Below are 461,860 nucleotides of genomic sequence, written 5' to 3'. Positions count from 1 at the left end.
CCGCGCAACAAGTTAATTAGTGTTACAGATATTTTTGCGTTCCGGAGCTAACATGGAGTGCTGTGTTTTGCGAGTGTCTAAGTTCAATTGGGTAGATGAAAGCTCTCTGCGTGGTGCTGTATTAGTGTATTTTGTGAGCGCGTGGGATTTTTTATACTCCCTTTGTTTTTAAATACTCGTCGTGGTTTTAGTGCAATTGTTACGTTGCATGATTCGTGCATTATTAAAATCTAAAACGTGTGGAGTGTGGATGGATCACGGAGCGCGGCGCTGCCGACCACCAAGGAACCATACAAAGCCAGTCCTGCACCTGTCTTCCGGCGACGGGACACTGCTTACCCGACTTCGATGTTCCTGCCGGTCACGGAGATACGTCCTGTTCTTCGATCGGCGCAGGAGAGATCACATGATGCGATGCGAGTAGACTTTTACAATGTCGACGTTTTTCTTTCGTCTTCTGTCTCCCTAAGCTTGACTTTGTAAGCATTGTTAATCAGATGGCGCATGCTTCCTAAACACTGCGGAAGCTCAAGGTCAAGGTCCAGTAGTGAATCACCAGGAATTATACAATTTACAAACCTTGGGTGACTAACTTTAACTTTTAACGTTCTGCATTACAGGCTTGGGAATGGTTAGCACGGAAAATGATAGTATGAAAAACAATGCACGTAGTCTATGCTCATTTCTGAAGAACCGAGTATTAATAACCATTTGGGCATTATGAAGTATTGAACATGGAAAAAGGGAACAGTTCAGTAAACCAATCGACCATACTGGTCCGTTACCTATAACGATTCTAGACTTCCTTTATTTCGGTGAAATGATAGGACTTCACAGAGCACAGTATAACAGTGTCATATCCCTGAAAAAAGGGGTCATAGTAGTACTTCAGAATGTCGTCGTTCTGTTGCTTCCGTAAGTAGCACGTTGTCCCGCACAATTTCGCGCGGAAATATCTCTACTCGTCTTTAATATTTTGACTCGTAGAGATGTATGTGTTGTGTATTATTTTCACAGCACCAAAAAAATGTAAGTGTGTCATTTGTATACGCTATTAGACCATTATGAAAATAGATTTTCGTCCAAGACCATGAACATGCATGACTGGTTGTTACGAAAGCAGAATTAGTAAACCGCACTACACATACACTCAAATAAAGTTCGGACAATGCATTTCTAAATAATTAGGGGTAAAAGTCGTGCATCTAGAAAAATGAATTAACTAATATCACAGTACACCTAGAAGTACGAAAGTATTTCATGTTTTGAAGATGGCACAACTTTTTTTAATTCTTATGTGGTTTTAGATCATAGTCCATAATTTTAAGTTCACGGCACGTTGGTTCATCAATGTTCGGATCGAACTAATTCATTGTTTGAGGTGATATTAGTTTTGTATTTGAAATTAAAGTCAAAATCACGTGCGAGAACTTGGTCCTTACCTGAGGTGATTGATCATGTGTGGTCTCTAAATCACACATGTTCACAAAAATAAAGCTCGCAAGCTGAACCGACTAATCACTTGATTGCACCGATAGGTCATGTGTACGCCAAGCTATATTAATAGATAATTTTTATATAAAATCATCATGGACAGTAAGTGTTTTTACGTGGTTATGCTATCGATAGTCTGTAGCAATATTTGATTAGTACCTGCTTTTTCATTTGCTATCTAGACAGTCGTCCGTATACGATGTTAATTAGTAGCCATAGATAAAATTCATGAGCAATGTGTTGGTATATGGAATTATAATTCTTTTAATGCCCTTTAAAAACCTTGTTTACAAATATAGATTCTGGCAAATTCGGTGAGATTTCAACTTAATATTCTCGTGATCCATGAAAAATACAATTAAAATATTGTCGTGTCAATCATAATTATCGTGTAACACACTATGTTGCCTTAGACACCATACAAATAAATATTTGGCTTAGTTAGCATATCGGGCTTACGTGGGCCTCGAACCACTTTGATGTTTTGTCCCTAACCCATAAGATATACCCAAATCATTAAATCTTAACCATCATATATAATATCTAACGGTCTAATAATTCAAATGATGTAAATCAGCATGAAGCTTCCCCTCGATGCCCCTCATATTGCTTACATAATATCGGATTAAAATTTTACGTGATTATACTATGAAAACCTATATTAAAGTTTAGATCATGAGCTAGTCATTTACTTTTGGACTTCCGTAGAAATTTCATTTGCTATCTTGCCAATCATTTGTATGCGATGTTAATTGGTAGCCACAGATAAATTTAAGATAACATATTGTTATATAGAATTATACTTTCTCTTCGTCCCATATTAAGTGACTCAAATTTGTCTAAAAATGGACGTATCTATATACTAAAATACGTCTAGAACATGTAATATTTCAGCACTTAATATGAGATGGAGGGAGTATAATTCTATATACCAATATGTGATCTTACAATATTCTTGTGATCCTAAAAAAACAATGAAAAAGTTGTAATGTCATGGCATATTTATCGTCTAATTAACGCAGTTCGATGTTGTGTTTGAAGTCATACAAACAAATATTTGGCTTCACTTTGATGTTTTGTCCTTATCCCATCGGATATACTCACCTTATTAAATCTTAACCCTTAGATATAACGGTCTAAATATTCAAAATGATGTGGATCTGTGTGGAGCCTCTCTTTGGTACCTTTCATTGTTTTTTTATATAATAGATTTTTTTAAGCAGATTCAATTCAATTTATTTTTGTATTATAACCGACTGCTGGACACTACATGCCTGTCAGTACTGCTGGTTTTGGGCTGAGAATCGATCTCCTTTTAGCATAAACGTGAACCGTGGTATGTCTTTTTTTTATACCAAAAGCCCAAAGCTTAATTTATGGTAACATGTTTGGAGTACGTGGGCTTCGGTTTCTTCTGTTAGCAGCCAACGTGACATGCGTACGTAACATATCTTTCTACGGATCTGAATTTGAACATGTCTGTGTTAGGAGAAAGGCAAACGTTTTTCATGACCCTCAGATCTCAGATCTAACGATCAAAATAATTCTAATGATGTGGATCAACGTGGTGCTTCCATTCGGTACCTTTCATATTGCTTTTAGTATATTTTAGCATAATTTTTAGCATAAACGTGAACCGTGGTATGTCTTTTTTATATACCAAAAGCCCAAAGCATAATTTTTGGTAACATGTTTGGAGTACGTGGGCTTCGGTTTCTTCTGTTAGCAGCCAACGTGACATGTGTACATAACATATCTTTCTACGGATCTGAATTTGAACGTGTCCGTGTCAGGAAAAAGGCAAACGTTTTCATGACCCTTAGATCTAACGATCAAAATAATTATGATGATGTGGATCAACGTGGTGCCTCCATTCGGTACTCTTCATATTGCTTTTCGTATATAATAGATAAGAAAAGCACACCCGTATCTATAGTTTTATGATTCAGTGTCTTAATAATCTGGTGGTTCTGATTTTTCCATTGCAGCAGCAGGTGTCTAAGTTTTCTTTTTTCCTTTTTGAGAACAAGCGGGTGTCTTATGTGAGATAGTGAGAAGGGCCAAGCTGGGTCCCGGCCTGCAAATTTCCTTCTCTGTCTTGGGCTTGAAACGGCTTTAGGAACTCAGCCCACAAGTGCTAATTTCGTGTTCAAGGAGGAAACCTGATGACGTCCGATCTGAAAAATTATGAGAAAACACCGCGTCACGTGGAGTGAAAATCGTTTGAATCAAGAAGAAGACCAAAAAGTATCTAGTGTTGTCAATTGAGAGACTAAAAGTACTTCTCCATCTCATATTAAGTGACTCAAATTTATCCAAATATAAATGTATCTATACTTAAAAAGCGTGTAGATACATGTAATATAAAGTCACTTAATATGAGACGAAGGGAGTATAAGATTTCAAATTTAAGGACCATCTTTAGACTGCTGCTAATTGAGGAACCAAAAATATATACTTCCTCCGGCCAGAATTACCCATCGAAATATTACATGTATCTAGACGCCTTTTACACATAGATACATCCATATTTGGTAAATTTGAGACAATACCGGTATCTCCTTTTATATCTCTCTTTATATATATAACAGTGAACACCACACTACCATGGGCTCGAATCGAGTGCACCTCAGTGGCTGTCATGCCGGCACCTGGTCCTCCACGCGCGTGGAAGTGTATTTGCGTGCTTCATGGTCCAGTCCAGCAACGCTGAGAAAATTTATCACCCGTTGCCGACTTGCCGTTGGCCTCCCACATGCATGCTAGTGTAGCCGTGCCCAACCGTTAGTTTTCCTTTCGCCCCCGCAGATCGAGATGTAGCGTATGTTTGGTTTGAGCCCCAACTAGTTCTACCAAAAATTTGGCAAAATTTGGCATGACCAAAGTAAGGGCATGAACAAAAAATTGGTGAGTTCTAATTGTTTGGTTTGTGGCCAAAGTATAAACCAAGTTTTGGCAAAATAGTTCAGCCATCGTTTGGTTTGTTGCTAATTTACTTGTTCTAATCACATTCCGTTGCAAACTGCAATTAATTTCAGTTGCAAAAGGACAAAAGTATACCGAAGGAAGATAAGAGAACACTTGTTCATAAATAAATAGAACATCGTAGCACGTACTAGTAGATAAGAAATCTTTGGATGCCACCAGATCCTACTACCTGCAGTCTTGCAATTAACTCACTCGACGCCTGTTCAGTCTTGTGAGAAGAGGAGATAAACGTGAAAGAGAAAACGGCAGCTCACGGGGGAGACGATTTGGCAGCCAAATCGTGTGGGCGAAGGATTCCAACGCCCGTGGCTCGCCCTCGTATTGGCAAGAAAAGCATTGGCGTGCGTGGGCCGAGCTGGGCTGGCCAAATTTTTGGCGCCCACCCAATCAGCAGCCAAATGTTGTGGGCATACCAATTTTTTGTCAGGCCAGCTTTGGCTGAGAACCAAACAGGCCCGTACTCCGTACCGGCCGTCTCCATCTGCCTGGCCCATCGGCAGGCAGACATGGTCCTTTTGGTCTCGAACTTCGGAGTCCGGACGACCGGACCAAATGTCCCTACTCGTGCGTTATAATTATCGCGGAATTTCGGAACCGTTAGCCCCTGATCCACGTGACAACGTGCCAAGGATATCCCGGTCGCAAGGGTCAAACCTGCATCCAAGTCTGGCAATAAACTCGATTTGTTGGCCTGTCGGTATGAGGTTACTACAGTACATTACGATTAGGACGCTGCATTTGTCCTCGCCCACGCATGTGAGCTCACATGCCCATGAACAGTACCGTAGAAACGAGGCACCTGTGGCTCCTTGCCGTCGTGCATGCATGTCTACGCAAATGGCTATAGATCGATCTGGCTACACAATATTAGCCGGTGGGACGGAGCAGCAGGACCTTTTTGGATTTAATTTCAGCAGAGCAAAAATTACGGTGCAGCTTGCTAGCCACCAAGGTGGCTGTCATGATGGCTAAGTTGCACCTCTTCTGTTTGTTGCTTATTTGACATGCTAATTCGATGGAACCTGTAGTTGGTAACGAGGAGAATTCAGAGCCGGAGCAGTTGTGACTAGGCCGGCCTCATCTAGAGTTTACATGCCTTGTGCTGTGTGGTCTGTAATGAAGTGGTTGCCGGTCTCTTCTTTTCGACTGTGCAGCTAGAGAGATAAGAAAAGAATATGTTGTATCAGTCTGATTGAACTTAATTTCGGTCGCTTCATTTGACACCATCTATTCAGTGGAAAAAGTGCCTCTTAATTTAACGGTGTCGTTGTGCTCAGGGACGGAGGGACCCTAGCTAGCTATTAGTAGAGTTGCGGTGCGTCAGCCGGTCAGTGTAACGTGTCAACTGTGTCTTACTTTTGTGAAAGAGAAGCAATCCAGAGTCACTCTCTCTCTCTCTCTAGTCACGCAAGCGATCGATCGATAGGTAGCCCGTGTAGGGTTCTTCAAACTTTCACTGTCAATCTTGACGGCAGGTGTTAATCAGTTCCCTCTTTCAGACTCATTCCGACATTCCGTAGGGGCGGAGTCGGTTTCACTACGAAATCCAACGCGATACCGGACGAATAGACAGGAAATTAAGTCATAATTAAGTTGGCCATGTCTTGATCTGGTTTGGAACCGTACATGCATGTGCGACAGATCGATGTACGCGACAAATGGCCATTAGAAGACCAACATTACCACACACGCTAGAGCCGAGACTTGTGTTGTTGCGCGATCATTAGAAAATACTCCCTTAGAAAATACTCCCTCCGATGCTAAATTGTTGTTGAAATATTATATGTATCTAGACGTTTTTTAAGAATAGATACATCCATATTTGAGCAAATTTGAGTCAAGAATTTAACATCAAAGGGAATACTTTTGTAGTATTATTATGCAGTAGCATGAAATCGTTGTTTGTTGCTCGATCGGATGGAGTATTCATTTGTAACATCCACAATTTACGAACAAACGATCCAAATTTCAGCAACCGACTTGTTCAACGTACAAGTACGGTCAAGGAAGGGAAATAAGTTGATCGCTGAATCAAAGGAGTTCCTATCCCATGTGAAACCGAGGAAAACTCTGCCGATCTGAGAGCTTGGGACCGGAATGTGGTCATGCGATTGACAATGTCATTCGCCTGCTTGACCATGCTTCCATATGCCATTATCATGAGTCCGTTGGTTTAATTCACGCCAGGGCTTATCTTCCACCATACAAGTATAGCACCCATGAAGTGGTTATTTGACGAAATATCATAAAGTACACTCCCGTAATAGCGGTCAGAAAGCTGGGTCTGGTATCTGTCGTCAAAGAGTTTTAGGAAGGAGGGAGGGGCGTGATCGTGGGTGTTCGCAAGGCAAGGCGTCGCAATCTCGTAATCGCAATCTTCCCGGAATGGTGTTTGCTCGTCAGACGGGACATTCCTTGATCAGAATGCACCAGAGCGACAAGCAAAAAAGGGTTCCCATGGAAAGATGCATGGATGAAGCACCATGTCAGGACGACACCAGGCGGAACTAGCAATGACGAACCGAAAAAGTCGCTAGCCAATCCTTGAACGGCCGAAATTCCTCCGTGGTGGCAGCGGCAGAGACGTGCGTGTTGCGAAGCTTTTTCCCCCCGTTGTGCACCTGTCCACGGAAACTTTTGGGGTAGAAGGAACGCAGCCAGCCACAGAAGTTAGCAGAAGTGCTGGACTGCTGGTACGGCGCTGCGAGCCTGCGACTAGAGCCAGCCAGCCGAACCATCAGGAGGGGTCCAGCCGGTGACACGTCCAATTGCAAGTCAAGTAGGGGACGTAATGCAACGTTGACATTTTTGGCGGCGCTCCGTTCGCGGCGGCTGCGTCATCTTCTCGGGCTACGCCTCCGATCTATCGCGCCACTCGGCCTTCGATCCACCGCTGTGCCGTGCCGTGCCGTCCTCGCCCAGAAGCAGCAGCAGAAGCACGTCAAGCGAACGAGACACGTCTGACCGGGCCAACCCCGGGGCGTGCCGAGTCCCCAACCCCACCGATCCGATCGGCAAATCCCAAGGCAGCACTAGTAGTAGTTGGTTCCCCCCACAGATCCCGACGCCCCCACCGCACCGCCCCACCTCCTTCTCCCAAAACTCGCGCACCACAGGGAAACGGGTGAATTGCCCGCCGGACATCCTTCCTTCCGCGCCATGGCCGAGTGCCGCAGCCTCATCGAGTTCCTCCGCGCGTTCGAGCACCGCCGCAGGGCCGCGGACTCCTCTTCCTCCTCCTGCTGCACCGCCCGATCCAAGCGCGCCTCCTCCCCCTCCGCCTCCTCCAGGCACCACCACCACCTCACCTCCTCCTCTTCCTCCTCCTCATGCGACCACTGGCCGATGGCCGCGGTCGACGCGCTCGTGCTCCTCGCCGTGCCGGCCGCGCTGGGCTTCCTCGTGATCCCGCACGTCAAGCTGCTGCTGCTCGAGATGGCCGCGCTGCTCCACCCGGCCGCGTCCTGCTGTCTCTCCTCCGTCTTCGCCTTCGCCGCCGCCGCCGCGGCCGTCGCCGGGGCGGCGCTCGGGTGGGGGGTCATGGGCCACCACACGCGCAAGTGCGGCAGGCCGCGGTGCAGGGGCCTCAAGAAGGCCGTCGAGTTCGACATCCAGCTCGAGACGGAGGACTGCGTGCGCGGCCGCCCGCCGCGATCGCCGCTGCTCGCGGCCCAGGGGGCGCGCCCCGTGGATCTCGGGGACGCGCACCGCGAGCTTGAGGCCGAGCTCCGCAAGATGGCGCCGCCCAATGGCCGCACCGTGCTCATCTTCCGCGCTCCCTGTGGCTGCCCCAAGGGCCGCATGGAGGTCTGGGGCCCAAAGAAGGTGCGCCGGATCAAGAAGTAGAGAGGGAACAACTTTCTCCGAACAAACAAGGGCTCCTCGATGTTCCTTCTCAGCACTAATAAGTAGTACTAGGTGAAATATAAGCTGCACCCTTGGTAATAACTATAGGGACAGGGAATAAGGGATGATAGAAAAGGTTAGATCGGATGATAGACTATACATTATATGCGATCATGCAGAGAATGATTGAACATAAATATATGGCTGCTTGTTCATTCTCTGTTTTTTCATGAGATTCTGGATAAACAATCGCAGACTACATACTGTCATACCTGGTTGCTGTTCTTGCCAGTTGCTTTGTTGCCGCTGACTTTGCATACCTGACAGTAGTTTGTGTTGATTTGCACTTTATGAAGAGCTACTTTCACCTGATTCATTCATGGCAATTTTGTAGCTCCTTCATGCCATGGATGATAACCTGATCTTTCACTGGTAGTCTGTTATTCACCTGAAGTACTAGTTGAGCTTGCAATGTTCTTATATCTTGATCCATGAACTTTATGTGGTTAAGCTACAGAGTGGCTTCAGTGGAAACTGAAAAATCAATAACATTGAAATGACAGAGCTCCTGTCTAGTTCGTAATTTTTTTTCAATAAATCAACCTAAGTTTGAAATAAAAATGATTTATGTCTTGATTATGTTCGATTATAGAAAGGACCAAGTTCTGAAATTTGTATGCTGAAACACATGTTCTATTTCTTGTATGCCATTCTTGTGCCATATTGCGAAGTTTTAAACGCACAATCCTCATATTTCCTCATCCCAGTGTTTTCTTTGTTCATTCTTTATTTCTCTGACAAATGATTCTGCATAATTCGGTGCTTCTTTACCATGCCATTCCAATGCCAGCCCTCCAACTTTTGGCGCCAGCCCTGGGTGCTGGATGTTTTCTTTATTGCTATCTTTATGCTTAAAACTCTGTTTAGAGCTTAAGCTCTTGCTGTGTGTGTGCTTTTTAGCCTTGACGGCGGCAGGCGTGAAGAACAGGATGCTTCCTGTGAACCTGGGTTTGTTCCGTTATCCTCGATAGTGGAACACGGTCGTATGATCGTTTTTTTTTTAAATGCCATTCCAATGCCTCAGACGAAAGGAAGTAAACTTAATGTTGTGAACTAGCATGTTCCTTCATGTTGTTTCTTTACCTGCTTCCTATCTTATTTTCCTCATTCGTTTCATTTGCACTTCGTCATGAACTCATGTGTTGTGGCTTCCCAACCTAAATATACTTTTAGTCACTTCAGTTATATTAGTAGAAACGGGCCTTACTTTTCTCTCGAACAGAAAACAAAGATCTTCCTTTTCTCGAACAAAAAACAGACCTTATTAGGAACATAACTTAAGAAACACTGTATCTCTTATGGAGTAAAATACCTGTATGCTGTAACTGCACAGTTCTTTAGTCCTTTTGTTCTCCTTAATATCGTCGTCGTATGGTGAACCTGCATCCTATGGGTGTGGTTCATTCTTTACCATGTTTGCACTTCCTTTTTTTTTTCTGTCTTTCATTTGCATGGAGGGTTCATGAATTACTGTTTCTGCTAATTGAAATGGGATTTCGCACTCTATCAAATAATTATTGCCCGTTGTAAATCTTTTATCAGTTCATGTTTCCCATCTTGGATATGTATATTTTCAGCTCTAGTTGGAGTTATTCCAATCGAAATGGTGGTAGCCTTGTAGCACTACTGATGCTAAGAGTGTTCAGATCAAGATTCGACTCGAGACAAGTTTAACATCTTGTTTGGTTTATATTGGGTATTCAACTGGTTGCCTTTTATGGTTTGGTACGTTGAGATAAAGATGTCACATGTAACCTTTTTTTTTTTGCAAACGCCATTTCGATGCATTTATCTGATAGAAACTGCTGCTACCTTGCAGATCCTTTGAACTCATAACATAGTGGGCTCGTTCAATATCAGTATCGGCTTTCAGTTCAAAAGTTTAGATTGCACATTCTTTCACACTGTGCATATGATACATCCTTTAATCACCAAGGGTTCTGTTCAGGGGAAACTGATACTTCCACAGATGAGAAATTCAATACTTCTGATAATGGTATGCTTTTGGTTCTCCGTGTTTATGTAGTTTTGCTCGCTTCTCAATTCATCGGTGGCAGTCAATCAGCCATTCATGGACTGCTTTCTCCCAAGATCATGGATACTTCAATTCCCTTTCTATTAATTTTACAGGCTTGTGGAACCCAAAATTTGTTTCATGATGATCTCTTGTGCTTGCTCAAGTTTCAAAAACTGTATCTAGAATCTAGATACCTTTGACCCTCTTATGCAGAGTTGTAGATGTATGTACATGTTGTCTTTACATTTTGGCATGACATGTTTCTTTTGGAAAATAGTCATCGGATAATGAGAAGAATTGTAGTATTTTAGTATACTGTGGGCATGTAATAAATCCTTAGATGGTTTAGGGTGCAACAGTTCAAGTGTTTCTATCTTTAGTCCAGTGGTTTTGGTTTTCTGCTGTTTTACATAGTTTCCAAGTTTCTGACTAAAATTGGTCTTTGGTGCAAGTAAAATTATGCTCCAACCTGTGCTGCAATTATCTAATTTCCACATCTTTTTTCTTGTCACTTGCGCAGTTCCCTCGCCACCCACTGAAACCTTACCTGGTGCTTTGCGTTGCACCTCTGGGCTCTGGGTCAGATCCGGAGATGTTTACACCGTGTAGGGAGATCCTTCAACTAGTCCAGCATAGCCAACGGCCAACATCCCAGTAGGTCGGTTCTGTGCGTTCTTGCTTCGTGCCCTGGTTCAGCTTAAGCTCAAGAGCCATGCTGATACTTGTGTGTTCCACAATTTGAAGTGACTGTACTCTGTAGGCTGGGAGCCGGAACTTTGCTGGGCCCCCGCCTGACTGACTATCGATCAGGGGCAGTGGCGGTCACGAAGACTGAAGAGGCCGTCAGCGGCCCCAGAAGGCCAGAAGGGCGAATTGATCGGGCCCCTTGTTTGTTTCAGGGCCAGAGGGCCCAATAACAAGTTTGTTTCAAGGCCCCTTGTTCTCGTATTCACTTGCAGGCTTTAGCGGGTACTAGACGGTGAAGCGCGTTTCGCTGCGCAAACAGCTCCGTTGATCAGGTCTTGTTATTTTTTGTTTTGTGAGAGGATGTTTAGCCATACATGCAACCACCGGAGTGGCGTCAAGTCAATATGGTCATGTTTGTAGAAGGCATCTTGGTACCTTTTGTTTTTGTGAAAACCACAGTAAAAACATGAATAAAATATTGACATGTGGAGTTCTTTGGATTATAACCAGTGTGCCAAAAAACTGGCAAAATGATTTACACATTTCACTGTAGCCAAATTATTTGACAAATATTTGGACATCAACATTTGTTAGTGTTTGGTTCCAACATTTACAGTTTGCATGGTGAGCACATAAAACAGATAGAACAATGGAGTTACACTGAGAGATAGCGGAAGAAAAACAAAAACTCAATTACCTTGAGACATGACTCAATAATATATGCGAACAAGAACAATGTAATGCTTCTAATCAAAATGGCTCACAAGCACTGTTAAATACATCATATACACAGACATCCGTGAGACAAATGAAGTTGATGTACTATCACTAATGAACCCACCATGAGAGCCATATATTCAGGAGTTAATGAAGGTCACATACTAATTCATCTTAGTATCCTTGTGCTTTCCCATGACCTGTATATGTATCACCACGGCAAACATTGCAAATTAGATTAATTTATCTCTGAATAATTAAGAAACCAAGATAATTAAGACAACATGGATAGAAACGTGAGTGTAATTATTAACAATACTCTAAGATAGCAAATATGAAAGGAAATATGTAACAAAGGGAAATGAGAAGCTGAAATGAGTATGAAGGAAACTTGGCCTAGCCGGGTCTCCATGCATACTTGTCCTGATCTAGAACCCATCTGGCTGTCAAGCTTGTTTTTTGACCAAAATCGATGGATGCAATCCATCTAAGCTAATATATGTATGCACATGTAGAAAAATATGCCATGTAAGAAGGATCGATACACATGCAAGAGACCAGTTAACGAATTCTAACTAAACAAGACAATGGAGTATTACAGCTCTGAAAAGAGCATCACTTGCAAACACATGTACAACTACAGTATAACTTAAACTCAGCACTGTAATTTAAATGATGTGAGAGGCTAAATTCAAAGAACAATGACAGTATCACCCCGCCTTCCTCTCCTGCTCTTCTTGGAACCTCCTGACCGACAAAACAAGACTGAAAGTTCAACTGGCAGCAATCAAAGAAAAACCCAAAAGAATAACCTGTCTAGTTCTTAAGCCACGAAATTTAGCTGCTCTTTAAGCCGCGGAGCACTGACACTAATCTGAAAAAATTGGAAGCCAAAATAGAAAATCATTAGGAAACCACTGACTAACTGATCATGATACTACTTGAAACTGAATATTGTCTGAAACTGAATCTAGGACTGAATAAGGCTCTTCTTATACTGAAACTCTTTTGAAACTGAAACTACAATTTAAATTTATAAAGCAAATGTGAAAGTGAAACTCTTCTCAAACTGAATGCGCAGTATAAAACTGTAAAATCAGATGCAACAGGTACAGCCTAAAGTACTGAAGCTGGGATGATTCGGTGTAGCTTTGGATGCAGTACTGAAGCTGAGATCGTGGTTCACAAATGATCAGGTGTCCTCTCAAAAGAAAAAAACGGTCAGGTGCCTTGTTTTGTTTCCTAGTGAGGAAAAATGGTAAATAATTATTTGGATTATGCCAGAAAGAAAATATAGAGATGTAAGCATAATGTTCAGTGTTAGAGAATAGAACAGAAAGGATAATGTGGCAATATTGTCAGTATACTTTTTTTTTGCAGGTAACATTATCAGCATCCTTAATCACCCTTGATACAGTCATACAACAATTCCACTGGGAAGCAAAACAAAAACACCTAGAAGGTAATCTAATCCCAAATAATCAATATTGAATCAGTTCAAACATCCAGCTGCAGTACCTGAGTGCATTGTTCAGGATCATCAGAAATATAATACTACGTAAATGAGTAGCCATGAAAAAAAGGCCTCTGCATTAGAGTAACTATATCCTTTGTCTAGAAAAATAAATAAATAGATGGAACATCCTTCCAAGAGAAAGTAAACAGCACAGGTTTTTTTTTTGAGAGAGCACAAATAGATTTTAGTCAATCTTATCGTGTCACTACCGCAAGGAACTGGACAGATTAAAAACAATTTGCACAATCATCAAAATTCAGAAAATCACAATTTCAATCACGACAATGAATTAACATTCACAAACAACATCAGGATTTCAGTTCACAAAACAACCTTTACAAATACCAAACTCACCATGGCATATTTGTTTTGCCTTTGTCATCCTTTCTTGCAGCTTGACACCGACTTGTGTTGGTCACCACTGGCACAGGAATCCGCCCCTGCCCTTTGCCATAGTCTCACACGACCGGTCGCGTGGTCCATCTCAACATCCATGCGCGTGACAAAGGAAGAGGGGAAATCCAGCGGAGGGGCAGGACGCAAGACGTTGGCGGTTAGAAGTTTTCGTGCGCCTGCGGCTGGGTTCCGGCCTCCGGCAGTCCGGCTCTAGGGTTTTGGGATTCGATGGCGAGTGGAGGGTTGAGTGGGGCAGTGGGAGATAGAGGATAATAGGGGAGGGAAATTGGGGCTGGGGAGCCGCCGACGGAAGGGATGGCCGATTGGCCGTCCACTGGTGGAGGCAGCGGCGCGGCGCTCTGCGTGGGCGATTTCGGCCGCTCGGGAGTCGAGGGCGATGCTTCGTACCACGGGATTTCCGCTGACGGGTTCTCCTCCATGCGGCGCTTGCCTCTTGCCCGGGCCGAGGAGGGGATGGGGGAGACGTCTGTCCACAGGTTCTCCTCCTCCACCCGGCGCTTGCTTCTTTCCCGGGCTGGAGAGGGTACGGGGGCGTTTATGACTTCACCATGGGTATCCGCCCTGAACGGGAGGTCGGCGCCGCCGCTGGCTGGGTCCTCGATGACGTAGGTACGAGTATCGATTTTGGGGAGGACGTATTGGAGGGCGTAGAGCAAGTCGGGGTCGATCTGATCGGTGCGGACTCGGTGGCGGTGACGGACTCGGAGGCTGGCGGCGGCGCAGGCTCGAACCCTAGCTCCGAAAAGGTAGAGAGATGGGAAGGGAGACGGAGACGCTGGGCCGCTGTGCTCACCTGCTGGCAGAGAGGGATGGTCTCGGGCCTCGGGGGGAGACCGAAAGCAAACGGCGAAGAAGCGACCACGTATGCCAAACGGACGACGGCCGAGTGGCCACGTTGAAAGGGCAGGGGATTTTTCCGCCTTTAGAGAGGAGAGGTATAGACTCCCTGATAGATTTCGCTAAAAAAAGCCTCCCTGATAGAGAAGTCGAGATCTGGCAAAGAACGCCATTTTATTCCATTCCCTTTTCCTTTTAAGACGGCGTGCAAGGTGCTGCACCTGCTCCTTTGCTCCATACACGACCCAGCCCCAGCCCCAAACCACCCAGCAATCCGCCGCTGATCGGATCAGTCCGACCACAGGAAACTTTCAAAGTAGTCTAAACAACCTGCTGTATCACAAAGCCACCTACCCACGTTGGAAAGCACACCAGGACAGGCCGCCCAACCTCAGGCTTGAAGCTTGAAAGCGATTGGCCTAATGGCCTGAATGCGAAATTACTGTCCAAAGTCCCCCTGCGGTGACGTGCGGAAATGAAATTTACACCGGCTTTTCGCTTGGAACTTGAATTCAGACATCGTGTTTTGACCTGGTTTCGAGTTTCTACGAGGGCAAAAAGGCGAGTTGAAAACCTCGCGATCTCCGCCACTGACCGCCACACCTCCCAGTCACCCACCAACCAACCTTCGCTCCGGAGCTCATCTCCTCCCGCCCGCCGAACCAACCCCGCCCCGAAGCGCTGTACCAAACCCCCGGACTGATACAAGGGCTTAGCAAGGGAGAAAGCGCGCGTGGGTGGGCTTGCGCGGTCGTTCACCATGGATTTCCTGCTGGGGCGGAGCGTCGAGACCATGGTGGCCGTCGCCGTCGCGGTCGTCGCCGTCGCCGTGGGCGGCGCCTTCCTCCTCCGACGATCCAAGAAGCCCAAGGGTATGTGTGGTTCCTCCTCCTCCGACGACGAATTTTCCGCAGATGCGTGCATGCCTAGATGGGGATGCCTGTGATTCATTTGCGATCTGGTTGTCCCAAATCCGTGGGCTTTTGAATTCGATTAGTTTCGGTGGAGAGCGAGCGGAGCCGTGAGCCCGCGATTAGCCTGTGAACTGGTTCGTTTGTTTGATTACTTCTTTTGCTTGGCGATACTACCTGCTGTACTCGACCTGCAGAGTGTCCTTTCGAAGCCGCCATTATACTGGCATAAGAAGCCAATTGACTTCTGTACTTACCAACCTGAACAGGTTAAGAATTGCTGATGCTTGGAGTAGTCTGCTTAACGACTAGAGGAAATATATCGCAGGGAATTGCTTACCTGTTTTCAATTTTCATCTGTTGCTCGGTGGCAGAACGCTGCAGTTATTTACTTATTTTGACTGCAGACTCCATTTCTAGAGGGCCAAAGTGAGCTGTGCTCGCGCTTATTTCTTCATTTGTCTTGGTTGCTTAGTCTTTCCAGATGTTACTATGAGTGAATAACTACTCCCTCCGTTGCTAAATACTTGTCGCTGTTTTAGTGCAAACTAAAACAGCGACAAGTATTTAGAAACGGAGGGAGTACATGTTATGGGGAGATAGATCTATTTTATCAACCTAGCCGCAAATATCTGTTTTGCTTTTATTGAAATTATGGACTCAGATTGTGGTACTGATGTGATTCCAATGACTGGGTCTGGGTGCTGTCCCTCTCCAGCAGTACTTTTTATTCATTGTTTAATGTGCATGCCTCTTTAATCTTTAATTGTACTCCCTCCAGGCTCCAGTTCACGAAAATCATGCCTTTTTGGATGACATAGGTGCTCTCAAATTTCCAAAACGTTCGCCACCGATACCATTTTTTTTAATCGGATACTTGAGAAGTGTTGTCATAATAATATAGTGTCGATGGGTTTTATCAATATACTGCCATATACCTTAATATTTCAACCGTGTCAATGTCCAAATAGAGACACTTTGTGGTTGGGAGGGATTTTAGCACCCGTTACTAATTTCTTCTATAATCAAATAAATTATTTGCACTTAAACCTTGTTCTGTAACCGGAAGCTGATAGGCTATAGCTCAATTGATTGTAATAGTTCTTCTTTCTTCCTCCAGGCTGCTTGGATCCTGAGAACTTCAAAGAGTTTAAACTTGTAGAAAAGAAGCAAATTAGTCATAATGTGGCCAAATTCCGATTTGCTCTCCCCACTCCTACTTCTGTATTAGGCCTTCCAATTGGTCAACATATCAGCTGCAGGTTTGGTTTCTTCTTCCTTGTTAAGTGTTCTCTTAGAATGTACCATTTCTTTTAAATCATGCCTATGTTCTGTCTTATTATTGCAGAGGACAAGATGCCACTGGTGAAGAAGTAATCAAATCATACACACCTACTACATTGGATTGTGATCTTGGAAATTTTCAGCTTGTTATAAAGGTATAAACCACCTCCACTTCTCTATACTGTGCCGATATATTCCTTCTTTGAATATGCACAGATATTATTTTGAGAATCTTGAATCCTTACCCTTTCGTGCCACACGTGTGCATTCAGTTGTGATTTCTCTTTTAATACCTTCCCTTTCCATAAAATACAGATGTATCCTCAAGGAAGAATGTCTCATCATTTTCGTGAAATGAAAGTTGGTGATTATATGTCTGTGAAGGGACCTAAGGTGATATTCATTCTGTCCTGAACAAATTATGTTATGTTCATAAGAGATACGGCTTCCTTTTGACTATGGATTCTGGTTTAGCCAGCATAAATGTTCTTATTTATTAGTCCATGTTCACAATGTAATGCTTATTCTATATGTAGTTATGAGTTTAAGATGATTTCTTCTCTGATCTAGGGTCGTTTCAAGTACCAAGTTGGGCAAGTTAGAGCATTCGGAATGCTAGCTGGTGGATCAGGCATTACTCCGATGTTCCAAGTAACAATAAGTTCAAAGTTCTTCAATGATCCTACAGGCCAATTTCTTTAGTCCTGGGTAACAAGCCTTTTTCTGCTCTTACAGGTTGCAAGGGCAATTCTCGAGAACCCCAATGATAAAACAAAAGTTCATCTAATCTACGCAAATGTCACATCTGAAGACATTCTTCTGAAGGTGGAATCACCTTTTTGTTTTGTAGAGACCGTTATTTGTGTTTCAGTGCAGTAGTCTAATACTGAAAACATACCTAGGACATATATTTGACTTTCCAACTGTTGACTTATTAGACCAGACTTACTGCGGCACGTACCTTTAACATATTTACGGGCATTGAAGGTCATACCAAATATCAATTATATATGCATGTCATTGAGTTGTTCATGACAGCAATTTAATGCCAAGTATTTTTTTTCTTTTCCTTTTGTGTTCAGCTTAGGATACTTTAAGTGTAAATAATCTAGAATGTTTAAGGTATACAGTACTTGTTCAACTTGTACTGCATGATATGGGAAGGAGCCATACATAGTAATTTGTAGCTGGAACTCACATATACATGAACACCAGTGTTACTCTAATCCTTGGCAGCAGCATGTGCTTGAGCAAAGAGTTATAATTTTCAAGTTGTGATCATGGTTCTATGTATGATTTTTTCTTTCCGGTAACCGTTTAGGTCAATTGCATGCATTCCTTTATGATGAATGCAGTTTCCTAGTTGTGTACGATTGTGTGCTTTGGTGCCAAATTTATAGCTCTGTTGAATCTGTGCAGGAAGAGCTGGACAGCATGGCAGAAGACTATCCTGATCGCTTTAAGATCTTCTACGTCTTGAATCAGGTGCACCTATATTCTTCAGGAGTTATATTTGCATATCAAATTAGTACAATGAATTTGATGTGTCGAAAAAATTAGTAGCTTTGTTCAGAAACAGTAGGATCAAGGATTCTACATTTTCCATTTATCTTGGGGATGGTAGAAGTAGGTGCAGATTTTTCTGTTATGAATCTCATGGCCATAACAAGGGATGGTCTGTTGAATACTCTGTAATGTTGCATGTCGAGATAATTGCAGTGCAGGACAATACTGTGCACAAAGACAGTCACATAGATAGGTTTTGAGGATTGCTGGACTATTTAAAATAATTAAGGAGGTATTTTGGGTGGATAATATAGTTCTAAATGTACCTGCCTTATTTATTTGTCTTTTATCTGCTAAAAGTAACATTGTGCTCTCATGTCCCCTAGTCAGCCGGCAAAGAATTGCATCAAGAATTATTACTTGAATTGTACTAAAGATCTCATACTGCTTTTTTGATGTGCAGCCTCCTGAAGTATGGAATGGTGGTGTTGGGTTTGTATCCCAGGAAATGATTAAAACCCATTGTCCAGCACCTGCTGAGGATATTCAGGTAACACTCAAGTATTCATTCCCTTGAACTTGGTTTACAAAGGGGTCATTTTCGGGAAACCCCTATCTGTATCCTCCCTCTATGTTTATGTGTTCTGACCATTTCAGATCCTGAGATGTGGTCCTCCTCCTATGAACAAGGCGATGGCCGCACACCTTGAGGCGCTTGGATACACAAATGAGATGCAGTTCCAGTTCTAAGATCCCGGAGCACCAAAATAAGGCCGCGTTGCCTATAATATCTTTCGGACATGGAGATTGTTGTCTGACCCCTTTTGTTAGCTGACAGCAGAAATGCATGATTTGTCGTGAGAAAAAAACAAATATGTACCTTCATTTTTGTGGGCAAACGTTAGCTGCCTTGGTAGATGCCCACATTTTCCTTGATTGCACTTTTGTGATTGGTTTTGAGAAGAAAGTTAAACGGTTTTCTCTTCACTTCTGCCTAACGAGCTGCTTGGCTGTGCTGCTGTTGGCATGCTAAGCCTTGTTTCAGACCGCTATAATTTTTCATGAGGTCTGTACAGCAGGAGTAGGTGTTTGCTACCGATATTTTGTGGGCCTGAACACGTGTTTACGTGACACCGGCTATTGAAATTTGTCTTCTGCATTTCAAACAGTACCGCGATGTTTACCTGCCGCGCTGATGACATTTGGACAGCCTGATTGGAATGCAAATAGAGTACTCAGTACAGTACTTTACAGTCTGAAACTCAAATGCTGCAAACTCGAATTTGAAAAGGCCAATCTAAAGCAGCAGCTCCCGGTCATTGGGATGGTCCTGCCCTAAACCGCTCCTGACCCGATAACCCATTCCCCATTTTCCCTTATCCGAAGAACGGCTCCTCTCTTTCCTCTCTCTAAAACCCCTCACGCAGACAGCGGCCATGGCGATGGCGTCGCCGCCAGCCTGCTCGCTCCTCCTCCCGTCCACCGCCGCAATGTCCTACGCATCCACCTACGCTACTGGCCTACGGGCACCCAGCTTCCTCGCCTCCCCACGTGCTGTCGCAGCGCGCCGGCCCCTTCCCACGGCTTCCTCTCCTAAGGCCGCGGCCCCCGCCGCCGTCGAGATCCCAGAGGAGTACGCGGATGATATTGAAGCGGTGAACATTGCGCTGGACGTCACTCAGGTGCCTGGCCTATTCCTATCTTTTTCTTCACTTTTTTTGTAAGTTGGCTGAGGCCATTGAGCATTCATATTTACTTATTTACTCGAGGGGAAGTGAGTATGGGATTCTGTTCTACCACTCGATTGGAATTTGAATATCTGGTGTTATGACTGAAAATATGAGTTCTAAATATCAATCAAAGTGGACGCTCTACTGGACGCTGATGGTGTCGTTTCTTTACTTTCTACTATGAACTATCTAATCATGCGTGGAGGATATTTGGTTAGGGTCAGTTTGTTCTGATATAACATTATCTATCTTGTTGATCAGCTAATTGGAAAAACCCCAATGGTATATCTAAATAATGTTGTTGAAGGTTGTGTCTCTAATATCGCTGCAAAGCTTGAGTACATGGGACCTTGCCGAAGCGTCAAAGATAGGTATACCTTGTTATTGTACTTGCATTGTGTGCTGCAATTCTGTTTGTGCCACTTCTCATTCAATATGTTTTCTAGGATTGGATTAAGCATGATTAATGATGCCGAAGAGAAAGGGTTAATTTCTCCAAATAAGGTTATGATCGTTTTTATAATTTTTTAGAGTGTTATTGTCGAGAAGTTGCTAAATTTGCAGATACATTATGCCTATGCAGACCATTTTGGTAGAACCAACTACTGGGAATACTGGCATAGGCCTAGCTTCAGTAGCTGCTGCTAGAGGATACAAACTGATAGCAACTATGCCTTCATCAATAGATGTTGAGAGACGCATTCTTCTACGCGCATTTGGAGCGGAGATTGTGTTAACTGATCCTGCAACGGGACTAAAAGGAGCTCTAGATAAAGCTGAGGAAATAGCTTCAAAGACACCAAATGCGTACATGTTTCAGCAATTCAACAATTCAGCTAACAGTGAGGTTGAGAATTCAAGCCATTATCATTTTCCCATATGATATCTGTAATATGTCACATGTGAAATTCATTTGCCAACTTCTTTTAAATGATCTATTGAGAAGTCACTTGGGTAATTACAGATCCACTTTCAAACCACAGGCCCAGAAATATGGGAGGACACACTGGGTACTGTTGACATACTTGTTGCAAGCATCGGGACAGGTGGTACTATTACTGGCACTGGGCGTTATTTGAAAATGATGAACAAAGATATTAAGGTTTCCACTCTTTCCCTCATCAAGATATTTCAATTTGTAAGAAAATAGCAGATATGATTATCTTGTTTTCTGCAACACAATCATTTTTTCAGTCTTTGCTCAATGCTTTGGATTATATCGTATTTTCATGCCACCACTTGTAGATGCACTAATTTACTTGATTTGTATGTGCAAAGTGCTTGAATGGTCTACCAAAAAGTCAGAAGCCGAATTTCAAAATAACATTGAGGTTTTGGTTTGAAATAACTCACCGCTCTGCTACTAGGTGTACCACTTTGACATTTGTGCAATTTACTAACTCTGTTCCTGAATGCGTGTCTTTGTAGGATTTTACACTTCAACCAAGATTGTAGACAAAATTGGCTTACCCCTCTTCATGAGGCCACATATTATCTTTGGAAATTGTGTATTACTCTAGTCCATACTAATAAATAACAATGGAAATATCCAGAGGGCTATGCAAGTGAAAAATTTGTTGTAAAGTTATGCCCTAGAATAGCATGTATCTAGGAACTAAATTTAAATGCTAGAATGACATGTACTAAGGTATCGAGGGAGTACCTTTTAGGGAACATACACGCACACACTACTATTTTACTAGTTGAGAAAAAACCAGTAGCAACATACTTCTGTCCCATGTTTCATTCCAAAGTTATTGAGTGTACTATCATAATTTCTAGAAATACAGTAATATTGATGTATCTGTCATCTATCTGGCCTAACATTTGATAACTGAAACAGCTGAAACTTTTTGACTGTCTTCACATATTTTCTAGTGGACTTCGATCTGTTCTGACGTTTGTCTTGTCCTATAATTATCAGGTCATCGGTGTAGAACCTGCTGAAACTAGTGTAATTTCTGGTGACAGCCCAGGTAAATTCAGTTGAACGCATTTGAGAGATGAGTGTGTGAATATACTTCCCTTGGTATTTACACCCTTTGGTCAATGTCATAATAACAGGTTATATTCCAAGCATTTTAGATGTTCAGCTGCTTGATGAGGTCGTTAAGGTCTGTAATGCCGACTTTAGTACTCTGTTTATATTTACCAATCTGGCCGACACTTGGCGGTTCTTACAAGCTGCCGCGTTGATTGTGGTTGTTCAACTTGCAGGTTACCACTGCAGAGGCAGTTGATGTTGCAAGGCAACTTGCACTAAAAGAGGGATTGCTGGTAAGCAACTGCACAGCTAAATAAATTATTTTGTCATTACCATTTTGTCGTTTTTTTGCAGCATCTGCTTGAATTTCTATGCTTTGAGATTCATGACTTGTTACATGTGTTGTTTTACAGGTTGGCATATCATCAGGTGCTGCAGCTGTTGCTGCTATGAACGTGGCCAAAAGACCTGAAAATGCTGGAAAGCTTATTGTGGTGGGATTTCCATCTATTTGAACATGTTATCCTTACGACATTGCTATCTGTTAATAGTGAAGCGCCTAACGCTGTGATAGAGTGCCCTTCTGTAACCCACTCAAATGATTAATTAGTCGCATAAATTTGCAGGTTATTTTCCCCAGCTTTGGAGAGAGATATATATCTAGCATTTTATTCCGTCCGATATATAACTCAGTTCGAAGAATGAGGAAGAGATGACTAGCTTCTTCCACTCCAAGAGAGACAAACGCTATCATGTGTAAACCTGACAGGCTTCCACGGACAACAAACATTGAAGCTTCTGAAGTTTTGAAATGACAAGTCCTTGGTTGATGGCTAGATGCATTAAGCAGCGTCTGAAGTTTTGAAATGCTCTCGCCAAAAGCATTGGTCATAGCAGTTTGAAATTCTGCGCAGTTGCTGGCAGGTGGGCTGCAGGCCTGCACCTTGGTTACAGGAAAACCCTAGCAAAGATGACGTGGGAACTTACTGCACATCCATAGATGCTGCAGTTCGCTTAGGATCTTTCTTCGGGTAGTCTAGGGCCTGGAACAAGACAGAGTTGTAACAGTATGATATTTCGGCGATCTATAAAATGTCTGAACCTGTTCTTCTATTCGTTTTTAGGAAACTGAATTTGTTTTTCTCATTTAGCATTTTATGATCTCCAGCCTTTGATTCAGTCTTAATTATGCACAGCCCAAGATCGAGAACTTTGTTGACTGATTCATCAAAATCCAGAATATGTGTGCTGAAGTTTTCAGAGCCCCTGAGCAAGTCAGCAAGTAGTTTTACTTTGGACGCAGGTTTGCAAAAACGAGTTGTGGTTGGCTACAGGATATACCAAATGTCTGAACATCATCTTACGAGAAAACAAGCCACAGTCCAACCTTCCAGATTTCTCTCCGTCTAGCGGCCGAGGCCCGACGAAGACTGCACCTGCACGCCTGCAGTAACCAGCATCCACGCCACCGCGGGAAAGAGCCAACCAGCGAAAGGCGGCCCCGCCTCAACGTCGCTGCTGTCCGTTCCCAGCCGAACATGTCGGCGTCCGATCTCCCCGACGAGCTGTGGGCGCGCATCCTGGAGCTCGGCGCCGCGTCCTCCGCGCTGGGGTTCCGCGACCTCTGCTGCCTCGCCATCGCCTCCCGCCGACTCCGCCGCCTCTCTCTCCACGCCTCCCTCTGGTCGGAGCTCCTCTCCCGCGACTTCCCCTTCCAATCCCAATCCCAGCCCTCCTCCTCGTCACCCTCCTCTTCGCAGCAGCAGCAGCAGCTCGACCCCAAATCCCTGTACAAAACCAAGTAATCTCCCTCGCTGCTCTTCCTGTTTCAGTTTATTTCCCCCGTTTGGGCGCGTGGCTTATGATGCTCTGCTGCAGGTTCGAGAGGCACAAGGCGCGGATGGCGGAGGCGAGGCGGCGGGCAGTGTACGACGCGGAAGGGCGCGTGCTGGCGTGCCGGAAGCGGCTGACGGAGCTGGAGGAGTCGGTGCGTGCGGAGGGGGATAGGATGAAGGCCGCTGCGCAGGAGCTGGACAACCTCGAGAGGGTCAGGTCCGTTGTTACTCCAAGTTTTATAGGAACCTTTTGTTTTGTGCAATGGTGTCACTGTACTCCAAAAAATTATCCCTGCTAATTCCATTGTGACTTTGTTTCCTGTATGGCATTTGTTCTGCTTCTTGATGTTATAAACTGCAGTACGATGTAAAGCATAGAAATGACATTTGACCGCGAAGCCGTAAGAGCTAAAGGGCCTTGGAACTTTAAAGTTGGGCGATTAGAGTTGCGACCCTACACATATAATGGGTGCTTAGTTGCTTGTAGCTACGGAAGCAAAATGTATAGCTCAAGACAGTTGCTTGCATGATCTATTGAGCTTCTTGTCCACAGGAGAGCTGGCCAAGATTGCTCGCTAGTCTCATCAGATGCACAGCTGATATTACTTCCTTTAAACTGTAGCAGGTCTGGTTAGACCATCTCCATGATCTCCTATTGGTGGTCATATCCTTCATTGTTAAAGCCCCTTGTATGTGGTTTGTTAATGGAAACAGTCTTTTGCACCCCTGTCCAGCAGCTAAAACTTGCTGCATGGTCATTTAGTTGCAAAAATATCGCTCGCCAAAATGACTTCTATGATTATTTGAGCTGCTTGTTTATTAAAGAGCTGGGCCAAAAACATACTCTTGGATCGCATCTTCAACGAAAAACAGCTTCCACTGCTTAGTTTTGAACTGTAGAAGCTAGAAGGAAAAGGCGCCGAAGGAAAATTCTGGTTGTATTTATCAATGACCTATGGCTATTGGATTTTGTAACAATCTTTTAACTTTGGAAACCCCGTTGTTTTTTTTTTAAATCAGAGCATAAGGCCCCTGTTTACATCTTGTCAAAGGAAACATTCAAACAGTACACAAAACAATTGTAATTCATCTTTCAACTACCAATTTTTTTGTCTGTTGTCGGTGTGCATGGAGCAGTCAAACGACTTCTGACTGCAAAATAATGGGGTAAACCTATTGGGTAGAACATCAAGAAACAGAAAAGAAGTCTTGTTTCTTCAACCAAGAATTATGAAGTTCCTCTGCATCAGATCTGTCAAAGTATGTCGTAATTCAGTCCTCTTCACAAATTCTTGCATGCATTCAGCTCTTTGATGGCTCATGTTGCAGTCTTGTGCCATGATGCGGGAAAAAAATACAGACCTTCTGAAGCACCTCATTAGGATCTGGCCTGTTTTAAATCATTGATGGCTTTAAAGAATCTGCCCTCCTAACAAATATAAATCTATCACCTATCTTTATTTCATTTTGAGAGGTCACCGGGGGGAATGAATCCCCACATGAATATATTCCCAAAAGGAGGCCCGAGGGGCAATACACCTTGCCGGAGCAAGGAACACTGAAAGAAAAGAACCTAGTACATGATTACAACACAACGCAAAAGAAACTCCTATACATAGGCTAAGCTGCTTCTAGGAGACTCATTATGCAGTGTAGGTTATGGTATAATCAACGAGTCAGGCGATGAAGAGAGAAAGGGACTTTATACTTTCTCAGCCATGGAAACAGAAGATTTAGACTTTAGAGTACATCATCTACTTTATTTTTGCTTATTCTCATGTGTTTGTGCATTTATTATTTCCTACATCATTGTTCTCTGAAATGTCTACAGGAGAGCTTCCGTGGCATTAAATGTGTGGCAACCACAAGTTGTTCATGGGCGTCAGAAACAACTGGTTCAACAGTGCACTGTTCCTGTTGATTCTCGTCTTGGTGATCTAAACATGGAGCTGAAAGTTTGTAAGCAACAAATAGCAACTTACAAGAATGCTTATGTATGTGACCTTTGATTTTACTAAAATTATGAAAGATTGACGGTGCTAGCCTTATGATACTTGTGCTTTTGGTTCTCTTGCTAGAACAAGGAGAAGCAGAAGTTGAATGAGTATGAGGAAGCATTGAGACGAGCAAAATATCATCCAATACATAATAGTAGTCATACAAGCCCAACTATTAATGAACCACAAGCAAAGAGAAAAAGAATGAAGTAACACAATTCTGGCCATCGGATCTTCCTGTGCCAGTTTGCCTCAAGGTACCATAGAATAGCTCTTCATGATTTTTATTTATTTATATAGAGCATATTATTGTACTCTTGTGGCGCTTTATCTTTGTACTTACAAAAATGGCAGTTGGTGATGAGTTCACTCCTCTCCTCCTCTCTCCCTGTCAACTCTCACAAAACACACATCCTCACTATTGTTTATTATATGAAAGATGAGATTGTTTGCTGCATACTATTGTTATATATCAAACCAAATGCATTCACTTGGTAAGTTACATTCTCGCTATTTTCTTTGCAGTTCCATGGCAATGCATGGGCACTACGCTAGTTTTTTTTAAAACACCTCGTGAGACTCTCCCCTGCGAGCTGCCAGCACTTGACATGGTGGGAGGCCCTGCGACTGTGAGTGTTCAGCCTACATCCGCGACCCCCACAGGCAACGTCCTGGGAGGGTACGCTCTCTCTAACAAATCCGTATACTAAGTATCCAAATCATGGTCAGTCTTTATCTCGAATTACCCTTGGGATAGTGCTTCAAAGCTAGACCGCGTATAGTTACGTTTTAGCAAAATATATTCATGTAACTCTTTTACTGCCAGTATTTTGTCTGATATTCTTGTTAGTGGTAACCATATATATCTCTTTCTAGTTCTTATTAGAAATTACCTAGAAATTACCTTTAGGCATATATGTTCGTATAGATACGTTTTAGCAAAATATATTCATGTAACTCTTTTGCTGCCAGTATTTTGTCTGGTGTTCTGGTAGCCATATGCATGTCTTTCTAGTTCTTATTAGAAATTGCCTTTAGACATGCACATCTTACACTATGGCCATATTGGCAAGGGATAACTTGTAACAGAGAACATGGTCGTCTTTTTCTTCTTTTGGGAATCAATATATTTAACAATATCAATTTTTTGGTAAATTCTATTTTATGCAGATAAAGATGCAATGCAGCAAGTGCTAAAGGTATTCATTTCAGGGGTGTGCACATGATGTACGTGGCGTTGTTCCTTTCCAGCCAGGATGATTAATGCTCAACCTCAACTGATCTTTCCAAGTTGAAGAGAGAATCTCATTCTCATCCTACGCTACCGTCCAGCTGCAAAGATGTTACTATGTTCCACGGTACAACGGTCCGAAACTATTTTCAGAGCAGAATAGTCTCTGGTCTTCGTGCCTGGCTGCTTGCCCATCACGAAACTGTGTGCGGTCAACCATATTCTACTGTTGAAGGACTACAGATCTGACCGTAGCATTGCTTTAGTTGACCTGTGGTTTCTACGATACGTGTACTGCATGGAATTCTATGCTCTCTGTGTTTATAGTTTGTAAATGGAATATTTGATGGTGTCATCTTATCAAAGGCACGTGACATTTTACGTTAATCTTTCATTTCGGATTGTACGTTAGGTGAAACTCGTTTCCCTTGTCGCTATGCTACTCCCTCCCGTCTAAATTCTAGAGCGCACGTGCACACAACACAACATCCTGTAAATTACGTGTCACAAAATTATTCACTCCGCTTATCTAACCTGCGAAAAAAAAATATAACTTATCGAACTCGGTGTAAAATTGATAAATTGGCTCATGGTGCTAACCGAACTCGGCATACAATCGGCACAGCAGCTATTTTAGAGTAAGGCCAATGTGAGCAAGTCTACCCTAAAAAGCTAGGGTCGGGTCTAGAGCGTGTGTTTTTCTTAGCCTCATCTTGTGGGACCCACGGAGCTTATCTTTTACTACCCCGCTGGCCCACCACAAGGCTTTTTCAACCTTTCGATAACACAGCAACCACCAACGAAGCCCAGACCGCCCGCAATACCAGCGCCAAGATCTCCAAATCCTCTCCTCCAATTTCAACACGGTGACGGCTCGAATCGGTGGCGGTGACGAAGCTGTGGATGCTGACGGATCCAACCGTGGCAGCGTTGACGAGGCCTGCGACGCCTTCGCTCCAATCGCGGCGGCGCCCGACGAGACTGTGGAGGCTACAATCGCTGCAAGACGCGGGGTGACGAACGAGGAGCTCCAACCGGCCGCGGCGGTGATGAGGCGCGCGGCTGCGGTGGGAATCGCGACGGTCGGACGCTCGACGGCTGGGCGCACGACGGTCGAACAATGAGGAGACGCGCTGCGGCGGGGCGCTCGTCTTCTGGAGTCGCGGCAGCCGGACGACGATGCTTGGGACCCATCAATTGTCAACGGATTTGCTAGAACCAGTGGCAAGTACTTGATCCAACTCTAAGAATTTTTTCTTAGCACCGTGGTGCTGCAAGGGCTAGACCTGGGTCTAAATTCTTCTAGCACCGACGGAACACCGGGTTTTGACAACGCTGCGTTTGCCAGTGGAAACGCGTTGGACGTGACCGTGCCGAAACCGTGCAGAAAAGTTCTGAAACAAAAGATAGCCGTGCCGATCATCCCCGCTGTTCATCGCTATTCTGCCTGGTCTAAAACAAGAATACGAAAACCGAAACCCCCGCACGCCTTCCGTGCCGCCCCTTCCCGCCGCGCTGTTGACCCGGCTTCCTCTCGCTGCCTCCGGGCCCCACGGTCAGTTACCCAGCTTGGCTGTCACCAACCTCCCTTGTCCGTTCCCGAGGCCCAGTGCACGGCCCCACTCGTCAGGCAGCTGAATATAACGAGGACCCGACCCGGCCTCTCGCCGCAGGCGCAGCGATAGCCAGTCCGCACGCACCCGCACCCGAACCTCCGCTGATCCGATCCCCAAATCCCCGCCGTGTTCGCCTTCCCCGTCTTCTCTTCTCCGGCCCAAATTGACCCAGCCAGAGCTCCGATCCGGTGAATTCCATCCGCAGGGCGTGACCTCGTCGTCGGCGCCGTCTCGCCCGACCCCGCCTTTTTTTTTTCCTCCGCCCGCTCGTGGTTCGCCGGAATCCGCCAAGTTGGATCCCGAGGAGACGTCGTAGGCGTTGCGGCGCACCGGCGAGGATTACGATGCCTGCGGTGCTCGCCGCGTTCCCCAGCCTCCGCGCGGCCCGCGCCATAGCCTCCGCCGAGTCCCCAGCCTCCTTCCCTTGCTCCCACCGCCTCAAGCTCTCGTCGTCCCATCGTTTTAGTAGTAGTAGTATTGGTAGTAGTAGTAATTGTCTTTGACGTTTGCCTCCCCCTCGTCGCCCACGGCCTTCGATCCTCTTTGCCTCGCGTCGTCTCCTTCGCGTTGTCTGGTTCGATTTTGGTTGTGCTCGTTCTGAGGCTTTTGTGTTTGTGAGGGTTTGGTGCTTGATCTCCGTCTTCCCTGGTTGCGGAAGTCTGGTGTCTGGGTTTGATCCGCAAGTTCCATCCGGTTGCTCCGACGACAGAGGTACTGAAAACATGATACTTCATTATTCTGACGGAATTACAAATGCCATTTAATTGTTTAGATATTGACCATAGGATTGCTATTCTGTTGAATATATATGTATGGCCTTATAATCTTGATCCATACCGTGGTGAGCAATTGTAGTGGATGGTCTGGAGGCTTTTATTCTTTATTAAACAAAAGACAGGAATCTAATTGGTCCATGATAATACATATTTTGCCATAACTACTGCCTCAAATTGAATGAACTTGAAATATGACCAATAGATATAGGTACGCATAGATGTGCATCTATTTCTATTGTATAATCTTAATCTTGAAAACTTATCAGTAATTTAAGTGTTGATCCTTCTGCATTCCTTGTCAATTGTTCAAAGGCTTGCTTCTAACTTAGATTTGTCCTTTTAAGCAGAGAGTTCTCTTCTGAACTTGGGATTAAGCTTGTGGATGGGCGGACCTTTGGTTAACTCCAGTGCCAAAGGTGTTGGCAGGAGCTTATGTCTCTGCCGTGGCACCTGTGAAAAAGCAGGTTTTGAGCACAGCTCTTGTGCTTGCTCTGAAGAGGAAAAGTTTGAAGCTGGAATAGCTTTTGCGCAAGATGATTCGGTTGTCAAGGAAATTGGAGCTTCTCTTGCTGAAGTGATGCATGTCTATGATGACAACAATGATGAAGGGACAGATTCAAGTGAAGACTATGATGAAAATGAGGATTCACCTCTTTCTCTGGAATCAGATTCTACTGATGACTTGGTGGATATTGATACTGAACTGATCACATCGTCAGCCTTCCCTGTTGGTAGTGCACCTGAATCATCAATTGGGAAATCAGTGGATGGAAATTCTTCAACAAATGTAAGTATTTGTTTGCAGTAGAAAATATGGAGACTTGCTTATTCGGCATATCTTGCCAGTCAATCTTAATATACCAAATCAGTATAGAGCAATATCTATATGCAGCTCTTCAAATAAAAAAAGGTTTGATGCTTAATTTTGACATGTTGATCTGCCCTCTTAATACATACTATTACTTGTTCTTCAGAATTTCGGATAGTTAATTCCAATCTTAGATTTTTTTTAATCTGGTAGGATGTGTTATCGTTGCCTATCTTTATTTGGGTAAATTGTTGTGTTGATGCAAGTTATCATGTCATGTTCAATATTTTCTATAATTGATCCAAGAACTACACTGTCCGTTCTTTCTCTTAGTTTGTTTATATCATTTTTTGTTTACTGTACATTGCTTATCTGAAATGTGTAAATAAGTACTTGGCCTCATAGGGCTGTTCTCCACCAGTCTTGTATTGATTATATAAATATTTTATTCTCTACATGGATTTTGACTATATTGTGTTTTTTGAATGACGTGTATGATCTCTATATATGCAGGGAACTCCGTTGCTGGTTTCTGCAATGAAAGGAAGCCGTGCAAAGCGGGGTATCGTCACAGAGTTGAGTGTTTCATGGGCCCCTGATGTGTATGATCCTCCTGTTACTTCAGACTGTCACACTGTGAAGGTGCACCAGAGAAGTTCAAGGAAGAGCCACTACAAATACAGGCCCCCAAATGGCGGCAGCAGCCGCCGCAGTAGCAGTGGTGACAAAAAGGATAAGAAGCATTCTCATCACAGCAGCAGCAGCAGCAGCAGAAGGGATAAGAAACCTTCTTATCGCAGTACCAAAAGCAGCAGCAGAATTGACACAGGTGATCCTCAGCATGGCAAAGTATATGACAGCAGTATCAGCAGCAGAACTGGTGATCCTCAACATTACGAGGTATATGGCAGCACTATCAGCAGCAGAATTGGCCCTAATGTTCCTCAATATCATAAATTATCTCCATGGCTACCAGCGGACAGTACCTCACCGGAAGAGGCCATGCCCGTACCTGTACTCAAGACCATGGAACAGATCAAGCGCAGTTCCAGCTGCTGCAAGGAGCCACCTTTAAGCATGCTATCGCGCCAATTTGTGGCTGCCAAGTACAAAGGGATGTTTTCTTTATGGAGTCAGAACCAACTAGCTTCTTAAAGCATATTTGTTCAGCGCAGAGGCCTCTTAATGTGTGCTACTCATAATATTTTTGGACATCACAAAAGCTTCACTTGTGGTTTAGTATTGCCATCTAAGTTGAACTGTCCTCTCCACTTTTATTTCAAACATTAGTGATCACTGCTTTGAAAATTGTCAGTTGAAGTATGTGTGACCTTGAGCTTGTTATTTATTGAGCGTCTGTATTTTCGTGTGTATGTTATATGTGTATACTTTGTCCGCTTGGAGTTCATGGCATTATGAGTAGTAGTTTAGTTGATTTCTTCACAAATCAGAAGATGACGGAAGCTCCGGCACATACACGGATGACTGAAGCTCCGGCACATACACGGAGAAGTTGGAGGGTGATATCCCGTAGCAAGTATGCACGATGATGTAACCATTTCCCAATTCACATCGATACATACGTTTCAGTATATGCTAAAATTCGCCCTCGGAATACATTTGAACTTTGTTTCTCCTTTGCTCATCTGTGACCACTGACGGAGCCGCCTTCTCTTGACAATCTATATCAGCTCAGAAGTTCAGGCGTGCGGTGAAAGCTCATCAACCAACTTTTTACGTGCATTTCAAGCCAACTATCGGCATGATCTTTAGCCTCACAAACATGACATGCTCTTCTATCCCGACCTTGGATAACCGGAATAAGCCTGCTGTTCCACATTAACCTTTGGGGGTCTGAAATTCTTGGACCTCTTTTCCAGCTAAGAGCACCATGTGGAGGAGAGGGTGTAGTACTGACTACTGAGTACTGACATATGCCATCAAGTTACCACCTTGATTAGTACTAAAACAATAATCAAACATTTAAATGCCTATGCATCCAATGGTAGTTTCAAAATAGAATGACACGTACATACTGTGTAATGAATGATGCAACCAATCTTTGTTAATGCACGGACAGAGACATTTAAACAAGCTATACAGCAATGCGATTGTCATCTCTTTTAGGTTCTGTTAGATGTTAGATAATGCAGCTTGTTGTCTGGCTAGATAGTACAGATATGAGCGAGAGGACGCAGAATCAAACTACAGTAAAAACGGGTACCTCGGTGATGTAAAAAATAGTGTAATTCCTTTGTGCAGCATCAGACTAGGCAACCCCACTCTCCACACTGAGTCCATTCATCTGGGTGTGAAAATATGCTAAACAGCCATTGTTGTACAATGTTAGATTCACTGTTTCCATTTCATCACTTCTGAAACAACCTTCTTCTTAAGCCATCACATCTGCCAGGCTTCCAAATACAAGTTATTCAATTGGTTAAGCAATCACCAAAAGTCGTTGCAAGAACAACTTCCTCCAATAAATCTATGGAAACGAACACGGTCCCTGACAATGATTTCTCGGCCATATGATTTGCTTATTATTTTTGTCACTTCATGGCAATCCGGACAGAATCTCAAGTTCTTTACCACCCGAATGACATGAGGTGCTTTTGTCTTCAACAATCCATATGCAATGGCTAGCCTTTCGCTATGCTCACAAAGTGCAACTTCTTTTTCCTCTTCAACGACATCATGTAGCACGGCTGCAGTCCAAGGCTTGTGGCCAGCACATAGCACCCGGTCAGCTATTTCCCTCAGTACCAGTCTTATCTTCTTGATTTCAGGGTGTGAACCATCACTGACCACAAACTTGTGCAGATAGCCATTTATTTCAATCGAACTACAGCCAGCAACAACAGTAACGTTGTTGTCCTTCATCTTTTTCCTCATGTACCTTACTCTGTCCCACTGGGAGTTCAACGCATACAAATTGGAAAGGAGAACATAGTTCTCTGGATTTTGAGGTTCCAACTCAAAGAGCCTCCTAGAAGCCAATTCTACTATATCAATTCTGTTCGAGCTTTTACTCGCAACAAGAAGATTCCTCCAAATTACTGAATTTGGTGAGATGGGCATGCCTGTGACAAATGAGAAAGCTTCATCCAAAAGGCCGGACCGGCAGAGAAGGTCAACCATGCAACCATAGTTCTCCATTGAGGCTTCAATTCCTAATTCTTGCATGGTACACCAATACCGTCGTCCGTCGTCCACTAATCCACTGTGAGCACATGCTGACAACACACCTACAAAGGTGACGTTGTTGGGTCTCACCTGAATATAAACAACAGAATTTAGGTGAGAGCTATTACACTGTTTACAAACTTACAGTACCTATGTAAAGACTGAGTTCAGCATGTGAGCTCATACATAGAGGACTGCAGAAAACATCTCTTAATCTGTCATGACCAAGATTTATGCAACAATTTTTAATCTCGCAGAAAATATCTTGTATGCAAATGGTTGAGTGCATTCATGATTAATGAATCATGAGCCAAGTTTATGGCACAGTACAAACCCAATGTTTTCCCGTGCAAGTTAATGCACTCAAGCTAACCTTGTAAACAACTATAAAACATCCATGCAAATTTTTTACCTTAAGCTGTAGCATTCTAGAGAAAAGCCCCAATGCATCCTCTGCAAGCCCGTGCATCGCCAGCCCAACTATCATTGCGCTCCATGCCTTGGTATCCCTCTCCACCATTGAATCAAAAACCGACTTTGCCCTCTCTATCAGACCACACTTTGCATACATATCAATTAACGCAGTGCTCAGCTCAAGATCGACCGTGATCCCCTTCCTGTCGATAAAAGCATGCACCCACTTCCCTAAATCAAGAGCACCTGCCTTTGCGCACGCCGAGATGACACTAACCATTGTGACCTCGTCTGGGTTCACCCCCACCGCCTGCATATCACGGAACAGGCCCAAAGCTTCGTTAACCATCCCCATTCTTGAGTACCCGCCGATCATGGAGCTCCACGCAACCAAATTCTTGTCCTCAACCATGCCATCAAACACGTTCCTGGCGAGCGCAACCTCCTCGCACCTGGCATAGAGGTTAAGCAACCCGGTCTGCACGTATGGGCTCGGTTCCAGCCCATGGCCGAAAGCCTGCGCATGCAGCTGTTGGCCCTCGCCAAGAGCCGTGCAAGCCTTGAGCACAAAAGCGAGGGTGAAGCTATTGGGGGCCGGGGAGCCTGCGTGAAGCATGCGGCGGTAGAGCAGGAAGGTGTCCGTGGTTCCCGAGTTGCTGCTGCTGCCGGAGCCGGATACCGCGCGGATGAGAGAGTTGTAGCAGAAGGCGGTCGGTTCAGGGATTTGGTCGAACAGGGCACGTGCATAAGAGGAGGCCACGGTGGTGGCAGAGGCAGCGGCGCAGGAGGCGAGGAGCTTGGAGAGCGCGAAGGCGTAGGTGAGGCGCGGGAGGCGGAGCCTGAGGAAGTGTGCGTGGGCGCCGCGGAGCGCGCGGAGGCCGGGGCATCGGCGGACCAGCGAGACGACGCGGGCTTCGAGGAGGTGGCGCGGGAGGGACGCGGCGTCGTGCGGCCTGAGCAGCTGGTGTTGCATGCGGGGGAAACGAAATCCAAACTCAAATTACCTCATTTGTCCCGTTTGTCCCGTTTAAATACGGTTGATGGGTGCCTGATTTTTAAGCAAAATTTTTAAATTTCAGTCAACAACACATTACAGCCCGTTGGTAACCATCCTTTCATTTCATTTGATTCATTTCATTTGGTAGAAATGAAATGAAATTCAATTTTTGATAGGATTTCATTTGGTTAAATTTGAATTCATTGTTCAAAAATCATGTTTGTCTACCACATGGATTCGTAGAGCGAGAGACAATTCCAGAAAAATGATGGTTTTTGCAGAAGAATTGGGATTAATTATAGTACAATTTCATGAAATTTGAGATCGAATTTCCATGGCCAATTCCGTGCCGACCAAACAAGTTTGTTTTTAGAATTCGAAATGAATCCTGAATTCTAAGTTCCAATGATGGGTACCAAACAAGCTGTTAGATCTTTTGGATTAATATGTCATCCCCACACCCTCCTTTCTCACTCACACCCTCCTCTCTCACTTGCTATCATTGGATTAAGATTCAACGACCAACCACGTCGATTTATTTCTAACTAAAAAAACTGGCGATTTCCCCTAGCAAAACAAAAAGTTTAAAGTTTTGTTCTAGTCCTGATTTGCATTTGTGTCTTTCGGCCTATTTGGATCGTAGAAATCCTAAAACAAAAGAATATGAAAATTACAAGAATAAAATGTCATGTCATAGTGAATCCTACAAGAATTGGAACCACATGATTCGGTAGTCGATGTTGTTTGGTTGCACCACACGGGAAAAAATGCAGGCATTTTGCATAGTGAATAGTAGATACCACAGGCCCACAGCTGTCATACACAAAAAAAAAGTTTTCCAGGAAATTTTACATTTTACTAGAATTCCTTTAGTATTGGGTTGTAGAAAAGCAATCTATATAAATTTTGAAGGATCAATTCCTTTGAACCAAAAATGCTATCTAGGAAAAATTCCTTTGAACTAGAATCGTTTGAAATTCCTTCAATCCAAAGAAAAAGGCTTGGCGATGCTATGATGGTGGAAGTGACGTTGCACTCTAAAGGTCCTTCGGCTACATCCCCGCCCTAGGCTAGTATTCGTGTTCTACTCCTTGGAACTAATCTCCTTATTCATAATTTTGTTCTTCTGCTCTTATGTCTTAATGTTCAGCGACGGAGCAATTGTTTGACAAACTTTTTGTCTTGACAGGGATGCATTTCTATCCATAATGTGTATATTGATTTTAGGTCCTCATAGGTTTGGGGTGAGTGGCTCATGGAGCTATTCTGAAATCTACGAGGTTAGTTCTCAGGTTTGTATACAATCTCGGAAAAAAAAAGGTTTATGTAGGTCTTTTCTTTAACTGTGGTATCATGTGGTATCATGAGAAATACATAGGAATACCAAGATGTGAATGATGGCTAAGATTTGGACTTCCAAAGAATTTGACATAGATTTTAGGTATATGATAGGTTTTCGTTGTCGGTTTTCGTTTTAGCTTATCCGATCTTTTGTACTTTTACACACTAGCCTCTCTCTCTCTCATTACGATTTAAAAAGGACGAGTTCAGACATGAAAATTAACTAGAGGAGTATATGTTTGGTGCCAGTTAAACCCGACATGGCACAAGCTTAGCTTTGCTAGTCAACTTTCAGCATATTATTGGCCCCCATCTTTTTGGCTTTCAAGAGGGGCTTTTTCGAGAAGCTGCTCTCCCCTAACTTTTTGGAGAAGACGTCTTAATTCTTTCGCTAAGCTTTCTAGTTAGTTATTCCATACTAATTTGAAAGCATACCAAAATTTCACATGTGACTTTTCCAGAAAGATGGGTGAGAGCAGCTTCTCGGAAAAGCCCATCCTGAAAGCCGGAAAGAAGGGGACATCATGTCTTGGAAAAAAAAAAGTGCAACATGATCAGTAAATATTGCAATTAGCCCGGCTGGTTTCCGTTAAAGCTTTTGATTCCTAAATGCTCCTCAAAAAGGAAAAAGGAAGAAGAGCTCGATCGGATACGGTCCCGGCGCAAATCGGCCAATGCAAACAACACAACACGGCATGATTTGTCTCTGTCATGCATACCCATATTTAGGAACTAATTACGCCATGCATTCTCCACTTCAACATACATATTCGGTGCGCCTCGATGCCCCCAGCTCGCGTGCTCCATGCGGCAACATAAGTTCGCGACCGTTGGCGGCTCCAGAATTCTCCGTTTTTTGCCAGCATCACTAGCGTCGTCCGTCCCCGGAATGGAATCACGGAATCATGGGAGGAGCGCACGAACACGATGCGCCCACCGGGGATGGGATCCCGATATAGCGCCCAAAAGCGGCAGCCGCAAACAACACGTCCGGGATCCAAGCAAAAGGATTATCTTTCTTTTCCCCTTGACACGGTGTCTCCTCGCCGTACTCCTCACCCACTTTCTCCCCACCACCAGGCCACCTCTTCTCGCTCCTTCCCCTCCCCCCGCCCGGATCGGAATGCGTCCGATCACTTCCCCCCGGCAGCCACACGTGGGGCCCTCTAACTCGCTCCTCCTCGTCCTCCTCCTCCGGTCAACCCCGCCCGCCGCCGCATGCGGGCGTGAAGGGATTGTGGATCGAAGCGCATTCCGTCCATTAAGTTATTCTCTCGTCCCGCTGCGCCTGTCTCCTGCGTCCTTGGCTTAAAGGAGGAGGGTCGTCCTCGCAGGGGAGGGGAGGGGTCCCCCCTAATGGCCGTGCATTCCCGTCCCACGCATTGCCGGATTCGACAGCGTGCGCCGCCGGCAAGTGTTGTTCTTGATTGACCGGTTGATCGATTGATTGATGTGGGTGGACGCGGGCAGGCAGGCAGGATCCCAAAACCCCCCAGCCAGGAAGCCGTGGGAGAGAGGCAGGATTTCGAGGGTAAAGGTGGGTGTATTTGCTCTGGTATTGTACGTTCGGGGTTCACGTAAGATTGCATTTTTCGCGTGCCAATCGTTTTTGGAAATTTTGTTTGTAAATGCGAGGATCAGTGTCTTCTTGTGTTTCTACATTGTTGAATTTAACCGCTTATTGCTACCCAACCTTTTTTTTTTCTTGGTGCAAGAGCAAATCTCGGATTCCCTGAATGCAGTTTTGGTTATTTCGCTTTTACGACTCTTTCTTTTCTGTACGGAACGTATGGGCCAGTATTACACTTTCTTCACTTATTTACTGCCTCCTAACCAACTGAATTCTTCATTTAGTTCCATGTTACTTGTATGAACTCGATGGCGAACTGCTTGCAGATTCTCAACACTGGAGCACTGGATATTTGTATTTCGTGCCCAGACTTTTGTTTGGTTTAGCAAAAAATGGCCTTCGTCAAAGAGGAAAAAATGAAGGTGACATGATAATCGTATTTCTTCAAGTGCATTATATTAGAGATTGAATACTTGTGTTCAGTAAACTGGATTTCATTCCAGGGTTGTCATCCGAGACTTTTCGGTTCCAAGGAGAAGAAAGTTGCAAAGAGGACAGACGGTCCATGTTGCAACGCAGGTTAGTTCATATCCCCCCATTTCCAAAATATGTAGGAGTATCTACTTTTCTGGAAAATAATACTCCCTCCGATCCATAATAAGTGTTGGAGGAAGTAATAAATTAATATTTATCTACCTTTTACTTTCCCCATGCCGTTTACCATGGAAGAGGAATGGCAGTCCAGAACAGGGTGTTTGTAGTTGGATGTTGCATGGAGATTAGCTAGACAACAATCATTCTTAAAACCTTGCTTTTTAAAATAGTATAATATCAGATGACAAATGCAGTACTTGAAAAACTCGAAATTATGAGTTTTATGCAAGAGACTCCTGCCCATTTTTCTGTAAAAATCCAAATAAGAGCAATATAATGATCTTTTTTAAGGAAATAATCAGCAGAACAACTGAAATGCAACTGTAGCCAAGCAAAGTTTTCACCAAATGGTTCCCTAATTGAATAACCACTTCAATTTCAATATATAGTGGTGATATTTGCAGAAAAACATTCACAAAATTGATTAGGAATCCAAAGAGTCACTGTTGAGTTTGTCTTGAATAATAACTGCACTATGATACGTTACATGGACTTGGTGTTGTAATTGTGGTACAGGGTGGAGTTTGTGTTAGACTCTAATGACCCGGGCCCTATATAATGAGGGGGCAGACACACAATGTAACCATAACAACACAATAGCAATAGGCTCACAGGGGGGGCCGACGACTTGTGCCCGCGCCAAGGGTGGCCGGTATTGCAGTATGATGGGGAGGAGCGCCCATAGTCATGTCCCGGGGATGTAGGCTTCGGTTGAACCCTGTTAACAAATATCGTGCCTTAGTGTCATCCTTGATCTTGCATCCGCATAATTCCACAAAAGTCACTTAAGACAATAACTATCATCCACAATTCCATTTTTCAAAGCTTGTCATCTTTTTTTTAAGAACAAAAACAAGGCACCGTTTCAGTTTAGGAAGTACACATATAATAGTCTTCATTTAGTTAGAGATTAATGTCAAGCTCCAGTGTAGTCATGATATGAGCTGCACATTTATTCCAAATTAACCTAGCTACTCCCAACCAGTTTTCTAGACATATGCATTTCTGTTCGAGAAATGTGCATTTTGTCTTGAGACCATAGCAGGAACTAACTGTGTCGTATGCTCCTATATATAACAGCAGGGGAGGTTGGACCAAGTTCTTCTAAGGCAGTATCCTCTTCCCCTTTGAGAACACTTTCAGGTACTTTAAATCTATAAACACTGTGTTTTTGTCCGATTATATGGATGAAGCTGGTCCGAAATAAATTGTTAGTAGGTTTAATTGATTTCTTCTGCCACTTTGATCTAATTCAAACCAGGAGTTAAGAGCATACGTCTCAGTCATTTACTGGCCCAACCTTCTATTAATAAAACAACTGAGCCCATCAGGTACGACAGTTGAAATTTAATGTCCTCTCTTTTTCCTTTCCCCTTTTATGCCAACAGACTAGATTATCAACTTTCTGCTTCATTATACAGAATATTTGTATCTACCTGGAATGTTGCTGGGAAAGCACCCACTGCTGAGCTAAACCTGGATGATTTTGTGCCCCCTGACGATCATTCAGATATTTATGTGTTGGGGTAGGTCTTCCACTGATATTATTATAGATGCGGAAATATCTCCTGATAACACTACTAATTACAGTCACCGCCTTCTATACTTTTCCTTCCCTAGTGTTTAACTCTTCAATATTGATTCTCATATGAAAATATTCAACACATAGCTGAAATTGATAAAATTAATCCTTGACTGTCATTTACACATTTGTTATTTGCATTCAGTGCAGTGAATCATGATTTGCTTTCAAGTTTTAAGGGTTTCCAATGAATTTTTTCCCTCTTAACACATTTCAAATATGCCATCAAACTGTTCATTAATCTCTGAACAGTTTTCAGGAAGTTGTTCCTCTCAATGCCGGTAATGTGCTTGTGATAGAAGACCACGAACCAGCTGCACGATGGCTTGTTCTTATAAACCAAGCACTAAACAGGCCTGCTGACAATGATACCAATGTATTTCAGCAACCATCTCCCTCCATGGATTCTACTTCCTCTCGAGCTTCTTCAAGCCTGGACACTACATTCTCTGACATAACAAAAACAGCAAGTGGTTCCACAATCTTCCACAAGTCCTTTCTGAAATCCGTTAGTAAATCTTTCATGCCTCTCCAGAGAAAACAGCTTAAGGCCTGCAACTGCCCAGTAGAAATGATCAAATCATCCTACAGGGATGCTTGCTTTCGACGCCCAAAAAAACATGCTGGCGAGAGTGATTCCTCGGGAGAGGAAGAGAAAGAGAACACGAGGGATTCTTGCTGCTCTACAGGAAATGAAGTAACTTCGGCTCCCACCGCAAGGGATCAACTAAAATATAATCTTATAGTATGCAAACAAATGGTTGGTATTTTTGTCACTGTGTGGGTAAAGAAAGAACTAGTGCAGCACATCGGGCATCTAAGAACATCTTGCATAGGACGAGGAATTCTGGGCTGTCTTGGAAACAAGGTCAGGACCAAATCAGATTCAAAGTAATCCTGTGACCAACTGTCTGTTTCCTACGAGGTTCCCCAAAAAAAAAAGTTTCCTGAATACACTTCTTGTACTGCAGGGATGTATATCAGTAAGTATGACAGTGCACCAGACAAGCTTTTGTTTCATCTGCAGCCATTTGGCCTCCGGTCAGAAAGAAGGCGATGAATTCAGGAGAAATTCTGATGTTTTAGAGATACTGCGGCTCACACTGTTTTCAAGGATTTGCCGGAGAGCTGGGCGAAGAATCCCAGAGAAAATTCTTGAGCATGAGTAAGAATGTGGTGATACGCATGCTTGTACTTGTCAATTTAGCATTTTCTAATTAATTAATGCACTTTTGGTCTCAGTAAGGTGATATGGTTCGGGGATTTGAACTACCGTCTTGCATTGAGCTATGCAGATACAAAAAGGCTTTTGACAGAAAATAACTGGGATGCCCTTTTCGAAAAAGATCAGGTAAGTTCTCGTTAGTTGAACCAATCCAGTAATGAATCAAATTAAAAACTGTTTGCTAAAGAAGTCAAATACAATTTACTATTGCTTGGTTAAAAGATGGTACCACTAAAGAAATCAGAAAACGTGGCATAAAATATTTCAAAACCTTTCTAATAGTTGCTGTTCCCCAATCCCCACTGCTGCAATTTTTCCCTCCCTAATATTTAGTATATTTTTGTTCGTCAGCTCAAAATTGAACAGGATGCTGGACGGGTATTTAAGGGTTGGAATGAGGGGAAGATATATTTTGCTCCCACATATAAGTACTCTTCTAATTCGGATGCTTATGCTGGTGAGACTGCAACATCAAAGAAAAAGAGGAGAACACCAGCATGGTATGTAGCATTTTCAAACTTGTTTTGTGAAGAAAAAAAATCTGATTGGGAAAGTGTAATTGTATTAGATTCCATTCCAGTTCACTATAGCTACAAATTTAGCAAGCAGCGTAATATTACCATCACTGTTCACTACAAGAGGCAACACTATTTGGCTCCCCACAGAGGAAAGAGAGCTCTCTAATCACTTCCATGCCAAAAATAAATAAAATAATTGAAAATAAAACAACCGCTGAATGCTGTAGTTCTCATATACAATATGCTAACTCCCTGCTTCATTCCACCAAAAAGTGAAGCTAGGGGTGTTTGGCACAACTCCACGTCTCCACCTACTCCACCAATGGAGCTGTGGAGTGGAGCAGTCCCAGACACAGCCTTGCTAAAGTTCCAGTCCTATAAAACTTTTGCTTTTGAATCATCTATTGCTTGACTTGCTAGTACACCTCTCAAGTAGTTGAACTTATTCAGGTGTGATAGAATTTTGTGGCGTGGAGATGGCACGTCACAATTATCCTACTACCGCGGAGAGTCAAGATTTTCAGATCATCGCCCTGTCTGTGGAACCTTCATTGTTGAGGTTGAGACACTAAACAAAAAGACAAAGAGGCGCCCGTCTAGTGCTGACATGAGAATTGGTGCTGAAGAGCTTTTACCAACGGACAAGAATAAGGGTAAAGGTGCACTTGTTATCTTGTAAATCTTTCATATGCCAGTTTTTGATTTAGTAAACATGTGTTCATATGTCAAGCCTGGTAGAAAGTAATGATGAACTGGTTGTTTGCAAACAACAATGAAAGTGAATGAACAAATCTCTCTAAGATACCTAGAAGCTACAACTATCTCAAGAGTCAGCCTTAAGTATTTTGAACCCTCAAATAAATATATGGAAGGATCATAACTATGATGACTTTAGCCCTGGCCTTTGTATAGAAGACTGATCGGTATGTTCTTACTTCCATTTCGCAGGCACACCACGAAATATGAGCTGCCCAAAAATACCACAATAGTGTGCATATTAGTTCCCCAAAGAAAACATATATGCATCTGAGTTCTCAAGAATCCCTAAAGGTTCTGTTTGGGTAAGGATAAAACTCAGATGGATGCTGCTCATACAAACAGGCCCTGGAGTGGTGGTTATATGTCTCGGGAAAATGTCTGTGATAACTGAGAAGGAAGGATAATGTCTAACTTGTATAGCAAATTGAGGTATTCTTTCAACGCCCCATCGGAAAAAAGAAAAGTGATTCTTTCCAACAAAAATGCACCATGGTTTGGCTATATATCTGACATAAATATAAAATGCCGAAATATTCTTTGGTCTGTCATTTTTGCTATGTGGAAGGATAACTGTACCGAGACAGCATGAAGACGCCACGAACGTTCTGAAACGCTTCACGAGATGCCGTTGTGTGACTGCACTTGTGCAATGGATCCGAAGATCTTCTTTCCTTTTTTTTTCTTGTTTTGTTTTGTGAAACGATCGATCAGAAGACTCGATATGTTGTCCTCTTCTTTCTTGTCCCCTGGCTTGGATGGCCAAAATACCTTGATTTTGAAACTGTTAGTCCGTGCTTCAGTGAATCCTGCCAATCTGGATCGATCGGTGGCAACGATGATATCCGTTGATCTAGCAACTTGGAGCGGTCCAATCGTTACTGGAGTAGAGTTGAGCGTTTCCGTGGCATTCATTTAGACAGTTGGGAAATTTAAGGGCACGAATCTTATCTTAGCATTGATGAACAAACAGCGCTTGAAATCGACCAATCAGTGCCGGTGTCACAATGCCTTGCTGACCGACGGCCGGAGATTTCAATAGAGATCAATACTCGTTGCCCAGCACGTCTCTCCACGTACTGCCCTCCAACTACCCGCCAAAATTAATGCTCATATTGGCGAACACGTCATGCGTGATCCCATCTCCCATGAAGCGCAGCGCACGAAGATATATACAAGCAAACGTGTCGCCAAATCTTAATCTAGCAAATTACACCGAAAGGGTTATTACAAGGAACGAAGCAGAAAATTTCTCGTGCAAGGAATAATCGTGCGTATGAATCGTCATTACAACAATGCTCCACTAACACAACAACGAGAGAGAATAGAGAATGTAGGCAAGAATGACGAAGAAGAATCATCTGGGGACTGGGGAGGATAAACTCCTGTTGGTCTACAGCATCGCGGCGGCGGCGATCGCGGCCAGGACGACGAGGCCGGCGGCGGTGAAGCCGGCAGCAGGGGCGTGGCTGCCCGACTTGGACGGCGATGCGGACGGCGGGTTCTCTGCCACATCAGAATCAGCACAGTTAGAAGCGCAAATTAACTGTACTGCAAGTTGAAGACCCAACAATTATTATACCAGCACGCAATTAATAGCAAGTAGCCTGGCTGTAAACATTGCCGTGTTATTTTTAAGTAGTATAATAGCTAGCATGTATAATAAGTTGGCTGCAAGAAATACTACTTTATTAATAGCAGGCCCACATTACAGTCTCACAGGGTGCCTAGGAGCACGTGTTGCAGCTGGCTACTAAGTTAACAACCCACTTCTCTTCTCTCTCTTCTTCTCTTTCCTCCAATTAAGTATCAAAACAATATTTTAATTTTTGTATCCAATTTATAGCCCACTATTATTCTTGTTCTAACGGCATTAATGGGCATTTGGTGTAACGATCAACCATCCTGTATTTGCTGGACTGGAATCGGCGGAAAGATCGAGAATTTGCAGCTACAATTAGTGGAGACAGCTATGGAGTCTGGATCGTAGTACCTCCAATGTCTCATTCTACTCAGCACAAAGCTTTTGATTGACATAGTACTCTTGCGAAGGAATAATTTGGATTTGGTACTGCTAAAAGGATCTTTTTCAAGTTATCTACGTACAAATTATAGTTACGTACTAAGTGTAAAAGTTTTACCACTAGTAAAAAGGACCGAACAACCAACGGCAAGCAAGCAGAGTAGTAATGACTGACCAGGCATTTGTGGTCCAGTTGCGCCCGGAGAGAGATCTGTTAATGGCGCTGCTGCAGAAGGCCCCACGGGGACTCCAAAAGCTGGTAAAAATTGCGAGCGTTAATCAGCTAGACTAATGTAGTTCTACACTACAGTAACATCTAACCAAATTCATTGGGTTCTTTTCTGCCAGGGTGAATTTTGAATGTAAAATCATCAGGCCCATGACTATGCTAACTGTCAGTTTCCTTAATATGTTGGGTGATCGCATATTCACACTAGCTAGTAGCAAAGCTACGGAGAGTGATATATGAGCAAATAACGATTCCCCTCAACCATTCTTCTGTTACGGGGAGGTTGGATAAGAAATCTCTTCTTTGCGTAGAAAGATCAGTTGGAGTAGGAAATATGTACTACTTCTCGGTTCCTAAATACTTATTTGCACTAAAACAGCTGCAAGTATGAAGGGAGGGAGTAGTGGTTAGGAGATACTGCAGTACTCCAGTAGCAAGTAGTATATCGATTGAGTCCGCGCGCATATAGGTACATACCTGCGCAGGCGCTGAGTGGCGGCGCGTTGAGGCGGCATGTGCCCGGGAGCGCCATGGCGCGCTTGAGGTCGACGCTGACGCCGTAGGAGTCGGCGCCGCCGGCGAGCAGCTGGCAGAGGCAGACGGGGTTGGACTGCAGCAGCCCGTCCAGCTCCGGGCAGCACGCCTTGTCCGGGTGCCGCGCCGTGCTCCCGCTCTCCACGTACGGCAGGCAGTCCGACATGTTCAGCACCGCCGTCATGCACGCCTCGCTGATCCCCGGTCCCGCCGGCGCCGGCGCCCCCGCCGGACCCTGCGCCGCCGCCGACAGCGCAACCGCGGCCACCACCGCCGCTACGACGAGGAGAGAGCACCGCCGCAGCATTATTGCCATGGGTATCGATGTGTGTTTCACTTGGGAGCTAGGAGGCGAGGTCTTTGCGCGTGCACGTACGAGTAAATGTGCTTGATGTGTGTGTGTAAAAGAGATTATATATAGAGGCCGGCCGGGGAATGGCACGGGCGGGACGACGTGAGTGGTGGTGTACTGTCAATTGTAAGCGGTTCGGTCGCGGGCCGTCTGCTGCGTGTTGTAGCTCGGTGCATGTGCTCGTTTTGGATCGACATTTGCTATTACTGGCCGTGCCATTTCCTGGTGGATTTCTTCTCTTCTTAGCTGATTAAGTTTTTTTAGCGGAATTAATTAATTAGATGGGCCAATGCAATTACACGCACCCAATTTAAAGCAATGCAAATGTACACTGTACACACACAAGTCCCATGCACTTCGCTGATTAGGGCCGATGAGACGTGTCTGATCTCGTGCGGTGCCGTCCGAGATCGCAAACACATACTACCGTAGTACTGTTACGGAATAATAACACAGCTATGTATCATATGACTGCTGACCTGCCGATTCCGTGCGGGCTCTGCTGGTCACGGAGCGAGACACTGTTCCGGGAGAGAGACCCGTTTGTTTGGTTAGGTTTAGGACCGGTCAAATCCAACACCAGTAAAACCACGCCGGGTCCGGCTCTACTGATCCGTCGCCGGCCACGCACAGGGTCGCCGCCGTTGCTGGCTGGGACCGACCGGGCGACGCGAATGAATGCGGGGCGTGAATGCCGCTGTACGACGCTCGCTGTAGCGCAGCCCATCATCGCATCGCAGCAGCTTGGGAAATCGAAAGGAAGAACCGATCCAAGGCATCAAATTCAATGCGGCTGCGTGAGATAGAACAGCTAGCTTAGCTCTGCCATGCCATCTCGCGTTGCCTTGCTGGGACAGGGGCCGGGAACGTGGGTGTGTGTCGTCTGTCGTCAATTGTTCGTGGTTGGTTGGTTTAGTGCTGCTATGCTCAAAAAATCGGTTGGGGAACCCGTCGCCTCTTCTGGCGGCATTGATGAGCCGTCCTGGGAGGATCAACGTTGTAGGCGTAGTAATCGGTAACAGTAGTACTGCAAACGAAGTTTCAGACCGTAAAGGAGGAGGAGGGCCACTGGTACACGACTAAGGCGATGTATAGCATCGTCGCGTTCAGTTGCCTGCTATACTGGTGGCCTCTACTACAGGCAAAGGCTGAGGAAAAAACCCAGGAAGAGAACCTTACTGAGCTACAGTTGCTGAGTTGCCAGGCAGGTTTCTTAGCTCCTGTGTGCCCAGAAGGCCAGAACAGCGGCTTGTATGTGACAACATTGGCCAGGGACAGAGCGTTACAAATCATGCTAGCGTCGAAGGAGAATATTTGTAACGCCCCGGCAGAAAACAGGATGAGGGCATCCACAATGTGCAAAAGAGATAATACTCACCTTACATCACATGTGTTCCTTTCTTTTCTTGAAGCAACGAAATCATGTAACATCCATTACAAAGCAGATTCAGAAAATGCAACACATTCTGTGTGGACTTTTGACTGTACACGAAAAAACACAGGTGATGCTTGGATAAGCCAAAAAAAATATCAGGCTGAAAACTCTTCTTCGGACACATTACATTGATCTGAGTCGCAATCCTCATCCGCCACCTTGTCACTCATTTCAGTATTAGCACCCTCGTTGTCATCTTCATTATCGTCCTTACTTCCAGATTCCCCATCACTGGAGCTTGAGTCCTGCTGATCACTATTTTCCTTCAAATCAAGACTGATGTCTTTGGGTTTCTCAGCATCCACCAAGTCATTTAAGTCTTCTGCAGCAATATCACTTTCAAGTTCAACCTGGTTGACCTTGACACTAGGAAATTCCAATGGCTTGTCAGGCAAGTTCCTGAAGAAATTGTTCAAGGCCATGAATTTGAATGTGTGCAGAAGTCTATGCCTGTCCCTCTTGATATCAGAACTAAGAAGCTTCTGTAAAAGGGTTGGCTCCCTCTTGGCCACCGCACCACCATCATGACGACTATTGTTCCACTCCCTGGGTCTTTTAGATTGAAAATCTGCACGGTCATACCTCTGTCTTTTATTGCCACGCCCACGATTTCCAAAACGACAATCCCTTTGTTGAGTTTTCCATTTACTTTCCTTATCATTGCCTTGAGGTCCCTTGGGTTGACCCTCAGTTTCAGACAGATAGCCAGGGGGGAGTTCAGGGAGTTCAAAACCCAATTCTTTCTGCTTTGCTAGAACTTCCTTGAGTTCCTGCACCACATGAAACAGCTATATGTAAGACCAACCTACGTCGTAGATGGCAATAATGGAACTACAACATCTAAGGATGTATCCCCACAACGTGAAGTCTTGAATACTGTGTGCAAAGCATCTACTTAGAGAAACACTTAAAGAGATGAATCATAATACGCCTTACCAGACGACGCATTTGAGCTTCTTCGTCCTTCTTTTGATCATCTGATTGACTCTGAGACAACTTCTGCATTATGAGGTCAGACATTAGTAATTGCTCCTTCCATGTTGAAATGAAGTTGCTGTCAAATGAAAGACATAATTATACAAACATTGACCTTGTTTACGTTAACACTTGTAGGGTAGTTTTTCTTGCGTGCTTCTACCCACTGTTTAACTTCGTTTGTGTCATAACAGATAGGAGGGCGCCTGTAAAAAGCCGAGGAAAGATTATATGAAGAAATGAATCGGAAAAGAACCAATAACAAGTTAACAACTAAATATGTAGCCACAAGGTTTAGGACGGCCTGTTCAATCCTGTTACGTTAGTTTGCCCATGACTATGAATATGCATTAGTTCTTTAGAAAGGGATAGAAAGGTCCTGTGGTTAGGAAGAAATATAAGCTTCCAGTTGAGCAGTTAACGGTAGAATATCAGGAAGCCACAGTAGTTTCTACTACAAACAGACCAATAGAACTGCAGATTAAAAAAACATGTAATAAAACTCTTCATGAATACCAACCATACGTTTACATATACATATATAAAAATTCAGCATTTAGCATTACATACTTTCGACCTCCTCCAGATGTTGGACTGTCAATGTGACATCGTCCTGATGTTGGACTGTCACTACCTGCAAAATTGGATTTCCCTTCTCTCCAGTCATTGCTACCTGGGAAACTAATATTGTAACTCATGGCGGCCAAAAATACTGAACATACTGTAGGTATCAGATGCATGCTTTTCTATCACGTAGCTAAGCTGATCACATAATGGCACAAGTTATGCACTTATACTACATAGTACTTGGATAATGAAAAGAAAAACAGTGAACGGCAGTATATTCCTGTGTACTTTGTTTATATTTAGTGATTAGTAAGCACTTAGAATGAATCGAGTACCCATAATTTTTGTCAAACAAAACACACATTAGGAATTCAAGGCGAAGTGATCAGCAATTGTTTGCCTGCATTTGTATTTATGGACACTCCTATGGTCCTGCTTCATTGTGATGAAGACAGAATCTCCATGAAACCTCAGTATCATTTGGTAGCAATAGAAATATGCATGTTCAAAAGCAAGAGGTGATAACTACAATGTAAGTACAGCTTGTACACAATAAACAAACTACCTCTTCCACGACCTTGATTGAAATGTCTCCCTCGTCCCCTTCCACCAGAAGGACCATCTCCTCTTCCCCTACCACCAGAAGGACCATCTCCTCTTCCCCTTCCACCGGATGGCCCAAACTGCCTTCCACCCCTACCATCTCCTCTCCCCCTTCCACCAGATGGCCCAAACTGCCTTCCACCCCTACCATCTCTCCCCCTTCCACCAGATGGACCAAACTGCCTTCCATCCCTACCATCTCTTCCAGGATTGAATCGAGATTTCTGATCCGATGTATTTTTGCTTTCACCATTTTCAGAAACAACATGAGTGATGCCATCTGATTTGTTATTAGTGTGGTTAACCTGCTCCATTCAGAGAAACATCAATAAATCAATAGTCTGTGCTGTAAAGGAACATGAACCAGTACATTAAATTAAAACAGTAACAATAATAAAAAACAATTGTTGTAAAATCAGGTATATGACCAATTCATATGGTACCAGATAGGTTCATATCTATTCATCTCTGCCCTTTAAAAGAAGAATTCAGTCTGTTGCATTAACCTTTAGTGTGCATCTAATATGATCGTAAAGGCTAAAAGCTTACTGTTAGCTACAACCAATCGATCAATTCCAACAAATACGAGCTGATTCACCCACCTGACCGCCCGTTCTGCCACTGCTCCGATCTTTCCCATCGACGTTCAGCATAGGTTTGGGCGAACCAGTCCCGACACCGCTGCCGCCGCCATTGCCGTTGCAACCGTTGAGAGCAGCACCCATCAACGGAAGGGGTGGCCGTGGCCCAGCTAACCCAGCACCGCCAGGTCGAAACGCCCCGCCGCCATTGAAACCGGTGTGCCGGCCAGGGAATGCCCCGAATTGGTTGGGGTTCGGTGGGAAGCCTGCTGGAAAGAACGGCTGCTGCAACTGCTGCTGCTGTTGTTGTTGCTGCTGGAGCGCGGCGGCGGCCAGGTAGGCCAGGTTCTGGAGCTGCTGCGCCTGGCCGAAGATCTGCATCGCGAGGAATGGATTAGCCGCCGCCGCCGCGGCCATGGGGTTGGCGGCGGCAAAACCGGTGCCGGGCGGCGGGAAGGCGCCGTGGTTCAACTGTTGGTGCATGGGAAGGGCGTGGAGAGGAGGCGGGCCGGGGTCGCCGGGTCGCGGGTGGTGGGATTGGGCGGCGTTGGGGCGGGGAGGTTGGAAGGGCCGCATGGCGACCTCGGAGAGCGCGAGGAGGAGGAGGAGGAGGCGGGACGGCGGGTGGGGAGAGATTCTGGGTAGGGTTTTAGGTCGGGGGGCACGGAGACGAGGCTGTCTGCTCTTTGATCGACTGGCCTCTGGCCGTGCCTGCGTTCTTTTGTTGTGTTCGCGATCCTCTTGCTATATTTAGTCGTAGCTGATATTCACGCTTACTCGACGGCGTAAAACCTCGCTTAAGTGTCAACTGCTCCCTCCGATCATGTCAAAATTATTCATGTATCTGACATTTTTTAAAGTAGGTACATTCATATTTGATCAAATTTGAGACAAGCATTTAAAATCGAAGAGAGTATTTCAAAATTACAAATGATATTTACTGAACTTGGTGAGATGAGCTAAAGGATTTAAATACGTCGAGGTATTTTTTATTTAGAAATTACTAGTTTCTCTTGAAACATTCTTGTTACAATTGTCCCTGCTCATTCTCCCATCCATCAACTAGTCTCACATGTACGATACTTTGTTCAATGACATGAACGTTGTGTACTATGCTTGACTAGCCACGTAGGTTTGTCAACGACCTTCTATTAGGTCCCCTCTCTTTTACTGGTCCGTGTTCATATAACTTAATACCCATTTTATTTCTTTTAAGGTAGCTCCGTAGCGCTCTTCAGGTCCTGAGTTAAATTCCTCTCGTATGTCCTACGCCTGTGCCGTTATGTATCGGTGGGGCAGGAGTTCCGGAATTTCTCGACCTGCATAGGTTCATGACGTGGCACAAGTTGAGTGTGGAATATATGTATGGCACGAGTTGTATTTCTTATGGCATTTATAAAACTAAATAGTCTCGAAATCTTCTCAAATTCTTTAGTGCTCGGTGACCTCCTCTCTTCTACTAGTCCGTGTTCATATAACCCAAAACCCATTTTATTTCCTTTAAGACGGCCAATTGTCACCAACTACTTGAAGTAAAATATCTCTCTACAACGTCTTAACACCAGAAATCACATCCTTTTTTCTTTCCTGGTTGATTGTAAAGCATAGTCAACAAGGGCCACTCCATCGGAATACGATATCGTATATGTGCAAGATCCGTATGTGAAATTTTTCCTAAGTTAAATGGCTGTCGTTTTGTGATTTTTAAAATACAGTGGTTCAAGTGATTTTTTTGCCCAAGTTCGAAGTACGATATCATATGCGTGCAATGATTGTATGTGGAACATTTCTCTAAGTTAATGACCAACATGGTTCCTATGAAATTGCATGCAAAATACTTAAATACATTAGGGCAAATTCCCATGGTTTCAAATCCCACAAAACAAACGAGTTATATAGGAAAAATTCCTTAATAATAGAATTCGCTAAAATTTCCATAAAATTCATTTGAATCAAAGAGCGTTTTATTTTTTAAGGAGTATTGTGATGTTTTAGCTTTTTGCCTGTCACTTATTAGCTTTGTTACATTCTCACACACATTGGGATTCCTCTGGAATTCTTATAGGAAAAAATATCTTTACCTGGCAGATGAAATCGATTAACCAAGACACAAAGGGGGAAACATAGGAATTTTGGAGGATTAGATTATATAGAAGAATAAAAAATCTATGATGTTGGAAGAAAGGAAATAGCTCATCGAGATTCCTTTCAAATCTTATGTAAGAGGGTGTTCCGTATATTATTTTTTTGTAAAAAGAAACAAACATGAGGTATTATCTTATGTTTTTTTCCTTCTCTTTGTGTCTTCTCGTATGTGATAATAAAACATCACTATTTTTGTAAAAGAATAATCCGTTCAGGCAAGAATCCAAGAATTCAGCAAATTTCTATGGAATGGGGTGTCTCATGGGAATTTTCGTGAAAGAAAAGAGAGGAACATGACTATTAAAATATTATGAGTTTTCGCTTGCTGTAAGAATTCAAGAATTCAGATGCTTATTCTCAAATACATCAGGGTGAACTTGAAGTAAATGTGGAAAATCCATCTTTAACATCCCACGCAAAGCAATAGTAATTCATTGAGTTTATATATAACAGCAATTCGGCTATCTAAAAACGTGTATAACGAGATGATGCCAGCCTTAAGATAATCGCTAACACAGTAGAGAAAGAAATGATAAAAAATATGTCATGTTCAACAACATCACATGATTGATGACGTGAAAGAGTCAGATGAAAAACAAAATATTAGGCTTCTCTTCACCGAGAGATGATCTCTTCACAAAAAATAGAGACAACTTATCAATGGTTAATTGTATTAATTTCACCTTTTCTTAACATTTATTTAACTATTTGTATTCACTTAAACATAAGTTGCATGCTATGACACTAGGGAGTTAACCTATTGTAAAACATGTTTTGTCTTTTCTAAATGAAGAGGAATGCATAAATCATTGTAATAACAAGAACTTCAATTTCAACTTCCAAGCAAGGCAGTACCAATTCCTGAACAATAATTCTCACGGCAATTCAGTCATTTGACGAACCGACTTATTTTATTACACCAACGCATATATAGTACAAGTTGGTGGCAAAGGACCGAAGAGTGAGACTGATCCAGTCACTTGATGGAAATGCATCAATGGCATCCTCTTCTGAATCAACAAATGGGACTTGTAAGAACACAGAAGCAACAAATGGGACTTGTAAGAACAAAGAAGCAAGGCGCAGGCAAATGCAAAAATTGTGAAAGTTGGAAGCAAATTCATGGTTTTGACAAAACTGCCAGCAAAGGATATACAACAGGGCTAAAGGACACACAACATGCTTCGGGTAAAAAGACTCCAGCCCACCGGTCATTCAGACTTGTGCACATTCCTTTCTGGTACACAGGAGAGCAAAGAGTGAGAGAATGAAACCCAAGATATACTTTAACTTCAATGCTCCGAATATATAGTACACACGATGGTCCTTTTGGGTTCCGAGCAGTGCAGATTAGCTTTCTCATCTGTCCATCATCAGCAACATTCTTTACCAGCACCTCTCATTCAAATGGATTTCTCGGTGGAAAAGGTCCATGATGTGTTGCATTCCTGTTGCAGGGAACCGTTTAAAAATAGTGTATTAAAAACTATAAAAGCGGGTTTCGGAGGAGCTTACAGCATGTGGGGGTCTTGCACTTGCTCCGCGATAAACAACGACTCTCCTGAATTCACCATAGAAGCAGATAATGTATATTAACAACAAGGAACTTATGCGTTTATTATATGCTTGCGTACTTGTGTATGAGGATCAATCTGGCATGAAAATGTTGATTACCCTGAGATCCAGAAGGAATATACGGCACGGTAGAATTTTGAGAAATCCATGACTCAGCTAAGTTTCCAGAGTATTCTGCCGGAACACTAGGCTGTGGCAATGCTGCTTGTAGGGAGGTCAAATCCATGAACTGAAAAAAAGGAACAAAAAAAAAGAACTCCTATGTAAGAACACACATAAACAAAACAAAAGGGCAACTTACTCCAGATAGCAGGCCAAGAACGGAAGAATGTAAAAGGATATCTCAACAGCCCAAGGATCTTACTTGGGTTAGTAACGACTTATTCTAAAAGACATCTTAGAGTGTGCTTACAAACAAAATGAACTAATCAGTAGTCCAAGTTATAATAGTTACAAGTGCAAACTACAAAAGAGTAATACACACCATGTTGTTGACTTCAATGTCAGATTCAAATGCCATGTCGAACGGATTCGTTGATTTTACAGGCTGAGGCACCATGCCCTGAAACCAGATTCAAAAGAACAGTTAAAGATACAAACTCATACTTCTTAAGACACATGGGGAGTAAAATGGCTCGTTAGCGAGTGGCTCCATGACCAGCAAATATAACATCACAAATCTTGCCTACACCAACAAGATGTATAAAGTATAAACACATGAAAGTAGTCACAAATCCATGTACGTTGGATTCCTCGGCATACACACAGTCAAAACTCAAAAACTAGTATCACCATCTATACATGGAACTAATATCAAACTGGCAAAGAAGCAGAGGAAACAATCTTCAATCATGGATACACATACCATTTGGGGTTGAAGCGGTGCAGGAAATGAAGGCCCAGCCAGGGCACCAGCTGAGACATTGAAGCCAGGGAACATATCCGCAGGAGTTGAACTTTCAGGCAAACCCGTAGCCAAATCCTAAAAGAATGGTCAAATGTTCAGCATAGCCACCTTTGAGAAATATATTCTTTTCATCCTTTTAGTGATTAAAATACCATTTACATACCTGTGGAGTTCTGGATCCAACATATGGAACACTGGGTATGGTGAATTGAGGAGGTGCTACTTGAGACATAGTATCAAGTGCAAATAAATTATGAGGAACGTTCCCAGTTGATTCGCCAAACGCATTCCAGGCCTGCAAAGCAGCCAAGTAAAATAAAATTCATATTTAACTTAGCAGAAATAGAGTACTGGATGCTCAAGTACCTGAGAGTTTTCGTTGGAGACAGGGACCTTTGCCTCTTCAACATTTAAACTCCACTGATCCATCACAGGTGGAGATGTTTGTGACATAATGTCATTTGATGGTGAAGTTGGCAATGTTGGTTGATCAATTGCTTTTGCAATACCATCACTTGGAGGGAATGCAGCAGGCACCTGAGCTTGGACATTTGAAACAGAAGTCAATGATCCAAGTTGAGGTGTGTCGAAGAATGCCCATCCATCATTAGAAGGCAATGGAGCTGCTGGTGTAATATGATGAACACTAGACATAGGTGGCAATTGTTGGTCAAAGCCAGCAAACAGATCCACTGACGGAGTGGAAGAGGAAGTTACTGGTTCCTGGAAAATTGACAGACTGAAGAGGTCTTGGTGCACAGAATGAGATGCCGGGACTGCTTCTGCTGGTACAGATGATGAAGGCGTGCCGATCTTTTGAACTACCACATTATGCACAGTTTGTTTAACAACATCAGAATGACTATGAGAAATTGATGCAGACTGTTGGTTAAAGCCAGCAAAAAGATCTATTGGTGCAGCACAAGCGGCCGGTTGTGGCATAAGTGACTTGTTGAAAAGGTCTTGATCTGTGAAAGCCGTTTGTTGTGGTTGTGCTGAAACAGACAAAGGCACCACGGCTTCCATGTGAACCCCAGCATGTTGCACAGATTCTCGGGAGGGGGCACTTTGGCTAGCTGATGAACTTATACTGCGCTGCAAGGCATGTTGTTGTGTTGAATGAGCTACAGAAGATGCCCCAGTCTGACAGTTTACAGCAGAAGGCACTGGCCTTTCTGCAGGTGCATCAGGTAGGGCACCCGAATCAACTGATTTATTAGACCCTGAGCTCCCATCAAATGATCCAAAACTTCCAGAAGAAGCTGTTCGCTGCACATCATGAAGAAGATATACTTTATGTCTAACCTAATCTTATTTCAAGTATTGCGCGTGTAAATATATAATTTACTAGAAAGTGAAGATGTAGACGGAAGGACCTATAACCTGTGAACGTCGACCTCCATTCAAATCTATTTGTGAAACTGCATTTGGATGCCTATGGGATTGAAGATTTTCAGTCGATACATTTCTTGAATGGTGGACAGAAGGACTGCTGTACCCTGTATCCTGAGAGCTAGGAGAAAGCACATCATTTCTCAAGTCACCGGTGCTTGAAGCTGAGAAGTCGGAAAACCTTGACCCGTAACTCTCATTAGCAAATCGATCTTCATGCATCTGATCCCGGAAACGACCTGGACTTTGCAGGAAGCTGCCGAGTTTTCCATCAAAGAGTGCCCTATCTGAAGGCCTTCGAGCAAGTGTGTTAACTTGTTTGCCATATCGTCTATCTTCATACTGAAAATCGTAAGGTGGGCTTTGCGAGTATGAATGATAGGAGTCAGGTCTTCTTGTTTCACTTTCATTGCTCTTTACACTCTGTTGACAAAAATGATCTATAGTTACCACATAGGTCTGGAAAATAATGAAAAACATTTACAGCATGAACACCAACAATTCGAAATGTTCAACGGTTGAGTGAGGAAAAATAATACTTAGATATCCAGAATCCTAGATCAGCACTTGTTAGACCTACTAACTTGTTACCTCACTATCAGTGGCTGGTTTGTTGGTGGTCTTCCCACCAGCATACTTCTTGTCTACATAAACAGCTCTGATAAATTCCCTTATCCTATCTGGTTTGCTGAAAGAGAAAAAACATGGTTGCATAAGGAAATGTAGCCTTCATAGCAGAGAATGCAGGAAGTTCCTACAAAAACTTGAAAAAATAAACTCACCTGTTGTCAGGCAATCTCATCCGTTGCCAATCCCAATCTTTTAGATAGATATCACGTGCTCGCTGCAGTCATTAACTCCTCAGTAAGTCGTAAAGTTGAACAAGTCACTATATGAGGAAGATAAATTACAGAACAGCTATGAGTGCATTTACCTGGTTACCGCCCTGTTCAAGAGCCCGCACTTCTTGGGTAGTGAATTTAGCCATTGACACTGATTTAACACGATGAGTGAACTCACGGCTGTTGTATCACACACAGAAAATCATATTATCAAGAGTATGAAAACAAAATGTAGTAATTGAACATAGCTTAATAATATAACGTAGCTTTATTGTCTACTTCCCAATGGCAAACTGACTGTATGCCGCTATCTCCAAGACACTAGTGGGGTGTTTGGTTTGAGGAACGGACCATCCCATGAGGCCATGACAATCTTGGAATGACCGCATGAAAAGAAATGGGACCGTCCCATAACAATCATGGAATGACCTCATGATGGGCAGCCCATCCAAGGACTAATCCATTCTTCAAATAAAAAATGCCCTAGAGTTCTAGAATGATAAAATGGAAAATTCCATATGGACTAAGATTAGAGGTTATCTACATGATGAAGAAAGCACATACACTCCGTTGTTGTGTTAGAGACATCAAATACCACATCATGTTTTCTTGTAGAAGTGAATTTTGAATATAACTACATGTGAAATATATGGTCAAAAACTAAAAGAAAGAACAGAAAGCAGCTAAAAATCTGAAAAGAGCCAAGATACTCACTGTATTCCACTGCATGACAAGCATGTGAAGGTCCAGAAATTGGTACATACATATTGTGGCCCCTACAACAAAACAAATACTAGTATGATTCAAAATAATGTCAAGAGAACTACAACAAACGCAATTCAAAGGGTTAACTAAAAATAGTATGTGCTCGTTATATTTAGTGCAACACTGCAAAGGTAGGATTCAACAACAGTCATAATGGAGTGACTTTACAGTTTAAGCGACTATTCTTAAAAAAATCAAGCGATTCTATCACCTCAAAACTACATAAGAGCACCACATGTTATTTCCACTAACATGAAAAACACTAAAATATCAGCAACTAGCCAATTATGCAACTTCATTAACACATAATGAAAAGAAAGTATGCACATAAATTGATGAAATTAGCAACATCTACATAAATCAAAAAGGTTTTCTACTCCGTATTAAAATTTGAATAACAACCCTAGAATACTTAATGGCGACAAACTTAGAAGTTCATAAACCAGAGTAACCCAGAAAGGAACTACCATATTGATCAACCAACCATATAAGACAAAATGATACAAGAACTTCCACAGGCCCTAGACAAACAGCAATCCTTATCATCTACCAACCAACAGCTTTTTTTTAGGGAAGCCAACAGCTGCAGCTTTAAACACATGAGCGAACAAAAATTCACACCACAGACAACAAAATTCGTAAATCTGAGCTAATCACCGAACACTCAATACAGCAGACGAATTCCACAGCCTCCGGCTCAACGATCCACGAAGCAAAACAAGACAGATGCACGAATCAGCTTAACAACGGGATAGACAGGTGGAAGAGATTACCACACTGTTGCAATTGATGCACTTGCGATTGGGCGGCAGCTTCATGAGCCCGCGGATGATCTTCTCGTTCCTCTCCTCCTCCCTCCGGCTCCCCATCTCCACCAGATAAAGCAGAAATCCCCCGGAAAAAAATTTACCCAAAAAATCGGCGGAACCAGAGAGCCTCGACGGCTCGGTCCGAAATTGGCGAGCCCTAGCTCGATTGTGGCCGCGGCGGGCTACAGATTTGGGCGCTGATTGGGGATTGGGGGATTCGGTGGCTAGGGTTTACTGGAGGGGAGGAGGAGACGAATGGGAATGGCGGCGACGGCGAGTCTGGAGGTGGGGTGGATGGGAGAAGGGAAGGCGAAGCGAGAAAAAGGCGTTGGGGATTAGTGGCTGAAAGCCGACGGGTCGGGGAAAAAAAAATTAACTTAGAAAAAGCTTAACGGCAACCTTTGCTTGTTGTTTTTATCGAGTCGGAGGCATCGTGGTGTCAATTAATTTCGTGCAATAAACCAAGCAAAGTATACTCCCTGCTAAGTAGTAACGGTCTGATGCACCGTTTCAATTTTCTTTTCATAATCAGATCACAGGCTGTTGTCACCTGTACTCCGAGGAGGACACCGACGAGTTTCGAATCGTTCGGCGGTCCAATGATGCTAGTTGTAAGCCTCACATTTCTATACTTTAGTCAGCCAGGCTTATAATTAGCACCGTCGATTTTGAAATTGACAGGCTAGATTGAGCAATGTTGGGTTGTGGCATTGCATGGCGACGTTAGAGTATACAAATCTCTTTTTTAGCATGGAGCAGGGTTTGCTCAACTATTCATCAGTTCGTTTATCTCAATAGTAACGGATTTTGAAAGATTCAAGTTTCAACGAGCTGTTACGTAGTGACACTTATTATAAATCGCGGAGCGTATGTGAATGTTATAGACCTGAAAGAAGAAGAGATTTCACACCATGCGCTGGATACTCACTATTGTTTCGCAAGAATGGAGGAATGCATGGACGGTCCCCCTAAGAAATTTCATTTTACTTAATGCTTACTAATTAGCTTATTAAAAATCACTTAAACATAGGTCAAGTCTCTAATTCGTCCCCCCCCTCCCTCCTAATCCCAACTTGTCCCAATCATGTTGAATTCCTGGCTCCATCGTTGGAGGAATGTGTTATAAACGCGACAAGCAAATAACAAAAAATGGAAACCACAACATGAGACACATGATTTTAATGTGGAAAACCTCTACAACAAAGACAAGAAAAAACCACGGACGTCGGCCAGCAAAATTTCACTATCACGGGAGTGTTTACACAACGCCATGGATATTTCACAATGCAACTTATCCCAACCGGCGGCTTTACAAGGGGGTATATATAATATGTGAAATTGGGGCTTCAGACTCTGCTCCGCTTCGGCCCAAGCCTACCGGCGACGGGCCTCGTTACGCTCTGTCAGAAGTTCGTCTTAATGAATTTGGCTCACAATTTCAACAGACTGGGACTAATGTGAGAGGCTAACTCGCTTTGGCATTCATGGATAGGTTCTCACAGGTATGCATGAACGAGCACGACCATGGCCATGGATGTCTTTAGTGACTTAGAAACGAGGGAAGGAAGCATTGAGTTTTATAGTCAGCGTTCGGTTTGTCACGTAGGTGGTGTGATCATGCAAACTTAGATGAGACCGCGAGCATGACTTAACTTTGATATGGTATCATCATAGCACCTAAGGTTATCCATAAAAGTCGACCCTTAGTTGAATCTGATGTGGAGAGCTAGATTCTTAGTAAATAGTTGAATCAGAGTTAGCTAAAAGTTGATCTCATTACCATTGTACACAGTCAAATCTAATGCTAATAGATCATGTAGAGTCTGCTCAAAAGCACAACACATTGTGTGTATTATTTACTTTACCGTTGGTTCCACGTGACGTGGAAAATCAATATTGAATCTATTGTTATGGATGCCCTAAGAGCATTTAAAAATGTTGACTCTTCTTTGTGTTATCAGTCAAAGGTGAGGCAAGGGGGGTTTGTGGGGCCTCGGGATCGAGTTTTTAGAGTTTTGATGTAGCTTTGCATGGCCTAGAAAATATCCAGAGGTCACACACGCATCAGCCAGGCGACACGTGTAAGATTGGAACAACGGTCAAAAGAGTGGGCCACGAGATAGTGTGGCGACGGGGCACAAACGGAGGGGCGCGTTGTAGTGTGAGCATCGCTCGGGCTGCTGGAAGAGAAGCTCTCCAAGTTTAGTAGATTCGAAAATTATTGACGTGGAGAAGAAAGAGATATGAGATAAAAGAGAACCGGCTCTTCACGAGAGTCACACTCTTACCAAAGAGTCAGCTAAGAGCCGACCTCGTAACTATTATACGCTATCGAATTTAATGCTGAAAAATTATATGTAGCCGGTTTAAACACATAATTTCTTCTATGTTTTATTTCACCATGGGCTCAAGGTGACATGGATAATCAATATCGACTTTTATTTAAAAATTGAATGTGCAGGAGATAGAAATAACAGAGATATGATAACTGACTTTTCATAAAGAGTATGAGTTTTACCAAAAGTCGATTAAGACTAAGCTAAGAGTCTTCATCTTTACCGGCAAATTTAATGCTAGAAATAATTTAAAGACATAATACATTATATGTGTTAATTTATCATCGATATACGGAGTAAGGAGTAGATGATTTAGATAGTCAATACTGACTTTGCTTCATGGATGTCTAATACACGACTATTCGGAATCTTGTTCAGATTTTGGACGCTTAGGCATGTACAATGGTTGATAAGACTGTCTTATGTTAGACATTCCACATCAATTAGAAAAGATAACAAAACATGTTGTACAATGGGTTATCTCTTAGTGTTCTATCTTAGAATTAATGTTTAAATGAATAAAATTAACTAAATAAATGCTAAGAAAATGTGAAATCTAGTACAATGATAAATTTGCCTTATCTTCGCCTTATCATTCTTGTGAAGAGATCATCTCTTAATTAAGAGAAGTCTTGTGCCTTTTCTTCGTTTCTCTTTCTTTCACATGAGATTTTATTCTACATGACATCGTTAAGAAAAAGCTTACGTCACCCAGTGTGCATGACCTTCACAATGAATTTGAAAAAAAAAAGCAGTTCTAAATCATATGCTCCGTTTTCCAAACTTGCAAAAAGATCACCACGGCTACGGGAAAACCCCAAAGTCCAAACACTCCACAGCCATGTCCGTCGCCGCAGCCGACTGGCTCCCGTCCGCGACCGTCACGGCGTCCGGCCGCCCGGTGCTGTCCGCCGGCGAGATCGAGAGGCACCTCCTCCCGCTCGTGGACCTCGAGCCCGAGGAGAACCCCAGCCGCGCGCCCCTCCGCGGCTGCCTCCTCGCGCTCACCTCCCGTCGCCTCATCTTCCTCCACGAGCCTTCCCTGTCCGCGCGCGCTCTCCCCCTCGCTTCCATCGTCCACCCGTACCCTCCCCATCGCAGACACAACCACAACCCCCTCCGCTCCATCTTCTCCTCGTCCTCCTCGTCGTCGTCGCATCATCCGCGCATCCGCCTCCAGATCTCCCTTCCCCCATCGCGATCGGAGGTCGTCGCCGTCGTCGTCACGTGCAAGGCGGACGTGGATGTGTTCTACGGGAGGTTGCTCGAGGCTATGCGCGCTAGGGCCTGGGAGGCGGCCCCCGCGGCTGTTCCGGCGAGCGGCGCCTCGGCGGCGGGTGGATCCGCGCCCGCGGTGGAGGAGGATATTGCGACCAGGATGCCTGTGGTTGGGGTCTCGGGGATACTGCGGAAGGAGCAGGAAACGTGGGAGAGTGCGGGGCAAAACTTGCAGGATGCCTTCCAGGATCTCAACGCACTCATGGTTCGAGATCCTCTTTGCTGCTTCCTGCTTGAAGTGTTGCTGTAATTTTATTGCTTGTAGTGGAGTACAAACATCTGATATTGGATCACCATGCCCTTAATGGCAATGAATTTGTTGTAATTTCGTGGATATCTCCTTCCTCTACAGAGCAAAGCCAAGGAAATGATGGAGTTAGCTGAGAAAATGAGGCAAAAGTTGTTGACGAATTCATCTGCTCAATCGAATTCCGGTGATGAAGAGATGGGATCTAAGCAAGACATGCAGGATTTGCTACTGAGTGTTGGCATCGTGTCTCCTGTGACAAAAGAAACGGCTGGTGCTTTGTACCATCAGCAGCTGTCAAGACAGGTAATGTGTGCTTGTTCATGTCTTTCCTTCACTCATCGCGGAACATTCTCACTGGCTACGTTAGCTAAATAGGTGATTGGAACAATAATGCATGAATTTTGTAAATCGCATTGCCGGTAAGGTTTTAATTGTTTCCTTAAAAAAAGTTTTAACTGTGTACTTCATCACCAACGTATGTATGCACGCATGTATATGCACATCACTAATTTTCAGGCTAAATTGTTTGCACTTGACGGAAACAGTCATCTGGTTCTCTTTCATCCAATGTGAAACTCTCCTTGCATTGAACAGTAATAAGTGCTCATTTGGATGGTTCAGTTTTTGCATGCTGCTTATACATGAGCCAGATCGAATTTGGAACCTTTAAGGCCTTGTTTACCTTGTTGGTAAAAAGAATGATATGCCCCAGCTGGGCTTTCAGCTAATTTGGGACATTGGATGTTAGATCACCTTTCAATCCCCCTCAAGCCAGTGAAAATAATCCCACAGAGAAAAGCAAATCTGCCATGTGTTTGGGGGGAGCAGGGGAACTGCAAGTTCAATTAAAGTACCAAAAAAACCTCTCACACTTTTGCTTGCATATTCAGATGGTAGGAACTGTTGTACTTTGGAAGCCCTTTTTTTCATCTTCCGTCTTTTTCCATTCTAAGCTGCATATGCTAATAATTAGACTTACTGAGGCTTCTTTCCCCCTGTTACGTTTATCACCAGCTGGCTGACTTCGTAAGAATACCAGTTGAGAAAGCAGGTGGTATGATCGCACTAGTTGACGTCTACTGTCTCTTCAACCGTGCTAGGGGAACAGGTCTGTCTTTTGCTGATGAATATCTATAAGAATTATCCTTGTCAGTTGTGTTCTGAAATTTATTTTTTATTTGTTTCTAGAGTTGATTTCACCAGAGGATCTCTTGCAAGCTTGCTCCCTTTGGGAGAAATTTGACGTGTATGTATATCGTGTTCGTGATAATTGTTGGTCTTTAATTGTCTGAATATACAAATCCAAGACGATTTATTTAAAAAAACAATGAGTAATCTAATTCCTAGATATCTTTCAGCTGGTTTGTGACCAGCAATTAATTATGGCTTTGATGTTTTGCTTATAGATGTTGATTTGTAATAAGCAGCCCAGTAATGCTCCGGAAATTTGATAGTGGAGTGAAGGTGATCCAGACCAAGTCGCATAGTGATGATGAGGTAATGCATGGCAATCATAAGTCCGTCATCTTATATCCATATTGAGTAGCCTACCACATTGCATAACAGGAAGCACCCATACAAAAAGTGTGCCTTGATTTTGTCTCTGGACCTAGCAAATCTTATTCTATAAAAATAATATTGTTCTAAAGTTTGGAATGAATGACTGGTTAATTTTTGTACGTGAGTATCCACATGTTTCCATGTAATTATTGACGGTTGCTTTGTACTACCATCCTTAGCAGTAGCACATGGTCACACACTGACCCCCGACTCCCTCATAAACATAGGTATTTGCAAGAATATCATCACTCGCACAAAAGCTGAATGCTCTTCAGAAGGGAATAAGCCCCAGCGATGCTGCATTGACACTGGGGATCACACCAGCTTTAGCGAAGGAGCATCTTCTGAATGCAGAAAATAAAGGTGTTCTGCGACTACCCCCTTCAAGTATTTGCAAGCTATGTATTTAGTTCCAGGCTGAAAGAACTAACTAACGACATTTTTTTTCTCAGGCCTCCTCTGCAGGGATGTTAGCCCAGATGGTTTCCGCTTCTACATCAATTTGTTCAATGAAATTGATCCCAAAAATATATATTTGTGAGTAGATCCTTTCCTTGTCTCCCCTCAATTTATTCAACGAATTTCTAGTTCTGTTCCTTGGTTTTTGGCACATTCCTGCTTTTATTCAGAACTTGACTTATATTATTTTAAGAGAGGGGTATGCATTTTATTGATTGTGAGCTTTCCAGGTCAAAAACCTACGGGCTATATCACACTTGGATCTCTGTGGCAACGGCAGCACATTGACACCATTTGGATTTCTTGACTTTAGCTGGTTGAACCTTTGATGTGAGTTCTTGTGTGCCTATATAGCTATACTGTCGTTCTTTATCTCATTCACAAGGTGTAACAAATTCATCATTATAAGTCGTGGTGAGGATTCGATTACTTTGGCATCCTTTTTTTTTTGCCAAACAAGAGTTGAACAGCGGAAGCCCTGTAATGAGGGCACATTTTTCTTCGCCAGTTATTCCGTGATCCTGGTTTCGTCATTCTGTACGTGATCAACTTCCAGATATTTCACTTGTTCTCACGCATGGTCTGACAACTTGATATCGGCAAAAGAGATCGTGGACACACTACTTGTCTTTGATCCTTGTGATGACGATGACTTCTATGTGCAACCTCGGTGGTAATCTTTTTTCGGCAGCGTGCGTCGAGTGCGTGTGGGTGGCCAGGTCGGAGATACTCGGATCTCATGTTCTTTTTGGCTTCCAAATCAACTTAACAGGTCCTCGGAAGCTGAAGCTAGAAAGGAGGGAGGAAAAAAAAATCAACCTAACAGGCTTCCAAATCAACTTAAGAGCCGAAATTGGCTGCTCCTCTGGAATCTCGTGTAAAGTAAGCTATTCCCGGAAGCTGGTCTTACAGTTTCATGAGCTTCTCTAAAGCCTAAAATACTCTCAGTTTTCCAGTTTGCCACCGCACAGGCGCACACACCCATAGGCCCCAGTTTTCCAGTTTACCAATCTCCAGTTCCTCGGGCCCCTCCTAGCTCACTCTCGAGCCTAGTCGTCTAGGGCCTCTCTGTTGCCCGCCTCGCTGTTGTCATCTCCTGAATATCCCCGTTCTCGACGACTCCTGAAGATTCCTGCCGCTGACTCTAGTGAGTGCCAAAGCATCGGCAACTAGTGAGCAGTTTATGGGCATGTTAGGCAGAAATGAATTACGTAGTTGATGTTCATGCTATGCGTGTGTATAGAGTTTTCCTTCGCATGTGTATCGAGGAAGTGAACCAGCCTACCCACTCAAAAAGCATGAGATGATTGGTAATGCATGCATGTGTTTCCATAACTACAATCGTTAGAGTAGGCCGCTACTGGCTACGTGATGAGCACTTTGAGAGATGAGGGGAGAATATGTTCATGAGGACGGGCTGGCTCCATTTGGTGTCCACGTTCTAGCTCCCACCGTTGATGGCTCCATGGACCGATGGCGCTACACATGACAGTGTTGCTACGAGTTTGATAGTTTCAATGATGCTATTGTAATGATGCTACGAGTTCGAGTGTTCGACATTCATCATATTTGTCGGTTCTATGGAAAGACAATTCAAAACAATAATATTATTCAATGCCTGAGACAATTGAAGTTCAAGGATAGTTCCTACCAAATCAGATAATAAACTGCAATTCCAAAAGCTAAAACAGAGGCCTGGGGGAAATGTGACAGTGGCGCTTCTCTAAAAAATTGTGCTGAAATTGGGTTCTAGAGAGGCTGCCGGCATGTAGATGCGCCCCATGACCTATGTGCACATGCGTCATGTCCCATAATGCCATACGCACTCTTCATGGTCATGGAGTACGTTAGCTGATTAGTGATTTCCACAAACATTATCGACGAATGGTCATTGAGTACGTTAGTGGATTTCCGCAAACATTATCGACAAATAGTGATACCGACAGCCACACGAGGGTACACAAGGAACCAGATCCGAACTGGCACTATTCCACAACGCTACTGTATCATCTCGAAAACACACGGGTGCATACATATGGTCAACACGGTAAACCTTGTAAACCAAACAGAAACACTGTTAATACCCACACGAAGAAACAACCTGATACTAGCTCTCTCAAAGGAGAGCTCCTGTTTTCACAAGCACCCATATAATCTGTTTAGAGTGTCTACATATATGTAAAATGGCGGCAGTGAGTTGCTGGAGCAGATGTCCAGACGCTTCAAGCCTGTGCAAAGAAATAAAATGGATAGGTCATCAGTCAAAGGAGGTTACAGTAGAAAGGCACAGATTAGCATCGAACAGAGAGGCAGTGTGTGTGATCAACTTTGTTCTCTGCATTATGTGAGTACAGATGTCCCAATTGTACCCAGAGCTATTAGAGATAGCAGGTGGAGTGCTGAGCTACTCTGTTTGTTTATTTCAGCCAGCAAGGGCCGTATCATTTCACCAAGTGAGCATTCAGCAGGTTTCAAAGATGTTAAATGGAGAAGTGAGAACAAGAATTAGAATCTACCATACCTTGTTGGCAATGTTATTGGAGAGCCAGTCAAGTCCCTCATACAACCCTTCACCAGATGTAGCACAAGTGCTCTGAATGTACCTGCACCCGAGGGAAATAGTTTATTTTAACACCAGCTTGCTACCTTATTCCAACCAGGAAACACTGACAGTGATGATTATTTTAGACACAATAAGCATGTCGAATGGATTTACAAAATCCAGCTCATACATATTTCATAAATGTAGAGTATAAAAGGGATGTGAATTATGCTGACGTGATATTCATGATCCCCAGCCACAGGACTAAACCACTACAGTCAAATGCCTCATCGTCCTATAGGATTCTTAAAATAATAATGTTTCCTAATTTTGGTTTGCAGATGCACTGATGTACTTTCAGGATAGGTGGTACTATATAAAATTCAGTATAGACAAGCAGACAATTGCAGAACATTGGGGGAAACTTTGACCAGACTATCAGATTGTAAAGAGCTTTCTAACTGTGTATGACAATATCATGTTTCTTACCAGTGTCGCTGGCGCAGGGAGTGCAGACCAAGCTTGTCAGTAATTTCAGCCGCATTCATGGCATTAGGAAGATCTTGTTTGTTTGCAAATACAAGCAACACAGCATCACGAAGCTCATCCTTTATCACAGAAAGATCTCCATTTAATCATGATACTCATGAATTGGAACACTTCGGAATAGCTACAATGACATCAGTACATTACCTCATTCAGCATCCTGTGGAGCTCATCTCTGGCCTCAACAACACGTTCCCTGTCGTTGCTGTCAACAACAAAAATGAGTCCCTGTGTATTCTGGAAGTAGTGCCTCCACAGGGGCCTGATCTGTTTGGACATTTTTTTTTCAAAAAATAGTCAAGTCTAAAAATATGATAACAGAAGTATTATGAAGCTTAACAACATCAACACAAGGGGTTCTGATTTTCTACAGCCCTAAGGCAAAGAAACACACTGGTTGGCACAGGAATGGCATGATACTATCTCCTTCAGACATAATAAATATAAATTATATGGTGACTTTCTTACCTTGTCCTGGCCCCCGACATCCCAAACAGTGAAACTGATGTTCTTGTATTCGACAGTTTCAACATTAAACCCTGCAAATTTCCAAATTAAGCAGATCTTTTAATGAAAATAGACCCAGCCAGTAGTACCTGACTATTCCTATTTGCTTTACTCCAAATTCTAACCAAAGTGAGATCAAAAATCCATCGTCCGAGTTTGTTACATGATTTATGACACGATGGGGGAAAAAGGTTAGATTCACCATCCTCACGGTGGTAACTATATATGCATATGCACATACTCCCTCCGTTCCTAAATACTTGCACTAAAACAGTGAGAAGTATTTAGGAATGGAGGGAGTAATTGAGAAGATTTAAGTTTGCATTTTGTGTACGAATGTGCTCTATAGTATTTAGGAACGGAGGGAGTAATTGAGAAGATTTAAGTTTGCATTTTGTGTACGAATGTGCTCTATAGTATCATCCTACAATTAAGACAGCACGCAAAGCCGAAACAAATGATGCTCAAGGAAGCTTACCGATGGTTGGGATTGTGGTGACGATCTCTCCGAGCTTGAGCTTGTAGAGGATGGTGGTCTTACCAGCAGCATCAAGACCGACCATGAGAATCCTCATCTCCTTCTTGGCGAAGAGGCGGCTGAACAGCTTGGTGAACGTGAGCCCCATCTCTCCCCCTGCTCCAAAACAAAGAGCAAAATGGAGAGGTTTTAGCCAAGCCCTAGAGATCTAATCAGACCCACTTTGATCCACAAGCGTCTGCCCATACAGTTGTGCCCAAACAACTGGAGCACGACCCACCCACATGATTCAGAGGAAATTGATGCAGCCCAGCTACGAGATCCTTGGGACCTCAACAGCGCGACTTCGCCGATCTACCTGCAGCGCGGGCATGGAGCAGAATCGAATCGGATTCACGAGCACCTAAAGCAGAAATCGAAAGGCAGGACTAGATACACCAATACTAGCGTGGAAGCAACGCAGATTCGCGTGATCCGCCAAAAAAAACACGGCACAAATCAATCGAATCGGCAGAACCTATCAGATCCCCGGGCCAAGGCGCGTGATTAGAGACCGAAGAGGTGGTTAGGGGAGTAGAGAGCTAAGGCAGCTGCTCTCACCGAGTTGGCGAGGACAGACGGCCTCCTCCGCACTTCGAGCTCTCTCCGCTCCGCTGCGCCGCGGGCTCCTGATCTCGGCGGAGACGGGTGGAGTTGGAGCTTTTTTTCTTTTTCTTGGAACAGTATGAATACAACGCGAGGCTGTGGCTGCCGTGCGGTGCGGTGCCGGACTGCCGGTGCGGACCAGGCGGGCTATATAGAAGGGCGCTAGGCCCACCATCACTTGGCCTTTGAAACAACGCGCCCAGTCGACCGCTGTCGCCGACGCCACCTTTCCCTTCCTCCGGCGCTAAAAAAAAGAAGAAGATAAATTTCGCTAAAAAAAGATAACGACGATTTAACTTTGCAAACGTTACTGACATCAGGACGAAATATTAATGAAAAATGTACTCCCTTCTTCTCATATTAAATGACTCAAATTTGTCCAAATATACATGTATCTATGTCTAAAAAAACGTCTAGATAAATGTATAGAAAGTCTTAAGGCATAGTTCGGTTATGTTCATTTTCCTCCTAATCCCCCTCAATCCCAGCAGGGAATCTCGTAACCGAAATATGGGACTGAGGGAGTATTGCTGAAACACTCGTGAGGTGAAACACTAATAACTTACAAAAATATTCTCTTTGTTTCATAATTCTTGTCGGAGTCTTACATGTATCTAGACGCAAATCTGAGACAAGAATTATGAAACGGAGGGAGTAGCTCAGTACGTATAAGAAACTTGATTTGGTTTCTCAAAAAGAAAACTTGATTTGGGAACCCAAAAACAAAATAGAGCAAATTTCTCTAGGGTGAAACATGAGTCAGGTGTTGCGTTGAATCGGCTCCACCCGAATATCGTAACAACAGCTGCATATTTCGAGGCATATACGGTTGTCTGTGATTCACTGTGTCCCGGTGTCCGGTGACCCGGTTCTACGATACTCCGCTGCATTAGAACGGAAGATTGTCGACAAAACACAAGTACACAACTCCATGCCGATGGTGCCATATACACCCAACAATCAATCATCCATTACGCGAGTGGACTTCCCAAAAATATTGGTGCCGTATAACGATACTGACAGCCAATACGGAAATACAGAAGAAACCACATCGGACATGGGACCGATCAGCGAAAATAAATAAGATACGCTCAGCTCAAAGTGGAGTATAACTGTAGTACTGTAAGAACAACGTTCGCATCTACATTAGCAACATCCAAATCACTGAGCAGAGCTAGCAACAATTGGCAAGGCACCTCAACTTTACTACATTTCAAAAACGTATACAGGTACATGCATATGGTCGACACGGTAAACCTTGTAAAACCGAACTAGCCCCCTCAAAGGAGAGATGATACCACACGAAGAAACAACCTGATACTAGCCCCCCTTAAAGGGCAGCCTCTGTCTTCACAAGCCGATACAATATTTTTAGTGTATACATATATCAGAAGGAGGATATCAGAATATAGAAAATGGCAGCAGTGAGTTGTTCAGACATCCAGCGGATCTGTTCCTTGAAGCAGTTGTCGAGACGCTTCAAGCCTGTGCAAACAAATGAAATGTATACGCCGTCAGCCACAGGAACGTACAGTATAGCGCACAAGGTGGCATGAAACAGAGAAAGTGCTTGTGTGAGATTGTTGGGCATCATTCCGTGTATTTTATAAGCACCAGTGTCCCAATTGCATTCAGCAGCTATAAAAGATGGCAGGAGTGCTGGGCTATCCTGCCTGTTTATTTCAGCTGCTACCATACCTTGTTTGCAATGTTATTGGAGAGCCAGTCAAGTCCCTCGTACAACCCTTCGCCAGATGTAGCACAAGTGCTCTGAATGTACCTGCACCCGAGAGAAAATAGTTTATTACACCAGTGTGCTATCTTATTCCAACAAGGAAACACTAAAATTGGCAATTATTTTTGACAGGATAAGCAGTTTAAACACTGGCAGATGGATTTAAAAACCCAGCTCAAGACATATTGAAGTTTAAATATTTTGATTGGCTGTGAATTATGTTGACGCAACATCATGATCCCCCCGGCTACAAGCCTCGCGTCTTGCATGATTCTTGAAATGTCTTCCAAACTTTGATTCAGAGAAAAGCTATATGTAATTGCAAATAAATTTACAACATAATATATATTTTTAATTATCAACAAATGTTGTATAGACAACAAGAAATTGAATAACTTCAAAGAAAACTTTGACCAAGCTGTTACAAGGTAAAGATCATTTGAACTGTGTGTATCATATTTCTTACCAGTGCCGCTGGCGCAGGGAGTGCAGACCAAGCTTGTCGGTGATTTCAGCCGCATTCATGGCATTAGGAAGATCTTGTTTGTTTGCAAATACAAGCAGAACAGCATCACGAAGCTCATCCTATATCACAGAAAGATCTCTCGTCAAACAGAAGCTAAAATCTCTATCAGTAAGATCTTAATAAATAGAAAGGATGATTTTAAATAGAAGAAAAAGAATGATGCTTAATTGGAGCTATCTTAGCATGTTTATGCTTAGGTCATAAGCTGCTCGTGGGAACCCAAAAACCTAGTCCGGTAAGCCAGCTCACATTCTCCAATTTATGATTGCAAGATTGTGGACCATGTATAGACAGGATATTGCAAGCTGGAACACTTACACATAAACTACATTAACACTAGCACATTACCTCATTCAGCATCCTGTGGAGCTCATCCCTGGCCTCAACAACACGCTCCCTGTCATTGCTGTCGACAACAAAAATGAGTCCCTGGGTATTCTGGAAGTAGTGCCTCCACAGGGGCCTGATCTGTTTTGATATGGGAAACAATAAATTTATAAGTCCAACGCACAAATTGAAGTTTATGGAAACTGAAGATTTGCTTACCTTGTCCTGACCCCCGACATCCCAAACAGTGAAGCTGATGTTCTTGTATTCAACAGTTTCAACGTTAAATCCTGCAAAAATTAGAAAAGGTTGTGAATGAATGAAAGTGAGAGCCGACCTGTGGTAATGGCTATCAATTTTTTACAAGCAAATTTACCAAAGACACCTACATTACAGTAGCTAGCCGTTCCACAGTGGTTATGATTTATGTTAGCATTTCTATAAATGAATGTGCTGTATCGCATCTTGCTACAGTTAAGACATTAGGAAAAGCGGAATCAAAGGATGTTCAAAGAAGCTTACCGATGGTTGGGATGGTGGTGACGATCTCTCCGAGCTTGAGCTTGTAGAGGATGGTGGTCTTACCAGCGGCATCAAGACCGACCATGAGAATCCTCATCTCCTTCTTGGCGAAGAGGCGGCTGAACAGCTTGGTGAACGTGAGCCCCATCTCTCCTCCTGCTCAAAAACAAACAGGGAAATTGAGAAGTTTTAGCCAGCCCCGCAGATCTACGCAGAACCATGAGTTTGATCCACCCGAGTATATCCACACATTTGTGCCCTAACAACTGGAGCAAGGCCCACGGAATTCAGCGGAAATGGATGTAGCCACAACTCGCGAGATCCGCTAGACCTTAACCGCGCGGCTCGCCGATCTACCTACAGCACGGGCATGGGGCGGATCGAATCGGGTCCGCGAGCACCTTAAAGCAGGAAACGAAAGGCACGAACAGATTCGGCAATACTAGCGTGGAAGCGACGCTGCATCACGCGGTAGAGAACACATCCCTGGTCCACCTCCAAGGAATCTTCCAAGCAGATTCGCGAGATCCGCCAAAAACACACCGCACAAATCGAAGGAGCCGGTGAGATCCGCGGGTCAAGGGGCGGAATTAGGGGCCGACGAGGTGGTTAGGGGGAGAGACAAGGCGGCGGCGCTCACCGAGATGGCGACGACGACGACGACCGCCTCCGCGCTTCGAGCTCTCTCCGCTCCGCTTCGCCGCTGATCCCGGCGGAGATGGGGGGGGGGGGTTGGAGCTTGGAACCGCTCGAATCAACGCGAGAGGTTGTGGCTGTCGTGCGGTGCGGTGCGGTGCGGACCAGGCGGCCCGAAGCGCGGGTTATTATAGAGATCACGAGGCCCACCGTCACGTGGGCTTTGCACCTCGCCCAGTCGCGCGCAACCGGAGCCCGCATGGACACCTTCGCTTCCTTCTGTTCTGCGACTGGAGTTGTCGATCAAACCATGCTCCACGCGCTTTCTACCTATCAAAAGACATTCCCCTGTTAAAAAAAACCCTATCAAAAGACAATTTTTTTCAAAAAACGAGTGGCCTTTCTGAAAAAGTTTAAAAAGAAAAAATAATTATACGAATCGAAATAAGACTACAGCGAATCAGCGATATTAAGCGTGCATCATGATCAGACTACATCGATATTAAGTGTGCATCGACGCTACATCGTATGCATCTTCAAATTTTCATCGAAATAAGACTACCGTCAGCAAAAAAAAGATAAGCGACGTGGAACTAGCATTAATATTACTCCCTCAGTCTCATATTAAGTGACTCAAATTTGCGTAAATATAAACGTATCTATATACTCCCTCCGATCCATATTAATTGTCTCAAGTTTGCCCAAATATGGATGTATCTATGCATAAAAAGCGTCTAGATACATGTAATATTTCGACAATTAATATGGATCGCAGGGAGTACTAAAATATGTTTAGTAATATGGGACGGAGGAAGTACTAATTCTTTTCTTTTGTTTGTGCATGTCATATATGATCATATTTTGGTTGAATTTTTGTAGGTGCACAAGACAAAACATAAGCTAGGTAAAAAACGAAGTACCGCATGCCATGTAGGGTTCAACTAGTTGCGAAAAAACTGCATTGGATCAATTCGGCCTTCTTCTGTGTATCACTCTGATTGGGGTTTCTTTTTTTTACGAAAAAGCACGGCGTGCTCTTTATATATCAAAGGAGGTCGACTGAACATCAATTGGGGTTTCTAGCCCAACTATCCCTGACAGAAAACAAAGAGCAACCAAAGCTACAATGGGAAGGAAAATGCAACCCCGAGCCGCAGTCAAACGGAGGCTTGAATGCAAGATGCCAGTGGAATGATTGACGAGCGAAGTTACGGGGCTATTTTGCCGAGTTACAGTAGTTAACAGAGTTGTCTTGTTGTCCTATGCATTCTCTACCTACTGACATGTGTCGGTTTTGGGCCACTTTCTTACTTCTGGTCTAAAGATGAAATCCCTTTAGGTCCCTCATAAGTCCCTTATATTTGTTCGTCTTTTTTCTTGTCTTTCACTTACTCACTTCGTTCATTTCCTTTTTAACTGGTGTACCTGAGATGCATTTCTCATGACTCCTGAAAAAGACACAAAAAGTTAGTTAGTCAGGAAGTAAAGGAAGCTATTACTCCAAAAAAGGAGCGATACCTAACTAACTAGTTGATGGTTTGCTGTCGGAAGCCTTTTCGTAGTGCGCAGAGCCCCAACTCGGAAGGTGTAATATCTAGATTATGATGTTGAAACAAACCATCTAGGTTGAAGTCAAGAAATTGATAGTTGTCCCCACAATTCATAAATGGTCTTGAATAAAAAAGATCATTACAAGTAAGCCCTTTGGAACTTTCCTCCCCCATTCAATCCGTCACCAATCGCCACATCTCATCAAATGGCCATGTCAACACTCTAGTAGTACAAAATTCCGTGATATTGATAGAGATGTTAGGAATTTCGGGGTTAAAACCTAGCCTTTTGATTAGAGCGGTGTCCAGCCGCCGCCACCGCTCAAAAGCCTCACCCCAGTTAGAGCGGACGCGTAGAGAATGGCGACAACAATGGCCAGAAGAGAAAATAGATTAGGAGTGGTGGTATCTAGAATTTATGTACATCGTGTTGTTCACGTAGGCAAACCGTAAACATGATATATTGCTTGTCTACTTTTGACTGGCCATCAAATTTCGTTGCCCTTCACAAATTACAGTTTACTGCTACTAGCATCACGTCTTACTACAGATTATAAATTTTTGCTATTACCTACAACTATCTCCGTTTCTAAATATGAGAAGTTCTAAACTTTGTTTTGAGTCAAAATTCTTAAAATTTTACCAAATTTATATAACAATGTCTCAACATATAGAATATCAAATAAGTATATTATGAAAATATATATCATAATGAATTTAATAAAACTAATTTATGGAGTCATAGATGTTGTTAGAATTTTCCATAAACATAGTCAATGTATAAGAGATTTCACTTAAGACAAAAGTATGACTTTTTATATTTAGAAACATAGGGAGTACATGTTTACCGCTCACACCAAACTAAAAGTATCTATACCCGCTCTCACGCCAAACGTTTGATCATCGCTAGCAATTGATGTCTTTATCTATAATATACTAAAAACATACCGAGGGGAGGCTCCACGTTAATCCACATCACCTCAATTATTCTAGGCATTGGATTTGAGATCTAACTATCAAGATTTAATGACTTTTTTTGAAAGTGAGAATTAATGACTTGGGTATACTAGATGGGCTATGAGCCTATGAATAAAACATCAAATTGGTTTAAGGGCCGCATAGGCCTAATATGTTATGATTAATGGTACTTAAGTTAATATTTATTTTTATTCTGAACAAGTTAGTCGATCAATATATTACCGACCTTCCAACTTTATTTTCCATTATTTTTCTGCACATGTCATGATAAAATTAATTACTACTCCCTCCGATCCATAAAAAGTGTCGCCCATTTGGTACGAAGTTATTACAAATTTTGTACTAAGTGTGAGTCACCTGTTATGTATCGGAGGGAGTAATAAATATCTCCACAAACTAAAAAAATGACTAACTCTTATCAAAATTTAAATCCAAGTATCTATAGAACAAAAACATTAAATTCACATTATGATTTATTATCATGCAAGAAAACATATCTACTAATATAATGCACATACTATGAGTGCAAACAATTGATCCACCAATTACTACTCATCTGAACTTTAATTTAGTGTATGGTGTTATATCATGTGTAATCAACCATATCAGAGAAAGACCAGAGATTGGTAGGTGATCTGAAGTTTAATTAAAAATACTAAACTAATATCAATTACAAATGAGCAGTCAATATATAATAAAAGCACAATACAAGGTTTTGGAGAGAAAACATCATGTTGATCCAAATTATCTATTGTTAGTTAGGTAAATATGGGCTAAACACGATCTCAATTTTGTATTTTCGCAATATATCTATAATTTTGCAAAAGATGAGTTATTGATGGTCTTTGTTACTCTATTTACCAATATATAGCTGCTAAGAAAAATGTGGCTCGTGCGGCCTTAAAGTTTAACTCTGGCTACTAATTTACCATCATGTATGAGCGAATGGCCGACTAAAACTAACTATCTAAACTTTATTTTAGGTATCGATAGGATAATCAAGTGAAATTTCCCTCCTTTTCTTTACAAATGTGATATATATCATGTGTGATCAACAATCTGAGGTAAAAATCAGTGGTTGGTACGTGATCTGAACTTTAATCTCATATACTAGGCTTGAGAAATCTGATCCAAAAGTCGGTCCACCAGCGGACACTAGATCTAATCTTTATTTCTGGATTCTGATATAAAATCACATATAGATAAAAATATTTTCTCATGTATTAAAACATCACTCGACTCCTTATATAGATTTTTACCTTTTAGATATATTAAGTTGATTAGTCCTATCTTTCTAACTACCAATTATATAAATAGTATATAAATAGTATGACAATACATACCTACGTCAGTTAGAAGGCTAAGATGATTACAAATGTTTGCCGCGCAAACATCATAGTTAGAGCAAAAGAAGATATCCTGGTTCACAACGAAGCCCCCTCGTGCTAGCGTGGAAGAGACGTGCATAGATTGATCGACACAGACGCGGTACAGATGCCTCAACAAGAAGCTCCTTCGTGCTCAAGCATTCCAGTTCCAGACTTCCAGTCCCCTTTTTATATTCAAACAAATACACGACTTTTTTCTAGAGCAAACTAAACTTCACTACCGTGGTGATACAGAATGTTCCAACCCAACCTGGATGACCAACTAAACAACGATCGCATCGCATGCATGGATGACCACCTTTTCTTTTTGCTTACAACCGATTCTAGGTTCTAATTAACCGGCCAGGCGCCTCCTCATCACGTCTCTTGCTTCGCTTGATGAAAGTTTGTCGCTCGGCCGACGATCGAGTGGCAATTAAAATACGGCAGTGTGGATTTTACAGTTTCAAGTGTTAAGTGTTGCACACGGAGATGGTCACGACGTCACGTGCGAAGATTGATCCTCACGGCAACTCCAGCGGGGCAACACACATGGCCTGCGCGGTTGGTCCGAGACGGACAAAACGCATTGCCCATCGGGGCGACCCATTTGCGCGGCGGTCCGGATTCTGGTCCGCGTCGATCCATTCTAGTCCCAAATCTGGGACGGGTTTGTGTCTCTACGGACTTAAGCGTCGTGCGGTCCGATTGGTCCGCACGGTCAAACCCCTTCGCCTTCTCGAGGCCACTTGACAGTGACCCAAAAACCCACCCCTCGGGTCCTTTTTAACGGGATCGAGTTGACCCCATTCCCCCACCCCACCACATACCCCACTTGCTCCATCGAAACCCTAGCTTCCCACCAGCGACATGGATACGCCGCCGTCTCCTCCGTCGGCGTTCAGGACGAACGCCAAAGCCAGCCGTCGATCCGGAGGGCGTCACAAGATGCGTGTCGTCCAGAAGCCCAAGGTCCGGCGGGAGGAAGAAGTACCGGCGCCGGATGCGGAGGCGATGGAGGAGGAAGGAGTGACGGCGCTGGAGGCGGAGGCGATGGAGGAGCAAGCCCCCTATGTTGTGTTTCGGGCTCTAAGCCTCTCGAGGAAGAGGAGGAGCGCCTCGTCTTCCTCGCGATGAAGGCTAAGGACGACGCCCGCAGGAAGGCCTGGACGACGGGAAGATCGCCCAAGGGATGGCGGCGGATCGTGCGTTTGAAATAAAACGGCGGGCCTCGCTAGCCGACAAGGACGTGGCGCCGCTACTCCGATTCCCCGTCACCGACGAGGATGGTTAGTAGCTTCCAAGAGTGGAAAGCTGATTACACTGGGATGTGTCATGAACCATTTTAGAAATTTAGTTTTTATAAGTGGTTCACGACCCATTCTGGTATAACCATCATTCCCCCCAGGTGTAGGAGGACGAAGGTAGCTCTGGGGCCTTTTCTGTCCGTCCCGTGACCCAAACGACCAGACCAGACGCAAAAAGCGGTTCGTTTGGGTCGACCTGTTGGAGTTGCCCTCAGCTCTTGTCAGACTCCCTAGGAAGCGCTATAACTCTTTTTGCACACGTACGCGTGATCTAGATGAAGCAAAGCCTCATTTTCTATACTTGTTCTAGCTAAATTTTTTTTAAATAATACAAATTATTTAATCATTATTGAAAACAATACATGTTTTAAAACTCTTTTAAAAAATAATACACCCTCGGCCTGGGCCAGGCCGACTGGAACTAATCGGCCTGGCCCAAGCCGATTAGGCCCACTCGGCCTCGCCCAGGCCGATTGAGGCCGGCCTGCCAACCCCCAGGCCGATTAGGCCCCAGTCGGCTTCGGCCAGACCGACTGGTGCTCGTCTTCCTCGCACGTACAGGAACGATCCCTGGTTTCCACTCATTTTTTTCGCATTAACACATGAGAATTAATCTCCACTATTCCACGAACCAGTTCAGGCGCTAGGTCTCTTGTTTTCCTTCTTTATTGGCCACTTCCATTGACACGCACCGAATGCCGCCCGTCGGCATCCGTCTCCCGATCTCCCTCCTCTGCCTATAAAAGGCGATTCCTAGCGCGTCACCGTGTGACTTTGACTTTCCCCTCTCATTATCCTATTAAGAGGTTGTCCCCTCAACCTCTCTACATCTCGTGCCACAACCGTTTTCCTCCGCCGTCCGTCGCCTCCATTGTTGAAGGGGAGCTCGCTCCGAAGCTTTGTTCCTCGATTCCTTTCACTGGAAGACTTGTCTGACCCCCTTCACCTTTTTTGACAAGAATTCGCGAACAACCGTCACCGTTGCCCGTGCCGTCCCCGATGTCATGCCGAAGCCGTGCCCGGAGCCCCGGCCGCGACTGGAGACCTATTGCGCCTAAACCGGTTCGTGGAATAGTTTGTATTCCAATTTGGCAATTGAAGTGGAGACCAGGGGAATCGAAAGGAGATCAACGGCAGGAGTGGCGTTCGAGCTTCTGTTCCTGTACGTGCAAGGAAGACAAACACCCAGTCGGCATGAGCGAAGCCGACTAGGGCCTAATCGGCCTGTGCGATGCTAACAAGGGCTAGTTGGCCTGTGGGCTGGCAGGCCGGCCTCCAGTCGGCCAGGCCGAGGCCGAGTGGGCCTAATCAGTTTGGGCCAGGCCGATTAGCTCCAGTCGGCCGGACCCAGGGCAAGGGTGTATTATTTTGAAATTTTTCTAAAATATGTATTATTTTCAAATAATGATTAAATAATTCGTATTATTTTTAAAAAAATAGCCTTGTTCTATATCTATGACCCGACGTCGGTGATGCGTCCACCCGTTGTGCAGAAGATTTCAGGCGACAAAATCTTGTGCGTGCACTGTGCTTGGACGACGATCGATGCAACACCACAAAGCATTTCATCTGTGTCCACATTATGATTAAGCGCACACCCCACTTATATGCAACTGTCAAATCAGACACGACCGGGTTGTACCGAAAGCTTCACAGCGGGGCGTGCACACCGAAATTAAGTTCGAGCCTAGTTTCTCCGGTTCCCCCCCACTTCCACGTGCTACAAAACAAGCAACCGACCGGCCAGCTGCCACGTCACCGCCACTTCGTTCCTTCTTCGCTCCCCAAAATTAACCAACACTCACCTGAGTGCCTGCGTACCTGGCCTTGGCCATCGGCCACGGGTACCTACGTACACGTACCCTCCAAAAGAAATGTGACCCTAAAAGTCCCTGACCACCTAAGCTAGCTCGGAGTACTTACAAGGCTGAGCAGACACGGCAGGACACGGAAGCCTGCGCGAGTGTTCATGCACGTCCGTCACACACCGCCGGCGGCCGGACGCCAAGGAGCTGATAGTGGCGGCAGCGCAGGAGACGGAGAAAGCCGCGTTGGCCGCGTCGTCGAAGAGCACGCCTTCAATGTCGTCCTCGAAGCCGACGTGGCCCGGCAGGTCACGCACGTCGTCCGGCGCCGAGGTCCAGATCACGCCGCCGCGGCGGGGCGGGTACCGGGCCTCGAAGTCGGCGCGGTCCACGCAGAGCGCCCGCAGGACCTCGGCGATGGCCCGGTCCACGTCCTCGCGCTCCATGTCGCCGCGGAGCGCCGGGGCCGCGGGCTCGACATCATCAAGCCCGGGCTCGATCTTCAGCTGCAGCAGCGGCAGCGGCGCCGCGGGGCATGGACGAGCCGCTGCTGCCGGCTCCGGCTCCGGCTCCGGGTCGGGCTCGGCCTTGCAGCTGCAGGGTCGCGGCTGCGACTGCAGGTGTTCGTCCGTGTAGCAGCGGGCGTCGAAGTTGGTGACGGCGCCGAGGCCGCGCCGCTGTATCGCCGCCAGGTCGTAGGCCCTGGCTGCCTCTTCCTGCGTTCCTGCAACGGGAAAATGCCAAAGCACAGAGCACACGCCTTTCAGACAGTAGTACATTCCAAGTGCATTCTGTGGGGCCTCTGCAACAGCTCTACCACAGTTGTTCATGCATACAGTATCAAGCTCTACCACAGTTGTGCATTAAGCTCTCATTAGTTAGTTCAAGGAAACACACCGAATGTTCCCAAGTAGAGGTATTTCCTGCCGTTAGCGTAACCTATCCTCGCCTCCCACCGCCCGTTCTGGTGATGCCTGCGGTGCCAAAATTAGTGCTGATAAGTGGAGGACTCCTACTACTTCTCATCAGCAATCTCGACGTGAGTGACAATGCAGTCAAATTGCACTGTCTGAAACAACAAATCCTTGCAGACAGAGTGCGTACTTTGCCACTCCCCTGTACTTGGAGACGCCCCTGGTGAAGCCACTGCTCACGCGCCTCAGGCTGGCGATGTACTCCTCTCTCGTCATGCGCTGCATCTTCTCACACTCCTGCTTGTACGTGTCCACCTGCATTTACCAATTAACGCAACGGGATACTCCATTAAGTACGTTTCACTTTTACTCCGTACAGAATCAACAACCGAGAAGTTATAGCACTGGTACTGCTGATCAAGATAACAAGGCAGGTAACTTACCGGGAAGTTGAGCAGCCCGCAGTGTGATCCCCAGTACTTGAGCGCCGCGAGATCGTAGGTGCGGGCTGCGGCTTCCTCCGTGTGATAAGATCCTGCCAAGAAACAAGAATAAGGGTCTAATCCTTCAATGTAGTACTGTATGTGCTTATACCGAAGTTGTAGCAGCATAATCTCTAATTATCCAAGCACACGTTTTGGATGAATGCATGGGGACAAACATATAAAATTGTGCTTTCTCTGCTTTACCAAAATGCCGTCCTTTTACTAGTACTACTACTACTATATCTTTCCCCTCGAAGAAAGAACAAATCAGCGGCAGATTCGAAATTCGAAACTAATTCGAGGAAAGAAATGCGCAGGCTCTAGCACCAGGGACAATGCAATCCGAATAATGTGCGAATCATAGCATTGGAAAGCATGTGAGCTTTTTCAACAAGCGAGAGGATCTTGACTCACCCAAATAAACTAGAGGAAACATCAGGCATGGATACGCACCGCCGCACGGTATCCCAAGCAGACGAACACAAGACCGCAACCAAGATTGCAAAGAAATAAACAAGAACAAGAATGTCAGCACATGAAACACAGATCAATCAAGAATAATCAAGGGAATCAGAGCCAAATGCACACAAATCGTGCCCACTGGCTATAGCTCCATGGACAAAACAAAGACTCCAGATTGGGAGCTAAACCCTTTGCGTCGTCTTACCCTGCCTGCCTCTCCTGTCCCGGACTCTCTTGTCCCACAGATGCGCCTCGTACTTCCCCGAGGACCGGTGCCTACACCACACCACCAACGCAAGCACCTCTCGGAAATCAAACACAAAGACCACAGTTCACAAAACGACGTGCTAGATTGGGAGCGAGAACGAAAGGAAGCAAGAACTAGCGGGTCTGCTCAAACGACTCACCTGCTCACGCCTCTGTAGACAGACGATCCCCTCATCGAGTGTACAAGGACGGCGTCGCCGATGCCGCTCCTGGCCCTCGCCTTCTTCTTGTGGCTCCGCGCTGGGCAGGACGGCACAATGCGGGAGCCCCCGCAGGACGTCGAGGAGGAGGAGGAAACAGGGGAGAGCGGCGTGGTGGGCGCCGCGACGGCACCACGCGAGGGCTTCTTGTTCGCCGTCATGGTGAGCTGGTGACCATGACCCAGCTGCCGTTTGTTTTGTTTGCTTTTTGAGTTTTGATCGCTACGCTCGCGTCCCTTCTTTGGAATGGCTTTGGGGCCCTGGGTTACTACTTGTGGGAAGGGGAACAGGCGCGGACCAGGCGAGCCTAGCACCGCAACACGTTCTCCTTTGGGAAGTGAGTCAAGTAACCGTGGTTAGCTAAAGTCTCGGTGCTTTTCACTGCTTTGGTGAAAGGGAGGAGAAACCGGGGTTAAGAACACACGAGGGCACAGTCTGTCGCCAACAGAGACCGAACAGGGGAGGAGAGGACAGAGGGAGAGCAGAGCAGGGGAGTTTCGGGAGGAGCGGCTCACCGGTCGTTTCGTCGCAACACATGGTTACGTGTGTGCGAGGCTGCTTGACACTTGGAGTGTCGCTGTGCGCACTGCCTAGCCCTGGCGATCCATAAAGAGTGTCGGGACACTCCAAGATATCAATCCTATCCTTGCGACACGAAGTTCTGTCAATTCTTCGTTCAGTAAAGAAATTGCAATTATATTTGAACGGCAATGTTCCCTGGACGAAGATGAGTAGCTTCAAATTTTTCAGAAATCCCCTTAACTCGCTCGTCCAAAACGATTAGAAGTCATGAGCATTGAATGTATTTGGGCCATGAATGATTCCTTAAAAGTACACGTTGTCGAAGCACGAGATCTTCACCGAATCACAAAAGAACTCCAAAGCCACACCATGACACACTGGCAAAAACTCATCAAATCTGTATGAACGAATATGCAAGGTCAGATACATAAAAATATAAGGCACCGCCGCAGCACAGAAAAAAAAACAAAGTAGCTTTATTCTCAACGGCATCACGTCCTCCGTCGTTGCGTTGCCGATAAAAACCACACAATTCAAAATAATAAACACTTATGATGCGTATATCAGGACCCAAGATTCGTCTCACCTCATAGCACCAAGATGACGGCAGGTGGCGAGAGGAACCTGCGGATGGATTTCGGTGAAGATGTCGGTGAGATCTAACTCAAAAACCTAATTTATGCGTCGCGCCTAACAAAACGTGTAAATTGGTACCGGTGACAGCCAGATCAGAATAGGGTCAGCGGCTGCGCGGCGGGCCGCAATACCATGAGAAAAAGGCCAGGCGAGTCGCTCGTGTCCCGGTGATCGATCTAACCCGGCTCAATAGTTTCTGTATAAAGAGTCAGCCCAGACCACATGGGCAGCTTCTACGAGCCCACAACCCAAATATGGTCTGGTACGCGTGCGCGGCCCGCTACACTATGACACTCCCTTTTTGTTGAGAAATATCCATCTGATCGTTCCAGACTTTGGACTGACACTGCTGCAGCGTTCGTCCCAGCCTCCCAGGGCCGACACTTGGCTTCATTCATCAGAACCGGTGTAGCTATCCATCCGCCCGTCGGCGCCTCGGTCGGGGTTGCGCGGTCGCTGTTGGGCATATACCTACCGACTTCCACTTCCCCCCCGCCCGATGGAATTAAGCGCCAGCGCCGACGGCGTGAGTGCGACCCGATCGGCATCGGCTCAAGCAAAATCGACCGTCCCGCTGCGCCCCGGCCAGCCTGCAGATGCCGACGCGCCATTGCCATCGGAGCATCGATTCCATGGACAGCCGAGAAGTGGGCGACGCAGACCGCATCTGTCACCTGAGACCTGACTCGCCTTTGCGATTCGTGTTAACTGTTGCATCAGATGGAGATCTGTATGCACGGGTCGATTGCACCGGATTGATCGATTCTACCTCCTCCTTTTCTCCAACCTCGCCAGTGTGCTTTACTTTTTTTTCCTTTTCTTTTTTGAGAACTCCAGTGTGCTTTACTAGTCGCTGCTGGCTTAGGGTCTGTTTGGTTTATGGTGCGGGGCCGTCCCGCGCGGTGCCACACGGCCCAAAGGCCTTTTTGCTCGCGTTTGTTCCTGGCCAGATTGGCCCCGAAGGGAATATCCCCTGATTATGCCGTTCCGCGTGAGCCGGCCAAATCAGTCAACTCACGCGGCTCACGGACGTGAGCGGCTTCTCGCGGGCGCAGCGCAGGTAGCCGGCGAGGCGGCGCAGGCGTCCGGCGAGGTCAGAACGGCGGAGAGGGCTGCGGCGGCGGAGCTGCTGCTGCAGTGGTTGGCGGCGAGGGAGATGACGAGGGAGACAACGGCATGTGGCAACAAGGGAGATGGCGAGGTCTGCGATGGCGTTCGAGGCTGGAGACGAGAAAGATGGCGAGGTCTGCGGCGGCGGCCATGGCCGGAGACGAAGGAGATGGCGGCAAGGCCTGGGGCGGCGGGGCCTGGGGCTGCTAGCGGCGGCCTTGGCTTGGGCGGTGGCAGGGCACCGACCTTGGCGATGACGCCGACGGCCGCTGGTGCGGGGCTTGGGGCTGCGGGCGGTGGCGGGGCCTGGGCCTGGGACTACGGGCGGCGGCCATGTCGACGGTGGTGAGAGCTGCTGGCGGTGTGCTCGTCTTCCCGGCGGGCAAGGGAACCGAGTTCACCCCGGCCAAACAACCAAACGTGAAATTTGTTCGCCCCGCTCAGAAAATTTGGTTGGGGTCGACCCACGCTTCTCCACCGACCAACCAAACACACCCTGCTGGGCGGAGACAGGCATGTGCAGGCGGTTCGTTGTTATGCCAAAGCCTGGGCCATTACGTCCTCAATGTCCCATCTTAGCTAGCAAAGATGGCTCAGACAGGGAGCCAACTCAAGGCATCCCTCCAAGGCTTTCCCCGTCCCCTGATCAAATGATAATGGATTAATGGCCCAGGCAAGGACTAGTTTTTAATCATGGCACATTGTAATCGTTAGGCGCGACGGCATATTCTTCTAATCGCCAATCACTTGCTAGGAGCCGGCCAGCCGGCCGTCCTTTATTAATTATTTTACAAACGAAATGCTCAGCTTCCGGAGGAGATCAGCATCTCAGAGTCAGCTGGTTGTTATTCTATGACGATAAAGTCTGCACGCGGTGATATCTCCATGGAATCATACGGAAAAGGCGGGTGGCATATGCAACGAGTGGAGTACTAAAAGAGCTGTTGCTTCGTCGGTCACCATCATTCTATCACGAATTCACGATGCACACTCCTCAGCTGTATTTTACAGTAGTATTATTTGCGTCCCCGTTCCCTTTCTATGCGTTGATGATTGGAGGAGGAGTATAATGTACTGCCACTCTACCGGCACGATCTGTTTGTTTTGCTAGACTGAAAAGGCAACGCAAGATATAACAATGCTTCCCAAGCCTGCACTCTCTCACGAGGAAGTACCAGAGAACCGGTATCCCACATGGAATGTATCGGCAGCCGTCCGTGTATTTTAGTGGGAAAAGGTCTATATTGAATCCTCACTTGGTTGACAAAATGTAAGTTCAACCCTGATCTCCCGGTATCTAAAATTTAGACCCTAATCATGACCCTCAAGCAAGAAAAAGAGGCATGCCCAGAAGACGTTGGACCTGCCGGTGGTGGATCCAGAGACAAAATACGTGGGTGCAATGCCTTAAAAACAACTAAATTTTATAATTTATTTTGCAAAATATTGATAGATATAAGGGTGTTTTTAGATTTTGTGTGGTCTAAACCCCCTTCCTTGTCCGTGGATCCGTCATGGAAACTTGTAAAACGACAAGTTGTTGCGGCATTTGAGGCCAGTGTGTAGAGCGGGCGGGACACTGCATTGACTAGTTCCAGCGAATCCCTTAGAGTTGTACTTTGACAATACATGATAACTGCATGGAAAGATGCAAAAGCGTCACTAAGGTCAAATTCTAGATACACTCTTCCACATTGGTTGCTAACGCAGGCTCATTACTCTCGAGCCCCTTTCATCTCCAAGAACACCGACATGGCCATGTCCGTCGACGATAGGCATAGGCTCATTCCTCTCGTGGTCTCTTCATCTCCAAAAACAACGACATGGGCTATGTTTGCCAATGGCAGGATCAGCCATACCCTAGTGACCATAAGCTAGGTGTTGATGTTGGCTGCCGCGGATGTGAACATTGTGGCATGTGTGATGTTGGTGCTTGGGCCAGTGCATGACACCATGACATCTAACATAATCGATTTCACCCTTTATGTCCACTCATCATTTTCTGATTTTCCGATTAACGTTCATGTAGCCCCCGATTGAGATTAAGAAAGGAAATAAATAGCATAAAGAGATGATAAGGATGAGATGAATATGACATGTGGGGGCTCCAGAGTGTAAGCGATGATAAATCCCGATGGAAATCATCTTTTTTCTGGTGTGTCAAACAAGTTTAAAGTTAAAATTGATCGAAATCAACAAAGTCGGTTTCATGTTAGACCTATCTTACGATATGTGTTGAAAATAGACTTTCTTCTGGTCCGTCCGGAAATAAGCAAAGTAACAAAGAACCTCGTTTTATCACCGCCGTCCCCGTCCCCAACCTTTCTTCCTCCCCCCTCTTCTCAGTGCCGACCTACTGACCCGACCCAAGTACCCAACGCGTCTCGAAATCTCTCCTGTAGTCTACCGCCCCCGTCCCCTACAGGCTACAGCTGCCGCTGTGCCCGTGCCGTAGCTTAGCCTCACCGCCGACGCCTCAATCCAGCCCTCCGCCTCGCAACCCCTTCGCCTCCCAGGCGCGTCGCCGTTCCTCTTCTTCCCGGCGGCGGCATCGCGTCCCTGCCGTCTCCAACCCGGCCGGCCGCAATCTTGGCCATTTGGGTTTTGAGGTACGAGCTTGTTTTCATCCAGTGATTAGTAAGCCCCACTGACCTTCACAATTTCTTGGCGCACCATCTAGATCCGCCCCTGATAGGTTTCGTCGTGGTAAAAATTGAGCACAGATAGGATTTCATGGGGAGTCGGAAAATGGCGTCACAACCCGGGCGCGGCGGTGGCGATGCCGGCACATCACAGCGCGGGCAGATGCAGAACCTGGCGAGACAAGGATCTCTGTATAGCCTCACCCTCGACGAGGTGCAGAACCATTTGGGAGAACCCTTGCAGAGTATGAACCTCGATGAGCTTCTTAGGACCGTCTTTCCTGATGAAGCGGACCCTGATGGTGCAACGACTAGCAAGTATGAGCCGAGTGCAGGCCTCTTGCGCCAAGGGAGCATCACAATGCCATCTGAGCTCAGCAAGAAGACGGTGGATGAGGTGTGGAAGGGCATCCAGGATGCACCGAAAAAGAATGTCCAGGAAGGAGGTCGGCGGCGGCGGGAGAGGCAGACGACACTCGGGGAGATGACACTCGAGGATTTTTTGGTCAAAGCAGGGGTCGTCGCTGAAGGATATCTCAAGGACTTGAACGATGCAGGTAATGGGGGTTTTGTTGGGAGAGGTGCTACAGCAGCTGGAGCCACCGAATTGACATCTGGGGCACAGTGGTTAGATCCGTATCAGCAGCAGATTGCAGTTTCAGCTATCGAGTCTCATCAGCATATGCAGCAAATTATGCCAGGTGCTTATATGCACAGTCCGTTACAGTTAGTCCCTCAGCCACTGAATGTTGTGACTGCTGCTCCTGCTATTCTGGACTCTGCCTACTCTGATGGCCACAATACTTCACCAATGGTCAGCCCAACTTCTGATTCTCAGACACCTGGGAGGAAGCGTGGTATACCAGGAGATGTCCCAAACAAATTCGTGGAGAGAAGGCAGAAGAGGATGATCAAGAATAGGGAGTCGGCTGCCCGTTCAAGGGCTAGGAAGCAGGTTGTCATATATATTTGGCCTTTTTCTTAAAAAAATCTTATGAGCAATGCTCTTACTACAAATCAACAACCTTATGACATCAACATTATTTGTTTGAATTTGGGTTTCCTTGCTATCTGTGATTTAAAAGGTGTTAAAACATGACGGGTTGCTTAATTTTTCCTTTTATTCTGTAGTTTCAGTATCACTTACATTAGTTTTGCAACAGGCATACACTAATGAACTTGAAAACAAGGTATCTCGTTTAGAAGAGGAGAATGAGAGGTTAAAGAAGCAAAAGGTACTTTTTTTTAAATACAAATTTATTGAAATTCCATATGTTGTCCCAAGTGTTGTTACTTTATTCTTGGCATGTTAACCAATTAGTTTTTTCCCTTCTCTCTATACCTTCTAAATAGGATTCAGATAACCTTATAAGTAGCAGTGAATAAATGTGATTCCTCATACAGCAACCGGAATTTTTAGTTTGTATGGTTAAGCTACTTTAAAGACATATATTTACTAAAAATTACTCTCCCCTACTAGTTTCTGATTATCATACTTCCATCATCCTAAGTATTTGCTCCACTACTAGGGCCCAGCCACTGAGTTGATTAGGGACTAAAATCAAGTCTACCATGTAAGCCTGTTGGATTATGTATTAATATTTATTAGGTTAGTGCCTTCAAATATTTGTTGGAGTAAATGCAAATAGCCAGATAGCAACTGAGGCTTCTAATGCTTATTTGTTCTTGGAAGGAGTCATCTACTTTTCTGGTGGATATTGGGGTTATATTTTTTTGCCTTCAATATTTCCAAGTCCACCTGATATTTTTACACGTACTAACCAAATGAGACTGCACTATACTAAGATGAATTATGTGATAAAAGACTAAAATAGATATGGCTCATTTAACATCATGGGAGAACTGTTTTAACTTTTAAATTCTTTCGGAGATTTTAATCAGCGCTAACATTCTGGACAGTATCCTGCCATACCAGAGCCATCGGATTTGTATATGGGTGCCATCCCCACTCCCCAGTCCCCACTCTCCATCGCTCATTCTGAATCTTAAAGCACAAACCAGATCCGACGGCTGAGCAATCGACTGATCCCTAACTAAAAATCAGGCGTCTTGGGCATGGCAAAACCATATAAGGGCCAAGAAATATTATTAATAATAACAATGGAGTCCTCTCTATTCTATCGTAACTTGTAACTGAAGTACAGTCCTACCATTAGAACTAGAAGGAATAATTTTGGTGTTAATATTTCTACTCCCTCCGATCCATATTAATTGACTCAAATTTGTCCAAATATGGATGTATCTATCCCTAAAAAACGTCTAGATACATGTAATATTTCGACAATTAATATGGATCGGAAGGAGTAACAGTTTTGCTATTAGTCTCTTATTCAACATTAATGTAGCAATATTTATAATCATTATTATTTCAGGTAGGATTAGGAACTAGAAACTGTCTTTGCAGGTTTACAGATGACGAAAATCCTATAATTGCCTACATAACGTTGAATAGAGACTAATAGCAGTTTATTAGCTGTGAATCTTCAAGAAAGCAACCTAAAAGATAATATCGCAGTGCTAACGTAGTATGTGATGCATTGCATACTAGTTGATTCGCACCTTAAACAATGCGGTGTCCCAACGCAAAGGAAGTTTCTCTCCTTGTCTCTACATAAGATTTATATTGCCACCATCATTTTTCTGGTCATTTAATTTGTATGTGATTCAGAAATGTGTCATGTATTGAATCGTTCTACTTCTTCAGATGCATTAGCAATACCATGTATATTGTTCTTATCTTTTTATGCTAGTGTTATTGAGTGATATGCAAGTGGAATTGATCTCAGAGGTGCTTGTTCCTGATGTTTAACACTTGGTACTTCGTAGTTTATACAGCTAATTGTTCATTTACAGAGTTGCTTAATATTTTTCTTTATGATCAGGGGTATATCATCTGAGTTGCTCGATAATGTTGCTAAGCTTTTGTGTTTGGTCCTGCTCCTAACCTAGATTGATAACTCAAATCTAAATCCTTGATTGATCTCAGAAAATAATAATAAATCTAAATCCTTGATTTACCTTGAAGATACCTTTTCTGAGCTCCATCAGATTGAAAGATGAGAGATAGACCTTTAGCAAGGAGATATCGCACGGAAAGCCGGATTAGGTCTTATAATAGAGATTTTTTTTACAGGCCGTAGTTCCTTAATGAGATTACTTTAACACACCCTGAGGCTTAAGAAAAGAATAAAAAAGGCCATATAAGTGAGATCCTAGCCAGAGAAGAGCAACAGGAGCTATATTAAAGGAAGTTATGGGCTTGAATCAGAGATTGGATTGACATCTGGAACAGAGAGGAAAAGAGGAAGCAAACATAGCTAGCTCACGAAAGAAAGCCTTGCAACTACGCGCTATATATTAGATTTGCAACTGCGCTAATAAGGGCACATCCGCTTTCTCTGCATGTTTCTAGAAACATTCCTGTTACATTTCATTTTTCTGGTATTGCACAATTTGAATCCATTGTTCATCTCTTGTGTGGCCAGAAAACACACATGCATGGTAATCCTGCACTGCTAATGCAAGGGTTGTGGCACATATCTGTGAACAAATTTCTTATGCTTATTGCTTGTCTAATCCTGCTATAAGGCAAATGTTACCCATGCAATTTGTAAATTTGCATATTAGTTACCCTGATAAAATTAGTGATGCATCTTGTGGCAGAATCTCAATGCATAACATTGACTTGTTTGCCCTTTTCTGTGATATCTTCAGGAGTTGGACATGTTACTTTGCTCTGTGGCTCTACCGGAACCCAAGTATCAACTGAGGAGAACATGCTCAGCGGCTTTCTGACTGCATCCAGAATAGTTTGTTTTGTAGATTTTAATGTGCTGCCGCTTGTAAGTTTTGCCTCTTCGGTTTAGAATCATTTGCTAGCTTGGGAGTTTTTTTTGCTTATCCTTGCCCAGTGATTCGCTCTATGTAGATTAGCAGGAGCCTAGTATGTGTTATGTCGGCACTTCTATCTATCTTCTGAGGCCCTGCCACTAGCCTATAGTATGTAAATCTGGCGGACGCATTTAAAAGTTCTCAGAGCTTCCTATACATGGTGACTTGACTTGGACTGCTCTTCCATGTAAAAGTGTGCGGTGTGCACCTTACAAGCAAACATACTTTTGACTCAGGTGAACGGTTGATACTGAGCGTTTGGAACTTGGTAGATTTCAAATGAAACAATTCAATTCTTGCAAGAGCTCGTAAAATTTGCCGTGTTCCAAACGCTCTGCTGTCCTTTGCCAATTTCATCAAAATATGTAGGATTGCATTTCTACTTACATTACTGGTTAGTGAAACCTCCTTCTCCTGGATGCTGCTGCATCGCATCCGTGTCCCAAGAAGTTTGTTATCGGATGCCGTTTGGGACTATTAATAGCGGCAGCAGCATTATCTGCTGTGAAACATCTTTGCTGTTTGGGTTTATTTCTCGAATTATTTTGCCCTGGTTGAAGAAGCCTCCATACACCATACCCCAGTCCCATTGCACGGCGACATGACCCGCCGCCGGCGGCGCTAGCCTTGCCGCCGCGACAACCGTTGGAAGACGACGGCCTCCGCCCCCTCCCGCATTCTCCTTGGAGGGGAGCGGGTAAGATGCATGTATCTTGATTCATGTGGGGACTTTGACCCTTTTATGCACGCGGATTAGCATAGCAGGTCAACTGTGGGTTTCCTTGTAGCAATCGCCTTTGAGAAATGATACGACATGCTACCTGGCCTGGGAATTGTGGCCGAGTCCTTCGTTTGCTCTTCCCGCACTGCAGGAACGGTCGGGAATCATGGCAAAAGGAATGATTCAGGCTTGGAACGCAACTACTGTCCAGCGGCCAGGAAAGGTGGGGGGCGCGACCCGGCTGAAGCATCATTGAAGCGTGGAGCCGTGGACAGGTCGTTGCTTTGCTCCCCGGGTGCATTAACATTAGGAAAGCTATGAGGATTTCTCTGCAAAATGTAAAGCAAAGGAAGGATGCAACAAGGAATAGGCGAGCTACAGTTTCGCGTAGCATGGCGTGCCGCGATGTCCACAATGGCAGAGAAGAAGAGCAGTCTTGACAAAAATTTCGGAAGGAAATCGATCTATCTTAGGCGGGATGTGATGGTGAAAAAGGTTCGATCTTCTGTGCCATTGGGATCATTTTTCCTTTTCTCTTCGTTCTGAACATGACTCTATTTTTCATCCTTTTCTTGCCATTGTTTCGTTATCTGTTTCTCTTGCATTTGCAATTCCCTGCCGAGGTACCCATCACCCACGGTTAGTAGATAGCTGCACATCAAATGTCGCAATACACAAAGATCGTGTGCGAATTCATCTCCGAACGAAGAGGAATCCCCCCCAAAAAACCGCGAATTCATTGCGTGGAGCGTGCACCACACCGTTCCAATTACGCAGCCCGCGTACAAACGAAGAAACGAACCCCGAAGGAAGGAACGGAGGGCCCCCAGTTCAAACGTTTTCCAGAGCAAGCAAACACGCTGAATTCCGAATCGTGACAAGATTTTGGAGGATGGAGGCGCTACAATTCCAAGTTTCCGACTCCCGCACGAGTTTTTTTTCTTCCTGTTCTTTCCCACGAGCGGCTTCGCTGCGGGCAAGCCGTAGGTTTAGGTCAGGTCAGGTGTCGCGCTGTCGCGGCAACGTATACAAATTGCGGGCACTCCTCCCATTCTCCACCAAACCATCCGCACCGAAGAGAAAAGAAACCACACCAACCCCCAAAACCCTTTCCCGCATCTCGCCGCCGCCACCAACTCCACCGCCGCGGGGATCGCCATGGCCTCCACGGCCTTCGCCGCCGCCAAGTTCCTCCCGTCAGCCCACCTCGACTCCTCCCCGCGCCTCTCCCAGCTCCGCGCCGCCCCGACCGCCAACCTCTCCTTCTCCCCGCTCCCCACCTCCTCCTCTTCCTCGCTCCTGACGCTCCGATCCCCTTGCCCGTCTGGCCCAGGAGGGAAGCTGCCCCCTCCCCCGCGCTCCTACGGCGGCGGCGGCGGATCTGGCGATGCCGCGGACTCAGGGGGCGACGGCGGCCGTGGTGGCATCCTCGGCATGTTCCTCGCCGGCTGGGCGGCCCGCGTCGCCGCGGATCCCCAGTTCCCCTTCAAGGTGCTCATGGAGGAGCTCGTCGGCGTCACCGCCTGCGTGCTCGGCGACATGTCCTCCCGCCCCAACTTCGGCCTCAACGAGCTCGACTTCGTCTTCTCCACCCTCGTCGTCGGATCCATCCTCAACTTCGTCCTCATGTACCTCCTCGCCCCCACCGCGGGGGTCTCCGCCGCCGTCTCCGCCCTCCCCAGCCACATGTTCGAGGCGGGACCCTACTCCGTTGGCTCTCGCGTCGCCACCCTCGTCTCCAAGGGCGCCACTTTCGCGGCCGTCGGCTTCGGGGCTGGGCTCCTCGGCACCGCGATCTCCAACGGGCTCATCTCCCTCAGGAAGCGCATGGACCCGGCGTTCGAGACTCCCAACAAGCCGCCACCCACCATGCTCAACGCCGCCACCTGGGCGCTCCACATGGGCATCAGCAGCAACCTGCGGTACCAGACCCTCAATGGGTTCGAATACCTTCTTGGCAAGGCCGCCCCGGCTCCGGTGTTCAAGGTCTCCGTTATTGCCCTACGGTGCATGAACAACGTGCTTGGTGGGATGTCCTTTGTGATGCTCGCGAGGCTGACTGGCGCGCAGAAGTCGGATAAGCCGGCGACCTCCGTTTCGGAAGCAAAGGAGAGATTGATAGCTGAGGGAGATGCCATTGCTGCGAATGTTGGCGCTGAGGGAAGGGATGTAGAGGGGAAGTAATTGGATATACATGCGAGGGTAAGTAAGTGGATGCATCCTTGCTTGCTTGCGCCGTGCATCGCCCAAGCCTCATTTGCTGCTTCTTGACATGAGGCAAGAAACTTGTAGATGATGAGTCGGTCGGTCGGTTGGTAATAATGAGTGAGGCTTGAAACATTTTTTGTTCAGTTGGTCCGTGGTGTTCATGGTGATACGCGATGACATGCTTAGTTGATCCTAGAATAAAGCTTTTTACCTTGGCTGCTTGCTTGCTCATTTGATCATTGGCTTAACTGTGAGCTTATACTTCGCAATAACACCAGTTGCTTGATTTGCATGCTTGTTCTGATACCAATCTGCACTATACCCCAAATCTGTGCACTGGAGTTGTAAGGATGAAGCTCTGAATGACATATCTGACAGTCAACCAGACTAATTCGCGCGATGAGACCACATGGTCAAGCCAACAACAACAACGGGTCAAGGCAACTGGGATGTATTGATTTGTATTTCAGTTTTCTTTTGACCAATTTGCAATTCACATAGCATAGCATGTAGCAGTGTTGTGGACGGCCTGTTGATTATTGTGATAAATACCCGTAACAAGCGAGTAGTATTACGATTTCGATCCTTAAATTAGATCAAGCGCTGATGCTGTTTAGTCCAAGTGTGTGGCTGTCTCTGTCGAATATATTTCTTGGTTAATACTATCCGGCCCGGGTCGAGTTGATTTTTCCTGTTAACTCTAGTCCATTGACGTATAGCATTTCAATGCTTCATTTTAGTTTGGTGGGGGATATATCAGTTGGCTGCGAGGCGTTCCGGAATCCGGATCCGATGCCTTGCGGCCTTGGTTGGTGCGACTTCAGGTATTCCAGCAATTGCCATTCCAACACCTCACTCAGCGACAGGTTTGCATTCGTCTCGTTGAGCCAGCAATAGCTTGTGAAAGGTAACGTAAAAGCCCACTAGCCCAGCATCTACGTTCAAGTGCAACCTTGGTTTGGAGCTGGGCGCGCAGCCGCAGCAAGCCAGAGCATGTGGTCAAAGTAAAACTTGCCACAACTCGTGTTCGCTAGTACTAGTAGCGGAAGCAAACACGCAGAGGCAAGCTTTAGTGCCCGATTATTAGGCAGAGAGCGACCCTGCCCCTCGTGGAATCTGATCGCGAGAGGACGACACGTCTCTGCCAACACGTAGCAGAAGAAGGCCTCGACGTGGAATCGTAGGGCGACAAATGACTCGGAGGCGACACGAACGCTAGACGTCAGTTCTGCTGCCCTCTCCTGCTTGCTTGTCTCGCTCGGTGCGCGCCGCTTCAGCAGCAGCCTGGCCAAATACAAATGCGCAGCGCAGCAGGGAAATACAAATACTACCAGAAACCCCGTATCTCGACGGACGCGAAGCCGGACGGCGAGGCAAATGATTAGCCTGGTCATCAAAAAGGCTGCTCAGTCCAAACGGCGCTTTGATTTGGCCACAGATAGTCTGTCGTGTACTCCCTCTCATGATCTCCGTCTTCTTCACCGGATTTCATGCCAGTTTTCTGTCACTCGAACATGTGCAGATTTCACCACATGTTCGCGTAGGCACGCATCAGGCTTGTTTCTCTTCGGGTACAGTTCACACACGGCTTAAACTGATTGACGATTTTGTTCTTTTGGATCCACTGCCACGTGAAGGAACTTTGCAGTTTGATCATATATAGAGAAGTGTAGTAGTACTAACTATAGAGGGGTAGTGGTCGCTAGGTAGCAGCGTGGTCAACGGTTTGGCATGAGCCGATGCGAGCTTTTGCAACTGCAGGAGTCATGACCCTTTTTTTGGGCGTTTGCAGGGGAAGTCGGAGTCGCCGGCTTAAGAGGAGTGTTTTGTGTGATGAACGATGACTTCTGCGAACTATCTCAACGACAACTTTTTTTCAGTAGCATGTGGAGTGAGTGTAGGTGGTCAGATCGGCCATTGTTGTTTCGGTTTTCGTCCGGTTTTCCGTTTAATTAGCAGGTCAATTCCCTTCTTCTTAATTAATAGATTGAGTCGAAAAAAAATACTATAAAGGAGTAGTTAGTGATAAAGCTTCCACGTAAACAAAAGCAGAACAATGAAGCGTCAGTGCCAATGCTATTCTTTGGCTCCATGTGCTGTCCACAGATGCGAAGGCACGCATTCAGAGCTCACAAACAGAGTCATGCGAGCAGGTACATGCATGGCAATGGCATGGACCATAACATAACTCGCACCTCACATGCTATCATATAAGAAAACAATAAAAAAAACAATCAATGCCCCGGAACTCCTGCGTCCACATCGCCACCCGATCTCGCACTGCTCATTGCACTCACGTTATATGGTGGCTTTGGGCCTGATTGGTTTCCTGTCAAATCATACCAAGCCAATTTTTGGTGTTTGTTTGGATGGCGACCAGATATTTAGCTAGTAAATGTTTTATAGTCAATTTTAATTCAATTTTTTTGTCAAACTCGACCAACTCATGGCTAGCAAAACCATAACCAATTGTTTGGCTAACCAAACTTTTGATAGGGCAATTTTGAACTCAAACCAAACAGCCCTTTTATATATGTCGATGGACCGGAGTACCCAGTCCTCAGTTCCCACCACCATAATCTGTCGCTAAACGCAGCCATGAGAGGTATCAGCATCTGTGCTTGCTCGCTCTCTGCTTTGCTCCTACTGCATTGCTATGATCTAAGCTTGCACGCAACAGAACTGCCTCCTGACTGTAGGACTTCAGGTGTGAGGTTTCAGTCAAGGAAGCTCCTGCAGAATGTGCTCACAAGGCCAGAGCATGCACTAGTGTTGCGTCCAGCGGCAGCAGCGGGAGGGAACTACGAGAAGTCTGACGCCGGGGTGGGGGGAAGCCTGAAGAAGCAGGCGCCGGGCTGCAAGTCCAATCCGATACAAAATTAGTAAGCAAACGCTGATTTATGAGTAGAAAATTAGACACTTTTCTGTTTTGGCAACCTGGAATTTTGGGTTCATATATCGTCACAATACCCAATTTTGTTTTGCACTTTGTACTAATAGAGATAGAGAGTATAAAGCTAGATACAAAAAGATATATATTCGTAGTTTATTTTTCCTTTTCTCCCACTTGTTTGTATTTTTGCTCTTCTGCCACATTAGCCTTCGAGGCTATCACAACTTTAGCAATCTATGAAGCCCACTGAGCGAGATTGGGTTGGAAATGCAAATCGAGTTCTCTAGCCTTCTGATATAGAATCCTAGACACAAATGATAGGCTATACAGATAAAAAATCATTTGTTCCCCATTTCTTTGCTGCTTGAGAGATAGCAATAGCTCTAGACTGCACAGAGGAAGAAAAATTCGTACTGATGAGTGATGAGTGGAAGAATGGAATATCTCGCGACCACTTGCCACAGCTTTTGTACAATGCAGGATCCAATGATGAGGAACGGATATTAAAGCGGAGGGGTCAGAAACCTGGCACCCATTGCCTAACAAAATAGTTTTGCTTTCTTGTAGCAAATGAACGTGTGACAAGTTGCCGTTGCGCATGCTTTTGACAGTTTGTAATTAAGCGCCCGAAGAAGTAAGCATTTTCTGACATCATACATGGGTTAGATACTTAGATAAGCCTCCTATCCTATAAAGAGCCTAATAATTTGTTACTGCATGATCAATATGTTTTACATATAAATAAGCACGACTTGTACAAAGTAAGTATATTTCAATCATTAGGTAAATGTTCACTCGAGTGATAAAATATACTCCTTCCATCCCATATTTAATGACTTTTCAATATTAAATGACTTTATATTACATGTATAAAAAGTCACTTAATATGAGACGAAGAGAGTACATCCTAACTTCTCATTAACAGAAGAAACCGACAAAGTACAAACAACCATATCTATATAGCACTCCCTTCCTCCTAAATTGTTGACGAACTAAAATAATAACAATAATTTAGGATCGGAGGTAGTAACCACAGTAAAATATACAAAGGCCACGCACAGAACCGCCGCTCGAGCTTTTAGTTTGCTGTGCCGGAGGTCGTGGCTTGAATGCGGATTGCGGAGGATGGGCTTGATCAGAAGAGTTCTAGCGTAGCAGTAGCGGGCGTAATGCAGGTTACTGTTATTGGGGGTACTGTTGCCAGAATATAGTAGTACAGTACTTGCCTTGTCAAATAAATACAAGGCACTGTGCCACTCTTTCTGATTCGTGCAGAACCTCAGAACTCAGCCAGCTCCATGCAGCAGGTGTAAACCGAATAACCGATGGCAACTCGTTCCCCTTGACGAACGATGCAAAAGCTTTGGTCAGTGCAAGCTTAGGCCCCGTTTGGAACACAGGTTAGGAAAAATACAGAAACATAAAAAATACAGGATTTGACATGGCATACATCTTGAATTCTAAAAAAAAGAAAACATGGGATTGAAGAAAAAAACCATTTGGAACACAGGAACACAAAAAGGGTGTCAGTTGAGTAAACAAAAAACGCATCAAATTTATGGGACACAAATATTGGCCTCATAGACGAGGCCTCACTAGCTAGTCAGCCCGTGACTTGTGTGTTATACACAAAACTTGTTTTATTGGTCTTCATCCTCTAGAAAAGTTGAACCAGATTCGCATCGATGTTTTTGGCCGGCCACCTGATTATCTCGTTCCGGCATAAGATTTTTTTTTGACGAAACAGCCGCAGCGAGCTATTTGTTGCCAATAAAAAGATTGAAAGAATCAACTCGAGAAAGTACATAGTGAAACACCGAAAAAAGACACGAGAGAGGGGGAGAGTACAAGTCGAAGAAAGGAAAACTCAAGGGACATCATTGTCCCCCAATGTCAGTTCACCAATCCAAGCACCTGCACGCCTCCACAAAGCGGTCTCATCCTTGATCAAGACAAGCACAACAGCAGGAGAGTTGAGCTTGTGCTGGAAAACACGCCGGTTTCTCTCCTTCCACGTCTCTCATAAGGTGAGCAAGAAGATGGATGCAAACGTCTTGGTAGGAAGCTTGCCAAGGGGCTTGGCCAAAGCAATGTGATCAGCCCACCACGATCGGATAGAGGAGGTATCAGCCCAAGTGCTCGGATGGAAGAACTGGATTCCAGTCCAGCTGGCAATTAAGCCCCAGATGGACTTTGCGAAGCTACAATCAGCAAGGATATGGACCGCCGTCTCCTCAATGGTGTGACAAAACGGGCACCACTTGTCGTTGGTGATGTTCTTACGAGTGAGGATATCCGCGGTAGGAATTCTTCCATGGGCCGCCAACCACCCGAAAAACCTGCATTTTTCCGGCGCCCACACTTTCCAAAACAAGCGATCGAAAGGAGCTCTGACAAGGCCCTGAAATTGTGCAAGATAGGCACTCTGAGCGGAGTAGCAGCCGTTGGCCGTGAGATTCCAGGTGATACTGTCATCACCCATAGAGAGAGCAGGAGCCAAATCGATGAGAGTGAAAAGACGAACGAACTGGCAGATGTTAGAAGGCTTCACGCCGTGAGCAATGTCCAAGATCCACTTGTGCTGGCATCGCGCATTGCGGACACAATGATTTTTTGCGGCGTGCAATCAAGAACAGGTCTGGGACGATGTCCTTGGGACGCTGATTATCAAGCCAGGCATCATTCCAGAAATTTGTGAAACGACCGTCTCGCACGGTGATGGAGGTTGCAGCAGCAAAAAGACACATGTCCTCATCACTAAGAGGAGAAGCCACGATAGCCCAAGGTTTGTCAGGCTTAGTCTAGCGCAACCACTCCCATCGTAGGCGAAGGGCACGGCCGAACTTGTCAATGTCAAGAATGCTGAGACCACCAAAACATTTAGGAGAGCAGACCGTAGGCCACCGAACAAGGCAGCTGCTGCCACCACAGCTAAGCTCGCCCCGCCATAGCCAACCTCTGAGATACTTCTCAATTCGCTCGCGCAGCCAAGCAGGGAATTCAAACACAGTGAGGTGAAAGGTAGAGAGCGCGGAGAGCACCGACTTGAGAATGACAATTCTGCCGCCTTTGCTAAGCAGCTTGGACTGTAGCCAGCAAGCCTGTGCTCAATTTTCTCTAATAAAGGCTGGAACATGAGCTTTCTAGGCTTAGTCAGAGAGAGGGGCAATCCCAGATATCGAGTAGGAAAATTGGCCAGCGACGCCTGGAAGCAGTTGGTAATGGCAGCGACATCAAGCCCAGTGCAGCGTATTGGGAAGATTGAGCTCTTGTCGGGGTTGATACGGAGGCCTAAGATGTTGCCGAAAGCATGGGAGTTCTGGATTTGTGGAATCGCCGGGGTAAATTCTGGACGAACATGAAGCTGTCTTGTAAACATCTGGATTTTATGAAGGCACTCTGACAAGCGGATATGAGTTCATCCATTTTTGGCGCAAGCCGGATAGACAGAATTTTGGCGACAATCTTCGCAATGCTGTGGATTAAACTTATAGGCCGAAAGTCACTGATTGAGTTAGCTGTATCGGTTTTAGGAAGAAGGATGATTGAGGCCGTGTTGAGGCAGTCAAAGCTCGAAGCACCAGCTCGGAAGAAGCTCTGAACGGCCGAGAAAACATTGGCACTGATGATCTCCCAGCAGTGTTTAAAGAAGTGACCAGAGAATCCATCCGGGCCGGCGCCTTGTCCGCAGGCAAGGCCTGAACAGCGGCCTGCACCTCTTGCATCGAGATAGGAAGGTCCAGCGAAGTGAGGTCCAAACGCTGGAGATTAAGTGACTAGAAGGAGTACCAAGAGCAGGCACAAAATGATCACGAAGCGCAGCCGCTTTATCCTCCTGGGAAGTGCAAATTCCGTGCCTGGTGTTGAGAAATCTGATGAAATTTTTACGGCGCCTGGAGCTGGCTTTGATGTGAAAGAAACGGGTGTTGGCATCGCCGGCCTTAAGCCAACACACACGGGAGCGCTGACGCCAGCGGATGCGATCGATGGCAGCCAAGCCAAGGACACGGAGCTTGACCTCTTTGCGTAGGGCAGTCTCGTCAGGGGTGAGCGGCCGATGATCCATGGCCAGATCAAAATTAGCAATGATGTTTAAGGAAAGTTCCATCTGCAGAGCAACATCACCGAGATTGCGGGCACACCAGGACCGGAGATCACGGGCAAGACGCCGCAGCCTGACATTGAGAAAAAATGATCTGAGAGCAGATGTTCTATTTTCTGTGAAATCGTAGGGTAGAAACAGTGTTTCGTAGGAATGTGATTTTCCTATCCTTTGTTCCAAACAGTCCATAGGAATCCATTCCTATGGAAACTAGTTCCCGTGAAAATCCTACGAGAAACCTGCATTCCAAACGGCCCCTTAGCGGCCCCTACGGACCACCCTCATCTGCACTGCACGCGGAAGAGATCCATTGTCAGATAGAGTATATGATACGTATACACACCAAGGAATCAAAAGGATCGATTAAACTCACGGACGGATGGGCGGACCTTTGTGTATGATCGACTTTCTGTAGCATCTTCCAGAGTCGAGGAGAGCAGAAGCGGCATCGAAACAATCTTGTCCCAAATCTGCCTACAGGTTCGACCAAGCCAGAGGTTAACATGTAATAGGGTTTCAGGTTAATTAGCATGTAGGCACGCCTCTTCCATCTAAGTGTTGGTTTCAGGTTAACTAGCATCGTGCAAATTGCAGCAGGATGGTGAATATAATACTATTGAGTATAGCTGAAAAAAAAATGCAAAGCTTGAGGGCATAGATAGCTTGATTTCGTATACTGATTAATTAGCTCTGACGAGGACGTAGGAGAGAGCCGCCCCTCTGAAGGTTGGAGATGTGTACCCTGCCGTAGATCCTCTTCGAAGGGCGGCGCCTCGTCGTCATCATCATCCTCTTGCGGCGCGATCGGCAAACAGCGCCCGCCATCGTCCGAAGTCCGAACGCAGAACCCCTTTTCCCTCAAAAAAAAAAAACGCAGAACCCCCGCCTGAACGACCATCGATCACAAAATGCGGCTTTCTCTGGAACGAGAAAAGGATCACGGAGGCAGATGTTCTCTGGCTGTAGTTGTACTCATCGTGCCTGATGCTTACAACTACATTGGGCCAGAAATTTTATTTTTTGAGAGGATATTGGGCCAGATATGTCCGAGTATGAATCACCTCGGTGTTAGTATATTGGGTCTACGCAACAACAAAAAAAGAATCGACCGCGCTACTAGCTTTTGCGCGCCGTCTACACTCCGCACTTCTTTTCTTTCGTTCTTTTTTCTGCGTTTTTTTTGGGGTGTGTTCGGTTTTTTTTGTAGTACTGAAACTTTGACTGGGTCAAAGCCTTCAATAAAAAAATCACGCCAAACTCTGACTGATATAAGTATCATTAGCAAATGCTTATGGACAGACGCTAGAGTAGTGGACGCCTCAGTTCTATCTTCCTGGGCTCGCGGCCTTCTCAAGGTGTGCTAGACTGCACTTCATAGATACTCCTACAAAGAGGATGGCAGCAGAAATCATCTATAGATGTAGCTTTTATCTTAAACGCTTTTATCTTAAACCACAAAATTCAGGACTGCATTTGCTCCAGCAGAAATTTATACAGCTTAATGACTCATGATATCCACTCACAAGAAAGATATCTGTGAACAGCTCTTAAGGAACAGGTCTAGAACCCATTCATCTCCAGAAGATAGGTACGCCTCTTCATCAGCGCCTTCGCTGCAAATTTGAATGGTCCATCAAATGCATCTGAGACAAAAGCTTCAGTTTCCTTCCGACTGCTGTGGCCGCCACTAGTTCCATCGGCTGAGGGCTTGATAACAACCAAGGTTGCACCTTGCATTGCCAAGCCATCAGGCAGCTCGAGGTATGCCGCATACTTCAGCTTCATGCTGCACGCTGGGACCTGCGTCCGGTTGGAACATGCTGAGGCTGGCAACTGGTTCTCCCTGAACTCCTTGAGCTGTTCCATCCCCATGGAGATTGTCCCTTGCCCGTCGGCGTCTGTCAAAACTAAGCTTCTCAATGTTGGATGGTCCTTGATGATTGACTGGAGAAGATAATGCCTCGTCGATGCAGCAATCAGAGTGCTGATAGTCCACACAACACGGAGTTTCAGCCCTCCGTTGGTATAGAAAGATTCTGGCATGCTTCCACTGTCCTCCGTTGATGGATCATGCCCAACGGCGACAGTCTTGCGATCAACCAGCGTACCGCCAAGAATCACACAGTTCTGAAGCGTGCTGCCATACATAGCCCGCCACTTGAGAAAAACCCCTGCCTCAGTCCCAACATCCCCTGAGGGGAGCTCCACCCGAAGATTCCGGACATGAGAGAAGTTCTTTAGCACCTGCACAGGTGAATGTTGCGCGAGCTGTGGGAACACAGGCCTGCCTGTGCCACTTGGGTTGCGCATACTGTGAAATGGCTTGACGATTGTAAATAGCATCAGCTTAATGAAATGAGAGAAGATGTGCCGGGCCTTCGGAGAAGAGAGGTTGAAAGCATCATCAGCATCACCATCCGCAGTCACGACACGGTCGATCTTGACATACACATCATGGACAAGTGGAACCAGTTCGTTGAACCGCTTCGACACTGCAGAGCAGCGACCGAGGGAGCGTACATCCTCCAGTTTGTTCAGGATCAGCAGGACAAGTGCGTCCGGCAAGCAGTCGATTTGGTCCAACTGCAAAGCCGGGTCTGCGTGGATTCGAGCCCTGGGATGCATTGTCCCACTCAAAATTGCGAGTAGTATAAACTAGCAATCTTTCGTAGTGGAATAGCTACTTCGAATGACTCCAGCCGTCACAACAACTTGTCAGATTGGAGCAATTTTCTGAAACAAAACAACAGCATATCAGTAAGAACACAAAAATTGACAGGGTGAAAGGGGCTGAACTGAACGCAGCACTAGCATTCATCACACGAACGTGATGGGAAAACGACCTGAGCTGAGCAACGTACTACTAATACACATCAAATGCTAGAAAATTTAACCTTGCAGTGCAATGAAGTCCCTCTAAACAAAGTGGCGAGATAGCACAAAGTCATCAATAGATTACAGAAATACTCTAGACTGCAGCAGATAAATCAAACCTGTACTAGTAGTATAACCCAAGAATGCTTTAGCTGAAGGTGAACTCGAGGGCGGCTAGATATAGATAGCTTGGCGGTCAAAATGACGCCCGGAGATGAAAAACTGGCCGGTCTCTTCAATCCCTCGCCGGAATCCAGCCGGATCCCAACCGCAGCGAGCCAGAAACAACGGTTCCGAGCTAGATTTCTCCCGAACTCGAGCGCGAATTAACAGCTCCAGCACCCCCACACCTGAAGCAGCTAGCCCGGGAGCTTCGATTTGGGGGGAAAGACGCGGGCAGTGGATTCGCGCGAGGAGTGCGAGTGAGCTCAGTGAGGGTTGAGCTTGAGGGTCAGGATGGCAGGGGAATTTTTGCTCCGGGAACGGTTTTCTTTGCTTCGAGGGGAAGTGTGCCGCTCGCCGCACGCGCACGGCGCCGCTTTAAGTATTGTCTTGGGACGAGGTAGTAACGCCGTAACGGACGGACGCCCCGCGACGTTCCTCTCTAACGGCGTTTACGAGGATAGACTCGAGTCGACCGGGTCCGTCGCACACACGCGTGTTGAGCCTGGTCGCCGAGACGATTTCCATTTGCGGCCGTGTGTGTCCAGATGCTAATAAAAAAACTGTCAGTGTGCTAGTAGAACATTATTCTTTGTACTTCCAAGATGTAATAATCGAGAGCGCCTCACTGCTACCAGCTCAACGATCAATCTTTTTTTGAGGCAATCAACGATCAATCTTTGTTAGCGGTTATGAGACAGACGGATAGATATCGTCGACAAGATCAGCTTAACTCCTATAACACTCTTGTCAAAATCATCATCATGAAATAAATAAGTCGTGTTCCTGTCGCAGCGGATGAGACCTGGCCAAGCGGACAAGCGGTCACATGCCAATGACGCGATAACTAGGCGTCAAATGGACAGGAACGATCCCAACGGCAAAACCCGAGTCTAAGCTAACGAGAGCAATTTTCTTCGTTGGGAAGCAAACGTTCTTAAAGTGGAGCATCACGCCACGTACCATTCTTTTCGGTTTTGTGACGACGTGCACATCTCCAAGCATAGCACGTGTGCCACTGAATCGATCGAAGGCCACAGCGGTAATGTGGGACAGTGGCTCTCAAGCTCGTCCGCACACGTGCCTAAACCTGAAAAGGAGAATGGATCGGGCTTATTTTACGGCCGCTGGGCCGGCCCGACGAGCCGAGGTGACGTGAACCACGAGAGCACGACGGCGCCGCGGGGTTTCGTCGTTTCCGAGCCTCGGAGACGGCGGCGGAGGAGCGTGAGCGGAGCCTCGCTTTCGTTCCCCGCCCCGGGGACCAGGTTTCCCATGATTCACCCATCCACTCGCTGGCTCTCGACTGTAGCGAGCGCGTTGATCCATGAGCCTAGAGGTATTCTTTATGTCAGCCAAATTTTGTAACGGGAGAAATTTGTTGGGCCGAGAGTAGTCGGCACGTAACTTGTGATTAAACAATGCCGTTTCATGATTCATTATACGATGTGATTCCATCCTTGATCCGTGTATACGTGAGAGCATATCGACCAATATGCTAGCCTGATCTGATCTGACAGTATCACTCACTTCAAGCTGGCTTAGCAATAACTTAAAATTCTTTCACGTAAGGAAATCGAAATCGGCCCAAAACGCGCCGGGAATGATCGAGAACGACCTCGACCAGCACGACGCTGCATCGGAGGCGGCCCCGCCGGCCTAACCAAAAAAGCCCCATGGCTAGCATGATTGGCTTATCAGTTGGCGCCCTCTCTCTCGATCCCTCTTCACTCATCTGGGTCCGTTTTGAGCCATCATCTTCTTGGAATCTTTAGGAGGCCGGCGTTTGCAGCGAACTAATCAAGGCTCCTCGTTCGTCCCGTGCACGCCACACGCATGCGGCAGCTGGAGATGCGCTTATCCAGACGTATCCGCTATTTTGTCTACAATGATGCATGTATGCGCCTAATTAATCCACTCACTCATTTCATTAGTTCAATCAGTGCTTTGCAGAATTATTGTTATTGGCGGGTCCAGTCCAGAAAAAAAGAGAACAGGATAGAGCAGAGAATTATTGGAAACACGTACTGGTATATGGCTGTCAGGGCTCGGGAATACTGTCAGCAAGAACAAAGCACCGCGCATGTATAATCACCGTGTTTGCCGAGCAGGATCGGGCAAGTGCGCGCGATCTGTCGCCGTTGAAGCACGGCACGGGCAAGGCTCACTCGCTGCCCATCTTGACCGAGTCTTCGCATCTCACCGGGCCTAGCATTTTTTTTTTAGGGAAGGCCTGATGGCTGGCTTTATTAAAACTCAAATAAGAGTAACATTGTCGACGAGGAGAGGAATAAGAAAATTAGGAGGATTGTCCAACCAAACATTTGGTGGATCATCCCTAGCTATCCTAGCTAGCTCATGCGCAACTTGGTTTGCCTCTCCTGGACAATGCTCTGTGATCACCTTTCCGAACTCTTTCAAAGCTTCAACGCAATCAATATATATCGCTGCAGCTGGAGAGGGCCAGCTATCGCTATTCATCTCCTGAACTACCTCCAAGCTGTCCGAGCTGATCAGTAGATTGGAACAACCAAGGCTTTTAGCAAACTGAATCCCATTCCAGAGAGCCATTGCTTCAGCCATCGTGGCATCATAGACAATGGGAATACAGCTATTCGACGCACGCACAAACAGGCCTGAAGCGTCCCTGATAACAGCACCCGTAGCACCTTCTTCCTTGTCCTCGATGAAAGAAGCATCAACATTGAGCTTTTGCATACCTTCTGGAGGCTTTTGCCAACCAAGGCGTTGTATACCACTTTGTTTCGAATAGGAACGAACATAGTTCATCACCAAAGCTTGGATCGAAAAAGCAGTTGTATCAGGTGGCGGAATCGGCTCTCCGTGCATCAATTGCCGCCTTTCCCACCAGATGTACCAGCAAGCAACAGCACAGAGCTCTCCAAAGGTCACCGGTGTCATATATATTTTCGAAGCATGATCACCAGCAAGGAGATCTTCTAGAACGGCCGAACCCGCACGATCTAATGCCAGACTTTGAGCAATGAGCTCGCCAGCTCCCAATGCACTCCAAACGGCCTTTGCTCTGGAACAAGTGAAAAGAACATGGCGGAGATCCTCCACTTGCGCAGGACAAGTAACACACTGTGCACTCACCGGCACATGTCGATTAGCAAGAGTTGCAAAGCAAGGGATAGTATTATGCAAACTTTTCCATCCGAAGATCCTCACCTTTGCAGGGACTTTTAAATTCCATAGCTTCTTCCAAACTGGGTGTACTTGGGTTCCTGCCATCCCATTAGTGCGTCTCAATTTCTCACCATGTTGATTATCCCATTCCACATGGTATGCTGATCGCACCGAAAAAACTCCTGATTTATTATAGTGTCAAGCCACAAAATCTTCGACACTCGCTCTAGCAATAGGAATTTGCTTGATTCGTTGTGCATCAATAGGCCAGAAGATAGCATCAATCAAATCTGCATCCCAATCACCAGTAGACGGGTCAATGAGCTCGCTGACTTTGGTCAAAATAGAATTCCCTCTCCTTGTAATTATCTTCCGAGAAGGTCTGCTGCCTGCTAGGAATCCCAGGCCTAGCATTAACTAGCGAAGGGTGATATACTGATATGATGTGGTGTGATTTGAGGTGAGACGTCTACTTTCTCTACGAATCGATCTCTTGTCATGAACTCGTATACAACGACGGCTTTGTCTTTTTACTCGCTTTGAATTGATGAATGATCGAACGTGGTATATGCAGACGTTAACGTGGTGGGTACGTAAGTGGGCGAACACCCACCCTAATAGTAGCCTACAAAAGTGTTTTTGAATCGTGAATTGTCACAGATCCCGTTTTTTAAGCAGATGTCTGGCCGGAAACAAAAGGCAAGGCCGGGAGGTGGATTTGTTCGGAGGAGTGCGTGGGGAGCTGACTCGTCAAAATGCTCGTTTTTCAGGCGGGCAGTTAGGTTAAGTCGCACCATCCAGCCTCGAAATAGACCAGAAAGAAAAACATTGGAGAGAAGACACCCAACTTAAAGTGCTCTCATCACGCTGATCACTGTACGTTGGACGACATGGAGAAAAAAGGCTACCGAAATAAGTTTGTAGTCACTCTGCGGTGATCAGTTGGTTCGGAACTCCAAAATTAAGCAGGAGTTTCGTTGTGGACGATCGACAGTTTACTTGGACGCGATGTAGTACCAACCCCTTAAGTCTTGACTCTTTGTACAATTGCTTTGTTCCTTCGTGGTAGAGGTAGACGCGCTAGTACAAAATGGCCATATGCGACCCTCACCAGTGTCGGGCTGACTAGACATCTATCAGTGGCGGATACAGAGCACACGCCACTGATGGACCGACTTTGGGCCATGCTTGGTTCCTCGGGACATCCATCTGTGGCGGTCGAATCTGAAACCGCCATTGATATGCCTCTATGAGTGGCTTGGGTATTAGCGGCGTGTATCACATGGAACATGCCACTGATAGTGCGATCATCAGTGGCATGTCCTAGATTCGCCGCCGCCCCGAAACCCGTCAAGCCCGCCCGCCTCCGTCGACCATGCCGCCGTCGGATCTGGTTTCCCAAGACCCCGCCGCCGCTGGATCTGGTTTTCTCGGACCCCGCCGCCGCCGGATCTGGTTTCCTCGGACCCCGCTGCCGCCGGATCCACCCCCCGTCGAGCCCTTCACCGCCGGACCTGCCTCTCCCTCTCTCGGTGCGTCTCTCCCTCTCCCCTCTCTAGGATCTCTCTCTCCCTCTAACTCTCCTGAATCTCTCTCTCTCGCTGTCTACAGAGGAGGTCGCCATCGGTGTCCCTCGTGCGCGCAGAGACCGGATCGGCGGGCAGCGGCGGGGCGGCTAGCTACTCGCGGCGCCGGCGAGCTTCCTGGGCCTCCACATCGCCGGATCCGGCCTTTACCCGACGTGACACGGGCGGATCCGGGCTCTCCCTCGGATGTAGTTCGTCGGCTGGTGCAAGGAGGACGATTGGAGATGGTGGTCCACAGCGGCGTTCAACGAGACGCGGACTCCCTCGGCATCTGGTACGTGTCTGCTTATGTTGTTCTCCGTCCACACCAGCGATTTGGAGCTCTACCATGCCGTCTACAAGATTGCAAGGCTGCTTGGCTATCACATTTTCTATTGAATTTACATATGTGAATGTGTAATTTTGGTAGAATGTAAATATTTGAGAATAGATCCAAAATTTGCATGGACCGTGCATTGTATGAAAGAAGAAAAAAGAGTAAATGTTGATTATTTTTTGCATGTGTATATAAATTAATATGTAATTATATTATTTTTAATCCCTAAATGACCATCAGTGTCGGGTGAGAGTGTCGGGTGAGACATGACGCCATTGTTGGCATATGAGTATCAATATTGGGTATAGAATACCCAACACTGATGAGTGACGTGTTTTGTGTCTGTCTTTGATAGCCTTATTATCAGTGGCCAGAAGTCAGTGCGTGCCACTAATAGCGTTTTTTAAACGACACTGATGGCCTGTTTTGTACTAGTGACGTACCAACGTCTGAATGGGCGAACTCTACGCAACGGGGGCCATCACGTATGCTAAGGTTTTTGTGTGTGTGTATTATCATCGAACGATCGATCCAGCCTCGCACGATGTGCTGCACGCTCCATATACGGGAGATGTAGGCGGATCGGCACGTTTCTCCGAGTGCGGGATCACGAGCCGCTGGCTATTTTTTTTTTTTTGAGACTCGATCGTTTGGTACGGCACGGGCATCTCTTTCACTGGGCCACTATCATGCAGTATTTTGAATGGGTGTTCGGCCCGTATTCAATCGCTGGCCCAATTCTACTGCTGTGGGTCCAAGTGTATACTGCTAAGTGGGTGCAAAAAAAAAAGGTGGCCCAATCCAGATGCCAAATTGCCCAGGTACTAACAGCTACATGGACCATTATCAAACCATCGGAATTTACTATTCCCTCCTTCGCTCAATTTTTTTTTTTTACTACTGAGTACGACCTCCGTTCAACAACAAGAGACATATTAGTTTTTTTTTGACCACTGACCACAAATTACTTTATTAATATATAATTATATGACATAGATTCATATAATTATATTCCTACTCAAGGGTATTTACTTATGATTATGATTTTGATCACATTAGTCACATATCATGAAGTAATTTATGGTCAAAAGTTTGGTCAACCGAACCCTAATATGCTCCTTATTGTTGGACGGAGGGATTACTACTTTTGTTGCCTTAAACCGGCGAAGATACCATGCTTAGCTGTTGCTCTTCCGGTTAAGTGCTCATCACAACATTTTCTAGAGTTCTCCACATAATGATACACCGTGCAAACTGTGTGTTTTGAACCCTCTTTTTTTTTTTAAGTTTCAGTGTACAATGATTTCAAGCTCCAAACCCCTTGAAAAATAATTTTCAAAATTCCATTACAGATTACATGGTACAAAATTTGAATAATTCAGACCAGATCACGTCCCTTCTTTTCAGGCAAAAATGTTAATTTTTGTGTCTTAACCAATATTCTGGCAGAACACCCAACTGGCTAAGTTTTTTTTCAGGATCTCAAACTGATAATAATTAAATGAGGGTCATACATTTTCAGCTTTGTACAGAGGTCCTCTCACGTAAACCAAGTTGTGGCCTGTATCCTAACCACCATCCCAATTCCTATAACATTTCCAGGTTCATATTTTCAATACGAGTTATCATATTTGTCGAGCAAGAAGTTTTCCTTCATGGACTTTGGACGAAGGAAAAGGCTTGAAAAGTACTGTAGTTTAAGTTCATGGAGACGCACCAAATATCTTCAGAACTAGAAACGAGTATACAAATCTGAACAGAGATGTAACATATGTACAGAAATAGATTCTGACGATTTCTCTGATAATGGTTTGGATGGTCAGCCAGGCAAGACGTGAAGAACACTACAGTTAGTCGTGGGGAGATCACAACATTTTTTGTGTGAAGGAAACACAGCACCAGTGAGTTGACCAGAAGGCAAAGATTGACGTACCCCAGGAAAACATGCCCTGAATCCCACCTCGTTCTGCATTGCTTATTTAAACCGTCTTATTTAATTTGTCATATGCATATATCTGATCTTGACAGCATGCTCAGGTCTGTACTCTGATGGTCTGATTTTATTATAGCAATGCAAGAATCAGATCATCTGTTCAGTTCAGTGTTTGTCTCAACATTTAGTATGTTCTTGTCACCCACCCACATAATTCGAGGTTACACTTGCGTCGGAAGGAGAAATCCCGGTTGCCATAGTACCGAACGTTCTATTTTGTCATGGTAATCGCGCATGAGCCTTTTGTTAGTCCTATTATGTGACTGCAAAAGCACAAAATACGCCCAATAAGGTCATGTGCCATTCTGGTTGTGCCAGGGACAGACATTCTCACAGCCAACACATGCATCTGAGATTGAGATTCAAGAACGACTGCTGAATTTTACAATGTTGCAAGCTAGCCTCGGGTATTCCACTGATCGAAGTTGGAATATTTATAGTTGCTACCGCAAATCATATAACAAAACTTTGGAGTAGCAACAAAACAGGCACCAGTGTACCAACACCATTGTTCTTCAGTCTCTTGTGCAGAAGAACAGAGGTGCAACTTGTGAAGACCTTAACCGCAACACAATTTGCAGCAGAACATAATCAAAAACAACAAATCGATCTCCTGTCCAGAAAGAACTAAGATTGCTCGATCAAAACAACAACGAGGGGAGAAAAAACATCAGGGACATAGCACGATTAAATAATCGTTTGCTACCCGCAAGAATTGCGTGCTCTCTCCTAAACAATCAACCAACCAGCAGTGAGCCCTTGGATCAGTTCCTCCAGAACAGCGACCTCGCGTCCACGTCGCACGGCCCGGCGGACACCACCTTGGCGTCAACGGCGAGTCTGTCCACGGCCACGGCGCACCTTACCGTCACGGGCATCGCCCACGTCTTCAGCGCGCCGATCTGGAGCCGCACGGGAACTTTCAGCTCCACGTCGAGCGGCACGGACCGGAGCCGCTCCGCCGCGGCCATCTGCCCCTGCGCGCGCTCCGAGAGCCGTATACCAGCGCCCTTCGCCGTGGCCACGAACACCGTCGCGCTCCGGGGCGCCTGGTAGAACGCCGGCCACGCGCCGGCCGCCAGGCTCACGCCGCCGTACGACACGGACATGCCGCTCCCGGCGTCGTAGCGCACGCCGATCTTGCCGTTGGGGTTCTCCGCGCGGATGGTGGCGTCGAACCGCGGCGCGAGCGCGACGGAGGCGTTGCCGATGCCGGACACGGCGAGGGACCGGACCGCGTAGGACGGCTTCTGGGGCTGGAGCGCGAGGTAGGCGACGCCGGCGAGAGCGGCGAGGAGGATGGCGAGCGCGAGGAGGGCCAGGAAGAGGCAGAGGCAGCAGGAGGAGAAGCATCCGGAGCGGCGGCGCTTGGCGCGGCGGGCGTAGTGCTGGAAGAGGCGCGCGTTCTCCGGCGGCGGGACTCGGAAGACCTTGTCCTTGGGCACCTGCACCACGTAGGTGCCGGGCAACGGCTTGTGCGGCGGCTGCTGCTGCTGAAGGGGAGCGTGAGTTTGGGGAGGCGGTGGGATGGGCTTCTCGAAGTGGAAGCTGTAGAGGGGGCTGGAGGAAGGGTCGGAGGAGGAGTAGGTGGCGGAATGGTTCATCTCGCCGGAGAAGTCGGAGCTCGTGGCCGCCGCCGGGTGGACGCGCCCGTCGCTCATCATCGGCGCCCTCTCCTCCTGGCGCGCGTGCGGATCAATCTGCAATGCATACGAATATGTGTTCATTAATAACCCATGAATATTCAACGGTCTGCAGTACAAAAGAACAGAATCGTTCCTGTGAAGATTTTGTACTAGTAACAAAAAAAGACGTAAATACGTACGAGACTGGATTTTGAAAAACGGCTACAATTAGCATATCTACACGATTTTTGTTCATATTAGTAAACTCCAAACAAGAAGTAAACATTGCGAGCAGAGACCCAGAGTAGCAATTTGGAACGGAATGTGCAAACTTTGGGGCAAGAAATCCTCAGCTCACGCCAAAACGAAACACAACTTCACGAACACCACGAAGAATCGGAACGAAATCGACGCACCTTGTATAGCTGGAGACGGTCGCTGGCTGGTGCTGTTTCTTCCTCTCGGAGGGGAGGGAGCGGGGCGACAGACGACAGACGAGGAAGTTTTTTAAGTTGGAGGCGCGGAGGAGAGTCGGAGACGAGAGGAGGGTCGGTGGCGGAGGCGCTTATATAGAGGTGGCGGTCTTGCTTACTGGGTAAGGAGGGGTCGAAACCGTGTGGCGACGATGGGTTTATGGAAAACTGTAATTACTGTGGTCTGGAGAAGATATGAAATCGATCCCGGGATGCACCTGCAGTCTGCAGCCAAGCGATGCGTGTTCACAGAACGCGGATCTCTTCGTGAAAACCCAGCGGACGCCAGCTGGATTATTATTGCGCCTCAGGCGAGTACCCGGAATTAGAAACAACATTTGTTACCATGACACTGCGCTTCACTGTGGAGACGTGCCATGGCCTTTTACGGTGGACGGTCCACACAAGCACAGAGAAGGGCGTTCGAGGCGGCGGCGGCAGCTGTGGACGCGTCTGCACGACGAAACACCAGCCCGTGCGTGCGGATCACGATCGATCTGGTGCAGTACAGTTCACAGCGGCTACGAACGAGCACACAGCTAGGTGGGCGACACGGCCACGTCATGTGAGGCTGTTTAGTAGTTATTATTGCCGACTCGAAATTAGCAGCGTTGGTCAAACACGAAACGGCAGGCTAGGATATATATAAGCCCAGTCCCAGTATTTACGCCGTGGAAAGAGTACCCCTGCAGGCAGCAGCTGGATGGAACTTTTTTATAGAGTAACAGGGGAGCTAAAACGCCCCGGTTCCATTTCCGTGAAACCAGGCAAACCAAGTAAGTTCATACAAACCCGTCAAAAAAAAAGTTAAGTTCATACAGGTCTTCATTACAAACTGGAAAGAAAAACGGCGCCACAGGCGGCAAGCCAGTAAAAGTATTTTAGACAAGCGAAGCTAAATAGCAGGCCCTGTGAGTAAGTAGGCTTCAACCACCTTCTGAAGCTTCGCCCGAATTGTCTCTGACAGAGTCTCAGGGAGACCTGCTGGCGCAACATCACACGCCCCCGCAGGCAGTGAGAAAAGAGAGCAACTCGCAGCTAGACCATCAGCATCAGCCAACACTTCAGGAGTAACAGGAGCAAGGAGGGCCGGCAGCGCCATCATCCCAGCAGGAGGTTTGGAGCTACCAACATCGCAGAGACCTGAGTGCAGAACAGATTTACCTGCTCCAGCATATGGTCCATGAAGATAACCATCCATTTTTTTGATGCTTTTCAAGGTTAGCCACCAGACCTGCTTGATATCCAACCCAGGGCTGATGGTTAAAAATCATATTGTTACGAAATTTCACAATACAGCCTTTCGGCAATGTGCTGTAATGGAGACTGAATATTGTTTTGTTTCTGATGAAATGAAACAGGGCGAAAAGCTTTTTATCTAAATTTTTTTCCACAATACAGCTGCAGAGATGGAATTAACAGCAGCAAACCTTTTGCTTGCAATCCAACAGCTAGAAACAGATAACATATCAGCTCCTAGATCTCTATGAAGAAAGGTAGAAACTAGCTTCCAGATTTGCTTATCAACTACACAATCAAACAGCAGGCGGTGCACACATTCAAATTCTGAGCAAAAAACACAATCCTCAGGTTTTTTAATTTTTCTCCTTTTCAGGTTATCCCTTGTCATGATTTTTATTGTAGGAAACAAGACACAGGAAAACCTGAACCCTAGGTGGAGCAATCACAGACCACAGAGCAGGGACATGTATCATGTATGTCTCTCGGAAAGGAAAGCTCGTACCAAGTGATGCGTGCCCACGATCAAGCTGCCGGCGAAACCGTGCCTCGTCGTGCCTGGTACTACAACACTACCACTAATTCAGATTAGATATACTTCTTAATTATAAAAACAACAATTTTTGGCTGCCTCGGCATATAGTTTGCGGCATCAGTACAGGATTACTAAGAATGTACTAGTGCAGAATATTCAGCAGGTTCAGTTACAGGGTGTTCTGTCCGATAGCAGGTTCAGTTCCATGCTTCCAGCAGGCTTGTACATTTACGAGCTAAAGACGAATTTTGCAGGCAAAACAAAGCAGATGGAATGATGTAAATTTTGACAGAACTGAAGTGATATCCACTGTCTTATACGAAAGAAAAATACGATCTTCTACAGTCCGGAAGTAGCAGTCCAAGTGGGAAAAAACCCAAGGCAGGCAGGCAGGTATGCACTTAGCACATTGTACTTCCTCTATTTCCAGCTGCACAAGCTCTCTCTTACATTTCAATCACCTCACTTTCATCAAGTTGCCAAAGAAATCTACATTACATGACAGAAATGACTGTTTTCTCTCCCTGTCACCACACCACACTGCCCGAGCAAAGAAATTACAGACAGAGGAGGGGGAGAACATGCCAGATTTTTTTTTTCAAAATGAATACAAACGGTCAAAACCTCAAACAGAGAAAAAAGCATCATCCACAAAAAAACTAGAGCAAAACTTCATACTTTTCAGTATTGGAAACTATATGCAGAACAGAAGGACCGTGTGGTGCTGAAAGGAGTGCTTCATCAGTAGAACAAAGAATAGGCACCTTCAAGTCAAGAAAAATCTGTCCCAAGTTCCAACTTGGTTAAGGCCTCTTTCGCAATGATAGAAACTCCTTATTCTTCACTTTCCTCTCTTCTCTCGTGAGTATCTTTCGACTCAATTGCTTCTACGATACTCCTCTCATGACAATCAGAGAGCTTCGTGAACACTGCATGGATGTCATCAACGGTCTTTGCCTCAATACAACTTATGTTGCCTGCAGTCTTCATTAGTTCAGGCTCTCTATTGTCTCCAGCCGAATCCAGAATTTCAACATGTGTTCCTTCCAGAAGATCATTGTATCTTGCGCATTCTGCCGTCTCTCCAGATCCAACTTTATCTTCGTTTTGTTCTGGACAACTATGCAAACCAACACCCGTGTGTTCTTCAAAAGCAGCACAAATGTCGTTGACAGATTTTGCGTCAATGACACGCAACTCTCCAGAACCCTTTATGGGCTCTGTGTCAATATCAACACCTGAGACGTGTGAGGTTTGAAAGTCCCGGTTGGGCTCGTCAACACCACCATCACTCGCTTGTTTAAAGGCTGTCTCTATGTCCTCTAGAGACTTGGGATCAACAGCCATCACAGCATCAGTGTTAGCTGCCACGGGTTCAGTTTTACCAGCTTCCTGTTTGCTTGCTCCAATGCTTAAGTATGCTTCTGACGATGTATTCACAGAAGGCACTTCTGTGATTTCTGTCTCGTCGCATGCTAAGTTCAACTCTGTGTTCATTGTTTCAAGAATCCTCCGCCGCGGATTGTAGACAGTCTGCTCAGGATCATCATGATATGTTCCTAATGACCAACTAAATTCAGGATCAGAGTGACTTAGGTAATCAGCCAATTGAGACAGCTCACTAGAGTCTAATGCACTGGCATCTGATGTGGTGATGTCACCAGAAGCCCGAGTGCTAATCAAGGAGTCTTCTGCAATACCAGCAGCAGGTTTTTCAGAATGGGAACTAAGATCAGGCACTTGCTGATCCAGTCTCATTGGTTCTACCCGGAAGTCCCCCACCACATCAAGTTCTGACAGGAAACTTTCATCAATACCGTTATCCTCTGAAGGCTCGGGATAGATTTTATCAGCATCACCATCAGAATCAAATAGATATCCTGAAGTTATTTCTTCCTTCATATCAATCATACCCACCCTGTCAGGTTCAGAAGCCGTGGAGAAAAATGTCCTTAAGATCTCTTCAGGCTCAACTGATGGAGATTGGATGGAATCAGTTGTTTCAGGGAGACACAAGGAAACAACCTCTGGGCTCGAACAAACTTCAGCTGCAACATCAAAGTGCTCTTCAATTACATGCAAGTCAGTCAAGGCAGTAGCAGAATCAGTAAATATCGCAGTTTCATGCTTTTGTTGCATAATATTGAAGTTCTCAACAACCATCTCCTCAGGAATAGGGTGAAGGTCCATAGATATTGCCGGCAAAGTATCCTTTTCAAAATCACTAAGCAAATCCATAGATCCATGAATCAGGTTGTCAAACGGGATTTTATTGTTTGAATACGATATGGAATCTATGTCTCTATTTCCATCGGCTATATTGGTTGCACAAAGACCAAGGTCTCCTGATCTTGACTCATGCTCTTCAGCTGGCCTAGGAGAGGAAAGCCATTCTGAGAATTCAACTGCTGTGTTTGGTTCCATAGAAGAATTAGCACCAAGGTAGCTTTCACCTGCATAACAAGATATCTATTATATACTAAAGGAAGATGACGGATCAATCAGAAATAAAGATAGTAGGCTAGAAAATCTCACAAAATAGCAAAACATCTGGCCATTGATTTATTACATTAATCAATCACAACCATAGATCTTGATCTCCAAAAATTACCCCACCAATGCCATTATGCAAAACACCACTCCTTATTGCCCTACCCGTTTTTTCCCTTGCAGGCTTGCATCTCACCACCGCTAGCCACTGCCATGCAAGTCATTAAGCTGCACTAGCCGTCGACTCCACTGCCGCAAAATAATCACCGCATCTCATTACGGAATTCACATCTGCACGCACGTCGCCTGCATGGCTCAATTCTTTTATGGTATGCCCACCGGCAGTGTCAACCCTTACGCATGGTATAATCATGCTTGTGTCTTTCAGTTGCTCCATCTACCTTCGTGTAATTAATACTTGTAATTTCCAGATTTTAGGCAATTCATCTCTTTGCTTTCTTTGGTAGTATCACACACAGGAAACCTATCCACATCGTGGAACAGACAAGAGGTGTACATGTGTATTTGCTCCATCAATCTTTGTATAATACAGTGTATCATCTCATATTTTAAGCGCTTAATTGTGTGATTTGTTTGTCCTCTATAGGGTTGTATTGTGCTCAGGGAAGCCAATTATTTCCCTAAAAAAAGGAAAGCCAATTAAGCCCACGGGTGAACAACACAAAGACTGCTGGACCAACAGCCACAATCTGGATTAGGGTCAGTTCCAGGCATTTTTGGACTGACTGTTGAACCATTGTCAACCATGATGGTGGCTTCATCATTGTCACACACAGAAGCACCAATATCACCAAAATAACAAATTCTAGTGACCCTCTCTCTATGATTAAGGTACAATTAGTTTTCCGCAAGAGCTGTACAATGTGGATGGAACCAATGTGATCGATGAGAGTTCAGGAGAATTTGTTGGTGATTCACTCTAATGTAGCTTAAGAAAATGTTGCTGATAGGCACACATAGGAAATTAAGAATTGGAAAAATCACTTCCTGTCATGCTTGCTGTGGTATTGAAAACTGAGAACATGTATTCTTTTCTCTACACCCTTTGCTAGAGTAAATAACCGGCCTAATCCTTTTATGGTTTTGCATCGATGAGTAGTTTTCAAAGAAAGGATAGTTGCTGAGATCCTGATCACTAAATCATCAAGGTAAATGTGTGTACTATTTTGTGGTTTTGGCAATGTCCATGAAAAGGAAATAAACAGAAGCAAATGTAATTTTAAAGAGATTGCAAACTGGGAACGTCATTCAAGGTAGAAGATATTCGACCCTGTTGGAGGCAATATTGACGAGACAGTGAGCCTTTAGAACTGCAGGACACTACATGTCCAATGAAATTCAGAAAAGATGTTTCGTTCTTCTTCTTTTTTATGCAACTGCGCTTCAGTTAGGCCATCTCATGTGTTATCAGTGTGTCCCCAACAAAGATCGATATGGCACTTACGGTTCCATATTCAGTATGTTACTTCAATGATCGAAAATTGGGTTCCTATTTATTTTCTATCAATTGAACATATAGTGCCTTCCTCTGTGTTCCTTGATGATAGAAATTTCTAAAAATATCAGAATTATATGTGGTTCTATAGACGTTCTAACCCTTGCCATATTAGCATTTACATGATTATAAAAATATATATTACTATGCATGTTGGAACAATTAATTCAATCTAAACTTGCTTCTTCTCTCGGAATATCCCTCTATGCTTTCATGTGTCCTACCATGGCTAGCTAGCAAATTTTGATTTAGCTTTCCAAATGAACTGTGTGCCAAATTGAACCATATAGGATTGTCAGATATGTAACATATTTTTTTCCCCTATAGCTGACCTTTTTCTGATGGGGACTTGGTCAACTCATACTCAATCTCTCCCTGCTATTCTCTCGCTCAAAAGAAAAATCTTCCTCTGCTGTTACTCTTGCTCTCTGTTAAGATTGAATTACCAACTTATGCAACTACGACGCCTGTTTTGATAGTCCTCCTTCTGTGGTATTGCTGATATACTACCAGTTAACAGTCCACGCAAAAGTGAAGGCAGATTTCAGCTTCTTACAATTTACTCCTTTGAATAGAACCTATTATTCTTTCTAGATTAACTGCAGATATAGATGTGAAAGCAAGATCCAAGACAGAAATATTGGAGTTGATGGAACTGTCATCCTCACTACAATATGGACTCTGTTACTCAAGCTTAATATATATGTTTAAAAAAAAGTGTAGGTAAGAATAAGTTGTCATAGGATGATTTTGAAACAAAGAAGTTGTTATAGGATTGCTGACACCCTATCTCACATGGTTAACCATTTACATGGGAGTGTTTGCTCTACTCTGCAGGGCAACTTGCATTTGTATCATGGTACTGGCTTCAAAGCTCTAAAATATGTGTTTTAGTTTCCGAATTTCCATGAAATGAAATCATGCTCTTAATTACACCCCTTTTGCCTTCATAAATAGTATTGGTTATTAATATTATTATCATAGCAGCTCCTTATAGAAGCAAGGAATTAGTTATTTCGTTTAGATTTGTTCTAAATAGTAATGCCCAAGAGATACGACTAGCCGCTTAACCTACAAAGTACAAACCAATGATTTATTTGGCCATCCAATGACAGATCAATGATCTATTGCGCCATCGATACTAAAATTTGATGTACTAATATATCCAATATCAAGTTAAAAAATGGCTACTATCACATACAAACAGAGTTTTCACATACAGAGTATTAACCTCGCAACTAATGAAAAGTCCGCAATAAACTATCAGCTAACTTTGCGATTGAAACTTAACCCTATGTTGATCTAATATCACCACATAAAAACACACATAGTAATTAATATTTTTAAATGGCCCAATAATCATTTGTCAACAGATTAAAGACGATGTTTCTCACACATAATATAAACATCTATATGAAATCTTAAATTTATTTTTTCGATACTTTCCGATGATGCCCTCACATTTGCGAGGGCCGCGTGCTAGTTATTCAAATAAAGGTGTACATTGACAAGGTATCGACTCATGCTTTTCAGCTGACGTAAATAAAAGGTAATGCTTAAACAAAGTGGACAGATCAAACTTGCTTACCATCTGCATTTTCCCAGCTAAGCAGGTCAGTGACTGGATGAAGTGGCATCATGGAGTCTCCAGCTGACTCGAGTATGTAATCTTCATCATGACCCTTCCCTTTTGTCGAGGCAACATATGCTTCTCTTTCTTGCGACCTTTCGAAGACAAAATGCTGTAGAGCAATCTCACGCTCATCAATGTCACTGTGGTCTAGTTCAACATCCACAGAGTTGATACCATCTGAGCATTCACTTCCAGCATCTGCAAGGTCATTGTCCTGTCTCAGGAGAGCTAGTGACACATCCTCCCTGTGCACGTCCTTTTCATCAAGGTCATTGTGATCCTCCTGATCAGCAACCGAAGAAGCCATATCAGATTCTGTAACAGAACTTAATTTAGAGTCACTCTTGTCACTAAACTGCCTTTGGAAATTACTGGTGCCTTGTTCCACTGTCTCAGGGACAAAATATGGCTTCAATCTAGACAATCGTCTCTCCTGGGGGTTAGCATCTGTAGTTCCAAAGTTGAAGCTCTCGTGCCTTCTGAAGATGTCACGATGAGAAGTTGGTGGTGATTCTCCGGGGCTTAAATTATCATGAACAGAGACCCCACTGTCACTGGAATGCTCAAGAAAATCAAATGGGTTCTTTCTTGCATGCAGAATCGAAGGAGCTGAGCCAGGAATTGCCGCTTCTTCGGGCCCATAAGGAAGGTCAAACGGGTTCCTCCTTGTAACTGAGATATGTGGTACATGTGCATGGAAGCGTGATAAGTCATCTACACTTTTCCCAGAATCCTTGCTATTGGCATCTATCAAGTTACTGTCCATTTCAAATATTATATTCTTCCTGGATCTTCGCCTAACCATTAAAATCTCCAACCTACGATTCCTTTCCATCTCAGAATATCCAAGATCCATCAGGTTCTTTTCATCATCTGCTGTCCAGATAAATGCAGCTTCCTTACCACCATCTTTCTTGTTCTCCTCGCCACTATCTTTAGCATCATCATTGCCATCCTCATCATTACTATCATCATCAGTTTGATGATCCTTCGAGGAGACATGTGAATCAGTGTCTGAATAGTCCTTAGGAATGGAGTCAGGACAAGTGAAATCAGCACCCAAAAGAGGGTCAATCTCATCAAGAACTGGAGCGATGTCAGTCATGGAAGCATCAGGCGAAGAACTCTCAGACTGATCAGAGTCAAAACCAGATGAACCGTCCTGACTGCCAACTCTTGCCCATGGTGAGCCAAGGGAGGAATCAAGTATATTGTCCTCAACAGCCTTGTTAGTATCAATCTTAAGATCATCAAGCTTTTTGTTCTGGCGCACAGAAACGGCATAAGTAAGTTTGCTAGTTCCAGCTATCCCATCAGCTGACTTCTCTTCAGAAATATCTCTCACTTGGCTAGCTGCTTGATTCTCCTCCATTTCAGCAGGTTCATTAACATTCTCACTGGAAGAAAACATGCCAAAGTTTGTATTCTTCTCATTGAAACCTTCAAATAAGCTAGTATGTGTATCAGCCTTATCTGTGATAAAAAAAGAATCTCTGTATTCCCTTTCCTGCTTAAAGTGCAAGTCCTCCCCAACCCCAACCTCATGACGGAAATTAACCATGGAGGGAAATGGAGTTAATGTTCTAGGTATGTCACAATGTTCAACTTTCTCATCTTGTTCATCAACTCTTCCCAGGAGAGGGACGCCCTCATCAAGCCTAGTATGTTCAGCAGACCTCTCTCTGACAGTAACCGTTTGCTTAGTTTCCCTTTCTTTGAAGTTTTCTGTACTATTCCCAAAACTAGGCACTGAAATTCTCTGATTTTCCTCAAAGTGAACATCGCTTGAAGAATCCCCAACCTTAGAAGCTGAAATCTTTGGAATAGCCTCAGTGTCCTCATTAACCTCAGGTAGACTCGTGTCCCCATAACTCAGTAAGATTCCAAGAAGAAGAGTAGTACATATAATTACAGGTGAAGAAGAAAGCAGGAATGCAAAGAATCCCGGTGAAGATCTGTACAATAAATAGAGCAAAACACCCAAACTGAAAAGGACTGGATGTTCAGAGACACATCTGTAGCTTGTTCTAATGGAGGACCTCAGAACTTTCTTAACACATAGACCAATTTGTTTTGTCTCTAAAGCCATGGCATGTACCTCTGAGCCTCCAGCACAAACCTAGCATTGCGGAAATTATATACATTTGTTAGTTCAGTAAAAGTCTTGTATTGATTGATACAGAGTACTACTGTACTACATATAAATGGCTTACAGAAAAATTCTGTTATGATAACTGACAATTCCATGTTATCACCCAAATCCACAAAAGTTTGCTCTCTACCTAATTTCAAGCAACCAAGCTCATCCAAATAACCACAGTTCAACCGACTATCAAATAAACCAACTTGCAAAATTGTACCAAATACCAAGCTCGCAAACAGATCGTCAGATCCACAGGGGAATTAATTTAAAAAATGTCATGCCTAACAAATATTAGATCAGGAGTACCCTAGCACAAGTATAAGGCAATTCGATAAGCAACTAGTATTATTCAGCAATTTAGAGGGCTTGTAACTGAATCAAACATTGCAGCCAACAAGCTGATCACTAGATAGACCATCACTGATGGGATACTAGCATCCCAAGAGCTTAAGATTCGAACTCGATTCTAAACGGTTTAGTCTAAACCCGAACTTGAGGAGGCGAACCATAGCACGGACAACTAACACCATCACCTTTACAGCCTATCAAGCAAGGGACAAGTAGATCTTCCCAACCGATAGCTAGGACACATGATAGGAAATCAACAAGTGAACAAACTGTACACAGAGAATCAGACACAACCAGACTCGATCCCATAGGTGACCGACCCCCAACAGTTCAGCATCAGAAGCAACATACCTCTGAGGAAGCTCGGCAGGCGGCCAGCACGAAGCTAGACCGGGGAAAGCTCCAACAAGCGGAAGAAACAAAATCACCGAAACCCTGTGCTGATATACAGTGACCCGGCAAAAGAAGAGGAAGCCAGGAGCAGGACGCGATCAGACAGGGTCAAATCACAGCGGCGTAGGAGCAAAAATGAACTGCTGCGTATGCGTCTATGTCTCCGCGCGCGGTCTGATAGCAGTGGCGTAGTAGGAAGAGGCAGGGGCAAGGCGGGTATAGAGAGCTTGGCCGGCCACTTTCGGCTGCGACCTCGCGGTGGAACGAAGCGGATTTGGTGGCCGGTGGTGGGGGGCGGCGATGGCGATCGCCCGGGGAAGAGAAGGGAAATACAGTGAAAGAAAAGAAAAGAAAAAAAGAGCGCAAAAGAAGAGTACTAGCGCAAAAGAAAAGAAAAGAAGAGCGGTAGTGGCGGAGAAAGCGGAAGAAACGGAGTGTGCGAGGGCCGGGCCTTTCTGTCTCTCTGTTGGCACAGCTGTGCTGTCTCACTGGCACGTGGGCGCCACTCTCGTTGGGACCCAGCAAGCAGCGGCTGAGAGTGGGGCCCCTGCCTGCAGAGGAAGGCTGGCTCTCGTGTCGGACCGGCGACGGCGCGAGCGATAATCTAATCCCCGTGCTTTGCTTTCTTCGCATCGCTTTTAGCTGCTGCCGTCAAGACGAGAGGGCTTTGATTTGGTCGTTTTTTCCGCACAAGGAATCTCCTCGCTGTTAAATAGACCTGGCTAACGAGACTGTTCGGTACGTTAACGATGTGTTTGGTTTGTGGTGCCTGATGGGCTCGATCGACACGGTTCCAAATTTTTAGCGTTTGGATTCGTAGGTTAGTTTGAACAAAGCGGCCCCGATCAGATTTCGTGGAATTCGGCCGACCAAAGAGGCCGCGGGTGGGTCCGCACGACCCCGGCCCAATCGGATCTAAGGGAATGGTTCGTCAAGAGTTTGGATACTTAAGATTGATAACTTTCATGATCTGAAACCATAGCTCGGTTCGGTTTGATAAATAGTTGCGAGGGCTCGTTAAATTCATTAGCCTGAAAAGCTGACTAGCTGATCTGATTCTTTTACATTGACCTATTTTTGACTACCTCCCAAAACAGGAGGCCTTACATGACTCTGTCTCCATGCTTGTAGTTGTAGGGCCGCGGTCTCATGTATGTTTATCCTTCTCCATGCGCATGAGAGGGAGGAAGGGGAAGGCCACGAGTTGCCGGCAGATGGTGGTGGGGTATTGGAGCAGTGCTCGTATGGTCATGGTCAGAGGCGGATGGTGGTGGGGTATTGGAGCAGTGCTCGTATGGTCATGGTCGGAGTCTGTGACGACGGACGAGGGTAGGGCACATCCTATACGGAGGCAGAGCCGAATTGGTGGCAACTGGTAGGACGGTGGTGGGGAATTGTTGGGATTGGAAGATGATGATTAGAATTTAAGAGGGTGTCAAAGTGGCAAGGACAAGGTTGACATCTCGACGATCGACTAAGATGGCAAGTTGGGCATCTGAATAACGGGTTGGGCAGCTGCCTAGGTGTCACACCAGTTTGTCGTTGGTGCCTAACGAGCCCGCTAATGGGTCTAACGAGCGCTCGGCAGTTCGCTCGTTAAGATCGTGAACATTAATTAGCAATTTCAAAAGGTTGTTTGGTTTGGTTTGGTTTGAAAATTAATAAACTGAGTCAGGGAGTGCTCGTTAAGATTGTCGAAGTTCGAACTTTCTGTCCAGCCTAGTGTTAAATTTGTACTTACGGTATGTCTTTCTCTCCCTTTGTTTTACGGGTACGTCGCACGTTCAGCTTACCGTAAGAAAAAGGTAGGAAAAAAATCTCCAGCAACAGGTAACGCAACGCAACGATGCGTCCCGCACTCGATCTTGACGACGGTGCATTGCACGCGAAACGACCACATAGCGAGACGGTGCAGCCAACCAAAACCCCCGCACCTCGCCTGGCCTGCGCTGACTGGACCGGGATCTCAACATGAAAAACCACCGTCCAGTTACTTTTTGTTCTTTTTCGACGGGGACATGGATCGATTCCGAGGGCCCGAAACTATTTTAGTACTTACCGTTGAAATGTTCCGAGGCGAGACATGGCACATGCGCGCTTTGCATTGACTAAACATGGCAGTATGGCACAAACACGAAGCTATATATATATATTCGCGAATCTTTGCTTTATTCGCGAACCGTGCGTCGCGCGAGAACACAAGATCGCGCACAGCACGGCGGTGAGACAAGTCATGCCATGCACATCGCCTGATGCACGCTTTGCCCGGAAGCGGCTTCTTCGTTCGATCAGGAAAGTTTATTCTCTGCTTGGCGGAAACTACGGCGCGTGCATTTTCGGACCTTGCTGATAGCCAGATGGTACGAATAGTCAAGAGGACGAATCCAGCGCAGAAGCACCGGAGGAAGTCGGGCGCGTCGTCTGCGTAATGCCGCAGCCCGCAGCTTGTTCCCGGCCGCGTCACGGGTGATAGCTGCAGTTGGGTTCCAACTATGAACTCCATGATAACATGCCGATCCTAATCACCCATTGCTCCAGGCTCCAGCGTCATCTCGCCTTTTCCCCTTATATTATTATTACATCCACCGGGCACCGGGTAAAGAAAAGCAGACCCCAAAACCAAAACTGATGGGGGCTCAAGACGGCCGCTTTCCTTCAACCATGACTAGAAATTTGCAGACATGTCCATTTTAATGTGAGAACTTAATGGCTCTCACAAAATGCCACTCCCTCCGTTCCATAATTCTTGTCTCAAAATTTGTTCAAATATGAATGTATCTATTCCTTAAAAACATCTACAAACATGTAATATTTCGACAAGAATTATGAAACGGAGGTAGTACTAGGTATCAATCTCATTGGCAATTGGGGGATATGTTCAACAAAGATAGTACACCAGGAAACAAAGGGGTAGCTGATCTTACATTCTCCAAATAAAACACAGCATGACGAATTTCCAACATAATCCTGGCCACAGGGACAACAAAAAAAGGGTTCTCTAATATGAAACAACAAAAAATTTAAATAACCGGCTTATCTCCACGAACTTTATTGGGCAAAAGGTCTAGTTGCACGAATAGCACGTCTAGTAGCAGCCATCAAGGACCTGTCGGCGGCTATGCAGCATTACAATAGATGATGTTTTCCCTGAAAATTATCCTCAAAACAATTGGGAAGAGCAATACCAAGAATATCCTACGAGCACGAGAAACGCCGAGGAATTCATTTGAATTCTTCCGACATTTGACAAGCATGTGGCATGTTGCTCCACGAGGAAGGATCGAACACGGTTCCATCACCGAGAACAGATTTGCACTCGATGTTCATGTCATTTCCCAGAAGCATTGCTATGGCATTGTTGAAGACGGATGAGCCGGCTGTATTGCCAGAGAATAATGCATCTGGCCTGAAGATTTCAGGATAAGGTGAAGCGTCGCCAGCCCCAGGCTCATATGCAGGCTGCATTTCCTGCTCTCCAGAACCAAGTGAAGGGCTTTGTGCTGCAAATAGTACTGGTATAAGTAACTGGCAATTTCACTCTGAAGAAAGGATGAGGAACTAAAATTTATACCTACCAGGAGAAATTTTGGAGAGCTGAAAAACATCAGGTGACGCAGCACTGACAGGAGCAGTGGGTTCAGTGAGTGAATTGCCACTGAAAGGTGCATATTCACTCAGGTATGTACTCCCATGTTCTTCCCAGTATTCCTGACAGAGATCAAACTCTGGGCAACCTACCGTTGTGTCACATGGTGTACTGACAGAGGAACTTGAACTTCTCACAGACTGCTGTTGGTTCTTCCCAGATCTTAATACCTCAGCTCCAAGAACCTCTTCCAAAAGACCACTGTTCCTTGATGGTGAAGCGCACTCAGATTTTACTGAAGGAGTTGTTGTTGGAGACTGCAGGTAGGGGTCAATTAACTCTGTAGGCTGCATCGCAGGAGCTACGGTATACTTGAGCCAGCTATTTGGATCAGATTCGGTATCTTGGAGTGAAGGGAGCTCCATCTTCAGAGGACCATTAGTGGCCCTAGAAGTAGAGAAGTTGCCATTTAAAAAGGCATGGCTGCCAGTAAGTGCACCCTCGAAGAAGGGTGCAACAATCTTGCTGCTAGAGTTTGCTTCGTGGAGATAGTCAAAACCTAGAGTCTGCTTGAGTTTCTGAGAGTCATTTGAGAATTGATCCACTGAAGAGAGTGTACCATTGATGGTATCGCTCAACCCAGGAAGTAAACCGTCAGATTGTTTTAGCATCCCAGCTTGGTTTACTTGATCCATGAAGCCACAATTTTTTGATGCAAAGCTCTGGCCGAGCAAATTGCTTATCGAAACAGCTGAAAGCTGTGGTGCATAAGATAAGGCCTCTGAATTACCAATGAAATTGTCGCAGGTAAAATCTGGAAGATAAAGACCATTTCCGTTTAGAAGGTCACTGGAAATATTGTCGCCACAGTTGAAATCACTGGAGCCCTGCTGATCTTCATTTGCAGATTGATTGCATATGCTAGCAGGATAGATTGGCAAGCCAGCTCGCTGGCATCTCTTTATTCGAGTATTCCAGTAATTCTTTATTTCATTGTCAGTACGCCCTGGCAGCTGAGAAGAGGTGCTTGAAGTTAATATAACAACAATATATAAGAAGAAAAACAGTGACTCATATGCACAGGATAAGGTAATTAAAGATACTAGCCTATTTTTCATCGAAGCATTGTAAATGAATATTGAATAAATTGTATAGGATTTATGTCTGAATTGTATTAAGGAATCATTAAGACGGAAAAAGGTAGTCACAGCATTTACAAGATAAGGACATACTTGACAGAGAAGTAATTGAATAAATAACTGTGAGCCATGACAATCAACAGTAGTACAGGTTATTAGCCTTAGATGGTTAATAATAAAGCTACAAACAAACTAGTACTCTTGGTCACATTGAAAAAGGTTTCAAGTACTATGGAGTAGTATGGAAAATAGTCAATTGTCATTACGCAACATAGATATGCCTGGCCTCCATCTGACTAGACTAAGCAGCCAATACCTTGAACACAGTCAAAGTCATAATGGACTGCCTATTTATGGCATACATATGTACCACTTCATTTTCAACCTTCTACATGTTAGGCCAACTTGCTTTCAGTAACAACAAAAGTAGAGAATAACACAGTTTAAAACCAAAGTTTGGTAACTTTCTGAACTGCCCTAGAAAACCATCCAGGTTCATGTTTCAGAGCAATAACAGTAGGTACCACTAAGGGAAACAAAGACTAGTGATACGGTTCCAAAATATGCCTGAAACAAAACACTTCACTAAATAAAGGATTCCTCAAGAGGGGTAATAACTAACTAGACATGTCAGGCATCTTGAACTGAAAATTGCATGTATTGGAAGATCCGAAGCACTTATCAGTTAAAAGCTACTAATTTTTTACCCCATGTGACCATGACGTAAAGAACAATCATGCAAGGCTCGTAACATCACACCAACAGCGTGCAAATTATCAACATGGAAATCACGGAATCCACGTCGCGTTGCACTTACATGAGCAGCCATCCGAGCCCACTTGTTCCCCATCTTGGAGTGGAGCTGGATGATGAGCCTCTCCTCCTCAGGAGTGAAGGCCCCCTTCTTCAGGTTGGGCCTGAGGTGGTTGGCCCAGCGGAGGCGGCAACTCTTGCCGCACCGGAACAGCCCAGTGTTCTTCTGCACGGCGTTCCAGTTCCCCTCGCCGTGCTTCTTGACGTAGTCCACCAGGATGGCGTCCTCCGCCGACGTCCAGGGGCCTTTCTTCAGAGGGGGTCCGCTTCCCCTGTGAGGCGACCCTCCGCTGCTGCCGTCGTCGGCCACCGGGGAATCCATCTGGTCTTGATGCATCATCTCGCAGTCGCTCTCGCTCTTAACCCGGTACATCTCTCGCTGCCCTGAATTATGCCAGGAAAATCGAAAGGTTATTGGATTGCTACTAGAGTACTGGTAGTACTTGAATTATACAGAACTGAAGTACTTGAATTATGGAATCATTAACATCGGAAGCGGATCAAGACAAGCGTATTTAAGTTGTGGAAATAAGCAGGTATTAGTTGTGCTGCGACGAAAAAAAACTGGTCATATCACTAGATGAGAACTACCACTGGAGTACACAGTACTTCTTTCCCGAATTCAGCAGAGCAAAGGCACTTGTAACTCAAGTACTGCTAGAGATTAAATCGAACATGTTCCGCTTAAGAATTCCAAGCAGGGTAAAATAAGGAGGAAACAGTGAGATCGTTCCTCATAATTGACAGACACACTAGACAAGGAGACAAAAAGGCGTAAACGCTACTCCTCGTGTCCCCCAGAATGGAAAATTCCCACGGGGCAAAACTGGACCGGAAGAAAGAAAAAGGCATCCCAGAATTCCACCACTTCACACCCTCAGATCACTACCTCGGCTCCCAAAACAAACCAGAATTCTTCTGCAAGAAGCGGAGCTACCTGGCGGAATCTCGCCGCGGAGGCCGATCGAGCTCGGACTGGAGCACTGAACTGGAACCGAGTTGAGCTCCAATTCTCCCCTTCCTGGGGTTCAGCAGTGGGTTGGAGAGAACAAAGGCGGGTTGGGGGAGCAAAGGAGTGGAAACTTGGGAGGATCTCTCCGCTCCCCTTAGCGAGATGCCGCCACCACTTTGGCACCCAGTATGCGGAGAATTTTCAGGGGAGAGGGGAAGGGAGAGTCTTGAGGGGAGGAAAAGGGGTGGGCGAGCCTGCGGGAGTGGGGAGATTTGAGGGGGGAGATTATAAAGCTGAAAGGTACAGCAGCAATGCTATTGGGCATGGGCACCTATTTCCTCTCCCTCTAGAGCGCTATATTTTCGGCTCTTCTTTTCTTCTTTTTTGACGCAAATTTTCGGCTCTTCTCTATTTAATTGCATGCCTATCTTTTCTTTTATCTGCTCATTTATTGTAGACATCCCAGGACTACTTTCTCGGAACCAGGTGCTGCGTGGATTATAGAAAATCAAATTGGCTCACAGCACTTGTGCACAAGGAAAAAATGGACACAAAAACTTTTGTCGCTCGTAAAATGGAAAAGAGAGAATTTTCTGAGTGGATATTTCACGGAGAATATTGACGATTTTGAGTGTAAAAATATGATTATACTTACTTGCACCGTGTAACAAAAGAAACTGCTCTGTGTAGTAGTCCTTCTTTGGGGAAATTTTTGACTTTCCAAAATAGAGTGGCGTGCATTCACCCGCAGTCTATTTATGCAGGACGAGGGCCACTTGCTTGGGACACTTGCTTGTGCCAGTGCCAACCTACGCAGTCTTTGTTTTCTATATGTGCGGAAGACAGATGAGACGATGGCTACACACGGTGTTTTTTTAGTACACATACGGTGTGTGAGAAAGACAAGATGACACAAAAACTACATGTCCAGCGAACTTGGTTAAAGCAAAGGGAGACATCTATGCTCAAATTCAAGAGAAGTTTCCACCTTCGGTATCCCCGTGCATACTGTTTTTATACCATCCCGCCATTGCTTTTCGTCTTATTTGTCACCTTTACTTGTAGCTAATTTCCTCTAATATATCATCCACTCTCTCTAGCCTAACAGCATATTCTAGCTGCTTGTCCCTTCCTAGTTGTGCGATTCATGTAGCATGTAGGGGAAAAAAAACTGAAGAAAAAGTTGGAGAAGTCGCTATCCAGTTTGTTAAACTAAACCAACATATATACCATGATCTTTAATTACTTTAAACTTACCGGCCAGAATATGCACTTCTCAGTGGACGACAAGTCAGGGCTCAATGGGTGCATGCATGAACGTACTAATAAATCAAGTCATCTTTCCCCATCGAATCTACCACGAAGTTAATCTCCAACACCTGTCTGGGTGAAGAAGAAAGAGCACCCAAGAAACAAGAAGAAGACCTTTGGGAGGGAGCTCTTCGGGACGAGCGATCAACAGTTTTATTTCGCCCGGGACTTGCTGCCTTTTGAGTTGCTTGTTGGACGAACACACCGTACTCACCCAATTTCGCTGTACTGCTAACTCGATCGGCGCGGCGTCCGGCGGGCTGTGCTAATTCCGGGTGGCCACGCACGCGTAGGTCCGTGGCGGTCGATCAACCCGGTCGGGTCAGGTGCTCTCTCTCTCGCTCGGTCGTCCCCGCGTGCCAGGCTAGGACGGGAAATTGCACATGCTGCCCGGTCCCTGTGGGAATTTCACATGCTTGTGGAGTTAAAATTGCCTCCGTCGGCACGTACATTCGTGTTGCGTTAAAAATTGCCTCAGGTCTGTACGTGCTTAGTATGGAATTGTAATTTTCTCGTTAAGGCTTTATAAACATGGAGGAAATCGGTCATAACATAGACGCATGCATCCACAAATGTCACGACACGCATGGGATTGAGATTGACGGACTCAGTGTCTCGACATAGACGTGTACATCACATATCACTGAAAGAATACGCGCATGACGTTAAACACCGACTTGTTCTTGATCTCATATGCTAGGAGACAATTAACCACTTTCCTCGAGGAAGACCAAATTATGGTGTTTGGCGGATATTAATCGTACTTATACCGTCGACACACGTGGGATTGAGAGAGCGGCGAAGCTACATTATGACATGTAGACAATTGAGATTGACTACGCCACATTAGCCACCCACTTGTAGGCAATTCAGATTGGCGAAGCCACCTGGAGGGTCTTGCCGTGGTTGTATATGTCGAATCACTAAGAGAATATTTGTTCTTTATCAGACACGCGTGATGTCAAACACGAGGTTTATTCCCGATCTCGTAGGCCAGGGGACAACCACTTTCTCCGATAAAGACCAAAATCATGGTGACTTGCGTGCATTAATCATTCCTATAGACCGTCTGGACGAATAACTCCAAATGAGGAAGACCTTTTGTAAAGGATCAACCCCCACCCCTTGGCGCCCCAACATATGAGTCAGACTCGTGGGTATAGATAGGTTAACATTAATTAAGATTGTTCTCTAAGAAAATCTCGCAACATGGCATCTTTTAATATCTCTAAATATACAACGTCCGATGCCTAGTGATAGTGCAACATTTCCTCACATTTTAAAAATTAGGGCCTCCAAAATTTAATCTAATCTCCTCGATTTTAAATTAGAGCTTCCAAATAATACAATTAATACTTCCTATGTTCCTAAATATAAGATTTTCTAACTTTGTCATAAGTAATCTTCTTAAATTTTGACCGATTTTTATAGAAAAAACTATCAACATCTATAAATATTAATTAGCTTTATTAAATCTATGGTGATATATATTTGAATCTCAAAGCAAGTTGTGTGTACAGGAAAGTACAAGCGTGTACTCGTACAAGTGGTTTGCTTTTCCTTAATAATTTTCATACTATACCTATTTGATATTGTAGATATTAGTATATTTTTCTATAACTTGGTCAAACTTGAATTTAGAATAAAGTTGGAACATCTTACATTTAAGAACGAAGGTAGTACATTAATACATAAATTAGCACTAGTTTTTTCTAGAAAATTAGGGTCCAATAGAAAAGAAAGTTCAGAAAAATGGCACATTCTCTAAAAAAATATTGATTAGGTTGGAAATAAAAATAATATAATAGACTATGCGGCAACATATTGACACTTAACTAGCAAATTAAATGTACATTAGATCGAGTTTCTGAAACAAAAGTAATCACTAATGTAAAAAAAAACTTGAAATACTTTCAATCATAGCCATGGGATTCTAAAGTAACGGACCACATAAAAGGTGCAACCTCTGCTCACTTGATGTTTTGTGAAAACCGGTGTGAACCTTTTGTCACGAGTTTTGTTTTTATAAAAAAATGAATTTCAGTGATTATAGATTCCGTATTTCATCTGACCGTTTATTTAGAATGTACTCCCTCCGTTTCTAAATACTTGTCGTTGTTTTAGTACAAATTTGAACTAAAGCAATGACAAGTATTTAGGAACGGAGGAAGTAATAATTATGATTGAAAGTTTCAAATTGCACTGAATACAAGTTTTTATCTTCCCTTGGAAATAATAAATTATTTTTTTTTAAGACAAAACTCTCTTTAAAATACGGTACCACGAAAAAGGAAAGACGACGGTAACGGTGCTGCGGGACGACACCTGGCAGTGGGCTAGGCAACATCTTTGGGGGGGCGAGGGGAAGTTCTGGGAAGTACAGTGCCAGGTCGACCGGTAGGCCGGTAATACTGCCGTCTTTAACGAACGGTAACTTTGGCCAATTCTCTGGAAAGGAAAAAAAGGAGGACAGTAACGTAGATCGGCACTGCTCAGCTCAGTGCTCACTTCGAGGGACGACATTAATAATCCTTGCCTCCGGTGCCTGCAGGTCCGTCGTGCCGAGTAGTACAAAGAACCAGCGACTGAGTGAGTGAGGACAGAGTCGTAATTCTAACATCCGGCGCGTGCATCCAGCTTGGGCCTGCGAGAGCGTGGCGTTTGTCAGATGCATTGGTCGCCGCCGCAGCACACAGCTTTATCTTTCGTACGTGCAATCTACTCCACTGTACGTGAGACTGTTGCGCATATATCCGAGGGTAACAAACGAATCGATATACTCTACGTGGTGTGCAGTAACAAGGACGCCAGAATTAACACACACATACCGTCCTCGTCTCGTGACAACTCGGTAAACAGCGACTCATATGGTTGGATTTATGTCACGGAATTGAGAGAGTATGTGACGGTCACGTGGCCGCCAGACTCGGTAAACAGCGACTGATCAGGATGGAACCGGTTGAGTTTGCTCTATGGGACTCCTGACCTGATGCATGGCACGGGCCAATTCACCGCACGGGTACCTCGGCACCTCGCCGGCCGGATGGATCGAGCTCCCTGGCTGCCCGAGGCCGACCTAGTAGCACGCAGATTAGATAGGGTCTTCCTTGCTCCTTGCTGCCCGAGGCCGAGGCCGGGCCCCACGCGGGGATGATGCCGCGATCCCCTTCCCCCCTTTTCTCGGCGATCCTAGTGTGGCGCCTACCACGAAACGCGCGCGGGCCACACCCCCGTCTGGACATGCGACGCAAGCAACCGGGCGAACATGCAAGCCCCGTGGGCGGGTGCACGCGGGCCCCACACCACCTCTCCCGGAGAGCCGGTGGTCCCACCCCGGGCCGAGGCCTCCACCCGCTTCTCCCCTCGTCCCTCTCACGCGATTTTTTTTTGTTGCTAGTACAAGCATCTGTCTGTCTCGCTCGAAGGACTCTCGACCGGGCTCCGTTTTGATTTAGCAAAATGTGTCCCTGCCTTTCGCGGCGCTCCTAAATGCCGCTGTCGCGACGAGAAACTCTCCAGCTAAGATCGCAGCGCGGCGACGTACTCTATCGCGCGTCGTCCCTTTCGATTTACTCCGTGCCCAGCCAGCCACGCCTGTTGTTCTCTCCGCGTCCGCGGCATATTTGAACGCAGGATAAACTACACGCATATATGCTTGCTCTGTTCTTGAGGGATTGGGGCCGGGGGGTGAAAGTTGTTGAGCCGATCGATGGTACGCCGTGACGATCGGCGGTCTACCCTTTACCCGCCCTTCCATGAGGCGGCCTGATCGGCCAAGGATCCCTGTGCATGTACGCGCAGCTAGACTCGAGCAACGCTGCATGCATGCTGGTCAAGGATCCGTGATGCATGCATGCTGGTCAAGGATCCGTGCGCGCGGACCGGGCTAGGCTATACCTAGCGCTTCAAAAGAAATTATGTACTCGCGGAGCTGGGCTGGGCTGTTAGTTGAACTGCTCACGCTCGCGTACGTGCAGATTCTCCCTGCCTGGCCGGTTATTGATTACTGTGCGAACCAACAAATTCAAGCGCGCACGACTGCACGAGAGCACGGTCAAATCCAATGTGTATAGAGTTGTTGTAGTACAAGTAGTAGCAGAGACCTTTCAGAGTCAAGAGAGTTTGAGAGTCCAAGTCACGCTGCGGTATACGGACCAGATTTTCAGAACCTCGGAACACGCCTCCAAGGCTCCAACCTTCGGGAAATCGGGAGTCATGCATGTACGGACGCGCGTACATACGAACTCCGTGCCCGCTCGTGATTCGTGAACGTTGAGTCCGTCGCACTTGTTGACTGGCATACCATAAATCGACGCGACCCTGTACTGTCACGGACCAAAACGTACTCTCTAGAGTCTCTAGCTAGCTGGGACGTGCAACGCACACGTACGTGCCGGCCGTCGCCCAGGTTCCCAACCCGGGTCGCATGCTCAACTTTCGTTCATCGTGTTACGTACATGCATGTACGTACGTGCCACCGCCATTGATATCCCCGTTACGAAGCAAGAACTGCTGGGCACAGCTACGGTCGGGGGTCCATATTATTGGCAAGAAAAACAGAGTCAAGCAAGAACTCTTCTCCTCGCAAAATGAAAAAAAGAGAGGTAAGAACTCTTCGACCTGTGCATATATACGATATCTCAAATTAAAGGTCGACGAATCTATGGGTAAATTCACGGACATCCAGCCAGACCACGATCTCCAGAAGCTACGTTCGCTTATGTGTGAAGTGTGCGGACGACGTACGTACGGGCCGCGCATTATCTTCCAAGCTGAGCTACGGGTCGTTGCTGGTTACGTGTAGTACGTGCGAGGGCCGGCTGATGATCTAGCCAGGGGAAAAAGAATGCGGGCGCCACGCGCGTCGGTCGGTCGTTTGCTTGCGCGCCTCGATCACCCATGAGCTCACGCGCCCGCCGCCGGCCGCCGGCTTCTGGCCTCTGGTTGATCGATAAAAGCGCGGGTCGATCGGCCCGTGCATACGTGGTCGAGACTTGATGGGCGCTTGAATGCTTGACGCGTTACGTACGCCTGGGATAGTGGATGCGTACATGACAAGGGGATTGGTTGCATGCATCATGCACAACTCAGGTTCTCCGACTCTTGTGTGGCTAGTTGGACATCATACATCGATGGAGTACATCATACATGCATGATGCATCAATATCTCAATGATCGTGGAGAATTTCTACGTAGAAGAAATTAATAGGACGGAAAAGAAATCGCGCTACGGCCGACGGACATCCCGAGGGCGAACAGAAATGTCCCCCGGAGCACGTATACACGCTTCGGTGAACATAAAATTTCAAACGAATACTTAAACATATATTTCTTAAATATTTTTTTCTTTTTCGAACGTAGATATTTGAGCCATCTGCGTACCTGTAAATTTTAAGGGAGTGGCTGTATCTCACATGACTGATTTTTTTAAGCAAAAAATTTAAATCTCAGTTGACAGTATCAGAACTGTCCAATTAATAGCTGGACGTAACACCTACTCTCTCTTCTCCGTCGTTCGTCATGAATCATAAAGCAAAATCTAGTTCCGACGGATCATGCGATTTAGATATAGCAAATCCAAAATTTAATGGCAAAAAGGTTACGTACGTTTGCAACCCTGGATTAAACAAAGAAAATTCAGTGCTCCGGAAAAGCAATACTATTCAAGCACTAACACTTGTGTTTACCCATAATTTCATACTCCCTCCGTCCAACAAAAGATGTCTCAAGTTTGTCAAAATTTTGGATGTATCTAGACATGACTTAGTGTATAGATGCATTCAAATTTAGTCAAAGCTAAGTCATCATTTGTTGGACGGAGGAAGTAGATGATTTTTTTTTAAAGTCCAAGCACATATATGACTCAAAAGTTTACATATGTAATTATTTACATAATCTTTTTCATCAAAATATATACCAAAAGCGCGTACTACTGGGTATAATTTCGAATTTCTGGCCACACCGTGGCGGATTCTATTTTTGAAGGTTGTGAATTTTAGAGTAAAATGCACCGTAGGTCCTATAACTATTGGATCTGTGTCAAGTGAGTCATAATTCTTTAAAACTGCATATTTGGACCCTAATTCTTTTTAAGTTGTTCACCCGCGGTCCTAAATGAGGCCGAGCCGTTGCTGACCGTCCAGTTGGCAAGTTGACCACTGCCACGTCGGCCAAGGGTGGTTGGGCGGGAGTTTTCCCGCCGTTTCGGTGGTCTGGAAATTTGCAGAAACCTTCTTATTAACAATGGATACTGCAGTTGACAAATTCTCACTCTCTCTCTCTCTCATTCTTCTCTCTTTTCCTCCGGTTACTTCTGTCGCTGCCTCCAGATTTTCCTGCCAGCCCGCCGTCATGTCTGGGTCGATCGCAAGTTCCTCTGCTACGGTAGCGTGGAAGAGAGGCAAGAAGAAGGGCTCCCCTCCACCATCGCAGCCCCCACAGCCGACGACACAAGCTCGCCTGCCGCTGCCGTCGTTGCCATCGGTGAAGTGCCCCTCTGTCAAATAAGGGTTGTACTTCGTCTCGCGTGTCTATCAGAGATGAACCTAGACAGAGTGTGTTCTACAAGTGCCCGAATCACCGGGTAATTTTACTGATTTCTTATCGATTCACAATTTCCAGCGACTCGACAGTTAGCCAGCATGGCAGTCAACTTGGCACCTGGCCGGTCAGCAGCGGCTCGGCCTAATTTAGGACCGCGGGTGAACAACTTAAAAAAAATTACAATCTAAATATGCACTTTTAAAGAATTAGGACTCACTTGACATACGTTCAATAGTTTTAGGACCAGTGGTGCATTTTACTCTAAATTTACTAGAAATATAAGGTTACTTCAAAAGTGACAACCCACACGACACAGCTGGTTCAAATCTCAGAGGACGCGGTGGAAAATGAAAAATCAAGAACAATAACGTGATGAGAGCCTAATGTAATAAGACTCATGCGCAACAAAACAAACAACAGTATAAATCGAAGACCCTGCTTGTCACCGAACGAAGAACATGAAGTTGACAACAATGGGGGAAATCGCATGGGACACACTTTAATCATGCATGTGGAGCGGAAAATTGCGAAAGAATCAGTGCCGCGCTGGAGTTTTCTTGTACTAGAATCATTAACCGAGGGGAGAAACAGTAAGCTAGCTAGGCGCGCTAGCTAGCTGCATACTGCGTCGATCGGCTACCTGCTTGTCGGTTTTATATAATTTCGTGTGAGGTCAACAAGGCGAAGTTCAGAAAGATAATCATACAGTCACGTACAATTAAGGATTTATGAAAAGTGTCGTCTACTTAATACAAAATTTGTACGAACTTAATACAAAATTGATTGAATTCTTTCATGGACAGAGTATACGCGAGTGTCTAAGTTGAAATTAATTGCAGAAGAAAAACGCGCATATATCTCATGATAGCTCGATCGGACGAGACATACCCATTGCCGAAATAGCGAGACACGCATCCGGCGTGAGCTTGCATAAGTAGCAGAGCACAAGGAATAATCATGACCTTGATTTGTTTTGGTACCCTTATTTTTTGCGGGTATGTTTTGGTACCCTTTGATTAGGTACATGCTTACCTTTCCCTTATCGTCCACGGGCACGTGCGGATCCCCAATAATCCAGAGCCTTCTAGTTAAGTCAGGACCGGACCAAGATTATTTCGTAAGAGGAAACACTCTTGTAAAATTGAAAAGGAGTCAAATGCATTCACAGTCAGTGAGTCAGACATTAACTCTACAGAACAGAACACTCCATGTACTCCGAAATTACCCTTTTAGATCCTTAATTTTGCTGATTTAATAAGAGAACGTTTGAGTGAACGCTCTGTCCCCATTTTTTTTACAAGGACGATCTGCCTTTTTTGAGTCTATGCCTGAATTTAGTAGAGCCACTGGTCGCTAGTTTTTCTGCCCATGTATTGCAATTCCGGGCGCTGAAAGTGACCACAAGCTAGCAACAGTGCCTTTTTGACCATTACTCTAAAATAATCGTCGTGTTCAAGCTTGGTCCTTGGCATTTTGACGTTCTCCACGTTCCCTGCACCCCGTCATATACTCCCTCCAATGAGATAGAAAATGCATTGCAAAAATGCCAAACATCATATCTCTCCTCTTTTATTCTTCCACCTCCAATGAGTTAGGTGCATAAAGAAATGAATAAATGTTATTGGATTTGATTTACGTGTAATGAGAGAGAACCAATTTTTCTTATTTTAAAGTGCTTTGAAAAAAAATACATTTTTTTTGACAAATTTCAAACCCGAACGTACACTTATTTGTAGACGGAGGAAGCACAGCTCTAAACGGAAGATTCCGTTAGACTTGAGAGATACTATAGCACTCGTTAAGATCAGGAAACGATCAAAAATGAATTAATCATCAAATGAAACAAAAGCGTGGTTTGCAGCTAGCGTGAATCGATTCTTGTGTCGGTCGATCGAGCATATTTTCACCGACATGAGTATTAATTGGTCTGGAGAAAATGTGTGCTCCTAGATAACCACTCCCTAGTTGCATCATTTTGCTGCTAGGGTCGGGCCGGGCGCGGGGGTGTCTCTACGCATACACGAAATGGCGCTGCTGATCGATCGATCCACCGGCCGACCGACGGCGGACAAACGAAAGGCGATCACTCCATCGATTTCTGGGTACGCAAGCAAAGCAGCCATATATGCATGCACCATTTCGCTGTGCACCAATAATTCCTTCGATGGCGACCTCTTTCAGGGGGTGCTTCGTCATGGATCGTTTTATTTCCGTCCTAGCTAGCCAAGCCAAGCTGCGGCCCGGTACGTTGCGAGCGAAATTTTCCCAGCTCCGTCACGTATTCCGCACACACACAACCCCGTACGCACGCAACACATTGCACAGCGGCGCCGCGGAAGTAAGACGAAACAATAATTTTGCCGAGCTGGATTGCATGCACAGCTGCAAACAGGAAACGGCAGTTGAATGGTCAATCGAAGGCTGGAGCACGTACTGCACGATCGATCCTGACGAATGACTCAAACTTCTACTCTATCAAGTATTTTCATCTCTGTGCGAAAGCAATCCTGTTTCCCGAATAGTTTCTGAAAAGTAAACGGTCGGTTCATGCCTAACTCTCATCAGAAGAACTAACGTTAGTCAAAAAAGAAGAAAAATTCTATGGCCAATGGTGAGTCTACGTGTCTTTCTACAAAAACTGCGTGTGGCTAGCAAAGTCTATGCCAACCCGTTCCGAAAGAAGAAGAAACACTGTGTCAATGAGCAGCAGCTAGCATTAATACAAAGAAATCAGGGCTTATACTAATAACAGATTCACATGACATGCTGACATGTGGGCCCACACCATGTTGGCCCACATGTCAGACACCCAAATTCAGATGAAGTACTTCACCGAAGCCGTGTCCAGATTCAAGTGTGGCAATCTATGTATGGTTGTGGGGGCAAATCACAAACACATATTTATTGTGAAAGAAAATCAAACACATAACTGACATGTGTAGCCTACCCAAGCGTGGGTAACTGTACTGGGGAACCAGTAAGGCAACAAACATGTTCCAAGTTTATACTTTTTATCTTCTTATAAGGATGACGTCCTTCCGTATGTATATAACATAAGTTTGTCACCGCATCCCAAAGTTGGCACCTCCAAAACTAGCAATGATGGGGTTAGGCTTGGGAGCAGAGGCGGGCTCTTCTTTTCAATATTGAGCGAGGCAAACACTATATTTTAATATTAGGTGGGACAAATACACTATGATTATACTTTTTTTCCATTTTTAAATAATTTCTACCGGTGAGAGAGAACTTTAAAAATTTAAAAATGTTTTTGGTCAAAACTTTGTCTTAAAGAAACCAAATAAGACAATGTTTGTGAAAAAAAAAGGGAGTATGTTATAAGCCATATTTTCTTTTTACTGAAAATAGGCTTTCATATAACCGACGAACAAATAGAATTCGTGTCGTGAATAAAAAATTCCTTGAATCAACCTTGTAATAGCCTCATTGGGTCAATAAAGGCTTGATGGCCTTAATAAATTAACAAGCTTGTACAAGGTTTGTTGATGTTTGCCTTTTCCTTCCTGACTAGTGATAGGGTCCTGACTAGTGATAGGGTGACAAGACCCAGATGGTCATGCTGTACAATTTTAACAAAAATATGTTTTGAGATGAAATGCTTTCATCATCCAACTAGATTTTACCATGAAACTAATGTTTATTTAAGTCTCAATAAAATAATCCACAAGTGAACATAATGGAGATAAAAGGGCCGAAAGTTATAGTTAGTCCCACCTCCCGATTAAAGGAGGTCAAAGCAGAGAGCCGGATAAAGTTTCGTCTCTTCAGATAATTTGCTTTGCATCCTGGTAAAAACAGGTTGAGAGAGAGTCATGGGGGGCCTTGGATCCCGCGGAGAGCGACGGTGGCAGGGCTGTTGTTGTTTTCTTCTCTTACTTGAAAGACCGCATGGTCCAACCTGTCACTTGTCAGAGATGCGATGAGAAAAATTATGAAAAAGTAGACGAACGACCGTTGACTCCAAAATTTATAAGTGCGAAATATTTTTGTAGGAGCCGATCAGAAACCTAGAGATCACCGTAGGTCGTTTACAACTATTGGACCAGGTGTTGTAATCAAACTACATTATCAATCCATCAAGCAGGTTCGCATATAACAATGTGCAAAATATAATACGAAAAATGATTTTAGTTCGATCTCCCGTGGCGCACGCACGTGCACGAGCTGCGCCTGATCCCTAAACATCCTCAGCTCCGATCGACATCATTACCACAACAACGTCAGGCAAATCAATGTCCGAGCCAACATCGTTGACGCCACAGCAACATCCCGGCGGCGAAGCAGCGTCATCCGCGCCGTACAATGTAGACTGCCTGCGCATACCGGGCGTCAGGTTCGTCCCGTCGGATGACGAGCTCATCATCCATTACCTGCATCGCAAGCTGCATGTTACGTGCCTACTTGGATCTAGAGAATTGGTACCAACTTGCTAGTTCGTAATTCGATTTGGGGATCCAATTTGATAGGGATACAGTGTTTGGTGAAGACGGTTACAAGAATAGACTCATATCATGCCCTTCCTAGCCGGAAGCTACCCACTTAAGTAGCCCATGCTCCCATCTCCCAGTGGGCCGAGTCATAGCGCGTATTGGGCTTGCGTTGGCGTCGAGGCTCAATACGAAGTCCAGCTCGAGACTCAGTAGGTGAAGTAGTACGTGGGCTCACGGACGGGACATCCCCTCCTCCTTCAGAGACGGCTTGACCCCAAGCCGGAGCCGCCGGGAAGCGCCGACGAAGCTCTGCCTGATCCTCCCAGGTAGCCAAGTCAGGAGGCAGCTCAGACCACTTCACCTGGACTTGCTGAACAGAAGCAGCACCCCGCTGAATGGTATGATGGGCGAGGATTTCTTCAGTCACTTGCAAAGGGAAGATTGCCAGGTCTTCCGGAAGAGTAGCTTCGACAGGTTCAGTTGGAGGTGAGGCTGGTCGGAGCAGAGAGACATGGAAGACAGGATGCACTCTGTTGCGAGCAGGTAACTGCAGCTTGTACGCCACCTCGCCAATGCGCTCCTGAACCTGAAAGGGACCAAAGTAGCGAAAGGCCAACTTGTGATTAGCGCGATTATCCACCAAGGTCTGAACATACGGCTGGAGCTTGAGGAAGACCCAATCATCAATAGAAAACGTGCGCTCCGACCGCTTCTTATCGGCTTGATGCTTCATACGCTGACGAGCGCGGTCCAAATGCTGACGGACCAATTGCAACATCACCTCACGCTCCTCCAGCCAAGATTCCAGTTCAGGCACCCGGCAGACAGAAGTATCGCCGATGCCAAAGTGTCGAGGTGCATGACCGTAGAGTACCTAAAATAGAGATCAGCCCAAGGCGGAATGATAAGAGTTGTTGTACTAGAACTCTGCAAGCGGCAGCCAGTGTGCCCGCTTGGAAGGACAGGCATGGACGAAACACCTCAGATAAGCTTCCTGACACTGATTCACGCGCTCTGTTTGCCCATCGGTCTGCGGGTGGTACGTTGTGCTCCTGCGGAGCTGTGTTCCAGCCAGGCGGAATAACTCGCGCCAGAGTTGACTCGTGAAAATACGATCACGGTCAAGGATCAGCACCTCAGGCAGTCCATGGAGCTTGTACACATTGTCGATGTAAGCCTGCGCGACCTGAAGAACAGAGAAAGGATGCGCCAGAGGAACAAAATGAGCATACCTCGTGAACTTGTCAACGACCACCATCACACAATTTGCCCTGCGAGATCGCGGAAGTCCCTCGATGAAATCCAAAGTAACCATTTGCCAAGCCTGACCTGGAGTTGGCAAGGGCTGAAGTAAACCAGGATAACAAACGTGCTCAGGTTTGGCCTGCTTAGAGATGTTACAAGCGGCGACAAACGAGCGTGCATCTTGCTTCAAACCAGGCCACGAGAAAGCACGCTTGATGCGGTTGTAGGTGACGTGAAACCCAGAATTACCACCAAGGGCACTTTCATGAGAATGTTTGAGAATCTCTTGTTGAAGAGCAGAGTTGGCGCCCAGCCACACCCGTCCCTTATGGCGAATCAGCCCACCATGTAGAGTAAAATTGTTCATGGAATTGTCAGCTTCCGCCAATAATTGTAGTAATTTTTGGCTTGAGGATCAGAGAGGTATCCTTGCTCCACCTGGTCGAGCCACACAGGAACGCCCGCAGAGATGGCGGCACATTCGCCTGAGTCACCGCCGCGTCGAGAAAGAGCATTGGCGGCGCGGTTCTCTGCGCCCTTCTTGTACTGAATCCTGTAGCGCAATCCCATGAGTTTAGTGAGCGCCTTTTGCTGCCATGGAGTGGTGAGATGTTGGTCATCCAAATGAATCAAACTCCATTGATCAGTCCGAATGATGAATTCTGACTGTAAAAGATAAGGACGCCATCGATCGACGGCCATCAAAATGGCCAAGCACTCCTTCTTGTAAGTAGATAAGCCACGCGAGCGAAGACCGAGAGCACGGCTAAGAAATGCCAAAGGATGGCCCTCTTGAGTAAGAACCGCACCAATTCCCAAATCAGAAGCATCTGTCGCGAGGATGAAGGTCTTGGTGAAATTAGGTAGGGCGAGAACAGGGGCAGAGACCAGGGCTGTCTTCAAAGTTTCGAAAGCATGGTCAGTTTCTGAAGTCCAGAGGAACAGAGCATGCTTCTTCAGTAGTTCGGTCAACAACTTACTGATGACAGCAAAATGGCGAACAAACTTACGATAATATCCTGCCAACCCCAGAAATCCTCGGACCTCCTTCGCATTATGTGGTGGAGGCCAGTTCTGAACTGCAGCAATGTTCTTCTCATCATTTGCCACGCCTTGAGCATTGATGACATGCCCCAAATAGCGAATAGACGGCTGGGCAAATGAGCATTTAGATCGCTTCACACGCAATTGATGTTGTTGTAACAGGGAGAAAACCTGGCGCGGGTGATCGATGTGCTCCTCCAAGGTCCTATTGTAAATGAGGATATCATCAATGAACACGATCACACAACGACGCAATAGAGGAGCCAGAATTGTGTTCATGGTGCCCTGGAAGGTCGCCGGTGCATTCGTCAGACCGAACGACATCACCTTGTACTCAAAGTGACCGTGATGTGTTTTGAACGCGGTCTTAGCTTCATCATACAGGTTCATCCGGATCTGGTGATACCCAGCACATAAGTCGAGACTGGTGAAGAAGCAAGCACCAACTAGTTCGTCCAACAGTTCATTGATGACCGGAAGTGGGTACCTGTTCTTGACTGTCAAGGCATTGAGATGGCGATAGTCGACACACATGCGCCAGCTCCCGTCCTTCTTCTGAACCAACAAGGCAAGTGAGGCGAATGGGCTGCAACTGTGCTGGATGACAGCCTGACGGAGAAGTTCAGAAACTTGTTTCTCGATCTCGTCTTTCTGAGCAGGATTATAGCGATATGGTCGCCGGCTGACAGGCTGGGCACCAGGGACCAAAGGTATACTATGATCAAATGACCTAGGAGGAGGCAACCCCTGAGGTTCAACAAAGACATCAGCAAAGGCATCCAAAACTTGAGTAACTGGAGCAGGAAGCAAGGCATCAGCCACATCAGCCTCGACGGCATATAAATGCACCACATGCGCAACAACATCTTGATGGTGAAGCCCAATAAGCTAGTGGACGGTGAGATTTTCACAACTTGAGACATTTGGATGAATTCCTTGCAACAGCACGACGCCTCCAAGATAACTGAATTGCATCCGTTTTCGTTTCCAATCAACCTCCATAGGACTATGGCGTTCCAGCCAATCCATGCCCAAAACAACATCATAGCACCCCAAAGGAAGGATCATCAGATTGGAAGTGAAATAATGACCCTGGACTTGCCAGGCACAATTGGCAATCTCCTGATGACAACACAAAACTCCACCATCAGCAATCTTAACCTTCATCAGTGGTGTGACACGACGCGTGCCTTGAACAGAGTCGGCCACATGGTCGTTAATGAAGCTGTGGGAGGATCGATCCTGAATCAACCAACATCAAGACTTGTCGACGGTTAATGACACCTTGCAACCGAACTGTCTTCGGTGATTCACGACCAGTCACTGCTTCCGAAGAGATGGTAAACAGGGTAGCCCCGAGTTCGCCAGCATCTGACTGACAGGAGGAATGTAAGTCCGTCTCCAATCCCAGCATCGCGAACATCTCCTCGACCACATGAAGATTGACAGTATTGGAACACTTGTGACCCCTCTCCCAACGCTCGCCACAGATGTAACAGAGCCCCTTGGCTCGGCGATAATTGCGAAGGGCAGCCACACGATCGTCGGTGGCTGAAGGGCGTGCCGCCTCCTGGCCACGCTTGTCTTCCGCACCAGCGCCCGCCCGCGGTGGACGTGGAGGTAGAGGAAGCGCAACACGCAAATGCGCCTTCGGGGAGTCGAGATGACGAGAATCCTTGCTGCGCCCGAGCCCCAACACTTCTTCCTGCAAACAGGCAACCGAAATCACAGTAGCCAGATCGTGAGGACGATGCACCAATACAACAGCCTTAATATCATCCCGTAACCCTTCCACAAATCTAGAATGGAAGAAGTGGGGATCCCAGGAAGAGTGATGTGCTTTGAGAGAATGCATGGATTCAGAAAACTGCTCAATATACTCTGCTATTGAACCTGACTGTTTTAACAGAAAGAACTGACGGAACACTTGTTGGTACTCTTCTTGACCAAAATGCTCACAAATCTCAAAACAAAAGTCATCCCAGGTCATCTTATCAAAATGGAAACGACACTGATCTAACAAAAGAGCAGCTACTCCCGAGAAAAAGATAGTGGCGGTGTCAATCCACAGATCTGGATGCATCCCATGTACCCGGAAATATGCCTCAGACACCACTGACGAGGCAACTTCCCAGAAAACGGTGGGAAATCCATGCGAATGTGTGGGGAATGATGCGAGTGATAAGAACGTCCACCCCAAGCCCAATCATCAACTAGTATGGTTGAGATTAGAACACGCACCCTTGCCCGGGGTTGAATCATTGGCAAAAGGGCCAAGGATTCTTCCCCGTGAAGTCGAGTCATCGCGGCGGCCGGTTGGCCCGTGATTCGCGCCGTTGGCGAGGTAGTTGAGGTCTCCCCGCGGCGCCGAACCACCTTGGAACACCTGTTCTTCCCGGGATTCTAGCCAAGGAGAGGAAAGCAAGGCATCGAGGCGCATACGCATGTTGCCGAGTTGACGATGGAGGTCCTCCATGTCCGCGTCCACCTGCGGGCGCCACTGTCCCGCCACCTCCGTCACCGTGTCGCGAAGCGACATGGATTCCGCCACCAATCGCTCCTGCCCCGCCACCAGTGCGCCCTGCCCCGCCACCAATTCCTTCACGGCGGCGGTCAGATTTGCAATCGCCGCCTCCTGCGCCATGATTTGTTTCGCTTGCTTGGTGAAGTAGCGTGGTTTCTCCAGGATCGAATGCTCTGATACCACAATGTTACGTGCCTAGTTGGATCTAGAGAATTGGTACCAACTTGCTTGTTCATAATTCGATTTGGGGATCTAGTTTGATAGGGATACAGTGTTTGGTGAAGACGGTTACAAGAATAGACTCATAGCATGCCCTTCCTAGCCGGAAGCTACCACTACAAGAGAAATAGCCTGTAGAGACACTATTTTTGGTTTGTAGAGACACTATAATTGTCTTTACATAACTTTAGACATGCTTGGTACAATGCCACAAAGCTGCCACTATGGACAGTGTCGCTATGTGTGATGAGACACTAAGAAAACGTCTCTATTGTTTTAGACATTGCATAGAGACACCATACCGTCTCTACGTTCAATACGACATTTCATGAAGACATTGCATTATGTCTTTATACTTTTTAGACATTTCATAGAGACACTATATTGTCTCTACATTCAACGTGACATTTTGTAAAGACATTAAATTGTGTCTCTATAGTGATGTGATAGAAAATATGCATTGAAAAAATCATGTTGAAAGCAATCCTCGAACTCAAGACCTTAAGGAAAACTACACACTCACCTAACCATCTCAACCTGATATCAATTCTTGCTTATACTTCTAATGAAATTATTATGAGTAGTCTGCTACATGTCTCAAATCTTCTAAGAATGTCTCTACACAACATAATATGTGTCTCAAATAGTGTCTCTAACCATACCGTAAGGTAATTTCCTCAAGTATCTCAAAACCATGTCTCTACATGAGTTTTGTGACAATATATTAAATGCTTCAAGAAATGTCTCTACACCATAATGTCTCAACTAGTGTCTTTATATTTAAGACATTGTCCATAGCGCCTCATAGAATGCCTCTACATGAAACTCTGTCTCAAAATTGTCTCTAGGTAGAGACAAGAGTACATTACTTCAATGAAAATGTCTCTACAAGACATATTTGTTGTAGTGTACCCACTTAAGTAGCCCGTGCTCCCATCTCCCAGTGGGCTGGGTCATAGCGCGTATTGGGCCTGCGTTGGCGTTGAGGCCCAATACGAAGTCCAGCTCGAGACTCAGTAGGTGAAGTAGTACTGGGCTCACGGACGTGACACTGTACGACCAGCCGTTGCCGATCGACATCGTGCACGTCGCGGACGTGTATGCCGAGCACCCCAAGGATCTCAGTGAGTTCCTTGCTTCCTTTCTTCCCGAAGCGAGCATCCAATCCATCGAATACCCCTGCGTCCCTGATTGCTTTTGCCTAATTAAGATAAGATCGTGGCATGCATCGTATGATCTCTTCTTACTAACCACTGTACGTAGCCAGCTATCGTGCATGATAATTAATTTTCTTTTTGGCAGAGAGCAAGCTGGGCGAGAGCCTGGAGGGCAGCTGGTACGTGTTCTCAGAGAGGAACCGCAAGTACCCCAAAGGAAAGCGGCCGAGTCGGAACACGGGTGAAGCGGGCCGGTGGAAGGCGACGGAAAGGAAGAGAAGATCTTGGCTGCGGTGGACAGCGGGGACGGAAAGAAGAGGCTGGTGATGGTAGGGCGCAAGCGCGTGCTCGCGTACGAGGAGTTTGGTGCATGACGGTCTTCACACGTCCGGATCCAAGTCCAAGTCCAAACGGCCAACAAAGAAGACGGATCGGAAGATGTCCGAGTTGGTATCCACCAACTCTGACCGGCCCATTGGGTCCGAGGCAAACACCATGCTGGTCAGTCATCCCATCTACGAGTGCGTTCTTTTCGGTTTTTAGGACCGGCTTCTCCTAAAAGCTGCCCTCGAAACCGCATTACAAATTTAGCTAGACTTCCAAAATACTTTAGGCCAAACTAATTTGATAGCCTAATCAAATTTAGGTGGTGGCTTCTCCAAGAAGTTGGGGGATGGCAGCTTCACAGAGAAGCCGGTCAAGGAAGCCGAAAAGAACTGGCCAGCTCATACGCATAATCTCTATTTAACTAATTTTGCTTCCACAAATAGACACGTAAAGCAGAAAAATAATAATATGGGAGTATTCGGTGCAAAATTAGCCGAATTTTTTATGGGCCACTGTAGTAATTTTGGTAAAAAGGATTGATACTGAAAATGTGACACATACCACTGGTATAATTGACCGGTTAACATGCCTTGTGTGTTTGTTGTTCTGTGCACCCAGCTGAATTATTGGGTCTTGTGCAAGACAACTCAGAAGGTGACAAGTAAAGAGGGGAAAGTCCGGGTTTGGAGCTAGAGGAAGATCTCGAGCCAGCAACTCTCACCAAGCTAAATGAGGACGGGCTTCTAGACAATACTCTTGACCCATGGCAACAAGCAACACCGCACCTCTTTTATGACGATGACAACAGTTTATGCACTACCAGAAACCAAACCCAAGCTACCGAACGATGTGGTGATGCCCTGCCGCATTATGGCACTGGGAACCTGCTCGAGTGGCCTGTTGATCTAAAGCTCTGGGTTTGTGAGGATGATGGTGGTGAAGGGAACGAGTATCGTTGAACAATGGAATTCCATTGGGCACCGGTTCGAAGCGACAATGGAGCCAAATTTGACCGCTGGCCAGTTTGAAGTATCAACTGATCTTCAGCCTTGGGATATGGATAGTTTTCTCTTCCACGAAGGCAATCGTGAACACGTAACGTTGAATGATCACATTGAGAAAAACAATAGCTCTGCAATAACAAACATGAGCCCCTCCCATGCAATCATGTAAGGACATAAATAATTTCGTGCTCATGCGTGTCCAATAGTTGTGTGTATGCACAAATGAGTGAACCAAAAATGTTGCTTGTGGTATCATTCTATAACGCCATGGATCTGTTTTTGATCAGATATTGCATGTGAATTATGATATAGTACATGCCACGTTCGTCGAAATCAAGTTTCTATTATGATATCCATTTGATTAAAGTTTTCTGCTTCTGTGGCATTTTTTTTTACAGATTAGAAAATAAAATTTGAAGATATCATTGTCGGCAACGCGAACTGAGCTTAAGAATATGGTAAATTTTCAATATGAATTTGAATTTAATCAGAACTAACCTTTGCACCAGCATCGTTGTTTGCTCAAAACCATAGCCTCACTTTAAACAGAACTTGCAGCTACTCGCCAGTCTCCAGCCATGGCGGGGAAGCAGTTCCCCTCACTCGCGCACACGCGCCCCGCCTCCTCCCGCTGCCTCTTCGCCGTGGGCGCGCTCCTCCTATTCTCCGCCGTTTACTTCCTTCTTCTTTCCCCCGCCAAGCCGGGCCCCATCGGTAGCCCAATCTCTAACCCTAGCATCACCACTTCCTTCGTCGCCTCCCTCGATCAATTTCTCGACTCCCCGTATTACCCCGCCGTCTCCTCGCCGGCCCCGTCGGACCTCGACGCCGCGATCCGGAAGGAGGAAGAGACGCGGCTGTACGGGGACCCTGGGGGCTTATGGCCGGCGGCTCATGCGCCGCTCAGGGTCTACGTGTACGAGATGCCGCGCAAGTTCACGTACGATCTGCTCAGGCTGTTCAGAGACTCGTATCGCGATACGACGAACCTCACCTCCAACGGGAGCCCCGTTCACCGTCTCATCGAGCAGGTGGGCGAGCGGTGAGATCGAGTTGTATTTCGTGTCGTTTCAATGCTACGAGATCTCTGTCTTTCTACATTTGGTCGTAGAGAGCACTTAATTTGCAGACTCTGGGCCCTTTTTATTTTGCGGCTTGGTTGCTGGTTTAAAGTGGTAGCACCATTATATTCCTCTGATGCTTTCGGAAGGTTTCCAAATGGTTCTGAAATGAGCTGCATGCTTGTATGTTGAATCTCAGAGAAATGTTATGCGCTGCTCTGTAGGAGTTATGTTTGTATGTGGTATTTTTGCGATCTGATGCTACCGAGTTATTCTTTTCAGGCGCATATGCTTCTAGACTGAATCTTATATAAAGTATTCCCTCCGTTTCATAATTCTTGTCGAAATATTACATGTATCTAGACACCTTTTAGGAATAGATACATCCATTTTTGGGCAAATTTGAGACAAGAATTATGGAACGGAGGGAGTATTTCTTTGGGATGTTTTAATTTAATGTAGATCTTGAAAATTTATTGACGTGTATCTATCCATGATGATATATGAAATATTTTGGTTGCTAGAGCTTTGAACTGCCTGTTATATACTTATATTTGCCACTGAGACTAGTTTTCTTATGTATATAAGAGATAGCAAAGCGGATGAATGGATGATTTAATTATATATCATGTAACGTTTGTAATTTTTATGCTATGGGGATGTTAGGTCTCGTCCTTGTGTTGATCTCCAGATTTAGAAAGTAGAAAGTTACCAATTTTTTATTACAAATTCTAAACATAAGGATGTGGACCTTTCAGTCTCGTTTACATCTTGAAATACTTGAATGGATAATAAAATTGTTCATAGTTTGCTCCTCGGCAATCTTTTGTTTTCATATAACACAGGAAGTGTTCAGCTGTAAAGTTTGTGGATAAAGTTGGCCTACTTATTTATATCTTGCATGTCATAGATTAATACATCTGTTTTATGACATGGTTTTGTTAAATATCTGTGTGTTTAGTAATATTGCAGCACTATGACTTTGGGACTTCCCATTTGGTCTTTGCATTATCTGAATTGATTTCCATTCACATATGCAGCATTCTATTGACTACTGGCTCTGGGCTGATCTCATTGCTCCTGAATCACAAAGACTTTTGAAGAATGTTATCAGGGTTCAGCAGCAAGAAGAGGCAGACATTTTCTACGTTCCATTCTTCACAACAATCAGTTACTTCTTGCTGGAGAAACAAAAATGCAAGGCACTTTATAGGGTGTGGGAGCATTTCTCAAGGTTTAAATTTTAGCTAGTGTTTGTTGTAGGACATGCATATGGCTGAGCTAATGTTTGTGTAGACAAAGCTCTTAAAATGAAATAAAAACTTTGATCCTTCCTACTGGCAGCCGGCATTCAGTAGTAAAGAATACTGAATATGTTTCCCTAGTCGCAGCAGAAAACATAATTACTGACAGCATGGCCTGAACTCTATTTTGTAGCAATCCTAGCATTTTTTCTTGGTTTAGCTGCTTGCAGGAAACCATCTGAAATATATCACTCAGATTAAAGTGCAAATTCATTGCTTTACTCGCCTCTGTTAGTTTCCAAGAGGATCTTACAAGTGTTACTTTCCCTGTGTTAGGAAGCTTTGAAATGGGTGACTGATCAACCTGCTTGGCAACGTTCAGAAGGAAGAGACCATATTATTCCTGTTCATCACCCGTGGTCTTTTAAGTCAGTTCGGAGATTTGTGAAGAAAGCAATATGGCTCTTACCTGATATGGATTCTACTGGGAACTGGTATGGTATTCATTGTTTGCCACTTTGCCTCAGAGCTACTTGTATACATCAGTTGAGCTGAGCCACAGAACTCACATTTCCCACCTTATATCAGGTATAAACCTGGGCAAGTGTATCTGGAGAAGGATGTTATCCTTCCGTATGTCCCAAATGTTGATCTTTGTGATTATAAGTGTGCTTCAGAAACTCAATCTAAAAGAAGTATGTTGCTGTTTTTTCGAGGAAGACTGAAAAGAAATGCTGTAAGTTTCTTGCTACTGTTTTCGATGTTTTTTTACTACATCAGTTTTATTTTTGCATGTGATAATTTCAATTCTCATTGTTTTATTTGCGTTTTGACCTATTCTGTTTGCCTTGCTTAGGGTGGAAAGGTTCGCAGTAAGCTTGTGACAGAATTAAAAGATGCAGAAGATGTAGTCATAGAAGAAGGGACTGCTGGAGCTGAGGGAAAAGTGGCAGCTCAGAATGGCATGCGCAAGTCTCTCTTTTGCTTGAATCCAGCTGGGGATACTCCATCTTCTGCTCGATTGTTTGATGCAATTGTTAGTGGATGTATCCCAGTTATAATAAGCGATGAGCTAGAGCTTCCTTTTGAAGGAATACTTGACTACAGGAAGGTAAAACTTCCCCATTGTTCTTGTACATGCACTTACAATTGGAGCTCTGAAAATTAACCTGTTACCTGGAAAAGTCAGGGATATCTTGCTAGTTGAATCCCATGAAAACCAACAAATATATTCATATTACTGAGTTACTAACACAAAACAGTAGAATTATAGTTGCATATTGGTTGGCATTGGACAGTTTTGATTCTATTCTTTGAGGGCATGGATGGTTGTAGAATTAGTGATACCTATCTTTTGACATAGTACCAACCTAAGGATTTATTTAGGTTTTCTGTACCAATAAAGTTTATGTAGCTTGTGTAAAAGTTTATATGCTTTCTATAAAATTACTCTATCTAAGGATTTATTTACTTGCTATGTATTTGCAATGTGAGATTAAACCAGGGAAAACGAGCCTAGGTGAAATCATCAGACTGCAATAGGAGGGTAAAATAAATCTTGATGGATTGTAATATCGGTGGCTCCAATGTACTGCGTGTATAAACTTTTCCGTGCATGCCCACACATGCATTAATCCGTATATACATATTGACTACTCCCAGAAATACAAGGCCAATTTGAAGGATTGCGGGAACCAAGGAAAAATCCTCATGCGTAGTGTGTGGTAGTTAGTTTTTTTGGATTTTTGGTTTAGCCAACGGAATAGTAGGATTTTCTCTTGTAACAAGGAGCAATTAAGTTATGTATGCATACACATCAATCAGCAATTAAGATACAAGTAATGAGGAGTTTTTTTAGCTAGGGACGTGAGAGGGCAGGTAACAAATTACTCAAGGAAGCAAAATGGCCTTGTATTCCTGGAAATTTCGATTAGGATTTGGTCTTGTATTTCCGGACGGAGGGAGTACAGTCTACGGATGATCAAATATGCCCGTGCACCTGTTCTTTAATTTGTATTGACTAATGATATTTTTGTGGCGATCCATTGATTTTCAGCATATAGAAAACACAACATTTTCTGTAGTGTGAAATACAGTGTGCAGTGATTGGTTTATTACTTTACTCTGTAGATAGCATTGTTTGTTTCATCAAGTGATGCTTTGCAACCTGGCTGGCTAGTGAAATACCTAAGGGGCATCGATGCCAAAAGGGTCAGAGAAATGCAATCTAATCTTGTCAAGGTTTGCTCTTTATTTAAAATTTATCTTACATTGAGTTTCTTGTAAGACCCATCCATGTCACTATTTTTTTTGCTCACGATGCATTTACAGTACTCGAGACATTTTATCTATTCAAAGCCTGCTCAGCCCCTTGGACCAGAAGACCTTACATGGAGGATGGTAATCTCCTGAAATTCTTAGGCCTATCAGTTGCATAATAAACATGTTTTTCTGCTCCATTAGTTCAGTGAGCCTATTTTATTTGCAGTTTCATTCCTATTTTGTGTAAATATTGGGACTTCTGAGTAAGAACTATATAGTCTGAAGTATAACAGATTATCCATTCCATGCCTGAAATGCAGGTTGCTGGTAAGCTGGTAAACATCAAGTTGCATATTCAGCGATCGCGGCGCGTGGTCAGAGAATCAAGGAGCTTATGTACATGCGAGTGTAGAGTTGGAAACACTACGATGATGCTTTGAAGTCTGAACCAACTTTTCTTCTGTATCCAGTGCCCAGAGTTGGTATCCATTACCCCCTAGGCCCTCTTTGTGTAGTTGGTGTAGCTGATGCTAGAGTTTAAGGACTAAGATATACAGTGTATCACCGAGGGCCTGAGGACTTCACATGGTTGCACTAAACTGCAATTTCCAAGGATCTGTGACATTCGAAAGCAATTATTTGGAAATGTTTCCTGATTTTTTTTTGACACGGATGTTCCCTGAAATTGCCCGTGCATTGTGTGTCTATCCCAATTCTGTACGAGGACGCTTCGAACTTTATACACCCAAGTCTTTACACTGTAATGCAGGACGCTTTTCGTGGAATGTAGCTTTCCTCCCCGGCAGAAGTTTGTAGAAATGAATTAGATGGTTGAAAATGTTATGCGACATCGCTAAGCTTTTCTGAATCTTGGATGGGAATGACCGGATGGAAGAAGTATCACAACATGGGGTATATATTTCTTCTGAACCAGATGGCGGAAAATAAAATGCAGAAAATACAGGTATGTTAATTCTTGAAATATCAGAACGAGGTTACAGAAACTCAAATAATTCCTTCTGCATAATATAAGATCAATGCACAATTACCTTTTATTCATTTCTTGACCTCTGCACTAAGTTGGCTAAAGGGAACCAAACCTGCAAAGAGTTGCAGAAAAAACACTGCTTTTGCAACCTTTGCTAGCGAATAAGAATTATCTAATTCCTATGGAAATAGTGAATTGGATGCATGAGAACTAGGTATTTTTGGAAAACCAATGGGCATATTAGATTTTATCAAATTTTAAGTAAGACTTTTTTGTCAGTTTTGAGAAATACACAAACAAGTATGATATGACATAAGTTTAAATTAAGTATACTGATATACAGGCTAAATATATGCTTCTTTCAGATGCAGTGTAGTAAAATGCTTATGAAACTACTTGCAAAAAAAAATGCTTATGAAACAGAGAGTACAGTCACTTGTACTGTATGGTACTTAGCAGGTCAACTGCAATGCACTTTACCCACCAAAAAAAGAGAAAATAATTCGTTTGGAAAAAAAAGGAGAGACAGCACTGAGCGATGACTAAGATCTGACATTGTTATTTTAAGGCAAGATTACGATTTGCTGTACTTGCGGAGTTTAGTTACCCCTGCAAATGTTTGCATTATAACATAACATCAAAGTTTGAAATTTTGAACTGGAGGCGCTGTTCAAATCTTTAGGCTCAATTCATCCCCAGAAAATTTACAGTGTGCTTTACAATAATTCACACTGATAACAGTGCCGTGATGGTAGGTGATCTGTGCAATTAGTTACAATGTTAAACACTACTCTTAAGATGGCTCTGGTAAATGGACATATTTCAAAATTTGTGATAATACCATTGTAAATAACCAAATCCTCATTCCTTGTGCCAGATGGACCGTGGATGACTATTTCTAGATGGGACACAATATGTGGTCCAGTGTGAATGGGCGATTCCTGCCTGCATCACAAATTGTTTTTCAACCATTCAGGTCTAAATTTTTGTTAATCCAAATGCTCTAACAACAATAATTTCAATGTCAGTGTAGTTTTCTCAGTTACCAAGCAACATAAAGGAAGGTTAGTTTCAGCGTGAAGCCCTTCAAATCTACGACAGAAGGCTGAAGCGTGTGCAGGCCTGAGCGTGTGACATCTACTCTGGCCCTGACGGATGGACAAGACCATGATAACTGAGGTGCTTTGCAGAAAAAGGGATGCGAGTTTTGTGCTGGCAGATTCATAATTCATGACTGTTGTTTGGCCTATCCTTGGGGGTTGCTCGTTCTTGCCAGGTGAAGGCTTCTGTGTGCTCCAGTTTTGCAGCCATGCTGCATGGTCAATGCAGCCATGTTTGGGTCCCCGTTTGTACCCAATGCAGGCATGTTTGGGTCTTGGGTCTCCTCTCCTGTCCCCCACCTCACACCGCCATGAGCAAGAGGCCTCGATAAATTTGGAGTTCCACCAACCACATCGCTGTAATTTCACGTTCTTCTGCAACTCGATAAATTTGGAGTTCCACCAACCACATCGCTGGAATTTCACGTTCTTCTGCAACCGTGACCAAAGACGGTCGTATCGATTCTTCAGTCACACCGGGATACATACCGCCATATGTACACAGACACAAGATCTAAGTTTTCCCAAATCTACTTCGAGTTTGGACACACATAACGTCACTACTCTGTACCACCACTACCAACCGTCCGATGACACGATGCGTCGCCGCAAAAGATAATGCCACAATCATATTCTTGGACCTTCCCTGGTTCTATTCCTACATTTACCTGCCAATCCGTCATGGACATCCAACCCAAAAACGCTTGTTGCTCCCGTGGTGGGGAACAGAAACAACGGACATGACGTGGCGGCCAATTTCTTTTTGCAAAAGAAAACAGCGCAGTCCGCTCGCCAGAATTCAGGGAAGAAATAATGTACACACCTGGGCTAGGTGGGCTCCCAAATCGGCGCCCATCCAAACGCAATTCAAAAGTCACCGGCGCGCCAAAAAATTGGTAAGGCCAGCATCGGCTGGAAACCAAACGTACCCTTGATCTTTTATTCCTGGCAAAACGCAGGAAGTAGATGCCCTTCATAATAAGGTGCAGGAACCCCTCGAGCTTACTGTTCAAAACAGAAGCATCGACATCCGGATCAATAACAATGGCAACGTACCGTCCTCTGTGCTCAATGCAGCTGACGCCGACGAAGAATACTTCTAGGATGCATTGCCAATCCTCGCACATTTTTTCGCTTCTCTCCTTTTTCTCACATCTCTTTTATGCACACAATAAAATGGAAATGAGTCGAGCCTTCTATTTATAGACATTGGTAATACATTTTTTTAGATGAAACATTGGCAATACATGTTAGTAACATTGAACTTATGGCTGTGTGGCCAATCATGCAAATATGCATGATTGCACAACGTCCATGCTAATGTTCTAGCGCTAGATAATTTCAAGCTGTAGTTGCTCTTCTAAGTTTTGTATTTCCTAAAGAAAAAAAACAATGTATAGTTAGCTCCGTTGCAACAAGACGAAATCAATTCAATACGAACTCATCCGATCAAGTGCCTAGAGAAGCTTTCGTATATCAATTACATTCTTAGTACCACATAAGCCACAAATAGCACAACAACAAATCAGATTTAACCCATGAAAGTAAATCACAAAAAGCAAACCAGGAAGCTCAAATTTACAGACAAGCACAAACAGATTTACCTGACTAAAAGATCACAAAAAGTAAACCAGGAAGCTCAAATTTATAGACAAGCACAGACAGATCAGATCACCGCAAAATGTTAGCCGAAATTTACAAACTGTTTACACGATCTCAACCTATAATTCCCGACCAATCTGAACAGCTCAGCCCCGAAATCTAAAGGAAACTCATCTAGCAAAGAATTGGGTGACACCTCTCTCGACCAAATCGTTGCAACGATATCATTGCAGCAACAGCAGCAGCATCCCTCAAGCTCTGAACAAGGCACCGGAAACCCAACAAAGGAATTGCGAAACGGGGGGCAATTCGTTCTACAAACGGGGAGGAGTCGTCACAGTTTCGGTAAGGGGAGGGGACATCAGAGGAAGCCGAGGAGGACGGCGGCGCCGAGCACGAAGAGCCAGACGATGTGGACGAGCAGCAGCGCCTGGCCGGAGACGGGCGCCGACCCGGCCCCGACCTCGCAGTACCCGCGCCGCGCCACGCGGGCGCCGGCGCACACGGCCTCGGGGCAGCCGCACCAGTACGTGACCCCGTCGGCGCCGCAGACCGGGTCGGGACGGAAGCACCGCACCGGGCACAGGGGGATCTCGCCGCTTGCCGCGTCCGACTCCGCCGCTGCCGCGCAGGGGTCGGCAGCGGCGGAGGCGGCTAGGGTTCCGGGGAAGGGGAGGAGGACGAGCGAGAGGGCCGCGACGAAGAGGAGGAAGCGGGCGGTCGTGGCGGATGGCGGCATGGCGATCGCGGGCGTCGCCGGGCGCCCACCCGGCGGGGTGTCCGGCCTCCTTGCCTTGAGGAGAGGGAGGAAGGAGGCGGTGGGGGCAGGCCGGAAGTTGGAATCGGTCGGCGCCTTTGCTTTTGGCTTTGTCTCGCTTGGTTGGGTCTGGGTTTGGGTAGGCGTGGCGCCGACGCGTTGTTGGGTTGGGTGGGTGGTGGCTTTGTTCCGTTGCGCGTTACGTTGGGTTGGACTTAGCTGGTAACCCGCTGGCGACTGCTTGCTCCTTTTTCTTCTTCCTTTTGCTTCTTCGGGGGCAACGGGTCCCTGGGGTGGGTCGCCTGCTCTTCTTGTCTTTGCAACTTTGCAATTTTCCCAGTTCCCACAATAGAATACGACACGTTTCGGTCGTTTTTTAAAGCTCATGTTTCGACCGCACAAAGCTTCGTAGCCGCATGCTCTTGCCCTGTTTATTCACCTCGCCCCAAAAAAAGAAACCGACACGTTTGGATCGTTTTTAAAGAGCTCGAGGGTACGTTTCGACCGCACAAAGCTTCACACCCGTCTACTCTTGCCTTGTTTTCTTTTTTAACCTCGTCCAGGAATAGAATTCAAAACGTGTCGGTCGTTATTTGAAGCTCAAGGCCTTGTTTTGACCGCACAAAGCTTTATAGAAACTAGCTAAATTCTCGTACAAACATTAAAAACAAAATCTCATGTAAATCTCGTCACATTTGAATTTCTGGGAGTTCAATGTCTCAAGTGGTCGGAACCAGAACGCATAACGTTTTGCCACAAACATAACGTAAGGCGACTGCTTGTAAGTTTCTAGTGTGGTGTTGTTTGTCAAATGAGAGGCCAAACTAGATTCGACCATTAGAATATGCGTGGTCTTTGTCGCGACGTGTAATTGTCGCGTCCCCAGAAGTCATGACGCAGATAAGCACGAGGTCTAGATAGTGGGTCAAAAAAGGTTCTAAAAAAAGTGAGGGACTGATGTGGTCCTAGATTAGACTTTGCTTAACTTGCAAGTCGCATGAGGAGAAGGTGTGGTCCCAATGAAAAAAGGAATTAAAGTTAGAATAGCAATAAGTAGTGAGTTACTTTTCGGATAGTCACTTACGTACTCCTTGTGATAAGATAAAGCGAGAGAGAACGAGACAAAAATTGTTAGTAGGCTGCACCTTGTGGCAAAGGTGAAAGAGATAAGCATACAAAGGTATTGTGTGTGAAGGTTGTACTCCATATGAGAGAAAGAGATGATGTGTGCTGACTCTGAGGTTTTTACACTTTAGCTTCTCGTCTTAGAACACACGAGGATGTTACTATTTTATCCGACAAGATTTTGCTTACACGAAGGTATAAGGTAGTTTTTCCTTGACATACAATATACAACAATCTCATAAACTAGCAATGTTGTGAAGTTGCCCACAAAAATATAATTTTGTGTATTGGGCATATGATGTGTCTAAACTTTACTAACTAGTCTAAATATGACATCTTTTTGTCTATCTTATAATTCAACATAAGTTGCCAACCATTTTAACTGATTTATTTTTTTCGAAAAGGAGGTTGAAACCCCGGCCTCTGCATCAAAATGATGCACACAACGAATTTTATTGCTTTATTAACAAGTCTGGCGAAACAAATACAACGATCAATCGATCCAAAGCCACCAAACTATTCCTACAAACCTGATGAAGGTTGTGGCTATTATCGGAGCCGAATGCCCTGACCGCACACCACCACGGCACCACCCAACATATAAATCCGGAGACCACATGAAGAGCACAACCAGTCAATCAAATTCTCAGTGTGTGCCGATTGCGCACGCTCCAGAATCATCCACCAGCATCTTCCACATACCCATCTTCTGGACAAAGAACGGAGCATTGAACTTGCCTAATAGGGATGATAAACTTGTCTAAAACCGGTGAAAGTTTCTACGCAGTATTATGTGTACTTAGTACCTAGAAATTGTTCCTAATATTCTTCTAAAGTTGTCTATCGTGGATGCAAAGTTACCCAACTTTTTCTAAGTTGTATGCCATCGTTGCTAAATTGCCCATTAACATGATGTTTATACCAGCGTACATATTAATTTGCCTATTTTAACTCCTAACTTCCTATCTTTGCAGGTAAGTCCTACAATATCGTGAAGCTGCCTCTAACATACAACACGTTGTGTGCACCGGTGCCTATGAATTTGCATAATATTACTTGTAGTTGAGATAGCAACCACAAGTGTTAAGTTGCCTACAATATTTCTGTTCATGCAAATAAATTTTCCTAATAGTTTATTAATTTTCCTACCATAGTGGCTAAATTGCCTACAATACATATGTGTATTACACTATTACTTTCTTAATTGCATTGCTATATGGTGAAACTGCGTCTACAACATGTCATATGCATTATTAGTAGATATGGATTTGCTTTTTATATAGATTAATAGATATACTAACATAACATGGCAACCATGTATGAATTGAACTTGTTTTTCAGGTGAAACATAGTTGTAGAAATAAATAGCAACATTAGTTGCCAGAGTAAGAAATGTCAGTACGAACTTGCTTTTTCTAACACCAATTTGCTTTCCAAAAAATATATATGTGAGCGGGTCTAGTTATGAAGATCTCACCCTTTGAAACTCAATGGTACAAAATCAATCATAATTTCAACGCTCAAATGGAAATTATAATATTTACATTTTTTTAAAAGAATTAGATGCACATGACATTACTCCCATGAATTCAATGGTTATGCGTCAGTTGAACGTGTCCATGCTGTTTGAGGAGGATGGGGGAGAATCCGGGTAAAGGTGCACACGAGGGGAGGGGTGCAACGGCTAGTGAATCATGGGCTTGGGAGAAGCTAGGCTATAGTCTGGCACGTGTGTCGTCAGTACGAAAAAAGGGGGCGGCCACGTGAAGTCTCCTTTCTATATTATGGTCAAACAACGTCCTATCCAAAATAGGTTGTGCCCTAGGGAGACTAGAATAGCAAACTTTTGCCCCCTACCCCTGCCCCAGCCCATTTCTTTGAGGCCTTGCTAATTTTTGTGACCGTTTTTTCTTTTGGCCAACATCCAAATTTTAAGTCATTTGTTCAGAGAATAGGATTGCGTCGTAGATCACCCATGATAATCCTTATAAGTCTCAATAGTTGTTATTGAGTGTTAATCGTTTTCTCTAGTTCTGTATGGCCTGTGTCCTTTTTTGATTTTTTTTAAAGCTTCTTTTCTTTGGCATTGTTGCATGACGTTGCTTTGGGGTTGTGCCGGCTCGAGTTGCTTGAGCACACATCAAACTAGGAGATATATTTCATATGTGTTGTTGTGAACAAGGTGCAACTCAACAACAATAAAAGAGACGGGTATGCATAAACAAATTGACGGTGTATCCAGTGCAAACATTCATTCAATGCAAACTTTCCACGTGGTTCATCGGATCTAAAACGTGCGATGCAGATCAAAGGTGGGTATCATACACCCACGCAAACACGTTTTTCTATCTAATAACCCCTTGTACTCATCCCATGTTGTCTTATCTTTGATTCTCACCGTTCATCTGGACCGCACGCCGTATCCGAATGAAAGTTTGCAAGTTTGCATTGAATGAAAGTTTCAACTAGATATGTTTTCGAACAAATCATGTTACAATTTTATGAAGTATTTCTTATATTTTTATTGTACTTTAATAAACTGAAACTCTTAATTCAACCATGTCTTTTTTAAATAGGTATTTTTCCGTGTCCGTTCATATTTAGCAAAATTCCATGTTCTCATTATTCTCGTTTGGCCAACGATAACCGATTTTTTTCGTCCAATCGCTCTTCAAGGTTCATGCTGCCCTTTTCATTTATTTGTTTCATGCCTTTTTTATGTTTCAGGCTGGCACATGTTTATCCCTTTTTATACTCGTTTGGGTTTCTTCGTGCTGCTTATCTTCCTATGCCCATTTTTTTCATTTCTTTTGTTTTTCTGCCCCGCTTTCCATTTCTTCTCAGGAGACAGAGCTCTCTACATCTTAGTGGGCAGCTTGGGTAATTCATGTAGTTACCTCTTCTATTTCTTGCTCGTTTTCATGTTGGATTTTGGTTTGAGTTCCATGTTTGTGGTTTGTGTGTAGCATTGGGATATTTTGGTAATTCACATGTCATTTTGGTATATGAATGTTGTGTAGTTTCCATCTCATTTTCCTAACTGTAGTTATAATAAATGAAAATTTTAAATTCTTATTGATATGAATGGTGTGTAGTTTCCATTTCATTTCCCCCTAGGTAGCTATTTTGCAACCCCTTATTTAATTTTGGTAATTAACATGTCATTTTTAATTCGTGTATTTTTGTGTCCACGAGTGTGTTATGTATGGGTAATGACAATGAATGAGATGTGGACAAAAGCAGTAGAAACCACACACTAAAAAGGCTAGGCTGAGAACCAATGCAAGTGCATAGGAAAGTGATCCGAATTTGACACCAATCCAGTGTATCCGCACTGAAAGGATGGGGGAGTGGATTCCACCATCTGAGTTAAAGTCCTTGAGGATGTGAACTTATGTTCGTATTTTGTACTATATATGGATTTCTTTATAGTTTTCTTTAATAAATCCATGTACGCATAAATTTGTGTTGCTAAAGTAATCTACGTCTAGAAACCATCAATCCATCATAAGTGCACACTCACACTTTGGAATGAAACCAAAAGACCACATAATGCTGCCATTAGCAAGCTGAACTTTGATCGGCTTTGGGCAGGGAACAAACTCCACGGAGTACATGATCGAGCAAGTTGATCACCGAGGAAAGAACAAGAGCCGCAATTCGCCAATTCCCGACCGCGCAACTGAACTTCTAGTTTCAAAGTATTAGCAGAAGATGGGCCAAAGACAACAGATCAAGGTATGGTCATCAGGCCATGAGTTGAGTAGAGGAATCAGGGTAGGAGTAAGATGATTGCTGAGTGCTGGCAGTCGTCCGTGAGCACATCCAACCTGCACAATGTGAAGCTGCACGGTACGCTGCGTACGCACTTGTGCTCCCGTGACCACTTCTCGCCGACGCCAGACTTGTTGCTGGGCATAGGGCCGCAGCTGCAGTCAGGCATAGGCGGAGGGGGCCGTCTGCTCATTTGTCAGAGTAAATTACAGAAAACAACAACATTGATGACTAGTGTTGCAGATAGAAACTACCAGATTGCACCAAGCGTATGGTTGTTAACGAATAACCCTGAAACTGATACGGCGGGTCCACCGGTCAAGCCAACATGGCGTGCCAACCTGGCAACTGACTAAACCGACTCGGCCATCTATACCCTTCCTCTCTCGGTTTTGCTCTGTCTCCAGATCTGGTGAGCTTCGGAGCTTCGGAGAGAGAGCAGCAGCAACATCAAAGCACCGCAAGTGCAATCTGCTGCCCCATGTCAGTTATGGCCTCAGACGCTAACAATCTACCGTTTAGTGCGATTAGTACAGGACCGGTGATTTTTAGTAAAGAAAAAAAGCGTAGACCGATACCAATCTGCAACCCTGATCACTAATGTGTTGGTTTTTTGTAATTTACTCGCACGGGAATGACCTTGTTGGGCTTGCATGTTCTCCGGTCCAGTTGAATGGCTTCTTTCACAGGCTTTAGTGATGACACTGTTTCTTGGGATGCACTCTCCTTGAAACCTAGGCCGCTAACATGAAATAAAAACAAAGCATTAATAAATATTTCAGATTATATATATATTTATTCCGATTTTATTAAAGACAGTCGCCTGATTTTAATTTTTTTTTGTTTAAATCTCAGTTGATGCATTAGAACCGTTGAAAAGATCCGAGTGTCATCTTCGATTCCTCCTCTCTCACGTGTTGCCGTTGCAGTGGCGAACCATGTTGACTTGTCTAACTTAAAACAAGCGACTTCTTAATGGAAAATCCGTTAGTAAAATTTAGAAAAGAAGATTCCGAGAGAAATGATGCGTGCATACCTTCGCCTAATTAATGAATTTTGCTTGGGACTCTTAAAACAAATAAGTAGGTAACAAGCATGTTCGATAGGATATTAGGTTTACTACTTAAACAAATGTTTAACTGATATGTGCGAGATTAGTTGTGCGTATGGAAGATCGGGCAGATCGATTGACAGGGAGCAAACATGTGTCATGGGGCATTGTCAGTTTGACTTTCCTGGACTTGATTGGCTGCTGACAAGGTCTGCATGACCCCCATAAGGCGATAAACCATGGTGATAGCTAGTGCTTACTAATTAGCAGTGGTAGAATTCATCACTGATGCACTAAGATAGCTAGTGTTAACTAATTAGTACTAGTAGTATATAGTAGAATCCATCACTGAAGCACTAAGGTAGCTCTCTTTACTGATGCACTGTCACCACGTCGAATCAAGCAACTATAAGGTAGCTAGTGTTAACTACATTGACTAGAAGTACTCTCACATGGACTCTAGCAGTGTAGCAGGTCGTTCGCTAAGCCTAATTAAGCAAAATCAGCTTTGGAACACTACTCTACTAGCACTTCAGTAGTAGTATAAAATAGGAAGCTGGCAGATGGATTCAGACTCCAGCACAGAACAGAGCAGCTATCGGAAGCCATGGGGGCGGACGGGAAGAAGCCGTACGTCGTGGCCGTCATCATACAGGTCATCTACGCCGGCATGTTCGTCGTCTCCAAGGCGGCGTTCGACCAGGGGATGAACACCTTCGTCTTCATCTTCTACCGCCAGACCGCCGCCAGTCTCCTCTTGCTGCCTCTAGCCATCATCCTAGAAAGGTAAACTCTCCAAGTGCTCTAGCTTAGCCATCTGCTAGACTACTACTACTCTGCTTCAGCTCAGCTAGGAAGCGAATCATGTACTGAAATCGATGGCGAGTTGCCTTTAATTCTGCAGGAAGAATGCGCGGTCAATGTCGTTCCGGTTGCTCCTGAAGCTTTTCTTGTATGCCTTGATCGGGTAAATATATGAAGCGAGCACGTGCCGGATGCTTCTCGAATCTCGATCCACCACATGCGGTGTACCTTAGCTTGGATGAATGAATGAATGACTGATAAACGGTTTCGTTTCCAGGACTACATTTAGCTTGAATGTGTACAACGTGAGCCTCAAGTTCACATCTGCGCCCGTGGGATCTGCGACCAGCAACTCCCTGCCTGTCATCACCTTCTTCTTAGCGCTTCTATTGAGGTACTAGTACTTCTTCTTTATCTCTAGTCGGAGGGAGTAAGAAAGACCAAATAAAATCATTACAAGTGACATGTGTATGAAACTCATCAAACTATGAATATATACTTGGGCACTGTGCGCAGGATGGAAGTGGTGAAGCCGAAAAGCCCTTCAGGGATAGCCAAGCTCGGCGGCATGGCGCTCTGCCTCGCCGGCGTTCTCGTCATCGCCTTCTACGCCGGCTTGTCCCTGAGTCCGATAAACCACCACCGCGCCTTCAACGTCAGTTCCAACGTCGCAAGAACCGGAGACACCGACCACGCGCTGTGGATCAAGGGCACGTTCCTCATGGTGCTCGCCAACGTGACGTGGTCCCTGTGGATCATCCTGCAGGCGGCGCTGCTGAGGGAGTACCCCAACAAGCTGCTCGTCACGGCGACACAATGCGTCTTCAGCACGGCCCAGTGCTTCGTCGTGGCGGTCGTCGCCGAGGGGGACTTCTCCCGGTGGCGGCTCCGGTTCGACGTCACCTTGCTTGCCGTCCTTTACACAGTACGTAAAGCTATATTTTACATTCTTCATATCAATATAATCCCTTTTAATTTCCTATGCTCTCTGCCTCTCTCTGTGTCTCGTGGTGAATTGGTGGATGGATGTTTTCAGGGGTTTGTGGTGACGGGGGTGTCATACTACCTGCAAGCGTGGTGCACGGAGATGAGAGGCCCCGTCTTCCTCGCGGCGTGGAACCCGCTCTGCTTCGTCCTCACCATTTTCTGCTCCTCCTTCCTGGGCGAGATCGTTCATCTCGGCAGTATCCTGGGCGGGGCTCTCCTCGTCGGAGGGCTCTACGCCGTCCTTTGGGGAAAAAGCAAGGAGGATCGGGTCGTGCCGTGCGGTGAGATGAGCACGGTGGATGGCTCGGAATCTGCGGTGGCGGCGAAGAGCAAGCAAGAGACTAGGGAGAATGTGAGTGACGAGAAAACGATGTTATCTTCGGGCGCTGAAGAAGTTTGATTGGGATGCGCATGAGGTGCAGCCAATCGTGGGACACGGCCTCGGCTTCCCTCTCACATGAGGCCCGTTCTCAGCCCAATACGTACGAGACCTCATTGAATTTTGTGTGCGACATTCATAAACCGAAATGAAACCTTATTGAAACGATCTGAATTGGGTAGTGCACCGACACTGCGGAACGGATTTAAAGGATAAGAATCCAATCCAAGAAGGAGCCTCGCCATCCACATAATTTCTTTCCAGGGAATGCGAGGACAACTTTTGTTCAAGCCCCATTCGAGCCAGTTCTGAATCGCTTGTCCACTGCCCAGTTTTTTTTTTTGTTGGGCAATTAACCTCTTTTTCGCAGTGGCCGCAGACTGTGGCATACTGGCATGCCGTTCCAGGCTAAAAAAAAGGAAAAAATGTGGGCATTCCGGTCCGCAGTTCGTAGCTAGATCCGCGCGCATGCACCGACGCACGCCGTCGTAACCCGCGGGCCATTGTAGATTTCTTCTTGTCGCATGAGCTGACCGAAAGGCGCGCTATTGTCCGTGCGTGCATGGAGCTGACGGCGAATTGAATCCCCCGGGAGAGCCAAAGCAAAGCGGTCGACCACTGCGAGCCGTGATCTAGCGTGTCGTGAATGGATTCAGTTTATGCAGGGGGAATCGGGTCAGGTGCTTCGAATGGCGCATGTGTGATCTTCGAGACCGACAGACCCGGCCCCCAAGCCCTTGATGTAGCTGATGCCGGTCTTTTCCCACGTGCAAAGCATATATTCAGCGTGATCTTCACTCTGCTGAGCAGTCGATATAAAATACTTTCTTGCCATCCTAAATTTGTCATGATTTTGGTATAAAATTGAACTAAAATCATGACGATAATTTAAGATGGGAGGGAGTAAAATAAAATGAAAGCTCTCGTTTCTGGTAAAGAGAGAAAGCATCCCGAGCTGAGCTCAAGTCCAGCGGCCGGTTCAGGGCCCTGGAAGATCAGGTGCGTGCATGACACGACCGGCAATACTGAAAATCCTACTGTACTGCACTTCTACGTACCCGGCTGGTGGTTCCGCGCGCCACCTACCCTCAGCTCGCGCGACTTACGTGATCCTCGAAGAAGTCCTTGGAATCAAACCCCCGAGTCATTCAAAGTTTCAAACCTGGCATGCATTGCACAGTCTGCTCCCGTCCCATGCTGGCGAGAATGAATGAGATGGATGCATACTCTTTCCCGTGCGTACTTACGGAAGCTACGGCGGCGGCCGGCCTGCCGGCCAATTGTCTGTCAGACGATTTCGACGTGCGACCGATAGCCAGCCATCTCCATTATCCCGGTCAACCACGGGCACGGGCTGGCTGACGAATGGCATGGAAAAGATAAACCCATCAATATCTTGCATTCTTGGCTTCTTGCATTGCACCAGCCTAGTTGGGTGTGTCATGCGTAACGTCGCTGATCGATTTAGTCTTGCAACTCTGTCATTGTTTATCTCTCGTACCTATAGCCTGTAACAGTTCTCTAATTTTGGGCACAGCAGACTAGTTCAGACTTCAGAGAAAGACCAGCGTACCTTCGTCGGGTCACACTGTATACGGCCGAGCAGCACAGTTCCACCATAGAAACACGAGTTCTCGGGTTCGGACTTCGCTATCACGCTGATGGCCATGCAGTAGGTTTCTCCCAGAGATATAATTTCTCAAATTAACGCGATAGTTGACGTGCGCACTAAACTCCACGGCCAAGTGGCATTTTCTTTTCCTCTGGATGACTGCAAGTTGCATTTCTTTCACGAGAAAAGGTTTACCTACTGATGAACAAAAACACATTGTTAACCGAGCGCGCCACGGCCAAGTCAATCAAATGCACCTAAAAAACGAAGATACCTTTATCAAAAGATATCGAATTACTGAACCATGGTGGTTGTTTTTCTCTGCTATATAGCTTCACAAGTCATTTGTACGTCGCAAATAGGATGCTCCGTCTTGCTTCCGAAGAGTGCCATGGCGAAAAGCTCCACTTGCTCGTCAAGTGCGAAACTGAAATGGACCATGGCGCTGCTGGTCGTCCTGGTCAGCATGATTCGAGTCCATGGCCAGCCAGGTAATACAACTATACAAACTAATTCCTCCTAGCTCTTCCCTTCTTGATGCTCAGCCTTTTTTGTCCTTGCTGCACCTGCACGTTCAGTTTATTACTTCAGCCTGGGCTTATGAAATCCCAGTTTACTGAAATATTAGTGCTCCAGATATATGACACAATCTTTGCATCGATCGTAAAGTTGAAACACATGAAACTGACGCATATCCTCAACTGTGCAGGGTTTGTAAGCATCGATTGTGGATTCGCAAACAGTAACGCCTACAACGACAGCTCCACAGGGATACAGTTCGATCCTGATGCTGGATTTGAGGGCGGTTTGAGCCACAAAATTTCCGCAGAGTTCATGGCAGATTCAGATGAGCATCAGAAAACCCTGAGGAGCTTCCCTGACGGCTCACGGAATTGCTATACTCTGCCATCCACCACTGGCAAGAAGTATCTCGTGAGGGCCACTTTTACTTATGGCAACTATGATGGGTTGAACAAGAGTCAGGACGGGTCGCTGTTTCTCTTCGGGCTCCACATCGGCGTCAATTTCTGGGATGCGGTGAACTTCACAAATTGGGGTGTCCCGATATGGAAAGAGGTGCTCACCGTTGCTCCGAGCAACAACATCTCGGTCTGTCTGATAAACTTTGGTTCAGGGACTCCGTTCATATCTACATTGGAGCTGAGGCCCCTACAAGATATGATGTACCCTTTTGTGAATACTTCGGTGTCAATCAGCTACTTTAGTCGGAAAAGATTTGGCAACGTTACTGGATTTATCACAAGGTGAGATTGGTATTAGATCTGAATTATGTCCGTTAATGGTTTTAAATTCTGCTGGCTATCTCAACACATTTGAATTGTTTTCGCTGCTGTTTCCTGAATCATGCAATTGATTTTTAATAAAAACTAATAAATCTCAAGGTGACAAGAAATTGGCATTGCCAGCTCCCATAGCAGTTGCCTTTAATGTAAAGAAACAAAAGTAGTGTACTGTGATAGCTATTTACCTGTTTCCCTTGTTTTGTGTGCAATGAAGATATCCATCCGACCCTTACGATCGGTTCTGGGAGAGATTTCTCTACCAGGACCCCCCCTGGATCAGCCTGGACACAAGCAATACAGTGAGGAGGCTCCCCGGCGACAACGCCTTCCAGGTACCAGAGGACATCATGCGGAAGGCCTCGACACTAGAAGCAAACTATTCCTTCATGTATGTCAACGTGGGAGTGGGTCCCAATTTGGACGCCAAGAACCTGCAGCTTCTCCCGATCTTCCACTTTGCGGAGATCAACAACAGCAACCCGAACAGGAGGTTCGACATCTACAGCACCAACGAGTTGCTGTTCGACGACTTTTCCCCAGCACGATTTCAGGTGGACAGTATGCAAGAGAATGGGCGGTTCTTGCACAACCCCGAGGCATCCTTCCTCCTAAACAAGACGAGAAGGTCAAGGCTACCGCCACTCATCAATGCGTTTGAGTTGTACTCGCTCGTTCGGATGGATAACTTCACCACTGACTCCGACGATGGTAAGATAAATATATATACAGCACCTGCATCACACATTTGTCATTTATGTGTCAGACTCCCATGACAGTCATGTAGTTTATCCAGTTGGTGTTGAACTGAAGAAGTGTTAATGACCGAGGTCTCACTGTGTAGACCCCCCTGAAGATTCCTGATTCAATTTAACATTTCTAGGATCCTCAATTAAAGCAAGAGAAACAAACTTATCATCAGACTGATCCAGTTGCACACTCAGCTTCCAAGTAATGTTCAATTGCCAGTGAGCGACGCCAAGAAAATAGTAGAGAAATGAAGTATTCAGTTCTATGAAAAAGATAAAACTAGCATATAAAATTACCTTCCAACTGCTTATGCTTGATTTCATTTTCCTATATACAAATAAGGCCCCAAACCCACATAGAAAGCTTTGTTTACTCCCTTTATAATTGTTTCTGTTCTTTTCTTAATATTTGTTTCTGTTGTCTTTTTGCTGTTGTAGTCAATTACATGAAAGAAGTCAAGAAGCACTACAATTTGGCACGAATAAACTGGAATGGAGATCCATGCTCCCCAAGAGAGTATTCCTGGGAAGGTTTGACTTGCGACTACTCTAAAAGTAACCAGAATCCGACGATTGTCAGAGTGTAAGAATATTATTCAGGACTTTTCACCACATATATTCTGAAATTTCAACATCGCAATTCAATCTTTTTAACCTTTGAAGTACAATGCATCAACCCAAAGCAATTTAATGCTCCAAAAAAGGTCACATTTGGTTTACTGTTGCCTCAGAGATGTTCTTCTTTTTATACATGTTTTACTATAGGGACACTCAGTTGTGTATCTTACTGGCCACAATTTAGTTGAAATCCTGGAAATACAGTGTAAACCGGAAGCACAGAAAGATAATTACATAATCTTCAAACTACATGATAGTTTGATGCTATCAATAAATTAATATGACTTCTATTTAAATGAGTTACTTTTGTAGAGATCTGTCTAAGAGCGGGCTGCAAGGTGCATTAGCCATATCATTCCTGAACATGGTATCACTGGAAAACTTGTAAGTAGTGCCTACCACATAATATTTGATGGGGCTAAATGAGATTATGTTGACATCTTTTGACACCTTGACCACAAAACATATATAGGGATTTATCACACAACAATCTGACGGGAACTATTCCAGACTATCCACTAAAGTCACTCAAAGTTCTGTAAGTTCCTGTACTGATTAAATCTTTGGTTGATGATATAGATTAGTGAATGACTTTAACTACTATTTTCAGTGACTTGTCAAATAATCAGCTCGATGGACCAATCCCTAATTCTATCCTTCAGAGATCTCAGGCTGGTCTGCTTGACTTAAGGTTTGGCATGCACCTTTGCACAATTCATCAATATGAATAGGCTCAACACAAGGTTGATTATCATAGGAAAATGATTTTGCTATTTCTCAGGCGACAGAGAAATAGCTATTTCTATGTCACCACTAAGAACCATCCGATTTAAACATGAGATTTGTGCAACTACACAAGAGATAAAAAGATCTCGATCGGATGGCTACCAATGTTGACAGAGAAATAACTATTTCTAAGCTGAATGAGTTAGAGGCACTCCCAAGAAACAATTCAAGGTTTGCCAACAGTATTGCATGTATAACATAAATGCAATGGTTTTAGCTCCTAGCCACACTTTGCCAAACTAGAGTTGCGCAAGTTTGACTCTCTCAGGTCACTGTTTGTCTGTTTGGTTAGTGCCATACTTGTAGCACACCACATTTTTCTAGCACCACGCAGAGAAGTCCCACTTATCATATACATAACAAACCCTTACCAAATTTGACAAAGTTGTGGCGGATAATTTGGGTGCCCCCAAAAGTGTTAAGCTGTACTTTCGTGGTGCATAGTATTGATCCAAGCGAGCCCTCAATTAATTTATTACAATCTACAGAGTAGTAACTTAAGTGCTTTATAATCTATGGGCTTTCAACATGAGAGGTAGATAAGAACCTATTAGTAACTGCAAATGATTTAGTAACTATGCAGTTTGTTTTAGAGTGCATGACATTTAGAAAAAGTGAAGCACTGTTAGCATGTTAATCGTGTTATAAAATAGAGGGATGTTGTAATCATAATTTTACAGGGTTGTTGTAGCTAAGATCTTTTGAGCTCATTTTTTTTCTATGTGATCGTGCCACTAGATTACAGGGAAATCCTGTATGCTCAAAAGTCAAAGATACGTACTGTTCAAATAAGAAGAACACCACGCAAACCTTGCTCATCGCAGTGATAGTTCCTGTGGTACTGGTATCCTTCTTAGTAGTGATGTTCATACTATGGAAGTTGTGCTGGAAAGGTAAAACAAAGTTCTATGGTCTAGTATTCCCTTTTCTTGATGTATTGGTGGTAGCCATTAGACAGCAGTTTCATACATAAACTGTCAAGAACTTCTTGGCTCTGCAGGGAAGTCAGGAGACCGCGAGGATTATGCTATGTATGAAGAGGAAACTCCGCTACATATTGACATTAGACGGTTCACGTATGCTGAGCTGAAGCTCATAACAAACGACTTCCAAACAATCGTTGGAAAAGGAGGTTTTGGTACTGTTTATCATGGCATACTGGAAACTGGTGATGAAGTAGCTGTTAAGGTTCTTATGGAGACATCAATAGCAGAGTCAACAGACTTCCTCCCTGAGGTATATCACGAAAAAAACTAGGCCAAAATCATTGCTTTCTTCAATAAAAAGTAAATTATATGTCTGCAAAACATCTAAAACCCTTTCCACAGTCCATATTCAACAACATGATGCAATTGGCTTCAGCTTTAGTATGTTTGGTAATTATATCTGTTGCCGCAGGTACAAACCTTGTCCAAAGTTCATCACAAGAATCTCGTGACTTTGGTAGGATATTGCCAAAACAAGAAGTGCCTAGCACTCGTTTATGACTTCATGCCCAGAGGAAATCTTCAACAGCTTTTGAAAGGAGGTTTTTCTCTTCACCTATCTTAAAATTTCTATCAAGCGAAATTGACTTACTTATAACCATTTGTACTTCAATTCAACAAAGCTGAATCATTCAATTTAGCCCAAAAGTCGTTCAATCTAAAAGGAAAGTTAACTAATTTAGATTTTACTTGCTGCAAAACTAACAACAACACAAAGATCCAGACGCCATCAGCTTTCAGTAACCACTTGTGGGGCACCTACTTTCCAAATGTTAACATTGGATTGTGCTTCATAGCATGATACAAAATTGAAAGGACCTAGTCCCAAGTACAGAAAGAAACTCTGAAGTCAAACTACTCCGGCTTTGACATCCTACTGTAAACATGATTTCTTGTTATAACTGGATATCCTTATTAAAGGTGTAGTTGATTGACTAGACTGTTATCACTTCTGGTAGTCAATACAGTTGAGTTGGTAGATCTAATTTGGTCTGTAATCTGTATCAATGTTCAATTAACAAGTGACGATACCATAGCTGCATTGGAGTTAAACATTCTTTAAGTCATAATTTTGGAATTCTCATATACGTCTGGCTAACAAATTGGAGCGACTACTGTTGCACTCGTAGAGACATAAACATGACAAGATAGTCACAAATTCTTAACATGTACTCCCTGTGTTCCAAAATATAAGGCGCATAAATTAACATCACTAGATCTATCATTAAATATATTTTCATGGTATATTCATTTGAAATTGTAGGAGTTAATATCTTTTGCTACAAGCTTGGTCAAAGTCTAGAAAGTTTGACAGTCAACAAAAATTATACACCTTATATTTTAGAATGGAGAGAGTACACCTTTCAAAGCCAGTAAGAAACAAAGAAGCTATAGAGGTACATAAATCAATAGCTTGGTCGGTTCTCTTGTTAACTAGATTTGTCTACAAAAATTCTCTGGTAAAGATAAGGAAAAGCAGAGACCTCCCAAAGAAGGTTTAGATCTTAATACACCAAACGATGCTATGCTTAATCATGGCATGTGTAACCATCATTCGTTAGCTTACATATGTGCAAAAATTACGAAACATGGGAATTTATGCTACAATGCATGCACATACGAGCATCAAATGGCACTTACACCAATTTTGGACGTTTTGGTGCAGGAGACGACTATAGCTTGAATTGGGAACAGCGGCTTCATATCGCACTTGATTCTGCACAAGGTAAACAATTCAATAACGTATTTACCTTTAAGTCATGTATGTATGTGTGTGCTGGCAAAGCATGAGTTTCAATAAACTACAGGGCTGGAGTATCTACATGAGTCATGCACCCCATCAATAGTTCACAGAGATGTGAAGACTGCTAACATTCTTCTAGACAAGAATCTGGTGGGGATAATATCTGATTTTGGGCTTTCGCGGGCTTTTAACGATGCTCATACGCACATATCTACTGTTGCTGCTGGCACTCTTGGCTACCTCGACCCCGAGTACCATGCAACTTTCCAACTCACTGTCAAGACAGATGTTTATAGCTTCGGCATTGTGCTCTTGGAGATCATCACTGCCCAGTCCCCGGTATTGATGGACCCTCAAACAATCCACCTACCAAATTGGGTGCGCCAAAAGATAGCTAAGGGCAGTGTTCGTGATGTTGTGGACAAGAGGCTGATGGATCAGTACGACGTCAGTTCCCTGGAGAGTGTGGTAGACCTTGCATTGAACTGCGTAGAAAATGCAGCTATTGACAGGCCAACCATGACCGAAGTTGTTTCAAGGCTCAAAGTGTGGTTGCCGGTTTCAAGCGAAAAGCAGTCTATTTCTGGAACCCCTCACCGCAAGAACTACATGGATATTGATATCCCAAGACAGTTCCAGTTGATGCTTTCTGGAGAAAGCCACGAGGGGAGCTCCTTCCAGTCTGGTAATACCAGTAGGATGTCAGAAATGAGCCTTTTTTCTGGACGGTAAAAAAGGATAAAGCCTACTGACTTATTTGTCGCATCACATCTACTTAGATAAAGTTTGAAGATTTGCTTAACTGTGTCGATCATCTAGTGCTTGTAAATTGCAACTTTGTTATTATCATTTTGAGTTTCTAAGCATTTCAGTGGTTTTCAACTGTGAAGCATCCTGTTCCATGTTAGCACTACTCGCACATTAGTAAAAGTTCCAAACCAAACCTAAAACAAGTGGTCTGTTTAAAAAGTGCTGCTTAAGAATTCCGCCTTTTATTATTCCCCAATCTCCCTTGCAAGGCAGTGGGATTGCATAAAAAATACTTCCTCCTTGTATCGAAACCTCTGATCGTCTCCCGAGTTCACAAAATTATAGGCGACGGAGTTACTATGCGCGAGTTTGGCACCTGAGCTATGAAGAGGCTGATGCTATGTAGGGGCAGAACCGCATGACATACCTATCCCTCGTCGCCCCCGTCCGCCCGCCATGGGCGGTTCCTCGACTCGGCGGCGCGCTGCAGCGCCTCCTCCGTCTCCCCCTCCACCTCGGAACGGAGCCCGAACCGTAAGATTGGGGGAGCACTACAGCATACAGCCAGAGCAAGCGCCTGCCCTGTGTTTTTTTTCTTGAGGGTGAGCACCTGCTCTGCTGCGCCCTTGTGGAGTGTATTTTTTTTTTTTTTAGTGGACGCCCTTGTGGAGTTGTGCGTAAGCCCGTGGCCGGCAAAAGGACATGGCCTCGCGGGCGGGCCCAACTTAGTTATGAAGCCTAGGCCCCTGGACTGACGCCACGCCGCCCCGACGACCTAACGGCCTCGGCGGAAGCCCCCGTGTTCTTCTTCTTCGATGTGTTCTTCAGTTCAGACTTGGTCGTTTGCACGCTGACGAGCAGTACATTTGTCCAATAACGCGTTGGTTGGCGAGCAAACTGAACCCCATGGCAAGTTGCATTTCTCTCCTCTAGATGAATGCAAGTTGCTGAAATTGGCGCTTTATTAATTCATCACAGATGGTTCAGTACAGACAAGCACGGAGGAAATCCGGCACCTCACTGACCAAAACAACGCCGGCATCATGTATCGCAGACTCGGCCATATCACGAGCAACTCAATTACAAGTCCTGTTGACATGAATGAAAGAAATGATACCGAAAAGAGCAGCCTTGGACTTGATATCATGCACCACTCACCACTGCTCCAGTGACTGATCTGTCCGGAGAAGATGAGTTGATCTTAGAGATCAAATTCAACCAGTCAGAAACCAGGATGATTATATGAAAGCCGGCATCTGCAGCAAACGTCAGTGCAACGGCCAAGTCAATCAAACCTTATTACAGTAGTTGTTTTTCTCTTCCATATAGCTGGACAAGTTTGGCAAACATTTGCCAGAACCGAAGAGCCTGCACCATGGAGATACGCTTTCCTTGCTTGGCAAGTACAACAAAGCAGTCAAAGCTGACATGGATCTTGCCGCTATTGCTTGTCCTGGCCACGATTATTCGAGTCCATGGTCAGTCTGGTAATACAAGCCATTCCCTCCTAGTTGATGCACCTATTTCATCCTTGCTCCAACTGCACAGTTCAGTATACTTTAGCATGCAACTTAACAAATCTCTTTTTGCTGAAATCTTACCAATCAAATACTGTTATTAGCTACTCCCTCCGCCCCATATCTAAACGCTTTTTAGGCATAGATGCATACATATTTAGGCAAATTTGAGTCAGTTAATATAGGACGGAGGGAGTACTGAATATCGTTGCACTGGTGGTGGTGTTGTGCGTACATCTTAAACTTGAAACATATGGAACTGGTCCATATTCTACACTGTGCAGGGTTCATAAGCGTCGACTGTGGATTGACAAACCGTAAAGCCTACAACGACAGTACCACAGGGATATGGTTTGATCCTGACGCTGGATTTGTCGACGGCGGTTTGAGCAACAAAATTTCTGCAGAGTTCTTGGCTGGTTCTGATGAGCCACAGAAAACCCTGAGAAGCTTCCCTAACGGCTCACGGAGTTGCTACACACTGCCATCCATCACCGGCAAGAAGTATCTGTTGAGGGCCACTTTTACTTACGGCAACTACGATGGGTTGAACAAGAGTCAGGATGGGTCGCTGTTTCTCTTTGGGCTCCACATCGGCATCAATTTCTGGGAGGCGGTGAACTTCACAAATTGGGGTTCCGCGATATGGAAAGAGGTGCTCACCGTTGCTCCGAGCAACAACATCTTGGTTTGTCTGATAAACTTTGGTTCAGGGACTCCATTCATGTCTGCGTTGGAGCTGAGGCCACTGCAAGATGAGATGTACCCTTTTGTGAATACCTCGGTGTCAATCAGCTACTTTAGTCGGATAAGATTTGGCAACGCTACTGAATTTATCAGAAGATGAGATTGGGCGAAATTGACATCCAAAGTAGTTTTAGATTAGATCTCAATTAGTCCCTCCGTTCCATAATTCTTGCCTCACATTTTTCAACAATGGATGTATTATTCCTAAAAAGCGTATAGATACATGTAATATTTCGACAAGAATTATGAAACGGAGGAAGTATGTCTGTAAATTCTGTTGGCTATCTCAAACACATTCCAAGTGTTTGTGCTGTTGTCTCCTGAACTCATGCAATTGATTTTAACAAAAACTAATAAATCTCAAGGTGATAAGAAATTGGCATTGCCAACTCCCGTAGCAGGTGCCTTTAAGCAAAGTCCAAAAAGTAGTGTCCTGTGATAGCTATTTACCCGTTTCCCTTGTTTCTGTGTGCAATGAAGATATCCAACCGACCGTTACGATCGGTTCTGGGAGAGGTGGCCCGAACAGGAGCCCCCCCTGGATCAGCCTGGACACAATCAATCAAGTGAGGACGGTGCCCGGCGACAACACCTTCCAGGTACCAGAGGACATCATGAAGAAGGCGTCGACAATAGAAGCAAACAAATCCTACTTTGAAGTCACCGTGAAAGTGGGCCCCAATTTGGACCCCAAGAACCTGCAGCTTCTCCCGATCTTCCACTTTGCCGAGATTAATGCTAGCAACCCGAACAGGAGATTCGACATCTACAGCATGAACGAATTGCTGTTCCCTGACTACTCCCCACCGCGATTCGAATTGCGCAGCATGCATGAGAATGGGCGGCTCTTGCACAACCCCGAGGGATCCTTCCTCCTGAAGAAGACAAACAAGTCAAGCCTCCCACCACTCATCAACGCTTTTGAGCTGTACTCGCTCGTTCGGATGGATAACCTCACCACTGACTCTGATGATGGTAAGATCAATATATATACTGCACCTGCATCACACATTTGTCATTTATGTGACAGGCGCCCATGATCGTCATGTAGTTTATTCAGTTGTTTGAACTGAAAGGCTGTTGATGACTGAGGTCTCACTGCAAGGATCTTCCATTGAAGCAGGAGAAACAAATTTATCAACAGATTGATCCAGTTGCACACTAAACTCCTTACTAGGCCGTCTTCAAACCTTTAATTGCCAATGAGCGACGGCCAAGAACATAGTAGAGAAATGAATTAATAAAATTTATTCAGTTCTATCAAAAGATAAAACTAGCATAAAATAATTTTGCAACTTCTTAAGTTTGCTTTGATCTTTCTATTTACTAATAATAAGGCCCCATAGCCACATAAACAGCTTTCTTTATTATGTTAATATTTGTTTATGTTCTTTTCTTAATATTTGTTTATGTTGTCTTTATTCTGTTGTAGTCAATTACATGAAAGAAATCAAGAAGCTACAATTTGTCACGCATAAACTGGAATGGAGACCCATGCTCCCCAAGAGAGTATTCCTGGGAAGGATTGACTTGCAACTACTCCAAAAGCAACCAGAACCCGAGGATTGTCAGTGTGTAAGTATATTTACAGGACTTGTACCATATATATTTTGAATTTTCAACATCGCGGTTCAATCTTTTTATCCTTTGAAGTGCAATTCATCCCCAAGCAGTTTAACGCTCCAAAAAATTTCCCATTTGGTTTACATGATGCTCAAGATTTCTGTTCTTTCTTTTTATACATGGATGACCATTCAGTCACTTGTCTTACTGGCTAAGATCTTGAAAACACACAATCTAGTTGAAATCTTGAAAATACAGGTAACGTTTCAGTGTAAAACAGAAGTACAAGAATATATTAACATAATATTCAAACTACATGTTAGTTTAATGCTATCAGTAAATTAATATGAATTGTACTAAAAATGAGTTCTTTTGCAGAGTCTGTCTAACAGCGGACTGGAAGGTGAATTAGCCATGTCATTCCTGGGCATGGTATCACTGGAAAACTTGTAAGTAGTGCCTACCGGCTACCACATAACATCGATGTGCTAAACGAGATTATGTTGACATCTTTTGTGACCTTAAGCACAAAACATATGTAGGAATTTATCACACAACAATTTGATGGGACCTATTCCAGACTATCCACTAAAGTCACTCGAAGTTCTGTAAGTTGACGTACTGATTAAATCTTTGGTTGATGATATAAATTAGTGAATGATTTAACTACTATTTTCAGTGACTTGTCAAATAATCAGCTCGATGGACCAATCCCTAATTCTATTCTTCAAAGATTCCAGGCTGATCAGCTTGACTTAAGGTTTGGCATGCCCCGTTGCACAATTCCTTCGTAGAATATAGAAAAATATAAGTATATAACAAACTAAACAAAGTACACCAAAAAGTAATAGGCTCTACCCAAGGTTGGTTATCGACTTATCATAGAAACATTCCAAGGTTTACCAACAGTCTTGCACGTATAATGCAAATGCAATGGTTAAAAAGCATTTAGTTCCTAGCCACACTTGTCAAACTGGAGTTGCGCAAGTTTGACTTTCTCTGGCCACTGTTTGGTTAGTGCCATGCTTGTGCTGCACCATATTTTTCTAGTACCATGCAGAGCAGTGTCCCTTGTACATAATAAACCCTTGCCAAATTTGACGAAGTTGTGGTGGCTAATTTGGGAGCCACCAAAAGTGTCGAGCCATGTTAGTGCATCATGTTAAATTGTTAATCCAAACAAGCCTCAATTAATGTACTACCATCTAGTAACTTAAATTCTTTATAATCTATGGCCTTTCAACATGAGAGGTAGATAAGGACCTATTAGTAACTGAACGTGATTCAGAAACCATGCGGTTTGTTCTTTTAGAGTGCATAGACGTTTAGAAGCAGTGAAGCAATTTTAGCAGGTTAATTGTGTTAGAAAATGGAGGCACGTTGTAGCCATAATTTTATAGAGTTGTTGTAGCTAAGACCTTTTGAGCTCACTTTTTCCATGTAATTGTGCTACTAGATTAGAAGGCAATCCCATATGCTCAAAAGTCAAAGCTACATACTGTTCAAATAAGAAGAAGAGCACCACACAAACCTTGCTCATCACAGTGATAGTTCCTGTCGGACTGGTATCCCTCTTAGTAGTGATCTGCATACTCTGGAAGTTGTGCTGGAAAGGTAAAACAAAATTCTCCGTTCTAAAATTCTCTTTTCTCGATGTATTGGGTGGTAGACATTACACAGCAGTTTCATACCTTTGCTTTCAAGTAAAACACAACTTCTTGACTCTGCAGGGAAGTCAGGAGACCATGAAGATTATGCTATGTGTGAAGAGGAAACTCCGCTACATATTGACATTAGACGGTTCACGTACGCAGAGCTGAAGCTCATAACAAAAGACTTCCAATCAATCATTGGAAAAGGAGGTTTCGGAACTGTTTATCATGGCATACTGGGAAATGGTGATGAAGTAGCTGTTAAGGTGCTTATGGAGACATCAATAGCAGAGTCGACAGACTTCCTCCCTGAGGTATACCACAAAACCAACTAGGCCAAATCATTGCTTTCTTCAATAAAAAAGTAAACTATATGTCTGCAAGACATCATAAACCCTTTCCGCAGTCCATATTAAAAAAAATGCAGTTGGCTTCATCTCTAGGATGTTTGGTAACCATAACTGTTGCTGCAGGTGCAAACCTTGTCAAAAGTTCATCACAAGAATCTTGTGACTTTGGAAGGATATTGCCAAAACAAGAAGTGCCTAGCACTTGTTTATGACTTCATGCCCAGAGGAAATCTTCAGCAGCTTCTGAGAGAAGGTTTTTCTCTTAACTTATCTTAAAAATTCTATCAAGCGTAGTTGGCTTAGGTATAACCAATCCAACTTGGAGTTTTTTATGATCACTGAATTGTGATCCCATGTTTACAGACCATTGTAATTTAACTGAACAAAATTGAATCATTAAATGAAACCTGCAATCAGCTCGATCTAAAAGGGAAGTTGACCAATTCAGGTTTTACTTGCTTCGAAACCAACAACAAGTCAACAACGCAAAGAATCAAAGACCCAGAGGCCAACAGCTTTCAGTAACCACTTGTGGGCCACCTACTTCCCAAATGTTAACATCGGATTGTGTTTCTCAGAATAATACAAAATTGAAAGGACCTAGTCCCAAGTATAGAAAGAAACTCTGAAGTCAAACTACTCCGGCTTTGACATTCTACTGTAAACATGATTTCTTGTTAAAACTGGATTTCCTTGTTAAAGGTGTAGTTGATTGCCTAGACTGTTATCACTGCTGCTAGTTAATACAGCTGAGATGGTGGATCTAATTTACTATGTAACCTGTATCGGCATTCGAAATTTGATTAACAAGTGAGGCCACCATAGCTGTATTCTTGGAGCTGCACATTCTTAAGCCATAATTTTGCAATTGTCATAGACACTTGGATAACAAATTGGAGGGACTACTGTTACACTCTTTGAGACGTCACCATGACAAGATAGTCAGAAATTCTAAGCATGTAACTTTCAAAGCCAGTAAGAAACAAAGCAACTATAGAGGAACTTATTAAAATCCAATGGCTTGGTTGTCTGGTTAACTTGATTTGTGTATAAAAAATGCTCTGATGATGAGAAGGAAAAGCATAGACCTCTCTAAGAAGGTTTAAATCTTAATGCACCAATTGATATGCTTAGTCATGGCGTGCATAACCATCATTTGTTGGCTTACATATGTCACAACTTACAAAAATGGGAATTTATGCTAAAATGAGCATGTGATTATCATATGGCACTCACAACATTTTTTGGGACGTTTTGGTGCAGGAGGTGACTACAGTTTGAGTTGGGAACAACGACTTCATATTGCACTTGATTCTGCACAAGGTCCACATTTCAATAACGTATTTAACTTTAATTCATGTATGTATGTGTGTGCTGGCAAAGTATGAGTTTCTATAAATTACAGGACTGGAGTATCTACATGAGTTGTGCACACCATCCATAGTTCACAGAGATGTGAAGACTGCTAACATCCTTCTGGACAAGAATCTGGTGGGGATAATATCTGATTTTGGGCTTTCACGGGCTTTTAACGAAGCACATACACACATATCTACTGTTGCTGCTGGCACTCTTGGCTACCTCGATCCTGAGTACCATGCAACTTTCCAACTCACTGTCAAGACAGATGTTTACAGCTTCGGCATTGTGCTATTGGAGATCATCACTGGCCATTCCCCGGTACTGATGGACCCTCAAACTGTCCACCTACCAAATTGGGTGCGCCAAAAGATTGTTACGGGTAGTGTTCATGATGTTGTGGACAAGAGGCTGATGGATCAGTACGACGCAAGCTCCCTGCATTGTGTCATAGACCTTGCCATGAACTGCGTAGAAAATGCGGCCATTGACAGGCCGACCATGACCGAGGTTGTTTCAAGGCTCAAAGTGTGGTTGCCAGCGGTTTCAAGGGAAAAGCAGTCTGCTTCTGCAACCCCTCAACGCAGAAACTACATGGATATTGAAATTCCAAGGCTCCAGTGGACGGTTTCTGGAGAAAGGAATGAGGGGAGCTCCTTCCATTCTGATTTTACCGGTGGGATGTCAGAAACAAGCCTTGTTTCTGGACGGTGAAAGGAAAATGCATACCGAGTTATTTTTGCATCTGCTTAGACAGAGTTCGGTAATTTGCTTATCTGAGTCGTCACTGCGTGTTTGTAAACTGCAACTTTAGTCATTTTTCTTGTCAGTTTGTAATCTTGCTTGTTTAGTATTCCCTTCGTTCCATAATTCTTGTCAAAATATTACATGTATCTAGATATTTGTTAGGAATAGATACATCCATTTTTGGGCAAATTTGAGACAAGAATTATGAAACGGAAGAAGTACGGAGTACGAGTAGTAGTTTTCAGTCATGAAGCATCCTTTTCCATATGCGTACTCGGTGATCTACTAGGAGTAATTGGTTTCCGTACATTAAGTTCCAAACCATTCCTAAAACAAGTGGTCTGCTTAAGATTGCTGCTAAAGAATTAGGCCTTTATTCTGCAACCTCTCTCAAGGCTGTGGAATTAGATTAAGTTACTGGTTCCCTTCTACCAAAACCTCCGAGCATTTTCGAAATTCCTCCACTATCACAGGATAAATACGCGATATGCAGAGTCTGATGCTACACAGGGAAGGAAGCAACCACATGGCATACCTGAGTACCTGACCTTGGGCGCGCGCTGCAGCGTCTCCTTCGCCTCCATCTCGGCATCCGCCTAGGAATCCGAGCTGGGCAAAAAAAAGATTGGGGCGCGCTGCAGCAGAGCAAGCGGCTCGCCGACCGATTGCAGGGACTGGGATCGGGTGCCCTGCCAGAGGTTGCGGAAGGGGAGTTTGGGAGCGAAAGCCGTGCCGCGCCGCGCCGTGCAAGCGCCCGTGGTCGCCCGGACGGGCCTACTCTACTAGGGACGCAGTCTATAATCCCCAAGATCCCAACGCCCGGAATACAGAGCACGGACTCTTGCTCCTCTGACGTGCAGAAGCACGTCCAGGCCCAACTTGAGAGGCTAGATGCGGGACGAGAGGCCCACGAAGTTGACAGAGTAGAAAGCAAAGTAGCAGCGGGCCCAGTGTTTTCTCACCGTAATCTCCACACTATGATTCACCAGGAATTGTTCGATGCTTTACATTTTTATTTTCCAACCACGCAAGAGGGTGCATGCATGTATATTACATCGAGGAGGAAGAAGGTTCGATGCTTTACATACATATAATTCATTTCTAGGAGCATATATAGCTCCCGATATACTACGTGGATATGGTACAGTAGCTCAGATGCCTCGCGGCCGGGGACGAACGAACGGATAGTTTCGGCTTTACAGGATCACGCATTTCTGGCCACGCTTTCCATCGGACGGCCCTGGCACTGCCGTACTCTTCTTGCCGCTCGCTTTTCTCTCCTGTATCCTCTTGTTCCTTCTCCTGCACGCAGACGGTGATGTATGTATAAGCTTCTTCCTTTTTATATTGAAAAAACAGCAGAAGAGATGAAGTAATGAACGTCCGAATATCGATCTGTACGAATCCTTGTCTCGGCGTTTTTGCTGTGACGGGCCAAATTTTTGTACGACCACAAATAAACAAATGAACGGAGTGCGTCTAGCATCATTTAGCAGAGCGTGATAGAAAGAGCTCAGGTGGAATATATTCCCGACCAGTTGTTTCGCAGAGAAAGCAGGTCCACTGGCCATTTGGCCGTACGATGCGTATGCTAGAGTAACTAGACGCCTGCATCGACTCCCAGAGACAACAGGACGGACAAAGGCGTCGCGCTCAACCTCTAGGACCATCGCGAGAAGCAGCCTCGGCCTCGTGGTGAATTTGGCACAGCACAGCTACGTCAGAGTCCCAGCAGCGTTGTGTTGCACGTCGCCGGTAGCTAACCACCGGGTTGACTATAGCCTATAGCGGAGGAGACAGACACCGCATGCTCTACGAGATGGTGTCGACAACGTAGTCTGCATCGAGTGACAGGTGACACGTACGTCTCCAAGAAGAGGCTCCACGACGCAGCCGTCGGCCAAGGGAGGCTCCACGAGTGATTGTTACGTTACGTACGCAGGAGGCTAAGCTGCACGAAATATATGTAGTATGGTAGTACGAAATTTCCTATTCCGAAGTAACATGCATATGATACCCAAATGAAAACGAGAAAGAGATTGAGCAACGGAACCTCGTGTGGCGCCAAATAGTGTAGCTTTCCGTAAAAAAAAGTGTTACTTTCACAAACTGAACGACAAAACTTGCACGTGGACCCAGCTCCCAAGAAAACACCAGATCCACGTCGCAGGGGGAAAACAGCAAACCTATAGCTACAAGTACAAGTAGTGGAGGATGACAGTTTAACACCGTAACCAAGAGAACCAAAGAAATAATATCTGGCGCTTTATCGCCTCAGTGACTACACCTAGCCAACAAATGTCAGTACTAGTGCGTAATAAGTAAGGTGAAATGTCGTGAAGTACTAGTCGTAACTTGAAAGCCAGGTGGTTCGTTATTATTTTTTAAAGAGGGAAACGAGAAGGTTATTTCAGAGGGGGTTCCTCACTTGGCCATCATGACCTTGACGAACTCATCGTAGTTGATCTGGCCATCGCCGTCCACGTCAGCCTCGCGGACCATCTCTTCCACCTCCTCCTCGGACAGCTTCTCCCCGAGGTTGGTCATGACTTGGCGAAGCTCCGATGCAGAGATGAAACCATTCTGGTCCTTGTCGAAAACACGGAACGCCTCCTTGAGCTCCTCCTCGGAGTCGGTGTCCTTCATCTTGCGAGCCATCAGGTTGAGGAACTCTGAGAAGTCAATGGTGCCATTGCCATCGGCATCCACCTCATTGATCATGTCCTGCAGCTCTGCCTCGGTTGGATTCTGCCCAAGGGAACGCATCACAGTTCCAAGCTCCTTTGTAGTGATGCTACCTGAGATATAAGATCAGCTCATGGTACGACAGTTACAAGGGAGAATACGTTGAATGTGCTGTCAAGTTAAAATTACAATCATAGTGATCACAAAATTAAAAGCAACTATCAACCATGGCACGCACATAATAACGGAAAGTGTTAAGGTTTGTAGTCCCTCATCGAGATAATCATTTTGATTCAGGGAACATAAAACCACCTTAACACCTGAAACTGCACTTGAATGTGGTAGGTGACCAAATATACTCCAGTTATAAAAGTGTCTCTCCCGTTAGTAAGAACAATAAGATCCAAACAAGCATAGTTTGCTACAAAGAAAACAAACATAACTCGAGATTGACTTGCATAATGAATAGCATGATACATCAATAAGTTTGTTCAATAATATGCATGAAATAATTGTCAGATATTGGGTAGCATTACAAAACAGCTTAATTCTACACAATCATGAAAAAAAACTAGCAGAAGACACCTTCCAACACTATACGGCTTTATACATCAATCTAGCATCTTTCACAGTATATTACATCAATGTAGCATCATATGTGGAAACTAAAATATACCATCCAGCACCAAAGAGTGATAGACTTACGACCAGAATCAGATTCTATCAAAACCCAGTTAGTCATCATAACAAACCATACTCACTAGTCTGATACTCTTATGTTCCTACCAAACTCAACCGAATTTGTAACAATGCGAAAGGTATGTACTGTGAGGCGTGTATTGGTTAGTGAGTATGGTTCGTTATGGTCCGATCTTATGTTTCATTGGTGCTCAAAATTGCCCTACCAAGATTTTGGCAGCCTATGATGTTTTGGCCCTTGCTTGGTTGGTTGCCAAAATTTTGGCTGCCTATTTAGTCTTTTCCACTCTTCTCACACCCACTTCACAAGTCATGCCAAAATTTTCCAACATAGGGCCAAGGAATCTCTGACTGATTTTTTAGCTAGCCAATGGTTGGCAAAATTGGCAGGGCATCAAGTCGCATGCACCAAACATAACCGGCAGAATACACAGTTTTTTTGCAATGCCATGTAGATATTGCTACTATCAATATGATGATATATTAAGTTCTTACTAAAAAGGAGCAGATTGCTCTCACAAACAATTAACAATTATCTATATGTACTAAACATATGCAGTGTGTCGAATGATGCAAACATACTCCTTTTCAAACAACATTCCAGGTTAGAAAGGCCAAATTGCTATACTAACACACTTATATTTCATCACATCCGAACTATCTGCAGAAATGTTTCGAACCTAATTCACTAAGAAATAACATAAATAAACAGCATGACTAATTATTACACTTCTAATAAATAATATTACACTACAGACAATTCTGATAAAACAACTGAAACAACATATTCATGATCAAGCAATTGTTTCAACACATAAAGGGATTCAATAGGTGTGCTGGTGAATAGGCATATTAATGTGCCTTGTGGATACTTATTTACCTCTCAGTTTGCAGAACAAAGATTTGATTTGCAAATATGGCACGACATCAAAATACCATTCCAAATAAATAACAATTTCCCTGTAGGCAAGCTAGCATATTATTCTCGAATAGTCCACCATTCTTCAATTGTTCAAAGAATGGGGTTCACTGCTTAAAATTAGGTCCAGATTCTCCTCCATCGCCACTTTATTCATAAATCTTTTCAGGTGTTTAATATGATAAAATCATGATTCCATGGAGGGTAGCTTACAAAACAACCCATATTGCATCCACAAAAGATCAACCAACGTCCATGAAGCTGGGTATTTTTGGCTTTTGAGTCATAACTCGTAACAGAGACATGTAACGAACTTATGCGGATGGAATAAAATCATGGTAAACAAGACAAATGACAACACTGCATTCAACCACTAGGCCGCTACCCTTGAAAACTGCTCTTTCAAAATTGATATGGTTTACTGAAAATAAAACATGATTTCACAAAATAATCAAGATACCATGACCATTATCCAACTTGATTAACAGGTCTAGTCGTCCAACAACCACTATACAAAATTCACCAAACCCCAAAATTTATTTCTTGTCGCATTCTGCACTTCAATTAATTTACCTCAAGCAATACATCAATACAAGCAGCAGGACGCAGACACGCGCTCACATTATATATGACAAAACACCCAATTAGCAAAATGGGCGTGCATATTTGGCGATCCTTGTTCCTCAAAACATTTAGAAGCTACAAAAACACTAAGCCGGGTCAAATCACTGCAAGCCAATGGTCTCGAAAAGGAAAAGAAAAAATCACTGCAAGCCTACAAGCACAAACGATACAATAATGCATGAGGTCTGTCCACCTCGCAGACATATGCCACGCTTCCTAACGAGAAAGAGATTAAATCACCATACTGGTTCGAAAGGGAGTAAATCACCGCGCGGAGGCGCCTTGATTGCCATAGAAAACCTATAAACAACCAAATCGCTCCCCGCATACACAATCCGGCGCAGCCCTGGCACGCGCCATCAGATCTAGGCGTCGCATGCAACGCATGACCACGCCCGGTCGGCCACGATCCCCGATGCCGGGCGGTCCGGATCGAGCGCGACGAGGAGTTCGTCGGTGGCCACGAGAGATGTAAACGAGGAAAGGCGGGGGTGGGGTGGGGGGCAGGGATGGATACCATCGCCGTCCTTGTCGAAGAGGCTGAATGCCTCCTTGAACTCGCCAATCTGCTCATCCGAGAGCTGGTCCGCCATGGCAACGAAAGCTTCGGGGGAGACGAGAGAAACCGCAAGGTTACGAACCCGCGTTAATGGCTGATGATGATGGCGTGGGTCAGCGGGTGACGGGGTGCGTCTGGGTCCTGTAGCCTGGAGGCGATGCTGCGGACGAGTCTTTATAGAGGAACAGGATTGGGAATGGTCGGGTGGGGAATTAGGGATTTGAGGTTTTTGGTATCTGATTCCTTTCCACCTTTTCTCATTATTGATAGTGCCAGTAGTATTTTTTTTCTCTTTTCAGAATATTTTCTTAATATAGATTTGTGTGGATGATGGGTGATTGTGGAGCGAACCTATCACATGTGAGGATTCTGGAATTCAAGATATTTTTTCTCTTCATTTCGTTGGCTTGCTTGTCTATTTCTCTCGAGTATTGCTGCTAGACCATATGCCTCTTTCTGGTAGATTTTGCGGTACAACTAAGAACTTACTTTTTGGCCTTCTTCAATCTTCATACAAATGTTATTGCAGCGGTTTACGTCTACCTCAGCACATAATATACAGATCAAATCAATTTAAACAAAAAAGGAACGAGGAATACTAAATATAAATGAAAATGCTACTGGAACTACCTGATGAATTAATCTTATATTGGCAATTATTTTTAGATTGATGATCTGACGTACTTCCTCCGTCCAACAAAGGATGTCTCAACTTTAAATAAATTTGTATGCATTCAAATTTGTCATCTTTTGTTGGACGGTGGGAGTATATAATTTTATTGGTGCATTTTATTGTACTGTGTGTTACTAATTTCCTTTTTATGGAGTTGTATATTTAATTATCTCATTTCATTTCCAATATTGTGTTGATGGAGATTGACGCATGCCCTTATCAACCTGTGACACATAAAAGCCACTGGGAAAAACGAATTCGACTTGACCATGGATTATGTTGATCGTATAAAATAGAAAAGAGAAGGCAGAGCTGTAAGCCAAAGTCAGGGACAACCGGACAAGTCACATATCCAATCTCGAAAGCACATCAACGTGTTTGGTATACGTGGCCCTGTTTCACTAAGTGCAGTGAAGAATCAGGGATGATTTTGCAATTCGTCAATACAAAGATGTCATTTCATGCCTCCTGCATATTACTATTCAATACTCAGTATCACATCCGCTCAAAAAACGAAAAGAAAACGTAGTATTATCGAGCAACTGGTACTATCTGGCCGAGGCAAAGGAGTACATGACCGAGTTGGATTCCGGACTTAAACTTTATGGTCACTGACAGATGGGGCCGGGGTCACTGACTTTAAGTACTAGTGATTATATGCAAGAGAAAAGAACAGTCGCAGCAAGAATAACCACCCTTAAGGCCTTTTACTACCAAAAACTAAGCATGGCACACAAAAGAACTATGTAAACCAACTGAAGTGTCCCCTCAACTATACACAAGAAACTGCTTTGAGATCTTTACAAATGGTGACAGAGGTGTTTTCTGAAGGCTCGCTGCTAATTTCAGTTTAAATGCATCGTATTAGCCTTCAAAGATCACTCACCATCAGATCATAGGAGCAATGTGACTGTCAGAGATCTTTCCAGACTTTGTAGTCAGTATTTGAACTGTTGGGGTTTACTGGTGTATCTTGACATCCCAAGAAGAAGGTTGGTCGCACATCCATATTAATCAATGCATGTGCAGTTGATTTTGCACTTGCAACAACGGCCACCTCATCAGCAGCAATCATGGCTTCTCCATATCCTTTATCTTTTATATCAGCATTTTCTAACTGTTGATACGGGAAAACAGCCAGTCAGCACTAGAACTGTGTTATTCTCAGGAACCTAATGAAAAAGGGAAGATCGTTACCCTGAATTTCGTCTTTGCACCCCAGATGACGAACGTTTCATTGCATGTATGGTGACGATGGTTGCCACGCAAACCACCTGGAGGGATCAGTCCTACATGTAGTTTAAGACAGACAAGCGCCCCACCTGCCACAAATCGAACATTAAATAATTAATGTCCAGCCAAGTTATTTAAAGAAATCACCCTTGGTTTATTCACATATGGTTCTGACTAAGCTGTAGCACAAATTCCAAGAAAGCACATACATTACAAGTACTCCCTCCGTCCCATAATTCTTGTTGAAATATTACATGTATCTAGACGCTTTTTAGGAATAGATACATCCATATTTGGACAAATTTGAGACATGAATTATGCGACGGAGGGAGTAACATATTTGCCCACAAAAAAAAGTGTGAAGCCAATGGTTCTGTCTTTACGACTTCTGCTTCTCGCGTAAACATTGTCCCTAAATTAACCCCAAGAGAAAAGGAAGCCTGGTTGGAGTTCTGCAGATACTATGTGAACAGTGATTGACATTTCCTCTGGATGAAGAGAAATAGACTTGGTTTCTAAAATGAAAAGGTCCTATAAGTTGAAATTTGTGCCTCATTTTCGCTGCATTTCTAGAATACTGGTGGAGATATTCAACTTCTACATAAATATGTAGAAAATGAGATATTTGAGGACTACAGCATCTGAATAGTACTATCGCATGTTGACATAAATTAAATATAGTCAAGTGGAACAAAACAATGGTGCAAACAAGAACACAGAGATAAGCAGCCTAAGCAGCAGGTGGTAACTGGAGCATACAACAAATACATCCTGTCTACTGATCAAACATCAGAGTACTAGACACAGTCTCAAGGTCAACACAGTAGTAACTAGCAAGTAGTAGGAAAACAGTAGCGATGAATGAAAAACCTTCTTGATATCCCACAAGATGGGCATCTACTGATAGAACCGAGAAAGGTAAACAAAACAAAAGGAAGATGGGACTAGTAGAATATTATCGAACTTGTTTAGATAATATCAATCAGTTGCTACATTCATATCGTATCGCAAATGTTCTCTTTTTTCTACCACTTTCTCCCTTGGGCAAAAGAATACATATATCCCTATAATAAATAGGGGCATTTGAGGGGAAAATAGAGAAGATAAATGGAACCAGTAATTCTCAATACAGATCTTGTTCACTGGCAGCTTCTCAAAGAAGAAACCCGCTCATCTGCTTCAGTTCATCTAGCACGGTGCCCGTGCTTTGCTATGCAACCACCCAAGAAAGTTTACATGTAAAAGTAACATGATAGTCAGACTATGAGCCAATGCTGTATAAAGCCTGATGATATGGTTTGTTAGATTTGAACTATGAGCCAAAACTCATATAGATTCGAGAACATATGCAGCAGTAGGAGGTTGTAGAAGGGAAGTTTATGGCTTTACTGCTCCGGCTCATGTGGTTTGCATGGTCTAAAGTTGTTAGGGTTGAGAAGAAGTGAACGGACGACCACCAACTCTAAACTTTATAAGTAGCAAAGATATGTGTAGCATACTCTCAATAGCTTAGAGCAGTATATATGGAATGGAAGTGGAACGAACCAACCACCATAACATCTCAAGGATCACAGTTCGCTCTGCGGGCCATGATATAAGGAAGGAACACAGGGGTTCCTTGTCAGTTGTCAACCAAAAGGTATATTTCCAGCTCAACCAGGTTTATATTGAAAGTTTGCAACCATGCTTAACAGAATCAACTAAGACGGTCACAGAGTTAATATTACACAGCTGTAAGGAATCGAACTAACCATAACAAAAGCACAGTACAATACAAACAGGTTTTATGACAGGTTGGCAGCAGGTCAGATATATGTCAACTAAGATGCTGAAAGTGTTGCTGTACTTCCACAAGTGCCCTGTTCAGATTTCAGAACATCACTTTGTTCTTCCATTCACTACGGATTTCAAGCTGAGCAAACTTACAAGCATGAGCTGCAGGTTTGTAGAGTTGCAGTATCCACTAGATTACCACACATATGAACCAGGCGGACCTGACTTCTGCAACTGATGACGGACTGTAACCTATTCTGTGGGATCCCCGAAAAAATTATGCAACATTTTTTGCGCGATAACAAGAGAGGGGACGACCGAAAACAATAGGTTTACTGTACTAGGCAAGGAGGAGCTCACCAGGGAGGCCTGCGTCGTGGGCTGCGGCGACAGGGTCGAGGAGCCATCCGCGTGCGTCGGCGGCGATGGGGGTGGGATGTAGAGCGGCGGGGTAACGGACGAGGTTGGCCTGGGGGTCGAACGCGACGGTGGGGCCCCGAAGGGAGGCAGTGGAAGTAGGGGCGGGTTGGTGGAAGCGGAGGGAGATCCAGGTGAGGAGGACGAAGAGGGAGAGGAGGAAGGGGAAGGACGCCGGCCGCTTGAGGAAGTTGAGGAGCGACGACGGCAGGGAGGAGGAGGACGAGGCTGCGGCGGCGGGGATAGGCGGGGCCTGAGTGTGGATTTGCAGCGCGATGGCCCTCCTCGGGTTCGCCATTGACGGGGGCGGCGTGCGGGCGGGCAGGCGGGTGGTGAACTGTCGTCACTGCCCCCTCACATGGTCTCGCGCCGTGCAGCAGTGACGTGGTTTCCGCCATGTCATTTCGAAGACTACCAAAGATATTTTCTCGCATTTCGCACGGCTCCGCCAGATCTAAGCCATCCAACATAAAACGGACGGTTCAACATTGGTCCCCTTCCTATCGTTATCCTCTTCTCTTCTTCCTCCCTCCAGCCCCCAGACCCACAAAACCCCAACCCAAGCTCGCAGTGGCCACCACCATGGCGCCACCCGCCATGGCGTGCCAAGCTCTCACCTACGCGCCCCTCCCCCTCCACCTACCAACCGCGCGGCGCCGTGTCCGGGTCCGCGTTCTCGCCGTAGCCGCCGACCAGACTCCTGCCCCACAGGCCTCCCCATCTTCCGAGCCGGCGAACAGCCCGAGCCGGCTCCTCCGGGAGCTCGCGGAACGAAAGAAGGCTGTATCCCCGAAAAAGAAGCACCCGCCGCGCCGCTTCATCCTGAAGCCGCCGCTCGACGACGAGCGCCTCACCCAGCGGTTCCTCAGCAGCCCGCAGCTGTCGCTCAAGTCGCTCCCGCTCCTCTCCTCCTGCCTCCCCTCCTCGCCGCTCTCCGCCGCCGACCGGACCTGGATGGACGAGTACCTCCTCGAGGCCAAGCAGGCGCTCGGCTACCCGCTGGCTCCCTCGGAGACGCTCGGCGACGGCGACGACTGCCCCGCGCGGCACTTCGACGTCCTGCTCTACCTCGCCTTCCAGCACCTGGACCCCTCCTGCGAGCGCACGCGGACGCGCCACGTGCGGAATGGCCACTCTAGGCTGTGGTTCCTGGGCCAGTTCGTCTTGGAGCTTGCGTTCTCCGAGTTCTTCCTGCAGAGATACCCCAGGGAATCCCCTGGACCGATGCGAGAGAGGGTGTTCGCATTGATTGGGAAGAGGATGCTACCAAGATGGCTCAAAGCGGCAAGCCTGCATAATTTGGTGTTTCCGTATGACAATTTGGATCGGATGATACGGAAAGACCGGGAACCACCGACCAAGTAAGTCCATGATTATTTGCTGAAAATGTGTCATCTCAATTTTAGAGTTGTAATCGAGCAGTCTGTCACCGGTGTGTCAGAGTGAAGCGACTATGCCGTACATGGCACATTTGCAGTTAGCAGGATACATCTAGAGATCTCATACATCTAATTAGCATCTTAGAAACTCTGTATCCCGATTACAATAGCTGCACCTGTATATGCAGAAGTTTTTCACGCCTGAATGCCATCTGCCAGTTAGATACATGAGCTTGGTTTGCATTCTGTACTTTAGCTTACTTTACTATGTCTTCTTGGTGGTGATATTATGCTAGTATGGTAGGCGCCATTGAACTATTTGCTGATCTTGTTGGCACACTGGAGTCAACTAAATCAAGAGATTTGCATGTTTTAGCATAATATCAATGGCAAAAGTGAAGTCTTAGGTTTCTTGGTTAAGTTGTCTCCACTGTTGAATGTTCTACAGCCTTGTTATTGACTGAGCTGTCCCCTTGTATGCCAATTAGATGTTGTACTGATAAGCTCTAAAAAAAAGATGTTGTACTGATATACATTTCTCTATCTCCTTTATGGTGTAGTGCTGTGTGTTCTTTTTTGTGTGCTAATCTTACTAAGGAAATTTTCTTTCATAACCTGACTTCACAAATTGTGTGTACAGCCTTGTTAATGACCAACCAAGGAGCACATAATCTAGCTTCACAAATTTATGATGATGCTTTGTCTTGGGAGAGTTTTCTCTCAATTTTCTTTGTTATAACTATCTGTACTCTTAATATGCAATTTGGTGTACATATATGGGTGACACTAGTAATATTTCTGTCTGTGTTCAGGGCTGTATTCTGGGCACTGTTTGGAGCTATATATTTGTGCTTTGGAATGCCTGAAGTCTATCGTGTTCTTTTTGAGGCGTTTGGGATGGACCCTGAAGAAGAGAGCTGTCAGCCAAAACTGCGGCGCCAACTAGAAGATGTTGATTACGTTTCTGTGGAATTTGAAAAGAGACAACTCACGTGGCAAGATGTTGCTGCCTACAGGGTAATGGTCTTTCTATTGTTTGTCACATATCTTCACACATCGCTTCTTTCTTATCTAATAGCTATTTCCATGTGATGCAGCCACCAGCGGATGCTCTTTTTGCTCATCCCAGGCTTTTCCGAGCATGCGTGCCACCAGGAATGCATCGTTTCAGAGGAAATATTTGGGACTTTGACAATAGACCCAAAGTCATGAACATCCTAGGATATCCCTTGCCTATGAATGATAGAATTCCGGAAATCACGGAAGCGAGGAATATAGAACTTGGACTTGGTCTTCAGGTATTTCAACACCACTTGTCTCTCCACTCCTTATGGTCTTTCCTTTCAAATGATTACTTGGTTCTCAGCACACGAATCATGTTTTTGGGTACATTTTATTCTTGTCTTATCAAATCGTGTTTCCTAGTTGTCTGGCAACTAAAACTGTTGGTATATCTATATGTTTCTCCCCTGATCCATTATCATTTGTACATAATCTAGCATGATTGCCTGATTGGTATTTGTCTTACTGCAGTTGTGCTTCCTGCATCCCTCAAAGCATAAGTTTGAGCATCCAAGATTTTGTTTCGAGCGTCTTGAATACGTTGGACAGAAGATTCAGGTTTGTTGTTACCCCTCTGATGATGTTTTTAACATCTGGCCACTGTCCCTTGCGTCAAGAGTCATACTGAAGGTTTGAACTCCTTTGTGGTCAGGATCTTGTATTGGCAGAGAGGTTGCTCATGAAGCACCTTGACGCACCCGGCAGGTGGTTGGGGGAGAAACATAGGAGGATGTTGATGAACAAGTATTGCGGACGGTACCTGCGGGATAAGCACCTTCACCACTACATTATTTACGGGGAGTCTGTACAAGACAGATTCGAACACAACCGCCGGCTAAGAAATCCTTCCACGACTGCTGTCCAGCAAGCGATACATGGCCTTGCGTACTGTGTCTATGGCAAACCTGATGTGCGACGCTTGATGTTTGAGGTGTTTGACTTTGAACAAGTCCAGCCGAAAGCTATATGAAGATGTGCTCCATCCATTTTGCGCTTGCTTGCTGAGCAGCGAGATTGCCAGCACTTGAGAAGATGCAGAATCGTCAAAATACAACACAGATCATACTGTTCCGAAGTCTGAACCAGAGTCAGACTGTGGATTAAACGCTGCCCATCCGGTCTTTTTCCGAGCCCACAACTCTTTTAATCTCTTTGTCTACTGGATAGCAAGCTGGATCAGAGATGATGTAAAATCGAAGTGTAGATTTTGGAAGTTACAGTTTTGACAGCTGGCTGGCTGTCAATCCCATTTGAGCAGAAAAAGCAAACAGCAGCAGCAGCAAGAAATAGAGTATCCGTTAGAAACATGCTTTGTAGAGGAAGATGTCAATGTACGAATAGCGTGTATTGGTGGTGTCGTCTGTTATATGAAACTCTTTTGCAGCTACGAATGTTTCCTTTGTTTTAGCTGTTGGATTACGAAAAACTAGCAAAAGAACTCGTGTGTTGCTATGGAACAACGGAAAATTATATCAAAACGTCAAATTAAATGTTGGAGGTAAATGCACCCACGGTCCTATTATTATTAAGTAGGTGTCTGTTTAGTCCTAAAATTATGAAATTGCACACTTAGGTCCTAATTTTATTTTAAGTAGCGCACGTGAGGTCCCAAACTGGTTCTTGACCGTTTGACCTGCCTACGTGGCAAGTTGACCCAGTACACGTCGGCAAGGGGGGCACATTCAAAAGCATATTCAATTCAATTTTCAAGGAGTTTCATTCATAAAACTGGTTTTGAATTTGAATGTGAAAAGTGTATGGGCGGCGGTCGGAGCGCGCAACAGATCCGCAGGTCCGCCGCCGCCTACCGCACACGGATGCCGCCGACGCGCACGAGCTAGTGGAGGCGACCAAGAGCGGCCGCGGCCACGGGCGAGATCCGGATCGGGCAGGAGGTGGGGGTGAGATTCGTAGGAGAGGAGAAGTGAGGAGGGCTCTGTTGGTTTTGTTTTGGCGGTACGTGTTTTTTCTACGCTTGAGAACTGTGGGAGCCGCGATTAAAAGACACGTGGGGACAGCGGTGGCAGATTCGTAATTTCGGTGAAATGACGTACCGCGACGTCCGTACCATCACGACCAACTCCGATTTAATATATTGCTAGTTGAAATCCCCGTGCGTTGCAACGGTCTTACAGAGACACAGAGAGTAACCTGAGTGTTTTTCTTCTTCTGGTTTCAATTTCCTAGAGGCATCCCAATGGCATGACCAGACGTGATAACCATCTACAATTAAGTAACTACATGCACATATCAATTGAAAAGCTCATAGCTAAATAAGATCAGTAGGACGGACCTAAAATAACATGTCTCTCTAAATGATGGAGATGTACAAACCCAGCGATTTCACGTAATTTCTTTTAGATAATCCATCAAGCATCTGGTGCGCACAAGCCTTGAAACCATGACCCCTTGTACTGACCAAATGGTCTGTTATTAATTTCAACAAGCACTTCATCTACATGGTAGACGCATAAGTCAACAATCAATTCCTCCAATTATCCCATAGGAAACGCTCCCACAAAACAAAATCCAGTTATTAACCGGGCATTGTTAGCAACCATACCAAGCAGCAGATCGGAGAGCCAGACTCCACAATTCAAGCCACCTGTTGTGAATCTTCATAGAAAATCAAACACGAGGCGGGATGCATCCTGAAAAACATCCAAATTTCCATCACAGATATCACCCGAGAAACCTGACGGAAACAGGAACTTTCTCGCACGATTCCTAGGCCGAGCTCGGCTGCCGCGGCGCCGTTCTGGCGGATGAAGCGTCTGAGGAGGCTGCAGGCCGTGGCTAAGCTGGTCGCCGCTCCCCGGCTCTCGCGGATGCCGCCATCTTTTCCTCCCTACATATCAGCTTGGGAAGAAACCGAACCACGACAAGGTACCGTGGCCACTGGGAGTGAGCGGAATAGAACCCGAGCGGCCGGCCTGGCGACCAGAGGAGGAGAAGGAGAGGCTTTTCGGGGGAGGCGATCTTGAGGCTGGTGACGAGGGCGCGACCTCCGTCGCGGACGCTTCAAGATTAAAAGACGCGTGCGGACAGCGGTGGTAAATTCGTAATTTCGGTGAAGTGATATACCGCGACGTCCGTACCATCACCACCAATTCTGAAATGGCTCGTCCGTTGCTGCGGAATAACAAAATTAGGGAAAGAAACGGTGATAATATTGACACGGTTTGTAAACCGACAATCCAACAAATTTGTTCTGCGTTGGTTGGTTGATATTGCAAGCCGCGTTTTCAACTGAAATATTGGGATAGTAAAATACCATCAGGTTTCAGTTTGATGAACAACAAGCCAGCAATACAATTCATGGAAGGTAAACAGGCGCAAAAAATAAATAAATAAATGAACGTGACTTTGCAGGATGAAACATCACACTATGCCAGTCCATTATTCAACACAGAAGTCACCACAATTGTAAAACTAACTTGGGACTGCCGTGAGGCGGTGCGGCGTGGGGGCGGCGGAGACTAACGAAAGTATCTACCATGCCATCAAAAACAAAAAAGGACCCTGAAAACATCCACGGCCACCATAATCTGGCAAGATAACTGTGGTAGTACATCAACGAAACAAACTAGCCTAAGTCAGCATGTAAGTACCTAGAAACAGCCAAATACCATCTCAAAAAATATATAGCTAAATACGCAGTCATATTTCCAGGCCTATTTCAACTGGTTGCTACTGGTAGCAATTAATTGATGGAAGAAAAGCTAGGAGGGAGAAGGCTCTCGCCAGCTGCAGGGTGCTCCTGCTGACGAGATCATCGCTGGCGACCAGAAAGGAGGACTGCATCCAGATGAGAAGACGGCAGATTGAATGGATTCATGGGATTTACGAGAGGCTGTACGGCCCTCCTTCCGCGCGCAAGGATGACGCGAGATGGTGGCATCCTCGAAAGACTATGGCGCGTGGGGTCTGGGGATTGCTTCAGTGAGAAGAAGGGAGCAGGGGCAGGCGGCTTTGGACGCGAGCAGCTCTGATCGGGCTGGGCGGCATGGAGTGAACGAGGCGGCGGGCTGGATGGCGCGAGGCGGCGACTTAGGGTCGGACTGGGCGGTGCGAATCGGCCTTGGGTGCTACCTCGGACAGCGGCTGGTCCATCAGCGCTGCGTTGTCGCGAGGCGGGAGCGTTCAAAACAGGGGATGGGGTGGGCCAGAAAACGTTTCCAACCCCGCGTACAACGAAGCGGGGCGTCGCAAACGTACGCCGACGGAAGTGCCATCACTACCCACTCCAATTTAATATATTGGTATAAATTGGTATAGATGTGTTTCACGGCGTAGGATGCATGTGATCATAATTTTTGACACCAACTTTTTCAAGTATTTTTTCTGTCAAACAAATGATGTTTTAACTTTGACTAAGTTTGAATGCATCTATATATTAAAACATGTCTACATACATCCAATTTTTAACAAATTTGAAACATCTTTTGTTGGAGGGAGGGAGTACTTGTTATCGCAGGCTGTTCATGCATGAATAAGTAAATTCAAAAACAGTAGAGAAAATACATTCGGGATACACGGTGTGACTCTATCCGGTGAAGAAAATCTGCCCCGTGCGGCCGTGCCACACCCACACAGAGCTCCCCAGCGAGCCCTCTACAGCTCAACACGAACGGGCCGGACCCAGGCCTACCGCGTCGGGCCCGTATACCTGACACCCCAAACCCTGAACCCTAGCTTAGCTTCGACTCTTCCCTCTCCGTCCCCGGCCAATCTCCCCTCCTTCCTCCTGCTCACCTCCCAAATCGGCCAAACGCGAAGAGCGAACTCAGCGACCCACCCGTTCGTTCTCCTCCCGTTCCCGGGTGAGGCGGGGTAAAGATGTCGTCTCTGCGGAACGCAATCTCGAGGCGGGCTCACAAGGAGCGCGCCCAGCCGTAAGTTCTCCTCCGTCTGCGGGGATGATCCCCGCTTCCGCCCACATCTCCCGAATTCGTCCGTCTGCTGGGGGGCTATTTTGCGGCGGCTCCGTGTTGGAGCTTCCTCTCGGGATTTTTTCCCCCCGATTTGGGACTGAGTGGGGGATTCTGATGGCTTTTGCAGGGAGGCGAGGAAGAAGTTCGGGCTTCTCGAGAAGCACAAGGACTATGTCGTCCGCGCCAAGGCCTTCCACCGCAAGGAGGATTTCATCAGGGTATTGCTTCTGTTTCTATGCTTCTGTCTGTCGCTTAAGGAACTTGGGAATCCCGACTTATTGCATCAAAGTTCAAACACTTGCGCATTTAGTTCTTGTGCAACTATCCAGCTTTTTTTTTTGTCACCTATGTGATGTGCCACTTAGGCTCTTGTTACCTACTCTAGTTCATTTATCTTGTTGCCAAACCATGGACAGGTGAAACCTTGCCACAATTTGGGTAGGTTGGCCTTCCGATCAAACCAAACACACACTTAAGACTTGCGATAGTATAAGCAGGCATTTTCTTTTATTTATTGAGTACATTCCTGGGATCTATATTTTGATTATCTTAACCCCTCGTTGTTCTGTGGTTAATTACAGAAACTGAAGGAGAAGGCATCATTCAAAAACCCAGATGAGTTCTATTTCAAGATGATCAACAGTAGAACCGTGGATGGAGTGCATAAGGCCAAGTATGTATAGTATAGTTTCTCTGGCAATTCAAGGTTTGCTATATTCTATGTTTTAACTTGGGTTATGATAAACCTTTTGTTAGGCCTGAAAATGAGTACACTGAAGAGGAACTTCTGCTGTTGAAGAATAAAGACATGGGATACATCCTTCAGGGCATTCAAAGCGAAAAGAAGGTTTTGTGATGACATTAAGTATTCAAAACAAATGAGTAACTTTTTTACTGTGGCTAAATCTAAATCATATATTCTGTTCAAATCTGTGGTTCCCTGTTGTAGAAAATTGAACGATTAAGCTCAACGCTTCATCAACTAGATAACAAACGTTCGAACAAGCATGTTTACTTTGCTGAGGACAGGTATAACCACTGTGTACTTTCTGCCTACCATTTGTTTTGTTGAAATTGAATTATAAGATAACATTTTTGAAGTTGCTGACTATGTAAGCTTTTGGCAGTATTGAGATGATTGGCTATTTTATTTCAGGGAAGAAGCCAAAGAAATACAATCTAGGATAGAACAAAGCAGCAATGCAACTCATTTTGGCAACATCCCTTCCCGTATAAGGAGGTAGCGTGCTGTTCTCTTTGAGAATTCGGTATCCGAGTTATATGTTGGCTATCATGATTAATATTATGCCTGTGAAGGATCGTTTCATTATTTGCTTGGTGAATGGATTGGTCCTTCATCTCTCATCTGAAATGAATGTTTTGTATGTGAGATGGGATCACGTTTCTCAAGCTCAAAGCATTATCTTGATTCTCGTGCACTGTAGTGGATCAACTTACCTGATAAACTTATTTCCCTGTCAAATCATTTATAGGAAAACAGCTTCCTCCTACAAGGAGTTAGAAGGCAGGAAACTCAGAGTTCAAAAGCTTGAGAAACTGTACGCAGACATGGCCTTGCAAAAAGAGTTGAAGGTGCGCTTTCTCTGACAAATAAGAATTTACCTTCTGTTGAGTACCAACACCATGAGAACTGGTCCAGATTGAGTTGATGACAGATGGTTGGTATCCTTCCTAAGATGGAACCCTTGCAGATAAAGCAATTTAGCGGTTTCGTAGTGAAAATAATGTGTAAATTAACCAAATCAGGGGGACTAGTTCATATTCAATCAGCAACCTAAGTCCAAAATGGCCTAAATTCGAAATCTACAAACCAACTGGCTTTTGAAATTTTGGAGTATTTTTTGATGGTTCAGTAGTCTATTTCTTATATTTATGATTTGGCATGACCATAAATTTATATTGTTAAGTATTTACATTATGTTACTTATTTAATACTTGGGTAGAAACCCGGACGCAAAAGGAAACTCCGCGAAGAAGAGATGGAAAATCCAACATCACAGCCTGTTTACAAGTGGCGTGCGCAACGGAAGCGGTGAGACAGCAATTTTGCCGCTGCACCTTAGAACTTCAGATAAAAATTGCAGGAAGTATTGCTGACTGATCCTAAAGTAGAACTGGGGCTTTTGAAGAGTTTCTCCTGAATTCTGAAGCACATCTCTGTAATTTTGCCCTTCCACAACACCACCAGTTCTTTCCCTTATAGCCTTTGATGAATATTTGTGGTTCCTATGTTGGAGACCACGTACTGCTATTACTGTATGTTATTTTCTCAAAATGTTGGGCTATCAGAATCAACATGTAAGAAAAAAAAATGATGGATATGGTTTGAATTATGTCTCTGTTGTATGGCTAGGATTAGCAGTTGCGTTGTATGTCTAAAAAAACATGTAAGACAGCAATGTTTGTGCTTAACCCTCTGAACCTAAATCCTGTCAATAACTTACATTCCATGATTAGCAGCAAAAAGAGCACTACTGCAGTAACTACATTTGATGATTACCAGCAAACAGAGCATTATTGCAGTGCTTTGCACTCAATCCTAGCCATACAATTATTGATCAACGGCCCAAAGAGTTCTGGCACAGAGTACTTTTGCTCTCTGAGATGGGAGTTTATGTGAGTGAGCCCGGGCTAAGGTTTTGGTTGCCCGTATTGAACTTAGCAAAGGAGCATTGGTTTGCAAACAGTTTGGAACCCATTCAAGAAAGAGCCAAAATAGGGTTGGCTTTTTAGAGAATGTAAACGCTACAAGAAGGTTTCCGGATCTCCTGTAAAAAAAAAGGTTTCCGGATAAAGTCTGGAGCAGAATTAAAAGGTTAGGGTTTACAGAATGCTCGCTAGCCGTAGCTAGAAGACGGGATGCGCCCTTCATCATCCGTGTTGTAAAGATGATGAAGCAAAGCCTGCCGCCAAAACCTTGATTTCAGCCACCACGGAGCTAACAACAGAACAGTCCTGTGCCAGAGAATTCACGCGCGGTGCAAGAGATAAGCAGTCGGACTGATAGATCATTGAACGATAGCCTTCATCACATTTGCGCAAAAAAAAAGATAGGCTTCATCACAGGCAAAGACAGCTCGTTAAAGGGATAAAGGAAAATTACCCGCAAAAAAAAGAGATAAAGGAAAATAAACAACAAAATCCTCATCCCTCGAAAAGCTTTTGAGCTAGGCATGCTTTAAGTATGTTCGAATAAAACTTTCACTCCTCTATCCATTGCCATACAACCGTTAAGTTCACATCCAGCAGTTCTAAGATTTTTCAATCACGATGATCAAAGCCTCCAGACATCTTGGGTTCCCCCTGTTGCAGTGCATGAAGCAGCATTCCCTTGAGAATGGCCTCTCATCTCAAGTATCTTGAAACAATGTATTCTGCAATCGCCAAGCTTGACGTCAAGCCAGGTGATTCTATTCCAAACAAGTTAACCAGCCCAGGAACACCATGGATATCCTCCCCCTGCAGCAGTTCAAGTGCGAAGTTTTACAGGTTTTTTGTTGTACTGGATAGCAATAAAAATAATGTTATCAGAAATAACCTGAATAACAAAATCGGAAGGACGCTGTCCTGGACCAGAAAGCTTTGGTCGTATCCCAGAATAACCAGGTTCCAAAGACCCATCCTTCAGATTTGGAAAATACTTCCTTATCACAGGGTAAAATCTCGAACATCGGGAAGGGTTAACTGAGTAATCAAACCTGATGCACATGGATGCTAAAGTCATGAACATATTACTATTTTCTAAAAGATCATGGTAAACAGTGGATCTATGTAACACATGTCATAAATCTGTTTGTAAAGATGGACATAATTACAAAGACAGATTAACCATTCGAAACATGTGTATAGGCTATGTTTGGTTCATGCCCAACCCAGCCTACCAATCTGGGCAAAATTTGACTTGCCGATTTTATGGCCAACAATTCTTGAGCCCACACTTGAACAAAGATTTGGCAAGAATCTGTGAGAGGGATAGGTAGGTACTCATTGGCAACCAAATTTTTGGCAACAAAGCAAACAAGCATCAAATTATGGGCTTCCAATATTTTGGCATGGCTAGCTTTGGCACAAAACCAAACACACCCATAAATCAGCAAGAGAAGATCAGCCTCTAAAATTGGGCATATGCTGCAGAATGCAGAAAACCACAGCAAGAGAAGATCGGTCTCTTATATTGGGCATATGCTACAGAATACAGAAAACGATGTACTACTCACAAGGATGATGGTTTTGCCCCAAACTCTATTTTCATGCAAATTGAATAAGTTCAACCATGTGCATCATCCAGGTAAGTAACTTACAAGAATCCTTCAATTTGTCATTGCAAACTATATCAAGCATTTAGCACATTAGCAAATACTTCTTTATGAACACACTTATCCTTCTGGAATACTGTTAGACAAGATATCACCAGAACATAATATTGCGTAACTTGCAGGCTTCTTGGGTCATCGACCAAGAAGCCTATATGTCTGTGCACGGACAGTCTAATTTACCCCTCTGAAAAGGATCAGGAGATATATGTAAACTGCATTGGTTAGCTTCAAAAACAGTGGTATGGTTAAATAATTGAACAAACAAGCATTTGCAATGGCTTACCTATTCAGGAAGCATGACATATCACCCATTCCACCATCTAACCATTCAACATCCGGTCCAAATCTAACTAGGCCATTCAAGTCTAGCGTGACATGGACCCCTATGCCACCATCCTCTGGTAGAGGGTATATTAAGTGGCTGAAAGGACTCTTGGTTTGGGAGAGGGTAAAGTAACACCCACAGGCATAATAAGCAGGGGGCACAAATGCTTGGTCAAGGCCATGAAATCTCGTAGCGAGTGGAACTGCACTCAAACCTGCTGAGTTTATCAGAAGTTTTGGAAGCAAAACAATCTGTGGGGATACAGGAGAACCCACAGAACTTTTCTCCAGCTCTTTGCTTTCAGAAATATGAAGCTCTAATCCTTCTCCCACATGCCCACTGATAACTGCCGTGTTATATGATATGGTAGTTCCTAAATTTTCAGAATCAGCCTGCATCAGGATAACACAAGGATGAAATGACAAAAAAGACTGATTTAAAGTTCTGTAATGCGAAAATGGACTCACACAGACCATAAAGGACATATTTTTGGATTAACTAGCTGAAACACTCCAAACATGTCAGGCAACACTTTTGAGAAAGAAAAAGCAAAGGAACGTAGACGTTTTTCAATCTTGTTTTAACTACTAGTTTGAAATACTTCAATCGTGCAAAGGCCCTGTACAGAGAATTAATTTCAGCTATAAATACTCTTTCCCGTCTTGGTAAATAGGAAAGTTTCTCAATAGAAAGACAAAAATGGAAAAAGAACAGATTATATAACGGCCAAGTACCAAAAGGGAGAGCATGAATGAATGGGAGTCAATAATCCCAGTACTAGGTGATAGTAAAGCTTTTAGACAACGAAGTTCAGGTTCCATCTCCATAGCCTGAGAACCCTCCATCATCTGAAGATCATCCACCCCATTTTCTTTAGCAGTCCTGAGGAGCATGTCCAGCTTTGCAGTCTCTGCAGCACCAGTAGCAACAATAAGTTTACCGAGCCGTTTATGGGGGATTTCTCGTTCTGCACAATACTTGTAGAGCATTTCCCTTCCTCTTACACAAAGACTAGCCTACAAAAAGCATTTAGTAGGTAGGATCAATAACACAATAATGTGACAGGTTTTTGCATAAACGTCGATATTTATGCAATACAACATGAAAAGTCCTGTCGTACTAATTGCAGCATGGCAAGAAAGCATTTTGGTATTAAGTCTCATCCCATAGGACAGAATAAGGACCATTATTAACAACACCAACGATGGAGCTAATGAGCCACAATTCCACTAGCATTATATGTCAGAAGTGCTAACAAGAATATCGTTATTGGCTTCATGGCTTGCCGCAATGCACAAAACTGAAAAGAACAAAAAGCAGGGAAGAATTTTACCAGGCAATTCACTTACTAGCTTTGTTCAACGATCCTATTTGCAGGATGGGACAATAGGTTTTTATTTTCATATACAATATTTGTGTAACAATCTAATTTTCCAAGCACACATACAGCTAAGAGGCCAGGAGCCTGAAATGCTAATGTCAACTATCCGACGAGGTGACTGGTGAGAACTGAGAACTGACAGAAATGTCACAAGAACAAGAGCGAATAATCACTTAAGCTTGCAATGCTTAGAAATTTAGACAGGTTCTGCAGGTACTCGTAGATTCCATGAATCCACAGCCGGGCTGGAAACTGGAAAGGGGCGCACCTTCAGGCTGCCGGGAGGGTAGTAGATCCCGGCGTGGATGACCTCGCTGTTGCGGGAGCTGGTGCCGGTGCCGAAGCTGGAGGCGGCCTCGACCACCAGAACCTCGCGCCCGGCCATGGCCAGCGCGCGCGCCACCGCGAGGCCGACCGCGCCGGCGCCAACCACGACCGCGTCCACCGCCTCCCGGGGCACTCCAGCGGCAAACCGGGCGAGACCTCGCCGGCGGCAGGACCCCGCCAGGCCCCGCAGCGGAAACATCGGAGCTCGCTCGCTCGGCCCGGGTTCGGGAAGAGGAGCTGGGGTGTCCAACCTTTGGCCCGGTGGCACCAGACACCAGTGACACACGGCCGCGCCAAGCTCCCGAGCCTAGAGCGATTTGTGTTATCAGCAGCACCTTTCCAACTTCAGTTCTTCACCCACTCCAAAACGGATGCTCTTTTGTTTGTCCTTCGTTTCTCTGCAGCTAATTTGGTTGGTATCAATGGTGGCAAACGGATGCACTACTCCTTGATCCAGTAACGAGGTCTATTTCAGCTAATGAAAGGAACTTGGGAAGAATCCTCACAGCTATGTCAAGGATTTGACATCTCAGACGAAGTCCAATTCAGTTTTTCATCAGGTATCGGCTGTAACTAGATTGTTCCTGCCAAGATTTTGACACATACTTCCTCCGTTCCTAAAAACAGCAACAAGAATTTAGGAACGGAGGTAGTATTATGTTTATCCTTCTACAGCATAAGCAACGTCACATGAATTTCCCACCATTAGCAAGGGTGACTTCATACAAGATGGATTATATCTTCGGAGTTTGGTTAATACTCCCTCCAATTCTAAACTCTTGTCGTGGTTTTAGTTCAAATTTGAACTGGGGAGTAGAACACAATAAAACAAGCAGAAACTACTCCAGAACAGAGATGACGACAATATCATTTCAGTCATAGCATAAGCAGTTTCATGTTCACATTTCCATAGGCAGAAAGCATCATTCTGCTACAACATACAACAACTTCCTTGCTGAGAGCAAGACACAAGTGGTAGCTATGTAGGGGAGAATTACAAAGTGGCAAGCGCAGACCTAACAATCTATATCAACCAATCTCCGGTAACCTTGTACGCCCATTACTTTCTAGCATTTGTTTCTTCCTGTTGCCATCTAGCAGTTGGTATCATATACAGCCAGGCCTTGTAGTTCCGGACCTTCCAAGCGCGGGTTCTTCTCAAAGCTGAGCACAGACAGTATGCACAACGTAGGTCAGCTAGCTCAAGAAATGGAATACCATGTACACGGCAGGGTAGAACTTTAAACTGGATGCATACGAAATGCAACATTATGAAACAGAAACAGAAACATAATGGTGGAGACTATAAGTCTGCAACATCATGAGTATGAAATTCACATAATTTCTGCTACAGAAAAGTACAAACAAATCCCGAAATCTATCCATGACCATTAGTCACAAAAATAGTACTGTATAACATATCAAAAAGCAAATACTAAAAAAGGGTGAAAAGGAAAACACGAGGGAAACAAAGCAAGTGTTTGGAATGAACCAACTAAAATATGCTCAAATCCAGGGCAAACACCAATAGGTGGACAGCTAGCTCCAACCATAAAATTCCAAGTAGCAGCCAACTAAACAAGACAGACAATAAAAAAGTAACATTTCTGCACTAATGCACTTGGATTGATGCCCTTTCAAAATGATAAGATTCTACCACTTCATCAGCGAATCAGTCAACCAAAGTAACGAACAAGTAACAAAGCATTCGGTCAAAGAGTGGAGGTGTCATTATTATGAAGGAAATACTAACACATGTATACATAAAAACGTGTAACTATACCAAACTGTGAGGAACTGACAAAAAATAGTGTGATTTTAGGATCCCCATATTGGCTAGTAAAATAATTAGAATGTAATTTGATTTTATTTTTTAAAAGTATTGGTCATGACAGATGACCTAAAAGGTAAAAGCTTTCTCTTCATATTCTTTCATACTTTTACTAAATCTGAATTTCCAGGGCAACACTGAGGACGTCTTGAATAACATCAACGTTCAAGCATATCACTGTAAATTAAATTACAAATACAATCAAACTTACTTGCTGAGAGGAATGTGCTCAAATGGCCCAGTGGTAGGGATTGTTCCGCACAGATCATTACCAGAAACATCACTGGAGAACAAGGAAGCTGAAATTATCGCACAGAAGATCCACGTGAAGCAAACATTAGAAATCAAAGCGCACTTACACAACTTTGAGACTAGATATCCCAGCCAGCTCCCTTGGAATTGGCCCAGTCAAACGATTGCCATTGAGCCGCCTACCAAAGCACAATAGCGTGTTAATAGTAGATACAATGCTGTGGAAATAGCTTAACAGTTGGCACACCTTAAAAGGCCAGAAAGATCAAACAAGTCATAGGCACATCATAAAAACACTGATATACAGAACTACAGTATTAGATCTACCATAGATAGTTAGATACTATGAATGGACATCTAGCACATCCCAACACCACTTGAACAACACAGAATGTTCACCTTTAGCAGAATCAGCAATAAATCAACACACAAATGCCAACAATTTCATAATAGGTACAGAATATTTGAAGAGCATAAACTTACAGGAATACAAGGGACTTCAACTTCCCAAGTGTTGGAGGTATAGTGCCCGAAACATTGTTCTTGTACAAGTCCAAGCTAATTAGGTTCTTCAAATCACCAAGTTCTGAAGGGATCGTTCCTTGAATGTTATTTTTGTAGAGTTCCCTGTTTCAATGATAATAGTCAATACAGCTGCATTACATTGAGATGGATAAATGAGTAAATAAACATCAGAACCATGTATCATAAAAAGCAAACTCTAAAGAATTAGCACATGAACGAAATGGGATTATGAAGAGAGATGGACATGGATCCTATATCTTTTCAACATAGGATAATATGCAATAGTTATCTAGTTACAACAATTTCTGGGGGAAGGTGGACAGTAAAGGACAGAAAATAGCAAACTATCTACTCCCTCCATTTTCACAAAGGTTGGCGTATTTTGTTTCGTTAAGACAAGGCTTTGACCAACGAAAACTCTATTGATATGTGTTTTTTCATACATGAAATTCATATCGATGGATTTGTCTTTAAAAGTTTCTTACTAATGATCATGGTTTGGTATCATATAACTTACATGTTAATAGAGTAATTCTTGGTCAAAGGCTTGGTCTTAACGAAACGAAATACGCCAACCTTTGTGAAATGGAGGGAGTATATGTTAACCTAGGATGACAGAGTAGTAGTTTGTATACAGGAAGTTGTGAACTCGTGATATAACTTCTTTTAGCCCTGATTATCTTAAGATTTGTTACTCGTAGAACGAGTAAATCTACCCTACTCTATAAAATTCATTTTTGTTTTCCAAGTTCACACCTATCTGCTACATAGGACTAAAAAAGGCTCAACATATCCATTAGCTTTATTAGCATCGGTTACAGTACAGTAGAAGTACTGTATTTTATTATATAATATTGCTCAAGAGCTTTCAAGTTTAAACTGGCAAAGGTACCAAACTACAAATAATAATTCCAAAGTAGCAATAGAAGTTTTAGAATTATTTTTTCACCGGGAACATATCTTGTTCCAATACAAAGGCCTTAGTAAAAACAAAGCTAGTATATGTTGCATGCATGCAGATGCAGGTAAAAACTAGTATATGTTGTGGGACATATGGCCATCTGTTAGAAGAGCAACATGTCAGACTAAATCACAAACTAATTTAACGGGCACTTGCTACTATTGGTGTTTGCAGATTGCAGCATATCTGAGACACACTAACTACTTCAAGGGACATATAACAGCATTTTCAAATGATGGACTTCTATGAGACATCAGTAGAACAATATTGATATTATGAACAACTAGCAATAAGAACCAAACCACATGATGAAGAACTTACAGATATTGCAAATGATCCAATTTCCCAAGCTCAGGCACCAGATGACCAGATAGGTTCAGATTGCCAAGATCTCTGTAGTGGCAGGTATTTAAAGAAAAACAATCGGATGAGGATACTCCTGAAAAATTCCAAACTATTATGCAATACAACATAGGTTTTCTCAACAACAACAAAATGCATGTCCACAGTTTTCGTATATGCAGCAAATATATGAAACTCTAGCTGGTTATTGTTTGGATAACTCTATGCACAAATGGCATGCAGAAGATAATATCAAAACTGAGGCATAACATGTTCAATCTGAAACCCCAGGGGGCAGTGGTACCAGCTATGCAAGGAAAATTTATGGAGAACTAAACTAGTACCTATAATCCCAGTACAATAACTAAAGCTTCAACCCTTTTTAATTTACTTCCTCTTCCAATCTAATTATCAAAACGTTCCAACTTCACTCTTAGGCCTTAGCTACGCATGTGGAACTTCAACCGAAATCTCCCAACCAACCAAAAAAATCTTAGGAACCATCGTTCAAACAGAACAGACACATTTACAATCAGATACTTGTTTCGATTCGCATAGGGCCCTTTCCGCTCTTCATTGCAAACAATAATCTACTTTTGAGTCAAAAATAAAATACAAATGAAACACTATCTTCTAACTCCATGCCAAGCTAAGGTATCAAATCCTCGATTTCAAAGCTGTACCTAAGATGCGAGCTAACAATTATAGTTAGGAATAACACATCCGAGACAAAATCACTTACTCCTCCAAAGATGCGAGCTCACCATAGACCCAGCTCAAAAACGAGGCACAAATTAAACGGCAACGAAGAGAGAGGGAGGAACTCACAGGCGGGTGACGCGGTTCTCGCGGTTGCAGGTGACGTGGAACCAGGTGCAGGGGTTGACGAGGGTTGGGTCCCAGCTCTGCAGCACGCCGCCGGGGTCCTGAAGGCTGCGCCGCAGCGCCGAGAGCGCATCGCCTTCGGAGTTGGCCCCCGCAAGCGCGAGCACGAGCGCTGCGGCGAGGAATAGGCCCAGGGCTCCGGCCGCCGCTGCCGCCATGAGAGTAGTGGGTGAAGCCGCGGGCGGAGATCGGCGGCCGGATCTGGACGCGGTGCGGTTGGAGAGCAACCGGCACTCGAACAGGTGGGGGTTGGGGGTGGGGAAAGGAAGCTTGGAGGAAGCAAAGCAGGCAGGGAAGCGAAATGTATATTTGCTTCCTGGTCTCGGCTGGTGGCTGTTGCCAGTGCTAGTGCTCCTGCTACTGCTAGCCGCCTGGCACTCCACTTTTGTATTGTTTGGCGTGTGTCATCGAGAGGGAACTTTATTTACTAATTATAAAGTCAATCAGCAGTATTTCTTTTTCCTAAATATCGTAAGTCCTAACTTTGGGCCGGAGCTAATTGGCAGTCCACGGTCGATTTCCGATCGGGTGAAGTAAGGAGGAAAGCCGCCACCGTCGTCGTGGAACAGTCGGCCGGTCCTGACCCATCATCCAACCGGCAGTCTCCGCACCGCCCATCCATGCTCTAGCCGCCACCACAGGGTGTCCACCGCGCCGGTCATTCCTCTGAGCTCGGAAACTAAAGGTCTTCTTCGGCGCGGGCAACCCTCCCCGAACTCTAAGTTGGGTCGTCGAGGCTTGCCTCTTCTCCACCGTCACCTCCTCCCCTCGTCGTGTCGCTGCGTTTTGGCTCAATCTGTGCCTCGCCCTCGCCGTCACGCCCGTCCACGGCATCGGTTCTGGACCGGAACCACCTGCATCACTCGGGGAGGGGGGGAGGGAAGAGAAGCGTTGTGCTCTGGGAATGGAGAGAAATTGGGAGAGACAAAGGAAACGATGAAAGAGAAAAATTGGAAGAGATGGAGACATGGGGATAAGGAAGGAGGTGGGGCCCACAACAGATTTTTTTGCCGGTGAAACTAACCACGCCGCGCGGTTAGGCACCGGATAGGGAATCCGGTAACTTCGTGCTAGGTCAAACCTTTTCAAATTTGGCCAAGCTATACAAAAATCTACCAACATGTAGAACTTTAAATTAGTTTTATTAAATACATTGTTATATATTTTTCATATTATACCCATTAGGTGTTGTAGATCTTAGTAAATTTTTCTATGCAGAGATTGGGGATCGATAATAAAACTTCCATTTGAAATAACTCACAGATTTAGAGCTTTCGACCAAATTTAGAGCATTCAACCTACGGAATTCAAAGTTTCCAACTAATTCATATGGAGATTTAAACCTTGAAAATTATGCTTTTTTCCACTAAACAAATCAAACACCTGAACTAAAATTAAAGACAGAAACTTGACTCCTCTTTCCTTATTCTCTATGCCTCCCCCAAGCAGGCGGCAAGGGAGAGTCGCATAGCTGCAAAAATGGCATGGCCTCTTGGTCACTCCAATAGCCAAAGGCAACTTTACAACATTTTCTATAGAGAAAGGAGAAGTGTGGCGGGGAATGTGATGCGGGGGGAGACGGACCATGACGTGTTTGTCGAAGGAAGAAAGTCCATCAATCGAAGGACAAAGAGATGAGAAAATTGAGAAAAATAACAACTTTGTAATAAATCACCGACACTTATTATGGATCGAAGGGAATACGAGAAAAGCTTCACGAAAGAGTGAGCTGGACAGAGGAGCAAGGCTTCTCAATATGTTTGCAATTTTGCCCGCTGAATCTTCTCACCTAGCCAAATCGGCAGTTGCCTTTTGGCTCAATTTATATTTTGCCGCCCACTCATCTAGCTACTATGGAGCCGCCCCTTAGATCTAGCATGCCTTAAACCTCATCAAGGATGCAAGTGAGGTTTCACTTAATTGACTTGATAGTTTAATTTTGTTCGCTTAAATTAGACTTGAAGATTGAACTAAAAATGAGATATATGCAAGATCCGTTTGCATTCTTTATATCATACGGTGACTCTAGGCGAACTCGGGCACATGAAGACAGTACTCCGTAAAAAAAAAGTGCGGAAGAGAAAATTTGAGGACATGGCGTGGTTGGCCCACATGATGTTTGGTCCGATGGATGTGGATTCAACCACGGCCGCGGTTAATCACGAATTGGTCTTTTGGGAGACAGTGGATTGCAGGACCGACTTGGTGGTTCTGGTTGCCGGTCCATGCACGTTGGAACGGAAAACGAACGACTTAGTTCTTCGGTATGCCTTTAAGTCCCCTTTCAAAAAAGAATCCATTCACAAGTGTTCTAGGCTGTTTTCCGTATTTCCTCCCTGCTCTTCTAGGGAGCTTTAGGTCAGATTCTTCTCTCCTTTTTGGAGAATAAGGCTGCTCATACTTGGAGTAACTTAGGTAGTAACATAAGATGTCAACTAGGCATTTTGGTGATATGGCATGGTATTAAGTGGAAAAAAAGAGGGAAGTGGTAACTAGATATGTTATCATAACATCATACAAACCAAATCAAGATGAGTCTACAATCTAATAAATGACACAATATATGACACCATATATATGTTACTACCCATTATGGAGGTGATAACTTAGACTAGTAATATATACATGTTAGTACTCTATGTTACTCCCCACTGTGACCAGCCTAATTAGCTAAGCTTCTTCCATAAGCTGTCCCTTTAGTCTTGTGATCAAAACGTTACAAACACACTAGGTGATTATTTAGCGCTAGTTGCTTCGATTCTACCTCGTCTTTTTTTTTAATCTCCACCCCTCCTCTTTGCCAGGCTGAATGAATCGGTAGAAACAGATGCATTTTATACGTGTGAGATGAGATACTTTACTTTTTTGTCTCTATTTTGTATTGTAATCTTTCTAATCAGGTGCTGCAACATTTCCACTATCTTTGAAAAGGCTGGCAAAGGTATGGAGGAAGGACAAGAGAGCAGGGAAGATTCCATGGCACTCACTGGCCGGCATAGTGGCATTGAGATGTCCACGTCATGGTCCACTTAGCTGGTTTCATGGGGTTTGTTTCTTCACTTTTTCTACCCACCTTGCAGACATGCTTGAGACTTTGGAGCCTCTGCTTTCCAATTCACAATTGTTATCGCTGCTTTCGCATTAATCCCTGCCTTTCTGAAACAGGTAACCACCGCACCACAGCCTCTCTTGATTAACTCGGTTATTCGACCTAACTTAAGAACCTTGATAAGAGATCGAATTTAAAATTCCAAAACACCCGTGCATATGTGCATTGCCCACTAACGCAACCCATGAGTCCAATGACGCAACTAGCCAAACCAACTTAAAAATTTCGTGAACAATGGTCGCGGCGATAGATCAAGAGAGCAAGCTGTCAAAAAACAGGATAAGAAAATATCCGACCAAGACACTTTTATGAAGAAAACTCCATGAAAAAAATTACACGTAGAAGTGTCAAAATCATCTAAAAATTGAGCGTGTTATGAACATGTGAAAAGTCGAGTAAAAACTATAAAGAAACAAAATTAGCTTAAATACAGTTACTTTCACTGTTCGATCGATGCTATTCATTTGGTATTTTCAAAAAAAAAAATCCTCAATTTGTTGTGTGATTGAACACGGTCTCCAGGTTTTGGGATTTTTGGAAACTAAATGTGGAATCTTTTACCAGTACGGAATGGGATTTTTCCTAAGATCGGAATGCTTTTCACAAAACTCTAAACTGGGTCAGTTTGGCACCGTGGCATTAATTTGGCAACATGTGCAATTTGGACTAAAATAAACGCGTGTACGAAATGACGTGACATTATGGCCGACCACAAGAGGTGACCTTGAGCAATGTGTTTAATGTTTGCGAGAAAAAGAGAGCAATGTTTTAATGGACGAGTAGACACTAGACCACGGAGGAGCTTGCCAGCTAGCGGTACACTGTCGTCGAGGACGAGAAAAAAGAAGTGCAGTGGCGGCAATGGATCAAAGTTACTGCCCCCGCCACGCTGATAGTACGACACGCACGAACAGCAACGTTGTTAATGCAAGCTGTTGTGACGGGATGCTGGCATGCTGCAGCCGGCAGGAGGAACGGGAACGAGAAAGCGGAGCCGCGTAATTCATGCCGCGGCGCGTGTGTGCAAAGGTGAGCGGCGCGTATCGGCGACCGCGCACGCGAACGGTGTGCTACTCCCGGACCGGGCCCCGGCCTCGGCCCACGACACCATCGTCCGACACCACGGCCCACGCGGCACGCGTCTTCGCGTCTCGTACACTACAAGTACATGTATCACGCCGTCGATGTCCTCAAAAAAAAAATGTATCACGCCGTCGCGAAAGGCACTGCTGAGCTCTCTCTAACTGCAAATGCAATTCCAGTATCCGGTGCGTGTCCTTCCTTCTGAAAGAGAAAAAAGAAATGGCCGATCAATCGTCAGTCTGCACGGCGCCCGGCAGGCTGCAGGACCACCCGATGGAGTTCTTGAGCACAGGCCGGCCTAACTGCCCAATCGTAAGCCAGTGCATCAGCATGACTGGAGCGCCACAAATTTATATCCGTTACTCAATTACCCGTGGTCTCGAGTGTCAGACAGAGACAGTGCAAGGGATTTTCTTTTTCACAGCGGTCGATCCCGCAATTCGATGAAGAAAAAAAAAATTGGTCCCGTTTCTAAGAAAAACCGGCCTAAAAACAGACACAAGGAGATCGCGCATTTGATTTTTACTGTAACCCAATGAATCTTGCCCCTTGATTTTTGGACTTTGCAGTTTATAAGATGAGGTTACATTGAAGCAGCTTATAGCTGACACAAACAATGTGTGGAGAAAAATTTCACCACTCGATCCGTGTCCGTGGACAATCGAGTCCACGACTGGCCGATCGAGGAAAATATTATGCGCACAGCCGTGACAGATATTGCAACAAATAAGCAACCATGTCAAAAATACGGCCGGCCAAAATCATAGTAGTAACGGATACCGGAAGTCTGGAACGGGGGAATATTGCAACAAATACGTCGGCCAAAATCGTAACATATACAGGATCGAATTCTGAAAGGGAAAACGAAATACTAGTAAGGTTCAGTCCCTCGAAGAACCTTTTTCGTCAGAAACGTCGTTCATCTGTTCACATTTCCCAGTGATCTCTTATTAGAGATAATCGAGCCATCTAAGTTGACGAAGCGAAATTGGCATTCGTATGAGTCCTATCGGCAGAGTAAATCACATGTATGCAAGTTAAGGTCGAGAAGAGTAGACGCACATTGACAGCTTAATACTACTAGCAGCTAGTCAGCACATGAAGAGAGTTGGATTGAGCTGGGTGAGACCGAAAGAACATCAGAGTCCAAACGACTTGTCCGTCTCGCAGTGGTAGAGCTAACTAGGAGTAACAAAGTCGAGTTGTAAGAGTAGTAAGTACTAATTTTTTTTTCACAGGTCGGTTGTAAACTGTAAACCGTCCTTATCCCTTTTGTAAACATTATCCTGTAATATACCAATATATGATAAATTAGTGTTTCTTCATGGCCGATAGAAATCGTTCCTCTCCTTCACTCTGCTGCATGTCCCCCTCTAACAAAATTTCGCAGGTCTCACTTCAACTCCAGTCGAGGAATCAATCAGCTGCTTAATTCCCACCAAACACCACGGCAGAAAGGGGCAACATTATCTCATGCATGGCCAAGCAACGCGCGCAGGTAGAAGCAGATGTATCATATGTATCCAAGCATCATCTTCTTTGCAAAGATTCAGAATAGAGAGGCTACTGGCAAGTTTGCAGATGATCTCTGAATCTGGGGGCTGGTAATCCATCCACCCATCCGTCCTTCCTTCTATTGTACGTATTTTATTTCAGAAAAAGGAAGCTTCGCTGCTTCCGGCTTCTGCAGCAAATCAGCAATCCGTCATCTCATGCTTCCACTTCCTAATGCATCTGTTGGCTGCAAATTGCAACTTCTTCTACGCCTTTATTTTTATGGTTTCAGACTTCCAGTTTTGCCCGACAGTTTAGGGTTGTACTCAGTACTCACCATAACATAATTGCTCTACGCTTTACCAAATGAAAACTTTATGAATGCAAAGAGAGCTAGAGATGTTATGGTTAGCAATGATTCCACTCATCAGCAATCCAGCTGCTCGGAACTTGAGGAGAAATAACAAAACTCAGTTCAAAAAAAGGAGAAATAAAGAGTAAAAAACGAGATGGGTACAGCAACAATTCAATTGCAAAAAGTGCATGGAAAGGATTGCCGATTGCGCTCTGCAAGAGAACGACAAATTAACTCAGTAAAAGCCAGTAATCCAGTAACCACTACCAGTTACAAGATTCCCCAATGAGCTCCAGAAAATGGTAATCTGATCCCAACCAAAGTAGAAGGCGCTGCTGATTTACACCGAGATTGGTAGTTGGTAACACAAAAAACGGTCTTTTTGAGACACAGAGGTTGCTCTTGATATATTTTTTAACACAAGAAGCAGAGTGTGTTACACTTACAGCACTATTTTAGAAAATTAAATAAAGTTTTCACTCTGTGGTCTAATTTGGGTTTCAGGGTAATTAAACTGCAGCCACACAGATTGCGTCTAAAGCAAGTTCAGAAACAGCTCATGTAACACTACATGTCAACAACAAACAAGAACACATGATAACACCACATGCTATAACAGAAGAGTCGATCAGAATGTGCAAGTCATGTCATGAGTTTTGGGGGCGAGTTGACTTTTGTTTTCAGTCAAATGACTCCTGCGGAGCTTCTGATCAACCAACAGTACACTAAAATCATCCACGCAGAAATAGCCAATACTAAAACTGAGGTATCAAGTGAGCTATACTCCAACCCACAAAATGATGAACATATGATATAGTAGCAACATGAATGGGTGGTTCAGATAAATAGCTCAATTATACTAGTCCCACTTCAGAAAAAAATAAAAGCCCTTGATTTGTTTAAAATTGCTTATCCTCAGCTATCTTTCAATACATCATGAACAGAAATGCATAAAAGAGTGAACTAATTAACTTATACAATTAAATTACTTATACCTTACTTTAACTGTTCAACTTGCACTCGTTAATTAAACATTCAGTAGGTTCCATGCAAAGGTTAATTGGTTGAGTGCATTTGTCATTGCTTTCCAGATTTTTACTGTAGAGCTTTCCGCTCCTTTTATTTGGATTCTAAAAATACTTTCCACAACGGATCTTAGTTGATTGTTGACCCCGGGACAGATAGTACGCCACAGCACTAATATCATCAAAACACTATAGAACAATTTCTACACATGACTAGTGGAAAAGGAGAGTAGAAAACTAGGGGACAAGGTTTAGACTAAACAGTCATTAAGTATTAACTGCCCATAGTTCTGAGCAGTTACGATCATTATAAACAGAATGTAAACACAACACGGTGATAAGTTTGAAATTTGTAGAGACCCATGGCACCTTAATGAATTTTAGTGTTATGTCACATGACAAGAAGAGATAAGATATGCTATATGCATCATGCCGTTTATTTATAACCAATATGGGTGGATTTCGTAAGTGTAAAGTTACAAATACAAAAAAAAAGCATAATTGCAGAAGTGTGATGCTTGATGTCCTACACAAACTCATAATGTTATTCTAGTTAGAGTAATATGCTTATTTTTTACATGTTAAACCCATTCATCTACTTGAAAACACAATTGGTTGAGATATCATAAACTAAACCAAGGAAAACCTAAAATATTTCAACAATGTACTCCTTCGAGAGTACTATGGATTCAGAATTGTCACAAAAATTTAATTCATAATTGTCTCAAACAGTACCATAAAGAATTGTCCACAACTTGTCAAAACAAGACATTCCCTCAAATATTTGTTAATGCAGATATTTTGTTAAGAAAATTCTAGTACGATATATAATATTTCCCTCCTGAGTGGCAATCTAGTATTTTAGAGTCGTGCTCGGGTGTGGTGAAATGCCATTGTTACCCTTCAGTCAATTCCACAAACTCCCTTTTGGTCACTCTTATTTTTCCTCCCAAATGCATCAAATAGACTCACATTCTCAATATATCTGATGTGACCATACTGCAATTGATACATTGCATCTAGAGGTGAGAAGGTTCAGATCTCGATGAAATTAATAAAGGATGAAGTAGGAACAAATGAGCAGATTTACATTAGAAGCACGGAAAGATATTTTTAGAAGTGCTGGATAGGCTTAAAGAGCATATTCATAATTCAGAGGAAGTAACCAATGTTCTAAAATATGGAAAATGGCATTTGATACATTGGAAGGACCAGGTTGCCAGAGGAAGCTGTGAATTACCGTTTGAAATTTTGGCCAAATTTATTTTCTTCAACAATTTGGTGAATGAAAGATTTTCACGATAAGTTACAATAGGTTAGTGTATTTTGCGAACCGATGCTGAAACTTGGTAGTTCTTGTGATTTTTTGCAACCCGTATCTCAAAGAAACTTTAGGAAATCACGGAATTAACAGCAAAAGAGTTGCAAACCAAAGGAATATACTATTTCCTATTGTGTTGGGGAATGTACGGCCTGTGCAACTCCCCATTGAGGTATTTTTCCCTCTCATTTCCTGGCAAAAACACAAGTGCTGAAACTCAAGGTAGCCGTTATTCTCTTTGAACAAGTACACTCAAGAATTCAAGCAAACGCCTCCAAGCAAGGTCATGCATCTTTCCTGGCAATCCTTCCTTAGTCAAGGTCACCACGGGTCACACCTAACCATGTAGTAGTGACAAGACTCCGATATTAATAAACCAAGACATTTGTTTGAGAATCCAAGGTTGGAAAAATGTAGTGTGATGCACCTCTAGTTCCACCTAATAACTCAGTCAACCACTAAATGTAAGGATAATCTAGATGCATAGATACAATAGTGCTAATCTCATATGTGTAAGCATGATCTGTGGGGTTACTATTTCAACTTAACAAATTGGCACCCCGAGTGAAACTAGTCATGACAAATTTCTTTTGGAAAATATCACACGTAGATCATCCAACCCCAACGAGGATAATAATCATTGGAAAATATCACATGTTACATGGAAGAGCTCTAGCCATCCCACTATCATAATCTTCCCAAGTTGTTGCCACACTCGGTGGATAATGACAAGTGTAACAATATGAATGTCCAAGCTTATTAGATTGATGCTTTGAGTGATTGGATGATTCAAAGGTTACTTTGACAAATAGCCCATCTTCATGGACCACCCGTCACTCATTAATAATAAACTTTGATTTGAGTCTCAAAATGAATATTAGTCCCTAATCTCTTTATTGATGAGTGTCGACAAAAGCATTGGGAATAACAAATTATCATAGTCCATGAGAAGGTGATGTCTTCTTTTTTGTTACAACAAGGTATGCGTAGCACCCATTAGTTCCACTTTTTGGGTTGAATGTATTTTTGGTATATGTTGCACCCATTAACTTTGAACTCAATGCCTCCCCAGATAAGTACATTCAGTCCAAATGGGCATTGATTACTAAATTATGAGCTAAGATGAAAACTATGTTTGTGGAAGGTTAATGGCTCAGTGGCTTGAGCATTTTTATCTTGTTGTCTCAAGCAAAAGAGAGCTATACTTACTTTAGTACATTTGAAATGCTTATCATTGGGGTGAGTTCCTTGGTGATCTTTCATGCACATGCTTGTTGAAATCTTGAGAAGATTGTGATGTTGAGAGAACAACTACCTTAGGGTGACAAGTGAGTCTCCAAAATCATAAGGAAAACAAACCATGAATCCCGTGCAGTTTGCAACTCTATTTGTTTGGATTCAAGACTTTCTTAGAGTTGCCTTATGGTATTTGGATTTAAAACTCTTGCAAAAAAAAATCTTGTCATTTTTGGGCATGGGCATCTCTTATGTAAAAGAAATCTCAACACCATGCATGGTATTCCAGTCTTTGGATAAACCAATTTAGCTCCATCTTGGGCGTGATGGGCTAACTTGACTCAGGTGGGACATATGTCCTTATTTGTGCTTTGACATCACACATAATACCTTATATTTGACCTAGTGCATCGAATCATGCTTATTTACATGGACGTCCTGAATCATGTACTAACACTTTGCACATTATTTCTCATATCGGATCTATTGGTTCTAGACCGCATGATCCAAAATGCTCATATTTAAACCTCACCAAATTTGTTGACCAAAGTCTCATCAGTTCAGTTGATTACCCTTGCTAATGTGACGCATACTATCATTTCTCACCCCATCATCTGCTTTGTGGGTGCATCATCTCTAGAAACCATGTGGAGCTATACACCGCTACCTAGAGGCATCTCCTTAAATTCTGGTATTTATCAAGCCAAATGGTCTAAAACTCTAATGTAATGACCTCTTTGGTGTATCTTGTTCGGCTATTTTCATATTCACCCCATTCCTTCAATTAATTCAACATTAATGCGGGTGATCATTTGTTCTATTCTTAGGCATTAGAGCTCATGTTCATGTTGTTGGTTGCAAATGTTATGGTGATATATGTAATCATGTTTGTTGTTGTTGATGATTAGATATGTCTTTGATTTGTTTGTGGTATGAAAGTATGGTAGCTTTTATAATTTGGTGGTGCCAATAGACCATGGCTGAAATGGGTGTGACCGTTTAGTTTTGCGAGCTATGAGTTCTTTTTGTGACAATCTGACTTAAGACTGACAACTTTGTGCTTCAATATGGTGAAGCGTATGACAAGGGAAACGTCAAGTTAGAGGACTCCCTTTGCACTGCTCATGGCCAATAAAACCCTCATATCATCCCTCGGATCCATCTTCAACAGTGGTGATGCATGGTTCTAGTGAGTTGAGAATCAACATGACCCATATTGTTATTTTCATATCGACACCCTCGTGCTATGAAGAGGGTGGAAGCATAAGAAAATTCAATTCTCACAAGGAGCGTACGAGATGACCTAGAAGAAAAAGAGTCGAACTATCCCGCAAGGGTACCAACATTGTACTTAACAAGGCTAAATAGTGAATAGTCATGCTTTCTCTCCTTTTTAGTGAAAATAAATGTGGCCAATAGACATGGATTCGAACGTCCACTAGCTAGTACAACGCACATTCTATGGCAAAGGTAAAGCATATGCTATTTTCTCTAGCACTTAGATGACACACCTCTTTGCACACAATCAGATTATGGACCAGGACAATATGCTTGAAAGTTTTAAGGTGATGTCTAGTCTCCATCATATAAATTGAACCCGCAAGGATACAACGCTATTTCCACTTAATGTAGTGTGCTTTTGATTCCCCTCCTTAAAGTACAACTAGGTCCATTGAGTGAGTTTTGATGGTTAATAATGAACAAATAAGGGACTGGTGTGATATAGTAGTCCTTCCCGTTTGGAAGATTAACAAGTACTAGCACAATACATCTACGGTGCCACGGACTAACAAAATTATAAATCTACATATTTAAAGAGTTATGTTTTATTATTTATTGTCTTAAATTAAATAGTTTCATATTCGCAACGGTTTGTGCCAAAATGAACAGGTGGAACAGTGTGAAGGTGAAGACGTGGCCATTTATTGAGATATTTATAGGAATAAAGATAAAGATCATACATGCCCAAGAGAAGAAACTAGAAAGACAAGTACGTTCAAGTTTAGATCGTTTTCTAGGTTTTCCACATAGATCATTTTCTATGTTTTCCACTGATTTACATGATCACTTCGATTATAGGAAAAACCATATTATCAATAGTGATTTGTCATGTTGCTTGTGATAAAAGTAAGCAAAGGTAAATTTTCACATTCTCAACCCGTCACCCACATCTCAAATGATTTTGTGGCTTTCCTGTTCGAGATTTTGTTAGACTAGCTAATTTCGAGAGTGTTTCAGAGTGTCTGTCTTCATTAGCTTCGGGTCTTCGACTCTCATAGATCAACTCCTCATTAGTGTTTAACAATGTCCACCTATATCTTAAAAGTGTTTGGGACCTAGAGAATCCGAATGCTTTCTCGGAGGTGTTTTGTCTCTCCATTACCTTTTGTCTGAGTATTTGCCTAAGTCTGAAGACACCGTGTCTCTGAAAGAAACGACCTTCTAAGTGAATTCCACGTACGCTTGGCATTTATTGAAGTTCGAATCGAAGATACTCTAGGTGTGGGCCAGATACTCATGGCCTACGATTTCTATAGTTAGTCTAGTTTTTTGCCAGTGGGCTACTTATAGTCCCACCCTCCAATCGAAGCACAAATCTTTGCCCAATAATTTATGTACTCGATAGAGCTTCCTCACCTTACACCAGACCCCAGAATTTCATCGAAGTGAGAAGGATTTATAGATTCAATGAGATCTCGAAGTGTTGAGTGGTATAGTGTTGAGTTCAAGTGCAAACAATGACACAAGTATTTGTATTGCACATCAGGGTCTTCTAGTTGACAAGGGATTTCTTGGAGAGCCACCAAGTATGTGGTGAGTCTCAAGAAGTTTATAAAGCTTGGTATTAGGATTCGCCTCAGTCAAGGAAAGAACCACCAAGATATATCGAGAAGACCCCAAATAGGAAGACGACCATATTGATCAAAACAAAGACGATAAATCTATTGATCAAAAGTTATACCATTCTATGATTGAGTCTTTACTTTATCTTTGTTATCTAGGACCGATATCATATTAAATGTGTGCATGTGGGCATTAAGAATTTCCTTGTATATGTAGTTTAATATACAATTAGAGGTTTAGCATCCTAAGGTTCAAGGTTAAGTGTCGTGGTATATTCCGATTCAGATTATGCAAAGTACGTATAAGGTAGATAGGTAGATCACACTGGATACATGCCAACTCCAAGGTGTAGGTTTTGATATACCTCTAATAAAAAAAGCCATTGCACTATCCACCGTGGAACCAGAGTATGTCTCTGAGGGTAGACATATATAGTGTCCAGCTATTGTGGATGTGGCAAACTTTCAGTGAAATTATCACCAAAGACACACGTTTATTGTATGATAATGAAAGAACCATAACCCCTTCTGACATAACAAACCATACAAATAGATATCCAACATTACTTTTTGGGATAGTGTCTCTAGAGTGATATAGAACTTAGCCATTTAAGGACGACAGAAAGTAGCGTGCATCTTCACCAAGCTACTAAATAATCATACGTTTGATAAGTTCAGGACCGAGTCCAATATCTTATATCCTCAAAACATGGATTGACTTCTTGCAATCAATTTTTGGTTACGGAGATGTGTGAAGAGATGAAGAGGAGTTTGGTTGTCTTAGTGAACCTACAAAATCCCAATTATGCGAATAAAACAATAATTTGGATATTTATTACTCCTTGAGTGATTGATATACAAAACATGATTTTATGCCTCCTGAGATCTCTTTGTTAGAGAAATGTTGGTCTTGGTGCAAATATACACTCATACATGGTGGAAACTTTACCAATCACTCCATAGGATCGTGTTTGTTCATTTTGCAGTCTTAGTGTATTTGATGCATTATGACTCGCTATATATGCCTTGATAACAAGGTCGATTTGTTTGCCACATACAAATGTTACTTTGAATGCATTGATGTTCCTCCGATCCATTGGATGTGGCTAAACTCCCCGTTGCGTTAGGGGACACTTCTTTAAATGCCATCATGTTCCTTGCAGGATCCCATAGATTTTGTATCTCTAAAGTGCATCTCAAATCTATGCACAAGGGGCTTTGTTTTTATCCTACCAGAGTCTCCATGATATATTAAAATATTAGGTACATTAAGATAGAAGGTTATTATGTGTGGCATTTTCCACCCCAAGGTCTCCAAGAGAGCGCCCTAAAGTAAGATGTCGATAATTTTCCATGAACCAAAAATATAGACTAGTTAGGGAACCATTTTTCATGAGTTTTGCTCATTGGCTCATGACCTTTGAAACCCTAGCACGACCACCGATCCATGTATCTACTCTTCAAGTTGAGTCACCGTCTTCCAAACCCTTCGATGATCCTCGTGCAACAAGCTATCATGGTTTTCTTTTTAGTCATTGTTGGCACCAGGACTCCACACCATAGTGATGTTGTAGCCCCAATTGCCACCAGTTGAGGGGAAGATGGATGACACTTCAAGTACAACTCTAAGAACTCGAGGATAAGTTCCATTCTCTTTCTTGGGCTCCTTGAAATCTCATATAAGGTTAGGGTCTAGATCATGTCTCCCTCCCGGAACCACAATTCCATAGCTTTGGGCCTTGCTTTGGAAATTCTTCTTGATACGAGTGTTTAGAGCATCCAAAAAAAGTACTACTCCAGAGTATCTAGACATATTGGTTGAGAAGCTATATCCTAGGATTTTTTTTAATCCCAATTCTTTTGACCTCATGCATGCAACCTACACGCACACCCTTGATCTTATGTACTACTTCACAATGGCCAACATCAGGCATAAAAATGGCTCAAGCACTGATGGACAAGGAAATCACAAGGTGTTAAGAAAGAAATGGTGTGTGGGTAATGAGGAGCTAGTCGTGAGAGGGATACTAATGAAGAAACGATAATGAATAATCTACAAAGAGTGTTGGATATGTCCTAGGGGGGATCATGTGATGATGATATTTCCCTATGTATTCATGAGTTAGTTATATTGCCCTTGAGTATCATCATTGTCAGGTATCAACAAATACATGACTTGTTTTACGAGAATGTACTATGATGATTGTTCTAGTAAGTCCCTAGTTGATAAGGTTATGGGGACACGTATCTTTTGACTAGTATATGATTCGGTTGATGACTATGTTTCACAACTCAAGAGCAAAGAGATTCTAACCCATTCATCGATGGAGATAACCAAGTTGGACATGCCCACTTTGAGACACATCAAGATTTGTGTCATTTGGGTCTCAAGTACAATGTATATATCCTGAGGTCTTTGCATGTTCTCGAGATGTAAATCGACTTGCTTAGGTTCTACTAATGCTACTCTGTAACTGGGTAGTTATAAAGGTATAGATTTCAGGCATGACATCATGAAACATGCTAGAAGGCGTGGTTGACCGAGATATGATTTGCCCCTCCGACTTGGAGATAATCTCTGATCCTCGTGAGTGATCATATTCAGAAACCATGGTTATGCGACTTGGATTAACAGTTGACCTAGCTTAGGAATATGTATCACGAATGTGAGAAGATAGGTCGAACTACCAACAAAGATGACAAGTACTTACACTAAGCTCGCCAGCATATATCGTGAGGCAAAAGGAATATCGCATATGACACGTTATAAAAGTTTGTCACTGAATTTCCAGACAGTTGGAGTTAGTACATTCCGCTAGGAGCCACTACCAAGTATCAAATTGAGTACAAAACTCGTGGATGGAGTAGTGTATTCGGAGCCACATGTTGAAACTCTGAACGACCTTAAACCGTGTCCAAGTGACTGTGAACATATTGTGTCACATGCTTTAGGGGTAGGAACTCAAGACATATTGGATCTCGGTGGACTAGATTTGATCATAAAGTCCTAATAAATGGGTAGTAAGTCTTGAACCTATCTCGAGTTGAGTACATAAGTGGAGGAGCTCAACCCAGAAATGGTTCTATGACCTAGTATTCTCCATGACCAAGTCGTGCGATCAGATCAAACAATCCATTCAACGCTGATCCTCCTTATACGTCTGGATACGTACCGAGGAGGCGTTGCACTTGCCGATGCTCAAATGGATCATATAAGGGATCCATAACGATGTGCATGCAATACGACCGCAGCTGCATCAATGCGTGAACCAATAGGAACTTGACATGTGTCGCCCTTTGGTTGGTCGCCTCGGTGGACACATGTCGCCCCTGTGGCCTGCCTCGTGTCTTTGCCGGTCAACGCACGTGTTAAACGTTAGATCCCTTCTGAAAATGTTGTTGTCATTGTATCAGTGATGGCTTGACCAAACTTAATGGGCTGGGACGAGCCAAGGCCTGCTAAGCCACAGGACGGCCTAGGGCCATACGTCATTGATGCCAAATTTTGCGATGTCATAATTCGTGTAAATTCGTGTAGTGTAAATTCTTGTAGTGTACCAAGAAAGTGTTGCACCTGTGATGCTCAAATGGATCATACAAGGGATCCACAAGGATGTGCATGGAATATGACGGCAGCTGCATCGACACGCTGCCCCGACTATACTTTCACTACGAGCTAGTCCACGCTCCTAAAGATAATTTTGTGGTATTTGACGACAACATTATCTTGGGTTGCGTGGTAGAAAATCATAATTTATGTTATTGTAGCATAATGTGTGCCCCACATAGAGGTAGTCATGTTTAGGTTCTCGAGAAGATAGAATTGTCGGTAACTCTTAAGGCTAGAGGTACTCGAGGAATGGACCACATGCACCACGAAAGAAGCTTATGGGTGATATGCAAAGAAATAGAGTCAAATAGGGCTCCACTTCCTAGTACCCCATCGTATCAGCCTTTCTCTTAGTACCCCCATCTTTTGATAGGTAACACAAATAGGAGGGTTCGCCGAGAATTTAGTTTGAAGATTTCAAGTGGAAGGTCAATCAGTGGTGGCCAATGAATGCCACCAATGTAGGTTTCAACATCCTAATACAACAAGATATTTATGAATCCATTTTTATGAAGCTTGGAAAGTCATGCTTGGTACCTAAAAGAGCCACAAACTGTGGGGCGGGGGGTGGGGGGGTGGGGACGCACTTTGTTGATGCCTTATTTCTTGAAGAATTGTTTTCATGATGCATTTCAGACATGTAGGGATAAAGGTATCGCAACTATAAGATACTACAATATGATTTGATGATGATATCATGATTTAACTATGCCACTCTTCTCATTGGATGATACATGGGAAGAACCAAAGAAGTACCAATGGTATGAAGACCTTGAAAAAATATTAGGCACTTGTAAGATGAGGATGAGGACTCCAAGAAAATACATGGTCGAGAACCAGTGTGTGGTGATGTGATTGGAAACCTTTTTGGTTAGCACATAAGTGGTGTGACACGAGGGAACATACATGGGCTCCTATGCTAGGACCCTAAGAGAATGGGTCTTTAGGGAGGAATCGAAGATAGAAGAACCTTACCCACAGCTATGCTAAACTATAGGTAATAGACATTAGTTTTGGGTTTCCTTGCTTATTTTTGTTTCACAAAAGGTAGTCTTATATAGCTCATGAGTTATACCGTGATTACAATAGTGGAATGTATTACTAACTGGAATACACAACTTAATAAAGCGAGAGTAAAACCGTAGTCACTTGTACCTATCAGGTGCCACATGATACTTTCGTAGTCGGCCATCCCGACCTCCTTTGGTACCTTGCTAGGTCCTTACATCCTCCCCCTGTATTGGCATGGTACTTTGCTACCTATGCCAACCCCCTTATATAGAGAGATTCATTAATAGTGTTCGATAGGGAGGTTGCCCTGGGACATACAAGCCAAGGATTGACAAGGAAAAGCTTAGGCTCTAAGGAGTTTGTCACCAACAATCTCACTAGGGGATCCAACATCTGAGCCGAGCATGCGTAGATCTGTCATGAATGCTCTTAAGTCTTAAATTTTCCATGTGAAAGATCACATAAGAGAGGCAAGGAAGCTTAGGAAAGACTAAGCTAGATTAACATTATGTAAAAGAAGACCCGAAGTCTCATTCAAATGCTTCATGTCTCTACCCAGCATTTTAAGGTTGTGATTACTGATGATGAGGATGCCCCAAACCCGTTCTAATCCCACCTACTTCTTTGACTCATTCAGCTTCTTTTCTGGTGTTGTTCCATTGGTGCTAGAGTGATCGAGAAGTTCTATAGGTCACTTTGGGCTCCTGAGTAATTTTATCTTATGGATTTACAAGCATTGCCCATTCATTTGATTCTATTTGGTGGCTTGTATAGTATAATGCGACACAGTTTCACACTATTCATGACATGATGTAATTAATGCTACTTTTTTGGACATGTAGGATGTGCTTCAGTTTGCACATGACTTTTTGGTTGGATACTAGGATCTCCTAGATGGCCCAGAGTCTTTGGAGAGCTACCAAATTTGTGATGAGCCTCAAAAAGTTTGTAATGAAAGGAATTGCCAAGAAGATATGGACAATAGGGCAAGGGTTTCTCCAGAGGTTTCACTCTAGTTTTGTTCTGTTGGTGCAAAAGAGGAATGGGCTTAAAAGAGAGGCGGCTTAGGTTCATTGGTGATTCTCAACAAAGACCAAGGATTTGCCGGAGGATCCAAACTTTTTAGACATGATCTGCACGGGTTTCGCTTTAGCATAATCTAGAGCACGGTCTCCCATTGCTACAACTCATTTGAGACTCGCCTCTGGTACTCTAACAACTCCAAACATTACATTTTGTAGGCCAAGCTTCAGTGGGCGCTGCCTAATTTTATATGTCTTGATGATATATTTGATATCAAAGTTACCTCAATGATTTTGTGAAGTTTGACTGATGACCAAGGTTCAATGTTCAAGAACTAGTTAACCATGACTGAACAAAGAGCTTGTTTTACTTACGTTGTTAAGAGTTTATTGTTTATGTTTGGTATATCTTGTCCTACTCTCACTATTTGTGTAGTCATTAATTTTATTTTGCCTGGATTGTGTAGTCACTAATTGATTATGTATGTTACATCTTTATCTTGGAAAATATGTGCTTTGATTGTATTTTGTGATGTAAATACATGTTTTGCTCAATGTGTACACATGCAATTAATCATTCTTATACTTCCGTTGTTAATAATAACAAGTTAGCAACACATGTGTGAACTAGATCTCGATGATATGTTGATATCAAAGGCACCTCGATGGTTTTGTGAAGTATGAGTCAAGACTGAGGTACAATATTTAGGAGTAAGGAGCTATAGGGATCCTAGTTGTTGGGGATGGATCACTAATATTCCCTTCACTCACAAAGGGGTGATGTCTTAGATATGAGCACAATCTCATATATACAATTTTACTGTTGTTTCATATGAATGTGCTAGTGATTGTTTTTTAAGATGTGATATTATGAATATATTTTTTATCAAATCTACAATATTAGTTTCTCATCACAAACTGGATATCTTTTGGCACAACACAGTTCAAAACTAGGAAAGTTAGACATGTGTTTTAGAATGTCATCCATTTATGAATGTAGGGCTTACTTGTCTAGGGTGTTTTCAATCTTTACATCGATATCATGCATTGTTGTATCATTCAACAAGTCGACAATCAGAAATTTGAGCCACAATGACAAATTGGATACCTAGTTGACGCGCACTAGGTCTTTAATTAACATCATTCACAATGATTGAAATACTCATGGACATTGTTGAAGTTCAATGGGGTTGGAGTTTTCAAAGTTCGAGAAGTTCAGGAAAAAACTCAAGAGAGAAGATGATTCAGGTGGACCACAGAATAGGTCGATGACGGATCCTTGAAGGTTGTGAAAATGAAGTGTGAGGACGCCAAAAAAGGTCGGAGGGGATTTTTGGGGCAAAACTAAGTGGATGATATGGCTTGGTCTGTAATTTTCTCTCACAAATGATTTGGTTGGGCCATATAGTCTAGCCTAGCCACAACGGCTAGATTATATCCAAAGGATTTGCATTATTAGCTAAGTATCCCCTAAAATAATGTTTAAAGAACAATTTATGATTTAAGTCGATCGAAAAGTTGGCATCGACCTCTCTCATGATGTGGTTCGCCAAGGATTTCCCCTCCACCCTCCTACTATTTCCACCATTTGTTGTATGGCAACAAGGGCACCCATATGCTGATGTTGCAGTGTGTATTGGCTCCTCGAGCAACAGGGTGCACTACGTGAGAGAGGTGCACACTAATGTGCTAGAACGAGTTCAAGATAGTGATTAGTCAGCAAGGCCCAATCCCTTGTGTTGCATGGATATGTTACGTCGCCCCAGATCTAGCATGGTGGGTGGTGGGTAGGGGCCTCCAACGGGTGTGAACCGTCAAGGTGACTAGGATGGGCAGGTGCCTATATTCGATGTGATTGCTCTAACTCGAGGTTGGTGCTTCTTGGTTTAGCTAGACGCTCTACACAATTTTCCAAGCTCCAAGTATGTGCTTTCCAATGGTGCTTCGCAAGGTGAGCTATTCTAGGCAAAAGTCATGCACCAACTCAATCAACAATGTTGACAACATGGCATCCTATGACATCATTTACCTTTTTGGAGGTGTCATCGAGGAGATCTAGTACATCCTCTTCCGTGGCGAATGTATTAGGATCTCTTGGTGACAACTTAAGCTCCATTCCGAGCAGGCGATGTGTCATTCACAAATCCCTTATTTTTGGAGCCGTCCTCTTGGAGTAACAGATCATTGGGGGTGAGTGAGGGATTATGGTGTTGCACGGGATTGATCTGGCATCAAGGATGGTGGATGTTCGGGCCACGGTCCTAGTTACATGGTTGATGTGCACTAATTAAGGTGGCGTCCTCGACATGCGATGCAACAATGGCTCAACAAGGCTAACACAAACCTTGGAATGTGATGCAAGAACAGCTCTGCGGGGTGAGACCAAGACTAGATATGGCAGGGGTCGCGACCTTTTGCTACACGGCCAACGAATTCATCAGCCCGAGATGTAGAGTTGGTAGGCATGTCTCCATATACAGCTGCATTGGATGTTGTCCAGGCCACACCATGTTCTGCGGGTAACCACCAGTAAAACACTCTTCATCCTTGCCGTTCATCATTGACGGATGGGAAACATACCTAACCATCATTGACGAGTCTTATATCGATATCTCACCTATAACTTCCCATGGGGCATCATAGACGAGTCATTGACAACAGTCAATGCCACCTTCGAGTGGCACACACCTGATGGCTAGACATTTCTGATGAACCTGCTGGTAAGAAGTGTCAGAGGTGGCCAATCACCTCTTACGGGACGCTCGCTAAACATGTTAGTGGTAGCTAGGTGCGAGATCCTTGGACGACAAAGTGTAGATTTCCGATGAACCTGGTGATAAGAAGTGTCAGAGTTGGTAAGTTACCTCTTACGGGACACTCGCTTAACATGTTAGCGGTAGCTAGTTGCGGAATCCTTGGACGTCAAAGTCTAGATTAGATTGAGATATATATATGACGCGTCACCGGCACGAAGCGTAATTGGAGATAGCTACACATAACTATAAAATGTCTTACAGGGAGACATGTTAGTGATGGCAATGCCTCGGTATGACGCGTAGAGCCACTCGGGAAGGCGCAATATGTCGCTTTATCCGCTCCACCGCCTCCCCTTCTGGTATATCGCCTCATCTGCTAGTCCCTTCGCCGCACCTTCCGGCTATAAAGGCCAACAGGTTTGCACCCAACTTCTATATCGAGTGAAAGCCCCCACTAGCTCTATCAGGGTCCTCCATCTCCTTACCAACCATGTGCACCTCCTATGGTGAGAGCTAGGTTCTCCCGCCACCGCCTCACGCCCCAACGCAACCCATCATCATCATCATATCACCTCTAAATCCGGTAGCTCAACGCACTCCTTTGACCTCTATAGTATCTCCCTCCACTCTTCCGACCTCTACACCTCTGCTTTGAAGTAAATGGCGAAGAGCCCGATGCCTCCATCGCGAGCGAAGCCTGGTGCTCGTCAACATTGTGGCCAAAAGGAAGTACCGGGGGCGCGAGGCGAGGCATTCACAAGGCGAGGACAACGCTTCGGATTCTAAAGGAGGCTGATATCGTGCTCGACGTTGTGGCCAACATGGTGTTCTACATTGCTACTGCCATGCTACTAAATCTATAATAAATTTAGCTTTTGTGTTTGTATCAATTCAATGTATGTATCCCATCTCATATGCAATGTGATGAAGTTTAGTATCTTTTTCTTCTCTGATCTATATTGCGGTGTTCAACTTTTATACCACTAACATCGGGAACAATCCAAACGACAATTGTCATGCTTTTTTTCGCTCTCTACACTTCACCACTGATGGGTCTCGCTCGAGGAGGGCCCAACAGTGTAAACTACAGTGGTGTCAGTGTTGTTTCATGGTCTCTAACAGGTCTGAGACGTGTCACTAGTGAGAATGTAACCACTAATTAACTACAAGTTACTGACAGGTCGCCAAAGCGTTAGTCAGGGTTTAAGAAACGCCAGTAGTGAACAATGTCGATCGGCTAGCCAAAGTTGTCAGGCATTCATGTCACGTCGCATTGCGGCTAACGATCAAGGGATGTTGGCGACGACCCATACATGGATGTGTTTTGTTGGGTGAGGTGTAGGTCTCATGCTGTGTGGGCGACGAGACTTCTGTCGGCGGGTAGGTGACCGGACAATAAAATTTAGGCACCCCGGGTGAGTATTTGGTCACCCGAGATGTGCCGAGGGCGGACATTGGCAAATGACCTGACCCTGGACGAGCTATGAACAATGTTCCTTCTCTAAAAAATTCAGCCCCTCAAATGAGAGGGGGGCTCTCATATTTATAGGCCAAGGATGGCTCACGGGTAAGTTACAATTTTGCCACTAGGCAATTTACGGTTTTTCCACCGAGTGCCACACATGGCCCCGGGGTATTTTTGTCTTTTCATACTAAGCGTTATTGTTTCCTCGTACAGTGTTTCCGATGTACGATCATGCGTCGGCGTTGTACCGACGTCGCGCCATGCCATGCCACCCAGGTGACCCCTTCGTGTCGCCCCATGTCATGCCACCCGGGTGACCCCTTCGCGTTATGGCACGCCATGCCACCCGGGTGAGTTCACCCGGGCCCCGGGTGACCCTTCGGGTCGCGGCACGCCATGCCACCCGGGTGATCCTTCGCGTCACGGCATGCCGCGCCACGCCATGCCACCGAGGTGAGTTCGCCCAGGCCCCGGGTGACCACTTCGCGTCTTGTTGTGGCCGCATCCTCGCAAGGCCTTTCGTGGGCAAAGGAGAAACCCCCTTCACCACAACTTCGTTTGTCGTGCCGCCCAATTACTTCATAAACGGGGTGATATTAGAGGTTGCTTAGGGGAACCATAAAAAAGTGGAGGCTTGTTACTCTAGGTAACACCTAGATGGTCTTGGAGGCAAAGTTTGTGAATGATCTTTCTTGGGCGTGACTTTTATCGTTTGGAATTCATGTATGTGGATCCCAAGACCTATCTCGAGTTTGAGCACATGGTTTCTAGTGAGGACACCAGAGGTATAGAGACTCTAGCACGAGCGCTCCAACAAGTAGTATGGAAAACCGGCAAGTCCACTAAAGCTCAGGCAAAAAAGACAGAGCCCATGTATTTCTACAAATTTTCTTGTTTAGCTTCTACACTTGAATTGATTACTAGTGATATGAACTAAAAATAGGGTGCAAGACTCCATCATTGTTAGGTTAGGCAATTCTTGGTAATTCTCTAAAGAATCATGAACTTGTTATTGATCATGTTGCACATGATTTGAAGAGAGAGGAAATCAATGTTGGTGGATTGGTAGAAATAGATGATGGCAAGAATTTTGCCTTGCTCATAAGTTTCAAGGGTAACAAAAGAAGATCTCAAGTTTCATTAAAATAGACATAGAGGGCATATTTTATGCATTTTATGGCCTAAGGGTACAATGCAGGTCATTTAGATTTGATCGCCAAAACAATACAAAATTCGAGCGCACATAAGAATTTGGGATCTAAATCGCAAGTCAGGTGTTCTATGGAGTTTGGTTGGTGTTTATACTGCTTGGCCGGGCGCGTAGTGGTTATTTTTCTGAACAATTGTAATAATTAACATGGGCACCCTATGTTTCATCATATCAATCAACTGAGGAAATCAAGGGCGTAGTTATTGCAATGTTTATATTTGTACCCATTTTCATATATTGTGTCTAGAATTGCCCATTTATTGTTGTAAGTTTATTTAAGACAATGGTGTATTCAACTCTTCTTTGATTTTGTGTCTCCTTGGCTTGTGCTCATAGTGGACCGAGGGCAGATTAGTGAAACACACGAAAATCATGATATAACATGCATTATGGTTACATATATCTCCATTTCAAAATATGATAATGATAAGTGTACAATCCTAAAAACTAGAGACGAAATCATGGCATGCATGCTTACTATCACCAGATATAATAGTAGTATAATATGTTCATCTAGGACAGGCAAGGATGATCCAAGTTCGTCAAATATCAGTTAACTTTTCTTTCTAGGTAGGAGTACTTGTTTAGATGAGTAAAACTGCCATGACATGTATAGATAGACAAGATGAATTATTTAGATCATGCTATACGAAAGAAGATTGCTTCAATACAGATCATGAAACTCAATGAGTAAAACTGCCATGAATTAATTAATCAAGTCAAGAAACCAATAAGAAAAAGAAAAAATGGACGGAAAGAAAATTATGGAACGCAAACCACACACGGTGGTGCTACAATAACGATGGAACAAATTATATAGTAACTAAGATCAACCAAATCAGCCAAATGGCAGTGGAACTTTGGAAGGACCAAATTAAGGGCTAAGGTGAAACATACCAAACGATGCTAAACATATAAATTCAGAAGAATCGTGAACAAGAGAACCAAAGCAGCAAACAACGAATGGTAGTACTGCCGCATTAGAACACTTAAAATCTAGATCAGTACCGAAGTAGTGAAGAGGGAAAATAAAGAACTCGCGCTCAAATGAAACCTGGTATTTTGGCAGTTGTTTCCGTGTACTGGGTTTGGTCTATATATAGTCTTCGGATCGATCACCGCTCGTGAGAATAGTCAGGAGCAGTTTTATACCGATCAGCTATATCAGTTACCGCGTGCTCTACAATCCCACATTGCCTATACGGGTGTTCGCTCGATCAGTTTGCAGGCACACGCTAGCTAGCCATACCGAGAGTAACACCAACAAGTGGTGATGATACGGAAATTGCCGGCCGATCATGCCAAAGAAGGCATGCACGTACTAGATCAAAAAAGGTGTCCATAAAATTAGAGAAACAGTATGAAAAGGTCACGCACAAAAACGTTATCCAAACATCTACGCATATGCACAGATATTTACACTACGTACATTGCATCACTACGGCCAGGAACTTTGTTTTCCACACACGAGACGTACGGGGAAGGAAGCAGAAAGAACAGCGGCCCAGACCCAAATAAACATGTACAGTGGCATGCGCGTGGTGAATCGCGACGCTGATCACGGGTTTAAATTGGAGCTCGCACGCACGCACAAATTAATCTTAGCGGCACACATACACACATGCAATACAGCGGAGATCATCGTGTCATGCAAGGAAAGGCAAGGGGGGCACACACGCGTCAGCTAACATGGAGGTAGCGTGCGGGAGGAGGAATAATGTATAATCGGGGTGGATGACTGGTCACTACACCTTGTTGCTGTGCGGCGGGTAGTCGTAGAGCAGCGTCGGCGGCGAGAAGACGGAGTAGTCGTTGTCCAGCAGCTGCGCCCTGAAGATGTCGTCCTCCTCCCCATACCCCTCCCCCTCCTCCTCGCGGCCGTTGTTGAACGCCGCCGCGGCGGCTACGTCGTCGGGCAGCTGGTACCCCGCCGCGACGGTGCCGGGGGCGGCGGCGCTCCCCTCGGGGCTGAGCTCCTGCGCCGCGCCGCCGTCGTCGTCGGTGCTGTACTTGGAGGGGTCGGCGTCCCGGCCCGTGAGCTCCTGGACGAGGGCGCGGAAGCCCGCGGCGCTGGTCTTGACGCGCATGGGGTTGGAGATGTAGACCACCTTGATCGGCTTCTTGCCCCCGCCGCCCGCCTTGGCCCCCTTGCCCGACGACGGCGCGCGGCCGCCGCCGCCGCTGCGGGGAGTACTGGGGCTCTCCCGCTGCTGCTGCTGCTTCCGGTGATCCATCAATTGCAGGAGGAGGAGGAGGAGCGGGGCGATCTGGGGTTCCCGATCAGGAACTGGAAGTGGTAGTTTGGAGAGCGAGGGCTTCCGCGCGTGGTCCAGGCCATGTAGGGACAAAGACCACTGGCATTGTGGGGGATTTTTAGCACGGTGGTCGCGGTCCTGGATGGGAGAGGGGGCTGGCGAGGCGTCCTTCCTGGAGAGAGAGAGGGGAGAGAGGAGAGTAATAACTCGGGGTCGGGGATGGACGGGAACGGGAGACCGGGCGAGCGCTCGCATTGGGGGATTACCGGTTAGGCATGTGACCTAGCTGGAGAAACAGAGGGGGCGTCAGCTCCGTCCACGCCAATTTGCCCATCAGTTTTCTACACTTGAGTAATTTTGTTGTTTATGCCTGTCTTCTTTTTTATGCGAAAGAAAAGTCACGTCTTGTGAAGCGCACCATCTCATGGTGAGTACAAACAAAGTGTAATTTATGCAAATTGGATTAATTTAGATTATCTGCTGGAGCTGAAAACTTCCATACACACAACAAGCATATAAAAATACAAATGGTTGCCACTTTAGGAAGATGTGGCAAACAAAAATAGGAAAAGCAAGTACAATAAGCGTATAAAGAATGGTGTAGATTTTGATGGCCGTGATCTATGCATGTTGTAGGATCTACTTTTGCAAGATTTTCTAAGAAGACAAGAATAGAAAACAAGCAAGGACAAAAGGCTAATAAACTAAGGGGCGTCTCGCCTGTACACGTACGCTCGCAAAATCTGTTAAACACTCTCTCAAAATAAGCATGATGCTTGCTGTTATCCATTTATTCATTTACCGTTTTTTCTACTGGACTTTTATCCCATGTCAATACAAGTACTTTCTTCCCCTCTTTCTTAATATCTATAGCATTTTATTTTTTACCACATTCTATAGTTTGTTCTCGTTAAAGACAACTATCGAGGAATATAGCATACCGTGTCAATAGAATAGTAGAGTTCGTTCAAAAATTACTACTCACTCCGACTAGTATTACTTGTCTCACCCAAATACGGATGTATCTATGTGTAAAAAGCGTCTAGATATATGTAATATTTCAACAAGTAATTCCAGCCGGAGAGAGTAAAAGGCATGTGTGTGTTTCCTGGATCATCAGTTTAACTAACAAAATGTAAGTTATATGACAAAAATAGTGGAGTAACTTGATTAGATATTCAGCACAACATCTTATCTAGATTTTCATATCATGAAAAATGTTCATGACAAATCAGGTGATATTATATATGTCCTACAAATATGAATACTTGATTATATATTGAAATTATATTCTCATATATTTGAAGTCAAAATTAGATAATTTGTACTGCGCTCTAGTAAGTCGAGTAGTAACAGGTTGGAGATAGTACAAGTAGAAATTATGTACTCACATCTCAGTACAGTGCTAAACGTGTGGGGTTTAGAATTTTTCTTAATTAAATAGTGCTGTTTTATCCAAACAATTGCTACAAAGTCTTTGAATTTTGAAGGTCGCAATCGTGCCTATATGAACAGGATGCCAATGGTTGGTTTTGGTCGAGTCGACCAACTATCTGTCCCAGTATTTATTTTTATTTTGCCGGACCAAACTTAAAAAAAGATGAAGCGTGAACTAATGCACCTGGGTGGATTTAGCATTTGCTGGAGGCAGCGGGAGAACGGGGCGCCGTCTACGAGGAAGATTAATCGGAAAGCGCAAACAAACTGAAACAAAAACGCGCTGCTGTCCCACGGCGATTGCGCCCGCGACGTGGCGCGCTATCACAGGGTGGTCCTGCGTCATCCGCGGGGCCCACGGTGACGCAATTTACACATTAAAAACCTCCGGGAAACGCTTCGCACCGCCCGCCACGGCTTACCCGCTGGCGCGCACCTCCGTGGGTTCTCACTGACGCGCCTGGCCCGCCCTAGGCGCTCTAGCCAACCAGAGACCGGGGCAGGGAAGCCCCCGCGTGACCAACGCTCCACTGGACCCCCCGAGAGGAAAAAAGAAGAAAATAAATACTCCTCCGTAAAATGAAATGAAATCAGCAGCTGCGCCCTGTGTGTGTCAGGAGGTCGCGCCTGCTTGCGGGGCCCACGTCCTGGGAGCGGGACGGCGAGGGAGACCTTTGCATTTGAAAGCTTCTGGCGGAAAGCGTGGACCACACAGCCTGACAGCCCCGGCTCAATAAGGCAATGCACCTCGCCCACTACTTGCACGGTTTTGTGTGTACGCTGCTGGTGCCACGGTATCCCGTCGCAGCAGTCTTCATTTGTCACGCACCACATGCTACTGCACCTATCCTATTGTAGCATAATCTTATTTTTGTAAAACACCACACGACTGTCGCTGGCTGTCGGTTCTTGTCGATCCCAGTGGCACTGCTTGGCCCGGCCCGGTCATTTTCGAGACATTAACATTTGGTCATCCAGTTGGATACCGGTTGCAAGTTGCAACCGAGGATATGCGGAAATGTTGGTTGGAAAAATTATTTTCTAGTCCAATGACGTGGAGTAGGCAGTCTGTTGGTGCATATCCAATACGGAGTAGGATGGATAATAGTAAGAGACGTCATGCATCTGCTGCTTTAATTTTCTCACGGTTATCGTGGCATGACAGTTCATTATAGATTATACGTCGTTGTTGTTTCTAGCGAGTAGACGACGACGGTCGACAGATATAGAACTCCAACTTTAAATTTCCGAGCGAATCGTGCCACAGTTCCAGCCATCCAGACGCTAGCAGTCGTCCAAGCGGCGTACGTTACATGCTTTTGGCTCCCGAGCTCTATGAAAAGAAAAGAAAATCATGTGTACATGTCAAAATACAGTATGGAACTGCAAAATTTAATAGAAAAACGTAACCGTTCGCGAGCTACACAAACATGATCTAAGTAGTGATGCTAGTTTTTTCTTATTTTAGAAAACTACTGCTTGCCATGTTATATCATCACATTTGTATTTTTGTGTACTCTTCGATTTGAAATATTTCAAAATAACTTTACATGTTTATATTGCAGTCTAACATGTGCATGTGAGATTTTTTAAATATAATATCTAAAAGGTTTCGCAAGTGACTTGTATATATTTGGACATATACCATCACATTCTTGAAATTTTTATCCCCGCTCCAAGTGGGCAAGCCGACCGTATATAGAACGTGTGTCATCTCACAATATTCGACCGACACCACTAGGTATTCGTTCCAAATAATCATTGTGTTTTTATATTTGTATTAGCACAATGATAAAAAGATACATTTAATTGTATATCAAAATCAATTGGAGGAGCACACATATATACTTTTATGCTATTTACAAAAGCAAAGGTAGGATGTGTTCATGCCTGATATTAGATCATTGTGTAGAATTAAAATTTGACAAGTATATGGATGGGTACGTGACACTAATATTACATCAACATGTGGCACACATGTTCGAGTCGTGAGCCAACCATTTTTATCAAACTAGATGATGCCCCGCACGTTGTTGCGGAAATTTATAGCTAATATATGTGAGTGAAACTGAATTGCAAGGAAAGAGTATCCAAAGTTGAGAACATAAAGTGGAATTGTATGAGATATATTCTTCACTCAGTAGGGATAACTTAATGAGAAGTAGCATGCATGCATGTGTAAAAAATATGAATTTCTCACTAAATAGGTGTGAACAAATTAAAAATGTGATGATGTGGAATGCTTGCATGTTGAGAAAAATCTAGCAGTGGTTCCCCTACTTAGATGTAATAATAAACGGTCTGCAAAGGATTCTCAATGAAAAGAAAGTACTACTCCTAGCTAGGATCACAACAGAAAATAAAGAAGAGTGCCCAAGAGCGTTCCATTCCTGAATGTACAGTTCGAATTCCACGGTATATATGCTGCTGCTTCTATGCTCCCTTCTCAGTAAATCTGAAAACAAACAGCTTATGGTCATCGTCGCCGTCGAGAGGTGGTCGCTAACACCCAAGAACCGTCCCCAAATTAATCCACACCCAAGCATAAATATGAAACAGTTCTAACACGAGCCAGGGCCAACACACGAAGAAGTAAAGAAAACGCGCATCACAGAGGCCCTCTGTTGGTCGATCGCTTCACACGGTTTACACAAGCGAGGCCTCTTTCCTTCCTTCCCTGGCTGCTCGCCTCCTCGGTTCACCGTGCTCCGCAGACACCTATGTCTGCATATATGTGTTTGTCTGTGCATGCGCAGCCCGTCGTGGCATCGCTGGATGCCACGGCCGGCGGTTGGTAGAAAGAGAGAGACCAGCACTTGCTCTCCGTCTTTCTACAGAACGATTTCGCGCCGCTTCTTGGGGTTCGCCTCGGGGTTCCCCTTCTTCATCATCGCCACGAACTCGCTGTAGTCGATCCTCCCGTCCTGCAAACCACAAGTTTCCAGCCCATCATTTTCCATGCATCGTCAGTAACGTCACTCTGTTTTGAGGTGCGCGCGCGATGTGGACTGCATTTGCAGCAGAGACGAGATTTTGGCTTACGTTGTCGGCGTCGACTTCCGATATGATGTCTTTGATGTCTCTGCCGTCCAGGAGTCCTTTCTCCCGCAGGGCCTGCTCCAGTTCCTCCTTGGAGATGCAGCTGCATATATATGCAGGGATCGATTACACAAAATGATGAGAACCGATCGAGCTGGGTGCTCTGTTAATCGTGCGCGAGTTGAGTTTGAGTTACCCGCTGTTGTCCTTGTCGAAGTACTGGAACGCGGTGTAGAGATGCTCCTCCCTGTCCATCCTGTTCATGTGCATCGTCGCCGTGATGAACTCCTCGTAGTCGATCGTCCCGTTGCCATCTGCATCGGCCTGCATGTGCTCGCCACCAAAAGCATGAATCGTTGTGTCAACGTACGAGTCCGAGTAATTTCGAAGCCAGATAATGCAGATAGAAGGGACGTGCTTACGGCTTCCATTAGCTGCTCCACTTCGGCCTCGGTGAGCTTGGTACCCTGCTTGCCGCCAAGGCCTTTCCGGAGCTCGTCGACGGTGATGGTGCCGCTGTTGTCCGAGTCCATGCTCTTGAACATCTCCTTGAGCCCTCTGATCTCTTCCTCCGACAGGCATCCGGCGATGACCCTTAGCGCGGCTTTCTTGAACTGGTTCATAGCCCTGAACTGCTTGAGCCTGCCCATGACGGCGTTGTCCAGTGGTGTATCCGGCGCTTCTCCGTCTTCCTTGATCCAAGGATGATCTGAAGAACAAAAGATCGAGATGGTATCGCCAAAATTCAGGGCACAACTAATGCAATGGGGTAACTGCAGACTGCAGAGCGACACGCACTGAGGACATCGTCGGCAGAGATCCTCTTGTTGGGGTCAGAGGTGAGCATCTTCCTGACGAGGTCCTTGGCTCCGGGCGAAATGCGCGGCCACGGGTCGCTGGTGAAGTCCACCTGCCCCCGCAGGATGGAGTTGAAGGTGCCGTGCTCCGATTCTGCAAAGACTCCCCACAATGAGAGGACGTACGTAATAAACGATCTCGGACAAGCTATCAAGAAGATGGATGTGACTTGCCGGCCCAGAAGGGAGGAACACCGCAGAGAAGGATGTAGAGGATGACGCCGACGCTCCAGATGTCCGCCTCCGGCCCGTAGTTCCGCTTGAGGACCTCCGGCGCGATGTAGTAGGCGCTGCCCACGATGTCCTTGAACACCTCCCCTTGCTTGAAGAAGACGGAGAGCCCGAAGTCGGTGGCCTTGAGCGGCGCGTCCTCCTCCTTGCTGCTGAGGAGGAAGTTCTCGGGCTTGAGATCACGATGGATGACGCCGAGGGAGTGGCAGGTGTGGACGATCTCGACGATGGTGCGCAGCAGCGAGGCCGCGGCGCGCTCCGTGTACTTGCCCTTGGCGATGATCCGGTCGAAGAGCTCCCCGCCGGCGCAGAGCTCCATGACGAGGTGCACGGACTGCTTGTCCTCGTAGGCGCCCTTGAGCTCCACGATGTTTGGCTGGCCGGCCAGGTGGTACATGATCTGCACCTCCCGGCGGACGTCCTCCACGTCCTCCTTGGTGGACAGCTTCCGCTTGGCGATGGTCTTGCACGCGAACTTCTGGCCCGTGGCCTTGTGGGTGCACAGGGAGGTGACGCCGAACTGGCCGCGCCCGAGCTCCTTGCCGACGGTGTAGATGCTGCGGACGTCCTCCATGGGCCGGCCCAGGACGGGGCCGATTGGGGCGGGGGGCTTGTTCTGGGCCGGCGCCGAGGTAGGGGAGGCGCCGGAGCGGCGGGTGGAGGAAGGGTCGGCGGAGGCGGAGGGGGCGGGCTCCGCATCCCCTGAGCCCGGGCAGCAGTTGCCCATGGCGAACCCGGCTGGTCGGCACGCAACGCAAGGGAGCGCGCGGGCGCGGCGCCGGGGGGGTCAGCTTTGTTGGGGGGATGCGGAGCCTTAGGGGCTGGAGGGCGAGGCGAACGTGGAGTTGTATAGGTGAGCGCTTCCATTGGGTGGTCCAGCGCCGAGAGGGACGGGACGGGTCGGGAGGAAATGGCGGGAAGGCAACCGCCGCCTCCCAATATGCCCTCCTCCTCTTTGCTCTGTTTGCCAGGCTCCGGTGGTATTTCTGTACCTAGATTGCTCGTTTCAGAGGGAAAAACTTGGACACTGATGTTCCTTGGATCCATGGTGGAAATAGTGTTCATAGAATCCCTATGGATGCAATTTCGTGTTTTTTTCCTAGAACAAACAGTACCTCCTGTTTCTGAACACTTTTATGGATCGGAGGGATCCATAAAAGATGTCGCACATTTTGTAATAAGTTAATACAAATGTTATACTAAATAGACAACTTTTTATGAATCAGAGAAAATAGTAGCTGGACTGGACCAATGGTTTGAAGACATGAGGGAACAAACAGAACTGGCCCATGGGCCTCTAGGAAAGTAGGGAGTAGTATAATACAAATATACTACCGAACAATATTCCCCAGAATCACGATTATTAATGTATCTGTTGATGATTTATTAACTTGGTCTTTACTCTTTACCATTTTGTCAAAAACGTAAATGTTAGATAATATTCATGAAATCCTATATTTCCAATGCATTTCGAAAATTTAGATTTGACTTTTCTATGTTGCAACGAATGTTACAATTTAAAACGGATGGAGTATTTCAAGAGAAACATGCAAATGTAAAGAAACAAAACTTTCTATATTTTGGAAAACGGCTAAGCCACTTTGTTGCAAGACAAAAAAAAATTGCTGCTAGACTTGTTGCCTTTGGGGATGGAAAACTGTTAAGCCGCTTAATTTATCACAAGACACCAGCGCCACGTGTCTATTGGTCAGCCTGGGCAAAAATCGGCCTTCTGGGACATCTGATCTACAATCTTGGGCCATCGAATCTTTGCAACGAAAAAATCCTGCATGCAGCGTTTATGTTATACTTTTGCAACATCGCAACATTTCTTATTCAAGACTCTAAGGAGCATAAAAAAAAATCCCTACACCACATCAAAAACGTGTTGCAACATTTGTGTCAAAACTACCGCAACATCAAAACAAGTCACATTGCAGCACACCCATAATCGTTGCAACATAATTGCATTGTGTATGTAAAAAACGCATGTTGATGCATTTAGAAACATCATTTGCAACATCGACTTATTTTTAAAATTCCCTGACCTCCGTTGGGCGCCATCTCCGACTGGCGGCAGGACCTCCGGCACCGGTGGTTACCATTGTGGTGACAAGCCGGCGGATCCCGCGGCGACAACCGTGTGGCTTCGGCAATGTGAGGTGCCAACCGATGTTACAACAGCGGAAGAGGAGGAAGACAAGTCCAATTTTCATGAGAGCAGAGGCACTATGGGGTAGGAGAAGTAGAAGATGTGTTGTGCGAGCCGTTATATATGTAGTTAAGAAGACGAATTGCTCGAGAGAAAATATCGGGAAGATAGTAGATTAGGTGCGGTGGCATCACATGTACATACATAAAAAGAATTTGCAGCGTTGGATGCGGACGTGACGTGCGGCACGCGAGTGCCCGATGGTTTAGCTGGATCGATCGTCCGAAAAAGATTGTTTCCCTTTAGTTTTCGATTTGTTGTTGCAAGACTTGTTGCCTTTGAGAATGTGTTGTCTTGGATCACGGGCCATCTCGAGCTTCACTTTTCAGCCCAAATTCCGGCCCGAAAGCAGAAAATACTGGGCCCTTAATTTTTCAAATTTCTGGACCTCCCTAGCTAGGCCTAGTCTTATCCGGCCCAGCCCGATGAATACCAGGTAGGACTACATAACTAGATATTCCAATACAGTCATGATGCTTTTCCATGTTCTGGAATATGGGAACCAAACGTGCAGTGCCAAGCATTGCACCGTGGATGATGGGGAGCTGGAATCTGGGAACCAAACGTGGAGTACCAAGCATACAGCACGTCAGGGAGGAGTCGCATATATTATACTGGATGGACTTGGCGTACGTAGCTCAGGCACGGCAGCAGAGGCGGGCTGGCACGGCAATCGAGGACCCCAAATTACTCCACTACGCTCCAGACCTACACAGTAGGCAGTGCAGTGTAGGCGTGCGGTTACGTTAATTAATCCTTGTTGCCAGTTCTTGACGCTGAAGCAGTACTATGATAGGAAAGAAATGACACACAGGTGCAGCTTTACAGTTGTGAACGGGCGGAGGATCACTCGCAAGTGCATGAGAACAAGCAAAGAGTGATCAACGACATAATTACATTAGAACTTTATTTTTGCATTTGGTTTGATTTAATTTGACCATGTTTATTAAGAGTCCCTTGTTTTTCTGTTTCCTGTGAATCAAACGGCAAAAATCTATAAATTCTTAGTATGCTTTCCAATCATTTGTTTTCCACAGGCATCTATGCATTTTCTCTATTCTCACGTTTTAAAAATTGAACCAAAGAGGCTCTAGCCAGTGCCCATCTCGTTTAAAGAAACACGGAGTACTGAGTGCACCTGCATTGGTTTCAGAGTTAGTATGTCTGCATTGATTTCTGTCTTTTGGAATTTGGATGGTATTTTATTTCTAGTGTCCGCTTGATTGGACAGACGAGGGTCGGAGCTGTAGATGCACAATAGCAGCACGGCTTTTGATTCGTCGCTCCGGCTGCCTTGCTTGCAAGGACACATGAGAATCGATCCATATCTGACTTCAAGGTGCTCATAATAGTTCACCAACCATGTGCTTAGCAAATCTCGATAGATTTCAGCAAATCGCCAAGCACATGACTGATCCTTGATTTTCCACTTCGCGATAAGACATGATATGACCAAACAAGACATATTTTTAGGAGCATGGCAGAGCACAACACCCCGTCGCGTTCTCGTCTCAAATCAAATGTCATCCTAGCTAGTTTAATTTATGCACCGGGATAGTGGTTGATGAAGATAATACATGAACTAATGGACATACGGAGTAGTATTTTTTTTTACTACTCCAGTACGGAGTACGAGTAGCAGTAAGCACAGAAAAAAGCCTGTTGAAAAAGCACAGCAGAAAGATACTCGTTTTTCCTTTGTGGTACGAAGGCAAACAAACATCACCGGCTGATAGAAGCAAGACAAACAAGAAGAGACCACTGGATAAGTACCCGGAGAATGCAAACGACAACAAAGCGATCCCATCTTTATCTGTCTGGACTGTCTTCTTACGAAAATGACACCTCAAACTTCAAAGTTTTACCACTTCTCTTCATCATTATAGTCTAATCACCAACGTTTTCTCTCTGGGGTTTTTGAAATTGAAAAATAAGTTACTCTCTCCGTTCCTAAATTTTTGTCGTGGTTTTAGTTCAATTTTGCACTAAAATCATGACAAGAATTTAGGAACGGAGGGGTTCCTCAAGCAGCTCTTCCTGTTGGCTCTTTCTGGTTGTGGAAGACTATTCTGAAATTAATTTATCTGTTTAGAAGTATCACCACTTGCAAGCCTGGAAGGGGGGATACTATTCTTTTATGCTAGGATTCTTGGAGTAATGAGTGTGCCATTTCTACCAGTCTAGCATGTCTTTTCTCTTATGCTAGAGATGAAGACATGTCTATTGAGAATTATTGCAATCTTGGTTTAATTGCTACTGGTTTTTTCACTCCTATCTCCCTTGAGGCTTTAGAGCAGATGCATGCTTTAGATGATCTAATTGTGGAGGCTGATATTTCTGCTCTTCGTAATGATATTTGGGTGCCAACCTGGGGTTCTAAATTCTCTGCAAATAAGTTTTATAAGCTACTCTAGGATCAACCCACCTGCTCCCTTAAGTGGATTTGGAAATCTAAATTACCCTAAAGGTGAAGGTTTTTGTTTGGTTGCTTCTTAGTGACAGACTGAATACTAGAAATATGCTTGCCAAAAGGAATCATCACATTGATTCAAGCTTAAACTGTGTGCCGTGTAACACCAGAAGTGAAGAAACATTGAATCATCTATTCTTTGAGTGTTCTTTCAGCAAGAGGTGCTGGCAACATACCAACATAATCTGACCAAGAAACACCTCCTTCATTGAAGCTCTTCCAATGATTAAAAATCGCTACAATAACCCACTCTTTTTTGAAGTGTTCTCTTTGGTGGCCTGGAACATTTGGAAGATTAGAAATAAGCTTGTTTTTGAGAAAGAGCCTGCCACTTTTTAGGGCTGGCTAGCTAAATTTATTTCTGATTTATCTTTGCTTGGCTACAGGCTGCCTCAATCCCATTCACATTCTCTTACTAGTTTGTTAAATCTTTTCTGAATAGCAGGTAAATGCTCCTGTTCACATTTTTATAAATATGTAAATATTTTATTTATTATATATATATACAGCACCAGGAGCCTCTCATGTTGTTTTCAGTCAAAAAAAAAAAAAGAAAGTATTCAACAAAAGAAACATCTATAAACCGAAGAACAGTGGATCTGTCAGCGCGGTGCATTGCGTATGGAATACTACATCAGTAACATGGTAACGAGCGGCTCACGCAAATTCAAGAATGACAGCCACCGGATTGGACGGTCATATGACCCCGAAGGCCGAAGCAGCGGGCAGGCTCAGACGATCCCTCATCCCTGACACTTCCTTTCTGGTAGTAGTGGTACAGCTCGGTGAAAAAAATGAACAGAGAAAAGTGTTTGGTTCAAAAAGCTGAAATCTAACCTGGATTAAAAAAAAAGGCTTACGAGCTTTTACGTTTTCGCTTGTAGCTTCTTCGCGAAACGAAACGAAATTTTTGGATTGTTGTGACGTGAATGAATGATACGACGAGGATAGGAATTTGGAAATCGGTGGCGCTCCCGAGGGGGTTAGTTGAAGAGATAACGGGGTTTTAACAAGTCCTCGGAAATGCTGCAGCAGTTTAGTGAAGAAAAAAAATGCACCAGATGGTCCAGATCGTTTGTGCCGCGAGTTCGCAACCTAACCCGGCTGTCTCCCTGCTGCGCAGCCCCTCGCTCCGAAAGACTTGTCTTAACGAAACAAAATACGTCAAATTATGATTAGTAGAACGAATTTTTAAAGACAAATTAATTGATATAAATTTCATGTATGTAAAAACACATATTAATAGAGTTATCATTGGTCAAAGACTTGTTTTAACGAAACAAAATACGTCAACCTTTGTGAAATGAAGAGAGTAGTAGTTCGCATTTGAAAAGTTTGACTCTATTTTGTTTATAGTGACCCTTTCGCATGATAAAAGTGAGTAAGTACAATTTAGAGAGGTTCACATGGGAGTTATTAGCGGAATGAACATGCCACCGTCAATTTCATACCAGAAACTACAAATTGAAGCTAAATTGTTGTTTTACTTAGAAGTTGTGATTCATGAGCAGACCCATTTGGATTGATGTAGGATTTTTTGTCTCATTGATTTAAAAGGATTTTCATGGAAAATTCAAAGAAATGTATGATGGTTAGAGATTGATGATATTTTGATTTATAGAAGGATCAAATCATATATGAGTTTTTTCTTAAGATCCATCTGCACTAATTTTATAAGATTTATTTTAATTGACTCAAACTTCTTGGAAAGCTACATTTGTTTTTCGCGGGACTTTATTTGAATCATCGGAACAACGCTACCAAATCATCACGGGCTACCATGATACTTTCACAAGTTTATTTTACTTCTTAGAGTTAAATTTCAGAAAACCACACCTTCCTAGCCACTTGTCTCACAAAACCACACTTGTCGCTAATTTGTCCGCTGCACCACAACCATTCGGGCAAAATGTAACACCAAGCCCAAAACGAACGGATTAGTGAACTTGACGGGATTTCCGACAGCTGGGTCTCACATGTCAGTCGCCACGTCGGATCCGATCCGACCCGACCCGTTAACCCTCCCACTCCGTGCCTCCCCGTCCTATGGCCGGACTCGGGGAAGATGCGCATGGCGACTTGGCTTTGCTGTCGAGGTCCGTGGAGGCGCGGCGAATCCAGCGGCGTGGTCGAGGAGGCAAGGTGAGGACAGAGGCGGACGGTCGACGGCAGGCTTGCGGCGGCAAGCGAGCGTGACGGCGCGGGAGAGATTGGGGCGGCCAGAGTTGAGGGAGAAGGTGGCGTCGTGCTCGTGGCTTCGCAGCGGAGCTGGTGGTGCGGACGGAGAGGCGAGGGACGCGGGGAACCAGTAGCGCACGAAGCGACGGCGCTCCTGCCGGAGTTGGGGAAGAAGAGCGATGTCAGGCGATGGCTCGGGGCTCTAAGGCCTCGCGAGGAGATGGCAGAGCAGATCGCGGACCGCGAGATGGCGGAGCAGCTGCAGAGGCAGCAACTCGAGGCCCGCGTCGTCGACATGAAGGAGGACATGTCGTCCATGAACGAGATCGAGTCCGGCAGCCCCTTGTAAGCCCCATTGATCCACAACACCAATATCCATGGATCAAAGCTGAGCTTCAGTGACTAGCTGCTAATGAATCAAGCTAGCACGCCTTCATCTAGATCAATCCACACGACGGGAAGACCGGCGGGGAACAGGGGAGTAAATACAGATGGGGAATTTTGCTGGGAGAGAGAGGGGACCAGTTATTCGGTCACTAACGGGTCGTGTCGGATCCGATTATTTGTCTGACAGGTGGGCCGGACATGTGGGAAATCCGGACAAATTAGCGACAAGTGGATAGAAAAGTATGATTTTCTGAAATTTACTCTACTTCTTAATATTTTCGACACTGCATAAGATTGCTGCATTTTTATGTGTGTTTTGCCGTTTTCCGTCGAAAATCGCGGTGGTTCATCACCTCTCAATCTTTTTCTATAATTGTAAAACAAATTTCTCACCAATCCATTAACTGACTAACAGAGCCACGATGTTTGATGTTGAAGTTGAGATAAACTTATTACCTCTAGCAACTGCACTAGCATCGTTAAGCATTTACGGAGTAAGCATGGGGCGAGTCTGACCGCCTCACAGTAGCTCACAGTAGCCCACTGTGGCGCACGGGCAGAGTGGATGGCTCCCGCCTAGAGATTGCTCTGCTCCAAACGTCACTCCTCCTCCACGGGACTCGCAGAACCAAGAAACCATCATTAAACAATAGCCGGAATTTGAGGCACTGCGTTCCTTAAGCTAAATAAGCACGGCCCTGTCCTCCTGCCGCTGTCGCCGGTGGACTCGCCCCGCTTCCACCGTTCCTCCCTCATTTTCCTCCCCCCCCCCCCCCCCCCCCCCAACACAATAGAGCGCCGGCTTTCTCACCGTCACCCCTCCCCGTCAGGTCACTACTTGCTCAGCTGATCAGAGTATCCCAGCCTTTTTCTTTCTGTTTCTTCACAAGCCAGGCCTGTCCCTCTCCCCCCCTCCGCGCCTTCTTGATTCGTCCCCGTTGGCGGCCGTCGTGGTGTTGAAGAAAGAATCCCTTGGTTGGTGGTGTGTGACCGCGAAGGCGATGGGTCAGATAGCAGCACCGGAGGTGCACAGTGATTGATGGTGGCGGCTGGCGAATGGAGAGTAGGCGAGGAGGAGGGCCGGCAGCGGCAGCGGCGGAAGATGCGCGCGGGCCGATGCCGGGCTTCGGGGCTCCTCAGCACACCATGTACGTTTCCCCGCCATGCGCCGCCACTCCCCTTCTCCATTTTCTGATGGTTTCTTTCCTTCATTCCTTGTCCCGTTTGGTTGCTCATTCCTGCCTGCATGCTCCCTGTTGTCTCACTTGCCTGCCTGTACTGCACGACGCGATTATGATCCCTGGTTAAACTGCTGATTACTTAATTTATCAATGGCACCGGGCGCCGCGTTGGGGCGCCGCTGATTGCTCCTGCTGCTTCCCAGGAGGGAAAAAGTTGGTCGCTTTTAATTTTTAATTTTTGCTGATTAGCTCTTGCCGATGTGGAGTGGAGTGTGGTGGCCTTTTGCTCAAGTGCCGTAATGATTCGTAGCCGGAGTGAGCAGCTTTGCTAGTATACGGTTGAGGTTGCTGCTGTGTATGCTTGGGGGGTGAAAAGATGAAAGGGGCAATGATTGCCTTGAGGCCTCACTCTCTCGCTGCCATGGCATGATTAATTTCTTTGTGCATCATTAGCTCTCTCAGGGGCTTATCACTCATCACAGGACCAAAAACACATATGTCCTCAACCAGGACACCGGAAATCATTACCGTGGTAGGTCCAGATCTTCAGAAAAAGGAAAGCACGCAGGTTGGGCATGCACAACTTGGGTTCAACTCATGTAATAACTTGAATGAAGTACGTATTAGGGAGTATGCTACATTGTGGGGGCTGAGATTTGCAAAATCTCTGTCATGATATTCAGATTTTTCTAAGTCATACCTGTTGAAGAAACTATATTTTTATGGTCCAGAAGCAAATATATGCTCTTGCATGAGTGGTCCCTCATATGGGGTAGTAAATAGATATAAGTTCCTAACTGATCCAACTGAATGACAGTGTGATTCTTGTAGAGGGAAAACAATGTATGGATCACATCGTGACAGTTAGTGTATGGGCAATATAAAATGAGCATACGGTGTATTATGTCTATTGTGATGCGCAAGACAAGAAGAAAAGCGAAATGCTTTGTTGTACGCTCATAAATTTGTGACCTTTATCTAATTGTGTTGAATAATGCTTTGCAGCCCCACAGATGTGAACATCATGCAAACTTCTCGAGTTACAGACTTCGGGGCGCTTGCGCAGTCTGCTGGATTCAGAATAGAAGATCTTGCTAATCTTAGTGCAAGTATGTGGTTCTGTTCCTAATCAAATACTCCCTCCATCGCATAATTCTTGTCTCTGTTTTAGTTCAAATTTGTACTAAAACAGCGACAAGAATTATGGGACGGAGGGAGTACACTTGAAACTAATTTGTTGTTGCGTGCTCTTTTTCTGTTTGTGGAAATTAATTTGGTCGTCCACTGTTGGGCACATGTAAATTTAATAAGCAGCAATGTGGATGTTCATGATCACTAAAGTTTTATCAGTATCTCCTTTATTTTCTGATGTTCAGATACTTTGTTCAATCTGAAGCCAAACAATCATACATTTATTAGTGACCCCCTGCAGTTTGGAAATTACGGAAAGGTATGCACTGATGGTTGCTGGTGACAGATCGGACACCCATTCATTAAGTGATATTCTATCTGCAACAGGATTTGATCAATTTTTGCACTTAAATGCAGTCAATTTCTCCGACTGATCTAGCTACTACGGCGGCGGCGGCGGCAGCAGCAGCAATAACAACAGTTGATCCTCAGGCACTACTACAGCAAAAGGGAGTGCAATCAAATATAGTAGCTTTAAGAACTCGTAACAGTGAGAACTGGGGAGAGTCAAGTATGGCTGATACAAGTCCTAGGACTGATACATCAACAGATCCAGACATTGACGTTGATGAGAGGAACCAAATGGTACCTACCATCCTCAGCTTGTTTGCTTATCAGTCTGTCTGTCTCACTGTCATGACACACATGATATTGAAGTTTTCTTACTTAGATTTGGAGGTTTGATAAAAAAAATTCAAAATTCTTAGGAATAAGGAGTTGTTTGAGTTTCCTAAACAATATTTGAAATTTTAGTAAATGTACATATATGCATGGCTTGAATGACCTGTTAGGTATGCTATTACATGAACTTTGGTTAGTGGCTAGTTTCCTATAAGGCTGGCCTTTGCGCGAGCCGCTCCTGCCAGAGCAGCCTCTTCTTTGCTCCGGTTGTTGAAGAAGCCCAGTTCTGCCTACCTTCTCCTGGCGTTAGGATCTGCTCCCTGTTCGGTGTCGTTGGAGCAGGAGGGGGTTCGCTCTGGTGGTTGTTGCTTGTTTTTCGGTGTATGTCTTGTGTTTGCTTGCAGGCAGGGTTTTTCGCACGGCTTTCCTTGAATAAGCCGGGCATTGTATGGTTTTCGGCTCGGTTTTCCTCATAAACAGAGCCACTCTATTCTTCTATAATGAATTGCAGGAGCACCCTGCCCTCTTGACGAGGTTCCGTAAAAAAAAAAAACTAATTGAGTTTGACTTCTCATGAACTCAATTACTGAAACCATTGTTGCAGTGTTTTTTACCATTGTATTTATGCATATCTTTTTAGTATGATCGATCAGCTTATACCGAAACATGTTGGCTTAATGGTTATGTGCTTGACAGTTCGAACAAGGACATCTTGCTGCCCCCACAGGTTCTGATTCTAGTGACAAATCAAGGGACCAACTGGATCATAAGGTACAGTCAACACTACATGTTCGATGATTTGATCATGTCATGACTCATGACCCATTGTTGAAAGAAGTTTCCATTACCAACAGTCACTTCGCCGTCTTGCACAAAACCGTGAAGCTGCTAGGAAAAGCCGTTTAAGAAAGAAGGTGAGTTTGTATATTCTTGAAATGTCTGCTCATCTAAGATTCCATTTATGATTTGATCGCATGACCTACTGTGGTAACATGCTAGTTTCTAAACAGTGCATGGCGTATTATTTCACCCTAAAGCTCTATTAGTGGAACATAGGCTTGTGTTAAATGTTTTAGCCTGGCTCATGATTTTTGTTTGCAATGGTAGATTTTTATTGGCATCCTACCCTTTTCCCTGTTTCCTCCCATGTATGTTTTATTGTGCAAACTGGGAGTATTGATTTGCATTATTTCACCCTTTGGCCTCGTCAGGCATACATCCAAAACCTTGAGACTAGTAGATTGAAACTTACTCAATTAGAGCAAGAGCTTCAGCGGGCTCGCCAACAGGTATATGCTTTAGACCTCCATATATGATTTATCAGAAGTTTCTTGGGTTAAACATGCAACACTTCTTGACCAACATATACTCCTGCAGGGTATTTTTATTTCATCGTCAGGGGATCAGTCTCACTCAACGAGTGGAAATGGTAGCAGTACACACTCATGGCTTTATTTTTTCTATATATTTTCTGTGAGTTTTAGATTAATATTTAGCAGTACTTTTTACTGTATATTGTTATGGCACTTCTGTTTGCCCTATTCTTGGGTGCTCCATAGGATGTGGAAGATAAAATAAGCTAGATACAACAGCCATGTTAACCGAACATTCTTTGTAGCAATGTTTTGTACACCCCTGTTTTGGGCTTTTGTGTGTCAATACCCCCATCCATGCCCATTTCTGGTGCACTGAACCCCTTATTACTTACAAAATTTTACCCCCCTGAGAATTTCTGATAAATATTTCTTGGCTGGAGAAGTCTTGCATCAGTGGATAACTGAAAGTAGTTACCATGATATCTAGCATATGCTTGTGTACCGAGAGAAGTATTGTACCTTGAAAAATAATATTACGTTACATGCATTATCCTTGTCATTTGGGGAAGCCCTTTTCCCATTATACTTTCACTGCCTTCTACGTTAATGTTATGTAATTCGTAGGAGCTCTGGCATTTGACATGGAGTATGCACGATGGTTGGAGGAACATAACAAGCATATAAATGAGTTGAGGGCTGGAGTCAATGCACATGCTGGCGATGATGACCTTCGGAGTATTGTTGATTGCATCATGGCACACTATGATGAATTTTTCAGGCTAAAGGGTGTAGCAGCCAAAGCAGATGTTTTCCATGTGCTCTCGGGAATGTGGAAGACTCCTGCTGAAAGGTGTTTCATGTGGTTAGGTGGCTTCAGATCATCTGAGCTCCTTAAGGTACCGATCTGATGCAATTTATTGCAGTCACGGTTAAATTCCTCATATTCTTGCATGTAAACACCAAGGCGAGCCCAATGGATTTTTATTTAGATAGCAATGTTTTTATTTTCCACAGGCAATAAAGAAAAGTCGATATGATTAACTCGTGATAAAGAATTACTATGTCTCCATCTAGTTTTTTTAGTACTGGCATTTCTGTTGCAGTTACTGGCAGGTCAACTAGAACCTCTTACTGAGCAGCAGCTTGCTGGCATATGCAACCTGCAACAGTCCTCTCAACAAGCTGAAGATGCTCTTTCTCAAGGAATGGAGGCACTACAACAGTCCCTTGCAGAAACCTTAGCATCTGGATCCCTGGGCCCTGCAGGATCTTCCAGCAATGTTGCAAACTACATGGGACAGATGGCAATGGCTATGGGAAAACTCGGAACCCTAGAAAACTTCCTACGGCAGGTAACTTACACCAGTCATGCAGTTGCTCTTTGTTTTGCTTAATTTGTTGGATATTGCCTGAGGCGTCTTGCGCAGACTATTTGGGTAATGTAATATACTTAGATCATTTTTTGGAGAACCGAATTTAGCCTAGAATGGGTGGGTCCATGCACAATAATACAATCCCACCACCCAGGTTTGATTTCTTAGCTCGAATATGGCCTTTTCCTACTTCATTACTAAAACATAGAGTTCCTTCATCAATGTATTCCATTTCTTTTGCATCATAGTATTTAATCTTGGAGAATGAATTTTGGGAGTAGCATAGCCAAGTTCCAACGTTACTCTGAAATGGAACGCCTGCATGATGCTTGCTGTACTGTATTGCCTATCCAAATGGTACTAACAGATACAGTAATAAAAATCCCAAAAGAAAAGTATATACCTGGCTTTGAGCTGTACAATTCTACTTGAACTGATGCAGGCTGGAATATGGGCGAATAGCAAGAAAACTCATTTTTTTAATTAACTTTTTACCAATGTCTTATCTGCAGGCTGATAATCTGCGGCTACAAACACTTCAGCAAATGCAACGTATATTAACTACTCGCCAATCTGCACGAGCTCTGCTTGCTATAAGCGACTACTTCTCACGGCTACGTGCTTTGAGTTCTCTTTGGCTTGCTCGTCCACGGGAATAAATTGAATCAATAATCAATTCATAAATAAGATATTGGTTATGTACTGTATCCTCTGTTGTATTAGTCCCATAGGAATTCAGGTGTTCCCTTCGTCACATTGTTCTCGTACTGGTGAGAGGTTTGGGTCAAAATAGTCACATGTACGTGTTAAAGTGAAATTGTTGCCTGTAGACATCATATTATCAATTATTTGACAAGTTTGTCACATTTTTGAGAAAAATGGAGATGTAAATTCTTTGTGGAATAATTTGAGATCTTATTAGGTGATGCAGTTATGGTACAATTGCCTCAAGATCATACAACCTGACGAAGTGACGAGATCACATGTTTATCAGATTTAAGCATTCCAATATCTTTTGGCCGAGTTCTCTTCCAAACAAACCTCTGTTACTTCATCACTCACTAACCAGTGATAATCTTTATTCCCTTTTAACCAAACAACTCGAGTTATGACCGTGTCTATCATCAACGTATCCTCAATCAGCAAACTGAAACGTCCCAGGGAGGAAAGAACCAAACTGGAGTAAACGGTCCCAGGAGGGAATGTCTGGAAGGTATATCAGATTTCCACGCATATTTAAGTTGCACGCTTTCTAGTTAAAACATGATGAACTGAATCAAATTTGTAGTATTTCCAATCAGAAAGGTACTTTGCATGTTCCTGAAAACAATAAGTTGCCTTGTATACATACGTAGTTTTAGAATGTTACCTATCCCGGATCTGCATATCAATAAAGGCAGACTATATACAAGTTACACAAGGAACAGAAGGTGTTCACCTTGGGAGCAATTTGTTCCTGAACCAGATAGGATGGTGGTGCAACCATCATGGGCCAATGAGACCAGACATGGAGACCCTTAAGCAGCAGCTTTACTACGTTGTACAGGAGCACGGAGGGAAGCTCTGTAGGCAGCATCTGATTTCTCAATGCCATCGAAGAGGTAGCCGAAAGGCGGCGTCCTGATGTATCTTCCTGAACCGGCCGCAACATTCAGAGTGCCATCTTCCCATACCACTCTCCCCCTTGATATGGTGACCTCAACCATTCCCTGCACCAGTTGGACAGAAACATCCACAGGTCAGATCTCGAGTTCTATGTCAGATATAGTTTGTGAGCAATGATGATCCAACCTTTCCTTTTCTGCCCTCGTACACGTTTGTGTTGGACCTTGAATGGTGTGTGTGGGCACCCATCACAAAGCTCCCTTTGGGGTTTAGGATGATGATGTCCGCATCAGATCCCTCCATGATTGCTCCTTTCTGAGGGTATATGTTGAAGATCTTGGCGCTGAAAATATTCGAGTTATATGCATCATTTAAACTGATAATTTTTGTTTTGTTTCTGATTATTTTTACATAGCTATTGAATTTCTGCAATACCATTCTGTGCTAGTCACTCTCACATAATCAGTGACAGTTATCTTGCCAGTCTCCTGCACATATCGTGTGGAGTCAGAGAACAAAAATACTCACTATGACACCAATCGAGTACCTATTGTTGAACTTCAAATCCATTGAAAATAACACTGAAAATCATAACTTACCACCATACTATCCCAAATTATATGCATCCTTTCCTCAATACCTGGGATCAATTAGTCAAAAGAGGGATGTCTTAGCCAACTTCTATTCACAACCACAAAACGTACACTTACCTTTTCTCAAGACCTATGGATTACCATTTACACCATTGGGGATCTTCCTGAAATCATCAGAACCGAAAGCTTTCTGAGTGGAATTGAAGGTGCAATGATCAGTTCCCACAAGCTGCGTAGGAACAAAAAACAGTTAGGTTCTTATTCAAGAACAGTTAGGTGCTTATTGAAGCACTTTATTTTAAGAACTTCACACTTCAGAAAATTAGGGTGGATTCAAGCGCGTCACCTGTAATATTCCTGATGAAAGGGCAGCTTGAAGTGCTTTATTGTGCCCTGCTTCCCGGATTGGAGGACTCATCACATACCTAGAAGCACGATATGAAATAAGAGGAATCACAGCGACATAAGCATATACTGAGTACATGTTTGTATTTACTTTGAAGCAGTTGCGAAGTCAGGATCCCAAAGCCAAGAATCATCAAGGACAAGCCCAGATACCACAGGTTCGCCGATGACTCTCTGCCCTGCAAAGTTCGAGTTTACATCAACTTAGTTTGTTTCGTGATTTGAGAAAAGTTGGAAATTTTAATCTTGGGATATGGTCAATCCCATGGGAGTATGGGACCAGTTCTGAAGCCTAGCAAGTTAGTTTAAAACCAGCCATCCTCTACAAAGCCGAAACTAACCAACGGGTGCATCCTTCTAGGGCCCTGTCCGTTCATGTTCTGAAACTAACTGTTCATAAATGTCACGAGGAACTTGTTTGAAACTAAATGGTGAGGCATCTGACCTTCTCTTTTAGCCTTGGCAATCTCTTCCATTGCATCAATGCTCATCACATGAACAACATACAGCGGTGTATTGATGAATTTTGCCAATCGAATTGCCCGGGAAGTAGCTTCACCTTCCAACTAAAGAGAATAAGAGAAACTTAATTGAGTCTTGACTACCTCCGGTGAGAGGAAAGCAGAAATTTGATGTTAGATTTAATTTTGTCAAAAATATGAACCTATCAACGCAAAGGAGTATAACAGAAAAAGAGAAGGTTCATATGGAATTACAACTGGAGGTCTTGAGAGAGCATGCCCTTCAGGACCAGTTATCCCAAGATCAATCATCCGCTGTTGTCCCTCAGCAACAGCATCCCCGTTCTCTGCATGAACCATAGCCAGCGCACCAAGAGACTTGCATTTCTGTAGACCTTGCAAGAGGAGGTCATCGGTGACCATCAAGGAACCTTTGTACGCCATGAAGAACTTGAAAGAATTGATCCCTGAAATTTTGGCAATTAAACATTTAAAAACATTTTGGCATATAGAAACTGATTCAATCACATACCATGATGTGTGAGATATCTTCAAATTATATGAACTTTTAAAAGTTGATCGTCAGGCCAAACCAGAGGATGTGCTTCATGTAGCAGAACTAAACAGACTAATCCAATAATAACAACAAAAGAAGTAAGGGCCCACCATGTTCCTTAACCATCACTTCCATTTCCTTTGAAACCTCATCATTCCACTTCGTAATGGCCATGTGAAATCCATAATCCATAGCAGACTTTTCTGCTTTGTGTTTGTAGGATTCCAAGCCTGCAGTTAAGTTTCCATTTACTGGAATGACAAAGTCAATGTGCATCGTTGTCCCACCAGCCAGTGCTGCAGCATGACCGCTAAAGAAGTCATCTATGGTTACAGTTCCCATGAACTCCATCTCCAGGTGCGTGTGAGGGTCAATTCCACCTGTGACGTTTTCCAGAAGCTTGATGAACTGAACAAGTCACAACTTATTTCTTAGTATTTACCTGAATTGCAAAATATCACCTGGCATGACATATTTTCCGGTTGCATCAATCACTTTGACATTATCTTCACCAACCTAGAAATAATATGAGAGCAGAAGAGAATTAACTGGCAAGGTTGGACATGAACGGAGGACATGATTACATCCGAACATTTCAACTTCATGGTCGAAGGACATGATTACTGCTGTCCTTAGTACCATAAGAAAAAGGGAAGTTATGTTTTTGCTGGTAACTCTAAGGTCTATCTACTCTCTTGAAACATACCCATTAGGCCCCATGTTTGCGCGGAACATCAAATGTACTATCTTCCACTGAGAAAAAAGTAATTATTTCGTAGGGTACAACAACAGTATCAAATGACAAAGTCGCAAGGGAAATGGGAAAAAGTGCTGAGATTTTTAGCTTTCTGCTAACAGGCTCTCATGAGAACAAAATGCCAAAACCAATTCCCGAACTCTTCAGTCCCACATGATAAAAAAAAAAAGCTTAAATGCCCACAAAACATACGAGAAAAACGATCACACAAATCAAACACCACTCCAGTATTCATGAGTAAGCTGTACTCTTGCAAGGTTCCTCACTGATTGAAAAAAAAAAGTCAAGGTCGAAATCTACTGTTACTGTAGTTGCATACTGCCATCAGTACATTTCAAGTTTACCTGAGAGTTTTTTCTTTCGAGAATGACCATATAATATTTTTGGTATGACTTACTACCAGTATCAAAATAAGCAGTGTTAATCACAAGCAGTCAAAGAGTCAAAGCCTACTTGGCATCGTAGAACATGGGTACAGGTGTGCACAGCAGAGTGGCTCCTTGGTTGTCAAGCCTGGCTCCCCGATCCCAAAGATACCAAACCTCGAGGGGAACGAACGAGCAAACAATCTGTGAATCACCCGAAGGCAGGCGAGGCGAGCAACTCACCGGGATGTTTGGGCGGACGGCGACGACCACGCCGTCCTCGACGTACACGTCGGCCACCTCCGCCCGGTGCGCGTTCACCACCGTCCCGCCCTTGATCAGGATCCTCGTGCCGTCCCCTCCACAGCTGCCGGCGCCTCCTCCTCCTGCCGCGGCCGCGCAGAACTTCGCGCACGCACCCAAAATCCAATCACGTAATGGAACAAAAAACCAACCAGGACAATCAAGCTAGAAATCGGAGTACCTACCTCGTGCGCCGGGTGAGGCGCCGCGACGGCGACGGCGACGATGCCGAGCAGGATCAGCAGGAGGCGGCAGGGCGTCGCCATGGCTTGGGCCGCCACTTCCAACTCCTGTTAGTTGGTATTCGCTCGCAAGTCGCAAAGCAGTTTATTCGTTTGTTTCACGTCTTCTCTGTCAGCAGCGCATGCCAGAGAGTATCTTATCTGTCTTAACAGAAAAACTCCGGATTGGTGGTGCGGCCCTGATCTATCCGGATAATCTTCTCCATGGGCTATTGACTTGCAGAAACAATGGCAAAATCATCTGGATCATTGTCCCCATTTGTTGTCCGTCAAAATTGTCACCATTTGACGTAAGAACTGAGGACTCTGGATTGCACAAAAACACTGCATTAATTATCTCTAGGTAGAACAAGTCCTGCGTGCATGTGCTTTTGACTAATGATAGAGTTCACCTCTGAAAAATAATTCTCCGGGAGTATACGTCGAACGGTTGACAGGCAGACACGACACGGACAAACACACGACATGATGATGCTGGGTGCAGCGTACTGCAAGATCCCAGCTAAATGTTGTAAAGTAACCAAGTCATGACCCGGAACCATACTAAGAAATTGAGCATAGCTAAATCAACCAAATCATAGACCAGCATCTTATCTCCTACTTTATGTAAAACAATGACAGATTTAAAAATACCAGTTCTACACATTCCAAAGAATCAGCAGCAGGAAGCTACACCCTCCGATTCATAATAAATGTCTCACATTTAGTATAACTTTGTACTAAGTTAGTACAAAATCTGAGACACTTATTATAGATCGGAGAGAGAGTAGCTAATAACATGATGAACCTGATCCATCCATCGAAGAGCTACTTCCTCAGTCGCCCCAGTGATTTTGACATCCTGGGAGGTGTGTGCCAGGCTACTGAATCCTGTCTCAGCCGGAAGAGGTGCTAGATAAAAAAAGCTTTCTTCCAGCATCCATCAAGTATTCAGGTGGAACCTCCCAAAGCTCGCCTGTCTCTCTGCTTGCCATCTTCAGGACGGTCTGCAATCAAGATGCTAAATATGCCAATGATCTTCCCTAATCTTGCCTCGTCGGGTGTGATTTGAAATACTCTTGAACCCAACCTAACAGAGGAACTCACCATTTCATCAAAATATAGAAGAGCACCGTCATTGTTTTGTCAGCTCACAGTTTTGTTTATAGATTCAAGTGTATCCAAATAGTACATTCTATTAGCACCAAAACTAGTTCCTTTCATTAGTTTTTATCAAGTTGGAATTCACTTGGATCAGAACAGAAAACTCTGGTATAATAATTGTACTCTGTACTTACTAACAGGCTTCTACTCTAATCTAACCATATTTGGAAACTCATGTTTAATACTGGACTGTGTTTGATACTTTTCTAGAATACCTGTGTTTGATACTTTGAGACATGCAACATCATTAAAGGCAAGTCAAAATGTCAGATATACATGTGACTGGGAATTAACACCTCAGGCATCAAGTCCTGAAGTCCAGAGAAAACATTGATCAGCAAAAGAATATTTTCTCCAAGAGGATAAGTGCATATAACCTTAAGATTCCAAAAGTTTTAAACGACAACAGCTTCATGATAATTTTTATGTTAACAATGAGATATTATATTAAGCAAATCACATCGAATTAACATATATATAGTTGACCCACATATTGTTTGTATGAATTGGGCTTAGGTCTTTCTCATTAATCCTAAAGCTTCAGATGATGCATTTTCCTGAACAGAGTATGACCCCCCCCTCCCCCTCCCCCATCTAAAATTATGAGATTGTCCACATATTTGTGATTTTTCGCCAAGTGTCACTTTCAATAAGTCTTGTCACTCAGAAGTCCAGCGAGGTCTGAACAGTAGCATGGCCAAACGTTAGGTACACCATCCACCTCAAAAAGCTCTCTGTCCAAAAGTGCAGTTATATATGTCTCCAAGTGAGTGGGTCCTCTCCATCTTTTCCGAGCATAACTTTCAAAACAAAAGAGCACAAGACAAATCTTGGTTTCGCATGGAGGAGAATTCTTCACCTCCCGCTGATGGCCAAACTGAAGTTTCATGGAAATGACCACCATAATACTGAAACTGCATGGAAAAGAGCACCTTTGGGTCAAGGTATCCCAACAAGCACTTGATCCAGTGTGAACTCCTTTAAGTCTTTCTTGACTTCTTTGTTCTTACAGGTTAATAACTGAACAAAACGAAGATAGAGGGAACAGAGGGGGAATACAGGAAATAAACTCCCATGGCAGCAGAAGCAATTTTAGGAGCCTTCATGCAAACCCTCTTTCAGAAATTGTCAGAAGCAGTTCTTGATCACTTCCAATCTTGCAGAGGCATCCATGGCAAGTTGGAGAGCCTCTCACACACGCTTTCTCAGTTACAGGCCTTCCTTGATGATGCTGAGGCAAAGCAGTTGGCAGATTCGTCTGTACGGGGATGGTTAGCAAATCTCAAGGACGCCGCATATGATGTTGATGATCTGCTTGACAGCTATGCAGCCAAAGTTTTGTATCTGAAGCAGAAGAAGATGAAACTTTCCACAAAGGCAAGTATCAGTTCTCCTTCGTCCTTCTTGCATAGAAATTTGTACCAGTACAGGATAAAGCACACTATTAGCTGCATATTGGAGAGATTGGATAAAATTACAAAAGAACGCAACACCCTTGGGCTCCAGATTTTAGGTGAGAGCAGGTGTGAGACCTCAGAGAGACCGCAGTCTAGTTCTCTTGTAGATAGTTCAGCTGTATTTGGCAGGGCGGGGGACAGAGAGGAAATTGTGAGGCTGATGCTCTCTGATAATGGACATAGTTCTTGCAATGTTTGTGTAATTCCAGTAGTTGGCATGGGGGGTCTTGGTAAGACCACTCTTATGCAAATGGTGTACAATGATGACAGAGTGAAAGAACACTTTGAATTGAGGATCTGGGTCTGCGTGTCTGAAAGTTTTGACGGGAGAAAGCTAACACAAGAAACTCTTGAGGCTGCTTCCTATGACCAATCCTTTCCTAGCACCAACATGAATATGCTACAAGAAACACTCTCTGGAGTATTGCGTGGCAAGAGGTACTTGCTTGTCTTGGATGATGTCTGGAACGAGGAACACGATAAATGGCTCAGCTATAAAGCAGCCTTAATTTCAGGAGGTCTTGGAAGCAAGATAGTGGTTACATCCCGAAATGAGAATGTTGGCAGAATCATGGGAGGGATAGAGCCCTACAAGTTACAGCAACTATCGGATGATGACAGCTGGTCTGTATTCAAGAGCCATGCATTCAGGGATGGTGATTGCAGCACATATCCACAGTTGGAGGTGATAGGCAGGAAAATTGTCAAGAAGCTGAAGGGATTGCCTCTTGCATCTAAAGCATTGGGGAGTCTCCTATTTTGCAAAGCAGATGAAGCGGAGTGGAATGACATACTAAGAAACGACATATGGGAGCTACCAGCAGAAACAAATAGCATTTTGCCAGCTCTACGGCTAAGTTACAACCGTTTACCACCACATCTCAAGCAGTGCTTTGCATTTTGTTCCGTCTATCCCAAAGATTATATATACAGGAGAGAAAAGTTGGTTCAGATTTGGCTAGCACTTGGTTTCATCAGGCAATCTAGAAAGAAGATACTGGAAGATACTGGCAATGCATATTTTAATGAGTTAGTAAGCAGGTCTTTCTTTCAGCCCTACAAGGAGAACTATGTGATGCATCATGCAATGCATGACCTTGCTATATCTATTTCCATGGAATACTGTGAACAATTTGAGGATGAAAGAAGACGTGACAAGGCCATCAAGATCCGCCATCTTTCATTTCCAAGCACTGATGCCAAGTGCATGCATTTTGATCAACTTTATGATTTTGGGAAGTTAAGGACACTAATTCTCATGCAGGGATACAATTCTAAGATGTCTTTATTTCCTGATGGTGTCTTTATGAAACTTCAGTTTCTTAGAGTTCTTGATATGCATGGAAGATGTCTTAAAGAATTACCAGAATCTATAGGGACTCTGAAACAACTTCGCTTCCTAGATCTCAGTAGCACTGAAATCAGAACATTACCAGCTTCTATTGCTAGGCTCTATAACTTGCAAATATTGAAGCTGAACAACTGCAGTTCACTAAGGGAAGTGCCACAAGGCATCACAAAGCTCACTAGTATGCGCCACTTGGAGGGCAGCACAAGGCTGCTGTCAAGGATACCTGGAATTGGAAGTTTCATCTGCCTGCAGGAACTAGAAGAATTTGTTGTTGGGAAGCAGCTAGGACACAACATCTCAGAGTTAAGAAACATGGATCAGCTGCAAGGAAAACTTTCCATTCGTGGCCTCAACAATGTGGCTGATGAACAAGATGCAATTTGTGCAAAGTTGGAAGCCAAGGAACATCTTCGAGCTTTACACCTTATATGGGATGAGGACTGCAAACTCAATCCTTCAGATCAGCAAGAAAAAGTTCTAGAAGGCCTTCAACCATATCTTGACCTCAAGGAGTTAACGGTTAAAGGTTTCCAAGGGAAGAGGTTCCCAAGCTGGCTGTGTAGTTCATTTCTTCCCAATCTGCACACCGTTCATATATGTAACTGCCGAAGCGCAGTGCTCCCACCTTTAGGACAACTCCCCTTTCTCAAATATCTCAATATTGCGGGAGCAACTGAGGTGACACAAATTGGACGTGAGTTCACAGGACCTGGCCAAATAAAATGTTTTACAGCATTAGAAGAGCTTCTACTGGAAGATATGCCAAATCTGAGAGAGTGGATTTTTGATGTCGCTGATCAGTTGTTTCCTCAATTAACTGAACTTGGTTTGGTCAATTGCCCCAAGCTGAAGAAGTTACCCTCTGTTCCATCAACACTTACAACACTGAGGATTGATGAATGTGGACTTGAGTCACTTCCAGATCTTCAAAATGGAGCTTGCCCATCTTCTCTAACATCTCTATACATCAATGATTGCCCGAATCTATCATCTTTGCGTGAAGGATTGCTTGCACATAATCCGAGAGCCCTCAAGAGTCTAACAGTAGCCCATTGTGAATGGCTTGTTTCACTACCAGAAGAGTGTTTCCGTCCACTTAAATCACTTCAGATCCTGCACATCTACGAGTGCCCTAATCTAGTGCCTTGGACAGCACTGGAGGGAGGCTTGCTTCCCACTTCAGTTGAAGAAATCCGTCTAATATCATGCTCTCCATTGGCACGTGTACTTCTAAACGGCCTAAGATACCTTCCTCGTCTCAGGCATTTTCAAATTGCTGACTACCCTGATATCGATAACTTTCCACCAGAGGGTTTACCTCAAACACTTCAATTCTTGGACATATCATGCTGTGACGATCTCCAGTGTTTGCCTCCTAGTCTGTATGAAGTGTCCTCACTTGAAACACTACACATCTGGAACTGTCCTGGGATTGAAAGCTTGCCAGAAGAAGGTCTCCCCAGGTGGGTCAAGGAACTTTACATCAAACAATGCCCACTAATTAAGCAACGATGCCAAGAAGGCGGGCAGGATCGAGCCAAGATAGCTCACATCAGAGACATTGAGATTGATGGAGAAGTCATTGTGCTTGAGCAGATATAGAAGGTGACATATTGTCTCATTGATACTGATGCTGGAATCATATCTTTTTCATTTTTAGTCTCAATAAAAGAGCTAATTTCACTTTCAAGTTGCAACTGCGGCAATACATAAACTGACGAGGGCATAATTTGTTCACGAGCTATGATCATATTATGTGTTTATGGAAAATCTTTCCTTCCAGTTTCTAGATAATATATCTCAACAGTAATAGGGAGGTTATAAAATTAGCAAGATAAAAGAAACTAGACACTTAAAACATAAAACATACTGAAAAATCTCTCTGCTGGTTTCTCTTACCAGCTTGGTACAGAGTAATAGTGATATAACTACTATGAAGTGATCAATGACCATATATACATGTAACGCTGTTGTACCAACCAGGAAACTATGGGATACCATGTCGATAGGATTACAGGGAACCTGAGTTCTACTCAGTAGAGAAGAAAATTATTATGAAACTGTAGATTATTCTTTGCAGACACGTAGTATGTGCATTAAAATGAACAATAGAACACAGAATCTGTAAGGTACGAAAGATGACTTGCTCTAATGCTTAGATCAACTGCGTAACGCAAACTGAATACTTAGCTGATTCAACACACCTTTTACCTATCAGCTTAGAACATTAAGTGGGCTAATTGAGGCGGCTTGGGAGAAATTGTCTATAATTATATTTAATCTCTTGTTGTTCGATCCCTTCAATGATAAGAGCTATCGAAAGATTTCAGTCTCTTTATAAGCATGCGAGCGCCTAGTATGGCCATGCTTCATACAATCAAGGAGGTTTCCAGATCATGCCTATCAGAATTTATTCCCCAAAATCACAACAGTAATTTGGTTCAGATTGTTCCTCACTACTTTTTTAGGATTCCATCATTCTTCACAGTGACTATGCCTCTGCAATCGTACAAATTTACCATCTTAATATTGAATTCACGAATTGAAACTGCAATTTTGGTATCGCGCAGGGAGGAGAGGAAAACGTGGGCGGCAGAACGAGGAAGCATAACGACCATAAGGATAGTGAATATCTATACTCATGTAACAGTGTACTAGAAACAAGGAAACTATGGGATACCATATCGAAGGATGGCTGGGCACCTGAGTTCTACTTAGTAGAGCAGGAAAGTATTATGAAATTGTAGATGCTCTTTGCGGACCTGTAATGTGTGCATTAAAATAAAACAACCACTTATGTAACCAACTGAATGCTCAGTTGAACCATTATACCTTCTATTCACCAGCTAGAACATTACACAGGCTAGTTGAGGCAGCTAGTTTTTGAGAACTATAAGTCTATTTATACCTACAGGTAAATTTCGTGTAGTTCGATTTATATCAGTCCCTTTGTAACTTGCAAGCACGGGGGCGCCCAACTTTGGCCATCTTTCATATAATTAAGGAGGTTTCCGATCATGACTACCAGAATTTATCCCTCAAAATTACAACAACAATTTGATTGACATTATTCCGCACTCCGAATTTCGCTCAAATAGTGTAAATTATCATCTTACCATCGATTTCAAAGCATGGGCATGAACTGAAACTGCGATTTTGGTTGGGGCACAGGGTGTTAGGGTACTCACATGTTGGTATCGCCCCAGGGTGGAGCGGACAATGTGGGCCGCAGAAGGAGGAACGGCGGCGCTGGTCTTCCGGCAGCCGCCGCCTGCCCGCTTCTATTCCGACAAGGGGCAGCCGCCAGCCGGCGACGGCATGAACCGGAGACCTGGGGACGCACCTCAACTCCTCTGTGGCAAATTACAACAACCACCCTGGCAGCGCTTGCGGATTGCCTTCATACTTACATCCTGGTCCCACCTTGGCAGTGAGGCACCATCTTTTCTTTCCGGCTTTGCCCCAAGCAAGCGAAAGGGGGTTCGCAGTCCCCACAGGCCAATACTGCTCGCTGGGTTTAGTAGGGTTTTGATTCGCCGCTCGATTCAGCTCCGATGGAGGCGGAAGAGACCGGCGGCGCCGGCGGCGCCGGCGGCCACTCCACCGGCCGGAAACTGGTTCCGTGGTCCAGCTGGGCGGAGTGGCAGTTCGTCCGCGATGCCATCTTCTCCCCATACCCCGACCACGCCGCCGCTCTTCGCAGGGTAAATATCCTCTTCCGATAACCTGTGAAGGCGGCGCCCCCGAAATAATTATCAACTGAAGGACATAAAATTCGGCTGTTTGGTTGTTGCAGATCGCGGCATGGCGGAGCAGGGGCTGCCTCCCAATCCCCGTGGACGTGACTGCTTCCCTCGTCGAGATTATGCTCCGAGACCCCTTCTTCCGGTATGTTGTTTGATGCGTAGTTCCAACCTTTTCTCTGTGTCTCGATTGAGATGCTCTTATATACGATAACAAATTTCCCCTCTAGGAATGGAGTGCCTTCAGAAGATAAGGTGGAGTCGGAGCAGATGCTCTCCATGCTGTACACTATGGGTATCATGAGGTGAGGAAATCCCCGGTGCTATTTTCGTCATATGTGTGAAACATGGACAATACTCTCTGTTTGCTTGGGGCAAAATGGGCCAAAAGCCACAACGGTGCGTGCCACATCCTATTGTGCAAAGATGTGGACTCTGGACTGTACAAGCAATTTAGGAGAATAAGTTGGTATTTGTGCACTGATGGTTTTGAAGCTGTTTTCGTATTCTTGTGGTCTAGGCATTCTTCCTGTACAGGAGATTTTCATGAAAGAGCACAGTTTACTTTCAGAAACCATTAGGGGCCTAAATAATAGCCGTGCAGATAATTCTATTGAGCTAGATATTCTAGAAGTGCAGAAGTAACTTAAGACCCAATGTGTTCTCGGTCCTTTCTTCCAGTTCCTCTGATATAGTTTTTATATGGGAACTTTTACAATACCCCAGAATGAATATAAAGCCGTCCATTCTCTTTGATCCAAGGGTCCAGATTAAATAGGTACTCCTTAATACTCCAACAGAGGTGTATGCCTATTTGGAGTACCACTTCACAAAAATGGGAGTATTAGAAAAACAAGGGTAGAATCATAATCTAACATGAAGAAATTTCAATAATTATAGTTTTTTAGTATACTAATAGTCATATTCACATTGTACAATTGGATTACTAGAAAAATAAAAACTACTGTGTTGAAGAGTTCAATTGACTAAAATAACCCTGTCTGATACTCCTTTCTTACTAGGAGTACTGGCCACTGGGTACTGTAATTTTTTCCTTTTATATTTTATATTTCATTTTATGAAATATATCATATGTTGTTTGCGTGGTACACTTCAGCTCACTTTGCGGTTGCTGCCTGAACTGTGCTTATTTTCTAGGCTGCTGAGAAAAATAAGTTGTGAAAACTATATTGCTCCCATTGTCAAATAAGAGTAAATTAAATAAAAAATTTATCCACCGGCTGCAAATTTCCTCTCATATGTTTGCAGCTTGATTAATAAAAAAACAGCTATCCAAACACCCAAGTATCTTAAAGTGGCTCAACAAGGTAAGGTTATCATAAATTGGTTCCTTCATACTATTAGTTAGGCATTGCTAGGATCATTACCAGCCTTGCGTGTCAGAGAAAAGAATGCCCAACTTATCACCAATTTGCCCACAAGTACTTAGTAATATTATAATACTAGATGCACATATTAACATCACTGATAATTCATACTTTTGTTAACTTTACTTTATGTACCGTAGATCTAAATGACTAATCAGATAAAAAGCTGAATGTATGCATGATCTGTAAATGACTTTAATATGAGGCCTATTTTTTTTGTGGTTTTATCTATCCTAGACTCCTAATTTATAGTTGCTTTATAAGTTAAAAAGAATGACACAATATGCTAAACACTTATTCTACTTTTGTTTAATCTTATTCATAGGCTTGTAAATGGCCTTTTGGAGAACCCACATAAGGAAACTGGTCGTTCATTATCTGAATTAGCTGTGACTGTTGGCGTGCCACGGATTCTTGTCGACATTCGTCATGGTTGGGAATTTTTGTCCATTGCATCTAGATTTAATTATGTTATTGTAATTGAGTTCTAATAAAGATATCTATTGCATTTATACAGAGGGTTCCCATCGTGATCTTCCCTCTCTGCGCCTCCTACATTTGGCAGCCATTAAGGTGCAGTGAGTTGATTAGCATTTATAGGACTTCTTGATAATTAGTTATTTCCATTTCTTATTGGATGTTGGCTTTTGGTATGAAATGACATAATTTTTAGACTTGATGCTGTCAAGCTTACGCAGTGTTACTTGCTCTGATATTTCACTAATTAAGTTTACTTTCAGGCATTTGACTGGTTGAAGTGTAATTACTGGGATTCCCAAACTAAGGCTATTCCTGATACTCGACTGGAACTGAGCTCAATATTGCACGTGATGGCCAAATTTATGAAGGGCAAAGATTCTGAAAATGCAAAACCAGGATCCAAAAGGAAACGTGAGTATCATCGTCTTGTAGTAAGAACTGTGATCGAGCTTGCACTTGGGATTGTTCCGTTTCTTTGGTATCTGGGTTGTCAGTAAAATTATGGATACTAGGTGATTCCCTGCGCGTTGCCGCGGAAAATTCTATATGCACGTCTAAATATGATTTTAGAAACAAATGATAATAGTATGATTTAATGTAAAATAAATATGAATATTTTAGGACAAATGATTTTATCATTCATAAGGACAAAACGATTTTATCATTCATAACACCTATGCAACAAAACAATAGGTGTAATTTTGATGTGCATGAACATTAACATTTTCAAAGAAACCGAAAAGTAAAGTTTCGTCAACCTGAATATTTGCAGATCTTAGAAAAAATGACATACATATCATGAAAATATGTGGGTTTGGTGAAATATTTATATGCAACGTGAAGATGAACAATCTTAGGTATCAAAATATTAAATTCGAAAGAACCATCAAAGTGGATTCCTAGTGTACAACAACACATGATGTTGATAGTGATGTGGAGCCTTTCAATGCCCATGATGTGGATGATGATGTGGATACCTTGCAAACATTAATACATACATATCATGAAAATATGTGTGTTTGGTGAAATATTTATATGCAACGTGAAGATGAAAAATCTTAGATATCAAAATATTAAATTCGAATGGACCACCAAAATGAATTTCTAGTGTACAACAACACATGATGTAGATGGTTATGTGGAGTCTTTCAATGCCCATGATGTGCATGATGTGGATGATGATGTGGACATCTTGCATGTCAAGCTTGCAAACATTAATTGCAGTTAGTGGGGATCAACTTTATAGGTTATATAGATATCTTCTTTACTCATATAAAAGACTCAGTTGGTTGCGGCGGTCTGTCACCTTCAAACGCGCCATTATTTTTCTTTTTGCATCACTTGTACGATTTGGTGCAAATCATTGAAACGAGAATGGGTGTGGAGTATCTGACCTAAGATAATATTATAACATGCTATTAAACAAATATTTTTCAGTCTGTAGCATTGTACAGGTATTATGTATTTATGCTAGTTAATACATGAAAAACTGTGCCCATCGCCATTCATTTGCTGCCATCTATTGATTGCTTTGTGAATATTCTTGATTTCATTTGACTGGCACCATCTTATCGCAACATGATTACATAAATAGCAATTATGTCTTCTATTTATGACATAATCATGCGCATTACTTATAGTTATGACAAAATCATGTGCAGTACTTATAGTTATGAATGAAACATGTGCAGTACTTATAATTATGGCAGAATCGTTGATAATTTGAACTGTCTCAAGGGAGTATATCTTCATGACCAAGATACCTTGGTGTTAATTTAGTATTTTTTTAATTGCAGGTTCCCAAAAACTGATGTCAGATTCCATAAAGTATGTACGTCGACTTTACTATACATGCCCCTCTGAGGTTGTCTCTGTTCTGTTAGAGTTTTTCGTACTCGATGCCCCAGAAATCTCTGAAACCGGTGATATGCATCAGACTGATAGTTTGGATGTAAATCATTCATCTGATGTTCAAAATGAACTATCAAATGGAGATATGGAAACTATCATAGAAAAACTATCAGAAAAAGAACCAAGAGTTCTTCTTGGCATCCTAAAGTTGGTAATTGAAATGATTGAGAGCCTCGAAATCAAAGGTACTGCTCTTGTAGTCGTGTGTTCTATTTTCATTTTTCTACTATCGCTGAGACATTATTTGCCATGATCTATACCATGCCCTGCTTCACAAATTGCAATCCTGGAATGGATGGATTGTCATGTTTTATTTCATTGTTCAGACTTGATGCTAATATTTCCATTCCAGGGCTTCTGCAGAGTTGTATTTGTACAGATATGTTACTGGTCTTATTAGTTTTTGTATATGTATAGGTGAATCATATGCCTGCCTGCCAGCTGAGTCATCAAAAATGAAAAATGTGTGCTCCTTGGTTCTATGGATTGTCACAAATATAAAAGAATTAAAGGATTCTGGACGCATTGGACTTGTCGAGGAGATAGGAGTACTCTCTTCAGACAGGAATGCGGTCCCTAGTTTCTGTCTTGCCAAACTTCTGCAGAAGTTCTTGAGTTTGTCCATTATAGGTGAAAAATGCATCACAGATGCAGCGTTACTGCTGATTGAGATGGCTGACAATAATAACGTGAAGGAGAAACTGAGGAAGCTTCCTGTGTTGTCCTTGCAAAGGTCACATAAAGATTGCACCATCCTTGAGTCTAGAATCATATCCAGTGGACAAGGATCAGTTGAAAGTGCCACAGAGAAGCTGGAAATGTTCAAGTTGCAGTTGAGGAAATCGGAGAATGCATGTTTAGCAGAAAATGGCCCTAAGGGATTGTTCAGTGCAAGCATGCCAGAGAAACATAATAGGTGGTCTATAGCAAAGTCCTGGACCCCCTGTCCATTAGGAATGATACCATGTTCATATAGTTCAACTGCTGTTCTTCCTGCCCTTGGTGTCATTGATTGTGAATTGAAGGATGACACAATAGAACATGGGACTTTTGAGCATGATGGTCAGACCGAAACGTTTGCCTATTATTCTCAACCTGAGAAGCAGTTGGATGATGTGAACATTCTAGAAATATCAAGATCACCACCATGTGAGATTTCTGATTTGCCAGAGCTAACTTCCCCTTTGAGGGGTAAATTACTGGTTGGTGGCCTGTGGAAAAAGGTGACCGAGGAAGAGCTGCTCTCTATGAAATCAAACATGAAAATATTGTTATGTTAGCTAGTTTAATTCTCATTTTGTTGTAACATTGGTTATTAGTTTAGTCCTCCCGTCGGCTGCAAACCAATTTTCATCTGCAGACGAGCAAATGATAGCGTTTTACTGGGGTTGTTTTGAAAACCCTGTTTTCTCAGTCCAGTGTTCGTGAAGATTTTTGTTGCTGTCACTGACTCCGTTTGTGTGCCATGTATGAGCAGCAGATGGCCTAGCACTTCTATTGTATTGGATGAATATGAAAGTGAAAATCAGCATGTACTGTTAACTGTCAATTTATGGCAAAATAATAATATCAACATCTATTATGCCAAATCAAGATCACTTGATAGATCATGAAATATGTTTTAAGTGTATTGATTTAGTATAGTAAGATATATCTTTAGCTATAAGGTTGGTTAAATTTTTAAAAAAAAAATTGACAGTCAAAAACCTTTATAAGCCTAATGGAGTGGGTACTTGAAACTTTATACACCTAATGCCTCGTTTCGTACTAGAGTTTTCGGAGGTGTTTTCTAGGGTATTGTTCACTCCAAATTAAAAAACAATAGAAGCCTTAAATGGTTGTATGGTAGGAAGAGTTTAGAGGAGATTATAACACTTCTCATACTAGTGGTTTTTTAAAAAACACTAGTGTTTTTGAGAGTTTTGGACGAACACCCAAACCCCTCAAATATTAAAACACTAGTTATTAAAAAAATACACTAACACCAAACAAGTGGGTAGTTGAAAGAGATCAGAATCTATGAGAAAATACGGACAAACAAGTTTGCCACAGCCAGTCACACTGAACTTGTCACAATGCCAATCCGACGCAGCTCCCCTGACGTATTGTTGCTGCCATTGGGGTGGCTGACGGGTGTGCCCGGCGCAACATGTCAGCCACAACGCCGTGCTTCGGGGATCCTCCTCCATGCCAATCACACCGAACTTGCCGAAATGCACTGGTAGAACGGAGAGTTTCTTATACAGTACTCAGATGTGTCTTTGACGTGTCTTCGTGCAATTACCACACAAGTGCATCCATATTAGAGTCGCTAGGCCGGCGTTTCTATCTCGTACTCAGATTCCTGATGTATCCAATTCCCATCTACATCTAAGCTATCAAACCACTGCATGCACCCATCCATTTCCAACATTACAATCCACGCTTGAAGGTGCTGCCATACGATGCCAGAACAAGCCAGTTTATATATCCACGGACAGGTTTGGATGCCGCCTCGAAATTAATAAAGGATTGAATTTGTTTGCTGTTGGGAGCATCTAAGGCTGGAAATCTTGGCGCTAGGACATCGGTCGAGTGCAACTGGTTGGCACGTTCTAATCTAAAATCTAAAATTGCACAGTACAGCTTCAGTTTTGGAAATGTCCAATTGGCAAGATTGGAGAGCCTCCGGCAGGATTTCCGCGCTGGCTGGTTGGATTGATTAATGGCATGTCCTTCTTTCTTGTTTCTTCGTCTGCTTCATAACTTTGGTCAACATGATCGATCCATTGTGACCCATTGTTTAGAAGAGATAGCCTCCTCCACCGCACTAGGTTTGTATTTGCGAAATTAGGTTGGTTGAACACATAATTATCTTTTAAAAAATATAAATTTAATGAAAAGGCTTTTAGTTCCCTCCTCCGCTCGGTGCTAAAGGCACCCATCTCTTGGGCTGGCGCTAGCAGCATTCAGCTCTACTAGAGGTAGGGTCTGTCCGCTATTGCCGAAGCCTGACGACGAGCTGCTGGGAGATTATGCCAAGCTGAAGATCTCCAACACGCTCCAGCTGTCCCCCAAATGCACCGAAGCTCGCCGGGCGCCTCTGCTGAGCCCAGTGTCCCCCCCCCCCCCCCCCCGGATGCCGGTGGCTCCTCTCCACAACCGTCTCCCATGAAGAAGAAGAAGAAGAAGCTGGCGATGCTCCCAAGATCTTCCTCGATGCCCTGCGAGGCTCGCTGAATTGCCGACGTCGGCTGTAATATAAATGTAATAGCTGCTTTTGCTCTAGAAAGATAGGTATAGCAGAGAAAATAGCTTTTGGTCCTTTTGTTAGATGCTGTGACAAAACTTGTTCTGCTACAGTGGTTCGCTTTTGGCCCGGTGGGTCTCAATGAAAAGATGGAACCGGGGACGTTGTCCCTGATCATCTAAAAAAAATGTAATGAAAATCTCATACAATAAATGTCTTGGATTTCATGGTCACTGAAAATCAGCTCTCTTCGAGGAATACAGATACGGTACACAGAACGTACCCTTCTTGATGGGAGTAGACTAGTGCACTGCGTCCTTTGCATCATGTGACGAACCAGTCCTCGCCGACTTACATGTTTCGATCAGGCCAACATAACAACAAATATAGTGCAAACATGCTAGATGTGCATCATTGTTTGGAATGCATTGTCCAAATTCTCCTGTTGCATCCTATTCATAGTAACAGATCTTGGAAGTTGCAGCTGAATCACCAGGTGTGATTCGACATCTACTCGCTCTTCGTTCGTACATCTAACATCTCTTCAGAAAGAAAACCAAGTTTTTTATCCGGTCTAGCTGGTTGATGGTTCTGTCATATGGAGTGGCCAATGTATATGGGGTATATATGGACTGTGGAGTAACTCAGTTTTCAATGTTCACCAACAAGCCTATTGATGACCGTATGTTTTGAGAGCACACCATGTAAGGGTGTTATAGGACTGTAGAAAAGAGAGCTTACAGCTATCTAGCTTGTGCTGCGCCATTGCTTAAAGGCCTGGAGGAGGACACTCGCCTGGTTTATTTGCATTCTGTTTATCTGACGCAAACCAATAGTTGTTATCTATGGATATTTGCATCATTGGTACTGCCCTACTATCTTGAAGGTGACCCGGATTATGGTTTTGCTGCGTAAGTCCTAAGGAAAATTGTAAAGTTGTTTTTGTCCTCTCCCAATTAGGTTCTCCGGTTTTCACTTTGGTCTTCAAACGCATGATGTCTTGGTCAAAATTTTAGAAGTCCGACCGGAAAATACGTTTATATTTTATCTTTACGATTTTATAGTTATATTGTGGTAGAAATTAATGTTAAAGTGTTATGTTTTCCAGACCATGACATGTTGAAAATGTGCAAAATTTCAATAAAATAAAATTTGTTTCGAAGATAATATGTTGTGCGGGATAAAACAAACTACTCCTACTATTGATCTATTATTATTTCCAGTCAAGCTTAGACTAAGTAATCTTTACCACCACCTCTGTTTCTAAATATAAGATGCTTTTGATTTGTTCTAAGTCAAACTTTTTTAAACTTTGCCTCATCTCTCCTTAATTAAGAGTTATTAAGTCAAACACATACAAACTAAAAACACATGGAAAGAACACCACAATGTCTACTCCTACGGCATGAGGGAACTCAAATGTTTCACCCCTAGCTACACCAAAAACCGGTATCCTTGTATATCTTGTCGATGATGGTGGTGAGCATAATCGAGGTGCTTCGCGCGAAAGAACCTTGTGTTCCTCTCATTACAATTTTAACAAGAAAACCAAGCATCACCAGAGAGCCAATACCCTTTGCCATCTCCCCCAAGCATGATCGTGGAGGACCACCACTCTTTGCAACCCATTCCAAGAGCTTATATTGATGCCTGAGAGCCCTACTAATCTTTGGCCATGTTCCAAACAGATTTTTCATGTACGCACAAATTATATTACTTTCTCCAGTTTTAATATCTAAAATATTACATGTGCACATGCAAAACCCATGCATCTAGGCCTTCTGTCTTATTCCCTGCAGGAATAGTGAAAAACAACGGAATCCTAATAAACACGATCAATTAAAGTCAAACCACCAACAAAAGTAAAGGTTTAATGTTCATATGCCACTAAATATCATTGTCTCAAAGTGGTCTAGGAGGGAGGCTGAAATCCCGCGTTTTTCCTCTGAAACACTGAGAAGACGGAATTCCTATTGAATAGGTTGGTTATACATATTACACTCAGAAGATGGATCATACCGAACAAGACTCGGTAGTGAACCAAACATAAAACCCGAAGCCCTACCTCTAGTTTTTTATAGAACAATGATCCGACTTTATTTCATAAAAGAATACACTGACTAGATCGATACAATTGAGATGAACAGAACTAACGAAGATCATCGGTAAAACTAAAATGATTCATCATGGTCTTTCAAAATCAACACTACTAGATCCATCTTTCAAATTTCTCTAGGCATTCGGTGACAAAATTGAAGGACACGATTTGCGCCTACCTCTATCTCGACAGTTGAGCCAAACCGTGAGCTAGCTCATTTGTGCCTCTTCTACTGCTGGCCTGCCGGCTGCCGCCAGCCTCTTCTTCATCTAGTACGCAGCAAAAAGTAAAGGGGTGAACAGGAGACTGCAGCCCTGAGATCGACATTTGTGAACACATAGTTGTCAGCTTGGGGAACAAATTCTGTAGACGTCTCTCCCGCTCATATTCTCGATACATCCCATGCCCACAAGATCACCTTGCCGTTGGATGCCATCCTCCCAGTTCGAATCACTAGCTAGCTAGTCACCCTCCGTTCAATCATCATGCTTCCTTCTTCCAGTTCTGCTCCTTATATAATTATAAGAAGCAAGCGCTTTTGTTTCAGCTGTTGTCGTCGTCGTCTCCCTGACATGCAGACTACAGCTGGAGAGTGTAGGTGAACGCAATTACAAGAACTTCATTTACAACTCGATCACCAACAAACCATATCCCAGCTTAATTCGTTTGAGACCAGTTCGCTGGCCGCTAACGCCAACAAACTGGAATAGCCCCCTGCGATTCTACAAAGCACCGGAATGGTCGCAAGAAAGGAAATGCAGAAAGATTTTTGACAGCCCGTAATCCCCTGTCAATGAGACCTACAAATGCGCATAGACATTCACCCTTTGAAAGATCGATAATGAGATCCAGCTTCTTTTTGTCGTGTGCTCATTCGCCTTGCGCTGTGCAGCGTCTATAGATTAGCATCATAGCATCATCGATAATGAAACATGGTCGCCTCCTCTTCTTTTAAGAGGAAATTAAAGTAAAATAGCAGTACACAGACTTAGGAGATGGGAACAATCAGTATATCGAGCCACCAATAGTAATATCGTCTCCCTTAAATCTTGTGTACTCCTTCCGGCCAGAATTAATTGTCGCAGATTTAGTTTTCCGGCAGAGGGAGTACTTAAATTTGTATAACATAAATAAATGAAGTTTTCCTCTTTTCTCCAGTGGTCGAAGGTTTCCTCCGACACGAACAAAAGAAAATATAAGTTAGGAATTTTCTAAATACAATGCAAACCCTTCTGGTTGAATTTTAGCTTTCCCTCTTGTAATCTATCCTTGTCTTTTACACTACTTCACCGATTACTGGTGGAAGCAAAGCAATAGATTTTGTAATAAGTGAGTTTTGTTATCTTTACTTCCTATGTTGAACAATTTATCTTTAGCACTTTTCTACAACCTTCTAATAAAAAATTGGTATATACGTCTTATAATGCATAGGCTAAGAGGGTCTTCCCGCCATAATCTAAGAGTCTACAAGTTAATGGCCATGTACAAGGAGAAAAAATTATGGTGCATGGTCTTCTGTGACTTTTGTTCGGACCCTTCCCAAATTATTTAAATTTAATGAAACCAAATTGAAATTTTAGTGAAACAGATTAATGTTTCATCCTAGTTTCACTAATATTTTTTTAAAAATGTTTGTTTTAATTGGTTGTATGACTGGAGCCAACATTAACGGAAATTTCATATTCGCTAGAATTTCATTTTTGATTTACTAATTTCCAGCAATTTAGGGAGAGGCCTCATGGACCATGTTTTTCTCCCGGTTTACTAGAAACAAGAACAAGAACACAGGGAGATCGGGTTGAACTCCCTTCCAGCCAAGAAATGCTTCATTATAGCCAATGAAAGCCCGCCCAATCCTGGAGGTGATGCGCCTTCATAGGGCCGGAAGGAAGTCTGTAGCGCTGGGGTTTTCAAATGGATATAGCGTGGTTAGAAGCTCTCTTCCCAGCTGAAATTCCCGGTGCATCTCATTACCAAGAGATCGATCCCACGGAGTGCCCGCACAAGTTCGACGCACTCCGCATCACCTTTGTCTTTTCTCCTCTGTGATGATAGGAACATACGGAGTATAACTGTATAAGAAGCAAGCAGGCTAGTTCAATTCCCCTAGTCCTTCCCATGATACTCCGTATATAGACATGCGTAGATGACTGCAGCAACTTGAACTTACCAACCATCCTGTCAGAGAATTATGATCATCACATCGCCAGATTGGGTCTCCATCTACCATATCATAAACGCAGACCACAGAACATGAAAGTGCTATGACTACATGAGCATCTCCGGTCCCCAATAATAGTGGCCAATTGACATACTGCCAGTCAAATATTGTCCGGCACGTAATATTTTGATAATTTGAATCATGTTTTTAGATGAGTTTTTCACGAGTCATGATTTTAACCTGCTTGAATCGATCCTTGTTTTCTTATGTGAAGTAATGTAAAAATGGCAATGTGGCAGCCCGTGAATTCTAATATTGTATTCTAGCACACAAAAATTGGTTTAAGAATTTAAAGAATTCGGTCGGCAGCTTTGGTTGCCACGTAAAATTAAGATTTAACTGTCTGAGTCATGGCATCATGAACATGTGGCTCGGCATTATTAATACCTGGCATATGTTACGTTGTCACAAAATGTATAGGAGCACGTGTCGTAGCTGGTTTTTGTTTACGGCAACTTCTCTTCTTTTTCTTCTGCTCTTTTTCAACTCAACAAAAATATAATATTTAAACTTTTATATCCTGTTTCCAACATCTTAATCTTCTATTATAGGGTGTTCCCGTCAAATTTGCTCTTAATCCATATTCAACGCGGTTCCGGGAGAAGACGCTAGGAAAAGAAATCCTAACCAGTGCATACTTTAATCCCAGTCACCTGCTTCACGTAGAGAAGGCGCTCGGAGAGCAACCGCAGTGGCGGCCGGAAAACTGCGTAGCGCTCGGTGGACTAGCCGGCGCACTGGAATGGGTCATTCCGTAGATTTGTCTGCTTCAAGCGGCCGCGCAAGCACATCTGGATTGGAGATGGCCTCGATAACCCTTGGGCTTAAATTCCTAATGCACCCTTCTCTTCTCCCTCGGCCGTCACCTGTATTCTCCCTCTTGCCATTTTGCTTTCATGGTTGTTTCCAATTTTCTATCACGTTGGACCGTTTGTTTTGGGGAATGGAAAACTAGTTATATATATGGACTAGCATGAGTGTGCGACGGATTGCAAGTTTGAAAAAGTGAGGTAACTCAAACTTCACTGCTGAGAAATAAAAAAGAATGTAACCTAGTGTCTACTGGAGTCCATAGACCATAAAGCATGTGCAATGCAAAGCGTTTAGGAAAGGGATTGCAAAAAATAAATCATTTTTGTTTAAACTATGTTGTCTGTTTTTGTTTTTATATGACAGACGGTTAATTAGACACCACTAGTATAAAAAAATGTGTATTTTTAAGGCGACTGATTTAAAATAAAAGGACTCAAGTTTCGGATTTAATTAAACTGTTGGATTTGTTGGACGTCATCCAAACTCAATCCATCTATCGTTTGTTTCGAATCTTAAAACACAAAACAGATCAAACAGCTGAGCGATCAACTTATTCCTAACTAAAATCAAGCAACTTTGATATAGCAAAACCGATAAAAATAAGTACTAATGCAAGCTTTTCTACCGTATTGGAAGGTACCGAGAGGTACGGGTACCTCCTAAATATCAACCGTTGATCTCCAATGGGTACGTAAGATCGACGATTCGACATTTTTTGTATGTCTGAATGTGTGTCTCTCTCTCACACACACAATGGCTTGGCCTCCGTACGCGATCTTGGCCCATGAAGACGATAAGAGCGACTCCGAGAGATTCCCTAAATCTCATCCCTCCAAATCTCAACTCTCTTCGGCAGATTCCCCAAATCCCATTCCCTACAATTCATTTGTCTATATTATATTCATATCTTCCAACCGATTTTCTAAACTTCAATATCTCAAATGAGTTGATTTGAAATCGTATATCTGAAATGCATATAATTGAAATAAAACTGTTTTACTTTATTCATAATTAATTATTTAACTAAACTATAATCTCATATTTAAATTAACAAAGTCTTTATAAATTATGATCTCTTCTATACCAGCTATATTTTCAACCGCTATACATAACTTACCTGAATTTATTCATATCTTCTGACCTTTTTACTGAATAAATATATTTCAAACAACTTAATTCAAATGGCTAATTCGGCCAAATTTAAACCTGAAAATTCAAACTTCTCAGAAAAAATTAGAACTTTGCCACAAAACCATAAACACTAATCTAAGTTGACTGTTAAAATTTCAGGGCATTTCACTGAACCATTTGAAAGATCAAATTCAATTTAGAAGTGACATGAGTTAGTACAATACTACTACAGCTCTTTTTCTCAATCCCCTGTCCGAGCAGTCGGCCACCTGCCCCAATCCCCAATCCGCAGCGTCGCCGGCCAATCCCCAATCCGCATCACTGCCGGCCACCTGCGCGGCTACGCCCGTTGCCCTCCTCCCTCTGGCCAGCCCCCCTGTGCACGTCCATGCTCAGGCTGCCAGCGACCCCTCAACCCAGCCCAACGCCGCCACTGGCCTAGCGCCGGCCCGTTCCCATGCCCAGCGCCGCCGGCGCGCTCCTACTTCCGCAAGATCCGGCCGCCAGCTACCCCTCCCCTCCCCTACCGAGCCCCCTCCAACTTTTGCAAGATCCGGCCGCATCTCCACTCGGGCGAAGCAAACATAGAAGAGAGGCGGAGAAAGAAGGAGAAGATGGCGACGACGCGTACTGGGCGGAGAGGAGGATTCGGCGGGAGGGAGGCTTCAGCGTCGGCGGTTGAGGGATGGGGGATCCCGAGCTCGATCCTCCATATGGGGGATCCCGACCTGGATTGGGGCGCTCGGCGGTATGGGGGATGGGCTGGGGGTTCCGCTGGAGGCCGGTTTTAGGCCCAAATCCCCTAAATTTAGCTATTGGGGGCTTTACAGGGGATCTCCTGGAGTTGCTCTAACACGGCCAGAAGCCAGAAATGCCTCGGAGCGCGTATGACAACGGTAGACGGTAGTTTTGTGATGGCATATCTTTTTTTTTTAAAGAGTTTTGTGATGGCATAATCCCTGTGTAGGGCCAATGCAGCTAAGTCATGAGGTTGAGCCAATGAGGCCCCAACAAATTCCACTAGCTGTCGTGCTCCTAATTTGTATACTTATCAGGACGTGCAGAGGTCCATGTAGTTTTTTCTTTGTCCCACACCGCCTGTCTGTGGACACGACACACGAGTCTTGTTTATAAAGCTGATCGCTGAGAAGGAGAGACAGTCAGCATATCGGTAGAGAGACGGAACAGGACATGACACACGAGTCAGCTTGTTTATAAAGCTGATCGTGGAGAAGGAGAGACGGTCGGCATATATCGGTAGAGAGACGGGAACAGGACAGGACACACGAGTCAGCTTGTTTATAAAGCTGATCGCTGAGAAGGAGAGACAGTCGGCATATATCGGTAGAGAGATGGGAACAGATTTCCTCTAGCATTAAGGTATTCGTCGTATCGAGCTTACCCAAAAAAAATTGTCTTCCAGTTGTTTCACAATTTTAGATATTTTCTCTGTCCAACAAAGGATGTCTCAATTTTAACTAAATTTAAATTCATCTATACACCAATCATGTTTAGATATATCTAAATTTTGACAAATTTGAGACATCTTTTACTGGACAGAGAGAGTACATTCATCGTTGCTTCGATCAGTTGTTTACTTCCATAAACATAAATTTTACTCCTGAATATATGCTGCTTCACATAGTTAAAAATAAGTCTTTCAATTATGGGCTTTTGAGCTAATTAAGCGTTTATCATACAATTATACGAACAAAACATTTGGCCTATAGCAAAAGCATACAGAATTCCAACGCCTCAGTCATGCCAAACCCCCAAAAAAAGAAAAGAAAAGGAGAAAGAAACCAAAATGGTAGTGATCATATCCTAATGAAGAAGATGCTAAGCTCTGGCCCATTGTTCCCATCAGGATTAAGCATGTACAAGGACTCAGAATCCCGGGACCCCACGACGCGATCGAAGCGCGCGCGCATGTAGGCGAGGTCGCCGGCGTCTGCCTGCCCCTGGGCGCATCCTGCTCCTCCCATGACGTCGCTTGGCAGCACGCCGGCGCCGACGGACACGGTCCGCAGCAGCTGCATGACGGTGAGGTCGTCCTCCGTGGGCTCCCGCCGCACGGCGTACCCGATCTTGCGCCCGTTGACGTACGCCGTCCAGAGCGGCTCGTCCAGCAGCCGCGTGCGCCCGATACCGGCGCCGGGAGCGCCGGGCGGCTTCTTGTCGCACTCGAGCGCCACCCGCAGGTGCTCGGCGCCCATCTCCTGCATGAACCGCCCCGTCTGCATCGCCAGCTCCAGCAGCAGGATCGGCACGCTCCCGGGGGTCTCCTGCACCGCCAGCGTCACCCGCGCCCTGCGGTGCCCGAACAGGGTCCCCGTGGTCCGGGACGCGCCGCTCACGTGCCCGTCGTGGTGGGCCGAGGCCCGGGCCCTCGACGACGGCCGCGGGAGGCCCAGGCTGCTGTGGTGGGGGAAGCTCAGGCGGCACGCCGTGGGGGACGCCAGGATCGGGAGGGAGCGGAAGAGCGCGCGCACGGCGCGGATGGCGCGGAGGGACCCGGCGCGCGTGGACGCGCCCCGGCGACGCTTCTTCTTGCTGGACGGGGGCGCGGTGAGCGTGATGGGGGGCCGGGGCGAGGGCGGCGGCAGGTGGTTGTCGGGGAACAACGCGCCGCCGATCGGGGTGCGGGGCGTCAGCGGCCCGTTGCCTCGCAGCGGCGACATCGGCGGCGTGTGCTGCGGCGTACTGTAGCGTAGCATGGCCGTTAATTGCCGTCGATCCTGATTCCTGAGATAGAGATATATGCTGGGAGCTAGGAGGTTCGGCTGGAATCAACCTGGTGATGGTTTTGAGGGCGACGACTCGGGTTTTTGAAATGCTGTCTCGGTGTGGCTTGATTGGGTTGGTGGAATGCACGTACGGACGCGCAAAGGTGTATGGTGTGGCATGCACGTTGCGGCATTGGGGTTTTACTTTGGCTCTTGTATTGTTTCAGCTTAGGTCGGTCGTTTTGCTTTGGACTTCGATCGAAAGACGGTTCTTGTTGTGTTTGACAAGTATTGATATTTCTTGCTAGTATCTTCAGCTGTCTTCTCAAAATTTTCTCGTATTTTAATAGAAAACTGGGAGCTCCTAGATTTTTGTTTTGCGGGTAGTAGATTGTTTTATTTTAGGGCGTGACTAGTGGACGGCCGTTGGCTGGTTAAGCCAGGCCAGCAAACGGTCATACATGGTAAGCCCCCCGTCACACACGACGAAAACCGCGTCGCTCCTCGTCCTGACCGCGCCCCTCCTGTTCCCGACCGCGCCCCACGCACACACGCTAGCTGGCGCCCAGTGCGCCCGCGCGCCCACGCTAGCTGGCGCCCAGCGCGCCCGCGGCCCACGCTAGCGCCCCCTCCTTGCTATCTCTTCCCCCTGTTTCTCTTTCTTTCTTCTTCCCTACGAAAAGCAACAAGGACAGCCCTATGCGAAATCTGGCAATGGCGGCCAACCTCCGGTGCTAAAAAACCGGTAGAAACTGCCCCATAAAAGGTGTGTCCTTTCTTCTGGTCGGAAGTTGCAGCGGGATCTTGTTTTCTTCCCTCTTGTTTGCCATCTTGTAAAGTTGCATGAAGTTGCATGTCTGGTCTTGTGGGTTGCTATCTCTGTTCTGATTAGTTGCTTGGATGATAAAAAAATCAAGTTCCCCCAAGCAAAAGAGATGCTAGCTAGCTCTATTTTGGGCTCAATTTTTGGGTTTGCTAAAAGAAAGTAGCCGCTCTTAACGTTGATAGTTCCCAGTCATAGTGTATTGTGCTAAATTGCTGTGTTTTTCAATGATTGCAAAAAAAAGCGTCATGTTGCAAGCTCTATTAAAAGTTGCAAGGGGGGCTACCTATAATGGAGAAGTTGCTGCTTCACAAATGGCTAGTTGCCGCGTCACATTTAAGAGTTGCAAGGAAAAAAGGGAAAAAATGTGTGCAAACTAGATAGCAACACAAGTGGCCTGAACTTTTTTTTGCAAGGATGCCATATATCATGAACCCCCGCTGTTCTGGGAACATGAAAAAAGTAGAAGTATGGCATCTGCTATTTACCATGAACTGCATGCCACACATTAAAAGGGAAAAAACCCATGTAACATGAACCCCCACTGTTCTGGGAACATGAAAAGGAGAAGTATAGCATCCTATTTACCGTGAACTGCATAGCACACAATAAAAGGGAAAAACCCTGTGTACTCTACACCGGAGAAGTTGCTAGTCCACATATGACAATTTGTTGCGTCACAATTAAAAGTTGCAAAAGAACATATGGTGTTGCAGATGCCATGTATCATGAACCCCCACTGTTCTGGGAACATGAAAAGGAGAAGTATGGCATCTGCTATTTACCATGAATTGCATAGCACATGAAGAAAATCAAACTTATGGGCACTCCCTCGTGAGGGAGTTGGTAGATACTCATAGGTAGGTCTATGCACACATTTAATTTGTAGCACACCATATAGCATAGCATCTGTGTACAAGATAAAGTAGCATAACACCATATGTTCTGGGTATTTTTCTGACTAGACCATATTATCGTATTTATAAACAAGAAAAGAGTAACACATCAAGCTAGCTGTGTATAAAAGAGGCAAAAAAAATCCTTGAACTTCAATTCCCTGTGCATTCTTGTCATGTATCATCGTCGTACTCGCGGCGCCTACCTGCGTAAAAAAAAGCACACAGATGGGAAAAATGTTAGATACCCATGTCAAGTTACCCCGGTTTCGGGTGGGAAAGGTTGCATGATTAGAAAGGATAGTTGCTGCCTTTTTCTGTAACAGTTGCTTGCCTGGGGTTTTTTTTTTATTCTTTTTTGTTGTTAGTGCTGTGAATGTTGCTTTGTCGCTGTTTTTAGGACTGTTTTTACATCTACCCTTTTATCTATGACAAGAATACATGGAACTGATGGGCAAAAAAATATGCAACTTTCCTAATGCAGGTTGCAAAAAAAGAGGGTGAAAAAAATGCTGGACTTGAACGAAATCCCATGTGACCTAGATGATGAGTTTAGAGGATGTGTTGAACCAGCCTATTGCACCCCAGCTATCCCGATTGCTGTGCATGAGGAAGTGGGAGAGTCTCCTGCGACTATTCGCATTGCTGATAACGAACCCTTGATCGGGGCGCCTATCGCTGGAGACAGTACTGCAGTTGCTGATGACACCAATGTAGTTGCTGAAGACAATGTGGGAGTTGCTGAAGAAACTACTGGAGTTGCTTGTGATGCTCCTGACAACATTGAGCAAGAGATTGAATGCTCCTCTCAGCCACAAGAGCCGTTCTTGGGCATGCGGTTTGACACCCTGGCCGGTGCCAAGGCGCATTACAATGCTTATGCGCGTGTGATGGGTTTTTCTATCAAATCAAACACATCAAGGCGGTCGGCGTACACAAATCTGGTGGAGAAGCAGCAGTTTGTTTGCAACAGATTTAGAAAGCCCAAACCTGTGGACGATGCTGCTGGCAAATCATATAATCCCACCGGCAACTCATCTAGGGCACGTCGCGATGAGAGTTCTAGTGATGAGGAACATGTGGATGCGCCTAATGAGGATCCGTTGCTGGTTAGGAAGGTGGTGAAAAAAAGGAGACGAGAGTCGATCAAGCAAACGGGATGCAAAGCGAAGATGACGGTGAAACTAATTGATGGAAGGTGGGAGGTCATATTTTTTGTGGCGGATCACAACCATGAGTTGATAACCAAGCCCTCCCTCACAAAATACCTGCTGTCACACAAGAATATATCGCTCGAAGAAGAGACGTTCCTGAGAATATTGGACGACTGCAATCTTGAGACAGGTATGAAAAATGCATCTTCCTTTATGGTTGTATTAGATGGCTGGTAGCACGGAATCCATAAAAAAAGCCCTAAAAAAAAGATAGCACGGTGGAGTTACACATGTGTAACACATTTGGTTCTTTGTTTAATTGTTGAAAAAAAGTCAACAAAGTTGCTGCCTGTAGAAAAAAATGCATGGCTTGCTTTGTTAGTTTTTTGAGAGTTGCTAAGAAATTTAAGTTGCTGCTTTGTTTTTGCTTGTGCTGACTTGTTGCTTCTCCACCCATCCTGCAGGTCAGATGATGACGCTCATGTCCACGTTCTATGCAAATGGGTTTATTGTGCCGTATACCACAAAAACAATCAGCAACTTCCGCTCGAAGATCAGGTCTGAGAGGAAGGGTGATGACATGGCTGAAACGGTGTCATACTTCATGGCGAAACAGAAAGAGGACCCATCCTTCTACTTCAATGTGAAACTGGATGAGGACGAGAGGGTGGAGTTGCTGTTTTGGGTTGATGGCGTAGCGAGGAAAGCATATAAAGAGTCTTACCACGATTGCATATCGTTTTACACCACCTACCTCACGAACCAATACAACATGCCTTTTGCCCCCTTCATTGGCATCAACCGGCACGGGCAATCCTTCATGTTGGGTTGCGGATTCATGAGGGATGAGACGGCTTCGAGCTTTGATTGGCTGTTTCAGCAATATCTGGATGCAATGGGTGGGCAAGCTCCCCTGAATATAATAACTGATCAGGACTATGCTATGAGGGCCTCGATTGCAAACGTGTTCCCAAACACCGTCCATCGCAATTGTCGATGGCATATCATGAAGAAGGCACAGGAGAAGCTCGGGTCTTTTTTGGGTAGGAGGCCTGCTGTGTCGCAAGACTACAATGAGTGTGTTGATATGAGTATGACTCCAGATGAGTTTGAGCAGAAATGGGCAGCTTTTCTTGCGAAGCACCAGCTAGAGGAGCATGCTGACTTTGCGCACCTCTACAACATAAGGAGGACATGGGTGCCGTGTTACTTTCGGGATTGCTTCTTCCCCTTCCTCAAATCCACACAGCGAAGCGAGGGGTTCAATGCTGTTCTCAAGCGCTATGTGAATCCTCATAACTCGATCCTCAACTTTGTGAAGCAATATGAGAAGATCCAGGTTAAGATCCTCGTGAAGGAAGGGGGCAACAACTACATGACAAATCATCTAACGCAAGCTACCTGGTCATCCTACCCCATTGAGAAGCAGGCGTTCACAACTTACACCATGACATCTATGTGAAGTTCAGGAATGAGTTCATGTTGACAGGGAGGTACAACGTTCGGCCCTAGCAGAACGACCTCTACCGACTCGAGCCCAACATGACGTACTGTCAATTCTATGGCAGTAGAAGTTACTTGGTTCTTGCTCGAGTAGGCGACAATGAGTACAGTTGTGAGTGTGGTAAGATGAAGCGGGATAGGTTGCTGTGCTGCCACATCTTGAAAGTGTTTACTCACCTTGGGATTGATGAGATACCGGGGCGGTATAACATGAGGAGATGGACGCAGAATGCTATCCCGCGGGAAGTTGCTCGTCCAGATGAGACGCAACCAGATGCCCTCCCGCCGGAATCATTGAAGCAAATAAGGATGGCAAATTTGTCTGTCAAATATGGTGAACTTGCTAGGATCAGTTGTTGTTCGGATGCAGCGAACGCCATAGCGGAGAAATACATCCGCGTGACAAAGACTGAAATAACTCATCTGAACTTGATGAGGAGGAAAGATGCAAAGAGGAGGAGGGAGACAGCAGCACGTGAAGCAAGCGCAGCAAGCGCATCATCTGCCCCGGCGACTACCCATGCAGCTACACCACCTGCCCCCGCAACTGCACCGCGCCCTGCAACAACTTCAGGTGGTGCTCCAGCAACTACAGCCCCAACCCCCGCAACAACAGCCGCCTCAACAGTGAGTGGTGCAGCGACGGTGCCTGCCCCCGCAACTGCAACTTCTGGTTGTGCTCCAGCAACTGCGTCACACCGCCCCGCAACTACAACCACATGCCCCGCAACAGCAACAGCCTCAGCGGCGAGTGGTGCAACGACGGCATCGGCTTCAATCGACCCTAATCGTGTGAGGAACCCAGACAGGTGCCTGACAAAAGGGCGGCCCCGGGCGAAGCGTTACGAGAATGCACTTGAACTACACCCAAAGAAGAAGAACAAGTGTGCTTTTTGTAGCTCTGATGAGCACAACTCTGCCAGGTGCCCTTGGAAGCTGGCCTAGGCGCTAGGGCTTGGCCTAAGTATGTTGGGGCAGAACAGAATTCCTTTAGTATTTATTCTTCCAAACTTTTATGTTGTTTGCTGCAACGTTAATTTGTTTCCGAGCAACTATAGTGGAAGAAATGGGTGTTTTGTTTGTCAGCAGGAGTGCTTGTTTCTGTTTTATTTCCATGTGTACTAAATATTTGTCGGTTTCTGGTTAATTGGGATGAGGAACTACTTGCACACAAAATCTGAGCAACTATTTGACAGATATGTGCAACTATGTGACAGATATGATCTAGTGCTCAACTGATTATTCCCCCTACATAGTATACCCAGCTCTCATGATATAAAATAGTCAACTCTTGGAGCTACTATTCAAGGAACATGTTCAAAAAAGGAGCGTAGAAAAATAAAAAACGATTATGCTGCGAATATGAAAAAGGGTAGGTAATATATAAAAGACCTGCGCTTTCCAATATGCAATATATCTCGCCACTCTTCTTCGTTCTTGCTCGATTTAATCCAGTTGTAGCTCATAATCTTCCGGATGTTTGGAATGTCATCGGACCCGTACATTTGCAACGTCGTACCCCACCAAAGTTCGGCGTTCATGAGTGTGTAGACACCGCAGTCGTGACTTCATGTCCCAACAAAACATGGCACAAAACAGACAAAAAAATAGAATAAATAGAGATGGTGCGAAAAATCCTGTAACGAGAAGCGAAGCCACTATTGCAGAAAAAAAAACACCAAAAAAAACACAAGAGTAAAAAGACATAGAGTTGCTTACTTTTTGTTCTGTTTTGGTGGCTCAACGTCAACTAGGCCGAAATTCTCGATTTTGATGTTTGACTCTTCATAGTGATCTTCCCACAATAACCAAAGTGATGCTCTCATTTCTTTTGCAGCATTTTCCAAAGGACTGCCCTTCTCCAATTTCCTAGCAGAGTCAAAAACCTCAAATCTACCAGCCTTGATGTTCATCACAAACAGCCAGTAGTGCATTACTGCTTCTGCGGGGGGTTTGGTAGGCTCAAGGTTCTCAAAGACGGGAAAGCAAACCTGTGTGAGACATTTGGAAAAAGAACAGGTAAAAGTTGTTAGATTGGCATGAAAATTTGCTTGTCTGTAGAGTATAAGTTGCTTGTCTGTACACTATAAGTTGCATGAACCAAGAACCCCCCCAAAAAATGATGTTGATGCTGATGCATAATTTAGCAAACATGCTTTTGTGTTTCTGCTAATTTGAATTATTAAATGTCCAAAAGGGAGAAAGAGTGGGGTGGTTGTATTTCTTACAAGATCCTTGCGGTGCGCTGGCCTTTTTGAATTTCGCGACAAGCTCGGGTACCCTCAAGTCCATTGCAAGAAGCCATGTCTGCATTGCGACCAAATTAAAAACCCAGAAAAAACATATAAAACTATTTGCAACTAACCCACACAACTAGGCAACTATGTTTACCATCCGAGCAACCATGTATAGCATCTATGCTATTATTTTGCAAACCATACATGACTATTTGCAACTGACCCACAAAACTAGGCAACTCTATGGTACATCCGAGCAACCCCATGTAGCGTCGCTTACCGAAATCCATAATGGCATTATAACCTTCTTTGATTTAGGGCCCATTTGTTGCTTCAAGTACTCTATGCCGATCTCCATGACAGTGTTGCTGAGCCATCCTCTTGGCTTCATTGCATTTGCAAGGTCCCGACAAGTGATGTAGAAGTTCTCGTAGTTGATGATTGTTGGGCTGCACAAAATCAAAAAATTGTTTAGCAAAAAACAATGAGTAATAGCTACCTATCATGGTTCTGAGAGAGCAGCAACTCTGTATACTAAATGGTTGCGACTTTGACACTAGACCTAGCAAAAAAAGTGACACACTCTTGCATGAGAACCCCAAAAAATGTTGGGGATGTTGATACCTTCTGTCCTGCGATGGGTTGATCTTCCTCGGCATCCTGGCATATACAATGAACGCTGTGTATACATCCTTTGCCTCTTGAGACGGTTCAAACTTCTTCACGCGCCAATCGATAAAAGGAGATCGTTTGCAGGCTGCTGGTTTGCATGCCCTCTTGTCTAGCCCTGCTTGCATTGGTGTTGCAGAACTGCTTCCGCTGCCGGTAACGTCGGCAATCTTCATAGGCCGCGCTGCTGGTGGGGTGCAAAGGTCAATGGTCTGTTTGTTCACATGTTTTTGCGCAGGGGGTGTGGCAAGGTTTATTGGAGAGATAGAGCCGCTGCTCGTTTGAGCTTTCCTTGCTGCCGCTTCTCTCTTAGCACTCTCTAGGCTTGCCAAAGCTTGGTTGGTGAAGACTTCATCCCACTCTTCGAGCCCCCCATCTCCCTGATATGTCGCTGATGTGTGCACTACGTCAGGTGGCTGTGAGCAGAAAGGAGGCATGTCCCAATCAAGACCGAGGTCGCAGGAGGGCGGATCAAACATGCCCGGTCTCACATTGGTCCCTGAGTTGCTGTGCCGAATCGTTGGGTTAGCTGAATTTTCAGGTTGAGCTGCCGCTGGAGCCATGACGGCTGACTTGTTGCGAGCTAGAGTTGGAATGCTCGCAACATTGCTCTTCGCCATTGCAATCACATCTTCAAAAAGCTTCTCGTTTCCCTTTGTTTGCCCTGGTGGTGGGCAATTTACGCAGCTGAAATCAGCATGTGGCGTTGGATCCCCCGTCTTGGCCGGCTGTTGTGAACATGCCTCCTGGGCGTGCAAGTGCCCACCACCTGCTGGCAACTTTTGAACCTCATGTAGCAACTTTTCTTCTTGTGCTTTTGGGAGCCTATTTGATTCTAGCAACTTGACTTTGTGAACTGGAAACACAGAAATCTTACTTTGCGGCTGATCAACTGTTTCAGGCAACTTTGCTGATGAGCCTAATAACTCTGCACCCTTGCCTGCCAAAGAAACATTCATCCCTTGCGCCACTGCAGCTGCTGCCGCAACCTCCGCACGTTGGGCTGGCAGCTCCACGCGTGTGCGTTGCGACTCTCCAGGTGCAACTGGCGACTGCGATATATGGCCTGGCAACTCCCTCCTGGTTCCCTGCAACTCTGTGGCTGGGCCTGGCAACTCTTCCCTGGTTCCCTGCAACACTATGCCTGTAGCTGGCAACTCCCCCATGGTTCCCTGCAACTCTGTGACTGTAGCTGGCAACTCCCCCTTGGTTCCCTGCAACTCTGTGGCTGGGGGTGCCAATTTTGTGGCTGGGGGTGGCAACTCTTCCCTGGTTACCTGCAACTCTATGACTTGGGCTAGCAACTCCTCCCTGCTTCCCTGTAACTTTGTGACTTGGTCTGGCAACTCGGTGACTTGTGCTGGAAACTCTTCCCTGGTTCCCTGTAAATCTCTAGCTGGGTTTGCAACCCCTTCATTATTCCCTGCAACTCTGTGGCTGTGGCTGACAAACCCTCCTGTTGTGCTGAAGCCTCCTTGGTTGTGCCTTGTAACTCTGGAGCTGAATCTGGCAACTTTGACTCTGTATGAAGCACCTTCCCAACAGTACCCTGCAACTCTCCTGCTGGACCTGTCAATTCTTCTTCTGCGCGTCTGGACTCCATGGCATGTCTTGCTGTGGGTTGCTTCTTCTTCCCTATTATCTTCCTATGAGCTAGAACCTTTTTCTTTTTCTCTTTTTTATGTGGAGGATCTATTGCTTCTTTCCCTTTGTTCAAAACTGTGGCTGCTGCTCTTTTCCTTTTTGCCAAATCTGGATCTGGTGCCCCGCCTCCCGGTGCTGCTACTGCTCCTTGTGGTGCATCTGTAACCACTTCATCGAACCCCGCTGCTTGATTCATCCAATAATCTATCATGCTTTGTGGGCAAAGTTCAGGGAACAAATCCTTGCCCTCTGACTTTTTTTTATCACTCCTCTTCAGTTCACTTGCTGCAACCTCATCGAAAGCCTTCTTCTGTACATTCTCTTCAAAGCTCAAAAAGTCTGGCAGCTGCGGGTTGAACAAAAAGATGCAAAAAAAAAAGATGTTGGAATCGCTGAATAAAACTTGCAACTGGTACCACTTGTTTGTGTGCCTACAGATACTACACATATTGCTTCTGGAAAAAAAAAAGGGACGGGAAGTGATAGGTCGTTACCTCAAATGTAGGCACTTGGTGGTGCTCCGTTGGAATCGCTGAATAAAACTTGCAACTGGTACCACTTGTTTGTGTGCCTACAGATACTACACATATTGCTTCTGGAAAAAAAAAAAGGCACGGGAAGTGATAGGTCGTTACCTCAAATGTAGGCACTTGGTGGTGCTCCGGTTCGAGGTTTACTAAATCGATGAGATTTATCTCGGTGTTGCTGTCCATGATTTTGTCGGCTGCTGCTCCTGAAGAATTGCCCCTTTTCTTTCGATAGTATTGGAATCTCATCCTTGAATTTTCAATCCAGCCCCCTAGTGTGCTACCGTCATCTGGACTTTTATCCCTAGAAGTTTCCTTGGGTGCTGCCTCGCCCCCAGCGGCACCTCCGGATCCGCTTTGTTCATCGTCGTCATCTTCGCCACTGCTGTTGCCTTCTTCGCCTGACCCATCTTCATCTTCTTTGTCTTCTTCTTCATCATCTTCTTCGTCGTCGTCATCTTCACCGTTGCTGTTGCCTTCGTTATTCCTTGGCGCTGCCTCTTCTGTACCATTGCCGGCACCGTCACCGTTGCTGCCAGATTCATCGGAGCTGCTGAAATTGTCATCGTCACCCGTTGCCCCCTCTTCATCTTCTTCTACGCTGTCTTCGCCGTCTTCAAACTCGCTTTCATCATCGTCCGTGCGAGGCCTCTTCCTTGTAGGGTTACTGCTGCTTGCTCCATCAGATTCCTCATATATCTTTGCTATGCCTTGCACGAACGCACTCATCTTCATTGATATGTGCTTTGAGATATCAGTGCAAAAGCTGCTGACAAGATCGGCAATTTTCCTCTTCTTCTGTATATTCACAACACAAAAAAAAAACACAAAACCTGTATTATGTTTTGCTGCTATGTTAAAAGACAGAAGATGCAATGTTGGTGCTGTTATAAAAAAACAGGCTGCAGGCATATAAGTGCACAAAGTTGCTGCACATCAACAAGGAGTTGCTGACAGAAGCACAAAAGGTTGCTCTTTTTGGGAAAAGGAAAAAAGTGGTACTTACATTTGCACTTGTGTTCGTTGGTAGTTTAGATGCGACAAACTTTCCCGCAGCAGCTGGTCCCCCATACAAAACATTTGTTTCTTCGACCTGAGCTGCTCCCGCATATACGTCCTTTAGCTGCCAGAAAAAAGAAGATGAAGTAATTATAATTCTACTGCCAAATGAGCAATTCTCCCGCAAATTTGTTAACAAAAAAAGCAAAAAATGGCTTGTTTTTGGCAACTATTTGCAACTGCTGAGAAAAAACTGACACACTCACCGGCAACTTGCCGAACTGCCCATCCTCCTTTGTGTCCTTCTTAATGACTTTCTTAATAAGAGCTGGGGTCCATGCTTGAACCCTCATCCCGCAGCCACTGATACGCTCGCCGTGGTCAAGGGAGTCCAGGTATAACATCTGCCGAAAAAACACATAAAAAGACAAAAACACATAAAACAAAGATGTCGCAAAGTGACAAAGAAAAAAATGTGGACTGAATAAACATACCAGAAGATGGAATACACAGCACGACACCGAATTTTTCTTGTCGCCAAGATCAAGGAACGCGTGTTGGATAGAATCTGCCACAAATTGACAGAAATCCAAATCTGGCAACTTTGTTAGGTCGAGCACCGCCGGAAAGCTTTTTGGGCTCACTTTTGTGCTGGTGCTGGGGCGGAGGAACCCTCTGATCGCTGCGATGAGCCATGCTCTAAAAAAGTTGTCATCTGCTGTCCCGTTCATGTCCTTTATCATGTCGACCCAGGTGGACAGCTGTGCTGATTTGGCATTCTCCAGGCCATACATTTCAACGATGGTGTGGTTGGCGTCGTGATCTACCACGTATGGCACCGGCCGCCTCCTGTTTGGAAGATCCCAGATCCTCTTCACACTGTTTGCATCCACGACGATCTTGCCCCTCTCTAGGAATACCATCTCGCAGCAGTCGGCGTGATAGCACGACATGAGATACTTGGTCATTTTATCAGACATGGTTGCCGGGACGTATGTTAGCCCCCCAAAACCATAGTCCTCAATGACTTTGATTTGATCATCGTTGAGCAACTCATTCAGCTTGAAGAGCCTGGAGGGCGAGGCCCAATTCCTACCACGCTGTGGAGATGTAAAGAAAAAAATGGTTGTTGTTAGAACATTCTAATAAATAGCATATAAAAGTGCATTTTGTGTTTGGAAGAAAAAGCTCTATTGAGTTGGTTGCAGGGTCTGCTATATTAGTTGCCAACTGTAGTGCAGTAGTTGCTAGAATTTTTGTATTAGTTGGCTGGTTCTAAGCAACCTAAAGTTGCCAGTCTTACTATCAAAAATGTTGCTAGCTCTTGTTTGATTAGTTGTTATCTCTGGTATATTAGTTGCTAGCTCTTACAAAAAAATGCAGTAGTAGCTAAGGCTAGTTGGCTGGTTGCTAAGCAACTAATATTAGTTGCGTGTTCCTGCTATGAAAAATTAAATAAAATAAAAGTTGTCAGTCCTACTTTCAAAATGTTGCTATCTCTTGTTTGATTGGTTTGCTATCTCTGGATATTAGTTGCTAGCTCATGCATGTTCCCCCCAAGTAAAAAAACAAAAAATTGCTACGTCTAGGTTTGCATAAGAAATCATCAGCTCTATTTACTATTGAAAAGACATTGCATATCTGTCGTTGCAAAAAAAAACTCAATGAAAAGCATAAAAAATAGAGAAAAAATAGGAGTCTTAGGTTGTTTTTCAGTTCTTACATTCTTAGGGTTAGGGGCTCTAGCTCTGGGTCCCTTCCCTTTTCTTGCAATCTTTTGCGCGACTCCTTCTTCAACTTGTGGATCTTATCCTTCAACTTGCACAGCTTGTTCTTCACCTTGCGGGGCTTGTTCTTCGACTTGCGTATCTTCTTCTTCACTTTTCTCTGCTCCACCGGGTGGCTTTGCGTGCTTTGCTGCCCGTTTATAGAATCTGCGTCTTTTTGCCTGAAAAAGATGACATTAATTTAGGTAATTTAGGACTGCCAGTAATTAAGGTGCTGGGTTTGCAGCAAAAAAAATGTTTTGCATATACACTTGTGGAGATTGCTACCCGCGCTTACCGGAATTCGAGCATGAGCACGTGCTGTCTGCACAGGCAGCTTGCTTCTGCTGCCTCCGGCGTCACCTTCACCGCCGGTGTCCATATTATCGTCCCCGGGAGCCGTGGGCTATAAAAAAGACAAAAAAAAAAGAGAGCATTAGCATTTGCATATAGGATTGCCGGAAAACAATCTACCTATTAAAGTTGCTGGCTCAAAAAACACAAAAAAACATGTACCAGTGCAGTCTCAACAGCTGGTTGAGTGCGGCTCCCTCCGCCATCATCTTTGCCAACAGTGCCCGTGTTGTCGTCACCGGAAGCCATTGGCTGTAGCGAAAAAAATAACTTATGCCCCCCCCCCCCTCCCATAGTGCAGAACAGATCCTTGTCGTTGATGGGAAAAAAATAAGCAGGATAAATGTGTAATTCACATGTCAAATGAAGAAAGAGAAAACCATATAGCAACTCTAGTATTTTGCAACTAACCCACAAAATTAGGCAACCCATATACAGAGCTATTTTGCAATTCTATGTTCAATGTGAGCAACCATATAGAGCATCTTAGCACTATTTTGCAACCCCCCCCTGCAGAACTATTTTTGCAATTACCCACCGCAACTACGAGGCAATTATGTATATCATCTTAGGACTGGGCATTCTTGCAACAGATATAGAACTGTTTTGCAGCTAGGCCACAAAACTAGGCAACCCCCCATTATCCATCTGAGCAACCCACATATATCATCTTATGATTGGGTGTTTTGCAACCCCATACAGAACTGTTTGCAACTAACCCACATGACTAGGCAACTCTATGTTTCATCTCAGCAACTATGTACATCATCTTATGGCTGGGGATTTTGCAAACCATGCAGAACTATTTTGCAACTAAACTACAAAACTAGGCAAGTCTATGCTCAATCTGAGCAACCACATATATCATCTTATGATTGGGTGTTTTGCAACCCCATACAGAACTGTTTGCAACTAACCCACATGACTAGGCAACTCTATGTTTCATCTCAGCAACTATGTACATCATCTTATGGCTGAGGATTTTGCAAACCATGCAGAACTATTTTGCAACTAAACTACAAAACTAGGCAAGTCTATGCTCAATCTGAGCAACCACATATATCATTTTATGATTGAGTGTTTTGAAATCATATACAGAACTATTTTGCAACAAACCCTACAAAACTAGGCAACTCTATGTTACATCTGAGCAACCACATATAGCATCTTATGATTGGGGATTTTGCAACTAACCCGCAAAACTAGGCAACCCCCATAATCCATCTGAGCAACCATATTGGAAGCCGCCAAGTCAACTTAGCAATTTCGAATCCCTTTTGACGACCTAATCGATTCGACACTGCAAAAAGGGCTGCAAAAATCAACCTAGTCACCCTAAAAATCACCCCTAAAATCAACCCCATTTGAAGCCCCCCCCCCCCCCGGATGATCTCCCCCCTTGCAAAATCATCAACCTAAAACGCCCCAACTCAATTCGAAGCCGCTTCATGCAATCGCCCCTTAAAAAAAACCCAACACCTCAGCTCCTCCTGGGCTAGGGGATAACAAGGATAGCATCAAAACCCTAGTGATGCATATACAATGGATATGCGGGGTGTAGGCGGGAGGACAAACTAGATCGAAGTTCTTCTCGTCGTCGTTGAATCGAGGCAAAATCATTGCCGGTGGAGCACCAATTCGTCCTCTGTCGCATGCGAAACAGTGGGTGTGTGAGAGCGGATAGAGCGCGCGGGAGAAAATGGCGGGGGATAAAAACACCATGCGCTGATGCGCGTCGCGCCCCCCGCTTACCTCGCCTCGCTGGTCACCGTTCGAGCCGTCGACGAACTCCCGCTTTTGCCTGCTAGGTTTAGGAATCGCCGCGCCCAATGCCTCCTCTATCGCACGGGAAAAGGGAGGGGGGTGAGAGGGATGGGGAAGAGATGCATAGAGTTGCGGGCCCGGCCGCTTACCTCGTCTCGATGGTCGCCGTCAAAGCCGCCGGCGACCTCCCGCTTTTCCCGGCTAGGTTTAGGACGCCGCGCCCACTTCCTCCCCCAAATCAGCAGCGACGCGCGACGGGGGGAATCCCGGCGACGCCCGGAAGCGGACTCGGCAGTCCCGCTCCACCGCGTCCACCCTCTCCACGGTTGCGGCGGCAGTTGCTGCGTGCGGGCGTCAGGAGCGGCGAAAATGGCGACGGCAGGACGGGCGAGAGTGAGATTTGCAGTGGAGGAGAGGGAATGGGGGAAAGAGAACGGCACGCCCCCCGATATTCAAACCGTGGTGTTGAGGGGGGGGCGGTTGGGACCCACCGTTACATGGGGGAAAATGCAAAATTACATCGTGGCCACCTGGTCGGGACGTGGCCAGCGCTTCGATGCCTTCGGCTTCGATCGCGCGGGTGTGCGTTCGTGCGCTCGGAAGAGCCAGAAAGTGCAGCTGCATCGTCTAGCCATCGGGTTTATTTTAGGTTGCTATTATTACAAACTGATGATTGAGCCAACACCGGCTGTGATAATTTTGTTGTAGCACGTGGACCGTGATACCTGGGCCCTTGGGCCAGAGGGCCAGGCCATGGACGGGTCGTTGCACCGCGCGGGTCAGGCCTGACTGATCTGGACTATGAATTCTCAAAGAAAAGAAAAAACACTCTGGACCATGAATTCCACTAAAAAAAAAACTTTGGACCATGAACGTTCCTGAACCAAACGCAGTAGATCAGCCTTTGGATCAGTTTGCCGTTGCCGAATTGTGTGTGTTGTGATGTATCAATTTTATAATTATTGTGAAAAATACATACAAAGTAAGTTAGCTGAACAATGAGATAGGTAAAAGCGATTGGACAAATGAAATTGTGAGAATCTACACCAATTCAAAACGCGGACTTCGTGGTTTATGAATTATGATGCGCTAAACTTATCTTGTAATTTATCATGAGAAATGAGTTGACTGATCTTCAATTTTCGATCCAGATCTTAGCATCAGGCGCTTTTTTTTTCACTTTTACACCCTTGAGTTTTCTTAGAATTGTGCAAACTTGTGAACTGAGCCTAACACAGATGGTCTGATTTCTTGTGGTGGAACCAGGCCACCTAGGTTCAAGTTTTAGACTTGGACATTGGTGCTCACATTTATCCGGCGCTACTCTTTAAGCGGTAGGTGGCATACCCAAGACTGGTCAACTCAGTCTCTTGTAGGTGTCAATCTCTCAAGACTGGTCAACTCAGTCTCTTGTAGGTGCTCATAATGGTAGGGTGTGTATGTGTGCGTTCATAGGGATGAGTGTTCGCGTTTTTACCGTGTTTTTGAAAAAAATGTGCAAACTTCATGTAATCAAAAGATTTTATGGAAATAAGAATGAAGTCTTTTTCTCCGTAAGAATGAAGTCATGATGAAATATCAATGAAACTTGAAATGATGGAATGGACTATACAGGCCTGGAACTATACAGCACACTTGTGCAGTCTAATTCTTGTGTAGCGTTAGTATATCCTCCATGTAAATCAACTACCCCCTCCGACCCATATTAGTTATCTCAAATTGTCCAAATGTGAATGTATCAATGTTTAAAAAGTGTTTAGATACACGAAACATTTCGACAATTAATTTCGACCAGAGAGTTGCTTTTAAATTTTAAACTATTTTATCTCTCGAACCGTGCACCTGATTGACAATCATTTTTCGTCGTTAGCTTATCTTCCCGAGATCAAACTAGATATCGTGTTCATTCGGGGTAATAACGAATGAAAACCTCGACGGAGAGACAGATGTACTGTGATAGAATTGCTCGCGCAGGGGTGGGCTAATTTCTGCTGTTGAGTCTTTACTTTTGGCCAGTTTTTGGCTTTGGACGCTGTGGTTCTTTGTTATCCCCAGCCGAACTTCGTTTGGGCTTTCTAATAAAGCCAGATTGAAAAAGCCTTTTTCTAAAAGAAAAACAGATGTACTGTGATTTTGCTGCAGCAGCATTTACAGGCGTCAGGCCAACAAGCACCGCAACATCCATTCCAGCCTTATCCTGTCAAGACAAGAGCATCTATATCCAGCCCCTGTTTCAAAGGGCATGCGCATCTATACATATCCAGCCCGTGCATCCCGGCTCTTTATTTTTTTCCCATGGAGCGATAGGCGGCGCTAATTACGACCTGATCAAGCTGCAGACATGCTGCTGTCTTAATTGAGTGTACACCGTCCCCAAATAATTAGGGTACGGGGCGATACGATACGCGTATATATGTACTGTACGTGGACGGTGCAGCGGGCCGTGCCCGTGGCCGCGCGTTGACAATCCCGTTCATAGTGATACCGAGAGATCATGGCACGCATTTATGTGCTTCGCAACACGGTCAATTCACACCCCATATATATGCTCCACCCGTCACGTCGCATGGGCGCCTCTCGCGTTGGAGTGAGCGGCCACCGTCACCGGACACTGCCAAATAATTAATCGCGCAACAGTAAGAAACATCGAGGCATCGACCAGAAGCTTCGTCGTTGTCGCGTTTGTGGCATCGAATTTATGCGGCGGAATGTGACAACAGCGGCAGAATAGAATCCATCGGATCGAATCATATCTTGCCGAACTTTAGAATGTTCTATCTCACGGTACTTTCGGCGGAGAGATGATAAACGTTTTCACTTATAACCGTTCGCTCGTGCAGCCTTTTCTCGATCCTCCATTGCACGACACGTCCCATGGAATTTCTCTGAAGCCTCGCCCCCTCTGAATCTAACGGTGTTGCTAACCGAAAGCCGCCTCTGTAATCTAATTCGAGCACGTCATTTTTTCTCTCTGCGAAAAGGAGGTGTGTAAGTATTTCTTTCCAATTTCCTACCATGATACGTGGTAATCTAAATCTTGAAGAGCAACATTCGTTACGTTACGGCTCCTTGATCCGAAAATATTCATGGAGGAACATTCATTTCCCAGCACCCGGGGTCATCCGCCAGGGATTATCAGATCAAGGTTGGTACCTACTAGCGGTTATTATGGTTGGGATCTCCGATCTCGTAGTGTGTAGTATTAGAGAAGGACAATATTAGTAGCCAACAGCTGGCTATAAGCCCATCTAATAGCTATCATGTACAATAGTGAGTTATAAGATGTTGTATCTTATTAAATCTGGGTCCACATTTCACTCTCACAAATAGACTAGGAGATTGTGCTGCAGATGGCTGTTAACAGCCCACTTCCTCTTCTCACTCATCCAATTTAAATTTCTATAGACAGCTTATAGCCGACTATTATTCTTGCTCTTAATTAGTTTCCGAGGCCCTCGGATTCATGTGGAGTACTTCTTCTTTGGAGGAAAGTCGGAACTTTTATTCATTGCTCAAATTCCGGATGAGATCACCTGCGGGCAGAGCCCGAATAAGTTAGGCAAGAGCCATCTTTGCAACGTCTCCTGTGCACTCACGAGCCTAGCACAAGCCGTTGGGTACGAACGAAATCAAAAAAAAAAAACCGTTGTGTACGCACCGTGTGCAAACTTCAAGGAAAAAAAACAGTATTTTTAAGCGAGCTACCAGTAAAATAGAAATAAGATGTATCGGAAAGCTTCTTGGGGGAGAACCGTACATCGAGCGAGCCCATGCACGATTAATTAATTAGCTTATCCTTGGCATAAAAAGCCACCCTGATCAGTAGTTAACCACGACCCAACTCCAAATCTTGCTCGTCATCCATCCCAGAAGGGGAAAGACGAGTTAAACAAACGCATTATTCCAGCGTACGCATCCAATCTTTGGCACGCACCAAAACAAGTGGCAAATCAAGCCGAAAACTTTTGACCAGAGAGGAAGCGTGCAGCAGCCCGGCCGGGAGGGGACGAGACGATAGCATTACAATCCTCCTTCTGTTGTCGCTCGAGTGGTTGGTCTCTATCGCCGTCTGAGCAACCAAGGCAGGATTCGGGATGGATCGAAGGTGACTTGACCTCGCCTTTGGTTTCTCCACGCCCTCCGTTGGACCCAGCGCGCGCAGCTCCACCAGTACCCACCAATCGGCCTCGGTGCCTCACTTGAAACGAACACGCCGATGTTGTTTTCAGGCTGCCAGATTTAAGGCAGACGTCGTCCCGGGTGAAAACAAAAGGTCAGGGGATGGGGTTAGCACTTAGCAGGGGTGTTGGTTGCTCACTGGCGACGAAAATACTACTGCCTCCCTCAAGTATTAAGTGATTTAGATTTGTCCAATACGAAGGTATCCATGCCTACACCCACGCCTCGCAGACAAAGTTTGGTGGTTTGGCAGGGCGGTGTTGGGAGTTAGCAATAAGTAGTTGTCTTGTTCACCCACGGTTCACCAACCGCCGGGCCATCACCTCCGAGCCTACAAAAAGGGACGATCGACCGATAGCGGCCACGTTAAACCCACCGTGTTTCACTTCCTCTTCACCTAAGTCGAATCTACAATCCAACAACCAAATCCTCTAGTAAAACAAAGGCAGAGACAAAGAAACGTGCCGCAGAAGCAGCTCGTGTGATGAGCATGGGCATAGACAAGCTGCTGAAACTGATCGCCACCATGCTCGTCTGAGTGAGGATTAGTGAACGAACTGCTAGTGCAGTGCTGGTGCTGCTACTGTGGTTAGCTTTCCAGCAGTGGGGCTCCTCAAAAGCAGAGAGGTGAGACTAGAAGCACACATCAAGGCAAGGCGGAGGAGGCAGGAATCATTCCCCTGCAAAGCTGCCGGCGCCACCTCGTCGGCGCTGTCCCCGCTTTCCTGGGCCGCGTGGGGGCCTATCCCTTTCTCTTCTCTCTCTCTGATGGTCCTCTGATTGGACTTCTTGGGTGTGCTGTGTTGCCGCTGTCGTCGCACCACCACCACCACCACCACCCCACCAGCACCAGCACCAGCTTCTCGATCGATCGATCCTAGCCCCCTTTTCTTGAGATGCTTCCGCTGCTGCTTATATCCACGCTCCCGGCCTTCACGCTGCTGCTCGTCGCGCCCGCCTCTTGCAAGCAGCCCTGGAAGCTCGTCCGGGAGCTCGGCCTCGTCGCGCTGCTGCTGGCGCGGGAGCTGCTCAGCCTTCAGAGGCACCCCGCCGCGGCGGGCAGGGCCAAGGAACGGCAGGGCGGTGTCCTCAGAATGCCGCCGTCGAAGGCGAAGGCGGTGAAAGCGGAGGAGCCGGCATTGGCGGAGGATGCCGACGCGGCGGCGCTCCCGGTGCTGGACCTGCCGGAGCTGGTGCTGGACCGCGTGCTGCAGGAGCTGTCCCCGGCATCGCTGGCGGCCGTGGCGTGCGTCTGCGCGGGGCTCAGGGACCGCTGCTCCTCCATGGACGGCCTCTGGGAGCGCCACGTCCGGCGCAAGTGGGGCCGCGTGCTCAGCGCCGCCGCGCGCCAGGAGTGGGAGGCGGAGCTGCTGCTGGCCGCCACCAGTACCCTCCCGCGCTCGGCGGCCAGGCGGAGGAGCTGGGTGGACTCGCTGGCGTGCGCCTGGCCCTTCTCCTGGACCCGCTGGCTCAAGGGGGACGCGGCCACGACCGCCGCCGCCGCCCGTCCCGCGCCGCCAGCGGACTCCAAGTCCAAGGCCGCGTGCTGGTACCGCGCGCTCGAGTGCGGCCAGTTCTGGTTCCCCGCCCAGGTGTACAACCGCGAGGTACTTAACGACAGATATACTGCTCCCTCCGTTTCATAAAAATTAGCATGAATTCAATTCCGTATCAATCTTATCTTTATGGAATGGAGGGTGTACCACAGATTAGTTAAAATTCGGATTGAATTTGTTTAATTATGCTCGTGTCATTAGATTAGGCGCGTTGTTTAATACCGAGAGAATCTCTTTTAGCAGGACGGGCATGTCGGCTTCTTGCTATCGTGCTACGACGCTCACCTCCGCTATGACAGGCGAACCGACACCTTCACCGCCAGGTACTGAATCCAAATAAAATGTCCATGGAATTGACCACTGGTGACTGATGTAGTTAGTGATCGAGATATACATGAAGGCGATTAAGAGTGTTTTGGTTCAGGGTTTATTGCTACGGTTGGGGATCAGGGATGGCGTTCAATTAACCTGCTGATGGGTTCTGAATTCTGATAGGTACCCGCCTCACGGCCGGAAACTGGCCAAGGAGGAGGACGGCGTGCAGTGGTGCAGGGTCCGCGCGGCTCCGGCGAGCACGCCCCCGCCGCACGATCTCCACGTCTCGGCCTGCTTGGACGACCTGCGCCCCGGCGACCACTTCGAGATCCAGTGGCGGAAGAACAAGGATTTCCCCTATGGTATGCACCCAATCCAATCCGTAGTGATCATCAGCAAGCAAAATTCTAGCCTTGTACTGCCCAGATGCTCAATATGACTGTTGAAATTGGCTTCCTTGGTACTGTGTATCGGTGTAGTGGCAGCACTTGGTAACGGATGCTTTGTGATGGATTACAGGCTGGTGGTATGGTGCCGTGGGCCATCTGGAGTCGTGCAACGCAAACGAGCATCTCTGCCGTTGCCACGAAGACGGTAAAGATCCACCACTTCGTCTCCACAACCCTTTTTCGCCTTTAGACATTGTTGGGGCAATTACACGTGCGGCCGGATATAAAACCCCGGGGAAGAGTACAAACCAAAGAGTGCGGCACGGTCCACCCCAAGTACACCCTTTCACGGACACACACGTGCCCCCTCCTTCATTTAATATTTTTTTTTAATTATGCCTTGTCTAATTAACTAAAAGAGAGAAGGGAGGAAAATCCAAACATGTGGTTACGAAGGGCTTGGAGTGGCCACAGCGTTACTAGTTATTGGGACGTTTTATCAGTCCGCTGACATACAGATAGTAGTACTACAAGCGAATGATGGTGCAAACCAGTGAAAAATATCCGGGAACAGGACGGAGACAGCAAAGGTTCGCTGTCCCCAAAGTTGAACTTGAGAAGAAAAAACGTCGTCGCTACAGTTTTATTCCCCGCCATCATCGTATCCACACTCTATTCATACATCCAGTACCTTGTGTCGTTCATATCCATAATACTAGCATTATGCTGTTCTATCATTTCGTGTGTGTGCTCATCTGAATAATCTTGTTGGTGTTTTTTTTGCTTCTTCTGGCAGATGCGATCGTTCTGGAGTTCAAGCACTACGCGCCTGGTTCGAAGTGGAGGCAGACCACGGTGAGCAGGAAAGACCACAGGGAGAAAGGGGACGAGACGGACGGTTTCTACGGAGGCATCAGGAAGCTCCAGACCAAAGACGAGATAACTACCTGGCGGAGGTTCTGGCCGGTTGATGTCCTCAACTGAAGAACTGCTGCCAACCTGCTCCTCTGAAGAGCTGCTGCTGCCCGCTTCTGAATTTTCCCTTTTTCTTTTGTTGGGTGGAGATTTTTAAGATGAAGCAAAAGATTTGCTCCGTAGGAGATTTATGTGAATTGTAGATGATGGTGTACAGCTTTTCCATGTTTTTAGTTCGCGCTGGGCTGTTGCCGGATCCTGGTTGATATGGCAGCTTGTAAATTGTCTGAATTATATAGTACGTACGGTAAATCGCCGTCAGATTATCTTTTGGTGATGTTTTTTTTGCGATGCAACTATATGCTAGTCAGCGAGGTATGCAGCTGCCGTGGACTTCTCCTGGAATTATTATGCGGGTCTGACGATCAGGTACCTAATTTCTGGCAAAGTGATCGAGCGCTCATCGGTGCTATGTTTGCGGAAGGATGGGGACAAGAGTCGTGCCTAATTTGTTGCCATGCTTTAAGTTGGGGGTCTCGAAAGAAAAAGAAAGAGTAAATATCATAGAATCTTTAGGACGAACCGTATCACAGAACTACATCTTTTGGGGGTTTTTTCACTTAAACCTGATAATTGGGCAAAAGTGTATCACAGAACCCATAATCAGGATGTCAACGGCGCTAACACGGGAACTTACTCGGGACCCCACCTGTCGGCCTCTGTTACTTAGGATGGCTTAACCGGTCGGTTTTTTAGGCCGGTTCGGACGGTTCGGGCTGGTCGGGACACTGGAGTTCCTTAACTGCGCTCTTCCCTTTGTTCTCTCCCGCGAGTCCGCTGTTCCCCTATGTCCTCCCGCTCTTCTCCTCTGTTCTTCGCTGTTCCCGCAAGGAGAGACGAAATCGAAGGTGGCGGATGAAGGCGCGAAGATGACGAACAACAGTGATGCTTCATCTTCCCTGTCTGCAGTTCAGGTTTGTTCGAATTTGGGGATTAGGGTTTTCGATTTGGGAATTGGGGTTTTTGATTTGGGGATTAGGGTTTTCGAATCTGTTTGGGGCAAAATTGGTACGATTTGATGCTTCTGGGCTGATGTTTTCGTAGGAATTTGGCAAAATCCCGATGGACGTGGATGATATCGAGTGGTACGGTTGGGAGATGGACTCTATTGTGAGGTGCCGCTGTGGGCAGATACCAGTTCGAAGGGTTGCATTTGAAGGTTGTTATACTGGTCGGCGTTTCATCAGCTGCTGCTATGACGATGAAACGAGATGTGATTTCATCTCATGGTATGATCCAGAATGGCCTCCTACCATGCAAAGGGCTTTGGAGAAGCTATGGGGCATGGGAGAAGCAAAAGAGAAGCAAATTCATGCCGAACTCAACTCACTGATGAACAAGATGCTTGAGGATAAGCTCACAGCTGAGAAAGAAGTGGTGAAGTTAGAAGGTGAAGTTGACAGTCTGGTAGAGGAGAAGGTGAAACTGGAAGCTGAGAAGGAGATTGCCTTTCAGAAGCTTCAGGAGAAGAAGAAGTGGATTCTGATTGCACTGAGCTGCAATGTGGCATTAGTTGTAGTCTTGGCTTATGTCACTCCACTGAAAATAGCGGGGACAAACCCTAGATACAGTAAAAAGCAACAACGATGATAGCGGGGGCTTACATCTCTATGGTCTGATGCTTCCATGGATCTTTATGCACGGGATTCGCCGCCGCCGAGGCCCCCGAGCCGCCGCCGACGTCATCGCCGCCCGCTTCCACCTCCATCTCTCGTCTCGCCTTTCGGGTAGGTGGGTTATCGGGCTGAGCCGAACGCGCCGTCCCGAGCGAGCGCAGTTAAGGAACTCCTGTGTCCCGACCAACCCGAACCGGCCTAAAAAACGACCGGTTAAGCCACCCTAAGTAACAGAGACCGACATGTGGGGTCCCGAGTAAGTTCCCGTGTTAGTGCCGTTGACAGCCTGATTATGGGTTCTGTGATACACTTTTGCCCAATTATCGGGTTTAAGTGAAAAAAAAACAAAAGGTGCAGTTCTGTGATACGGTTCGTCCTAAACTAGGGGTTCTGTGATATTTACTAAAAAAGAAAAGCTACTCGTATGTTGTTTGGAGTTTTCCCCGCTGCTACCTTAAGCTCAGACGTCATATCTTTACTGTTCCTTAATACACAGTTACTTTAGTCCATGGTACGTCGTTTGCCTCCGCGCGCCCGCTCGATCGAATAAGATACCGGTATGGGCCGGCCCACTCTCTGTCGCCCAGTCCAACATCCCTCGCGTCCGCCTCACCTGCCGGCCGCCGCCGTAGGGCAATCATCACGGCATCAACGCCGGACTCCTCATCCCGCATCCATCCATCCCTCGCAGCCGCCTCAAACATCGCCGGCCCTAACCTCGGACCCGCAGCCCGATGCCTGGCGCGTGCCCGCCACCGACCAAGCCGTCGCGTGCCCACGGCCGCACGCAGCCGAGCTCCGACGGGACCACGCACCGCCGCCGCCTACCCTGAAGCCGCGTCGCCATTGATCATCGTTGTATCTTTATCCAACCCGGCCACGATGATGTCTGCCACCCTCCAGCCGCCGTCCGCGGTCCACGCCGCCCGCACCGCCGCCATTCAGCCGCAGTCCGCCGTCGACCCCGCGCTCTCCAGCCGCACTCCGTGACGCAATCCCCAGACGGAGTCCATCCCCCGGTCGCCGCGATGCAATCCCCAGGCGGAGTCCATTCCCCGGCCGCCGCGATGCAATCCCCAGGCCTAATCGTCGTTGTTTCGTTTTATAATCGCTTTGCCTGTTGCTTTATGTCCTTTTGTTTTCATGGTGCGGTTCAGCGATCAATTCATTAGAACTTTTTACAAGAAGAAGGTCATCGATCTAAGCCCAATGTTGGAGACAAGCATGGCTGGATTCTTCAAGTTGAGGATTGGCTACGGTTAATTCATTAATGGAACCTATGAAATTAAAAAATTCATGCTCCAGGGTGAGACCAGTGAATGGTAGAGGTAGAGTTCTTCCATCCAATCCCACCGATGACAATTGGATTGATGTCTTATCTCCCGTCAAATTTAGGTAAATTATCCGTATATCATCTGCATGTAGGTAAATATATTGTGACATGAACTAAATCCTGCTAACTTTACAGCAATTACAATTGATAGTGTCCAGTGTTTCCTTTGATTATCTGACACATATCTCATATTGTTGTGCTTTGTTCCAGATAGGATGATATATGTGCAGCTAGCTCAATATAGTTCACTTGGGGGACAGGAGGTACTAGATGGAATATTTTATTTCAAACTATGATATGAACTTCCTAGATAACCATGACCATTTTATTTCAAAAATGTTGGTTTTGTTATACTTATACTTGCATGACTTCTGTCTTCTGTATATTTTTTTCGATAAAGGTTATGCAACTTAGGCATGAGAAGTTACAGCAATGTTGTGTGTCAACCATGCTTATATTATAATTAGTACCCCTTTTGCCGTTTTGGTATTTTGGCACATCACAGCAACCTACATGTTCCTATGACGTGATATTGCCGAGTGAATTTTGTATCAACTGCACCCTTCCTGAAGGAAAGAAATGGTAGAAGAATAAAGAAGTAAGTAGGGAGGGAGATCACGGCCTCCAAGGCAACACATCAAGGTAAGCCATCAATCTGAATTCGTAGCACCACTAAATATATGAACTTGTCAGTAGCTTCTTGACTGAAACTAAGGTCTGAACAATTTGGATGATGCACACATCGGTATACTTAAAATCAAAGGTATTGCCAGTTTCACACATATTCATGTATTGTCTGGCTTTGAGAGTATAAATTAAACACCACCTGATACCTTTTATTTAATCAAAGATGTTAATGATATTCTAATGTCTCCTCTACCACTAGATCAATCCAAGAGACAAATATACACTTACTTTTTATTTTACAGATTTTTTAAGTTTCAATCTAAGGACATGTTCAATTAAGCATCACTTTGTGCACAACAACATTAACTTGTTTCATGTCATTTTACTTTAATTCTTGAAACTAGCTTTATCTGAAGTGGTACAGTGTAGTTTGTGTGAGAACATTTTTTAAAGCTCTGCACCATCCATCCGTCTTCTCGGCTGGCAAGGTTGGTCTGTGGATGAGCATGGGGCGCTATGCGGGCTCCATGGACCTGAGGACGGCGAAGGCGGTAGAGGTGGTCAAGGACTGGAACCCCCCCCCCCCACCCCACACACACACGTCGTGCTCCGCTCGCCCAAGAGAGTCACTGTGCATGAACGTACACGCTGCCTGTTCCTCCTCTTCAAAACCGCCTCTTGTTGATCTCCATTCGGTGTGATTCTGATGTGGTCTCCTTTCCTCTGTTTTAAAACTTGCATGATAGTAAAATATAAAATTGTTAGATACCAATTTTTCTTGTTGATGCAGTCCTGTATAACCGGTAAAGTGAACAGAATTCTTGCATTTAATGGATTTTAATGGCACTGCATTTCGTGTTGTTCGAAAACACCAGCGCTACCGAAGAATGCTGCATTTTTGTGTTGTTCGAAAGCAACATGGTCACCAAAGAACATCTGTTCATTTTCCAAGTGGTAGATTGTACATGTCAATTCTTTCGCTTTTGTCATTCTTATTAAGCGATAGTAGATTGTATCTCCGTTGCAACGCACGGGTACTTAGCTAAAGTGCTTTACTACACTTCTGTTTCCCTGCAGGCTGATGATATAGAAAACGAAGCAAACAAACTTAATTAAAAATTCATAGGAATTTTCACGACCAGGCAGTTCTTTAGTTTGATATTTGCTGTGATTTACCCTCCTGAACAACAGTCATTAGCTGAAAATTCATAGGAAATTCAGGACAAGTTTTACCATCCTCTTATTTAGTTATTATCTCAATACTGTTTGACCAGTGCCAAAATGATTTTGTTCCCTTAATCGTGTTTGCTGTTTTCTGAAAATTCATACAGCAGTCAGCAGTCCAATTAATAAATATATGAACGGCTGGTTTTTGGTTGTTTGCCTTTGTTGAAGCTGCTATGAGAATGACCCATGCAGATGCATTTCTTCCTAGCGTAATTTAGTACGTCATACGTAACGTTGGCAATATGTATTTGTTTTATTCTGATTTTCCAAGATCATTCCAGTATTTTACCTCCTTGCCAAAGTAGAAGAGGCTGCAGACAAACATATAGGTGGACCCATCAGATTGTTAGTAGCCATACTCTTAAGCATCTATGTGCTGCAAAAGTTGTGTATACTACATAAACAAGGTTTGAAGGGTTAAAATTAATTGTGTTGCCACATTTTATTCTCAGTACAACAAGTCCAAATTGTGTGAGTTTTTTTTGGGCAAAATAACGGACCAGCAAGTATTCCTGTTGGTGTTTTGTACTTTATTCTGATTTTTGTTCTGAACCTGTCGCCTCTCATTTGTGCAGCCACCTATGTTTTTCCAGTGTATCCGTGATCTGTAGTTTTGTACTAAGGTGAGCATGATACAACCAAGAGATGTGTGTTTCTAGCCTAAACTCAATATGGATGGTTAGTCATGTTACTTGGTTTGGAAGATCCATGGCTGATAACGAAGTGCAGTTTTGATTTCAAAATTTACTGCACACGAGGCAACATTGCCTTCGATAGTAGTGTACAAATAGAAGTTCAGGAGTCCTCTAATTTTTTGTTTATGCTCTTTGGAGATCAGTCTAATAAGAAGTACAAACCGGAGAAGGAAATCATCACTGCGTAAAGCTGAAGACATTGCAGTAGAAGTAGGCGCTCTATTGTAGGTTGGGTGTGTGTTGTAGTTTTTTAAAGAAGGTTGGAGGTGTGTTGTAGAATGCCGGAGGCTGCATGTGTGGTAAAACGCCGGAGGTTGCATGGGGCTTGTTGGAGAGATACAATCGAAAATCACACGAGCATTGCACCTAATGCATGTATTCATGAACTAGAAGCAAGTGAGGCATGATATTAGTATTTTCATTAGCAACAATAATTTTGATGTCTCTACAATCTATTGTTGTACCGTAGCAATGCACGGGCACTTAATTAGTCATCATTTAGCTAGAGCATGTTTTTGGAATTGATCAAAGTCGATAAACAACTAATGCGAAGGATTCGCATGGCGGCATGCGGATTTGTGGGACGTGAAAGCGTGTGCTCCAACAATTTTGGCTACCCTGACTACCGAGTACTCGAGTCCAAAGGCGAACCGGGGATACTCCTGCTGCATCGTTCAAAACTATAAGTTGTGTTTTGACTTTCCATAGCCTCTAATGCATGATTTTAGCCAAGACTTTTACTTATAATAAATTAAAAAACTAACTAGTTATCGCCCACGTGTGCACTAGTTACTCCGATCCATAATAAACAATTATCGCTCATTTAGTAGAACTTCGTTTCCATATTAATATCTCAACCAAAAATGGGTTCAAAAAATAAGCCTCAGCAGGTTGTATTGTGTGATCACTGCTTGTGCAGAGTCGATTTCCTTTGATATTAGAAGCACGAATAAGCAAAAGGACCCTTCCGATCATAGCCATTTCTTCGAATCACAGAAGTAGTTGGAGATCAGTCAACGTACTTAACCGTTGAATTTTAATCCAACGACACCATGTAGAAGATAGAAGAGTGAAGATCAATGTCACCTACAGCTTAATCCAACAGCTCGAATGCATCGAGATTTAAACATCTTACTGAAAGTCAAACTCGCGAAAAATGCCTAGTATTACGGTACTCACTCGATCGAAGAATAGCTTTGCTTTGACTAACCCTTTGATCCGAAATTATTTCATTTATATGCGACTGTTGTGATCTAAATTATAATCATAAACAAATACTTTTGAATACGATACAAGAATATCAAACTTATGTCCTGTAATTATATACGTACGGAGCAATTTTTGTCAAAGCGTCGTCAAAATCTAATGTGCCCACGGGGTGGTACAACCGAAGTGCTAAACTGTTTTTCTTTTTAGAGGAAGTGCTAAACTGTTAATCTAAGAATTCGAAGCCGTGGTCTCAATTCCGTGTGGCCTGTGTCGTCTTCCAACCCTATCGCCACGTGTATTCCACTCAACTGGTCAGAGTCCGCATCGATCCTGAAGGTTCTCTGTGGACGCGCAGCCTGGCCCCGCCGCCGCATCCACCGACCAGAGCACCAGACCGGACACCGAACCGCTTGTCTCCTCCAGCGACCTCTCCGGACCGCCGGCGATGAGCGGCGGGCTTCCGGGTTTCCGTACGCCACCCACTTCCCTGATTACTTTCTCAAACTGAACCGAACTGTCGATTCCCTTTTGGCCCCTCTTTCTCTTGTTCATCTACTGCTGCAACTCGCAGTATTAGTTACGGAGTATCTGATTTGACCAACTAGCACGGCTCGATCTGTTTCCCTGCAGACAATGCGCCGGTGTCGAGGGCCGTGGTCGTCGCCGCCGCGCTCTTCTCCGTCCCCTTCGGCTTCCGCGGCCGCTTCCTCGATCTCGGCCTGTCCTACCAGGCAAGTGTCCTGCCCTATTCTACCCAGTGCGTGTACTAGAACCTACCTGCTACTGCAAACGTTCCGGATGTTGATACAACACTTGTTTGCTGTGCTCCAAATCAAGGACTAAGAACGGAAGGCAAATTTTTGTGTGCTAACTGGTGCTTTGACGATGCAAACGCAATAGAATTCCCCTTTCCTATGATAATTTGGTTGGTTTGACCTGCGGTTTTGCTAGATGTTTATGTATGGCGATGTCTCAAAAGTTAGCTGATTGAGTTCACCGTTCCATTAAATGCAGAATGTTTACGAAAAGTTGCACATATGGAAGCTGATCACCTCGTTGTTTGCTTTCTCCTCGACACCTGAACTGATCTTTGGAGTGGCTCTGCTGTACTACTTTAGGGTGTTCGAGCGGCAGATCGGTTCGAACAAGTATGCTGTGAGTAACTAATGTGCTTGAAATGTTTGCACATGCACTTGCTATAGTCATCCGTTGATGCGTATGTGGTTATTCAAACATGTAGGTCTTCATAGTTTTCTCCACGACGGTGTCTGTACTGCTTCAGATCCTAGCTCTAGGTTACCTGAAAGGTATGCTTCACTGCTCATTTTATTTTCATCACGTATCATTCTGTTAAATAATGTTTAAATTATTGGTGTTCCGATCAGTTTATTTGTTTGGTAAGGATGTATTTTCCGCTTTGGTTTCACTTGATACTGGGTTGAAATGCTTATCTACAATATAGATGGTATAAATTGGAAACTGGTCTCCTTGAAGATCAGAAGGGTGTTTTCAACTTTTCATGGGCAAACACAGTTTGCCTTGAGCACAAATTTTCTTTGCACGAAAGATCCAGATTTCTAATTAATTCTTACCATGTTGCCATTTGTGTGGTGGTAAAGGCTAATGTTCTAATGATATTAAGGCCCACAGTGTTATCTCTGGACTGCTGATATGTTGTGTTCTTCGAATCATTGCTTAAAGGAGATTTGTGCATCTCATCTATCTGAGCCTTGTCAATGGGTGCGCTTCACATGTTTGATTCTAGTCAAGGAAAACTAAGTAACAAATAGTTTGACTAGTTTTCACCACATTAAGTTCAGTTCATTTTCTGTAAGTTGCGAACTGTTGTAATACGTTCCACCATTGGACTGTTTGTATTTACTTCTTTCTGTGGTTTTTAGACTCGCACTATTCTTTTCTTGTTGCCTAGTGCCATATATTTAGGTACTTGTATTCGATTTTGGCTGACATCTTAGTCTTCGAAGTGCAGATCCTTCTTTGGCCCCACTGATATCTGGACCATATGGCCTCATATTTGCATCTTATGTACCATTCTTCTTTGACATCCCTATTTCAACAAAGTTTTGCATATTTGGACTGCGTTTATCTGACAAGTCTTTCATATATTTGGCAGGCCTCCAGGTCAGTCCTATGATAAATGTTATCCTTCTCTTGAATGTTCCACAGTTCCGCTTTCTTGTAGCCTTATGTTTCGATGTTATATCTTTAGCTTCTTTTCTCATCTGGAAGACGTTCTGTCATACCTGGAATTTCTGGTATACTGGCCGGGCTTCTGTATCGTGTGAATTTATTTGGTATACGTAGGTTGAAGGTAACCCTACCAACATCTTTCCAGAAGTGTCAATAAAGTTTCTATATCCCCTCGAAGTATCAATAATGACCGCTTTGTATGTGCGATTGATTTTTCTCTTATAGTGAAATTTCTGCATATAATCCTGATGTTGGCATATTAATGTAGTCCTGCAGTTACATATGTGCAATGTCCGACTAAAAGTGATGTTGAACTTTCTAATTGTGCTGCTTGATGAATTGATGATATTGATAAGAATGATTTAGACCTGTCATGGTTATGTCCGAATATAAATTTTCTTTCTTGTATATTTGTGCTTCCTTTGTAAGAATATTATATTCAATATGCGATAAATGCTGGTAATGGCCTTTACAAATACGTACAGCCACATTGTAAAGAAAACTTTGAATCATTACAGGTCCCAGATTTTGCAACTTCACTCTTCTCGCGGTTTTCATGGCCCTTTGCTAACATCTCTTATCAAAGATTGCCGGTTACAAGAACTGATGAAAACATTCCTTATCACCAGGCTCGTCAAATGGAGGCAAGTATTTGCAATTTTAATTGTTGAGATATTAGCAGAATTTTTGCTGCAAATCGTATATAGTATCTATATTTCTGAAGGAATGATCCATCAAAGCTTGTTTCTTTCATTTAATATTTAAACACTAAACTAAAACCTGATGATGCAGATATAACTACTTTTTATAGTTTCCCTCAAAACTATATTTTTGTAAATAAGCTTGATAGTTTAGAACTTAGTAGCATGTGGCTTCCTTCTTTATAGCTGTAGATGTTAGCCTATGACTGATTTTGTCTAGTACTACCTTTTTTAACCTTAACAGCAGTTTATGGCTGAATCAGGATAGCATAACCATTCTTCCAACTTCGTGGTTTATACCTTTTTTTGGATCAAAATATTGGCTACGAGAATGTTATATGATTCTATCAATAAGCATCTAAAACATGGAATGATCCTTGGCGAGGGGTGGTCATAAGATCAAGTGCCCTCCACAGGCAGCAAATTGGTGGCCCGTCTGTAGTTTTCCGCATACTTTCAGACCCCTTACGTAAAACAATTAGTACTAGGTTTTGCCCGTTCAATGAAGTTAGATGGTCACCATTTCATTTTTATTCCGATTATTACTCTCAAGGTTGAGCACAGCAGATATTCACTGATTTATCTGATCCCTCTGTTCCTGTTTAATTTTGGTTCAGGGCGTGCCCGCAACCACACCAGATCCAGTGGAGACCTCAATCTCAACGCTTGTCTCCATGGGTTTTGACCGTGCTTCTGCAATTCAGGCTCTTGCGCTGACAAATAACGATGTCAATTTGGCCTCAAACATCCTTCTTGAAGCGCAGTCCACGTAGGATGATGAACGATCTGTAAATTTGAGAATCAGTTCATTCCTCTGCTCCAGATTATTTTTCAGGAACTTGTTGACACAAGTACATATTCTCTCTCCAAGTTGTACTTGTACAGTATCTGCATCGTGCACTTTCCTACTGTGTGCGTACCACCACAAAATGGTCACAGGTACACTATTGAGTTTAGTTTTGTCGTAACTCCCAAGCCTATCTCACCAAAAATTTAGCTAGCCAATATTTTGGCTAAAGTTTTGTTTGGCAAAGGAAATAACTGGAATTGCCAAGAGCTAAAAATTGGGTAGGGTTGGTCACCAAGACCCAGCCAGTTAATGCAAATTCCAGTAACGAAGACCACAAGAATTAACTGGCTCTCCCAGGCGAAATATGTGCCATTGGTATCAGCTGTTCCATTGGTACGACGGAACCGTGATGCCGAAATAACTTTGCACAGAATGTATAAACAAAGAAAAGGCTCGAATTCACCATCATATGTCCTCCAGACACCTCAAAGCAGAATATACCGAACAGCATTAAGTTGTACAATACCCAAAAGGTGCCATTACATGGAAAATACAAAGGACAGGGAGAACTGTGGAGCACTGGTGGTATTGCGGGAATAATATATATGGAATGAAGTACCAAACAAATCAAACTCCGCCTTAGAACCCCACTCAGCAAAGCACCACGGACCTCCTTACATGTCCTCGGGCTGGAGCTCCTCTTCATCCTCGTACTCGCCCTCCTCGTCAGCAGTAGCATCCTGATACTGCTGGTACTCTGAGACGAGGTCGTTCATGTTACTCTCTGCCTCAGTGAACTCCATCTCGTCCATGCCTTCACCAGTGTACCAGTGCAAGAAAGCCTTCCTCCTGAACATGGCAGTGAACTGCTCACTCACCCTCCGGAACATCTCCTGGATAGATGTGGAGTTGCCAATGAAGGTCGATGCCATGGAGAGGCCTGTTGGTGGGATGTCACAGACACTGGACTTCACATTGTTGGGGATCCACTCAACAAAGTATGACGAGTTCTTGTTCTGGACATTGATCATCTGCTCATCAACTTCCTTTGTGCTCATCTTTCCACGGAACATGGCTGAGGCCGTTAGGTAACGACCATGACGAGGATCAGCAGCACACATCATGTTCTTTGAATCCCACATTTGCTGGGTGAGTTCAGGGACTGTCAGGGCACGGTACTGCTGAGATCCACGGGATGTAAGTGGAGCAAAGCCCACCATGAAGAAGTGCAGACGAGGGAAGGGGATAAGGTTCACTGCCAGCTTCCGGAGGTCGGAATTCAGCTGACCAGGGAACCTCAGGCAGCATGTGACTCCACTCATGGTGGCAGAGATCAAATGGTTCAAATCTCCAACTGCACAAAATAGCAACCATGGAAAAAGTTACAATGTGTTCTAAAGAAGACAGAGAACATGCTACAAAGAGATGTACTGCCAGACCAGAATGCAGCATAAATGTAGACTATATAGCATGTACACAAACATTTAACAATTTTACTGAATAACCATGCTTACACATGCACTATATTAGTGATATTTACTATGTAGAGAATGATGATTAGGACATTTAGTTAAGCACAAATTTTATATCCTGTGGAATACTAGAAACAAGAAAAGTTGAAGCAGCTTACAGCTAGGTGTGGTCAGCTTGAGAGTCCTGAAACAGATGTCATAGAGAGCCTCGTTGTCAAGAACCATGCACTCATCAGCATTCTCAACCAACTGATGGACTGAGAGAGTGGCATTGTATGGCTCAACCACAGTATCAGATACTTTCGGTGATGGGAATACTGAGAATGTCAGCATCATGCGGTCAGGGTACTCCTCCCTGATTTTCGAAATCAACAATGTACCCATACCAGAACCAGTACCACCACCAAGAGAGTGGCATACTTGGAATCCTGATAACAGAAAAGTATTGAATTAATTATAATAACTACATAATAAAACGAAGCATAGTCGCTCAGGTATAAAAAATACATGACAGTACAGCAATCGGGCACACTTGCTAACCAGAAGCATGGAATTTCTTAAAATTGGGTGGATTTGTAATCTTTTTTTACAACAAGATAGATTTTTACCACTAGATTATCTCAAGAGATTATTTGCAGAGATAAAAGGTTGTGCTAATAAAATGAGTGTTGGCCATCTCAATATCTCAATAAACTGGGTTTCAGAATCCAAAATCATCTATGTACTTACATAGTAGAGGACAAAATCAATTAGATCAGTACTAAATGTATAACATACAATACTGATGCAAAATATACTTTATGTTACAAGAGATCTCATAGCCACTTCACTGTAACAAAATAAACAAGAGTTCAACTAGCAACTGTTAGAATTTGGTTATTGATGATTACCTTGTAGGCAATCACAGTTCTCAGCCTCCTTCCTCACAACATCCAGAACAGAATCAATGAGCTCAGCACCCTCGGTATAGTGACCCTTGGCCCAGTTGTTACCCGCACCAGATTGCCCGAAGACAAAGTTGTCAGGGCGGAAGATCTGCCCATAGGGTCCAGTGCGGACACTGTCCATGGTACCAGGCTCAAGGTCCATCAGGACAGCACGGGGAACAAAGCGACCGCATGAGGCCTCATTGTAGTAAACATTGACGCGCTCCAGCTGCAGGTCAGAAGTGCCCGTGTACCGCCCAGTTGGGTCAATACCATGCTCGTCACACACCACCTCCCAGAACTTGGCACCAATCTGGTTGCCACACTGTCCACCCTGGATGTGAAGGATCTCCCTCATCTTTGCCCTAGAAACGGAAGGGAGCGACATAGACGGATTACTCCAAGATATTTCAACAAGCATGGGTAAACTAAAGAATTGATTTAGAAACGGTAGTTGCCAACTTGATATTCTGCTCAAGTTACTTATCACTTATCAGGCATATCTAGACCATTTACCACTTAGTGGTCTCACTCTCAAACAAGCACGGATCTAATCTTAATGAAAGGAGATGACACTGTGCTTCAGATCCGACATGAAACTAAGCTCATATATTCGCATCATGGTGAACCCATCCAGATCCATGGTTTTCGATTTAAAATGACGCGACCCTGGTGTACACTACACAGCGAAAAATTACCACCATGGGCATCAGATCTGCACGGTAATGACTCTGGAATACGATCTCATACTCCTAATATGCTCGAAATGGATCAAATGCAGCAGAAGCCACTTCAAAATCTCACAGTAAAAATTCCTAAAATCAGTAACCCAAAGTATCTACAGATATTTAGCAGCCCACGACAAAACTCGAGAATATACCGCGGTCACCTGACCGGACCCAGATCTAGGTCTATTCGGGGGAAATAACATAGATCTAGTCCTAAAAACGTTTACACGAAACAGATCAAAACAAAATCTACTCATAGAATAGAGATAACTACGGACTAGATCAGGGCATTCCTCTATGGAAATCAGAGCCCACGCAGATCCTACTGCTACACGGATTTCGCCGCCCAAGAGAAATTCAACATCTGTCACCTAGCAACTGCTCAAATCACCCTGCCATTTCCAATCCATACACAAGGCATCCGAAATACTAATAAGCGGAAAGTGCGAATATGAGTTCAAGAGAGCCGTGCTTACGAGATATGAGATGATTTGCGCAGGAGAAACCGTCGGCGGCGAGGGAGAGGGAGCGGGGGTGTGGACTGTGGAGAGCCTGGGTGACTGGGGAGCGAGCCGAGCGCAGCGTGTGTTAAATAGCCTAGCCGTAGGCGGCGGAGAGAGCGGCCAGGCATCCGACGGCCCACGCCCGCTCCCTCCGACCTCTCACCGAGCCCAACGGCCCAGATGTCTCGACGTTGAGTAATTTTGAATTCACACCCTTCCGGGCGAACTGACCAAACTGCCCCTGGATATTTCACCTAGCTGGCCCGCTCGTCTTTCGGTGTGACCGGCCAACGCTGGACCTCGACCAACGACCACGCATACCTCGCAACTGACAGGTAGGGCAGAGATGAATGAGGACCCACCGGTCAGTGAATTGTGTTAGTCACACCCTGCGTCGCGGGTGCATGGCCAGAGATGTCTGGCTGGACCATGTGGGGTTTGGGTTGGGTTGGGTCCAGATGCGGTCGGCAGCTGTATCGTGGGGCACGATTATTGGTGGGTGCTGGTTGGTGCCAGGTCCAGTCTCCAATGCGTCCGCCCTCCGGAGAACAGCTCGGCTGGTGGGCCCGCATGAACAGGGACATGTGATCTCTCCAGTCTCTCTCTCTCCCCGGCTTTTCTGGGGGCCGCACGTGTGAGGCACATGCGCCGCCGTCAGCGCACCATGCTTTGCTGTTCTTCAGAATCAGAACGAGCGAGAGATTGGATCTGAACCGAAGAAGCACAAGCAGCAGCGTGCCTGTTGGAGTGTATTTGAAGATCTGTCTTAGAGTGTCTACTTTTGTCTTGGCAGTCTTGACAAGATGGCGTTTTGGAACAATCTTTTTGCCAGCACCGACGCAGGTGAGATCAGATCGTGAGCTCGAAAGCGACTAGCATCAGTCGGTGATCCCATTTCATTAGCAAAATCAGCAGAAATTTTTGCAACAAGACACGCTCCTGCAATTGTACACTGATCACAGTTAGCAAACTCAGCAGAAGAAAACATGGTTACGGTGGTTTGTCTGAATCACGAGCGCCAGGGAAAAATGGTTTTCGCTCCGGGTGCAACAATAAGGTCAGGAAAAATTAAAACATTTCCAATTTTTACGAAATAGTAATGATGTGTGTATATGTTTGAATCTTCGCCACTTGTAGGTTTTAATATTATAAGATGATAATTTTTGTCGGGATACCTCTCCAGCCAAGTCTCTCTCTCTTAACCGAGCCACAGCAGCCGTGTTGGCGATGCGGAGGTGAGCCTGGGCCGAGCTGGAAGGCGGAGGCTGGCCCCCTACGGCGAGGAGATGACAAGAATCCGATGAGGTAAACTCGGAAGCAACTTAAGGTTAGGGGGCGGCGACGGATCAACGGTGGCGGCGGGAGCAGAGCGGGGCCGCGGATGGCGGGAGACTGACGGTAGGGCCGGTGCCAACTGGCGAGTCACATGGCGGCGCTCCTCTTATCGCGATTGACAACCTAGTCGGGACGACCGTGCTCACACCGATTGGAATTTGTCCGCCCGGCGCGGTCGTCTGCCAACTCGTACTCCCAATTTTTGTGTCCTTCATACAAAAATGAAAATGTTGATGCTCTGAAAAGCAAATTTTTATTTTCGCACAGCAATCAAACTTTTTTATGTTGGCATGGAAATTTACATGCACGACGAAGATGTTATTTTTTCTTGAACTCTTTTCATCATGAAAATATGTTTTCTACCTAGGAACATGTGCTCATTGGAGCCTTCCACACCTAATGCCCACAATATAGACATAGTTGGACTATTTTAGCTGTTTATTTTTAACTTTTTGGTTGTTTTCAAATTTTAGAAAATCCGTCGAAATCGCCCACAATTGCTTGGGACAAAAGAAGCCAAGAAATTGAAAGACAACTCCACCTCCATGCCATCTGCAGCAGTATCTTTCACTAGATACAAGTTTCAGACACGACCTACAGACACGCTGAAAAGCCAACCCGTACGAGGAAATGCTATTCCCGCCTGACCTCACGGTCCCATGCGTCATAGACCGACGCAACTTGCCGGGCGCGTGACAAATATTTTATCCGCCCACCCAACCCACTAGGGCGTGGGAAAAGCAAGTGGGGGCGGACGGACGTCGTCGTCAGCTCAGCTCAAGCTTCCCACCTCGGAACCGAAACGAGGAGCCGGCGGCGGGCGGGATGGCGTCGGGGCTGGTAACGGATGACGCCGGCGTGGGGCGGCTGGTCCGGATCCGGAGCACGGTGATGCACATGCTGCGGGACCGGGGGTACCTGGTGGTGGAGCACGAGCTGGCCATGACCCGCCGCGACTTCGAGCGCAAGTACGGCGAGTCCTTCCACCGCGAGGACCTCCTCATCAACAAGTGCAAGAAGAACGACCCCAACGACCAGGTCAGCTCACCTCATCTCAGCTCAAGCCAGACTCCCCTGCTTTCATTTTTCCTTGCTCTGATATGCTGCTATGTAGCAAAGCTATTCGTCGATGGATCCAGCTCTGTTCTTTTTCTTTTCGTGTAGGGGCATCTGCTATGCTCTCCCGATCGACACGTATCGATACTCGGATGCCTATGCTAGATTTGAACCTGTAGCTCGATCGTCTTGCTCTTGCTCGATCTGTTCGATCGATTCAGTGGTGGATGTCAACTTGCGGCTGGCGATTTGCTTCCTGCAACTGCTTGTCGTCTGCTACTATGCTCTACATGACCGCATGTCCTCTGCTTGCTGCTTGCCCTTTGGAAAGTTAGTAGTGCCAAAAGCGCAACGAACCTAACCTGCTATGTCCCGACTACTGTTGTGGCAGAATTTGACCTGGTAACTCGAGCATGCTGCCTGATGATAAGAATTAAGAAATGACAGCTAACAACACTTCAGAGCAACTCAAAACTGCACTTTCTGCCTAGCTAGTTCAGATAGCAATGTTGCAGCATGGTCTCTTCAGAAACCTTAATGTTGATGGTAAAGTTCGCAGTGACAGTTGCATTTTTGCAGCCACTTCAGGCACTAATTTGTTTTTCTGTTCGAAATCAGATATACGTTTTCTTCCCGAACGATGAGAAGGTAGGGATGAAACACATCAAGAAGTACGTCGAAATGATGAACGCCGAGAAAGTCTCCAGGGCTGTGGTTGTCGTTCAACAGAACCTCACCCCATTCGCAAAATCGTTTCTTCAAGAGCTGGAGCCAAAGATCCACTTGGAGGTTTTCCAGGTTGGTCTTGAACGCCACAAAGTTATGATACTACTGAACATTTGCTATGACCTGTTACTCTGGTCTTCTGATGACTGAAGCAATGAGCAGGATGCTGAAATGCTTATAAACATCAAGGAGCATGTTCTTGTTCCCGAGCATCAAGTGCTTACTAATGACGAAAAGAAAACACTATTGGAGCGGTATACTTTAAAGGAAACTCAGGTACTGTTAACTGTTAATTATAACAAATGAAAGTATGCACTTACATTGGGCATTAGTAGAGCCAGTCAATCATATATATCTACTTTCCCAGTATAGCAATATGGTGAATGAACATCAGAGCAGAAGGTCTTTTTGTTGGTATGTAACTAGTAAAGGCTGTAACAACATTTTGTAGCATCAAACCATTGACTAGTGAGTTTCAGCCATCTTAATTTATTCATTTTGAACTACAGCTACGTAATATCTACTTTCCCAGTATAGCTTAAGCACGTATTTGCACAATGAGGGTTTCTTCGGCACAACCCCTCTAGAAAATATTAAAAAGTTTGTTTTCTTCCTTCTGTTCTCACTGAAATTGTTGGGTAATTAAGCCACATATGCACCTTGCTCTGTTCCAAAGTTGATCATCAGCTAAAAGAAGTCAACATTTCGATCTGTTCCAAAGTTGGAGATCGATACTGTCTGTGGACAATTTCATTTTTATTTTTAAAATGAAAAGGTGTCCAGTTTCGATCTACTTAAAAAGCGTCTAGAAACATTTAATATTTCGACAACAATTTAGGATTGGAGGGAGTACTGTTTTTGCTTGGACTTATCAGTTCTGGATGATGACATTCTCTTGATTTCTTTCTTCTGAATGCTAAACAATAACAGCTTCCAAGAATACAAATTACGGATCCCATCGCGAGGTATTATGGCCTCAAACGAGGACAGGTTGTGAAGATTATCAGGCCCAGTGAGACAGCCGGGCGATACGTCACATATCGCTATGTCGTATGACAGCACACGAGTGAAGTGAAGCGAAATGAAGGAAGCAAGGAACCATAAACATGGTGATTTTTGCAGTTACACACATGACATACATACCCATTTTGCTTGGAGAAACTTGTGCTGCTTCAGTTCAGAGCAGATATTCTTAAGGATCACATGCATGGCTGCTATGTAGGTGGACTTTTTAATAAGCCAATTTAGCCAAGTGTATGGAGCATTCACGAAATCCTCATGTTGTAATTGTTTCGAGAACTGTACTATAAAACATACAGGACAAGAACACCTGTATTTGAGAGCAATTAAAGGCTCCGCATTTCTGCTTCTTACGATCATTTGCATGAAGCACCCTCGGACTATATGGATGACGAACTTATTTACTAGACCGACGTTGTGATCCTGGAGTGGCATTCCGTATTTACATAAGGTGAAAATTAGCTCTGGTGGTATTGCTTTGCAGGATGCAGTAACTTACAATAGTTTGAGTTGCAAAAAAAAAAAAACTTACAATAGTTTGGACTTTCAAGTGCTGCTGGCGAATTGACAATTGCTCTAGATCTACTCTTTCGTACTCCTCAGATCTGCATCGTGCGCCTCCTTATTATAGTAGGAGTACTAGAAGTTAGCTTGGAAAAACGGCAGCCAGATGGATGATGAGAATACTAATGACATGTCCATTTTCTATCTCATGGACATCTGGTGCTTCATTCCCAGAATTGAAGAACTCTATCACTTCCATGACTTCCATCATCCTCATCCAGGCATAGGAGCAGACGTATGTGCAGAGATAATTATGACGAGAGTTGCAATTTGCAAAGGTACGTACCACAATAGACCGGCCCCGCCTGTATTATGGAGCCGTCCGGTCCCAATCTATGGTTGGATAGAGAGCTAGACAAACTAGTGAATTCAAGCAGAGACCACTGACAGTCACACATGAATGCACAGGGACCACCTGGTTCTGTTAAGAGTTTTTTTCCTGTAACCGGTACTCCAAAACCATACCTCGGAGTACCAAATGTATCTAACCGTTGATAGCAAAAGGTTAATTTGGTCTTTTCCCCTCTAATCTAATAGGTGCGTCCGCGTCCATCGAATTTTGATTCGCTGCCCCCAGCCCGTCTCCAGCATCGTCTCAGCCTGCGCGTTCCAATTGAGCAACCGCTCCCGCCCTCGACGCCCCTGCCGCCGTTCGTCGCGGCCGTCCGCTCGCCATGTTAGACACCGTTTGTCTGGTGCGATGACACTGGACGAAGTGACACTCTGGATGAAGCGATGAGATCTCCGTGTCTGCTTGGTGCGAATTAGTACAAATAACAGAAACAAGAAAATCTGACTTCGCCTGAGGTTTCTTCACTTGTCCAATCCTTATGTATCGTTGAATTATTTGTATGCAGCTAATTAGTACGGAGTACTACTTCATATGAAGTTTGTGTGTAAAATAGGGCTAGTGATCGCTGCAAGGAAACGACGCGGGTAGGGGCCTCGTCCGCTCCGCCGGTGCACCGGCCATTGAGGCGTCAGCGGCCCAATCGAGTGGCTTGGCCCCTTTGTCTGCCCCAGGCGCAGCGCCCTCATCCCTCCGCCGACGCGGCCGCCTCGCCATGCAGCGGCCCTTAAGGCAGCGGCCGCACAATAGAGCGGCGCCGGCCGCCTCGTCCCCTCAGCCGGCGTAGCGAAGACCCAATCAAGCGCCCGCGTCGCTGTGTGGATGGCGGCGACTTGATTAGGTCACGAACAGAACACATTAGTTTTTTAATTGCAAACCAAAATCCAGTGACCAAGAGAAAAATCCAAATGCCTTCACGTAATTACAAGTTTGTCCTTCCACTCATGGTACTCCGATGGTTTTTGACTTAGTGCTCCGTGGAATTGAGAATGGTACCACTTAATATTAACCATTAGATCAGGATAAATAAACGGCTCGTATTAAATCCGGAGTACTGTAAAAGAGCTCTCTGTTAAAGCGTATTTATGCACCCCTCTGCTTTGCACCTCTCTCTTCTTGCCATTTGTAGTCCTTAACAGCAACTTCCAGAGTACTGTCTGTTAGTGTTATACACCGAAGCGGCCGCCTGCACCAGCAACCGTTGCAAGCCTGTACTGGGCAAACAAGCCAAACCAACATCGCCAATGAAAATATGAGAATAGCAGAGCATATAGAACTGAACAAGATTGATTCGGTGGTGATAGGCGGAGATGGATGGATATGCACACGCGTAAAGCAAAGCTTGGAAAATGCACCCCAGAAAAAAGAAGCGAAAATGATCCGGTGCTCTCTTCAGTTCGTGTCTTCGTGCCGATCCTCTCTCAAGAGTCAAGACCCCGCTAACACAGTGTGATTTTGCTCTCTAAATCTCTCCATAACCCGTCACTATCTCGACAGCGGCGGAGATAATGAGCGAATTAGGTGCGGTGTTTATGCCGGTCTTTATGAGTCCTTTCTGCTACAGCAGGGAGTACTCACAGGTACGTACGGCTGTTGTCAGTCGTCTTCTTTGCTTCGCATTCTTAGCTAGGTTCACTGCTCATTTGCCACCGGCCTGTATTAATCTTTGAATACATTTTTTCATGCCATCATGAAACTCGACAGGCCAACATCGTCAAGCTGTCGATCGCTTTCCGTACATTTTTTATCGTCTTCCAGAGAAGACGAGGGCAGGAAAAGGACTTGTTCAGGCTTCGCACGCTTCTACAAGTAGTAAACAGTTTTTTTTTTAAGTTGCAGTACTACGTACCCCGTATTAACAACGCAAAGAGCAGCTGTTGCTAATGATTTGTGATGGAAATAAAAATGGTAAGGCCAAAACGTGTCGAGGCCTCAGAAACGGCTCACCGACCGGCACCGGCCATATACGCACAAGCCGCCGGCTGGCTCGCTTCCTTCGCTCGTATCGACGCAGAACCGAGCGGTCGCCAAAAGCTCTGTGTAGCTGTCACGGACGCCTGCCGTGTCGCACTCGCCAACGAGAACGAGATGCCGCCGTGTTGTTTTGACAGTAAACGGTACTCCCTCTGCTCTTCAATTTTCGAATTAAATTTGTCAAAATAAGAATGTATCTATTCTTAAAAAACATTTAGATAGTGTAATATTTCGATAACAATTTGTCAAAATAGACATGCATCTATTTTAAAAAATGTCCGAATACATGTAATATTTCGACAACAATCTAGTATAGAAGGAATAACTTACACTGAGCACGTAGTACGGAATACTCTTGTATGGTCAAATTTCAAAAGTACAAACGTATCGATACGACCGGTGACCGTCGACCGGTACAGGATCAATCAGAAAACTGACAGGAACAAAAACTCCTCAGCTCTGAATTCTGCAGTACAGTCAGAGAGCTCAGTGCTCGATCTTGTTTATCTATCCAGTTAAGACAACCAGAACATCTCGAACTGCACGAATGTGTATCACTACTCCGGCATGAAGGATTTGAATCAGTAGAGACCGCATCTGCTGCACCCAGCAAAAACTCCACTATAAAAACGTCCGCCCCCATGCTCATTTTAAAAGGGTGGCCCCGCGATTAAGCGAGACCAGCCGGCTCATCCATCCGTCAAATGATGATTTCCAAACTAAACTAACCCCCTCTCCTCTGCAGCAGCAGTACACCGTACTCTTCTCCTCCTGCCCCCTTTCCCCTTCCTTCCTTCCTCTGCCTTCGTTTCGTTTGGCCGTCGCATCAGCTCAACCGAATCCGGCAAACCAAAGTTCGAACGCGCCACCGGTCAAAAGGAATCCACGAGATCGAAAGCAACAGCACAGACAGACAGGCTCCATCATCCGATTGCCAACTTTTTCTTCTTTTTAATTTATAAAGCAGGAAGGGGGCTTAAAACCCTAGCTTAATTGGGCGGAGGAATCCTTCATCCTGTTCTTCCTCCCAAGGCTGGGCAGTTGCGTGCTCCAGAGGGTTCCAGTTCGTCGGGGCGGCGGGGGAATCAGTTTTTTCGCCGATTTTGGGAGCCGCTTATGAGGTAAGGTCATCGGTGCTGTTATGTCGTTTAGACTCTTTTCTGGGACTTGTTCGTTTTGTTTTGTGTGTTTCTCTGGGGTATTTTTCGTGCACATGAAGAGTTGGACGAGGTGTTATGTCGCTATTGGATTCGTAAGTTTGGGATTTCTCGAGGTATAAAGCTGTCTTTTTGTCCCTGAGCCTTGGGTGTAAATTCGATTTTGCGAGGGCTATTTATGGTCATGTTTTGCCTTTTTGTTTGTTTGTGGCTGTGATGAGGTTAGCATCATTTTTCTTCTTGTTTTATACAATTTTCGTACTTTTGAGTTGTTTGCTGCTAGTCTGAGGAGGAAAATTAGTCTGAGAGATTGAAGTGAGCCAAAAAAAAATTTAGAGTGAAATTTTTTATACAGCACTAGTTTTCCTGTCCTAAAATTAGTTCCTTCGAAGTCGCACCCATGTTTTTAGTTAGTTAGTTGGCTTGTATTGTCAGTTTGTTGCAAAAGATGAAATCTGTATTATTCCACACATAGCGACACCGTTTTTCTCATAGCTGCTATATACTCCGTAGTATAGTGCACTGATTAATTTAGTTGTTCTGCCTGTCCATATTTAGTTTAAAGGGCTGTTCCAAATTAATGTTACCGAGCTTTTTGTTCATTGCATCTCCAATTGTAAAGCCTAGCCTGCTCATTTTCTTTGTTGAAGTCACTGGATGATGCCAATTTAGTAAGTTGGTGAGACATACTAGGTTGAATGGAATTTGCTTCCTGTTTAAGTTGTTCGGATGTGCTCCTGAAATCCCAATTATGTAAATAAAACATAAATGTGAATTCTAAGCCTTTTACATTAAGGTGTACCAGCTTTACCGCGTCTTGTTTCATATACTCCCTCCGTTCCATAATTCTTGTCGAAATATTATATGTATCTAGACACTTTCTAGAAATAGATACATCCATTTTTAGGTAAATTTGAGACAAGAATTATGAAACGGAGGGAGTAGCATTGAGCCCTTGAGCTAAGTTGTTTGTGTACATGAGACATGACACACATCAGCTAGCACCTTTTATATGTTCTACTAATATGACAACTTTATAATATGTAGCAAGCACTGAAAATGTATATTCTTGTTTGTATTAGAGTACCACAGATGACAAGGGTCATCCATGACTCCGGCGAAGGCATGCAGAAAGAGGCACTTTATATGGTATCATCTGATGTCAACTTCCCCAAGGGACATTTTCCAGACTACAGGATTGGGCCAAACAATCAGATCATTGACCCAGAGGAGACACATGAGGTTGTACCTTTGAAGGAGATTGTTGCAAAGGAAACAGCACAGCTCCTAGAGCAGCGAAGGCGGCTCTCAGTGCGTGATCTCAAGGAGAAGTTTGAGAAGGGTTTGTCTGGTGCCACCAAATTGTCTGAAGAGGTATTTTATTCAATTCTAGTACTTCAGCTTGTGCAGGCTTTTAACAACAATATATATCAGGAGCTCCAACGACACATAGATGAAAGCTGTTGTAATTAGCTATAGGTTATTCCCAGACCAGAAGACACCATTTCCCAGTTAGAAATTACATACGCTTTCTTATGCAACAATGATGCAGCGTGATAACTGGATACATATGCAAATATTTACGGTTAGTGGAACCGTAACATATGACTGAATGAATTTGTTAATTTTCTGCCGTAACCAAACTAAGAAGTTGCTTTCAGTCTCTCCTTAACAGCATCAGTATCTCCAGAGCTCAGATTTATTGATTTAATCCTCGTTGAGCTCTTTTCTCATACAGTCATACTCCAATTATAGCTTACCTCTCTTTCCTGAAGATGCTTCCTCTTCTAAATCAGCATATAGTTCCGAATCAAATCGATAAGCACATTGTTAATGTACTTAGCACAGATGTTCTGTGGACTGCATTCTACTACTGACGAATTGCCTTGCTTGTAGGATGAAAAATTCACATTGTAATGTTAAGTAACTTTGTTTCTACAAAATTCATGTTTCAGGCTAAGCGGCGAGAAGCAGCCTCACTAGACAGGCAAGTTCTTCTGAAGAAGCTTAGAGATGTTTTAGACTCTCTGAAAGGCCGTGTGGCTGGTCGAAACAGAGATGATGCTGATGAAGCTATCTCACTGGTTAGTCTCTTCCCTAGACAAATATTATGTTGCCATTATTTTACTCTAATACAAGCTGCCTGTAATTCAGTTCAGTTGTTAAGTAAAGTCAAGAGTTAAGTTGATTCCTCCCCTAACCGCTCTTTTTTTTTCTCTGCGATCACCTAATCGCTCTTTCTTGAAGCTGGCATTATGCAGATAGCATCAAACAAAGGCAAAACAATCTTATAATCAATTCAAACTTTTTTTCTGTACTTGATATTAGGTGCCAACCGTAATCACACTTTGTCTTCATTTGTGCTTACATTATAGTTTATACACCTTGGGCATTTTGAAAATGTTCAAACTTGTAAAGTTTGTTAATTTAATGTTTCTAAAAGGAAGCGGTAATGAATTGTGGTTGTATATTTCTGAATTTAAGCTTACCAGCTTGCGGAAGACACATATATATCTGTTTGCAGTATCTCACACTCTATTAGTTTATGCTTCTTTTTTCCCTCCCTGTATTACCTTCAGTTTTGATGTTTTTGTTCTTTCTCATATTACCTTTAGTTGGAAAAGGTTTACATGAATATGACACATAATGTTTTATCAGGTGGAGGCACTAGCAGTCCAGCTTACTCAAAGAGAAGGAGAATTAATTTATGAAAAGGCTGAAGTAAAAAAGTTGGCTAGCTTCCTCAAGCAGGTTTACGCCATTTCCTTATTATCGAAAATAATTACTCAGACCTGTTAAAACTGTGTAATGAATCAGATTTGGGAGCCTGAAGATTGTTTGAGGCTTCATAAGTGAACAAGTGTTTTCAATTTTTCACTTTTTGTTAGAAAATGGAAGCTTTATTGCCCCCTGCCACTGCACACAAGATCCATACAGCCTATGTTTATAAGTTTACTACAACCGCAAAAAGCGACCAAATCAAAAAACGGTGACTAGTCGGCTAGTCGCAATGAGAACCAAACTACGCATTAGGGAGTCTAGAGCTAGCATGCCAACCAAACCCGGGCATAAATTCCCTGGTAACCCACCCTAGTTTCTTGGCGCCATACTCCATCAATTCCTTGTGCTGCGTCCGCTGTAACAAAGCCCACAACCGCAGCCAGCTCGTACACGAGAGTAACACCTGCATGCATGGATGAACTTTTTTCCTTGTCAAATACGATCATTAAGGTAAGGCCAAATGGACCCAAAAGTCCCAACCAAAATAAGGAAATGCAAAGACAAGTTCACACCCTGAAACCAAGAGCCAAAAATGTGTGTTATACTGTTTGGAGGGTTGATGTTAGAAGACAAATGAAAAGCACACCAAGCAACTTGTGCCATTGTCCAATAAAAAAATAGATGCTGAAGGTTTTCTTATTCATATAAAAAATAACATTGTGTATCACAATGCCATCTACGTTTAATCAAATTATCTTTTGTAAGGATGACACCCCTACAGAGGAACCAACGGAACACTTTGGTTTTAAGTGTAGTTTTAGACACCATAATAGTTTTGATCTAAACTTAACTTGTTTATCCACTAAACATGAATACATAGACTAGACAGAGAAAATCCCTGATGTGTGCGAACCCCGCTTGAACGTGTCATGCTCATGCGTAAGTTCCGTGCTAGCTAGTTTATCAATTAACTCATGCCAAGCCTGAAGAGTTCGATGAAAGTCGACATTCAGGTGAGCCGCCCCTAGAATAGAAGCCACCGTAGAGTGTTTGTTCTAGACAATATTAAAGAGTGAAGGTTACATGGTGCATAGTGCGGTATCTCTTAACCTCTAATCCTCCCAGAATCATACCGAATTCCCCATTCTGACGTGAAAACATGCCAAATTGAAGAAATATATATGACTCTTGTACCCGCATAAGGCCCTTCCAAAAATGGGAATCCATTGGCTGGCCTTTTTACCAAAAAAAAGAGGTTTTTGCCCTAAGTACTTATTTCGCAGAAGGAAGCTCAGCAGGCCGACAGATCCCGATTTGGATTTTTGTCCTGTTCCAATCTGTGGTGGCCTCCAGACTTTTGATTTGCTTTGACAGGCACGCTGTGTCTAGTAGGTGCTGAAATATACAGACTTGGCGAAAGCTTGGAGGTGGCGTTGTGGTCTTCTTCAACCCCAAACCCGAGTGAAAGCCCCAGGTCTGACTTCGTCAGACTGGGCGGGATGGCGCTTCGGCATCATGGCCTTCCTGGAGATGCCGTCTTTGGGGACGAGGGCCTATCGGCGAGTGTCTTGGTTGACGAATTGGCTGCTGTTTCTGGTGACGGCATCGGAGGCGGCCTACCGGCTCGAAGACTTCTGATACAAGCTTTTCTTGTTGCAGGAATCAGTAGTTGTTGGCTATGTCTTTTTTTTGTTTTTTTTTCACACTAGATGTGGCTTACCGCCTCGCTTCACACGTTTTAGTGTTTTATTTTCTTGCTTGCAATAATTTGGCTGTGCGCATCCTTTGATGGTGCAGAGGCCAGGCAGGGTAATAAAGCTTCCATTTTCTAAAAACAAGAAGGCATTTATTTTTGTGCCTAAATTTTGGATGCCCAGACAGCCCTGATTTTTTGGGGTACACAAAATTCCCCACTTAGCCAGCCTAAACTTCCTCTTATGCTGGTCGGATTGCCAAAAAAATCATATCTATAAAAGTCAAGCCTTTTCCTAACCCCCGTTGGAAATTTCTAAACAGGACATCATGAAAATGGGGATGCTGGTCAACACAGAGTTTATAAGGACTAAACACCCACTTAAGGAAAGGTTTTTGGAAGCCAAGTACTGAAATGCTTCTCAAAATGATATTCAAATATTCACTACATTACAAAATGTATATGGTAACTTGTTGATAGTGTAGATACGGATCAAGTGGAAGATAGTAAGGTGTTTGTTCTGGGAGACGAAGAACTCCATAATTTCATATAGTTTAAAGAAAAAGAAATACCTTCATGAATCCTTTTGGTCACGGTAAGACTAATAGAAGCCGAGGAATATCTGATGCTCTTTTGCAAAATGCCCTGAACTTGGGAAACTTAGCGCAACTGCCTAATTCAAGTATAACGTTTATAGTCTTTTTGAGCCATTTTCTTCCTCTTGGGCCAAAATACGAAATCTTCTGTTGAAATCTTCTGTTGAAATCTCCTATAACTTTTTACTTTGATTTATTATTTCTTGATAACTGGCGGCTAAAATCTGTTTTATCATGTACCATGTACTGTTCGTGAGGTTGTGTCGAAGTTAAGAAACCCGCTTTTAGTAGCACCGAGGTACTGTTGTTTGGTTACGCATAATAACAATGATATCATTCTCCTGTATTTTAGGCTACTGAAGATGCCCGAAAGGTGGCTGAAGAGGAAAGAGCTCTTGCGCTTGCTGAAATTGAGAAGTCCAGAGCTGCAATAGCAAAAGTTGAGAAAGCATTGCAGGAGCATGATTCAGCATCAAGTAGCAGGGAGAAGGAGGTGCCTCCTTAATTAATAATGAGCTTGGATGCTTCTTTACTGTTACTAAAACACGTTCTTATGCAAAATTAAATGCAGTCAGCTTTCTGATGATGCAAATACACATGAGACTGCTATATCCTTTTGATTTTAGTAATTGCTACATTTATTTAATTTTTAAATCTTAACAATTAGTATTTCCCGATCAGGAGATCGAGGAACTTAGAAAAGAGATCCGAGAGGCAAGAAGAATAAAAATGCTACACCAGCCGAGCAAGGTTTGTTTTGCATCATTGGTTCATTATTCTATGTATGGAGTTACAGTTTTGCTATGCTGATCTCTGATGATACTTCTTCGTTTCCTTTTTTGTCTCTCTCTATCAAGTTCAAACATACTGTTTCCTCCCTTTTAAACCTTGGTCTTACAAATTGGCATGTATTTTCTTCTGAATGCTATATCATTTCAACTGTTTACACTTTCATATATCTTGTGACCAAACAAATGATCTTCTTGCATTTTGTCTATACTCATGTATTACTAATAATTGTCATGCAAAAATTGTAGGTAATGGACATGGAGTTTGAACTTCAGGGCTTGCGGACGCTCATATCAGAAAAAACTCAGCTTTGCAATCAGTTAAAGAAAGAGGTAATCCTGTCAGGACGAGTGTAAAATTATTTAAGGTCTTGGTGATTCAATGTTGAGCTATGTCAATAAACACAGTCACTTTTATCTTCAGCTTGCCATGATCAAGAGGCTTGAACAAGATAGCTCTAAACTGTTTGAGCTAGAAGGTTCTGATACTCTTGGATCACAGTTCCGTATTATCCCTCGAGTTGATGGTGCTCCAGACATCACAAGCTGTCTTGCTCAGTGGTACCGTGTAATTTCTGGAGGCAGTAGAGAGCTCATATCAGGTATGTAATCAGATGAATAGCACAGAGCTTGCTAGATTTCTTCCAAGTCCATTCAAAGAAATGGGCTCATTTGCAAGCAATCTTTGCAGTAATTGTGTTACATGAGAACACACATCCCTTTTTGTGTCTCACATAGTAATGTCAGGAATTGTGAATCATTGTTTCTCTTCTCTTTATTCACATATGTCTGTTAAGATATTTTAATCTCTTGCTGCAGGAGCTACGAGACTTACCTATGCTCCAGAGCCATCTGATATTGGCCAATTGTTGCAAGCAGAGATAATTTTGAAAGCAGATAAAGTTACAGTTCAGACAGATGGTCCTGTAAATCCTGGTTAGGTCTTTTTCCATTTTCCTTTTTGATAGTTCCACAGCATTATTTATCTGGCTGATTTATGTGGATAAATATGTTTCTTCTGAAAAACTGAGCTAGTCCAGCTTTTTTTTTTTTGCAATATCAAGCATTATCAACTTCCTCACACTCGAGACCCAGAGATTAGCTAGTCGAACTGTTGCCAGTTGTGGCATTTACATCTTTTTCCTACATTCGCCTTACATTGGTTTCTTTCTTTCAAAGTAGAGCTAATACAGCAAAAGAAAGTATAGCTGATAATACTAACATCTATTTAACCAGGTAAGGCATAAGCACCATATGATTTGTCTTGCCATGTTAGATAAATTAGTCCAGTATTACAATTTGCTAGTGGCCCTGCATGTTTAGCTGCATTTTTGTCACATCATAACCGTCTTATAATAGCAAGTCATTGATCTTAGGTTCAAGCTTGTGATGTCATCAACATGTCACTTAAATAGTTTACTCTGTTGTACTTTGAACAGCTGCAGGACTGGAACGTTATGTGGAGTCGCTAATGAGAAGGACAGATATTGAGTTCAATGTATGAATTCTTCTTTGCCTGTTGGATTGCAGTAATACCACTTCTTCAAAAAAAAGGAGAAACCACCTCCCATGTTTTTACTAAAGCACATTAGTATACTGGGGATCCGAGTTCCAAAATAGATAACTAAGTAAACAAATGCACCCCAATCTCCCACTTCTGTAGTAAAACGGAGCTGAGTTTATCTGCAATTTAGCATGAACACTGGACCAGATATGAAAAGAACAATTTTGTTATTCGTGGTAGCAAATAAAGTAAGAAAACAGAGTGATTGAACATTTACTTAATATGCGTTTAACTGAGGCGTGCTGTTTTGTAGGTGGTAGTCACCCAAATGAATGGGAATGATTACTCATCAAACTCTGTCCATGTATTTCATATCGGAAAGCTGAGAATAAAGCTTCGAAAAGGAAGGTCTACGAAAGCAAGAGAGTCATATTCCACCACAATGAAGGTAAAGTGAAAGCCTGTTCAAAGTATATATCTAACTGAAATGGTGTCTACTTGTACGTTTTTCTTCCTAAATGTGTGGTTTAGGTTGTAGCACTAGATGTGCATACATTAACTTAAATAACTGTGCTTATCAATTTATAACAATATTGGCCTTTTCCTGCTAGGTCTCGTGATCATATTTCTTAAATCACAAGGGTTCCATACAAGTTAACGAATTTTAAGCATGTTCTGTCATCGTTTTGGATAATTGAATATGCATAAATTTTCATTGGAGTTACTTTGTTTTTACTTAAGAGGCAGGTGCTCTGCCATTGGAGTTACTTTCTCAACCACCATATAGAATTTTTAGTGTGCTAGTGCAAGCCTTAATGCACCAGGCTATACTTTGAAGTTACTTTCTGACAATATATCTTTCTTTTTCCTTGGTATCTTCAGTTGTGTGGAAGCCGTGGTGGTGGTAATGCTGCGGCTCGTGCAGTTTTCTGGCAAGCTAGGAAAAGCCTATCCTACACTTTAGCTTTCGAAACAGACAGGGATAGGAATGCTGCAATCATGCTTGCTCGTAAATTTGCTTCCAATTGCAATGTGAGTGTACATTTTTAGAAGAAAACACATTTTGTATTGCTGTGCTCAAGTATCTGCTTTGTTTGTATGATGTTAGGAGCCGATTGTTTTACGCATTTCATCCGATCAATGCAGGTTGCTCTCACTGGACCAGGCGATCAAGTCCATGGTGGAGGCTGACGAACTAATTTAGCCTGGTTTTGACAGCGCTGCATATATAATTAGTTTGTGAATTTGGGTGCTTGTCTATTTGTGTTTGTGAGAGAGTAGAGGCATTCTTTTTATTTTGCCTGCCTGCAGCTCTTATAACAATGGTAAAAGAAGGAAAGAAAACGCTGCACAATTTGATTGTATCTTGTATATTACATCTGTGTGAAATTTGAAAAGAAGATGAGATTTTTTTTAGTGTAGCTCAGTATCTTTCCCTTGAGTTATCAAGAAATGTACAGATAAGAGATAATCATCATCTATTTCACCTATCACTTTTTTCATGTCCTTGCAACTGCGAGTAGAGTTGCATCCGATGAATTTTTTTTTGTTGCTGTTGGTAGCATGAATCCCTATGCAGCCTTCCTGGTCACTGTACAAGCTGTTTGATGCCGTTAGCATTTTCTTAGGCGACATTAGCATTCAGAGTGCACGCTTATGCACTCACACTGACAAACCTTGTCTTTTTTCCACGTCGAGTTCAACCTGGAGCCACTTGCCGGCCGGCGGTCAAACACAGGAAACCTCAACGGAACGGAATCTCTCTGACATGTTTAGAATACATCCGTCCATGTGATAAGCAAGGATAGGGTATAGAATGTTTAGAAATCCGCCGAGGTGACACGGCTACAGGACAGCGCATAGGCCACCACAGCGTACGGATCTCTCCCCGGCGAGACGTTTGTTTGTTCATCGTCACATGCAAATGCTTTCCAAGACAATCCAAGGCAAGGCGATATCTTCGATTCAAAGCCACTACTGAGCTCTTTGTCAGTGCACGCTGGACCACGAGTTCACGTGCCTTTCAGTTCAGCCAATCCTCCGTATGATGTGCTAGTAGTACGTACTTGCAACGGTGGAGTAAATGAGGTTTTGAAAGTCTTCTTCTGATCACGAATCTCTAGTAAATTCAATTCAACTCTCCTATGTTGGGTGCAGTTTTGAACTGTTTTTTTTTTGTAAATTTTAAAAAATGAAGAAAAAAACAAAGGAAAAAAGGAACAGATTACTGCAGGCGAGAGCTAAGCCGTTGTTATAAAACTGGATTGGGATATGCAGCATGGTTTTAAAGCAGAATTTATTCTATTAGAATCCTTGAATTGTAGATTGCGCAATGGGTTGTAGTGAAGTCAACGATTTGTGGGTCAAAACTTGTGAATTTAATCTCCTGTCTTTGTCAGAGCTGTAGTGAAGTTTTTAACTCATCTTGTGCCCATTTTCGTTCTGAATTTTGTCGTTAACCTTTTGCTATCTCCATTTAATCTATGTTGTAAGTTTCATTTCTAACAAAAATGTTTTGTTTGCAACACTATTTCCTACCACCATACAAATACAACTACGGATGCCATTTATACCTAGAAGGAGAGGTGTTCTTTTTTTTGTGGGGAAAGAGAGGTGTTCAACTATGGGTTGAGATCAAACCGGCGCAAAAGCCGTTCTCAAAATCTAATTCATTTTTATCTATTCATGTAACCGTAACATCAACTAAAATGATGTTAGTACTAAAACTTATGTAGCACAGTTATGCCTAGAACATTTTATCGGTTTAATTTACTAAGCTACTTGCTATATTAGTCATACATATTATAGCATCGTTAGTGGCGATAATAGAGCGACAGTTTTCTCATGTTATTGCGAGGATAAATGTGTTTTGCATGAAATTCATCCGCTCAAAATATTTCAGCTTAGACCGTTTGTGGTGGCCCAACAATCAAAATTACGGGTGCGCATGAATAGAAAAAAAAAAGATACGCCAATGCCTCGCAGAATCAAGAGAAATAAAACCATACTATATGCCAATGAGATTGTCTCGCTGTCGTATAAAATCTCCTAATGATGCTAAGTATTAACTTGTTACCATGTCAAATGCGACCCCGCAAACATGAAACAACTCATTCCATTCAATTATTAGGAAGGAAATAGGAATAGCAAGCAGTGAAAAAGGCCTTTACCTTTCCAGCCAGGAAGCAACCAAGGGGAATCCCATCGACCACCCCAACGGCTAGTTTCCTGTTGCGGCCGCGTGCAATGCCAGCCGTCCGATCGCACGCCTCCCGACCGTTGCGATACGAAACCGTGCCGACCGTTGTAGCCGCTCCTCTTCCCCGCTCCGCGTAAAGCCACGCGCCGCCCGCCTGACAGAGCCCTGCATCGTCGTTATATCTCCTCCCTACCGAAAGCCGCATCCTCCAAGAACTGTAGTCCCCATCCCCATCGCGCCATTGATTGACCAAGGGAAGGCAAGAAGGGAAAAGTAGAGAGAGAGAGAGAGAGAGAAGCAAGAAGAGCCTCGGAGGGCTTCAAGAAGCGCTGTCGAGCTCGCCGGAACCGTGGCTGCGCTCGCCGGCGGGGAAGAGGGGTCGCGGGTTGCGCGTCTCCACTCGTTCTTCTCCTCGGTGCTCTCCGGGCTCTTCGGCCAGGGCGAAGAGCAGGACGAGATGGCCACACGCAACCAGAACGTCGCTGCCGCTCCGCAGCTGCAGCAGAACAGAGGTGAGCAGTGGTCTTGGGCGTGGTTCTTGGGGTGGGTTCTTGGTGGATTCCTGGTTGTTCTTGTGACAATTCTTTGCTTCGTTGAAAAGATGGATTCCTGCAGGCTATGTCCTCCTGTTCGATTCTTTCTTTTTTGGGTCGGCCCTGTCTGATCGATTGGAGTTCTTCAATCTGGATGCCTTTTTCGTTTGTTCCGGTCGATTTCTTTCGACCAAGAGAGGATTTCTTGTTCTACTATTGTTCAAGAATTGATCCCCGTTCTTGGTCTGAATTGATGGATTGCCAGCTTCCTATTTGCAATTCTTACGAAAGATTCCATTTTGGTGCCGATTTGATGTGGCTTGTTCCAACCCCTTACGACGAATTTCTCATAGCATCTTCTGCTCGTTTCTACTCTGCAGCGATAGGCGGTGGCGTTCACGTCCTGGGAAAGCAGAAGGTCGCCATGGCGGGCAGACCCGACGCCAAGAACCGGCGCGCCCTGGGCGACATCGGCAACGTCGTCAACGTCCGCGCCGCCGAAGGGTAAGGAAAAAACCGAGCCGTTCCACCATGATTTCCCGTGATTTCCTATGGAAACATAACGCGTTCTTGGAAACAGGAAGCCGCAGCTCCAGGAGCAGCCGGCGCACCGACCGGTCACGAGAAACTTCGGCGCGCAGCTCCTCAAAGACGCGCAGGCGAAAGCCAAGGTAAATTTACGCTTGCCGGCTTCATCTTGAAGCATTAATTTGGTCTCGTGCTTATTAGGATTGGAACCTATCGGTGTGCTGCAGAAGAATCCGGGTGCCAGGCCTGCGGTGAGGCTGACAAGGAAGGAGGCCCCTGCCAAGTTCGTTCCTCCTCCACCTGAGCACGTCATAGAGATAAGCTCCGACTCCGAGGTGAGCACGAGGAAGCAGTCGAAGGGCAGTGTCAGCTCCGTCCGCAAGGGCTCGAGGAAGGAAGTGATCAACACCCTCACCTCTGTGCTCACCGCAAGATCAAAGGTGCCCTCATACGTTGAACACTTGCTTTTTACGACTTCTTGCAGTCCAGTCATGTGTGTGTTCCTTCTAGCACCATATTCCTGTGTGTCTGATGATTTATACCATTGCAATGCCAGGTCGCGGCTGGAATAATCGATAAACCTCTGGAAGTGGACATCGACAAGCTCGACGGCGACAACCAGCTTGCCGTCGTAGATTACATAGAAGACATCTACAATTTCTACAAAGTTGCAGAGGTAACTGCATGATCGATCCTTAGTCAGTGAATGAAAATCTTGCGATCTGCTTGTATCTGAAGGGTGGTCTTTCCTGTTTGCAGAACGAGTGCCGCCCTTGTGACTATATTGAGTCCCAGGTGGAGATCAACTCGAAAATGAGGGCCATCCTGGCCGATTGGATAATTGAAGTGCACCAGAAGTTTGACCTCATGCCGGAGACGCTCTACTTGACTATGTACATCATCGACCAGTTTCTATCGATGCAGCCTGTGCTCCGGAGAGAGCTGCAGCTTGTAGGCGTCTCAGCGCTGCTGATATCCTGCAAGTATGAAGAAATATGGGCTCCAGAGGTTGACTGAAAACTGCTCCCCTTCCCTTTTCTTTTCCAACCTCACAGTGTCCATTGCGTTCATGTTCTAATTGGTTGTACACTGGCAGGTCAATGATTTCATTCTCATATCAGACAGTGCGTACACAAGGGAGCAGATACTGAGTATGGAGAAGGGTATACTGAATAGACTCCAATGGAACCTCACTGTTCCTACAGCTTACGTCTTCCTTGTGCGTTTCGCCAAGGCAGCGTCCTCCTCTGATTTGAAGAATGATAAAGAGGTAAATAACTCATAGACCATATGTAATCAGATGTATTTAACTGTTCAGAAGGAGTTTGTTTGCTCAAGTTCATTGGTTGAATGAATGTAGATGGAGAACACCTCCTTCTTCTTCGCCGAACTTGCCATGATGCAATACCAGCTGGTGCAGTTCAAGCCATCCATAGTTGCTGCCTCTTCTGTCTATGCTGCTAGACTCACCCTGAAAAGAACCCCTCTATGGACAGATACTCTTGCATACCACACAGGCTTTACTGAATCACAGCTAATGTAAGCATGCACATTACTCAGAACATCTCTTTGCAAATGTGTGTTATTTTCAGCACTGAGCATTTTCTGCTGTGAATTTCAGGGACTGTGCAAAGATCCTGGTGACCGCGCACGCAACTGCCCCTGAAAGCAAGCTGAGAGTAGTTTACAAGAAGTATTCCAATGAGAAGTTGGGAGAAGTCTCCCTACGCCCACCTGCACTCGAGTTCTGCAAATAAGGGATTTCAAGGAGTTGTGTGCGTTTGACGTTGGTGGTGTTGGTTAGTTTTTGCTTTAAAGTGCGAGAAGGGTTGAAAACTTGCTAAGCTGTTTGATCACAAGTCAGTAATATTATCTGACTTCTGATGACTATTAGGATTTGGTTGGCAGTACTGCCACTTGTGTCATAAAATACACCGTTGGTCTTGGTGTATATATATATGTCTTTTGAATTTTATCTGTAACAGTTCTAAATAAGTATGAATGAAGAACTGTTTGAAGATTCGAAATGTTTCCTGAAGAATATGTGAGATATCCTCTAAAAAAAGAATATGTGAGATATGCAGAGTTGCAGACAGGCTCTGAATTTATTCGAGAGTCATAAACATTGTTCTGAATTTTATCTGTGACAGTTCTAAAATCTTGCTTTCCGAATGTTTTTTGAAGAATGAATTGGAATTTTACAACTGTTTGAAGATTTGAAATGTTTCTCTGAAGAATATGTTAGATATGCAGACGGGCTCTGAATTTGTTCTTAATTTTATCTGTGACAGTTCTAAAATCTTTGAAGAATGATTTGGAATTTTACAAATAAGAAATTTTCTCTTATGAAAATATGAAGTTTATCTGACAGTTCTAATTGCAGATTAGACTCTTTTTTTCATGATTCCGAGGATTTATGTTGTAAGTCGATGATGTTACATACATTGAATTGATGATACAACAAAGGGTGAACATAAAATCCTCATCTGATGGCTACTTCTACTGCAACATACAACAAAGGGTGAACATAAATCCTCATTTGCTGGCTACTTCTACTGCAAGATACATTGGATTGATGATACAACAATGACAAACAAATGGCTGAACAAATTATACATTTCAAGGATCAGTTTTCGAACACAACATCTCCATCAATGAACTGAGATTGCGATATGAAGATCCACCCTTTTTGACTGCTCTGCCAGAAACCTCTTTCAACCCAAGGGCACATCTCCTTATTTCCTCCGTATCAGCTACGTCAGAGGCCATCAGCCTCTTGACAGCCCTCGCGACCTCCTCGCTCACAATCAGGTGATCCTTACCAGTCCAATCCCGCAGCTCCAGCCCAACCTTCCATTCTTCAACAATTAGACGGCTATCAATTGGTTGGTCAAAGAACAATGGTAAGGTGAGCATAGGTACACCAGCGAAGACAGCTTCAAGCGTTGAGTTCATCCCACAATGCGTCAGGAAGCCCCCAACTGAAGGATGGCACAAAACCTTCAACTGATTGCACCATGGCAATATCATGCCCCTAGTGGTGTCGCCAACAAGTTCCCGCACCCGAGGAGATTGTTCACGAAGAGTCCATAAGAATCTGACCTCACTTGCTGCAAGGCCCAATGCAATCTCATCAAGCTGAGATGCAGACACGGAGAGAAAGCTGCCAAGGGAGACGTATAACACTGAGTTCACAGGTTGAGAGTCCAACCAGGTGAAGCAGTCTCCTGAACTGGTAACTTCTCCGTTGGGCTTCAAATGCTGGTCTTCGAGGGTCAGGTTGGGATTCGAATGCTGGTCTTCGAGGGTGAGGTACGGTACACATGGCCCAATTGGGAAAACTGGACAGGGGAGTACTGATGTTAGGGAGTCGATGACACTGGCCTCAAGCTCATACATAGTGGTGAATAGGAGGCAATGTGCGTCCCTGATGCTAGAGACAGCTGCTATGACATGCTTTACTGTTCTCTCGTTGTGAATTAAGGGCTTAAGATCAGATAAGGTCACTGAACTTGAAGCCATGCCCGAGATATAGTGCTCAAGTCTCTGATCAGATTTATCTGTAGAAAAGAAGATGAGTGAGCAATGCTGGAAGCTGTCATTAGAATTTTATCCACTACAACTAGTGTAGAAGGAAGCCCAGAAATGGAAACCATGTGGCACAATCACAACAACACATGTATGTGATATAAGCTTTGGGGGTCTTGGACGTAGCTCTCCAGTTGTCTGGCTGAGGAATGGAACATAACTGAATAGAAGTTAGCTATTTCCTCTCAGAACAATAGAATAGATCATCTCTCAGTAATAGCATGTGCGACAAACTAACATACAAGTAATAGCTCGTGCCATTGACTAAAGACAGGTACATTTGTCAACAAGTGTAGACGAGCGGAGTTCAGCTTGAGGAAGCTAGTGACCTTGGGCGGGAGTGTGCGAGAGTAGGCTGAGTGCCATGTGCGTTGTAATCAGCTACTGTATTTTCTTCTCTCGTAATACAATGACCGTGCAATCTCTGCACGTTTTTTGGAAGAAAAAATGTGATTAACAAGCCATTTTCATGTTTAGCAATGCACTGCCTTGTTAAGCAATGTTTTACCACTGGGACCTTTGCACAAGCAGCTGCCGCATCATAAGAGTTGGACCGCTTTGGGATGTGCATATAAACAATGCCACTTGAATCAATGAGAAGTTGACAAATACAGTACCTCTTTGTATACTGCGGCATAGTAAGCAGAATAGCATTACTGCTATATTTTTTTTGCAGAGTTACCAAGCATCCATGAATAAGATGTATTCATAGATCAGATCGTAACAGATCCAAACCCACCACTTGATAGATGCATTGCAAGGACCGATAAATTGAATAAAAATGTCGTTGTTGGTTCACAAATCAGGAGTAGTATCTATCCATCAGGCATATATGCTTGGAAAGTTAGAAGCAACACACAATGGAAGGGGAAGCTGACCCGTTGTCACACCGGAGGCCGGGTCGTGCTTGTCGGCAAGGCAAGGCGGGAGGCAGTCGAAGTGGTGGTAGGCGGAGAAGAAGGTGGCGGCCATGGGGAAGAGCGAGCAGACCGGGACGCCCCTCCTGTTGCCGACGCCCACAACCCACGGCAAGTAGGTGTCGGCCACGAGCGCCGAGACCGGCGGGGTCCCCTCTTTCTCCCCCTCCTCCTCGAGGAGCTGGTCGAGGAGGCGCTCGAAGGGCGCCTCCATCACGGTGGAGACCGCGTCGAGGAAGCCCCCGTGGTCGGCGGCGCGGCCGTGCTCGGAGGGGATGACGTTGGGGATGGCGCGGAGGCGGACGCCGGGCGGCGGCGGCGAGGCGGAGGAGGAGGAGAGGAGGCCGAGCCACTCCTCGGTGACGACGAAGGTGGCCGTGGCGCCGCGCGCGGCGAGGATTCGGCACAGGTTCATCATGGCGTTGACGTGGCCCCGGCCAGGGAACGGCACCGCGACAACGTGGCAGCGGCGCGGCTCGTCCCCGGCGGCGGCCATCTTGTGTGCTGCGTTTCGAGTGTATGCTTGCGCTTGCGCGTGTGGCTCTTGTTGTGTTGCCGCGGCCGCGCTCTTGGCTCGGGCACAATATGTTCTCTCTGTGGAGTGCAAAGGAGCGTGCAGCTTTTTTTTGCAGCTTTTTTATTTTTTTGAGGGAAAGTTTTTTTTTTTGCAGCTATACGTGGCCAAACGAGCCGGGCCGAAAAAAGGCCGGGCTAAACGGGCCCAGGCCGGACACTTTGCTCATTTTCAAAAAAAAACTGAATTTTTAAAGATATTGGAGGGCTTTTTTGAACTGACGGGCTAAACGGGCCATGATTAAGCCCTGATTTCAAAATCCTGTAAACCGATTAAGCCCTTACTAGTACACCTACTTGTTTCTTTTCTTTTCTTTTCTTTTTTCACCTTATAGAGTTGGTGATTTTTTTAAGAATTGTTTTCAGCACAAACCATGCATAATAATTAGTACAAAGTGCAGCATAAAGAGAAAAGCTGTCCAAACGTGTCAAATTATCATAGTGAGATTTAGTTTTGAAGGAAATGCTCCGATGAAAACAGATTTTTGATTCGGATATTCCATCCAAGAGCTGTGACTTTTGACGTTTCCAAATCGGTTTTGAAAGTTACAACACTGGAAAATTTTAAAACCGGCTGCACATTGAGCTTCTTCAGACCTCTTGTCAAAAGGGGGAACATACAGTATGGCACTGAACTTTTTTTTTTGAAACTCAGTATGGCACTGAACTGAACCTGGCCTTATTGCCCTGCATTATTGTTACCTGTAAGCGACTACTTTTCTGTCGCTGGCCGAGGAGTCGAGGACAAACCGAAGAAAAATCATTGCGAAGTTTCTGCAGCGCCCAATCTCCCCTCCATGAGATCTTGGACGAAATTGCTCAGAGAACGATGCGACGAGCCGCCTTCCTGAACCGCGCTACGGGAAGCCTGACGCAGTTCTCCAGCTCTTCTCCTCATTTCCTGGCTCGCACCACGGTCCAAATCCATCAGCTTTGCCGCGGCAGCAGAGATCGCGGCCCTGCTGACAACGCCATCCTCCCTCCTCTGCTCCCTCAGGTTGATGCCGACCTTCCATTCGTCGGCCACGATCCGGGCATTCACCAGCTGATCCCACCCGACGGGGAACGCAAGCAATGGCACTCCGGCGCGCACGGCCTCCAGCAACGAGTTCCAGCCGCAGTGGCTGAGGAAGCCGCCGACGGAGGGGTGGCACAGCACCTTCTGCTGGTCGCACCATAGCACCGCCAAGCCGCCCTTGTCGCCGCCGCCGCACATCCGCCGCACATCGGGGGCCTTGTCCCGGGCAACCCAGAAGAACCTGACTCCACTGTCTCGGATCCCCATGGCGATCTCCTCCAGCTGCGCGGGCGCCATGGACACGAAGCTGCCAAACGAGACGTACAGCACCGAGTTCTCCGGCTGCGCGTCCAGCCAGCTCCGGTGCTCCTCCTCCTCGTGAATCTTGCTTCCCTCGAGTGGCATATGCTGTGGAACGGAAGGGCCGATTGGATATACGGGGCATGGGAGTGACTCTGCCATCCTGTTGATGGCGCTGGGTTCGAGCTCGTGGAAGGAGGTGAGAAGGACGCAGTGCGCTTTACGTGCGTGGGCGAACACCTCCTCTGTTATCTCCATTGGCCGCGCCCAGGAGCGGAAGATCTTGATATCCGACAACCTTACTGATGAGAGGCCCGGGACATATTCCTCCAAGGACTTGATGCTTAGTTCTACACAGCATACAAGTAGCACACATCAGCATATGCAGTTGTCTACGATTTGCTAAAGCAGCAATCGAGCTCACACACACACTGGCAGGAATGCCTGAACAATGAACACATGACACTGCTCTATATAATTGCAATCAGAAACTTGCTCTACACCGCTCTGAAACAAAATCTTGCAGCATGGCATAGCCAGTTAGAGAATACTGTACCTTCTTCGCTGGCACGGCCATCCAGCGGCGGCCACCGGTCGGAGTGGTAGAGCGCGAGGAAGAACGTGGCCGGCTGAGTCCACAGCGAGCACACCGGGATCCCTTTCCGCGCGCCGGCCGCCACCCCCCACGTCAGGTAGGTGTCGGCCAAGATAGCGTCCGGCGTCCGCCCCAGGTCCAGCTCCAGCCGGTCGAGCAGCCGGTCCAGGGCCCCCGCCATCTTGGCGTGCACGGCCTCGATGAAGCCGGCGTGGTCGGCGCCGCGGCCGTGCTCGGAGGGGATGACGTTGGGGATGGTGGCGAAGCGGACGCGGTCCGGCAGCGGTGCGGAGGCCAGCAGCCCGCGCCACTCCTCCGTGACGACGACGGTGACCGCGAGGGCGCCGTCCGCGGCGGCCACGAGCTGGCGGCACACGGCCAGCATCGGGTTGATGTGGCCGCGGCCGGGGAACGGCACGGCGACCACGTGCCGAGCCGTCGCCGTTGCCATCGAGGCCATCGTTTGACTCTGCACAGAACGCGGGCAGAGGTCGGCGGAGTGCCGTGTGGGCTGGGGGCACCGGGGCACACTGATCAACGGAACAATAGAGCCGCTGGTCGCAGCCTGCCAGGAAAAGATTAGAAAAGGAGCTCTCAACCCCGCTGGTCGCAGCCTGCCAGGAAAAGATTAGAAAAGGAGCTCTCAGCCCCGCTGGTCGCAAGGAGCCAAGGAGTACATTAACATTCCGTGCGCTCAGTGCGGTGCGGTGTTGGGAGCCACGCCGTCTGCGTGTGCAATTTGTAAACTCGGACTGCTTGACCTTTTCCCAACACGCCTCATAAAAAAAACCGGCGGAAGCATGTCGTATCTTACCGAATATTGCACCACGCAAAAACTTATTTTCTCGCTTTCATAAACATTTGTTTTGAGTACAACTTTTTTTTTTCGAGAATGGTTTCTTAAATTTGACTAAATATATAGAAAATTGTACCGGTATCTAAACTTCTAAATTAGTTTTATTAAATCTGTCATTATATATATTTTTATGGTATATACTCATTTGATATTGTAGATTTTTGTAGACATTTCTAAAAACTTGGTCAAACTTGAAGAAATTTGATGCAGACAGAGTTATGACTTCTTCTACTTAGAAACAGATGGAGTATTAGGCAAATAATTTTCGGTATGTATGTATAATAGAAATGTTTCTCAAACTTTTACATAACAAAAATCTGATATTACCATTTTTGGGTTGTTTGATTTATTTTTTTGCTTTTTCGGCCAGCTTTTAGTTTTAATTTCGTTAGCTTTTGACTTTATTAAATTTTACTTTATTAGTTTTAAATTTCTTCCACTTTTGATTTTTCTTTTGCTTTTCTCAATTTTTTTAGGTTTTAGTTATTTATTTGCAAATAATATGAAAACTTACCTTCCCCGCTAGCGTCAACTCGCTCATCGCCGGTGGCCTCATGGCTATCTCCCGGCCGGCGCTGACTCGCCCATCGACGACGACCTCCTAGCTGGCCCACGCCCATCAATGGCGTCGGCGGATCTTGTCGAGCCGCCACTAGATTACATCTACCCCGCTCGAATCCCGTCGAGGGTGGCGATGACGAAGCATGGAGGGAGGAGCTGGCCTGTGAATGCGAAAGGGGCCGGGTGGGGGGAATTCGGGAGGATGGGGAACGAGTGGGGAGAAGGGGGAGGGAGTATGTAACGTCTGAGCCTGTTCCTGAGATCGCTATACCGAACTAAGTGTGTTGTAGCTGTAATGTGTGTGTCTGTTGGGCCGTGTCTGAGAGGCCGTGGGCCGAAACTGTAATGAGCGAACTGGAGTTTATAACCAGCGTTGTGACTCTGAGATGAGTATCGAATGAAAAGTAATTGGAATTGAATCATGTCTCTCCCCTTCTTCCTCCTTCGCTTACCCCTCCCACACGAAAAGTGAGAACTCACCGGCGGCCGCCACCCAACGACGTCTATGGGTCATCACATCTGGTATCAAGAGCCTAGACCACCGGCTGCGCTTCACCACTCGACGATGTACCCGTAACATCGACCAATTGGTTGTGAGGAACTTAGGTACCTCACTGTAAATTCAAGATTGGCGTTGGGGCAGTACAGAGGAAGCTGCAACGGCGCCGTCACCATCAAAGCCCTCAACTCCATCGGCACAAACTCGATTAGTGTTGAACGGGATGGAGGAATTTAAGGAAGCGTTGTTCGCTCGCTTCAGTTTGAATCCGTGGAGAAGATGGGTGACCATCTAGAGGAGATTGACTCGAAATTGGACAAGCACGCGGAGGCACTGGAGCAGATGCAGGTCAAAGTGGATCTGACCATGGACGCCATGAGCAAGTCCAAGGAGGAGCAAGGCGGCGGGGTGAGGATGGCGCAAGAATCTGGACTACCTCCGTTGCACGTGCCGCGCCGGGAAGAGAGGAGCATCATCGGCATGCCTGAAGGTATGCCCTACGGCATGCCCATCAAAATTCCACCACCACCACTAGGTTCCCGGCCACCGTCTTCCTCGAGTCCCAGGGTAAGTTTTCCCGCGCCCACGCCTGAAGCAATTGTGGAACTGCGACTGATTAAGAAATGCAACTCGGCTGTGCTTCAGGTACGCATTAAGTGGACCTCGCTTCCTGATTTAGCAACTTGAGTATTTGAGAAGACTTCAATGTGCTTCGTCAACGGTTTCCTTTGGCGCCAGCTTGGGGGCAAGCTGGGATTCAAGGGGACGCCAGTGTAATGTCAGCCTGTTGCTGAGATCGTTGTAGCAAACGTAGAAGTAATGTGTGTATCTGTTGGGCCGTGGGCCGCGTGTGAGAGGCCGTGGGCCGAGACCAGCGTTGTGACTCTGAGATGGGTATCAAATGAAAAGTAATCGAAACTGAAGCCTAATCTCTCCCCTCCCACACAAAAAGTGAGACCTCACCGGCGGCCGCCCCCCGACGATGGCTATGGGTCAATCACAGAGTAGACGGTTCGTTGTTTCATCCACCCAGGATGGACGGACACCAAAGAGAGAATCGGAAAATTTGTTGAAGTTGGTTATGTGTGACGTGGTTGAGTAGGAAAATATGTGCAGGATTTGTTCTTGTGTTGCACGGGTTATACCATTACACCTGATAGTTAATGGAGTTACGAAGATCAAACGGTCATTCTTTTTTGATTTATTTCTCTAAACGAGGATTATGCTTCGAGAATAATAAGCCAAGCTAATATGTGAATATCCTGAAATCCTTTTATTTTATTTTGTTTCTCTACTGAACTATTGGTTTTATCAATGAAATTGAAGCCATCTTTAAATATATATTTTTTTGCTGTTTGGAAGGATTTTTTTTCCGGTTGTCCCTGTGCGTCTTGTAGTAAACCTCTAAAATGAGCTACATAGCCATACTAGTTGATCAAGCAGCTCTTTACAGGTGTTCCGGGCCTCAAAAAACAAGCACTATAGCTTCTCTTATCGAACTACCTTACAGTTCAGACAGGCAAGTCAAGCCTGTGTAGGCCGCGTTTGCTGCAATCACACTTGAAACGAGTCAACCATAGCCTTCAGAATCTTCTGTGAAGATTGCCACTGTTTGTCGCTGGCGCTGGCGACGAAGAGCACCACCGTGTTCCCCTTCGCCGTGGCCTTGGCCAGATTGTGAGAACCGGTCAGTGCGAGTGGTGTCTCCAGCACATAGCTGTAGTACTGCATCACAAGAATTTATGCCCGCGCATCAGGATTCAGCAAATCCATCAGAAACTTAACTGCAGCGACTACAACATCAGAGGAAGGGCAAACTATGACAGCGCATTTGACTTACAGTCTGATCCCCGATCTTTTCGACAGTGGTCTCAAGGATCTCTTCGGGTTCCAAGGTGTTCCCGGTGACGAAGGGCCCCAGAGAAGCCATCAGCTTCTCGGGGCTGCCGATGTCCTCGATGGTGGCGTTGGGCCTGTTGGTGAGGCGGATCAGCGGCGAGGCCACGACCTGCACTTTGCCCTGCCTGTCGTCCTCGAATTTCACCTCCACCCATGGCTCCGCGCACTTGGGCTGGCAGTAGTTGCCGGACAGTATGTTGGCCACTCGCGTCTGCTTCCAGGTCGGGGGCAGGATGAACTCGTAAGGTTGCACATTGCCTGAAAATCAGTTAGCGAACCTGAACTCAGCTGATGAATTAATTGGGTCTTCTTCTCAATGTCCCAAAACCAAATCAGGACTGTCCTCTCCAAAACTACTGGGACGACTGATTAAATCAGGAATTAGTGCACTAGCGAGCAATGCAATGCAAGAAGGGATCGAATCATCACCGGCCCGGAGAGCAGGGGTGTCCTTGGTGGACGCCTTGAAGAAGACGAAGCCCGGGCTGGACGGCACCGGCGGCAGGAACTTGCCGACCACGACCTCACGCGCCTCGGCCGGCAGCGGCGTCCTCAGGAACAACGCGCCCAGGGCCGCCGTTCCCAGCAACACCTCCCTCCTGTGACTAGCAACCGCGAGAGGCGCCGCCGGCCGTGAGGCAGCAGAAGCAGCGACGGCGTTGGCGTTATCTGCGGACCCAGGCCCAGCCTGGGGAGGAGCAGAAGAGCGCGCGCCGCAGGAGGCTGGCAGCCGCAGAGGAGGCAAGAGCGGGGAGAAGACGGAAGAAGAGGAAGAAGCCATGAGCTCCAGCTCCAGGGACTCGTGGGCTTGGTTCGCGCGCGCGGGACGGACACTCTTATCCAGACGAGTTTTATGATATTTTGAGCTTCGACGCGCCTGTGAATTTTGGGCCTCGATGTGGCGCACCTGTGAACGTGTAGTCGCGTACGGGACGCGGCTGAGCACTGCCCCCACGGTCAGCCGGTCGAGGATAAGGCGAGATAAAAAGGAGCGGATGTGCGGCCGAGCAGCAGCGGGGACTGGCTACTCGGCAAGCAAACATGGCGCCCGCAGCCCTGTCCGCTCCCGTCCTTCGCATCTCTCCCAACTCGCACTCGGCCGCCGCGGCGGCGTTCGCCGGCGGTCTCCGCTTTGCCAAGACGACTGCCTATCTGCCCGCTGGCGTCCATTCCGGTATGTTTGTTCTCCATGCCGGCATGCTAGCTCCGTGTTCTTTTCTTGTGCCAGTACTGAGAGCTAACTAATTGCACGAATTAATCCGATCGAAGGCAAAGCTGTGCTGCGATCGAACGAGCTGTTGAGGGCGGCGGGACAGAGGAGGCCTTCCGCGTTGAGAAGCAGCTTGGACGACTCGAGTCCCACGGATGACAAGGTAAACCAGACGCTGCTGATCGAAGCGCCGCGTCCTGAAATCCCAGTAATTAATCCGGCTCTAAATTAAGTAATTTTCGATCGATCTCGCGTTCCCCGCAGAAGGAGTTCGGGTACTCGAGGAAAGACGTGCTGCTCATCGGCGTCGGCGTCACCCTCCTCGGCTACGGCCTCAAATACGGGCTGGAGGTAACTAATCTGGCCCGGTAGTGGCTGCTCGATCAATTAGTTCTGTTTGTTCTCTCACCTGATCTCACAATCATGCCTTGACGTCTTGATGATCGCGCACAGCTCGTCGGCGTCGACCCCTTGCAAGCCGGCAACGTCGTCCAGCTGGTCATCGTGCTCGGGATGACGGTGGGGTGGATCTCCACGTACATGATCCGGGTGGCCAACAAGGACATGACCTACGCCAAGCAGCTCAGGACTTACGAGAGTCAAGTCATGGAGGTGACCTTCGTTCGGCACTCTGCATACATATAGTTGTTGGCCTGTAGCTTCTGACATGCTGAATGATCTGTAAATGCAGACAAGTCGTGACTGACCAAACCATTGATTTCTTTCTTTCCAGAAACGATTGGAGAGCCTGTCGGAGGCTGACCTGCAGGTTCTGCTGGAGCAAGTGGAGGAGGAGAAGGAACGCCTGCCGGTGAGGGATCAGGGTATCATCATCAATAGGAAGACGGAGGATCAGATTAGTACCAACTAGCTAGAAACCTAGAGCCCCCTTGATTGTACTGTTAGGAGTAGCTTGAATCAATGGCGTGTCTTATATATCTCTTTCTTAAGAATCTGTAGTACAATACTAATGCTTGTAGCAGCGAGTTAAATATACACAGTTCTCTATATTGATGAATGGTCACCAAAGTTTCCCTGGAAGCGACACTGAGGAGAAAAATCGACGGAGTCGGAGGAACCTGACAGCAAATTCAGAGAATGGCCTGTCCTACACCACAGTGGGCCAGTGGCCGTGCCAGGATTTTAACCTTGTGATGTCAAATACGGAGTACATCAGTATTTCAAATTTTATTCAGTTTTTATATTCTTCCACATGAATTTAACTTATACTAGCTAAAACGCCCGTGCGTTGCAACGGAACAACAAAATAATATGATATATTCAAAGATATGCATCAAATCTTTTTATGTTCGATCTTCTTTGATGACCACCAAACATTCCTTTAAAAAAAATTCTTCCAATTTTTTTGTCTTTATAATCTACTCTCTCAGAAGACAACAATATATTTCCTTCTAAAAATTACATATCACCATCCGGTCAAAAAAGTATGAGACTGAGCTAATAAAACATATATAAATTATAGGGGGAAACCTGAAATTCAATGAACAAGCACAAATCTGACGTCCTATTACGCTGATGAAATTGCCTCAAGCATAAGCCAAATTTACTAATTCAGAGATACTCCAGTCCACAAAACTAAACCTTTTACCCAACCATCAAGCATTGACTGATGATGAAATTTTTTTAGCCCGGTCCAAAAAATACAAAATGATCTTTCTAGAAGACCATAAGAAGACATCATATTTACTTCCTTAATAAGCAGAGATTAAACAGCATTGCAACCTGTATCTGACCATTACCATAAGAAGGGCAAGCTAGAGACAGTATAACCACTACAGCCCAAGATATGGCACGAAGTGTCAAAGGCTCATAACATCACCTCTTCGTTCCTCAATCCTCGCCCGCTCGCTGCCACGGACTTTAAAATACACCACATGTTATAATTTCCGCGAAAGTGGTAATAATAAGCGTAACATTGATGAAATTCAGAAGAAGAAAAAAAGAGATCGACATGATAGTTGGGCTATACAAACTGAATTTTGATTCAAGCAGAAATTCCATGTGGACCCTGGCCTTCTCTCTTTGCAGGCGCAACATCATGACCATGGCCTCCCCCACAGCAGCAGGAGCGGTCTCCTCCTCCGCCAGATCCACGCTAGCCCAACTGCGCCATTTCCCCCCTCCCCATCCCGCTTTTCCCCCGAACAGCTTCCTCTTCACGGAGCGCCACAGGTGGTGGTGGTGGCAATAACTAATTCTATTTCAAGCATCCTATCTAGCCGGACAAAATACATATAAACTTAAGCTAACCACCCTAAAAGAGATAAAATAAATTACAGTACACAAGTTAAGTTGACCATATACTCCGAGGACTGCTCAACTTGTCTGTAACAGCATGGCAGGAAAACGCTGAAAAGAAGAAAGTAGCTTACTCTAACGCGGTTACCGGCCCCAACTTTCTCAACTTTCCGCACAAACTGCTGAAAGGAGTAATAACGGATCAAGTGGGATTGCCATTCAGCATAAATCTTGATCAGATTGCCAAGGTCCTCCACCTGACAGCAAGACAATAAATCATAATTAGGAGGCCATACCATAATAAAAACATTCTTTTATAGTGACCAACAACAGGCTGCACACTTTGTTCATATATGTAGTAAATAACTGAATAATTCCAGGCAGGGCGTTCATTTTCCTTTATCCTTTTCAAACATTTGTGTTCGGCATGCTCGTGAAAACAAAAGAGCTGTGCATGTGCATCATATCAACTTGCAAGAACAGAGCAAGGACCAGAACTGTACAGACCAATCAACCCAACGCAACCAAAATGCATAACAAGAAAGGGCAGCACAATCATGTCACAGAGGTGTGTTTCCAGCTATACGGATCGATCAATAAATTGGGAACAGACCCGTGGAAGGGTTTAAGCGGGGTGTAGGCAGGCTGCAAGACAGACCTCGTGGCCGGGGCGGGCGCGTGGCTTGAAGGCCTTGGGGAAGTAGCAGAGGACGAAGCCTAGGCCGGCGTCGGAGAGGAGCAGGTCCGGCGTGAGCTTCGGCCGCGTTGCCCTCTTCTTCCTCTTCTTCTTCCCGCCTTCCTGCGCCGCTTGCTCCTCCCCCGAACAGCTTCCTCTTCACGGAGCGTCGTCATGTTACCACCGTAGACGGCGGAGGCGACGTGCGCAGAGGGATCGCGGCGGCGGTGCGAGCAGGCGAGGAGGGCAGCGGCGTGAGCAGAGGGAGAGGGAGGATGGCAGCGCCGGTGCACGCAGATGAAGATTGCGGCAGCTGCGTCGAGGGTGAAGGGAGGGCGCAGATGGTGTCGGGGAAGGATGGCAAACGCGTGCCACGGTCGTGGGATGGCCCAACGATCAGGATGCGGGCTTTTGTCAGCCCAACCGTGCCAAGGGGCGGGACGACGAGTTTGACGAACGACAAAAAAAGAGATGAAGGGAACGGTTCGTATTTTTTAGATAGGTAGGTATAGATTCGTTGATTTTGCAAAAAAGCTGTGTGGCCAACTGATCACACAGCTGAACACATGGCTTTGCCACTGCTAGACCATCACTTGAGAATTTCAAAACTACAAGTTTGCCATAGATTGAAGACTTATTAAAAAATTATTTAGAACACCCAAGTTCGTTGACACCCCTTTCTGAACTTGCCTAATAGCCACGGCAGCCTTCGTGTGACAGATTATAGCTTTAAAAATTGTTCCTGCCTGCCAAATTTAGGATTCAAAATATATATGATCCACGACATAAATAACTTCTTAGATCCATTTTTTCATGTGTTCAGTGACAAAATTACAGAATCCTTCCCTTATCAGTTTGAGTTTTTGGGTGAACTAGTTCGAGACATGAAACTCTTCACCATGCATCCATAAACCCGACCAATCTCATGATTTTGAAAAGCCGAATGAACGGTCTAGTTCAGACAGTTGGAACCTATGTTGAATGCACTGTGGCCGGATACACACCAATTGAAATATAAGCTGTGAAATCACTGTTAGTCGGTTATGCGACAAGAAAAAAAAGGGACGAAAAACACAACGCAAACAATGAGAACGAATGGGCCAATTTAATGGGCTAACAACACTCTGAATGTCCAAAACAGAGGCCCACGAGGCCCAAATATCATATCCAGTCGTGGATACGATAACCCATCGAGAGCGAGAGGCTAGCCCGTATCCCGGCTGCCCAGACATGGCGCTTGCCCTGGCTTCACCAATGGCGTCCCTCTCGCTCTACACCGGGAGGATCTCGGCGGTGGCTATAGGCGGCGGTCTCCGCCCCAAGTCGGCCCCGATGGCTGCCTCCGCCCGCCCGTTTCTCCAGAGCTCATTCGTCTCGTCCTCCGCCTCCGCCTACCCTGCTTCGTTCTCGGCTGCGGTATCGTCGTCGCTGGCCTTCGCGTCTGCCTCCTCGTTCGCCGGTGAGAGAAATACCTCATGGCTTGTTTTTAATTTCTCGGTATTGTCCTGTTCTGTTGGGTTGGGGAACTACCGAACTGGGTCCAGGGTAAAGTTGCCTGCAATGGCGGGTTTGAACCGTGGAATGTTAAACTGCGGGTGTTGCAGTGTTTGACAATGCGATGCTGATGTTGTATTATTCTGAGCCTAGTCAGTCACGCGCTATATGAAGTGCAGTGACACCAAGAAAGCGAAGATAGATTGAGCTTGTGTGTAGCTGCTTCACTTCACATCCCCAATTTTCCTATTAGCCCAACAGCAAGTAGGAACTTCGATTTTGGTTTAGTGTGTGGAGAATTTACCCAAACAAAATTAAATTTATCCATCAGTTTGTCTAAAACATCTGAAATTTAGTTACTGTTGAATGTACGGTCCTAGAGTATGAGTACTATGCGTAGTTAACTGCTAACAAGCAGGTTTTGCATAAGTCATTCTTGTCTTGGACCCAATTTTTATATCGGGGCACAAACAAGAAACTGAGAGTTTCATATTTCAGGGGTCAGTTTTAGTGAATATAAACTACAAAATTAGGAAAATGTACACGGTTGAAGGTTTATTTGCCATTGTCTTGCAACTTCCACTAGTATAGATGTATCTGTATTCCAGAGCCTAAAGCCCTGAATCATATAGACATTGCAAAATCCCACGAAACAGATACTTTGAACTGGAGTTCTTGGTTTCTTAGCTATAGAACTGAGAAGAGCGGACCTGGACCATTCCGACATAGGTGAGGTGACCGCAAACCTTCTAACAGAGTCAAGGAACGAACAACTTCAATAGTCAAGATTTAAACTTCCATACACTTCACTCAAGATCAATTTTTCTACCACCTAAATGCTACCCAATTTGCTTCTGAAATCAGCACAACGATGTTTGATTAAAGGAACTAGCTAATGGGGGGAATAAACCAATAGAATGTGGTCGAATCTATTTTAAGCACACAAAAAAATAGAATTAATCTTAAGAGAACAAAAACATATCGGAAGAAAACTAAGTATTTTTTAATAGTTTGTTCTGCACTTATGTTTAGCACATTCTAGATGTTGTGTCAAATCATAGTGTCCGGTTATCTAAAATGACTTCAATATTAACATTATTTAACATTGTGTACGTCAGGTTCATCTTTCGGAATTGAGTTCAGCTACCACAGATTGACAACACGAAGACCTCGTGGTCTGCAGATTAGGGCCGGAAAGGCTGCTCTCTGCCTGACCAAGAGGTCAAGATCTCGGAAGTCACTTGCCCGTGTACATGGTTTCCGCAGGCGGATGCGGACTACTTCTGGAAGAAGGGTCCTGAAGCGTAGACGTGCCAAAGGAAGAAAGATTCTCTGCACAAAGACGAACTCACCCACAGGGACGAAGTTTTAATTGCTTTGCAATTTGAGGCGTTTTGTATTCCAGCGGTAAGTTTTACTTTGTTGCATCCCATGCTCTCAGCCATGTTCTTCTGAAACGATTGCTGTACATCCTTTTCCATGTTTTTTGTGGTTAATACTTGATATCTGAATCAAATTCTCAACGGTCTTTAATATGATGTTGTTTTGTGAGATCATACTATCTTGAGCGCAGCACTCTCAACTCCTAGGAACCAAATCCTATATATCACCAAAGCACATGCATGTGGTAGGACATAATTTGTGCTTACCTACATCTAACAGTTTTGAGGAATACTTGCTTCTTTGGAGGAACATACCTGCATCACCTTTGCTATCCTGTATTATGACCTTGCTATTATTCTTAGTGCATGAATCAATGGTGCCTCAAAACTAGTAAGAGGGGAATCTTAATATCTAGAAGACTAGAACTAAAACCAGAAAGAATAAGATTGGAACACACCTGTAGGCAAAGGGAACATGCCTAAAACCAGAAAGAATAAGATTACTGCTCCCTTTTCTTCACTTGCATTGGCAAGCCACCCTCCATCCTTAATGTCACTGAGAACACAAGCCCTGGCCGGCTCTCGCCACCAACAAACTGGAAGCTGAACCTCTCGAACACGCACGCTACGATGGACTTCATTTGTATGTAGGCCATCTCCTTGCCGAGGCACATCCTCGGACCGCCGTGGAAGATCGGGTACTTGGACGTGCTCTCTGGTTGGAACATGCCCTCTGCATCTAGCCACCGTTCTGGTCGGTACTCCTGACAGTCATTGCCCCATATCTCCTCTAATCGTGCCATGGCGTACGCGCTGTAGGAGACCTGCCACCCTTTGCCCACAAACGTGCCGTCAGGCAGTACATCATCGTGCTGGCAGCAGCGCGAGTCCATGGCCACAGGAGGGTACAGCCGCATGGACTCTGTGATTGCAGCTTGCAGGTAGTTCATCTTGCGCAGCTCGCTAAAGCTGAATGCCGCATCCGTGCTCCTGCTGGATGCCCGCACTGTGCAAATCTCGCGTACGATCTTTTCCTCCACGTCTGGCCGGCTGGATAGCAGCCAGAAGAACCAAGTGAGCGCAGATGAGGTCGTGTCCCTCCCGGCTAGGATAAAGTTGGTGACCACATCCCGGAGGCTCTCGTTGCTGTGCTCACCACTTGAGGCGAAGCGCGACAGGAAGTCGTCTTTGCGCGCCAACCCAGCTGCTCCCCTCTCGCTGCGCTCACGGACAATCCTGTCGACATATCCGTGGATCGTGGCGAGCGCCTCGTGCATCCGTCTCTCAGGCTCTATGTTGAGTAGCTTCTTGATTCGCCATGCCGACTTGATTGGCGACATGAACCTGGCCATGACTATGTTCTGCGCGTCGGTTAAGGCGTGCATGAACTCTGCACGCCCATTCACCCCCAGGCCCTCCTCCGTGAGGCACGCTGGGTCCTCGTCAAAGGCAACACAGCAGATGTTGTCGAACGCGAATCGTTCAAGAACATCCTGCACATCCAGTGTCCGGCCGTCCTGCTCTGCCTGGGAAAGCAGCGGCAGCAGCCTCTCAACAACCTCGAATCGGACAGTGCTGACCACGAAATTTCTCAGCGACCGCTTGCTGAACTCATAGCTGGAGGCCTTGCGCTGCCAAAGCCACTGGTCGCCGTCGGAGTTGAAGATGCCATGGCCGAGGAAGTCCTCGATGACAGACACCACGAAGTCTCCCTTGGGATAGTTCTGGAAGTTGGTCTTCATGACATATTCCACATTCGCCGGATTGGCAGTGATGGCGCCAGCCATGAGACCGAGGCCCTTGAAGTTGAAGGACATTGTGTGCGTGGGGCAACGGGCAATAATGCCGGCCGACCACTCGACGAGGCGGTGCTGGTTCTTGACGAAGTGTGGGAGCGTGCCAACTACAGGGTAGGCCTTGAGGCCATCAGCACGAGGCTGCTTTCTGGTCTGCCAGCGTAGGCAGAGGAAGCAGAGGAGAGGTAGGAGGAGCAAGGGGAGGATGGCAAGGGACGAGGTCAACGAGAGCTCCATGGCGATCGAGATCTCAAGCTTGCTGCACAGACCAAACTGTAGAGACTGTAGGGACTGATTTTAAGTCCTTGGCAGTTAGTACAGCAAGGGGAAGATTCTCGAGTAGAGTTGTTGGATCTTATGCTATATAAACCTTTTTCTCTTAGATTAATCTGGTCTAGTTCTTGCTGTCGATGCTTAAACTCTTCCGGGAAGTTGAGCTGGATAACTACTTAAACCTCAGTATGTTGAGAATACTTGTAGATTAAGAATGATTGTGCTTGTGCAATTAGTTTCAGCGAATGCAAAATCAAGCAATGCTGGAAGTCCTTTCATTGTTTTCTGTCACGTGAGAGGCATGTCTCCATGGGAACCCACAAGTTGGATGGCATAACTGTATGGAATTTGCCAAATATTAGAAACAGCTACGCTGAACTGAAGTTCTGCTTTGCTTATCTAGATGTAGAGTTTTATTTTTATTTTTAATAGGTAGATATAGATTTATTTTTTTGAGGGAAGGTAGATATAGAGTTTTAGGGAACCGTCTTGTATACAACAAGCCAGCATGGCCAAACACTAGCAAAGTATCATGTTCAGTTGTTCACCACACCACAAGTGGACAGTTTCTTTCATCACGAGGCTTTGTATTTCATTAAACAGTCGCAGACGGTTGATCTGCCACCTGAAGGACCCAAATGCTACTATACATATCATACAGTTACTTGTGTACGGTAGGAAATACTTGGTGCTTACCTACGTCTTAACGGTTGTGAGAAATTAACATTTGTATCGAGGAACATCAGGTAGTCGCTGGAATGCATTCGCCACCTTTGTTATCCAATAGTAACCGAGCATGAATATCTAGAACTAAAATCAGAATGAATGACAGAGGAGCAACCTGTAGCTGTAGGCAAAGGGACCATGCCTCCTACTAGCCGTTTAGTGCCCCTCTCTTCTTCACCTGCATCGGCAAGCCGCCTTCCATCCGTAACGTCAAGGAGAAGACAAGCCCGGGCCGCGTGTCGCACCCGACGAACCGGAAGCTGAACCTCTCGAGCACGGTCGCGATGATGGACTTCATCTGTATGTAAGCCATCTCCTTGCCGACGCACATCCTCGGGCCGGCGTGGAAGACCGCGTACTTGAACGGGCTCGCCGGCCGGAACACGCCTTCCTCGTCGAGCCAACGCTCCGGCCTGAACTCGCTGCAGTCGCCGCCCCATATCTCCTCCAGCCGCGCCATGGCGTACGCGTTGTAGGTGACCTGCCACCCTCTGCCGACGAACGTGCCGTCAGGCAGGACGTCGTCGCGCATGCTGCAGTGCGTGTTCATGGCCACGGGCGGGTACAGCCGCATGGACTCCGTGATCGCCGCGTGCAGGTACTGCATGCCGTGGAGCTCCTCGTAGCCAAACGCCGCCGCGTCGTCTCCGGCGCCCGTCGATGACGAGGCGCGCCGCAAGGCGTGGATCTCTTGCAAGATCTTGTCCTCGACGTCGGGCCGGCTGGACAGCATCCAGAAGAACCAGCTGAGCGCCGAGGAGGTCGTGTCGCGTCCGGCCACGATGAAGTTGGTGACCACGTCCCGGAGGCTCTCGTCGCTGTGCTCGCCGCTCGACGCGAAGCGCGACAGGAAGTCGTCCTTGCGCGCCAGCCCGGCCGCTCCCCTCTCGCTGCGCTCGCGGACGATCCTGTCGACGTAGCCGTGGATCGTGGCGAGCGCCTGCCGCATCCGCCTCTCGGGCTCCATGTTGAGTAGCTTCTTCACCCGCCATGCCCACTTGACCGGCGCCATGAACCGGGCCATGACAATGTTCTGCGCCTCGGTTAAGGCGAGCATGAACTCCGCTCGCCCGTTCGCCCCTAGCCCTTCCTCGGTGAGGCACGCCGGGTCCTCGTCGAAGACGACGCAGCAGACATTATCGAACGTGAAACGCTCGAGCACGTCCTGCACGTCCAGCGTCCGGCCGTCCCGTTCCGCGCGGGAGAGCAGCGGCAGCAGCCGCTCGACGAGCTCGAAACGGACGGTACTGACCACGAAGTTCCTCAGCGACCGCTTGCTGAACTCGTAGCTGGCAGCTTTGCGCTGCCAGAGCCAGTGGTCGCCGTCGGAGTTGAAGATTCCGTGGCCGAGGAAATCGCCGATGACCGACACCACGAACTCCCCCTTTGGGTAGTTCTGGAAGTTGGTCTTGGAGACGTATTCGACGTTGGCCGGGTTGGCGGTCATGACGCCGGCCGTGAGGCCGAGGCCCCTGAAGTTGAAGGACATGGTGTACGTTGGGCAGCGCGCGAGGACGCCGGCCGTCCATTCGATGAGGCGGTGCTGGTTCTTGACGAAGTGCGGGAGCGTGCCGATGATGGGGTAGGCCTTGAGGCCGTCGGCGCGAGTCTGCTTCTTGGCGTCCCAGTATAGGCAGAGGAAGCAGAGTAGTGGTAGGAGCAAGAGGAGGAGCATGGCGAGACCCGAGGTCAACGACGGCTCCATGGAGATCGTGATCTCAGGCTTGCCAAGTCCAAATTGGGTGCTGCTTGGCAGTGGGCACTGGTCACTGGCACATCAATGGGAGATTCTGATGTACAGTTGCTGCCTCCTTGATGGTATATAACCACTTTTCTGTTTGATTAGTCTGGTGGAGTTCCTCACGTTTGGTGCTCAAAGTTATTGTCTTCAAGAAAAGGACTTATGTTCCATTACACGTGCGTGCTTGATGCTACTTCAGTCGCGTACTCGCATCTGGTTGATCTGCCACCTGATTCATCCAACTGCATCTAGGTTCAGATCCAAGGAAATTTCCGCATTGCAGGCAGCTAGGTGAAGGGAATTGCTCCATGCATATTATTTATCGTGGACGAATTTGCCTTTCCGTTCCAAAAAAAAAATGTTTATCTGTAGCATCCACACAAGAAACTCATGAGTCATGACAGGTTAGCTTAGGTTGGATGTACGTATAGGACACTGCATCCAGAATCATGCTATAGCAATGAAAGGATTCGAATAATCTGTTATTGATCGAAGTGCCATTCTGAACCAATGTATCACTGGGTCGGCCATCTGAACAAGACAAGACAAGCGTGCCATTCCTTCTACCTTTCCAGCATGTGATGCACACCGATGTGCTAGCTAAGTGCAATGTTACATCAACAAAAAACAAAAACTGAAGATTTATTCCCCGGATCGTAGTAAAGCGAGAAACACAACAAAAGCAGTACAGAAGACCACGAACGAAAGGACTAGCTCTCCCTGCTCTTGACCTGCATCGGCAACCCGCTTCCCATCCTTAGCGTCAGCGACATGATGAGCTTGGGATGGCCCTCGCCGCCGACGTAGACGAGGCTGAACCTCTCGAGCACACACGCCATGATGGATTTCATCTGTATGTAGGCCATCTCCTTGCCGAGGCACATCCGGGGCCCGGCGTGGAACACCGGGTACTTGAACGGGTTCTCCGGCCGGAACGCGCCTTCCTCGTCCAGCCACCGCTCCGGCCTGAACTCCTCGCAGTCTTCGCCCCACACGGATTCCAGCCGCGCCATGGCGTAGGCGCAGTAGGTCATGAGCCACCCTTTGCCGACGAACGTGCCGTCGGGGAGGAAGTCGTCCTCCTTGCAGCTGTGCGTGTCGGCCGACACCGGCGGGTACAGCCGCATGGACTCCGTGATGGCCGCGTGGAGGTAGCTCATCTCGCGCAGCTCGTCGAAGCTGAACGTCGTCGCGCCCACGCCGTGCGCGTTCTGGGCGCGCACGGCACGGATCTCGCGCACCAGCTTGCCCTCCACGTCGGGGCGGGTGGACAGCAGCCAGAAGAACCAGGTGAGCGCGGAGGAGGTTGTGTCTCGGCCGGCCAGGATGAAGTTAGTCACCACGTCGCGGAGGCTCTCGTCGCTGTACTGCTCGCCGGCCGCGGCGAAGCGCGACAGGAAGTCGTCCCTGGACACCAGCCCGGCCTCTCCTCTCTCCCTGCGCTCGCGGACGATCTTGTCGGCGTAGCCGTGGATCGCGGCGAGCGCCGACCGCATCCGCCTCTCGGGCTCCATGTTCAGCGCCCTCTTGACGCGCCACAGCCACTTGGCCGGCGACATGAACCGTGCCATGATGGTGTTCTGCGCGTCGTTGAACGCGCTCATGAACTCCCCGCTGGCCATGCTCTCCTCCCCGAGGCAGGCCGGGTCCTCGCCGAATGCCACGCGGCAGATGTTGTCGAACGCGAACCGCTCCAGCACGTCCTGCACGTCCAGCGTCTGCCCGTCCAGCTCCGCCCTGGACAGCAACGGCAGGAGCCGCTCCAGGACCTCGAAGCGGACGGCGTCGACCACGAAGTTCCTCAGCGAGCGCTTGCTGAACTCGTAGCTGGCGGCCTTGCGCTGCCACAGCCACTGCTCGCCGTCCGAGTTGAAGATGCCGTGGCCCAGGAAGTCCTCCAGCATGGACACCGTGAGCTCGCCCTTGGGGTAGTTCCCGAAGTTGGTCTTGAGTATGTGCTCCACGCACGCCGGGTCGGCGGTGATGGCGCCGCCGGTAAGGCCGGGCACCTTGAAGGACATGGTGTGCACGGGGCTGCTCTGCATCACGGCCGTCGACCACTCCAGGAACCGGTCCTGGTTCTTGACGAAGTGCGGCAGCGTGCCGAGGATCGGGTACACCTTGAGCCCATTGGCCTGAGGCTGCTTCTTGGGGTCGCGGTGAAGGTAGAGGAAGTAGAGGAGAGGGAGTAGGAGGAGGAAGAGAAGGGGAAGGGATGAGGCCAAGGAGAATTCCATGGTGAAACGGTGCTGGCTTGGCTTGCGAGCGGTGTTGAGTGCTTTCAGATTTGGATCAACGTGCTTGCGATAAGAAGGTCGAAGTCAAGGATTCAAGGAGGTTTTACACTCGATTGATTCGAGTAGTATACTAACATCCTCAATCCGTAGATGCTTTGTTTATCATCTGCTTGCAAAATAAAGAGTTTTTTTATGGTACCTATACTGCCGTTGATTTCTAAGGGTAGTATGGACATTTGATATTTAAATCAATTAACCGTAAAAGATCCTGTCTGTCTTTGTCGGCCCCACGGCTACAAGTTTAGGCAGGCCGGGTAGCCGCATGAACAGGCCAACATCGACTGCCAGCCCTAGGGTTGAAGAAATCGGGGATTCTTTTCTGAAAAATTGAAGAAATTGGAGAGAGACAGGGATGCACAGCTTGAGTGGCATAGCTGTTCCGTATGGAGATTGGAGAGATATAGACACATATTGTTACCACGGTTAATCTCATGTTACAGCAAGCATTTGAAGAACTCTGGTTCAAAAAAGGTACATCGATATTAATGCCAGGAATGAAATATTGAGTTACTGCTACTACATCTCCTGGTTCTGAACCGCTCTGTCCATGCCTTGGTTATCTCAACCAATGTATCTCATATCTCCTGTGTGGGTTCTGGACATCAGAATCAAACGATTAGTGCAACAGTATTTAGATGGTTCACGGAGAGCCGTGGGCATGGCAGCGGCGCGGCGGCTCCACGCGCAGGGAAGAAGAAGGGGGAGCAGGGGAACGAACGAGAAGGAGAGAGAGTGGGCCAGGTCGAGTCCATGCAGGCTGTAAATTTTCGATCTTCCCAAACTACCCTATGAGCGGCGTATGTACTGCTGGTCTAGTTTTATCAGTATACACGAATATCTGCCGTTAGATCTATACAAATAAACGGTCCCTATTTATTATAGGGTACCATAGAATAGCTCAAAATAAAAGGACGCTTTGGTCTGGGGGGCCGTCTCAGTCAACTGCTCCTTGCTGTGGCCTCCAGTCCACACACGCGTACACGTCAGCGAGGACCAGGACGGAGCCTCTTACAAAAGAGACTCTTAGAAATACTGAAATTTGCTAGTTCAAGGTCCGCATAATATAACATGTATGCGCTTTCTCAACTTTTGAAAAGAAAAGACTGTAGTGCGGGTGAAAGGAAATCACTAAATTATAACACAGCTGAGCTCTTAATGTACAGTAAAAAGAAGCGACAACATGCAAATCTTAACCTCTGCGTGGTGAATAATTGTCATCTGCATCTCCTTGATGTTTCAAATTACTTAATATTCAAGATGTTTTTTACATGTTAAAGCAGGTGCTCTGCTGATTCATTATAGAGTAAAAGCCCAGTTTGATAAGGTGAGAACAGAAAACAACAGCCTGCAGGTGCCAAAACACCAGTAGAAACAGAAAGCAGGAAAAAAAAACCGATGCTGTAACACTCTCACACAACTCGGTTGTACAAAATCAGATTACAAGCCCCTCGCAAAACAGAAACTCTCCATTCCCCACTCGATGATCTCCTTAAGCATCGCCGTGCTCGCTTCTTTCCCCTGAAAACCCCGAGGATTTCGCTCTTTTCACAGATTCCAAATCACCAAACCCCAAACGCCACTGCTGCTTTGCGCTTGGGTGATCGAACGAACGTCGACAGCCAGAAATTTCCACCATCGCTGAACATAGATGTTCTATCAATAGACTATGTTATTGTGCACCGTGCTCCTATGACTCCTTCTCTTGGTCTCTCAGATGTATATGTCAGGACATATTATGTGTGTTATAAACTGCTCTCGATCCCCAATTACAAATGTCTCAGTATTACAATATATATTTTGTATGTTATAATGTGTGTAAAACCTGCATTTTGCGTACATGGTTGCTATTCTGATAAGACCATGAGAATTAGATTTACGGCATAATCGATTAGTCATGTCCTAAATATATATCAAGAAGGAATATTCGCGGGTGTCAAATCAGGTTGCTTTTGCATTGGACACATGTGGGTGCAACAATTATCTAGTGGTGAGATTTATGTCAACTAGCAAGTGTCGATACCATCAACTATAAATTTAGAGATAGTAAAGATCTTCACCGAGTCTTAGCATGAAAGGGGAGGATGTGGCCGTGCAAACACTTCTCTTTGTTGTTGAAGTTTTAGTCACTTTTTCTCAATGGTGTCTCGGTCGCTTTTTATGATGTCAATGTCACTTTTGCAAAGTTTTAGAATTTTTGTTAAAGTTTCTGCCATTTCTGTTTGTTATTTGTTTCTTGTTAGTTACATATTTTTGTTAATTCTTTAGTTTTATTTTTGTTGCAGCCGTGCTTGTTTGTAGTTGCAGTTTTTTTTTTCCAAGTTGCAATTTAGTGGTAAAATAAAAAATGTCTAAAACTTTATTACGTACTACTTTACTTTATTATTTTTCAGTCACCTGTGTCCTAGATTTTCTTTTTAGGGGTACCTGTGTCCTAGATAGTCACTTCGTTCGGAGTGGACTGCAAGTCCGAAACACCAGACACCAACCTGGGCTGCAAATACAGCTAGGCCAGCTGTGGGCTCAGCAATAAGCAGTAAAAAGGTCCAGTACTAGAGGTGGCGAACAATAACAGGCCGGGTGTGTTCTAAAAAACAGGCCGGATGGGATATAGTCACATAGGCCGGTCTGACCATGTGCCAAACCTTACGGCCCAGTTGATTTTGAAGGATATCAACTCAAGTATCAACTTTGTAAAGCTTTTCCTCAAGTGTTCCCCTTAACCTTCCTGTAAAACCAAATGATCTCGTTAGTGCCATTCGATCCATCGTTCTCCCTCACCTGTTTATTAAAACCCGAATCGGTGGGACGGATCTAGATTGCTTGTTCTGGGCTTCCTGAAAAATGCAACTGATGATTTAATGATGGTCGGGTTACCTCGTCGGTTGGGGTTTGCTGATTCTCTCACATAATTATGTAATTCGATTCGCTATATCTAAAGTTTTCTAAACGATATTAATATGTGTAAAAAAGTGTGCTTCATGACGAATGCGAACAAAATAATTTAATGGATATACTAGCGTACACGCAACAAAAAAACAAGCAAATGATCACAGATGATTGGAGTTGTCAAGCGTGCCAAACTCTTTCTTCCTTGTGTGGGTCGGAAGCACAGGAAAAAAAAAGGGGCCAGATAAAAGTGTCACCACCATCACCAAAAGGCAGATAAAAGTGTCGCCGCAATCAGCAAATGCGAGCTTTAGATGTATCTGTTCGGTGCATCTGAACATGCATGAACGTAGCAAGACGTAATTAGCTCCGTTCATGTCCTTCATTCTGAACTTCCCATTGCAGAAGCGAGTTTGACGTCCTCCACGAGGAAAAAGAAAATACAAAAATTAGCCCATCATGGAACTCAACAGACGGCAACTGAAAATGCAAACCAGACTGCGCATGTTAGCACAAACGAGCCATCTGAGCTGGGAGGTTCGATTTGCAGGCCAGCTCAGTCGTCTCTTTCTAAGAAACACGAGACACACTCTTTCTTGTTTATCAACTATACCTTTCACGTTCACTATTCACAAGTAGAACCTTTTTTCGAGAAAACGTAAAGTTTGCGTCTCGATGCATTGACAGAAAGTATATATTTACAAGCCCAAGAAAAAGCCGATACAACCGAGTACTCAAGACAACACCACAACCAACGGTCGCTAGACAAACATTACAACCGACGCGACCTAACAACCCTCGGTCTAAATGCCATCCGCACAAGCGCATGACGCGACAAATCTACCAAATCAAAATCTACGCCACCGGAGCAGAGAATCCAACTCTGTAAAGAAGGCAAAGTTGGAGCACTCTCACTTTGAAGAGGATGGCAAGTCGAAGGCGCTGTGGACCGCTCGCCTCAATACAACATGGTGTAGGAGCCTCGAAACCGCCAATGGCCATTCGCACCCTGAACATTGCACTGCCATACATCACCGCGCCCCTTGCCAGAAGCTGAGCCTGCAACCATCAGTCGAAACTCATCGAGTGCGTCCATGAGACCAAGACACCGCGGCATATGATCCTTCGCAATCCTCTGCCCATATTCATAAGTTGAACTGTACCAAGCCTAACTTGCAACTGCTGCAAAAGCCTCGATGAGGCAGAATAACCGACAGGCGACAGCTGTGCTATCTTGCAGCTCGCTATGAGCTGAGATGAGCTCGTCCTCGTTTGGTGCAAGCAGGATAACACCGAGCTATAGCTAGCCAGACAACCCTCAAATCGGTACTAAAATATGGGCCATCACAGATCGCACTCGGGTCTCTCCTGGCTTTTCCGGGGGTTTAATTCTGTTTTGAGAGGGAGAGATGTAGCTTTTCGTAGCCGCTTGCACCATGTGTATATTTCTTGTAGCGACGGTTGCGCGCGTTTATGGGTCATAATGCATATGGCAGGCACTAGTGTAGTACACGAATTCAGCATAAGAGAACTCCTGATCGAGACATAATGCTCTCTCCTTTACTGTAAAGCCCGAGAGCGACGCTCCATGGAAAATGGCACGGCGACTTCGCTCAGAATCGGTCGCGCCCTCTTTCTTGGATAGATATATAGTATGTTGCAACCTTGTAGACAAAAGAAAAACTCTTACCATATCGATGGACCTTAAGCATCCTGAATTAATACTCCCTCCGTCCAACAAAAGATGTCTCAAGTTTGTCAAAATTTGGATGAATCTAGACATGACTTAGTGTATAGATGCATTCAAATTTAATACTCCCTCCGTCCAACAAAAGATGTCTCAAGTTTGTCAAAATTTGGATGAATCTAGACATGACTTAGTGTATAGATACATTCAATTTTAGCCAAAGTTGAGACATTTTTTGTTGGACGGAGGGGGTACTAGTTTTCGTGTGCTCTTGTTACAGAAAAGTTAGTTTGCAAGCGAAATATATATAGCACCCAGAGAACCACGAATCGATGAAGTTTCGATCTGAGCCAGATGAAATTGGTACTTCGATATATAGCTTGTCGTGTATGATCTCCTTTTCTTCTTCTTCTTTGCCTCTCCTTTTTGGTACTAACAGATTGATTACTTTTGTCTAGGAATCATATCGCGTGCAGTTGCTGGAATGTGTAGAAGGAAATAGACATGAAAAATTTCCAAGGGACCAGTCAGGTGCAGCAAAGTTAGATGTACCGGTTGAGGGCATACCTGATCCCAATCCGGTGTAGCAAGTTAGAAAATTCAGATGTGAATGGTGTCACAGAAAGATAAAAAGGCAAAGGAAAAAAAATACACACTCTGGTTGGATTTGTCATCTTTTATTTCTATATGTGTATAACAATTTGGATTTGAGTTTTGTGTGATTGTAGCCCACCAAAATGGCAAAAGGATGATATTTCTGGATCAACATTTTACACACTGGCTGGATGTGCCGTCTTTTATTTCTACATGTTGTATATAACAATTTGGAGTTTAATGGGGGATTGTAACCCACCAAAATGGCCAAAAGGGTGATATTTATGGATCGACATTTTTACACATTGGCTGGATTTGTCATCTTTTATTTCGACATGCATGTGTATAACAATTTGGATTTGAGTTTTATGGGATTGTAGCCCACCGAAATGGCCAAAAGGGCGATATTTCTGTATCGACACAAAACGACTCAAGACCGTGTACCGGGTGTAACGATATCGGAAAATCGGCTGACAACCACAAAATCTTCAGTTATAGCCCACAAAATTGATCAAAACAGTAATTCTTTCGCATTTGCTCAAAACTGTCCGAAACCGTGTACCAAAGGTTACGATATCTATAAATTGGACGGAAAAAAAGTCGTGGGTTATTGTAAAAAAACGACATAAATGGTGATTTCTCTGCACTGACCATCAAGTTATTTTCTTGGACTAATTAGGCAGCCTTAACTGCCCTTTGTTTTTTGCGAACGGCAATGGAAATGGCAAGCAAACATGCATGCATGTCGGCTAGGTACAAAATCAAGGTTGCAGCGCACTGTTCTCTGTGACACCGAATGACATCTGATATATTTTTGCCTTGTAGTATTATGTAGATACCTGCTCCCCTCCGATCTTCATGTCAAATATGACCATATTTTTGCGCGCGCAGGACGTCTGATGCTACAGCACTACCCCAACCAGAGAAGCCATTGAGATCTCTTTGTTCACCAGGTGGTCTTCGTTTTCTTCGAGAAACCCATATCATCAGCTGGATATCACCAGATGAACATGACAAAAGCTGGTGAGCTGACAGGTGGGCCCATCTTTCCACCTTAGGAACCACTCGTTAGAATGGCCTACGTCTGCGCACTTGCACCGGAATGGAGCCAGCCGGCAGCCCTTACTGTGAAGAAGAGAAAATATAATACTAGCCCAAGAATGCCCCTACTGCGTGCATATAAATAGAGCCGTGAACTCTGCACATTCCCTTCAACTCAAGGTCTCCGCATCCTGCCCCTTGAGTTCGATCCCCTAGCTAGCTAATTACAGCTACCTTAGCTAGAAGCTTCTATCCCTTTTGGAATTTCCTCACAAAGGCTTGCAGCTAGCAAGAATTGAAGTACTACCATACATTTAAGCATCACCATGGGTTGCTACGGCGATTTCTTCGAGAAGGCCAAGCCTTACATCGCCATGATCTGCCTGCAGTTCGGCTACGCCGGCATGAACGTGATCACCAAGGTCTCCCTTAACCACGGCATGAGCCACTACGTGCTCGTCGTCTACCGCCATGCCTTCGCCACCGTCTCCATCGCCCCATTTGCACTGCTTCTCGAGAGGTACATATTCAGACAAACACTGCAATTTATGTCGAACCCCTCCTCTGCTTTTGCATGCATATGGTTCACCTGAATTTGAAGCTGATCATTAAAAAAAAATGGCAGGAAGGTGAGGCCGAAGATGACGTGGTCGTCCTTTCTCCAGATCTTCGTACTGGCACTACTCGGGTTGGTGCCATCTTTTTGTTTTGCGTGCGTTCGTACGTACGTAGCCAACTTAATAAGTTGTTTACAAAGAGGACATGAGTAGTGGACACTTTGTCAAGAAAAGGCTTGTGTGCCAAAAAAAATGTCAGCTTTACTGAGAAACCAAGTAGCGTGTAACTAACCTCACGTATATGCATGTTTCTGACAATTACAGGCCCGTGATCGACCAGAACTTCTACTACGCCGGCCTCAAGTTCACCGGCCCAACCTTCGCATGCGCCATGAGCAACATCCTTCCCGCCATGACCTTCGTCATGGCCGTCATCTTCAGGTACACACACACGTTCTGAAAAATCTGAGATGAACATTTGGATGGAGAAAACATTTAACTTGACATCTGCTTATTCGATCGACAAATTAAAGGATGGAGAAGGTGGACATTCGGAAGGTGAGGTGCCAGGCGAAGGTGGCCGGGACAGTGGTTACAGTGGCCGGCGCGATGCTGATGACGCTGTACAAGGGCCCGCTGATGCAGATGGTGTGGACGAGCCACGCGCAGCCGCACGGCAACGGCGGCGGGGAGGGCGGCCCGGTGGCCGCCGCCGTCGACCCAACGGGCCGGGAGTGGTTCCTGGGCTCGCTCTTCGTCATCATCGCCACCCTGGCGTGGGCCTCCCTGTTCATCCTCCAGGCCCACACCCTGAAGCAGTACTCGGCGCCGCTCTCCCTCACCACGCTCATCTGCTTCGTCGGCACCCTCCAGGCCATCGTCGTCACCTTCGCCATGGAGCACCGCCCCTCCGTCTGGACCATCGGCTTCGACATGAACCTCCTCGCCGCCGCTTACGCCGTCAGTAATTCATATACACTCTCTCCAGTAGTCTCCATCCAAAAACATTTGCGGCATGATCATGTTTCTTAAGAGATCGGCGTCTTGATTAACTGCAGGGGATCGTGACGTCGAGCATCGCGTACTACGTGCAAGGCCTGGTGATCCAGAAGACGGGCCCGGTGTTCGCGTCGGCATTCAGCCCGCTGATGATGATCGTGGTGGCCGTCATGGGCTCCTTCATCCTCGCCGAGAAGATATACCTGGGCGGCGTCCTGGGATCCGTCCTCATCGTCATCGGGCTCTACTCGGTGCTCTGGGGCAAGCACAAGGAGACCCAGGAGGAGTCACGGGCGCTGGCAATGGAGCTGCCCATGGCCGTGGCCGCCTCCAAGCTGGGAGACGCCGACGCGGCGTTCGCCAAGGATTCCGAGTGCGGGAAAGCGGACGGAGCCAAGGCATCTTCCAACGGACACGGAGGAGCTAGTGCAGTTTGATGCTGCGATTGTCCAACTCAACTACTTCTTCCAAGTGCTAACTGCGTGTGTGCACTGACTGGGAAGAGCGGAAATAATTTTTGCTCCGTGCCTGTGTATTTTTGTCCTCGATCTCCTGTAATTTTGTCGACCGACTAGTAGTACTCCAATGCACCTCGTATTTTTCTTCTGTTTTTTTTATCAGGGGAGAAAGAATGTTTGTGTTGTGTTGTGTTGTGTTGCGTTGTGTTGAGGGGTATATATGTGTTCACGTACTAGCAGAATTTTGAGTGTTTTCGGGCAGAGTACTATTTCTGGCCGCAAATTAATATTGAGATCATCGATTTGTCTCTGGCATGATGAATCAATGGAGCACCATTGTACAACGAACCGTTCTGTCACAAATTTGCAGAAAGATCATCAGAATGACCCTCAGGTCTGGCCTCTCTGCGCCATTCTCTACTCTTTTACTGCAGTGCAAAGCAGCGCTCCTGAAGATTTCTTCGCTAGCCTAAAAAAAAAGATTTCTTCGCCTGGATATGTCTGAATCAAACATCATGTATGTTTCTTCGTTTGCTAGTGCACCGTTGAGTGCTTATGTCAGTAAGCAGTACACAACGGCATTCCACTAATCCAACGAGCATATCCTTTTAACAATGTCTTGCCAGGCCACTGTTAATGAGCTTATGAAATGCATATGTGCAAAAAGGCTAGTACATCCAACGTCAGCACGACTGATACGGCGAGTTCATGGACTTGGATTCAGATTCCACTAGTGGCAAGTCCCAACAAAAATTAACCACTTTATCTTACGTGAGAAACGAGCCAGATCGAACTCCGCGCGATACTAATTGGCCACGGAATGGACTGAGACGGGACATGTTTTGAGTAGTAGCATCTGGTGATCACTGGCTGATTGATGCGATGGATACAAGAGTCCACGAACATTTGTTGGGATACTTGTCGCCAGAGCTTTAGTTCTCACGACCCGTTACTGCCAGACGTGCATGGCAGAATATACTCCCACTGGTGGCTAGAGCTTCAGTGCCGTTTCCATATATCTCGGGCGCACTAGAGAATTATTAGAGAGGTCTTTCTGAATCTTGGTTCAGCTGGACCAATAGTAATGCCCGTTACATCCGATTCTAATTAATTTACCGTAGGTCTTCTTCGAGATTCGTGGGCTAAGTCAGCCACAGATTCCCCAGCAGGAAAACATCTATGATGTAATTAAAACGAAAAAAACATTAAGCCACGATGTTCATCCACGTAAACTAAATAATCTCCACCATCAATCATTGTAGGCCCAGATTATAATGGACCGAATTTAAAGATATAATATATTTTTTAATGAAAGTACACGTATTGACGTATATAACCGTGACACCTTACTAAGGAGAACCAATAAAAGAATTTAAGAAAGATAGAATCAAATTTTACTTTACAATTTTCCGTAAAAAGAAACTGCGACAATAATCTATGGTGAGTCTAGCCATGCGGATCATCCAACAAGTTCTTGTTAGTATAAAGTATGAACCCCAAGAAAACGCTGTTTCGTGGGATATTTCTTTTGAATAAACTAGCATGGTGTCCCGCGCAATTGCGCCGGAAACATCTTCATATGTCTTTTATTTCTTTGTCTGACATAGATATGTGTGTTGCTATGTTAGTTCAAAAAGACATCAAATCAATGATATGTATGTGTCATATAGATAGAAGCGGTCTATGTTGAAACTTAAATTTTAGGTCCCCGTATAGGATGTTTGGCGTTTTGAAGAGTTGCCATGTTTTCCTTTTAACGAAGGCACCAAATAGTGTGGGGAGCAAAGAAAAGAAAAACAGCGAACCGAAGGCCCTAATCTCCCAGGTCGATGGAGCACGCCCTAGCACGACCCTGAATATCTTCCCAAACCAAAAGGGTCACCTCAAGGGCCGGAAGCACCAATTGAAAAATTATCCTGTTGGGCTCCTTGCGAACTCCCCACCTCAAGAGCTCGCATGTTTTGTTTGACATGATATTAGCTTTATACTCTCAAATGAAATTCTGATCATTAGAAATGCAAAATTAATCAACACCGATACACCTATGAAAGTAGAAGTAACCAATCTCACTACACCGAGAAGTATAGAAATATATCATGTTTTGAACATGAGACTGAAGAGCATCATGCGCTAGCCAATGCAACGAAAAGACCAATCTGATGGAAATGGTTAGGCAATCCAGTTATACTTCAAAACTCTCCTTCACATATGTCTCCCATAGGCCTAAACGTGGACCGAAAGTGTGTTGCAATTAACCGGGTCTCGAACTCGAGACCTCTAGTTTTGATACCATGAAGAGCTTCATGCACTAGCCAATGCAACCAAGAGACCTATCTGATGGAAAGGGTTAGGCAATCCACTTATACTTCAACAAAGACAACCTTTTTATATGTATGTGGTTTTAGAGTGCAACTCACAATTAAAATTTAGAACGCGAGCCAACATGTCGATCAATGTTTGCATCAAACTAATTGATCATTTGAGGTGATATTAGTTATATTTATATATCTGGATTTAATTACGGATCATGCGTGAATTAGACTTCACATGCGGAATTGGCCAATCGGTTGTTTGCGCTGATAGGTCGTGTGTATGCTAAGGTACATTAGTAGGTAGGATTTTCAGGAGAACTAAATTGTAACGTAAGATTAGAGTTTTACGTGATCATATATTGTGCTGATAATTGGACTAAAGTTTACACGCCGAGCTAGTCTTTTTTATTTATATATAACTCATTTTTGCAGATACGTAGAATATTGATTATTACAAGCAGAACTGAGTTTAGTACTTCATCAAATATTGTAGAATTTAAGATCTAAGGGTCTAAATAATTTGGACAATCTGGGTCATCATAGCACCTCCTCTCGGTACCTCTAATATTGTTTTTATTATATAATAGATATGTACAATGAATTATATTGCATATCAGCTAAGCAAGAAGCGAGCAAAAAAGGACGGAGCGGCCGATATTTTCATGTATCATTTATTGTCCAAAATAATTGTGTATAATATGGATTGCTTACAAATGTCAAACATACTCTCACAAGGAAAATATACACTATGGTTGCTCATGGAACTAAGGAGAAAGATCAAAATCAGCGAAAGGATGTCCAAGAAGTTAAAATTAGTAGCGTTCTAACAAAGCACTAAATCTTATACACAAGTTATTATCGGTAAAATAATCTTATAAATAAGTCAGATATATATTGAGGGAAAATAAGTCAGATATATATTTTACCTCGGTAAATGAAATTAGAGAGTTATTTTAGTACACAACTATACTGACGAAAAGTCGAAAACGATGAGGCAGCACGCGAAGTTTCATACCTTATTGCTTAGAATAGGCCATGTATATATCCTAGCTGGAGACGCGCGCTTCGCCGCGCCGCTCGAAAAAAACTGACCATTATACGAAAATACGGAAGCGTGTTTCACACCATTCATCTTTTTTCTTACTTTTTCATTCATTATCAAACCTGTCTTTTTGTGTATCATAACTTAAAATTGATGCATATTCTTTTCTATCACTTCAGATTTCAAACATAAGACTCTTTGAATATTAGTCACAAATATTCCACTTTCTTGGATTAGATAAAAACATAATCACCAATTACCACTATTTACAGGAAAATCAATCAATTTGGTGGCACGTGTACTTCTATTGAACTATCCAAACTCACCAAGATTACATTATCTAGATATTCTGTAGATTTGGATGTTACATGTTTCAGATCCTTAAACTGAAAATATAGCAGAGCCATATGAATCAAAAAAAATTCATACATAGTTGCATATTCTTCCAACAAATTTATTAGGGTGAATTGGATCTATGCCACTTTTTATTCCACCGGTTGGAAATATGACATTACAAAAACTTGACTTGGATAAATGCCACTCTAACTTTCTTATATTTCTAACAATGCCATTCTGTCCACTTAAGACCAATTATTGTTCATAGAATACATGTATTTCAACGTGTACAACAATATTTACCATAATACCCCTATTTACAATGTTCAACGGTACGTTCGAGTCTTCCAGGCGCCATAAAGGTTCAAAACATTCAAATTTGGCCCGAAATTCAAACTTTTTAGAAAAATCTAGAAAAATTCAAACATTCAAGTTAGGGTCATGTGGGGGATAATAAGAGGGAGAAGAATAGAACTGTTTGACTTGAGATGAAAAAAAAACTGTTCGTATAAAGCTGTGTATATATGTATTTTGACAATATACGTGATGGTATTGGACAAAATGGCATGGATAGAGATATAAAAAAAAGTTAGGGTGGCATTTCTCCAAGTCAAGTTTTTGTAATGGCATATCTCCAACCAGTGGAAATTATAATGGCATAGATCCAATTAACCAATTTATTAGAGTACACCGCTCTGAATAAGTCCAAAACAATATAGCTGGAAGAAGTAAAAATAAAATGGTGAACTTCAACTTGAAGAATTCAAAACTCTAACAGTCTGAGAATTAACTTTCATAATTCTTAGGACACCTGCCTAACACCTTGAGCGAGGTAAAGATGGATCTTCATGGGGGAGAAACAGTGACGACCTTTGTTTGAACTACTCCAGAGCGGATTGGCCAAATCTTACCTCTCTAATGGCAAATACCTCCAGGTGGAGAACAATGTTAGATAACAATGCTGACCATTTTATGAAGTGTTGAAAAGATTCCAGTCATTTGCCCGAATTTATTGTTCAAGAGTGGAGCAAGGTTGGCCGGTTGGGCTGTATGTTTTTGACACTACTTGCAGGGAACCTACAGAATGCTCTTACTTGTCTTGATAACTTCCCAGTGATAATGAGCCACAATTTCAAGCGAAGGGGCAATGATTCAGATATCCCAATTGGGCACTCAACAATAAGTCCATGCTGATTACGATTCAAGAAAGATATTAAAATAAACCTATATGATAAGGAAAGCCAAATGCAAGTATTAAACTTGCTTTTTGGTTGTGGAAATACAGGTTCATCTACCGATACTCCTTGTATTTGGTATTTCTCATGCATTGCACTTGGACAGGAAGTTGGTCATGTCATGGATAAGAAATGAAACCCACAACAAATTAAACATTTTTCAGGAAACAATAAAATGAAACATGTCTAGTCCTTCAATCCTCACATCAAGGTATATATATGGAAACGATACATCAATACATCAACAATCCTAATTAGTATAAGAAGGGTTGTTCAAAATGGAACTGGCAAGAGTTTCAAGGAAACGACTTATCAAGGGCATTCTCATATATATATCTGCCAAAGTCTATTTAAGAAACCCGCCCTAAATACAGAGTATTACTACTCAACCTGGGCCCATCTCACGCAATAAGGCTGCCCCCTTTCTCCGTATCCTCACATTTCTGAATTAACATGACCAAAAGTAAGTCATTGTTAGCAACCGGTGATCGATTTCCTGCAACACCTTTGGCGACAAACAGCCAAAATTATCAAATACTTTTGGCCACTCCAGATGCAAGATAACCCCAGTCGTAGCACACATCTTGACCACAAAGGGGATTCAAATCGAGCGATAAAAACTACAGTAGGATGTCCACATATCCCTTCAGAGTTAACCGAATGCACTATGAAAAGAAAAATATAACATCCAGGCAATGATAGCAGTTTGTCAAGTTCATTGGTCACAGATTCGTAGATATCACAAATTAGGTTTCTTTATATGGGAACAATTTACGGTAACAATACGCTAGATGGCATAAAGCACAATTTCAAGATATTATTGCCGTCTAGTATACATAGTAAGTCTGCTATACCAGACACTAAATATGGAAAAATGACAGGACTATCAGGGTTGGGAAAAATAAAAATCAGTGTATGCAAGGTGAGATGGTTGATTCTTGATTGCTTGAACGCCAGCAGGTTAGTTGGTGATATTCCTTTCCATCAAATGCACATGGCTAAATAAAATTAACTAAACTTGATATTGGCACACAACTCTTCCATTTGATCATCCGATTGCTAAAAAGACAAAAAGTAGAGTAAGTATGCTATAAAGAGAATAAAGTAGTCCATAACTTGAGCAACTTACTTGTTTATGGTCAGCTATAGGGTTCTTCGACGCCATCTATTCCTTGAATTTCGTAAGTTTGCTGCAGAAAAGTTAGTTGGTGCTATTATCTAGCTTATTGGAAGTGAGACACAAAAATTCTTAAGGTGTATCACCACATCCAAACATTTCATAGAAGTTGGTAATAATCAGACTGAGTACTGTATTGTTATTTTTTGTGTTACCTACACTACCATAATGGCAGTACATTTATTTTTTGAAGCCATAATAACACTGACTTGCACCAAAGCAGTGTGTAGCACTGTAGCATGAGCAAAAGATTCTTCATTCATGATGCATTGCAACCTGACATTTCTAGAACCATAAGACCTGCTTGCAGTGTAAACCATAACTATAAAATGTCTATAACCATGTGCAAGGAATAAACTGAGCTATGTTTTAGCCTCCAGAGAGCTCCATGAGAGGAAAGGTCCAAATTTATCTTGTAGGACAAAAAGGTAAAACAAGCACCCAGAACTTACTGCCAAGCTGGTGATCTGATATGCTGAAGGGGGTTTCCTCAAACCTGTGAAGTGAAATCTGAGACTAATATTTGGACTGACTATTTATAGTATTATACACCAAAGGCAGTAACCAAATACCAAAAATCTTTGCCACCATTGAAGCTTGTTTGACAGAATATTAGTACTGACTCATTTTGCAAAACAACCTTGTGCATATCCATAATGCGCTATATAATTCAAGTATTGTTATTCGGACATAGCTTTAAACGAAGCATCCACTTGAAATCGCTAAAGGTGCAAAGGCAAATGTTTGCATTTTTCAGTGTCTTGTAACAGCTCAACATTACAAAGTTTATGTATCACGACTTCTCGTTGTGTGAAAAGATGCATGTTGATTTAGCATTTCTTTCCCTTTATTTTAATATTTGTTTCTTTGTATACCTAGAGAGAGAGAACGAAGCGCCAGGTCAAATTTTATTTTATTTTTATTCTTCAGGCGACACGTTCGACAGACGAACTGCAAGATATTACTTTACACCTACTGTTCACTGTTCTAGAACCCATACTGAATCATATTAGATCGCTTCTACCGGTGGATCAAAGAATTAATCAAATTAAGGAGATCACTTCACTTATATTAGGAGGATGTATAAAATATATCCTCAACTAACCTGCCACTCCATTAAACCAAGTAAAAATTCCTGCCGACAAAAATAGGCCTAGTAGAGCGTGAAGGCTCGCTGGATGGCGCGGTCGTACCTGGCGAACATCCAGAAGTCGGCACTCGCCCTGACCGGCTCACAGCCTGGTAGATCTCCATGGCCACCAATCCATGGTCCAGCGGCTGTGTTCTCCTCGGGAGAAGCGCAAGCGAGACGTGGAGAGAGATCAAGGGACCAGCTCGGCTTGCCCCATGGCGACCACGACCACTAGTCGCCATGTCCGCAGGTACAAATGCACCAGACCGCCCCGTCCATGGACACAGACCCGGAAAAAACACACGATGAAAAGAACCCTCAGCATCCGTTAACCAGACCAACCAAACATCCACGATGCATGAACAAGAAACAGAAAAGACGACCCATGATCTAGCCCATTGGCAACGCGACGTGAAAGAATAAGAAAGAGCTTACCGAAACCGCGAAACGGCAGAAGCAAAACAGCCGCAGAATAGAACAGCAGATCACTAGCCACGAAACCAGAGAGAAGCACACGAAAGGAAGATTGTCAGTTCCCCGCCATCAATCACCTTCACCGAATCACACCTACACCGAGAAAACAGCACCAGCAGAAAGCAGATCCCCAAACCACGCAGCGATTGATGCCGACGGGCACCCCAATATATAGGAGCCGTGGAAGACACCAGAACAGCAGTTACCACCTTAAACACGTCCAGCACACAGGCTCTAGAAAGCCCCAAAAAGCCAGCGCATAGCCGGCCCAACACGTGTCGACGGACGGAGGCCCCTCCCGCACATCGCCTGGCCCCAAGACAGAACCTCTTCGCTAACAATGGCCCAGCCTGACAACGCCCACAACAAAGGCCCACCACCAGAGACCAAGACGCCGCACAGCCTTACGCACCCACTAAAGCGAAGGAACGGCCGGACGACGGGAAAACGCTGGCGTGGAGCTCTCACAGAGCGAAGAAACCTCCGGCTATGGTAGTTGTATCTTATATGAATAGATAGCTATTCTACATCGTGCCTAGTCCTGAAGAAGCACTGACCTATGCAGGCCCGTACAAATAGTTTTAAATATATGGAGTACAGCATACTATTGTTTCTGTTTCTCAAAAAAAGAAAATCCTTCCGTCCAACAAAAGATGTCTCAAGTTTATCAAAATTTGTATGTATCTAGACATGACTTGGTGTATAGATGCATTCAAATTTAGTCAAAGTTGAGACATCCTTTGTTTGATGGAGGAATAATACTATTATTTCTTAATTCTTAATACAATTACCTAAAGCATCTTAAGGACTATGCATGCTACCGTTTGCCTGAACAAATCGAAAATTAAGCACTACATGTGCTTTAACTCGGCCGATCAAGGACACCTCAAATCATCAACTCAGTACATAATGCATCCAGCTATCCAAAATGCCCATCCGTGTAGGAACACAGAATACTCCGTATTAGGTTAGAGAAGACCAAACCTTAATTAGGGCATATTGCTCGCACGCTTCCGTAGCCACGCCGTTCTCCCGGCACCACTTGGAGATGAGATTGAGGGACTTGTTGGGCAAGAGCTCCAGATTGGGCAAGACTTGCGCACGTTGACTTGCCGGAGCCGAAGGTGGGACGCGCATTAGATCGAGAGAGATGGGGCACCAGAGGTCCGGAGGAGGCGCCGATGACTACCGCGGGGATCTGCGTGGGCCAGCGCACCGGGCAATCCAGCAGGCCAGATGCAAGGCGTCGCCGCCGGGTCTCTTGGTCATAGCGTTTTGACTTCAGGAAAAGGAACGTGACACGTTAGGTTGTTTCACGTTCTAATTCCGTGATCTAAAAGACAATTTACGTGTCACGTATATCTAACGGTTGAGTTTTTACAACTCTTAGATCGAACGGTCAAATTAGTTCTGATGACGTGAATCAACGTGGTGCCTCCCCAGGGTACCCTTCATATTGCTTTTAGTATATAATAGATAGTATGTGGGGAGCCTACTTGGCGTAGCTCTGTCGGGGCGCGTTTTGTCCGTCAATTCCAAGTTGTCAGAAGAGTTTTTTTCTTCTCATTTTTATCCTTTTACTTTTGTTTTTCTAAAAACATAAGGCACAGTTGCACTCACTAAATTTTTTTGGGCGATCTACCACCTCCTTTTCCCAGCCAATTTATCAAAAATAAGATGGACATTACTAGGTGAAGGTATCCCAAAAGTTATGATGGCCACATGTGCCATACAAAATGAACAAAATGACAGTTGGAGAAAAGATGTTGAATTGTCTCATGGCCATAAAAACATAAGGAATCTTGATATCGGTTCCAATTTGGTTTTGTTAGGTTGTCCTTCCTAAAAGCACCTCCTCTATGCAGATATGTTTTAAAAGCATCTTAATTTTGAGGGGGCGGGGTTAATCACCATAACCGCTTCAGATGTGGTGTATAGGATTCATTCAGGTCGTGCAAATCGCTAGTCTAGGAGTATCATGTAAAGTGTTTCAGCCTGATACGAACAAAATGTTAGTGCTCCTCCCTTTTTGTAATGGCAAAATTCTTGTCAACTTTATCTTTATAAGCACTAATCTAGTCGATCAATCAATCTCCACACTATATATATCATTGAGTGAGAGTATCATAAGCTGAATAACCCTGCATGGAAATTGGAAACACCGTAGAATCAGTTAAAAATGACTATTCAGTTCTTAACAACTAGCTAGTTCATTAACCAGTTACCGATTTTGCTTTGGCGTCCCCAGCCCTCTATTCCTAGTCCTCCTCGGGTGTGGTGCCGACAAGAACATCATACAAAACGAGAGCACCCACAATGGTAGAGATGGAATTCTTCACTTCGCAATAGAAAAATGTTATACACTGGCAGTTATTTCTTAGTGCATGTCATCTCTGACAATTAACAGCCGTATGAGTATAAAAGCATCTGATGATTAAAGTTAATTTAAGAATGTGCTAAGAATTAAGACACACATATATATGGTGTATATGCATTGAGAAAACTATCATCACTAGATGTGAAGAGATCAACGCTCAACTGAACACACCTACAATGGTATGACGTACTTCAGCATTATCAATCGTTCCAGGGCGCCGTCTTGTAAGATGTTTGTTAATCTAGAGCACATGGAAAGTAGGAAAGTTGTTTTCATTTGTTGAAGAGATGAGCTTACGGTGGACTCATTCCACTTCTTAATTGGTTTTCTTCCTTGACGCCTTTTCTTCGACATTCTTTTTTATTTGTTCACCCTTTTGAATTTGTTGGCTTGCTCTTCGTCTTGACTTTCATGCCACAAAAATTAAACCATGCATACATCCAGGGCAGTCCATAAATTCAGAGTGAATGAACACTTTAGTTCACAAACTCAGTAAATACACACACATAACACCCTAAGCTGGGATTAGTGATATAATTTAGTCAAAAAACGGTTCGAAAGAGGTAAAACTGGCTACGTGGCCACCACGTTGGCATAAGGTTGTATCATGGGTTGCTACCATGATTCTATCAGGGGTGTTCTGCAAATACGTCTAGTAAGGTGAACCGTTCGTGTCGCTATGCTCTGTCTCTTTCTCCCTCGACTCTATCTCCCTCAACAGCGTCGTGGTGACCATCTCGATCACGACGAGGCAACGACGGTGGCACCGCGGTGCCAGCAATGAGGACTAGGCCATCGGCATGAGGGACGGCTGCCCTAGCATGGCCAGCACGGGACGGTGCGCGGTAGAGGCTGCCCTTAGCTGCAGTCTGCACCCACACCTGCAGCAGCAGTGGGCCCGCCTCGCCAGCGGCGGACGTGGACTCCTTGTACAGCCACTGGGCCCACACAATCCACTTCTTCCGCTGCCGGCCACTTCATCATCTCCACCACTGGCGTCGCAGTCGTTGAGACAGAGGCTGAGAACCCGGTCCACGTTGGCGTCTACAGTTTAGGCTGAGAACCCCGTCCATGAAATGTTTCCAGAAAACCCCTTGAGAAATCACGGCAGCAACCTGCGGCCTAGCTTTATGCCGACGAGGCAGCCACATGGCAAGTTTTACCCTTTCCAAACCGTTCTTGGACTAACTTTTTTTTTATGAAATGCAGTCGGCACTGCTTTCGTTAATTAAGATAGAAGAAAAGTACAAAGATTGTACTAAAGAAAATACAAAGAGCAACACAAATGGCTTACACAACAGGCACCGCCACAAGAGAAACACACACGTTGCTCGAGGAGCGCCCATGGCACCATCGAAGAGCATCACAACACCGACATTGCAAAGAGCACAAACATCACCGCCCTACTTTTTTTCAGGAAACACACACGAGTGTGCGCCGATTGTATTAAGAAGAAAAGGCTGGAACCAGTCCCCACAATAAATCCACATACAAGCCAAGCCAAGCCAGAGGCTCAAAAGAAAAAACACACTAATTTCGCAGATGCCCCACGATTTCCCACCTAGAGCATTCCTCCTCGATGTCACTACAGATCCTCGCGACGGTACAGTACTTATCGCTGAACATGCGTTGGTTCCACTCAAGCCAGATGTTGCGCATGGTGAGAAGAACAAACTCACCCTTAGAGCCCCGTTCCTTCGCCGGCCAGGAAAGAAGGAGCCTTTCCCACCATAGCCTCAAGGATTCCATCAGTGACGGAGAGGAAGGAGCTAAGTTCTTGCGGGAAAGCACATTAAACCAAATTTGGCGCGAGAAGACGCACTAAATGAGGAGATGATCGATGGTCTCAAATGTGCATTAATCCCAGTTTAAGATGGTCTCAAATGTGCATTAATCACCACCCTACTCAGCACTATGATGCATTAATCCCAGTTTAAGATGTTATGTGTACGTTTTCTGATGGATGGATTAAAATGTGCATTTGCTCTGGGTTTACGAAGTACCGGTGTATTTTACTCTTTTGGCCCACCTGTACTATCAGAGACGGTATTGTGCGGCATCCTAGTTTTAGCCCACATACATGGTATGCGGTATTGTGCGCCAACGTTTCTCCACATAACACCAACTAAAGAGTTTAAAGCAGAGAATGAAGGCCTCTTGCTAGCCACAGAAAGAACCCCTGCATGCTCACGTCGTTCCATGTCTTTAAGCTTTACGCATATAGCAACTTGAAGTGTACATAGCTTGACCGGACTATTCTAAAGAGCTAGCTAGCTGGCTAGTCGTTTCCTACAAGGAGCCAAGTAAGCGCATGCGTCGCTCTCGATCGGGGGAGAGGATCGAACACAATACGGCCGGGACTCCTCGACAAAAGAAGAATGGAAATGGCCGGAAAGGATGCTTTTCCATGCTTCTTTTTATGATGCGTGCGTCACAACAGTAGGTGCAGGGTGTGGTTGTTGCTGCTGTCGAAGCTTCCACATCCACAGCAATGGTAAGTGGATGCTTAAGGTTTCCCTACTCAGATAGCACTGGCCGAAAATGAGCTACCTAGGCTGCAAGGACAAAGTAAAAGGCCGGAGATGCCTTTGGAGTTTCTCTTTCCTTAGAATAATTAAACTGGCGTTGGTGGAATGAGATACGAAATGCAATAAGCGAAGATCATCTGGGAGAAGACTGATTCAGTTGCTTTCTGCTTTGCTTCTTAACTAAGTAGCTAGGTTTGCAAAGGATTAAGAGCCAGATTTTAGAAAGGAAAATAAGTGTAATATTTATCGTATGGACTAGTAGTCGGCAAGATCAAGCAAAAGCTCCTAGTTGAATAGCGTATGCATGTATGTATCTGTCTATATTTTTTTTTTTTGACGAAATGGATACAACAATTCATTTATTGCCGAAGAGGGTCGTGAAAGCCCGGAAGTTTACAAGAAAAAATGAAAGAAGAAAAAAAAACCCAGAATATACATGGATGTATCTGTCTATATGGCAGGCCTATAGCCAGAAAACACTCCGTGACTGATTATTTTCGTACACTGAATCTTTGCACGGAGATCTTTGCACACTAGTCTGGCAAAGATCAAGGGGTCTTTTATGGTGACGTGGTGTTGTATTGCTACAGTTGGCGGTTCTCCGGTCCATCTCTCAATGAAAACAGGCGTGCAATCTTGCACAGTTCCTGAAAAAGAAGAACGATGTCATAGCAAGAAGCCAAGAACAGAGCACCGGCGCATGCGCCCCCATGGACTTGAAGAACATTAAAGAATAATTTACTGTAGACTAGCCGGGTTACTCGCTGCGCTTGCGTAGATAGACTCTATATAGTTTTGTCGCAGTTGCAACGAAGTAGATTCTATAAATCTCAATTAAAGAATTAATTGATTCTTCTTTCTAAAATGTCATGGTTATATATGTGTGCTCTTATCCGAACATCTTCTTTTAATCTGGACCCACAATGACTAGCAGTGGAGATTATTTAATTAGCATATGTGGACTAATAGTCCAGAGTGCAGACCTGATCCAGTATGAATGATATCATCATCGCTTCTTGACACTAGTGTTAGCATATGACGTACTGGTTTGATGTGATCATACGGTGCATGCAGGTCCAATCACCGGCCGGAACGAACGAACGAGTGCGGCGGCCCGGCCGGCCGTGAGCCGCGCATATATTCGGGGGCCCGGCCGGGATTAACATGTCACACACAACACTGTCAGCACGTGCTGTGATGTCTTTCGGCGATGGAAATGCTTGCGAGACTTCAGGAGAGCGTTGTGTGTTGAGAGAGATTTACCTTCCTTGTTCTTTCTTTTTACTGCATTATTAGAGACTTGTAGTCTTTAAATCTCTTGTTTAAAACTTCTGTAAGACTTTGTGCTCCGTTTATGTTTTTGAATGGAGCGCGGCCGTCAACTTTGACGGACGGATGGAAAAAAAAACACTGTCAGCACGTAAAATTACTCCCTTAGATCATGCCAATTATTCGGATGCGATCACCGGCCAGCGGCTTGACTCTCTAATTCGCGAGGGCACGCAGAGGCCGCCCCACCCACGATGTCGTTCCTTGGACGAGGGAGGACGGGCCGGGCCTCCTCTGCGCGGCCGTGCAGTGCTCCTCGATCCAATCGCGTCCAGGTCGGTGTTCCTCGTTGCGGCTAAGATGCACGACGTCAGCCGTCGGGTTCGAGTGGGAGACACGCGCCCGGGACCGTGGCCATTTCTTCGGAATTATTGCGAGGCGCTGTCGGTTCTCATCGAGGCAGCCGCCAGCGGCGGGATGCTGCTCACGATTGATCGGTGTGTTTACGCCGCGAAAGTGGCGCGAGCCTGCAGTGGAAGCACAGAGTGAGATAGTGAATGAGGAACGGGCGGCAATACGGTGAGAATCATCGAAGATCGGTGTGTTCACATGTCCGTCGGATGTGTGCTGGTCACGTGAGTCAAGGCCCACAGCTAGCTACATTAATTTTTTGGACGAGGCTATGTTTCACGTATCTGAATTTTAAGCAAAAGGTCTAACGTTAGATTGAAATCCAACGGGCAGTGCGGCTACTGATTTCTATCTAAAAAACAAACAACTTGTCAACAACAGAACCGTAACGTGAGTCCATAAAAAAAACGTAACGTGAGCGCCATTGGATTTATCAAATAGCAAGATTTCGTAGGACAAATTTGAACTGAGCCTAACTCAAGTGGTCTGGTTTCTTGTGGTGAAACCAGTTCTCGCAGATTCAAGTCCTATACTTGACATATGTGTCAAATTACTTTAGATTATTGTAGGATTTAACCGGCGCTATTATTTCAAAGGTAGGTGACATACCGTCAACAACGAGACGCATACAGTGATTTCGTCAATCCCTCAGCGGCGGCCGGTAGCACTCTGGCTTCAACATACTCGGGAAAACACGATGGTGGTCAGGCTTGAGTTCTTGACCCATGCCAATACAAGGCCCCAGCCCGGCCGAAAGAAAATTTCACTAGAGCAAAACATGAGTAAATTACAAAAAACCACCACATTATAGGCTTGAGTTTCATGTTGGTACCAGTTTATGTTTTAGTTGCTAAAAACCACCGGATTACGCTAAATGTTCGGTTGCTAGCAAATAACCCCGAATCTGACGAGGTGGGCCCACATGTCAGGTCCTAGCTGGCGCCACGTCAGCTGGTGGGCTGTTTGACTCGTCCGCACGCGCACGCCGTCACCGCTCTGCAGGCCGCGCGAGCCGCCGCCTTAGCCTCCCCACGTGGCCGCCGGACTTCACCTCCGCACGCGCATGCCTTGGAGCTAGTCCAGATTCTCAGCGCTTGGACGGTGACGCTAACGATGAGTCCGTACGCGTCCAGCGTGAGGAAGTTGTCTAGCTCCGGCGCGACGCACTGCCGGCCAAAGTTCATCCCCGCCTTCGCATACCGCCCAGCCCTGAACCTCTGGGCCCTGACCTCCGCGTGCGCGGAGCCTCTCCATCTCCTCCTCCACGACACGCGCGCGCAGCTCCGGCGTTGCGGGGACCTCGACGCCGTAGCCGGCGTCCAGCGCCGCGCCGTGCCGCACACACTGTCAGTCCCCGCGCGCTGCCCGCCTCACGTCGCTCGCCCCCGCTCGCTCTGCTCTTGCTCGCCGCCGCACCCGCGCGAGGCCGCTCGCCCCCACGCCGTCCCTCGCTGAGCGCGCCGTCCCGGGCTGGACGTGCATCGCCTAGACGCTGCCGTTGCCGCGCGAGGCCGCTCCGTGATGGACGTGCGGGCCGCGCCACGCTGCACCGTGCGCTGGTCGCGCCGTGTCAGGCCGCGTGCACGCGCCGCCGCCGTTGTGCGGCCGTCCCACCAACGCCGCCTCGTGCGGGCTGTGCACGCGCACGCGCCACAGCACGCATCAGCCGCGCCACCTGGCGGGGCGGCACATGGTGTCCAGGGCGGCGGCTGCGTGCGCCGGCGGAGCGACAGCAGCGGGAGGCGACGGCGACGTCTCTCGCGAGGGCTTGCAGAGCAGCGGCGGCGGCGGCGGTTCGCGCGGGACAGAGCACTGGAGGCGCCGAAGGGAGCGCTCGGGGGCGGCAGCGGCGGCGGGTGATCTCGGAACGCGATGGCAGGAGATCGCAGGCGGCGGGGGCGGGCCGGCGGGGGATCTCGTGGCAGCGCCGGCCACAGCGGGAGATTTCCGGCCGCGGGCGTGGGGGATTTCCATCGACGTGGACTGTGGTTCAGTTGATTGCTCCTGACCGGTGGGTCCTGCCTGTCAGTTTCCTTGTTTTTCGCTAACAATCAGAGACTCTCTGTAATCCGATGGTTTTTAGCAACTGAAACGTAAACCGGTAACCTAGCCCGTAATACTCAGCAAAACATACTGCTCGTCTCTACTGGACCGCGGCAAGCCGGAAAGGACCTCATTTGGGCCTACTACGGCCCGCGGGACTACATCACATCTTCACGCCGCGCCGGCTCGAGGCGGTCAGGCCCATCCGCACCGCTATGGTCGAATTTCTCTCCCAAAAAAAAGAAAACGCAATGGTCGAATCAGTGCACGCCGCCGCCACCGTTGCCGGTGGATCTGGACATATCGCTATGTTCTTCTTTGACCTTGCCTCGATCTGGACGCGCGTGCGTCTCGCTCTTCCAGCATTGTGAAGGAAACCCAAACTGGCCTGATGTTATTTCCTCGCAACAAAAATACTCGTACGAAGCAACCGATGCAGAAGATTTGCTGTTATTTTTCCAGGTAACATAGGCAAGCTAATAGTGGTGCGGAAACACCTGTCGATGGTAGGCTCCAACAACATCACACGGTTGATCTTCAGGAAACGGTTCGTGAGCGCGGCCGGCGAGCCGGACGAGCAAGGGCGCGAGTTCAAGAGGCGCTCGTCGCCAACGGGATCAAGATCGGCGCGTCTCTGTCCGTCACCGAGTACGTCCAGTGGCTATCCCCTCAGGACGTTGACATGATGGAGACTCCCGGGATTGTCTCGTTCATGGCCACGCCGCTGCAGGCCGTCGCCGCGCCGAGGAGCTGTACAGGCGGGTGCCGGCCGAGATGTGAGCAACCTCATCCTCGTGGTTCCCTCAAGAGTTCCGATTTCAAACGTTGCGTTCACGTGCCTTCTTTTCTTTTCTGCTGTCTCCTCTGCTTTCACAAGGGAGATTTAACCATTGAAATCTTTACCGGGACCAGGATTCAATTCCACCACTATTAATTTGCTCTAGACATCGGAGCCAAGGGAAAGCAGAAACTCAGAGAACCATTCTTATCTGATATAAATAGATTTTCGTTGTACTTGCACGAACCTCAATGGTCAAGATCTGATGGCTATAACCGTCGATTTAGAAATAGTATTTCCTCAGTCCCATGATTGGAGCAAGGTAAGATATACAAATCTTAGTCCTATACAGATCACAATTGGATCTCCAAAGCATTGGCATGATAATGGGTATCAATTATTCGGTCTGAGGTCACAATAAATGAAAGAAGAACATCTTTTAGGTAATGTGTATGGATATGGGATAGTTTGACATGAAATCAGAATGAAAGCAGTTTTTACAAGGCTCAAGTCCAATCTTCAGCTACCATAACGAGGGCTTAGTAAGAAGTTACGCTATCCAATATCGAAATGCAGATTTGATAAATTGGGATCAAGGATTTAGTAAGAGATCTTGTTCATATTTCTCTTTCATGTATGAACCAATTGCTTTGTCATGGCCGAACAGAGGACTACCCTAGCTCTTCTATCAAACCGGATTCGGTACAGATAAATATAAGAATGGGCAGAAATAACATAGTTGCAAATGGCACCAGTGACCAAACATGAAACACTCAATGATGGATATTGCATGACAGAAAGACTCTCCTTAATTTACTGAGCCGATGACTCTGAATCTTTACATGCAACGATGCAAAGAATTTTTCCACTTATATCTGCTCATTACCAACATCACACAGTTCGGCTCTCACAATAGATAAAAGATCTGCGCTGAATATGCTTTCAAGGCAAAGTTTCTGAAACTCTATTGTTAAGATAAATAGTGGCTGGTTTATGTAAACATATGGTTCCAAGTTTTTCCCCAAAGTTCAAACAAGTCGACCACAATGCCTCACAGAATACTATAGTACGGAGAATTTTATCAAGAGTTGTAGTTAATACACCTTGCAAGAAGCAGACTTATTCTTCATATTACACAACGGAACATGCTATATATAGCATGTCGTCCGACCGATCCGCACCATATCTGCAGATCCTTGCACAGTTGAGACGCGCCTGAAATTAGTATACTCGATCAATCCCATATAAATAAATGACATACAAAGTTCTGAACGCCACTTCTCTAATCTCTGGAGCAATTCTCTCATAATTAGCAACGGTAAATGGCTGGTATCTTCTTCTTTCCTTTTTTTGAATAAGAAATGGCTGGCACCTTGCATATGGCGAGATCACGAGGTTTTTTTGCAAGTTGATAATTCTAATGATCAAGTTCTACACATCCCGTATGATTCGAAAATGCAGAAAGGAACATCATCCATGATTTATTCTTCGAAACGTGTAATGGTTGCAGTTTCATTTAATAGGATTCCATGTTGAACATGGGAAAAATCTTACCTTAGGTGCTTGCACCGCTCTCGGCAGGCTTGAACTCCTCGAGCTTCTTGAAGTTCTCCCATACCTTCTCCCAGACTTTAGCTTCGTAGAGCTTCTTGGCTCCGCCTTCATTGACCTGAATCGTGAAGTAGTACATGGTGCCAGCAACAGTTTGCTCCCTGACCTTGACAACCTTATCGAACTCCAGCAGACCATTCTGCACAGGGCGGCGCCAAGATTATTATACTAATCCAACTAAAATTCTTACCAATCCAGCAAATCCAGGAACCCAATAGCTCATGCTTACCACCAAACCGCACAGATCTATACGGTTTACAGAACTAAAAAGTACTGTTCGTCGCAAAGGAAAATGTCGAATTTAACTGTGCGCATGTTAGTATCGAACCTCGCAAAGAGGAACATGAGAGAGGGGATGGGGAGGGGGGTCTTACAGCCTGCTTGTTGTGCTCGGAGACGGCGAAGCGGGCGAGATCGAGGACACCGAGGTCGTTCTCGCGCCCGACCGGCGAGTCGTGGATGCCGCCCGCCAACGGCCCTGCATCTTCCGCCATGACTCCCGCGCTCTGCTTCTCGGTCTGAGTGTACGATACGGCGAGGGACAGCAGGAGCAGGGCAGCCGCTGACCCGAGGACTCGGTATTTCCACATCTCGGTTGATCGGGACTGGGACTTTATAGCCGCCGGAGGAGGCAGGGGGAAGGAGGAGGAGATGGCCCGATATTTGGGGGAGGAATAGGACACGATTCGTCGGTGCTATTATTGGTGGGGATTAAAGTTACTCGTAAACTGGAGCAATGGGGCGAATGGACTCCTCTATCGTCGTGTAGTACTCGGGTCTACCACGTCCGCCGCGTACGGTACAACACGTTCGTAGAAAAAGTAGTACTAGTTCGTAGAGTCCCGAGGGTTGGTTGACACTTGACTGCCGACCTCCCTGCACGCTATGCTTTCGCCGATGGCAACACTGTTTTTTTCTTTGCGACGGCAAAACTGTTGGCCACGGTAGCATGTGTGCGTCTGCCACGAGACAACCATGAAGGATAGGGATGTGTTGCTTCCAGTACCCTATGGCGTGGATGATGTTATCTTCTTGGTTTCTTCTCCGTGTAAAGTCAACACAAAACAAAGAGGATTTTTCCCTTTGGAATGACCTAAGAAAACTGGATTGGGTTGGAGATCTTGGGTTTAAGCGACGGCGGCCAAGAAGATATGATAAACTGATACTACTAGCAATTACTCCTATGAAGTTACGCCTGCAAGGCCCAAAATCTGGACATGGTGCAGTATCCTTTGGACCCTTTTGTATCTGACTATCTGTAACTCTGTCACATGTGACAGGTGTTTATATGTTTCCAGAAGATCTGCCGGGAGTGGAACAACAACTAAGTACTGTGTTTTTTCTTACATTTATCTTGCAGTAGTCTTCTGGATGGGATGAGTCGTTTCACTGGTATCCAAATCGTTAAGACCAAGTTTAGGCCTCCCTTCGCCCGTAAAGAACAGACAAGAGCCCAGCCCACAATAGCCCGCTACGCAGCCTTCACTCCCCACTCCAAACACAACAAAGATGCATCAGGGCCGTTCAGGAGATTCGGGCCTGCCATTAACCACCAGGGCAGCCCGTCACCAAGGCGATTCCAGCCCAGTAGCCCAGCGTAGCTAACAGAGCACGCACTCTCCTAAAATCGTCCCGCGCGGCCCACTGACCACCGTACCACACGGACTACGCCGGATCCTTGAGAGCGGAAGCGGATCAGGCGATCAGCGGCATAATTTACTCGGTGCACGTCTCCGAGACGTGAACATATTGACCTTGCCATTACCAAATACCAATGGCCTTTTACTCCAGCCTGAAAATAGACATGCCCAACGTTATCAGCATAACTCGCCCAGCCTGATGTTACACGATCTTTTTGTTAGCTACACGCTGTAGCGTGCCGATGAGAAAGGACCGTTTACTGTTCTTGTGCGTCCCTCTCTGGACCCGACGTCCTAAGCGGCCGACAAGTATGTTGTCTGTTCATGTTCATGTCATGTTGCCCTGTCTCCGGAGGGAAGTAGAAGGGGCTGATGAGGGTCGCTCAAATTGTCTTTGTCTTGATGTGACGTCTGCCAGGAAAGGGCGGCACCTGACAACTCCTGATTTTCACTGGTTAACCACTGGAGACAGCTTCGGACACCAAAACTCGTACAGTACATATGCTCAGAGGATAGGAAACTTGAGGACCAGAGCTTCAGATCGCCTTTCCTCATCCATAGAAAAGAATGTGTCCAGGTCTCCAGGAAGCCATAATTGGCTTTTTAACATGGCCCCATGGCCATCTTGGTAATCAACCCACATCAATTTCCCTCCGGTGCACGCTGCTTGCCGTTTTATCGAAGACAACACCGTCTCAACGACAGAAAACCTATCCATTGTTTCACCTGACACTGCTGGACCGCGCGTGCACATTATCCACGGAACGCGTGTCAGCCAAGATCACAGAAAAGCCGCGCGCGGCGGCTGTCGAGTCGCAGCTCGGCTGAACGTACGAAAGCGGCAAAAGTGTAGCTTCCCCAAAGGCACCAGAGTCCAACACCCGCCGAGCTCGTTTTTCCATGTCCAGGTCGAACGAAGCCCAGCCCGTCATGGTTCACGAGTCAAGAAGAAAAGAAGGATTGCACGTTCATTTCAGAGAAGAAGAATCGCCGGCAAAGCCGTGCAGTTCACGTGGGGAGGATCGAATATGCCAGCGCCCGTGCTAGCCTGCTAGGGAATCAAACTATCGCACCGTAGTTTAGATCTCGGCGCCAAGGTCAGCACGCTCTGCCAACTTCACCGATCGATCGGGTCTCCAGTCCACAACAAGGCGCGCACCAACCAACCAGGCAACCAACCAACCAAGAACCAACCCGGGATACACTGAAGGCGTTCCCAGGCTGCAGCACCAGGGCCAAAGGGCGCAGATGTGGACTGATTGACTTGGCCATCTCGCCGGTCGAACCACAACACCAAAGCAGTCTCCTTTTTCCGCACAGGGACATGGCACCTCCCCCAACATTTTTGTGCCTTTCCTAGTTTCCTTTCCTCCTCACTGCCGTATGGTCTACTCTGTTCGGCGTGTGGCGACTGGCGAGAGAGATGGGTCGATTCAATTCGATCTACTGGGGGTCGTTGAGCCGTTCAGGCACGGGCACACTCGTTTTGGATGAAAGAAGAGAAGAGCTACTACCTGTCTGTGTCTGGCCGTGTTAGGTGCCATGGCACGATTTTAGATCTCAGAAAGTACTTCTGGACGCTGCCCTGAATGGATTGCTGCAGAAAAATATGGTCTTTGACGGCATCGTCCTAGTGTGCATGCCCTCCACTGCCACACTCCTACTTTTACCTTCCGAGGAATGAAGCACGGGTTCTCCTACAAAACAAAGAGACTTGCGAGGAACAGTCAGCCCTTCGCCGAGAAGTCAATGGATGTCAGTGGAGACAGTATGTTTCTGGTAATGAACCATATATAGTTTACTCTGCTGCAGCTGGATGCTCTAGTCTGCTTATAGCATCCTCAACAAGAGGTACTACACGGGTATCAAGAAACAAATGACCAATGCGGAGGAAAGATGAATACCACATCTAAGTAGTGGTTACTTGAAGAAATAATAGGTACTACACGGATACCAAGACGAAAAAGAGTATGACACGTGGACCCATCAAAAAAAAAATAAGAAGAAAGAAAACATATTAAAAAAAGGAGAGAATTTTTTTTTATCAACAACCATTGGAGATGTCCTTATTAGCCTACCATGTTCCCCATGCTGCTGACCCGTCCTCCAAACTTCGTCCGTTTACTTTTTGATCTTACTGCCAAAGTCAAACCACTGGAATGTCTGACACCTTCATTTGAAGAAGACATAAAATTTAGAAGTTCCTCTGAAAGAAAACTTTAGGGGGTTCAGGTGTCAAAAAAAAAACTTCAGGGATTTTACATGCAAGCGTGGATGCGTTCAGTGCTAATTTTGTGACATTTGCAGATTTATTTTCGGTCTCCATCAATTTTGTAAGTGTTCTTGCAAAACAGCACGTTCATCTGGACGTGTACATGTGCCATGTCTGTGAAAAAGCTAATGAGATCTCACTGTTCAACAATACTGCATGACTGTACAAGGCTTCAACGTGTGATTGGATTTTAAAACGCCAACAACCTCTCTTAATTCGGCGGCAAAACACTGCACGCTGTTCCACGTCAATCATGATAAGAAAAAAAAATAACCATCAGAACAAATGCACCGACACATTGCTGTCAAGTAAGTGCAAGAAGCCAGTGGCCCCCTTTTTTCCGGCTTTCAGGCCGGTGGCCGGTTTTTCGGAGAAACTACTATTTTTCAGTTTTCGCGAAAAGCCGATCTAAATTTTTTATTAGGTTTCTAGATTAGGTTAGGCTAACCTAATTTGAAAACCTAACAAAATTTCACATGCAGTTTCTTTAGGAAGCTAGGTGAGAGCGATTTCTCGAAAAAACCCATCCTAAAAACCGAAAACAAGTGGGCCAGTTCGCCACTAGTCATATGCTGTGTTTAAGCTTTTCTACGGGAACCGCACTTCTAGAAAACTTGCCTTTGTAGCTTGAGATCTACTAACATGCTGGATGAGCTCCCGCACAAGCAAAAAGATTAAAGTACTTTGGCGTAGTTAAGGTTGAGCGTACTGCGCACTTTTTTTTGTAAGTTTCGATGGGAGGCTGTGTTTTTCCTCGTGCATAAAGTTCTTCTTTCTATCAAACTTTTGAATATAAAATGATGTGGAGGATTCAAACTCTGCTTCCTCCCCAAGGGGTTGCCACTTTCATCACCGGTTTGTAGTTTTGATGATTCGCAACTGCCTTCAGTGTATCAACTTTAGAGGATTTTTAGGGTACAACTTACTTAGTGCTAAATGGGAGTAGTATGGGGTCAGGGCATTTTGAGTATTTTATATCGCCTGATTTTAGTTATATCTTCCAAAATTCAAATTGTAAACTCTAAAATAATTGCCTTATGAAACGGAAAACGGAACCGTATGAGTTATTTTCACTCTGACACAATTGCACGAGTTCGTACGGCTGCTCGTGTAGAAACTCCTGTGACAGAGTCCTTGCACAAACACGCAGAGCACAAAAGCACAAAACAGATCACACTCCAAGCTTTGTTGCTACCGGTCGTAAAAAAGGCAAAACTGGAAAGAGCAAAGTCTATTTTGAACCTTATCTTTACAGAGGTTAACAAGATTGAACCCTGACTTGCAAATCTCTGAAGTTGGCACCCTCAACTTTCTAATTCCGGTCATTAGTTGTAAAGCGTGCTTTGCCAAATGGGAAATGCTGACCTGGCGCGGAGTGGGCCCCACTTTGCCAGAGCCAGAAATTTACTTAGAGCAGTGCTATTATAGTGTATCAGACTTAAGAAAGAGTAATTAAAGAGGAGACACCCAGACCAAACTTAAAAGTATCATAATTTATCAAAGAATTTTTTTCAAGCCCCAGGCCATGGCCCACTAGGGCTTGTCTCCGCCACACTACTAATCAAACCGGGTGCCTCGGCGCCATCCATCCCGTGAGGTTGGGGATTAGGGCAACTCCAGCGACGCGAACCAAACGGACCTCCTTTTTTGTATGGTTTGGTCCGTTTGGGTCGCGGGCCGGACTGTAAAAAGGCATTTGTCCGTTTGGGTCGTGCGGTGCGCCCAACGGGGAGGACGCAAATCGGGAAGAAAAAAGAAGATAGAAACAAGTTGCATTCATAGTAGATAGTTCATACATGCAAATCTAAAACTACTACACAAAATTTAAAAGTAGTGGTACTACTATACTATACTAGGGATCCTAGCGATCCTACTCGGAGGCAGAGTCGACGATGACGGGCGACGGCGAGGGAGTCCAACACTCCACTGACAGAGTCTGGTCCGCCAGCTGCTCGTCCTCTGACGGCGGGTATTGCTCCTGCTCCCGCCGCTGCCACGACGACCCCGGCTCGTCCTCCCAGACCCAGCCGTCGTCATCGTCATCCTCCTCCTTGACCTGCATCCCTCACGGTGCAGGTTCTTCCTCCGCGGCTGCAAGAGGCGCGGCTAGAGCGGGGGGAGCACGTTCTTGGGCGCTGAGGTGCAGCGCCAGGCCGAGCTCGGGCCACATGGTTAGCTCGGCGAGGGCGGATTCCTCCTTCGCCTTGCGAAGCATCCCCGCCTCGTCCTCCGCCGTCCGCGGCAGTGGCGCCACGTCTTCCTTGGAGGCTTTGATGGCGGCTTGGAGCGTGCCGTCGGCGTTGGTGTCCTCCTCCTCCTTGACGCGATGGGCGGGTCCACGTCGACGGAGACGTTGGGGGCGCAATGGTGAAGGGCCCCTCGCCGGCGGTGCACTCCTCGTGCACGGCCCTGTCGACGACGACGCCTCAACGTCATGCTTCGTCTTCCGCGGCCAGAAGGGCCGCGCCGTCGGAGCTAGGGACGAGTAGGCTAGGATTTCGGGAATTGGGGACGAGTGTGCGGTGTGAGGAGAAGTGGGGAAGGCGAGGGAGTTTTACCGCGGGGACCAACCGGACCGTGCGGCGCTTCGTCTCACGTCCATGCAGACGCAAACCGCCCCAGTTTTGGGGCCGGAATGAGTCGCGCGCACCAAAATCCGGACTGCGATGCAAAGGGGTCGCCATGTTGGGTGACGCGTTTTGTACGAGCCAACCGGACCGTCCAGGCCCAAATACGTCGCCCCACTAGATTTGCCCTTAACGAGAGGTCTCCGGACGCCGGAGGGCCGCCACGCGACGTTGGAGCCGCGCTGCGCCGTGAGGACGCGATTAGGCTTGCTATGTCTGTGTCAAATTGAAGTCAGTTCCCTGCATAAAACACAGAGCACAAAAGCACAAATCAGAATCACTCCAACTCTCCAAAGCTTTGCTGCTAACGATGGTAAAAAAGCAAAACGGATCAATATTAGCTAGACGCCAAGACTTGCACATACACGTGGAAAGCTGATACCGTTCCGTTACCCATAGACTTCACCGTAACGGGTGAAAGCAAAAATGAAACGGCAGGAGAGTAAAAACAACGATACAGAGCAGACGTGCTTGAGCGCAGACACCATAAAAAACAAGTCAATGCCACGTTACGAACTCCTATAAAACACAGCCAACACCAGAGACGCGAAGGAACCCAGTCTCCACGTGGCCATCCCCAGCAAGACCAAGACATCAAAGAGCCCTCACCCGGCCCAGGAGAGGAGGTCGCTCACTCCACCACCAAGAACCGGCACTCGCCCGAGCCCCAAATCCCCCAACCACCAACCTCCTCTTCCTCCTCCCAGATCCGCCTACCCTCCCCACACTACTCCCAGATCTCCCCAGCAGATCCACCGCCTCGCCGGAGCAGGAGCAGGAGCCGCGCGCAGCCATGGCGAAGGAGGCCGGCGGCGGCGGCGGCGGCGGCGGCGATGCGGCCCTGTCGGATTCGGTGCTCCGCAAGGTGTTGGTCTCCTACTGCTACGTCGCGGTGTGGATCTTCCTCTCCTTCACGGTCATCGTCTACAACAAGTACATCCTCGACCCCAAGATGTACAACTGGCCCTTCCCCATCTCCCTCACCATGGTCCACATGGCCTTCTGCTCCTCCCTCGCCGTCGCCCTCGTCCGCGTCTTCCGCGTCGTCGACCTCCCGTCGTCGCCCGCCATGACGCCGCAGCTCTACACCTCATCCGTCATCCCCATCGGCGCGCTCTACTCCCTCTCCCTCTGGTTCTCCAACTCCGCCTACATCTACCTCTCCGTCTCCTTCATCCAGATGCTCAAGGCGCTCATGCCCGTCGCCGTCTACTCCATCGGGGTGCTCTTCAAGAAGGAGACCTTCAGGTCCTCCGCCATGCTCAACATGCTCTCCATCTCCTTCGGCGTCGCCATCGCCGCCTACGGCGAGGCCCGATTCGACCTCCGCGGCGTCGCGCTCCAGCTCGCCGCCGTCGCCTTCGAGGCCACCAGGCTCGTCCTCATCCAGATCCTCCTCACCTCCAAGGGTATCTCGCTCAACCCCATCACGTCGCTCTACTACGTCGCGCCCTGCTGCCTCGCCTTCCTCTTCGTGCCCTGGGTCTTCGTCGAGCTGCCCAGGCTGCGCGCCGTCGGCATGTTCGAGCCGGACTTCTTCGTCTTCGGGACCAACTCGCTCTGCGCCTTCGCGCTCAACCTCGCGGTCTTCTTGCTCGTCGGCAAGACGTCCGCGCTCACCATGAACGTCGCCGGCGTCGTCAAGGACTGGCTGCTCATCGCCTTCTCCTGGTCCGTCATCCGGGACACGGTGACGCCGATTAACCTGTTCGGCTACGGGATCGCCTTCCTGGGCGTGGGTTATTACAACCACGTCAAGCTGCAGGCGCTCAAGGCCAAGGAGGCGCAGAAGAAGGTGGCGCAGGCCGACGAGGAGGCCGGCTCGCTGCTGCAGGAGCGCGAATCTCACGGCGAACGCAAGACTGATAGCCAGTCCTAGAGCGGCGGATCCGATCCAACAGCTCCCCCCAAATTGGTCGGTTTCTGAATCCAGCATAGCGAATTCCCCAATGTGTGATCCTTACAAGTTTAATGCAAAATCTGTTCATTTCTTGTCTTAATTTGTGGTGGAAAAGCAAATAAATACAGGAAATATGCGATCTTTGTGTCGAGCGTGTGAAAATACAAGTGATTTTCATTTTTTTTTGGCCTCATTGTACTCCGTTACTATCTTAGACAGTAAGTAGTCCAGTATCTAAAGTTGTCTGCGGTGGCTATTATATTTAGCTACGGATGATCAAATGTTCTCAATTCGTCTTTGTACCAAACACTGAGTAAATTGGTGCCGTAGAGATCGAGCAATTATTGAGCAGGAATCAATAAAAATATTCAATCCTTGGAATTGTTCGTGCGTTTGATCTTGATATTTATGTTTCTAATTATGTTGGGATATTGGACAGGAGATCTGGTGCAAGCAATACCGGGGTCCGGGGATTCTAAATTTAACTAGGCGTACTGTTCTTTTCCATCGAGCTTGGACCCCAGGCTGGTTTGTTGCTTTCGCGCCTCATTCCCATTGGATGGAAGGAACCTTGATCCAGAGTTAAGACGGAAGAGTCGGTCGATTTTTTTAGAATAACAGGAGGCTGGAGGCCTCGCGGCTCCATTAAGCATAATGGAAACCAGATGTTCGGTAAAAAGTCTAGCGCAAACAAAAAAATACCACATCAAAGTTGGAGAAATACAGTCGAGCCAAAAGGGGCCTAGCTACACACAAATGCAGTTAGGAGTGGCCACCAGAAGCTGGCGCTGGCAGAAATCACGACAGGGTCTCGCGCAGCTTCAATTGGATTTGGTAGGCAGAGAGCACGCCAACTTCAGCAGCAGACGCACCCTTGGAGGCACCAGCATCAGCGATGGAGAGCAAGGAGTACCCGTCAGCAACAGCATCTTCGAGCAGGGCTCTGAGCTCAGGCGTAGCAGGGATGAATGAATGCGAGGCGGCCAGAGCAACAACCTTCTTCATTTCCACGGCAGCCGGACTGGTTCTCGGAGTTGTCCAGAAAGGTGACTGCAGAACCTGTTCGTCTCCACCAACATCGACTCCTTGAATAGGAGTGACCACTTGAGCACGCTCAGAATAAGATACCAAATCTGTTTCAAGTCGAACCAGATACGGTGATTAAAAATCATATCATTACGAAATGTCTAGAGACACCACATAATAGCAATGCAAATAGTATTCATAGCTGCAAGCCGTGAGTTAGCTATCCAGTAACGAGCAATAGATTCATAAGATGAACCTAAATCTCTATTAAAGAACATGGAGACTTCACGCCAGAGAGCTCTGGCCACAACACAATCAAAGAACAGACGATTAACTGATTCTTTTTCAGTACAGAACACACAATCTTCAGGTTTTTCAATGTGTCTTTTTTTGAGGTTGTCACGCTTCATGATTCCGTTATGTGATAGCAGCCAAATAAAGATATGGATTCTGGGAGGTACAACTAAAGACCAAATGGCAGGAATGTAAAGCGGCACGATCCCCATAAAGTTGATAATGGAGTATAGAGATTTAGTAGAGTAAACCCCCGAACCGTTGTATTGCCAGACTAGAGTATCTTGTTTTTCAGACAGAGCAGCACTCATAACAATCTGTTCTAATTCATACCACTGTTCTATTAGCCTAGGTGAGAAATTTCTCCTGAAAGAAAGCTTGACAGTGTAGCCATCCCAGACATCACCGAGGCTAACTAGTTTTTCATTGCAAATGACATAAATCTCCCAAAATTGGACAGCTAAAGGGGATGAACCAAACCACTTGTCCTCCCAGAATTGGATTTTGGTACCATTGCCCACAGTCCACCTACAGCCTACCTTAACAACAGAAGCAGCCCAGAGGACCCCTTTCCAAAATCTGGAACCCCCAATGGCTTTGCTATAGAAGATATTAGGTGAGGTGGTGCAATACTTGCGGTCAACTATGGTTTTCCACAGCTTCTCATCTTGCTGAACATACCTCTTAATCCAGGCACCGAGCAAGCACATATTAACATCCTGGAGGCAAGGTATTCCTAGCCCCCCAAACTCCTTCTTCATGCACATCATAGACCAGTTTGCTAAGTGTAGCTTCCTGCCTCCTTCAGCATCATTCCAAAGGCAACGGGCCATTTGGGTGTTTATTAAGGTTAGAGCCCATTTTGGGAATTTAAAGAAAGATAACAAATAGACAGGGATGCTGGCTAGGCAAGATTTAATAAGGGTAAACTTCCTAGGAGAGGAGCTTCCCTCCCCAACCAACCATTCTTTTGAGGATTTTATCTACAAGGGGTTCTACATCCTCTTTCCTAAGTTTGCCATGGTGGAGGGGTATGCCCAGGTACTTAATGGGAAAAGAGCCAATTCCACATCCAAAAATGATTCGAAAAGGGTCAACCTCATTGGGTTCCATATTAATGGGGATGAGCTCACTTTTGCAATAGTTAATTCTCATCCCTGACACATGCTAAAAGCATGATAGTATCCATTTGAGATTAACAGCAGTTTCATGATTATTATCAACAAAGAGGATGGTGTCATCTACATATTGCAGATATGTGACACCCCCCGGACAAAACCAGGACACAAACGTCTAATCAGGTTATGCTGTGATAACAAGCATCTTGGTGAGAGTGTCCACTACCAGGTTAAAAAGGAGGGGGGGGGGGGGGGGGACAGGGGATCTCTCTGTCTAAGTCCCTTGCTCGTTATAAAGGAAGGGCCTTCAACATTGTTGAGTTTCACTCCAACAGACCCTCTATTAGTGATTTGGTTGATCCACATTAGCCATGAGTCACCAAACCCTCTTAATCTAAGTAATTCCTCAAGGAAGTCTAGATTAACCTCGTCAAAGGCTTTCTCATAATCAAGTTTGAGGACAAGCCCTTTTAGTTTATAGAGCTATGAACCGAATGTAAGACTTCATGAGCTGTTACCACACTTTCTAATATATACCTGCCTTTAATGAAGGCAGTTTGGTTGCTGGAAATAAGGAAGTTCATAAGCAATGCAAGCCTATTAGTCAGCACTTTAGTGAACAATTTAAAGATGCAGTTGAGTAAACCTATTGGTCTGAATTTTTTTATTGAGGTGGCATTTGGTTCATTTGGGATCAGAGTAAGCATGGCAAAGTTCAAACGGTAGATGTCTAGTTCACCTTTATGAAAGTCAGCAAACATAAGCATTATATCAGGTTTGACGTGAGTCCAAAATTTTTGGTAAAAGAGGAAGGGAAAGGCATCAGGGCCTGGGGCCCCATCTGCATATGAGGATGCTAGTGCAGCCCATATTTCAGCTTCAGTAAAAGGGGCCTGAAGATCAGAGTTTTGGGATTCAGAAACTTGTTCAGCCGAGGTGAAGTCTTGGGCTAGGGAAAAACCTTCTCTCTGTTCAAAGGTGAACAGATTTTTGTAGCAATCAGTAGTTATGGTTAGCATGTCTTTAGTATCATGAATAGGGCCATTGGGTCCATCAAGGGAGGGGACCATAGTCTTCCTCCTACGTTGGTTAGCTACTGCATGAAAATAAGCCGTGTTCCTATCTTCCTCAACAATATGTCTGTCTCGGGAGCGCTGCTTAGCTTTGATCTCTTCTTTGAGCCAGATAGAACTGATCTCAGAGAGGATAGCTTTCATTCTGGTTTTTTCAGAATCAGAGAGCACAGAAGTCTCAGATTTAATATCAAGTAGATCATATTCAGCCATCAGATCTTTTTTGAGGTGTCTAAGCTCAGCTTCGATATTCCTACTCCAGCCTCTACAGGCTTGTCTTAATCTTCTAATTTTGTTCTGCCACTTCTCAAGCACCTCTGACCGGTGAGTTCCAGGATTTAGCAACCATTGTGGCAAAGTCCTCTCTTAGAAACCACCACTTTTCAAATTTAAAACTACTGGATCTGGGAGCATGACCAAGTCCAGAGTCCCACAGAAGGGGGACATGGTCACTCCCCAATCTTGGTAGGGCTTGTAATGAAGCTAAGGGGAAAAGAGCATCAAGAAAATGGTCGTTTAAGAAGCATCTGTACTCAGATCTACCTGCAGGACTAGAAGAAACACCTCACAGTTCATGCCTCTGCTGTTCAGTAGGGAGCCCGGAATACGGAACTACCATTACAACTAGGATCAATGCACCTTCCGTTTGCGAAGAAAACCACGAGTTACCTGGCTGATAGATGGTACCCGTTGCACGAATTCGAGGTCACGCGAATCGTGCTGTACGTACATCCGGCTCCGTTCGGCCGCCGTAATCTAGTGCCGGCCCGGCCCAACTTTCGGCACTGTCGGCGTAATTAGAGCAGCGGTGGTTACGCCATGAGGATTGACTCGGCAACTTCAATGCCCCTGTGCAGGTAACGGTGATAGGCCCCGCTCCCCGGTAACCCACGTTTGCTCGTAATACTCTGTACTATTGTTTTTTTTTGCCGATAAAAGGGTACTCATAATAATTTTAGAAAGATGTTTACTCGTCATTCTCACTCGTATGTGTCCCCTCGAGAAGGGGTTGGTTTTCCTGCGCGCTTGTTTACGTCCACGCCACTCGTACGGTTGAAGCCCATTATTTTTTTTAAAGAGTTCCAGCCCATTCCATCTTTCCGGAGATTTTAAAGCCCCATAGGGACTCTTTTGGATGAAGAAACTTTGTAGTGGACTTGGCCCATAGGCAAAATTTTAGTGGCTTAATTTGCTGTCCCGTGGCTACAATCTCAAAATCTCCCCAAGTTTTGCTAAATAGCATGTATCCTCCGTAATGATGTAACTATCCTCACAATTAATCAATAAAGATGCTAAAAAAAATTAATCAATAAAGAGGGCCTGCTTGCTGTAAAAAAAATGTATCCTCCGTAATGGGTGCTTCTTCACGGGGCAAGTGTACCCTCTCGCAAGGCCTCCCGGCGCAACACGCACTGTGTTTTGATTTTTGAGGGAGCATAAGTGGAGCCTCTAGGAGGTGCATTATAGTTTTTTGCTACTAGATCGAAAATTCATAACGCTATAATTTTTTTTGCACGCAACGGTCAATCCCGTGATTTGATTAGAAGAATAGAGTTGGTCATGTTTACGAGGAAAACTGGGCCCGAAAACCGATACATATGAACGGCTTATTCAAGGAAAACCGTGCGAAAAACCCTGACAAAGAGCAAACACAGAAAACCGAATAACAGGTCGCTACCGTCAAGACGAATACCTCCTCCGCTCCAAGGACGCCGAACAGGGACCGGCTCCTTGCGCCAGAAGAAGGTAGGCAGAGCGGGGATTCTTCGACGACCGGAGCCAGAAGAGGTTTCCCCGACGGGAACGGCTCGTGCATCAGTAAGCCCGTGTAGCGCAAAGCCGCCCTCCCTGGCCAGGACCACAGTAAGCAAATTCCACCGCCAAACGAGGTATCCAAAGGCAACGCCTCCAAGGAGGATGGGGTGTCCGAGGACGCCGCCGTTACCCGACCCGGAAACCGGATCAGAGCTTTCGCTCGGAGTCACCTCGTTTGCGAAGGGTGGGAAGGAAGCGACGCCCGAGGAAGCCGTCGTCGCCAGCACCGACCCCGTCGATGCTGGGTTTTCACCCGCAGCCACCAAACCCACCGCGGACAGGAGCGAATAGCTGAGGCTGGCCAAAGGCCACCACATCACAGCGAGCGCCGGCGAAACTCGCCGAACGCCACGCGCCAAACCACCACCGGGCACCGTCCAGGACGCCGCAACCGCCTCACGCATCGGATCAGGCCACGCCAACATGGCCACACAAAAAGTGGAACATGGCTGCATGGCCAGGCCCACCAGGCCCAGATCGGGCCCGCCCACGCCGGCCGCGCACGCCAAACCGCAGCCTCGGGCTCCTCGCAGGCCGCACGCCGCACACCACGCCCAGATGGGGCCCGGCCACCGTTGGCCACCGAGATGGCCAACACAACGACAGCCACACGCACTCCAGCGCCCGCCCACAGCCGGCCAGCCAAGCCGCCAAGCCCGCGGAGCCACACCGCAGCTCAGATCTGGCGCAAACTTCCCTATGCCGGCGCCGTTGCGCGGGAGGAAGGAGGAAGGGGGCCTAGAGCCCGGCGATGCTAGGGTTCGGCTCTGTTTTTCCGCGTGGTGTTTTGACCGTGACGTTGTGCCTAGCTAGCTAAGAAAACCGCGACGTGGTGTTTTGACCGTGACCATGACCGCGTGGTGTTTTGACTGTGATGTTTCTATTCTTCTAATCGAATCGCGGGATCGACCGTTGCGTCCTAAAAAAAAGACTCGCGGGGTAGAGGTTTAGAAACACGATTTCAAATTAAGCAAAAGATAAGTTAAGAAATCCACATCGATTGATCTTGTTGTCGCTGTATATAATAAAGTTGCATCTGCGAGGTAGCAAAGAGGACAAGATGCTCGTAGTAGTAGCCTATTCCTGGAAGTACACACTAGACCAGTAGACCTGGCCATGGACGCCCGACTTGAAGCCCGGAGTGCTGGGCCGGGCCTGGGCCTCAATTTCCCGCCCAAAGTCTGACACAAGGAAAACCGGAAATAGATTTAAAAGTATTTTTTTTAAATAGGCATAAAAATCATTTTTTATCCTGCAATGATTAACTTAATACAAAAGGTCATTTTTTCTGGGTTTCAGGACGGGGCTGAGCCTGGGCTAGTACCCAAAATGTGTATCGGATTATACATTATTTGGTCTCTTTTTTTTAGATAACAAATAACAAATGTGGCTTCTTCTTCGTCGAAAGGAGAGAAAAAAACAATGACGCGTGTGCTTATATTAGGAAAACTTAAGAGGTATACCCATGTGCAATTGTTTTTACGATGCATGCTCTGCTTCTTTCGTAATGGATCCATCAAGAATTTTTTTGACGTTTTTGTTCCTTTTCAGTAAGTATAATTAGGGAGATTTATCTAACGTTCACAAAATTAAACACCCAAAACGCTAATGGCGTCTGGATACACACACTGAGAGAGGCGATAGATGCACTCCGTGGTGGTAGATTGGAGCTTGTCTGCATCGACCTGCACCTTCAAGGTGCTCAATTCTGATAATAACGACATTACTCCGTATAATTCACTACAGTAATTGCTAAAATTCTCTCTTTTTTGCATAGCAAATCTATAAAAAAAACAGAGAGAAAGACATACTGCAGAATACAAGACTTTGCTTGACTTAACAGTGAAATCCCCACGGTTATACCTGCAGGAACGGAGGTGATGAGGACTCCAACAAGAAGCAACGCCGCTGAAAGACGAAGCATCGGATCAGCAAGACCGCCTTGCTTGCCGGATCCGGACAAGATCATCGTCATATCCGACGGCCCTGGATTGACGATGTATCTACAAGAGCTGATATTGGCAGGCCGGCCGGCAGGGGCTCCTGTATTTCGTGCTCAATCCGTGAAATGACGCCTGGGTCCAACGACACCAGGGCAAGGGCACTGGATCCTTCAGGGTCAAACTTGTCATTGTTTTTGGTTTTGCTTTTATGGATGGCTGATCTCTCCCTTACCATATACAGGAGTAGTTTGATCTATGGTATCAAAGGGGATTCGACCCTCCTTCTGTCTTAGTACATGTACAATGGTTGATAAGACTGTCTTATCTTAAGAATTTCACGTCAATTAGAAAAGACAACAAAACATGTTGTACAATGGATCATCTTGTAGTGTTCTAAAATTTATGTTTAGATGAATAAAATTAACTAAATAAATGCTAAAAAAAGTTGAAATCTAGTACAATGGTAAATTTGCCTTATCTTTGCCTTATCATTCTTGTGAAGATATCATCTCTTAATTAAGAGAAGGCATGTGCTTTTTCTTCGTTTATCTCTCTTCCACATCAGATTTTATCCTATGTGGCATCGCTAAGAGAAGGCTAACGTCACCCCATTGTACACGCCCTTAAATGGAAATCAGCAAATGGCGTGCCATATTTATTCTCGAATAAATAGCCATAAATATTTACTAAGGCTTGAATTTGGATAATTGTGACACCCCAGAATTAATTAGCCACGTGCCACCAGAAGAGAATTTGACATACTCTTAAGAACTTACCGACTTGAAGAGCATGTGACGATCATACTCCCACGTCACTTATCTGGGGACCGAGGGAGTATTTCTTACGGGGTAGCTTTTGACCACTTCAGTAAGGTATGAAAGTCGTGGTCCCTTTTTTTATATATAATTAGTCAAATTTTGCTTTTCTTTGACAAATTATTTGTGGTCGTCTCTCGACTGACTAACTGCTAGAGTTGCTCTAATGATCACATCCGCAACCAGGAGGAGGGGAGCTGGTATTCTGACAACTAAATTTAACTTCTTGTATGTTTCGAGCTTTATTAATTCATAGTAATTCAGTCATTTCTTTCCTCTAAGAGTAAATTGCACAAAGACACATATCTAGCGGCTCTTGTAACAAAAAACCACGAACCCAACGGCTTTTAACTGATACCCACGAGTAGAAGACTAATGAGGAACAAAATACCTGTAGATCACAGATTTATCGAAGTAATGATTCGGACCCACACGTCATACTCACGAGGCCAATTTTGGGTCAAGTTTTATCAGAGCCATCAGCTTGAGCCAGAGGCAAGAGCTGAGCCGAACAAAACCCATCGTCTTCCTTCAGTCTCAAGATGGCAATGGATAGTCAAAATGTGGATATCCATGGATATCCAGCCCATGGATCACGGATATGGATCGGTTTTCGATCTATGGATATCCACGAATGGATACCCACCAACTCATGGAGCGGGCACGGATATCATATTTGATCCATAGATATCCATGGATACCCGGTATTTATTAAAATAAATAAATTACTAATATGTGGATCCACTACTCGATAGATGTATCTTCCGTTGCTGCAATAAAGTACTCCCGTCCCCAAATAAGTGATGTGGATTTGAATGGATTCTTATACAAATCCACGTTACTTATTTCGGGACGGAGGGAGTACTTATATGGTCTTTTGGTTAATATAGATTATAAATCGGTGATCGGTCATCCACGTAAGTGTCATCTATTGAGGTATTTTGAGCAGCAATATCTTATTTTTTATTCTAGAAAAAAAGCGACAATATCTTATTTTTGGATTATTATTATTTTTGTTGAACACAAAGTAACATAAGTACATATCTAGTAATCCAATGATCTTTCTGAAAGATCGGTATGGTCGATTAGAGGGGGGGTGAATAGGATACTAACAAATTTTAGCTTTTCTTTTTCTTGAAAGATACAAACACTTAATCCTAGGGCTTTCTAGATTCTCTAAAGTGAATGCAACCATAGCATGAAGTGCAATAGCCGAAGCAAAGTATAGACAATGAAGTAAAACAAGTAAGTAAAGGGGCAACTATAATACCACACGGGAAGACGAAGATTTCACCGGAGTTCTACCTATTGGGATCGGTGTACGTCTCCGTTTGGAGTAGTGCTCTACCACAAAGGGAGAGACGCCACAAAGGCTCACTCTATTTTCCAACTCACCACACCAAAAGGGTGGGATGAGCTCTCATAACACCACAAGGCGAGGTGAGTTCCACTAATGGCTTCCTTGAAAGCGAACGTCGAACCTTTACAAACAAGGAGAAGGACACGAATCCACAACTAAATTGGAATCTCCTTTCCAAATCCTCAAACACCTCCTCACAAGATTGGAGTGATTGAAGAGACACCTTCTGGCTAGGGATCTCAAAATCCCAAGAGTAACAAAATCCACCAAGGAAAACGAGGGGAATCAACTTTTGATTTGGTGAAACCCTAGATCGAGCTCTTCTCAACCCTTCCTCAAAGTATTGGCTTGGGGGATGCACTAGGGAGAGAGATCTCGAGATTTGAAGCTCTTGGTGTTCTTCAGTGAGAGAATGGGGATGAACTGGGTGTGCTCGGGCTAGGAAACCCGTTGGGGACGAAGCCCCATTTATACCCCATCGAAATCTAGCCGTTAGGACACATTTCGGTAACACCGGTACCAGGCCAGTAGTGGACCGGAAGTTCTAGGGGGTAGAATTTCCGTCCTGTTACCGATCTCCTACCGCTTTACGCAGTAGGATTCCAGTAGCGTTTCAGTAACAGACCGGCACCAGGGCGGAACTTCCGCCCACCGGAACCTCCGGCTATTTAGGCGGTAGTACCGGCAATCACTGAAAAAGCCTGACAGACAAAGCAGAATAACGACAACTCTCAACTCAAAACTGGGTTTACGCTATATGTGGGTGCAATCTAGTAGATTTGTGTACGTGATGTTGATTCACCCAAAGCTTTCCCAAATGGACTGCCTCTTTATAGTACGGATTTTCCTACGACTCAATAAAATAAAAAAGCGTAAATTCTTATACGCTTCTTTCCTTTTTGAGGGCAATGAATCGTGTCACAACACTAGTTATCAAATCTGAAAACACTTGACGCACGATTAGTCCACAAGTTATGTTGTCGTTAACACCAAAACTCATTAGGGATCGAAATGCCATTTCACTTTCGCATAGTTATGATATGATTTTTTGCCATGTAAACCCTGCCACACCTTAAAATTTATCTTGGCTCCGCCACAAATTTGAGTCACTTAATATTGGACGGAGGGAGTATATTGCATGATATGGATAATCCATGGATACCTGATGGATATGGATGTGGATATTGTTTTGCATCCACGAATATTTTCATGGGTGGATAGTTGGTCTGCCGATGAATATGGATATGGATTTGGTCGACCCGTCCAGACCCGCCCAGTTGCCATCATGACTCCAGTCTGTCTTCCTTATCGGGAAAAGCTCCACCGGATCGGGACACGCGCCGCTGCTGCTCCAACGGTAGGTAATGGCGAGAGGGACGCCTGGGGTTTGCACGGTGGCGGAATTGGGCCTAGCCGAGAGGGCGCCCGGGGTCTGGGACTGTCCGAGAGGGGGCGCCGGAGGAAGGAGTAAGCGAGCATGAGAATTGGAGGGGCACCCGAGGGAGGAAGCGACCAGGGTCTGGGCCTGCCCGAGAGGGGCGCCCCATGGAGGTCCTGCTCCATCTCCGCCGCTCGTCGGGTGGCTCGGGCTCGCGCAGGAGAAACGGGCGCCGTCTTCCTCGGCACCGGCAGCAGGGACGGCCAGCGGCGGCAGCTAGAGGGGCGCGCGCCTGCAGAAGCAGCTGGGTCGCGAGGGCGGCGCGCGCCCGCGGAGGTGGCAGCTCTTGGCTCTTGCGTGCGCTGGAGAACGCCTCCGCAACCGCCATGGTCGGTCTGGCCGCGAAGCAGCTCGCACCGGATGACGGCCAGTCGGAGCGGGCTCTGGAGGACGCTATGGCGATGTTGATCCGGTCGTCGTGCCCGCTATTTATTCTGCACCGCGGCGGGGGGACACTCCCCGGAGGGAGAGAGGAACGAGCCAGATCAGCCGGGAATGAGCTGAGAGTGGTCGGGAATTAGCTTGACATGTGCGACACGAAGGTTAACTGGTTCTGACCGGCAATTTTCGGTTTTTTCGTTATTCATTAGTCTTGTCGTGGGCATCAGTTGAAAAAACCTAGGTTCGTGGTTTTTTGTTACAAAAACCCTTACATATGTGTCTTTATGTGTTTTTGTGGAATTTACTCTTCTTCTAAAGAGTACGTGACCATTATGCATTTCCTTTTTATCTGGTGCCCCAGAGCTCACTTGGTAATTAACGCGCCACGTTGGAAACAGGCATGAAACCTGAAACATGGAATCTAAAAAAACTGATGAAGTCGTCTCTGTTACAAGTGAATTAGTGTTGTACAAATAAACAATTAACAATGATTGCCAATTTAATGAAAAGATATCACCAGATTAATCAAAAGATGTGCTGATTAACTTCGATCGTGGTTGTCATCCATGAGCGGGGTTGGATTTGAATATGTTGCTGACTCTTAGTTTTTTTTTTCCTCTTTCTTTCACATTAGCAATTTCAAATAAGAGACAATTAAGGTTCAACCTTTGCAAATGCCCAAACCATGTTTGTGGCGTGCAAATTTGGAATTAGAGGTCCTCACCTCATAACCTAGCCTTTTCTTTTAATGTAGCATCAACTGTTCCTTTTTTTACTGTACATCGAGTGTTCCTTACTACCCGGTATACCACAAATGATACATGGTAAAATTCGTAAATGTGACTCAAAAGTTCCAATGCTTGAGGGATCCATTAACGATGTATAAGTTACTTTCACAAAAAAATTGTTTACAGAGAAGTCCCTAGAACTTACACAAGAAATACAGAAGTACATTTGATACAACAACTACTGAAGCTAGAGCATACATCCAGAGGGCAGAAATCCACACCTTCTGGCATCACATTATATATCTCTGCCTGATGATGGCAATCAACCCAACCCCTTATCGGCACTAGACCACATAAATGACAAATTAGCTACTTAAATGGTGCCCTAACTGTACACACAGTTTTTCTCCAAATTTCAATATTTACTTTCTGTCGATTTGGTGAGGAGATTTTTTTTTAGAGAACCAATTTCCTATGGCGTTCCTTTGTCATCTTTCAAATAATTGGCTTCTCATGGTACCGCAGATGTCATCTGCCACAGTAACATTTTCAAGTAGGAATTTCTCAGCTGCTGCCTTGTCTGTCAAGAACTCACCATTGATCCAATACCCACACCCTTCCTTCACAATAACTCCATGAGAAGAAGCCATTTCCAGAATCTCAGATTCGTAGGCGATTCCCTTCCCAAACGTAATGTCGATGCCAGCTTCCTTCAGAACTGCTGGAGCTAATTTGTTCTTGATGATTTGCACTGATATGCCAATGCCAGTAGCCTGAAAAGGCAGAATTTGTTACCATCATAGCAAGGTTGGCAAGTACCTGATGGTTAAGCTCAAGTCATGGATACCTTAAGCCTTTAGTAGAACAATGTGCATTGGTCTCTCTAGTGCTATCAGCTAAGGGCAAGGGTAAACAGCAGCTAAGAATCGAGAAACTATGTGCAATACCTGGTCATCAGTGTAGCGCAGTTCCTTTCTCGAAGTCCTCACTCTGATTGCTGCATAGAACCCTAATGCATTGCCACCACAGGCCACCTCCTTGTAGAGCCCAGAAATTTCTTTTGAGCTCCGCCTTGTTCTGACCTATAATATAACTAATTAATAGCTTGGTGGATATGATTCAATGAAACAACATCAAGAAACACAATGAACATCAGACCTGATTCACAAAGATAATAAGTGTTTCCGACCGACTTAATGTGTATTGAATTTTTCGAAGTGCTCGAGTCATTAAACGGGATTGCGTTTCTCCATAGTTCGTGTGTATTTCGCCTTCAAGCTCACATTTGGGAATAAGTGCTGCTACCTGTCATAAATTCATTACAAAAGGTAAACAAATATAATATAATTTATATACCAAATGCATAAAGTTGATGGAGCATCGTATATTTGAATAAAATATATATCTGAAACTGAAAGAGCATATCCTGTTCCGACAATGTTAAACACGGCGTGCTTAAGATGCAGATTAACAATTCTCCCAATTAGAATGCACTGATCTTAAATCATTGATTTAATAATCCAACTATCAGACAAACTAACTACTGATGCATCTACATTTTTGTGTATAACTAGGAAATGCATGGTCTTAAAAGTTCAGTTATAACAAAGTAGACATAATAAGCAATTAAAGAGAATGGAAAGATTTACGGAGATGGTGTGGTGAAGTAACGTACACTATCCACAACAACAACATCAATAGATCCACCAACAAGAGTGTTCACTATGCTTAAAGAGTTCTCAGCGGAATCAGGTTGAGCTATTAGGAGTTTTTCAGTGTCCACGCCAATGGCTTCTGCAAATGAAGGGTCGAAAGCATTTTCTGCATCAATATAAGCGCAACAACCTGCAACCATGCCCAATCACAGACAACGATCAGATACTCTACTTAGAAATAAGAAAAGCATATCAAGTATAATGAACAACAAAGCATAAACAGAAAGTACAGAATAGCTCTATGGAAGTACTTCAAAAGAAGAATACTTTAATCGGTTGGATTAAATTTGTTCTTGGTCAACTAAACAGCGACAAGAATTTAGGATCGGAAGGAGTAAAATGTAAGAAAAGAATCATCACATTATAACAGTATTTCTATTAAAAAGAATGAGTACTGTTTAGATATGTCTGCAAGGAAGCAACTTTACATAGTACCGACACAGGTATGCTAACAAAAATCATTAGTAATGCATGCTGGGACAAGTATTAAAAACAGAAGAAAAGGGGGAACGGAAACAACAGGATATTTCAATACTAAAACCACAAAAATGCTGAAAGGTTGCCAGTGATCTCATGTACAGCTAGATTTCAGGATATTCCAATATAAAAACTACAGGAAAAATAACAGAAATATCGACCTCCACTCTTTTGGGCTTCCTTGATGACATGAAGTGCAAGTGTTGTCTTCCCAGATGACTCTTTCCCAAATATTTCAACCATTCTACCCTGTCAAACAAATAAAATCAGTAATTTGTTGAAAGGGGCAACTAAATTCAAGCTTGGAGTATACTGATAAAATCATAAATCTAAATAATTTATCATGTGAATGTTTGGTTCTGAATAATAGGGAAACACTTGATTACCTTTGGTAATCCTCCAATGCCGAGAGCGAGGTCAAGCTTAAGAGAACCGGTAGGAATGACAGATGCACGCCTTGTCCGAGAGAACCGCTCCAAACATAAATTAGACTCTCTATCGAAATCACTTGCAAGTTGAGAGACGGCAACATTTAGCGTCGACTCTTTCTCCAGAGATTTTGCATCATCGATTGGGGGATCTCTTTCATAGTCTAGCTGCAGATCAACTGAAATTTTGTACAGAGTCCTGAGTAAATACCACAACTCATAAGGAAGAAAATCAATATGGTCATGGAACACCAAAGAATGCATATTAGTAAAGTAGTAACTTTTGGAGACCTCATGGTCGTATTCATCCATTAGGAGAATGGAGATTTCTATGGTAAAGAGAGCAAACAGCAAGAACAAACCAGCCGTACCTGTGGTTGACATGAAACAGCCTTGTGACAAGGGCGGAGGACCCGGTAGGGCAAGGTAGGGCGACCGCCCTACCTTGATTTTTGCCTCAGTTACGAATTGGCGAATATTAAGGAGATGGAACGGGGAGCTAAAGGGCTGGATCTGTTCGTGGGGTGACGGGAGCGAGAGAAACGAGGAGAGATAGATACCTTCGGTGGTGGAGGCGCTCGCACGAGGAGGAAGACGAGAGACGGAGCGAGGGGGCTGGGGCGCTGCTCGGCAGCGGGATGGGAAGGGAGGGGTGGCGGCGCTCGCTCGAAGACGAAGACAAGCGACGCGGTTCATGTTTCAAGTCTGTCTGACCTAGGCCTGGTAAATGGTCTGAAATCCGCACCATAATCAGATCAATCCATCGTCCGGTACTTCCCACCACCAGCCCGACCTAAACCATTTTAGGATCCCTTGGAAACCAATCCAATCCAAACCACATGGCTAACCAAACCATATGGTTTCGAATTGTTTGAAACGGAATTTCCAGACCGCTTTCGTGCACATACACATTCAGTGGAGCATTAGTTGTAGCCGTGCGTTCGCGCATGTACACAGTCAATCTATGTGTGGATGACATGAGCACAACTTAGAGCATATAATGTTTTGAGCCTTGGAGCTCATGTTTGAACTGAACCCAGACTAAATATCATGGAATAATATGAATAACCAGAAAATTATAAGAAACCGAAAAAAATGGATAATAATAATAATAACAAACATAGTCCTCCCTGAAAATAATAAAAATAATTGGAAAAAGAAACAACATTTAAGTTATGATCAATATCATTATGCATATATTTTTTTTGACCGAAAGGACAGCAGGAGAGTCTCCGACTGGTATATTAAACTCACCAAAAGGTTACATATTTACGAGAGAGGAGGGCCAAAAACCCTCAAAAAGGAAAAACAAAGAAAAGGGGAAGTAGATTACAGCCGAGCTATCAAAGTTGTAAGCAAAGAGGATAGGGAATCCGGGACCCTATGACCCGAAAGAATAAGATCTTCTTTTACTCTATGTTTCCAGTCTTCAAACGATAGGGCAACGCCCTAAAAAATGAGATGGTTCCGTTGCTTCCAGATGTTCCACGCCCCAACCCCAAAGAATTCAAAAAATAACTTCGACTGGAATCCGGCCTTCACCTAAGGCAGCACATCTAAGCACGACAAGTTAGTTGGCCACAAAATCTGAAGATGGCGCCAACATCGAGCGCTGAACGAACAATGAACAAAGAGATGGTCCAGCAATTCCTCTTCACCTGTCGAGCAGAGAACACATGAGTAATCGTCGTTGTTGATTTTAAAATGGCGCCCCTTCAGCATATTCCGAGTATTAAGCCGGTCAATCAATAGGAGCCACGTGAAGACTTTGAGCTTCATAGTGAGTTTTGGTTTCCAAATCCATTTAAAAGCCGCCGGTGGGTCAATTCCAGAAAAATTAGCCGGTAGAATTTGGAGGATGTATAGTTGGATCCCCAAATATCGTCCTCTAGCAAGTGATGTCCCTCGGCATTAAGCAAATCCACAAGAAGTTGCAGCTCCTCATAAGCCTCCATAGACAGCGGAAGATGGAAATGGGCATGCACATCATCGAGGAGACGAAAGTCACGCACTGATATGTCCTAATCAAGGGAAAAGGAAAAGAGCCTTGGAAGGGCAAACTGAAGTTCTTGATCCCACCACAGATCCTTCCACAATGCAACCGAATCACCATCGCCAAGCTGAATTTTGGTGATTCCACGATAGGTAGGGCTGAGCTTCATAATTTGTCTCCACCAAAAAGATCCACACGCAGAGGAGGCATGGGGCAAGGCATTCTGATAATATGTATCCCAAATAAGTGAGACCCATGGGAGATCCTCTTTATTATAGAATTTATCCAAATGCTTCAGGAGGAGGGCCTGATTCTGTGTGCGTAAATTTATGATGCCCAGTCCACCTTGTCCTTCGGTCTACACACCAAATCCCAGGCTGCCAGAGTATCATTATGCATATTGTTATGCAACACCAAATTTACATAAAAGTATAATTGCCCTGAATACAAACTAATTGTAGGTACAACCTAAAGGGCAACAAAAGACCTGGACAAGTCAGGGCCAAAGGCCAAGGAGGCAGAAAAAAGAAGAAGAAAACTTAAGAACTGAACAGAGAGATATCTCAGGAAAGGTCAGAAGCCAACTGAAGCAAGGGGAGCCTGGCAACATCTTTATTTGTTCAAACGTTGCAGACTCGAAGAGTTCCAGCAATCAGCAGCTTAATATGTTCAGCAGTCAGAGAAAATGGCGGGTCATTCCTAAGGAAAAGATTATCAGAGAGAATTGGAGAGCAAATTAATTGCTTCAGCACCGGCGGATCATCATACACAGGTTCAGAGTTCTGAAGGTTCAGAAAACCAAGGTTCAGAGAACCTGCAAGAAATCATCGTCAGCCAACCTCCAATATTTCTAGCTAATTTCTAGCTCAAGAGAACCTGCAAGGTTCAGACTCTGACCTGGTCCGAAGGGCACATTTTGAATTCCACGTCATCCTCTTCCTTTCCCACTTCACACCTTGTTCTCCCCGCTCCCACTCCAAATCATCTATGTGGCGACGGTTCTCTCGCTGGCCAGGTTCTTCTCCCCTCTAGTGCCGCCGCTGCCAGCAACCACGGGCCAACGTCGTTCCTTTTCCCTTCATGAACCTCACATCTCTCTCCCTCTCTGCTAGTGTGGGTACCGCCGTCATCGACAGTCACCTCTCCCAGCATGTCCCTCCCTCTCAGTGTGTGGGGCGCTAGCAAGTAGAGGAGCAGGTAGAAGGCGCCGCCGGCAAAGACCGTCTGAGGTCTCGGAGTCTTCCTTGATCCCCTTGGGCCTGACCCCTCCCCGTTCCCCCGATCTGGTGACCAGGATGCCAAATATCTATGGGTGTGTCCAGATCTCAAGTTTCTGATTTTTTAAGCAACATGTTTTCTTCTTAGTCGATAGTATTAGAGCCATTCCCTTCTCTTTTGTTATGAATCTTAAAGAATAATGTACATCCAACGACTGAACAATCAACTTATCCCTAACTAAAGTCATGTGATTTAGATATAGCAAACCCGAATATCTTTTTTTTAGTATGTAAGTATGGAGATGTTTCTGGAAACAAAAAAATATAACTATATATTTTACTCTTATACATAACTAATTTGATAATCCACCTCCATGTGTTTTATCATTCCGTGAAACATTGGATTATTAGAAAGATATATATTGCATCAAGATTATTACACATTTGACAATCTATACTTATATGCAATATGACATTGTACTTGAATGAGTTCGGATAGTACATATACTGAATGTAAAATTAGTTCAAATATCAAAGTCGATCCCAAAAAACAAAGAAAATCCACCCATACAAATATTGAATGTAAAATACAAAACATTATAAGAATTATTAAAATATACAAATTAAACACATTAGAATACATTTTTGCAATCATAAAATACACATTTAATGTTATATGTCTTATATACGAATTCATCTTACCTCGGCGTATTTTTGTGCTTCGCCCATGATTGTGACCGAAACGGGTAAAACGTATTGCTTCTCCCATTCTAGCAAACCACAGTGAGAAAAAAAGGTAGCCAGCATTACTTGACAGATAGATCAAAGCATTTTGCATACGCATATTAACAAACATCAGCAAGTAAAAATAAAAAATAGCATTCCAGAGGGCATGGCGTTTGCACAGAAACAGAGCGCCGAGAGTGGCAGACAAGGATGAGCGAGCGAGCACTTGAAGGGGTAAACGGCGAAGATGGGATGATACTGACGGAGTAAAGGTACGTCGGACTGCGGAAGAGGCTAGGGCGGCGGCTGCTCGTCAGAGGAGAGCGGGGGCCATGGAGAGGAGGCCCATGGCGCTGGCGGAGCGGCCTGGAAGGAGGGAAAGAGATTGAGCAGAGGAAGGAGAAGGGTGTCGCTGTCGCTTGTCGCGTACCTGTCGCTCTCGCCAGCCCAGTGGGCTGCGGCGGGATTAGGCGGCGGCTGGGCTCAGCCCACTTGGTGCCAAGCATACTATACTCCTTAAGAAATCCATTGTCTCGAAAAAAGATCCTATGGAAATCTATAGGTTGGTCTTTTTTTCTATTCATAATAAGTGTCGGACAAATTCACGCCATTTATTTTGAGACGAATGATGTACAATTTTGTACTAAATTCTCAACATTTATTATGGATCGGACAGAGTAAAAAATATATATTTGAATTTTTTTTATTATACTCCTTCCGTTTTATAATTAATATTTTTGTTGTTGTGGACAAAAAATATGAAACGAAGGAAGTAATTCTTAATTACGGGAGTTACATCTTCGAGTTTAATAAAGTCACACATATAATTCCATTGTCTGTGATGTGCTAGAACAAATTGTCATTTATAAGCTGTTTATCATGTGATCAAACAAACCGTCATTTATGTTGTCCACGTAGTTTCTGATCTACTTGCACCGCGGCCCTCGCAAATGCCGCCGGCCGGAGGGAGCGGATCGGCGCGCAAGTTCAACCGTGGCGATCTCTTCCACTCCTTCCCCTTGATTCTCTCTACACCAAACACGGAGGACTTTCAAGCGAGCTTACCACTACTACTACCAAGAAGGCAAGAACTTGGAGCTCAGCTAACTAGCAACCTCTGTGGCTACCCCAAGGTAGAAGACGCAGTGGCAGAGCTAAACCAACCATGGCGCCCGTGCCGCGCTCCGCGGCCGTCTCCGTGGCCCCCGGCGGCGACGAAGACATGGCCGCCGCCTGCTTCGACGCGGACCAAGCCCGGCTTCACCAGCTGGGGTACAAGCAGGAGCTGAAGCGAGGGCTCAGCGTGGTGTCCAACTTCGCCTTCTCCTTCGCCATCATCTCCGTGCTCACGGGTGTCACGTCCACGTACAACACGGGGCTCCGCTACGGAGGTCCGGCGTCCATGTCCCTGGGCTGGCTCGTGGTCGCCTCCTTCAATGGCTGCGTGGCGCTGTCCATGGCCGAGATCTGCTCCGCTTACCCGACTTCTGGGGGACTCTACTACTGGAGCGCCAAGCTCGCAGGCAAGAAACGGGCGCCCCTTGCCTCCTGGGTCACCGGCTGGTACGTTCATGCATGCTTGGTTGCTTTGTTAATCTCTTCTCTTGGAAGGAGGAAATTATAATTGAGTGACTGATTTGATTTGGACATCATGTTGTTGGGTGATGATTGATTGACAGATTGATTTGATATATGTGGTCTGTATGCATGATTTTGATCGTTTGATGTATCTTTCGATTTGGGGATTTGGTCTATCTTTGGTCGTTTTGGTGCAGCATTTCCTAGTCATATAAACACGCGCGGCCGCCGCTCACAAGCTGCACGTCACTTTCAGAGAGCAAATTGAAGACTGATTTAGCTGGTCTCATCTCCTGTTTTACAGGTTCAATATCATGGGACAGGTACGTAACGTCGTTGCGCGCTCCAACTTCACAGGCTCTCTCGATCCTTTTGAGTGATACAGGCCATTTGGCTGCAGCTTCAAATTAGTACTCCTACTCCGTATTATCTATACAACTGTCTACAAGTGCAGTTAACCAAATGTTTAATACATGGTACTTTTACTACTTAGTACTACTATTTCAACTTATGATGTCCTCCGGTCCGGCTGCTAGCAAGCATACATGCAGTGAGTGAACTCAGGCTTCAAAAAGTTTAAGAAATATGAACTCTAGCCTCCTGTTTTGACTGTTCAGTGTGCTGCAACCACAAGCGTGGGACTTTTTATGAGGACGCATTCGATTAGAAGAATAGAGTTGGCCCTATTTATGAGGGAAACCGGGTCCAAAAACCGATACAAATGCATGGCTTATTCAAGGAAAGCCGTGCGAAAAACCTTAACATAGAACGTACACGGGAGCCGAATAAACAAGCCGCAACCGCAAAGGAAGACCTCCTCCGCTCCAACGACGCTGAACAGGGAACGACTCCTTGCGCCAGAAGAAGGTAGGCAAGCGGGCCTTCTTCGACGACCGGAACCAGAAGAGGCTGCCCCAACGGGAACGGCTCGTGCATCAGCATGCCCGTGTAGCACGAAGTCGCCCTCTCTGGCCAGGACCACAGCGAGCAAACTTCGCTGCCAAACGAGGTCTTCAAAGACAACGCCTCCAAGGAAGACGTGCCGTCCGAGGACGTCGCCGCTACCCGACTCGAAAAGCACGTCCGGAGGTGCTTCTCAGCTTCATGTGTAAACAAGAGAAGTGCTTTTTAGATTGCTAAAAGCACCAAAAGCTGAAGCAGAAGCCCAAACAAACAGGGCCTGAGAGGCTTTATCGAGATTTTTCTAACTATTTCAACCTGCCTAACGTCTCGTGGTTGTTTTGTCTAACATTTTACAATTGTCATGCAATGCCTTGTGTTTCGTAGTTATATTTCTTTTTGTGTCCCATAACTGTCATGCTTTGTGTGTCTCATGGGTTCTCATGTTTGTTTTTTTGCTCTGAGCCGTGTCATGTGGTTAAGGAAAGACATCCATGAGTATCAAAACAAGATAGCAATAGCAAAGCAACCAAGACAAAACAAAAATATATGTTTTCTTATCTAAACATATCAACATGGGACCTATATTTCGATGTCTCACTGAGATGAATCCAATAATGAGCAGCCGTCGGAAAATAAAAATTGATCTCGACGGGCGGTTTCTCTCCTCTCTAACAACCAATCTTAGCGTCAGGAGATGGGGGAACTATGGATCTAGCGTTGTTTTTTCTTGTTTGGTTTGTGTGTTCTTGGTGATATCATCTACGTGTGATACTCTTTGGTTGTATCGATCGATATGACGTTGAGATTAAGCTTTCATTTTCGAAAAAAATCTTGACGGTGGAGATGGTGTCGTCTAGAAGATTGGTGTCCTCTATCTGTTCTCGTTTTGGTGTAGGCGCCGTAGCTTCCTCTGTCAAGTCAGTTGTTCTCGTGGCTTGTGTTTTGGTCTTTTGGACTTTTTTCTTGTCGATTCGTCGACGAAGCAGCGGTTTAACAACTTGTTTTGCAAGGAGTGTGTACCTGGCCATGATGTGATCAGTGATACTCACTAACTAAAATCGTGACAAGAAGGAACGGATGGAGTATAATTTCAAAACATATGAGGTTTGTTTAAATTATGCAAGCATGGTGTTTTGCATATTCGTTACTAGATGCATGGAGCAATGTCAAGATAGAATAGATGAATATAGAGATATTGACTCCGAAGAACGACGAGATGAAGCTTTAGTTTCATCAAGGATCCGCGTTGCCTAATTCGACTGTTTCGATCTGTTGTACTTCCTTTTATAGGAATTAACTCCAAAAAAAATCAACACGATCCCATGATCCCGTTGGCTTCCCAGCGCGTGAGTCTGGCGGCTGGCTGCGAGTGCAGATTAGCTAGAGGCGGCCTGGCGCACGAATGGCCGACCATGCTTTTAATTCTCTTACTTTTCTTTCGGTGGAGAGAAACCATTCCTTTTCTTGGAGAAACGGCGGCAGCTATAGCAGTATGAAGCACACTTGCAAAATAAAGACAGAGGGCACGCACTTCTGTTGGGAACACGTCGATTCCCACCTGGTAGTATGTGTTTATTATGTTCATGTAGTGTCTACTTTGTTTGTTCTTTTTTGCAAAGCTCTGGTAACTACTGTTGTTTGTACTACTATATACTAATCGTATATCAACCGGTGGTAGCATCAAATAGCTAGCGAAGCACGTTGGTTTCCTTAAATAGATGACCTTTAGACAGTGGGCACATTATTTGAATACACAAAAATTGTACCCACTCAGATTCTAAATTGTTGTCGAAATATTACATGTATCTAGATGTTTTTTAAGAATAGATACATCCATATTTAGACAAATTTGAGTCAAAAATTTAAGATCAGAGGAAGTACTATTTAATTACCCTGCCATAGTTATTGATACTGTTTTCACGTAACATATCCAGATAATTTAAGATGCCCATGTGAACAACTTTGTAGAGAGAGGTCGTTTTTTCTTCTTCCTTTCTTTTTTTGGGATACGTTTTTTATTCTTTCAGAAACCTGTCAAGAGAACCGCTCGTTCTAACAGCTTGATTTAATCGTGTAGAGGCTGAGAGGGTCATTTTTGCTAAGCGTGTAATAGAAAGTGGATCCACAGTACAATGTACTGTACATAGCTTTACGTCCGGTTCCCAAGCACCTTGTTTGATTCCGGCACGCACTGGGGAGCTTGTAGAGAAAAGTCTCTTTCGAACTAAAGGAAGAAGAGGAAAAAATGTAGCATACAGAAAGTGATCGGACATCCAGGTTGTGGTCAAACAAACTTGCCACGGTAAGTTGCATTGCATGGCAACATTTTTTTCGAGTTCGTAAATTTTGTGCGCGGCTACAAGTGATTGTCGCCTATCGTTGCCGTGTCGTACAACGTAATACTTGGTTCTTCTCCTGATCGAAATACCCATGGCTGCCGCGATTCAAACTTTGACCGCTAGACGTGGATTCTTGTCTTTGGAAACACGCGTGCTCACATCGTCCGATACAGCATGCTGCATGCAGTACCGTGAAATCGTGAAGACTTCTAAAGGTACAAAAAACATGAAGGCTTCGTTGAGTTCAGCGAATAACTTTCAGTTGTAAAATTACAGCAATGAACATGCCTAGCTAGTTGGGTCGGTTACCTTGATGAACGTCTCCGAAAACTCCACCAATTTACTGCGTCTTACTGGTTGGACAGGTAAAAACGTACACTATACTAGACATGTTAATTAGTAGTGCCGCGTCGCCATCAAATTTCCATTAGCAAAAATGAGCAAATCCCACTGGCCGGGCTCTGGCGTACGACCGTACATAGTGCAACCGCACTCGAATCTCTCTCTCGCCCCCCCCCCCCCCCCCCCCCCCCAATTTTTTCCATGATCTAAAACCATCTATGCAAAACCAAAGACCGGAGTCAGAGTTCTCTGGAGGAATCTGCATCGCCTCGCGAAACCGCGCCGCCAGTCAATCCGCCTCAACTCGCCACGAACCACGCTATATATACGCCATCGACCTTCCAAGCCAAAACCCAAACTCACACACCAAAGCACAATCACAAGAGCAGGCCATTAACGCCCAGCTGTTGCAGAAGAACTGAAGAACCGATTCCCACCGTCGATTTAGTTGAGAGAGGATTTATTTGGCAGCGTCTACTGTCTAGCTAGCTCAGGCACAATGATCACGGGATCCGCCGTGTACCACGTGGTGGAGGCGATGGCGCCGCTGTACACGGCGGCGCTGCTGGGGTACGCGTCGGTGCGGTGGCTCGGGGCCTTCTCCGCCGAGCAGTGCGCCGGGATCAACCACTTCGTGGCGATCTACGCCGTGCCGGTGCTCATCTTCCACATGGTCTCCACCAACGACCCTTACGCCATGAGCGGCCGCCTCATCGCCGCCGACACGCTGCAGAAGGCGGCCATGCTGCTCGCCCTCGTCGCCTGGGCCGCGTGGCCGGCCCGCTGGCGCCGTCGAGGAAATAATAACAAGGCCGTCGCGGCAGCCGCGGCGGCGGTTTCTCCGCTGCAGTGGGTGGTGACGGCCTTCTCGGTGGCGGCGCTGCCCAACACCATCATCATGGGCGTGCCGCTCCTGGGCGGCATGTACGGGGACGTCTCCAAGGGCCTCATGAAGCAGATCGTCGTCATGCAGTTCTGCGTCTGGTACAACGTCGTCATCTTCATCTACGAGTACATGGCGGCCCGCCGCGCCGCCACGGTCGACGGGACCGCCAGGATCCGTGACGCAAACGACGACGACATTGTCGTCGTTGCGGCCGAGCGGGCGCACGAAGTAACCGTGAAGATCGAAATCACGGAGGTCGCGGCGGCGCCGCCCGTGCCACAAGAGGGCGTGGCTGGCGAGACGAAGACGACGACGGTCGCGAAGGAGACGAGTACGGCGGAGACAGAGGGAGTCTCCCCACCGAAGAAGACGGCGCCGTCGGCGAGGCATGTCGCTTTGATGGCAGGGAAAAAGGTTCTGAAGATTCCGAATACGTATGCCAGCTTCCTTGGCCTCATCTGGGCTCTCATCGCATTCAAGTACGCCCCTTTCATTCACGGTTCATACCTAGCTCGTTCATTGTTTGCATCTTTGGATTTGCACAGTAATTTCTTTACTAATGAAGAGGCCATTAGTTAGGAAACCTCTTTCTTTCTTTCTTTCTTATTTTCCTAAAGGACGTGTCTACTTGTATCTGCAGGTGTGGAATCAAGATGCCAAAAATCATCGACGACTCTCTGTTCACCATACACACGACAGCAGTCGGCCTAAGCATGTTCGCTTCAGGTTCGTGAATAACCGACCTTAATTTTCTCCATTGGATTTCCATGACAGCAAGGTAACCAGGAAACTGTATTTACCATGTCAACATTTCAGGGACGTTCATAGCGCGGCAGTCACGGTTCGTCCCCTGCGGCTACGCGGTGGCGTCGATCTCCATGGTGCTCAAGTTCCTGATAGGCCCCGTGGTGATGCTGCTGGCCTCGCTCGCCATCGGCCTGCACGGCACGCTGCTGCACATTGCTGTTGTACAGGTACGCTAAAATTAATTCTCCATTGCTTGCTTGGAATGTGCGACGACATTAATTAGGACTACCGATCTTTCTTGAGAGACTTGCCTAGCTAGCTAGTGAAGAAGCCATTTCGGTTACATGTACGGAAGAGGCGTAGTGAAACAAGATTTGCACACGTTTGTGTGAAGCAGTCCTAGAGATGAGAGAGCCGTCAGAAATGGAAGGCCAGCTCCAAGCACCACGACAACAATTCTGACCTGGAATCGACCTGGAACCCATAAATTTTCAATTCTGACCTGGAATCGGCTTGTCTCGGCAATACCATCGGTTAAAGGGCTGCAGCGTTTTAGCGAATCATGATAGTACTCCACTAAACAAGCAAAAGAAGCTGTACCTGTACGCGTATGCAATTTTTTCTACTACTCCAGCAATGAGAAAATTCGAGATGGACTCTCATTTCTCTGACCAGACAGTTTTTTACATGCGTGCACGCAGGCGGCGCTCCCTCTGGCCGTGACTTCATTTGTGTACGCTGAAGAGTACAAGGTCCATGCGGACATCATGAGCACAGGGTGTGTTTCTTTTTCCCTGATCGACATTATTAGCTTGTTTCTTTGAATGTCCTTCTGATCAACTATCTACTATTGTGTTTTCCAGGGTAATTCTTGGGATATTTATCTCACTTCCTGTCACCATTGTGTACTACATTCTATTGGGACTATGATGGGGTTGTCAAGATCGACTAAGCAAAAGCTTGAAGATGCATATCATACAGGCAAGACATGGCACATGCAGCAATTGAAGTGGACGACTAGAATGGGTGGATAATCCAAAATGACGCGACTGTAATGTTGTTGAAGAAGTTTACCGTGACTAAATTTTACTAGTGGAACACTCAAAAAAAATTGACTGATGGATTACTCAAAAAAAAAATTTGGCAGGTGTTTGTTCAAACTTCACAGCATGCAAATAGAGGGAGCTAAGAGCTGATTAGTAGGGTTGTGAATGTGGACAACGGGTCCCATTTAATATGATTGGGGGGGGGGGGTAACTTGGGTTCATGGGACGCGAGCAGGTGGGGGCAGGGAAGACGAAAAGCATATGGACGCATTTGGTCCATTCATTGTCCTTGGGAACTCAAATTCAGCCCAGATTTGGGGCCGAAATGCATCCTGACGGACAGAAAGGAGGAAATGCGTCGCCGCGCTGGGCACGCGTTTGGTCCGGCCCAGATTGGTTGCCACGGTTGAGTCGCCCTTACACTGAAGACTACGTTGTTTTTGTCTGCCACTGCCCGTTCTCCACCTGCTGTATACAGCTGCAGTGGTATCTTGTCGTTGTACTGAATCAATCAAGCATTATTCCCTTCCGAAATTGTCTCTCTCTTTCTAAACTCTCAGGGCGAAACATGCGCTGCATGTACAATTTGTAACAGAGTCACAGCTGCAGGGACGGAGACAGGGGTGGGTGCCGGGGGGCTTTGCCCCCCACCCCCACCCCCACCCCAAATGAAATTTCATTTTACGTAATAGTTACTAAGCAACTCATTAAAAATCACTTAAAAATAGGTGAAGTCTCTAATTTCGCCCCCCTAATCCCAACTCGCCCCCCTCATGTCGAATTCTGGCTCCGTTCCTGGTCACAGGTACATTATTCTTAACCAAAGAGTTTTTTACATGCGTGCACGCAGGCGGCGCTCCCCCTAGCAGTGACTTCATTTGTGTACGCTGAAGAGTACAAAGGTCCATGCAGACATCATGAGCACAGGGTGTGTTTCTTTTTCCAGATCGACTTAGTTAGCTTGTTTCTTCGAATGCCCTTCTGATCAATTGTATCTACTTTTGTGTTTTTCAGGGTAATTCTTGGGATATTTATCTCACTTCCTGTCAGCATTGTGTACTACATTCTATTGAGGCTATGATGGGGTTGTCAAGATCGATTAAGCAAAAGCCTGAAGGTGCATATCCTACAGGCTCATGGCACGTGCAGCAATTGAGGTGGACGATTGGAATGGGTGGATAATGCAGGACGCGATTGTAATGTTGTCGAAGTAGGATTAGTTAGAAAAAGTTTACTGTGACTACAATTTGACTAGTGTTTGTTCAAACTTCACAGCATGCAAATTGAGGGAGCTTAGATCACTGCTTCAGTTAAGACAACTCAGAATGTCACCCTGGTTTACTATGTGGCCTTGCATTAGCCTCGCCTGGTACATATCGGTATCTACTACTATTTCGCCCTTCTCCAAGGGACAAAAAAAACAGGCCAAAGTTTAAGGTCCTCTTCTTGTCCTCTATAACTAGACATGCCCTATAACTTTTTTTTTGAATGCAAGCGCGCCCTATAACTAATGTCAAGGAATGTGAAACAAAACATTACAATTATGATATTTTTATCTCTTTTGGTTTGTTTAGTCAGACACAATTTCAAACTCTTCTGCTCATTTGCAACCGTAGGTTGCTAAATTGTTAATAGTATTAAAATCAACTCAAGTAAATGTGAAAACTTAGGAAGTGGCCAACGTTAACATACTACTCAAGTAAATGAGTAGATCACAACTTGGTGTAAGTCCCATTGGGTTAAATTTGACACAATGTACACCTAGCTGCTTCCACGTGTTTTTTTCCCGTTATTCAAAGGCTCTCACCTAGTCTAAAATGGGCATTATAGTAATATGTAACCAAAAAACAACACGATAAGAATTTAAAAAGTGGTCAATGTTTACACGTTATATCGCCTCTCGGGTTGAATTGGACACAATTGTCATAAGCCACCCTTTTAGTTATTATTGAGAAAGCTAAGGGACGTTGAACCGACTTAATCTGCCACCCTTAAGACTTGATTAATCTGATTTTAGCAAATTTAGGATGTAAACTATTGTCAATTTGTAATTAAGGTTGATCTTGGTCCGCTCTTAAAAGGGTGAAATCGATACTTTGTTCCGCATCAAATAGGAGTCTGGGTGTGGCCTACACTATGCGACAGTTGGGCCAGCCCAAGTTGGTCTGCGATGGGTCAGTCCAAATAAGGGGCATGCGACTTACTAACGCGGTGGCTGTGCCACCCCAAGTATTTGCACCGTCCTTCATAGCCACATGTTTGTCCTTCTCTCCCTTCTCACTGTTAGTTAATTAGGCAAGACATAATTAAAAGAAATATATTAAATGAAGGAGTGGGCATGTGTATGGCTGTGAAAGAAGAGACATATACTTGGGATAGGATGGCACCGTATGGTTTGGCCGCAACTTACGGTGTGTTATTAGAGTTGGGCCAGCCCTTTGATCGTCAAGACACAACTGTTTAGAAAGGCAAACATGAGAGAATAAAACAAGGCCGCCGGCCTGCAACCGACAGAACAATAATGAACTAAAAAAACGAGCTCAGATCACGCCAAAAAGATACATAACGCCTACGACCGCTAAGAACAGTGAACAGCGTGCCATTGCCACATCCAAGCAGCAGCAACCATCCCATCCTATTCCTCTTCCAAGCACTCAGCCTAATTCACTCCAGCTCCATGCTACACTGTCGAATGTCGATCGTACAGCCACACACTGCGCGCTGCTCTCTGCTCCCAATCCATGGAAAAATGGAGCACATGGTGTTGCCTAGCACGTTCACGGGCTCACGGCGCGACATCGTCGTCGTCTCCGGTGCCGCTGCCGTCGTCGTCGGAGTCGCCGTCTTCACTGGAGGTGAGGTGCGCGAGCCAGCAGCTGCCGTGGACGTGCCCGCTGACGCAGACGTAGTACTCGAGTCCGGCCTCGCGGGAGCCCATCCTGCGCCAGGCGCTGCGCGGCACGAGCCTGGCGGCCACCATGTTCCAGACGCGCGCGCCGCAGTAAGGGCAGCGCACGCGCGGGTCCAGCGCGGCGTTGCGGCCCAGCAGGCAGGCCCGCGTCCGCGACCGCATGAACCAGCGGAACACGCCCCGGTACGCGCCCACGTCTTCGTCCCCAGGCCCGGCCACGGCGTGCTCGCACGGGTCCGACACGTACAGCAGGTCGCCCCTGCAGCGCCGCGCCAGGAAGCTCCGCCCGGACGTCTTGGAGAAGCGCGACACCCGCGTCAGGTGCCCCGGCACCGCCACCGGCACGCCCGCGGACACCGCCGCGCCGCAGCAGAAGGAGAGCAGCTTCGCCAGCGCCGGCCACCCGCCGCCGACGCGCCCCGGAGGCGCAGTCGGCGCGACCCCGGCGCCGGGCGCCGTGAGGGACGCGACCATCCGCGGGGCCCTGGAGACGCAGAGCTCGCGCCAGAGCACGCGCTCCGCGACGGCGCGCAGGCGCCGGCTGACGCTCGCGGCCGTGCACACCGCCTGCGGGTCCCAATTGATGGAGCGGAACACCAGCGACAGCACCTGCTCGTCCAGGATCCCCGTGTTGACGCCACCGCTGTACCTCGGGGACCCAATGCCGTCCCGGTAGCTTGCGCTGCCGAAGCCACCGCCCGACGCGCCAAGGAACGGGCGCGTGTTCCGCGTGCCCTCGCTCATCGCGCAGCACGCTCCGGCTCCGCTCGTGGGCGCACGTTATGGGGTGGCTTAACCTTGGAACCGATTCGTAGTCAGCCTCAGCCCAACCGAAGATATTTACTGGAGACGGGAATGGCAGGACGGCGGCAGGCGGCCTTATATATACACGCGCGCAGCCGGGCACTTTCGTGCTCCCCGAAAGCCGAAAGGGGTGGTGTCGGGGCAGGATCGGACCGGCCTAGCTTGTCGCCGTGTCACGTCTGCGCGTTGAACAATTGGACCACTCGACCCCAATAACTTGGTCCTCGCTACCTGGATTGTGAAAGCCATCTTGTCCAAGCTTTACACAACCCACGATACACTGCGGGGTTACTAAAACGAGAATGCTCTTGCTTCATGTGTGCTGCTGGTACACTACACTAGTGCGGCATCTCAATCAGGACCACCTAATCCCTACCCAAACTGGCCACTGTTCGGTACTACTGCTACCTGACACTGATGCATAGCCAACGCGAAGCCATTTCCCATACGTGTCGATCTCTACTTCCCCAAAAGAACCATATATTTTAGGTCATCCACATCACAACGCGTATCAATCGACCGACCTCATCACATTGTTTGATTTGTGCACGCTGCTCCGAAAAAAGTGCATTACTTAATCCGTTGCCGCATTTCCCAATCCGTCCGCACCGGCTCTCCAGCAGCACCAGGAGTCCAGGAGGGAGGGGGGCGCAGGGACGGGGAGAACGGTAGACGTGCCGGGAGACAGGGTCCATCTTGGAGACGCGCCGGCGCACACGTACGTGTCCTGTCAAGGGAACTCGCCACGCGTCGCGGTCCGCTGCCGCCGCGTAGCCTTGGAGCGGGACGCGCGTCGCGCAGTCCAGGACTCGGCCCCGTTTCGCTCTCGAACGTCTCACTCGTTGCGTTGCGGTTTTTATCGGTTTCTTTTCAGCGTGACCCGGGCTTTTCCGGCGCGTCAGGTGACGTGCGCCGAGGCCGGCACGGCGACACGTCCAGGTCCGGGTGCAGCGTGAGGCGACGTGGGGCCACGAAAGTTCCCACGCGCGTGGCGGAGATATTTCCCGCGGGATACGTGTCGGTACCTGGTTGGCCGGGAAACACGTGTCAGGTCTTGAGCGGGTTCGGCGGGCTGGGGTTCTGGGGCATCCGCAACGTACACGTACGTGGCTACCTCGTGGGAGGGACGCTTGGTGCTTGACCGGCGCTAGGAAAGGGAAAAGTGCTCTAGGTTTGTTAATTTTTCGCCGTCTTCGAGGTGGTCTCGTCGTTTCTTTGCAGTTTTTAGATGAACGCGCACGTTGGATGGTCGCTAAACTAAGGTTTATTGCTGACAGTATGTCAGAAGAAGATCTAGATCTCATGCAGTAGAAAAGGTAGGAAATGTCACGTCGGAGGGGAAATATCTAGTGCCGTGCGCTCCCTTTGAAAGAAGTACAGCGCACCCTACGAGTAAGTCTTTACTAGGATTGATGCTATGACTGACGTCTGAGGACAACTTCAGCGGGACAACCAATTTAGGCCGGCGTGGTTCGTTCGAACCGAAATAGACAAAAAGGCGGTGCAGCGGGCCGATGCCGCTCACGTCCGTGGAGACGCATTCCGGCGTCAAATCTGAGTCGGGTTTGCGTCCACACGGACCGAGAAACGAAGCGCCGCACGGTCCCCTCGTCCGCCTAGGACAGAACGCGTCCACCCATTTCGCATTCTAGAGGCCACCCGGCAGCGACCCAACAACCCATCCCGGTCCTTTTCTATGGGACCGATTGGATCCCAATTCCCCACGGCACCACACACCCCACTCGCTCCCCCCGAAACCCTAGCTTCCCGTCGGCGACATGGATCCACCGGCGTCTCCTCCGTTAGCGTTCTCAACGAACATGCGACGTAACGCGGTGGATCCATGGGGTGTCACACTATGCTTGCCCCGAGGCGCGACAGCGGCTTGCTTCGGGTGCCCGAGATGGAGCGCGAGGAAGAATAGGCGGCGGCGAATGTGGAGGCGATGGAGCTCGAGAAGGAAGCACCGGCCCCTACTGCAGTGGCGCCGTACCCCCTGGATCCGACTTCCGGGTCCTTGAGACTCACGAAGAAGAGGAGGAGCGCCTCATCTTATTCACAAAGAAGGCCTCGTCGGAGCACGGGGCCATGGACGACCCCCGTCGGAAGGCATTGGACGACGCGGAGCTCGCGTGGGGGTTTGCAGCGGACCGTGCGTTCGAGTTCAACTGATGGGCTTGGCACGCGGACAAGGGGCTTGAGCCGCTCCTCCGGTACTCCGTCGCTGAGCCGTCAGAGGTGCTCCCCGCGTGGACGAGGACGGGCAGTAGCTGCAGGGAGTGGAAAGATGGTTATCCCAGGGTGGGTTGCGAACCATTTTGGAAATTTAGCTTTCCAAAGTGGTTCACAAGCCACTCAGGTATGACTGCTTTTAGCCCCTTGGTGTACGAGTACGATTGGTAGCAATTTGTATCCAGGTTATTGTTCAATGAAAAAGAAGCAAATCTTAGGGTTGATGATGTGTTCTTCCCCAAATCTTTTTTTATTCCCAATTTGCGTCCCCCCGCTGGGCGCACAGCATGACCTAAACAGACGAAGGCCGGACTGGAGCCTTTTTCTGTCCGGCCCGCGACCCAAACGGACCAAAACGACCGCAAAAAGCGGTCCGTTTGGGTCGCCCCGCTGGAGTTGCCCTAAATATCTTTGTTTAGCTTGATTCACCATGTCAATCATTATAGAAAGATCGATGCATTGTGTCCTTTGTCGGTCTTACGAGTTACGATGATCAAATAGATGGTCTCGCAACTATCCGTGTCCCCAAGCCCTGCCGAAGCACAACCGAATGGGTAATGGAATGCTTACCATGTAAGCATATTTTAAAATCGAAAAATAATATTGAAATTTAGGAATGTAGATAAATCATGTCCAAGTTGTTTCATATATTTTTTGTCCAAATTCAATATACCACGAAAGAAACAGAAAAAGACAATTTCCATTGGTGAAGTGACAAATAACAAGAGGCTAAGTTCACATGATAGTTGTTCGAATTCATATTTTTTTATAGATGTTTTTTTTTTCCTTTTACGTTATGAATCAATTTTGAATTTAAAGTTCATGACATGTAGAAAAATATTCTACCAAATGGGTGATTTTCTTTAAACAGATTTTTGTCTCATCTCATTAAGTAAGGAGTCCACTCAAGGTTGGAGAAGAAAAGACGATAAAAGCTAACTCTCCGGCATTAAGCTACTTAGATGCTTAGTGCGCCCGAGCCTCCAATTGCAAGCTTCATTCTTGATCTCGACAAAGACGATATGTGGCATAGTCGACGTCTTCTGGAAGATTCCCATGTTTCTTTCTTCTGAACTCCCGGATAACCAACATGATGATAGATGCAATTGATTTCCTTCTCATGCCAACTCCCAAGACGTTGGAAGCCTACCATTTTTAGATCCTAATGTGTGTCATGCAGCAATGGACGCAGGAAATAAATTTAGGTGTGATAGAGTTTATACAAGAAAAAAATTATGTACAATGTAACCTCACTAGATACTAGACGCATGTTGTTTTGTGTTCTAAAATCCTGTGAAAATTCAATAGTTAAAGTATTGACATAAATTATATTATTATTATATGGATTATGTACCACTAATGTGTGTCATGCAGTAGCGGACGCAGGAACTAAATTTAGGTGTGACGGACTTTATACAAAGAAAAAATTATGTACAGTCTAACCTCACTAGATACTAATATAGTTGAAGTACATATTAAACTTTTAGCTGATTTCAGGTGTGGCTGCCGCCGGACTAGAGCTGCAAATTTTTGATCCTTAGGATATCTTTTGACACTTCTTAGTTCAAACAAATGAACTAGTTTTTCAAAAAATTATGTTATTTTAAATCTTTAATTCATTTGGTTGAACTAAAAAAAGTCAAAGGTAGGTCAAAATTTTGCAGCTCTACTCCGGACCGCCCCGTACCGGTCGGTCATGGCAGCTGCTGGCAATTCGCGAGTGCTCCTGCTCACGTCGCAGCATTGCAGCTGCAAAGTTGTTGCCAGAGCCCAAAGCGCAGCGATGACAAGAGGGGGCAAGCGCGTGTCGTCCTGATCCGTCCCCACGAGCCTGGCATGTTACCGCCACGGCGTCATCAATTCGCGCCACAAAAAGGGAAGCTGGCGAGCACGCGCGTGGTGACGCGGCCGGAATAGAAAATTCGCATCCCGATCCCACCCCGCGGACTCCCCGAGCGGAGCCTCTCTCTCCGCCCTTGCCTTGCCTGCCCAATTCCTCCGTCCAACGCAACGCACGTTACACTTTCTACACTCCAGCCCGAATGGCGGGGGAGGCCGGGGCCGAGATTCCCGCGCCCGCGGCCCCTCCGCTACCCGTTCCCGAGAAGCGCGTTGTCCGGGAAGAGGACGGCGGGGAGGGGGAGGTTGAGCGGCACGAGCCGAAACGGCGCCGCCCCAGCGTCGCGGCGCTCGACGGCGTCTCCTGCGCCGTGGCGCCGGTGGATAATGGAGAGGCTGAGGAGGAGGACGGGCACGTGGATGAAGGTTCGTTCTTCTCGTTCCAGCACGCGCGCGGCGGTTTCGGGGCGCTCGAGACGACGCCTAAATTCGGGTCCTTCCATCCGCCCGCGCCCCTCGCCGAGCAGGGGACCCTCGACCCGAAGCTTGCGCCGCCTGCCGCGGAAGATCCGCCGCTTGTGGAGGAGGAGGAGGAGGATGCGGCGTCGGCCCGCGGCGTCGGGGATGGCGAAGGTGGGAATTCACAACTAGTGGCGGCGGTGGGCGATCAGGAGCAGCCGGTAGGACAGAATGAATCGGAATGAGGCGCATTCTCACTTTTGACCAGCAACACAAGTTGCCTGGAGTGGTGGTATAGTCAGAGTCCGAGATTTGCTTTATTTTGTACACTGCAGCCCGCTTTCCATTTTCAGGGCATCAATGCTGCTAGTTACAGTTGAAAGGGCATCAGCAGTAGCACTACCACCGTTCTCTTCTGTGATCATGGTGTTAGTTACAGTTGTGAGGGAATGAATGTCAATGTTTTTCTTTCCTGAGGGAGTCGAAGTCAACATTGATGCAAGTACACTTCACCTGGGCTACCATTCCTACCGTATCTTTTGTTTAATAGTTAATTCCACTTTTTAAGCTTGCGATTTCGTGAAAGAATTCATCACGTTAAAAAAAAATCTTACTACTCCCTCCGATCCATATTACTCTCCGATCCATATTACTAGTCGAAATATTACATATATTTAAACGCTTTTTAAACATAGATACATCCATATTTGGCAAATTTGAGACAAGTAATATGGATCGGAGGGAGTAGTAAGATTTATCCTTTAGTTGGGATAGTGTGACAATTTTTACTTTATTTTATCATTTCTTCAAATTGACATTCTGGACAACTCAGATGCGCAATCTAACTTATGTTAAATTCTGCCGCATCCTGTCAAACTCTGAACTAAAGTGGCGGAATTCTGCAAAATTTGATCAAACTAATCCAGATATATCCGTAATGTGCTTGCTTGCTAGTGGTATGCTGGTATGTACTGATATATTTTTAGAGAAAAAGATATATACTGAAATGTTCCCTATATTATATCAAACTTTATTATCAAACTACGCTTCACGGTGTAATGTTCTTCTCCTGCCATTCTGAAACATTGATCAGAACAAATGCACACATGTGTCCTGTATAAGGCTGTAACCGCAAAATTGAGACCAAATACAGGACCTCACTTGGTCAGTCAGCGACCGGTGCTACCTCTGACGGTGAATCTTCTTTGCTAAACGTGGCACTGGATGATATTGGCTCCCTGTACCACTCGTTCTCCTCACGAGTGAGGAAGCAAGCCTCTGCACCGAAACACATTAGAATTCAGAAGTGAGCACAATGTTGGTTCCGAATTCTTAAAACCAACACCTTGTCTATTCAGATACCAGCAATCTAATTTTCTCACGTGCTCAGCAATCCAGCTAAGACTTTTGACTGTATACGTGAGGAACAATTTTTATTTTTTTTGAAATGCAACAGGCAGCATACCTGATACAAAGACATCCTTATAGTCATCATCGTCATACACAAATGCCGGCGGATCTGGGGAACCAATTCCAACAATAGTGCTCCCACTGCATGAAACATGTACAATGGTGTCCCAGTTAAACAATGTGACTACAAAATGCAGGTTCCAGTTTCCAAATGAACATATGAGTATTGGATATTCATAGGGTGGTAGATTCTCTCCGGACTCCGGTTGATATAACATATAATAGCATGAAATCTCACACCTTAAATATGATTTATGCTACCGGAATTTGACAGAATTACTATTGACAGTGCTTTGGTAGCTCCGTTATCAATCCTATCTAACCTTATACAGCTAAAAATTCATAACTGGAACTCCCCGAAAGAACCGGCTAGCCAACCCAGGCCCCAGGCAAAGGACGGTGTTTCGAGAAAGTTAAATACAATATGGTGGTAGTTAACGCTAGAATATGGCCACTTTTGAATAATCAGATTCTTCATAGTTTGGTAACAGAATATGCTCTCAGTACCTCCCTGACATAAAAACAGCACTGTAATCTCCCCGGTTAGATGCAATAATTCGTTTCTTCAGCTTCTTTAGCGATCGCAACACCTCAAAAGCTGGAGGCTCTGGAAAAGAAAAGGAGGAACATTAACCAGTTTTACTAAATGTCATTCAGCAACATACTGATACAAATAAAATAAACATAGATATCCAGTGATAGCCTATAACAATTATTGTAATCACACTGCATACCTAGATCATTTACACAGGTATCTTGTGATATCCCATTTTGCGTGATTTCATTGAGCAAAGTCAAAGGATCAGCATGGCTAGTTTGATCTAACCGGAGTCTCTGCCGTACATGAAGCCTGTTAGCAAAAGCATGTACTTAAAATTGAGAAAGTTAAATACCTGGTTACCTTGTAAACTTCAGCGGTTGAGCATGCTTCAGGTGGCTTTATCAGAACCATTGGCAGATTAATTGGTAACAGGTTTGGAATATCTTGGACAATCTACATACATTTAAGTTGAAGTCATAGACTAAGCCACTCCATCAGCAAAGTAAACATAGATCACGGATATACATCTACATGTCGGTGCCTAGTTTATAGCAACGAATAGCAGAGTTTTGGAATCTGAACGAAACCATTTTAGAAAATTTGAAACTTCAACACTATTCAAGAAGGCAACTTTTATGAATAAGAATCAGTGTATAAGAAAACGTTTAAACACTATTCAAATAGAGTTGAGGTGAAATAAGTCACTCTTTCTGGTCTAGAATGTCATAGATGTACCTGTCAAAAATTGAAGGGCATTGATGTGTCCTGGCTTTTTGTCTATATTACCTTTTTTCTAACATTTCACATATAAAGGAACATGAAAAACTACTGATGCACTCTTGGAAGACCCAAATTATGCCCCATGAATTATCACAAAGAGTTTCAGGCTAATATCACAGAAAATCTTCACACAATTTGCAGCAACTTCAGGAAAGGTTTGAAAAAACCACCCACGCCTCAATGGAGTAGGGACTATTCACCAGGATGGAACGACTACAATTAGAAGACATACTCCTATTACCAAGATTCAAGAAGGAAAAAATAGAACTAAGAATGTGTAATGTACCTCTCCTCTACCAGTACAATATGCTGCTCCTCGTGAAAAGAAGAAGGGGATATCTGATCCAATCTCACCAGACCACTCTTGAAGATCCTTTTCTGAAGCAATACCACCACTAAACTGGTTTGCAGCCCATAGTGCAGTTGCGGCATTACTGCTTCCACCACCAAGACCAGCACCAGTTGGCACCTTCTTATCGAGATGTATCTACATTTCAACAAAGACAACAGTACGAAAACAAAACACAACATATAGAAATTATATGACAATCGAAATAGAATATCTTCACTTGCTTTAATGCCAAAACAATGTACAGTTGACGTACCCAAAAGAACTTGTCAGTCCCAGTTTTCTTGCGGTACAGATTCAGTGCCTTGATGATCTGCAGATTCATGAAATAAAGAAGTAAATTTATGTAAGGCGTAAATGTTTAGAGAGCATTTGCCAGTAGATATAAAAAATATCAACAGAAAACATACCAAATTACTTTCATCAACTGGGACACCAGCAACATTTGTTGATAACCGGTCTGTGATCTTACTTGGCGATAATGAGAATTTGATAGTATCGCCCAAACTAACCACCTATTATCAAGTGATACAGAGGCAACTCTATGAAGCAGAACACATCATAACCACATCAGTAAGAGAAAACAAAGGTACTATAACAGAAAGGTAATATCAGGTCCAATAATTTAGTTTGGAGACAGAATAGTGTGTGTACTACTACTCCCTCTGTTGCAAATTATAAGATGTTCTAACTTTGTCCTAAGTAAAGTTTCTTAAAAGTTTGATCAATTTTCTAGAAAAAATTACCAACGTGTACAACACTAAATTCGTTTTATTAAATCTGTCATGATATGTATCTCTTTTTTTTAGAATCATCGTGATATATATCTTCATAGTGTACTTGTTTGATATTGTGGATATTAATAGTTTAGAGAATGGATATTGTTAGTCCAGAAATGACCTTACAGCTGATAAACTTTGTACATACTAAATTATATTTTTAAAGAGTAACATCTCCAGACTTATCTTTAAATGGCATGTAAATTGACAAAATTACCAGGAAAAGATGAATGGCATAATATTCGTGTAGAAAATACCATTTCCACATAATGTTAGTGTAGAAAGCGCCAAAACAAGCACAAGAATTAACTCACGTGAAACAGAGAAGCCAGGTCATGGAACCCATCTGGTCTCTTCCCAGTTATCCTCAAGAACACATTAATCTACAAGGTAAAGTGATGTCAAAATCTGAGCTCAATGCATGAAAAAAATCAATCAAAATCAACGTTTTCCCTTACTTATCGCAAACATAACAGATACATACTTTGCATGGTGAGAATAGGTTGAGCCTTGTAATCCCAACATCCTTGTCAATTTGGTCTGCTAGCTGGTTAAATTTGGCTTGTGCGTCATATGTAAGCTAAAAAGAAACACAGCTGTAAATTATAATATGAAATATGTAGGAACAGTAATAATCACAGCAGATTTTCTTAAATTCCCTAAAATTGTCAGAGTAGTTTATAGCAGCTATTCTAGTACTATGTTAGAGCAAGGATAATAATACATCAAGACATTGCTTAATAGCAAAACCAAAGGTAGTTCTGAAGTGAAATACTGAATCATATCACAAACGGTTGATACCATGCAACTATGGTGATACATCCAGTACTTGGAATAACATGTCTATGACTATTGGTCCTGTTATTAACTGCACGAACCCAAAGGAACTTGTGGGAGTGACTAACTAATTGGGGCCAGAATTCACAGATATCGCCAGGAGAAAGTGCAAGCAGCGACAGGGGGTAGTTAGTTACGTTCACTTACCCAGTTTCCCAGTTACAGGCTTACAGCAGATAATGATAATCCTGGCCTTGGTCTTAAGACACAACAGATAATAGATGGCCCCAAAGAAAGCAATTACCTCCACTTGCCTCCTCCCTTCCTCGGCCGACGCGGCGACTCTTACACTGCGAGACCGGCGGTTCCTGGCGCTGGAGCTGAACCTCACGACGGGGGAAGCCGCCGTGTGTCGGGCCTGGAACCGGACGAGCTTGCACGCGCCTGGGTTGGAGAGGTGGGATGGGTACAGACTCTGCGAGAGAAGATGGGCGGAGCAAGCCATGTCCACCGCCGCAGACGCCGCCTGGAGTCGGAGCTGAGAGGACGAGAGTGGTGAGAGGAGGGGAGTGGGGAATCGCCGGCCAGTTTGGAGGCGACGGGTTTAAAGCGGCCGCTCTACCTCCGGACTCCGGTCAAGAGGTCCTCCTCGTCCTCGACATGTGTTTGGAATTCAGAGCACGGCGATGGTTGAGATAGACTGAAACTAGATAAAGTAGTCGCAGCAGTCTGGCCGTCTGGCGGGGCTGTGCCAAGGACAAAACGGGATCTCGAAATGCTCTCTGCCTTGTGCGTCGTTTTTTCTTCAACTTATTCTGCATCGTGTTAAGACTTAAAGACTCGTGTAAGACGTGAGCCTATCCAATCAGCATCCTAAATTCCTCATCCTGGTATGGCTCTCTACTCTCTAGTCTCATGCACTGTTCTCTATTTTTTATGCATTGGACCGTTGGACGCGCTCAGTGGCATGCCTTGGTCAACTTGATCATGGTACGATGTCCGGTACTCCAGTGTGACGTGAACAGCTACATCCCAGTATACTACAGACCGGAGTAGTTCCTTTCTGAATACACAATTTACAGTTATACACAACCACGCGAAGGATATAAGGTGAACGTTACAGGCAGCCATCATAGGTGACACGACACCGCCGCATCCACATAGCAACGATGAATTCCGCACCACGTTTGCAGATTTAAGGCGGGAATTTCTGTAGCGCCAGCTTAATCAGAGAGCAGGAGGTCAGGGGTCATAGTGCCACTCGGAATAGGTTATCTGACTGGGGTCGTCATCGTAAACTGCAGGTTCACCCACACCTCCTTCGTACTGGTAAGAGCTGGGACCTGAACTCGACGAGCCGAATGGCCAGAGAAACGAGAAAGAGCCGCTGCTGCCATCATCGCTCCTCGTGACAGGCCCAAGATCAGCTTCTGTGACCCCGTGGCTAGAGGCGGCTTCGTTGTGTTGGGTTGAAGGTAAGGTGCTGGTGGCATTATCTGATCTTCCTCGCTGTGGGGGCAACGGGTGGCGGCAAACTGGGCATGAGTTGTGCTGAACAAGCCATGGAATGATGCAGGCGGCATGGTACAGGTGCTTGCACGGCATCTCCCTTGCCTCTGAGCCGACCTCAAATTTGTCTGTGCAGACCGGACAGTGTGGATCGTCGTGCAGATGCCTGCGGTTTATCTTCACCACTGGCATGGAGTCGATTGCAGACTGCGGCGCCGGCGGTGGTCCATGGCGGGTGCTATCGTTCTGCCGTAGCAGCTGCTCAAAAAGAGCTTCGAGGCTGGGACTGACAAGGAAACCGCTGAAATTTGGACGATCAGCACCAATTCTGCGACCTCCCCTGACAAAGACATTCAGCCCGCTACTCTCGCTCGCATCAGCAGGCATGTTGCTGCCAAATATAAGCCTTGGGCCAATCGACGGTCGCCTTACTGGTACAGTACTTGCCCCTTGTGTGCCATGGATATCAAATACAGGATTGCTGTCCATTTCTGCCATCTGTTGGCGCATAATGGCAGACATAGCCTCCATCATTCCAAATCTTCTATCTTGGCGATCTTCCAAGCTTGGCCCAAAGATACCGTATGTGTTCAATGTGTCTCCAATCTCACTAATTTCTTGGATAAAGCCATCATTGCAGTTGGGGCAGATTATATCTTCTCCACGAAGACGAATTGGCCGGCGGCAGGCATAACACCAGTGTGTGGGTCTGTTTGACATCTTATTTCTGTGACAAACTAACCTGGTATCAGCAGAAAGAATCTATAAATGAAGTAACAAGGATAAATAACATTAAAAAAGAGGCACAGTAGAAGATCAGAGCAGTAAAGACACCAGGATAACTGTACGGAACTTAACTCATCAAATGGCAAGCCTGCTCAAATTGATTACGTGTTTCATGAAAACAGAATCAATGTGTTAAGCTGCAAATGTCACCTTTAACTTCCTATATGATATTAGGGTTTCTATGGTCGCATATGCATGAAACAATAAACTCAGTGTAAACTCATATCAGAAGAATGGTTTCAGACGGTCTGAGCTAGTGCAGTGATAATCTCTGATTCAACTTATCACAGAAAGAATGCAACTCATTTGCTGTGATAGAATTATAGAAAGGATAACTTGAGCAGTCCAATTTGGTGTGATTTCAACTGTATGCAGATCGAGTACACTCTAAAATGCTACTGGCCTCCAGAGTTTCAGATTTGCTGAAGGTCGACATTTGAAGCCTATAGTACAGTTTCACACTATACAGTTCCCATTTTCTCACTAGCCAGACAAAAAGAACTGCTAAGAAGTCGCGTTTCATACTGAAACTTATGAAACTTATCCCACTGAGGTTTGGGACTGAAGACAGTGATTATTGCTGCTTTTACTATGCTCAACTAGCTTCTGAGACCAGCTATTCAGGTAATGAAACCCAAGTCCCCAACCAGCCAGTTTTTGGCGCAATTTGGATTTGGTACTTATTATAGGTTATTCACGCTATACAATTTTTACACGGCTGCTCGTGAAGGTTATTCATGCATGGTATTCTCTGAAAAAACAAAGTAGTTTCCAGCAAGTTGTTTGAATCCTGATTCCCCAACTGTCAAAAAAATACTGTCAACTGATACTGCATTTTTTAGGAACCCTGCTTATATGCTCATGGGCCAATTATCCGACTAGACAAAAATTGAGCGTTATTTATCCATCACACTAATTATATGATCATCCAGTGCTTGAACATACAGTATTTTGGATGCAGACATTCTCTCCGCTGGATTGCTGGATGCACTGCGAGTCTGCCATGATGGTCGTATCGGCGAGGCATTGCCCAGTATATAACAGAATAGCTAATCGACAATCCAGCCTGTGTCAAAACAATTTTGCTGCGGCTGCTAAGTAGGACATGATATGTTTTAGAACCGCTTTGACAGTTTTAGCACCCGAATTTGACATATCGCAAGCTGCAAGAAATATCAGCGTTCCCCGTATCCATTTTTTGACAGGGGAAGGCAGATCTCTGCAGGCAACCCTAGGACGACACATTCGTCTCGCGAAAGGCAAAAGACGAAGAGAACTCGTAAAATCTCGGAACTCTCGTCAGAAACCAGAGGCGGTTCTAGAAGACCTTGCCTCAATTTCCCCCATTCCCGCATCAATTATCATATGGCATGGATGGCCATCCAACCCCAGTCCCGCAACAATCGAACACGCAGCAATGCCACGCCCCTAAATCTGACCCAATTGGGCGCGGAAACGGCTACCGAATCGAAAACGGATGCAAAAAAAAAAAACCTACGCGATTAGCATGGAGAATATCGAAGAAACAAGAGCATCGGTGATGGCGGTACTGTACCTTGATCCGGGGGAGGAGGAGGGGGCTGGAAGGGTAGGCAGTTAGGAAGTGACGACAGAGAGGGGTGTGTGTGCCTGGGAAGTGATCCGGCCGGCGATGCGCTCATATAAACGCGGCAGTTCTGCGGGTCTGCCGATGGCATGCCACCGGTGCCAGCGCCGAACGACGAGTGAGAGCAGAGTAGTGCCGCCTTTCACTGTACCGCGACGGGGCCCTTGCGTTAGGTGGCGTGCGGGATGGTGCGAGGAGGGCGTGGAGCGCTCCGGCACCACTCGTATTCGGGGCTCGGACGGCAGCCCACCACGCGTGCCCTTACGGGCCGCGTCTCCCCGGAGTATGGGTCGAGACTCATCGAAAGAAACGACGAGGATTGATACAGACTGACCGATAATGGTCGCATATAAACATATTTCTTTCAAGTCTTCTCTTAAAAAAAGCAGAACATATTTTCACTCTAAAAACTGATATGTATGTACATTTATTTTTTCCGGGTTTAACTTTGATACGTGAGTTACGTGCTACAAAAATTATATTGTTGGATCGATATTCAAAAGAAGTTTCTAAATGTATAAAAATGTAACACATAATCTACATACGGAGTATTACTACTATCTAATTGATGGTCAAAGTTGCGTCATTTTTTTTGAAAAAATATGGAAAGAAAAGAGCATGACGGTAATTTTCTAATACTATTTTTAAAAATAATTCTGTTTTAAATATTTATATTTAATTTGCAGATTAATGCTTAAATCATCCGCACATACACCACACCGAATGTCTTAAGTGTTGACTATTGAATTGCACACCAAACCCTCATGTGTTTATAGGTGTTGGCGCCTGCATCACGACGGCGGACCGAGAAGCCACGCGGCGACGGCGATTCAACGGCTCAGAGAGTCAGAGTCAAGCTCCAGGAGGAATCATCGGTGACAGGACATAGGAGACTGGTGAGGGTGTCAGATTCCTCTAAGACACCCGGGTTGAGGAAGGCGAACTCCAGGAGGCACCAACATGATCGGTTATTTTTTTGGCGCGAGACTAGAAAGAGGGGAACTATCGTGCAGCGCGGTGACATATGGGGAGGTGGTAATGCGTGACCGATTTAATGTACACAATCAGAATCGTGCATTTTCTTTCGAGCTTAGCGAGTTGAGAAGGCCAACTTAACTTGTTCATTTTCAAGTTTGAGCCGAGTCATCGAGTACTCTTTAAGCACGTGAGTTTCGAGTTTATACTGGAGCAAATTAACATCTAAGAGGTCTTGACTAGTCTGTATCAGCAAAATCAACCTAGAGAGCAAAGCAATAAAGTGTAAATAACATTTGCACGAACAGAAGGACAATGCAGAAAAATATGCATCATCATGATGTATCTCATTACAGTAACCACTTAAAAGTTTGAACAATGGGATGTAATTCAGAGAGAAGAGCCAACATAAGGAACCAACTTTTGCTCATGTTCACCGTTAGTAGCACTTTGCGGAACATAAGTATTAGCTTCTTTCAATACTGTATACAGGTACAGTAAAGGTTGAAGGCTGCAGAACCAAGTAGGAAACTAGTAATCCGATCTCGACAGGGTAGATCAGTTCCACACTTGCTTGTGCTCTCAGCCACCATTTATTCAAGCAGGCCACTAGAAAGCAGAAAACTATATATACCGCAAAAAGCAAACAACCGATGCATGCAAGGCACCATGGTTACATCTGAAAAATGCGCACGACGAAGACCTCCGAACAGAGCCATTCCGCTCAGCCAATTAGGCAGCAGAGTTCATCGGCATCCATGACTGAATCCGCCAATTCAGGAAGATCAGCTTCTACCGAAGCAATACCACTCTCATCAATCCCACAGTCGACCTCCCGGACATCCCGGATTGCTGCTGCTGCCACCTCGCCAGTGCATGGAGCATGGTCCGTGCCAAAAGCGCAGGGCTTCTGCTGCAACGGGAGATCGCCAATCTCCGCGTCGATCTTGGCCCGGACGTCGAAGAGGAGGCTGGTTAACCTGACCACCTCGGCCTCGAGCGCCGCGTGCCCCTGGAGCCTCCGCAAGAGCTGCTGGTTGGCGGCGCGGAGGCTCCTGACCTCCTCCTCCAGGAAGGCCGCGTGGGCCTTCTTCTTCTCCCTGTACTTGCGCACGGCCTCCCGGTTCCCCAGAGGCTTGATCACCCGGGGATTCCTCGGCTCCTGCTCGGCGGAAGCCAGGACCTGGGTGTGCCTGTGGAGGCACGTGTGCGTGTGCATGGCAACCAACGGCGACGATGGAGCATTATTGCAGGTGTGGGTATGGGTACATGTAGGAATAGCTGTGGTGTTCATTAGGAATTCATCGAAGCCGTGTGAGAAGATCTCAGGATGTGGAAACAGGAGGTGGCTCGGGATCGGAATGTATAATCCGTCGTCCATTGTCACAAAATGGGAGTAATTTTGATCTCCTCCTAGTGTTAACTGGGCAGGTTTGTACATAACGTGCCCAAAACAACTTCAACAACTCAACTGGGTGACCTAGCTTGTTCCATAAAGATTAGCTTACCGATTTAATTAGCAGGATTTTGTCAGAGGCAAAATGAAATTAATTGAAAGAAATATTCACGTAACCCCTAGATTACTACTGATGATTAGTGATTGAATGGTCATCAGAAGATGATGTAAGTACCAAATTAATTCCATGATCGCCAGGGGCGTCAACATATGAACTCTATACGCTCACCACTGAATAGCAAATTCTCACAAGATTCCAGTCAGGACTACACAAACTTCCTGCATTCGTGGTCAGTATCAACACAGGAGAAACAAAATCAGTGTTTGCTTCTTGCAACAAAATCAAGAAACTAGATTTGAGAGAGATGCAAAATACCTAAACTGCCGAAGGGCAACAAAATCTCGCCTTGATGGAGGGAAACGGTATGGACTTGCTTCTTGCAAGAATGAGCCTTATATATAGTACGTAGCCTGATGCCTCTCCTTTTCGCCTACATCTTTTTGGTCCGTCATCTCTTCTCACCAATCTCCGTTGGTGTTTTGGGTATCTCAGAGGGCTGAGAACCTTTGGAATGGAGGGAGGGGAAGCGGTGACAATGATGTCGTTGGATTGGAGCGGATAGGATAGAAAGATGGAGAATCCTAGTTCTCGCCAGTGTTCTTCTTCTCTAGCCTTTTTCGATTGTTCTTGCCACTGTTTGTGAACGTGTATTTCACTATTTTCTCGACGTGATCTTTCTGTTCAGATTCCTTTCCATATTCGTTTCAACCAGCACATTTGGCATTTTGGCCCAGTGGGTTTCAGCGACCGTTTCAGCAACTTGATTGAACTTTTATTTTAGAATATAATCTCCAGAGCATGGAATTTCTTGAAACGATTCCTTTATTCGAAATTCTTTTCGTCAAGCCATCACGTCCGGAAATTGGTTCCCTACATGTCCAAGGGATGGCATGGGGAGCTGAAATAATTCAACTTACCCTAGTCCAAAAACAAGCAATTATCATGGCTCAGTTTGCTAGCTTCTGTTCGTTAATTAGTACTGCATTATGATTAATTACCTTAAAAATGTGTTGTGTGAACTTATTTTTTGAAATCAGTGGATTCTGAACGCTGTCCACGACAGTCGACCAAAGACGATGATAAAGCTTTCATCACGCAAACAACAATGCTAAAAATGCAATTCTCCCCTGCCTCCGCAGCTCCACTCCTCCTACGCCCGTGCCCGGGGCCGCCGGCCCCCTCCTCCCGACCCCTCGGCGTCGGTCTACGATGTGCAGCTCAACCGCCCGGACCAGCGGAACGCGCTCAGCCCGGACTCCTTCGCGGAGATCCCGCGGGTCATGGCGCTCCTATCGGCCCGACGCGGATGGAGCCTTCGCCGCCTGGGCCCGCCCTGACGAGGACTGACTATAACTTGGACGAGGTGGCTGTTGGCTCGCTGGCGACCCTCATCGATGCAGCACGCGCCGAGGCCGTCGGTGTCTGCGAACTTCGACGAGCGGCTGGATCTTCAATCCTGTAGCCCCGCCGCCCCTCATCCTGTACTCCGACGCTATTTGATTGGGTGCTTCCGTAATTGGTGTCTTTTAGGCGCTGCAAGTGGTTGCCGGATTGCCTGAAATTGCCGGATTGCCTCGTCCAAGGCATTCCGTTGAGAAGGCATTGCTGAAAGCCGTGAGAAATACTTATTTGCAATCTGTTATGTGAATTGTTAACTGATCAGAAAACCTAGGATTCCTAATTCTCTGCACGCTGAGGTGTAATTTGGGGCTTCATATGCAGGTCGATGAGAGCATTGCTGGGAGGGAGCATGTAGTTCCCAGAATCGTCCAGGTAGGTTTTCTCCTGTGAAGCCTCAGAAGTCACATGGTGATCGAGGGGAGAAGATGGCTCAGACGAAGGGGTTATGAGCACTGAAGAAGTGTTAATATGCTCAAGTAAGCTTATTTCAGAGTCATCCATTGCGCACCTGAAGGAGTTGCTGGACTCACAAAGTTCAACCGTGATCTGAAGGTATGTGAGCTGTACAGTAGTCCATGTTTTGTCATACACTAATGGTCTAGCTGAGCGTGCTTTACCTTCGTTGTTATGCATCATATAGGCATCAGCAAATTGTAGACTATTCCAAGGATACATGTGTGAATTAATAATTAGGAGTAATCCATTTTATCATGAGAAAACATCAGTGGTTACATATATTAGAGTAGTGTCATTTTTGGGTCTGAATCTTAGAGAAGGTCATGAGCTTACAAAGAGACAAATAATTTTGATTTGGGGATACATTAGAGTAGTGTCATTTTTGGGTCTGAATCTTAGACAAAGGTCAGGAGCTTACAAAGAGACTAATAATTTTTATTGGGGATACATTAGAGTAGTGTCGGGTCTGAATCATAGAGAAGGTCAGGAGCTTACAACGAGACTAATAATTTTGATTTCGGGAGAGGGATAAATGCTTGATTAGCATATATATGCAACTGCACACTTTTGGATCATGCCAATGGAAGTCAGGTACAGTCTATTTGACCATATCAGAGTACCTACAAATTTGTGTTTGCGTTCTTATTTGGTAACCGTTCCCACAGATTATTATTTTCATGTGTGGTCTGTGTCAATATTATTCCACCTGCAGAAAACTAGATGTTGCCAGATACATATCACTTATTGGGGTCTGCTGCTGTGAGCCTGAGGCCCTCTTCCTCATGACAGCATGCAAACAAATACAACACATACATGTTTGAGTAACATGGGCGAAGGTCGCCATTCGCCAAGGCCCTCAGGTCATGGTGCCTTTGGTCTCCTCACCTTCGACTCTTCCAGCCTTCCAGGTTGTTCATCCCAGGACCATGAATTTTCAGCATTTCGTATATTACTACAGTTCTTTTATGGCTTGATGTCAACTTCTACTTTCAAACAGTGTGTTGTGCTTATACACTTGTTATATGCATAGAAAAGCAAATTTTCTATCAAATGGGTTTTCGTGTGCATTATGTTTACATGTGAAAGTGAAAAACTTAAGAGCCCGTGGCAATGCACGGGCACTGTACTAGTAATATAAAAAGACCATACTCTTCGGGATTAGTCCACATGCCGCTTGGCCGGGTTTTGGCTTACCTATTAAAAGCCTTGTATATATAGTGGTAACATCACACCTCACTCTTCTTCTAACTGAAAGTCAATGCTCCTGCGTTTTTCGTCAAAAAAAATGTATCAAATATGCATGCCAAGCATTAATCTGAGACCGACGTGCCTCCCCCGCCATAGCACCGAATGGGTTATCTGACACAAGGAGAACTAATGGAAACATCGCGATGAAAAGGAGAAGTTGCCGGTCTCTTGCTCCTTGTCGGCAAAGAACTTCTTGCATTTTGCCAAGTCTTGTTTTGTAACCTCCATAGAATTTGGCCGCTTTGGAGATCAAAGATTCAAAATAGTGAAGAAAAAAGAAATTTGTTTTTTACAATATTTGCAAATACAATGTCACAACATTTAAGATCAAACTAGCATAGTGCGCGTGCTTCTCTACGGAATGACTAAGAAGAGAAAATCTACATATAGCAATATAACAACATAATGGTTAGACTATATGGACCATTGGAGCCTCGTGTGGGCTTTGCTAGATTTAAACTACATACTCAAGCTCATTGAGATTTGAGAATAGAGGCAGCATGAGAAGATTCACGACAAGAAGTGTTATTAGTTACTTCTCTAACTCACACATTTGCATGGTCCAACTTGCTGGGGGTTAGAAGACAAGGGCTAGAAACTAATGAACGAACGACCACCAACACCAAACTTTATAAGTAGAGTAAATTTCACAGAACCACACTTTTTGTGAACTGTCTCACAAAACCACGGGTGTTTGTAATAGTCTCACGAAACCACAACTTTTGGGGCAGCTGGTCTCAGAAAACCCTAATCTCGATAATTAACCTGGTTAATGGTGATTCCGACAACGCGGGGCCACCAATAAGATGCCACCTCATCTTTCTTGACCCGTTTTCGATGTCCATTTTCGACGCCACGTTAGCTGCCTTTGATCTAACGACAGCTGGTGATGTCTTGGGTCGAGTAGAAACTGACGTGGCATCGAACACGGGCGTCAAAAATGTGTCGAGGAAGATAACGTGGCATATGACTGGTGGCCCCGGGTTATCAGAAACACCATCAACCAGCTTAGTTATCGAGATTAGGGTTTTCTGAAACCAGCTGTCCCAAAAGTTGTGGTTTTGTGAGACTATTAGAAACAACTGTGATTTTGAGAGACAGCTGCCACAAAAATATGGTTTCGTGAAATTTACTCTCATAAGTAGGAAATGTTTAATCCACATAAATAATAAGAAATACAAATTGTATCATGAAAGCAACATCAAAACAATATTAACATCAAATTTGTTTCTCATTTCTCAAAGTGCGGATCAAACTTGGACTTCAAACTGTATGCCATGGTAGATAGTAGTATACATCTTATGAGAGGAACCTGGAATTGGCAGGCGACCGTGCCACGCGGTTGCAACATCAAAACAAATATTCACAGCATAATTTGTTTCTTGTTTCTCAATGCGCGGATCAAATTTGGACTTCAAATTGTATGCCATGGTAGATAGTAGTTCAACTTATGAGAGGAATCTGGTTGGCAGGTGACCGTGCTACGCGGTTGATGGGGTAGCTTTGCGAGGGCATGCTGCATGTGGGTTGTGTCAGCCCGGTAAAGCTGTAGCCCGGACACTTTAAATAATAGTAGAGCAACCCAATATAACACAGCATGAACGGTCCAAAATTTAAGAAATTGTCAGAAAAAAATATAGAAGTATTTTCGTAAATAAATTGAAAGCTTAAAATGGGACCTCGTCTAATTTTTTTGAAAACTGAAAGCCCGACCATCCTAAGTATTTTCAAATTTTTGTGAGAAAATAGAAAATTCCACCCTATTAAGTTTGATTTGTTTATCAACAAATTGGAAGTTCCATCCTGGGATTTTGGAAGTTTTGTCAAAAAAATTGAGATTTTGTCTTCGAAACTTTATCAATATTTGGTGAAAGCTCATCCAAATTTTTGAAACTAAATTGTCCTTAAATTTATTTGAAATTATATATGAAGATTTGAAATTTTCATCTCTAGAATGTTTATTAGAATTACATGCTGTCATTTTTTTATAAGAATAAAAAGAGAAGAAAAACGCACAAGCAGGCCCAATAATATAGAGGCGTTGATCATACCTAGTCAGGAATAATTAATCCCTAAGGGTACATTTTTTTTAGAGTAAGGGTACATATATGTAAACCACAATAACTTCATGAGAACGCTATAAGAGGACTCCAAAGTCCAAAGCCACTAAAAATGAGTACAACAAAAGCACTTTTAGTTTTTTCCTGCGGCTCAATTCAAATGGGCCTGGAGATTCAGCCCAGGTCTGCCCCAGCCGCACCCACAATCCAAACATCCATTGAAACCGAGTAAGTGTGACAGCCCACAAGATCAGAGTCGCAAAAATGTTTGCCCTTCGCAGAACCCTGCTCCACGGCCGCCTCCCCGCGCCGCCGGCCACCGCCGCCTCTAGGATCTCCTCCTTCCTCCGCTCCCTCTCCTCTTCTCCGGGAGGCGAGGGAGGCCCGGAAGAGTGGGGCTCCTCCCTCCGCCCCCACTCCTCTCCGGGAGGCGAGGGAGGCGCGGAAGAGTGGGGCTCCTCCTGGTCCACTGGCATCACCAAGGACCATTTTGATGGGTCCGTCTCTGCCGTCGGGAGGCCTGCCCCCTCCCCGTCCGGAGCCGTCTCTCCGGAGCTGGCGGCCGTGCGATCCATGGACGAGGAGGAAGAGATCATCCGCGCCGTGGAGCTTGACAATAAGGAATCAAAGGAGTATGTGGACTCGTGGAAAGGCCGGTTCCGGGAGACGTGCGAGCTGCTGAAGCAGGTGCGGGAGCCGGGATCCCGTGGCGCGTACCTCAAGGACTCGGAGAAGCAGGAGATGTACCGGCTGCACAAGGGGGACCCCGCAACATACACCGTGGAGCGGCTCGCCAAGGACTTCCGCGTGATGCGGCAGCGCGTGCACGCCATCCTGTGGCTCAAGGAGATGGAGGAGGAGGAGGAGAGGAAGCGGGGAAAGCCGCTCGATGACTCCGTCGAGATCCTACTGGACAGCTGCCCAGAGTACGTGAACAGTTCGTTTGTTTCCTTAGTTTTTTCTGTTGAAATAATTTGATCATGAGGCGGATAAGTTCAAGAACAATCAAAGGTGTTAAAAAATCGATGGGTCTGACGTGTAACCCATTGTTTTATTTAAGAGAACAATGTAGGGAAATCAATGAATAGAAGAAACAGAAAGAGGTATAGCTAATCCATGAATACTTCACTTAGTCTCTTGACCTTTTGTTTTATTCAATTTCTTTCCTGATTGAAATGTCCAATGCTGTGAATCATGGCCCATAGTATGTGATTAGGACTGATCTGGGTAGCTTGTTTAAATGGAAGATGCAGTTTAAAGCTGTGCAATTCAAATTTTGTGGCTACACATAGTCAATGGAATGAAACGAGTGGGGTGACAATGCATTAAGTTAGGTGTTTGTGTTGCAAATGTATTCCAGGATGAAGTTTTGTAAATCTGTGGGTAAATGGCTCAATGCTACTCCCTCCGTTTCTAAATTCTTGTCGTTGTTTTAGTTCCAAATTTGAACTAAAACCATGACAAGAATTTAGGAATGGAGGGAATATTTTGTTAGCAAAACAGTAATTGACATTGAATCCTTGCGAAGCTCATCTCAGCCAGATTTTTTTTTTCTTCTGAAAACTTTGTTACATAGTATAGTGTTACTGATTAGCTCAAAGTTAATGTATAAATGTGATCTTGGAAATGGGTAAATAGTAGAAAATCAGTCTAAACTTCTTGGTGAAGGCTACCATTTCAGTTTTCATGTTATGTATTGCACATTTGCACTTATACTCCACAAGTCCGTATACAGTTAGGTCACTCTGTACAAATTTTATGTGTTACCTCTCGTTAGTAGTGAGAATAAAACTATCAGTTTGGGAGTTTTTGCTTAGAATTGCACTTATTACTCCATATCTGAGCTTTCCTTTGCTTTTCTAGGTTTTTCAATTCCCATGACAGGGAATTTCATGTCGCATCACTTCCATATAAACCTGACTTCAAAGTTATGCCTGAGGGCTGGGATGGCACAACAAGAGATCCTGATGAGGTCCTGTATGAGATTTCAATGAAGGAAGACCAAATGTTATACGAGGAATTCGTTCAACGCTTGGAGTTCAACAAGAAAAAGGCAAGGACCTTGTCTTATTCTTTGCTCCCTTTTATCATATTTGCTGAATGAGATTGGTCATGTGTTTTGTTAGTTCTTTTTAGTTTCTTTATGTAGTCCACTACAAATTCATGCAGTCTGCTTGCACTGACATGTAAGACCGCATGATAATGGCTTGCTATGTTTGCTTGTTGTGGAGTATTCTTTCTGCATAACAAAACCTTCTTTCTGTCAAGCTCTATGAACATGGGAAATGGAAACCAGTCTGTCCATTGACAAGTTTGCCATTGGTCATTGTTCCCTTTCCACTTGATGGATCTGTTTCGTGTTGTCATTGAGTAATGAGTAATTGTATTGATATGCCTCGTGCTTTATTGGATTGCAGGTGGCAGGCGAGGTGAAGTGTCACAAGTACAGCAGACGACGACCAGATGACGGATGGGCCTACATGGTTGAGAAGCTTGGGCCACAGGGAAGGCGTGGTACAGGAGGGGGCTGGAAGTTCATCAGTTTGCCTGATGGATCAAGCCGCCCACTAAATGATATGGAGAAGATGTATGTGAAGAGGGAGACTCCAAAACGGCGGAGGAGGATCATTGCTCCTTACAAGTAACAGCAAAGGCATCTGCTTGTCCTAATGCGTGTTTTCTGAACGATGTTTTGACGTTCCCCAGGGAAGCAGAAATCGTGAGAGAGATCGTAACCACCAGCACTTATCATGTTTTGTTACAGCGGGGTAGGTGGTTTTATGTATTCTTGTCATTTGTAACAAGTTTCATTCCCCACTTTTAGGCAGCTGAATAACATCCTTGGACTGTTGGCATGTCTCCTTCTCCACACATTGCCAACATTTGGTAGTCAGTACTTGAGTTGGCAGACTTGAATTGGCAGGCAGCACACTTTGTGGTCAATATTTCATAATATCACCTGTTGCAATGCCTTGCATAGTTTTTGTTTGAAGCAAGTACTAGCACATCAATTTCCTACTAGCTTTACTTAAGACCTAGTAATAGACATTCTTAATGTGGAGTTTGTAACGTTTATTTTGTGGACAACTTTCAAGCTGATCTATTCAAGTGGAGATTAGCAGCTAGCTGTTAATCTTATTGGAAAACGACAGCTCTGATTAAATGAAACGGGATATTCAAGGTTTCTTGTAGTAATATTATTGGCATCAGCTGCTCACCTATACCTGCGTACATATCAAACGTGTTTAGAAATTGCCTGCTCATCTGTAAGTGCCGTTCTTGGACCTGGCCAACGATCTACCCACCAATCACGAAAAGATCAACACAGCCAATAAAACTTGGTGGCATCAGACTTGACCGTGGCCACTTTGCTTCCAAAATCGAAATTCGTAAAGGTGATGTAATCATTACCATGTTCAGCGCCGGCCTTCTCTTTCCAGTTCGGTAGAGAATTTACGATGATGAAAACGGGTGGCGGCATAGCTGATAGCTCCATCAGCAAAAGCAGGATCCGTGCTTGCGCCTGTGATCTTTGGGTGAACTTGGAGACGGAAATAACAACTGCCTCGCGCAGTCGTACTGTCTGTGGCACGCCGGCAACGTTGCGCATGGGGTACGAGAGTTGTTTCGGGACGCCACAGGTTGCTGCTTCGTCGAATCAGCCGTTCTCTAGGCTGCATTTCTGCAGACCTGGGCTGAGAGATGCGCAACGTTTGGCGAAATCCGAGACCGTCACCAACGTTTGGCGTCCGTCACCGAGTAAAATCTGCACTCCGATGCGAGTGCCGACCTCGAGATCCTCGGACCCCCGTCCGTCCTTTCTTTAGCTCCTGCTACTTTCCACCCACCAAGCTGCCACCTCCCGTCCCGCGGTGGTGATCCCAGTAAAATCATCCTTCGATCCCCAACGCCCGGCCGGAGACGCGAAACTGAAACCGCGCCCACCAACCAGCGAGACCCTCCCAAGGGCCGGCGGCCCCCGCCTCGGTCTCTCCGGCCGGCCGATTGCTCGCGTCACCTCGTCGTAAATTCGGCGGCCAAACCCACGACGGCATATCGTATCGCGGCGTCCTTGTCCCGTCTTCTCCCCGGTTGGTTATAGCTTGCCTGCCCATCCTTGGAACGTGTCAGGGAGGTTATGCAGTAGCTTGTGCGGCTGGGCTTCGTTTTTTGCTTTCGACGACAAGGGAAGGGGGAGGGAAGGGAAAGAGGAGGGAGGGAGCAATGGGCGGAGCGGAGGACGCGCCGAACGGGCACGCCCCCGCCAATGGGGGCGTGGAGGAGAAGGTGGACGAGCTGCGGCGCCTCATGGGCAAGGCGGACGGCGACCCGCTCCGGATCGTCGGCGTCGGGGCCGGGGCCTGGGGCAGCGTCTTCTGCGCGCTCCTGCAGGACGCCTACGGCCACCTCCGCGACAAGGTGCAGCTCCGCATCTGGCGCCGCCCGGGCCGCGCCGTCGACCGCGCCACCGCCGAGCACCTCTTCGAGGTCATCAACGCCCGCGAGGACGTCCTGCGCCGCCTGATCCGCCGCTGCGCATACCTCAAGTACGTCGAGGGCCGGCTCGGCGACCGCACCCTCTACGCCGACGAGATACTCAGGGACGGCTTCTGCCTCAACATGATCGACACGCCGCTCTGCCCGCTCAAGGTCGTCACCAACCTGCAGGAGGCCGTCTGGGACGCTGACATTGTCATCAACGGCCTGCCGTCCACGGAGACCAGGGATGTGTTTGGGGAGATTGGGAGGTACTGGAAGGAGAGGGTTAATGACCCAGTCATCATCTCCCTCACCAAAGGGATAGAAGCGTCCCTGGATCCGGTGCCGCGGATCATAACGCCCACACAGATGATTAGCAATGCAAGTATGGCTCCTTCTTGTTTACTCAAATCATACAATTTCCTTCTTTTTCACTGAATTGATGTTGTCCTCTATTTGATGGTATGTATGAATCAGATTTCAAGCTATAACCATCTGCCTTTTTAATCTTCTACCTGCTAGCTATGACAGCTATCCTCTTTGCTTGAAATCCTGTCATTAGTTATGATTAATTCAGGATGCAATTGATTGTATTGTGACAAATATTTTTGTTTCACCGTATAAAGATAAATCCATAGATAATTATTGCTAAAAATCCATAAATGCCATTTTTTCACATTAAAATGATATGTTTGATTGAATTCCTTACTGTGATTAAGCACTATATAATCTTCTCCAAGGTTCTGTCAAAGAAGAGATAACTAATTTTAGACCTTGCAGTTAAGTAGTACTTCCTCCGATCCATAATAAGTATAGGGGATTTAGTACAAAGTTGGATCGGAGGGACTAGTTCATAGTGTCTTCTGCTGTTCATCAATCCTCTTAACAATCAGCTATGTTTTCTTTAGGAGGCCCTTCCTGAATGAGTAGCGCACTCTAGTTTACTGCTTCTACACACTAAAAAAATGCATTTTGCTCAAACTTTGTTGATCTCAGTTCAGAACTCTAGTTTTGATGTGGTGTGCGCTGAGTGCCATGCTTTGTTTCAATCATTTTCCTAATTATAACTATGCATATGATTTATGGGTGATTGGTTTAATTGCAGCTAGGGTTCCATTGGATAATATTCTGTATCTTGGTGGCCCTAACATTGCCTCTGAAATATATAATAAAGAATACGCTAATGCTCGTATTTGTGGAACCGACAAGTGGAGGAAACCTCTTGCTAAGTTTTTGAGGCAGCCTCACTTCATTGTGTGGGATAATAGTGATCTCATCACTCACGAAGTCATGGGAGGTTTGAAGAATGTATACGCCATTGGTGCTGGTAAGTTATGTTCGTTTGTCTCGCTGTTTTCTGATGTTCTGACCACTGTAAGAGTTTGTGGAACCATATAGGCATATACTGCTCTGAACTGTGCGTTAACTTGCCATCATGTTATAAATTTATAAGGCACTCAATGTTACTTATGTCCTCAGTAGTTATAACTGCCATTGTTTTATCATGCACTACTTCCTACAACAGACAGTGTCCCAAGGGGAGAAAATACACTAGTTAGTGACATGTTAACTGCCAAAATACACAGAAGTTGGCTGGAAGACTTCTGTTATTTCCGTTTCGTTGAAATGGAAAATGGGGGGCGTTGCCCGATTAAAAAAAAAATACCCAGAAGAAAGATCCAATAGATGAAGTAATGCTGAAATGTTCATGATCTGTTGTACTTTCTTCGATGTGCCTAGCAAGGCATTCAATGACCCCCTACTTATACTATCTTTCATTGCATATTCTTCAGTTAGTTGCTGAACAATCTGTTATCTTGTAGGTATGGTGGCAGCATTAACCAATGAGAGTGCAACCAGCAAGTCCGTTTACTTTGCACTTTGCACATCTGAAATGATCTACATCACCCACCTTCTGGAAGAAGAACCTGAAAAACTTGCTGGCCCATTGTTAGCTGACACCTACGTCACATTGTTGAAAGGTCGAAATGCATGGTATGGTCATAAGTTAGCTAAAGGGGAATTGACTCTAGAAATGGGTGATAGCATAAAAGGCAAAGGGACAATTCAGGTTCGCCCCTTTTATTTTGATTGTCAACTGAACTTTCAGTGCTGAGGGAATGGGCATTAATGCATACTAAATTCTATTAACATTTCATTTCAGGGTGTCTCTGCAGTCGATGCATTTTATAAACTCCTCAGTCAGGATAGTTTGAGTGTAATGCATCCAGAAGGCAACAAATCTGTTGCGCCGGTTGAGATGTGCCCCATCCTGAAAAGACTTTATAAAATTTTGATCAAGAGGTAAGAATTATTTTTCTTATTGATGAACGTTTTCAATGACAGTTTGATGTAACTACCCCATAAAACAAAGCAATTTACCACAATAGATACAAATATGTTCATTATATTGGTTGATTGCTGCTCCCAGCATCATCTTGCTATATGTGTCAGTAAATGTTTGCTGCGGTAATCAACTGGCTTGATTTGTTTACACATATGTACAGGGAACTTCCTACTGAGTCAATTCTTCAGGCTATAAGAGACGAGTCGATGTATGATCCACGTGAAAGAATTGAGATGGCGCAGGGCCACTCACTTTACCGACCATCAATTCTTGGTCAACCACACGGGGTCGCGAAAGCCTAGGACAGATTTTCCTTTCCTTTCCCTTCTTTCTCGTAGTTTTAGACGTTTTCGAAGCTTTATGTGCTCTTATGCATGCTGTTGTACCATTGGTAAGTTAAATGAAGATTTTTAATTGGTTGTTTTAAGGAAGACCTGTTTAGCGTGTTAGTAGCTTGATGTGTTTCACGCCAATCTGGCAATCTTGTGTATATAGAAAGTTTGCTGATTTAATAATTGTAATCATGTATCGTGTTCCAAATGGAAAAACGATCCAATCATATACTCCCTCTATGTGTTTCAAATGCAGCCTTGTTCAGAACTTCAGATGTGTATCAGACCTTCTCATGTACTCCAATACTCCATGTGTGTTCCATAATATGGGTGCACTATGACTTGTGAAGACAAGGGTTTGGTCACAGTTACTCTGTCAATATGCACATTGTGTCATTGGATTATTTGTATTTAAAAAATCATTTATGATTATGATTTCTCAAAGATTAATTATCAGTAGGAGTACTATGAAATTGTCCCTTGTAAGGAATCCCACCCAAACATTCAGGACGAAGTTGGCTGCTCCATCTCCATGAATGAGTGGAAAGATCATCTACAACCATGGCTAGAGGCGAGAAGAATATCCAATTATAGATATGAAAGGTCGCTGAATTCGGATGCGATTACAAGGACGGTATGCAGATGCATTCCCCGGTTTCATTTCTGAAGAAACGCACGAAGGAGGAGAATCTGAGAGCGGCGGCCGCACGCGATGCTCGAGTTGTTCGTTCGCACGCGAGCCAGACGGAGACGAGGGACAGGCAGCCTGCCAGTCGTAACTTAAACCAATCGAGAAATTTCTTTTACCATGGCCAGACCACTACTCTTATCGATTGTTAAATCCTTTTCGACCACAAAGGCAATTTAGTAGGTCCAACAATAGGTAAGTTTTCGCTCTTCGCAAGGGAGTGTGTACTTGCAATTTCCTTTCTAAAATATCCTAGTACTAGTAGTAACAATTAAGATGATCATCATAACGGCGTAAACCTCGGTCAAGTCACCAGACCAAACTCGGGACGATTCCGACACACGTTACATGGAAAGAAAGGAAGGGAAAAAAGGAAAGAAAAAAAAGCCCCACGTGGTACTATCGCCCTCCTACTCGTTGAACGTGCAGGAAGACCACGACGGGTCGGTCGATCAGTTCAGTTCAGTCCAGTTCTCGTCGGTTCACTCGTCCATCTCCATTACCCGCACATCGCGACTCGCGTCGTGCCCGTTTAATTTGGTGTCCGTATGACGCGGACCCATGCACGTACGCACGTAGTCTCCTTCCTGGGTTTCAATCCTCCCACGCGCGCGCCTTCCTAAACCCCAATGGCCACCGGCTATATAAAACACGGAGAAACGCCCCGTCTCCGCACCGCAAGACCACGGCTGGAAAGAACCGAAGAAAGGAAGACATCCTCCGATATCTTATTGCTGTTGCAGAGCATAGGGAAGATGACGATGATTGCGTTGTGGGCTGCTGCCTGCGGCCTGGTACTCTTCTGCTCGTCGCGCTCGGGTGAGTCGATTACCAGTATATATCTGTTTCCTCCGGTTTGTGCCATTGTTACTTTGTTGCTCCGATGATCTCCGGACATAGCTGAGAAACAGGGGTTCGGAGGATTTTTGTTCTTCATATCTTTATGTCACCGTGATGTTCCTCCGTATATGAAACTAGGCAAATTGACCCGATCAGCCTATGTACAGTTCAGTTCATTGTTCCTTATGAAGTTCTGCCGGCTACTTTTTTCTTATCTTTTTCGATTCTGTATCTCCTTGAAGGAGCAGAAAAGAGGGATGTTGTCTAGTGAGAAACATCTAAATCTGCTAGAGATGTTGTTTTGTTTTGTTCATTGTGTTGATTAGGAGTATTCTAGAAAAAAAATGTGTTGATTAGGTCGATGATATCCACGGATTTCTTTTTGTTTTTGACAGTGGTATCCATGCTAGCTATTCGGTTCTTTACAGACACTTTATTAGCCGTTTTATTTCCTTGGCAATCTACCGACATTAATGCTTCGATTCAATTATTTGGTAATATGTCCGCGCGGGGTTTTATATGGATAGGCAACCAAAGATTTGGTAATATGTCTGTGAGGTTTATGTGATAAAGTGTCTGAATTTTAGGTTGTGCACATCTTAATTAATGATAGTACTACTAGTCCTAGTACTACTATTAGATGACATTTGGTAAGAAATCTTTCATCGAGTTGGAACTAAACTAAAGATGAACAAAGGAAATAGAGAAACGATCAGTTACATCCAACTACACGATGAGATTAACACTACATCGATCGATAGTGTGTACGTACGTTGTCAACGTGCACAGTAGAATTCACAATTCCGTACGCACCTGCTTAATTACAGTTGGTGTGCATGCATGTGCAGGAGTGGAAGGGATCGGCGTGAACTACGGCCTGATCGGCGACAACCTCCCGTCCCCGGACAAGGTGGTGTCCCTGTACATCGCGCACAACATCACCGACGTCCGCCTCTTCCACCCGGACACGGCCGTCCTGGACGCGCTCCGGGGTTCCGGCCTGGGCGTCGTCCTCGGCACGCTCAACTCCGACCTGGCCCCGCTCGCCTCCGACGCCTCCTACGCCGCGTCCTGGGTCGCCTCCTATGTCGCCCCCTACGCCTCCTCCGTGCGGTTCCGCTACATCAACGCCGGGAACGAGGTCGTCCCGGGGGAAGGCTCCGAACACATCCTCGAGGCCATCAAGAACCTCGAGTCGGCGCTCTCGGCAGCCGGGCTCGGGAACGGCGACGGCCCCGTGCGCGTCACGACGGCCGTGGCCACGTCCGTGCTGGGCGCGTCGTTCCCGCCCTCCCACGGCGCGTTCTCCGATGCTGCGATGCCGGTGATGGCGCCCCTCGTATCGTACCTGGCGGAGCGGGGCTCGCCGCTGCTGGTGAACGCGTACCCGTACTTCGCCTACGCGGCGGACCCGGCCTCCGTGCCGCTGGACTACGCGCTCCTGTCGCCGTCGGCCGCGCCGGCCGTCACGGACGACGACGGGGTGCAGTATGTTAACATGTTCGACGCCATCGTGGACGCGGTGCACGCGGCAGTGGAGAAGGTGACTGGGAGCGGGCAAGGGGTGGAGCTGGTGGTGTCGGAGACCGGGTGGCCGTCGGGGGGAGGAGGGTACGGGGCAAGCGTGGAGAACGCGGCGGCGTACATGAACAACCTGGTGAGGCACGTCGGGTCCGGGACGCCGCGGAGGCCCGGGAAGGCCGTGGAGACGTACATCTTCGCCATGTTCAACGAGAACCAGAAGCCAGAGGGCGTGGAGCGCTACTTCGGCCTCTTCCAGCCGGACATGACCGAGGTCTACCACGTCGACTTCTGATGATCTCTCGGGCTCTCGGCCGCTTCTTCCTCGTAGCTAGAGGACGTACGTACGTTGGATGTGATTTGGGACACGCGTTTATTATATTGTTTGATGATCGATCGATCGATCGTCTGTTAGTTAGGAGATTTCTCAGTTTGATGATTGAACTTACGTTACGTTGTCTGATTCTGACATACTTTATACCGTTTGATTCGACCACTTGTTCAGAAATTCGGTTCGATCCATTTTTTTCCTTTGCTTGTTCGAGAATGACGGGTTCCTCAAAAAGCTGAAACACACACGACGTCATAAGAGTAAGGTCGTGGACCAACAACACACTGTAGCTGGAGAATACGGTTTGGCAATGCAAGTGGGCCTTATTGAGCCAGTCACTTGGATAAGGCCTGTTACCCACCGGTACCAAAATTTGCTGAGTAAATATCCGGAAACCTATTTAA

At 45.1% G+C, this 461,860-nt stretch overlaps 72 protein-coding genes, 6 long non-coding RNA genes and 1 pseudogene across 106 annotated transcripts; 39 read left to right on the top strand and 40 right to left on the bottom strand.

Annotated features, from left to right (window-relative positions):
- Positions 1-7,362: 7,362 nt before the first annotated feature.
- LOC100832023 (uncharacterized protein At5g19025) lies at positions 7,363-8,704 on the top strand. The gene has a single exon (XM_003564424.3). The coding sequence runs from the start codon at positions 7,642-7,644 to the stop codon at positions 8,326-8,328; it is 687 nt and encodes a 228-aa protein (XP_003564472.1). The 5' UTR covers positions 7,363-7,641; the 3' UTR covers positions 8,329-8,704.
- Positions 8,705-11,765: 3,061 nt separating this feature from the next.
- LOC104582888 lies at positions 11,766-14,529 on the bottom strand. The gene is made up of 2 exons (XR_002963333.1): positions 13,680-14,529; positions 11,766-13,051 (listed from the first exon to the last, which is right to left on the bottom strand). It is a non-coding gene; the product is annotated as an uncharacterized LOC104582888 (long non-coding RNA).
- Positions 14,530-15,139: 610 nt separating this feature from the next.
- On the top strand, positions 15,140-19,324 carry LOC100830606 (NADH--cytochrome b5 reductase 1). The gene is made up of 9 exons (XM_003564419.4): positions 15,140-15,451; positions 16,611-16,752; positions 16,839-16,929; positions 17,090-17,167; positions 17,345-17,425; positions 17,510-17,599; positions 18,194-18,259; positions 18,744-18,830; positions 18,938-19,324. Exons 1-9 carry the CDS (start codon positions 15,340-15,342, stop codon positions 19,028-19,030), a joined length of 840 nt encoding a protein of 279 aa, XP_003564467.1. The 5' UTR covers positions 15,140-15,339; the 3' UTR covers positions 19,031-19,324.
- Positions 19,325-19,640: 316 nt separating this feature from the next.
- Positions 19,641-23,161, top strand: LOC100830914 (cysteine synthase). The gene is made up of 10 exons (XM_003564420.4): positions 19,641-19,962; positions 20,272-20,381; positions 20,457-20,514; positions 20,594-20,857; positions 20,975-21,112; positions 21,935-21,986; positions 22,075-22,124; positions 22,228-22,287; positions 22,408-22,488; positions 22,621-23,161. The coding sequence occupies exons 1-10, from the start codon at positions 19,717-19,719 to the stop codon at positions 22,708-22,710; spliced, it is 1,149 nt and encodes a 382-aa protein (XP_003564468.2). The 5' UTR covers positions 19,641-19,716; the 3' UTR covers positions 22,711-23,161.
- A 118-nt stretch (positions 23,162-23,279) lies between these two features.
- Positions 23,280-27,451, top strand: LOC100831416 (F-box protein SKIP24). Of its 8 annotated transcripts, none has more exons than XR_730944.3 (6): positions 23,315-23,795; positions 23,873-24,046; positions 25,661-25,823; positions 25,908-26,083; positions 26,352-26,455; positions 27,039-27,451. XR_730944.3 is itself a non-coding variant. In XM_010234182.3 (5 exons), exons 1-4 carry the CDS (start codon positions 23,533-23,535, stop codon positions 26,037-26,039), a joined length of 732 nt encoding a protein of 243 aa, XP_010232484.1. In that variant the 5' UTR covers positions 23,311-23,532; the 3' UTR covers positions 26,040-26,083; positions 26,997-27,451. The 8 variants fall into 8 exon arrangements, 2 of the variants coding, with proteins under 2 accessions (XP_014754516.1, XP_010232484.1); XR_730940.3 differs by having other exon boundaries at positions 26,997-27,451; XR_730943.3 differs by having other exon boundaries at positions 26,352-26,505.
- Positions 27,452-28,705: 1,254 nt separating this feature from the next.
- Positions 28,706-31,696, top strand: LOC100831718. Its single transcript, XM_010234181.3, has 3 exons — positions 28,706-29,384; positions 29,797-30,236; positions 30,771-31,696. Exons 2-3 carry the CDS (start codon positions 29,832-29,834, stop codon positions 31,410-31,412), a joined length of 1,047 nt encoding a protein of 348 aa, XP_010232483.1. The 5' UTR covers positions 28,706-29,384; positions 29,797-29,831; the 3' UTR covers positions 31,413-31,696.
- A 45-nt stretch (positions 31,697-31,741) lies between these two features.
- On the bottom strand, positions 31,742-34,840 carry LOC100830300 (pentatricopeptide repeat-containing protein At2g02980, chloroplastic). 2 transcript variants are annotated; one of them, XR_730939.3, is made up of 3 exons: positions 33,856-34,840; positions 32,482-33,533; positions 31,742-32,184 (listed from the first exon to the last, which is right to left on the bottom strand). XR_730939.3 is itself a non-coding variant. In XM_003564418.4 (2 exons), exons 1-2 carry the CDS (start codon positions 34,828-34,830, stop codon positions 32,706-32,708), a joined length of 1,803 nt encoding a protein of 600 aa, XP_003564466.3. In that variant the 5' UTR covers positions 34,831-34,840; the 3' UTR covers positions 32,191-32,705. The 2 variants fall into 2 exon arrangements, 1 of the variants encoding a protein (XP_003564466.3); XM_003564418.4 differs by lacking the exon at positions 31,742-32,184 and having other exon boundaries at positions 32,191-33,533.
- A 2,332-nt stretch (positions 34,841-37,172) lies between these two features.
- LOC100829995 (type I inositol polyphosphate 5-phosphatase 10) lies at positions 37,173-43,290 on the top strand. 2 transcript variants are annotated; one of them, XM_010234179.3, is made up of 12 exons: positions 37,173-37,732; positions 38,092-38,187; positions 38,269-38,344; positions 39,500-39,562; positions 39,681-39,750; positions 39,841-39,945; positions 40,254-40,869; positions 40,973-41,166; positions 41,244-41,352; positions 41,578-41,726; positions 42,195-42,403; positions 42,693-43,290. In XM_010234179.3, the coding sequence occupies exons 2-12, from the start codon at positions 38,158-38,160 to the stop codon at positions 42,731-42,733; spliced, it is 1,662 nt and encodes a 553-aa protein (XP_010232481.1). In that variant the 5' UTR covers positions 37,173-37,732; positions 38,092-38,157; the 3' UTR covers positions 42,734-43,290. The 2 variants fall into 2 exon arrangements, with proteins under 2 accessions (XP_010232481.1, XP_010232482.1); XM_010234180.3 differs by having other exon boundaries at positions 37,174-37,732; positions 42,195-42,397.
- A 381-nt stretch (positions 43,291-43,671) lies between these two features.
- LOC100829377 (non-specific lipid transfer protein GPI-anchored 2) lies at positions 43,672-45,751 on the bottom strand. The gene is made up of 3 exons (XM_003564415.4): positions 45,230-45,751; positions 44,699-44,779; positions 43,672-44,006 (listed from the first exon to the last, which is right to left on the bottom strand). The coding sequence occupies exons 1-3, from the start codon at positions 45,600-45,602 to the stop codon at positions 43,894-43,896; spliced, it is 567 nt and encodes a 188-aa protein (XP_003564463.1). The 5' UTR covers positions 45,603-45,751; the 3' UTR covers positions 43,672-43,893.
- Positions 45,752-47,006: 1,255 nt separating this feature from the next.
- Positions 47,007-58,596, bottom strand: LOC100828775 (probable ADP-ribosylation factor GTPase-activating protein AGD14). The gene is given in 18 exon segments (XM_010234178.3): positions 47,007-47,843; positions 48,010-48,072; positions 48,164-48,254; positions 48,619-48,721; positions 49,181-49,564; positions 53,153-53,197; positions 53,458-53,505; positions 53,571-53,748; positions 54,004-54,081; positions 54,385-54,501; positions 54,590-54,721; positions 54,793-55,695; positions 55,810-56,241; positions 56,410-56,506; positions 56,601-56,662; positions 56,753-56,840; positions 57,375-57,436; positions 58,199-58,596. Coding segments are annotated over 18 exon segments (3,654 nt in total). The 5' UTR covers positions 58,295-58,596; the 3' UTR covers positions 47,007-47,168.
- A 2,800-nt stretch (positions 58,597-61,396) lies between these two features.
- Positions 61,397-64,653, top strand: LOC100828067 (vacuolar protein sorting-associated protein 36). Its single transcript, XM_003564411.4, has 8 exons — positions 61,397-62,053; positions 62,201-62,401; positions 63,113-63,206; positions 63,287-63,344; positions 63,526-63,595; positions 63,886-64,021; positions 64,111-64,195; positions 64,348-64,653. Exons 1-8 carry the CDS (start codon positions 61,412-61,414, stop codon positions 64,403-64,405), a joined length of 1,344 nt encoding a protein of 447 aa, XP_003564459.1. The 5' UTR covers positions 61,397-61,411; the 3' UTR covers positions 64,406-64,653.
- Positions 64,654-66,017: 1,364 nt separating this feature from the next.
- LOC104582887 (ADP-ribosylation factor 2) lies at positions 66,018-72,721 on the bottom strand. Of its 2 annotated transcripts, none has more exons than XM_010234175.3 (7): positions 68,791-68,960; positions 68,191-68,346; positions 67,674-67,744; positions 67,353-67,472; positions 67,149-67,267; positions 66,639-66,720; positions 66,018-66,345 (listed from the first exon to the last, which is right to left on the bottom strand). In XM_010234175.3, the coding sequence occupies exons 2-7, from the start codon at positions 68,336-68,338 to the stop codon at positions 66,340-66,342; spliced, it is 546 nt and encodes a 181-aa protein (XP_010232477.3). In that variant the 5' UTR covers positions 68,339-68,346; positions 68,791-68,960; the 3' UTR covers positions 66,018-66,339. The 2 variants fall into 2 exon arrangements, with proteins under 2 accessions (XP_010232477.3, XP_024314358.1); XM_024458590.1 differs by lacking the exon at positions 68,791-68,960 and adding an exon at positions 72,586-72,721 and having other exon boundaries at positions 66,026-66,345.
- LOC100827755 (ADP-ribosylation factor 2) lies at positions 70,011-72,822 on the bottom strand. 2 transcript variants are annotated; one of them, XM_010234177.1, is made up of 7 exons: positions 72,586-72,822; positions 71,946-72,101; positions 71,643-71,713; positions 71,445-71,564; positions 71,037-71,155; positions 70,534-70,615; positions 70,011-70,320 (listed from the first exon to the last, which is right to left on the bottom strand). In XM_010234177.1, the coding sequence occupies exons 2-7, from the start codon at positions 72,091-72,093 to the stop codon at positions 70,315-70,317; spliced, it is 546 nt and encodes a 181-aa protein (XP_010232479.1). In that variant the 5' UTR covers positions 72,094-72,101; positions 72,586-72,822; the 3' UTR covers positions 70,011-70,314. The 2 variants fall into 2 exon arrangements, with proteins under 2 accessions (XP_010232479.1, XP_010232478.1); XM_010234176.2 differs by lacking the exon at positions 70,011-70,320 and having other exon boundaries at positions 70,525-70,615; positions 72,586-72,736.
- Positions 72,823-79,683: 6,861 nt separating this feature from the next.
- LOC100833066 (AP2-like ethylene-responsive transcription factor At1g79700) lies at positions 79,684-82,134 on the bottom strand. Its single transcript, XM_014898649.2, has 7 exons — positions 81,857-82,134; positions 81,655-81,725; positions 81,402-81,410; positions 80,946-81,037; positions 80,693-80,817; positions 80,486-80,562; positions 79,684-80,312 (listed from the first exon to the last, which is right to left on the bottom strand). Exons 1-7 carry the CDS (start codon positions 82,075-82,077, stop codon positions 79,684-79,686), a joined length of 1,224 nt encoding a protein of 407 aa, XP_014754135.1. The 5' UTR covers positions 82,078-82,134.
- Positions 82,135-86,497: 4,363 nt separating this feature from the next.
- On the top strand, positions 86,498-91,040 carry LOC100827454 (ABSCISIC ACID-INSENSITIVE 5-like protein 2). 2 transcript variants are annotated; one of them, XM_014899340.2, is made up of 4 exons: positions 86,498-86,793; positions 86,908-87,781; positions 87,990-88,061; positions 90,562-91,040. In XM_014899340.2, the coding sequence occupies exons 2-4, from the start codon at positions 86,918-86,920 to the stop codon at positions 90,640-90,642; spliced, it is 1,017 nt and encodes a 338-aa protein (XP_014754826.1). In that variant the 5' UTR covers positions 86,498-86,793; positions 86,908-86,917; the 3' UTR covers positions 90,643-91,040. The 2 variants fall into 2 exon arrangements, with proteins under 2 accessions (XP_014754826.1, XP_014754827.1); XM_014899341.2 differs by having other exon boundaries at positions 86,865-87,781.
- A 1,459-nt stretch (positions 91,041-92,499) lies between these two features.
- Positions 92,500-93,956, top strand: LOC100827140 (protein RETICULATA-RELATED 3, chloroplastic). The gene has a single exon (XM_003564408.4). The coding sequence runs from the start codon at positions 92,618-92,620 to the stop codon at positions 93,641-93,643; it is 1,026 nt and encodes a 341-aa protein (XP_003564456.1). The 5' UTR covers positions 92,500-92,617; the 3' UTR covers positions 93,644-93,956.
- A 2,279-nt stretch (positions 93,957-96,235) lies between these two features.
- LOC112271064 lies at positions 96,236-96,846 on the top strand. Its single transcript, XR_002963852.1, has 2 exons — positions 96,236-96,272; positions 96,348-96,846. It is a non-coding gene; the product is annotated as an uncharacterized LOC112271064 (long non-coding RNA).
- A 5,174-nt stretch (positions 96,847-102,020) lies between these two features.
- LOC100826636 (F-box protein At5g46170) lies at positions 102,021-104,047 on the bottom strand. The gene is made up of 2 exons (XM_003564406.4): positions 103,656-104,047; positions 102,021-103,395 (listed from the first exon to the last, which is right to left on the bottom strand). The coding sequence occupies exon 2, from the start codon at positions 103,285-103,287 to the stop codon at positions 102,223-102,225; it is 1,065 nt and encodes a 354-aa protein (XP_003564454.1). The 5' UTR covers positions 103,288-103,395; positions 103,656-104,047; the 3' UTR covers positions 102,021-102,222.
- Positions 104,048-105,943: 1,896 nt separating this feature from the next.
- Positions 105,944-107,367, bottom strand: LOC112271019. The gene is made up of 2 exons (XM_024459899.1): positions 106,891-107,367; positions 105,944-106,803 (listed from the first exon to the last, which is right to left on the bottom strand). Exons 1-2 carry the CDS (start codon positions 106,951-106,953, stop codon positions 105,955-105,957), a joined length of 912 nt encoding a protein of 303 aa, XP_024315667.1. The 5' UTR covers positions 106,954-107,367; the 3' UTR covers positions 105,944-105,954.
- Positions 107,368-111,217: 3,850 nt separating this feature from the next.
- On the bottom strand, positions 111,218-112,908 carry LOC100826325 (NDR1/HIN1-like protein 13). The gene is made up of 2 exons (XM_003564405.4): positions 112,785-112,908; positions 111,218-112,443 (listed from the first exon to the last, which is right to left on the bottom strand). Exon 2 carries the CDS (start codon positions 112,405-112,407, stop codon positions 111,508-111,510), a length of 900 nt encoding a protein of 299 aa, XP_003564453.1. The 5' UTR covers positions 112,408-112,443; positions 112,785-112,908; the 3' UTR covers positions 111,218-111,507.
- Positions 112,909-114,904: 1,996 nt separating this feature from the next.
- LOC100832760 (dentin sialophosphoprotein) lies at positions 114,905-123,510 on the bottom strand. The gene is made up of 3 exons (XM_014899477.2): positions 123,097-123,510; positions 120,210-122,373; positions 114,905-117,068 (listed from the first exon to the last, which is right to left on the bottom strand). Exons 2-3 carry the CDS (start codon positions 122,341-122,343, stop codon positions 115,450-115,452), a joined length of 3,753 nt encoding a protein of 1,250 aa, XP_014754963.1. The 5' UTR covers positions 122,344-122,373; positions 123,097-123,510; the 3' UTR covers positions 114,905-115,449.
- A 2,465-nt stretch (positions 123,511-125,975) lies between these two features.
- LOC100826013 (transcription factor GAMYB) lies at positions 125,976-129,897 on the bottom strand. The gene is made up of 4 exons (XM_003564404.3): positions 129,614-129,897; positions 128,681-129,060; positions 126,714-127,737; positions 125,976-126,638 (listed from the first exon to the last, which is right to left on the bottom strand). Exons 2-4 carry the CDS (start codon positions 129,047-129,049, stop codon positions 126,361-126,363), a joined length of 1,671 nt encoding a protein of 556 aa, XP_003564452.1. The 5' UTR covers positions 129,050-129,060; positions 129,614-129,897; the 3' UTR covers positions 125,976-126,360.
- Positions 129,898-142,039: 12,142 nt separating this feature from the next.
- On the bottom strand, positions 142,040-146,863 carry LOC112270762. The gene is made up of 5 exons (XM_024458860.1): positions 146,461-146,863; positions 143,614-145,013; positions 143,300-143,500; positions 142,940-143,116; positions 142,040-142,804 (listed from the first exon to the last, which is right to left on the bottom strand). The coding sequence occupies exons 1-5, from the start codon at positions 146,861-146,863 to the stop codon at positions 142,040-142,042; spliced, it is 2,946 nt and encodes a 981-aa protein (XP_024314628.1).
- Positions 146,864-149,960: 3,097 nt separating this feature from the next.
- On the top strand, positions 149,961-154,684 carry LOC100825701 (probable arabinosyltransferase ARAD1). 2 transcript variants are annotated; one of them, XM_003564403.4, is made up of 8 exons: positions 149,961-150,481; positions 151,552-151,725; positions 152,092-152,249; positions 152,344-152,491; positions 152,612-152,866; positions 153,886-153,996; positions 154,087-154,155; positions 154,338-154,684. In XM_003564403.4, the coding sequence occupies exons 1-8, from the start codon at positions 150,029-150,031 to the stop codon at positions 154,455-154,457; spliced, it is 1,488 nt and encodes a 495-aa protein (XP_003564451.1). In that variant the 5' UTR covers positions 149,961-150,028; the 3' UTR covers positions 154,458-154,684. The 2 variants fall into 2 exon arrangements, with proteins under 2 accessions (XP_003564451.1, XP_024315670.1); XM_024459902.1 differs by having other exon boundaries at positions 150,186-150,492.
- Positions 154,685-157,569: 2,885 nt separating this feature from the next.
- Positions 157,570-158,671, bottom strand: LOC100825392. The gene has a single exon (XM_010234173.3). It carries the CDS (start codon positions 158,444-158,446, stop codon positions 158,069-158,071), a length of 378 nt encoding a protein of 125 aa, XP_010232475.1. The 5' UTR covers positions 158,447-158,671; the 3' UTR covers positions 157,570-158,068.
- Positions 158,672-164,872: 6,201 nt separating this feature from the next.
- On the top strand, positions 164,873-166,832 carry LOC100824669 (WAT1-related protein At5g64700). 2 transcript variants are annotated; one of them, XM_003564399.4, is made up of 5 exons: positions 164,876-165,200; positions 165,319-165,381; positions 165,496-165,612; positions 165,735-166,143; positions 166,255-166,832. In XM_003564399.4, the coding sequence occupies exons 1-5, from the start codon at positions 165,022-165,024 to the stop codon at positions 166,603-166,605; spliced, it is 1,119 nt and encodes a 372-aa protein (XP_003564447.1). In that variant the 5' UTR covers positions 164,876-165,021; the 3' UTR covers positions 166,606-166,832. The 2 variants fall into 2 exon arrangements, with proteins under 2 accessions (XP_014753854.1, XP_003564447.1); XM_014898368.2 differs by lacking the exon at positions 165,319-165,381 and having other exon boundaries at positions 164,873-165,200.
- A 639-nt stretch (positions 166,833-167,471) lies between these two features.
- On the bottom strand, positions 167,472-169,824 carry LOC106866197. Its single transcript, XR_002963800.1, has 3 exons — positions 169,686-169,824; positions 168,471-168,762; positions 167,472-168,394 (listed from the first exon to the last, which is right to left on the bottom strand). It is a non-coding gene; the product is annotated as an uncharacterized LOC106866197 (long non-coding RNA).
- On the top strand, positions 168,471-175,758 carry LOC100832443 (probable LRR receptor-like serine/threonine-protein kinase At1g51810). Of its 2 annotated transcripts, none has more exons than XM_024459901.1 (12): positions 168,471-168,687; positions 168,906-169,461; positions 169,715-170,208; positions 170,685-170,829; positions 171,177-171,248; positions 171,337-171,402; positions 171,475-171,555; positions 172,389-172,543; positions 172,651-172,886; positions 173,049-173,178; positions 174,303-174,353; positions 175,558-175,758. In XM_024459901.1, exons 1-12 carry the CDS (start codon positions 168,501-168,503, stop codon positions 175,728-175,730), a joined length of 2,346 nt encoding a protein of 781 aa, XP_024315669.1. In that variant the 5' UTR covers positions 168,471-168,500; the 3' UTR covers positions 175,731-175,758. The 2 variants fall into 2 exon arrangements, with proteins under 2 accessions (XP_024315669.1, XP_010232474.2); XM_010234172.3 differs by lacking the exon at positions 175,558-175,758 and adding an exon at positions 174,445-175,269 and having other exon boundaries at positions 174,303-174,362.
- On the bottom strand, positions 174,011-177,318 carry LOC112271022. Its single transcript, XR_002963799.1, has 3 exons — positions 177,180-177,318; positions 175,558-176,670; positions 174,011-174,353 (listed from the first exon to the last, which is right to left on the bottom strand). It is a non-coding gene; the product is annotated as an uncharacterized LOC112271022 (long non-coding RNA).
- Positions 177,319-177,371: 53 nt separating this feature from the next.
- LOC100821794 lies at positions 177,372-183,032 on the top strand (annotated as a pseudogene).
- Positions 183,033-184,018: 986 nt separating this feature from the next.
- Positions 184,019-188,753, bottom strand: LOC100823858 (calmodulin-3). The gene is made up of 3 exons (XM_003564397.4): positions 188,510-188,753; positions 185,494-185,863; positions 184,019-184,367 (listed from the first exon to the last, which is right to left on the bottom strand). The coding sequence occupies exons 1-3, from the start codon at positions 188,583-188,585 to the stop codon at positions 184,262-184,264; spliced, it is 552 nt and encodes a 183-aa protein (XP_003564445.1). The 5' UTR covers positions 188,586-188,753; the 3' UTR covers positions 184,019-184,261.
- Positions 188,754-189,734: 981 nt separating this feature from the next.
- On the bottom strand, positions 189,735-193,044 carry LOC100824167. Its single transcript, XM_003564398.4, has 3 exons — positions 192,591-193,044; positions 190,422-190,546; positions 189,735-190,341 (listed from the first exon to the last, which is right to left on the bottom strand). The coding sequence occupies exons 1-3, from the start codon at positions 192,943-192,945 to the stop codon at positions 190,138-190,140; spliced, it is 684 nt and encodes a 227-aa protein (XP_003564446.1). The 5' UTR covers positions 192,946-193,044; the 3' UTR covers positions 189,735-190,137.
- Positions 193,045-193,166: 122 nt separating this feature from the next.
- LOC100822105 (ribonuclease III domain-containing protein RNC1, chloroplastic) lies at positions 193,167-196,495 on the top strand. Its single transcript, XM_003564391.4, has 5 exons — positions 193,167-194,008; positions 194,839-195,043; positions 195,124-195,324; positions 195,560-195,646; positions 195,741-196,495. Exons 1-5 carry the CDS (start codon positions 193,230-193,232, stop codon positions 196,056-196,058), a joined length of 1,590 nt encoding a protein of 529 aa, XP_003564439.1. The 5' UTR covers positions 193,167-193,229; the 3' UTR covers positions 196,059-196,495.
- Positions 196,496-199,732: 3,237 nt separating this feature from the next.
- LOC100822418 (probable U3 small nucleolar RNA-associated protein 11) lies at positions 199,733-202,455 on the top strand. The gene is made up of 8 exons (XM_003564392.4): positions 199,733-199,983; positions 200,150-200,240; positions 200,604-200,695; positions 200,779-200,869; positions 200,972-201,051; positions 201,179-201,262; positions 201,516-201,615; positions 201,987-202,455. The coding sequence occupies exons 1-8, from the start codon at positions 199,928-199,930 to the stop codon at positions 202,077-202,079; spliced, it is 687 nt and encodes a 228-aa protein (XP_003564440.1). The 5' UTR covers positions 199,733-199,927; the 3' UTR covers positions 202,080-202,455.
- A 648-nt stretch (positions 202,456-203,103) lies between these two features.
- On the bottom strand, positions 203,104-206,832 carry LOC106866221 (L-2-hydroxyglutarate dehydrogenase, mitochondrial). The gene is made up of 5 exons (XM_014899272.2): positions 206,334-206,832; positions 205,419-205,700; positions 204,643-205,076; positions 203,582-203,741; positions 203,104-203,502 (listed from the first exon to the last, which is right to left on the bottom strand). The coding sequence occupies exons 1-5, from the start codon at positions 206,589-206,591 to the stop codon at positions 203,389-203,391; spliced, it is 1,248 nt and encodes a 415-aa protein (XP_014754758.1). The 5' UTR covers positions 206,592-206,832; the 3' UTR covers positions 203,104-203,388.
- A 400-nt stretch (positions 206,833-207,232) lies between these two features.
- On the bottom strand, positions 207,233-211,541 carry LOC100822726 (leucine-rich repeat protein 1). Its single transcript, XM_014899273.2, has 6 exons — positions 211,132-211,541; positions 210,283-210,354; positions 208,959-209,102; positions 208,583-208,654; positions 208,435-208,506; positions 207,233-207,556 (listed from the first exon to the last, which is right to left on the bottom strand). The coding sequence occupies exons 1-6, from the start codon at positions 211,344-211,346 to the stop codon at positions 207,487-207,489; spliced, it is 645 nt and encodes a 214-aa protein (XP_014754759.1). The 5' UTR covers positions 211,347-211,541; the 3' UTR covers positions 207,233-207,486.
- A 24,548-nt stretch (positions 211,542-236,089) lies between these two features.
- LOC100832135 lies at positions 236,090-237,266 on the bottom strand. Its single transcript, XM_010234171.2, has one exon. It carries the CDS (start codon positions 237,236-237,238, stop codon positions 236,474-236,476), a length of 765 nt encoding a protein of 254 aa, XP_010232473.2. The 5' UTR covers positions 237,239-237,266; the 3' UTR covers positions 236,090-236,473.
- A 3,514-nt stretch (positions 237,267-240,780) lies between these two features.
- Positions 240,781-243,373, bottom strand: LOC100821482 (calcium-dependent protein kinase 2). The gene is made up of 6 exons (XM_003564390.4): positions 242,491-243,373; positions 242,258-242,410; positions 241,882-242,168; positions 241,656-241,783; positions 241,463-241,562; positions 240,781-241,344 (listed from the first exon to the last, which is right to left on the bottom strand). Exons 1-6 carry the CDS (start codon positions 243,272-243,274, stop codon positions 241,252-241,254), a joined length of 1,545 nt encoding a protein of 514 aa, XP_003564438.1. The 5' UTR covers positions 243,275-243,373; the 3' UTR covers positions 240,781-241,251.
- Positions 243,374-250,563: 7,190 nt separating this feature from the next.
- On the top strand, positions 250,564-256,394 carry LOC100820986 (transcription factor HBP-1b(c1)). Its single transcript, XM_003564388.4, has 11 exons — positions 250,564-250,942; positions 251,981-252,084; positions 252,352-252,425; positions 252,524-252,751; positions 253,484-253,558; positions 253,642-253,701; positions 253,999-254,076; positions 254,165-254,216; positions 254,728-254,999; positions 255,207-255,455; positions 255,989-256,394. Exons 1-11 carry the CDS (start codon positions 250,851-250,853, stop codon positions 256,133-256,135), a joined length of 1,431 nt encoding a protein of 476 aa, XP_003564436.1. The 5' UTR covers positions 250,564-250,850; the 3' UTR covers positions 256,136-256,394.
- Positions 256,395-256,740: 346 nt separating this feature from the next.
- On the bottom strand, positions 256,741-268,062 carry LOC100846794 (dihydropyrimidinase). Of its 3 annotated transcripts, XM_014899015.2 has the most exons (15): positions 267,903-268,062; positions 261,156-261,832; positions 260,707-261,069; positions 260,462-260,623; positions 259,558-259,612; positions 259,207-259,476; positions 258,796-259,007; positions 258,525-258,645; positions 258,171-258,258; positions 258,021-258,099; positions 257,816-257,903; positions 257,681-257,721; positions 257,517-257,569; positions 257,268-257,424; positions 256,994-257,185 (listed from the first exon to the last, which is right to left on the bottom strand). In XM_014899015.2, exons 3-15 carry the CDS (start codon positions 260,785-260,787, stop codon positions 256,994-256,996), a joined length of 1,599 nt encoding a protein of 532 aa, XP_014754501.1. In that variant the 5' UTR covers positions 260,788-261,069; positions 261,156-261,832; positions 267,903-268,062. The 3 variants fall into 3 exon arrangements, with proteins under 3 accessions (XP_003564435.1, XP_014754501.1, XP_014754502.1); XM_014899016.2 differs by lacking the exon at positions 261,156-261,832; XM_003564387.4 differs by lacking the exons at positions 261,156-261,832; positions 267,903-268,062 and having other exon boundaries at positions 256,741-257,185; positions 260,707-260,787.
- Positions 262,708-267,732, top strand: LOC100846489 (putative disease resistance protein RGA4). Its single transcript, XM_010234170.3, has 3 exons — positions 262,708-262,850; positions 262,919-266,319; positions 267,285-267,732. The coding sequence occupies exon 2, from the start codon at positions 262,981-262,983 to the stop codon at positions 266,314-266,316; it is 3,336 nt and encodes a 1,111-aa protein (XP_010232472.1). The 5' UTR covers positions 262,708-262,850; positions 262,919-262,980; the 3' UTR covers positions 266,317-266,319; positions 267,285-267,732.
- A 127-nt stretch (positions 268,063-268,189) lies between the features above and the next one.
- LOC100831838 lies at positions 268,190-273,825 on the top strand. The gene is made up of 8 exons (XM_010234169.3): positions 268,190-268,418; positions 268,511-268,602; positions 268,688-268,762; positions 270,171-270,277; positions 270,363-270,418; positions 270,586-270,736; positions 272,122-272,421; positions 272,654-273,825. Exons 1-8 carry the CDS (start codon positions 268,269-268,271, stop codon positions 273,514-273,516), a joined length of 1,794 nt encoding a protein of 597 aa, XP_010232471.1. The 5' UTR covers positions 268,190-268,268; the 3' UTR covers positions 273,517-273,825.
- A 7,189-nt stretch (positions 273,826-281,014) lies between these two features.
- Positions 281,015-282,837, bottom strand: LOC112270602. The gene is made up of 2 exons (XR_002962883.1): positions 282,360-282,837; positions 281,015-281,472 (listed from the first exon to the last, which is right to left on the bottom strand). It is a non-coding gene; the product is annotated as an uncharacterized LOC112270602 (long non-coding RNA).
- A 533-nt stretch (positions 282,838-283,370) lies between these two features.
- LOC100846186 (protein MIZU-KUSSEI 1) lies at positions 283,371-284,715 on the bottom strand. The gene has a single exon (XM_014898892.2). It carries the CDS (start codon positions 284,443-284,445, stop codon positions 283,546-283,548), a length of 900 nt encoding a protein of 299 aa, XP_014754378.1. The 5' UTR covers positions 284,446-284,715; the 3' UTR covers positions 283,371-283,545.
- Positions 284,716-286,682: 1,967 nt separating this feature from the next.
- On the top strand, positions 286,683-288,789 carry LOC100831538 (protein FAR1-RELATED SEQUENCE 5). Its single transcript, XM_010235228.1, has 2 exons — positions 286,683-287,517; positions 287,792-288,789. The coding sequence occupies exons 1-2, from the start codon at positions 286,683-286,685 to the stop codon at positions 288,787-288,789; spliced, it is 1,833 nt and encodes a 610-aa protein (XP_010233530.1).
- Positions 288,790-288,869: 80 nt separating this feature from the next.
- LOC112270761 (meiotically up-regulated protein C8C9.04-like) lies at positions 288,870-289,775 on the top strand. Its single transcript, XM_024458859.1, has one exon. The coding sequence runs from the start codon at positions 288,870-288,872 to the stop codon at positions 289,773-289,775; it is 906 nt and encodes a 301-aa protein (XP_024314627.1).
- Positions 289,776-303,145: 13,370 nt separating this feature from the next.
- On the top strand, positions 303,146-306,481 carry LOC100845884 (F-box protein At2g32560). 2 transcript variants are annotated; one of them, XM_010234167.3, is made up of 5 exons: positions 303,146-304,576; positions 304,766-304,848; positions 305,021-305,202; positions 305,360-305,434; positions 306,026-306,481. In XM_010234167.3, exons 1-5 carry the CDS (start codon positions 303,866-303,868, stop codon positions 306,211-306,213), a joined length of 1,239 nt encoding a protein of 412 aa, XP_010232469.1. In that variant the 5' UTR covers positions 303,146-303,865; the 3' UTR covers positions 306,214-306,481. The 2 variants fall into 2 exon arrangements, with proteins under 2 accessions (XP_010232469.1, XP_003564433.1); XM_003564385.4 differs by having other exon boundaries at positions 303,154-304,576; positions 304,769-304,848.
- A 592-nt stretch (positions 306,482-307,073) lies between these two features.
- LOC104583341 lies at positions 307,074-307,794 on the top strand. The gene is made up of 2 exons (XM_010235227.1): positions 307,074-307,118; positions 307,249-307,794. Exons 1-2 carry the CDS (start codon positions 307,074-307,076, stop codon positions 307,792-307,794), a joined length of 591 nt encoding a protein of 196 aa, XP_010233529.1.
- A 594-nt stretch (positions 307,795-308,388) lies between these two features.
- LOC104582885 lies at positions 308,389-311,839 on the top strand. The gene is made up of 3 exons (XR_002964141.1): positions 308,389-309,795; positions 311,289-311,414; positions 311,583-311,839. It is a non-coding gene; the product is annotated as an uncharacterized LOC104582885 (long non-coding RNA).
- Positions 311,840-313,176: 1,337 nt separating this feature from the next.
- LOC100831235 (rhomboid-like protein 20) lies at positions 313,177-316,791 on the top strand. 4 transcript variants are annotated; one of them, XM_024460265.1, is made up of 8 exons: positions 313,177-313,381; positions 313,542-313,642; positions 313,926-314,066; positions 314,152-314,218; positions 315,046-315,053; positions 315,142-315,243; positions 315,641-315,766; positions 316,441-316,791. In XM_024460265.1, the coding sequence occupies exons 1-8, from the start codon at positions 313,357-313,359 to the stop codon at positions 316,594-316,596; spliced, it is 726 nt and encodes a 241-aa protein (XP_024316033.1). In that variant the 5' UTR covers positions 313,177-313,356; the 3' UTR covers positions 316,597-316,791. The 4 variants fall into 4 exon arrangements, with proteins under 4 accessions (XP_024316033.1, XP_024316034.1, XP_014754540.1 ...); XM_010234166.3 differs by having other exon boundaries at positions 313,180-313,381; positions 314,902-315,053; XM_024460266.1 differs by lacking the exon at positions 315,142-315,243.
- Positions 316,792-317,048: 257 nt separating this feature from the next.
- On the bottom strand, positions 317,049-320,373 carry LOC100843442 (tubulin beta chain). Its single transcript, XM_010234165.3, has 4 exons — positions 320,216-320,373; positions 318,976-319,376; positions 318,244-318,513; positions 317,049-317,967 (listed from the first exon to the last, which is right to left on the bottom strand). Exons 1-4 carry the CDS (start codon positions 320,368-320,370, stop codon positions 317,288-317,290), a joined length of 1,506 nt encoding a protein of 501 aa, XP_010232467.2. The 5' UTR covers positions 320,371-320,373; the 3' UTR covers positions 317,049-317,287.
- Positions 320,374-322,311: 1,938 nt separating this feature from the next.
- LOC100844964 (DNA-directed RNA polymerases II and IV subunit 5A) lies at positions 322,312-324,738 on the top strand. The gene is made up of 4 exons (XM_003564382.4): positions 322,312-322,615; positions 323,252-323,431; positions 323,522-323,635; positions 324,290-324,738. The coding sequence occupies exons 1-4, from the start codon at positions 322,403-322,405 to the stop codon at positions 324,413-324,415; spliced, it is 633 nt and encodes a 210-aa protein (XP_003564430.1). The 5' UTR covers positions 322,312-322,402; the 3' UTR covers positions 324,416-324,738.
- A 3,190-nt stretch (positions 324,739-327,928) lies between these two features.
- On the top strand, positions 327,929-337,227 carry LOC100842834 (stomatal closure-related actin-binding protein 1). The gene is made up of 13 exons (XM_003564375.4): positions 327,929-328,387; positions 329,506-329,797; positions 330,379-330,507; positions 331,082-331,174; positions 333,786-333,926; positions 334,115-334,183; positions 334,471-334,554; positions 334,646-334,823; positions 335,041-335,157; positions 335,661-335,719; positions 336,039-336,173; positions 336,608-336,757; positions 336,872-337,227. Exons 1-13 carry the CDS (start codon positions 328,383-328,385, stop codon positions 336,914-336,916), a joined length of 1,497 nt encoding a protein of 498 aa, XP_003564423.1. The 5' UTR covers positions 327,929-328,382; the 3' UTR covers positions 336,917-337,227.
- Positions 337,228-339,092: 1,865 nt separating this feature from the next.
- LOC100843139 (cyclin-B1-1) lies at positions 339,093-342,012 on the top strand. The gene is made up of 9 exons (XM_010234164.3): positions 339,093-339,436; positions 339,838-339,961; positions 340,038-340,128; positions 340,213-340,425; positions 340,542-340,661; positions 340,745-340,993; positions 341,082-341,255; positions 341,346-341,524; positions 341,607-342,012. The coding sequence occupies exons 1-9, from the start codon at positions 339,382-339,384 to the stop codon at positions 341,740-341,742; spliced, it is 1,341 nt and encodes a 446-aa protein (XP_010232466.1). The 5' UTR covers positions 339,093-339,381; the 3' UTR covers positions 341,743-342,012.
- Positions 342,013-342,377: 365 nt separating this feature from the next.
- Positions 342,378-345,054, bottom strand: LOC100844351 (UDP-glycosyltransferase 87A2). The gene is made up of 2 exons (XM_003564380.4): positions 344,452-345,054; positions 342,378-343,545 (listed from the first exon to the last, which is right to left on the bottom strand). Exons 1-2 carry the CDS (start codon positions 344,984-344,986, stop codon positions 342,605-342,607), a joined length of 1,476 nt encoding a protein of 491 aa, XP_003564428.1. The 5' UTR covers positions 344,987-345,054; the 3' UTR covers positions 342,378-342,604.
- Positions 345,055-345,491: 437 nt separating this feature from the next.
- On the bottom strand, positions 345,492-347,613 carry LOC100843751 (UDP-glycosyltransferase 87A1). Its single transcript, XM_003564378.4, has 2 exons — positions 346,938-347,613; positions 345,492-346,731 (listed from the first exon to the last, which is right to left on the bottom strand). Exons 1-2 carry the CDS (start codon positions 347,434-347,436, stop codon positions 345,824-345,826), a joined length of 1,407 nt encoding a protein of 468 aa, XP_003564426.1. The 5' UTR covers positions 347,437-347,613; the 3' UTR covers positions 345,492-345,823.
- Positions 347,614-348,635: 1,022 nt separating this feature from the next.
- LOC112270991 lies at positions 348,636-350,354 on the top strand. Its single transcript, XM_024459795.1, has 2 exons — positions 348,636-349,459; positions 349,538-350,354. Exons 1-2 carry the CDS (start codon positions 349,172-349,174, stop codon positions 349,577-349,579), a joined length of 330 nt encoding a protein of 109 aa, XP_024315563.1. The 5' UTR covers positions 348,636-349,171; the 3' UTR covers positions 349,580-350,354.
- On the bottom strand, positions 350,298-351,665 carry LOC100845273 (psbP domain-containing protein 6, chloroplastic). The gene is made up of 3 exons (XM_003564383.4): positions 351,221-351,665; positions 350,733-351,049; positions 350,298-350,617 (listed from the first exon to the last, which is right to left on the bottom strand). Exons 1-3 carry the CDS (start codon positions 351,570-351,572, stop codon positions 350,447-350,449), a joined length of 840 nt encoding a protein of 279 aa, XP_003564431.1. The 5' UTR covers positions 351,573-351,665; the 3' UTR covers positions 350,298-350,446.
- Positions 351,666-351,780: 115 nt separating this feature from the next.
- LOC100844656 lies at positions 351,781-353,041 on the top strand. The gene is made up of 5 exons (XM_003564381.3): positions 351,781-351,965; positions 352,061-352,164; positions 352,266-352,352; positions 352,455-352,613; positions 352,735-353,041. The coding sequence occupies exons 1-5, from the start codon at positions 351,833-351,835 to the stop codon at positions 352,870-352,872; spliced, it is 621 nt and encodes a 206-aa protein (XP_003564429.1). The 5' UTR covers positions 351,781-351,832; the 3' UTR covers positions 352,873-353,041.
- Positions 353,042-354,212: 1,171 nt separating this feature from the next.
- Positions 354,213-355,504, bottom strand: LOC104583340. Its single transcript, XM_024458858.1, has 3 exons — positions 355,493-355,504; positions 354,919-355,059; positions 354,213-354,517 (listed from the first exon to the last, which is right to left on the bottom strand). Exons 1-3 carry the CDS (start codon positions 355,502-355,504, stop codon positions 354,296-354,298), a joined length of 375 nt encoding a protein of 124 aa, XP_024314626.1. The 3' UTR covers positions 354,213-354,295.
- Positions 355,505-356,127: 623 nt separating this feature from the next.
- On the top strand, positions 356,128-357,986 carry LOC100845574 (50S ribosomal protein L34, chloroplastic). The gene is made up of 2 exons (XM_003564384.4): positions 356,128-356,395; positions 357,549-357,986. Exons 1-2 carry the CDS (start codon positions 356,167-356,169, stop codon positions 357,800-357,802), a joined length of 483 nt encoding a protein of 160 aa, XP_003564432.1. The 5' UTR covers positions 356,128-356,166; the 3' UTR covers positions 357,803-357,986.
- LOC100830929 (cytochrome P450 94B3) lies at positions 357,938-359,869 on the bottom strand. The gene is made up of 2 exons (XM_024459806.1): positions 358,271-359,869; positions 357,938-358,146 (listed from the first exon to the last, which is right to left on the bottom strand). The coding sequence occupies exon 1, from the start codon at positions 359,843-359,845 to the stop codon at positions 358,313-358,315; it is 1,533 nt and encodes a 510-aa protein (XP_024315574.1). The 5' UTR covers positions 359,846-359,869; the 3' UTR covers positions 357,938-358,146; positions 358,271-358,312.
- Positions 359,870-360,304: 435 nt separating this feature from the next.
- On the bottom strand, positions 360,305-362,578 carry LOC100842530 (cytochrome P450 94B3). The gene has a single exon (XM_014898128.2). It carries the CDS (start codon positions 362,310-362,312, stop codon positions 360,756-360,758), a length of 1,557 nt encoding a protein of 518 aa, XP_014753614.1. The 5' UTR covers positions 362,313-362,578; the 3' UTR covers positions 360,305-360,755.
- A 225-nt stretch (positions 362,579-362,803) lies between these two features.
- LOC100842216 (cytochrome P450 94B3) lies at positions 362,804-365,091 on the bottom strand. Its single transcript, XM_003564374.4, has one exon. The coding sequence runs from the start codon at positions 364,583-364,585 to the stop codon at positions 363,059-363,061; it is 1,527 nt and encodes a 508-aa protein (XP_003564422.1). The 5' UTR covers positions 364,586-365,091; the 3' UTR covers positions 362,804-363,058.
- A 5,918-nt stretch (positions 365,092-371,009) lies between these two features.
- LOC100841923 (WAT1-related protein At5g07050) lies at positions 371,010-373,189 on the top strand. The gene is made up of 5 exons (XM_003564373.4): positions 371,010-371,373; positions 371,479-371,541; positions 371,735-371,851; positions 371,944-372,370; positions 372,469-373,189. The coding sequence occupies exons 1-5, from the start codon at positions 371,180-371,182 to the stop codon at positions 372,844-372,846; spliced, it is 1,179 nt and encodes a 392-aa protein (XP_003564421.1). The 5' UTR covers positions 371,010-371,179; the 3' UTR covers positions 372,847-373,189.
- Positions 373,190-390,772: 17,583 nt separating this feature from the next.
- On the bottom strand, positions 390,773-392,308 carry LOC100841412 (cysteine proteinase inhibitor). Its single transcript, XM_003564371.3, has 3 exons — positions 391,967-392,308; positions 391,536-391,731; positions 390,773-391,196 (listed from the first exon to the last, which is right to left on the bottom strand). Exons 1-2 carry the CDS (start codon positions 392,180-392,182, stop codon positions 391,537-391,539), a joined length of 411 nt encoding a protein of 136 aa, XP_003564419.1. The 5' UTR covers positions 392,183-392,308; the 3' UTR covers positions 390,773-391,196; position 391,536.
- A 6,368-nt stretch (positions 392,309-398,676) lies between these two features.
- LOC100841112 (probable sugar phosphate/phosphate translocator At2g25520) lies at positions 398,677-400,296 on the top strand. Its single transcript, XM_003564370.4, has one exon. It carries the CDS (start codon positions 398,925-398,927, stop codon positions 400,008-400,010), a length of 1,086 nt encoding a protein of 361 aa, XP_003564418.1. The 5' UTR covers positions 398,677-398,924; the 3' UTR covers positions 400,011-400,296.
- A 232-nt stretch (positions 400,297-400,528) lies between these two features.
- LOC112271017 lies at positions 400,529-402,147 on the bottom strand. The gene is made up of 2 exons (XM_024459896.1): positions 402,033-402,147; positions 400,529-401,164 (listed from the first exon to the last, which is right to left on the bottom strand). The coding sequence occupies exons 1-2, from the start codon at positions 402,067-402,069 to the stop codon at positions 400,830-400,832; spliced, it is 372 nt and encodes a 123-aa protein (XP_024315664.1). The 5' UTR covers positions 402,070-402,147; the 3' UTR covers positions 400,529-400,829.
- A 9,991-nt stretch (positions 402,148-412,138) lies between these two features.
- LOC100830620 (DNA repair protein recA homolog 2, mitochondrial) lies at positions 412,139-415,379 on the bottom strand. Of its 4 annotated transcripts, none has more exons than XM_014898078.2 (7): positions 415,203-415,379; positions 414,601-414,821; positions 414,376-414,463; positions 413,698-413,867; positions 413,181-413,327; positions 412,970-413,104; positions 412,139-412,795 (listed from the first exon to the last, which is right to left on the bottom strand). In XM_014898078.2, the coding sequence occupies exons 1-7, from the start codon at positions 415,336-415,338 to the stop codon at positions 412,511-412,513; spliced, it is 1,182 nt and encodes a 393-aa protein (XP_014753564.1). In that variant the 5' UTR covers positions 415,339-415,379; the 3' UTR covers positions 412,139-412,510. The 4 variants fall into 4 exon arrangements, with proteins under 4 accessions (XP_014753564.1, XP_014753563.1, XP_014753566.1 ...); XM_014898077.2 differs by having other exon boundaries at positions 415,014-415,377; XM_014898080.2 differs by having other exon boundaries at positions 414,376-414,458; positions 414,601-414,841; positions 415,014-415,346.
- A 4,167-nt stretch (positions 415,380-419,546) lies between these two features.
- Positions 419,547-420,574, top strand: LOC100830316 (amino-acid permease BAT1-like). Its single transcript, XM_003567161.3, has 2 exons — positions 419,547-420,141; positions 420,461-420,574. The coding sequence occupies exons 1-2, from the start codon at positions 419,744-419,746 to the stop codon at positions 420,534-420,536; spliced, it is 474 nt and encodes a 157-aa protein (XP_003567209.1). The 5' UTR covers positions 419,547-419,743; the 3' UTR covers positions 420,537-420,574.
- Positions 420,575-423,938: 3,364 nt separating this feature from the next.
- Positions 423,939-426,354, top strand: LOC100840806 (probable auxin efflux carrier component 9). The gene is made up of 5 exons (XM_003564369.3): positions 423,939-425,105; positions 425,267-425,352; positions 425,443-425,600; positions 426,075-426,151; positions 426,237-426,354. The coding sequence occupies exons 1-5, from the start codon at positions 424,240-424,242 to the stop codon at positions 426,301-426,303; spliced, it is 1,254 nt and encodes a 417-aa protein (XP_003564417.1). The 5' UTR covers positions 423,939-424,239; the 3' UTR covers positions 426,304-426,354.
- Positions 426,355-428,878: 2,524 nt separating this feature from the next.
- LOC100830010 (EID1-like F-box protein 3) lies at positions 428,879-430,530 on the bottom strand. The gene has a single exon (XM_003567160.4). It carries the CDS (start codon positions 430,072-430,074, stop codon positions 429,205-429,207), a length of 870 nt encoding a protein of 289 aa, XP_003567208.1. The 5' UTR covers positions 430,075-430,530; the 3' UTR covers positions 428,879-429,204.
- A 3,587-nt stretch (positions 430,531-434,117) lies between these two features.
- Positions 434,118-435,234, top strand: LOC100829698. Its single transcript, XM_003567159.4, has one exon. It carries the CDS (start codon positions 434,409-434,411, stop codon positions 434,907-434,909), a length of 501 nt encoding a protein of 166 aa, XP_003567207.1. The 5' UTR covers positions 434,118-434,408; the 3' UTR covers positions 434,910-435,234.
- Positions 435,235-435,571: 337 nt separating this feature from the next.
- Positions 435,572-440,139, bottom strand: LOC100840505 (4-diphosphocytidyl-2-C-methyl-D-erythritol kinase, chloroplastic). Of its 2 annotated transcripts, XM_010234161.3 has the most exons (12): positions 439,983-440,139; positions 439,665-439,898; positions 439,068-439,163; positions 438,898-438,966; positions 438,215-438,319; positions 438,061-438,117; positions 437,742-437,942; positions 437,036-437,128; positions 436,869-436,968; positions 436,642-436,741; positions 436,130-436,215; positions 435,572-435,942 (listed from the first exon to the last, which is right to left on the bottom strand). In XM_010234161.3, exons 2-12 carry the CDS (start codon positions 439,863-439,865, stop codon positions 435,830-435,832), a joined length of 1,221 nt encoding a protein of 406 aa, XP_010232463.1. In that variant the 5' UTR covers positions 439,866-439,898; positions 439,983-440,139; the 3' UTR covers positions 435,572-435,829. The 2 variants fall into 2 exon arrangements, with proteins under 2 accessions (XP_010232463.1, XP_003564416.1); XM_003564368.4 differs by having other exon boundaries at positions 439,665-440,106.
- Positions 440,140-440,328: 189 nt separating this feature from the next.
- On the bottom strand, positions 440,329-443,455 carry LOC100840196 (probable E3 ubiquitin-protein ligase RHC1A). Of its 3 annotated transcripts, none has more exons than XM_010234159.3 (2): positions 443,211-443,455; positions 440,329-441,606 (listed from the first exon to the last, which is right to left on the bottom strand). In XM_010234159.3, the coding sequence occupies exons 1-2, from the start codon at positions 443,350-443,352 to the stop codon at positions 440,603-440,605; spliced, it is 1,146 nt and encodes a 381-aa protein (XP_010232461.1). In that variant the 5' UTR covers positions 443,353-443,455; the 3' UTR covers positions 440,329-440,602. The 3 variants fall into 3 exon arrangements, with proteins under 3 accessions (XP_010232461.1, XP_010232462.1, XP_003564415.1); XM_010234160.2 differs by having other exon boundaries at positions 440,329-441,596; XM_003564367.3 differs by having other exon boundaries at positions 440,329-441,611; positions 443,211-443,454.
- Positions 443,456-444,625: 1,170 nt separating this feature from the next.
- LOC100829391 (basic leucine zipper 23) lies at positions 444,626-446,218 on the bottom strand. 2 transcript variants are annotated; one of them, XM_003567158.4, is made up of 3 exons: positions 446,069-446,218; positions 445,868-445,971; positions 444,626-445,716 (listed from the first exon to the last, which is right to left on the bottom strand). In XM_003567158.4, the coding sequence occupies exon 3, from the start codon at positions 445,675-445,677 to the stop codon at positions 444,961-444,963; it is 717 nt and encodes a 238-aa protein (XP_003567206.2). In that variant the 5' UTR covers positions 445,678-445,716; positions 445,868-445,971; positions 446,069-446,218; the 3' UTR covers positions 444,626-444,960. The 2 variants fall into 2 exon arrangements, with proteins under 2 accessions (XP_003567206.2, XP_010232460.1); XM_010234158.3 differs by having other exon boundaries at positions 444,626-445,971.
- Positions 446,219-451,146: 4,928 nt separating this feature from the next.
- On the top strand, positions 451,147-453,910 carry LOC100839681. The gene is made up of 3 exons (XM_003564366.4): positions 451,147-451,844; positions 452,782-452,971; positions 453,336-453,910. The coding sequence occupies exons 1-3, from the start codon at positions 451,183-451,185 to the stop codon at positions 453,561-453,563; spliced, it is 1,080 nt and encodes a 359-aa protein (XP_003564414.1). The 5' UTR covers positions 451,147-451,182; the 3' UTR covers positions 453,564-453,910.
- Positions 453,911-454,602: 692 nt separating this feature from the next.
- Positions 454,603-458,357, top strand: LOC100839074 (probable glycerol-3-phosphate dehydrogenase [NAD(+)] 2, cytosolic). The gene is made up of 5 exons (XM_003564364.4): positions 454,603-455,782; positions 456,503-456,724; positions 457,221-457,468; positions 457,562-457,701; positions 457,905-458,357. Exons 1-5 carry the CDS (start codon positions 455,143-455,145, stop codon positions 458,044-458,046), a joined length of 1,392 nt encoding a protein of 463 aa, XP_003564412.1. The 5' UTR covers positions 454,603-455,142; the 3' UTR covers positions 458,047-458,357.
- Positions 458,358-459,401: 1,044 nt separating this feature from the next.
- LOC100839380 (putative glucan endo-1,3-beta-glucosidase GVI) lies at positions 459,402-461,641 on the top strand. The gene is made up of 2 exons (XM_003564365.4): positions 459,402-459,583; positions 460,453-461,641. Exons 1-2 carry the CDS (start codon positions 459,520-459,522, stop codon positions 461,418-461,420), a joined length of 1,032 nt encoding a protein of 343 aa, XP_003564413.2. The 5' UTR covers positions 459,402-459,519; the 3' UTR covers positions 461,421-461,641.
- The last annotated feature ends 219 nt before the right edge of the window (positions 461,642-461,860 follow it).

This window comes from Brachypodium distachyon, chromosome 2, assembly GCF_000005505.3.
Source record: "Brachypodium distachyon strain Bd21 chromosome 2, Brachypodium_distachyon_v3.0, whole genome shotgun sequence".
NCBI classification, from domain to species: Eukaryota; Viridiplantae; Streptophyta; class Magnoliopsida; order Poales; family Poaceae; genus Brachypodium; species Brachypodium distachyon.
Note: the sequence above shows the minus strand (reverse complement) of the source record. Positions and strands in the feature narration are given on the sequence as shown.

What these genes read in the sequence shown, in the direction of transcription:
- LOC100832023 (XM_003564424.3), top strand. Translation starts at nt 7,642, where the DNA reads ATGGCCGAGTGCCGCAGCCTCATCGAGTTCCTCCGCGCGTTCGAGCAC.
- LOC100830606 (XM_003564419.4), top strand. Translation starts at nt 15,340, where the DNA reads ATGGATTTCCTGCTGGGGCGGAGCGTCGAGACCATGGTGGCCGTCGCC. An exon ending in ACGATCCAAGAAGCCCAAGG is followed by an intron (nt 15,452 to 16,610) that starts GTATGTGTGGTT and finishes TTCTTCCTCCAG; the next exon opens with GCTGCTTGGATCCTGAGAAC. An exon ending in CTGAAGACATTCTTCTGAAG is followed by an intron (nt 17,600 to 18,193) that starts GTGGAATCACCT and finishes GAATCTGTGCAG; the next exon opens with GAAGAGCTGGACAGCATGGC.
- LOC100830914 (XM_003564420.4), top strand. Translation starts at nt 19,717, where the DNA reads ATGGCGATGGCGTCGCCGCCAGCCTGCTCGCTCCTCCTCCCGTCCACC. An exon ending in TTGCGCTGGACGTCACTCAG is followed by an intron (nt 19,963 to 20,271) that starts GTGCCTGGCCTA and finishes CTTGTTGATCAG; the next exon opens with CTAATTGGAAAAACCCCAAT. An exon ending in CACTAAAAGAGGGATTGCTG is followed by an intron (nt 22,288 to 22,407) that starts GTAAGCAACTGC and finishes GTTGTTTTACAG; the next exon opens with GTTGGCATATCATCAGGTGC.
- LOC100831416 (XM_010234182.3), top strand. Translation starts at nt 23,533, where the DNA reads ATGTCGGCGTCCGATCTCCCCGACGAGCTGTGGGCGCGCATCCTGGAG. An exon ending in GACAACCTCGAGAGGGTCAG is followed by an intron (nt 24,047 to 25,660) that starts GTCCGTTGTTAC and finishes AAATGTCTACAG; the next exon opens with GAGAGCTTCCGTGGCATTAA. An exon ending in CAACTTACAAGAATGCTTAT is followed by an intron (nt 25,824 to 25,907) that starts GTATGTGACCTT and finishes TTCTCTTGCTAG; the next exon opens with AACAAGGAGAAGCAGAAGTT.
- LOC100831718 (XM_010234181.3), top strand. Translation starts at nt 29,832, where the DNA reads ATGGGCGGACCTTTGGTTAACTCCAGTGCCAAAGGTGTTGGCAGGAGC. An exon ending in ATGGAAATTCTTCAACAAAT is followed by an intron (nt 30,237 to 30,770) that starts GTAAGTATTTGT and finishes CTATATATGCAG; the next exon opens with GGAACTCCGTTGCTGGTTTC.
- LOC100830300 (XM_003564418.4), bottom strand. Translation starts at nt 34,830, where the DNA reads ATGCAACACCAGCTGCTCAGGCCGCACGACGCCGCGTCCCTCCCGCGC. An exon ending in CTAGAATGCTACAGCTTAAG is followed by an intron (nt 33,534 to 33,855) that starts GTAAAAAATTTG and finishes GTTTATATTCAG; the next exon opens with GTGAGACCCAACAACGTCAC.
- LOC100829995 (XM_010234179.3), top strand. Translation starts at nt 38,158, where the DNA reads ATGGCCTTCGTCAAAGAGGAAAAAATGAAG. An exon ending in AAAACAACTGAGCCCATCAG is followed by an intron (nt 39,751 to 39,840) that starts GTACGACAGTTG and finishes TTCATTATACAG; the next exon opens with AATATTTGTATCTACCTGGA. An exon ending in TCAGATATTTATGTGTTGGG is followed by an intron (nt 39,946 to 40,253) that starts GTAGGTCTTCCA and finishes ATCTCTGAACAG; the next exon opens with TTTTCAGGAAGTTGTTCCTC.
- LOC100829377 (XM_003564415.4), bottom strand. Translation starts at nt 45,602, where the DNA reads ATGGCAATAATGCTGCGGCGGTGCTCTCTCCTCGTCGTAGCGGCGGTG. An exon ending in GCCACTCAGCGCCTGCGCAG is followed by an intron (nt 44,780 to 45,229) that starts GTATGTACCTAT and finishes AATTTTTACCAG; the next exon opens with CTTTTGGAGTCCCCGTGGGG. An exon ending in AACTGGACCACAAATGCCTG is followed by an intron (nt 44,007 to 44,698) that starts GTCAGTCATTAC and finishes CTGATGTGGCAG; the next exon opens with AGAACCCGCCGTCCGCATCG.
- LOC100828067 (XM_003564411.4), top strand. Translation starts at nt 61,412, where the DNA reads ATGTCCGTCGCCGCAGCCGACTGGCTCCCGTCCGCGACCGTCACGGCG. An exon ending in CAACCGTGCTAGGGGAACAG is followed by an intron (nt 63,207 to 63,286) that starts GTCTGTCTTTTG and finishes ATTTGTTTCTAG; the next exon opens with AGTTGATTTCACCAGAGGAT. An exon ending in CTTTGGGAGAAATTTGACGT is followed by an intron (nt 63,345 to 63,525) that starts GTATGTATATCG and finishes TGTAATAAGCAG; the next exon opens with CCCAGTAATGCTCCGGAAAT.
- LOC104582887 (XM_024458590.1), bottom strand. Translation starts at nt 68,338, where the DNA reads ATGGGGCTCACGTTCACCAAGCTGTTCAGCCGCCTCTTCGCCAAGAAG. An exon ending in CACCACAATCCCAACCATCG is followed by an intron (nt 67,745 to 68,190) that starts GTAAGCTTCCTT and finishes GGAAATTTGCAG; the next exon opens with GGTTTAATGTTGAAACTGTC. An exon ending in TCCCTGCGCCAGCGACACTG is followed by an intron (nt 66,721 to 67,148) that starts GTAAGAAACATG and finishes CCTCGGGTGCAG; the next exon opens with GTACATTCAGAGCACTTGTG.
- LOC100827755 (XM_010234176.2), bottom strand. Translation starts at nt 72,093, where the DNA reads ATGGGGCTCACGTTCACCAAGCTGTTCAGCCGCCTCTTCGCCAAGAAG. An exon ending in CACCACCATCCCAACCATCG is followed by an intron (nt 71,714 to 71,945) that starts GTAAGCTTCTTT and finishes TAATTTTTGCAG; the next exon opens with GATTTAACGTTGAAACTGTT. An exon ending in ATGTCGGGGGTCAGGACAAG is followed by an intron (nt 71,565 to 71,642) that starts GTAAGCAAATCT and finishes ATATCAAAACAG; the next exon opens with ATCAGGCCCCTGTGGAGGCA.
- LOC100833066 (XM_014898649.2), bottom strand. Translation starts at nt 82,077, where the DNA reads ATGACGGCGAACAAGAAGCCCTCGCGTGGTGCCGTCGCGGCGCCCACC. An exon ending in GTCTACAGAGGCGTGAGCAG is followed by an intron (nt 81,726 to 81,856) that starts GTGAGTCGTTTG and finishes GGTGTGGTGTAG; the next exon opens with GCACCGGTCCTCGGGGAAGT. An exon ending in GCGGGCTGCTCAACTTCCCG is followed by an intron (nt 80,818 to 80,945) that starts GTAAGTTACCTG and finishes TGGTAAATGCAG; the next exon opens with GTGGACACGTACAAGCAGGA.
- LOC100827454 (XM_014899340.2), top strand. Translation starts at nt 86,918, where the DNA reads ATGGGGAGTCGGAAAATGGCGTCACAACCCGGGCGCGGCGGTGGCGAT. An exon ending in GTTCAAGGGCTAGGAAGCAG is followed by an intron (nt 87,782 to 87,989) that starts GTTGTCATATAT and finishes GTTTTGCAACAG; the next exon opens with GCATACACTAATGAACTTGA. An exon ending in AGAGGTTAAAGAAGCAAAAG is followed by an intron (nt 88,062 to 90,561) that starts GTACTTTTTTTT and finishes TGATATCTTCAG; the next exon opens with GAGTTGGACATGTTACTTTG.
- LOC100827140 (XM_003564408.4), top strand. Translation starts at nt 92,618, where the DNA reads ATGGCCTCCACGGCCTTCGCCGCCGCCAAGTTCCTCCCGTCAGCCCAC.
- LOC100826636 (XM_003564406.4), bottom strand. Translation starts at nt 103,287, where the DNA reads ATGCATCCCAGGGCTCGAATCCACGCAGACCCGGCTTTGCAGTTGGAC.
- LOC112271019 (XM_024459899.1), bottom strand. Translation starts at nt 106,953, where the DNA reads ATGGCAGGAACCCAAGTACACCCAGTTTGGAAGAAGCTATGGAATTTA. An exon ending in ATTTAAAAGTCCCTGCAAAG is followed by an intron (nt 106,804 to 106,890) that starts GTGAGGATCTTC and finishes GTGAGTGCACAG; the next exon opens with TGTGTTACTTGTCCTGCGCA.
- LOC100826325 (XM_003564405.4), bottom strand. Translation starts at nt 112,407, where the DNA reads ATGATGAGCGACGGGCGCGTCCACCCGGCGGCGGCCACGAGCTCCGAC.
- LOC100832760 (XM_014899477.2), bottom strand. Translation starts at nt 122,343, where the DNA reads ATGGCTTTAGAGACAAAACAAATTGGTCTATGTGTTAAGAAAGTTCTG. An exon ending in TAGCTGGGAAAATGCAGATG is followed by an intron (nt 117,069 to 120,209) that starts GTAAGCAAGTTT and finishes CTTGTTATGCAG; the next exon opens with GTGAAAGCTACCTTGGTGCT.
- LOC100826013 (XM_003564404.3), bottom strand. Translation starts at nt 129,049, where the DNA reads ATGTACCGGGTTAAGAGCGAGAGCGACTGCGAGATGATGCATCAAGAC. An exon ending in GGGCTCGGATGGCTGCTCAT is followed by an intron (nt 127,738 to 128,680) that starts GTAAGTGCAACG and finishes ACCTCTTCTCAG; the next exon opens with CTGCCAGGGCGTACTGACAA. An exon ending in GCTCTCCAAAATTTCTCCTG is followed by an intron (nt 126,639 to 126,713) that starts GTAGGTATAAAT and finishes TACTATTTGCAG; the next exon opens with CACAAAGCCCTTCACTTGGT.
- LOC112270762 (XM_024458860.1), bottom strand. Translation starts at nt 146,863, where the DNA reads ATGGCGCAGGAGGCGGCGATTGCAAATCTGACCGCCGCCGTGAAGGAA. An exon ending in TTCCTGTGTGGCTCGACCAG is followed by an intron (nt 143,501 to 143,613) that starts GTGGAGCAAGGA and finishes ATTCGCCATAAG; the next exon opens with GGACGGGTGTGGCTGGGCGC. An exon ending in CCGATGGGCAAACAGAGCGC is followed by an intron (nt 142,805 to 142,939) that starts GTGAATCAGTGT and finishes TCTCTATTTTAG; the next exon opens with GTACTCTACGGTCATGCACC.
- LOC100825701 (XM_003564403.4), top strand. Translation starts at nt 150,029, where the DNA reads ATGGCGGGGAAGCAGTTCCCCTCACTCGCGCACACGCGCCCCGCCTCC. An exon ending in AATGCAAGGCACTTTATAGG is followed by an intron (nt 151,726 to 152,091) that starts GTGTGGGAGCAT and finishes TCCCTGTGTTAG; the next exon opens with GAAGCTTTGAAATGGGTGAC. An exon ending in GAAGACTGAAAAGAAATGCT is followed by an intron (nt 152,492 to 152,611) that starts GTAAGTTTCTTG and finishes TGCCTTGCTTAG; the next exon opens with GGTGGAAAGGTTCGCAGTAA.
- LOC100825392 (XM_010234173.3), bottom strand. Translation starts at nt 158,446, where the DNA reads ATGCCGCCATCCGCCACGACCGCCCGCTTCCTCCTCTTCGTCGCGGCC.
- LOC100824669 (XM_003564399.4), top strand. Translation starts at nt 165,022, where the DNA reads ATGGGGGCGGACGGGAAGAAGCCGTACGTCGTGGCCGTCATCATACAG. An exon ending in TTCTTAGCGCTTCTATTGAG is followed by an intron (nt 165,613 to 165,734) that starts GTACTAGTACTT and finishes CACTGTGCGCAG; the next exon opens with GATGGAAGTGGTGAAGCCGA. An exon ending in TGCTTGCCGTCCTTTACACA is followed by an intron (nt 166,144 to 166,254) that starts GTACGTAAAGCT and finishes GGATGTTTTCAG; the next exon opens with GGGTTTGTGGTGACGGGGGT.
- LOC100832443 (XM_010234172.3), top strand. Translation starts at nt 168,501, where the DNA reads ATGGTGGTTGTTTTTCTCTGCTATATAGCTTCACAAGTCATTTGTACG. An exon ending in GCTGGTCTGCTTGACTTAAG is followed by an intron (nt 171,556 to 172,388) that starts GTTTGGCATGCA and finishes TCGTGCCACTAG; the next exon opens with ATTACAGGGAAATCCTGTAT. An exon ending in CAACAGACTTCCTCCCTGAG is followed by an intron (nt 172,887 to 173,048) that starts GTATATCACGAA and finishes CTGTTGCCGCAG; the next exon opens with GTACAAACCTTGTCCAAAGT.
- LOC100823858 (XM_003564397.4), bottom strand. Translation starts at nt 188,585, where the DNA reads ATGGCGGACCAGCTCTCGGATGAGCAGATTGGCGAGTTCAAGGAGGCA. An exon ending in CTTCGACAAGGACGGCGATG is followed by an intron (nt 185,864 to 188,509) that starts GTATCCATCCCT and finishes CTTATATCTCAG; the next exon opens with GTAGCATCACTACAAAGGAG. An exon ending in GTCAAGGTCATGATGGCCAA is followed by an intron (nt 184,368 to 185,493) that starts GTGAGGAACCCC and finishes GTCTGCGTGCAG; the next exon opens with GAGAAGGAACAAGAGGATAC.
- LOC100824167 (XM_003564398.4), bottom strand. Translation starts at nt 192,945, where the DNA reads ATGGCGAACCCGAGGAGGGCCATCGCGCTGCAAATCCACACTCAGGCC. An exon ending in CCACGACGCAGGCCTCCCTG is followed by an intron (nt 190,547 to 192,590) that starts GTGAGCTCCTCC and finishes GATTTGTGGCAG; the next exon opens with GTGGGGCGCTTGTCTGTCTT. An exon ending in GTGCAAAGACGAAATTCAGG is followed by an intron (nt 190,342 to 190,421) that starts GTAACGATCTTC and finishes CCGTATCAACAG; the next exon opens with TTAGAAAATGCTGATATAAA.
- LOC100822105 (XM_003564391.4), top strand. Translation starts at nt 193,230, where the DNA reads ATGGCGCCACCCGCCATGGCGTGCCAAGCTCTCACCTACGCGCCCCTC. An exon ending in AAGATGTTGCTGCCTACAGG is followed by an intron (nt 195,044 to 195,123) that starts GTAATGGTCTTT and finishes CATGTGATGCAG; the next exon opens with CCACCAGCGGATGCTCTTTT. An exon ending in ACGTTGGACAGAAGATTCAG is followed by an intron (nt 195,647 to 195,740) that starts GTTTGTTGTTAC and finishes CTTTGTGGTCAG; the next exon opens with GATCTTGTATTGGCAGAGAG.
- LOC100822418 (XM_003564392.4), top strand. Translation starts at nt 199,928, where the DNA reads ATGTCGTCTCTGCGGAACGCAATCTCGAGGCGGGCTCACAAGGAGCGC. An exon ending in GCAAGGAGGATTTCATCAGG is followed by an intron (nt 200,241 to 200,603) that starts GTATTGCTTCTG and finishes GGTTAATTACAG; the next exon opens with AAACTGAAGGAGAAGGCATC. An exon ending in GATGGAGTGCATAAGGCCAA is followed by an intron (nt 200,696 to 200,778) that starts GTATGTATAGTA and finishes ACCTTTTGTTAG; the next exon opens with GCCTGAAAATGAGTACACTG.
- LOC106866221 (XM_014899272.2), bottom strand. Translation starts at nt 206,591, where the DNA reads ATGTTTCCGCTGCGGGGCCTGGCGGGGTCCTGCCGCCGGCGAGGTCTC. An exon ending in ATGTCATGCTTCCTGAATAG is followed by an intron (nt 203,742 to 204,642) that starts GTAAGCCATTGC and finishes CATGTGCATCAG; the next exon opens with GTTTGATTACTCAGTTAACC. An exon ending in CTTCCGATTTTGTTATTCAG is followed by an intron (nt 203,503 to 203,581) that starts GTTATTTCTGAT and finishes GAACTGCTGCAG; the next exon opens with GGGGAGGATATCCATGGTGT.
- LOC100822726 (XM_014899273.2), bottom strand. Translation starts at nt 211,346, where the DNA reads ATGGCGGCAGCGGCGGCCGGAGCCCTGGGCCTATTCCTCGCCGCAGCG. An exon ending in TTGGATCATTTGCAATATCT is followed by an intron (nt 209,103 to 210,282) that starts GTAAGTTCTTCA and finishes TCATTGAAACAG; the next exon opens with GGAACTCTACAAAAATAACA. An exon ending in ATATCTAGTCTCAAAGTTGT is followed by an intron (nt 208,507 to 208,582) that starts GTAAGTGCGCTT and finishes CTTGTTCTCCAG; the next exon opens with TGATGTTTCTGGTAATGATC.
- LOC100832135 (XM_010234171.2), bottom strand. Translation starts at nt 237,238, where the DNA reads ATGCGAGCGCTCGCCCGGTCTCCCGTTCCCGTCCATCCCCGACCCCGA.
- LOC100821482 (XM_003564390.4), bottom strand. Translation starts at nt 243,274, where the DNA reads ATGGGCAACTGCTGCCCGGGCTCAGGGGATGCGGAGCCCGCCCCCTCC. An exon ending in TGTTCCTCCCTTCTGGGCCG is followed by an intron (nt 242,411 to 242,490) that starts GCAAGTCACATC and finishes GAGTCTTTGCAG; the next exon opens with AATCGGAGCACGGCACCTTC. An exon ending in TTCGACAAGGACAACAGCGG is followed by an intron (nt 241,563 to 241,655) that starts GTAACTCAAACT and finishes ATATATATGCAG; the next exon opens with CTGCATCTCCAAGGAGGAAC.
- LOC100820986 (XM_003564388.4), top strand. Translation starts at nt 250,851, where the DNA reads ATGGAGAGTAGGCGAGGAGGAGGGCCGGCAGCGGCAGCGGCGGAAGAT. An exon ending in TTGATGAGAGGAACCAAATG is followed by an intron (nt 252,752 to 253,483) that starts GTACCTACCATC and finishes TGTGCTTGACAG; the next exon opens with TTCGAACAAGGACATCTTGC. An exon ending in GATCATCTGAGCTCCTTAAG is followed by an intron (nt 255,000 to 255,206) that starts GTACCGATCTGA and finishes TTTCTGTTGCAG; the next exon opens with TTACTGGCAGGTCAACTAGA.
- LOC100846794 (XM_014899015.2), bottom strand. Translation starts at nt 260,787, where the DNA reads ATGGCGACGCCCTGCCGCCTCCTGCTGATCCTGCTCGGCATCGTCGCC. An exon ending in CCGTCCGCCCAAACATCCCG is followed by an intron (nt 259,613 to 260,461) that starts GTGAGTTGCTCG and finishes TATTATTTCTAG; the next exon opens with GTTGGTGAAGATAATGTCAA. An exon ending in ACGAGGGCAGAAAAGGAAAG is followed by an intron (nt 257,186 to 257,267) that starts GTTGGATCATCA and finishes CAACTGGTGCAG; the next exon opens with GGAATGGTTGAGGTCACCAT.
- LOC100846489 (XM_010234170.3), top strand. Translation starts at nt 262,981, where the DNA reads ATGGCAGCAGAAGCAATTTTAGGAGCCTTCATGCAAACCCTCTTTCAG.
- LOC100831838 (XM_010234169.3), top strand. Translation starts at nt 268,269, where the DNA reads ATGGAGGCGGAAGAGACCGGCGGCGCCGGCGGCGCCGGCGGCCACTCC. An exon ending in TACACTATGGGTATCATGAG is followed by an intron (nt 268,763 to 270,170) that starts GTGAGGAAATCC and finishes TCTTATTCATAG; the next exon opens with GCTTGTAAATGGCCTTTTGG. An exon ending in TGAGAGCCTCGAAATCAAAG is followed by an intron (nt 272,422 to 272,653) that starts GTACTGCTCTTG and finishes GTATATGTATAG; the next exon opens with GTGAATCATATGCCTGCCTG.
- LOC100846186 (XM_014898892.2), bottom strand. Translation starts at nt 284,445, where the DNA reads ATGCTACGCTACAGTACGCCGCAGCACACGCCGCCGATGTCGCCGCTG.
- LOC100831538 (XM_010235228.1), top strand. Translation starts at nt 286,683, where the DNA reads ATGCTGGACTTGAACGAAATCCCATGTGACCTAGATGATGAGTTTAGA. An exon ending in CGACTGCAATCTTGAGACAG is followed by an intron (nt 287,518 to 287,791) that starts GTATGAAAAATG and finishes CCCATCCTGCAG; the next exon opens with GTCAGATGATGACGCTCATG.
- LOC112270761 (XM_024458859.1), top strand. Translation starts at nt 288,870, where the DNA reads ATGACGTACTGTCAATTCTATGGCAGTAGAAGTTACTTGGTTCTTGCT.
- LOC100845884 (XM_010234167.3), top strand. Translation starts at nt 303,866, where the DNA reads ATGCTTCCGCTGCTGCTTATATCCACGCTCCCGGCCTTCACGCTGCTG. An exon ending in CCCAGGTGTACAACCGCGAG is followed by an intron (nt 304,577 to 304,765) that starts GTACTTAACGAC and finishes AATCTCTTTTAG; the next exon opens with CAGGACGGGCATGTCGGCTT. An exon ending in CTGCCGTTGCCACGAAGACG is followed by an intron (nt 305,435 to 306,025) that starts GTAAAGATCCAC and finishes TTCTTCTGGCAG; the next exon opens with ATGCGATCGTTCTGGAGTTC.
- LOC104583341 (XM_010235227.1), top strand. Translation starts at nt 307,074, where the DNA reads ATGACGAACAACAGTGATGCTTCATCTTCCCTGTCTGCAGTTCAG. An exon ending in CTTCCCTGTCTGCAGTTCAG is followed by an intron (nt 307,119 to 307,248) that starts GTTTGTTCGAAT and finishes ATGTTTTCGTAG; the next exon opens with GAATTTGGCAAAATCCCGAT.
- LOC100831235 (XM_010234166.3), top strand. Translation starts at nt 313,357, where the DNA reads ATGAGCGGCGGGCTTCCGGGTTTCC. An exon ending in CGGCGGGCTTCCGGGTTTCC is followed by an intron (nt 313,382 to 313,541) that starts GTACGCCACCCA and finishes GTTTCCCTGCAG; the next exon opens with ACAATGCGCCGGTGTCGAGG. An exon ending in TCGGTTCGAACAAGTATGCT is followed by an intron (nt 314,067 to 314,151) that starts GTGAGTAACTAA and finishes TCAAACATGTAG; the next exon opens with GTCTTCATAGTTTTCTCCAC.
- LOC100843442 (XM_010234165.3), bottom strand. Translation starts at nt 320,370, where the DNA reads ATGCCTGGCCGCTCTCTCCGCCGCCTACGGCTAGGCTATTTAACACAC. An exon ending in CGCAAATCATCTCATATCTC is followed by an intron (nt 319,377 to 320,215) that starts GTAAGCACGGCT and finishes TTCCGTTTCTAG; the next exon opens with GGCAAAGATGAGGGAGATCC. An exon ending in CAAGCTGACCACACCTAGCT is followed by an intron (nt 317,968 to 318,243) that starts GTAAGCTGCTTC and finishes TATTTTGTGCAG; the next exon opens with TTGGAGATTTGAACCATTTG.
- LOC100844964 (XM_003564382.4), top strand. Translation starts at nt 322,403, where the DNA reads ATGGCGTCGGGGCTGGTAACGGATGACGCCGGCGTGGGGCGGCTGGTC. An exon ending in TCCACTTGGAGGTTTTCCAG is followed by an intron (nt 323,432 to 323,521) that starts GTTGGTCTTGAA and finishes AGCAATGAGCAG; the next exon opens with GATGCTGAAATGCTTATAAA. An exon ending in ATACTTTAAAGGAAACTCAG is followed by an intron (nt 323,636 to 324,289) that starts GTACTGTTAACT and finishes AAACAATAACAG; the next exon opens with CTTCCAAGAATACAAATTAC.
- LOC100842834 (XM_003564375.4), top strand. An exon ending in CTGATGAAGCTATCTCACTG is followed by an intron (nt 330,508 to 331,081) that starts GTTAGTCTCTTC and finishes ATGTTTTATCAG; the next exon opens with GTGGAGGCACTAGCAGTCCA. An exon ending in TGCTACACCAGCCGAGCAAG is followed by an intron (nt 334,184 to 334,470) that starts GTTTGTTTTGCA and finishes CAAAAATTGTAG; the next exon opens with GTAATGGACATGGAGTTTGA.
- LOC100843139 (XM_010234164.3), top strand. Translation starts at nt 339,382, where the DNA reads ATGGCCACACGCAACCAGAACGTCGCTGCCGCTCCGCAGCTGCAGCAG. An exon ending in TGCTCACCGCAAGATCAAAG is followed by an intron (nt 340,426 to 340,541) that starts GTGCCCTCATAC and finishes TTGCAATGCCAG; the next exon opens with GTCGCGGCTGGAATAATCGA. An exon ending in ATTTCTACAAAGTTGCAGAG is followed by an intron (nt 340,662 to 340,744) that starts GTAACTGCATGA and finishes TCCTGTTTGCAG; the next exon opens with AACGAGTGCCGCCCTTGTGA.
- LOC100844351 (XM_003564380.4), bottom strand. Translation starts at nt 344,986, where the DNA reads ATGGCCGCCGCCGGGGACGAGCCGCGCCGCTGCCACGTTGTCGCGGTG. An exon ending in GGCCTCCGGTGTGACAACGG is followed by an intron (nt 343,546 to 344,451) that starts GTCAGCTTCCCC and finishes TCTTTTCTACAG; the next exon opens with ATAAATCTGATCAGAGACTT.
- LOC100843751 (XM_003564378.4), bottom strand. Translation starts at nt 347,436, where the DNA reads ATGGCCTCGATGGCAACGGCGACGGCTCGGCACGTGGTCGCCGTGCCG. An exon ending in TGGCCGTGCCAGCGAAGAAG is followed by an intron (nt 346,732 to 346,937) that starts GTACAGTATTCT and finishes TATGCTGTGTAG; the next exon opens with AACTAAGCATCAAGTCCTTG.
- LOC112270991 (XM_024459795.1), top strand. Translation starts at nt 349,172, where the DNA reads ATGGGTGACCATCTAGAGGAGATTGACTCGAAATTGGACAAGCACGCG. An exon ending in CGTCTTCCTCGAGTCCCAGG is followed by an intron (nt 349,460 to 349,537) that starts GTAAGTTTTCCC and finishes GCTGTGCTTCAG; the next exon opens with GTACGCATTAAGTGGACCTC.
- LOC100845273 (XM_003564383.4), bottom strand. Translation starts at nt 351,572, where the DNA reads ATGGCTTCTTCCTCTTCTTCCGTCTTCTCCCCGCTCTTGCCTCCTCTG. An exon ending in CACCCCTGCTCTCCGGGCCG is followed by an intron (nt 351,050 to 351,220) that starts GTGATGATTCGA and finishes ACTGATTTTCAG; the next exon opens with GCAATGTGCAACCTTACGAG. An exon ending in AAAAGATCGGGGATCAGACT is followed by an intron (nt 350,618 to 350,732) that starts GTAAGTCAAATG and finishes CTTGTGATGCAG; the next exon opens with TACTACAGCTATGTGCTGGA.
- LOC100844656 (XM_003564381.3), top strand. Translation starts at nt 351,833, where the DNA reads ATGGCGCCCGCAGCCCTGTCCGCTCCCGTCCTTCGCATCTCTCCCAAC. An exon ending in GCCCGCTGGCGTCCATTCCG is followed by an intron (nt 351,966 to 352,060) that starts GTATGTTTGTTC and finishes ATCCGATCGAAG; the next exon opens with GCAAAGCTGTGCTGCGATCG. An exon ending in CGAGTCCCACGGATGACAAG is followed by an intron (nt 352,165 to 352,265) that starts GTAAACCAGACG and finishes CGTTCCCCGCAG; the next exon opens with AAGGAGTTCGGGTACTCGAG.
- LOC104583340 (XM_024458858.1), bottom strand. An exon ending in GCGCCCGCCCCGGCCACGAG is followed by an intron (nt 354,518 to 354,918) that starts GTCTGTCTTGCA and finishes TCTTGCTGTCAG; the next exon opens with GTGGAGGACCTTGGCAATCT.
- LOC100845574 (XM_003564384.4), top strand. Translation starts at nt 356,167, where the DNA reads ATGGCGCTTGCCCTGGCTTCACCAATGGCGTCCCTCTCGCTCTACACC. An exon ending in GTCTGCCTCCTCGTTCGCCG is followed by an intron (nt 356,396 to 357,548) that starts GTGAGAGAAATA and finishes TGTGTACGTCAG; the next exon opens with GTTCATCTTTCGGAATTGAG.
- LOC100830929 (XM_024459806.1), bottom strand. Translation starts at nt 359,845, where the DNA reads ATGGAGCTCTCGTTGACCTCGTCCCTTGCCATCCTCCCCTTGCTCCTC.
- LOC100842530 (XM_014898128.2), bottom strand. Translation starts at nt 362,312, where the DNA reads ATGGAGCCGTCGTTGACCTCGGGTCTCGCCATGCTCCTCCTCTTGCTC.
- LOC100842216 (XM_003564374.4), bottom strand. Translation starts at nt 364,585, where the DNA reads ATGGAATTCTCCTTGGCCTCATCCCTTCCCCTTCTCTTCCTCCTCCTA.
- LOC100841923 (XM_003564373.4), top strand. Translation starts at nt 371,180, where the DNA reads ATGGGTTGCTACGGCGATTTCTTCGAGAAGGCCAAGCCTTACATCGCC. An exon ending in TTTGCACTGCTTCTCGAGAG is followed by an intron (nt 371,374 to 371,478) that starts GTACATATTCAG and finishes AAAAAATGGCAG; the next exon opens with GAAGGTGAGGCCGAAGATGA. An exon ending in TTCGTACTGGCACTACTCGG is followed by an intron (nt 371,542 to 371,734) that starts GTTGGTGCCATC and finishes TGACAATTACAG; the next exon opens with GCCCGTGATCGACCAGAACT.
- LOC100841412 (XM_003564371.3), bottom strand. Translation starts at nt 392,182, where the DNA reads ATGTGGAAATACCGAGTCCTCGGGTCAGCGGCTGCCCTGCTCCTGCTG. An exon ending in CCGAGCACAACAAGCAGGCT is followed by an intron (nt 391,732 to 391,966) that starts GTAAGACCCCCC and finishes CGCCCTGTGCAG; the next exon opens with AATGGTCTGCTGGAGTTCGA.
- LOC100841112 (XM_003564370.4), top strand. Translation starts at nt 398,925, where the DNA reads ATGGCGAAGGAGGCCGGCGGCGGCGGCGGCGGCGGCGGCGATGCGGCC.
- LOC112271017 (XM_024459896.1), bottom strand. Translation starts at nt 402,069, where the DNA reads ATGTTAATATGTGCTTGCTCGGTGCCTGGATTAAGAG. An exon ending in CTCGGTGCCTGGATTAAGAG is followed by an intron (nt 401,165 to 402,032) that starts GTATGTTCAGCA and finishes GACTTGAAACAG; the next exon opens with ATTTGGTATCTTATTCTGAG.
- LOC100830620 (XM_014898077.2), bottom strand. Translation starts at nt 415,338, where the DNA reads ATGAACCGCGTCGCTTGTCTTCGTCTTCGAGCGAGCGCCGCCACCCCT. An exon ending in GGAAGCCCAAAAGAGTGGAG is followed by an intron (nt 413,868 to 414,375) that starts GTCGATATTTCT and finishes GCATGGTTGCAG; the next exon opens with GTTGTTGCGCTTATATTGAT. An exon ending in TTATTATCTTTGTGAATCAG is followed by an intron (nt 413,105 to 413,180) that starts GTCTGATGTTCA and finishes GTTATATTATAG; the next exon opens with GTCAGAACAAGGCGGAGCTC.
- LOC100830316 (XM_003567161.3), top strand. Translation starts at nt 419,744, where the DNA reads ATGGCGCCCGTGCCGCGCTCCGCGGCCGTCTCCGTGGCCCCCGGCGGC. An exon ending in GCCTCCTGGGTCACCGGCTG is followed by an intron (nt 420,142 to 420,460) that starts GTACGTTCATGC and finishes CCTGTTTTACAG; the next exon opens with GTTCAATATCATGGGACAGG.
- LOC100840806 (XM_003564369.3), top strand. Translation starts at nt 424,240, where the DNA reads ATGATCACGGGATCCGCCGTGTACCACGTGGTGGAGGCGATGGCGCCG. An exon ending in TGGGCTCTCATCGCATTCAA is followed by an intron (nt 425,106 to 425,266) that starts GTACGCCCCTTT and finishes TTGTATCTGCAG; the next exon opens with GTGTGGAATCAAGATGCCAA. An exon ending in GCGGACATCATGAGCACAGG is followed by an intron (nt 426,152 to 426,236) that starts GTGTGTTTCTTT and finishes TGTGTTTTCCAG; the next exon opens with GGTAATTCTTGGGATATTTA.
- LOC100830010 (XM_003567160.4), bottom strand. Translation starts at nt 430,074, where the DNA reads ATGAGCGAGGGCACGCGGAACACGCGCCCGTTCCTTGGCGCGTCGGGC.
- LOC100829698 (XM_003567159.4), top strand. Translation starts at nt 434,409, where the DNA reads ATGGCGGGGGAGGCCGGGGCCGAGATTCCCGCGCCCGCGGCCCCTCCG.
- LOC100840505 (XM_010234161.3), bottom strand. Translation starts at nt 439,865, where the DNA reads ATGGCTTGCTCCGCCCATCTTCTCTCGCAGAGTCTGTACCCATCCCAC. An exon ending in GGACTGACAAGTTCTTTTGG is followed by an intron (nt 437,943 to 438,060) that starts GTACGTCAACTG and finishes GTTGAAATGTAG; the next exon opens with ATACATCTCGATAAGAAGGT. An exon ending in ATTGTACTGGTAGAGGAGAG is followed by an intron (nt 437,129 to 437,741) that starts GTACATTACACA and finishes AAATGTATGTAG; the next exon opens with ATTGTCCAAGATATTCCAAA.
- LOC100840196 (XM_010234159.3), bottom strand. Translation starts at nt 443,352, where the DNA reads ATGCCATCGGCAGACCCGCAGAACTGCCGCGTTTATATGAGCGCATCG. An exon ending in TCCTCCTCCCCCGGATCAAG is followed by an intron (nt 441,607 to 443,210) that starts GTACAGTACCGC and finishes ATACCAGGTTAG; the next exon opens with TTTGTCACAGAAATAAGATG.
- LOC100829391 (XM_010234158.3), bottom strand. Translation starts at nt 445,677, where the DNA reads ATGTACAAACCTGCCCAGTTAACACTAGGAGGAGATCAAAATTACTCC.
- LOC100839681 (XM_003564366.4), top strand. Translation starts at nt 451,183, where the DNA reads ATGTTTGCCCTTCGCAGAACCCTGCTCCACGGCCGCCTCCCCGCGCCG. An exon ending in CTACTGGACAGCTGCCCAGA is followed by an intron (nt 451,845 to 452,781) that starts GTACGTGAACAG and finishes TTGCTTTTCTAG; the next exon opens with GTTTTTCAATTCCCATGACA. An exon ending in TGGAGTTCAACAAGAAAAAG is followed by an intron (nt 452,972 to 453,335) that starts GCAAGGACCTTG and finishes ATTGGATTGCAG; the next exon opens with GTGGCAGGCGAGGTGAAGTG.
- LOC100839074 (XM_003564364.4), top strand. Translation starts at nt 455,143, where the DNA reads ATGGGCGGAGCGGAGGACGCGCCGAACGGGCACGCCCCCGCCAATGGG. An exon ending in ACAGATGATTAGCAATGCAA is followed by an intron (nt 455,783 to 456,502) that starts GTATGGCTCCTT and finishes GTTTAATTGCAG; the next exon opens with CTAGGGTTCCATTGGATAAT. An exon ending in TATAAAATTTTGATCAAGAG is followed by an intron (nt 457,702 to 457,904) that starts GTAAGAATTATT and finishes ACATATGTACAG; the next exon opens with GGAACTTCCTACTGAGTCAA.
- LOC100839380 (XM_003564365.4), top strand. Translation starts at nt 459,520, where the DNA reads ATGACGATGATTGCGTTGTGGGCTGCTGCCTGCGGCCTGGTACTCTTC. An exon ending in CTTCTGCTCGTCGCGCTCGG is followed by an intron (nt 459,584 to 460,452) that starts GTGAGTCGATTA and finishes ATGCATGTGCAG; the next exon opens with GAGTGGAAGGGATCGGCGTG.